Below are 576,683 nucleotides of genomic sequence, written 5' to 3'. Positions count from 1 at the left end.
ATGACTGTCCTTCAAAAAAAACCTACTCTGTGATCTGAGATCTATCCCTGCCCTCCTCCTTCCCTGCTAAGTAGTGGTGAGACACTACAGAGTCAAGATGTAACATTCTGGGTTTTTTTCCCCCACACATTTCCTGCTTCTGCCAAGACTACAAGAATGTTTGTGCTTGAATGGTCTGATAGATTCTGATAACCTGCCTCAGAGTCTTGTTTCCAGCTTTGCACTATAATTGGGCATATTAGACATTGTAATTAGATACTATGGAGCATAAAACACGCACTGAAATTAAAAGGAAAGAAGTTCACTTTATTGTGAAAACATTTTACGGGCTATTAATATTTATAAATGGTAAGTATCTTCTCTGAAATACACAACTGTAGTGAATTAAAGAATATATATTTATTCGCTAGAAATTAGGAACTGCCATGGCAGAATGGCATTCATTCAACATTCAATGGATGCCCATCACACCCCAGACAATATACCAGATACCAGGGGAATTTACAGATTAGAAGGTCAGTCTCTCTTTCAAGATGCTCATGATCTAGTGGGAGAGATGGACACATAAGTAATTATAATGTAAAGTGCTGAGAGCTATAGCAAGTGTATATGCAGGGTACTGTGGCAGCACTGAGTTCAAGGTGACATTGAACTGCACGCTCACTACTAGTTTTGGGGTTGTTTGTAATCAACTCCCATGGCATTAATTGCTTAATCCAGAACACCCTCATAATTTTTTTTGGCAGATAGTTGTATATTGAACTCAAGTTCTGATTGTCTGAGGGTCCTAACTTTGAAGGTTAACTCCATCATTTACTAATCTTTAACTTTGACATTTCTTATTTGTGTAATGATAATTACCTCATGGGCTTATCATGAATACACACTCACACACACACACTCTGTAATGGCCACTATACTAAATGTTTTAAACACATTGTGTGTAGGTATGTGCATGTGTTTAAAACATTTAGCATAGGGGCTCCTAGGTGGCTCAGTCAGTTAAACATCCCACTCTTGGTTTTGGCTCAGGTCTTAATCTTGGGGTTTCCGGGTTCAGGCCCCGCATCAGATTCTGCGCCAACAGTGCGGAGCCTGCTTGGGATTCTCTCCTCTCTCTCTCTCTCTGCTCCTTCCCCAGCTTGCTTTCTCTCTCAAAAATAAATAAATAAACTTAAAAATAAAATAAAACATTTAGCATAATGGCCGGTGTAAAATGAGCGCTCGAATCAGTGGTTGGTTGTCCTGGACACTTGACTAGACTAACCTCTGTCACAGTAGTGCGCTTTCAGTTTTTGAGAGTTGTTTGAAAAAACATGTTTCATTCATTCATTCACCAACCATTTACTGAGTCTTCATTCATCCAGTGGTGCCCTAGATGGTCACAGTTGTCCTGTCTTCTCCCTGCATAGCCCAACTCCTCACCAAATCCCCAAATCCTGCTTAGATCGAAGGGACGCACCGTGAAAAACAATTTTTTTTTTTAGTTTAAAAATGAGAGAAACAAAACAAGGTGACAAAAGTATTTCAAATACAATTCAGTCATCTGTTTTGTTGAAAGTATAATCCATTCATTTTCACTTTTGCTTCTAAGTAATTCAGCTGGTTTGTAAATATAAAATCACATTAGAAAATGCTTATTTATAACTGGTTTAATCCAAAACTTTGCAATAGAAAAATTTCAAATTTATATAACAAAGTTTAAGAATTATATGAATTCTATCAGTGAAAATTCCCAAAATATGCATTAAGGAGATTTTATCCTCCTTATTTCTGAAAGGATAAGATTTTTAGCCAGCGTTTAAAAAATACTTTCATGCAAAAATGTCAGTGAAATTTGTAGATGTCAGCAAAACCATTTTTCTAATGAATTTCAGTTATAAATACCTCAGAAATCCATGCAATTAAAATACTCAGATTGTCATTTTTCTACAAATTCTGCAAAATGTTTCAAACTCCCTAACACTTGGGTGTTTGAGTTGTTAAGGTGGGGCCAGGGGAAGGATGGCGTGGATGCTCTTATTTTTCAAAATATAGAAACTAAAAGGCATACAATAATTATGGAAATTTTTTACTTTTGGGTAAATAAGATATAATTTAAGAGTGAATTCATATAGTCCACAGGATTACTGATATTATGCTTAGTTTATGTAATAAAACCAGCAGAGTTTTTTCAACAGAGCAATACGTAATCCAAGTTGACTGAAAAATAAGAACTACATGTAAAATTATGTTATTCAAATAAAACAATTATAATTGTGTAAATCTACTCCAAGAAGTCTAACACCAACATTAACTATCTCAGGTATTACAAAGCATTTTCATTTATTAAATAATAAAACCTGAAGTCCTCACTGAACTTTATACCACTACACATATTTTATTGCTCTGTTGGTTTCTATCTACAATTAGTTTTTACTCATTTAGTAACCTATTTTGTGCAGTAAGTGATTATTCCTTATTACAGAGGCAGAATTAGCTTGACTTCAGTATTCACACTTTTAAAAGGTAATTTCTACTAAGCCATGGGTTCTTAGTCCTAATACTAAGATCAATTTTCCATTTAGGTCAGAAATAAGTAAAAGATGATGTAACCATGAATAACTTGCTATTGAGATTTTAGATAGATAATTTTGCTATTGAAGGATCTGTTATTCTTTTACTTACCATGGTACTGCATTAAAATGTCAAATATCTAATGTTTGAAAGGAAGAATTTTTTAAATTTATGCTAATTTTAATTTAGTTACCCTTATGAAATTTTGGCTGAAGTCCATGAGTATAACTTTTAGCAGAAAATCAGAAGTTTTGAGTATAAGTACATGAAGTAAATTGCAGGTAATGTTAAATTTCGTTAATGATGATGTGTGGTGTTCTATACCTTGTTGAGTGCATTTTGTTTACAAATCAAAGGGACTGGCAGTTAGAGACCAGGTGTCTAGAAAAGCCCAAGGCTATGATAGTCATGAAAATCATCAGTTCTGCTTCTGATCTTGATTCTGCCCTTTGGATATAACAAGAAGTTCAACTTTTGAGTAAGTAGACAGTTCTAGAGTACTTAAAAATGCCAGTGTATGGGGCACCTGAGTGGGTCAGTCAGGTAAGCATCTGACTCTTGATTTCACCTCAGGTCATGATCTCAAGGTTCATGAAATCATGCCCTGCACTGGGCTCTGTGCTGACATCATGGAACCTGCTTGAAATTCTCTCTCTCCCTCTGTCTCTGCCCCTCCCCAACTTGTGCACGTGCTCTCTCTCTCAAAATAAATAAACATTTTTTTAAATGCCAGTGTGAAAAAAATTAGTTAAGTTTGGCCAATAGAAAAAAAGCAAATGTATATACCAAAGTTTTAAAAACATATAAATATATAATGTTAATAGTCTCTTTTGCATGTGTGTGCATGTATATAGTTAGCATTTAAATTATACTAAACAATGAACTCAAACCAAATATTCCTTCTCTATTTTTTTAAGAAGGGTAGTATTATGGGGGCGCCTAGGTGGCTCAGCCGGTTAAGCATCTGGCTTTGGCTCAGGTCATGGTCTCACAGTTGGTGAGTTTGAGCCCCCTGTGTTGGGCTCTGTGCTGTTAGCTCAGAGCCTGGGGCCTGCTATGGATTCTGTGTCTCTCTCTGCCCCTTCCCCTCTCACACTCTGTCTCTCAAAAATAAATAAACATTAAAAAAACTTTTTTAAAAAAGGAGGGCAGTATTATAGACTTAAAGTCTATTTCAAGAAACAAAAATTTCTTTGAAACCGAATAGAGTTCAAAAGAACTAGCAAGTTTTAACAACTAGTTTAAAACATTTCTTGCTAAAATATTGTGAAAGTAAGGTGAAATTGTCATAAAATCAAGCCATTCCTCTGAATATCTTCTTCTTTCTGGAACTTTCATCTTCTTATTTACTCTGGAAGAAAAATATTTTGAGATTTAGAAGTTTAAGTTACATTTAGATCCTAGTTATGAATTACATTTTCTCTTATGATTTCAGCTGACACATGACAGTTTCCCATTGAGGGGGTCTCAAAAAGATGAAAGCAAGAAACATTTACTCAGGTACCTCTGATCAATATAGATCCAAGAGAATGGATAAGTCGATTTTACCATTTGTGAAAACACAATTAACTTTGAGTACGTCAGCCTCTAGTTCTAGATTTCATACTACATACAGTACAAGCTGCTTTCCTCCCTGACCTGGTCTCCCCTACCTACTCACCTCCAAGCTTTTGGTTTCCTCTCCTGGATTTTCCACTGTTCAGTGTTTTTTGAGCTGCCTTACCATTTCCAGGTGCATGGTGCATAGAGTGTGCTAACGTATCTACTGATGCTTTTGTTTTTTAACAGACTATGGAAACACAATTGGAAGTTCAAGGATCCCAAATTACAGAAGGCTAAATTGAGAAAATGTCCAGCTGTGTTAAAATCTCTTTTGTCTACTCTAGATGAATGCCTTTTAGGATGTAAGGCCCATCAAAAACAATGAATATACAGATGGTACCTCCTTAGGGGTGTGGGGAGGAAGGCTGTGGCTGGATGAGCACTGCACCCCCTCAGGGCACTGCCGGGCCCTTTGGCTTTGGAACCCCATGAACTGGTTTGTTCACATAGTGATCTCTAAACTGTCAAGTCATGCATACCCCTGCTTAACCCCCACTTGATTAGTCAAAATTCTTAAACAACTGGTGTGTACAAAGAGAGACCTTATCTTCTCCAGTGGAAGCCTGCCTCTTACATTCACTATTGGTGCTCCTAAAAGGATCTGCCCCAGGATGTATTTCATCTCTGATTCTCTTGATGCTCACTTATTTAATAATGTTCCTATCTCTGATATTAACAGAAGATGCTGGAACTGCATCCAGCTGTCTGGTAGGGCCAAAGAAAGACCCAGGACTGCTACATGGTGGGCATTCAAAAATTTATCTCAACCTGGGATTGCAGCAGGTTCATCTTCCATGTAGCAATAAACAAAAAAGTGTGGGTAGCAAAGCAAGGATGACCTGGAAAGGAGGCCGTGGTTTCAGATAGAAAACTACCTCAGTTGGGGCGCCTGGGTGGCGCAGTCGGTTGAGCGTCCGACTTCAGCCAGGTCACGATCTCGCGGTCCGTGAGTTCGAGCCCCGCGTCGGGCTCTGGGCTGATGGCTCGGAGCCTGGAGCCTGTTTCCGATTCTGTGTCTCCCTCTCTCTCTGCCCCTCCCCCGTTCATGCTCTGTCTCTCTCTGTCCCAAAAATAAATAAACTTTAAAAAAAAAAAAAAAAAAAAAAAAAAGAAAACTACCTCAGACTGCCTCTTCTGCTTTTCACAATGTATTTTTTATGCAGTTGGTCTATTTCACTGATATTCCAGAGAGGTTTATCTGAATTGGATGGATGGTTTCTCCAACCATGCAATTTGTATTTTGGAATAGTAATCCATCTTCTTAAAAGTTTTATCTATCTATCTGTCTACTATGTATCCATCCATCCCACCAGAGAGAAGGTAGGAAGGAGCAAAATCAAGCAAAGACCTTCAAAGGTCAAATATAGAACCCAGAGAGGTCTATGGAATTTGAAACATGCAAGACTTTGGCAATATCCAGGTATCTATAGGTATGTGGGCCCTATTATGTCACAGATGTTCTAGCAATGCAGCTTTCAACAGAAAAAGATATGATCCCTGAGAATATAGCTTTACCACTGGGGGAGTAGGTAGAGTCACCTCATGAGTTTACACACATGAAGATGGAAAGGTACAAAACATCTCTGCTGGCTACTGTTTATTTTCTCAAATAAGAGGGAAATGAGAGCAATTTAATAATTTTTAGCCTTCAGTTTTAAAAGTAAATAGATTAGGGGCACCAGGGTGGCTCAGTCAGTTAAGCGTCTGACTCTTAGTTTCGGCTCGGGTCATGATCTCACGGTTCATGAGTTCAAGCCCCTCATTGGGCTCTGCACTGACAGTGCAGAGCCTACTTGAGTTTCTGTTTCTCTCTCTCTCTCTCTCTCTCTCTCTCTCTCTCTCTCCTTCTCTCTCCCTCTCTCTCGAATAAACATTAAATTAATTAATTAATGTAAATAGATTAAATTTAGCATTGATTACATGGAATTTCAATTTTATGGCCAAGTGTGTCCTATTGATCTACCAGTTTCAGATATCAGCTCTAGTATTTCTTCAAAAGAATTAAGAGCTAAAAAAAAAGCCCCCTTATTTCTATATCAGAACTTTCTCAGTTTCCCAAACACCTCTTCTCCATAGGCATCTATATTTCCATCTCCTATTCCTCACATCACTGGTTAAGAAACTACCCTTTATGGGTAAATAAAAGGCTATTTATGGTAAATGTTTACAAATTCTTTACATGACAGATTCTTTGAAAATTAAAAAGAAAATAAGCAGATGGGGGAACTAGTACAATTTTAAAAGAGGTTTTAGATTATGATTTAATGCCATCTATATTGCTTTAACTTTTTATTCTATTAAATGAATAGTAGCTTTCTAGTTTCCTTCTACATCATCACTTTATACTATATAGGCTTTAAAGTTTCAGTCTTGGGGCACCTGGGTGGCTCATTTGTTAAGCATCCAACTCTTGGTTTCCGCTCTGGTCGTGATCTCATGGTTTTGTGGGTTTGAGCCTCTCAGAGCCGTCTTGGGATTCTCTGTCACCCTCTCTTTGCCCCTCCCACACTTGTCTTTGTCTCTGTCAAAAATAAATAAATAAACTTAAAAAGTAAAGTTTTAGTCTTAAGAGTGCCATCCTAAAATCCTTTAAGCAAGTACAGAGAAAGATCATCATGCTTTTTTTTAACCTCCAGAGGACATAAACTCTATTCACTCAGTTAAACTGAATGATTTATTACTCTATTGTTGTGGATGGCAGGGATGCCTTGTTTTTTTCTCTTTACTTTTCAGTTTTTCTTATATTCTTTGCTTTTGGATCCCAGCTGTAAAGTAAAAATTGTAAGCTGTGGGCTGTTTGTTAGTTTTTGGCTGTAAGAATGAACATTATTCAAGGCTACCTATTTCCTGACCTTCACCGATGTTTCAGTCTGAAGGCCTTACCAGTCAGTCCAAATGCTCTTGTAAGTTCAAGGTAGGAGAACATCTTGTTGTCAGCATCGAACAGCTCCAGTTGCTCTCGTTCTGGTGTTTCTTCTCCTAGAAGACTCTCTATTTCATTATAAGTTAAATATCCATTTGCATTGTTATCAGCACCATAGAAAAAGACTTGAAGATCTATGAAAATGAAAGGCTTCGCTTATTTCAACTCAGATTTTGAATATCAACCCAAACACTTACTATCCTTCTGAACACCACTGTGTTCTCGTTGCAGTTTTTGTTTTGTTTTGTTTTCCTGGTTCTCACACACACCTAGGTCATCATTACCTTCCACTTCACCTTTGCTGTATATCTCTTCAATAAACCAATTTTTCCTTTCCTTTCTTTTAACAGTGTATCCTCTCCATTCTACTCTGAATTATCCAATTATTCATGTTAGTAATTATCCTTCTGTTATCTGTGTCCTCATGGTGTTTTTGTAGTTAACCTTAAATCAGTGTTTTAATTGTTTGATATTTGCTTCATTTATTAATTTAAGCATTTTAATGGAACATTCTAGGTCATGTATACTACAGTCTTTGATACATCTATTGGATCTTATTTCTCCCCTAAAATGTTACCAGAAACATCCATCTGACTAATTGTAATGGTCTTTCCATTCTAAGTACTTGACTTACCTTGCTTACATTCACTTCTTACCTCCTCTTTGTCTAACATTTCTTAATTTTACATAAAAAAATGCCTACTCTTTTTGTTATCAATTCTGAACATACTGACATTTCTTATGCCAAGTTGGATGTCATCTGTAAAATTTATTTTACTTTACATATAGTCAAATGTTGTTTCTTCACTTATAACACCACTAAATAACATTCCTTTGTCAGAATTCTTATTATCTTCTCCGTCTCACTGCTATAAATACTGCCTTTATGAAAACACAGTCAAACATTGTTTTCTGTGTTTCTAAAGTGCCAGGCACTGTATGCGATGCTGAGTATACCAGGATGAAGAAGCCATAGTCCCTGATTTCAAGGAGGCAAAACCAACAAGTAAGCAGTTTCAATAAGCAGTGAAACCTATATTGTAATGTAGGTATGGACAATGTGCCATTGAAGCATAGAGAAAGGTGAGGGAATATTCCACCTGGGGGTTGTTTTAATTGAATTATAAGAAATAAGAGAAGTTCACCAAGCAGAGAAGTGGGTGGAAGTAATTTTTGGAAGGTATGACCTGTGGTCAAAGGCGTTGAGTTATAGAAAAGTGTAGCATGTTTGGAAACTGCAGGTGGTTTGGTTTGACAGGAGTGTATGTGGTGAAGAACACATGACCACCATACTGAGGAAAAATATTCCTGACATGAGTCTTCCCCTTGGATCTTCATTTTATCTTTGTCAGACACAAGGTGCATTGCCGTAGCTATTCAATAACTTCTCCCAGGTTACTGGTATTTGTAGCTGAGTGCTGAACACCCGGTCATTCAACACAGCTTTCGAAACTGTTGATGTCAGTCTTCTTGCATTGCAGATTATGTGACATAGTGTAAAGGCCCTTCTATCAAGCTAAATTGTAGAGAAAGACCAATGCATAACCCTTTTAAATTTACTTGTGCTTCGCTTAGGAAATCTGCAAAATGCCTGTAATATGTCCATCTTCTTCTACTTAGCTGGTTTGAAGTAAAAGAAATGAGTTTTTTTTTTTTTCATTTTAAAATGTGAAGGAGTATGTTCTGATAATGAAAGGATTCAGCAGAAGCAACAATTTATACACTTTTTTTTTTTTTAACTTAACATGGTAAAGAAAATTAAATGCCTAGGAACACTGACTGACAGAGTGCTCAAGAATAACAGTGACAAAGTAAAGATTGCGATTATCTTGGGGGTCATGGGTTAAATGGGAGTACAGATTTTACAATGTAATGTTGTCTATAGCAGGACAAGAGAAATTACTATAGTAACAAGAGTAATATAACAGCAATATAATAATTGAATGCCATATAACTTTTAGAGATTTTAAATCTAGCCATGTATACTATCCAGTTGACACTCTTTCTACAGTTTTTGGCTTTGTTTTGCATTAGCAGTTATTTATTTATTTATTTATTTATTTATTTATAAATCCTCATTTCACAAAAGCATTATTTCAAACACCAACCCAGGGTCCCAAAATCAGATCACCTGGCTTCTAAGCTTCCCAAAAGTATGAAAGGAAAGGATAGGCCAACCGAACTTCAGGATGGCTTAAGGTACCAAGCGTGGTAAATAAAAGCAATCATGTCATCCAACTAGTAATTCAACCCAGATTCAATGATTTCTCCCTGCCCATGAGTGAAGGGCAGTTAGTCCTAACAGAGCAAGAGGAGAAGCTCCAGGTTTGTGTGTGGAGCCTCTGCATCTTATCTTTTAACCTCTTTCACTCAGGTTTAGATTGTTGTAGCTCTATGGGTCCATTGGAGCTGCCAATAAGCAACACCCTTCTTCCTTGGGGATGATGGGAAGTGAAATGCTTTTCCTTGATCTTGATTTGTTTTTAGAGAGAAAGAAGGGAAAAGAGGCTGGGAAAGTCGGTAGCCTTGAATTTCCTCCCACTAGAGGCCGATAACGGTGTAATCTTCTAACAGATTTAAAACTCATAAGCCTAGATACTGATATTTGCACTTATGTTTGGTTCCATATTAAGTCCAGGGCTACATTCATATGAGGGTTAAAAAACTAAGATTCAGCTGTTTGATAAACTGCCAAACCTGGGAGTTTAAGATAACAGAGCTGGCAGCAGTAGCTGGGCCAGGAAAATTGAGATTGGTTTCCTGCGTCTTCAATGAAAAGCAATTTAAATGTCAACTCTAAGAGAACTTTAGTTACAACCCCGATTACTCCTCCCTCTAGGAGTTTCGCTCAAGTGATTTGACTGAGAGAGAATCTTAAATTCCTTCTTTCCAAATCCTGTCAACCATTTTCTGAAAAGGAAGAAAAAAAAAGATAAAGAAAGAAAAAAAAAGTAAAAAAATTCAAACAACACAAAAAAGTCATTAAACGAAAAACAGAAAGTATCACTGACTCATTTTACACTCATTAAATTCCTAGAGGAGGTTCTATAAAATCGAATAGATTTTATCCTTAGGATGACAGCTACCTGGCCAAATTTATTGAAGGTTACACCTTAAGTCTGTTTAAGGAAGTTGGATTAGTGGCCTTTAAAGTCCTTCCAAATACTGGGTGGACCATCTGGCAAATTAGTAGATTTCCTTGCTGTTGTCAAAGCCATTGACCTCTTCTATTCCTCTTTGGTCATCATATCCAAGCAAATTTTGTTGTTGTTGTTGTTGTTGTTGTTGTTGTTTTGTTCTGTTTCGTTTTTTATCATCCAGACTCCACTTCTGAATTATTCTACTCTGGTATCCCTGCCAACCCCCTCCCTCCCCCCCCCTCCCCCCCCCCCCCCCCCCCCCGCCGCGGCTAGTCTCCTGTCATTCCAGTACCTTTTCCACTACATTTTATTTGTATTTAGTTCCATAACTGTTTCGTTTTTTCATCTCAACCCAAAAGGTTCCTTCTGAAACATTATTTTTGGTGATAAGCTTGGGCCTCTGAACTCTAACTTAAAAATCTATGGTGTATATTCACAAAACTCTTGCTTCTGCTTTCCTGCGTCACCCATGTAGCAAAAGTCCAATCCTGGAACAACGCGACCACCTGTGTTCTTTATCTGCACCTGGATCGTAAGTTATACTGGCAAAAATCAAACAGCCACATGGATTGATGCCACTAAAAAGTCAAGAGCTTCATCTTAGGGACTGTCAGTGATGCCTACTCAGCATTTTATTTATATCACTTCAGCTTTCGTGCTCTCCATAGCTATTTCAAACCTTCACCGTTTTCCCCTCTGGTCTTTTAACTTGCCAATTTACCCCTACTGGTTTCAGCAAATGATCTTGCTTTCATTGAAAATTACCATATCTATAAGCAAGTGTTCATCATTTTGCCACTTCTGCAACTTATCTGTATCCACACCACACCTACCTTTTCTTCTTTTCTGCAGTTTCCGTGAAAAAAATAAAATGAACAATAATAACATTCACATACTTTTCCTCTTAGACGTAATTTCATTATCTAGGTTCCACTTTGGAATTCTTAATTTTTGTGATGCCATAAAAATATACAAATAAAAATATCTAGGAGGGATTCAAATATACAGATCTGGAACTCAGGAAAGAACACCTGGCTGGAGATATCTATTTGGGTTTCAGCCGCAGATAAAGATTAAATTGTGGCAAAAGAAAAGTTTCTGGCACATAGAACACACTCAAAAATATTGGTTGTTTCTTGTTCCCATTTCCCTAAGCTCTTTCTCCTTCTCATGTCCTCTCCTAATTAATGACACTAGCATTAATACAATCACATAAGCCATCAACTCTGGGATCATCTTAGGTTTCTTCCTGACTCACCACTCCCTAGTGTCCCTTGGGTCTCTAGTCCTTTGCCATTGCCTTAGTTTATATGGCTCTTTTACCTAACCTATGGACACACTTCTCTAATTGTTCTTCCTGCTTCCAGATTTCCTTCTCCACAAACTAGTTCCCTTTGACTTAAAGAATGATCTGTCAAAACATGAAAATTTGTTCATATTCTTATCACTCAAAGACTTTAAGTAGCTTCCTATTTACAGTAAGATAAAGCTTAGGCTGATATATAAGGCCTTCCAATATTTGGTGCTTGGCAACATCCCCAAACTCATTTGTTGCCATTTACTACACTGTGTCACCAGTCAAATCAAACAACTTGCAGTTTCTCATATGTGTTATGCTCTTTAATAAATATATGCTCTTCCTTCCTTTCTTTCCTTTTCTTTCTTTCCTTCTTTCCTGCCCCCCCCCCACCATTCCCACTAACTTTCTTTTTCCTCATTTTCCCCCAGTCTGTCCTTACCCTTTTCTTGACTAACACTTTCCTTTTCAAATTTCATGTCCAAAGTTACCTGTTTCTTTTTAAGTTTATTTATTTAATTTGAAGAGAGCAGGGGAGGGGCAGAGAAAGAGGGAGAGAGAGAGAAAATCTCAAGCAGGCCCTGCTCTGTCAGTGCAGAGCCTGATGTGGGGCTCTCACAAACCATAAGATCATGACCTGAGCCAATATCAAGAACCAGCGGCTTAACTGACTGAGTCACCCAGGTGCCCCTCACCTCTGATTGTTACCTTTTAAATGAAGTCTTATCAGTCTGAGTTATGACCCCCTGCACCCAATTTCTGTGTGTGTGTGTGTGTGTGTTTGTATTTGTGGCCATGTTATTTTCTCAACTAATGACACTGTAATAACTGCATTTTACATCTGTATTCTTAGCACAGACCTGAGACATAGAAAGCACACACAAAATATATGTTGAATGAATGAAATGTTCTAGTTTTTGGCCTTTCTGCTTCCATATCAGCATATTTGGATCTGTAATGAGAATTTGGAAATAGGAATAAGGCTAAACTTAGGAAAACCAGACAAATATATTTAATATATTTAATTGTTACATATTGACCATTCTGTCTCAAGCAAGATGCCCTCTCTAGCTTTCTCCTAGCACTAAGTACATATTTATTGTTCTTTCTTTGCTGCTAGGCTTTTAGTTCCTCTAGCACAGGAATCACATCTGTTGTGTTCACTGATGTATAGTCAGTGTCTGGCCCAGGGTGAGTTCTCAGTAAAGGCTGTGGAATTAACTGATTAATTTCTATCTGGGGGCAAGTGTAGGGGAAAGTGGGAGGGGCAATGTTTCTTTGTTAAGTTCACATTGTTCTTGATCCTCTGAAGATCACCTTAGTGCTAACTCTTTATGTTTCTGTGTAGTTCCCTTTCTTCCTTGTTGCCATGATTAAGTTACAGATGTTACAAATTAAGGCATGAACACACTGGTTTTCCATGTTTACTGGCAAACCTAAGTGCAATATACCATGTTTACCATGATATTATACATTGTCTATATAATTATGCCTCATAATACATGGTACCAAATTATATCTCAGTGAAGGTATTATTTAAAAAAATACAAGCACATGCAAATATATTATTTTAGTCCAAGTGAAGAGCTGAAAGTAATAACTTATAGCCATTTCAAAGGCAGGCAACTCATGGTCATTTTCTTAAGTTCTTTAATCACCATTTTCCCAACTTTTGAAGGCTTTATCTTTTCACAAGTTATGAATTACTATTAACATGTTATTCATGAATATCCAGCTAATAGAGGATTCATCAACAATTTTTATAATTGGAAAAAAACGTTTTTATAATTGGACAAGTTTCACTCACAGCATTAGCGTGGCTTGGTTTGATGCCTCTAAAACTTGAATGTGAATCATTTAAGTTTATATGACTTAAATCATATAAGTTTATAGGATAAACTATATATAGTAGAACTGTGGGATAAAAAGTAGAAATTGTACTTTTCAGTCATCCCTAGCCCCAGAGTTATTTTAGATAAATATATTTAGTTAAATATATAAAAATATATTGAATGGTTTAGCAAAATAAAAAGTATATGTACATATAATTTAAATCTGACATTTAAAATTTATAGGATATATATGCTAGAAATAAGGCCGGTGGTATGGAGACAGACAACTTATTTTATATTTTCCAGAGGATATGCGTGGGTACTTAGCTTTATATCAAATTGTGAAACTTACCTGTAAGATTCTTTATGAAAGAAGTAATTATCTTGGGTTTCTTTTCCAACATTTCAGAATCTACTACATCCTTGGGGACTTGTGTTGCTGGTTCTGGAACAGTTTTTTTCAAAGAGAACAAAGCAGTCAGTGACTTTGGTCTAAGAGATATGTCACATACTTGGTGTAGTACATCTAGGCAAACAAAATGTCGTTCTGTAACTCATCTGGATTATGGTTACCTGGAACAGAATGTTAAATCCATGCTCTTCTCAGTTGTAAACACAATGAAAGTCCTACCTATTCTCACAGGTTGATGTTTCATTTCCTTCTCCCCTCCTGACTCAGTGTTTGTTTATGTGACTTAGACTCCTCAGCAGAATCATTCACTTCTTTGTTCATTCAAAGACACATTTATTGAGTGCCCACTTTGTGCTAGGCGCAGGACTATGTGATGTGGATACCAGGTTGAATAAGACATTGTCTTTGGCACAAAGACTACTGTCTAATGATACATTTGGCAGCAAGAGGTTTTTGGAGGTACGATGTTGTAGAAAGTGTCCAGGGTGAGATTTCTGGTATAATATCCTGAAATGTAGTTTCAATGGGCTCTCTGTGAAAACAGCCATGGTGATAATGATAAATATAAAAGAATGACTCCAAATAGCCCCAGAACCCAAGCAAGAGCTAACCACTTGAGAACTCTAAGAGAAATTTTGGCTAAATATAAAGTATCAGATGCATGAATTAAAAGAGCCCATTTGACTGAAAAAATGAAAGATCCCCAGGAATTTTGGAAATCCTAAAGAGTAGGAAAAGGCAACTTGCTGTCATTCACTTCACTGAACCCATATAAATCTTATGAGTTAAAAGTGAGATCCCAAACTTTTAATTTTTTTAATGTTTTTCTTATTTGAGAGAGAGAGAGAGAGAGAGAGAGTAGGGGAGGGGCAGAGAGAGGGAGACAGAATGTGAAGCAGGCTCCAGGCTCTGAGCTGTCAGCACAGAGCCCAACACGGGGCTTGAACCCACAAACTGTGAGATCATGACATGAGCCAAAGTCAGACGCTCAACTGGCTGAGCTACCCAGAATCCCTGAGATCCTAAACTTTTTAAATGCAAGACCACTCTAGCACTGGACTTTGTGAAAGTCACGGCTCTGTAAACATCACACTTAAGTGGAAATCTTCTCAGAGGCAGGTAGTGAAGACAGACAAGAGTCTCACGTTAGTCCAGCAAAGACACACTTCTGAATATTATGCATTGGACTAACCACTGTACCAACTTCCAGGGGTGGAGCCTCATCAAACTCCGCCAAGAAAACCCAACCTTATCTGCTTACTCACCTGGGATAATCCAACTTTCCAGCCACTCTACACCCGCAGCAGGACAAAAGAAAATTGCTGGCGAACACCTCAGTGCTGATCAGTCTTGCATTATACACACAGCCCCAATCTTAAATGGGCTCACGACACTGCTCACCGTTCCCTCTACCCTGTATTAGATTTAATGTCTTTGCATTTTCTTTTATTAATCCTTCCACAGTCCCTCTTCTCCCTCAGGTTCAGATGAATTTGTATCCTACTCGTTTCATTAAGTAGAAATAGATTTGACTTCGTTATGTACGCACCAGCCAACCTATCAGCCTTCCCTGCTTCTGTAGCCACATCCTGTTTGCGTTGATAATTGTAAAAATGCCCAATATCTCAGCTCCCATCAGATGTAAGTTCTTCTCTACTTGCAGTTTGGATCCCATCCTGATTTTTCAAAGTTTCACTACAGCAATTACTTACCGTCTTTCCCACATATTAATTTCTCTCCATATGTATCTCCAGCAGAATTAAAATACTTTTTGGTCTCTCCCCTCTAAAAAAATTTCTTAATACAGTGTCTACCTCTATTTACTGTTTTCTCTTTTTCTTTAATTGCAAAGCTTCTCACCAGGTTTCCCCATTCTTTATATAACCCACTTCTGTTGGGTTCCCACCCTTCGTATTCTCTTGAAACTTTTTTCCAAGATCACCGGTGACCTTCAGCTTATCAAATTCAAGGATCACTTTTGTCCTTATCTTCTTCAACCTCAGCCTCTCAACACATTTGACATAATTCCCTCTTTTTTGAGATACTTTATGTTCTTAATTTTTCTCATTCTCCTTTCTATAAGGAGAAAATTTTAAAGTACTTATGCATACCTAGGTCATGTGGTTGTTGTGAAGATGAAATGAACTGGTACCTGAACAGAGTTTAGACTGGTGCCTGGCAAAGAATACATCTCAGTAATTGAAAGCTAACATTGTCCTCTAAGATGTACTGTCTTGTCCCCCCTCCTATTTCAATGACCCTTCAGTTTTCTTTTTTGGCTATACCTCTGCTATCAGACCTCTAAAGGTTGGAGCTTCCCAAAACTGAAGTCCTAGGCCCTATACTCTTTCCTATCATAGCTCTCTCCCTCTGTGATCCTCTGTGTGCCTTTGGTTATTACATACATGTTGATGTCCCAAATTTATACCCTCGGCCCTTACCTGCTTGTAGAGTTCCCAACTTAACTGCTTATGTGCTGTCTTTGCTTTGAAGCCTAAGAGCACTTCAAATTTAAAATGTGACCGAATTTTTAGATTCCCCCATGATGTTCCCATGTTGTATGTAACAATCGTACATGCCCAGTTACTAAAACACCTTGACTGCAGTATTTTTCTTATTCTCCAAACAGTTAAGCCCTATTGGCTCTACCCCCAGGAGTTCTCCTGAAACCTTTCATTTTTCTCCATCTCAGCCATTAAGACCTCTTACCTAGCCTAATGCATGAAGCTTTCCCTGAAAGACCTCTCACCTATTCTTGGCTTTCTAATATCTAGTTTCTACTCAAGATCCAGAGGCCTCTTCAAAAACACATATCCTCGTCATTCACTCCCCTGTCAAAACCCTCTGGCATCCCACAAGTCTCACTGTGGCCCACCTGGTCCTACATGTTCTCATCATTATCTGAGCTTTCACACAGCCGTACCACACTTTCCACTTCACTCACTGAGCTTCAGCCTTCAGGGCTTCAGGGCTTTTTATGTTCCTCAAACATGCTAAGCTCATTTGTCCCCTAAGTTCTTTGCACTGCTATTCCCTCTGTTGGAATTCCCCTGCTTCAGATTTACACGTGGATGCCCTTTTTTCTCAGCCTTCTGTCCAAGTGCCTTCTGCTCAGAGAGATTTTCCTGATCACTCAATTTAAGCCACTCTTCTCCAATGGTTTACTATCTAAGCAGTCTTTCTTAATTTCTTCATGAGACTTAATATTATCTAAAATTATACCTTAGTTATGCAGGTATTTCTTCCTTATTTATGTTAATTTCTCACAATAAGAATGCATCTTCATGAGAGCTGATATCTTCAGTGCTGAGTCCCCTCGTACATACTTGTTAAATAAATATTGTTGAATAGGTAAAAGATTAAGAGGTGATATTTCCAATAAAGGGTGAGAACAACCAAAGGCAATCCAAATGTCCTCTCTGTTGGTAATGTTGTATCTTATAAATATCTTTTCCTTAAATATAAGTAAACAATGCATTCCTTAAAGCATAAACAATTCCCTCTAAACCCTACCCCTACATGAACTGGAACATCAGAACTGTTGGGTTGCAAGGAATATGGAATATCTATACTAAAGTTTCAAAGAAAGGTTTGTGAAATTTAGTGACTCAATTATCAATTAACTTATCTCAGGCTGCTCATTTTCTACATTCATGAATTGTTGATAATAATCTCTGCTTACAAAGGTAACTTGTGGAAATAAAATATTGTCCATGTTAAAATGCTTTGCCAATATGTTACTGTCATTAATATTACCTGTGGCATTTAGATTATTTACAGAAGCAGGGATTGATATGGAAAAATCCATTGTCTCTCTTCTCAGGATTACTCTCAGGATTATACATTTATTCATTCTTTCAACAAATACATACAGAGTACCTAATATGTGCCAGGAAATGTGCTGGAAGATAGGCAATGAATTAAATACATATCAAACCCACCCTTTTCTGAATATCATACTACAGCAAAATTATATATCAGTATAACCAATGGTCAACGTACCAGAAATATCATAATTTTGACTAGATACTACATATGGCAGTCTTGGAGTATAAAACTTCTTTTCCTCTTGGAAGGACTGAGTTGGTGATGAATATGAACTTAAACCTTCCATCCTGGTTATATTCAATGTATTCTCCAAAATGTAGAGATTATCTTTAAGCTGGGAAAGCTGCAAAAAAACATCATCTAGGTCCTAGAAAGCAAATTATAATTACTGAGTGGTTAAAGAAAGATAAAAAAATGTTCAACCAAAATATCAATTATCTCACATTATATCTTGAGAAAAAGATGCTCCAAAGCACAGCCAGGGAAAATATTTAATATCCAAAGTGATTTCTGATAACACATTATAAAGAAAAAAGCCTGTATTTAAGATAACTTATTTATTATTTAAATTGTTTATCAATTTTTCCTTCTTGATGTCTTTAGGTTTAAAATCTGCCAATCAGGTAAACCTCACCCTATGAGCCTAAAACAAAGAAAAGAGATGATTGGATTGGATTTTCAAAATAAAATTATACATGTGGCATTGAAGTTTGCTCTTTAAAGGAATTCTACCATAAAACCTTTTGAAGCAAGTAATTTCATTATTATTTCTTGTAGGAATAAATTCAATGAATGAAAAGTATATGTTCAAATTATTTAAGGCAATAACACATTATAAGATTGTCAATTTTCTCCTTGGTCATCATAATGTTCATAGTGATATGAAGAGTTTGAATTGTGAAATAAAGTTGTAATTTCTCACATCAGTTTGGTATCTCATTGGTGAAAGAGGACAACTTACGCTCATTTTCTAATGAAAACTGGAGGGAAATAATATTCATATATATTATTACATTATATATATTCCACATATACATTATTATTACATATACATATGTAATACAATATTATATACATCATATATTTATCTATAGTGTGTGAGAAATAAAACAAGTCATTTTTCTGACAGGAGCCATAGAGGTCTGATCACTAAATGTGGCGTCACTGATATGATGAACAAATCTTTGGTGACATCTAGTGGTAAAATACAGATTTATTTATTCACTTTTTTTCAAAGCTTTAAGATGCCAGTATTGTATATAATCTTGAGATATGCTGAGATAAATTGGAGACTAAAACAAAACGGACAAATTTAGTAAACTTCTTTTCTTCAGGAAAAAAACACCTTAAAATTGGTTAAGAATAAAGGGGAAGGCAGAAAGAGAATCTGCTTTTACTAAAAATTTTCATATTTGTGAGAAATTTGTGTAGAGAATAAAATTAAAAACAATTTTTTCACCAGCTTACATGATAAATATGTTTCTTTCTGCAATTATATTTAGCTTATGTGTATATGCTCCAATTCTGAGAAGTACCACATTTACTTCTTTTGATGAGGTGAATCCCAGGAATGTGAACTTGTAACAGAATTTAGATGGGAGATAACAGAGGACCTGTGTATATATTTTCTATGTTCTGTAATCTACCATTATGCATTGTATTTTATTACCATTGTATTTGGGGGATTATGGAGTAAAGACGTACTTATGATTAGTGGCTGCAGATTATGTTGACCCAGTTTCCATTTTATATGTTATTTAAGCAAGCTAACTTTCCAAGCTATGAAGTCTTATATTTTTACTAAGCTGTGAGGGACGACATTATCTATATATTTAAAAATTTGTTAAGTAATTATTTTTGAGAGAAAGAGGCAAAGAACAAGTGGGGGAGGGGCAGAGAGAGAGAGGAAGACACAGAATTGGAAGCAGGCTCAAGGCTCTGGGCTGTCAGCTAAGAGCCCAATGTGGGGCTCAAACTCACCGACCGTGAGATCATGACCTGAGCTGAAGTTGGACGCTTAATTGACTGAGCCACCCAGGTGCCCCTACATTATCTATATTTTAACAAATGAACTCAGAGCTGGAGTCTGCATGTTTCAATAGCAGAAACGCTGTGCTGGAGAAAAAGCCTATATTCAGGTGCATATCTACTAACAAAAATTGGGTTAAATTATTTAATATCTTTAAGCTTCAACCTTATTTTTAGAATGGAAATATTGATAAACTAATGAAATACATTAGATGAACTCCAAGCTTCTCCAATCTCAACTTCTTTGATTTTTGTGACTATCTATATACATTATTTACTCTTTGGAATAAAATTCAACCAATGAGTAGGGAAAAAAAAGTCCCAATTACACTTTAAAGGCTGTGTCCACATATTGCAAGTGGGATTGGAATTTTGTTAATTATCCCGTTAATTTAATTACTTTAGGCACTTAAATCCAAACTCAATTTTTCATAGTCTCATTTACCTACATTAATGTGCCTGTATTGATTAAATTAAATGTTTAGTCTGCCCTAAACCATGTAGATTTAACCCTGTGAACTGACAGGCAAGTGATAAGAGAGTATATAATAATGTAAACTACCATAGTTTCTCAGGGAAAATATACATTTTCTTTATATGAGGTCAGCTTTGTTGCATTAATCATAAACAATGAAATATTTGAAATACATGATCAAAATTTTTAAACACATTATTTTTATTAATTCATTAAAAAATCTGTACTGAGTGCCTACTAAGTGCCAAGTACACTTCATCGAGGAAGAGAATGGAGAACAGCAGATTCAAACCTTTATGGAGCATACAGTCAGCCTAGCTGGGAAAATTGGCATTGACAGAATTAGAACTGAATGGAGTCATGTAAGATCCTGTGGGAATTTACAATGACAAGAAACCCTAATGTCAAAAAATTTAGAATGCATATTAAAAAGATATATTTTATCCACTATTTCTAGATGCCTTTCAAAGATTTTCAAGCTATTTTAGTCTGTGTTCTTGCAGGAACTAAAAGTGTCTTTTACTCAAAGACAGAATTAAAAGACATCGAAGGTATGATCAGTTGTAACGTGCGTCACAAGTAATAACTTACTTTCTAAAAAATGGAGCAAACTCAAAGTCATTCTCTAATAATGCTATTCTCACATTTGTCTTGATGTTATGGTGAATGGGAAGAAGTGTCTTAGTGGGGGCATCAGGAATTTTATAGGCTTGCATGAAGGCATTCTTAATGCCATCTGTCATGAACATCAAGGTCGAAGAAAGCAAAGCCTTTACCTCTGCTTTTGAGTGTCTTCTGTAGTATTTAATTTTTCTCTGATTTGGTGTCATATATAATTCTTGGTCTTTGCTGTTTTCCAAGAGTGGGCAAGTTTTTGTCTTTTTGCCCCAAAAATACAGATGTTAAAGCTGCAACTTGGCATCTTCACTCATGGGATTCAGATTCGACAGCTCTAGCTGAGGCCCTAATAGGCAGCCAGCCCTGCCTTGGTTATGCTATTCTACAACACAATTTTACAAGTAAATAAATGGAAACTGAGAAAGGCTGAGAACTAACACAGTAGGAAAAATAAAGACAGAACAAAACAAAGTAAAATAATACATAATTCTACAAATGCAAATATCCTTGTTTAAGGAAGTTTTTGTCTTTGTTACAGTACTAATGCTTTTATTAGTATAGTCATGGTTGTGTATGTATATTATTTTTCTATTTCTTTTCACTTGGCTTGTGGAGTATACATTTTTCCCACGCTGCTAAGGATTTCATTTATCAGTTGTAGTCTTATGAGATAGTCTATCAGTATGTATGTCATAGCTTGCTTAATTTAATCATTGTTATATATATATATATATATATATATATATATTTATGTAAATATATAAATTCATTTTGTTGTATATTTCCCATTGAAAATACTTTAGGATTATCTTTGTGTTTGCTACTTCTGAATATTTTTATTATTTTACTAGGATAGAGCCCTTGAACTGAAATTCAACTGATCAATGGATACGAATATTTTATAGCTTTTGATAGGCATTGTTAAGCCGCTTTCCAAAAACCTTCAATTGTTTACAATATCACGGATTCTTTTTTTAGGATCCTATGGACCATTATTAGGGATTAAGCTTATTTTTTCTTCTTTTGCTAGTTAGCTAAGTAAAAAGTGAATTTAATTTTCATTTCTTAACTAAAAAAGATATTTTTATGTATTTTCTTATTTATTGTTAGTGTCTTAATTTTTTCTTCAAGATTTCCATAAATCTTGCATAGTTTTGGCAAATATATTTCGTACTGTATTATTTGTCTTTAATGTTTGTGGATAATACTTAAATTTTTTCTTAATCTGTCCCTTTATGAGTTCTCCCCTTGTTTTTAGCCTTAAAAAGTCAATTCTTTCCCCTGCAGAGTGTTGATAAATCTTTAGCTCGAATTTCTTTTCATTGTGTATTGTTTTACTATTGGTATTTTAAGTTTCAGCCAATATAAATTAACTTGAGTGTTTGAAATGAGATGATTGCCTGCACTAGTTTTCTTGTCAGTTAATACTTATTCTGGTTTTCTTCACTATATGTTTTTTTTGCTCTGATTGGTTGTGCTTTCTTCATGAGGTGAAGTTTTTAAGTTTATCAGGACCAGTATTTGTGTTTTGTAAAGGGCTTCTTCCTCTTCTTGCTCAGTACTCTGAAATCACTGACCTTGATGAATGTTTGTTGAATATTTGGCTATAATTTTTAATATGTTTTTGTCTTCTAATGAGGTAATATGCTTAGATCTTCTGACTCAAGATGAGGTGTTTTTTCACATTTTGTTCCTTTGTTCATTTCAATGCAATTTTGTGTAAACGTCTCCTACATATGTCTGATCTCAGATGCATCATATGGTAACTTCTGAAAACCTAGCTTCATTCTTTCTATGTAGCACTTTTTCCAAAAAAGGCTACATAGCTTCCTGTTTGTGAGTCCCTTCACATTTGATCAATTAGCAACAAGATACTGACTGAGAAACAAGAAAGAGTTTCAACAAAACGGCAGGAACAGATGACAAATCTGGAAAAGAAAGCCTTCTTTTTTTTTTTTTTTTTTTTTTAATGTAGCCCACTGACCCTTTTTTTCTGGAATGAAATAGGGATGCTTTCAAAGATGCACTGATGCTATTGCAGGGAATTATTCCGTACTGTTTGTGGATGGATACAAGCTAGCCATTCAGTGGAGCAATTCTGCTGTTGTCTTAAACACAAAGGAACAATTCAAGGATAACTGACCTTGATACCCTAGTATCATGTCCTGAACATAAATTTGGTATTTGCAGGCCTAGTCTGAAGCATGCATTTGAAAAGTAAAGCAGAAAAGCCATGTAAATATAAACTCAGTTATTAATACTCCTCGTATCATTAAACATAGTCTATTTGAAAACATTCCCAGGATATAAGTAGTGATTTATTTGTTTGGGGTGTAGGTATGGAAAGTCCTCCTCCTTCTCACTAAACAACCTCATTTGAGTTCTTCATGTTCAGTAAATTCTAAGCACTGGGGAATACATTTTCCTTCCTATAACTCAATGTGGTTTGCATTAGCCCTTAATAAATATATTATGATATGCTATATACCTCCGTTTGCAGTTTCAGAAATCATTGTGTAGCTTCCTGCCAACCACCTCCAAAATGAACAAATAGGCTATTGCACTCAAGGTGAGTAACTGTGTATCTTTTAAAATTGAATTATTATCCTTTTAAAAAATTAATCATCCTCACTTGTGCCCAACCTAGACAGAGTACTGACCTCCTCTAAGCTGTTGTGAAGGTTATTCAAAGCGATGGTGATATTTTCAAGTCGTTTTTTGAATGCATTCATTTTTGAACCAACAGGATTCTGTAGCTGCTGAAAAAGAAGCATCACACAGGCATTACACCAGGCAAAAACAATGAGATCATTAGTTGGATTGCAGGTAGATTTACTCAGTTTGATTTTTGAGTCTCTTGGTAAAGTATCAAGTTCTTTTTTTTTTTTTTTTTTTTTTTTTTTTTTTTTTTTTTTTAGCAAGTGATATTTTAGCAGTACAATACTGACATCCAATGGAGAGACAAATAAATTTTACTGTATTTTTTTGGAGAGGTCAAAAAGAGTCATTTTTGCTATTTCTAAGGAATTGATTGTCCACGTTGAAGAATTCATTTGATTTTAACTCATGTAATTTCATATCTCTGTATCATCCTTCTAAAAACAGTGTTACAATTAACAACATAGTTGTATGCACATGTTGAAAATTTCCTGGTGTAATCTCTTTTTGTTGTGGCTGATTACTGGAAGCTTACTACAGGCAAATACTACAGGCAAATACTGATGTTTCTTAGTTCATCAGGCTATCATTACTAAGTAAATATATATCACTTGTCATGCATAATTATATTTATGACATTAAAAGGAAACTATATAAGATATGTTGTTCATCCTAAAGAGAACTTGTTATTTCCCCCATAATTTGGTAAGGCTGGGCTGAATCAATGTTTGGTTGCTTTTCTAATATTACATGATCAGATGTGTTTTAGCAATTTAAAAAATATAAAAGAGCCATTAGTGCTGGTGTGTTAAATCATGCCCTGTGTAAGTGAATGTTTCTAGAAAGCCACTGATGTCAACGGAAACTGTAGTTTTCCTGTCAGCAGATAGCAGTGTGGATGTTGCCCAACAGGAATGGGTGGATTCTGATTCAAATTCACATAAGGTTGACAGTTTAGGCTGAGAGCTCAGGAATGACATCGGAAAAAAAAAAATTGAAGAGAGCCATGATGAGCATCTTTATGTGTGTGCGTGTGTTTTCTTTTTCAGCATACCTCCTCACTCTTTTGTTAATGGACCTTCCCTTTATTGTGGCGTTCCATTATAGTTTGGTGGGAAAATCCTTCCCCCAAGTGACAGAGATGTATGTGCATGTGAGCCAGGCTTGGCAGTCTGAGTAAACCATCTCCTGCCAGCAGTGATTAGCTCAGGGATGAGCACAAGAAGGAGCTCTTTTTCCAGACTTCCAGGATTGCCAACCCTGTAGGATAGGAGATTTAAAGACCTTGACTCTGTATCACTGGGTCTTGTTGTACCTGAAACCAGTTACTGTTTTTTTTTTCTTTTAGTTACATGAGTTAATCCATCCATTTGCATACCTAAGTTAGTTTAATATAGGCTTATTTATCTTTGCTTCTAACAAAAGAATGCAGTGAACCATATATATTGATGAGAATTTTGAAATAAATCTAAATTACTTCTTTATAATTATGGATTAACTCTACCAGAACATATCTCTATCATCTCACGAAGACTTCCCTTTGAAGAAAACATGAAATTTGCTCTCTATTATCCATGCAGAAGAAAAATGGTATTAATAAAAAGTCAAAAAGTGCTGAATTGTGAGGACATTTGGGTGGAATTTACTAATTTTCTTACTAATCAATTCAGTCATCTTAAGCAAATCACTTCTTATATTTTTGTTTTACTTATATGCTTTATGAAGGAGCTGACTGCCATAACATACATCTAACTCATACTGGATACCTATCTTGGCTGATATTCAGACAATATCCATTGATGTCTGATACTAGAATTGGCTTCTACACAAAGCCAATGGAGAAAAACACAAGAAGAAAACAAAGAAAAAAGAAAACACAAAATCAAACACAATATATGTGTATGAGATTGTAATGCCCGGGATAATCTGTTTGAGTATTCTTTTTTTATAAAAATCTCTACCAAAGAGTTTATTTCTTTTTTCTTATTTTTACCTTTTGCCTTTCATACAATATTGTGGGTGCTGTGGAGTTTAGTGATGTGAATTTTCCCCTTTTTCCTTATAAATTCTATTGCGGAAAGTTTAATGAAAAATAGAGCAAGACAGTGGAGGGGCACCTGGGTGGGTCTGGCCAGCTGAGCCATCCAGGCCAGGCTGGATGCAAAAGCATCCAGCTTTTGATTTTGGCTCAGGTCATGATCTCATGGTTCCTGAGATGGAGCCCTGTGATGGGCTAAGATCACGTGCTAAGAGCACGGAGCCTGCTTGGGATTCTTTTTCCCTCTGTCTGCTTCTCCCCTGCTCTCTCTCTCTCTCAAAATAAATAAATTAATTAAAAAACAAACAAAACAAAAACAAGACAGTGGAAAGGTGTAAGGGGAGCATGTATTTTTTTTTTAACGTTTATTTATTTTTGAGAGAGAGACAGATGGAGTGCGAGCTGGGGAGGGGCAGAGAGACAGGGAGACACAGAATCCAAAGCAGGCTCCAGGCTCTGAGCTGTCAGCACAGAGCCCGATGTGGGGCTCAAACCACAAACCGTGAGACCATGACGTGAGCCCAAATCAAGAGCTTGGACGCCTAACCTACTGAGCCACCCAGGCGCCCCAGGGAGCATGTATTCATTAGTGTGGAAAGTCAGATTAATGGTATTTTCCCATTTGTGTATTCAACTAAATTCAACACAGGCTTCTTGAATCCCTATTGTGCTAGACATTTTGCAAAAGTATTTTTCCACTGTTTTGAAAGAAAAAAAAAGATACTGATGCTGGGTTATTTGAGACAGGAACTGATGAAAGGCATTGAGTGGTTTTAAGCATAATGTTAGTAAGCACATCCTCCTGTCCCCATGTTGGGTCTCTGTACACACATTTGAGTTGAGCAAGACATGGCTAGAACAGAGAAAATGCTAAGAGGAACAAGATGCTTTCAAGTTGCCTTTGAGGTTTATGCTACTTGAAAACCCCTGAAAACTCTCAGCATTTGAGGGAGAGCTTCTCCTTTCTCCACCACACTTACTTTATCTCTTCAACATCTCAGGAAACTAGACATTTCTGGCTAGTATCTGCCCTCGACAAAGATTTAGGCAGTGGAAAAACTTGTAACCAGATTAGTGAGTTAATGAGAAAAAAATGAAAATTGGAAGTGTTCACTCAGAATCTGATTAAATGTAAAAATGTGTATGTTTACTTTCCCAATTAGTCACACATAATTCTATGTGAGAGCCTTACATGGTGGATATATCCAGGAAGGAGATAGAGAGATAAGGAGCCATGCTATCCATACTTGAACTTGGTAAGTAACGTGTTGAAGCTCAGATACAAATCCACACAAGAGTGACTTAATTTTCTCAGCATTAACATACCAATACCAGTCACCAGATACTTAGCTAGTCTCTGACTGGGCCCTACATGGTAATTGAGCTGAAATAATAAAATAGGGCTAAGTAGTGTATTGGAGGGTGGGAAAGGCAATTCTTTTATGGCTGTTGACATGTTTTTCATATTGTTTTGCTTTTGTCACTATGTGATAAAACTCTGAACATTAGTCCATCCTATTTTTTAAATTATTTTTTTAATGTTTATTCCTGAGAGAAAGAGCGAGAGCAAGTGGAGTAGGGGCAGAGATAGAGGATCTGAAGTGGGCTCTGCACTGATAGCGGGCAGCCTGACATGGGGCTTGAACCCGTGAACTGTGAGATCGTGACTTGGGCTGAAGTCAGACAACTGAGCCACCCAGGCACCCCATCCTAGTTTTCAAAAGGGAGCTCTTTACTTCACTCAAATGAAACCATTAAGATTTGGCTCTGCAGTGTGTGCTATTTTCTTTCTTAATACGAACACAAATATCTCAGGCCAATATTCTGTAGGAACTGCAAGCTGTATTCGTGCACTGCTATTCTAGGACTAACCGTTATTACACTTGGTACTTCCTTGTCACCAAACATTTCCATAGTAACCTAGGACTATGCCTTTAAGTAATGTTTTCTCACTCTTAAATTTGTAGACAGAGATTATTAAAGATTACGCTGCACTGATTAACATCAAATGGTTAACAACGTAGAAAGATTTACGTTGCAATACTGCTAAGAGAATCAAGAGATGCTTAATTCTAAGAGTCAGTAGGAATGGGTTATTGACGCACCAGATAATGCCTTCTAGAGGAAGGAAATAGAGACATGTTCTGGTCGCTCTTTCTTCCCCCACTTTAATATACCCCATAAATATTTTATGTCTCTAAATGAATATTCCTCTGCCACAGACATTTGAGCGATAAGCTTCCTTAACAATGATAAGTATATCTTAGATATGAAAATTAATTAATGTTATTACCAGGATATAATAGTAGTTTTAATAGAAACTATCTTGAACAACTATCTATTTCCTGGCAGAAAAAAAAAGAGCTGCAAATAAATATTCTAAAATGGATTAAAATAAGTAAAACATTTGGCTTATTTACTACATATAGAAACTCGTCTTATGCTCTGTGTGGTTTATTGGAATTTTTATATGGTTTAAGGGACAGTGGGTAGTACCAGATAAACATATTCCAAACTAAAAACTTTCAGTCATGCCCTATGAATTGTGAATGCTTGCTCGTCCAGTCGTTGCTGTATAAGGGTACATCCGAATTGCTGTCTGATGATACTCTTAGTCTTACCCAGGGTATTACCCGGCTCACCTTGGAGAAAAGGAGAACAGTCCCTCTAGTGAAGCACACGCCCTTTTCAGGATTCTTAATTTTTACAAGAGGATGTCTGCTTCCTCCCAACACAATTGCCTACTGAAGCATACAGCACTGCACTTAACTCCCACGGTAAAGCAAATGTACTCAAGGTCTTTTCCAAGAGTATAATTGACCTGACTGTCTTTCAATAGGATTCAAAAGCTTGGCTGAGATAAATAATAGTCATAAAGGACTGCATAAAGATTATATTATCCATCCACTCATCTAGATATGTATTTTTCAAACACTTTTTTTTAGTAGCAGACTACTTTTACGAAATGGGATTTTACATGCAGCCTGACAAATAAAATGGATTAAAAGAAGAGTCTACCCCATGGGAGTCTCCTTTGACCAAGGTGAAACTGTGATATCTTCCAAGGAACTCATAGCTCTGCAATGGAAAAATTTGAAAGCCATTGCTGTAATCAGGCTTGCAAGCTGGAATGTCCTTAGAGATCCTCTTAGGTAAATGTAAATGACTCTGTGTCTAAGATAGTTAGCAAGTAGTGACGAATATGTTCTTAATGTGTGTGTGTGTGTGTGTGTGTGTGTGTGTATAACTGACAAGACTATAATCTAGGACTGTTATTCAATCTCTCTGGGGTAATGCTCCCATTTTAAAAACAGGAATATTATTACCTAACAAATAAGTTTGTTAGATAATTAAATGAGATCATGCATATGAAATACTTATCAGAGTGCCTGGCACATAATGAGCACTCAATAGCTGTTACATAGTAGTACTTATTTTATAGCTAGAAGAATATATGCCAAGAGGAGAGCTAATGAAAATCATCAATTATGTGTTGGGAATTGATAGCTTTATTTTTCACTTTATAACTCCATTCTTTATTTGCTGAGCTATTGTGAAATAAATTACATACATCATTACATTTCATCTCTAAGTATTTCTAATGTACATCCCTACAAAAATAACACACCCACATACCCAGGATAACATTACCATATCTGAAAATAAAAATTTCCCAATGCCATACGATACTCAGTCCACTGTCAAATTTTGCTATTTGTCCCCTAATAGTCTTTTACAGTATGTTTGTTCAATAAACAATTTTAAATGGGAAACAATTTACCAGGTTGCTTACTATACAATCTAAACATTGCTTGGCTATTTTTAAGCAATTAATTTTACACAAGTTGGCTGGTGGAACAGGACAAATGTTAGGCAAATGGGAAGGGCAAGGACAAGACCTGGCTTGAACAGTCTGTTACATCTGAGCGGACAGCCAGTGCATGCTGTTTATGGCAATTGGTATTTTTGCAGTTGGAATCCAATGTCACAGGATAGAGTCACGCTATTCACGCTATTCATTTCAGCAAGCAATATGGCGATGACCAATAATACAAACCTGAGAATTGGTAGTATAGAACAGAGAATTCACTACTGTTTCCATAGAAAGAAACTGGTCTGATAAATTATGCAAATAATTGTGCAGTTGGATGATTTTTCCTTTTATTTCATGAAGTTCCAGTGTAGTGGATACGTTCAGTTTGTGAACACATTCAAACAAACAGGATACTTCCTATGAGGTTAAAAACAGAGGAGCACAGAAGGCAAAGAAATTACTTTAAAACAAAATTCCTTTTTAAAAAGTTAGTTTACTAATATTTTCTGTGTAAGTGATTGAATTACAATTAAACTGAAAAAATTAAGTATCAGGAAGATACATCGATGCAAAGGAATGAAACTTGAATCAAGTCAACAGAGTTCAAAATTTAGATGCTCTGTGGGAAAACTGGTACAGCAAAGGGTTAGTTTTTGCTTTTCATATGTGAGTGCCAGTTACATTGATTTTTTAGCTGTTGATATATATTTCCACAATTATGTACTTTGTGACATAATTGTGTGACATAATTCTTTGTCAGTCAAGAATGAAACTGAGCATTTGTTTTTATTCCAGCCTGAAGTTTTCCAAACATACATGCTAAGTCAATCATTTGGAATGAATTCCTGCCAAATTTCTGATCTTTGAAGTCAAGGGTAAATGTATTAGTTACCTCTTTCCCTCTCCTATCTCCCGGTCTCACACACACACACACACACACACACACACACACACACACACATGCACACAGGCACATACATGCAGTCATACTCACACGGTCCTTGCATAATATTTTTTAGAAGTAACTTGGCAACTTCAAGAATCATCAGTATGATTTACGTTATCACATGAAGCAATCAATTATAAAGAGTTTGGGAAGCTGGAATTAAGTCAGATATTTTAACCATTGCTTTCTAGTGTCCTTCTTTGTCTTCACTGCTCCATGTTTTCTCATTCTAAACATTCTTTCTGAGTAATTGTATTCATTATGTCTCAACTAGGTTAGGTTTTTCTTACTCAAAGCATATTAGATCAAGAAATATAATGGAGTGCTTACTATATATTGGGTGCTTTTCTAGGCACTAGGGATACAATAGTAAAAAAGACACACAAATATTTCTTTTTTTCAGTTTATTTATTTTGAAAGAGAGAGAAAGCATGAGCAGAGGAGGGGAAGAGAGAGAGGGAGAGAGAGAATCCCAAGCAGGTTCCATGCTGACAGCAAGGACCCTGACACAGGCTCGATCATATGAACTGTGAGATCATGATCTGAGCCAAAATCAAGAGTTGGACATGTAAGCAACTGAGTCACCCAGGCGCCCCAACACGCAAACATTTCTATCCTTTTGGAGCTTGTATTACAGAGGGAGAAGAGAGAAAGTAATCAAAATAAACAAGGGAAATATATAATATGCAATGGAGAAAAATAAAGTCAAGAAGGAAGAAAGGGAGAGTGGAGAGAAGTCACAATTATAAATAGGGTAGATGGTAAGAGGCTCTTATCATGCCAGGTGTCCTGTTATGGGGCTATATTTACTAGAAGAAGGGAGAGGTTTTTAGTTTTTCAAGATTTTATATTTTTAGAACAGTTTTAGGTTTACACAAAATTAAGAGGAAGGTATAGAAATTTCCCATGTACCACCTACTGCACACAGCTTCTAGAGACTGCTCTAATCTCTTGGCTCATGGCCCTCTTTTACCTTTAAAGCCAGCAATGTCCGTGTCTTTTTCAAGACACTATCTCTCTGGTTCTGACTTTTCTATCTCCCTCTTTACCTTGTAAGTACCCTTGCGATTACATCGGGCCCATCTAGATAATCCAGAATAATTTCCATATGTAACCTTGGTTCTTTAGTAGGCTTAGTTCCAACTGGAACCTTAATTCCCCCTTGCATGTAGCATAGCAGAGATTAAGGCACTGATTTCTTTGGGGACCATTATTCTGCCTATCGCAGTGTATTAAAAGTAGTGAGCAGGAATGATAGAGGGAGATGAGAGGAAACATATATAAAGAAAGAGGTCGTTGGTTGGGGCGCCTGGGTGGCGCAGTCGGTTAAGCGTCCGACTTCAGCCAGGTCACGATCTCGCGGTCCGTGAGTTCGAGCCCCGCGTCAAGCTCTGGGCTGATGGCTCAGAGCCTGGAGCCTGTTTCCGATTCTGTGTCTCCCTCTCTCTCTGCCCCTCCCCCGTTCATGCTCTGTCTCTCTCTGTCCCAAAAATAAATAAACGTTGAAAAAAAAAAAAAAAAAGAAAGAAAGAGGTCGTTGGAAAGTGGGCAGCTTGAAATTGTTATTTGGTAATTAGAAGTTCTAGAGGGTGACCATGGGAATGAGCGACCGTTAGAGGAAAAGAGTAGTTTAAAGATCTGAGAGACTACAATATTGAAATGATCACTTCTCAAAGGTTATTCAAATGCCCCTGACATTATGACATAACCAACTTGAGAGAGAGCTTTAGGGATGAATGAGATTAACTAGTTAATCAGTGAGGAGGAGTGACCCACTATGGTAGATTTTATTATTGTTTAGCAAATATTAGGCTTGGCTTGGCTTTGGCCAACGGAATGTGGAGATAAGAGAAAGTGGGCTAGTTCTGAGCAAAGACTTTAAGAGGCATTACAAGTCTGAGGAAAATCAAACTCAGTTTAGACCTTTCACGGGAATCAAGATTTATAGAGAAGACCAGTATTTTTATTAGAGCAAGGAGGTGAAAGGAAAATTTAGAGAAGAAGGTGAAGATATAGGGGAATTTGCTAATGATTGTCCATAGCACAGGTCCACAGCATGGTGGTAAGATTTCTTCTTTGTCTTATTTCTTATTTTCAGGTCTTTATTTCCCACTGTCTAGTGTGCACCTCAGAATGATGAGCCTAGGCATCTCAAGCTCAAATTAGCTGAGACCGAATTAGTTATTTCCCTCATAAATCTGCTTCTCTTCCTAGAACGTCTTTCGTTTCTCCCAACCTGGAGACCTGAGACATCTTTGATTCCCCTCTCTTTTGCTTCTCACAGTCAGTGGATGCCCAGGTTCTGTCCATTATACTTTCAAGGTATTTCCCAAATGTGTTCCCCTTTTCTGTCCTCATAACTGCTGACCTAGTACATACCCTCTTTTTATTACTTACATGAGATATTAAAAGAATTTTTGAAAATGTCTTTATGTCTTCAGTCTCATCTCCAATTAGCTAACTTATCTAGTGAGAGAATATGAATTCTGGACTCAAATATTTCTCAGTTTGCATACTGACTTTGAGACTTATGGTGGGACAAGAGGAAAGATAATTAAAGTTTTATGATTTTAAACTTTCCTCATGTGTCAAAATGGGACACAATAAAATTACCTACTTTACAAGGTTGTTCCTAGAGTTAGATGAAATAACACCTAGGTAATTGATAGTGCTAAATGAAGCCCAATTAATGTAAGTTTCCTTCTTCATCTTATATTTCTAGAATAATCTTTCTATAATGCAAATGTGATTGTATTATTCTACTGTGAAAAAAAAAATCTCAAATAGATTCTTCCTGAGTACAGAATGGAAAAGAAATTTCTAGCATGGCATAAAAGGGGTTCAATTATCTGGTCCTCTGACATATTTTTCTTTTTAATCCTTGGCCACAGCTGGTGGCCCTAGATTATAAAAATTCCACTGGCATTAAACCAACATGGTTCAATTTCTAAGTAGTGGAGCATCCTGGAAATGGGTTAAGGCGGGAACTGCTAGTTGCTCACCAAAAATCCATTTTCTTTCTCATTGTAGCAGAAACTTACAGCTGTAATCACTATCTGTGTTATCTCGCTCCTTATATTCTTTATGTTTCAATGTTTTGCACTGTGATGAGGTCAGCTGTGAGTGCTGGGTAGCATAATTTATATAGAAATGATATATACCATTTCCATGCCTGGCCCGTAAGGTCTTACATAATCCTCCAGGCTCACAGTCTCTCCCTTCCCCTGTAGACCAGATGTAGAGAGTACAGTGGGAGACTTCGAGGCTCTAAAGTATGGCAGAGACTTGAGATGGCTGAAGTTTGGATCCAGGAATGATTATATGAAGCAGTGTTCCCCCTCAGCCTACACTGGATGTAGTATAAACAAAAAAAGAAGCTTTTGGGGATGTGATAATCCATTGATGTTTTATTGTTGATTCTAATAACTGTTAGTCTACCAGACCAACACAAATTTTCAATGGGTGGGGGAGGGCATGCTGCTATAATAAAACCTAAAGTACAGGTCAGTCGTTCAGCAGTTGGGAAATGAGCCACAGAGGAGCAGATGTAACAGGATGACAGTTGACATTCATCCTTTATTATGGCAAAACTTTTGGTAAGAATGTGACTTATGATAACTAGAAAGGCAGACTTCAAATCTACCAATACTATCTCTATGAAAAGAGGTTGATAAACAAAGCATTACATATGAGTATTGGTTGCTGTTGGAGGAGGTTGGTTAGGCATTTCAAGAAAAAGAACTCAGAAAATTGTAGGCCTGTTTGTTAGCAAAAAAGCAAGAGGAGGAATTTGGAGGCCTAAGGTGGAAAGGCCAATTGATTCTGAACTCCAAATGGTAATAGACATAAAAGATGAGATTGAAAAAAGGCTTTGAGTGCTGAAAACCCAGTGAGACTTTTCAGTTGAAGTGAGTACTCAGTCCTATAGACAAATAAATTAAAGGTATCTTCCCACTCAGGCCTATTTTTCCACCTGGTATCAAGTTACCTCCTTAAGTTGAGAGGTAGGATTTAAGAGTGAGCAAATACAGAAATAAAACGAGGTGTAGAAAAGTACTCTGAGTGTGGTTATTGGCATAGGAAAGTAACTAGATGCAAATCAATCAGAAGTCTACCATTAAGTTCTTGAAGGACTGGCATTGTTAATAAAAAAAAAAAACCTTTGAATGTTCAAACTATTAAACAAATTTCAGGCCACCAAGCCAACTACAACAGGAAATGAACTGTGAAAGCTGGGCACCCCCAAATGATGGCCTTTTTTTCCAGTGGAAAATGATAGAAAATGAAGAACCTTTTAATAGTGTGAGTCAGACCACATGAAGAACAATGGAAAATGAAGGGTTCCTTCAAGAAGGTAGAAATAGGGCTGGATTTAGGAACCTCTACCAAATACCAGGCAAAGAACCTTTATTCACCATGTTGGTCCAACAGGGTTTCAGGATTTCTGCAGGCAAATGACTGTTCTTATTCTTCCTCTCTTCAAATGGGCATAATTATTGTAATTATTCTGTCCCTGATCTATACTGTATATATAGAAATATGTATATTAAATGACATCCAAACAAATGTATCTTCTTAGTACGTGCAGCATCACCAGCATCAACATTTGCACTTGTAGACTGCACATCTCTTGGAAATTCTAGACTCTGAGCTTGAGACAGTGACTGGATGTAGTTTTGGCTGTGTCCTTTTGGGGGAGGTGACGAGGGCATTATATGTATGGAGATCAAAAGATATATTTAGAACACAAGAGTGTCAAAGACTGGATGCTTGTTCACAAATACGTATTTTATTTGGCAGACAGCTGGACATTATTTCCCAGGCTTTTCACAGGCGGGGCTGTATGATTAATTTCTGCTCACAGGATTGTGGGTGGAAGGGGTGTCCACCATTTGCAGGTCTGGTCCCTCACATGATTCTCTCTCCCTTTGTCTTCTGGTCACTGCTGATGATCAGGCAGAAACCTTAAGGTCTGCCTGTATGTGGTCTGAGTATGATGCAGAAGAAAGCTGATCCTTGAATGATCCTTGAATGAAGGCATGCAGCAAAGCATCCTTGACAATCCTCATTGTATGGTGACGTTATCAAGAAGCAGACATTTACTGTGAAAGCCATTGAGGTTTTTTGTTTTGTTTTATTTTTCCCCCATAAAAGTTAGCCTCCGCTACCTAGCAGACTTCAATTCCAGAAGATAGAACCAGAGTGTAGTTCCCAGCTTCCCACAGAGTTAATTGTGGTCATATGGCTGAATGAGTTCTAGCAAATGGAATATGAATAGCTGTGTGGTGTGCCGTTTCTGGACAGACAGAGATGACCCTCTGAGATCTGTCATCTTATCTTTGCGGGGAGGCAGAGCAATCACACCTTGGGAAAGCAACAGAGACCTTGGAGGATGGAGCCTGGGTTTCTGAATCACCACATGGAGAAAAGCCACACGTCAGCCAGGAACATCTGTTTTGTGTGAATGAGAGGCAACTTTTGTGTTTACTTATATACATCTGGTATCTTCTTATAATAGCATTTAGGATTTAAATGCTAAGTAATAAATGGGCCATATTTCTTTATATCTTCATTGCTTGTACTTTAGTCAGTTTGGGATGACTTTCCCTGACTTCACTTGAAAACTTCTATCCAGCCTTCAAAACTCATTTCAAATCTCAACTCTTCTCTAAACTTTTCTTAATTTTCTGGGCAGTTATTCATTCTCTTCGATAAGAAAATCAAGAATTTTATATAAATATCTGTTATTGTACTTATAGTATTCGATTATGATTATTGATTTGCACATCAATCTTCCCTTCCTGAAAATTAAGTCATAAAGGGGAAGAGCTCATATTTTTCTGTTTCTACCATGCCTCACATAGAGTATAGGCTGCATGGTTTCCAAATGAACAAATTATCATTTCTATTTGAGATATTTTGTCATCTTGGTAGTGAAAGTTACTGACATGCTTTATGAATACTGAATACATATTGAAATAGTATCAAACTAAGAAATACAGTTTATTTAAAAAATTTTTTTTTAATGTTTATTCATTTTGTGATAGAGACAAAGTGCAAGCGGGGGAAGGGCAGAGAAAGAGGGAGACACAGAATCTGAAGCAGGCTCCAGGCTCTGAGCTCAGCACAGAGCCCAATGCATGGCTTGAACCCACAAACTGCGAGATCATGACCTGAGCCAAAGGTGGACACTTAACCAACTGAGCCACCCAGGTGCCCCCAAGGAATACAATTTAAAAGTAAATCTCACTGAAACAGAGTAGGCTTTGGAACAAATAGAGCAAATTATCTATGTCAGTTTCAGTATATTAAAACCCTAATAATGCCATGACCCTGATGGAAGAGAATAGAGAATGCTTTAAGAGATTTGTCTTCCCCTTCACCTCAGGTTAAGAAGGGATTTTAATTATTCCTACACTATTTATTAATTATTCACAAAGCTGATGGTCTGAGTGTTCTTTCTGCACTCAGGGAGAGTAAAGTTTTGGAAAGTCCTGAGGCATAGGCCGTGCATGGGTTGTTCAAGTTCTGTCAATCTAAACTTTTGCAGTTTATCATCTCTTTCTTCAATGTGTTTTATGACTGAATAGAAATCTTTTTTTCAGCAAATAAATTCCAAATGTGAGGGAAAGCCATTTTGGAAAAAGGTAATCATATTTCATTTCAGATTCGATATGAACAAAGGAAAACAACTTATATGCAAAGCTCAATTTCCATTTGATTGGTTCATGTATGACCACTTTTATGATTTCTAAGAGTTTCCTCCTTGGAAATTTACCTTAATAGTTAAAAAAAATTGACTCTCAAGGATATGAATCAGATGTACTTGCAGTGACAGAATTCTTAAAATGTTTTGTTTTCATTATAGCACATTGTATAAATGTAGTGACAGGGTCATAGATTTAAAAGAAATAGCACATTTGCTCCAAATAGAAAATAACCTCAGAGAAAATGTCATCAGATCAATTCTGTTTATATATAAGAATTTATTTCTGGATATGATAAAGATTGATCACCAAAAAGCAATCAAGATGGACTAAAATTCCACAAGCCTAATAATTAGTGCTCTTATTTTACTGTGCTTATCTTTTTCTGTATATACATACTTCCTTAAAACAGGGAATAAAGCTCTTAATTAAGTATTCTCTTCTAGGCTACCTTTACGTGACAGCCCGAGATTTTTTATGCATTTGTGAAAATGAAGAAGATATCTAACACTATTTACATTAAGTTGCCTCTATTCTTTGTACCTGTGATTAACTTCTTATGAGATATAACTATTGAGTTTCACATGGTATTTTGAAATGTCACCATTTTCAGCAAAAATAAGCTTAAAGAGAGATTAGCTGAGTCATATACTTATTAGAAGAAAACAATAAGACAAACGTTTAGAATTACAATTTCCCAGCATATACTACTTCCAACTGTAAGTGATTGAATATGTAGAGAATTTAAGAACTGAAGTGAAAAAGAACATAATACTTGGCATTAAAGCCATCTGATGTTCATGAGTGAGAAGGCTTTTCTGTGTATTTTCCCTTTTTCCTTTAAAAAATTACCAAACAGTTAGAAAGAACTGACCACCCTTGATTGTTTCATGTTTGTTCCCACACAAAATCTTATTGCTGTGGGCAATCTATACCATGATGCACAAATGTAGAGGACAAAAGAGAGCAATGGAATGGAAGAGCCATAAGGTTGTTGTTGTTATTATTATTATTAGTTGCAATGGTAAGTGGCTTTAAAACCTAATAGGACAGAAATCACAGTAATGCTTTCATTGAACATAAGAGCACACTATTTCTGGCGTAAAGGGGTCAATATACTATCTAGGTTTTGAGTAATATCCTCTATACTTATACCAGATAAAATAGAAGAGAGTTGGTTTGTTTTTCTACTTACAAGAGGAAAGGCAAAGAATCTTTATGAGTTTTCTGACACAAGAGAGGAATTTGGATAGGTAAAATTTGGCATGAAATTTCTTAGTGTATAATTCACATTTTTTTACCTTAATAATTGTTGTACTCAAGTTTTCAAAATATTTTTACTCATGATCTTTTCTATCACAATAATTCTAGGCTTCCCCTTCTCCACTCTGTCTGTTGTCATTATGAAATGGACATTAGGAACTAGAAACTTAACAATTCTTAAACTCAACTCTATTTCCACCTACCCCCCTGCAAAGACGTCCACCTGCAACTTTCCCATGTTCCCTGTATACCATCACCTTTTGCTCAGGAACTGGAGCTATAGCTGAGTCCTCTCTCTGTTCTTATTTATCCTTCCTTAGCTCAGCCAATCACTCGTAAAACCTTCTCTATCTCCTAAATATCTCTCACACAGACTCCCTCCATCCTATTCTCACTGTCAAAAATCATGTCACGATCTTGTTATCTCTCTTCTAGAAGTAGCTTCCAAACGCGGCTTCCCATGCTTAGTCTCTCTCCTTTCTAATTTTTACCTCTTTTTTTCCCTCAAATGTGTGTTTTTGAAACAAATTTAATTTTGTCTCTATTCTGACCGAAAAACTCTATTCATCCTTATTATATGTGTGATAACTAAACATTTCTTAACTTGGGTTATGAGATCCTTTATAAGGTAGCCCCACATTACCTTTCTTATGTCACTCCCTACTATCACGTTATGATCCAGCCTGGAACAGGATCACCACTGTCCCCAGGACATACCATCCTCATCCATTATGAGCACCACCTTGGTGCTGTCCTTCCTAGAATGAGAGATTAGAGAGGCTGTGTAGTTCAGTGTTGAGAGCCATGGATTTTGGAATCAGTTTAAACAGGTCTTGAGTCTCTGCTCTGCAACTTACTATCCACGAGGCCTAGCAAGTTACCTAAAATTACTAAGCCAAGCCCCAGTTTCTCAGCTGTAAAATAGGAATAATAATAATACCTACTTCTCATGGTTGACATGAAGATTATATCCACTTACTTATATAAAGTGCTTAGCACAATGACTAGAAAATAGCAAATGCCCAATAAATAGTAGTTATTTTACCATTGCTGCATCTATTGCTATTACTACTATTCCTACCAGGGCAGGGTTGTGGGTTTTGTTTTGTTTTGTTTTTTTTCCTTTAGTTGCTAACACACCTTTTGAAATTCTCAGTGACACTTTTTTTTTCTCTGAAAATGTGCTTGATTATTAGAAATAACTGAAAGATTTTTTAATTTGATTCTTATAAAATGAGTGATCAAGTTTTTAATACTATTCTGGTCAAAAGATGTGATTTGATTATAAAGTTAGTTTCTATTATTCCAGTTTGGGTGACTGACCTTGAAAATGATTTCAACAGATGAATTAAAAAGTGCTTGGAGAAATACCAACATCATAAAGCAGTTGTATGGTTAGGATGACCATGTAATTAATTATCTAATTACTTTTCAGAATGAAAGAGGCATTATTGATAATCATGCTGAGACTAGAGGAATAAACAAGGATAGTCTCCTCCCAAAGTGACCTCCCCACAAAGTTAATTCAATGGATCTTTCCCTGAAGGAAAAGCAGTTTTGGATTGTAGAAAATGTAACACCAAGCATCAAATATATAAATGCCATATAAGCATCAAATCATCGATTACTTAACATAAAAACCCCACCAAAATCAGCCATTGTCCTTTGGATAAAGCTATATTTTCCTTTGCTAGGTTTTGTGATATATGTGACATATGTAAACAAAATCTATTAAAATGGCAATTGGCAGTTTATTAATTCCTTGAGAATTTAATTTTGATGAGGGAGAAGAGTAGCTTGGATAATTTCTTAAATGTGTTAATGACAAAGTAGCCCATATGTAAGTTACAATAGGCTCAGCTGCCAATAAGCTTCTTTGGGCAATTGAAACAATAGAGAAATGTGGGGATTTTCTTTAATATGTGCATGATGACAGGAAGACACCTGTTAAGTTAAAGGTGTTACTGAGTGTTCTTTGAAAGAAGTGAAATGACGGGCATGAAAATACTAAATAAGCATAGTGTTGAAAGGTTGTCATCACCACGGGGGATATCCTAAAGAAGAATCCTCTTTTCTCTTTGACATCTAGTTCCTTATGCCTTTCTCAGCTTTTTCCAATAAACACGACAGGAAGATGGTTTCCCCAGTTTGCTTAGCTGGTAATCAGTAATCTGCACTTCAACAGGGATACAAATGCAAGGAAAGGGCTTTATCTGCTAAAGGAACACATTTCTGAGAGTATTTACCTGCCTAGAATATCACATGCATTTTAATAAGTTGGGACTGTGTTCTACATTTAAAAAAAAATTATTGGGGGCGCCGGCGTGGCTCAGTTGGTTAAGCATCCCAGTTCAGCTCAGGTCATGATCTCACAGTTGATGGGTTCAAGCCCTGCAACGGGCTCTGTGCTGACAGCTCAGAGCCTGGAGCCTGCTTTGGATTCTGTGTCTCCCCCTCTCTCTACCCCTCCCCCACTCATGCTCTGTCTCTGTCTCTAAAAAATCAATAAACCTTAAAAAATTAAAAAAATATTATTATTGGCTTTATTGCGTGCCCATGAGGTGCTTCTATGTACAGAATACTTTACTAAGCACTAACATTATAAAAGTTTGTAAAGCAGAATTTCTGCTTGTAAGATATTTGGTGGTGGCTTTGATGCTGCATAATAGGACATTGCCCAGGCATTAGGAACAGCTTCACAGGAGAAAGACCCAGTCTGTGTTGCCAGAGTTAACTAGACTAATTCAGTGGTTGTATTTGTAGTCTTGTTTTCTTATAATTTTTTCTTGTTTTTACTAAGTCCCGATCTTTGGCTTCTATTTCTCAACTGTAAGCTAGGACCTTTGGCACATGTCACTTTGTAACTTTGTCCTCACATCTTTAACTAGAGTAGTTTCATGAATTACATACCATCTGAAGACCACTGGTTTGGGTCTTCATATGCCCCCATATGTGCCTCTGGCATCTACTTAGAATCCAGTTGAGGAGGAGGCTGATATTTCTAGAAAAGCAATATTACGTAAAACCATAGAATATCACAAAAATAAACTTGTCACAAATATTTACAAACATACATAAAATCTGGATAAATATGACAAATTCATTTAAAAACATGTATTGAGGGGCGCCTGGGTGGCGCAGTCGGTTAAGCGTCCGACATCAGCCAGGTCACAATCTCGCGGTCTGTGAGTTCGAGCCCCGCGTCAGGCTCTGGGCTGATGGCTCAGAGCCTGGAGCCTGCTTCCGATTCTGTGTCTCCCTCTCTCTCTGCCCCTCCCCCGTTCATGCTCTGTCTCTCTCTGTCTCAAAAAAAAAAAAAAAATAAAATAAAATAAATAAATAAAAACATGTATTGAACATGTACAATGCATCCAGCATTATTGAAGATGTTGTGGCTAGAAAACTCAAAAGAGCAATAAAGTACTTGTTCTCATACTGCTTATATTCTGATGTACGTATGGAGAATGGACAGTGTATTGTATGTATCATATAATATGCCAAGTTGTGAAAAGTATTTTGTAGAAAAATAATGCAGAACCAGGAGGCTAGAGTATGACTGGGGGTACTATTTTTTTTTTATAGGGTAGACACAAAAATCATTCTGACAAGGTGTTATCTGTGCAGACTCATGAGGGAAATGGAGGAGTTGAGGATAGATGGGAGAAGAGAATCTGAGTAAAGAAAATTCCAACTGCCAAGGCCCTAAGTCAAGAGTGTTTTTGATGTTATCAAAGAATAGCAAGTGGGGTTAGAGTGCAATGAATAATAAGGAGAATATAAAGGTTAGAGAGGTTGGTAGAGGCTAATCATGGAAGACCTTGCGGGCCATGATGAGGACTCTGCACTTTGTTATATGAGTCATTGAGAGTTTTCAGTACATGAGGGACATGGTGTGATTTCCATTTTAAAGAATATACCGGCTCCTACGCCGGTACCGGCCATAAGAAGAACAAAGCTGAAGTCCAGGATATTAGTCCTGAAGCTACTGGAATATAAAATGTGAGAGACGATAGGGCTTGGATTGGGTGGAAATGATAAATACGGTGAGCGGCTTTGAATCCTGGACGTATTTTAAAGGTAGAGTTGACAGGATTTTGCAGATGTAGGGGTTGTGAGTAATAAGAATGAAAATTAAGATTGGTTTTAAGTATTTGGGCCTGAACAATTGATAAAAATGAAGTTATCACTTGTTAGGATAGAAAGGACTACAGAAAAAGCAGATGTGTGTGTGTGTGTGTGTGTGTGCATGATAATCATTTCACAATATGTGTAAATGAAACCATCATGCTGTATACCTTAAACTTATATAGTGATGTGTATCAATTATTTCTTAATAAAAATGGGAAAAAAAGTATATGCTTTCAGATATATTGGGTTTGGGATTCTAAACAGGCAAGTCAAGGTTTGAATAGGAACAAGGTATGTTAGGTTCCAGTTCACACAAAAGTTCAGTGCAAGAGTATAAATTTGGGAGTCGTCAGCAACTGGATGAAATTTAGAGCCCTGAATGTAAATGATATAACCCTGGAATGAGTATAGATGGAGAGATTTAAGCCCTATGCTTGGGAGCATTCTAAGATCAAGAGGATGAGAAGATAGGGATATAGCAGAAATGAGGTTCACAAGAAGTGGCCAGTGAACTGGGCATAAGAAGCAAGAGAAAGTGGTATCCTGTGGCAAAATGAAGAACATTTTTCAAGAAGGAAGAAGGGATCACCTGTATCAAAGTGCTATTAGATGTGGCAGTGACCATTAGATGTGGCAACATGGAGGTGTGTGACAAGGGCAGTTGCAGTGGTGTGGCAAGGAGAAAGCTTAACTGAGTGGATTCAGCAGGGTCCTAGGGTAGACTGAGGGTTGATTTCAAGCATGGACCATGTAAAGATGGTGTCAGATGTATTGAGTGCTTAATGTATCTAAGTATTTCTCTAAGGACTTTAGATCCATTAACTTTCTATGAGAAAATAAAGAAGATTAGCCACAGTTTACAGACAGGAAAACTTGGGTTAACAGAAAAGCTAAGTAACTTGAATAATAACACACAGTAAATAGTGGAGCCAGGATTTGTAACCCAAGAAGTGTGGATCCAGAAATATGGCTCTTAATCCTTATGTGATATCAGAACAATCAGTTCCATAATTTCCTAATGCTAAGACCACAACAATTAAACGTGCCTTTTCATAAGAAATTTTGAAAATGATACATTCTAGTTTATTTAAAAAAATTTTTTTAACGTTTATTTATTTTTGAGACAGAGAAAGACAGAGCATAAACAGGGGAGGGACAGAGAGGGAGACACAGAATCTGAAACAGGCTACAGGCTCCAGGCTCCGAGCCGCCAGCACAGAGCCCGACGCGGGGCTTGAATTCACGGACCGTGAGATCATGACCTGAGCTGAAGTCGGACTCTTTAACTGACCAAGCCACCCAGGCGCCCCTGATACATTCTAGTTTAGATGAAGGCACTAACGAACATTTAACATCTCACAGCATCATGCCTTCTCCTTTTGAAAGTAAAATAGTAAAACATTCCCAATTTAGATTAATTAGGGAAGAGTACCAGAAAATACACAGAAAATATTTATTGAATGATTACTATATGGCATGAACAGTAGATACTAAACAACATGGCAAAGTCTTTGTTCTCCCAAAGATTATAGTCTACTACAAACAGAGCCAATTAACAGTTACCAAACACTGTGATGTTTTGATGAATGTGGTAGAAGGTCAGGCACAGACACACTGGAAACACCAAGCAAGGGGTCTGATCGGATACAGAACCCACGGAAGCGAGCGTCGCTTAAGTTGAGAAATGCAGAATGTATGGACTATTGGACATATACTCAGTAAAACTCTCAAGGAGTAGCCACGTAAAGGTGTGTATAGACTGGGCTCAGCAAACTGGCTAGGGGCCAAATCTGTGTCCCTACCCCTTTTTGGTAAAGAAAGTTTTATTGGAACGTAACCATCGAACATCTGGTTATGGCTGCTTTCTCACGACAGTGGCAGAGCTTAGTGGCCATATTACCTGCAAAACGGAAAATGTTTACTATTTAGCTTTTTATGGCAATATTTACCAACACTTGGTATGGATGACCATAACTCTACTTGTCATTAGAACGAATGTTTTTAAGGTACATTTGTAAAGACTTGTCATTTGCTTGATATAATATTTAAAATAACTTTGAATTAGTTTTTCAAACTTAAAATATATGAAAAAATATTAAAGAATCCAGAAACACTAGCCCCATTTTTATGAGGCAATTATTGACTAGTGCTTATTTGCTGTGGTCACTTAAGATGGGGCACAAGCTTTCTAGATCATTACAGTCCCTATCACTGTAGGACAGAGACCAAGATTGAAGCTTCTTGCCCAAGAACAAAGGAAACTCACTAGTATCCTAGGAAGGAAAGAGAGAAAAAAGTTTTATAGGACCCCAAAATTATGGAAAGAGGAAAACATTGTGCTAGTGAAAGATCAATATAGAAAGTTAGCAAGAACATGTCTAGACCTAGGTTCACTTGAATGAAGTTTGTAGTTCTCATAGCCAGGACTATCTTTGTAATTTTACCATTGTCTATTACATTGTTCCTGTTTTCTTGCAGTTATCTCAGAACAAGGAGGGTAAGGAAGGGACAAGGAAATAGCATTCCTTTCCATAATGGACCTAGAGGAAGTGTCCAGCTGGGAGACGAATGGTGGCAGAGAAGGAAGCAGGAAAACGTGGGCTAAAGAAAGGGGGAGGGAAGGGTCAACATGAGGTTTTTAATCATGGTAGGAGGCTCTGCAGGGCATTATACATGGTCAACAATGAGAATGATATTTTGCTGACTCCAGGCCTTAGCAGAGCTCTTTATACTCCCTTCTGTGTAGGTAGAGAGGTCCCAGAGTGTGGGCTGAGAGTTAAATGATCCCAGCTGTGGAGATTATAGAGCAGCAGGATGTTGTTCTTATATTTTGCAAAGCCAAATGTTTGGCATTTCAATTGTATCATTTGAAGGTTAGCAGAAAATCCAACTCTTCCCTCGCATGCAGTGCAAGTAAATGGATATCCTCTGCTATCTCTAAATTGTAATTTCAAGTAATGGATTAAGACACAAGTTGCCAGAATTTGTTCAGAGCCTGGAATCAGGAATTCATTTTCTTTTAGAAAATGTAAATAACGGCTAATTGGGGAGGAAAGGGAAAATATATAAGTCAAGTTCTATTTTGTTAAACTCAAAATAGGCCCCTGTGTAAATTTTTCAAAATTGCTCTATTCCTTGTGACCTAGCTAAAGTGTTAGTACAGATTTACTTGAGAGCTCTCGAGAAGACATAGTTACTCTTCCTTTGTTAAAGAAGTTTTAGGGCGCTCCATGAGTCTTTCTGCTTTCTTGCCTTTCTGTTCCCTTTTCCTTTTGTTCTGTCTTCTCGTCTTTTTTTTATTCTTTTTATCTCTGTGCTTAAGAAAGTAGACTCTGGAAAAGCGAGTAATTTGGCAAATTAGGTGATAGAACAAGAGGTTCACGAGAAAAGAAAACTTTTCTGGTTCTTTTCTCCTCATCGTTTCTTTTGTATTAGGTTGAACCTTGAAAAAGTGCCAAAACGGAATGCTTTTGACTTACAAAATAGTCAAACTCATAGGGTTCAGCCCAGTCCAAACTTCATCATATGACTCCTCTCTACCAAGACACTTTCAACCACTTCTTGTTGCTGACAATGTGACGTTCTAGCCCCGTAAGTTGGACGTTCAAGTGGTTTCACACTCTGGGCACCATATTTTCTACCACAGGTTCCCTCCTCCAAATCAAGTCGGCCAATTCAAGACTCACGTTCTTTTTTTTTTTTTTTTTTCAACGTTTATTTATTTTTGGGACAGAGAGAGACAGAGCATGAACGGGGGAGGGGCAGAGAGAGAGGGAGACACAGAATCGGAAACAGGCTCCAGGCTCTGAGCCATCAGCCCAGAGCCTGACGCGGGGATCGAACTCACGGAATGCGAGATCGTGACCTGGCTGAAGTCGGACGCTTAACCGACTGCGCCACCCAGGCGCCCCAAGACTCACGTTCTTTAGAAGACTTCACAGCTCAATGTAGCGACCAAGTGTCTGCCCTTCCCCTACCACCTAGCACTGTTATGTACATAGGCTGTAGTGTATAATGTATAATTAAACGTGGGTTGAGTTTTTGATGTTGTAGTGATCCGTAAAGTGTTATTCCAACCCAAAGCAAATTGAAATCTGCTTATCAACAAGACACATGTCTTAAGAACTTTTTTACCTTTTCCATCTATTCTAGGATCTTAGAGCTCTGTTGGTTTTTGATTACTACTTAAAAAAAAATTTTTTTTTGTAGATTTTTTTCTTGGTAGCACTTGTATGTTAAAGACTGAGAGAATTCTGGGGATTGGAAAAGTGTGAAAGGTATGAATTCTGATGTTTTTCTTGCTAACTTATGCCTTTTGTATACTTTAGGAGACGATTCTTTAAAGTTCCTCTACTTTGTTGGAATCTGGATTCCAAACTTCACGTTTAGTTGTTTTCATTCAGTGATCTTATTAAGTTCAAGGAAATTGTGGTCAAAGGTGTCAGAAGCCAAATTGTGTTTGTGAGAGCATCTCAGCCAGTGTACGGGCAAATGAATCCCTTTGCAAAAAATATGCAAACTAGAAGAAAATTCAACCACACGTCACACGAACACTAAGCTCAGGGGAAAGACTCTGTGGGAAAGTTAATTTTAGGCATCTACTGAATGATTTTTCTGCACGTGACAGCCGGGCTGATCCAAGGGGTGTAGGGCTGCCGTGTGGCAGGTGGGGACTGCTGTGGAGCTGGCAGAGGTCCCAGCGTGTGACTGGCAGGGGCTGTCTTGCGGCAGCTGGGAGCACCAGGAGGCAGCTGCGGTGAGCGTGTGGCTGGCAGGAAGACGGTCATGCATCTGGCAGGGGAGGCTGTGCAGCGGTACCCTGGCTGGAGCCACGGTCAGCAATTCAAACCAGGCATCCACCCTGCTTAGCGTTCTCTGAGAGATCAAGGCTCCGTCCCATCCAATTCTAAAAATAGTCAGCCAGCCACATGAACTGGCAAAACAGAACTTGCCCTGTCTGTGTAGAATGACCTTCTCCATGAATACCCATTACTGGTTATTTTGTTGCTACTTTGTTTTCTTCAGTGGAAACTACAAGCAGTAGCAGCATAAGAACATTTGAACCAATATAGGCTCAAATCCATCCTTGTAGATGCCTAATTACATGTTAAATCTTGACCAGCAATAAGCTGGGGAAGCCTCGGGTTCTTTTCACCAAAGTTAGAGACAGCAATGCTCAAAGGTACCTTTCATTTTTACAGAAACAAGGTTGTAATCTAATATTAAAGAAGGGTCACCTTTGCTGGCAATCTACATTTGTGCTTTGCAATTGTTTTAATCCAAAGTGCATCCAAATGAAAGAACATTAGGACACCCAAGGTTAGCACTGGGCGGCCCTGGAAGATACACACACACACACACACACACACACAGACTCACTCACTCTTGAATGGACCCAATTGATTTACAAAATGATGTTATATGAGGTTGGAAGATTCAAATCAGCAGTACTGTTTAAAAACTGAACAAAAGCACACGTTGAAAATTCTTTGCCTTTATTGTGCTTGCTACTAACATCCACATAAAATTAATTTTTAGCATTTAGTTATAGCAATATGTATGGGTTAGTAATCCTCATGCTGAGGGTTATGACTCCTTAAAGAACTGGAAGACAGTCCAAGGGTTTTAAGGAAATGAAAATTGTTTGCCTGAAGAAGGCAGCAGCCCTGTTTTCAAAAGAATAATCTTGTCTCTCCTCACATCTCCCTTCTTTTACCATTTTCCTGGATTTTTTTTTCATGTATTTGCTATCACCATAATACTTTCATCAAAATTTTGAGCTATCTCTTTCTTTGAAACTTTTAACTCCGTTTTTAACAGCAAGCATCTCCTGGTGTAGTTTAACGGCGAGAAACGAAGTTTTTGGTGTGTGCATATGATGAGTAGAGGTTAAGAGGACATTTTGCAGAAAAGAACCTCTTTCACGAAACTACCTGGCTGTGCTGGCAATGGAGTCATTTTGAAAAAGTCACCTGCTTGTGTTTCAATTTACTTCCCAAAAGAAGGGTGGTTAATCTAATGTAATATCCCTCTATTATAGTCTTAAGAACTGATAATATCCAAAATTGCAATTTGCAGATTGTTGTAAGTTTCCTAAAACTAGAAATTTTATATGATTGAATAGCACACTTTTTCTAATACTTTTCACACCACCCAGTAAATGATATGTAGCTAGAGGCTTTCCACTGCTTAAACTTAATCTAGCATTATTATTAGTGTCACTTATATCACTGAGTGTATGAATTTACTTATTTTAGTTTATATGTACCAGTTTTTACTGTAGATGACAGAAGGATATTGCAAACAAAATGAAAATATTTCCCAGATGTTTACTGCTAATAGTCATTTTTGTTAATGTCATTTTATTTTCTTCTGTGTCTGTGGAAGTCCTAAGTAATGCTCACTGGTGAATGTTACTTTGTAACATTACAGGGTATTTTTTTTTTTCCCCCTTGTAACTATAAAGATAGCAGCTTCCCAACAAGATTATTTTGGAGAAAGAAATTGCTCTCTGAAACTAAGTTGCAATTAGGAAACAATTCTTTAAGGTATCTTTGTAGACAAATAAATTACAAAAATAAAACATCCATTGTTTGGATTTTGCTTATGTAGACTCTCACCAGTCTACTTTCTGTGAAAAATAGAGGGAAACTTTTTATTTGAACTCAGTTGGAATCTGGATCACAAAGGACTCCATGAGAGCAAGTGACTGTCAGGAGCTCATGACTTGGGGCAGAGTATCCTGGTTTGGAAGTCCTGCTCGCCTTCTTATCAGGGTATGCTTTTGAGAATTTTTATTGTTTTTAATAAAAGTTTTAACATCTATTTATTTTTGAGACAGAGGGAAACACTGTGAGTGGGGGAAGGGTAGAGAGAGAAGGAGACACAGAATCCGAAGCAGGCTCCACGCTCTGAGCTCTCAGCACAGAACCCAACACGGGGCTTGAACTTGGGAACAGAGAGACCATGACCTGAGCAAAAGTCAGACACTTAACCCACGGAGCCACCCAGGTGTCCCTGCTTCTGAGAACTTAACTTCATCTTTCTAAGACACGCTCTTACATTGACAAAATGGAGGCAATAATAGAAGGCCCACCACAGGGTTGTCATGAAGGTTCAATGGTAATTTATGGAAGGACTTGGCCTAGAAACCCACCCCCCTGCCCCAGCCGCCAGTGGCACAAGAAAGGACTGGCCAGCAGCCCCCGAAGCTGCATCCTTTTGCTCTCAGCCTATTCCTAGTACCCACGTGACAGTCCCTGGCTGTCAGCCTTAGGGACGCCAGCTTCATTCTTCTCAACTGACGTGGACTGCTCTTTGGTGTTCCTGGAAGTAAGAGTTTCTATGGAGGCAGTTCTCTGAAGAACAGAATGAAAGTAAGCAAACCAACAAAAGTCACAACAGGTACAAAAATTTATGGAAAAGTAAAAGCTGTTACAACTGGTCTGTTTTGTTTTCTAGGATATTTGCACCCAAATTTCCTAAAGAGATGATTTAGGCTATCTGTACTCAAAAATATAAACAGGCCTTCCCTGAGGCAAATTATACATTTCTTATTGATTGTTTTACAATAAAAAAAAAAAATCTGTGGAGTATCTACTGTGTCTCAGGCCCTGTGCTGTGTGTTGGGCATTCAGCAGGAAAAAAAGTATGATCTAGGATGCGAAGGCCCACCTCTCACTGTCCTGCAGCTTACAGTGTACTGGTGGAGTCAGATGTGAATCATGCAATTGGAATGTGCCAAGTGTAGAGAAGAGGAAAGGCTAGGTAATATGGGAACAGAATAAAGGAATATACTGTGATCCAGCTTGGTCATAAATTCTCTAGAGTAGACAATATAGGATTTCAATCTTAATAAAGAGATCAATGACATCAGAGATAGGTAGTTTCCTTTACTAGTAACATATTTTTGCTGGGTCTTTACATCTAGGTTATTTTTTTTTCCAATGTATCAATACTTTATAGATATAAAGTATTGAGTTCTTTTTTTTTTCCTTTGCTAAACATAATAATAACTGTGATTTAGTGAATACATGTTATTGGCCATTATTGTTGTAGGGGCTTTAAAGGATCTTAATATGACTTTATGAAGCATTAGTCCCATTTGGTAGATACAGAAACTTCGAGAGGCACAGAATTGAAGTAACATTTCTGATGTCACGCAGGCAGAAAGTGAGGGAGCTGAGATGTGCGCACAGGTCTGATGTTTCTAACACGGACAAGCTTTGAAATTCTCAGGACGATATATCCCCTAGTCAGGGCAAGTGTGTTTGTCACTAGCAACTTACAGCATCACTACCTTACCTTGGTAAATAATTTTTATTTAAATGGAACTATTTCATGTGACTTAATCCCAAATCATGGACTTAACCAATGCTTTTTTAAAAAACATTTTAATTATATGAGGTTTGATAGAGTAAGACTATGATTTAAATTCTGGTTGTACAATAGCATTTATTATTCTTTAAAATGTAGATCTATTATTAATTTTTGAGGAACCTCCATACTGTTTTCCAGAGTGGCTGTACCAGTTTGCATTCCCATCAACAGTGCAAGAGGGTTCCCATTTCTCCACATCCTCTCCAGCATCTAGTCTCCTGATTTGTTCATTTTAGCCACTCTGACTGGCATGAGGTGGTATCTCAGTGTGGCTTTGATTTATATTTCCCTGATGAGGAGTAACGTTGAATACCTTTTCATGTGCCTGTTGGCCATCTGGATGTCTTCTTTAGAGAAGTGTCTATTCATGTCTTCTGCCCACTTCTTCACTGGATTATTTGTTTATTGGGTGTGGAGTTTGGTGAGTTCTTTATAGATTTTGGATACTAGCTCTTTGTCTAATATGTCATTTGCAAATATCTTTTCCCATTCTGTTGGTTGCCTTTTAGTTTTGTTGATTGTTTTCTTTGCAGTGCAGAATCTTTTTATCTTGATGAGGTCCCAATAGTTCATTTTTGCTTTTAATTCCCTTGCCTTTGGAGATGTGTCAAGTAAGAAATTGCTGCGGCTGAAGTCAGAGAGGTCTTTTCCTGCTTTCTTCTCTAGGGTTTTGATGGTTTCCTGTCTCACATTCAGGTCCTTTGCAATAGCACTGCTAGGAATTTACCCAAGGGATGCAGGAGTGCTGATGAATACGGGCACTTGTACCCCAATGTTTAGCAGCACTTTCAACAATAGCTAAATTACGGAGAGCTTAAATGTCCATCAACTGATGAATGGATAAGGAAATTGTGGTTTATATACACAATGGAATACTACTTGGCAATGAGAAAGATGAAATATGGAATGAAATATGGCCTTTTGTAGCAACGTGGATGGAACTGGAGAGTGTAATGCTGAGTGAAATAAGTCACATAGAGAAAGACAGATACCATGCTTTCACTCTATGTGGATCCTGAGAAACTTAACAGAAGACTATTAGGGAGGGGAAGGGAGAACAAAAAAGTTAGAGAGGGAGGGAGACAAACCATAAGAGACTCTTAAAAACTGAGAATAAACTGAGGGTTTATGGGGGGGGGAGGGAGGGGAAAGTGGGTGATGGGCACTGAAGAGGGCACCTGTTGGGATGAGCACTGGGTGTTGTATGGAAATCAATTTGACAATAAATTTCATTAAAAAATAAACATAAATAAATAAATGAATAAATAAATAAATAAATAAATAAATAAATAAAATGTATCTACACACATTTTATAATGCATCTAATCAAGATTTGAATGGAATAGAGGTTTTGAGACACTCGGATGAAATCAATGGTTGAGTTGGTCACTGCATTGAAGATGAGAATGTGAGCCAGACAAAAGATCTTTATCTGGTTTATACATTGATAAACCCAAGTGCCTACAACAGTGCCTGGTACTAACATTATGTTTATATTTGTTGAATTAAACGATGACAAATGAGAAAAATTAGCCCCAAACAAAAGAATCACATTTATTAATGGGGAGGAGAATAGATGCTGTGTTTATTTCTAATTAAAGTTCACTTCTCTCAAATTCTTTTGAACAAAGGTATATTATCAGAACACTTTCATTGGTGAAATTGCCAATTTAGAAATTATTTATTTATTATTTTAAAAAGTTTTGAATGTTTATTTTGAGAGAGAGAGGGAGAGAGCAGGAGAGGGACAGAGAGAGCCAGAGACACAGAATCTGAAGCCGGTTCCAGGCTCTGCCCTGTCAGCACAGAGCCTGATGCGGGGCTCAAACTCATGGACCACAAGATCATGACCTGAGCTGAAGTTGGATGCTCAACCAACTGAGCCACCCAGGCACCCCACCAATTTAGAAATTATTTAAAGCCCTGATAAAGAATTCTCATTTGCCAATATTCTGATTAAGGATTCCTTAATGGGAGGACGGATGAGTTGTTTGGTATATAGTGGAGTGGGTTTATTTTATAAGGTAAATAAATTTGGAGATGAAGTGGAAGGTTGTGTCTACATAGATGAAATGACAATAATTTTAGGGATAAAGGGATAGTTTTATGAGAATACTCTCTTAATACTGAAATAGATTATTTTTTATACCTCTTTCTCAGCATAAAATATTGGAAGGTGTGCAGAGGCTGCCAGGAGTGTTGAAGCGCTTCAAACAGTATATTTACTATAAGTAAAACTAGTTAGAAATGTAACAATATTCCTATAAAAACAAGATATTACCATATTTATTTTTAAAAAAAATTTTTTTTTTCAACGTTTATTTATTTTTGGGACAGAGAGAGACAGAGCATGAACGGGGGAGGGTCAGAGAGAGAGAGGGAGACACAGAATGGGAAACAGGCTCCAGGCTCTGAGCCATCATGAGCCATCAGCCCAGAACCTGACGCGGGGCTCGAACTCACGGACCGTGAGATCGTGACCTGGCTGAAGTCGGACGCTTAACCGACTGCGCCACCCAGGCGCCCCGATATTACCATATTTAAAAGAAATGATCAATTACCATTAGAAAGCATGATGACACAAGATTGCTGTTTGTTTTTATTCACTCACTTATTCATTCAACAAATATTTATTTGTTTGTTTGTTTGTTTATTGCATGTGCCACACAGATTCAGGTCCTTGAAACAGATCACTAAACAAAATAAGACAATGGACTCTGCCCTTAGGGAGCACACATTCTAAAAGAGGGAGACAATACATAATAAAAATAATAAATAATCAAATTACATAGAATTGAGAATTTGACAAGTGTTTGTAGAACAAAGAAAAAGGAGAGAAGGGTAAGGATTATTGAGAAGGGGGCAGTACATTTCAGATGGGGTGATGGGAGAGAGCGCAGGATAGGTCTCTTGAGAAGTGACATTGTAAGAAAAACAAAGACAGTTGGAAGTTAGACATGCAGATATCTGTGAAGAACATTCTAGCAGTGGGTACAAGTACCAAGATCTTGAGGCAGGAGCATGCCTGTTGTGATATGTAACAGGAGGCAGAGGGCACTGGTAGGTGGGCGTGGGGGCAGATCCAGACCACGAAGGGCCCCACGAAGCTATAAGGCCTTGGCTTTTATTGAGAGTGGAATCAGGAGATATTTGAAGGTCTTGCACAGTGATGCACGAACTGACCTATGGTTTTAAAGGATTGCTCTGTAGGGGTGCACTAGTGGAAAAAGGAGACCTGTTAGGACATGGAGATTTCCAGGTAGGAAAGGATGGTGGCTTGGACAAAGGTGGTCGCAGAGGACGTGGTGAGAAGTGACCAGATTCTGGGCATATTTTGATTTACTGATAAATTGGTTTGGGGAATTAACAAAAAGAAAAATCCCTTCAAGAACTGACTTGAAACTCCAGTCATAAGGTTGAATTTTGGTAAGCATGAAATATTAAACCAGCATGACTACTCACCTTGGTTAAGAATTTTTATTTAAATGGAACTATTTCATGTGACTTAATCCCAAATCATGGACTTAACCAAAGCTTTTTTTTTTTTTTTTTTTTTTTAATTTTTTTTTTTTCAACGTTTATTTATTTTTGGGACAGAGAGAGACAAAGCATGAACGGGGGAGGGGCAGAGAGAGAGGGAGACACAGAATCGGAAACAGGCTCCAGGCTCTGAGCCATCAGCCCAGAGCCTGACGCGGGGCTCGAACTCCTGGACCGCGAGATCGTGACCTGGCTGAAGTCGGACGCTTAACCGACTGCGCCACCCAGGCGCCCCAACCAAAGCTTTAAAAAAAAACATTTCAAAATGTTTTATACATTTAACATATGAAGTTAGGTAGAGTAAGCATATGATTTAAATTCTGGTTGTACATTAGTGTCACTTGGAAAACTTTAGAAAAGTATCGGATACCAGGTGCTGCTCCAGAACAATTGACTGAGACTCTCTGAACGTGGTATTTGGATACTGATATTTTTAGTTTAAAAGTTGTCTGGGTGATTCTAATATGCAGCAGGGTTAGGAACTCTGAAACACTGCCTGCTTGTATTAAGTCAGGGGGAATAGTGCCCCCCAAAAGGAGGAACTTCATAATTTGACTCGATATTCATATTTGATCTTGATATTGATTTAATTCTTTCTGAATAATTTAAAGACAAAGACCCAAGCACCCCTAAAAATTTCACCGAATAAGGGATGCCACATATCATAGCTTTTTAGCCAGAACTCACGGAAATTAGCACTTGATCTTGGGAGATATACACATTATTTCTGAAAGTGTTATTGATGCCAAACCTAGCATGAGGAAGGAAGCCATGTTAATCACACGGGTTTCAGGTCCATTAGAAACACCAGAGAGGGAGAAAAATTCCTTTTTGCCAAATGGAAAATGTCAAAAAATCAGCAGGGTAAAAATGAATTGGATTTTTGTGCTTCTAAGAAGGGGGAAAAGAGAAGCAAAATGGAGACTAAAACATGCCAACTGATTCTCCTAAATAAGTCAATTTCGTATACGTCCATTAGCAATTCAAAAATATTACTTTGTTTAATTGACCATTTCTTTAAAATAAAAATATGTACTTCTCCTGAATCATGTCTCTTTTCCACCTGCTGTTCCAGACTACAGAGCTAGGATTGGTAAACCATGAATCTGTCCTTACCTGCTGGTTTAAGTCTTTGAATTCAGATTCCGTCTGTTCTTTTCTGCTGTTAATTGTTTCTACATCCGTCTGCTCACTGGCAATGTTCAAAGATGCTGTTAAAAGAAAAATACAGTGAGATCGCATTTGAAATGCTTTTCAGAACATGATTTTTCCTCGCTAGAGTATATGGAATATATACTTTAAATAACATACCTATCGTATAAGTCGGTTAAATCTTTAATGCAAACAATGTAATGAGGCTTGATAATTCAGACTTATACTGAGAATTTTGAGCTTATATTTATGAATACAAGCATACCTAATCAAATAAGATCAATGTTTTATAGCAAAGTTGATTATGAGAAAATTATTGTAAAAAAACATTAATTATTACTATCTTTGAGGAAAAAACAATCAGGATGAATTTGTATATATCCCGTGTAAAGTAATACGAATGTGCACCATGTGAATACACAATGATGCACACAGTAACACACTGATCTTTCTGAAAACTCTAGTCATGCAAGGGCATTTAGTCCCAGTACAGACGGCATATTGGAGAATACAACCAATAATACATGTGGTGAAAGATAGAACCCTCTCCACCACTGAGACCTTCCGGCTGCTCTAGGCCACCCCTTCTGCTGTACTGCTTGTATTCCAGAGCCCCTAATAAATCACTTTCAGTTTTTCAAATTCTGCTTCCTTTGTCCCTTTTTGTATGTAATAATCTGAAAACAAAATTGCAGTGTTTAACATCATAGCAGGGTATCTAATAATACTCCATATACCATATTTAGCATAAGGTTTTATTTAAGCAGAAAAGTCTTCATGTTTTAAATATGAGGCTTTATTATATATGTAGACCTGGAGACAATAACTGATTTAACTTAAATTGTGATTTCTTGTTCCAGATGCTGAGCTTTGAATTCTGGGGTGGCCACTTACTTAGCCTCAATGTGCCTTAGGTTCGTTACCTGTAAGATTGGGATAATAATAGTGCCTATTTATGATATTATTGTGAGAATCAATTGAGTTTATATATGGAAAACACTTAGAATAGTGCCTGAGATAGACTCGGTGTGTATAGCTAGGTACTATGACCAACACATTTTCTATTATCAATGTTATTAGTATGGTACTACGTAATGGGATTCCCAAAGAGATAAGTTCTTTTGGTATTTAACAGCAAAAGGAAACAAGAGTTAATTTAGCTTTTAAAAGGCTGTACTGTAGATAATGTTGAATATCACCTCTTCAAGATCTAAAGAAATTAAGCATGGCACTGTAAAAAGAGAGCATGCAATAAATAAACACATAAAAAAATGTCCTATGGGTTGAACTTGAACTTACAAGTTTGACCCACACTATATATTTTGAAAATACCTATTAAAATTATTCAGGGTCTGGTCCTTGGAATGTGGTGTATGTAGTTCATTGACAAATAGTAGGTGGTGTTGCCCACTAAGGAAGTACAAAGATAATTTGATATGCATTGCCAAAAGTGTTCAAAGAATGAAATTCATAAATAAAAATGAGAAGTATTGTCAAAGACTTTCATTTACTGCATATAGGAGATTTAGCTTTGATGATATACCTGATAGTCAAAATAGAAAGCCCTAGTTCATATTGAAATTCAAAAATCTTTTTGTAATTTTAATTAAAATTCAAAGGAGCCTAGTGAATTATACCATTAACCCTTCACCACTAGAATTCAAGGATCACATGTTGGGTCAACATGAGAAATGAGTTTGCCAGTCTCATTTAAATGTCCATTTGTACACCTCTCTGAGCCAGGAGCGAAGTTATTAAATCCTCATACATTTGGCAGTCTTTTACGAAAGAAAAGGGGGAAACGGGGGTTTCAGGTCAGGACTATCTTTGACTGACAATGCTGCATGAGAAATTTAGGGAAGCCTTTTCTTGATTTAATTCATTGCTATCAGTACCTAATTTATTCAAAAAAAATCTAGAAATAGCTAAAGGTCTGGCAAAGAGGGGAGAGAAGCAGATGAAAATAAAAAGTTTGAGAAAAAAGAAATTTGTTCCAAAAAAGGTTAGCAATATTGTCTGTGATATGGCTGACTTCATGTTTGTTTGCATTTTGTGATTGAAAAATAGCTAGGGGACAGGTGCTAATCACTGGGAAAATTATTATCAACTTATGAATTTTCCAGCAAAAGAGAAGGTGAAAGATTAGAAAGAAGGTATGAGTTTTCGAGGAAGACTTCTTCATTGGGGCTGAAATATTCCCAGACAGCACGTAAGAAATAATCTGAATAAAAACAAGGCGGGGAAACAACACTGTGAGAAGTTGAAGGCAAGCAAAACTGGTGAAATTTTGCTGGCGACCAGAAAAACTGATGAGAAAAGAGAGAAGTTGTGAACCAACAGTGCCATGTGACACAGGGGCAGAATGGAGATACTTAAGAGAAAACTCAGCCTTTGTTTCCCTGAAAAGTAAAGAAGACTTTCGGTCATTAGCAGGGTTGGGGAAATCTGTTAGCAGCTGCCAAGAAGAAAGCCCAAGGCAGTTAATGGCTGCTGACTGTAGTGTACAATGAGGGTTTTGTGGACAGGCTATTGTGAGGGGGAGGATTTTATTAATTATTAGTTTTCCCATATTAAATATCATTTATGTGGCAGAGAATCTGACAGAATTTTTGAAGTGACCTTCTTCCTGTTGGTCTGTATTGGGACAAATGCCATTGCCAGAGTTAACTGGCAAGGTATCTCTACGGTGCTGTGGATTTTCAGGTAAAAAATTAAAAGGCTTGAAGTTCTGAGTTTTATCTCTTCTTGCCATGGAAGATTATCACCTTAGAGAATAAAGGAAATTGGGAGTGAAGTAATGGTTGCTGTGTAGAGAAACATGACTTCTTTTCCTTGACATGATTTCATCTATGAGAATGTGTTACTGATCTTTATTGAATTATTTGACACTTGCCAATAGAATCAGTAGGATTTTAATCTAAAAGTGGAGAGAGGGAATAAAGAGAAAAATCCTTTGATTAGATTTAAAGACGGAAAAGCTAGAGTATATATAGATTATGAAAACTAAGATTCTCCCATGTGTTAGCTTGTTTAATCATCTCCACTAATTTATTAGACAGAGTTTTTCCTTTTTATTTATTTATTTTAAAATCGTCAGATGAAGAAAATGGGGCCTGAAGAAATTAAGAGACTTGGTCAAGTTCATATTGTCACCAAAGATTTGACATCAGCAGTCCAGCTCTTGTGCCCAGGTACTTGAATACTCTTCTCTCTGTCTCCTTGACATAAATGTGTCACAATAAGAGGGTCAATAACAGACAAAGTGCCAAGAAAGTCTATAAAATTTTAAAAAATGAGTGTCAGGAAACTCCGTATTTATCCTCCATCTAAGGTGACCATATAATAAACAAAATGAAAGTCAAATTTACATAGAAGTAAGTCTTTGCAGCCAGATGGAGAAAATGGATGGTGGGCTCTAGGAAAACAAACAAACAAACAAAAACCAAAAACCAAAACAAAACCCCCCCAAAAAAACTGACAAGGGAAATATACAAATTCCTATAATGATGGGATTTTCTGATCATGTGGACCCATGTGAAAGACAAATTCTTCTAGAAGCATTCTATTTGATGTGTTGATAACTGGTTGCATTAGCTTGCTACAGTGGAATAACAAAGTAGTCCAAACTGGATGGCTTAAACCACAGAAATTTATTTTCTTACAGTTCTGGGGGTAGAAGTCCAAGGTGTTTGTGGGATTGGTTCTAACAGCGGTGAGGGGAAATCTGTTCCTTGCCTCTTTCCTAGTTTCTTGTGGATTGCTGGCAATCTCTGACATTCTTTGGTTTGTAGATGAATCACCCTGATCCCCACCTTCATGTTCACATGGGGCTCTCCCAGTGTGCTCAAATTTTCCTTTTTTATAAGGACTCCAATTGTATTGGATAAGAGACCAACTCTACTCTGTATGACTTAATTTTAACTAATTACATCTGCAATGACACTATTTTTCAATAAGGTCGTATTGTGTGGGTTAGAAGTTCAATATATAAGTTTTTGCAGGGATACAATTCAACCCATAGGAGAATTCTTGAAAGGTAGTTTCATTTTTCAGAACACAGAACAAACAATAATTGGGACCAGTTCTCTGGACTTAATGGCAACCATCAAATAATGGTGATTGGATACCTTGAGATGTTGGATGCAGATAGGTGTTACTAAGGAAGGGAACACCATGCATATAATGTCATATGTGCAGTTGAAAATTCAGGGAAGTATCTTGTAATAGGTAAGAATAAATGTATTTATAGAATTTCATACAGGGACTTTAAAAGGAAAAGTATTGAGGCAGGGTTTGATTGTTCTAAAACAAAAAATTCCCAATAATGAAGGATCCCAACATGGGGAAATAAAAGTTTGTGGGGGTGGGGTGATTTATAGAATCATTGCTCTTTCTAGAAAGAACATTTCGAAGAACTCGAGTTTATAATATAGAGCATCAACTAACACTTAGGTTCTGTTGATTTAGAGTGGAATTTGTCATGTACAAAACAGAAATTAGATAATATGACCAAGAACTAATATTAAAAGTGCTATAAGCATATAAATTATATCAGAAAATGTAACCCTGAATAAAATGTGGTTTCAGAAAAATGTCAACAGTACCAAAGGGCTTTTTCAGACATGATGAAAGCAAGGAAAAGACAAAAGTAAGTGTAAGCCTGCTGCTTGGGCAGATGGTATAATGTTAACAGATGACAGGGGAAAAACAGAACTCCTTCCCTTCACAAAGTTTTAGCTACTTTGTCAGAGGAAATGATCCTTCAACCAAAGAGGATAGAGCATATATTGTCAGGTGGGAATTGATCTGCAAGAGAAGTGAGATAATTTATAGAGTGGACCTGGTGTGCCAAATGATCCAGACAAATTGCATCCTAGGTTCCGAGGGAAGCAGCCAAAGCGATGTCTACGTGTCTGTTGCTAATACATTTAGAGGACTTGGGGAAATGGAAGGAACGTTACAGAACTGGAGGCAGAAAACAACGTTCTGGTTTCTAATAAATGGAAGACAAAGTAGTCTATCTGTACTGCAGATTGTTGAGCTCAAAGTGATTCTAGAAAAAAGATCTACAGAACTGCAGGTTTTTAAATTTTGGTTTTCCATACCTTACGGTTTTCCATGCCCTAGGGTTCTTAACAGAAATCCTAAGAGCAGCAGTGCAAGAAAAAGGGGCTGCGGTGAGGAGAAGTACAGGGAGAGGCTGAGTATGGTGGACTGAGATCCCGACCAAACATCTATGCTTTCCTTTTCTCAGATAAGATTTTGTTAGGGGAAAGAGTTCTAGGATTTTTTTTTCTTTTTTTTAAGTTTATTTATTTATTTTGAGAGAGTGTGAGCAGGGGAAGGGCAGAGGCAGAGGGAGAGAGAGAGAATCCCAAGCCGGCTCAATGCTGTCAGCACAGAGCCTCACTGGGGGGCTCGAAGTTGCAAACTGGGAGATCATGACCTGAGCTGAAACCAAGAGCCGGACACTTAACCGACTGAGCCACCCAGGTGCCCCACGAGTTCTATGATTTAAAAGAAAATCACTAAAAACCTCACAGTTGCCCAATGGACTAATAAACGCTCGATCTGTGAATACTTCCAGAAGTCTGCAGTGAGCGCCATCACCCACAGTGAGTTGAGTGAGGCTCGATAGTAAGAGTTTTCCTTTCTTCTTAAAAAAATGCTTATTCTATTCCTTCCTCCACATCTTTCTCCTTTCTCTCTTCTTCCCTTCCTCCTTCCTTCGTTTCTTTCTTCCTTATCTTCTTTCCTCATTCCTCCCTTCCATGCTTATTAAGATTACCAGACAATCTTCTAGACATGTAGAACCTGACTTTCTGCAAGACATTGACAGTAACTTTTAATAACATCTTTGTGGATGAGAATGAGTGATGATGGTAGCACAATTAGGTAAAATTGTAAGTAGTTGATTAATTGGATGCAAAATTTGAAAATTTAATGAGCTGTTAACATAGAAGGATACCTCAAATGAAGTCTCAGAGCCCTATTTTCTTCACAGTAATACGCAACATTTTCAGTTAATAACTTTATTTCAATTAGTACAGCCTGTTGGTCAGATTGGCACATTACACGAAGCTGTGAGAAATAACACATTTATTTTTAGATTATTTTAAAGTGTTTCAGCAGGCTGGAATGGGGATATAACCATATATGTCAGCCCAGCATGCCCAATGACCACCCCAGCAGAGAACACGGGGCAGGTCACCTACTGGGGAAGGAAAAGGGAAGTTTCAGCCAAGCTTCTAGAGAATTACCCATCAGTAAGCTGCAAGAGGGCCCATATGGGCACATGAAGGTCATTCTCATGGCCACACAACAGAAGCCAACCTCAGAAGCCATCCATGCCAAGAGAGACTGTAAGGTACCTGCACCAGCTGGAGGAGCAGATGAGAGTGAAGAAATGACGCACTACCGACAGTTATGCCGATGTGCACTCAACCATGAGCGGAGCAGTCCTTCCGTTCTGTCCTTGCTGCTCCCAGCTCCTGGCACAAGTGCGATGGGGGAAATTTGAAAATGGGAACAGGTGGACTGAGAGGGAAAGGCCTTTGAGAATTAGAGGAAGATCAGAGAGGGAGTTGTAAGCATTCGCTGAGATGTCCTTAATTACATTAAGTATTCACCTGAATGTGAATATATTCCGATTTGTATCTACTATCGGAAGTAGTCAGTGCCAAACAGGGCGAGAACCTCATAGGGAAACTTAGTCTTGCTAAATGTACAGGAATTCTTTTTTCTTTCTCTCTCTCTGTCACTCTCACTGTTGCTCTTTTTTAACTTAGATGACTTGATACTCTTTCATTCCAACCATCCATGTTTCATAAGCACAGCACTTTGGAGCATAATTGGCACTTTGTAAATGTTCAATAGATGAGAGTTTTTACAACTAGAAGTCCTATGTTTTTGCTTCGTGTCTAGGCCACACACGGAAAGTTATAGTCAGTTTAAAATTGATAAACTAGGGTGTACCCAAAAGAAACTGTCTAAAATAATGAGTATAATTCTTGCACCAGGTATAGGGGTATTAACACCCTCCCCCCAAAGGACTAAAATGTACCATTGATGTATATAAGGTGAGTGAGGGGAAGGGGACAATGGCATGGCCTCTAGGAGAGGATGGCAGTCCAAGTTTTATAGTGAAGAAGGAGCGATTTAAGCCAGATGATTAGGTATCCGAGCTTGTTACAGAAGAGCCTAAAGGATTAGGTTTCCCATTGTAGGTGGTTATGGATGGAGATTATTTGGGAATATTGCCTAAATGTGTAAGGGAAAAGAAGTTAGGAAGAGCTAACTCCATGTAAAATTAGGAGCTGACTAGGATATAGTGTCATGGGACAAGATGTGGCACTATGCAGGTGTGGTTTAAAAACTGAACGATTGTCATACATACAATAGTCCCCCTTATTCATGGTTTTGTATTCTGCAGTTTCAGTTATCTATGGTCAAGTGAAGTCCAGACACAGATGATTCTCTTTCTGACGTAGCGTCAGAAGGTCAACAGTAGCCTAATGCTACATTACAGTGCTTACGTCATCTCATCATGTAGGAATTTATCATCTCACATCATCACAAGAAAAAGAAGGTGAGTACATATAGTAAGACATTTTGAGAGAGAGAGAGAGAGACTACATTACATAACTTTTATTATAGTGGTTGTAATTGTTCTATTTTATTATTAGCTATTGCTGTTAATCTCTTACTGTGCCTAATTTATAAATTAACCTTTATCATAACCTTTATCATAGGAGAAACGTAGTATATATAGGGTTCAGTATTATCTCTGATTTCAGGCATCTGCTGGGAGGTCTTGGAACATATCCCCTATGGATAAGAGAGGAATACTACTATATTAAATTTTGTGTTGACTTTATATTATTATGCAATGGATTGGATTGGGAGATTCAGACTTACAGAGGTAAAATCTTGCCTTAAGTAATTTATAGTTTAGTGAATGTAGGGGTATCAAAAATTACACAAATAAATTACTATTCTATGAAACATGTGCCCATGTACAGTATAAGCACAAAGGGGTGGGGTGCATCACAGAAGATTTCCCCAAAAAGGAGATACTTAAACGCAGTCTGGAAAGATGAATATATTTCTTCGAAAATGACTACGGAGGGAACTTTCAGGAGGATCTCATGATGTTCCACACTACCTAGAAAGCATATTGCTATATTGGGGCACCTGGGTGGCTAAGTCGGTTGAGTGTCCGATTTTGACTCAGATCATGATCTCATGGTTCATGAGTTCAAGCCCCACATCAGGTTCTGTGCTGACAGCTTGGAGCTTGGAGCCTTCTTTGAATTCTGTGTCTTCCTCTCTCTCTGCCCTTTGCTTGTTCCCTCTCTCTCTCTCTCTCAAAAAATGAATAAATGTTAAAAAAATTATAAAAAAGAAAGCATATTGTTATAACATAGTCTGACAAGTTCAAAATGGCAATAATTCATAACTGTTAGGCTATAAGAGAGATTATTGTGAGAAACCAAAGTTATAAAAATGTATACGTCCTAGGGGCGCCTGGGTGGCGCAGTCGGTTAAGTGTCTGACTTCAGCTCAGGTCACCATCCCGTGGTCCATGAGTTTGAGGCGTGCGTCGGGCTCTGGGCTGATGGCTCAGAGCCTGGAGCCTGCTTCCCATTCTGTGTCTCCTTCTCTCTCTGCCCCTCCCCCCTTCATGCTCTGTCTCTCTCTGTCTCAAAAATAAATTAAAAAAAAAACGTTAAAAAAAATTGTATACGTCCTAGATTATAGAGAACCTTAACAGGATGCTAGTATTTTCTGCCATTGTCTTGTAGAGTAGGGAACCAGTGAAGCATTTTAAGCTACAAAGTGAAACATCACACAGGCCAAAGTTGGAAGATGGAGTAGAAGAAAGAAAGAGCAAATGCAGAGAAACTTTTTGAGGCTGGTTCAATGATAAGGGCTTATGAGATCCTGAAGGAAAGCAGAAGTGGAGGCAGTGATGGAAGGGGAAGAAGAGTTAATAGAAGTTTTTCACCTGGTTTCCAGGTGGGATGGGGAGGGGGAAATCTTGGCTTCCCACCAAGAACTTTTACCAAGAACAGTAACACAGGGTAGAAGATTCATTTTAGTAAATAAAGATGAGTTCAGTTTCATATGTGTTGACTTTACGGTACCTGCAGTCATTCAAGTGGCAATGTCCCATTGGCAGTTGGCTGTGTAGGTCTGGAGCTCAGAGAAGAATGGATTAGTGATACATATTCAAGCATATCGATAGCAGCAGAGTCACTGAGTTAAGGGTATAATGAGAAGTGTTTGTGTGTAATGAGAATGAAGAATGCATAAAACATGTAAGGTATAAACAGGTTCCTGGAAGACCAAGAGTCAGCTGAAGTTAGAAGGAATGAGTGGAGAGATCAAAGGAAGATACATGTGGGGTGGATAGTAGATGCCAAGGAATAAGAGTTTCCAGAAGAAAGGAGTCTGAAATATTGTGGCAGAAGAGTCAAAACAAGTTGAAGACTGAAACACTGTAGATTGAACTGATTTGCTAGGGTAGATCTTATTTTACAGTGAGTAGAACAAGAACACCAGGTGAGAGAATGGACGCCCTCAGCAAAACTATAGCTTTAAGGAATATAACTGAGATTAATTTTAAAGAAGAGATATCCCTGCTTTAGAGTGATGAGATGAGGTCAGATATAGCTAAATGTGTGTGTAGGAACAGGAAATACCTGATGACATCTGATTTTTCTCAGAAAAGTAAGAGACAGGGATGTGGGCTGGGCAATAGCACCGGGGACTGGGGCAGGGGAGTTGCACCTGGCGTCACCACTTGAATATATTCAAAGTATCACACATTCAACCTATGGACACCCTAACTTCTGATCTCGCTGCCAGCCTTAACCTGTATTTTGAGTTATAAATCCATAGATTGAAATAAGTACTTCATGTGGGTATCTTAAAGACAGCCTGAAATGTAGACATCTTTTTTGTCAAATCTTCTCTCTCATCCTTCATGATCCAGTGCCTCCCTTATCCTGTCTGTTTTGCCACGTACATCTCTCCATAGTCAGTTAACTGTGATCTGTCTCGTTGTTGCCGTTCCAGCCAAAGCTTCTGTCTTCTCCTACCTATAGGCATTGCACTGCATTGTCTACAAAGCAGTAGCCACTAGCACGTAAGCTGCATAACAGACTGAGATGGTCTATTTTGTCAACCATGCTATTCCCATAGTCTGGAAGCAGGGCTGGGCTGGGAGTTAGCAAATACTAAATATATACTGATTGAATGAACCAAAGAATAGCTTCCTAACTGATTTCCTTGCCTCCCATCTTACTCTATCCATGCTTTTTCTTTTTTCTTTTTAAGTTCACTCATTTATTTTGAGAGAAACAGACACAGCACGAGTAGGGGAGTGACAGAGAGGGACAAGAGAATCTCAAGCAGCCTCCATACTGCCAGTGCAGAGCTGGATAAACCCTTGCTACTCAAAGTGTAGTAATATCTGCTTCACCTGGGAAGCATTCTTCTAACAAGAAATGCAGGCATGAGGGCCCCACCCCCAGAAATACTGGATCAGAATCTGCATTTAACGATATCCCCAGGTGATTTGTAGGCATGTTAGAGTTTGCAAAGGAGTGTTCTGATAGCATCCAGAGAGATCTTTCAAAATACAAATATGATCATATCACCTACCCTTCTCTTAAACATTCTGGTGGCTTCCATTGCTCTTGGAATAAAGACTAAACTCATAAATATATCTGAGAGGGCACCGGTTTAGTGTCATTTGTCCCCACTTCTCCAACCTCTTTTCCCACCTGGGTCCCTTTCAGCCACTCTAGCATTGTCTCAAGTATGTGAATACACCTTGCTTCTTCCCACCACAGGGCTTTGGCTCCTGCTGTTTCTTCTATCTTGCTTGCTTCTGTTCTTACCCCGACAAGGCCTTTCACTTGTTTAGCCCTTACCCATCTTTCAAATTTCATATCACCTTTAATTATTATTCAATAAAGACTCTTTTGACCCCCTAGATTCCTCCTTTCTATAGTCACAAAGACTATGTTTCTTTCCTATGTGGTATTTAACATAGTTGTAATTTATTATTTTTTTTTTCTATACTAGTATTACTTGATTAACACCTCCACAGTTGGGTGTAAGGTTTATGAAGGCAGAAAAAGTGTATCTTTCATTCACTGTAATATTTAAGTTGCCTAGCACAGTGTTTAAAATCTAATAGATATTTATTTAAAGACAGAAAGAAAACAATCAAGAAAGAATGAATTTATTTTTTACATTGAAGTCACCAAGGGAAATATGATAAGACTTGGGGAACAAAAGAGAAAACTGAGAGAATAGTTCTATAGCTCTGAATTAATAAGTGGTAGTAATCAGGAAGATGTATATAATAACTTTAAGAAGGGGCTGTTAGAAGATTTATTAATGATCCAACCAGGGATAAAACAAAGATAGAAGTGCTGTTAAGACACTGAGAGAAATTAAAAAGAACTCATTGAAATAAAAAAAAACCCATAATTTTAATACTGTTAAAATAGTAATCCTCTTTTTACTTTGAGTTTAATGGACCAGACAATAGACACTTTCTGTTCAGTATTTTGAATTTCTTAATCATTTTACAAGGTGGTATTAGTTTCTTTATCAGGACATAAGGAAAATGGATCTGAAAGGAAGATACATCTTCAGGTCATATAGCAGATGTGAGCTTAAGTTTGACTGAATCCAAAGCAGTAATTTTTACTACTTTATGCTCTGACCCTGCAATATACAAATATTGTTTATACAGTCCTGATTCACTGTTAACAGATTTTAATCTCTGGAAATGAGAAGAAAAATACTTTGCTTAAGAAATAATAAAAGGCTATAAAAGCTTCTTTTTATTAAATAAATTTTTAAATGTGTTGTATGCTCTTTTAGAAAATTAAATTTTATATATTGTTAGTAAAACATGTATCAACAGAGGAGAGGTTAAATAGCAAAAAAAAAAAAAACCTCCACCTATTACTTCATGAGCATTGTCTGATCTTATATACAAAGGCTACAAGGTGAGACGATATTTTACTTGGAAAAAAGTGTGCAAACTTAATACCAGAAGTTCATATGTATTTGGAATTATACTATTTGCAGTAGGAAAAACAAAGTATGTGTGCACAAACAGGAAACACATTTGCAAGCCAATGTCTAATCTCTAAGTATATTAACGAGGGGTAGAAATAATCAGATAACAATATCTAAAATACCAGAAGTGTCTCCTTATTCTCATTTTAATAGTCACATGTGCTTGAATTCATTTGAATCTAATCTGCCTACACCTTTCAGTACACATTCCTTGTTGACGTCAACTTAAGTTCTGTATTGAGGAAAGAACAGAATAATAGAACAGATTCTCAGGGCAGTGTTAAGGTTAATAAAAAGTCATAAATATACAATACAGGGGGAAAATAAGACTGGTAGGACCTAGCATGGTAATAAAGCCTATTTCTGGTTAAAAAGGAAATGTCCTAAATTGTTTAAGATTAAAATTCTCAATGTAAATTCATTTTATCATTAACAAATAAGGTCTGGTAATTTTATCTTATAGATTCCACTGGAAGATTGTATGAGGTCTCACAGAGAGAAACTCCTGCAGTGATCGCCACTACCTTTTAAGCAAGACCCTGGTGCCACTAAACATGATTTCCCTTTCCCTTCTCAGTTATGGGTGTTTTCCCAGCTGATAGAATTAATGGGGCAAATTGTTGAAGGATGTGACACTAATAATCCAGGGAACAGCAACGACAAAAAGAGTCAGTATTCTTTGCTGCTCCGGGCCATTTATGCTTACCACTTCTTAAATTACATCCATTGTATGATTTACAGGCATCTCTCCTTTATCTAGAGAGTCATCTGGCTCAAAACAGTAATATAGCTTTGTTGACAAATGCCACAAAGCCGACTTTATTCTCAGGGTCCGTCTTGAATTTCTGCTTAGTCACAGGCAGACCACAAATGAACGTGACAATCTCAGAATGATCTTTAATACCGGCTGCCCATCTTGGCAATGTTGGTTTTCCAAGGGTATTATCAGTGCATCCCTTGTGCACCAGGATCATGTAACTCAGTAACACTCCCATGGGGAACACATTGCAGGGAGAAATCAATATTACAATTCACATGTCTTGCTAGGAGATCAAAAGAGTTTTCTGGATATTGAGTGTTTGGCAAATACCAAAAATTAGAGAGAAAAACAGATGGTTTCAAGGCAGTTGAACACAATAAAATTTTATTCCTCCTCAACTTTATATAATCAAATGCTGTGTGTGTGTGTGTGTGTGTGTGTGTGTGTGTGTGTGTGTGTGTAATCCAGAAAGCTGCTTGAATTTTAGGTTTTTTGATAGGCTAGGAGCATATAACAGCTTTCCCTTCAGCTAAGATCAGAAAAGAAAGGAAATTTTGAAGGAGTTATTTTTCCTAAGTGACATTGTTTCCAATTAATAGAGCAGGGACATGAAAAGGGTCATGTGGTTTACGAAGTCCATGGTACGGAGATTTGCTGAAATAATTGCCGAGGTTGGAAGCTCCATCAGCCTGTCAGCTCTTTCCCCTGCACAAGCACTTTTATAGTACACTTTAAGAGACCACTGTGTAACCTTCACAGGCCAAACATCTACCCAGCAGCACATGATTAAACTCTCAAACATATATAAAAAGAGTCCTGCTGGATATTCTCTTTTCAACTGGCCGGTATTTCAGGCTTCACAATGTAATGTTTTTTTATAACAGCTTACATTATGAGGAAAGGCTATATAACTGGAGGACTAACCAGCAGTGGTTGAACAAAGTGAATGTTGTGAACTCCATGTCTTCCTGAAGCTATTAAAGGCACCTCGGCGACTCAAAATTCAGTCATGTTTATTACAAAGTCATGTACATTCCAAATTACCCAACTTGATCAATTACCGTGATCAAAACTGTATGTTGAATTCTAGCCCTGAAGATAATTTCAGAAGATGAAAGCTGATACATAACTTATTATCATTATTGGTAAATCTTGGTAGTGTGCCCCGTAATGACATGGCATTGAATCAGAATGTAGGCTCTCCTAGAGCGGCTCATCACACAGGTACTGTTGTCTGACTCTCAGTGTTCACATCCCAGCTTTTTAATGTTTACTAGCTGCATGTCCTTAGGTGAGATATTTCACCTCTTGGCCTCAAGTTCTTCGTCTGTAACACGACAGTGATAGTATTCTAAGTGAGCACACGAGGTTGTGGGGATCCAACTTTGTAAAGCATTTCAGACAACACCTGGAAAATTGTCAGTGCTAGACAATCCCTTTGTCATTTTTGACAAATTCATTATTACCTCCATTGATTTTTAGATGTAAATATGATAAATAAATACATTTTATACACACATATACATATATAAAACAAGTTCTCTGAATGGGTTTACTCTTCATTAGTGGGGGGACAATCCAAAACTTTGAAAAGCTCAAATCTGTAGTAAAAAGGTTGGTCGAGTATGGGATGGTATTCATGGCAGATGGACTAAAAGGAAGTGAATGGTCACTTACACAGATCAAGTCTGTCAACTAGCAGTTTGAACTTAGTGACTAGCAGCAGGCAACTATCCGTGTATGTTTTAGACTTGAAAGGTTTGCAAGTTTCTTCTAAAATGCATTCCCTGTCCTCGGAAGATTTTATATTAAAAGACTACATGCATTCAAATAGGTTAGATGTCACCTCTCTGTATTAATCTTTTGGATTAGTTAAGAAAGCTTTTTTGTGCTTATAATTGCCCTTTAGGCCAGTCCTTCCTGATTGTTCCATATACTCCTGAAGAATGCAGAATCTGACCAATACTTATTTTGATAGGTAGTAGGTAATGTCTTAGGACACAATCATGAGAAAGATAGTGTTCTGGGGTGCCTGGTGGCTCAGTCGGTTGAGTATCCAATTCTTGATTTCAGCTCAGGTCATGATCTCATGGTTCCTGAGATTGAGACCCATGTCAGGCACTGACAGCGCTGAGGAGTCTGCTTGTGATGCACTCACTCCCTCTCTCTCTCTCTGCCCTTCCCCAACTTGTTCTCTTTCTCTCTGTCTCTCTCCCCAAAAGAAAATGAACTTAAAAAATATATAGTGTTCTGATCTTCTAAAAGCTTATTGTCTGATGAAGAAGATATACAGATAAACACGTACAACTAAAGATTAGGAATACTTTTCCTAGGGTTTCATGGGGCAGAGTGTTGGGCAGGAAGGGGTGAATGGTTAAGGAAGGGTTCTTAGAAGCTTTATTGGAGCTATTTCAAATGAGTAGTGGTGGTAAAAAAGGAGAAAAATCAGAAAGGAGTATCATGTGTAAAATCCATGATCTGCTTGGGTGAACTACAGCTTTTACTTTCAGTATTAGTGGAGAACACATGAATAGAATGGTGAGTGAGTTAAGCTCAAGTAAGCAGAACTACATCATAAGGGTCTTTGCAAGAAAATTTGGTTTATACTCTGAAGCCAATTGGAGCCATTGCTAGCTTTGAGCAGGGAAGTTTTATGATGCCTGGGTATGGGAGGGAAGGGTGTTGGATTTTGGAGTGGTGGCAGGGAGATTAGTTAGACATAACCTTATGGTAGAAGTTATGAGCCAGCTTCTGTGGATTCCTTGGATTCTAAAGTTGTCAAGGGTTGTATCCTCAACACATAAATCAATTGTATCCAAGAAGAGAAATTGGAAATTGACTTTCAGGTAAAACTTTGTAGTCATGATTGCTTACTATCCTAAGTATGCATTTTTACAGCAATTTCTGTGGCCCCAAATTTTTTGTTTTTAGTTTTGTTGTTATAATATTTATAATCACATTATAAATCAGCGTAAATATAAAAGGGACTCTCTTGCTGGAGTTTTGTTTGCCCACAAATTTTTCATCAGTTCACAAATGACAAATCGGCTATTGCTTTTGCCAAATCATCTAAAACTGAAATAGTGATGATGGCTTATAATGCTCTGCACATGTATATATTTTTGGTGTGATAACACTCACTCAAAGTAATTAATAAGTATTTTCTTTTTTATATACTATTTTTTATTTTTGTTTAAAGTTTATTTATTTTGAGAGAGAGGGAGGGGCAGAGAGAGGGAAAGAGTGTATCTATCTATCAATCTATCTATCTATCCAGATATTTTAAAGTTTATTGGTTTATTTTGAGGGAGAAAGCATATGCATGCACAGGGGAGGGGCAGAGAGAGGGGGAGAGAGAGAACCCCAAGTAGGTTCTGTGCTGTCAGTGCAGAGCCGGACATCGGGCTCTATCTCATGAACCATGAGATCATGACTTGAGCCAAGATCAAGAGTCAGACACTTGACTGAGCCACCCAGGTGCCTCAATAAATATTTTCATTTTAAAGAGCAAATACAGCTTCAAGAGGCTGAAAATTTTTTCCAGAAAAATACCTTAATAATATTGAAAGCAAGTGGGCCTGGTTACCAGCAGAAGAAGCAGCCAGGCCTGAGGCAGTTTTGTGATAAGAAAAACATATATTTTTTTGTTTCTTTTTTTAAAAATATAATTTATTGTCAGTTGGCTAACATACAGTGTATATAGTGTGCTCTTGATTTGCGGAGTAGATTCCCATGATTCATCAATTACATACACCACCCAGTGCTCATCCCATCAAGTGCCTTCCACAGTGCCCATATTTTTATTTTTTTTACAGGCATTTTCCCAAAATAGCTACATAAAGATGGCTAGCTTCTTTTTATTTATTTATTTATTTATTTATTTTTTTCATTATATGAAATTTATTGTCAAATTGGTTTCCATACAACACCCCATGCTCATCCCAAAAGGTGCCCTCCTCAGTACCCATCACCCACCTTTCCCTCCCTCCCACCCCCCATCAACCCTCAGTTTGTTCTGTTTTTAAGAGTCTCTTATGCTTTGGCTCTCTTCCACTCTAACCTCTTTTATTTTTTCCCTTCCCCTCCCCCATGGGTTTCTGTTACGTTTCTCAGGATCCACATAAGAGTGAAACCATATGGTATCTGTCTTTCTCTGTATGGCTTAATTCACTTAGCATAACACTCTCCAGTTCCATCCACGTTGCTACAAAGGGCCATATTTCATTCTTTCTCATTGCCACGTAGTACTCCATTGTGTATATAAACCACAATTTCTTTATCCATTCATCAGTTGATGGACATTTTGGCTCGTTCCATAATTTGGCTATTGTTGAGAGTGCTGGCTAGCTTCTTTTTATTATTATTATTTAACTCTGGTACATGTGCACCATTTAAAAGATTGTAAGGAGATCCGTAAAATTTGTTCTAGTTTCTGGGAAGGGGTGGCTTTCACAGTTCACAGAAAATTTGAAGATAGTCATGAATACATTCAAAAAGGTTGCATTTTATGTATGCTATATACATATGTATGGCAGAAAGCTCTACATTTCAACAGATTTCAGATTAAATTTATTCAGATAGACTTTGTGTGAGGGGACAAGAATGACAGAGTTTTCCAAGCCACTTTTGAAAATTGTGGGAAGTTTTTCTGTTTTCCCGTTAGAGAAAAGAACTACAAAAACTTATAACCTCTAAAAAATAGAAACTGAATCAATTGAGTCACATAAGTGTAGATTTTTACTTGAGGCTTATCTAACTTAAAACCAAAATGTGGTTATAACACAAACAAGAAATTTGTTGTTCATTTACCTTTCATTGGTGTCGATGCCCCCTTTTTTTTAAGTGTGCTCAAATCTTGATGAATTTTTAGGACAAAGGCACTTAAAAACATCTGGGATGTTAGTATCAGCAGCATAAAAAAAGCATGACAGAGACTTTGAGGTTGATCGCAGGATGAAAACCTCTTAGTTTTCTGTCTTCTTGAGAGGAGCTTCCTGCCAAAATATAGACAATAAGTTGTTTTAATTAAAGTATATTGTATTCTTATAGTTAGCAACAGGAGAGCTATATTTCTCCTTAGTAATCAGATAAATTACAAAAAATATATGAAATGTAACAGGAAAACTTGCACAATAGCCTGGATATCTTCACTAAATCAGAGCTGCAACTTGAAATTATATCCTTGAGACAGTGAAATTATTTTGTTTTTACGCATTTGATTAATAATGGAAATTAAAAAAATATTTAGCATTTTAAGTTAATATATCTGAAAGGAGATCTTGCAATGGTCATCAGTCAGCTTCACTCCTTTTGTATATGAGGAGCAAAGCAGGGCTGTTGGCAGTCTTATTACATTAAATGTAAGCTTGACCTTGATCTATAAAATCCAAGAGGTCTTTTCTTCCTCTCTCCCTCCCTTCCTCCTCCCTCCCTTCCTTCCTTCCTTTTTTTTTCCTTCCACGTGCTCATATTTTAGACTATTGCTTATTTAGAAAAAACATCTCAGTACGTATTTTTTTCTGCCTTCAATTTTCCATTTTGAACACTTTACTAGGCAATTTTAACGTTATCCTACAGCTAATGGTATCAGTGGAGGTTACAGAGCAAAGGTGTGTTGTGGCCATAAACTGTAGGATATACTGGTTGGATTATGGTCTGGGGGACAGGAGGCTATTATAATAGGTCACACATGAGACATGAGAGATTGGAGCTTGGCTTAGGTTGGCAGCAATGGAAAGGGAAGAAGAGATAGTTTGGAAAAGGAGGAATCAGAGGGACTTGCAGTTAGCTATTTGAAGAGTGAGAAACACAGCTGTAGCTGAAGATTCAGGTGTCCCTATGATGAAGACTAAATGACAGGAATATATATAATAGAAAAGAAAGTAAGATATTGTACAGAGAAAGTGTTGTTAGTGGATGTAATTTGGGAGAAAAATAATACGTTAGAAAAAGACATGCCATCTAGACAGTACAATCTACTGTGCACATTGAAGAGCCAGTCTTATTATGTCTCTTGGCTGTTCTCATAACAAGCAGTCTTAATGACAGGGAAACCGAATTGTCAAGATTAGGGAAGCACACTGTCCCAGCCATTGTGGTTAGTTTTAGTAAAAACTCTTAAAATATGATACGGGTGCTTGGGTGGCTCAGTCGGTTAAGCGTGGGACTTTGGCTCAGGTCATGATCTCGGATTCACGAGTTCGAGCCCCGCATCAGGCTCTGTGCTGACGGCTCAGAGCATGGAGCCCACTTCAGATTCTGTGTCTCCCTCTTTCTCTGCCCCTTCCCCGCTCACACTCTGTGTCTCTCTCTCTCTTTCAAAAATAAATAAACATTAAAACTTTTTTTCAAAAGTCGTAAGATATGGTAAAAGATGGTGAAGGTGAAGGTAAAAACTTGATATGAGGAGGTACCTTGTGCCAGCCAATTTTGGTTAATGTCTTTTTCAGGATGAAAAAAAAGATTCTCTTCTCCTTTTGCATGTATATATGTGTATGCATGTGACTCTTGATTATGCTTTGAGAACAGTTATTACAATCGCAACTAAACTACTGAACGTTTATTCAGTGACAGCAACTTTGTGCAGCACTAATAAGCATTACCACATTTGCTCTTCACATCACCCTTTAAAGGTGATAGCACTATTATTTTCATTTTACAGATGAGGACGCTGAGACTCAGGAAAATAAAAACAACTTGTTCAACTTCCCAAAGCTGGTAAATGGCAGAGGAAGGATTTGAATTCAAGCAGTCTGATTCCAGAATCTCAGCTCTTAACAAATGTACTTTAATCGCAAACCTTATGTTGGTTTTCAAAACAGTACGTAAATTCTTGTAAAAATTCAAAACCATGGATTTACTTTCATCTCCTACTTTTTTCCACATCATGTGGAGAGTGGAACACTTATAGAAACATATTTAAAATAGGAGCATATCATGATTTCTTTCATCAGTGTAGAGAGGATAGTCTGGATTTCTGAGAAGTATTCAAGAGCATATAATGTGGATGCCTCAAAGTTGCCAAGGATGCATTTAATGAAACAGTATTTATCTTGAGATAATTCATTCCTAGATGTAATAATGTTTCTTGGGAGGTGATTTAGCACAAATAGCTAAAGAGGTCCTTCCCTCCCCCCCCCCCCACCATTTCCCCTCCTCACTTGATCTTTTCAGACCAGGATTGCTTTATTCCTTCTCTACATTGCAAATTTCTATTCATTCCACAAGACTGAGGTCAAAATGGATTCCTTAATAATTCCAGGGAGTTAGTAGCTCCCTTTCCGGGATTATCTAGCAATTTGTACATAACACATCACTTTACACAGTCATATCATGAGGGCAAGGATCATACATTCTTATATTTCCTATTATCTGATACATAGTTGGATATATTAGAGATTGTTGAGCTGATGAATAAATGAAAAATAGGCGTATATCAGAATACCATTGTAAGCATTTCCAGCCTGAGTTTCACAGCCCTTTGTTCTAAGGAGCACAAATGACTTTCGGAAGTTCTGAGGTGCTGTAGAGGTTTGGTGAACAAAAGATTTCATTTAAGGGCCAAATGAAAACTGTTAAAGTAATTTTACTTGAAAGCCTTAATGCATACTGCCTGACTACATTTTTAAAAATATGACTGTTGATGGTTCTTTCTTCAATTTTTTCTTTCCAATTCTGAATCTATTCTTGATTGCCCTGAGTATCATCTTGCTGTTCAGAGTGAATGTCCAATTATATTTAATTGCATCACTTTTCACAGTTAAAATTTCCACCATGACCAATTTCTCTGTGTTCCTGGATAGCTTTATGAGTAATCTATTATTTTTTTAATTTCCAATTTGAAATAATGACACGCTCAATTTGCTTCTTATGTTTGTCTAAATATATATATCTGCAGATATCAATTGCCTTTATCCATTCTAGCAAAATTGTTTAATTCACTTTAATTATAAACTTGCTATGTTTTTGCTTAGACCAGGCCCAGTATAAGATTCAACAGTTTTCTCTGCTATAACAATTATATTTCTCAGATGGCAAGTTATTGTGCCAGAACAACCAAATGACCCGAGATAGTTAGCCAAGGGGATAATGGATGCAAATGGAGGGTTTATTTGGCACACATAACTGAGGTGATTGTCTTTTTTTTTTTTTTTTTTGCAATTTGAAGAGAATAAATTTTATACACTACCAGGCAGAAATGATGAAAGGAACCATTTTTCTTTACTCTCCCTTTTTAAATAACATATTCAGCCTTATTCCTGCAACTTTAGTGAAATCAGTTTCTCTGAATGAAGTTATGTTCTCATATTCATAGAAATAGAGAGGAAACCCACTTTGTACCTCCTAACAATGGAGAGAAAGGGCCTTACTAGGCAATGGAATTTGAGTCAAGCATTAGCATAGGAGATAGCCACACAATTTCCTCCAAGTTGAATTCACTGCCTCTCACATCTCCACCCAGAGAGGCAAATAGCTGACCATGAGACGGCATGTCTACAGTTGATCATTTATACAGCCCTTGTTGGAAGTTTATCATTTGCAAAGAATTCTCTCTTTCCCCCAAGTACACTGGAATCATATTTATGTATTTATAGATATGATTTATAACCAATTATTTCAACAAGCATTTCCTGGACGTCAGCTACATGCCCAGTACTCTAGCAGTCTGTGGAAGCTAGGCAGTGAATAATGTAACAAGAGGGGAGCAGGGGCATCAAACAAATTAATACCAGTGGGATGACTGCTATTAAGGAAACATTGAGAGAATAAATGAAGGCCCCTTGGAGGGACCTACCCAAGGTCATAGCCAAGAGGGGCCATATCAGGTGGAGACCATTTGCCCAGACCTCATTAAAACAGGTGTAAGTCTTTACCCTCCTAATCTGCCTCCTCAGTAAAACACACAAAGGTTTCGGTACCTACAGAGTTAGGAAAAGACAGAGAGTCAGTTTCTTAGTTTTAATACTTAGAAACCGAGTAAACAGCATTTCCTGAGCCTTAATTTTCTGATCTGCAAACTAAGAAAATCTACCTTGTATGGTTGTGAAAACCCAACTGGTACGTTCAATATAGTGCTTTGTGCACAGTGCTCAATAAATGGTAGCTACTGGTTTTAGGAAGACCCTGAATATGAACTTTCCAATAATAGAAGATTAAAGGAAAAATGTAAAAATTTTAAACGGACTGTAGTTTAAGTTTTTTCCAACTTAAATTCAGTTTGGAAATGCTTCTAACCTGCTTGGAAAAATCTGTAATAGTCATGCATAGAAAGCTTGGGAACAGTCTGGAGGCAGGGTGGTCTCTCCTGGCATCCCCGCCCTGCTTCCCACCCTCCTATCTTTCCTCTTCCCCATTCTCCTTCTCTCCCTACTTCCCTTCTCTTTCTTTCCCCTCTTTCAGCTCTTGGGGTACATTTTATTTGTCTCTGTTGAGGGAATTATTATCTCTGGCCTTTCTTGGGGGGAGTGGAAATAGGAAGGAAGGACAGAGGGAGGAAAAGGAATTTTCAGGTTCAATTAAAAAAAAAACCTACTTTGTGCTTATCTATTCTGGAATCTGAGGAAATTTAACTGTAAGTATGCCAAATACTAACTTTACTAGTAGTCAGGGCATTTAGGGAGTCAATGAATGAGCAGAGATACGATCAAACAAAACAAAACAAAACAAAACAAATGGATAAACTAAAGCTAGAGAAAACCAGACAAAACCCTGGTGCAGATTTTTTTGTGTGCTCTTATTAAGTTACACCAAGCCATAGTCACAGCTGAATAAGCAAGGCTTTTAACCTCAAATATGTATATTTAAATTATTTCCACATAAATGATTATCCTTCTGATTCAGTTTTCAGTTAACATGTTTGTTTAAGGAATGAATATGTTAACTTTTAGCAAAAGGGGCTTAAAATGTCAGTAATATGAGCAATTCCTTTTCAAAAATTTCTGTACTTTCAATTAAATAAGACCATTTTTTTTTCTTAGGAGGAAGAATATCTGATTTCACTTGTTTCCTGTTCTTCCCACTTTTCTTCTCTTTTATGGTATCATTAGACAAATAAACAGTGTAGTACTTCATGGGTCTTAAAATAAATCTTTCACCTGTAAATCCTTTCTCAATTTTCTGTGCCCAATAAGAAGGGATTTGGGGTATGTCGCCAGGAGAAGGGAGATTACTAAATGACATTTTCAGTTGTTAGAGTTCTGTGTGATTTAGAGACATCGAATTTAGTGGGTTCAATTTTAATCTATTTTACAAGAAAGTGTCATTTTATATCATGTGAAAAATATACTTCTTCAACTGGGACACAAAACAGGAAAATACTTCTTTTAACCTTTCCACATATCTCATAGGGTGAAAAAACAAACAAACCCTGTCTTTATTTTTCACAGCATAAGACTATTTTTTTCCACAGTTTTCAGCCTAGGTTAATTGTGATGTCTGCAAAAATCACTGACAGTCCTAACATTTCATATGCTTGTTGCTTTGATGCTTACATGTCATAACAACAAAGAATTTGATTTCTGCATGCCAAGCTTATCTTTACTGAGGATATGTAAAGCATGTTATCGTTTCCAAATAAAATATAGTTTTCCTAACATTTCATATGCTTGTTGCTTTGATGCTTACATGTCATAACAACAAAGAATTTGATTTCTGCATGCCAAGCTTATCTTTACTGAGGATATGTAAAGCATGTTATCGTTTCCAAATAAAATATAGTTTTTTAGTCAACAACAAGATTCATTCAGAGTGGATTACCCAAGCACATCTGAAAAATCTTTAGGATTATATCATGCTTACCTCCAGCCGCTTTTGATGCTGGAAACTTCATGTACATAGACATTGCAAGGTAACATCATGACATGATAGAGTTAAACACTCTACCAAAAGTGCTGTAACTATTTTCCATAAACACAGACATGCAAAGCATTTGCAGCCTTCACAGTACATAAAATTACTAAAAGCAAAGCAAAAAATTTGGTGAAGGTGTTATATTCTATGCCAATCAGTATCTCATTTTCATAAGTTGTCTGCAAGTTTTTAATCTAAATATCTTTGCCCTATGTAAGATCAGCCTTTGGGGGAGTTAAGCTGAAGATTTTGAACCTGTCTGTTGTTATTATTTGCAATTTGGAGCTGTTTCCCCCAGAGGATTGTAATCAGTTTGCTTTTAAAGGATAAGTGATGTTTGGAAGAGAGTGACAGGCAGAAAATTAACAGTAAATGATTGTAAAATAGAAATATATAAAGTAGCTTGAAAAATTGTCTTATCACATTTGGCCAATTAGTCTGAAACCAGCTCTAAACCCATGCTTTTATAAATGCCAAATCTATATGTGTATCAAAAGTGGTTCAATTTTAATCCATCCACATGCCTATGATTTAGAAAAAATAAATAGAAGACACCTGGAGACAAACATTCCAAAATGACCTTATTTATAGTTAATCAATATTGGACAAAAACCACATGGATTTTTTTTTCTGTTATGCCTGGCTCTAAATGTACAGATACAGAGTGGCCATAAAGTGAATACGAGTTGGCAGTTCAGTAAGAGATGCACCTTTGTTACACGGATACCTTTTTGTTAAGAGGTAATTTGGTAAATATCTGTGCATTAAAATGCGCTCTTCAAAATTATTAAAATCAATTAGCAACTACATGCAATAATAAAATACCCATTGTCTCGTATTCCAATGTTTAGATAAAATATTTTACCATCATGTATCTAATACCTTGTGTGTCTATAGATAGAATTTCTGAGTGTTCATTTTTACTATGTCCACATATACACACATTGCTGTAAATTGGGCAGTCTCCTTTGAATAAAATTAGTCTATCCACATATCATAAAACTTACCCTTTTTGAGTTTGATGTATTAAAGAAACTTTACTTTTGTCAAACTCTTCCAAGTCCGAGTCATCATTTAAGAGAATGTATTTTTCCTGTTTGTCCACTTCCATCCTTTTCATTTCTGAAAGTCTTGGTTCAGTAATCTCTGAAAGTCTGCTTAAATCTGAAGATCGTTTTTAAAGATATGATTATAAATTCTATTCGCATCCTATGGTGACATTTGGGGAAAAACTTCAGGTCAGACGGCTTAGTAGTCTGAGTTCCCCCACTTAGTGTTAAGTCCAAAACCCAAGTGGCCTACCTGGCTTTTTTGTGGAAGGCCCCTCCCACTCACTCAGGTAGGATTTCAGGCTCACCTGCACAGGACCAGATGTGGGGAGGGGAAGAAGAGAACAGTCTAGCAAGATAAAGGGCTCACATGTAGGGAGGGGACTTGACAACCAGGATCTATAATTATCCAACAACCTGTTTGGTGAATTTTCATCAAATATTTTCTTTCATCTGAAACCGTGATTAAAAAAAAAAAAAAGAAGTCACAAATAAGAATTTTTTTAAAAGGAGGAAAAGCCACAGAGGCATTTTGAGAGTACATTCCTTACAAGACATAGATTTAATTCTTATGCAAATACTTGAAAGCATTCTTGAGCCAGATTTTTTTTCTCTCTAGCTCAGGTGGTTGTAATCTCTAGGTCCTGTGATGACTTTTATTCAATCAGAATACAAATTCTTTCAGATGGCATCTTAAAAATCTTCATTCTGATATGTAACCTTGTCAACAGAGGATTGGTACCTATGTGTTAGATATAAAGAAAGCTCACTAGTCAGATGATTATTAACAAAGGTCAAAAAATTAGTAGATTTCTCCTATGTGGACAGTTTTCTTCACAATCTATTGGTTCTTCTGATTTCATAAACATGGTTACTAATACACACAGTTGTCTTTTCTCCTGGAGAGATGGTTCTTAGGTCTGAATGCACATTACACTCACCTGAGGGGTGTTTTAAAAAGACTTATGTCAGGATCCCAGTCCAGATAAATCAGAATCTTTGAAGGCAGAGCCCATTTGTATTAAAACAACAACAACAACAACAACAACAACAACAACAAAACAAACTTTCTAAGTAATTCCAAGAACCAACTTGTTTTAGAAAGTACTTTCCTAAAAGTCTATTTTCAGTTGTTGCTTGTTATGTAATATTTTTGGTTGCAAGCATCATAAATCTATTCTTACTAGCTTAGACAAAGAATTTGGGGTGTGAAAGTGGCTTGGCACCAAACTCTTGACCTTTTCTAGGAATATGAGCTGGATGTCGTGACTGCATGATTTTTTAATGTTATCCCTTGACCACGGGGTCAGTATATTCTCTGTGTGGGAAAAAGAGTCAAAAACATCCGGTGACCAGAAGGGTTACAGAGACTGACTAGCTGTTCGTCAAACTGTTCCTCTCTCTCCTGGGCACACAGCTAGATGATGTACAGATGTATAGTGTGTGGCCATAGGCCTGAGTCCCAGTCAATAAATGGTATAGAATTGATTTCTGGCACTCTCAGGTCTGAACCACAAAAATAACGTCTTTATTCACTTGCTCAACCTGAGTACGGTGTGAGCAGAAGATTAATTTTTACCATGGTAAGCCAACTGAAATTTGGGGGATTCTTATTTACAGGAGTTAGCCTATAGAGGAGAGTATTAGAAGACAAGTTCAATAACCAGGTCTCAGGAAGAGAAAGATTCAGATCAGATGTGAAAATTCTAGTAAGCACTTTACTAATTTTATATTTAGAGAATTACATGTAATTTGAGCTACAATAACTACCAGCTTCCACATTACCTCATTCTGAACTTCTGATAACTGGAAATAAGATTCTGAATGATCCAAAGTTGATCAGCTGCCCCACACTGGATCAGTTCATCACCTGTGGCCAGTGAATGAGAGTCCAGCATGGAGAAGACATGAAGACTCTCTTCAGTGCACCTCCCAGGCCTGCAGCTAGGATTCTCTCCTCCCTACCCCATTTAATTTTTTCCATTATATTGCAACTATTGCTGTTCTTATTTCTACGGTGCTTTTGTGTAAAAACCCTCAAAACCTATGTGGGGCAAATATAAATAAATGTATAAATAATAAATAGATGAAATATTCTATTTCTTTCCCCTTTTTAAATTAGCAGTGGTATTTATTTCTCCATAGGCCTCTGGCATCACTTATACTCTTCAAACTCTTCAAAGGTTTCTAACAGTAGTTCACTGATCTCATTTACACATTTCTCCATATCCTGAGATATAATTATCCTCCCACCATGAGAATTTAATTCATTTACAACAGTCAGGGTATTATTTTACAATCTCCTCATTCATATTAGGTTTTACTTCCTTCTTACTGTGTTGAAGATCATTCTCCTTCACAGGGTAGGTAGAAACACGATGACAGACAAAATATGCCTCATGGTGTCCATCAATAACATATCATAGGCTGCTGAAAGCAAGCTTTTTATTTTATCATCTTTTTTGATTTGAACTTAACGACAAGAGTGGACATTGTTGTTCACTGCTGTAAATTGGGCAGTCTCCTTTGCACCGGCAAATTTTTTTAAAGCCTAAACTCATTAGTGGCTTTAGATGCAAGGGCATTAAACTTGTTGATATGTGTCATCTTCTTATTGATCTTAATATGCGTTTTCCCCACCATTTGTATTTGAATTTTAAAGTGTGAGCTTATCAGAACACACTGTATAGACTTTTTCTGGCATCATTTTGGTACCTTCTACATTTCTCAACTGGATCACTTATGATTGAGAAAATAAAGATAATATTTCTAAGAACCCCTAAGCACCTTCCATGACAGAATCTCATATCATGAGATCAATACTATGTCTTTCCTAGATATTTGGGTTTCTGCCTTCAAGCACACATGTCTTCATCTTCTCAGTTATTATAAACTCAAAAGTCACATAGTTTCTTTGTCCTTGTCTCATCTTTGCAATGAGAAGGAATAGCACCACCTGAGGAAGGCTGGTCATCATTTAAAAGAAGTGATTGATGATCACATTTCAGGAGTTTGTTCTCAGATTTGCTACTTTGGAAATATAATTGTTAATGTATGCAGAGTCACTACCCTAGCTGTAGAACTGGTCAAGAGCACAGCGAAATAAAATTTAAAAAACAGGATGACAATTTGTGAATTTATACTACAGACCTATATCAACTGGGATATGTGGACATTTGCATTAACTCATGAGCTTATTCTTTTTCTGTAGTCAAGTGTACACAAAATGTCAAATTGTAATTGAAAATCATAAAATAAGAGAAAATTAAAATAAGTTGGATGATTTTAATCATTAGGACATCATTCTGTGAAAGACTATCCATCCACCTTAGTAAGAGGAAAATATCTATATATAAAGTGTTCTTCCCACTGTTGTTCAGAAACTCCTAAAGTCTTTCAATGTGTTTTGGAGATTTATTATTTCTATGATTATATTTTACTTCTGATTTTTATTTTAAGAATTATAAAAATGAGTTATAAGAACCAAGTTGCATTTTTATCGAAATTATTCATAGTTGAAAAGAATTTTTAATTCTTAAGTAGATGTTCTAAAATGGTTGTGAGTAGATTCTTGGAGGTTTGAGTGCAAGATTTTCAATGGTCTCTGAGTATTTTTTCCCTTAAAATGAGCTCCATTGCCCACTCAATTTTGAGAAACTGCTATAGTTGATTAAGATCTTTAACCTTGGAAAATAGCAAAGACACTACTAACTTTGAAAGTATGATTACTCCCAATTCTTTCCTTCCATTGCTAATCAGATACACTACAGTTTTCATTAGATATCCTAGCTCATTGATTCAGGTTACAGACTTGTCCATAAGCCATTTATCTCCCTATTAAAAACTAAAAACCTTTTTTCTTTCACTAGACAATCCGTCATAAATTACCTGCAATGGCTTGTTTTTAATTCAAGTTCTAAGTTTCAGTAAGCTTTTCTCAGAGAGCCCTAGTGTGAAGAAACATAAAATCATTTCCTTGCAGGCCCACGCTCCCCAAGGCGAATTTGTTTATTTCTATCTTAAGTTTTTATGTGTTAGTAGTTTAGCTCCCTAAAAATAATCTTGTTTTTCTGTTTTCAAATTCTCTGTAGCTGATGGAAGATGCTTATTGATTCCTGCTAATTTTACTTCAACACAAATTCATCCTTATTGTCTTGGAATAATGAATTTCTTTCCAAAATGAATTTTTCACTAAGACAAGAACTTGTTAGGAACTACGTTTATTAGCTAAACAAACTCTTAGGATTTCCCAGTGTCTGGAAGTTGCCAATGGCTTCTTACTTTTGTGCCAAGAATGGATCAGATGATCTAAAACACTTCCACAATAATATTGTCTCTGCTTCTCTTTCCATTTCTCTTGTGTTTACAAGTCAACATGTATCAGCCCCAAAAATTCACAGATTCTCATGAAGGTAACTATCTTCTTGAGATACTGCTTTCTTCTCTAAACAGTTTTTTTTTTAACACTGGGGACATGTACTTTTATTGCTCTGCATTTAGTTTCATTCCAACAAGTCTCAATAAAGCTTAAGAGATTTTATTAACCATTCTAAATGCATAGTTGTGACTTCAGTTGGTCTTCTAACATCACCTAACAAAACTGTCATGTTTTCCTTGTCACCTCGCTTCCCCATTTTCCATGATGACTTTCGCAAACATGCTCCACTTTTCCTCAAAACTCTCTTGTCTGGCTTCACTTTGAAGGAATTCAAAGACTTAGTAGATGAATGATCTTAACTTGGGAGTTGGTGGGGGAAAGGAACTACTGTGTCTTCAACCACCTTTACCTGTTTCTCTTCTTTTATAATGTTTAGCAATTCTTTGCTATGCATCAAGTATCTAGATGCTGGGTTGAGAAAGGGAGAAATAAAAGTATGTCAGTAAGTCCCACAGGGCTTGGTAAGTGCTATTACAGAGGTGTGGTTGGGTTTAGGGTACTAACAGAATAGAACTCTAATCACACAGGTGAGTCCGGAATTCCACTATATGTATTTCATAAGCCAAGACTTGAAGAAAGAGTAAGGGGTAGAGTGGACAGTGCAGTGAGAAGTCCTCCATGCTTCTCACATTCCTTTTGAAGGACCTCTTAATTTCCTTGCTTCACCAACTGCCTCCACACTAACTTTGTCTTTAAGCTTACCTTCTCACACAGAATGTCTATTTCCTTTTAGGTATTAGATTCAAATATTCAAATATTATTAACTCAATCCTTACTAATCAATGTGTATCTTCTTAACCAAAATTAGAATCTTTATTAGCTTCATCATTATCCCCCCGCTAAACTAATCTTCTTTGGCTCATCACACTTCTTTAGACTAGTGCGTATCCATTTTCACTGTCTGAGTCAAGGAAGACACTGAAGCCCATGCCTGACTCTAGCTGCCGTCAACTCTTCTCATCTCTCCAGTCCATCCTGAACTGGCAGTAAGACTAATTTTCCTTGAATGACACATTCATCTTGTTTCTGCTCTATGAAGCAGATGGAATAGTGGGATCTCTGCCTAAGTCAGACCACCTCGACAAGCTGTAGATACCACTTAACTAGTCCCTGAGTTATAACAAGACTGTTTCCTCATCTACTGAATGAAGCTGATGACAATGTGTGGCTTGCCCACTGCAGGTAATCACTCTGAAAATGCTTGCAAGATCTGTCAAGATTCTAAGTTATTATTATCACATAATAAGTCTATACTCCTTCTTTCCTTTTGAAACACTATACACAATTTTTCTACATTTTCTATTCTACATTTCTTCACTGCTTCTCAAAATGAACCTTTTAGGGAAGGTTTTCACAGACCTAAAAATATAATAAAAGTCTTCCTATCTCTATATTTTTGTTTGGTGTTTTTCTTTGTGTGGCTAATCATTCTCTTATATATACATCTCTCAAGATACAGTATTAGGTCTGGTTTGATCTTTATTTCCTCTATAAAATTTTTCCTCCAGCCTTAGTCTTCATATATCTCTTTCTTCTTTAAACTTTATCACTTATAGCCTGTTACAATTCTCCCTGTAATAGTTAATTACACTTTTGTTGTTGTTGTTGCTATTCTGCTTTCACTTTAGCAATGACCACAGTGTGGTGACTATGGTAGGAACTCAATAATAGTTTTGATTGACTGATATAAGTAGCAAGCATTGTGTTATACAATAAATTCAAATGCTTCTTTAAAATAGTTTGTTCCTAAGATTGTTTGCAAAAGAACTGATGAACCAGTTGCATTATATTAAGAAAGCAAAAGTTATTGCTTTATAGATTAGAAATTACTAGATATAGATAAACTTACCGATCCTTATATTCAAGTGAAACACAAGGAAATACAGACTAAATAATAAATTAAAGGTCTGCAATGTGATTGTGTCACTTGACACTGAGTTCCATCAACATAAATTGATATCATGGGTAGATTTCTTATTAATCATGCTTCACTTGGGTATTGTGTTAAATGTTTAAATAAAAGTGTAAGAGTTTTGCTGGCAACTTAATTCTTTATTTCCAGTCTTTGGAAGACAGTCTCTCCTCTCCTTCCCTGGAGGAGGGGAAGTCCATCAGAATGTCATTATTTTTGCATGTGTAACAATGTCATTTCTCTTGGTTTCTGTGCAGGTGAAATTGCAGTCAATGCTTGGTGATGAAGTGCTGCTGATTGATCCTCATAGATTCACTCCTTTCCCTTCTCTTCAACAAAGATCCTGTTTTTAATCACCTTGCTGTGTACTTCCTTTCCCTTATCCATTATGCAGGGAGGTCAGCTAGTTACACTCAATATGACTAATTAAAAAGAGAACTCCAAGGTAAAGCACACAGAGGCACTCTGGTAATTGCAGTGATATCTGTGAATAATAATGACAATTAATGAGATCTGTAATAGCTTTGTAAATAGTCATTTGCCCACTCACGGGAAGTGACTTACAACTTATACTGAGTGAGGAGAGTCAACTCTTGTGATTCACTTACGCATTGTTCTTTTCTGCCTTCTCAAGCCAACCCTGTTTTTGGCATTTTAGAAATACCCGAAAAGGGCAGACTTGGAACTATGCCTTGAATGACAGCACAGTGTCTCCTTTGAATGGAATAGATCTCCTTTGCATGGACTACTTTATGGGAAAAGATTCAGTTAGGCTTAACTGAAGTACCTTCGTGAATGGGAAGAAGGGTGGCTAGATTCAAATGCAGCGGGTATGTAGAAAGTTGCTGGAAATAGAATTTTCTAATTTTATAGCTAGAAGGATCACTAAAAACTAATGAAAAAACTGAGATCATGTAATGTAAAGAGGTTTGTTCAAGCTCTTATAACTTGCTTGTGTCAGAGTTGGGACAAGAAGACAGAAATCCTGGCTTTCTGCCAGTGATCTTCACAGGGCAGACCTCTGAGGGCTTTAGAAGTCCTGTGAAGGTATATGGGTTGGATTGGGCTGGGAAGGCTTCGCTATAATGTCCTAATACTGTCTAGTAGTTAAACTGACTGTAAATGGCAGGTTACTAAAGGAGAAGCATATAATTGTGCAGATGAGACAAATAGCCAGAAGTATATCAGGGGTGATAGCAAAGGTGATAATGAAAACAAAAGAATGGAGCATCACTCTCCAAGTTTAGGCAGAAACATCTAAGCATATTTCACTGACTTAAAAGTAAACAGGGGTGCCTGGGTAGCTCAATTGGTTAAGGGTCTGAGTCTCGATTTAGGCTCAGGTCATGATCCCAAGGTCATTGGTCCAGCCCTATGTTGGGCTCCACACTGAGCATGGAGCCTGCTTAGGATTCAATATCTCTGTCTCTCTGTCTCTCTCTCCCTCTGCGCCTCTCACCCACTTGTGCGCTCTCTCTCTCCATCTTGTGGATGATGCTTTGTTGTCTGGAAAATCAGTATCCCCTTCTCAGTGCATTCTAAATCTTCAATACCATTCTACCTTCAGATCTTAAAAAAAGGGATACTTCCTTGAGAACATTTTCCCTGATTTCTGACCATGTTCAATCCATCCTTCTGTTAAAGACTTTCACAATATCGTGATGCTCAGCTAAAATTGTTTATTTGGTTAATGTAGATCTTCATCACTAAGTTTAAAGTCCTGTGTGACCTGAGCAGTAACTGTTTTTACATACATTTGTATTATATTCTTCCCCAGCTCATGCCTGACCCATAGTAGGCACTTAGTTTTAATGAATTACTGAATAAATAAACATAGGAAAAGAAATGAAATAGAGAATCATTTCAGAGGGGAAGAACACACTGCACATTGCTGTGTGAGGAATGCTGGTTAGACCCCCTCAAAAGCGAGCCATGAGGGGCGCCTGGGTGGCTCAGTCAGTTAAGCGTATGACTTCTGCTTAGGTTATGATCTCACAGTTTGTGAGTTCAAGCCCCGCATAGGGCTCTGTGCTGACAGCTCAGAGCCTGGAGCCTGTTTCTGATTCTGTGTCTCCCTCTATCTCTGCCCCTCCCCCACTCATTCTCTCTCTCTCTCTCTCTCTCTCTTTCTAAAGAAATAAATAAACGTTGAAAAAAAAAAAAAAAAAACAAGCCTTGAAGTGAGGGAGGCACTGCTGAATCTTCCATACTTGGCTGTTATTGGATACTCAGGCTTGTGAGATCTGTTTGTGGTTAAAAGGACACATGTTTCTTATGTTAGAAGGTAAATGTGGTTCTCAGCTACTATATTTAAAGTTCTAAAAATGTTAACAATTTTACTGGGGCAGTGAAAAATTGATTGGTTTATGGGAGACCAACATACGAAAGGATTCAATTTGCCCAAGACTTCATGGTGGTGGGAACAGATGAGCACCAGTTTTTCAGATATACAAGGTCTAGGCCAGTCCCCACATTATCTGCAAGTTCTAGTTTACATCTGAAGGGGCAGTTTGTGAAAGAGGCTCAGGCAGTTCTGTTTGGATTTCATTTGCACAATCTCGTTTATTGAAACTTAAAGAAGACTTGGGGCGCCTGGGTGGCTCAGTCGGTTAGGCATCTGACTTCGGCTCAGGTCATGATCTCGCGGTCCATGAGTTCAAGCCCCGCGTCGGGCTCTGTGCTGACAGCTCAGAGCCTGGAGCCTGTTTCAGATTCTATGTCTCCCTCTCTCTGACCCTCCCCCGTTCATGCTCTGTCTCTCTCTGTCTCAAAAATAAATAAACGTTAAAAAAAAATTAAAAAAAAGAAACTTAAAGAACACTTGAACAAAGGGACTGGGATAGCTGGATATCTACATGCAAAAAATGAAGTTGGATCACATACCGTATATCATATATAAAATTAACTCAAAATGGATCATAGACCTGTGTGTAAGAGCTAAAACTGTAAGACTCTTAAAAGAAAACAGAGGAATAAATCTTCATAGTTTCTTTGCACAATAAAAACACAAGTGATAAACAAAAATAGGTAAACTGGACCTCGTAAAAATTTAAAAATTTGTGCTTCCTAAGACACCATAAGACAGTTAAAAGATAACGCATACAATAGGAGAAAATGTTTGCAAATCTTATATCTGGTAATGGACTTGTATTCAGAATATACTAACTACTCTCACAGTCCAACAATAAAAAGGCAAATTATCCAATTAAAAATGGGTAATGGATTTGAATAGAGATTTCTCCAGAGGACATATACAATGGCCCAATAAGCAAATGAAAAGATGCTCAATGTCCTTAAGTCATTTGAGAAATGCAAATTAGAAATACAATGAAATATTACTTCAAACTCAAAGATGCCTAAAATAATAAAGACAGACAGTAACTCGTATTAGTGAGGATGTGGAGAAATTAGACCCTCCTAAGTAGCTATTAGGATTGTAAAACATTGTAGTCACTTAGGAACACAGTTTGGAATGTCCTCCAAATGTGACACATAGAGTTACCATATGATCCAGAAATTCCACTCCTAGGTATATATATACTGAAGAAAATTGAAAACATATGTCCACATAAACATTTGTACACTAATATTCATACAAAAATTATAACAATAAAAAGGTGGAAACCACCCAAATGCTCATTAGCTGCTGAATGGGTAAACAAAACATGTGTACCCATATAGCTGAATATTATTCTGCCATTAAAAGGAATGAAGTACTGATACTTGGTATGAAATGGATGACTCTTGAAAACGTTATACTAAGTGAAGGATTCCAGACATAAAGTTCATGTATTGAATAATTACTTTTATATGCTATGTCTAGAAGAGGCAAATCCATAGAGAGAAAGTGGATCAGTGGTTGCTAAGGGCTGGGAGGGAAGGGCAATGGGGATTAAATGCTATTGGGTACAGAATTTATTTTGGGGGTGAAGGAAATATTCTAAAATTAGATAATGGTGATAGTTGCACATCTTTGAATATAATAAACATTGAGTTGTACACGTTTAAAAGGTGAATTTTGTGGAATGGGATGATCTCAATGAAGCTCTTATTAAAAAATGTGCAGAAAAAATTCAAGTGGAAACAGTAAGACCTTATACTTGGGTGCATTATTGATATGATATTTTAAGATTAGCTATCACTGATAGTGAGAGATGTTATGCTTTTATATAGGCCATTTAAAAAATTTTAAAATTTATACAGAAAAAAATTATATTAATTTTACTCAATATATTTACATTTATTCCTGACAGAATAAGCCATTTAGGGTAGTGATCACTAGATATGACTATGAATTACAATTACTAATATTTAAACATTTTTATCAGGAGTATTTTATATATACATTTATAAGAGTATATATATATATATATATATATATATACTCTTATAAATGTATATATAAATTTATTTATAATTTATATGTAAGTGTATAAATATACATGTATATCTTATAAATGTATAAATATACATGTATATCTTATAAATGTATATATAAATTTATTTATATATATCTATAAAAATATATATATAAATTTATATATAAATGTATATATAAATCTCTCTATATATGATAGATTTGTTATCAGGTTAAGAATGTACCAGTGATAAATTCTAGTCTAGTATAAGTTCTGTCATGAGTAGATGTTGACTTTCATCAAGTGCTTTTGTTTCTGCCTCTATTAATATAATCATAAGTCTATTTCCTTTCGGTCTGTTAACATGGTGAATTCCATTAATTGATTTTCTGGAGGTAAACCATTTCACATTAAAATTTAAGGTTAACACACAAAGGCAAAATGTGGTATCTTTCCTTGCCTTTTTTCATTCACTGCTGGTGGATAACTGAGTGTATTCGTGTGTAACCTTCATGAAGTCAGTGTTACCTCCATAGCCAGTACCCACCAGAGTCTGGACCCAGGCCTTCCTTCAGAGAAAGTTTGAACTTCATATAGACACATGAGGCCATCATAGCTAAGACCACTTGAGATTACATTTTTTCTTGGGATTTTTGGGCCACAGATATAGAGTGAATTCTAGCACCAAACCCATATGGGTTTGTGGTTAAAAATTATAAAGGTGAAGGTGTGCCTGGCTGGCTCAGTCAATGGAGTGTTCAACTCTTGGTCTCAGGGTTGTGGGTTCAAGCCCCCTTAGGAGCAGAGATTACATAAAAATTTTTCTTAAAAATCTTAAAAAGATTTATAAAGGTGAAGACTGATGAGTATCTTCACATTTCCCTCTCTGGGTAGATTTTTTCAGGCTCACTCACAGAGAGTATTCAACCTGCTTCCTCCTCTGGTCTACTTCAAACATTTAAATTCTATGGCTTCTTAACCTAGGCAAAGGTTTCAGGGCAAAAGCCAGCTCCATCACTAAACCACCCTCTAGCATCTCAATTATTCATTGTTTTAAGCTTTAGAATTTTTTTTTTTTACTTTCACTGAAGTTCACCTATTCACTGGGGTTTTCTTACTAGTTGTACTTTTTAACTTCCCACCCCCCTTGATATAGATATTCTGATTAAGTATGTCTAAGAAAACCCACTAATACTACCTTGTTATTAATGGACATTTATATTTTTACTTCTCTTACATTCTGAAAGATGTAAGGTAGAATCTGAGAACAGAGGGATGTCAAGACCCATGTTTCCTAAATTTGCTGCCTATAAAACTACTTCTATAAGATGTTCTGGTAACACAGGGTTTCATGATCAATTAAAGGTGAAAAATGTTGCACGCCATGCCCCATTTTGAAGATATACAGTAAGCATTTGCACAGGAAAAGTCCTGAAAAGTCACTCCATAAATAACACTGCTTTATGTTGCTTATCATTTTTATTAAAGGTTATTAACATCTAAAGAAAATACCATTATATAAACCACAACTTCTTTATCCATTCGTCAGTTGATGGACATTTAGTCTCTTTCCATAGTTTGGCTATTGTTGAGAGTGCTGCTATAAACATTGGGGTACAAGTGCCCCTATGCATCAGCGCTCCTGTATCTCTTGGGTAAATTCCTAGCAGTGCTATTGCTGGGTCATAGGGTATATCTTTTTTTAATTTTTTGAGGGACCTCCACACTGTTTTCCAGAGTGACTGCACCAGTTTGCACTCCCACCAACAGTGCAAGAGGGTTCTGTTTCTCCAAATCCTCTCCAGCATCTATAGTCTCCTGATTTGTTCATTTTAGCCACTCTGGCGTGAGGTGGTATCTCAGTGTGGTTTTGATTTGAAAACCAATTTGACAATAAATTTCATATTAAAAAAAAGAAAATACCATTACAAAGAGTAAACATTCTCATCGTACACGTGAGGAAACACAATCTCAAAGAGGTTTATTAATGATGATATAGTTAGTGATGGTGTCAGGAGTAGAAATAGGTCATGTTCTTAGTTCATTTCTCTTGCTCCTCACCACACACATCTCAGAGAGTGAGCAGGAGTACTAAAAAATGGGCTATAGATGACATAGATATTCATATATTTGTAATTAGTAAGAGGACCTGAGAAGTTATGACATATGGAAGTCTTTCCAGAGGGGACTATTGGGATGCCTAGATTGTCAAGGAGGAAGGATGAAAGCATTAAATTTCATAACAGTGGAATAATATCAGGCATTCACCGAAAGACATGGAGAAGACTCAGGGGCTCAGCTCTCCTACTTTTTATTATGACCAATTGACTTATTATTAATTACTTGTTAGGCAGGTTTTTGAAAGAACTGAAAGAATCTCTATCTTAATGGATTCTTCAATGTGGGATTAATTTATGTACATTTAAATTCTGTACAACACAAAACTACATTCTTCCTTTCATTCTTGTAAAACCTCTGCTTATAGGCATTAACAAATTGATTATCTTAATCTCACAAAGACAGAAAACTTAATGTAAAAGAAAAAAGTAACCTCTTCTATAGTATTATAGAAATGTTTAAAACGCCAGTCTGCCATAACAAATACCTTGACTACTTTACCTTTGTATTATGCCATTTCATAAAAATGCATTTTATTTATTTTTATGTATATTATATAAATATTCTCATTTCATAAAAACTAATCTATTATTCACTCCTTTTCTGTGTCACAGGACTCTTTTAACAAATGACTTCTTAGATGGAAGTCAATGAAAGCTGTGATGAAGATTATTGCATTTGCAGCTAGCTAATCATTCTCAGCCATGATCCCATGATTCATGGAGGCACCTTGTTACTACTCTACACACTTTGAAATACTGTAGAAATAGATGAGAAATCTGCAGTTCTATCTATACCCTCCCTTTCCCCTTAAGCTTCTGCTCTTGGGGGTTCTCGGTAGGACAGGTAAGGAGCTCTCTCCCATCCACTACTGTTAGTCTCTGTTAGAATCTGTTCTCTGATCTCATCTGACTCCTGTCTACTATTTTCAGCCAATCACTGAATATCTTTTTTCCCTCTAGAACCAGAGAACCCCAGGACTAAACTCTCTCCCAACCCAGGTCAGTTCTAAACACCTAGATAGATCTCAGCCTCAACACTTCAATCCTTCCCATATTCCATGGAACTCATGGCAATTATGCATATCTGACTTGGAAGACTTGAGAATAATCAGAATGAGTATATTACAGGAAAAATAATTAAGTTACATGTTAAATTTATCTGTTTCTATACCAGGGAAGAGAAATATAATGTGTATCCTTTGTAAGATTTCCTTAATGAGTACATTCTTATTCCTAGTATTGCTGACCTGAGTTATATCCAGTTTCTCAGAATAAGCCACTTATTTATTTCTTCAGTGTGCGTATAGGATTTTTTTCACCCTATAATTAGTTCTGTCTCCACCCTCCACTCTTCCATCCTCTTATCAAAAAAAAATCATTGATTAAAATAACCTGTAGTCTATTTTCTGGCTAGAACAAAGCTGTGGGGCAGAGGGACTTCAGCAGAACAGTGAGGAATGACCCTAGTCATTTCAGATCTGGGCCTCTTTAAATTCTCCACATTTTCCCCCAAGCTTTTGTCTCATTGTTAAATCTTAGAAAGTAATACAGTCTCAGAGATATAAACATCAACAATGCATGTGGCCTTCTCAGAGACGGAGCCTACATTCATATTGAAGAGAAGAAATATTTTCCAGATGGCACCATAATATGTCAAGACTTTTCCCAGCTCACAGTGCATATAACATTTAAGATAATTATGCAAGGAATTTTAATTCCCCAATTCTGATATATTTCAAACCTGCTGAAAGTCATAATCATCAAGATTAAAAATATTATAATTTGCTATAGTGATTTAAATGTTTTAACAAAATTAAATATTGCAAATACATCTGAAGGCCAAGGTAACAGGTAGTATGTATATTTCTCATGCATGTGTTTATATTTTACTGCATATGGGTGCAAAAAAATGTTCTCCCTTTTCTAATATCCCTGCTCTAGTCTGAGAATTATTGAGCCTCTCCAAATAACATTTACTTCTGATTTTTCCAGTTATTTACACTGAAAAGTAGGGATAAGAGGAGGGAGTACCTGAATTTTTTGGAAACCAACCCTATTCAGATGCTTTACCTATCTTTTCATACTCGATTATTACATCCATTAGATAAATGGGAAAATTGAGACCCTAAGAAGTAAGTAACTAAGCTATGCCCAGGCCATGTGCTAACAAAGGGCCAATATTTGAAATGCACCTGACATGGCTCCTGTGCTGGAGGGGGGAAGTTTAGAGTCTCTATGTTCTCAAGAGGTTTGCTATTTAAACTATGAAGTGGTTAATGTTAATACTGTTAAATACAGGATAACTCTATGATACAACATGAATATCACTTTAACAAGCACCTTGCCATTACACTTTAAAAGTTTATAATTGAATTTTCCATTTATAAATGTACAGTAAAGTCAGGGAGCTATCTCCAAAATGAATTTAGTAATGATGATGAAGTTTTGACACTTTCGGTAAATGTAGATTCTTAAGATCTTTGCCAGAAAAAATAAGAAAAATTCCTTACAAGTAAATAGCTATAAGTTATAAATGAACCAAATGAAATATGCATAATCATTCTTTTAGTAGACTTCTTATAATGTTTGATGTGTATATAATGTCAAAATGTAACTATGAAATACTATTATTCTGATGTCTTCTAAGATTTTGAGGCCTCTGACTGGAGCTTGGTCTGTTATCATATACTTATTTTTGCTTGGGAAAGTAGTTTGTAACTTGTTTCTGCTGATATTACCCTTAATGAAATATAATCGTAATGTTTTTGAAGATCTTTTTTTTGAAGATCTTAACTATAAGATTTTAATATCCAAAACATAGAAGGTATTGTAATATTGCCCCTAAAACTTAATGAAGAGCAGCATTACTTGCTTTCTCCATTTTTCCACAGGCAGCTGGAACTTCTTCACAGTTGTGTGACTAATAAAACATGGCATCTACTTTCTAATATAGAAACAAGGAAGTAATCGTACTAAGCATTATTGTGAACTGGGTCACTGCCACACAGCATATTATCTAAAAAAGCTGAGTAGTACTGCAATTAATGAAGAACCTGGAACTATAACTGGACTGAGGTTATGTTAATTTTTTTTGTCTAACCTATTTTTCATAAGACTAAGTGCAAAGCTTTGCAGAAAAAAAAAATTCTAATGGCATCATTATCAGCATACACACAGAATGTAAATCAAGTAATGGATAGTGGAGGAAAAGGATGGGTAAGATAATATTTATGGAGTGCTTACATTTTTATTGACATGTGCTGTACCTTTCATATAGGTTGCCTATTTAACCCCCACTGAAAAAGCTGTGAGTTGATATTATTATTCCCATTTTACTGATGAAAAAACTGAGAATCAGTGTGTTTTAAGTAGTTTTGGTAGATAGTGAGTTATGTGAGTGGGATACAGATGTCATTCTGTTTGACTCTGTGCAATACTTCTTCCCATTAAACTGCAGCGCCTGTGAATGAGCAAGAAAGGCTTGAAGGATGAATGTGTCCTTGGGTTCCCTGAAAAGGAGATTCCAAGATGGAACTTGGCGTGGAAAATGCTTATTAGTGTTTTTAAGATCAACACCTGTGGAAGTGAGATGATGAAGCAGGCGTGGGCACAGAGGTCAAGCTGTGGCACAAGCCCAAGAACAAGCTTGGCCAATCCCACAAAGAGTGATGGAGCTGGGATGGCTCCATAGTGTCATTCCAAGTTGAGCTGAGAAGGCCCCGCTTCAGACTCCCACATCAGCCACTGACTGTGCACCACAGAAGAAAGAGGCATGACGTTGAGTGAGGTGGTTCTTAGTGGCAGGGCTGTCCCAGAGGGGGCTGACAGCTGATGGTGCTCAAAGATGCCAAGGCAGAAAGTCTTTACTTCGTAACAGTGAACTGAAAGGGTATCTGGGGTACATGTAACAGTGTCCACCTCATTTATAAGTTGCTCTTTCCTAAATGCCAAGTGGGATAACAGTTTCCTAACAAAATTGGTTAAGGTTGTAAGTAAGGAATGGCAATTTTTTTTTGGATTTATGAAATATTCCAACTAAGTGGCCAGTTGACTTATTCTAAGATGAAATTGTGAAACAGTGGACACCCTGAAAGACCAAGAAACAAGGAAAGGTATTTGCTTTCTGTCACAAATATATTCATTAGGTTAAGACACAGTTAGTAATGTATTTTCTGAGGTAAACCAGAAAGCTATCTTTCCAAGAAAAAGGACAGAGGAGCAAGACCATAGGTACATATCAACGCATAAGGAGTGTAACTAAAGGGGATCCTGCATGGTAACTCAAAGCAACTCCCAGGGAAGGAGTAGATACACAGGTCTGAACAAAGTGCAAATGTGTACTGGCTTGCAGTTGAGATTTTGGCCCTTGAATGTAAGATTATTTTCAAAAAGGCAAGTATGATACAGCTATTACATTTAGCAGGCAAAATGCATTCTACACTGTTTATTTTTTTTAATCTAGGCTTTTCTGTGAATCCCATCAAGTCCATAAAGAATTTTACTGATAACATAAACATATTCATTTAATTTTCTGTGTTAGTTGACTGCTGTCTGCATATGCATTCATTATTTTGCAAGCTACTTTCAGGGAAATTAGATTATTGCTGCCTAGATGGCTGTGTTTCTTCACATCTCAATATCCTTTCATTCTGTCCTATTTTCCTTGACCTTAGATCCCCTTCATTCTGAGAGAGGAGAGGCATGGACATAAAAAAAAGTAGTAAAGGTTGATAATAATATACAAATTTTGCCTGGACAAAAATAGGTGACCGTTTGGAAAGAACACTGAGAAACAGGATAGGAATCATTTTGTCTTATACTTGTTAAGTGCCTATGAAAATCACTTTACCTGGAGATTGGTCATCCAGGATGGGCTCCACACCTTTCATGCAGCAGATTCTCAGGAAATACTAGGTCCACACAACAGGAGAGCACAAATTAATACAGTTTCTGGCATCATAGGAATGTATTCAATGTCCTTGATGGCAATAACACAAAATTATTAAAACTGGGGGGACTAACAGGGTTTTGTCTGTCTGTGGCATTCTCAGTATGATGCTCAAGTTAGGAGATTTACCACCTGTCATAATCTCCAGGATATTACATAGGTAATACCTGTCTTCTTTGCTATTATTTGTTGAGCTCTCTTTCTTGCTATGATGACTAAAGAAATATATATACCTAAAATCTTATAATTGCATCCAATCATAAACTTTAGAACAGCTTAGACACCATATCTTGAGAATAAACTAGAACCCCAAATTTCTAGCTGTTTTGAGTTAGAAACCAGGGGCAGAATGAAAGCTGGTTGGAAGCAGAGTACCTCTATTATTGGAAGCAAAGCTTAGTATTTTAGACTCTCTCTTGCTTCTCATTGGCATTCTTTTTCTTGATGTTGGTGACTTGGAAATCTCGAAGTCTCAGTTAAAGTTGAAAAACCACAGACAATACACAGGAAGAAATGAAGAAGATAAAAAAATGGGAAGAAAACATTCTATACTCTTGAGACAAATATTGACCCTAGAAGGAAACAGAAACTGGCCATTGATTTGGGAATTGGGAGGAAAAAAGTGGTAAAGCTACTACTATAGTTAGGAAGAGAATTCCTTTTGTAATAGAAGAAGGGTGAGAAGATGGAATAGAAGGAAACCACAGAAGTGAAGAATACCTTGGAATGTATGTGCTATCATCACAACAACAGATAGCCTTATAGTTGGAATGTTAATGGAAAATTCATTACACTGAATACTGTTTGCTATGCTCTTCCTGAATGAATGCATTCATTTGCTCATTAAACAACTCTACGAGAACTGAGAACTCGCATAGGGCAGTAACTCTGCTCTGTTCTGGGAATGCATTTGTGAATGAAGGCCTTTCTTGCTTTCTTACTGCCTGGAACCCAGTGCCTGGGTGAAGGTTGTCATTCCTATGAAAATAATTGGGCCAGTTAATCACGTTTCCCCTAGTATTGTGCCTGCATTTCAATCTCAACTCTGTAACTTACTACCTATGTGACCTTGACAATTAATATACTTACTCCCTCTGAGTGCTGGCTTTCCCATCCAATAAAAGGGTGTAAATAACAGGACCTATACCATGGATTTGAGTATTAGGCAGGATAATCCATAAATTTGAGCATCTTTTTATGGATTTATTAGCCATTAACATTTTATTTTTTGTGGTATGCCTATTCTTTCTCTTGTCAAATTTTTATTTGCGCAATCAATCCAGTCTGAGTTCCAAGTTGCAGTATTTTGTTATGCTGCTTGCATGTTTACCTTTCTCCTTTTCTAGATGTGGTCTGACTGAGGGGAGGAGAGAATGAGGGTAACAGACACACTGTAATAATATATTATGTGGATTCCATCTTCTCTGGTGAGGTATATATTTACTTCTATACTTATATCTGTATCTATACATCCATATCTACATACATCTTTATCTAGATCTATTTCTATCTATACATACATATATATACATTTATGCATACATATAATTATTATTGTTATTTTTAATGAGAAGAAAGGAAAATAATTGTGGGTTTCATAGTAGGATGATTAAAAGACTTCTTCAGCTAGTCAGAAAAAGAGGAAAAGCCTGGAAGTAGGATCAACTAACAAACCCAAACACAACATTTGAAGTCATATGTCTTGTTACCCTATTATATACAATATCATTTATACAGATATTTATTTAAGTGAATGTGAAATGTAACGAGTGATTTTGAAGTCTTGTCAATTTCCTGAAAGTAGGAAATTAATGCAATGTAAAATGCATGTGCGCTCTACAGTTTTGTTTTCAATTGTTCAATGGAAGCAATTACAGAATGCACTTTATTTTAATTTAAGGACTTTCTTACATACAGTGTAAGAAGAAAACATTATAAAGTAATATTACATTTTGTCATTCATTGTCCTTGCTGTTTACATTTTGTCATCCTGCCCGGCTTGAATACTGATGTGAAAGAGTTTGTTTCTCCTCCTTGGTCTAATGCATTGATACTAAGAGATTTAGGATATTATGTACTTAAAATAACAATCTAACATTTGTTACTTTGCATATACACCACATGAGACCAAGTTTTGTTAATTCTCTGTTAACTTATTTCAAAGTAAGTACACAAAAATAATATGTAATATTTATAAAAATATGTAATTTTTGGTGGCAACTCCACCTTAGTTGGAGAATTAAAGCTTAAGTCCTTGCCAAATATCATATATATTTATGATATTTATTTAAATCTAGTCTTCTACCACAGAAAAAGACCTTTGTTATATTTAGGACAAGTTTTAAAGGCTCAGTAACATTTTGATTTTCAGAACACAAAAACTAGTAATCTAAACCACAATTTTATTATTTCATCAAATCAGGTAAATAAAGAACATATTGCTATGACTAATTTACCCAACTCAGTGTTTAGACTTGGTAATTGAGTTCTTCTCAATAAATGTAGGAGTGCCTATAATATATTTATAGTGATTGAAACATTTAGAATGATGCATGCTTAGTTTATGAATATTCTACAATACGTAATAAACTTTTATTTATTTTTTTTAGCACTTCTCATCTGGAGGCCAAAAGTTTTAGTCATTTCAGTATATTCCTTTAAAATATACACCTGGAACTCAGTAAATATGAGCACAATTTAATCTCCCCTTTGGAGAAGCGTTTCATTCTTCTGATGCAACAAAGAAGTCTTAAAAATATAATGTCATCCCTCAGCATATAAGCATCTGGAAGGTGACTGAGTTTGTAAAAACTGCAGTAGATTTTTATTGTCTAGACTTATTACAAATTTATCAATCTAACATGCACTTATTGTTACTTAAATGAATCAATTGTGAAACTAAATTTTAAAAGTACCCTTAATTTTAGAGAGAAACCACACTCAATGAGCTGTAGATGACAATTAAAAAGGGCATTTTTCCAAATGCTGTTTTGACAAGGTGCTCATATTCCTTGACATCTCTTCAAGGTAACTTGTTTGCCTAAAGTTACTTTTAAAAAATAGATTTTTTTTTCAAGTAATAAGCAGATATAGGGCATTCAGTGAATATACAAATACCCCCTTTAAGATTTCACATCACTTGTATGCTACCAGGGTCTTAATTTTTGTATTTATCTATGTCCGTACTGAATTATAATAACCATTTCACTTTATTCCTGGGGTGCCTTATTTAGTGTGCATTTTATTAAAAGTATCATTGCTGTTGCTGTATCAATTGCAAAAATTAAAGCTGACAGACATCTTGGCTAAAGGGCTTTCTACATATAAATTGTAAAATTGCATTTTGAGAAAACTTAGAATGAAGTATCCATTCTAATAATTTGATATTTCTTAAAATCACAAATTGAGGTAACGTATTTTTTATCTTGTGACTAACTTCCAGGTGGCTCTTTTTATATGCCATTATATTATTACATGAATCCTATTTCTGGTTAAATTTGATTGCTTAAAATATTAAGTGTTGTGGTATCAGAGTTTAAAACATTTGATACTTACATAGGTAAGAATTACATAGAACACTCAATTTCCTCAATTAAATTGTGCAAAACCAGTTCGTTTAATGTGACAACTGTACCTGGTAAGTTGGATCATATTTCTGTGTGTTAGATATCGGAACGGTGGGCGGGGGGCGGGTGGAGGATGTAGACCAGAACTTACAAATGGTACCAGTTACTGCAGATGCAATAAAGCTTTTTAAAAGGTATTGCAGGGGCGCCTGGGTGGCGCAGTCGGTTAAGTGTCCGACTTCAGCCAGGTCATGATCTCGCGGTCCGTGAGTTCGAGCCCCGCGTTGGGCTCTGGGCTGATGGCTCAGAGCCTGGAGCCTGTTTCCGATTCTGTGTCTCCCTCTCTCTCTGCCCCTCCCCCGTTCATGCTCTGTCTCTCTCTGTCCCAAAAAAAATAAATAAACGTTGAAAAAAAAATTAAAAAAAAAAAAGGTACTGCAATGCTAAAACATGTTTTCTGTGTCATCTTAGCCTAGAAAAATTTGTTTTTACACTGACCACCTGCTATATCATGTTAGAGAAATTTTTGGACTCAAAATGATATTGATAGGTCATCAAATTCCTCCCTATCTTATGTGTATAAACACACATGTTCCTGTTGGAAAGAAATCCACTGAACATATATAATAACCATCTATTTCATGCCATTGAATTTCTTCTGTGAATTTTCTTCAGTCCTGCCCTAATTCCTGTTTTCGCCCCTCGCGTGCATACCCATTTCACTCAATTCAACAATTCAAAATTTGATTCAGAGGTATCTCTGCTGTAGGAATGTTCCCAAACCTTTGGACTGAATCAGGTCCCTTGTCACTTCTCCCATAGAAACCTGTGTCATTTTATCAGAATATTAATATTCTGTATTGAAACTGACTAGTAGTTTGTCTCTTCTCCCACTTGACCCTAAACATCTTGAAGGCAGAAACTCTGTCTTTCTCATTAACACCTAATCCTGAACTATTTTAAGGGATCTGTAAATAGCTATTGAGTGAAGGAATGTTACTGGTGTATGTGAAGTTAGACTGAGGTTCAATCCATCTGAACCAATTTCAAGCACTTCTGACTTTGACTCTGGGAAGGTCTGATGTATAAAAAACACTTCAATTGATTCAAAAAAAGGGGATATTTTAGAATATTTGGCATTATAATACATACTTAAATTAATCATTTGGGAACAATCAGATCATATATATATAGTCTTGGACATTGGTACATTAACATAAAGAATTTTAATTTCTGTGATTTTGGCCCAAGTCCATAGGGATTTTTTTGAAAGAAGTTCATAAGTACAGTTTTATCACTTACATTTATTTTTTTCTGATTAGGCAAGCTTAATGATATATTTTAAGAGCTGCCCAATTAATTTTAGTTTGTTCATTTTTATATTCTGGATGACAAATCAATATAAAAATAGGCTTACAGAATAAATTATTAAGTTAATATGGTAATGGTCATAAAGCAATTGGATATAGTTCTAATAAAGCACCATAGCCATATACATTTTTATTGCCTGTTATCTCATTATTTAAAATCATGGTTTATGAAGTGAAATACTTTTTTTAACTATTCTTTAATTAGATTATATTTAATCTTATGCATAACAATGTCTCCTGTTAAAGAAAAAGATACTATAGAAAGCAAATCTGAAAATGCCACTTATGTGGTCCTCAAATTCAATTCAAGTTTGTTTTAAAATAATTTAGTTTAGCAACTTTTCATTGAGAACTTAATATTGTTCTGGCTCTCAGTCCAGGCTGACCACACATAAACAATTTCTAAACTTTCTTCCTATCACTGGGAGATGTCTACAATATCTTGACAATAATTTTATTTCTATAGTTAAAAGAAAATATATTTACTTACAGATATACCACTTAGTATTTGTAATGAGACAATATGGAATGGCTGTAAGCTTTGTAGAATGTGAGATTATCTCACAGGTTGCTGCAGATTGGTGTTGGAAATTGATCAAATGAATGAGTTCTTCCAGAAATGGGTCTTTCACTCATACTCTATAAATCTTCCAGATATGTTCCTTTTTTATTCACACTTCATACTGCAGTTTCAATACCCTAAGTTTTTTTCCTCAGTCACTAAACCTTGATGAAAGTTTGCTACGTATAATGTAATGAGATATTTAACAAATTTGAACTACCTTAAATTTAAAAAATCTAAGATTAAATGAGCCTACCCCTGGAAGTGTATGAGAAGCTCATTATGTCCTCCAGGAGGATGTAAAGAAATGAATCCATATGAACCTAAATTACCTAAATTGTGTGAATTTTTATTAATTTAAAAGTCTGTGTTCAACCTTTCTTTGAAGTTGTTAACATTGTAATAAAAATGATATATGGATCTATGAGGAGAAGAAATAAAATCATCATGATTTTTCTATTAAAAAAATTTTTATATAAGAAACTCAAAAAAATCAACCACAAATCAATTAAAATTTTTGGAAAACCATCCTATTGTACCAACACAAAATAATTAAAGGATCCCCATAGCTGTTCTATGGAAACAATAGTTTTCCCATAATGAAAACTAACACTTTAGAAATGATAATGGGGAAAATGTTGCCCTATGCACAATACAAGCTAGATTATCAAATCTGGAGATAGCTGAGGATTGATAATAAGACATCTCCAAAATTTTACTTTATACATATAACTGAGCCATCCAGGAACCCCTAAAGATGTATTTCTAATTATGTATTATGTATTTAAGTTTTATTTTTTGTATACACAATATTTTTTATGGAAAAACTAAGTAATTTAATGATATTTTAAATTATATTTATGTCTAATTCAATTCCATTCAAAGATTAACATGTTTATATGCTTGACATAATAAGATTAATATATGTAAGATTATATATATAATATTATATTATATATATAAGATTAATATATAAAATATAACATAATAAGATTAACATGTTTATATGCTTGACAAGATTGTATTAAAATTGTGTTGGACAGTAAACAAGCAAAAAGAGACATAGCACTTTTGAAAATCAAGAATAATTCCAATAATATAAACAGGGATCAAAAAAATTTCGATAGTAGCACAGTAATATTTCTACAGAAGTGAATAGCACTACAGGGGGAGCGAAGGAGAGACATTTAGACAATTAGTATCACTTGACATGTGGGCGGTGGTTTATTATGGGATAATGAGGCACCATCATTCCTCTAGCAGAAAAAATTAGTGTAAGTCATGTTAATATTTGGTATAGCCTCTTTGTGAAATAAAATAACTCTAATACATATAGTATAATGTGCTTGCAACTATTTTTAAACTATTAATAGAAACTAATTGGTTTAATGAAATTGGTATTTTCTGTAACCATACAGCTGCAAAATAGGGTCCATATACATAAATGTATCCAAAATTAAAGACGTGTTTCTTTTTGTTGTTATTTATTTATTTATTTTGGGGGGGGTGCGGGGAGAGAGAGAGAGAGAGAGAGAGAGAACTCCAAGCTGGCTCCGAGTTGTCAGCACCTAGCCCAACATAGGGCTTGATCTCAAGAACCCCGAGATTATGACCTGGAAATCAAGAGTCAGACGTTTAACCTACTGAGCCACCCAGGAGTCCTTAAAGATGTATTTCTAATTGTATATGGCTCCTCCAGTAATACATAACACATGGACAAAAAAAAAAAAAAAAAAAAGAAAGACCACCACTTTTTGTTATATGTTTGAGTGTCATAGACAACATTTTTTGTTATATATTTCAGGTTTATAGGTTTTCATAAAAGTGGTACTTTGCGGGGGCATGTGGGTGGCTCAGTCAGTTAAACGTCTGACTTGGGCTCGGGTTATGATCTCACTGCTCCTGAGTTTGAGCCCCATTGGGCTCTGCCCTCTCTGCCTCTGTCTCTCTCTCTCTCTCTCTCTCTCTCTCTCTCTCAAAAATAAATAAACATTAAAAAACAATAAAAGTGCTTTGCATACTGTTACCAATAGAATGTGTTAAAGTTTGCCTTCTTTTTACTAGACCCAAGTTTCTTGTTCCTTTATGGAGCTCTACAATGATCATTTTGATCAAAAATACTATACCAATTGCCCAAACTAACTTTAGCTTCACTTACTTGTTTTTTTTTAAAAAAACTTTAAACATATTAAGAAGGGAAACAGGAAATTTTTAGCAGCTTTCCATTTGTATGTTTAACTTGTTTCATTTACATTCAAAATCCTTTTAAATTAAATGATCAATTGTTAAATGATGAGTCGATATTTATGTCTAGGTAATAACTATCACACATATCAACTAAAATGAATGTCATCTGCTTAATCAGGCAAAGGCTATGTTTAGTTTTTTCTATTTTTAAAGTTGTTTTACCAATGAATTCAATGATTTGAATTCTTTTCCTTTCCTTCTATAAATCGGATACCAAGACATACATAGCAGAACTACAGCCTTTGGGAAAATTAATTAGTATCAGTGTACCTGATGGTAAGCAAAGGGTCACATTTCCAACTTTCTTTGGTTTCCTCCTAGCATGGTAAATAAATAGCAGCAACAACAAAAACAATTCTTTACTAGAATTTAACAATTGAAAAAAAGTAAAGCATTTATTTTGTAGCCTTCTTCTGGGTTTCTTGCCTTGGACTCTTTGAAATACAAATTCACCCTTTGAGTTCCTGGGTGCTCTTCTCCTCCAGGCTTCCTGATCCATAAGAAGTAAGAAGCCTCTGCCACAGCCTCGCGGGTCTTACCACTGGGACTATTGCTTTGATGTTATTCTGAAGAATTAGGTTCATTTGTGTGGCTTTCCTTATTTTCCTTGGGTTAGTCATGATACAGGCTTTCTAAGATCGGTACCTTAATGTAGTCTTTTTTAGTGTGCCCCACAAAACCACCATTTCTTGTGGTGCTCATGCTAGTGAATTCAATCCAGCTTTTCTTGTTTGATGTCTCTGTGAATCCCTGGATTTCTGTGATTCTGATGGCATAGATCTTAGTTGTAAAGGAGGCTGGAAAATAGTGCATTCAACACCCTCTCTGAAGCAGTGGAGAGGTCTGCAATAAATCCACAGAACTTATTGCTCCAGCTTTGAGCTTTAAAAAGACCAATTTACTTTCCTTTCTGTAGGGTCTAATTCATTAGACTCCTGCTATAAAACTTTTTATTGGAGAAGTTGAATCATAAAGTCAACCAGAAAGAAAAGATTTGGCGATAAGTGGTGTAAGTGTCATAATGTGAAGAATAAAATGCTACAGACAAAATAAAAGTATTTATTTACTGCTTTTAGAAGTGAAACAGCTTGAAAAAGATAATACTGCATTCCTAGTGATGATAAATTTAAGTTTTGCAAACTTCACAATGGTATGGCACAGTCAAATGATTACTGTATTGAAGACATGATTACTCTATGTGTATTACTGTAATGCATGCAAACAGACACATACAACATACACACACAAACACACACATAATATATATGTATGCATTTGTATATGGTTGTGTGTATATATGTGTATATATTTTCTACACATATATACATACTATATAAATATTATATAAAATTTGTATGCTGTTCATTGGCAAACATGCCATAATGTATTTATTTATGTGTGTTCTCTTGGCTAGGGTAGATGACTTGATTTGGAAATGAGAACAATTGTTCCCCTTTTACAGAAATTGGGAATAGATAGAAGTCTCCTGCTCACATGCTTCTTTATTAATCTATAGATAAGATTAAGACCTGTTTAGCTGCATTATTCAAACCATAAAAGACTCTTAAAAACTAAGAATAAACTGAGGGTTTATGGGGGGGAGGATGGGGAAAGTGGGTGATGGGCATTGAGGAGGGCACCTGTTGGGATGAGCACTGGGTGTTGTATGGAAACCGACTTGACAATAAGTTTCATATTAAAAAAGCAAAACAAAACAATAAAATAATAAAATAAATAAAATAACAAATTAAATAAGTAAATAAATACAAAACTTCCTACACAGATAGGCAACCAATTAACCAAATGTTAACTGTCATTCCTCATCAAATGTTATATCCTCCCTCTCTTTTCTTTTACTATTAAATATTATCCTCTTCAGAATTAGAAAGGAACATAAGGCTAGAATTTCAGATTTAATTTATGACTTCCCTTTAAAATTCTAATTCAGTCTATTCTTGAACTTTTAAAAATATGTGCAAGTTACATATTACATCTTCCAGGCAGCTCATTCCACATGCCCTATTTATTAGAAACATACTTTTTCTATTAAAAATAAATTTACCTTTTTATAACTTTTTTTTTGTAATAAGTTCGTGAAACCTATTTGTACTCTAGCTAACTCCTCATTTTCCTTGTTCACACCCAAACTTCCATCAAAACATTCTATTTCTCCATGTGCTCTTGATGTTATGGGCTTATGTTTCTTTATCATCTTTTTTTTTTCTTTTCATTTTTTTACTAATATTTACTGAGGGCTTAATACAAAGTCTCAGGAACTCCAGGTATAGGGAATACCACAGGGAACAAAAGAGAACGCTTTTCTCATGGAGCTTATAACATTGTCTATAATTTCCCTACAATATAGGGAAAGCAGACAAATGAACAGACAAATCATTCAGGTATCAGTTGCTGATAAATGGCAGGGAAGAATCAAGAAAGGAAAATGATGGTGTGGGGGGGTCTGGAAAGACTTACCTGATAAGGTGACACTTAAGCAAAGAGTTGAAGGAAAGGGAGTGTGAAGAATGCAGATGTTCAGGGAACAGAGAGTGTGAAGGCTCTTCTGTAGTCTGGCATATTCACAGGACAGTTAGGAAGCTTATGTGGCCTGAAGAGGGAGAAGTGATAGTAAAGTTGGTCAAAGAATTGCTCTGACTGGTATGGAAAATAGCTGTAGGAGCTCAAATCCATAGTAGGAAATGCTATTAGTCCCTCTGTAAAAGATAATGGGGGCTCAAATTAGGGCGCTAGGGTTGGATGTGATAAAATGTTCTCAGAACTGGAATAGTTTTGAAGATAAAACTGACAAGAGGTATTGATACATGAAGGTTGTGAGAACAAAGAAGGGAGTCATAGTTGACTACGGTTTTTAGACTGAACAAATGAAAATCCCTTTCTGTAAATGGGTAGTCTATTTTTCTTAGAATGGGAAAACAGTCCACTTGGCTATCATATCTTCACACATCACCCTCTCATAGTACGAATTTCACTTGAGAATTTCCATGTCTCGGGTATGATCTGTTTAGCACAAAATAAATCAAAACCGTCAACTTTCATAATCTAGATTTACTATTTTTTCACGTACATGTTCTAAATACAACATTTTTAAAAGTTTTACTTATTTATTTTGAGAGAGAGCACGCACGAGTGGGGGAGGGGCAGAAAAAATGAAAGAATCCCAAGCAGGCTCTGTGTTGTCAGCGCAGAGCCTGATGTAGGGTTCAATCTCATGAACCCCAAAATTATGACCTGAGCTGAAACCAACAGTCAGATGCTTAACCAAGTGAGTCACTCGGGCACCCCTAAATATACTATTTTTAATGGGCACAAATATTACACCACCATTTGTAGATGTTCACTATGTTTCATATTGAGTTTACCATTAAATTAAGTCCTGGTGTCCCTTTCATCCCCAATCTGTGTGGCGGGTGCTAGATCATTGTTTACCAAATATGTCTCCAATATTTCTTTGCAAACCAGTCAACTACAGTTCCCAGCCTATCTGGTAGTGAAGACTGGTCATATGACTGAGTTCTGGCCAATGGAATATAGACAGATATTATGAATATACCTTCTAAGCTTGGCTTTCAAAAAATCTCTCACTTAGAAAGTGTCCACTCTTGGGTGCCTGGGTGACTCAGTTGGTTAAGCATTTGGTTTTGGCTCAATCATGATCTCGTAGTTCTTGGGTTCAAGCCCCTCACTGACAATGCGGAGCCTGCTTGGTATTTTCTCTTCCTTTGTCTCTGGTCCTCCCCCACTCATTCTCTAAATAAATAAATAAATAAATAAACAAACAAACAAACTAACTAACTTTTAAAAAAAGTCCCCACTTTGTCTTACCCTTGCTGCGTTCTGAAAATTGACAAAAATCAATTTTTGGTTTTACAGTCAAGATGACAGATTTTCTGTGTGAAAGACAACACTCCCCCCCCACCCCCTGCCACTATTTAAAGTGTTTATGAGCAAAAAATGAATTTTTATTTTATGATACTACTAAGAATTGGGTGTTAACCTATTACAGTAGCTAGTAGCACCTTAATTAACTTTAATATTGGTAATTCAAGAAGTGAAGTTATTATAAAGATAAACAAAAATTTGTGACGTTGTCCAGCAGTGTGGGTAGATGTTAAGGAGAAAACAGTTATAAGATATTGGATAAGAATGGCAAAATATTTGGTAGAACTGTCATGCATGATAACTTGAAAGACAGATCAGGTGCTTCCAAGACTATATTGTTACCTGGAGAAATTTTGAAATAGAATGCTTTTCATTTGTAATAGAAACTATTAGAAAGAAGAGATGAACTCAGTCAAGAATTAGTTGGTTTGTAGGCAAACATAAAATGAAATGGACTGCGGATATTTGAATCCTCAAAAGTTTGAAAAATCCAAATTCTCCTAAACCTGAGACTATGAGGAAGATTGAAAGATTTGTAACTGAAGATTTCCAGTTACAAAGACCCATTGCAGTCAGCCCCTTGATAAAAGTGAGACTGAATATTACCTTTCCACTTAAGCCTAATGGCTCTATGAGAGCTGCCATAATTGAGGGAGGAAGGGAGGGATGGAGGAAGGGTGAGAGAGAGAGAGAGAGAGAGAGAGAGAGACTAAGATAGGAGTAGAGAGAATGAGAGATAATTGGGGCCAGAAAATGAGGGAATAAAGCAGATTTGAGTACTAGTTCTAGGAAAGAATTTTGGTGACAATCACTGGCAACATGGAACTGAATCGAAAGAAAATAACTAGGTTAGATACCTACTAAGTTTTGAGGGAAGTATATTGGCAAAGAAATCATGAGTCCAAATTTTTTTGAGAAAAAAAAAAAAGGATGGGAGACATCAGGGTGGAAAAAAATGATTTAGACTGATCCTTTGAGTGGGAAACATTAGGCTTTAATCAAGAAAAAAAATTCCCACTTCCAGGCATCCCTGTCTTCCAAGCAGAAATGCAAAATGATTGCCATATATTGACAGCCATATGTCTCCTATTCTTCTCATTTTCAAATGGGATTGTTTATTGTGGTTTGTATGCCCAGGGCCCATCATTGTATTTCTGTCTGTGATGAAAGAAGATGACTTATACACACAGATTGTCAGACCACGAGAGCCATGTCTGGACCTGTTGAAGAGGCTGACAGAAAGCTCAGAGATTCTCCACATTGAGCTGAATGAAGTGACCAGATAAGACTTTGTGTTTACCCTCACTTGAGGATGGGTGAATGTCTTCCAATGTGTAAGAGTAAGAATGTGATGGATATTTGGTGACTGGAAGGGTGGACTACAACAGAGAATGTCTATTCTATTTAAAGAACCTATTTCCCTCTCCTCTTGGCATATACCTCAACATTTCCCAACACATCTCCTCAACATTTCCCAAACTCCCTTCAGTAAAATTTGGGATTGTAACTAAATTGTGGCCACTTTGATATGTACTAGAATGTTATATATTATTCTGAATCTCTAATTCTAAATGATTTTGAATTTCACTTCCTCTGTTTTGCAGCCTAGATGTCCAAAGTCTATAGTGACAAGGGAAGTCATATTTGTGTTTAAAGGTGTCAAACTTAGAACAGACTAGATTTCTGAAAGACAACATGGAACAAAATTTCCTCCCCTACCCATTCTACCCATTCTCCCTCCCCACTGATTGGGTTTTATGTAAGTGCAAAATAAAGTTATATTGTATTGGTTTATTAAGCTTCCACAATTTCACTATTATAGCACATTAGTTTGAGAAATCTTAACTAAAACCACATGTCTTGACGAGTTGGGTTCTTGGTTCCTAAGACTAGGATTCATGCTGAATCAAGATCACAACACTGCTTGCTGAGATTTATATCTCTTCCATTTTATCCCATATCTGGTTATCTTAACGATAAACTTCAGAATCTAGATGGCTGGGAATAGGAAAATAGTTGGCTGTGCATCCTAGGGAACTTAAAAGTATGTGCCCCATCTAAAACAAAACAAAACAAAACAAATAAAATAAAATAAAACCTATTTGCTGGTATCTTCAAAGACTGTGAAATTGGGATCTTTGATTTATAACTTCATCCGAATATTTTTATGCAAATTTTCTTGGACAAAACTGAGGAGTGAGCCACTAAAATTTTCTTTTTAGGTAGACATTTATTCATTAAAAATATTCTTTGACTATGCTTCTCCAACTATTTGCTGATTTATTAAACTTCATTAGTTTAAAGTTCATACTGCTCTTGGTTGTTCACCTAAATAGAAAAAGAAACATTGTACCTTAACTGCTGAGATCTAGACAGTTTACTTAAATCCATGTATTTGGGGCTTCAAAAGTTGAAATATCTGAGTTCTTCTAAACTTCAAAAAATGTTATCTGAAGACCATTTGTATTTGGATCACATGAGGAATTTGGATATACTATCTCCTTTTAATTTATGTACTGACAATGAGTTTTCTGTAGAATACTTTTGCCAAATTTAGTTGCAAACACTGAATTCAGAATCTTGCCCATTGGTAAATTGTTAAGTTGAATGGTTTATGTTTCACAGAATACACTTTTTTTAACCCCATTAAAGATATAGGTTGAAAAATATTGGTTGATATTTTCCACTCTCCAGTCTTCTGGCACATATCTTTTTTTCATTATTATTGTTCCTCAATAAGAACGCCTAAATATTATTTTTTTATACATATGATGATCTACTTTGCACATTCTCTCAGTGTTCTGACTAAATCTATCCCTCCCTGGAGACTTGAGTTTAATGAGAAAATTTCAGGTTTCTATTATAATTTCTTTATTCATCAATCTTAGATGCTAGTTTCACTTGTCAGCACTCTATCTTTAGGTTCCTATCCTCAATTCTTAATACAGGAAGAAATGAGCCTCATAAGAATTCTATAATTTGGTCAAGCACATGAAATTGACAGAACTAGATTGGTAAAACGTGGAGATATTGCAATTGATATTATTGCCTTGTTACTATCTACCTCTTGTGTTTGTAGACTCTTGTTTCTAAATATGCTTACTTTTACATGCCATTAATTTTATATGAAGCCAGATTTTTGGGAACATATTTTTTTTTAAGGAAAAGGGTGGAATTTAATCATTATTTACAGGACACTGCAAGATATGAGATTCCACATAAAAATAAGAAACCCACTGAGAGGAGAAGCTTCATACAGTTTGTACAGTTTGGAACTGTTCAAGTATAGTTTCCCTTGTAGAAAGTGCTACAATAACAAAACACATTTAAAAAGAGTTCTTCATAGAGAAACAGTAAGACAAACTTATACCAAACATAGTACACAACAAACAACTTTATTCCTCAGCTATACAATCTAAAAGTTAAAGGTCCCGGGAGTACCATCCCAAACTTGGAATGTAATAGCCTTTAGAGGTTGTTTCTGGCACATTTTGATCTTCTTCTTCCTCTACAGAGGAATACTTCTCAATTAAGTTTAATGAAGCTTTGCACACAGACACATTCATGGTTTTGTAGGGCTTCAATTTTGTCAAACCTCCACTTTCTTCAATCATTATACTGAATTTTTCAGTTTCACCTAGTTTCTCAGCAGCCTGAAAGATCTTTGAAATGACATCCAGAATAACCAGAATAGTATTGGTATTTTTTGCAGTTAAGACGTTCATCAATGGTTCTATTATGCCATAATGAACAAGGTACACAATCTGTTCAACTGTTCCACCACATGTATACTTGTTCACAGCCCATATAGCTTCCTTTTGTGTCTTGAATTCTGCCTTAGAGAGAACACCAATGAGGAATGGAACTAATCTATGATTCACAACTTGCTGTATCTGATCCTGGTGACCAGCTGTGATGTTTGACGTTGTCCATGTAGCTTCCTTCTGAATGTTAGTTTTGGGGTTTGTTAGCGGGCTGGGAAAGACCTCAAGTGCTCCTGCATCTACTACAACCTGAGTCTGTCCACCTGGGAGAACGTATTTTTTTTTTAATGTATTGTGCATTTAGAAAAAGATACGTACAAAGTAACTAATAACAGTAAACACTCTTATAGTGGTTGATATGCTCCAACTACTGTTCTAGTGCTTTTATGTATTTTAACTCATATAATCCTCATAATAACCTCAAAGGGTAGGCATTATTATTATTTGCATTGTGAAGATGAGGAAATTATAGCACAGTGAGTGTAAGTAATGTGCCCAAGGAACCTCACACAATGAGTAAGCGGTATTGTCACATTTTGAGCCGTGACTCTGGTCCAGACATCCCTGCATCACAGTATGTATGGTACTTCTTCAGGTTGAAATAGTTTAAAATAGTTTGATAGATATTGTTATGGAAATCACAATGGGTTCATATGATTCATTCATTTCAGAGAATAGCACACAAACTGTTCAATGCTTGCTTTATCATTTACATTGGTTGAAGGTGGCTGGGGGAGGAGGTGGTTGGCATCTATGTGTATTGTATGTGTGTTACCTGTGATAAAGGCATAACTTCTTGTTAACTTAAGTCTATTCTCATATTTATTTTCAGCTTTGCCATTTTCCTAAAATGGGATCTAAGTATCTTCAGGATCTTGTCTGTGGATAACATTATTTATCTCTTTAGTACATAACTAACTATAGGTTTACATATGCTTGATTTTATCAAGTGGTTAAAAGCTTTTGGATGACTGTAATTTGCAGGCAACATCCTGGGAACATGCAAGAGAGAATTACAGTTGACCTGGGCCTTGATTTAAACCTGGGATACTTGCGTGGCTCAGATGGTTAAGCATCCAACTTCGGCTCAGGTCATGATCTCTCATTTCATGAATTCTAGCCCCACGTTCTGCTGTCAGTGTAGAGCCCGCTTCGGATTCTCTGTCCCTCTCTTTCTCTGCTCCTCCCCAGCTCACGCTTTCTTTCTTAAAAATAAATAAACATTAAAAAAAAACTAAAACAAAACAAAACAAGACAAAACCGAAAACAATTGACTTGCACATGTGAGAGTTTAGTATACAGACTCTGGTACCTGAAGGTACAGAGAGAAAAACATGTCTACGTTTTCACCCTGTAGAGTGTAGGCAGTTTATTTTATTTTATTTATTTATTTTTAATTTTTTAATGTTTATTTATTTTTGAGAGAGAGAGCGTGAACAAGGACGGGGCAAAGAGAGAGGGAGACACAGAATCCGAAGCAGGCTCCAGGCTCTGATCTGTCAGCACAGAGCCTGATGTGGGGATCAAACTCACCAACCGCAAGATCACGACCTGAGCTGAAGGCGGATGCTCAACTGACTGAGCCACCCAGGTGCCCCGAAAGTTTATCTTAGATATGGTAGACAAACCAAAGTCTGTTGGTTTTGAACCTCAAAGGGTAAATGGCTTACAATAAACCCACCACTCCCAAAACTTTCTACCATGTACTACTCTATCTTTGACTTTTGACACATCTTCATCAGGAAACAAAATAAAGGAAAAAATATTTGATGTACAATTTCCTCTCCTGACATACTCTCACTTGTATGTCAGTGTGGGTTGTTCCCTGCACCACGTTGCCACCTGTTACTCCAGGTCACAAGCAGTTAAAACTTTTTCCCACTTTTTTGAAAACACTGTTGACAGATATACAACCCATAGCAATTTTTCTCTTTTACACCAACTCATGTGATCTAGAAATAGTCGTTGGTGGTCACAAGAATGCAGTCATGATTCTCTTGCATCCTCACAAATTGGTTCCTAGTTTCTCTTTTCTGCTGTATATTCTTACCTTGTTTTATTTCTGGCCTACCATTTAGATTTCTGAAAAGACTTATAAGATTTACAGTAATCAAAACGGAGTCTTAAATAATTAAGAATATCCTGGAAATAAGTGTGCTTATTAAATGGAGATGTTTTCATACTAATTGAATTAAGAAAGAAAGTGCCCATGTTTTGGACATGACAATTACACCCACCATTTCTTGGACATTGTTTCCACAAACATTTTACGTGTCTCATCAAACAATGAGCATTGTTCTTTTTGTCAGGATGAGAAAAAAACCTTTACAACTCAAGGGTTTCACTAATCAATATCAAGTCAATACTCTCCTATCCTCTTCAATATGGTGAATTCTTTTCAGTTCTAAGCCTTGCACTTCACCTCCTAAAGTGCATTGTAGACAGGCAGCTCTTAGCTTTGTCCTGATTATAAACAAACATTTTTAGGGGGCAATACTGTGAGATATTTAGACCAATATGAAAGAACAACAGTCAATGTGGCTTAATTCCTACTATGTCTAGGGATGCTTAATTTGGTCTGTTTGGTGCTCTTATTTATAAGATTAGATGACTTAGATGTACAACCATACAGACTCTTAGAGAACAGTCAATACTTTTAAGCCCAAACAGTCTTGAAAATGTGTATCTTGGTGCTATGATTGAGAGCATAACTTTATATTTACATTTTATGCTTACAAATTGAAGTCCAGTTTCCTGCCCTTGTAAAGATATAAGGTAATACATATATTCATCTAACAATTACTTATTTTGTGCCAGATACTGTATTATGCATGAGAGTTACAAAAATGAAAAGATATTTCCCATTTTGGCAATTTACAGTTTAGCATGTAAATGAGATATATGAAAAATTACCATGCAATATAGGTGCAATAATAATGGTGTAATATGATTAGTAAGCTAGTTGCTGCCATTATAACTCTAAATATGTTATCATCATATCCCAGATATTCATGGCCTAATGCCAAGGGAACTGGAAGATTTCTGGTACAACTTAAAGCCAGAGACCCAAAGTTGAGAGGATTGATATTTACGTGAGTTAGATACAAAGAACTTAGGAAGCAAAAGGGAGTGGATTTTCATGGCCAGTTTGATTGAGATTCAAAGTGTTACTGTGTGAGTAAATCAGCAATGCCAATTCATACAGGAGACCAGTTGAGGAAGGGACAAAGTGCTCTTGGCAGCAGCATGTACAAGGGCCTAGAAATGTAAAAATCACAAGGTAATTGGAGAACAGCAAATATAGCATTGTCCCCTTACCTGCCAGAGATAGTTTCCAAGCCCCTCAGCAGATGTCTGAAACTGTGGACTCTATACATACTATGTTTTTTCCTACACATACATACATATAATAAAGTTTAATCTATAGAGTTATAATTTAATTATAATTTATAATTTATAAATTAAGCAGGGTAAGAGATTACCAACAACAATAATAAAATAGAACAGTTATAACACTATACTATAATAAAAGTTACGTGAATGTGGTTTCTCTCTCGCAAAATATCTTAATGTATTATACTCACCTCCTTGTGATGATGTGACATGATGAAATGCCTATGTGATGAGATCAAGCGAGGTGAAAGACAGGCATGGTAATATAGCATTAAGCTACTATTATGTATTTAAGTTCAAGTTAGTAAACATGAAGTGTAGTATTGGTTTCAAGAGTAGAAGCCAGTGATTGATCATTTACACATAACACCCAGTGCTCATCCCAAGTGTCCTCCTTAATGCCCATCGCCCATTTAGCCCATCCCCCACCCATCCACCCCCCTCCAGCAACCCTTAGTTTATTCTCTGTATTTAAGACTCTCTAGGCTACTATTGATTGACTTTTTGATGATACGTCAGAAGGATCATTTGCCTCCGGCTGGTGCTGGACTGTGGATAACTGAAACCACCAAAAGAGAAACTGTGGATAAGGGGGACTGCTGTCATTGATTGTTACTAGAATTGGGAATGCAATTTTAAAGAGATAATAAAAAAATAATAGCCAGATAGACAAAACCTCAGACCAAAAAAGAACTTTGTAGAATATGTTATAGAGTTTGCATATATCCTTTAGGGTTGGGGAATCTTTGAAGATTTTTAACGTAAGTAATAGCATGGTCCTATTTACAAATTAGAAAGACTGTAGTGTGGTCTTTCTTTCAGTAGTGTGGTGCATGATTTAGAGAGAAATGAAAGGTCCATTTCAGAGGTTGTGACAAAATTCTACAGGAGAGAGGAAGAGAGGCTGTAGTAAAACAGTGGTGACAGGTGTGGGGTGAAGGGTAAAGTTAAGACTTTATTATGTGCTGCCTGGACATCTGCTAAAACTAGAGTATCTTTAATGGTTTAACCACAAGTTCCCTTCCCACTCTGCTCCTTGGGGACGGTACCCTACCCACAAATTGTCCCATCAAGTGGCCCAAGTGCCGTTTCTGCTTATCCTGAGTAGCAGATCTCAGTTTCCTGCCAGCCTGCAGAATTATCCAAACAAGTAAATCACATGTTCCTGTGGAAACAAGGGGCCCCCTCCTCCTCTTGGTGCTACCAAGAAGTGCTACCAAGACCTGTCTCTCACTCCCTTGTTGTTTACTCCTTCTCAAGGGCAGTGTATGGTGTGCAATGTCCTCCTCCCCGGACCAGGGGTGTAGGTAACAGATAGACTCCTGTTGATCTCAACTGTCCCATGCTGTGTGTTGTGGTTTGGCAGCCGCTTAGAATCTTAGGGCAGGAATCCTTCTCTCACCAATGGGGTGACTAGGAAGTGATCAAGAATAGTAGATGGAGAAAGTAGAGGCTAGAACTGTGCCATCCACCGTAGAAGCCTGCAACTATATGCGTCTGTTAAGCACTTAAAATGCAAGTCCAAATTATTACGTGTTCTAAGGGTAAAATATAGATTCTGAAGACTCAGTATGAACACAAGAATATGAACATCTCATTAATAATTTTTTATTGATCGCATGTTGAGACAATATTTTGGATATATTGAATGAAGAATTCAAATTAATTTTTTCATAGTTTTCTAAAGTGGTTACTAAAAAACCTAAAATTACACATGTGGTTTACACTTGTGACTCACATTGTATTTTTTTACTGAGCAAATACGGTTTAGTGAAAGACATTCAGGAAAACAATCAGTGTAACTTGGGCTTGTGGAAGAACAGGATTACCAGAAGGACTAAAAACTTATTCTGATTAGGTGTAGTTTTTAAAAAGAAAAGGGGATTGAGGGGAAGCAGAAAATTTCCATGAAGAGCAAGAGTTCAATCAGTAATTAAGAGAGATGTGCTCAATTTAGGTGTCAGGCAGATATCTAGATGGGAATGAACAGATTAAGGTGGGTAATAGGTCTGGAATTCATGAGTAAATTGGAGAATGGAGATACAGATCTTGGAGTCATTACTCTATGGAGTCATTAATTTATCAAAAGCCATGAATAAATTCTACACCTGAAATGTAAACTTACAGAATGTTTAATGATACATACTAAGGTTGGGCAAATAATTAAGGTATTGGTAGTCCTCAACACATTTCAACATATTTCAATGAATTTTTATTGAGTATCTACTGTGCATTGGGTTTTGGTAGTATGTAAGACTTCAGACATGAGAAACAATAAAATATCTTTTGAATGTAAATTATTTATGTAAATGTCTTATTTCGGGCCTGAGATACTGTGCATTTGCAATAAAAGTTTCAAAAAGTATTTGTATTTGATATTACAAGTACAAAAAGTATTTGATATTAACAAATAAAATATAACACAATATACTAAATAAAGCATAATAAAATGCTTCATTTGTAGAAAGGAGATATTATGGAGATAAAGACTTCCGGAGCAGAGAAATTTTCTCATAATTTTTAATGCTCTAGATTCTTTAAAGTATTGATTCACTGCTATATTTATATCTCCATTAAATTTTGTGACTGTAACTTGATTTGAGGAAGTTGCACTTCTGGATCTGATATCCCTGATAGAATATCTGTTGGGTTGCAGAGGAACTGGGGACACCTGGGTGGCTCAGTCAGTTGAGTATCCAATTTCAGCTCAGGCTATGATCTCGCGGTTTGTGAGTTCGAGCCCTGCATCTGGCTTTTTGCTATCAGCGTGGAGCCTGCTTTGGATCTTCTGTCCCCCTCCCTCTGCCCATTCCCTGCTTGTACTCTCTCTCTGAAAAATAAATAAATCTTAAAAAAAAAAAAAAAGAGTATCCGTTGGGTAGCAAAGGAATTGAAGAGAGAAATATAAAGAAAGGGTACAAGGAAGACACTCTTCTGAATAAACTGAGGAAGAGGTCAGCAGGAAGAAAGGGATTTCAACAGGATGGACTGAGATGGAACTACCTTGCTCCAAATGGTGATTAGAACAATAGCAGGTAGCAGCACAAAATCATTTTTGGACAGTGATGCAGAAGACAGTTTCCCATTTTGACCAAATACAATTAATTATATGTTTAAGATATATATATATATGTTTTATTATTAAAGGGAGTAGAAAACATATTCTTGTTTGATGAAAGAAGAGATAGTGACTTGAATCTTATACATTATTCTTATAACAAATATGTTCCAGCATAACTACATCAGGCCTTGTGCTGTTACTTAAATATATTTTCATATAATGCTTACAGTAACCAAATGAGTAACACTTTATTGTCTCTCTTTTACAGAAAAGGAAACTGTGACTTAGGGAAATTCCACAAATTGTCCAAGGCCCCACAGCTAATGAGAGGCAGAACTGGCATGAGAACCCAGATATCCAAAGTTTACTCTCTTAACTTCCTGGTTATACTTTTTATGTTTGGAATTTAGGGAATATGTATATAGATAAGAGATAGGGAGATAGAAGAGGCTAGGATGATAAAGGAAAGGAAAAAGAACCATCTATTGATTAAAACCTTAGGGGAGCCTGAGTGGCTCATTCCGTTAAGCGTCTGACTTCTGCTCAGGTCATGATCTCGTGGTCCGGGAGTTCAAGCCCCGCATCAGGCTCTGAGCTGTCAGCACAGCTCAGAGCCTGGAGCCTGCTTCAGATTCTGTGTCTTCCTCTTTCTCTGCCCATCCTCTCTTCACACACACACACTCTCTCTCTCAAAAAATAAATAAATATAAAAAAATAAATAAAACCTTAGATTTTAGAGGAGAAACAACATTACTCTAGTTGCCATACCAGTAGTAGTATTTATTCTGAAGAAGAACCAAAGATACTATATCTGTTATTTCACAATTTCAATAAATGCAGAGCTCTCTTTCTGCTTTTCCCATCCACCTCACTGGCTCACACACACACACACACACACACACAAATGTTCATTTGCATATATATACACATACTAGGTGCATATATGTACCCATGGCTACATTGTGTTCCTGTAGTTGAGATAAAATCCTAAATGGGAGAGTACTGGATTTCTTTCTTTTCAAAAGTTGGCCAACATTATTTTGAGTTACCTCCATCAAGCAAATGGCTAATATATATTCTAGCCACTAAAAACAGACTTTTAAGATATTATTCCACTATAAATTGTTTCTGTAACTGAAAATAAATCAATTATTCATGGCAAAGGGGACACTTTATGTCATATTAAAACAGTGAGATAGAAGAACAAAAACTACATAAGGTAAAAATAAATGAATTTGTTGAAATCGAGGCAAATAAAATCTCTAAACGGAATAAGAGTATTTTTTTTTAGAAAAAATACAGTAATAAAAGGACTGTAGATTTTTCTCACTGGCATTCTTCCTTGTTGCTTATTCAGTTCTTTGGCAGCCATTGTTAAATACATGCAAAATTTGGTTTTGGATGAGATTTGTAATATAATTTTTAGAGACTGGTATTTGACAAGCTTGTTATTACCTCTTGATGTAGGCTTATAATCAAATATTATTCCTGCTTTTATTAATGTGAAGTAATCAATGATCATACTTGTGAGTTAGGCAACTGGAAGAAGGAAAGAGGAGAAGACATTGTCTTGCTTAAAGTTTTTAGGAAGTTCTTTAAAATTTAAAAAAGTATGTAATTCAAGACCATGAGATAGAATTTACTTAAAAATTTAAAGCATTACATATATTAAATTTGACTCAATAATTCTGACGAAGTCTGAAGTGGGTAACAATTGGGACAATCAAGATATTCTTAAAGCTGAGATTTTTCCTGATTTATTATAATATTCCCAACGCCCAGAGTCCCTCCAAGTAGTTTACTATAAGATGAGGATGAATCATATAATTAAAATTTATTTTTTCTTCATAATCAGTCTTAATAAGAAAAAGGTACACGCTGGTTGAAATGAAAGAGACTGGGTGGATTTGGGGGAATTCTGCTCTCTGATGTCTGTAGATAGGTGAATGATACATTACTTAGGGGAAAAAATGAGAAAATGCCAAAAATGAGTTACATTTTTGCAGATATGGTGATGAGTTGTATTTTGACTTGTGTGAAATTTTACTTTATATGAAAAATATCTCCCCATTTTTGTATAAATATCTCTGTTACTCCACTTAGAAAAAAGTTAGTCTCTAGTCAAAAAGAAAATATTAGAATACAAACTGGAGGAAACCAGTGAACCAACAAATGAAATGTGAGAGGTCTAAATACCCAATTATTGTGATTATCGCGTGCTTAATGCAATGTTTTCAAGCACATGATCATATAAGTAATAGTAAGTTTGAGAATTTGAGTCTCAAAGTTAACACAGGAACAACCAAAGCAATAATTTGTGATTTCTATTCACTCATGCCCAAGAAAAACGTTCACATTTTCTCAAAAAGATCAAAAGCCTCTAGACACAGTGGGGAAACAAGGGGAAAACAACAAGGAAACAAAACTTTTCAAGAAGTATAAATCCAAAGTTGAATTTTGTAATAAAATATGTGAAAATTCTTGATTCTTTTTCAGATTAGATTAGATTTGCTTGCTTAAAACAACAACAATAACAACAACAACAATAATAACAGCAACAACAAAAACCAAACAAACAAAACAAGGATCTTCAGTTTCCTTTAAAGACAATGAATTATGTTATGCATAATTTCTCAATTTGCAGGAAAAAGTAATATTATTTATAACCTATAGAAAAATTACTCTAGACGAAGGATGGATCTATAGGTAATGTCCCCAAAGCAGCTGATTTACTGTTCTGTTGAAATTTTACCTCCATGGATCATGCTGAATAGATTAACAAAGCCTTACTATGTCTTCATTGAAAAATGGGATAAAAAATTCAAACAGCATGACAATCCTCTCCACGTAGGAGAGGAACCCAGGACAGGAAGAGCCATCACTCCTCTTCTAGAAATTAATTGTTGGGTGGCATGGCTGGGAAACAGTTCAGGTTAGAGAATTAGTAATGTTTAAAGAGGTAAGTTTTCGATAATATATATTATATATATGTATATATATAATAGCCATTAGAAACATAATCTTCTGCAATAGTATATGTATTGGCATATAGAAAAGTCCATGCTTTAAAACGATTGATATAATACTACATAGAAGGCACAAGTGCCCCACACTACCTGTAAACTCATGTTGGTGTTTTCATTCCATATCTTATCAATCAAGTTTTTTTCTTCCATAGATAGTGAAAAAATATATAAATACTACATCACTGTCAAGGTGGCTATACCTACATTACTAGTGTGGTAAGATTTTGGACCCATGGAAAGATGGCCTTCTACATACTAGTTGATACTACACAGAGTATGCATCCTTACTCCTTTTTCCCCAAATGTCTGATAGGTTTTGTTGGACCCATAATGCAAAATCCACTGAGAATAGATTGCCTTGCCAGATAAAATAGTACTATTGGTGGATGTGAAACCTTTTCTCTTACCAAAGAAAAACAGACAAAAACACATGGGGAGGCGAAGACTACAACTTCACAACTTCTCTAGCAAGGCAAGGAAATTCATAAAAAGGAGGAAAAAATATGTGGACTACCATAAATAATAAATGCTCAAAATAAGAGTATGGGATCATAGCATTTCTTCTCACCACAAAAGCAAATTTGTTTTTAAATTAGCAAAGAGAAAATGCAAGCCCTTACTCAGATACTGGGTTACTGCTAACTTCATTTACAGATATCTCTGTTCTTATCTTTTCCTCAAGATTCTCATTTGTCACTTGCATATAATCAGGGTTCCCAGTCTTATGTAGAGTTTCTGGAACCTTATGGTTAACAGAGGAACTGGGCTGTGTCATGATGTCATGATACCCACACTGGAAACTGGATAATGCCACAAAACCCCACATTACTTCCCAGAAGCTCACATAGGGACGGATGCTAGTAATTGCCAATGCGTGCATATATAACCAATTTCATTTTATGAAAAAGATAGAAGGAAATTTATTCACACAGTCTTCTGTTGACAGTCACAAGTGCATTAAGGGGACAAAAGTTGTGGGGTTTGTTTTTCTATTTAATAGTAAAAGGAAGCATCCTTCCAGCCTTGGTTCTTGTCTCCAGTGCTATCTCACTTTCTGCAGCTCCTGTCTCAGCCAGGATGGCAGAGGCTGCCCCAGTCTATGTAGCAGTTTGGACAGTTCCACGTTATGATCTCGGTAGTAATTAGAGAGGAAAGTTCTAGACTGAAAAGCAAAAAGCAAAAACAAAACAAAAACACAAACAACTTGAAGGAAGTTATTCATTAAAATGATGCAATCTACATTTCTTAAGAAAGTCTCTTACCATATAGGTGTCTACAAAGATGCATTTCTTTGTATTTTTGTTCAGATGCTACTTATTATTACCTTTTGAAAAGATTTGGCAGAACTGTAGCTATAAAATAAAAGTCGGTCCAGGTATATCTTTTCTGGATTATATACCATTAAGGCAATTCTTAATTGTATTGCTATGCAAGGAGAAAAGTTGATGAGAGGTAATGACACTAAAGAAGAATGAAGTAGGGGCGCCTGGGTGGCGCAGTCGGTTAAGCGTCCGACTTCAGCCAGGTCACGATCTCACGGTCTGTGAGTTCGAGCCCCGCGTCGAGCCCCGCGTCGGGCTCTGGGCTGATGGCTCAGAGCCTGGAGCCTGTTTCCGATTCTGTGTCTCCCTCTCTCTCTGCCCCTCCCCCATTCATGCTCTGTCTCTCTCTGTCCCAAAAATAAATAAACGTTGAAAAAAAAAAAAAAAAAGAATGAAGTAGGGAGCTGTTGTGGTACCAAATCCACAAAAGTGAACCAGAAACACATATGTTTCCTTTAAAATTGATCATTTGCTGTAAAACTGGCCATAGCATAAAATGTGAACATAATCATACATGCTGAAATTCATGATTAAAGAAATGACTTGTAACTTTTGTTTAAAAAAAATTTTTTTTTAATGTTTATTTATTTTTGAGACAGACAGAGCATGAACGGGGGAGGGGCAGAGAGAGAGGAAGACACAGAATCGGAATCAGGCTCCAGGCTCTGAGCCATCAGCCCAGAGCCCGCCCGACGCGGGGCTCGAACTCACGGACCGCGAGATCGTGACCTGAGCTGAAGTCGGACGCTTAACCGACTGCGCCACCCAGGCGCCCTGTGACTTGCAACTTTTAAAAATATTTTCTATGTTTATTCAGGACAAAAACTGATACTTTCAAAACAACAGGAATTTTTACTTCAAAAATATTATGATATCTCATTATAAAAATCTTTATAATGAACTTTATTGTGATTCTTAAATTCTTAATCAAGCTGGAATGATTGGCCCTTTTAAGATGAATGGTTAAAAAAAAGAATTCTCAAATATATCCGTATTCTTAGTTTATGTTTTCTTTTATTTCTGAGAAACAGAAAATTTATAATTGGGCTTTCTCTCATTATGTCACTTACTTCATATTATAACCCAAAGAACATTGTTTTGTGTCTCTGATAAAATAGTAGATATGAACACTTCTGTGTCACTATAGGCAAGCAATGATCCAAACATTATTTTCCATCTGGTCAAAGGTACGCCATCTCTCTTAAGCCCTTTCCAATATTTTAACACAAATGAGTCTTTTCCCTCATAAAACTCCCTTGGCAACTTTTGTGTATACCGTGGAAATGGACTTAAGACAACTACATTTTGTCTTGTACCATCCATCAGGCATTTCATTACATTTCTTCCCTTAAACCAGATTGTAAGCACTTCAAATTCTGGATAAGATGTTTATAGAAGTAGTGAGAACCTTACGCTGATTTCTTGGCATTAAAGTGATTTCTGAAACCCTTTTGAAATTACGGATTTCACAGGTATAGTTTAAGAAGGACATTCTGGTACTTCTATTTCCATAGTAATACCTGAATCACTTCCAGCCTCCCTTTGCCTACCTTGTCTTGAGACAGATACTCATTACATCTGGCTCAGCTATTGATAACTGGCTTCCCAACCCTAGTCTACCTCTTCATACCATCACTTCTATCTATTAAGAAAAATTTTTTCCTGCTTTTGTAGTTTGTCGTTGTTTTATGTATCTTATTATATATCAATGAAAACAATTAATTTACCCTCCTATAATAAATCTGGGTTCGTAACTATTTTATCCTGTATCTTCTCTTTGATATTGTGATTTATATTATAAAATATATCTTTGTTCCTTACCCCTTCTGCTGGCACAAAGCTCCTAAAATCCTTGGAATTTCCTAAATGAAAGAACGATAAAGGTATCTTTTGTTATGTTAACTAAGTAGCTTCTAGACCCTCACCTGGATGAGGGCTGGTTGCCAGGAGAATCAACCATGTGATTAGAAGGTTGGACTTTAAGTCCCACCCTGCTGACCTCCTAGGAAAGAGGGCTTGGAGGTGAATCAACAATTACCATTTGCTAGTGATTTAAACAATTGTGTCTATGTAATGAAACCTCCAATAAAAACCCAAAAAGGACTGGGTTTGGAGAACATATGGAGATTTGGGGAGAGTGGCTCATTCATAGAGGAGGGCTTTCCCCATACCTTGATCTATGCATCCCTTCCATCTGGCTATTCCTGAGTTATATTCCTTTATAAATAACATGTGACCTGGTCAGTAATGTTTCTATGAGTTCTGTGAGTCCCTGTAGCAAATTTTGCTACATTAAATGTAGCAAAAAGCATTTGCTTTGTTGTCACAAAGCAAATTTGTGAACAAGTCCCTCGCAAATTCTGTGAGTCATCCTAGCAAGGAGGAAGCCAATGAAATTTTCAATCTATAGCTGGTTGGTCAGAAGCACAGGTGACAACCTGGGCTTGCAACTGGGATCTGAAGTTGGGAGGGTGAAGAAACAGTCTTATAGAAATGAGCCCTTAACCTGTGGGATCTTATGCTATATCTGGGTAGATAGTGTTAGAAATGAGTTGAATTGTAAAATACCCAGCTAGTGTCTGAGTGTTGACTGGTGTGGAGAAACCTCCCCACTCACATGTTATATTTGGTAATCAGAACCCTTTACTTTCCATTCCTTAACTCATGCATGGTATAGGCATTATATACATATATTTAATATCTAATAATAATGTTTATGTATTTTATCTGAAATCACTTGTTTAGTAAACAATTCATTTAAGTACTTTACACATTTGGAAAAGTGTTACTGTTCACTAAGTATTTAACTTTCAGTTGTACCCTAATGGTAAACAATTTCTACAGATATCTATCAATTATTAATCTTTGTCAGTCTATCTATAGTCTAAATATATAAAACATTGATAGCAAAGAAAGAGAAGAAAAAGGAAGCCGATTTATTGTCACTCATTTTGAAACAGTTTTATGCACAAGTTTTACCAGAGTATTTCAGAAATTAGGAAAGTATTACCTCTGGATCCATGGGTGGATATTTTCGGCCTTTGCTCTTTCCAAGACATTTGGTTTTTCCTCCTTCCAGGAGCTGACACCAAAAGCCCTTTTGGGGATCAAACCTAAAAAAGCGCAAATATATAAGTAATTGTAAAAATATAATCATTATAACTTATGTACATAATTTTGAGTGAGAGAGCCTCACCAATTGTATAAAGAAAATGCACTTTGGGGGGCACTTGGGTGGCTCAGTCTGTTAAGCATCCAACTCTTGATTTTGGCTCAGGTCATGATCTCATAGTTTGTGAGATATAGCCCTGCATAGGCTCTGTGCTGACAGTGCTTGGAATTCTCTCTCTCCCTCTCTCTCTGCCCCCACTTGCATACTCTCTCTCTCTCTCTCTCTCCATCCCAAAATAAATAAATAAACATTAAAAAAAGAAAGAAAGATAACTTACCTTGGTATGCCCATTGTTTCAACTTAATTTAAGTCAGTACTACACATATTCACTGAATTGGTTTGAAAGTCTAATTGAGATTATATAAACTATATGTTATTATATATTTTTTAATATTTCTACTGTAATGAAAAAAGACCCATAAATATTTAATCCAATCTTAGGTTGAAATTATTAACTTAAGTTCCATATTTTACCTATTCATTCATAAAAGATCAAGGACCAATCATCAAAACTATAACCCATATACGCAGGACCTTTAAAATATTTATTTACTTATTAATATGATTTCTTTATCAAAATATATTAACAAATTTCTTTGAAATCATTCAGTGGTATATATTAAAATGACTAAATGTAATGTAAATATACTTTTGTGAATATAAACATGAATTAAAACTTCTAATTTGGAAAAGTGCTGTAGATTTTAAAGTTCAAAATATTTACACTTTTTAGGGAGGAAACTGAAATTGTAAAAATATAATTTATCATATATTTTTTTCAGACAACATGAGGCACAGGCTATGCAAGTGGCAAGTGAAAGATTAGACAACTTTTCATTTCTTTTGCTAAAGGCAAATGATCCTATGGGATAATTCAGGTCCCTATACTCTTAAAAAAATTCTAATGTTTTGTTCCCACGGCTGCACAAAGTTACAAAAGAAAGGATGCGTGGCCTAATTGTTTAAACTCAGATATATAAGAACTTTTGTTTAGGACTAATAAGATAGGAAAAATGGAAGAATAAACAAATAAGAAGAGAAATTTTAAATTTATTGCTATGGGACTTGCTGCATGCATAAAACATCGAAAAGGTTTGCATTTTTGTTGCTCAGCAGATGTTTTAGAAGGATGAAGCATAATTGACTGGGATGTAAAGTTAATTAGTTGCAGAATATTTTGTTGCCCTGGGCCCATTCCTATAATACCGGTGCACCTGCAATTTGCCTCTGCACATATGTGAACTCATTTAGGGGGAGAGGGAAATTTTCTTCACAGTTCCCTGCCCAACCTATTATTAGAGACCTGATCCTTGCAGTCCAGGTTGTCCTAGTACATGTTATCAATTAAAATTAAATACATCACTGGTTAAATGAATAAAAGGAAGACAGTCATTTCCAACCTGGACTTTTCAATCTGCTCCTTGCCTATCACAGTCCTTTCTCTAGTTTTCATTAATTTCCCAAGAGGAAAAACAATTCAGCATGCTCTGCAAAATGAGATGGGGAAGTCGGCATAACTGTTCCCCTAAACAGCATTTCTGCCTCAGGATGAGAATATTTAACTGCATTAAGGTAAAATACAGTTCTTGCAACAAAGCCAAGATATTTATACACACGCTGAGAGCATCTCCTTTGCTCTCAGGTGTGTGGAGGTCCCAGGATGGGGCACAGTCTCTTCCTGTTCTCCACAGCAGCTGTTGTGAGGCAGAACTGAATACAACTTGAGCAAGAAGAGCCATATTGAAAGTCATTCTTTTAGATAGGGTTGTCATAACCTTGACTCCATATTATTTTGCTGTCCTGGTTTCGTTGATTGCATTGATGGTATATACTATAACAAAGGACATTTATTTTTTCTAAGTTATATGAATTCATTATTTTACAGTTTTATTTCAGTAGGCATTAAATTGTGAAATGAAGATGCAAAGCCTTTTTCAAATAACTGTTAGACAACTCTGAGGACATGAATTGGTTGCCATATGACTTCTTTTATTACAGTGAACATCACTATAGTCATTAATTTTTGTGATGTGAGACATATTAAAAGCCATACATTCTGTACTTGTTTGCAATCTCTTCTTAAAAAGTATGATTTTACAGGTTTATTGAACCACAAGCAACTATTTGTAGTAAACAAGATAGAACCATTCCCTAAACTACTGCAGGGAGGTATGGGAAGACAGCTAATGTCAATAACTATTAATGTAAAACGTAATATAGGAAGCTTTGTCTACTTAATCAACAGGGGCATGCCTTGTATTGTTATTGTTTCCAAGTGTAGGTAAAAACTTCATTAGACTTGTTTGAGTGGATAAGGAACAACCCAATCTTATTACTGCTTTTCCTGTCCTTCCATTACCCTCTCTAATTGTCTAATTGCTGATTCTAATCTGCTGTGAACTGGGAAATTATATAATCAGGCTTGTTAGAATTTTGTCTAAAATTTAATAGGCTTTGTATCAGGCCTTGTGAGGTAGTCAAGTACATGCCCTTTTAAAATATTGTTTGGCTTCTTGGAGGTTTTGTTTGTTATTTTGCTTCTTTACCTCCCCCCCCCCCCATTTTTAATTATCCAAGTATATGGTTTTATTTTTCTAAGATGACAGCAACAATATCTCCCCTCCCATATTCTTTTCTGTAGAATGCCCTTGCCCCTCTGCATTGGGGGGAGAGGCCTATTTCCCTTTCTTTGGATTTGTACTGGCTTTAGTGTCTTGGTTGTGATCAATAAAATGAAGTATAAATGATGCTCTGCGACTTGCGAGGCTAGGTCAGAGAAGGCCATGGCTGTGTTGGATCACACTCCCTTGACAAATCACTCCCTCTCAGAACACAGCCACTACACTGCAGCAATGCCACACAAAGAGGTCTCATCCCATTGAGCTCAGCCTTTGAGCCTTCCCAGTCCAAGAGCCAGAGATAGGACTAAAAAAGTGAAGCCTCCAAAGATTCGAGTCCCTAGCCATTTGATTCATACCCAAACAGTCACATTCCCAACTGTGTCCCCAGGTATTATGAGCAGAGATAAGCTGTTCTGGCTGTGTCCTGTCTGAATTCCCAGCCAATAGAATCTATGAGCATAATAAAATGGCTGTGGTAATATGCTGGTGGGTTTTGGGATGGTCTGTCATGAAACAGTAGATAACAGGAAGAATAGATGTGATTATATTTGGTTATACACAATTTAATAAATGCAAAGTAAAACATGAATTTATCCTTTTCCCAATTCTGCCCGAAATACTGCTCATTTTCACAGAGTTAACAATGGCCATCAGCATTTCATTTCTAACCTGTGAATTACTTGGGGGAAGAGACTATATTTTTTTTCACTTTTTTAACCTCAGTTTCTGGGACAAGTTCTGCACAGAGTAGGCATCTAAAAATGTACTTAACCAAACATACATTGGGAAAAAGCTCACAAAGAGGGGAATTACAAAATGCCTAAAGGTTAGCACTTTGTAAAATACAATATTTGTGGTATTCAAAAGGAAGACACTACGTGAATAATGAGTATACTCCTTTGATTGCTTTTGAGTAGCATAATGATGTATAAATTCATAGCTAGTATTAATGATGCTATATACACACCTACCAGTATAATTTATGATGGCAAATAATGGAAATGAAATCAAGCATGAGAATAGACTCACGTTAGTGCTTCAGAATAATTATAATGAGGTGTAACTCCCAGAAACTTCTGGACTTCATCCATCACAGTAGCTGGGTCAGATCTCAGCTGCTGTCCATCAATAATTAGCAACTATAAAGTAAAAAATAGTCACTTTGTGAAGAACAAAACTAAATTAAATAGACTGAGCTGCCCCACTTGACCTGGTATGACATTAATCAATTAGGTCAGTGTGAATAGGAAGAAAATATGCATCACTTAGAACACATTTTAATATTTACTATTCTTGTATCCTTCTAAATAAACAACAACTAAAGTTTGCCATAGGCATCATTTATAACCCTTAACTAACTTGATTGTTAATCAGAAATAAACATAGACTCTCTTGATTTAGTAGCTCAGTAGAAACTCGATTTTCCATCTGTCATGTAATCAGATAATTATCCAGCCTACAGAATCCCATGAGCTAACTTTGGAGTGAAAGCCTTAGAAATGGCATACAGATGAAAATTACTCATCTATTCTCCTTATAAACAATGACAGAGAACTGAGGTTTCAGTTGTGACCTGATCTGGAGTAAAGAATATAAGCAATATGCTTTCTTCAAATCCTTACCTCATGTTCTATCCCACATTCCTGGAGCTGTTACAGTATTTTCCATTACGACTTTCTTTCCTTATAAAAGTCCTACAGGACAGATGTCAGAGTCTCTGCACATGGTATTCCATAAATGTATTGTCTAACAGGCTGTTCTATTAGTAGTTGAGTTATTGCCTATGAAACACGTGATGTCTTCCGTATGATGACTTAGCACTTTGAGACCAGCTACTATCCAAAAGAAGATCCCAAGAATATGTTTCACAGCCACTTAATATTTTAAAACTATTATTGACATTAAACAATGCAAAAATTGGGTCACTTGGGTGGCTCAGTCGGTTAAGTATCCAGCTCTTGATTTTGACTCAGTTCATGATCTCACAGTTTGTGAGATTGAGCCCTGTGTCAGCCCTGTGTGCACTGACAACACAGAGCCTGCTTGGGATTCTCTCTCTCCCTCTCTCTACCCTTCCTCTGCTTACTCTTTCTCTCTCTCACACAAAATAAATAAATAAACATTTTTAAAAATGTAAACATCCACATATCTTCTGTAGGTATGATTGTCTCATTATAAATTGCTATCTGTGGCAATGTTATTTCTTACTTTGTCTGTCAAGTGCAATACAACCAAGATATAATAAACAGAAGAAATTAATTTTAGGACTTTACCTGAGAAGTAGCAAAGTAAGTTAGCCATCTTTCGATGTGGACTGCATACCATCCAGGTACGAGGCATCTCCTTTGCAAAGCTTTCAGGTCTGGTGAGGCCCAGTGTCCGGTGGTAATAACTTCATAGAAATTAAACCTCAGGGCAGCTGGATCTTCATGAGATCGTTGGTGCTTTAACAAGAAAGTCAATTGTAAAATTGATTTTTTTAATGCCTGCACGGGTATGTGTGCATGTGTGTGTTTGATGTATGTATATGTGTGTCTTTTATTTCCAAAAAGTAATGAAAAATGATAAATTAATTTTAGAATGAAAAAATAGGGGGAAGAATGCATATATTAAAACTCAGGCTTTGGCGTATATACATACGTCTGTGGTTGTCTTCATGTCTAAACTGTTTAGGTTCAAGACAAGAGACAGAATACAGGATTTTCTTGATGGGTCTGATTAAAGTGAATAGATGTCAGGGACTAGACAAATCAAGCCCAATGAAAGAGATTTAGATTGGCAGGAGTAGACTCACACTTTACTTTGCTCATTGTTTTAATACAGCTACTCCTGCAGGTTCTGACACTTTCCCCAAGACCGCTGTGTAGCAGATGCTGTGAGTACAGAGAAAGCAGATGTCTATTCCTAATGCTTGTTTAAGTGTCACAAGGAAGTTGACATTGCCCCAAATCCTTTCCTTTTGCTGTCCTGATGGTTTCCGTCCAACCCTGCTAATTTGCAAGTACTCCTCCGCTACTACTTTTCAGTACCAAATCCTCCTCGTCTTTCCTATCGAGCTATCATTAGTCAAGCTCAAGAGCCCAATATAAAGAGAGAGGAACTTAGCAGTCAATACAATTTCATAAGCACCCACAAGCTCCTTACCAGAACAAAGAACTGCAATCGATTCTGGAGATAAAAGGATATAAGCAAAATGTCCTATCTTCAAAGAAATAAAAATTTTATATGGGAGACAATAGATTAACAGAGTGTAATAAAGTCATGTATTTGACTAGAGGTACAAATTATTTGCTGCGGTAACCAGACCTATAAGCGATTAGTTCTGGATGAAAGATGAAGGGTTTGTTTTTTAATGGTTGAAAATTTTAAGCTAAAATGTAATAAGAGAGATTTTTATAAGTAGAAAAAATAAACATAGAAAGTAAGAGAACTTTTTTCCTTGAGTGAAAACGGATGAATTGATTTTGCAAGACAACTAAAAGTTTAACATAAAGAAAATTAACTGCAGGATGAGGATGGGAATGTGTTAGGACTTGATACATTTGTGTACCAGCAAGTAATCTATGTGAGTTAGAAAGAAAAATCATTAAAAAAGTAAAGATGATTAAGAAGTGGTTAAACAGTGAGTGGTAGATTGGTGGAACAAATAAAACTTTTGAAGTCCTCTCATTTTTGTATATTTATTGACATTCTTATATGTATATGCATTATGCTGAGTACATTGAGACTACATAATACATAGAATTGATATAATATATAGAAACCACATACTATAAATAAAGAAACATAAAAATATGTTAATGCTAAAATTTCTGTTTTAAACCGTGATGATATGGAACTGTACTTAATCTGCCTATATTGATTTATAAAAGTTTAACACCAACTTTTCTTTATATTCCTGCAACTAAGAAGATTAGCATAGAAATATGACCAGAAGTCACAAAGGAGCATATTTTCTGGAAAAAAATCAACTATAGCTTCTCTGTGAGGCCCATTATAAAGATGTGGGGTAGAAATTACAGTGGCAGGTGACATTTGTAGGAGTTTCTGAATTACACCTGCTGAGCTTTGGATTTACGGTATTTACTGAATAGACGGGGCTAGCTCAGTAACAGGCTGTATTCTTTTGAAATGTGGGGCAGTCTGGGGGCCCTAGTCTTAGCAATATGGCAATAAAATATCATAAAATATAATTCCTTTCAAGTGTGTATGTTCAAAACATTTACTTGAAGAAGCAGGCACAGATTCTCTTTTATTTAAATAGTTTAATCCATGTAAAAAAAGATTCATATAAAAATGCTCCATGGATTCTGCTAGGAGAATGTGCAACATTTTGCCCCCAGGACTTGCATTCAAGATTTTTAATTAAGGCTTCATATTTTAATGTTTTTGTCACAACGTTTTTAAAAAGTAAGTGTATCTTGTGTTGCAATGTGAATTTTCATAAAGTGAGAAAGGAACATTTTTATATCTTAAAGGAAACAGTGACTCATGGGATCTAATCATAATAACTGGATGTTGCTCCCAATCCCGGTGTTCAGCTTGGATCCCCAACCACCAGCAATCCCAATGTACAGGGTCACGATTTCTTGTCCATTATTATTTGTACTTGGCCATATATGTCTATTGAAGAAAGTCAAGAAAAAAGAATGAATAAAAAATGTAGAATGGATAAAAAGTAAATGAATAAAGAATTAACAAAAAAATTACTTGTGCGCTCTTTAAACATTCTCTTTTAGTCTTGTTTATTTGGGCATTAATTTATATATGCATTGAACATACACTCACAACGAACTATGAGATCATGGCCTGAGCCGAAACCAAGAGTCAGACGCTTAACAAACTGAGCCACCCAGGAACCCCAGAAATGGAAGGATTCTTAACCAGAGGCCCACTGATATAATTCAGAGAGTTTCTGAACCTGGGTCTGGGAAAAAAAAAAGCCTCTTTATTTTCAGTAACTTCTAAATGAAATTTTGCACTTAATTTACCTATGATTTTACTACCAATAAAAATAAGTTATTTTTAGATCACATTACGGGTGTTTCAGATACATCAAAATGTTGCTTATGCTCATCCTACTTCAACATTACAGAAGCATTAGTCTCACCATTAGATCCTGCCATTTAATTTTTTAAGAAATATTTGTTACGGAATTAAAAATTACTTTGACAATTATATTTCAAGAAAGTTGTTTCTCTGTAATTCTACATAGTTATATGCTTTTAAAGCATATTTCTGAGGGGTGACTCAGTTAAACATCCAACTCTTGATTTCGGCTCAGGTCATGATCTCACCTTTTGTGACTTCGAGCCCCGCGTTGGACTATGTGCTGACAGCACGGAGCCTGCTTGGGATTCTCTCTCTCTGTTTTTCTCTCTCTCTGCCCCTCCTCCCGCTTGTGTTTTTTTTTTTCCTCTCTCTCTCTCTCTCTCTCTCTCTCTCATATAAACAAACAAACAAACAAACAAACTGAAAAAAATGTGTGAAAAGGGACCCATAGACTCCAGCAGCTGCCAGAAGGGTCTCATGGAGTCCTTCCCTCACATCTAAGCTAGTTCCTATAGTCATCCCTTCCTGGCCCCTCAGGATCCTGACAGGACTGATTCCCGGTTTCTCCCCCAGGCCTTACACATCTCTCCTTTTTTGGAACCACGTAATCCACATCATTACCACCATAGAGGATGGTTCCCTTGAACCCACTTTAACTTCTCTACAACAAGCGTGTGTCTTGTTTTTTTTTTTCCCTTTGAAATCACATTTCTGTTTCTACCTCCTACTTAGACTTTCCTTCACCAAATCCATCTGGGTTTGCTCTTTTCATTCGGTTGTTAAAGGCTCCACTTCTCTCCATGTCTTTCAACTCAGTGAAAATAATTCAGGCCTTGTTTTGCCTAATTGTCTAATTTCTTAGTAGCTGTTTGACACTGTTGTCACCTGCTCACCTCCTCTATTTGGTAGTCCTTGCTCCCTTGTATCAGTGTCACCACATTCCTGGATTTCTTTCTTCTGTTCCTCTGGCTGTATTCTCTTATCTCTCGGGCTGCCTGATCGTTCTCTATACTTTTCTTCTCTAAACCGTTTCCTTAGAATTTCACCACTTTGGTGGCTTTTTTTGGCCTCTGATTCACAAATTTCTGTCTCCAGCTCAGACCTCTCCCCAGAGTGCCTGCTAACTAGCTTTACTGTTCCTTTCAGTACAACAGTGATTCCATACCTCATGATCACCATTTGTACCACATTATTAGCACTTCCCCCTCCAACCAGTCCTGTATCCTTCTTCAGTGCTTCTATTGTTTGGGGAATATATACTCAGCATCCAGTTGCCCACATCAGAAATTTGATTCACGCTGACATTGTTTTCTCACCAGGGTAAACTGATTTTAATCCCTACCATCTCTTGATACTTTATACTTCACTCAGTTTCTACTTACTCTCTGTCAGTGCTACCTCATTTCTCAGCAGGACTATTGCAACAGCCTCTACCCCATTTCCCTGAATAGTCTTCTGTTCCACTCCACTCCATTCTTCAAATAGCAGACAGCCTGCTTTCTAAAAGGAAATCTGGTGGTCACACACCAGCTTAGCTTCTCAAAGGCTTTCAGTTACTTGGAGAATAGCAGTCACATGGTCTCCCCACCTGATTTCCAGCCCCTGTGTACGTCTCAGACTCCTCTTCCACAGGTCTCCACCACAGGTTTTCCTCTCTAGCCACACAGAAGTTTCCTTAGTTCTTTAGATGTGTTCCCCCTCTATCCCTACTCAGTTTATACTGAATCATTCTTCAGTTTTAAATCTAAAGCTTATCCCTTGAACCAATACTCTCCTAGCACCATACAAATTTCCACACAGAGCATTCAAAACTTCTAATTATACATCTTTGTGATTATTTGATTAATATCTAGCCACATTTTAAAGTGGACACAATGTTTTAATTCATATTCGATTGTTTAGAACCATCATTAAATGTAGTTGCAGAATATTGCATTTCAGTGTGACACAAATCTATATTGTTGCGTATTTTTGTTTCCTTTTTTTGCTGTTGTTATTGTTTGAGTAGTACTGTGAAATATAAAGGGATAAGTGTCTGTACATCCCTTTGAACTTTCTTTATGATTCATTCTAGAAGAGGATCCATAACACAAAAGGACCTTTATAAAGCTATTTTGATAATTATTGCCAAATTCGTTTTTAGAAAAGACCTCCATCTATACCCTTCTATCTCAATGTTTGAATATCTTTACCATCACACCCTTGCCAGGAGAGCGAACAAACGTTAAATTTTTGTTGAGATGATATTCAAAGAGTATTATTTTAATTTATATTTTGTTGATCCCTAATTGAGTTGATCATTTTCATATAAATAGTTGAGCAGTTGCTTTTGAGTGTATTTGTGTATGTGAAATGTCTATGCATCCTGTTTATTTGCTCACTTTTCTACTGAGATATTATGCTTTTTTATTTTTACCAATTTACAGAAACTTTTTTTTTTTTTTTTTTTTTTTTTTTTTACAAATTAAGGGCACTAAACCATTTACCATGTATTATTAAAGTTGCTCTACTTAGATATGTACTTTTAATTTTGTTAGTTGTGATAGACTAATATTTTACATGTTTATGTTATTTAAATCTATTAATTTTCTGATGTATGTTTTCTATTATTTTATGCCTGAAATTCCTTGCTTGACTTGACATGAATTAAATATTCAGATTTTATTTCTTATAATTTCTTTTCTTTTTCTTTTTTTTCTTTTTCATTATTTCTGTTTTTTTGTTTGTTTGTTTGCTTGTTTAGTTCTATAACATTTGACCATTTCATATATCTGGGCATCTAGACTTCATTTTGGTATTCATCATTGCTTACATGTAAGCTATGGCCAAATATTTACAACAGTATTTTTTACTGCTTCATACCTGGTACCAAGAGTATGCCCTGTCTGAGGGGTCGATGAGAATGGTGATGATCTTGGCTTTGGGGACCAGAGATGCAGCTCTCTTGGGAGCTTCTTCTGAATGGAAGTAATTAGCACTCTTTTCAAATAGAAAGTCACTTGTAATGTTGGATGGAGTAGGGAAAAAGTCCATATACCTGAAGGCAGAGAAAGATAATTAATTAATCTGAGTTCTAAGTTTTTCTCTAACATGCTATGGATATTAAATAATTGAACATTTTTACATTCATTCATATTGATTTCTAATTATTAGTGTTACAATAGTTGAAATTGTGCTATTGTATACACTTTGAATGTGAAAACAACTCAAAATGTTATTGTCCTAATGAGCTATTAGGGGAAGGAATGAGATGAAATAGGTGGACTTTTTTAGTTTATTGATTTATTTTGAGAGAGGCAGACAAAGAGGGAGAGAGAGAATCCCAAGCAGCTTCCACGCTCAGCACAGGGCCCCATGTCACTACTGGGAGATCATGACCTGAGCCCTAAGCCAGATATTAAGAATCCCACACTTAACTGACTGAGCCACCCATGCACCCGGAAATAGGTAGGTTGTTAAGAACAGAGGGAAATCCTTTATTTATTTATTTATTTATTTATTTATTTATTTATTTATTTTTACTATATGAAATTTATTGTCAAATTGGTTTCCGTACAACACCCAGTGCTCATCCCAAAAGGTGCCCTCCTCAATACCCATCACCCACCCTCCCCTCCTTCCCACCCCCCATCAACCCTCAGTTTGTTCTCAGTTTTTAACAGTCTCTTATGCTTTGGCTCTCTCCCACTCTAACCTCTTTTTTTTTTTTTTTCTTCCTCTCCCCCATGGGTTTCTGTTACGTTTCTCAGGATCCACATAAGAGTGAAACCATATGGTATCTGTCTTTCTCTGTATGGCTTATTTCACTTAGCATCACACTCTCCAGTTCCATCCACATTGCTACAAAAGGCCATATTTCATTTTTTCTCATTGCCACGTAGTATTCCATTGTGTATATAAACCACAATTTCTTTATCCATTCATCAGTTGATGGACATTTAGGCTCTTTCCATAATTTGGCTACTGTTGAGAGTGCTGCTATAAACATTGGGGTACAAGTGCCCCTATGCATCAGTACTCCTGTATCCCTTGGATAAATTCCTAGCAGTGCTATTGCTGGGTCATAGGGTAGGTCTATTTTTAATTTTCTGAGGACCCTCCACACTGCTTTCCAGAGTGGCTGCACCAATTTGCATTCCCACCAACAGTGCAAGAGGGTTCCCGTTTCTCCACATCCTCTCCAGCATCTATAGTCTCCTGATTTGTTCATTTTGGCCACTCTGACTGGCGTGAGGTGATATCTGAGTGTGGTTTTGATTTGTATTTCCCTGATAAGGAGCGACGTTGAGCATCTTTTCATGTGCCTGTTGGCCATCCGGATGTCTTCTTTAGAGAAGTGTCTATTCATGTTTTCTGCCCATTTCTTCACTGGGTTATTTGTTTTTCGGGTGTGGAGTTTGGTGAGCTCTTTATAGATTTTGGATACTAGCCCTTTGTCTGATATGTCATTTGCAAATATCTTTTCCCATTCCGTTGGTTGCCTTTTAGTTTTGTTGGTTGTTTCCTTTGCTGTGCAGAAGCTTTTTATCTTCATAAGGTCCCAGTAATTCACTTTTGCTTTTAATTCCCTTGCCTTTGGGGCTGTGTCGAGTAAGAGATTGCTACGACTGAGGTCAGAGAGGTCTTTTCCTGCTTTCTCCTCTAAGGTTTTGATGGTTTCCTGTTTCACATTCAGGTCCTTTATCCATTTTGAGTTTATTTTTGTGAATGGTGTGAGAAAGTGGTCTAGTTTCAACCTTCTGCATGTTGCTGTCCAGTTTTCCCAGCACCATTTGTTAAAGAGACTGTCTTTTTTCCATTGGATGTTCTTTCCTGCTTTGTCAAAGATTAGTTGGCCATACGTTTGTGGGTCTAGTTCTGGGGTTTCTATTCTATTCCATTGGTCTATGTGTCTGTTTTTGTGCCAGGAAATCCTTTAGATTTGGGTTGATACTCTGTGTTATTATAAGCCAAATTCAGAAAAATTAAGTTTACCCTTGGCACACAGAAAATTACACAATATTGCCTAGTAAATATTTTAAAATATTAAAGGCATGTTTGCAAACTTGAATACAAAATTTTTAATTTGAGATGAAAGTACACAAGAAAGGAAGATGTGTAAGTCAGAATAGCTATAAAATCCTAAACAGATTAAGGCATAGCTGCTCTCCTCGTTTTTAACTTTTGCATAATTTGTAGTATGTGTAGCAGTGAGAACACATTATAGTCTATCTAGAGTAATTAAGAGGATATTTCTTGCCAGTTGATCCTGTGGTGCCTCAGTAGGTTCACTCTTCCATATGCTGTTGGAACATTCCTCTGTGTGTAGGTTATAGAATCAATATGTTCAGAGGTTAACTCAGTGCAAGGCTTTAATTATGTGTGTAATCCTCCTTACAGCTCATCACTTCTCTAACCCTCAAATGTTTTAGAAATAAATAATGAGAGCAATTAAGAATTCATATAAGACACTTATTTTCCTCTTTGACATTTGTTATTATGTTTCCCAAATGTGAAGTGGTGAAAAGTCTCATCTATATTCCTGCTTAACAATTTGTGTTACATTTGAGCTCACAGATAAGTGAAAATTGCTGTTATGCTTTTAGTAACTTGCATGCACTTCCAAAATTCATTTAGTCTTTTAAAAGTAAGGTAGAACAGTGATATCCTAGGTGCAACTCGGCTCCCTGCCTTTGCCCTTCCCCCACTCTAACCCTAGCTGGGTCTAAACAGAAGAAGCCTCTTGTTGAGGACAGGTTTATGTGCAGTGTTAACATAAAGTTACACAATGCAGAGGTATGCATATAGGGGAATTTTCCTTGGGGGAGATTTGTCTCATATAACTGGAAATTGGAATCAGAGACATGTTTTCTTAGAAATTGCAAAAAAGCTAGGATAAAGCTCCAAAGTAAAGATAAGTTGTAATATCAGGTTTATTCTATTTCAGTTTAGGGAAAATATTGTGATTTTAAATTTTTTCATAACTTATTAAATGCAAAGTAATATTCCTTTTATGCATGTGTGTGACTAGCATTAATATGGTTTTGGAAATGCGCTGTTATTATTTGCATGACAAATATCAGCTTATATTATTATACAACATTCTACAGTCTATGTGGTTAAAAAGATACATGTCACAGAGTAGAAAATAAAACAACTTATTTATTTGTTTCCTTAAGCATCATTTGTGAAGACAGATTATGTATTTAGTTAAAAAAATTCTAGGCACAGTAAAATAATAATATGCTTAAGCAGAATTTTAAATATCCTTATGAATAATTCTGACAAAATATCCCATAACATTCTTTATGCAATCATATTAATTTACCAGAAAAATATTATCATTATTGCACTGTCCAAATCAAATTATAGGCAACACTGATTAAACATATCGTTGTTATAAATTAATTTCTAATCCACTATGGTAGAATTGAGCATAACAAATTTATGCTGTAATTATGTAGATGCCATGCATACATCTATAATTGCTCTGCTGTGATTGAGCATTTGTTAATAATGGACTTTATTTTTTGTTATTTTCCTTACCAATCAATTCCCTTGTGGTAGTTGTTGCCATTAAAGAATTGAACTTCTTCAAATGTTTTGGGGCTGGGAAGATTGCTGATGATGGAAGGGTGCATAAGAAGGAATAAGTAAAGTGCAGTTGTTCCTATTACAAAAAAGGAGGCAAAAGGTTATATATGACAACAAAGGAGAAACAATTACTATTTTAGCAAAATTTTTGTTCAAAAAGTAATATTCACAAGGCCAATTTTTTTCTGGTGTCAAAACGATTTCCTTAAAATCAATTAGGTGTATTTCATGTGGCAACGATATAAGTATACTTTTATTAGTCTTCATGGTTCCATTTACCTAAACATCTGATTTAATATTTGTACATAGGCAAAGGTGAGCAGACTGATGATATAGCTATCTTTGTCCTCAATGTATTTTTTATATTTTTTTCTGTTTGAATTGCAGTAACTGTTCTGTATAGGATGATACAAAGTTTCTGCTTTAAATTATTTCATTTAAGGTAAAAATTCAGTTTACTTGAAGAAGAAATATGAAAGATACCACAGGAGAAGCATAACATACAAAAAATGCAAAAAACACACAGGTGGTTGTACGAAGATATGACAAAACTAGGCATCTGAAGGGAATAATACTGTACTTCAAGATGGGAGAGAACTTCAGAAACCAATGGCTCAATTTCCCTCCTGGAGTCAGGTGAGAGGCTAAAGCATCAAGGGCATCCAGCACAATACCTGAACATGGTGGGTGTCATTTAATATTATATTCAAATCAATTCAATTCAATAAAACTATTCAACAGATGCTAACTGGTGCTACTCTGTGCAATCCCTGGTAATAAATCTTTTTTTTTTTTTTTTTTTCCTGGTGATAACTCTTGATAATAAAAACTCATTTGCTGGCCTTGATAAACCTAAAGTGTATGTGTGGACTTGGGCCAAGTAAACAGGTATTTGCACCCAGTGAGACAGTTTCCATACTGAGAGAAGACAAGAGTTCCTTTCCAATACATGAGAAAATGGGCGACTTACACTTGGGAAGCCAGTGAAAGCTTCCAAGAGGAAGTGTTTTCTCAGGTTTTGCCTTAAAAACATAAGTGTTCCCAGTAAGGTTGAAAGAGGAGGGCAGGAATCTGGAAAGATGGCCACTTGAATGTCCTACCCTGGCAAAACAGGCAATCAAATTGGATAACCGAGGCACTCGGCTGAACAGACTAGCTGATAGAACCCACTGAGTGTATGTATCACAGAATGCTGAGGTGCAATCTCTGACCCTTGTTTCAACTTGAGTTGGGCCAGAGATTGAACGGCTACAGCAGAAGGCATCAAGAAGTGACTGGGTTTTCATAGTTCTCATAAATCAAATTTTCCATTCTGGGAAAAATTATCCCCTTTTTAACACAGTGGATCCAGGAAGGTTGTTGGATTTCCTGGCCCTAGAAGACCTGGAGATGAGCTACGCATGTGGGCTGGCAGAACAGTAATGATTGCAGTCAGGAATCTGGAAGCTAAGCAGATCATCAGAGAATTGTTATTTTTTTCTAACATATCTTAAGCTCATAGGAGCAAAGTGTACTGTGCTTTAAGTATTAATGAGATGTCCACCTGTTTAGATCCTCAGAACTTTTACATGACCACCAAGAGTGAATAGGGGCTTAAGTAGTTAAAGGAAAGTGACAACAGATCTGAGGGGACCAACCACCTTGGAAGGAAGACAGGTTAAGGAATCTAGAATAGGTGGCTCCTAGTGAGATGGGAGGGCAAAAATTAATAAATCCCCTAAAATTAATTACTAATTACAACACATGGAATTATGAGGGATTATGGAGTCCTGAAGAACTGATATAAGTTGCTCCTGAAAACAACAGAAGCTCAAAATGGAGAAACTTTTAGAGGAGGAAGGAACAAAATGTTCCAGTGAGAAAAAATAAATTAGAGTATTACAGGGTATCTGGGAGGGAACAGGGAATTCAGAAAGGTTCTTTCTAAATAACTTTTAGGATGGGACCTGCATAAAAATGTTTTAACTAATGATGAGAATGAAATGTGTATGTGTGTGTGTGTGCGCCCACATGCATGTGCATGCACAAGTGAGAGAGAGAAAGAGAGAGAGAGAGAGATTTGAGACACACAAGAGAGCTGAGAATATTAATAGTTTCACAGCCCTGAGATGTTGAGAATAGATGGATCCAGGGGACAGATAAAGAAGCATTTTTGAATTATTGCTGAATATCGCAAAACAAATACATTATAATTTCATTAACATGTACAAATGTTTAATTACCCTAATGGTCACAGAATTGTACCAAATTTCCCCTGGGCTACATAAAGGCAAAGCCTTTATGTTCTGAGCCACAATACCTTCATGCCTCCAGGAGCAGGAAGGACATCAGGAGGCATCTGACAGGAAGGAAGGAGAAAGCACTTTCAACTGAGGACAGTAGGTATGTGGCTTGATACTCATATAATCGGTCATAGACTCTGGGCCCACCACCTCAAAATATATATTTATTTTATGATCACCTGTGTTTTCATCTATTATTGACATTCGTTTTTATCCAACGTCTTTGGTATAAATATTTTGTGGAGGAAGTAGAAAAGACCTCATCCCTGGTAATACTCTGAGAGAAACTACATTGTATTTTATATATAATTGATTTCTCTTCAGTTCTAACAGAGTTAGCCAGTCAAATCATGACAAATTAATATTGACAGTGGGGACACTGCTTTTCTGGGAGAAGTAATGCCAATGAATTATGGCTTCAGAATCATAGTGCTAAATTTAACCTTTTTGGAAACCCCCTCCTCTCCTGGTAATATCAAAATTTGACCCAGAATCATAAAGGATGCTTATTTGTCTGAAGGATTCTAGCAGTACTGGGATTTAATCTTTGAGTGCCATAGCCTAGGCCTACCCTGCTCTCTCCCTGTCCTTGTTCATTGCCCACTGTCAGCTAATAGGAATTCCTTGTAGGATTCAGCAACGGAGAAGTGGGACATCAGTTCCTTCCATTCTCACCTCACAACAGTGGAGAAAACAGGGGTTTGCAGACTACTTTTGTATTTCATGTTTATTGCAAAGGATGTGTAGGCCATGTTTAAATTGTTTAAAGACAACTTTGCATTGAAGACCATATTCTTAGCATTTGCTGTGTCCGGGAAATTTACAGTTCTGACAGCAGTTGGGAGTTCTGCCAACTAAAGCAATAAGGAGAACAAAAGAAGACTTTAACTTCTATGATTGAATGGATTTTAAGAATTATCACAACCATTTTCACATTAGAATAGCATTTTCTAACAGCATATAAAATATTATTACCATCCAATTCCTTTATTTTAACTTTGTTTGTTTGTTTGCCTTGGGGATGCCAAAGGCAGTTAAAAGCTTTATTTCCATACTGGCAGGTCAAATATAAATACAAACAACAAGGAGGAAAACTAGATTTATACTTACTAACCTGTAGTTTTCTCACAGAACTAAGAAGTAATAATATTCAAAGACAAATGATAAAAGATACGTCTTTAAATTAAAATTTTAACATAATTTTACGACACGAGAATGTTTTATTTCTTTGGTAGTCTTTCCGGAGTTAGCACTGCTATAAGGGAGTTGGTAGAAAATTAATGCACATTTTAAACAACAACAGCACAAGTGATATATCTGAAAACATGTGCTGCTTTTGTTCCCTCCCTGCACACGTGTAACTTATTGTTGTAATACAATTTATATTCCTGGAGGAAGAAAAGATTTCAACAACCAACATCTAATAGTCTGGAAATTTTGCCCACAACCTTTAAAATGATCTACTTGCTTGTATTACAAATATCTTCATCTGGGCCAGGCTTATTTATTGTGACTGTTTGTTTTGTGTTATGGTTTGTGCACTCACTGATGAAAATGCTTCTAGTCAAAGTAGTGAATTCAAAATACAGCAACTCAATAAAAACTTTAATTAATCAGGACATGAGCAAAGTGTATAAAACTGTCACATGCTGGAGAAAGTATAAAATATTCTAATTGAAAGTGTCATCTCATTGGTGAAATACTTTCAGTCTCTTTTACTGCAGTCCTATACACTTGTCCTTCAGCATATGAGAAAATACTAAGGGAAAAATGCCTGATGAACCTCAGGTGTATCAGATAATAAGTCCGAACCATATTTATACTTAATAATTATTTTTTTTAATTTTTTTTCAACGTTTTATTTTTATTTTTGGGACAGAGAGAGACAGAGCATGAACGGGGGAGGGGCAGAGAGAGAGGGAGACACAGAATCGGAAACAGGCTCCAGGCTCTGAGCCATCAGCCCAGAGCCTGACGCGGGGCTCGAACTCACGGACTGCGAGATCGTGACCTGGCTGAAGTCGGACGCTTAACCGACTGCGCCACCCAGGCGCCCCAATAATTATTTTTAAAATACAAATCACACATGTAGAATATTTTAAAGTAATAATGGAAATGGCTCTGGAAAAAAGTCAATTCAAGGCTGATCTACAGTGTAAAATAGTTTGAATCAAGGCAAGCACTTGCTTTATAACCTAATTTAGGAGACACTTGGCCAAAACTACCAAAAAGTAGAGATTAAAATCAGATACTGCAACTGTCGTACATTAACACAAAGTTGTCAAAAATTTGACATCTGTTGAACAGATTTAAAATCTACAGTTAAAAAGTTAATCCCCAAGTCTAATTAATAGGAAGCATTAGGTCCCTTTGAGGATCATAGCATGAAGATGATCTATAGGGATGAAGTACCATTCAAATAATGAATTTGGACGGGTGTCTAGATATTTCACATGGAAAAACCTAATCCAATTATACTGTATGGCAATATGTTCCATGACAAAAAAAAAAAAAAAAAAAAAAAAAAAAAAGAAAAAGAAAAAGAAAAAAAAGAAACAGACAGAAAGCAAGCGGCAAGGTTAGCTATTCTTACCTGTTTTTTGTGGCCCGATGACAAGGAATTTTGGCAAGTGGTCACAAGTTTTCTCTCTGGACCAAATGTCTTTGTGCCGTTTATCATCACAGGGATTCTGCAGGAAGGAAGAATAATGAATCTTAGTGTGTAATGAATTCCTCGATCTGTTCTGTAATAGTTGTTCAAAGGACAGGATCAAATTCTTGTCTGATACCTTAGAACTAGGAGTTAGAACTTGTTTTGGTTCTGGTTCTTTGATTTCCAAATTGTTTCCTTCTGAAATGGCAGCTTCCTTTCCTTCAAGGCTAGAGCTTAGCATCAAGTTGATCTTGCTGTCATCCTCTTCTGAAGCTTGGCGAGGCTCTAACTGCTGAGATTCCACTCTATATCTAGAAACATGTCCTCTGTTTTGTCTGTATACCTGAGCCTTCACTTGTCTTAACCTTCTTCTAACCATAGCTTCTTGGATATCTGTGCTCTGCCCTAATCTTTCCTATTTCTCTTTCCCTGGGGGCTAGATGGCCATCCCTGAACTCCATACTTAGCCAACTTTTCCTTTCCTTTTTGCACTATGTCCTATTCTGTGCTGATCCAGCAAATCCTAATGTTTGGTCATACCCTACAAGTTGATAGCATATAGATCAACATTTGTAGCCTGTACCTCCCTCCTGAGCTCCTAACCTATATTTTAAATGGCATCTGTATAATTGTTATATAGATGTGGTGAGTAAATGCCAGGCCCAAAATACCCATAGATCCAATTTTATCTCCATCTCAACCTTCTCCTGTTTCATTCTCCTCCCATTTCATTTGAGTGGCCCACATTTATTATCTAAATCATGACACTTATGAGAATTCAAAGGGCTATTAAATGAAAATAATACAATTTTTAAAATATGTATTAACTGACAAATTGATTTTATTATATTGTTAATTTAAATAATATATTCAAAAATCATTTTCACAAATAAAATTCTGTCTAAATACAAACATTAGGTATTAAACAATTACAATTTTATATTATTATCCAAATATTAAAAATGACATAAAATGACTAAACATTTATGATTCATATTTGTGTATTTTAATCAGTTCTTTAGCCACATCTTTTTTTCTTTTGTTTGTTTATTTATTTATTTGTTTGTTTGTTTATGTATTCAGAGAGAGACAGAGTATGAGTGAGGGAGGGACAGAGAGAAGAGAGAAACACAGAATCCAAACACAGAGTCAAAGCTCCAGGCTTTGAGCTGTCAGCATAGAGCCTGACATGGGGCTTGAACTCACGAACCAGGAGATCATGACCTGAGCCGAAGTTGGATGCTTAACTGACTGAGCTGTCCAGGGTGCTCCTAGCGACATCTTTTTCTAATACCATGCCAGGACAGTTCCTCTCAAGAATGATTGTTTTCAGCATGATCTTATTATGTTTTACTGTTCCATAAAATTGCCTGCAGTCTTTTTCAAAGTTACACTTATGATTAATTAATTTGAAAATGTTGATACTTTCAATTGACTCTTCTCTATTGAACACTATATTTTTAACTGGGGAAATATTTTCTTTATAGAGGTGAAGTAAGCTCAGAGTAAATTCTGCTAAAGGATATTTGTTCTGTTATTTCCAATTATATTTTTTCCATATTGAAATATCTATTAGAGGCCGAATATTTCACAGTTATTTTCCATTTAGAGTCTCTTTCTTTGAATATTTTCCTTTGAATATTTTTCAAGAATAAACTTGTTAAATAAGTCATCTGTAATTGAAACTTTTGACCATTTTGCCAAATATAAGTGCTGCAAAATCATAGACTTCTCAACGTTACATTCCAGCACAGAATATAAATTTATCTAATTAAAAAAAGAGACCCATCAAGAAATGCTTATCACAGTTGAACTTCCAAAGTTCAATTAAAGAATGCCAAATTAAACCCTCTAGTTCATTTGAATTCTCATTACTTAATTTGTTTAGTCTCCTCCCTTCTTGCTTTGGAGCTTTTTTTTAAGATGACAAAAAGCACTAAAGGAAGAGAAAAATATTACTTAAATATATTTTTTCTCAAAGTAATATTTTAATATTTTTATCAAAAATAGTATCAAAGCTGTTTGTCCTCAGTGTCATCATATAGACTGAAAGGGTTAGATCGTCTTGACATTCCACAGAACTTAACCACTAGTCTTCTATATTGACTTCATGTTAATTATATCTGATAGGTACCAAGTGTCAAGTACTCTGTTGTCTTTGTAAGACACATGCACTCCAGAGGGTAGAAGTTTCAGGGAACCACCACCGTGTGTGGTTTTTCAAGGTCCACTGGTCTGGATCATACTGAGACATCTCTTCTGAGTAAGGGTCTTTTTGTTCTTTGTGACTCCGATGACTAAGAAAGAACACAGGGCTTGATAGGCCTCTTTGGGTTTTGGAAGCAACATTTTATTGCACTGGGGAATATTGATCTGAGGCATTGACAGGATGATGCAGAAAATCACTAGTTTTCGAACCCAGAACAAGGAAGAGTCCTGCAAGAGGTTAAGACTGAGGTACAAGCAGCTCTCCCACTTGGATCATACCTCTGGGCAGACCTAGGGTACTATGGCATCCCTGCCAAGTAGAGTTTTGGTTAAGCCCCAGAGGAGAATTGCAGTGTGCACTCCTAAGGTTCTGCAGCAGGGTGTGCCACTGGCAGCAGTCATTCAAACTGGTATCTACTCCTGGTATGCTACTGGGCCCTAGAGGAGATAGTGTTTCTCATGGATTTTCAAAGTGACTGGGTGGCCATAACTGAACATCATAATTTGAGCATTGGCAGCCCCACCAAATCCTAAATTCAGTTGTGCCCACTAGCAATTCATTGTTAGATTGGGAGTGGTATGTCTGGGATCGATCTCAAGCTGATCCAAAGGCTACAGATGACCTTTACAAATGAGTGACCTAGACCCTCATGTCACCTATCACTGTTCCACCAATGCCTCTATATCAGCTTATTCCTATATTTTCATGGAAGGCCCCCTATATCTGCTGATGAAGAGGGGAAAACTCAAGCTTTTTTGTGGATAGATTGACCCACATGTTAGCAGAGGCTGAAAGTGGACTGCTGTTGCACTACAAGCCCCTAAAAACTAGTGGCTAAGGGAAAACTTCCAATTAACAGAGTTATGGGCAATGTTCTTAGTCATCTACTTTTTTTGTGGATAGACTAGTAGGGCAATATAAGGATAGAACAGATGAATAGGCAGTGGTGAATAGGTTACCCAAGAGACTGAAAGGAGTGACATGAGAGTATTAGGGCTAATAAGTTCTAGGGTAAAGACATGTTGATGGACTCATGGTAGTGACCAAAAAGTTTGATGATCTTTGTACTGTGCATTAATGTACACCAAAGATATTCAAGGTAGAAGTGTAAACAACCAAGTGGACAGAATGATTCAGCCAGTTCCCAACATTCCCACATGTCACCTAAGCTCTGTCCTTAGCCAGCCCTTTGCTGGAGCAATGGGTTTGTGAATGGAGTACCTACGGTATCAAGATGGAAGCCATTCATAAGCTTCCTTCTCCCAAGTCTGCTCTAGTTACAGCCACTGTTGAGTATCTGACCTGCCAGTAACAGAGAACAGTTCTCTGTTAATAGTTCTCTGTAAACAGTTCTCTGTAAATCCCAGAAATTGACTACCCTACCACTTAATAGAAAATTGATTATTTTGGACACTTTTACTTTGAAAAGGGCAGTGATTCATCCTGACCCATACTGACACATATTCAGAGTATGGATTTGCCTTCTCTAGTCACATAGGCTGTATCCTCTTCTCTTTCCTGTTTTACTTTTTCCCTTATAGGTTTTTCTCTTTTTTTAATATGAAATTTATTGTCAAATTGGTTTCCATACAACACCCAGTGCTCATCCCAACAGGTGCCCTCCTCAATACCCATCACCCATCCTCCCCTCCCTCCCACCCCCCATCAACCCTCAGATTGTTCTCAGTTTTTAACAGTCTCTTATGGTTTGCCTCCCTCCCTGTCTAAGTTTTTTTCCCCTTCCCCTCCTCCATGGTCTTCTGTTAAGTTTCTCAGGATCCACATAAGAGTGAAAACATATGGTATCTGTCTTTCTCTGTATGACTTATTTCACTTAGCATAACACTCTCCAGGTCCATCCATATTGCTACAAAAGGCCATATTTCATTCTTTCTCATTGCCAAGTAGTATTCCATTGTGTATATAAACCACAATTTCTTTATCCATTCATCAGTTGATGGACATTTAGGCTCTTTCCATAATTTGGATATTTTTGAAAGTGCTGCTATCAACATTGGGGTAAAAGTACCCCTATGCATCAGCACTCCTGTATCCCTTGGGTAAATTCCTAGCAGTGCTATTGCTGGGTCATAAGGTAGATCTATTTCTAATTTTTTGAGGAACCTCCACACTGTTTTCCAGAGTGGCTGCACCAGTTTGCATTCCCACCAACAGTGCAAGAGGGTTCCCGTTTCTCCACGTCTTCTCCAGCATCTATAGTCTCCTGATTTGTTCATTTTAGCCACTCTGACTGTCATGAGGTGATATATCTCAGTGTGGTTTTGATTTGTATTTCTCTGATGAGTGATGTTGAGCATCTTTTCATGTGCCTGTTGGCCATCTGGATGTCTTCTTTAGAGAAGTGTCTATTCATGTTTTCTGCCCATTTCTTCACTGGATTATTTGTTTTCTGGGTGTGGAGTTTGGTGAGTTCTTTATAGATTTTGGATACTAGCCCTTTGTCTGATATGTCATTTGCAAATATCTTTTCCCATTCGGTAAATTGCCTTTTAGTTTTGTTGATTGTTTCCTTTGCAGTGCAGAAGCTTTTTATCTTGATGAGGTCCCAATAGTTCATTTTTGCTTTTAATTCCCTTGCCTTTGGGGATGTGTCAAGTAAGAAATTGATGCGACTGAGGTCAGAGAAATTTTTTCCTGCTTTCTCCTCTAGGGTTTTGATGGTTTCCTGTCTCACATTCAGGTCCTTTATCCATTTTGAGTTTGTTTTTGTGAATGGTGTAAGAAAGTGGTCTAGTTTCATTCTTCTGCATGTTGCTGTCCAGTTTTCCCAGCACCATTTGTTAAAGAGAATTTTTTCTGAGAGTATCTCTTCAATAAATCATTTGAAGCCAAATTTCGTATCTCAGATTTTATTCCAATTAACTTTCCATCCCCAGCTTCTATTGTAACATGAATGCAGTGCAAAGTAAAAAGACAAATAATATATAAAGACAACTGTACTTTGTGAGAATTCGCCTTGGAAAAAGTTAGGGTACACTTTGTGGGTTTTTGTATGAATTCATCTGTAGAAACGGTGATGAAATGAGTTAATTACAAGCCAATAAACTTCACATTTTTTTACTCATTTTGCACAATAACTTAAATTTTATTTTGTTTTTACCAGTGTCTTTAATTTATGTCATCTTTTTATTCAACTAGTATTCAATCTCAAATCCTTAATAGTCTAGCTTCAGTTTAATTCCATAACCATAATTTTCACTATGGCAGAGAAGAGTAGACTATTTGGTTTCCTTTTATTCTTTCAGTTATGGAACATTCCTTTATTTTGCATAGTCTATAGGTTTCAGCCAGAGACTATATTTCACAATCTCTTTTGAATCAAGCTTTCTTCATCTGAATCATTTCAGTCCAAAGGAAAGTATGCCAAAATGATGTAAAGTATCTTCTTAAGGGTAAAACCACTCTCCTTGGATTTTCCCTTTCCTAATGACTGTCAGCTGTAAAATGGTTACAATTGCAACATGTGCCTTGGACTCAGAGACATTGAACAGTTGCCAACCTGGGGCCCCGGATGACCCTCTATGTGGAATAGAGCTATCTAACGCTCCTAAATGTCCTGTCCATTTTTAGACAGTTGTATGAGTGAGATATATATATCTGTTTTATTTAGTCAATTTATTGTTTGGAATGTAATCATTATAGCAACATTGCCTATACTGTAACTCAATGTGTTTCAAAGCACTTGTCTATGAGAAGATAAGGAACTTGAGTCAGAATGTGAATTATTGAACTGCTTACTGCAATAAGAACATCCTGCTACAAGCAAAAACAAAATTCCAGCTGAAGCAGCCAGCGTGTTCAGTGATATAGTTGGTTTATAAGTTTCACAACGTTCTTGTCTCATAGCAAATCAGCAAAAAGCAATTCAAGCCCTTTCATGGACCACACTTTGAGTAGCACTGCTCTGAATTAACAATCGCCAACACCATACACAAAAATAAACTCAAAATGAATAAAGAACCTAAGTGTGAGTCCTGAAACCATAAAATTCCTAGAATAAAACAAGCAAACAGGCAGTAATATCTTTTAAATAGGCCTTAGTAACATTTTTCTAGATATATCTCCTCAGGCAAGGGAAACAAAAGCAAAAATAAATTATTGGGACAACACCAAAATAAAATCCTTTCTATAGCAAAAGAAACCACCAACAAAATAAAAAGGGGAGAAGATATATGCAAATGATATATCAGACAATGGATTAATATCCAAAATATATAAAAACTTTTACAACTCAATACTGAAATAAATCCAATTAAAAAGTGGGCAAAGGGCCTGAACAGACAGTTTTCTAAAAAAGACATGCAGGTGGCCAACAGACACATGAAAAGATGCTCAACATCACTAATCATCAATGAAATGCAAATCAAACCACAATGAGGTATCACCTTACACCTGCCAGAATGGCTGGAATCAAAGACAAGAAATAACAAGTATTGGTGAGGATGTGGAGAAAAAGGAACCCTCTTGCACTGTTGGCAGGGATGTAAACTGGTACAGCCACCATGGAAAACAATACGGAGATACCTCAAAAAAGTAAGAATAGAAGTACCATATGATCCAAGAACTCTACTGGGTATTTACCCAAAGAAAATAAAAATACTAATTCAAAAAGATATATGCACCTCTATATGTTTATTGCAGCATTATTGACAGTAGTCAAGATATGGAAGTAACCTAAATGTCCATCTATAATTGAATAAATAGAGAATATGTGGCATATACATACAACAGAGCATTACCAAAACATAAAAGAGAACGAGATCTTGACATTTGTGACTACATGGATGGACCTAGAGGGTATTTTGCTAAGTGAAGTAAGTCAGACAGAGGAAGACAAATGCCATACGATTTTGCTTATATGTGGAATCTAAAAAATAAAATGAACAAACAAAAATGCAGAAACAGACCCATAAATAGAGAATGAACCGAAGGTTACCAGAGGGCAGAGGGCTGGGGCAATGGGAAAAATGTGTGAAAGGTGGTGAGAAGTACAGACTTCTAGTACAGAGTCACGGGAATAAAAGGTACATCATAGAGAATATAGTCAAAGGTATTGTCACGGTGTTGTGTGAGGACAGTGGCTACACTTGTGGTGACCTTAGCACAATGTAGAGACTTCTGGAATCAGTATGTTGTAGACCTTGTGTAACATTGTGTCAACTACAGTTCAGTTTAAAAACTGCCAAAACCGACCTAATGTTTCAGTTATACTGTATTCACTATTATAGATATACTCATGTCTGTACCTGATTCTTCCAAGCTTATGTGAACAATTTATTTTTCTGTGCAATGCTCTTTTTTTTTAAACCAATCCATAGTAAAAATTTCACCAATTATTCTAGTGTCAGCTAATATGTCCCATAAAACTTCCTTATTTTAGAGGGGTGGCATAGCCCACCTTGTTAAAGGTGGCATAGCCCAGTTGTTAAAAGAGTGTGAGCTCAGGAGGAAGACTGCCTGTGTCTTATGGAATTTTCCCAAATTCTCTGAGTCTCAGTTTCCTTATCCAAAAAATAATGATTGATGGTATCTACTTCACATGGTTAGTGAGAGTGTTAAAGGAGCTAATATATTTAAATGAGCAAATTGTTCTCTATAAGAGAGAGTGATTATTATGTGATCCAATGTTAGCTTCCCCCGCTACCTTTGTTTAGATGAGTCAGTCAGTTGAAGCAGCAGAAAGAAATTACTATTGCTGATAGACTGGTTTAGTATAGATATCCTTCCTTAAAGCAGACTTCCTGGTCTACTGTCTGAACCCTAGCACCTAAGGTGGTTGTCTCTTCTCAGCACAAATTCATGGTTCGATGACTAGGTTTCTGAGATGTACGACTTACTTGATAGGGAAATAGCTTGGGAGTTTCTTCAGGAAAACTTGAGAATATAGATTGCTCTGTGAGACCCAAAGACCCCTATATAATCCCAACACAATTTATTTTTGAATATGCTTTCTGTCTGGCTCCTACAACTCATCCAATTTATTGTTTTAGCACTTGCCATCACTCAGGTCACAACTAAAATATGACCCCATGTAGGAGGCCTTCCCTGATGACCATAGCCAAAGCACCTCCTCCCAATCCTGTCTCTCTATGGTAGCTTCTGGTCACATTTCTTTCACTGTCCCTGAAATTATTCCATTCAAGTATTTGTTTATAGTAATTTTAAATTACATATATATAATGCATTTATATTTGTAATTCTATCTCAACTAGAAAGTGAGTTCTCTGAAGCAAAAACCCATGTTTGTCTTCTTGACTGCTACAATCTAATACATAAAAAGTGTTTGATAAAAATGGACTGAATGAGTAACCGACTTAAGACAGGCACAGTAAATCTATAGTAATAGGCATAGACAGATTTTGCTACGTTTTAAAACTAATGTAATATGAACCGTGTAGACATTTTACTTCCAAAACAATGACCAAAAAGCATCTGCAATCTCCAGTGATGTCTTTCATAGTGCTCCAGAAGCTAGTGTTTGCTATTTCCTTAAGCCAAAGCTTTATACCTTGAACGTTTTCCTCATATTAACTGCTTTGTTTGTAAAGAATTTATTTCTCAACTCTATTTTATACGTTAAACAATAGGAAAGCGGTTCTCATGACCTACACTTATCAAGTTTCCCCACACACATCTCAACGAAGAACAAATCTCAGATTGGGTGTTTAATTCATCTGCTCAAATGGTTTCCATATTCTTAGCAAAAGTAGACAAGCAAACTGATCAATCATTCAGTGCCACTGCTGGAAGTGTCTTTTGTGGGATCTTCTGGTTCCCTATGTTCAACTAGGCCACTTATTTTCTTTATTGCAGTACGCCTTGTCTCTGCCATTCAAATTTTTGCATGCAAAACCTGTGAAGTGGGCAAATTCGATATAACACTTGAAAAGAGTTTTCTTTGTCACACGGAACATGAATAAACATGCTTGTTTTAGTAGACAAAGACACTAATTATTTCTAGTTGTACTTTCCCAAGAAATTATACCAACAAAAATAAACTATCAAATAAAATTCCTGGATGCTGTTACAGTGCTTTCTGCTCCAAGTGCTTTTATGACTAACAATTCAATTGACGCTACTCCTGTCTTTCCTATACGTATTTTACAGTTGGTGGCATCTGTACATCTCAATCTAGGCAGATTGCCTGTTTTTATAACTGCATCCCTTGTATGTTATGCTATTTTCAGACTTTCCAGATGTCCATTATTTCTTCTTTCACCTCTTTTCCTGCATGTTTCCCCTTGTGTCTGTTAATCACAAGTCTGTAAACAGGATGTTTGCATTTCCTATTTTATATTCTGAAAATGTTTGTTTAGATTTTTCCTACTCTGATTTTTCTTCTATTGCCTGAATATTTGAATAACAGCTAACATAATATCTAACCTTTATTGATCACCTTCTATATTCCAGGCACTTGCTTGACATAGATTATTTCTAATCCTCAAAGCAACCTGGCAAGACAGATATCATTATCCCTTCTTTACACCTGAGGAGCCTGAGATGCAAGGTGTTTTATTTAGGTCTTGCTGAAGGTTACACAGCAAGTTAGTTTCAAGTCTGGAATCCAAAGCTGGTGTTGTCTCTGAAGTTAAATAGTGTGTGTGTGTGTGCGTGTGTGTGTGTGTATGTGCGTGTGTAAGAGAGAGACATAAAGAAAGAGGGAGACAGAGAGAGTTTGTAGGAGTGATTATGAAGGTGAAAGGGTCTTCCCAAGAAAAAGCAAAGCCTTTCCTTGTACTTTCATACTTTGTTCCATTGCTATTATTTTGATTTCAAAAGTCAGAAAATTACAAAGCAATTATATCCCTTTTCCTTCTCTAACCTGATTGTTCTCTGCGTATCTGAAACTGCCATAAACAGTAATTTACTCTTTTAAGTATCTAGAACTATAGATATATTGAAACTTAAAAAAAATATTCAGTTAAAATTGCTTTAGGCAGCTCATGGTTACAGTGCCAGTCTAGTAAAAATGCATGTAACTCAGCTCTCACACAGGTAAAGAGGATGCAGGTGGTTTTGCACACGGAATACATGATGAGGTGAGGCAGATTTACTTTTAAGAAGATATAAGAGAGGTAGAGAGAAGATTCCCTGAGGTGATGGGCCAGACTTAGAAAGGGGAGTAAATTCTGATGAAATTGTGTTACTGAGAACGGTATTAGCACCCAGCTTTTTCCTCTCCAATTGAGTAAGAATTTCAAATTCATAATCAAGCTAAAAACATGTATTTTTAAAAAATCACACTGCTTACCTTATCCTGAAGTTCATAGTTTTATAGAATACATGAAAATAACTTCTGTTCTCATTAGAGGTAGTTGGAATAACGTTGCCTTTACTAAAAATCTGCTTTGCTCTTTGCTTCTCCACATCCTTCACTGACAAGGACACTGTGGAATTATCAGTGAGATTGATTATCCACTCTCAAGTCATGTGCCTATTCCAGATAACTGGGACATATCGAGACTTTAATAGCTAAAGCCTTAAAAACGCCCAGTGCTCATGGCAAGATTATTTTGTTAATTACAAACGTTTCAGAGATTATTGGCTTTCTCTTCATTTCCTTTCTGCTTGCCTTCTGCTGTTCTGACCTCACTGTTTAAAGGAGAATGCTATGCAAGGTGTATGTGTGGTTTTTTTTTTAATTCTTCTTCTTCCTCCCTACTTGGTTGTGTTGCTTTAAAAGTTCTTCTGTTTATTGAGTTTCTCCATGTACACGTCTTTAAACAAAATCCTTTTCCAATCTGTTTTATACAGGCTGGTGACTTCCAATTTTTTTGTCTCCTGATGTCATTTAAGCCTAATGCAACCCACATACACTGATGAGTAATTTTAATAGGCTATGGATGTTTATTCTCAGTGCTTCAATCAGCAAATCCTTATGGAGAAACTCTAAGACACACACCATCTTCACAAAGCTTGATTCTACCTGCACACTATGTAAAATGCAGCTAGTCCATCAATTCCTTGGAAAACCCTTTCTTTTCTGAGTGCACTGATTTATAATGAATGCTCTCTCCACAGAACTCCCGTAGCACCTAATGGTCTGACTCTTACTCCAGCTTTCCTCCCAAAGTAGTCTGAATATAGAGGAGAATAAACTCCCACTTCTGAGAGTGGGAGTGGATGGAAAAGGGCTTTTGGTTCTGTGTGGGTCTGGGGTAACAGCGCCATCAGAGCTGTTTTAAGCATAAAGAACCTCTGATTTACCCTACACTTCTATGCACTCATCACCATATTATATCCATGTTTATTTAAATAAATTGATACTGTTGGCATTTACCACGAAATATTTTCATAGTAAAATTGACCCCAGGAGATGATAGGTTTACTCTGAAGCTCTGAGTATATTTAAACAGATGCACATTCCTACATACAGTATCTTATATTATTGTTTATGGTTTTATGAATATCTTGTTAGAGAATCTAGATAGCCAACTCAATAAAAAACTATTTTTAAACTCCTCTTAATAGGTTGGTATAATATAGCATATTCATTCACAGTATGCCTTTTAAATTATCAGGCATATCTTTAGGGCACACACACAAAAATTCAGGGCTTCGTTGTTGTTATGCTTGGATTATGTGCTGAAAATCTATGTTTTATGATGATTTTGATTCAGAAAGGATGAAAGTGTTATAACTTTTTATTTTATTTATTTTATGGCACTATCTTCAAGTAGTTTTTCTATTACCAAACCTCAGTAAGTTATTTGTGTGGGGAATTTGACACTTGACAAGATCATGTTTGCAACTAATTGACAGGAAAAGGAAAGTCCATGACTTATGTTACCATTTCTGGATGTCAGAATGTCTGACAGCCTTGTATAACCAAATAGGGAAGTGCTTCATTGTAAGTTAAAAATTAAACTCATGAGGAATTTCCAACATATTTGGAAAACACTCCTGAGAGGTTTAAATACTAGTCTGAGTTAGGAAAATAAGTGTAACAAATACATAAATTTAAAGTGTGATTAGGAAAAAATACAGAAAAATAAGATGATGTCTGTGCCTCTATTATGCGTGCCATCTATGAAGTGATGAAAAATTATTCTGGCTATTTCACGGGAAAGGCTAAAAGATGAATAATTACAAATGAAAAACATGAAATTATAGAGTTCTTATTTCCCCAGATGTTGCAGATCAGTTTTCCTTTAACCTCAGTGTCTCACCCACAAAAATTTCTACCATTTCATGAGAGGTCTCACTCTTTTCACCACCAAGAAGTTTCCCTTTTTCATGGCTACATTATTGTCTCAACTTCAGTTCCTCCCTGTTCTTACCTGTCCTGGAAAAAAACTTCTGGTATAATCTTTATTGTCCATTTTTTTTTTAATTACTTTACTTTCATCTTCAGAACCTGCAGAGAATTGCTCCTTGTTGCCTATGAGACTCAGATTACTCTGATAGCCTTCAAAGGTTTCCCAACTGACTTGTGTGTGCTTCCCAAGGTTATTTCTTATTGGATTCCTACTGTTCTCTAAGAAACAAATGTTTATTTTATTGTTCTTTGTGCACATGCACACACCTCTGCCTTTGCTTATTCATTCGTGAGATTTTAATGACAGTGGTTATGGTACCATGCTGGGTTCTAGGTTACAAACATGAATAAACAGTCTCAACTCCTTCAGGTTTCCATGAGCTGGCATATGACAGACGTAAGTGTCTGCAATACCATATGGTAAGTGCAGTAATAGAGTCATAAACAAGGTATAAAGTGGAAAAGAGAGGAATTAATATGAAAACAAATTTTAATGTCATTTTGTTCACATAACCAGGAGCTATTATGGTTTGTAAGTTCTATGAAAGCAAAGATCTTTCTATTATGTAGGTACTTCAAAGGTATAGGTCAAGGGGCACCTGGGTGGCTCAGTTGGTTAAGTGTCTGACTTCGGCTCAGGTCATGGTCTCACGGTTCGTAAATTCAAGACCCGTGTCGGACTCTGTGCTGACAGCTCAGAACCTGGAGTCTGCTTCAGATTCTGTGTCTCCCTCTCTCTCTCTCTGCCTCTCCCCAGCTCATGCTCTGTCTCTCTCTCTCAAAAATGAATAAACATTAAAAAAAGTTTTTAAAAAAGTATAGGTCAAATAAATTCACACCGAATACACCACCAGATTCTTCTAAAGTAACAAGGCATACCTGAAATTCCATCCCACAGAGGGAGTCGATGACAGAAGTAGATTTATTTTTTTAAATGTAAAACTACCATTTTGCTGTGATTGGAACTACACTGCAGTGGGAATAAGAAAACCTGAGCTTTACTCCTGACTTGTCCCTAATAATCCGAGTGACTCAGAACAAGATATTTCATCTCACTAGGTGTCACCCATTTCTTCTCTAAAATGAATAGGTTGGGCTGGACATCCCTAACTTCTTACTCTGCGCTTACAATCTATAATTCTTTGTGTCAGAATTCATTTATTCCTTCAACAGACACATAATAATAGAATCTGCAGTGTGTATGTCGCTAGACCTTGTGATTTGTTTATGTCACAGTTGTTCAAATCTCATCATTTCTAAGCTGGAGTTGGAGGATTTCACAGCTAGAATCAACAAAGGTGCTAACTCTTAAGGTTAGCACCTTGTGATTTACTTTCTACTTTTTTAATCCTGGAGCTACTGGCATGGAGAGAGAGAAAGCTCTTTGAGCATTCCCTTGGCCACACGGGCAAGCAGGAATCCACATCACACTTGGCATGTTTGTTGATAGTGAGAGTCTGGAGTGACTGCGTGAAGATTGAGGCTGAGCTATCCTGACAGCTTGAGAGCTTAAAAGCATCGATTAGTGAATGTGCAAGAATCTGACCTTCTAAATGCCTCCATGTTGTGGTTTGGTTTTTATAATGAGAGTTAAAAGGGAAAAAAAAAAAAGGAAATCCTATTCTTCCTTGCTTCAGAGTGATTATTCTACCAAAACAAAAAGGGACATGAATAAATAGGAACCAGTGAGAATCCTTTTAAGAATCTTACACACTAGAGACTAACGTGAGGAAGATAAACTCTAGGGACAGAGTTCTATATGTGTCCTCAGCATATATTCTCACATTTAACAGCTTTGAAAGAATCAGTTTCCAGTGAAGGAAGCAAAGACACATTCTGTGTTGTACTTACTATGCTGTCCATTGATAGATATTCATATTGCACTTTTTAATTAGGTGACAAAACGTTGCACATATATGGCAGTTGGTGCTAATGAAAATTTACATAAAGAACCAAAAGAAATTAAATAGATGTGAAGATTATCATTATTCATGTTTTATTTTTATTTGTAGTAACAAAAAAGTGTGAACTAAAAACCTTGGGAAAAATAACAGTTGATTTACTTTTTAAAAATGAAATACACTAAATAAGACATGCTTAGAAACACAAAAGGGTACCTGAATTTTGAGAATGTATAACAATGACAGACACATTATACTAATCTATCTTAACTCTGTAGGGTTGTGAAGAATGGGCCACAAAACATTTAATTAGTGCTGGTTATGCTTATATGTATTTTGTAAAACTAAATTCATATTGTATAAAGAACATGATGATAATGTTCACAGCTGCTCTGTTTGTCATCATAAATATGAATATGGAGAGAAGAGATAACCACTAGGGAAAGGGACTCAGAAAGTATTATGCACTTTATCTCTACATAACCATTTGTAGTCTCATAGACATGGTTTATGACAGGCAAACTGATCAGATTTCTTTAATAAGTCAGCTGTTCTCAAAATCTCACATACATGAACAATTCCTTTTTGAACTTAACTGCTCATCTGCTTTCTACTCCTTGTTTTCCTTCTTAAACATATTTGAGAAAATATGGCACTTTAGTTAATGAGAAATGCATGCAACTTTATTTTTCAGTCAAAAGAAACCACATATAATATAATTTGCTTGATAAAATGGAAGTATTTTAGTAAATATGTACTCTTCAATGTTATTTAAATACTTTTATGACGGGTGCCTGGGTGGCTCAGTTGGCATGAGCTGAGCATCTGATTCTTGACAACTCTTTATTTTGGCTCAGGTCATGATCTTACAGTTCATGGGATCGAGCCCTGCATCAGGGCTCTGTGCTGATGGTGTGGAACCTTCTTGGGATTCTCTCTCTCCTCTCTCTCTCTGCCTCTCTGTTTCTCTCAAAATAAACTTTAAAAAAATTTTAAAAGTAAGTATTTTTATGATAAGCTATTTTGATAACATATTAAAATTGCTAAACATGTAAATTACAACAGTAATTACAAAAAATTTGTGAACTCTCTGAAGCCTTTTCTGATTAATTCTATCATTTGTTAAGAACTATCTAAGAATTTACCTCTATGATGTTATTCAAAATTGTCAGCCCATTCAAATGTTTTGTGTATACTTAGGGTCTCATGTCTTCAAAATGACATAGGTCTCTAAGAAATGGTTCTATTTTCTGTGTCTAATTTTCATTTATACCACCAATCAACTAAGGTAGTATTTCATATTTAACAGATATTTCATCAATATTTAGAATCATCGAGTAGACCAAATCATATTGGAGCTGGTGTATCTTTGATTATATTTACTCCTTAACAAAATGAACAGCATCACTGATATTGAAATGATATTAATAAATACAATTCTTGATTAAAAAAAACTCACACAATATTAAGAGATACAAATCCTTCATCTAAAGAAAACTTTCCTTCCTCTAAAGGAAAAGAAAGTTTGGCTCTTGGGGCTGTTGACTCATGTCATAGACTCTGGGTCTGGAGTTCTCTCTTGTTCAGCAAGAGAGTGGGATGCAGGATTGAGAATGCAAGAGTCCGGGAGAAGGCAAGAGCCCTGAGTAAGGGTCCTTGCTCCATTTTTATTAGGATCAGAAGGCTTACAAGTGTGATGGTTGTGCACAAAGAGACAATGAAACTGTGAACATTAATTCATGGGTGTGGGGAAAAGGGGGTTTTGAAGATAGGTGGTGTTAGGGGTTTGGGTCAATACAAAATAAAATTCATGTGCTGGGTGGGAGGTTGTTTATAGCAAACATGAGGTGTCACCTTTGTTTATCTGAACTGGTCTAGGGGACAAGAAAGACAGAGCATACTACCTTAGGGTCAACAAGGCACCTTTATTTTGCTAATTAGCTCCACTCTGGGCAACTTCACCCTGCTGTGGTCTATAGCCCTGTTTACCTGTTTACCTATTTTGGTCCTTCCTTCCTGTGAGAGCAGCTTTCTGCTATTGTACTAACCTCAGGGGCATTTCCACCCTGAATATCTAATCTTGTTTACTTCATCTTGGATGTTTTCATTCTGAGATTTCCTATTCCTATACTTTTGTCCTATACTGGGGGCCTTTGCTCCCTTTACCTAACCTTATTTACCTAATCTTGTTTACCCAAACTTGGGTGTGTACATCCTATGGCTTTCTAATTCTTTATGCCTTGTTAACCCATGGGTGCAAGCTCAAGGAATTCCTAAGCATATTCCCCACAGACTCATTTATTTATTGTATGTTAGCTGTTTGCAACTTTTGTTAAGTTGGCTACTTTGTATTGTTACTGTACCATGAATTATAGATATCTCATAAATAAACATGTGTGAGAAAAGAATTGATTTACTATCAATGATTTACCAATTTTATAAGTACGTGAGCACTTTTGAAGAATGCCATTTATGGGACGCTATGCTTGGCCTTTATGATATTCCGCAGCTACTTGGTATGATGCTATACACTACGATAATTATGTCTTTATCTATTTATCTGTCTATCTAACTTATACACCAAACATAAAGATGGTCAAGCAACTTATCAGAGGGGCAAAAGAATTAGAATGTGTAGTTCAACAAAAACACAAAAGGTGAAGAGTTCCTGAATAAATCATCAGACTAAAGTATGAATTACTCTAGCAGTCAGTTGTAAAGCACGTTTTCAAATATATGCTAGTGAATAAGAATAGCAAGGAAACCCTGCTGACTTTGGGAGAACATACTGTGTTTCATTCTTTGCATTTGCTAGAGCAACTAGCCTTGCCTTATGCACAGTAGATACCCGATAAACATGTGTTGGACAACTTCCTGACTGAATAGATACAGAGAGGCATGTAACATGAATTATGGAATAAGAAGAAACATAGAATCTTGGGGAGAAAAAGGGGATGGTAATAAGTCTGGTTCACAGTGATTTCTCATTAACTATGATGCTATTTCTCTACCAACTGCTTAGCAGGGGTCTATGTGATCTGCTCTCTGCAGCCAGCTTATTGATTGTGCGGGTCAATATAATGTAATGCATAAAGAACCAAGAAAATGGGAGGTAGCATTTTCCCAGATAACTGCTAAGAAGCAGATACTTTACACTTTCATACAATGAGGGTGAGTGACTCCCATGTGAAGCTGAATTATTTGTAAAAGCGATCCTAAAACTGATGATTTTTTTTTACCAATAGGTCTGATCCTAGTGAAAGATTAATTAGATTTAAGAGAAATGTGAAAACCTATTAAAGACAGCATTTGTAGAAGCATGAGGTAAAAAGTGTTTTTTCTTTTTCATTTTTACTATGTGTGTTTACACATACATATCGGGGGGTTAGTTAAAGGGTCTTAGATTATGATGGCTCCTGGCTTCTGTCTCCCTAGATACTCAGTGCCTAACCATTTTATTGCCAGTTAGTGCTCACACTAAATGAGAGTGAAAATGACTAGCAGCGGGGCGCCTGGGTGGTGCAGTCGATTAAGCTTCAGACTTCAGCCAGGTCACTATCTCGCGGTCCGTGAGTTCGAGCCCCGCGTCAGGCTCTGGGCTGATGGCTCAGAGCCTGGAGCCTGTTTCCAATTCTGTGTCTCCCTCTCTCTCTGCCCCTCCCCCGTTCATGCTCTGTCTCTCTCTGTCCCAAAAATAAATAAACGTTGAAAAAAAAAAATTAAAAAAAAAAAAAAAAAGAAAATGACTAGCAGCGAGGAGACACCAACGATAAAACAACATCCTCAAAGCAAAAGTTCCGAACCAACCAAACCAACAAGCCAAATAACAGAGAAACAAAAAATACACTTAATGCATAAAACAAAAAAAGTTACTGAAGAGAACAAAACTAATCAATAAAAAAGAAGTTTGTGTTAAATGTCAGTTTTCATATCTCCAACAGAGTTCCAAGTCAAATTAGGCTCTGGTTTCTTTCCTTTCACCGCAGGAGAGAATGTTTCACCTTACCTGCCAGAGAGGGTCTTTTTGCTCAGGGAAGAGCTCAAAGTACTTGTGTGCGAGTTGCACTGGGGGCAGAGTTTGCAGTTTCAGGGTGGTCCAGCTCTGCACGAAGTTGGCCAAGTTCACAAAGGTATATAACCCCAAGCGGTCATTCCCATAATTCGACAAATGGGTCATGAAAATGCTGATCTGAAAGACAAATACAAATGACGGTAAAATAAACATACTTACGTTCACAAATGGCATAGAATCTTCAAGCGGTACCTCACCTAACCTTGGAATTTCATGAGATATACAATGATCATTTTAGGTGGTGTTATGAACTGAATTGTGTTCCTCCCAAATTTATATGTTGAAACCATAATCTCCAAGGGACGGTTCAAAGATTAGGCCTTTAGGAAGGTAATCACAGTTAAACAAGGTCATAAGGGCAGGGCCCTAGTCCGATAGGTCTTGTGCCCTTATAAGAGGAAGAAATAACTGCACTCTCTCTCTACCTCTGTCCTCCCGCCCTCTCTCCTCCTTTTCCCCCTCACTCCACTTCCTTCTCTCCCCCTTTCTCTCTCTTTTCCTCCCTCTGTCTTTCCCTCCATCCTCTTCCTTCTCCCCATCTCTCTAACTCCCTCTGTATACATCCGGAAGGCTGTGTCTATAAACCAGGAAGAGAGTTCTTACCAGAAACTAAATTTGCTGCTACCTCAATCATAGACTTCTAACCTCCAAAGCTGTGAGAAAATAAATGTCTATTATTTAAACCATCCAGTCTGTGGCATCTTGTTATGGCAGCTTGCACAGACTAATACAAGTAGAAAGCCACATATTTGATTTCTATTTTATTTTTTTATTTTTATTAAAAAAATTTTTTTTAATGTTTATTTATTTTTGAGACAGAGGAAGACAGAACATGAGTTGGGGACGGGCATAGAGAGGAGACACAGAATCTGAAACAGGCTCCAGGCTCTGAGCTGTCAGCACAGAGACTGATGCAGGGCTCGAACTCCCGGACCGTGAGATCATGACCTGAGCCGAAGCCGGATGCTTAACCGACTGAGCCACCCAGGTGCCCCTGATTTCTGTTTTAAAATCACTCTTAAACTCATTTTTAAAATAGAAATTGAAATTGGGTTTTTTTCCCCCCACACTGTTTATTAAAAGTATACTACTAATTTCCATGTCATTTTTTCTGTATTATAGAATCAACATCATTAAACCCAATAATAGTAACTTCTAGGCCACTAAAGACCCAGAATTAGACTAGTTCTAAAATCAAACAATTGTTCCTGATCTTTACTGGTTTAGATATGTATGTAGATAGAAATGGAAGTAGACTCAAAACTCTAATGAAGACTTTCTACTGCAATAAAGTAATTGTTGGGGCATCTGGGTGGCTCTGTTGGTTGAGCATCCCACTCTTGAATTTGGCTCAGGTTATAATCCCCAGGTCGTGGGATGGAGCCCCACATCAGGCTCTATGCGGAGTGTGGAGCCTGCTTAAGATTCTCTCTTTCTGTCCTCCTCAGCACCTGTACCCCACTCATGTTCTCTCTCTCTCTCTCTCTCTCTCTCTCTCTCTCTCAAATAAATAAATAAATAAATAAATAAATAAATTAAAAAGGAAACTTAGTGTTTGCATGGAAACTGATTGCTTTTAGCCAAAAAACTCTTCTATACTTATCTTTTTGTAATATTTCTTATCTCTGTATTAACTCTAAAAACACCATAGCATTTTGGTATTGTATTTTTGTAGATCAAAGATGAGGACAAAGTAAAATCTAGATTGATTGCTCTTGGACACAGCAACAAAAATTTTGAATATGATTACAGATATGATGTACAATCCATCAGGGATTGCAGTTGGAATTTAAAAATATTTAATTTTTTAATTTTTTTAAATGTTTATTTATTTTTGACAGAGGGAGAGAGACAGAGCATTAGCGGGGGAAGGGCAGAGAGAGAGGGAGACACAGAATCCGAAGCAGCCTCCAGGCTGCTGTTCCAGCGGGGCTCGAACTCACAGACTGAAAGATCATGACCTGAGCTGACATCGGATGCTCAACCAACTGAGCCACCCAGGAGCCCCAAAAATATTTATTTTTTTACTGTTTACTTATATTTGAGAGAGAGAGACAGAACACGAGTGGTGGAGGGCAGAGAGAGAGGGAGACAGAGAATCGAAAGTAGGTTCCATGCTCAGAGCCGTCAGCACAGAGCACAGTGGGGCTCAAACACACGAACTGGGAGATCATTACCTGAGCTGAAGTCGGACACCCAACCGACTGAGCCACCCAGGCACCCCTGGAATTTAAAAATATTAAACGAAGGAGAGGGGCACCTGGGTGGCTCAGTCAGTTAAGCCTCCGACTTTGGCTCAGGTCATGGTCTTGTGGTTTGTGGGTTTGAGCCTGTATTGGGCTCTATGCTGACAGCTCAGAGCCTAAAGCCTGCTTCAGATTCTGTGTCTCCCTCTCTCTGTCCCTCCCCCCACTTGCACTCAGTCTCTCCCTCTCTCTTAAAAAATAAATAAATATTTAAAAAAATTAAAAAGAAATAAATGCAAGAGAATTTGTATATTCTTGATCTAAATTGTGGAGATTACTAATGTAAGTCATGAAAAGGGAATTAATAATTTTCTACCATAAATAATATTTGTATTTGCTCCTCAATCTAATATTTGCATATAAGTATTTTAAGAATTCATTTTTATTACTTATTTTTTAGATCTTTAATATTTCAGAGAAATTAACATATAATAATTAAGTACTTTATTAACTTAATTAACTTTATTAACTTAATTAACAGTAATTTAATGTTAGAAATAGTAACATTAAAGCAAATATAACATGTTAAGTGAATCAGAAAAATAATATCCACAGGCAGTATGTAGAAAGCAAGTCAAGTGTTGCATGGCTAATTTTTTATGGATGCTAACTGATTCTTTTTTTAAGGGTTAATGTTTCTTGGTGTGCTTACTTGGGTTGTTTAAACTATTTTGAAAATAAAAGTGGATTTGCAGTAACCATTCTAATATCACATCTTTGCAACCTGGTTAGAATGTTAGCCATGCAATAGAGTTTATATACAGCAGAATCATCATGCCTAAGACTTAATTTGTCATTGGATAGCTATAAATGTCTGAAGAGGATACCTTTTGTGTTAAAAATAATAGGACATTAACTTGTTCCAGAATTAAAAAAACAAACAAGCAAACAATACTCTGGCAAAGTACTGCCAGAGTAAGTTACAAGTTAAAGATATCAGGTTCACTGAATGCCCCTTTTACTTTGGGAAAAAAAAAACAAAACACAACATTCCCTTTCTATGTGTTATATTAGAATACTGAAATTAATTCTGTGAGAAAAATCTTATTAAAATTATTAGAGATACTCCTCACCATGGTTGAAGGTGGGGAGGAGAGTGGGAGAGCTTGGTTCATTTTCTTCATATCCCTAAGTTATATAAAATAATACCTAAAAAGTATATGGTGCTTTCTATGTGCAAGGCACATATCTAAGCCTTTTACATATCTGAAAAGATTAAATCCTTTAACAGATAATTCTTATGGGGTAGGTACAGTTATTGTCTCTTTTCACAGATGAAGAGACTGGGATATATAGTTAAGTAACTTGTCCAAGTCCCACATCTAGTCAATGGCAGAACAGAATTTGAAACCCAGGCCATTTGATTCCCAAATCTGATACCTGATATACCTGACAGCTTCATTCAAATATTTTAATATATAGTTTCAAATCCATCATTTTTATTTCCTTCTGCTTTTTTATTTTTATTTTTTAATTTTTTTTCAACGTTTATTTATTTTTTTTGGGACAGAGAGAGACAGAGCATGAACGGGGGAGGCGCAGAGAGAGAGGGAGACACAGAATCCGAAGCAGGCTCCAGGCTCTGAGCGGTCAGCACAGAGCCCGACGCGGGGCTCGAACTCACGGACCGCGAGATCGTGACCTGGCTGAAGTCAGACGCTTAACCGACTGCGCCACCCAGGCGCCCCTCCTTCTGATTTTTTAAAAACAAAAGACAAAAACGTCTGTCTGTACAAAAAGTGGAAAATATATGTAAGCAGTATCTTGCTAACTTAAAGTTTTTTTTTTTCTTTTTTTCTTTTAAATTGGAATGCCAGAAGATAAATTATTTTTGGAATCTTATAAGAAAACTTTCAAAACGATGAATTATACTATTTGAAAGAATATTACTGACTGCCTGCAGATTTATCTTTGAAGGCAGTATCACTCCTATCATATTTCCAGTCCATTTTTTCCCTGTGGAGTGTATTCAAAGGTTTTTACTCTAAAGGTCAGAAAAGAGAAAGGCTATTTTAAACAAGATTCTTCACATAGCTAATTTAGATACAAATTTATATTAAATCCCCCAAATGTTAGTTGGTACAACATTCTCACTTGAGATTCATGTGGAATCATTAGAACAGGCTTGGGGTATCTATGTCTGTGAGTGATTTTTACACTGGCCAACTTCTCTCTCTCTTAAAGTTTCCCCTCCCAAATAAGAAGTGTCCTCTTGGCAGAACTTAATTACAGCGTTTCTAGAATATAACGTAGTATCAGTCGTTGATGACCATATAATTGCAATGGTTGTCATGTAGAACTTCTTTATAATCACCACAAAATAATATACATTTGGTCCCAATAAGTATGCATTTATCTCATGTCACTACTGTAATTAAGAAATAAAACAGTGTAAGTAGTGTGCTTCAGGATAATTATAGTTTCTCAGGACTGAAATTGTTATGAAAAACCAGGATGCTGGCTGAATGCCTAAAAAAATATAATAATGTCCTAGAAATATACCACCTGCCCTCTAGCATTATTATTTTAAGATGGAACTTTAAAGCACCTGTAAGTGTCTAAAATCTGACAAAATTTTAAATAAAAATACTACTTGGAGAGTACTGTAAAGATTATGTTTATATTATGGACAAATGTATATTATCATTTCATTAGGGTAGTAACTCAATGCCTTTAAAAGATTTTTGTCACAGTGTAATTCTAAGTCATTTATTTAGAATTTCCTTAGGAGAACAAGCCTTGTTTTCCAAATGGAAGTATCAAACTTAATGCGGAGCAAATGCAAAATCTGCCTTTAGTGGGAAGCGACATCTGGAGATGTGTGGTTCTAAGCTGAGGCATGCTTCTGCATTAAAAATTTTTTTTTGATTTATTTTATTTTTGAGAGAGAGAGAGACACAGAATCTGAAGCAGGGTCCAGGCTCCGAGCTGTCAGCACAGAGCCCAATGCGGGGCTTGAACTAATGAACTGTGAGATCATGACCTGAGACAAAGTTGGATGCTTAACCCACTGAGCCACCTAGGTGCCCCAATGTTTCTCTGTTTAAATGTTCCTTTGCTGGGAATAGAAGGGGCATCCTGGCCAGGATGGTTGCAATCACTGTTGTATGGGGCATCATGTTTACCTGCCTTACAGGTTAGAAACAAATTAATGCTGGTATATGGTCAATTGACTGCACTTTAAGAAAAATTCTGCAAGCACAGCTTAACTGCATATCTGACTTGCTAAACCACCTATTGTGCAGACAGAACACTTTAGATTTAGTATTTCTGGACAAGTGTCTTGTTCAAAAAACAAAACCTATTCAGAGGGTGTAGTGAGAATAAGATAAATTAAGAATAGATGTGGTTTGAAGCATAAATAAGTCAAAGAATATGCAGTATGAAATAGCAAATAATTAATTTTTCACAGACTTGCAATATATTGCTACTATTTTTTACATGACCGTATCTGTTCCTCTGCTTATCCTGTCCTTTTATTTATTTATTTTGATTGTTATTTCCTTACTTATATAGTAAGAATGCTCTTGCTCAGTACTCCCTAAGGCATCATCTAGAAAAGGTATGACTGTGCTATACGTTTGTTATGCTGCAGATGTTTATAGATACAACTCACTGTACCTCACAATATTGCCGCTCAGAGATATACATCGATTCAGGCAAGCAGAGTTTCATCCTTCATGTCACAAAGACAAGCAAGGGCATCATGTTCAATGAGTGAGTTTAAGAATAAGATATCAAGTGCTAATGTCTGAGGCCAACTGCAGCGGGCTGTCCAGGGCGCCCCTGAGGTCTGGGTGCCCTGGCTTCTGTCATCAAGCCTGCCTCTCTGTTGCCTTCGACACTTCTACATACGTCCCTCCTTCAACTCTCAACATGCTTAACTCCCTTAAAGCCAACATGAAACAAGTCTAATTTCTTCCTTTTATCTGGTGTAAAACAGAACTAAAAAAAAAAAAAAAACCAAAAACCAAAAAACAAAAAACAAAAACACTGGAAGGCACTCTCAAAGTCTAACTATTCATTAGAAACATAAAACGGTTTTTCTGAATACTAGATGCAATATTCAGGCACCAAAATTTGAGAAGATCATTACCTGTGAAATAAATCCATTTAATGATACAACTCTAGTCCAACAAAAAGGGAGGCTTTAAATATAGTAATATATAAATCTTGATAATAAGGAATTGGAGAAAAATAATTGAACTCTACGCATAATCCTTACATATGGTCAAAGCACTGTCACGGTGACCAATGGAAAAGTATTCTATAAATGTGGGCAAGTGGTTATCCTCCTGTTTAGTTGCAAATTATATAATTTATTGTCTGGTATGGCATTTTACTTTGCATCTTATGAAGTAACTAACATCCAAAATAACAGAGAAGAACAAAATAAAAACACAAAGGCCTAATTTTATTCATAAAATGAAGCAACACCCTCTTCTAAATTGAGTTAAAATATTTTCACACTTCCAATACCAGAGTAGCTTCCATTGCTTTTCCTATTTGTATGACAAACAGAATGTCATGTAATGGTATGGATGGATGCTAATATCCATAGCCAGAATATCAAATATAGTGTCTTCAATTAGAATTTCAAATCCCTTCTTAGAGCATGAATTTTTACATAAAGTGGACACTAAGTATCTATATATTAGTTCTGTATCTTATAGTACCTTTAAAAGGCAAATCATTTACAGAGTAGTCAGATACAAGGTTCATCAGAAAATATACATCATTATAACAAATACAGAAAGAAACAATAGCTTTGCAGAGCAAGATATATATAAGTCAGCTTGTCCTGTGCTCACGCTACAGCACAGTACTTTTCAAGATAAGCACTCAATATTAGCAGTTAGTTTCTACCTTTGCTTCTGTGGCCCTGCCAGTGTGCCCCTTTTCAGGAAGATTCCATTGTGTTTAAAAATATGCCCATTAGCTTGTTAAATTATTGATTAGGCTTTTAGTTCTCATAAAATGTGAAGATAGATAGAATATAGGGTAAGACATCCCTGATGGCCCATCTGGTGGGTTTTGGCCTTGTACTCATATTTTCCTATAAAAAGCAATTTGTGTCTTTATTTTATTTTGAATATAGGCTGGAAGCACAAAGGAGATAATTCATGTCAGACTATGAGTGTCAGACATTACCAATCTTAATGTCAATATACTTCTAGATTTAAATACACATGATATAACTGTTGTACAATAATTATAGGCTTCCCAAGTAATACCTTTTTAAGTCCTGGGCAACTAATAACTTAAAAATGTTTACATCTATATTCTCAGATACCAAAAGTAAGGAATATTTGCTCAAACCTAATATATTATTCTGCCACTCAATCTAAAAGACCATCACAAGCTTGGAATTCACTATTGAGATATACCAATTCATTTTTTTTTTTTTGAAAAACATAACATATACTGAATAATTGGTTACTGGTTGATCTTTTTTTAACACACTATTAACTTTGCTAAATGTTTTTATGTTCTCTTTTGTTGTATTTCTTGATTAGGTACTAAAAAACATCCTACTTTGGAAAGAAGGAAATGAGGACCAAAAAGTTCAAGCGATCTTTGTGAGGTTATATGGGGAATCCCAGCAAAGCCAGTGCTCGAAGTTAGGGCTTGTGAATTCAGAATCAGTGCTCTTTCCCACATAAGGTTCTGCCACAGACTTTGACAACAAGCTCATCTAATTTCCTTCTGTTTCCTGCTCTCTCTCTTTTTATCATTTTAATTACCTGGTAGATTTTATTTGTAACAATTTTAGGATAAAACTAACATTTCATTGTATACTTTTCCTAGAATTGGCCCAACATAAAATTTCACTTACATATTTTAATATTATTTTTAGAAATGGATGAAATAAAAGTCGATATTTCAATACCTACATCTCTACGCAGATATACATTTCAACTGTTTATTGACTCTGAACATTTTAAGATAATATATACTGAAGAGAGAAATTATTATTTCATTTGGGAAGATTAAGAGGTTTCTTAATGGAAATGTGTCATAGAACTAGAAAGTAAATCCAATCTTCAAATTTTTTTAATATTTATTTTTGAGATAGAGAAAGAGAGAGAGAGAGCATAAGTGGGGGAGGGCAGAGAGAGAGGGAGACCCAGAATCCGAAGCAGGCTCCAGGCTCTGAGCTGTCAGCACTGAGCCCTATGCGGGGCTCGAACTCACAAACAGTGAGATCATTACCTGAACTGAAGTCAGATACTTAACATACTAAGCCACTCAGGCACCCCATCCAATCTTCAAATCTTAAAGGAATGTGTTTGATTTTAGCAAACCTTTCAAGATGTACTCCTCTAGGAATTATTATTAGAAGGAGAAAGAAAAAGAGTAGAAGGAGAAGTAAAAATGGAAGGAAGGAAGAAAGGCAGGCAGGAAGGAAGGCAGGAAGGCAGAAAGGCAGGATGGAAGAGAGGGAGAGTGGAAAGAAGAAAGAGAAGCTCCAAAATCCAACATGTCTTGCCATCTGTAGTTCAGACAGACGGAAAAAAGTAGGCCACTAAGAATGATTTAGTTCGTGTCTTTAAATATCAGATTAAACTGTAACTATTGATCCTCCTACTCAGGCTACTTCCCTAAGTAAAGGATGCTCTTTCCATGTGACTTTCAGTGTGGTTTCATGTAAAATGTGCATCCCCACAAACATTTATAATTAATTACTATTCTTTCAGTCGATGTTTTAACATTCCATACCCTTTTCTATTAAAAGGAAGACTTTCTTGGGTGTGTGAAAAAAATTATAACTTTGTTTTTAATTTGGAGAAGGTTTAATGAAGGAAATAATACCAATCGAACAATTTAAAAATTAAAAGAGATAGTAATTAAAATATTATCCTGGGGACTTACTGCTGAAGTCAGAAAATATAGAAAATGGTTTTGGGTTGCTGGTCTAATTCACATCGGTTTGGTCTGCACACAGTGGGGTAGTACAAACGTGAATCTAGATCCAGAATGCCTGGATCTAGACCCACTGTCTCTGCCTCATTGTACCAATTAACATCTCTGAATCTCAGACTTTTCTATTGTTGAGGAAAACAATAACTTAGTTTATAAGTCTATTTGATGCTGGATGAGTTGGGGTATGCTAAAATATTTTTTAAAATTAAAAGCATTATATGAAAGTTATCATCATTATGCATATTCAATTAAAGTAACTTATAGAATAGTTGACATATCAAATATAATTTTAAATAATTTGATTCATATCTGAGATAATGATATATTTTATAAATAAAATTATTGTTCTTTGTTCTACTGAAATCAACTGTGTATATACCATGTTTATGATAATTAACGTGATTTCCAGTTAAACCAGAAAATGTTGGATACATGTATACCAGAATAAAAAGCACTAAGTTTGATACCTAATACATGAAGCTCTTTTGTAGTCTTCATGTTATTTTTTTAATAAATGCAAGTTTTATCCTCCAGAATTACCTCTGACAGCTGCAGTTAAAAATCAATATAGGAGGAGATTGTTAAATGGGATCCTTTGTTTCATTTCAAAAAGTGCAATGAATAGATTTTAGAAATAGACACTACTCAAGGGTAATAGTGTGATGAGCTGATGTTTCTTTGCTTTATTCCTATGCACCCCAAGTCAGGGAGCATTTCCAGCCCTCTCCCCATCTCCTTGCCTTCCAGGGCACTCAATGCCTGACATATTATGTATTTGTTTGGCGCGCTTTCCTCACTTCCATGTTAGAATGCAAGCTCCTTGAGCCCAGCCCCTGTACTGCTGCTACATCCTCAGTGTTTCATAGGATGCCTGGCACATCCTGGGTGCACAACAAATATTTATTAAATAAAAAAATGAGTCCATGGTAACATAAACTTCTTTTGCTAATAGAAAATGTGGAATAACTTAATTGGCTTCTAATTATTCCCCATATTCTAAAGACGTGAGGGGAAAAACAAAACACTATCCTAAAACCCTGAAAACAGCTGGCATTTAACTGGACACGATGAATTGTTAAATTACATTTTTTATTTGTGTTTTCCATTTCCATTATCAGACTAAATGCAACAGAAGTTCCATTCTGCATCTGATTATTTGCCAGTGTCCCAGTTTTTCAGTCATAATATTTGCTTAGTGAATTATTAACAAATCAGAACTGTTTTGATTCAAGACCGACTAGAGTGTAAACACTGATCTTTCTGAATAAAGAAGTTGGGCAGTGACTTCACCAAAGCAGCAGTAAATAGGGCAGCTGTTCTAACAGAGAACAGAAGGCTCCTGCTATATTTCAGTGAGCAGGGGCTTTATTCTCCATTTTTCTTGTACATTAATACAGGCCTAAGTCATTAAAAGGCAACACATGCTCACATCCGTATCGTTATTGCATATATTTGTTTTGTTTTCCTTTTAGTAGTCAAGTCAGACTGAGGTTTTAGATGTCGCAGTAATTGCCCTTTAGAATACCCTGATTTTGAGACAAGATTCGCCATTGTTACACAGAGAGAAAAACAACCAAAACGGCTTCCCATCCAAGTGACTTAGCATTACTCTCTTTTCAAGAGATCAAATCTCCTTTCCAAACATGTTGCAGTGATGCCACATAAAAGTCACTGAAGTGCAAAATCATAACCCCAGGAATAATCATGGGCATGCCAATGGGTAGGTAAAACATGTCCATTTGTCATCAGTATAAGCTGCACTAATAGCCTCAGAGTTCGACAGTTTTCAGTGAAAAAAGAAAAAAAAAGTCATCTCCATTTATTCAAACAATCAACCAAATGACAAATATTTATTAAATGCCTACTAAGTGCCTGTCAGTCTATTAGGAGGTAGAGATATAATCATGAATAAATTATGCATAATTTTACCTAAAGGTATTTAGGGTAAAATGGGGGATATAGAAAAGAAAATAGCAGATTATGATATAATGTGATCTGGAAATTCTGTGATCTATATATCACACGGATGCAGGGGGTTGGGAACTGATCTAAGACTTGTGGAAGCCTTCCTGAAAAAAGGGACCTTGGAGCTGAGATCTGAAGGATGACAAGTTATAGACACTTCAGGTGAGAAAATAGGTTGGAGTAGTGGTGGGTGACATGGAGCTGAGGTCATGGGGCTCAGATGGAAGGAACTGTGTATGTGAAAGGTGTTTGATAAGAATGTGCATTGAGGCATAGTCAGATATGCATTTTAGGAACTATCCTGACTGTCTTATGAAAAAGGATTTAAATTAGGGATTATGAGGCTTTTATAGGTATATGATTACATAATGATGGCTATGGGAAAGGAGATAAAATAGATTCAAACAATGTTAAGATAATGAAACCCAAGGAATGATATCAGCCACATGGCTGAATAAGAGGTCCCTCATTCTTGTCCTCTGCCCCAACAACAATTTGGCATATACCCATGGACAAAGTCATGTTGAAGGAGCTGTAGGATCCAGCATCATATGTCAAGGAACATGGAAGGAGGCTCTCCCAGTTATGCATTGGATAATAGAAATACAGACCTTCGTCCTAGCTGTGGGCCCTGTAGTGCCCTGTAAACTGGCTTCATCCCTTCATCCCTTCCTGGATGAGGTCCAGGATCCCTTGGAGCACACTGTTGTAGACAATCACCTATAGACAAGAGAGCCTTGGGGAAATACCAGGCTCCTGGTGGAGAGGTTCTAGCACCTCACGATTAGAGCAAAAAAAAAAAACAAAAAAACAAAAAACAAACAAACAAACAAAACAAACAAACAAACAAACAAAAAAACAAGTTTGGATGAGTTGGAGAGGCTAAGGGAAATAGTTTTATTTTACCCACATCATCTGTCCCCCCAAATGGCACAGTTCAGAGCCAAAAGAGATTTTCTCTGCCCAGGATTTCTCCTGAGGGGGAATGTGAGATGGTGTGAGCCAGCACCAGGCTTCCACAGCGGTACAGAATGCTGCCAAAGAGGCCCATTTCCCTCACACCTTATCCAGAGTACTGAGTTGTGAGCTGCATGACTGTAAGGTGGGAAAAGGTTTGAAGAGTGGCAAATAAGACTCTTGGAGCGCATTAAAGGGACATGGATCCTACTAAACGCTTCTCAGACTCCATCAAGGAGCCTATCCAGAAGCCTTCGAGCACACCTGACCACAGATCCTCTCAGATAGCTACCCCAGTGCTCTGCACCCTTCGCTCATACACTCTTCCACTCTGTGGCTGGCTCTCAGTGTATGCTCCCAAGGGTAGCAAGAGCAAGCATTAAAAGATAGCTAGTAGGCACGTGCAGAAAACTGGCCAGAATCTGTAAGCCACAGAGAAACCACAAATGTGAGCTTTAGCTCCACCCTTGGGAAAACAAAAGGAAGGCTGTCACCCAGCCTGGTGTGTTGCAGGATCAAGAGAAGGCATACAAGTTTAAGAATTCAGCCAAAGGGAGAGCAAGAAGCCTGGAGTAAGTGTGTTCATAGAAACACTGGGGGGTGGGAGTGGGGGTGGGGGTGGAAGCCTCAGAATCCTTACCAGTACTGAAAGAAGGCATTCTCTCCCAAAGTCAATTAGTAAAGACTGCAAGATGTGGTTACCATTTCAAATGCATCCACAGAGATGCAAGACTTCAAGGAACATAAAATCAGTCAATCAATCAATCAATCAAGGAAACATGGCACCACCAAAGGATTATAATAATCCTCCGGTAGCTGCCCTTAAAACATGAATATTGTGAAATATTATTTATCCACAAGAAAGAAGGAAATCCTGCCATTTGCAACAATATGGATGGACTTTGTGGGCATTCTGCTAAGTGAAATAAGTCAGACAAATACTGTATGTTATTATATATATGGGTAATATAAATGTTTTTAATGTTTTATTTTATTTTTGAGAGGGAGAGAGAGACAGAATACGAGCAAGGGAGGGGCAAAGAGAGAGGGAGACACAAAATGTTCCGAGCTGTCAGCACAGAACCTGATGTGGGGCTCGAACCCACGAAGTGCGAGATCATGACCTGAGCCGACTGAGCCACCCAGGTGCCCCCATATATGTATAATCTAAAAAAGTCAAAATCATAATAACAGAGAGTAGAATGGTGGGTACCAAGGGCTGGAAGGTGGGGGAAATGGGGAGGTGTTGGTCAAAGGATACAAATTTCCACTTATAAGAGAAGTAAGTTCTGGGATCTAATGTATAGCATGGTGATATAGATAACAATCTCGTATTATATATTTGCAAGTTGCTAAGAGAGAAAATCCTAATTGTTCTCCCCATAAAAGAAGAAATGGTAATTATGTGAGATGATGGAGTTATTAGCTAACCCTACTGTGGTAATCATCTTGTGAAGTATGTGTATCAAATCATCACGTTGTACATCTTAAACTCAAACAATATTATATGTTAATTAGAGCTCAGTAAAGATGGGGAAAAGGTAATAAATCTCTAATGACCTATGTCTCATTGCATGTGAGGGGTGAAAAAAAGAATGGATCAAATATTTTATTCTGTTTTCTGACTTAGATAACTGGATGGATACTGAAGTAATTTTAACAAAATAGAAACAATGAAGGAATGATAAAGCAATATATTAAGAGAAATAAAAACTTGAAAAGGGTGGCTATAGAGAACCGGACAGAAAGTTAAAAAGGGAAGCATAGACGCTTGCTGTGGCTGCTCTGAGAGTCTTAGTAAGCCCATAGAAATTTACAGAGACTTCAATCTGTATGATTTTCTTCAGCATTGCACCAGTTAGAGGCCAGCTGTAGATTTGCAGGCAGAAAACAGTTGAATTCTTGTAGAAATTGGGGATTTGCTAAATTAATGAAATGGAAGAAAAGTAGGACAAGGGATTTCTTAGTAATGCTTGGAAGATAGAGACAGAAATTAGCCCCCATGTGCTTTCTGAAATTAGTAACATTTTCAATCTTTTAATGTATATTTTTATATTTTAAATAACTCATTTTATGGCTACAAGTTAGCCACATTAAAAAATACTTTTACAGGGTAGGATCCCTGAAATGGCAGGAAAATGAGCTCCTAGGCTAGAATTCAAGTTACAACTGTGTAGAAGGATTTTAAGCTTTCTTCTAGGTCTAGCTAGGCTTTCCATAGCAGGACTCAAATTTCTTGTGAGTCAAGATGACACCAGAGAAAACATCTTGGCTTTAGTTATTTTGCACTTAATTACAAAGAGGAATTTCCTTAAGGTAAGGGATTCCAAAGAGCAGGAGCCTTTAGGATGTGTGGCTTCAGTGCAAGTTGAAAGAGTTGGTGAAAGAGGTTGAGTAGAGCTTGGATCTCCCACACCCATCTTCTGTGCTATTGGATGTAGGTGCCAACCATCACTACTGTGACTCCAAATGAACATACAAGGGATCCTGAGAGGGGTAGCATTTGAATGCCTGCCATGTTGAGACCATCCTTGATGAACGGGTATTATTTAAAAATGGTCTTAGATATGTTTTCACTCTTACGTGGATCCTGAGAAACTTAACAGAAGACCATGGGGGAGGGGAAGGAAAAAAAACAACAAAAAGGTTGGAGAGGGAGGGAGCCAAAACATAAGAGACCCTTAAAAACTGAGAACAAACTGAGGGTTGATGGGGGTTGGGAGGGAGTGGAGGGTGGGTGATGGGTATCCAGGAGGGCACCTGTGGGAATGAGCACTGGGTGTTGTATGGAAACCAATTTGACAATAAATTTCATATTTTAAAAAATGGTCTTAGATTGGTTAAAAATGTATATTGTAAACTCCAGAGCCATCACTAAAATTTTCTTAGGAAGTATAATTGATATGCTAAAAGGTGAAATGAAGTGGAGTCATCTAAAGTGCTCAGTTAAGGGGCACCTGGGTGGCTCAGTCGGTTAAGTGTCCCATTCTTGATTTCAGCTCAGGTTGTGATCTCACAGTTTGAGTTTCAGCTTTGCATCAGGCTCTATGCTGATGGCGTGGAGCCTGCTTGGGATTCTGTCTCCCTCTCTCTCTGCCCCTCCCCTGCTTGCTCTCTATCTCTCTTTCAAACTAAATAAAAATAAGTTTAGAAAAAGTGCTCAGTTAAAATTAGTAACGACATAAACAGAAAAGGGAGCAAAGAGAAAATGCAACATATATAAAAGTTAAAACATAGTAGATATTAATCCAACTATATCAAAATCCCATTAATTTTAAATGGTCTAAGTACATCAGTTAAAATATAGAGATTGTCAGAATTGATTTAAAAAAAAAGATGCAACTGTATGTTGCCTACAAAAAACTCACTTTACGTATAAGGACTCAATTAGGTTAAAGGAAAAATATGGAGAAAGATATACCACGCTAACACGAAGCAAATGAAATCAGAATACCTAAATTAACTTCAGAAAGGCAGGCTTCAGAATAAGAAAGATTATCATGGGTAAATAGTATATACACCGCCAAAAGCAGACACCAGGCTTTGCACACTCACACATATACTCATGTACACACACATACACGCATGTACACTCATACACTCACACACATTCACTTGCACATCCATTCATAACACATATGTGCACATACACACCAACTCCAAGATACTGGGCAGAGAAGCCAACATAGCACTGGAGGAAGAAAAGAATTTTGATTTGGGTTTAAAATCACAACTTTTAACTTAAAATATCTATAATATTCTTATAACTGAACGTGGCTACAGAGCTATGGATTCTGGCCAAGATATTCATATGGAACCCTCTACCTTGCAGGAAGCAGAGTTCACTGTAGCACAGGTGAGTGTTCTCATAAATTTATATATTCAAATGTTTCCCAAGAATAGTTCTCTAATGGATCTAATGGTACATCTTAAAAATATTTTATCTAAATACTTTAACAGAGGAAATGTTTGTTACACTTGTTTTAACATGGGTTAAATCAACATCACTTGTATTATTGACTTGAATTAGCTTATAGAGATATTTTTTCCTCATATGAAAGTATGTGTGGGTTTGTTGTGTTGTGCTTTTTTTGTTTTTGTTTTTTTGCCTTCATTTCCTTTTAGTAAAGAAGTCATATAAAGGATATGAATGGTTCTCCAGCTTATGCTAACCAAAGAATATTAAAATAAATCCTCCATTGAAACATCACAATTGACAAATAATATAAAAGTACATATTTTAAAATAGAGGTGCTGAAATTTTGATTAAAGTGAGCCAAGTGGCTAAAATGGGTTTGGTTGGGGGGCCAACACTAATGTGTGATAGTAACTTTACAGTAGTTTTGCAATGTATGTATACAATCTAAGAAACTAAAATTGTATCTCTCCACTTCACCTTTCCCCCCCTTCTCTCTTTTTTCCTCTTTTGTATTCCCAGTTGTATAGAGATGTAACTATGGGTTTTGCTGGCCTCAGTACTTTTGTTATACTAGCAAAATGTTCTACAGTTTCCAAATTGTCAAAATCTGATCTGAATGTCAGCAGGCTATATTTTAAAACACATGAATAGCATTGTGAACAAAAATATTCCTGTCAGGTGTCCATTTCCCAGTACCAAAACAGCTCCATCCTTGGTTATCTGTCACAGCAGTTCTTTGAGATTTGAGTGTTTAACACATGTCATATCCTGACAATCTACCATTATAGATTATAGTCTGCTATTATAGACAAAAATGTATAGTCCATTCAATACTGTTGGATCTCCTAGAACATTTGGATCTGGTAACTCAACAAACAGCTGCAGTAACACAAAAGGATTACTGGAAAAGATTTGGGGTTGACAGAGCACTAATTTTAATAATGACAAATTGTCTCAGATTTCAACATTTTTCATATTCATGACCCTTCTGCTCCTGAAACAAAGCAATTTATGTCCCTGAAAATTGTCCCTGTGCTTTAATTTGATACCCTTATAGACATCATGTGTTTTTATTTCAGTACATCTGACATGAGTTGAATGACGAGAAACATATATTAGAAAGGTCAAATTTACATTTAAGAGAACAGGGAGTGATGGTGTTAGTACTGACTCTGTGAGTTCACACTCTGTTCTCTACTCTCCAATAGATGGTCATGGTATTTTTCAAAAGATTTCATATAAATCCTTGTTAATACATTTACATTTAAAAAAGGGGGGGGGGTGCCTGGGTGGCTCAGTCGGTTAGGCATCTGACTTCAGCTTGGGTCATGATCTCGCGGTCCATGAGTTGGAGCTCTATGTCTGGCTCTGTGCTGACAGCTCAAAGCTTGGAGCCTGCTTCAGATTTTGTGTCTCCCTCTCTCTGCCCCTCCCCTGCTCCCATCTCTGTCTCCCTGTCTCTCTCTCTCTCTCTCAAAAGTAAATATTAAAAAAATGGTGAACAATATACTTCCCAAACAAAACATGTCTGCTAGTTGAATTGAAGTCATTCACTGACATTTTTTTCAGGGTTTGAAGAAGGGAAAGTACTTAATAAGTGGCTATATACATGGCTCAGATCACAATGTCAAAAAATATACATTTCCATAGCCCACTCATTTTGAAGCATGGTTTCATTAACTAGTTGTTTGTATTTTTAAATTTATCATTCATCAAATCACATACATTTACATTAATTAATGAGACTAATAGCAAATCTACTGAGAGTGAGATTAAAGTTCTACAAATACTTTGAAAAGATAAAATGCAGTACAATTTTTCGTTTTTGGCTATACAAATTTATAAATGAAGAGCATAAAGGTACAATTTTGAACTATATTAGTGCTTGAAGAATTTGAAGAGTTGCTTTCTTTTAAATATTTTAGCCTCCATTTATTGATTAAAACAGACTTTGCACACTCACATATACATCTCTAAATTTCAGTAATGGGATCCATGTGACTCTCTAGCAAATGTATAAAATTATTACAAATAAAATAAAATCATTATTGAGACTTCTAAAAATATTTTTAAACATACATATTAAAATTTAGAAATTCATAAAGGTAGAAGTGAAAGATTGCTTGATCAATATATGGTAGCTTATAATATTTAAATTAAAGGAAAAGCAACTTTTCAAATTCTGCATTTACTTATGCAATTTGAAAACTGTGCTCATAATAAAATTATTATTATATATAATATTTATGTGTCCATGAGATTGTTGTTTAATAGGGAAATATCAGATGTAAAAAGAGAATATTGGGAAGTTATGGCATTTTTCCTAGTTTTATTGAATTATATTTACTTGAGATCATTGACTATTATCATGTGGAAACAAAATATAATCCAATACAAATGTCAACAGAGAAAGTAAGATAAAACTTATGAAAGCAAGCAATGCTAGCATATTTATTGTAGGGTTATTGGATGAACACAATAGATAGCATTTGCTTTGAGGACAGAGAGAAGTCTTCTGTGTGATGGCATGGGTGTGGTCTAGGAAGAGTTCATGAAATAAGAGCAACTCCAATTAGACTTTGAATATAAATAAATTTTAACTAGCTCAAGAAGAAAGTGCTTGGTATTGTTCTACTCTAGGTAGAAAGGAAAGAAAGCATGGAAATGAGACACATAAGGTACTTTGGGGAAGAACAAATTTTCTGATTGTGTCCCCTTAAAATTCATATGTCGAAACCCTAATCCTCAATACCTCAGAATGTGACTGTATTTGGAGATAGAACTTTTAAAGAAGTGACTAAGTTAAAATGAGGCCCTCAGGGTGAGCCCTAGTCCATTTTTAACTGGTGTCATTAAAGAAAAGTAAAGTGATATCAAGGATGTGTGAGCACAGAGGAAAGCCCACGTGAGGAGACAGTGAGACTGCAGCCATCTGCAAGCCTTAGAAGTTTCAGAAGAAACCAAACCTTTCGACACCTTCTAGAACTGTGAGAAAATAAATTTCTGTTGTTTAAGCCACCTAGTCTGTGGTATTTCATTGTGTCAGCCCTAGCGAACTAATGCATTGAGCATGCTGTTTTAGCAAGAGTAGAGGGCTTATGTAAAGAAGCAACGGGACTCATCTTAGGAAAGCTTGAGGACAAATGGAGGAAATCACTGGATCAATCAGTGTTGAGAAAGATATTTATGGGGTGAGAGGTGAAGCAATGGGTGCCATCTGAGGCTGGGGTTTGTTTCACTGCTTTATTGCAGTAAGGAATTCTTTAGATGAATGCAGAAAACACTTTCTGGGAGATGTTTGCCTTATTCCTGAAATTATTGTCCACTTTGTGTGAAGATTTTACATTGCCAATTCCTGGTGAAGAGGAGTAAATAGTTGTGACAAAAGCAATCAGGTTTTGAACTTGAAATAATGGAATAGGTTGCACTCCATCAAGTATTATCTAATTTGTGAAGTACTAAACTATAAACCTCTTAATTTTTTGTGCTTACAGTTTATGGTTTTGCTCATTACCATATAGATTTTGGTAGAACTAATCACTTTTGATTGGAAAATTAATTTCTCTTAGATACCATCTGCTTCCTCATTCATTAAGAAAATGAGAAACACATGATGAAGAAATGAGTGATGGAGAGATCCAGCAGCTACGTGGGGTTGGGTTTTCTTCATTTCCTTATCTCCTAGCCTGCTTGTTGGCAAATAACAAACTGAAGTTTTGAGTATTTATAGGTGAGTATCAAGGGCTTACATTTATGACCCCCTTGCAAACAAAAGAACTCACTAGAGAACTGAAAAAAAAAACCCACAAAAGATAAGAAACAGTTATGCTTTTTTGTGGGTATGTGAAATTATCTATCAGATAGGCCTATGTAGATTCTTTTTAGGAAAGGGTGCAGAATAGCAATGAATCCATTGAATTACATTTGGAAAACAATGCCCAGCAACAAAAGAGATGATTTTAAAACTAGGTATTTCTGGATGTGCTGAAGCTTTGTTCTCAAAGAATCTGAATTCAGAATCGTTTCCTATATGAGAAGATAGGTTATTTATGAGGAAAGGCTTTTTTAAAATATCTGGGTTTAGCTTGGGATATTCCTAAGGAGCAACAGCAAAATCTTTTTGTTTGTTTACCATAAAAATTGTTTTACTTCTTCAACGTTAAATGAGATTTTCAATATACAGAAAGAAACTAGATAAATAGAAATTAGCAACTATTGTGACAATTTAATCCGGATTGTTGTAAGAATCATGCAGGAGAAGACTACCAACCTGAACAAGAGTTCAATGCCTAAGTGAGTACTATTTAAAGAGACATCTGCCGGGATATACGTCCACAAGACAGTGCTGAGTTATAGGTTAACAAGGATAAGTTGACATTCAGCTGCAGGTACACAGAAGAGGGTTTGTGATTAAAACCTATAAGCATTGCCTGTCTGTTGGCACAAAAGCAAACAGGCATGGATCTGCTTAATAATTATTCTATGAAATCCCAAACTCTCTAGCTTAAAGTAATTTGGTATTTAAGATCCTTCAAATATTAGATAATACATCTGCTCACTGGGAGTGCATTTAATCCATTTATTAAAATAATGAGTTTGTTTTCCCCATGCAACTTGACTTTTTCACCTTCTGGACTATACAAGTGGACAATGGACACTGATAATCTACCCAGGGATTTCCCACTTGCTGTCATTAGGCAATCTCAAGTCTTCTCTACTACCTCCCTCATGGTAAAAGGGACGTAGATCTTCTCATGTAATTGGTTGTCTGGGTCCTGGTAAGCCTTTTTGTTCTGTATATTGATACCCCTGTTCTCTCCTTGTTCCTTGCATCTTAGAAAGTAACTACACTTTACCACAAGTGAGGGAAATTCCAGGGAGAAATAACATACCTGAGAAGTATACTCATTTCAGTCTCAAGCTGTTCATTCAGTAGGGATCAAGCTAACAAGCATTTATTGGCCTAGTCACTGATTCAGAGGATAGCTGAAGTTTATTGAAGATGTCTAATCTCTAGCACTCGCAAAGCACCTACACTCTAGTCTTCACAACTGGATTATAGCACTTTAACAGAAAAAGAAGCTAAATAAAACTCAAAGAGATTACATATGCTCACACTACTACAGACTGGGCTTAAAACAGACTAGTGTGTGATTCCTAAATCCAGGCTCTTAAACACTATTTAAAAAAAAAAAATTTTTTAATGTTTATTTATTTTTGAGACAGAGAGAGACAGAGCATGAACAGGGGAGGGGCAGAGAGAGAGGGAGATACAGAATCAGAAACAGGCTCCAGGCTCTGAGCTGTCAGCACAGAGCCCGACGCAGGGCTCGAACTCATGGACCGTGAGATCATGACCTGAGCCGAAGTCAGACACTTAACCGACTGAGCCACCCAGACGCCCCTCTTAAACACTATTCTATGTAAAATGTAGTACTTTTTCCCCCTCATATTTGATACAAATCCCCTCCTTTAACATCTTTAATTTTGTTGGACTTCTAACTGCTTTCCTGATCCGCTCAGTGAGTGGCCCTTGAATGTGGCTTTAATAAATATAATCTATCACTGTTTTATTTCCTTTGCAGAGATCATGACAGTCTAGCTACTGGATCTTATATCCCATATGCATGCTGATTTAAAAAATTTTTTCTCATCATGAATTTTTGATACTTTGAAGATTAGAACCATTAATTTATTTCTATTTCAATTTTGTTTTCCTTTATTTATTTTATTTTCTTTTTTAAATGTCATTTCCACCTCCAGGTTCTCATCCACATATCTCTGCTGAGCTGTCAATCCCTTACACCTACATTTAGGCATACTGGATATTACCATACGTTCTTAAATAAATTTCTTCATGGTATAAAACATGCACATCTACATTTTAAAATCAAGTTTCATGGATTTTATATCTCAAAAAAACACATGAGTTTGAGTAAAAGAACAGCTACCCACTTTGCCACCAAATTGAATACTGCAATTTGTAATTCTTTCTTTGGAAAACAGGGGTATTCTTTCAGATTGCGTTCCCAAGATATTGAAAATTGCTCATTTTAGTCCACCTTATCCTAAATGGATTTTGGTCTCAGTCACTCTAGTCAGGTGATGAATATACAAATTATATAACTGGTTATTGCTTATCAAATATTAAAGGAGAAGTCAAACAAAGAAGTGAGTAGACTGAAGATGACCTTAAAAATATATTAAGTCAAATAATAAGCACATGATCGCAAAGTCTATGCTGAATGGGAACACTCTGGCAGAGGTAATGAAACTTGTGTTCACATTAGGCAATAAAGTGTTTGAAGTTAAGCCTCACGTGGAACAAAGCACAAAACTCAAGAGAGGTGCAGCAGAATTGATAATCCTCATTGAGGTTTACAGAGACCTTTAGAAATGTCAAAGCAAACATCAATCATAAACTTCTTTCAAAGTGGTGTGTGGTGTCCCCAAATGGAACAGCTGCACCTTCCAGGAAAGTAGTCTTAGATGGGGAAAAAGCACAGAACTGGATCATTGTTTTGTAGCTAATGGCCTTGGAGAATTTATTTCCCCGGCAGAGCCCTAGTGAGTCCATCTGCAAATTGGGAATAATGATGCCCACATTACAAGGTTGTTGTGAGAAGGAAAGTACTTGGCTCATAGTAAACACAAAACCTGTGGTTTTGAATGTACAATGAAAGTACAACAATGACAGGGGTAGGCCTTTCTTTGGAAAGCCAGTGCTTTATGCCCCTCAAAATCTTTTGCTATTTTATCCATTAATAGTCCTGTTAGTCATTGTAAATCAAGTACACAAATTTTAAATAGTTACAAATATAAAATTCTTTCTAAAGTCTCTTGACATCTATTTTTGTAGATTGTACATTTGTACCATTTTCCAAGTTATAGTTTGATGGTAAGAATAGTTACAAATCTAATATAGTTTACTGAGAAAGCCATAAGTCAGATAAGAATATAAATAAAATATTAGAGCAACTTTAAGTAACAGTAGGACTTCAGGGGTGTTTTGATAAAACTTCATTAACATACAAAACCTTGCATATAGAATCACCTTGCAAGTAACAAAATAAGACTCATTTATGGGAAATGATCTGGGAGAAGCCCCAGAACACTTTTTCCTCAAGTCATCACCACCAAATATTTTCGCTAAAGATAGGAAGGTTGACCACAATGCAGAAACTTTCCCCCAAGAGGAGTAACAGTTGTTATCCAATCTTAGTACAAGAAACAGTGCTAAGAAATACTGAAGGGTTCCTGCAACTTTTTTTCCAATATCTTTAACTTCAACTTTATCTTATCTTTTTCACTCCTCCTGCTTCCTTGGAATAGACTAGACAAGACTGGCCCACCCAAAGTTGATCCCTGTGCTCTCATTTGTCCTCAGGGAATTTTTCCTATTAATTACCCATTCCCTTCTCCTATCCTAAAATGCACTCTTGCAAATTTATTCTCCCTACCCTCTACTATCACGTTGCCTACAATCTTCTAGTTTCTTTATTCTAAAATAGCCTTCAATTTACCTATGCCCTGGAGCTGCTATGCAGACTTTCTACTACCTCCCCCTGACTGAATTTTTCAAATTCCTTCTTTTTTTCCCCTAGCACTGACTCATTTATACCCTTATATTTGGCTTTGGTTTTGACCTCTATACAAAAACTCTCTCTTTTGAAAGTCACTAATTACTTTCTACTTGCCAAATTTAGAGGTGTTCATCCCCAACCTTGACATTTCAACCCTATTTGATAACGTTGACCTTTGTTCTGTCTTTGAGGCGCTCATCTTACACAGTGATAACACGCTCTCAGTTCACATTTCCCTTTTCTCCTGTATTCGTTCTTTTTCCCTTTACTTGAAAAGTTCTTCTGAGTTCTTCATATAATCTTTCCCTTTTCTCTTTCTATGCAATATCTTCTCCTAATATTATAAAAGCTCAATTATCATCTTTAAATAAAGGAATCAGAAATACCTTAAAAAGGTGAAACATTTTAATGTCACATTTACAATTTGATATGTCAGGCTTCTCCGTAGGAATGTCTTTAGATCATTTCACATTCTTCTCAACTACTCATTTTTCTCTCCAAACTACCTTCTCCACCATTTCCATCAATTTGGAATCTTTATGTCATTTGACTTTGATTCTACCCTGGCACTTCTCCTCCTGTAATCATTTCCTTTCCATTTCTATCATTCTAATGTAAAGTCTTTTTTTATGTCTTCTTAGCTTATTGCAAGAACCTTGCTCTCAACTTCTGTTTTTGCCCCCATAATTCATTCAGCAACAACCATTGCATATTCCCTGTAAAGCATATATCCAGTTTTCTCCCTCAGAAATGCTCACTGCTTTCAGTATCTATTGATTAGAATTGAAGCTGATTTGGGTCACCTGGGTGGCTCAGTGGGTTAAGCATCTGACTTCAGCTCAGGGCATGGTCTCGCGGTTTGTGGATTCAAGCCCCGTGTCCAGCTCTGTGCTGACAGCTCAGAGCCTGGAGCCTGCTTCAGATTCTGTGTCTCCCCTCTCTCTCTGCCCCTTTTATGAACTGAGGTTGATTAAACACTATTTGAGACCCTTCATGATCTAATCCTACAAGCTCAGGTCTCAATTCTGATTTAACTGCACGCCACTACCATTCTTCAAGTACAGCATTTCTTTCTCCACACCATTGTATATGCTTTTGTCTGTGTTCATCTTTCCAGTTTTACTTTTGGAACTTTTATGCCTTCAAGTCACCTCCTAAATGCTTGTAGCACTTCACCTTTCTCTTACTGTGTGTACCGCATGAAATTTTTGTTTTATTAGGAGAACCATATGAAGTTGCCATTTTACAGGCCAAAAATAATTGACTACAGGTAATTTTACCTGATATCAACTAACATTTTTCCCTATTAGAAACTTCTTAAAGGTAGAATTGGGTTTTATTTGTTTTTGTAAATTCCCCAGCATCTTTATTTTTATAATCATTCAATTAATATTAATTTTTTGAATTTAAGAATTGATTATAAATGCCATATACATTATTTATAGTTGGATATATTGTGAATAACTAATTTTGTATTATTAGCCTACTTAAATTTTTCTACCCTAATTCCTTTTTTTTAACACTCTGTGCTTTGAAATATAACATGCATACAGAAAGGTGCATAGAATTTACTTATAATAAACTTTGGTATCTAGTTGTATGACTTGTCCTACTTTTTCTTTTTTCAAGTTATAAAATGCTATTCTTTTGTGTAAGAATTATACTTGAACAACCAGTACGTTTCACTACCATTAAATCCTTATTTCATATCCATACTAAAGTTTTTAAGATAATGCAAGTAAATGCATTCATGTACATTATGTCTCTCACAACGAATTCATTGATTATTAAAGAATGTATGGGGGCGCCTGGGTGGCGCAGTCTGTTAAGCGTCCGACTTCAGCCAGGTCACGATCTCGCGGTCCGTGAGTTCGAGCCCCGCGTCGGGCTCTGGGCTGATGGCTCAGAGCCTGGAGCCTGTTTCCGATTCTGTGTCTCCCTCTCTCTCTGCCCCTCCCTCGTTCATGCTCTGTCTCTCTCTATCCCAAAAATGAATAAACGTTGAAAAAAAAAATTAAAAAAAAAAAAAGAATGTATGTATCGAGATAGAAATGGGTATGTTACAGAGATAAGAGAAGGCCTAAAACAGGACTGTGGAATTCTGTATTCCACAGAATACATGTCATGATCATGTCTATATCTACTTGTCCATTTTCAAAAGGGTTAAATCTACCTAACAAATTTGCATTAAGAATCCAGAATCTTGGGGCGCCTGGGTGGCGCAGTCGGTTAAGCGTCCGACTTCAGCCAGGTCACGATCTCGCGGTCCGTGAGTTCGAGCCCCGCGTCGGGCTCTGGGCTGATGGCTCAGAGCCTGGAGCCTATTTCCGATTCTGTGTCTCCCTCTCTCTCTGCCCCTCCCCCGTTCATGCTCTGTCTCTCTCTGTCCCAAAAATAAATAAACGTTGAAAGAAAAAAAAAAAAAAAAAAAAAAAAAAAGAATCCAGAATCTCATATTTAATCTAACAAAGCAATAAATAAATGTGATTCTGATATAAAAAAATAACTGAACAATATAAAACACTCCACATACATTCATAAAATTATGATATGAAATTATCAGGGACATAGAAGCTTTAATACCATTTAACCAATGACAACTATGCATATCTATCTCTGTGGTATGGGACTGACTCAGTCTTTGAGATCATTTGCCTGTATTTCTTTTAGTTAAAACTGAAAAGAAAGACAGTAGTAATTAGCGTGATCTTCAATCATGATGACCTCTTAGGTGAGGGTGAGGATATCACTGCCTGTTTCTAAATTATTTGCTTTTGACAACAAAAAACCACAAAAAAAACAAAAAAAAAAAACCCTATGTATTGGAAAAATAAATATTATTCTGGGTATTTACTTGGGCTATATGTTTATTATTCAGATTGGATGCAAATTATTTGTAAGAAAACACAAGCAAACAGCTATTTTACATGCATTTTAGGATATTTTTGTTTGCAGGTTTTTAAGAAAATTATGGTTTGTCACCAAAATTGCCAGAGTCAACTATATCTAATTTAAGAATTGATGGATTGATTTAAATAGATGTTATGTTTGTAGAGCAGTTTTAGGTTCACAGCATAATCGAGTGGAATACAGCGATTTCCCATTAATGCATTGCTCTCACACATACATAATCTCCCCCATTATCAACATCTCCCACCAGGGTTTTTAAATTTAAGAGTTTTGAATTTGTTGCAACTGATAAACCTATAGTTACATCATTATCACTCAAAGTCCATAGTTTCCCTGCCACAGAAATCCTCTGTGCTCCAACTGCTTGCCTCTCTCCCCTCCCTAACCCCTAATCTTTACATTGTCTTCATAGATTTTCCATTTCTAGAAAGTCATATAGGTGAAATCATATAGCATATAGCATTTTCAAATTGATTTCTTCCATGTAGTAATATGCATTTAGGATTTCTTCATGTCTTTAAATGCCTTGATAGTTCATTCTTTTTAGTTCTGAGTAATATTCCATTTTCTGGATGTACTATAGTTTATTTATCCATTCACCTACTGAAGGACATCTTGGCTGCTTCCATGTTTTGACAATTACAAGTAAAGCTGCTATAACATCCATATGCAGGTTTTGTATGGATATATGTTTTCAACTCTTTTTAGGAAATTTGAAGGGGTGCATTGCTGGGTCACATGGTAAGAGTACATTTAGTTTTATAAAAAACTGTCAAATTGTCTTCCATTGTGGCTGTTCCATTTTGCATTCCCACCAACAAAGAATGAGAGTCCTTATTGTTCCACATTTTCACCAGCAATTGGTATTGTCAGTGGTCTGGTTTTTGGACATTCTAATAAGTTCCTAGTTGTTTCTCACTAATTTTTCTTTTCTTTTCTGTTTTTTCCTTTTTTTTTCTTTTTTTCTTTTCTTTTCTTTTCTTTACTCTTTTTTTATAATTTATTGTTAAGTTGGCTAACATACAGTATGTAAAGTGTGCTCTTGGTTTTTGGGGTAGATTCCTGTGGTTCATTGCTTACATACAACACCCAGTGCTCATCCCAAGTGCACTCCTCATTGCTTGTTTAGTTTGCATTTCCTTGATGAAATATGGCATGAAACATCTTCTCAAATTCTTATTTGGCATCTGTATATCTCTTTTGGTGAGTTATCTGTTAAGGTCTTTGAATCATTTTTCAATTGGGTGGCTTATTTTCTTTTTTTTTTTTTTCTTTTTAAGTTTATTTATTTATTTTGAGAGAGAAAGTGAGCACAAGCAGGGTAGGGGCAGAGACAGAAGGAGAGAGAGAGAGTTACAAGCAGGCTCCATGTTGTCAGCACAGAGCCCAATGCAGGGTCGAATCTATGAACGGTGAGATCATGACCTGAGCTGAAATCAAGAGTGGGACGCTTAACCGAGTCACCCAAGCACTCCTAGGTAGTTTGTTTTCTTATTGTTGAATTTTAAGAGTTCTTTGTATAGGGGCACCTGGTTGGCTCAATTAGTCAAATACCTGACTTTGCCTTAGGTCATGATCTCACAGTTGGTGAGTTTGAGTCCCATGTGGGGCTCTATGCGGACAGCTCAGAGTCTGGAGCCTGCTTCAGATCTGTATCTCCCTCCCTCTCACCCCCTCCCCCAGTCATGGTCTATCTCTGTCTCTGTCTCTCAAAAATAAACATTAAAAATTAAAACAAACAAACAAACAAACAGTTCTTTGTATACTTTGGATAACAGTCCTTTATCAGATGTCTCTTTTGCAGATGTTTTCTCCCAATCTGGTTTATCTTCTCCAACTATCTACTTCTTGTGTGAATTTTGGCAAATTGTATCTTTCAAGGATTGATACATTTCATCCAGGTTATCAAATTTGTTGGTATAGAGTTACTCATAGTATTCCTTGATTATACTTTTGAGGTCCATGGGATCTGTGGCTATGTCTGTTCTTTTATTTCTGATATTAGGAATTTGTGTCTTCTCTTTTTGTAAGCCTGACTAGGATTTTATTAATTTTATTGATCTGTTCAAAGAAACATCTTTTCATTTCATTGATTTTTTTTTAACTGATTTAATTTTCAATTTTATTGATTTCTGGTGTAATTTTTATCATTTCTTGTCTTCTGGTTACATTGGGTTTAATTTGGTCTTCTTTTATCTGGTTTCCTAAAGAGGAAGCTTAGAGGATTGATTTTAGACCTTTCTTCTTTTTTGATATTTTCATTCAATGCTATAAATTTACCTCTAAGCACTTTATTTGCTGCATCCCAAAAAGTTTGATAAATTGTTTTTATTTCATTTATTTCAAAATATTTTCTAATTTTTATTGGTATTTCTTCTCTGATCCATGTGTTGTTTAGAAGTGTGCTCTTTAATCATCACATATTTTCAGGTTTTCCAGTATGTCTGTTATTGTTTGCTAGTTTAATTCTATTGTGGACTGAAAGAAGACATTGTATGACTTACATTCTTTTATATTTGTTAAGGTGTGTTTTATGGCCCAGAAAGTAATCTATCTTGATTAATGTTCCATGTGAATTTGAGAAGAATATGTATTCTGCTGATTTTAGAGGAAGTAGTCTATTAGACATCTGTAATATCCAGTTTATTGATGTTGTTGACTACAACATGCCCTAGCTGTTTTTCTGCCCACTGGATCTATCCATTTCTGAGAAAGTAATGTTAAAGTATCCAAGTGTGATATTGGATTCATCTATTTTTTTCTTGAAGTTCTATCAGTTTTTGCCTCCCATTGTTTGATACATGGTTGTTAGGTGTATACAATTTGAGAACTGTTATGTCGTCTTGAAGAACTGAACGCTTTATCATTCTGTAATGCTCCTTTTTACCCCTGATAACTTTCTTTACCTTAAAGTCGTCTCTGTTTGAACTTTCTTTTTACTAGTGCTAAGCATGGTAATCTGCCTCCATCCATTTATATTAATATATACACTTTTTTATACTTAAAGTGGATTTCTTGTAGACGGCATATAGTTGGGTCTAGTTTGTTGATCTCCTCTGACGATCTCTGTCTTTTAATTAGTAAATTTAAGTTGTTGACATTAATATTAATTTCTGACACAATTGTATTAATATCTACCATATTTATTGTTTTCTCTTTGTGCCTTTATTCTTGTTCTTTTTTTTCTGATTTTTGTGGTTTTACTTGAGCAATTTTTTATGGTTCAGTTTTCTATCCTTTCTTTTCATATCAAGTATACTTTTTTTTTTTTTACATTTTTTTAGTGGATGCAGTAGAGTTTGCAATATACACTTACAACTAATCTAAGTCTACTTTCAAATAAACTATATAGTTTCACAGGTAAGGTAGTACCTTATAATAACAAAATAATCCTAGTTCTGTCCTCTCATTCCTTGTATTTTTGCTGTCATTCATTTCATTTGTACAGAAGTACACACACACACACACACACACACACACATACACACACAAGCATACATAAGGGAGCACATTGTTGCTATTATTATCCTGAACTGTTATCTGTTAGATCAATTAAGAACAAGTCGGTTAAGCGTCCGACTTCAGCCAGGTCACGATCTCACGGTCCGTGAGTTCGAGCCCTGCATCAGGCTCTGGGCTGGTGGCTCAAAGCCTGGAGCCTGTTTCCGATTCTGTGTCTCCCTCTCTCTCTGCGCCTCCCCATTCATGCTCTGTCTCTCTCTGTCCCAAAAAAAATAAATAAACGTTGAAAAAAAAAAATTAAAAAAAAAAAAAGAACAAGAAAAAAAAGTTTTTATTTTATTTCACCTTCACTGATTTCTTCTCTGATGGTCTTCCTTTCTGTGTGTATATCTGTGTTTTTGTCCTATATAATTTTCTTTCTCTCTGAAGAACTTCCATTAACATTTGTCACAAGGCAGGTCTGCTGGCAACAAATAGCCTCAATTTTTGTCTGAGAAAATCTTTATTTCTCTTTCACTCTGAAGGATATTTTCTCAGGATACTGAATTTTAGGTTAGTGGGTTTCTTCGTCCCTCTCACACTTTAAATATTTCACTCTACTCTCTTCTTGTTTGCATGATTTCTGAGAAGTTGGATAGAGTTCTTGTCTTTGCATCTCTACAGGTAAGATATTTTTTCCCTCTGGCTTCTTTCAGAAATTTTTCTTTGATTTTTATAGTTTTAATATGATGTACCTCAGGGTATTTTTGTTTGTTTTGTTTAGGCATTTATCCTGCATAGTGTTTTTTCAGCTTCCTGGATCTATAGTTTGGTGTCTGCAAAATTAATTTAGGGAAATTATCATTCATTGTTTCCTCAAATATTTCTTCTCTTCCTTTCTTTTTTTATCCTTCTGATATTCCTATTATGTGTATATTATACCGTTTTTTAGTTGTTCTACAGTTCTTAGATATTCTATTATTTTTCCCCCCAGGTTTTTTCCTCATTGCTTTTCAGTTTTGGAGATTTTTATTGAGATATCAACCTCAGAAATTCTTTCTTCAGCCATGTCCAGTCTACTAATAAGCCCATCAAAGGCATTTTTTAATTTTGTTTACAGTGTTTTTGACTTCTAGTATTTCTTTTCTTCGTTCTTTCTTAGAATTCCTGTCTCTGCTTACATCTGTTCTTGCATGCTTTACACCTTATCTGTTAGAGCCCTTATGTTATTAATCATAGTTGGGTTAAATTCGTAGTCTGTTAATTATAACATATCTGAATTTGGTTCTGATGCTGCCCTGTCTCTTCAAACTGTCTTTTTTTTTTTTTTTTTTTTGCCTTTTAGTATTCCTTGTAATTTCTTTTCTTGATAGCCAGACATGATGTACTGGGTAAAAGGAATTGCTGTAAATAGGCCTTTACTGATATGGTGGTAAAGTGTGTGTGTGCGCATGTGTGCCTTGTGTATGTGTGTGGAGGGGTGGTGGTGGTGGGAGGGTGTTAACCGATCTATAATCCTATGATTAGGTTTCAGTCTTGTAGTGAGCCTGTGTCTAGGACGGTGAATTTCTCAAGTGTCTCTTATCCCCCTCTCCATTCTTGGTAGGACAGGATGAATAGATTAGACCAGAGTTATGCATTTTTCTTACCCCAGGTCAATTAATCTCTGATAAAACCCTGTAGGTTAGGCTCTGGTTAAATATTTCTCCTTAGAGATGGCCTTGTTAAGGAGAACAGAATGCTCTGGGGTATTTCTAAATGGTCTTTTTTCCCTTCCTAGCTGGAGGCACAACATGATTTTTTTTCTCAGATTTTCACTCTTAAAACTTGGTTGAGCATCTGGATGCAAAACTCACAAAAGTGTAGGGGGTCCCTTATTTTTGGGTCCCCCTGTTGTATTTGACTCTCAGACTTGTCCCCACTGAGCTTCCAGCAACTTATTAATCACACTTCAGGTTTTCGTATCTGGGCACTGGTTCTCATGGAAGTTTCTGCTCCCGGAAGTTGTGATTCTACCGACTTGTCTGTGTCTTCAGTTCTGTGGGTAGTGGTTTGCCCTGTGACCTTAATTCTCTGACCCATTTAAGAAGAGTTGTTAATTTCGAGCTTGTTTAGCTTTTTATTTGTTACTGGGATGGAACAATGATTTCCAAGCTGTCTACATGTAAGGCCAGAAAGTTGTAGTCTGGATTGATTTATAATAAAGAAAGCAAAGGAGAAATAAAAAATAACACATGCACTATCTTTAAACTTGAAGCACATCTGATGTGGACTTTGTTTTCCCATATTAACTCTCCAGTATTTGGAAATCTCCAAATTATCAACATCCAAAGGAATTTTTACTTAGGTTATAGATATCAAAGGCAAAACTGATGGAATGAAATAGCATTCTGCAGGGTTTAGGCTGGGATTGGCATTATAATTCTCATTATACTAGTGTTTTTATTTTTTTATTTAAAAAAATTTTTTTTAACGTTTTATTTATTTTTGAGACAGGGAGAGACAGAGCATGAACGGGAGAGGGTCAGAGAGAGAGGGAGACACAGAATCTGAAACAGGCTCCAGGTTCTGAGCTGTCAGCACAGAGCCCGACACGGGGCTCGAACTCACGGACAGTGAGATCATGACCTGAGCCAAGGTCGGACACTTAACCGAGTGAGCCACCCAGGTGCCCCTATACTAGTGTTTTTAAAAATGTTAGTTTGAAGTCACATATCTTTCACAATGTTAGTGATTTAAATATGAAAATCTTTACCTTTGATTAATGCATGGTTTAAAAAAAAGAGAAAGAGGTATGAAAGAAAGCTTCTCATTCACAAATGCTATACTTTATCATATGCGTTATTATCTGTGTAATAGTACTTCTGACTCTGAAGTAATTCCTGTTTCCCACCCAAGTGAGATAATTTTTACTGTAATACATATCACACATTTCTCATCTATCTGTCCTCTCACAACTGACACATTAATAATTATTTAAGTATGAACGAATCTGAAACACTAGGATGATAAAGTGTAGGAACAAAATTCCACAGAACTTTCTTATTTATTTGCTCAAGAATTGCACAAGTTATTATTTTTAATGATTATTGCTATTACTTTCTTTAATAATCTTGTCTAGCAAGTAAATTTTAATAACAATGATATGCATTCACTTTGTGTACATATAATACCAGTTTGCTTAAAGATCATAGAAATATAAACAAAATAGAAATGTGTGCGTACCTAAGACTTAGTTTTGACAATATTTATGCACCTGTTTTGTTGCATACATTCTAGAAACAGCTGAATGTGAAAAGAATTTTTTTTTACAATAACAATGTCTATAATTCTGAGATATTTGACAAAAAAGATGTATACCATTTTGGTAATTTGCAGAGATTGCTTTTTGTAAGAAATAAGATATAAGATATTAAATATATACAATTCCAAATATACTGATAGTACTGTATCTAACATTCCCTTTAATAATTACTATAGGCCACACAGGTATTATAGAAATGTTCAGATAGTCAAATAATTTTGAGATTTTGTTATTTTTTCTCAAACATATAATTAACAGTTAATGAAAGACTGGAAAAGATACAAAAAGGAACACTTTCCCTCTTTGGTAATAGATTGTAGAGTTAAAAATTCTTAAAGCTACTTTACATATGCCGTCAAACCAAGCTGAAGATGTAAAACAAGTAAAAAGACAATGAAAACCAGGCTATAATAATTTGTTTGAAGTCAGTTTCCTTTTTTATCTGCATTGCTCAAAATATAGTTGCATGATGGATATTTTTTCTTTCTCCTCCACCCTTACAAATAGTCTGTGGTACACGTATAACCTCAATCGGATTAATACACCACCATATAAAATTCCTACATTATGCATCCTTGGACCACTTCACTGCTAATTTGTGAGAATAAAGCTAATAAAGTAGACTATTCATCCTGAATAGAATTATATAGGTAATATTTAGCTCCTTCTTAAAGGCATTGTGTAACACACACAAATTGAATCTCTCTATAATGTGTTAATAGGGATTCTTATCAATTTATCAGTTACTCACAGGGAAGACCTAATCTGACTTTTTAATCAGAATGTCCTTAGAAGCATAGATAACATGGTTTTATTTGACTTTGCCTTAGATTAAGGATACTCTTTTAACATTTGAGTTATAAAAAATGGCAAAGAACTAGTGATATTGAGATATAAAAAGATGTTGTTTCCATAACTTTCTCTTTGTTTTCCTTTATCTAGCTAATTTCATGCATTTTTTAAAAGATAACTTTTATGATTCAAAGTGCTTGGAAATTATACTTAACCCTCATTTTGGAGTTCTGCTATGTATAAACAAACCTTGGAATTAATTTTATTCACTATTTGGTCAGTTCATTACATAGTATCATATTTTCAAGTCAACCATTTTCCAATTAATTTTGAATGGTGAACAGCACTCTGCAATTTTGTTCATTTCCATTTATTCACATTAAAGATTCATTTTGGGTAATCAGAGAATTTTGTATCAGCTATTTTTTACCTTAAAGGTTTGCTTCTGACACTTTAATAAATTATCCTGTGGTCTGTGCTGGAAGGTAACTGAATTTTTTTGCTCAACAGCCCTCTCATTGACACATGTTCATTTATTACTATTTCTTCCATCAGCTGATTCACTTGAGGCTAATTCTGATGAAGTGCTTTCAAATAAGGACCACTATCGGTTTACATTAACGAGGAGATGGTGAAAAGGCAGCTTTTGAGCAGAAGAAATTAGAAAAAGAAAAATTATGAACTTTGGGATCAATTTTTTTATGAGTCATAACATAATTAACTATAAAATATGAAACTGAAAAGTATTATTCTCAGTAGACCCTGATATTTTGGCTTCATTTAGGAACTATATTAAGAAGGAAAATGAAGGAGAAGGGTTGAAAAGAAAGAGTCACACAGTCATATTTAGGAAGAAAAATTGTTCAGAGAAGCTCTAGTTAGGAAGAAACAGATTTAGTCATATATCTGGAGTTGGATGATAAAAGTTCCTTTGACTTTTACATTTGTACTATAATTTTTCTATCATGTTATCACCTCTAGAAGCAATTCTTGTTATGAAAGGAGATATTTGGGGGAGATTATTCTACAGATAAGCATTCTTTAGTAACATAGTTTTCACTATAAATGTAATTTTTGAACTTATATATTATAAACAAATAGATGTGGTTAACTCATTCTGCCCTGTAGTTAAAATTTCCCATGCCAATAAAGACACAGATATATAAAATACTTAATTGCTTTTGTTTTGTTTTGTTTTGTTTTGTTTTGTTTTGTTTAGAGAGAGGGTGCAAGCAGCGGAGGGGCAGAGGGACAAGAAGAGAGAGAATCTCAAGCAGGCTCCTTGCCTAGCACAGAGCCCAATGCAGGGCTCAATCCCAGGAACATGAGATCGTGACGTGAGCCAAAATCAAGTCTGTCACTTAACTGACTGAGCCACCCAGGCGCCCCTGTAAAATACTTAATTGTTACATTTCCCCCACATTTATTGATGCACAATAAAATTAATTACTTTATTTTATTTTAGACTTTGACCTTAGGTGTGGAGGGGATATCTCTCTATCTCTCTATCTCTCTATCTTATCTGGCTTTTGTCTGAACTAGAGATAAACTTCCAATCAACTTGCATTTGAATGTATCTAGGACTCCAGCTCTTCTGAAGGTACAGTGGTGCATTTATTTTTCACAATTAAGCTTGTTTATCAAGGCTGAAGTCTTTGCATATTTTATAAAATTTTGGCTTTCAATAAATAAAAGTAATAGCTCTTTATGTGTTTTTAGGAATTCATGATTCCATTTTCTTTGCAACTCTGTCTGAATTTTATAGAAAAGAAGTACAAAGTCTGCTTAATCTAGTCTGAAACCACATTAGAATGAGGAAAAGGAGAACTAATTGTTCTCTGATAAGACTCTAACTAAGATATACTGGGAAATTATTTACCCTTGCTTACTCTGTATTTTTATTTTTTTTAAACTCTGGGAAATAAAGTCAAGTCATTGAGTGTGTGTCTTTGCTGTTCTATTTTATTTTATTTTTTTATTTCAAGTTTTCATTTAAATTCTAGTTAGTTAAGAGGTGCCTGGGTGACTCAGTCATTTGAGTGTTCAGCTCTTTGATTTCGGCTCAGGTCATGATCTTGCGGTTTGTGAAATTGAGCCCCGTGTCAGGCTTTGTGCTGACAGTGTAGAGCCTACTTGGGATTCTCTCTCTCACTCTCTCTCTCTGCCCCTCCCCTGCTTGTGCTTTCTTTCTCTCAAAATAATTTAATAAACATGAAAAATATTATAAATAAATAAATAAATATGTAAGTAAATTCTAGTTAACGTATTTAGTGTAATATTGGTTTCAGGTGTAGAATTTAGTGATTCATCACTTATATGTAACACCCAGTGTACATCACAAGTGCCCTCCTTAACACCCATCTCCCATTTAGCCCATCCACCACCCACCTCCTCTCCAGAAACCCTGAGTTTTTTCTCTATAGTTCTTTAGAGCTCTCTATAGTCTTACACAGTTTGCGTCCTTTCTCTTTTTTCTTACTTCCCTTATGTTCATCTGTTTTGTTTCTTAAATTTCGCATATGAGTGAAATCATATAGTATTTGTCTTTCTCTGACTGACTTATTTTTCTTAGTGTAATATACCTTAGATCCATCCAGGCCATTGCAAATGGCAAGGTTTCATTATTTTTGATGGCTGAGTAATATTCCATTACATATGTATAGTAAAACCTTGGTTTGCAAGAATATTTGGTCCAGAAACATGCTTGTAATCCAAATTACTTGTATATCAAAGCAAATTTCCCCATGAGAAATAATGGAAGTTCAGATGATTTATTACAGAACCCAAAATATTCATATAAAAATGATTATAATATTTTAATATAATACAAAATAATAAAGAAAATACAAAATATAAAGTAAAATAAATTAACCTGCACTTACCTTTGAAAACCTTCATGACTGGTGTGAGGGAGGCAAGAGAGAGGAGGGTTATTGTGTAGGACTACTTTCACTATCACTAATGGAATCACTGCTGTCTATTGGCTAATGGAATCTTTTTCTGCATGGGGGACATTGAATGCACTTGCATGGATGTTGACTCCAGTACGGTATTAATAAACTCTTGTCATATACTGTATTTAATGTAAAAGGCAATAGGTAGCAGAGGAAAGGGTCTATGTCTGCAGGCAGCCTGACCTAGAATGAAGCAAAGGATTCCTAAGCTTACTGTTGTATTGAAAAGTAAAGGACTGTCCATAGATGCTTTGAAGTGACAAAAAATACATTAGTGCCAGGTGTGAGCATCATCCAATGTTCTGAAAAATTACTGATTTCTGCCAAACACCATGGTCTAGGACTGAGCATTGGAACATGGGAGTGATCATCCACAGTCACATAGCGAGAGAGAGAGAGAGAGAGAGAGAAGAACCACTGGGTCAGTTTTGATCATGTGATCACAGTATATAGGAATATATTCCAAATATTTTATTCCCCAGATCTTCTTTATCCATTCATCAGTCGATGGACATTTGGGCTCTATTTATCATTTGGCTACTGTTGATAATGCTGCTATAAACACTGGGGTGCACATGCCCCTTTGAATCAGCGTTTTTCTATCTTTTGGGTAAATACTTTGGAGCGCAGTTGCTGTATTGTGGGGTAGTTCTATTTTTAACTTTTTGAGGAACCTCCATACTTTATTCCAGAGTGGCTGCACAAGTTTGCATTCCACCAACAGTATAAGAAAGTTCTCCTTTCTCTACATCCTCACCAACACCTGTTGTTTCCTGTGGTTTTTTTAAATCATCCCAACAGATGTGAGGTGGTATCTCATTGTAGTTTTGATTTGTATTTCCCTGATGATGAGCTAGGTTGAGCATCTTTTCATGTGTCTATTGGCCACCTGGATGTCTCTTTTGGAAAAATGTTTATTCGTGTCTTCTGCCCACTTCTTTACTGGATTATTTGTTTTTGGGTGTTTAGTTTGATAAGTGATTTGTAGATTTGGGGTATTAACCCTTTATCAGATATATCATTTACAAATATCTTTTCCCATTCCATAGGTTACCTTTTAGTTTGTTGATTGTTATACCATAAACAAAAATAAATTCAAAATGGATGAAAAGCCTAAATGTGAGACAGGAAACTACCAAAACCCTAGAGGAGAACACAGGCAGCAACCTCCTTGACATCAGTTGCAGCAACTTCTTACTAGACATGTCTCCAGAGTCAAGGGAAACAGAAGCAAAAATGAACTATTGGGACTTCATCAGGATAAAAAGCCATTGCACAGTGTCTTTCTGTTTTAATTGGTTGCTTTGCTCAAAAGTCAAATCTTACGCTTGTCCTAGGATTCATTGTAGGTCTTAGAAGGCACGTCTGGCTCAGAGTAAGAGTATAAGGTCTTTTTTATGAGGGCGGCTCTCGTAACCTGGGTCTGATATTTACTAAATGTCTAACTTTAAGTACATTACTTAACCTCGCTATGCCTCAATTTCTTCATCTTTTTGAAAAAAAAAAGTAAACAATAGCACTTCTCTCAAAGGGTTGTTTTGAAGGTGAAATTAAGTTAATACACACAAAGGACCAGCTAACCAATGTCCAGTACATAGGAAAGTTCTTAAAAATATAATTTTAATTTATTTTAATTAACAGATTTATTTACAAGCACTAAGTTGCATTGGTAAAACAAGAAAGAATTTCATATGTAAACAGTCCAGAAGCTGCTCACCATCTAAACAGACAAAATGGGGGGGGGGGGGGCGGTGACAGGTGCTAAATTACAGGTTTATACAAACTAGTATGGGAGCTTAGAGGAGAAGCAACTAACTGGAACTGATTTGGGGGTAATCAGGGGGTCTTCAAAGAGCATGTTGTATCTAAACCGAGTAAGGAGCAGAAGGAAACAGGTAAAGAAAGTAAACAAGAGAATGATAGGCCCTATCTTACAGGCATGAGTTAAAAGGTCTCTTGGGAAGCAGCCAGCATCCACACTGCCAGATATTGCAATTCTCGTGATGGCGTGAGACCAATTCTGACCAGATTCACAAGGAGAAGAGATGTGCATCTATGCTAAGAGGTTTGGACTTGAAGGGGAATCATTAAGTGATTTTGAAAGGAATGGTATGAAAAGGTTTTTCTTTAACATAAGATATATCTCTGGCAGATCTATACAAGGTAAATTAATGGAGAAATACTGGTAAGAAATATACAGCAACAGGAGAATGATCAAGTGAATAATGCCAAAGTCATATTTTAGTGTAGAGTACAACATTCACAGTGTAACTTTAAATAATGTTAATGTCAGGAAAAAATCCTCATGCTACAATACTAAGGTAAAAAGACAAGATATAAACTGTATATTCTATGGTCATACATATTTAAAAAGCACTTTCTGGTACTTTAAAATGTTAATTGTGGAAAGAGGTAGGTGAATTTTGTCTTGTTTTATTTTTCTTTATTTTTCACATTGTCCTAAGTAAGCATGCATTTATTACATTTGTTATTAGAAAAAAAAAACATATTTTTAAACATTTTATATCAACTCAGTTCAATTAAATTCTTGTGAGCTTTTCTCCTTTTCTGGGACAGTTAAAAAAATTATGGTAACCTACTTTTTAATTATGTAGACTTTGTTAAATATAAAACGTTTGAGCTTTCCAATTTGCACAATATGATCTACAAAGTCATTTTGCTGGATAACAGCTGCAGGACACTGGTACAATTTCAATTATGAATTATATTTGGATTTAGACAATAAGTTTTTGTTATTCAAGGTTAAAGTTTTCTCCCTACTATAACTAGACTCAGAAAAATGCAGCAAAATCCAGAACACTTTAACACACACATACACACACACACATGAATACACAAAGAGTAACTTTACAAATATTTTTTCTTAGAAAAACAAATTAATGCTTATAAGTCTGTAATTTTACTATTCTGAAGCAATTTTGATTTAACATTATTTTCTATTTTCACAACTACAGTAGAGAAAGTAGGCTTAAATAGTATATTTTAAAAAGTTGTTTAATTAACTAACATGAAAAATTATTATCAGGTTTAAATATATATAAAGGAAAATTTTATGAAAAATACGTTACAAAATATAAAGCTTAGAACGGACCAATACTTCTATCACCTCAATATCATGCCATCCACCAATATCCTTTTTTTTCTCCATCTACCAATATCCTAATGAAAAGAGAATGCTGATTTGATCCAAAATTAAAGAATATTTATATATTTATTATTATTTCAAAATTCACTTAATCAGAAAATTACCCCCTCTTATTTAGTGATATCCTTCAATGAAAAGGAAACAAAATATAAATATAAATATAACATAATATAATATTTAAAAATAATATTTATACTAATATAATATAATATATATTATATATGATGATAATATAAATAATATAATAATATAAAATAATGTTTACTTTTAATCAGTGTGATGATTATGAAAAAGGTATATTGAGGATGGAGAAGTTGTGATAAATCATTACATCAGGGCTGACATGGCATCAGTGTTAAAGGCTTAAAAATTTTCAACCACTAAGACTTAATAGAAATCTAAATTTCTAATTTAGATTTATTCAATGGCCATTCAAGAATTTATAATTTAAGATATCACCAATTTCCTTGAGCAAATCCTTAATTGTTAGTAAAGACAATTTTATGCATTAGTATGAAATTAAAAGGTTATTGAGATGAGTAGCAAGATGTATCATCAAAGTGCCAGAAGAGTTGCTAATATCTCATTTGAAATGTAGATTTTATTTTTAATTTTGACTTAAACAGTTTGGCTTTATGGAGAGCTCTTCTTGGTTGGCATAAGGAATTATTCCAGACAGATAATTCTTTGACTATTGTAAGAGGATGATATTTAGAGCTGTATTTATTAGCTTATCTTGTCTGTTAAACATTTATGAGCTGGTTCTTTATCGTCCAAAATGGCAAGGGAGCAAGAAAGATGAGCTGGAAAAAGATACCATGAGACCTTGTGGACACTGAAGAGATATGATCATGGGTACAGATTCTGTCTCAGGATGCCTTAAATATGTCAAGGCACGTTCTCTTCAGACCCACTCAAAGGCTTGGTAAAGGAATAGGGGGAAAATTAAAGGTATCCAATGAGGCATAAACTGTAGTATGTGAGCAAAAATGGAAAGCTCGTTTCAATCATCCATGTCCTTAATTTCTCAGAATTGCCATTTCAGGAAATGAATATATGTATTAGAGGAAAAATAGGCCCTAAAACATTATCATATTTCAATATTATGACAGTAATTCAAGGGAGGGGGGTCATGTGTGTGTGTGTGTAGTGGCTTGTTCTTTGTCCTAGAGAAAATGAGAAGATTTTCCTTGCAATTACTAATAAGAAATAGCAGTGTCTAGGATAATATTCCTAAATATGAGACAGAAATTTTGCATGTCATTTAACCTACTATTTTGCTTATTTAGTCCTATAACTTTAGATGACATCTTGATGCTAATATATCTTACTATTATTGACCTTCTGAACTGCAGACTCAAGTAGCCAAATATTTTGGATGCCTAAAGTATATCTCAAAATCAACTTATCAATAAATGTACTCTGCATAGCCTATTCCTCAAATTGGCTCCTCTCCCAGTATTCCCCATATTAGTAAATATGCTTTCATCCATCTGGTTCTTTAAGCAAAACATTTTGGGTCATCGCTAACTCTTCTTTCTTCCACATCACATCAAATCCGCCATCAATTTAAAATGTATCTCATAGTCAGCTATGTCTCACTATCTCCACTAGTACTGCCTAGTCCAAACATTAATTTCTGCCTTAAAATATCCTCTTAATTGGTATCTTTGCTCTACACTGGCTGGCTTCAGACTCTTCTCCATTCTGCAGCCAGATTATTTCTATCAAAACATTATCTAATTATATCAGATCCCTATTCAAAATCTTCCAATGGCTCACATCACACCTATATAAATAAAATCCTTACAAAAATATAAAAACACACATAAAAATATAAAGAGTAAAATGTCTTTCCATGGCCTACAAGGCATTGCAGTATTTGGTCCTGATACTAAAGAGAGTTTAGGGGAACACACAAAATCTAAAAAATAACATGTAAAATTTCTTTGTCATACTTATAATACATTTCTGTCTTTAATTAGCTTTTGAATTTACTGCTACAGTGGTCCCCAGAATGCAAGAAGCCCAGCAGGGTTCAGAAACTCATCTCCATAAGAAAACATTACAATTTTATTTGTATTTATTTTGTATTTCAATGTAATGTATGTGGTTAGAAATGCATCACATAGTATGAATGAAGTTAATCTATACATAAATATGAATATTTTGTGGATACTTGCTCAAAATCATTTTTATTGATATGGTGTATGTCTAAAAATGTTAGATACCACTGCATTTGAGGGAATTTTCTTTCAGCACCCAAAGGAGAGAAATAATGAACATACTTTAATAGTCTTTAAATACTTTAAATACAAGTTAGTGACTGTGTGTAAACTATGGGGAACACTTTTACTTTTAATACGGTAACAATAATCCTTTCAGAATTAGTACCTTTTTTTCTAAATTTCCTTGAAACTTCAACAGTCATGGCACTAATCTAAATTCAAGTTTTGCAATTTGCTTCTGTTAAAGCTGAGGCAGCAGGATATTGAGATCGGGAGTACTTGAATTTCCAGTCCATGCTTTTAATCACTATCTTTTGAAAAGCAAGAGCAACTGCTTGTTTCCCTTTAATGTTTCATTAGCTTCTTTTTCACTCCTGGCATTGCCAGGCATAGAACGGAGAATAGGTTACTTGGACACAAGATAGTGGCAGGTGGAGATAGGGACATTTTTTATGTCTGCTCCTATAATTCCTCTTTTACCACAGATGTTGATCTAATTTTTATTTTCTCTTAAAATATTAAACTGGCACTATCCTAATGAATTTTTAAAAATGAAGAAAAAATGGATAACATATTGCTTAGCAAAGGTTCTAGATATGAATACTGAAAGCAAAGTCCTCCAGACAACTGGTAAGAGGAGCCCTAAAGGCAAATTTTCTCACTAACCTCACCCTATTCTTAGGGGTTCTTTAGCAATCACAAATAGGCTTGTCCTCTGTAGCCTTTCTGCCCAGCCTGCTGAAAACAAAATCACAAAGCTGTCAGATCTCCAGGAGGGAACCTCAAAAGACTGACCAATGCCATAATGGAGTCAGTCAACCAATTGTACTTGAATTTGGTTTTATTTCTTCATGGCTCACTATTTTCTTCCCACTGACACCAGGTAGGATGCAATGAGGCTAATAAAGTGAATTAGAAGTTAAGATAAATATACTATATATTAAATCCATTCTTCTTTTATAATCATCTTCTTGTTAACAGTCAAAACATGCAAAGAATTATAATCCTCCTTTTCATGACTGACTTATAAGATGAAAAGTTGGTCTTGGATAAGAACAAAGTCTTAAAAACTGACTACTTTTTTTTTTTTTAAATAGAACACTTCACTAGAGACAGTAAGTGTAGTAATATAAAGCCTGTGGGTTTTTTCTAAATATGTTTGTTTTAAAATCTACTTTATTAGTGGTTAACTGAAGTCTATTATTTTTATCATTCTGGTGACATTAAAAGTCAGTAGATAGTATAATATTACTACATGCTTTTTGTGGTCTAGTAATATAATGATTCTAGAAATAATGAGATGAGTTGCTCATTAAAGAGAACAAGAGAAGGAGGAAGAGGGGGTGAGGGGAGGGGAGGGGAACGAGGAGGAAAAGGGGGCAAGTAGGAGGAAGAAGGGGGAGGAAGGGAAGGAAAAGGAGGGAGAAAGGAAGGAAAGAAAGAAAAAGAGGAAAGGAAAAAAAGAGAAAAAGGAAAAAGGGAAAAAAGAAAAGGAAAAACATAGGAAAAACCCACAAAGACTATGGATTCAAAATTGCAGTGTTTCCATTGTTACACAATGGAAGTGTGATTTTAATAATCACTTTAAAAAGTCTAATCTTCAGAGGTCATGAGATTGTTCATTTTGCAAAGAGAACCTGGAAGAAAGGATAGCACATACTGTTGGCCTCTTCTACCAGTACCCTATTTGTGAGATCTATTTATTATTGAGATATTATTGAGATATTATTGAGATCTATTTATTATTGAGTTTTTGAAGGTTCTAGAAAGGGACCAAACCACTCACGGTATGATGAAAGAAAAAGTATCCTTTCTCAAGAAAGATCACTATTTTGATGGAAAGCTTGAATATTATGAAAGAATACTCTCTTTCTAAACCTGAATATGGGGCACCTGGGTGGCTCAGTCGGTTAAATGCCCAATTCTTGAACTTGGCTCAGGTCATGATCTCATGGTTTGTGGGATCGAGCCCCGCATTGGGCTCTGAGCTGAGAGCACAGGACCTGTTTGGGATTCTCTCTCTCTGACTCTCTCTCTGCTCCTCCCATTCCCTCTCTAAAACAAATAAATAAACTTAAAAAATAATAAAAAATGAACCCGAGTATCACATCACTTACCCACTAGAATGTCCCTACACACGATCCATAAAAATCTGTACAGTGTAGCCCCAAGGTCATTTCTTCCAGCTTCCTTTTCTCCTGTCACTCTTACCCTGCTCTCTTTTGTTCTTTCCATATATGCTTTAAGCTCATTAGCGCATTAGCTTCCTGGCAACATGGAACACCTTTTCCTTCATTGATAATCAAAATTCTACATACTTTGTACAGCTCAAAAGTCACATTGTCCTTGTGGACTTTTCTGATTCTTTCAGGTCCTGGAAACCTCCTTTTTGTATATTTCCATTCCTTTTCAAAATAGTATTCATCAAACTTTATCCAAATTTTCTGTATTTTATGTTTATTTCTTTCACCAGCCTGTGTAGACTACACCTTTGTCTTCTTATTTCTCTCACACACTAACAATATTTAATAGGTGCTTATTTCTGCTCATTTTTAATAACTGTTTAATGTTTATTTATTTTTGAGAGAAGAGACAGAGGGGAGGGATGGAGAGAGAGGGAGACACAGAATCCAAAGGAAGCTCCAGGCTCTGAGCTGTCAGCACAGAGCCTGACGTGGGGCTCCAACTCACGAACTGTAAGACCACGACCAAAGTCTGATGCTCAACTGACTGAGCCATTCAGGCGCCCCTAATAGGTGCTTATTGAATGAATCAAGGAGACTGAAGCTTTGATGTGAGCATGGGACTCTGTAAGGTACATATATCTCTGTAATTACATAAACGTATTCAACCCTGGAAGTTGATGGAATACAGTTATTGCTGCTAAGATCACTTTTCCTGCAAGAAATAGATTTTTCCCAAGTTATATTACTATTTTGACAGTCCTCTAAGAGAGACAGCAAAATGTACTGCAAAAAGAGTGAGGGTTTTGGAACCCGACCTCCTGAATTAAACCTGCAGTTCTGCAACTCTCAAGCTGCATGAGACTAGATTAGTTAAGTTTTTAGAGATGGTTTCCTTATTTAGAAAATCGAGATGATAACAGCATCCACTTCATATGGTTGTTGGGAAGATTAAATTAGTACATGTAAATCAGGGACACCTGAGTGGCTCAGTCAGTGAAGCTTCCAACTCTTCTGATTTCTACTCAGGTTATGATTTTATGGTTCGTGAGTTCCAGCCCTGCATCTGGCTCTGTGCTGATAGCATGGAGCCTGCTTGGGATCCTCTGTCTCTCCTCTCTCTCTCTCTCTCTCTCTCTCTCTCTCAAAATAAATAAACTTTAAAAGAAAATACATGTAGGGGCGCCTGGGTGGCGCAGTCGGTTAAGCGTCCGACTTCAGCCAGGTCACGATCTCGCGGTCCGTGAGTTCGAGCCCCGCGTCGGGCTCTGGGCTGATGGCTCGGAGCCTGGAGCCTGTTTCCGATTCTGTGTCTCCCTCTCTCTCTGCCCCTCCCCCGTTCATGCTCTGTCTCTCTCTGTCCCAAAAAAACAAATAAACGTTGAAAAAAAAAAAAAAGAAAATACATGTAAATTATTTAGAATATTAAATATAGTAAACATTGAAGAAGTGGTAGCTATTTATTATGAAGAGAAGAAAGAGCTTTGTCGTATTAAAAATAATGGGTTTCAATTCCTGAGTGGGTATTGAAGATGGCTTGGATATCACAGGAATTCTACAGATTTTACCCTCACATCTCAGATTTAGATTTGTATTTCTTAGGAAATTATTGCTAGGTATGTTTTTCTAATTTCAGGCAGACATTAATGTAACTAGTTTGGCAAGCTAAGATAAAATATTACTTTAAGTCAAATTTGCATAAACATTATAAAACACTTTAGGTATATGTTGTTCCCCATAAAAATTACAAAGTTATCTGTGTGTGCTTAAACAAACAAGCAGTGATCAAATATACAGAACTGTTCTCAATTGCACATTAACATTTGAAATCTTTGGCTAAAATCACTTCTAAAGCTCACAAAAACATCTATCCAGGAATATACAGTGGTTAATAATCAAATGGTTTAGTGCTTTCTATGCCGCTCATACCATCCCTGTACCCTCCACCCCAACATAAATGTTGCTGGACACATGGAGCTAATGTGGAGGGGATCCTGGGTGGCATAAGGACAGGACATAGAGTCGGGGGAAGGAGACACATGGTGAACACATAAATCAACAGGATAGCTGCAGAGAGTAGTAGATGCCATGAAAAAATAAGACGGGTAAGTGATTGATGGTTACTGGGTAAAAGGCAGGCAACCATCTTCTGAGGAAGTGACTTTTGATGTGAGACATGAAAGGCAGAAGAAATTAGGCTTACAAATTTGTGGAAGCAGCATATTCAAAGCAAAGTGCCAGAAACATAAAAGTTCTGAGGGACAAACAGTCTTGGCATATTTAGACTTTCCAGAAATAAGGCTGGTGTGGTTGGAATGTAGTAGGTGAAGGTCAGAATGGAATGTGATCAGTGCAGAGGAGATGACCAGGTCATGACCCAGAGTTTGAATTTTATTCTAAGATTAAATGAGATGCCATTGGAGGGCTTTAAGAATGGCTGTGACATGGTTTGCATTTAACAATATTCTGACTGCTCTAGGAATAATGGATTCTGTGTGGCCAGATGGTAGCAGAAGGAGAATGGATCCCATGTCTTGTAATCTCACTATGGAAATGGAAAGGAAAAAATGACTGGTTGGGATATACTTTGGAAGCAGAGTTGACAGTACTTACTGATGGATTTATTCATTCAACAGGAACAGGACCTACTATGGGCACATCTTGTAAGAGGAATGTGTTCTGATGTTACTGGGAGTTTGCCTGCTCACTAGAAAGTCATTTCCAAAACCATAATAATTCAGCCAATGACTCCTTGCCTTGTAAGTCACTACGGCTGCGCTTGTTCACAGATGGGCTGCTTCTTCAAAATCTAAATCACTAAAGATTCAAGAGTCATTATATGCTATAGCACATACCTTTTAAAGATGCATTTGGCAAAAGATAGGATAAAAGCTGCTTCCAGTTTGGGGCAATGTGATGTGTTTAAGTTTCTTTTTTATTTCTCTAAATAGCTCATAATTCCTAAACTCTGTGTTTATGAGCGTAACATCTCAGCCCATGTAGAAAGCTCTGCTATATAGATTTGATTGCTTGAGCAAGTTGTTTAAGTGAACTACAGAATGGACTTCTGAAAAGAAATTTCGGGAGGATGGCAATTTTCAAGTCACATCTTTTATTCACATTTGATTTGAATGTGTACCTGTGTGTGAAAGAGAATTTAAGTGGATATAATAACAGCTTCAAGAAGGAGAAAAATTCCACTACTTACTCTTTATACTTTGAATGTCATTATTGGATACCTTAAATTGTGTTAAAAGTGACAATTATAAATCAAGAAAACACTTCATCTTGGAATCTTTTACATTGTTTAAGCTGGTAATTTTCATATAGTTCTAAAGGATGTTGGCAGTTGTGAACTTGCCGTTTACAAGAACATGACCTTTTCTTTACTTCTAAATTTCTTGGCTCCTTCTCTGGTTTTAGTTAATGTTTCCACAGAGGTAATTGAATGCTGACTGTTCTGTTAGGTGTGAAGTTCAATGGAGACAGATCTATAGGATCAATGATTGTAGACATGAAGAGCATCCTTTCCCTTTGTGATAAGTAATGAAATCCAGCCTAGAGTTTTCTATTTAGTTTGTGGGATTGGGTTTTCTTATTTCTACTGAGTTCAACACATTCATCTAAATTAGCTATAATTATGTAAAAATTGGGAAGGTCTTCCATTTTTCATATAATTAATTTTTATGTGCTAAACACAGAGATTGCTATAAATCTATTTATTACTCAATTGAGCAAAACTTCCACAATGGTCAGTGTTCACTATAAAGTATTAACAAAGTCTGGACCTAGTGTTCCCAGCAAACCTCTCTATTGTTAATAATAATAATAAAAGACCTTAAGATCAGCAACACTGACCACAAAAACAAAACCTTTTGACAAAAACATCTGAGGTACTTCTGTAGACACCAAAACCAAATTTACAAAGCAGTCTTGACTGGCCAAACAAGTCTTGACTGGCTGCATTTGATGACTCAATTTGTTTCACTGGAATAAAGAATAATGATAGAAATTTTATCATTTAAAAATAGCTCAGAAAGCACAATAAAATAACACAACCAAGGACATTTTCAGAAGCAAAACACATAATGAACTGAAAGCCTTTGTAAAAGAGAGTGTCTTTATCCCATGATTTATGTGTTCCAGCAGGGAGAAACAATCAAGCAAAATTCAAACTGTAAATAAACTCAGAGTTTATGGGCTGCTAACACATCTCAAGTATCATTTGATAATAAAAATGATATATGCTTCTACTTTTTCAAATAAGAATTCTATCCAAATTATTTACTTTTTCTCTGAAAAATCAAAGCACTTACTTTTTACCACATTTCATACTATCTGTGTAAAACAAATAGTAAGGGGACTAACATTATTCCCCCCGTTTTACAAATGGAGAAATTCTGAAGCATTAAGGAATATTATATGGCTTTTTTCTTATAATTAATAAAAATAAATAAAATAAAACAAGATCGTTTGAGTTTCGGTCACTTTGATACGTTCCATTCCTGTGGCCCATCTGATTTGATGAAAGAGAAAGGGATGGCTTTCCATTTATTTCTTCTTTCCACCCTTGACTCCTTCCCTCATTTTCCCTTCCCTTCCCTTTCTTCCTTTTCTTTCCATATTCCACTCTCCTTTTCTCTTCACCTCTGCCCTCTCTCTGCTTTCCTTACTCCTTCATTCTCCCTTTCTTTTCCTTTTCTTCTGACACAGCTCTAACAACTTGTGTGAAATAGCATGTGAGTAGACACAGACAGTTGGGATGCTATCAATTCCATTTATGCATTTATTCAACAAATACTTATTGAGCCAACACTTCATGCCTGAGGGTGCATATAGCATGGGTGAGGAAGATAATATTCACTAAGTGTAAAGATATCACTGTAAGCAGTATTGTGCATGTGGCTCCATGTTTATATATAGCAGTGCATCCTTTCCTAAACCCATGAGGGGCCCAGGTGAGGAAGAGAAAGTAGAGGTGAAATCTGAGGGATAAAAAGTGAGGTGCAGGTGGGAATACTAGGGATAGAAAAGCACTGCCGGCATAAGAAGGGGTATATACTATTGTCCTCTATATAGGACAGATCCTGTAATGTCAGCTAGAATTACAGATAAAAATTTATATTTGATTCTGCCACCCCCTTGCTTAAATCCCTTCCCTTCTTACAACAGAATAATAATATTCAAACTGTCCACATGTCATACAAAACTTTTGTGATCTCACAAGAGTAAGATCTTATGTTACCTTCATCTTGTGCTCCTGCAAACCCCAGACATTTACAGATCCCAAACTTGCAATGATGGCTTTACCTCGCTAACTTTAGCTCTTCTCTCTGACTGGAAAACTGCCACTGCAAACTGTCACTCCACAACCCCATCATGTTACCTCATTTGTGTGATGAATCCCTACCATTGCTCAGCTCACTCAAATATCAACTCCTCTGAACAGCATTCCTATGCCTTCCTTGACTGAGTTATGCACATGCATGAATGTTCATTCACATGTTAGAACTATTTTATACCGAACTCGTCAGGATGATCTCCTTAAAAAAATTTAATCATTGAGGAGGGCACCTGTTGGGATGAGCACTGGGTATTGTATGGAAACCAATTTGACAATAAATTTCATATAAAATAAAATAAAATAAAATAAAATAAAATAAAATAAAATAATCAGATCAATAAAGAAATAAAAAGATTGAGACACAAATAGCAGGGGGGGGTTTGCCCTCCCAGCAATAGATGACACTGTAACAATTCGTTATAAATGAAGCCCGAGATTTCCAATTATTTTTAACAATAATTTTTACATTTAAGATTAGGTAAACCTCAAATAAAAATTTAACAAATAAATGTCAACTCAACCTAACTTCAGTGATAGAAACTTTTTGGCCTGCTGATAAGACTGTAGGGATAGAAATTGTAAGACTTTTTCCTTTTGGGACACCTGGGTGGTTCAGTAGGTTAGGCACCTGACTTCGGCTCAGGTCATGATCTCAGGGTTCATGAACTCGAGCCCTGAGTGGGCTCTGTGCTGACAGCTTGGAGTCTGGAGCCTGCTTCGGATTCTGTGTCTCCCTCTCTCTCTCTCTGTCCTTTCCCTGCTCATGCTCTCTCTCTCTCTCTCTCAAGAATAAACATTAATTTTTTTTAAATATGACTTTTTCCTTTCAATTCCTCAATGGATACCAGCAAGTTAAGTATTTACCTAAATACTCCTTATTAGATCAGCATATAGCCATTAATTAAGGAAAAATAAGACTAAATAATTTGGGTCTCCAGAAATAAAAAAAAACATGAAAATATCAACATGTTTTAGAAAAGAGCTCCTATTTTTATTTTCACATTATCTGACTCCTCAGAGTAGCCAGGGGAATGAAGTAGGAATAAACAAAGTGAAATAAAGTGATACAAATGGTCTTTCTGCTTCACTGTACTTCAAAATTAGAAAAAACTATGAAGAAAAAGAAATAAGATATATGAAATACTTAGGTGTTACATAATTTGTGGAAAAGATGATAAAATCAAGATGATAAAATTTTCAATTTTAATTTTGTAGAGTCTCACAAAACCCACTTACTTTCCTACTATCCCACCAACCCACTAAGCCATATAAACAGTGATGCAGAGAGGTTTTATTTTTTTCTTATTACCACGAATTCACTGATTTTGCTCCCACACTATCCCTGAATCTCAAGAGCATTATGCTCCTAACGCTTATATATTACAAGCTTCAACATAGAGGGAAAAAAGTGTTTATCTATTGACTAACATCCACATAAACAGGAGGTTGTATTTTTTGCGTTGAAAATTTATTTATGTTAAAGAGCTATTCTACCTCCTTTCAGAAAATGCTTTGGGGAAACTAAATTATCCAGTTATGCTAGATGAAATAGACTTCCCCAATAAAATATTGTTGTTTCCATTTATTTTTCTAGGGGAACAAAATTGAAAAAAACAATGCAATTTTATGGATTTGTTCATGGTCTAGAAATATATAGGAATGTAAATTATGTTCCATCAGGATCTGTAGCAACCATTGCATTAGAAAGAAACATGTCTACACAATAATAGCAATCTTCCTCTTATTTGGTGAAACTAAGAGAGTTCAGGTTTAGGTGACAAAAATATTCTGGCATGCTTTACATTCTGAACAACTAATTCCCATGTAAATCCTACTGTGGAAAATTAAACAAAAGCTGCACTACCTCCCAAAGTAGGAAAGAGCAATATTTCTTCACATTCTCTAGATCCCTGTGCTAACTCTGATCCTGAATTTCAGTGTGAACAGAAAGAATAATATCATACATAGTGAGGCCACAGATCTTAGCTGACTCCAGATTTTACAAAGTCCCTGCTGTGAGTGTGAATCACTTCAGAAGTGCTGATTTATGTCCTTTTGTAAAGGTTAGTCCTGCAAATCTTTAAGGAAAAAAAAAAACAGATAAAGGAAAAAAAGAGGTGACTGTAGATCTTTCTGTGAGTGGAAATAGAATTTTCCACAATCTATATTCTCTACAGGGGTCCATTCTTCTCACAGTTGGTGGCTCTTCTTCCAGGCTCTATGCCCCACAGTTCCCAGTAACACTAATTGCTTCAAAATCCTGCCCAGATAAATGGCAGATTTCACTATAGTAGAGCAGTTATAAGTCAATTTATTTATTTATTTTTAAAATACACAGTGCTGAAACACATGTAAAAAATCTCCTGTGACCCCGAGACAGAAATATTAACATATTATTTTGGAGAGAAATATATTTTGATGGAAAATATAATTGCTTGTTTTACATGAAATATTATCTGGTTGTTACAATTCTCTCTAAAGCACGGCATTTATAGGAAATCAAAATCAAGATCGTAAAAGAATACTCGGATGCCTTGATAACAGTAATCGGTAATTCTTTATAATCTGCTCTAAAATAGACTTGGGATGTTTCCTGCATTTTATATTGTGCTGCACATAAAATATGCTTCTGTTTGTTATCTTACATATCTGATTCTATATTATTTCAGCACTAAGGAACTTAAAGTTTGGTTCAGGCTATTCATGTTGATGTTGTTCTATGCCTTACATCTGTCTTTTCTCTACTTTGTCTTAAGAGCCAGCACTAATCCAAAATGCACTGCACCTGCTATTAGATTCCAGGAACTTGGAGATTGATATACACGAAGAAGGAAAGCTCATTAAGCAGCCCAGGTGTATGAAAGTTCAGCAGACAGCACATGGAGAAGTATATCATTGCAGTTCCATTATACTCTACTGTCAATTTCAAGTACACCGCTCTTTCAGGCACATATTTTTTGTTCACCTGAATTTGCAATTGACCAAAATACAGGCAAGGGTTAGCAAGTCTAGACTCTGCTTTGAACTTTGGAAAACATAGATTTTCTGGCTCCAGTACTGCCATTTTAAGACATTCTAGAATTTAAACATCTTTAAGCATATCTGTTAAGAAACTTAGAAAATTCTATTTTCATATTGTTCTTTGCGTAACATAAAATTAAAATGAGTTAAAAAATTAAATCCAGTAGAACACACTCATTTCAAGCTTTTATAGTTACTGGTGACACCATCTGATAAGACTCCAGACTTCCTTTATTATTGTCAGCTGCTGCATATTTTATAGGTTAGTGTCTCAGCTTGAATGATGGTGGGTTACCTGGTATAAGCTGTTTCACCTCATACATGATTAAATTATATTTCTTCCTGTCTGAACAAAGATTATATTGAAAATACAGGAAGGATTCGGCACCAGGGAAATACATGTTAGTATTTGACAAGTGTGGAGCAGTGCAGGAAAATATCAATATGTGATGAGGTCATGATAGAATCTAAGAAAAATAAGAGGAAGTTATCTGAATGTTAAGTGAACAGATACCTAGCTATTCTTTTGAAATGCCATTGAAATGGCCCTCGTATCATTTAATTTTCAATTGTTAGATTCATTTGAGCAAAACAAATTGGTATTCAAGGGTATGAAGAAACCCTGTTCTTTGCTGTTTCCTGAATCAAAAGTTTCACACAACAGTACTGTTACACAATAGTAACAGGAGTTCCTATGTGAGTCAAGATGTAAAAATATATTCCAATTTGTATTTTCTGTTTTATGGTAGATTAGAAAATAGTGACGTATTTTATTTTGTTTTATTTATTTTTATTTTTACAATATTTATTTTTCTTATTTTGAGAGAGAGAGAGCGAGAGCGAGAGTGAGAGAGAGAGAGAGAGAGAGAGCAAGAGCAGGAGCAGGTGAGGGGCAGAGAGAATCCCAAGCAGACTCCATGCCCAGCATGGAGCCAGATGCAGGGCTCGATCTCATGATGCAGGGCTTGATCTCATGAACTGTGAGATCGTGACTTGAGCCGAAATCAAGAATCAGATGCTTAATCTACTGAGACACCCAGTTGCCCCTATTTTTATTTTTTTAAGTTTATTTTCTTTTTAGTAATCTCTACATACAACATGGGGCTCAAACTCATGACCATAAGATCAAGAGTTGCATGCTTCTTCCAACTGAGTCAGCCAGGTGCCCCAGAAAATAATCACATTATTTTAAAACATGTATAGAAACAGGATGCCAGCTAGAGTCACAATTTATAAAACTGTTGAAAATGCATAAAGAAAAAAAAAACATCAGAGACTTTTGAGTACAGAAATGATACAGATCTATTCTAGAGGGGACAATACAAAATAATGTAAATTTCTAAGTTGGACAAAGAACAAAACTGCCTTGATCTTGATGTAGTTTGTGCTGCCTCATCCCTTTGTAATATACCAGTTTTTTTTTGAATTAAATATATTTAACAAACAATGTTACATTAGTTTCAGGTGTGTACATAGTGATTGTATAAGTCTATATGCATTTTTATTTTATTTTATTTTATTTTATTTTACCTTATTTTATTTTATTTTATTTTACCTTATTTTATTTTTATTTGAGAGAGAGAGCATGAGCAGGGGAAAGGGGCAAAGGGAGGGAGAGAGAGAGAATCTTAAGCATGCTCCATCCTTAGTGCAGAGCCTGACACAGGGCTCGATCCCACAACCCTGGGATCATGATACGAGTCAATATCAAGAGTCAGACTGTCAACCAACTGAGCCACCCAGTTGCCCCAACAAGTCTCTAGGCTATACTGTGCTCACCACAAGTGTAGCTACAATCTGTCACCATACTATGCAATTACCATACCATTGACTATATCCCCTATGCTGTGCCTTTCATCTCCATGACTTATTAACTCCATAACTGGAAGTCTGCCCTCCCCTTCCCTCACACTGCCTTCCCACTCCCCTTCCCACTCCCCTTAGCCCCCTTTGTCCACCCCCTATCCTCCCTACCCCCTGGCAACACCAATTTGTCCTCTGTATTTATGGGTCTGTTTCTGCAGAAAGGTTTGTTCCTTTTTGACTGCAGAGCAGAGTTGTAGAAGTTATAAACCAGAAAAAAAAATACACGGAACTTTTCAAGGTTATTTAATCCAGTCCCCTTCCTTTAGGCAGATGAACTCCCAAGGCAATAAGAAAGAACTATATAGTTGTTGATTCTATTTTAAAGTACTCTAGAGAGGGAGATTCCAGGACATTCCCTCATACTTTTTCCAGCTTTTATTAGCCTCATAGTATGTTTACATACAAATGAATCCAGAAACTACCAATCTATTCAGAATAATTCTGCTAAATCTGTCAGTAATATTTCTTTCAGTATACTGATGATGGAAAAATTTTTTCTTGTCAATACATTTCCATTAGTACATCTACTACTGAATTTCTTCCCATTTTATCTCATTCTTTTATGTGTATGCATGTTGATAAGTTACTCTTTCTTCTCTTCCTCTGACCTTACAATCATAGAGTATAACCAAGTTTATAATGCTGGTTTGTAATATTTAAAATTAAACCCACTTTATATTTTTTAATGTTTTACAATGAAAGAGATATACCTAGTGTCTAGCTGAGTAAGAATAGAACCACAGATTTTTAGCATCAAATGAGATATTAAAAGTAATAGATTCCATATTCCTACAACATTTCTGTTAGGGCAATTTCAATGACAAGGAACTTAATATGTCATGATGCAGGCTATACGATTTTCTGGCAGATTTAATCTAGTCTTATATAATATTTATTCTTATACAATGCTGTAATTATGTCACTATTTTCTTTGAAAATAATTTTTGGGGTTTTCATTATTTCCTGTTAAATTTTGTCTTGCTAGATTTGGTCTACCATTCCAATGTGCTAAGAAAAACTGGATGTTGATATTATTATCTGGAGTATTTACTCTCACTCCTATCTTTGTGGCATTCTGTCTATATCCCTATCCATCCATTCAAAAACATACAAAAAACCCAATAGGACAAACAAAAATTCATAGATCATTTACAAATTCATTGAGAGAATTACCATACAAGAGAGATATAATATTTGCTAAGTATAGCATTCTTATTATGTGAAAGTATAGATCATCAATTAAAAAATAAATTAAAGCTAGATTGGCCTTTAATCTTTAGAGTTTATACTAATACTAGTGATCACTTATCCTACTTATAAGTTCTTGCAAAATCACTTTTCCATATTACGAGTCAATTGGAACAGTAAGTAGAGGAAGCGATGATTTCTGGGTGATTTCATGGGTTTTGAATGCCTCCTACTAAAAACATATTTTCACAAGGGACTTTGATACCTAAAATAATGCATCTCTTGGGAACTGGTTCTGTTAGAATATAAATATTCTTAGAGTTAGCATATTAAATTCATATCAACTGCATATCTTCACATCAATGAACTTACAGATTTTTTTCTTCAGCATGGTTTTGGTGAAAGAGTAAAGAGATAATGTTACTCTGACAAAGAATTAAGTGATGGCTGGAGAAAAATAATAGATCAAAGGGGAAGGCTGGGTGTCAGTATGATATTTTCTCTTTTTGTTTTCTTTTTCCCTCACTCTATTCCTGTAAGCCCATTCCTTGCCAGACCTGCTGAACCATCTAACCTGGAATTGTAATTAAACAGTCTGAATATTTCTTTTCTCCATATCAGTGTGAATACTGATCATAGCCCATCACCTGAGATGCTTCTCTATTTGTAATAGGACACATGCAAAAGAAACTTCTAAGCTTACATTCCAAGCTTCTTCATTCATCACTTCCTCCTCTCTTTCTGTGTTGCTCATTTTATTTCATTCACTTTCAGACTGCTTCCCACATTAAGTCTTTCATTTGGTGTGATTAATTTATGTGTCAGCTTGACTGGGCCATAGAGTACACAGACAATTGCTCAAATATTATTTTGAGTGTGTCTGTGAGGATGTTTTGAATGAAATTAACAACTGAATTGGTCAACTGAGTAAAGCAGATGGTTCTCTTTAATGTGGATGGACCTCATCCAATCAGTTGAAGACCTGAATAGAACAAAAAGGCTCATCATCCTGTGAGTAAAAGAGAACTCCTTACGGATGGTTTTGAGCTAGAACATTGCTTATTTGTTTGTTTGTTTTTTTGCCTTCAGATTTGGATTGAAACATTGGTTCTTCCTGGATCTTGATATTGCCAACCTTTGGACTGGAACTACACCATCAGCTCGCCTGATTCTCAGGCCTAAGGTTAATTCTTAGGACTTGTACTAGAACGACATCATTGGTTCTTCTAGGTCTCCAGCTTGCCAATTGCAGATATTGAGACTTATCAAACTACATAATCACGTGAGCAAATTCTTTATAATAAATCTCTGTCACCCTACCGTCACTCACTCTACCGGTTCTGTTTCTCTGGAGAACACCAACTAATATGTCTTGTAACTTCTGCCTACACAGGTCTGGAACTAAGGCCCATTTTGACGGGTTCCATCAGATGCTGCCTGCCACCTGGCTCCTTAGATTGCTGAGTAGCATCAACTTAGATTGTTTATGGGTGTACACTATCCATGTTGTGACCAACATTGTTCTTTAATCTCACATCTTTGTGGGCTGCCATTTGCCAGATACAGGCTTCATATTACCATACTTTATGATGTCCTATATTATTCACACTTTGACCATTGCTCTCTCCTTTACTCATGTGTCCTGTTTTGAGTTCACCATTAATTCACAATGATCAAGTAAGCACAGCTGTGAATGGATGCAAAAAGCCTCCTGAAACTTCCCTCCTCTACTGTTCCATTCCACCTGCAATTAAAATCAATCTGTGTGACAGTGACAATCTTGTAAAAGAAGGTTTGCTATAGTTAGTGTTGTTTTGTGAGTTCACAAGTGCTAAAGGTAGAAATACTAGATGCCAAATAGTCCTCTATTTTATTTAAAAGGCCAACTATAACTCTCTGAATGATGCTTTATGAAGGGTACAATACTGAATTCAAAATAAAAAAAAAGTTTTATATCCATCTTTTTAATGGAAAGTAGACAGGCATTCAGGTAATTTACAGTAGTAGCCATCAGACCTGTGGGCAAGAGTTTTAGGGGAGGCAATCATCAGTGCTCTGATACTTATCCGCTTCCCCTTAAGAAATGGTTAGTGCAAGTCAAGAGTGTAGCCCTGATATGAAAAAGGTAGGAAAAAGTGACCCTTGCCTTTGTGGAGATCAGATTCTCAATTAGTGAAGAAAGGAGTAAACAGAAAGGTTTCCCACATCTGCTTTCATTAACATCCATGTGCATACTTCAATTCCAAAAATAATACTTATAGAATATCTTGATATTTTTTAAGGGTCAATGAGTTTGAATTACACACAAAACGTTGAGGTATCTCAGACTTAATCCATTAGCAATACCTCTGAGGCACATTGAAGATTGTCCAGTTCAACTAACTTGTTTTACAGAAGAACAAGCAAGTTCTGAGAAATCGTTTCTTGTGAAAGATCATAGAGCATCCAAGCTGTTCACCCGTTTAATATCACCCAAACACAACAGACGTTTTTAAAATTTTGTTTTGTTTTCAATAACTATGCCATTTGATGGAAAAAGTTTTCTTTTTATCATTTTTGATTGATTATTTTGTATAAGGCATTTTAACCCCCACTTCCCTACTCCTTCAATCCAATTTACAGGTTTTCATTTTTACACAATGTAGGTTTATTTAATTTCTTCCGGAATTTAAAATACCTTATAAAATTATTTAAATAATTCATTTTAAACATACCTTCACCACAGACAACTGAACTGTAGTTTTGTTTAATGCATGAATCTTTTTCTCTGAGTATGAAAATTTCTTACATTAAGCATAGCATATGACATACTGCTTCATACTTTTTGTGTGTACTGAGATATAAAAGAGGAGATGCTTTTGTAAGACCTCAGAAATGAAATATTTATGGGAGAAAAATAAAAAAGCTGAAATAATTTCAGCATTATCTAGTTATAATATATTCCCACCTTGATATACTTTTGCACACAACCAGGAAATAAAACTGTAAAACTTTGAAAGATGAAAGGACACAATTAAAGAAAAAAGGGCCAAACGTTCTACCTTTGATTCCAAATAAACTTAGTGGAGATTTTAAAAATAGGCCTCAGATGACCCTGGTATGCAAAGATAATACATAGCTACATATTTATTGTTAATTTTTAATTTTTTAATTTTTATTTATTTATTTTCTCATTTTAGAGAAAGAGAGAGAGAGAGAGAGAGGGCACAAGCAGGGAAGGGCAGAGGAGGAGAAAGGATCTCAAGCAAGCTCCAAGCTCAGTGTGGAGCCCAACTAAGGGCTCGATTCCACAACCCTGGGATCATGATCCAAGCCAAAACCAAGAGTCAGACACTCAACCTACTGTGCCACCCAGGTGCTCCTAGCTACATATTTTCAATGCAATTTTACATTGTGATCATTTTTAGAGACTGAATTGTGCATCTGCTGATATTTAGAGCAATAAGCAAACTCAATTTATGGACAAAATATACATTCACTGATGATATTGTGAATATTAATTTTGGGCGAGAAAACTGCATTTTATTACGTCTTCACTACAATTCAAGAATAGAAGTCAACATTGAGATGCTATATTACATTGAGTTCTTAAATTCAACACATGCTTCTTAATAATTCTGTGTTATTCCTGATTGAAGATCATAAAAATTAAAAATCAAGTTCAAATAATTTGGAGATGTAGTCTAATTTCTTTCTAGTAGGGCTAGTATTTACCACCTTTTCTTGTGAAAGGGTTGGCAACAGAAACAAAAAGAAACACATATTTGATATTTTTTTTTCTTTTTTTTTTTTTTTTTAATTTTTTTTTCAACGTTTATTTATTTTTGGGACAGAGAGAGACAGAGCACGAACGGGAGAGGGGCAGAGAGAGAGGGAGACACAGAATCGGAAACAGGCTCCAGTCTCTGAGCCATCAGCCCAGAGCCTGATGCGGGGCTCGAACTCACGGACCGCGAGATCGTGACCTGGCTGAAGTCGGATGCTTAACCGACTGCGCCACCCAGGCGCCCCTAGAAACACATATTTGAAAATCACATGTTATTATAAAAAACATAAATAGAATACATACCGGGTTTAGAAGGATTGTGAGGAAAAGTTCACCTCCTCTGATACTTTTATCCAATTCTTGGGGTCCTCCTGGATATTCTTTGTAGAAAATAGTGTGGGTGAACAACCCACAGGTCTGTCGAGGGAGGACCTGAGGAAAAGGGGAGAAAGAAGAGCACACTGACATGACTTAAGAGCTCCATCACTGTCTCATGACTTCAGAGTCTGCAAACTATCATTTTCTATCAGAGTTCCTTGGTTGCTAAAGTGAAAATCTTACTGTAATCAAGAGCTGGTATTGGTGTAATTATCTAAATATTAAGGGAGCTGCCATATCAATGCTATGGGACAGATAGGCTAAAACATTTTCGGGAAGTTCTAGAAATCTCACCTACCAGCTGAGTTATGTGAAAAGACTGACAAAAAATAAAAGCCTTCTTAGGATTAATTAATTTAAATATAGAGATTTTCCACATTTACATTTTTCATGGTATTAGGTCACTACTCTCCTTGCTTCTGAAATACAATCTTACATGGTACTCAGGTTCTAAGATTCAATTTTAGTATATGTGCTGCCAAAGCGAGCACTGGTTCTAAGATTCAAAAACAATCCATTTCCATCACTTCTTCTACTTTCATATGTTTTGTTTTTACTACACTGATTTTAAATTTTAATCACAGTAGTAGTCAAATCATTTAATGACTGCTTCTGGCATATTCTGTGGTTAATTCTGTTATAAATTTGAATGTTCAACACAGAAAGCAAATAAGTAATTTTATTCCAAAAGTTTGTTTTGAATAATAAACTGCTTATAATCTAAAGGAAATGCATCCAATTGAACAGAGTAACTATAATTTCATATATTCTTTGCTTATAATAGTTTGTATTAAATTCAAACTAAATGAACGCATGTAATATTGGTTAAAATGAATGTTTTTATTTTATGATATGTCAACATGAAACTTAATAAAGGGAAAACGATACTTTCAGTCTGATTCAAAATTACATAAGAGCAATTCTTTCTATACTTCCTGGATTTTTATGAATGTCAATACCACTGTTTTCATTATTAGTAGCTCCATTTTTAAATCTGAGACTTTTTAAATCTAGGATCTAGGTCTTCTAGTACTAGTTGTGGTTAGGCATGTGTTCTAGTGCTTTTTTTTTGGTTTGTATGTTTTTAGATAGTGATTAAATAAATAATAGATAGATGGATGGATAGATAGATAGATAGTTCTAACAGCAATCTGAATAATGGATTGAGAAAATGTAAATATTTAAAGTAGGGAGAACAGTTTGCTGTTGCTATGATCTAGGCAACTGAAAATGAGAATATAACCTGAAGCCCCAGAAGTGGGGATGGGCATATTAAATGGACTATTTTATTTCAAAGTGAGGAATACCACCATATCTTTTCCATTCCAACGAATACTTATAAATTCTCATCTAAAATTCATTTGATTCTATTCTCATTTATAGCAACTGATACAGCATTCTTATATGATATTATTATTTTTTGAATCAACATATCTGGAAAAAATATATATACACCTCCACTTTAGTAGCATGCAAGGAAAAGAAAAAAGAAGAATAAAATAATATCCTAAGATACTCTTAAGTGTCTGAAAGCCAAAGCAAACTGGGTGGATAACTTTCAGATGTTATTTGCTTGATTCTGTTAATAGTGTAGTGACTTGAGAGGCATTTGCTTGATCCATGGACCAACATTTTGCTTGGAAAACTCTCAATATGACCATCTAAACAAACAGACAAGGGGAAACTCCCAGAAGTAGAGGGTCCCCAGACAAAACTTCAATTGAGAAACTGCAAGGATGATTCATTTGAAACTCATTTTCAGTATCTTGAGCTTGTTTAGACTTTGCTAAAACCACCCACAGCAAGCCAATAACATGCAAACAACGTGTTAATGGGTGACCTGTCACCACCATGGTATGTTAGGAACTTATGCTATCATGTCACAGAGGTCTGCAGTTATATGTTGTATTTATTCCACATACAGATATTAAGAGCCTTCAATACACATAGCAGTATGTGCTCACCATGATGTTATTGTGAATGAAGCCCTTTCGGTACCGTGCAGGTTTCAAATGTGGATATTCTTCAGTGCTGGTGACCTGAATATCCCAGACCTTCTTCCAAGCTTCATATAACTGAATATGAACCGGGTAGACCCCTGAGTGATGTGGTGCCACCGCGTAGCCCATGTTGATAGGGATTCCATGTTCCTAAAAGAAGGCAAGAACAACATTACATGGAGTGTGGTCAATTGAATTCCATTAAAATTGTTTCCATAAACATTATTTAACATACATTGAATTCTATGCTAAATACAGGAAATATAAAAACTAACATGGAGCTTTTGCCTTTCAGGAACTCATAATCTTATAGAACTCTGATTCTATCATAGACATAGTAAATACTTTGGCATGTGGTGTGTAGGTGATATTCATTCTGAATTTTGAATACTGAAAGTCTGGGGAGAAGATAGGAAGAGAACATGGTCTTTCCTTAGATAGTTATAGAAAAACAGTGTCACTTGAGCAAGTGCCCAAAGATGAAAGAGTGTGTGTGTTTATCTCTCTCTCTCTCTCTCTGTGTGTGTGTGTGTGTGTGTGTGTGTGTGTGTAATGTTAAAGACAACCAGAAAGGTAAGTCTGAACTATAAAGTAATGAGCCTTTACTATGAACTAAGGGATTTGGAAAAAATTCGATTTAAATAGTGTAGATAAGGAAGCTCTTTGAGAATGGAGGGGCATGATCTGTTCTATGTTTCTGGAAGAAGGATCTAGTGAGAACACATTCAGATGAAGTAAAAGTGGGGAGGAAATGAATTGCAATGGTGCATTTTAAAGGGAACATAGATGTCCAAGCTAGGTTGAATTTTGGTGGTCCAATTTCATTTCATTTCATTTCATTTCGTTTCATTTCATTTCATTTCATTTCATTTCATTTCATTTCATTTCATTTCATTAGTGTTTATTTATTATTGAGAGAGAAAGACAGAGCATGAGCATGGGAGGGGTAGAGAGAGGAGGAGACACAGAATCCGAAGGAGGCTCCAGGCTCTGAGCTGTCAGCACAGAGCCCGATGCGGGGCTCTAACTCATAACCCATGAGATCATGACCTGAGCCAAAGTCGGACGCTTAACCGACTGAGCCACCCAGGTGCCCCATGGTGTCCAATTTTAAAAGCCAGGGGGCAAATGTCATATAAGACCCAGTGATGATTTGAAGGGTAAAGGAAAAGCCAAATTAAGGTTTTTTCCTTGGTTTTGGTTCACAGCAGCTCAATTCACTTTTTGTGAAACATACACTTTACTATGAAATGCTTGGGTAAACAATTGAGTCTAAAGGAAAACAGGTATATATTTAAAATAAGAAAATGAAAAAGTTGTTGAAGAATGACATTAGATTGCAAGGTATATGATATAGATCTGCAGTTTTCTAATTTCTCCTTCTTTATATTTCTCCCTTTAAATGCTTTTCTGCTTTATAAGACACCTTATAGGATTGAATCTCATCAATGAGGTTATAAATGAGAGTGTATAGTATTATATGAAAGTTGATTGAATCAATAAGCTGAACACAAAAGTGTTGACAATTGCCATTAATATTTTCCATTATGTGGCACACAGCATAAGAAAAGAATTCAGTTTGGCATAATAAGCAAGCACTGAATGGATCAAATATCTATAGTGCCTAAGTCACATGTCACACTCAGCTCAGAAGATGGGCCCTAAATATTTTGCTTCATTTTCCATCATTTTCCTTTCATAGACTGACTCTCATTGTATAGCCAAATCTACCTCTCTTTCATCAAGACTGTGTTTTCTAACATCTATTACAATAAATGACTCTGTAGAAAGACTGAATTATGAAATCAATGCTATAAAATGAGCTAGAGTCTTTTGCTAGGCACTGGGGAAAACTAATTTCTTGCTGTGTGCAGAAGAAAAATACTTTCCCAGGAGCTTATACTTTCAATATAAGGCAAAGTTGGAAATGTCCAGTAACAAAACTACTTGGAAGCTACTGTTATTTTGATAGATCACTGGGGGTCATGTACTGGGAAAAGCCTTAGTTCTCTTGGCTTAGTTCCATGTTTCCCAGTGAATCCTTACAAAGTGTCCAGGTATCATCAGGTAGCCAAGTGTGGATACATTGGGTATAAGATACAGATGAACTTCCTCATCAGAGAAATATAGGGTCAAGTGTGTTCAAACCTTTCTATCTGGTAAGTAGAACTCGTATGACTGATATTTAGAGAAGCACTCCTGATTTATAAGAAAGGAGAACCAATCTGTTATACTCTCATTACTCTTCCATGATTCATATGGAGGTTTTGTAATAGTCTAATCCCATGATTTGCAAATAACAAAATCAACAATATATGAATCCTCATATCTGTACTAATCATGGTGCTAGTCCTCATACTATCCCCATATAATATTTTATTCCAAACTTGGGGCCTACAACACTAGATAAGTATGTAAATGTCCTAGAAAGAAAGAGATGAAAAGTGAAATCATGAAGAAAATTGAAATATCAAACAACTATATCTCCTCAGGAAAAAAAAAAAACAACATTTCAATTTTGACAGGTAGTAAAATGAATTGTAGAACTTTCATGAAAAACCAGAAGGTAAAAAGCAATTGATTTAGTGAGTAGGAAGGAAGGGGCAGTAAAAGGATTTTATTATATTTATTGATTTCTAGGGGTTCAATGTTATACTGCTCATAAGGTCATCTTATCACACTGACAACCAGAGCTCAATCAAAATAGTAAATCACACTAGATAATTATGAGTTTATACTTTTTCAATCTAAATGATAACACAAAATGAAAAGTAATTCCCTAGAAACTCTTTTTCTGTTATCAAGAAGCTTGCTGAACTGGAAACCTTCATACTTTACTGCCTAGAGCTTAAAACCCACTTCACAGAGATTTGGTCAACTAAAAAGTGAACTAAACATACCTATAAACGATCACAAAAATTAACAAAATTTAAAAGATTTGCTAATATGAATAAAGGAAGCATTTGAAACTATAAAAAGAGAAATAAAATGGCAGAATAAACTAATTCAAATATGGTTTTTATTATTTATTAAAACAATGTCTTTATAGGATCTAAGATTTCTATGACATTGCAAAATGGTATCACAGATATTTATAATTAAACTTGATTAAATTTTCCCAGTTACATTAAATTCCTAGTTGATTGGGAAATGAGATAATGTGGTAATATACAGACTATATAAAAATAGGGTCACCAGTTTTCAATAACTGGAATAAAATAAAATGTATTTAGCATTAAACTTTCAATAGTAGATGAAATGATCTCATTTAATTTTTCTTTGTTCCTACTGATCATATCTGCTTACAGTTGCTAAGTACATAATATTTATGAAGTGTTTTCACATTTTTCTAATGAGATCCTCATAAGCACCCTGTGAGGTGGCTTAGATGTTATTATCAAATGTGGAAACTGAGGCTCAGGGAAGGCAAATGACTTGTTCATGTTCCTTAATGTCAGAGCTAAAATTATAATCAAGTCTTCTAAATTCACAGATTTTACATTTGCTTTTCTACTAAGTTGTTACTATTGTGAGCTCCCACTCCAACCCCAGTTAATGATTGGAAGTACTTTATAGACAGAGAATTGATTCTAATACATATTTCTGAACTGAAACTCCTATCTACTCCGTTTTCATTTGGAGAGGTTATAAAGCAAAATTCTACCTTTCCCAAACTTCTCCGCAGCTCTCATTTGTTATGCACTCAGCCAATTATTGCACTCAGCCAATTAGAAGTACTCAGGACATATTTTAGAAGGCAGTAGATGGGCAAATGCTGAAGTGTGGTAGCTCCTGGCTCCTGTTATTGACACCAAGGTCTTGAAAATAGGAGACTTTTCTGAGGCAGTATTTGGTGCCCATTTGCAGGGCAGCAGTAGAAGCTTATGCTTCTGCCAGAGTTCCAGTGGCAGCTTTGGAAGTGGTCATTTCTCTAGGGAAACAGTTCTGTCTGGCTTTGTGAGTCCTTTGAGAGGAACAGCCTAGACTCTGCTTCATCAGCCTTTCTAAAGTTTTTGGAAGCACTTAAATTGCTAAGTAAAAACTCCCCCTGTTTAAAATAACTTCAAGTGGCTTCTGCTTCTAGCATGGAAACCTTACTGATACGGGTAGTTCTCGCTCCTTTATAATAAGTATGAAAAGTTTAAGGAGTTCAGATGAGATGTCAGTGGTTTGAATTCTAGGAAAACAGACGAGGAAGAGATTGCTAATGCAGTGCCCAATATTTCTTTTTTTTTTTTTTTTTTTTATTTTTTTTCAACATTTATTTATTTTTTTTTGGGACAGAGAGAGACAGAGCATGAACGGGGGAGGGGCAGAGAGAGAGGGAGACACAGAATCGGAAACAGGCTCCAGGCTCTGAGCCATCAGCCCAGAGCCCGACGCGGGGCTCGAACTCACGGACCGCGAGATCGTGACCTGGCTGAAGTCGGACGCTTAACCGACTGCGCCACCCAGGCGCCCCGAGTGCCCAATATTTCTTCAAGAAAACTCATTGATATACGGCAAACACCTATTTGTCTAGTTGGATACTATCATGTAATATATATGACTACTTAATTTTATGTACTCGTCAGCCAGTGGTAATGATAGAGAAAATAAATATGAGACTAGTTTACTTAAATAATAAATACCCCAAGTATTTAACACAGAACAACATGTGGTGAAACCACGTAAAGTAGGGAACATAAAGAAGGAGAACAAATTCTCTTGAAAGACCATTGCTCCAATATATTAATCTTGATGAACACAAACACCTCTGGGTCAGCATGCATTGCAACATCCCTTTGTAGGATAACTACATACTAATGAATGGGCAAAGAGATCTGTAGGCATTACATGCAAAGATAGAAAGAACCATGGGTAAGCTTGAGCATTACCCTGGTGCTACCATTTATGATCAGTCAGTGCAGATACTTTTTTAGAAGACCTGATATACCATAGGGAGCCAGAGGAAAAAAGGAGAAAAAAAGGGCTCTTGGAGGTCAGGAGAGATCCCTGGATCCTTCACAGATATTTGGACAGAAACCTGAAGAATGGATGAAGGTCTTGATACAAGGATGATGAAGAGCCAGAAAAATGGTATTTTTCCTATTATTATCTCCTTATATTTGCATTTCAGGAGATATTGCCTGTGAAACCAGCCCACAATACATTTAGGATGGTTTTAAGCACTTTTTTTTAAGTGTTTATTTATTTTTGAGAGAGAGAGACAGAGTGCAAGTGGGGGAGAGGCAGAGAGAGAGAGAGAGAGATACGGAATCTGAAGCAGTCTCCAGGCTCTGAGCTGTCAGCACAGTGCCAGATGCGGGGCTCGAACTCAAGGACCTTCAGATCATGACCTGAGCGTAAGTCGGAAGTTTCACTGACTGAGCCATCCAGGCGCCCCTATTTAGGATAGTTTTATGTTTCCAGCGCTTAGCAGCATGCCTGGTACATCGATGGTGTTTAACAAATATTTTTTAAAGGAAATGATAAATTTAAAATGTTATTAAATAAATTTAATCATTTTATATTTAATAAATGAACATAAAAGGAAAATAAGTAAAATAATGATTGCATAAATGAATAAATTCACTTACTTGAGTAACGATATAATGCATTAAACAGTATCCTGTTGAACATAAAGTACTGATTTGTACTCGGATATACACGACTTCTAGGGAGCGACACTAGTGCTAAAGAAAATAGATCTCATTATCTATTTTTCCTTTTAATAAGGACTTGGAATCATATTGTCAACTTTGAGAATGACCCTAGGATTATTGATTTTCCACTGTGTTTTGGGAACTGAAATTGTCTTCTGTTTTCATAAGTGATAAAAGCAATGACTGTGTGACCCTAGAAATTGGCTGGGTCAGTCCTGACACTTTTTGGACTGAAGCCTAGTAAATGGTGACAAATGTCTGGGGAGCTCTGTGTTACAAATGGATTTTTCTTTTGAAAAAGAAATAGCATAGCAATGGTGTTGCTTCTACAGTGTGAACTTTCCGATCCTAAGTAGAGTTATTTTGGGCAATTGAGACTTATCCCCCTTTAATATTCTTGATCCTGCTGAAGGTCTACTTTGCTGCCTAAAGGAAACTAACAGAAAAACTAAGTAAGTCTTCATTAACACTGTACAAAATGTAGTTGATTAGGCATTTGCATTGTTAATTTTTTGTGGTTAGAACTCTTCATTTATTGACAATCAACATGTTCAATACATTTTGGTTCGTTAATTTTCTTTTATTCAATACATATTTATTATGTACATGATGTATTAGAAATCATTTGAGGTGCTGAAAATATATCAGTCAACAAAACAGACAGAAATCCTTGCCATCAAGAAGTGTAAATTTTAATAAGATGAGATCAAGATTACACAAAATAAGCAGGCAAATGGTATAATATATCAGAAGATGCTAAGGGCTATAGAGAAAAATAAAGCAGAGAAGGGGGGGGGTTGAATGAATATGGGTTGCAATATTAAACAGATTATTTAGGAGGGCTTCCCAGAGAAGGTAGTATTTTGAATCAAGATCTGAAGTTGTGAGGGATTAAGCCATACAGATAACTTGAGGAAGATCATTCCAGGCAGAGGTGACAGTACATTCATTGCTCTGAGTTAAAAGCACTTCAGGTGTTTTTTTAGGAAGAATAAGAATTCTTTTTTTGTTTGTTTTTTTTGTTTAGAGCAAAATTAGCAAAGGGGGAGAGTCGTCGTAAGAGACACTATCAAGAGGCAGGGTTGCTGCAAATAGTCTTACAAGTTGACTGAACAACTCCAGGGGACACTATTCACATTGATTATGTTTTCATGGAAGCTATATAAGGCAGCATTGCTGAAAAGAAGGAATGAGTGTGGATCATTTGGGTGCCTATATGCTACTATCAGGATGTTGGTATTACCCCAAGTGAGATAAGGAGCTACTGGAAAGTTTTTGCATACATAGATGATGTAATATAGCCTACCATTACAAAAATTCTTCTGAATGCTGGTAGCTGACTAAAAAGAAGTAAGGCAGAAACTAGTATCCTGTTAATAGGTTATTGAAACAATCCAATAACAGCTTGGATCAGGATGGGGACAATGTAGTTAGTGAGGAATGATTTTAGATCTGTATATATTGTGGAGCCACAGGATTCAATGACTGATTGAATAGAAAACATGAGATAAATGCTCAATTAGAAGGATAGAATCTGCATCAAGTGATACTGGGAAGTTAAAAAAATTAAACAGGTTTTGGGGAAAGAGAGGACATATATTTGACATTAGACATCGAATTCGATATGTCAGTTAGGAAGTCAAATAAACCAGTTTAACATTCAGAGGAGAGTTCAGCTAGAGATCTAAATTTGAAGAGTTATCAATATATAAATTTCATTTAGAGACATAAGACTCATTAATATCATTAACAGAATTAATGCATAAATAGAGAAGTCTAAGGATAGATCTTACAGGGGGAAAGGGGTGGTTAACATTACAAAGAGAAGAAAAGAAATCCAGAAAATATACTGAGAAAGAGTATTTCAAGTGAGATGGGAGGAATGCCAGGAATCTACAACAAAATAGGAGCCAATTGAAGAAAGTGTTTGATAAAAGAGTCTGAACAACATGTATAGAGCTGATAATAGATGAAGTTAAATGAGAAAATAAGAATTGCCCGTTGGTTTAAAATATTAAATATTGGATGTGCATTGGTGAACTGGACAAGAGTTCTTACGGAGAAGCGGAGGGAAAGCATATCAGAATGGATTTAAGAGAGAATGGGAAGAGCTGCAACAGGGACAAGTGAGTATTAAAACTATTTCAAGAATTTTAGCTAAAATGGAGAGTCTAGAAATGGTGCTGTAGCTGTAGGATGCAGCAAACATAAGCACAGATTTATCTAAAGATGGGAGTAAGAGCAGTATGTTTGTACACAGAGGGAAATGATTTAGGAAAGAGGAGAGAATTTCTGGAATAATGCTCTTGAACCATTGGAAAGGGATGAGATTGAGTGCAAAAGGAAGGAATTTGGTCTTTGCATTTCTAGTTCTTTTATTCATTGTTTCAAGACAGAAGGCAAGATTGTGTGCTTCTGTCACAGAATATCAGCCCACAATTTATATTTATGTCATTATCAACACAGTTTACGTTAACTGGCACCGATATATCCAAAAGCTTTTACTAAATAATTATGGCCACATGAGTAACTGTTTATAAAGATTATTATAATTATTAGATTTTTCTTTAGGCACATTAAAATTATACCTATTATTATGTTTTCATTTAATTATCATCATGTTGAAGTAGCAGTTGTAGGGAGCATGTGGAAGTTCACTTCTAATTTATTGATTTTTCTATCCAGTGAAATAAGATCATCAGCTGAGAATGGGGATGGGGGAAGATGTGGGGTAGTTTGCAGAAAGAGAGGATGAAACAGTGGCCTAGAGGAGTAGGATGATGAGTAAACTGAGGAGTTTCAGTGTACCTTCTGGCCAGCATTGAGGGTCTATTGAGGTCTGCAGTCATGGCTTTAAAATGAGAACAGTTAAGTGTTGGTCCCACCACATTCAGTTTCAGGGGTAGAGGCATAGACTAGGTAGAGATTTAGATCCAAACAACGTTGAGGCTTTGCAGGGGAGTATTATGGACCCAGAAGTGCCAAGGATTTCAGAGGGTATTCAAGGGAATGTTTATGATGATGGGCTCTTGAAATAAACTGAATAAGGAGAATAAGGATAAAAACAAGCACCCGAGAACAGTGAAGGGTGACAGAAATGTGGCATGAGGATATCTCATGAAATGCCAGACTGCATTTCAATAGCTTTCCCTTCATTGTTGCCTCTGCTACATGGCAAAATTTAGTGCTAGATTTAATTTAGTAACAAGAGAAACAGTACCGGATATTAAGTATTTAGAGCTTCTGACAATGCCCTTCACCTGGAAGAAATGATAACATTAAAGAATCTTAGATGTGTTAAGAGTCAGATAGAAACAAGAATAGTATTATCTCTCCATTATTACATCTTTTCTATAGTTACAATAAGCAGAAACATGCAAAAAGAAGATGCTCAAAATAATTTTGGTTAATAATATCGACACCATTTCACAATATGTTTCACCTGTAATTTTATCTCCAGTAAATAATATACCTGATTTATCTTGTCATATCTTCTCTCCATTCTAAGAACCTCATGAATTTATACACACTACACATTAGTTATTTTTTTAATTTATTATTATTATTGTTGTTATTATTATTAAATCTGATTGCCTATGTTCACGGAATAAAGCATTGTGTTAGCTGGGATGGGTAGGGGGTGCGTGTGCGTGGATGTGTCTGCATATGTGTGTACACGAAGTGGACATGTTGAAGAGGGCAACTTGCCTTTTTTAATGAGGCTAGAATGCCCTTGCTTTTCTAATGTTGAACACATTTCCAAACCTTTTAGGTGCTTCCACAACTGTATAGTTGATGGGCTAGAATCGGTAATTGAAACACATTACTTTGCAGAAACAGATTTGCATAAACTATTACTTTCCCTGAGCAATAGGATATATTTCTAATATTATTTTTGAGTAAAGCTGAGATTTCTCTTAGGAGTCATTTTTCCCCTTAATGTCAACTTAATGCAGTTATAGAAAAATGCTTTAAACATTTTGTGTGGCATGTGCCATCTCTCAGGTTGTCAATTCCCCCACCCTCCAAATACAGGGTCTTATTTCATTTTTAAAATCCTTCTGTGACATCCTGTGCCTTCTCTAAGAGTTAAAATATTCATATCTGCAATTTTTTCTAATGTTGGGGAATGTTTACCACCATGTAAAAAAGGTTAAAGTTCATCAGACAGAAAGTAAATTTATGTTAATAAATGGTACATAGATAGTCAAACACACCTAAATTATGATTGCTTAAATAAATGCCCATAAAAATAGTAAGGTATTATATTATTCTGTAGGTATGTAGATGTTTCAAGTTAAAATCATACCAAAATATTATTATTTCCATTTTGCTATCATCATGTTACAGTGGCATTATATTTGGAAATCAAAGCATTGATACAGTTCTCGTCTCAAAACAATCTGACTTCAAGTATTCTAATTCATCTGTATTATCAATCAGTTTTAACTCTCTCCACTGTCAACATGTTTGGAAACAATTCTCATATTCTCCTATTGCTCAAGTTACTGCAGATAGGACTGCAGGGAACTGAGGTGTCAACTATAAAGAGGTAATCACGGTATGATGAAAATGTTCAGCCACTATAGGTAAAGCATGAAAGAAACTATCAAGCTGAAAGAATTTTTCAAATTGAAGAAGGCAAAAAAGAAAAAAAAGAAAAGAAAAATATATGGTAGCAAGCACTCTTGAAAATTATCCAATTTGAATAAGGTAGACTCAATACAATAGGGAGTTAAGTAAAAAACAATTCTTGAAAATCTTGGCTCTTGAAGATTTAAGAGTCATTTAATCATTAAAAACAAGCATGGTCATTGAAGCAATTTTAATTAAAATCTGTCAGTGAAAGTTCATTGTTCTTTTTTTTTTTATTTTTTATTTTTTATTTAAAAAAAATTTTTTTTTCAACGTTTATTTATTTTTGGGACAGAGAGAGACAGAGCATGAACGGGGGAGGGGCAGAGAGAGAGGGAGACACAGAATCGGAAACAGGCTCCAGGCTCTGAGCCATCAGCCCAGAGCCCGACGCGGGGCTCGAACTCACGGACTGCGAGATCGTGACCTGGCTGAAGTCGGACGCTTAACCGACTGCTCCACCCAGGCGCCCCGAAAGTTCATTGTTCTTATTGACCATTCTAAAAATCTACTCACAAAATTGCTATCTAAAAATTGATTCATAAATAAGCATAAAACCTACTACCAACACTTCTTAAAAAGTTTTGGGCTTCTAGGTTCAGGGTATTCTATGTAAATATTCCTTTGGAGGGTCTACAAATTTTAAACAATGGGTCAATTTGAATGTAAGCAAATGTCAAGACATCCAAAGAGGCAAAATTTAATGTAAAGCACTGGGTAGGGAATGGGTTCAAACTTTGTACCAGAAAGACAACAAAAGTGAAAACAAAAAAACAGTGGCTTAAAAAAGAAGAACTTATTATTCTTGAGAAATGGTAAATCTGGAGATAAGCAGTTGGTTCAGAGTTTCAAGAATGCCAGAAGTGTGGTCTCTGATTCTCTTGGCCTTTCCTTCATAGTTTTATGATGATGCCTCAATTCCAGTTAATAGGACCAAATAGGCAAAATAAAGGAGCAGAGGCAAAGGGCAGAATGGCAAGCATCAGCTGGATCCAACCTGGTTTCCTGGAGCCTCATATCACTACTTATGGTTATTTCTAAATGCTAGGAATGTGTTAAATGTCTCCTACCTGAAATAAAAGCTGAAAAATCAATCCTTTAACTAGACATTTTGCTCCACAAGCAAACTTTGGGTTTATTCAATAAGGAAGAACATAAAAAAAATGTGCACTAAGTGTGCATTTAGAAGTGACAACCAAGGACTAAAGACATCTGTACCCTGATGTTAGAATGTAGAAGTGAGAATTTCCATGCACCATTGCTAAGTAGCTCACTTTCTAATCTTGTCTACAAAAGACATGCAAGAATAATGATCCAGAAGGTTCTAGAAGAGAAATGAATAAGAATATATTAATTCAGAACATTGAGACATGATAGGAAAATCTGGAAAATTGGTATTTCAAATGGTAGATAGAGTTCTATGCAAAGGTGATCAGTTACTTGGATTTAGGACCCTGGGGCCCTAAGGCCTAGGGTATAAAGTTCCCGTAAATTCCGGTCCCACATGAGCTACTCAGTCTCATCTTCTCCTAATTCCCAACTCAAAGTGTCTTCTGACACCAAATCAATTTCTTCTTCCTTTCTTCAACATTTTATGCTCCTTTTGGAGATTCATAAATGTAAGAATTATCAGAAATGTATTTTATGTTCTACAAATTTCATATTTCTAAAGACATGGGAGGTTGCCAATAATCACTGATGGATAGGTGTGTGTCAATTACGGACTCATGCTATATTATTCATCATTATGATTCCAATTTGAGGGGTACTTCGGTGGCTCAATTGGCTGAGAGTCTGACTCTTGATTTCGTCTCAGGTCATAAGCTTGATTTCAGCTCATGGTTCGGTTTGTGGGCTGGCATTCTGTGTCGTACTCTGATTCTCAGAGCAGATCCTGCTTGGGATTCTCTGCCTGCCTCTCTCCCTGCCCCTCTTCTACTCATGCCCTAACTTTCTCTTAAAAATAAATAAACACTTTGAAAATTAAAGGAAAATGATTTCATTTTGATATACTTCTCTCTGGATCATTATATATGTGAGCCACGGTTTGACAAACTTTTACTCTGAAGAGCTGTGTAGTTAATATTTTAGACCTTGCCAGCAACATAATGCTTCTGTCATACATTTTTCTTTGTCTGTTTGTTTGATTTTTACAATGCTTTAAAAATGTAAAGCCAATCCTGAGCACACCAACCATACAAAAATCACTGCAGACCAAATCCCACAGGCAGTAGTTACCAGACACACTGATAGGTTGTTGCTGAAGCAATATATATTTTACTAGAAGAGTGGAATATGTTATTTGGGGCATTATCTTGTGGTCTTTTGCATACTGCTCCCTCTGGCTGGGTGCTCCTCTCCTGCCTTCTGTCAGGCAGAATATCTGGTATCTGTCCCCAGCTTGCATATTACATAGCCTTGAAAAAGTCTTGTGGTGGTTTTATTGTTATCACCAACCTCTGACTTCAAAAGGAATGATCGTACGTTTCTTGAAGAAATATGGTGAAAATGATGGTAGCCATGATGATGATGGTAACAAATATTTTTTGTAATACTTACGTGCCAGACACTTTGCTAAGCATTATACATATATAAACATGTACATACATCATTTAATTCTCATAAAAAAACTTGAGGTAGGAACAATTATCATCCCCATTTTACACATTTGAAAATAAAAGCACAAGATTTTTAAATTGTTTCCGAAGGTCACCCATTTAGTAATTGCAAAAGGCGGAATTTGAATCAAGATAGGTCTGAAGCCCAATGCATGGACTTAACTAATCCACTGAACAATTAGGCCCACACAGGGCAAACTCACGTCACAAAAGATTTTTATATGTTTAATCAACTGAGACACCCAGGCGCCCCTGATTTTTATGTGTAAAAATAGCTAAGGTTTTGTTTTCTTCAGAGGAATATAACTTTTTTTTTTGGATTTTGTGCATAGTTTACTGTTCTGTATAATAAAAACAAAACTTAATATTTAGAGGGAATATTTATTTGCCTTAAAGCAAGTAAGTTAAATATTAACATCTACTTTAAGCAGTTATCAGCTTATCTCCTAGGGGGGAATCCTGTTTCAATTGTTTCATGTATCAGCACCAGAAAAGAATTAGAGCTCCTCTAGTTAATCTTCAAAGATTATTTAAATGCATAAAAACTATAAAGCAAAAGGAATGACTTTCAGTGCTTTACATTTACCAAAAATAATGACAAAAGGTATTCAGAACAGATAGATGTGAGCCTTGATAGATTTACATTTAAAGCATTTTGAATGATATAAATAGTTCATTTCTTTCGATTATTGCTGCCCAATATTAAAGTTAATTTTGTAGGTGGCATTTATTCCTTTGAGGTTAAACACGTTCAGAAATAAAATAGCTACTTGACAGAAAAAAAAAATATGCTGCAACTAAAATAGGGATTTGGGGGATGAGTGGGTCCAATGTTGCCCTCTGCTAAGAAAATCAAACAGATAAATACGTATTGTAGAGATTTTCTGTCTAAGGGAAATTCTGTCATCTACCTGCCAATACCAGACCAGCAAGTCAAAGACTTACCATGATACAACACATGACAACGAAAGCCATTTTTTCTCTCTAAACCCATTGCTAAGCTGTATGAATATTAATAGATAATGAAATACGAATTCTAATTTTCAGGCAAAAAGTTCATGCTATTCTTCATGTTGTAGGTTTGGTGAAAAAAAGGAATTGATGAAAACCTTATAGATGGTTTGAATAAGCTAGCTAAGAACTTTATTAAACAATATCATTCTACTTATAAAAAGGGTAAAAATCCTATCTTCTGGCCATGGGTAGGTAAAAGAAAACTTAAGATATTTTCACTTATTATGCAATATGCTGATCAATATCCTATTTACACACTTCGATTTTCCATATTCATCCTTAAAGTTTTTATACAATAATGTCTACTCTCAATACAGAAAGAAAGTTCTGTGTTCTTCAACAATTTTTCAACTTTGCAGAGGTTACTTTTACCTGGACTGTGGTTTTTAAAAAGCCACTAGGAAAACAGGGTGCACAAGTTGGTTCATTTTACCTTGGGCCATACTGTCTGGTTCTCCCAGAAGTCATCTGCTTTTGCGTGGGGTGGGACATGGTGCATCTGACAGAGCCCTGGATTAGGAACCACAAGGCAGAGTATGGGTTCTCAGTGCTACCACTGACACATGAGCTCAGTTTTCTCATTTGTGAAATTGAGAGCTTCACTGTCATTTTAGAAACAAGCTGAAGAAGCTTGCTGTATCTCCAAGCTCAAAGCAACTCACATTTATAGAATTTTAGAGATATCAGGGGCCTCAGGGGTCATCTAGTTTGAACACTTCACTTTACTAAAATGGGAATCTGGCTACTATACCCAGATAACATGACAATGGCTAGAAGAGAAAGCTATCAATCTTACAAACCACAAATTAGAAAACTTGAAAAAGTAGATGCAAAAATTAAAAAAAATTGTTAAGGACACAGTTTAGGAGCAAATAGTCCACCTACTCTCAGCAAATTCTGAGAGCACAGTAACAGTGGGGGCAATAAAATCATTTGTATTAACAGTGAAAACCTTTGGTCCTTGTGAAAAATGAGACATGATTCTTAGTATGCATTTATTAATTTAAAAGCAATAAGTTATGTATTTTAGAAAGTTACTCATTGAAATGGTTAAAATAATACATCACCCAGATGCCAAAGCTTTGCAGTGACAAATGGATAACTCACACATCATAATACAAATATTCCATGCTGATATAGCATATATTAAAAGTTGAATCTATAAGTGTACAATTTTGAGTATCTTGAATAAAACACACAAGTAGTAATAGGAAGGTATAAAGAATTATGGTGGACAAAATATTGTCATGGTAAAGGAACATGGAGGTGGATAAGTTGTCTGTAAAGCATGTTTCCGAACAATATATGAAAAATTTATGTATACTTAACATAAAAAGAAAAAATAATACTTATCATGATTAAGAGATATTTCCACTGACTATATATATATATAAAGAGAGGGAGAGAGAGAGAGACAGAAATACTTTTAAACTATTATAAAATGCCATCTGTAAATAAATGTTGTGTATTCAGCAACAAAATCATTTAAGTGCTCATATTAAGTGAGTCTCAAGTTTGCTGGATGATATTCTATAATCTTCCCACTGTGATTTTATTATTTTCTTCCTTCCTAAGATCATTTTACTTATCATAGGTTTCCAATACATGTAATTAAATACATTTAAGATCATACGAATATTGCATTTACTAAACATTTAGCAAATTTTTACTGCTCTGTCTTCCAAGGAAATGCCATTAATATTTGATTCTATTACTTAATGAATTTTCAAACTTAAAAATACTTTTTTTGCTTATCCTACTTTAGGATTCAAAGTACAGATACAAACAAAAACAAAAACAAACAAACAAACAAACAGACACAGCAGATTTAAACAAATTATTTCAAAACTGCGATGGATTTTAATTTGAAAACCCAGTCTATAAATTCTAGCACATCAGGGGAAATTACTGGAGACTTTCTAGTATCATCCATTAAAACATTAGATGTGAGGGGCGCCTGGGTGGCGCAGTCGGTTGAGCGTCCGACTTCAGCCAGGTCACGATCTCGCGGTCCGTGAGTTCGAGCCCCGCGTCGGGCTCTGGGCTGATGGCTCAGAGCCTGGAGCCTGTTTCCGATTCTGTGTCTCCCTCTCTCTCTGTCCCTCCCCCGTTCATGCTCTGTCTCTCTCTGTCCCAAAAATAAATAAACGTTGAAAAAAAAATTAAAAAAAAAATAAATAAAAAAAAAAAACATTAGATATGAAAAAATGTTCACAGTGAAACAAGGGGTCAGATGCAAAAGCCTTGAGAGATATTTTAAGGTAGTTTGGAGGACTTTGAGACAAAATGTAACAAGACCCGAATTACATGCTAACAGGATCACAATACCTGTTTTGATGAGAATAGATTCAAGAGGACCAAGAATGGAAATGGACCCCTGTGGGGGGGGGGGGTATTGCTATAAATTAGTCAAGATATAATGTTAGGATTCTGACTTCTGGAATGGTGCTGTGAGGAGCTCTGTGGACTCTCTCCCAGCAAAATAACGATAACTGATAGAAATTATTACAAAAAAAAAAAACATTTAAAATCTCTGGAAAATGAACTGAGGATGTATAGCAAATGAAGAAACATTATTCAAGAAAAATCTACCAAGATTGGTACGAACAGTGAAAGTATGTGCCATTTGAGCCATGACCCACACCTTTCCCCACTTGCTTCAGTTTAGAGTGACAAAATTCTCACGTCAGGAAGGTAGAGACAAGAACATAGGGGTTTCTCTCCCCTTGGATTTCAGTCTAAAGCTGTGATTGTCCCTGGGAGGAGCAAGCCATGAGAATTTCTCATGTCCCCTTCTCTGTGCTTAGAAGCTCTACTCTAGGCAAGAACTGCTGAGAGATATGGAGATCTCTTCCTCAAGGGGGCCTCACTTGGAGCAGAAACTATACCTCAGGTGCCAGAGACCAATAATACCAAAACCATGATTTGTCCTTGCTCCAACTCAGTTGTAGGCTAGTGGTTCTAAGCTAGGAGAACCAACTGAGAAAACCAGAGGCTACCATCCCAACCCAGCACCCTGCTCATAAATCTGGGTGTCACGTTGAGAGAGGAAGCCATTGTTCCCACTCTAGCTCTGGAACAGTGGTTGCAAAGACTTTGCCCACAGGGAGATGTAGGTCATAGAAAGAAAGAACTCTTAAATTCTCTCCAAGGGAAGTGACTTTATTTGGGACAGAGTGTGGAAAAGTTCAAGTCAAAGATCACCCTTGAAAACAATGGAGACTTTGATGGCAAGCAATTCAGAGAAGGCTGTTGTTATTTTAATTAAGATTAATAGCAAGCTAATAATAAACCAAATAAGAAGTTTACTAGAGAAAACCAAAGAAAGAGACAGCTAAGAATACTCCTGTGATTGGAAAAAGTCTCATAGACCTATCTATAGACCCTATCTATAGAACTGTGTTCTTTCAAAACACAGAAAAGGAGAGAACATTTTCCAACTAATTCTATGAGGCTAGTATTAGCCTACCACCAAAACCAGACAAAGGTATAATAAAAGAAAAACTACAAACCAATATCTCTATGAATATAGATACAAAATATTCAACAAAATACTAGCAATTAAATTCAGCAACATATAAAAAGCATTATACACCAAGACCAATGAGATTTATCACAGGGTTTTCCCATCTGATATTTTAATAGTTGGTACTAGAAAGTCTTGGTTTTAGATGTTAAACTAACCTTACAACAGTTACTGTAATACATCTTACCAATAAAACAAAGGGAAAAGCATAATCAACTGAATAGATCCCCCCAAAATATATGAAAATGCCAATATATTCTCATAATCAAAATACTCAACTGAACAGGAATTGACAGGAACTTGAACTTGATAATAGGTTTCTATGAAAAGGCTGTAACTAACACCATGGTTAATGGTGAAAGACTGGATGTTTCCTTCCTAAGATCAGGAACAAGACAAGGATTTTTGTGCTTGCGACTTCTATCCAGCAATATACAGAGATTCACATCAGGTAAATTGGACAAGAAAATGATATAAAATGTTTCCAGATTGGAAAAGAAGAAGTAAAACTATTTCCATTTACATATGATAAGATCTTATATATAAACTATCCTGAAGAATCCACTAAAATAATTCCATAACTTGTAAATAAATTCAGCAAATTTGAAGGTTACAAACTCTATATACAAAAATCAATTGTACTTTTATAAATAAAAATAAAGAATGCGCAAGTGAAATTAAGTAACAATTCCACTTATGATAGCATCAAAAAGAATACAATACTTAGTAACATATTTAACAAAAGAAATGAGGAACATAGGCAGTGAAAATTATAAAATATTATTGAAAAAAACTAAGGAAGACCTGAATAAATGGAAAAATAGCCCATATACATAGACCAAAAACTTATGTTAAGATAGGAGTATTTCCTCAATTTATTTGTGGATCCAATGCTATCTTATCAAAATCTCAGCTAGTCATTGTGCAGAAATTGATAAGCTGCTTCTAAAACTCATATGAAAACTCAAAGGACCCAGAATAGACCAAGCAATTTTTAAAGAGAAAAACAAAGTTGGACGACTCACAATTTTCAATAACAAAACTTACTGGGAAGATATAGGAATCAAGATGGTGAGATCTAGCACAAGGGCAGGCATAGAGATAAATATAATAGAATTGAGAGTATAAATATACTTCCTTAAATTTAAAGGAATTTATTTTTGACAGAAGTACCCAATTTGGTGGGAGAAAGAATGGTCTTTTCAACAAAAAATGTGGGTACAACTGGATACCACATGTGACAGAATGAAGCTGTACTTCTTCCTTGTGCCGTACAAAAGAATGAACTCTAAATGCACCGCAGAACTAAATGTAAGTGTTCATATCATCTTATTCATAGAAGCAAATCTAGGAGTACATTTTTATGACCTTGGGTTAGGCAAAACCTTTCTAGGTTTGACACAAAAAGCACAAGAGACCAAAAAAAAAAAGATAAATTGGATTTTATAAAAATTTAAAACTTGTATGTTTCAAAAGACACTGTTTAGTAAGTTTAAAGAGAATCCACATATGGAGAATATATCTGAAAATCATAGAACTGATAAAGTATTTGTATAAAGAATATACAAGATTTCTTGCAAGTAAATAACAAAAGGCCACTAACTCAATTAAAAAGTGGAAAAGGATCTGGATAGACATGAAGATATATGACAGCTGATAGACATATGAAAAGATGCTCAACATCATTAGCCGTTAGGGAAATGGAAATCACAACATAATTTGATACTGCCTCATATCCATACCATATATAATAAAAATGACAGATAATAACATGGGTTGACAAGGATGTGGAGTAATTAGAATCCTCATGCATTGTTGGTGGAAATGTAAAGTGGTGCAGACAATTTATTTTATTTTATTTAAAAATTTTTTAATGTTTATTTTTGAAAGAGAGAGAGAGAGAGAGAGAGGGAGGGAGGGAGGGAGGGAGGGAGAGAGAGAGAGAGAGAAGGAGAGTCAGAGACAGAGACACAGAATCCGAAGCAGGCTCCTGGCTCCAAGCTGTCAGCACAGAGCCTGAGGCAGGGCCTGAACTAACAAACCAATGAGATCATGACCTGAGCCAAAGTCAAATGCTTAACCTCCTGAGTCAACCAGGTGCCCCAAGTGGTACAGACAATTTAAAAACAGTCTGGTGGTTTCTCAATATGCTAAACATAGAGATACCATATGTAACCCAACAATTCTACTCCAGGGTAAATATACAGATAAATGAAAACACATGTCCACACAAAAACTTGTACATGAATATTTGTAGAGACATTAGAAATAATATCCAGAAAGTATAAACATGTCTATCAACTGATGAATGTATAAATAAAATATAATATAAACATAGCAATGGAACATTACTTGGCTATAAAACAGAACAAAGTACTGATACATGCTACAACATATATGAACTGCAAAAGATTAAGTTAAATGAACAAAAAACTAATTATAAAAGACCACACACATATTATATGATTCTATTTATATAAAATGTTCATAATAAAAAATCTACAGAAATGGGAAGAAATTAATAATTTCCTAGGTTCAGGGGAGTTGAGAGAAAGAGGAAATGACTGTTGAGGGGTACAGACTTTTTGAAGTTATAAAGATGTTTTTTAAAAATTAATCGTGGTGAAGTTTGCATAAATCTGTAAACACACTAAAAATCACTGAGGTTTATATGATATGTTAATGTCAATATCAATAAAGCTGGTAAAAAAGATACAACTGTAACTTAAACTAAGTAGTTAGTAGTAGAGGTGACGAGAATTCAACAGCTCTCTATATATTTTCAAGTAGAGGCAATGGATTGGATGAAAAGAAAAGAGTTAGATGAGTAAATATTTTGGTCTTAGGGAGGTGTAACTGGTATTAAGCTTCAAGATAAAGATTCTGAGTTTATGTGTATGGTGTAAGAAAGTGGTCCAGTTTCATTGTTCTGGATGTTGCTGTCTAGTTCTCCTAGCACCATTTGCTAAAGAGACTGTCTTTTTTTCCATTGGATATGCATTTCTGCTTTGTCAAAGATTAGTTGGCCATACATTTGTGGGTCCAATTCTGGGTTCTGTATTCTATTCCATTGGTCTATGTGTCTGAAATGAAACAGGAAAACATCAAAATCCTAGAGGAGAAAACAGGTAACAACCCCTTTGACCTCGGCCGCAGCAATTTCTTACTTGACATGTCTCTGAAAACAAGGGAAATAAAAGCAAAAACGAACTATTGGGACCTCACCAAGATAAAAACCTTCTGCACAGAAAAGGAAACAATCAACAAAACTAAAAGGAAACCAACAGAATGGGAAAAGATATTTGCAAATGACATATCAGATAAAGGGTTAGTATTCAAAATCTATGAAGAACTTACCAAACTCAACATCCGAAAAACAAATAATCCTGTGAAAATGGGTAGAACACATGAATAGACACTTTTCCAAGAAGACATCCAGATGGCTAACAGGCACATGACAAAATGCTCAACACTGCTCATCATCAGGGAAATATAAATCAAAACCACATTGAGATACTACCTCACACAGTTCAGACTGGCTAAAATTAACAACTCAGGAAATAACAGATGTTGGCAAGGATGTGGAGAAAGAGGAACCCACTTGCACTGTTGGTGGGAATGGGGAATGCAAACTGGTGCAGCCACCCTGGAAGACATTGTGGAGGTTCCTCAAGAATTAAAAATAGGATTACTCTGTGACCCAGGAATAGTAGTACTAGGTATTTATACAAAGGCTACAGGAGTGTAGATGTGTAGGAGCCCACGTACCCCAAAGTTTATAGCAGCACTATCAACAATAGCCAAATTATGGAAAGAGCCTAAATGCCCATCAACTGATGAAAGGATAAAGAAGATGTGGTTTATATATACAATGGAATACTACTCAGGAATGGAAAAGAATGCAAATCTTGCCATTTGCAACGATGTGGATGGAACTGGACAATATTATGCTAAATGAAGTAAGTCAGTCAGAGAAAGATACATGTTTTCACTCATATGTAGAATTTTAGAAACTTAATAGAAGACCATTGGGAAAGGAAAGGAAAAATAACTTACAGACAGGGAGGCAAACCATAAGAGATGCTTAAATACAGAGAACAAACTGAGGGTTGATGGGGGTGGGGAGTTGGGGGGCTGGAAAAAATGAGTGATGGGCAGTGAGGAGGGCACTTGTTGGGATGAGTACTGGGTGTTGTATGTAAGTGATAAATCATGGAAATCTACTCCTGAAGCCAAGACTATATTATATGTGAGATCACCTGACAGTAAATTATTAAAAAAAAAAGAAGATTCTGATTTTAATGTTTTAGTTCATATTCAAATATTTTTTAAGTTAATGAACAAATAAGTATGACTTCTATCATACAGGATTCTTTATATTTCCTATTTCTTTTTTAAAAAAAATTTAATGTTTATTTATTTTTGAGAGATAGAGTAAGACAGAGTGTGATAGAGGAGGGGCAGAGAGAGAGAGACAGGTCCAGTCTCTGACCTGTCAGCACAAAGCCTGATACGGGGCTCAAATCTGTGAGCAGTGAGATCATAACCTGAGGCGAAGTCAGACGCTTAACCGACTGAGCCACCCAGGCGCCCCTATATTTCCTGTTTCTAGTTAGACATGAAGGCGAGCTTCCATAATGACTTCCAATGATTTCTGCCTATTGGTATTCCCTCCCTTGTTGAATCCCCCTCCTTTTGAGTATGTGCTGGCCCTAATGACTATCTTCTAATGAATAGTATATGGTTAAACTGGTGGGATCTCGTTTCTGAGATAAGTTATAAAAGTTCAGGATCCCTCAAAAGCTCATGCAATTGCCAAAAAGTTTCAAATTTGTCTATGCTTGGATGTTTTGCTTCTTTATATTTTATTTAAATTCTTCATGCTTACGTAAGTATCTATTCTGCTGAGTGCACAGACTGCCTTATTCATTACTGAACCTTCAAAATACATTATTTGCTCTCTAGTGAACTTTCATTAAGTCAGTATTTGGTCACAATTTTATTTTTGATTCAATAGTCTTACCTGCTCTAAATTTTCTATCTCTAAAACACCCTATAAGCTCTAATTACCAGAGGTTTTTTTTTTTTAATAACTTGTATTTGTTGTACAACTTAAGGCTGTATACTGCATAATTTAGTAAAGATACAGGCATACAAGCTATTGAAAGGCACTTCTCTCTCAGTTTTATATCATCGTGCCATGAATTCCAATATTACACTCCTTTTATTTTTTAATTAAAACCTCTACATAAGTGATTTAGTATGCATGCCATCATGATACTTAAAGATTTTCCATAGTTACTCTTTGATGAGTTTGAGCTTTTATGAGAACATTTTAAGTGTCAGCATTTTCCTTATCAGAAATATTGTGTCTTGTTATGAAAAAAGATATACACAGTTCATAAATAAGTGTAGCACTTTAAAAGTAGGATTTAAAAACTTAGACCTTTATTTCAGGAATTCTTAACTTATTTACTCATAAATACAACACATAACTATTTAACAAAATGACAAGAAAAAGACATAATTATTGAAAAGTTATCATTGAAGACAAGTGGGGTTTTTTTGTTTGTTTTTGTTTGTTTGTTTGTTTGTTTCCTTAAGGACATTTTATAGTCTACAATTATCAGTGAACTGAAAGATCTCACTCATTTGAAAATGTTAATAAGTCTGTCCACAAAACTTAAAACAACAAAACACTATTTCTTAATTTCCCTTTTCCCCACAAATCTATTTTGGAATAAAAATACATAATCTCAGTTTATGCTATAGGCATTCTTTCCCTCTAGGTTTGAAAAAAAAGGTGTGGGTCAAGTTAAGAATACTTTTTGGTAGGCTTTTCATCAAATACTTTAATGTTAGCCAATGTTTTCCATCTCTTGATGGAATCTCTTGAGATTTTGTCTGTTGTCATATTTGAAGTGTTGCTTCTATTTAGTGACATGCTCAAGTAACATAATGAAAGCAAAAATGTATGGTTTATTAGAAGAATCAAAAAATATTTTTCCCAAATCAATGCCATACAAGTATATAGTATCTTATATTTAATGTATCTTAGTTTACTACACTTATCATTCAACCAATGCCCTGTACACACATACACACATTCACAGGGCATATATGTTCATGTAATAAGCATGTTATATATATACACATACATATGTATATATATATATATATATATATATATATGCACACAATAAACATTCATACATTGCATATACAAATGCTAATGGATTAAGTATATACATACTCATAGCCCCTTATACATATGCATGTACATTCACACCACACACACAACTTAATGGATTTATAAATAATAATGTTCGAAAATTATCAAAACTGAGAAATGAATTTAGTAAACTCACAGACTATGAATTAAAATTATAAGATTAATATGCAGAAAAATATTGAGTTAATTTACAATAATAAAGAAGTAGCAGAAAGAGAAATTAAGAAAATAATCCCATTTACACTTGCACTAAAAATAATATAATACCTACTAATAAACCTAACCAAGGAAGTGTAATGTAACACTTGTACTACAAAAACTATAAAACACTGATAAAATAAATTGAAGATGACACATACAAATGGAAAGATAATCTATGCTCATGGATTGGAAGAACCCATATTATTAACATATCCATACTACCCAAAGCAATCAATAGATTTAATGCACTCCTTATCAAAATACCTACAACATTTTTCATAGAACTGGAACAAACAATCCTAAATTCATATGGAACCATTAAAGATCACAACTAGCCAAAGCATTCCTGAGAAAGAAGAACAAAGCTGGAGGTATCACAATCCTACAGATCTAAGATATACTACAAAGCTATGGCTATCACAATCCCACAGATTTAAGATATATTATAACGCAATGGCAATCAAAACAGTATGAAACTGGCACAAAAATAGACACATAGATCAACAGAACAGAATAGAGAGCCCAGAAATAAACCCGCAGTTATATGGTCAATTAATCTACAGAAAAGGAGGCAAGAATATGCAATGGGAAAAGACTGTCTCTTCAACAAATGGTATTGGGAAAACTGGACAGTTACCTGCAAAAAAAAATTGAGACTGTACTATTTTCATACACCATACACAAAAATAAATTCAAAATGGATTAAGGACTTAAATGTAAGACCTGACACCATAAGACTCCTAGAAGAAAACATAGGCAGTAATTTCTTTGACATCAGCCATGGAAACATTTCTCTGGATATATCTCCTCAGGCAAAGGAGACAAAAACAAAATTAAAGCTTTGAGACCACACCAAAATAAAAACAAAACAAAACAAAACTTCTGCACAGCAACGGAAATCATCAACAAAATGGCAAGGCAACCTACTGAATGGGAGAAGATATTTGCAAATGACATATCCAATACAGGATTAATATCCAAAATATGTAAAGAATTTATACAACTCAAAACCAAAAAAAACAATCTGATTAAACAATAAGCAGAGTACCTGAATAGGCAGTTTTCCAAAGGATACATAAATGGCCAACAGACACATGAAAATATGTTCAACATCACTAATCATCAGAGAAATATAAATCAAAACCACGACAAGATATCACTTCACAACTGTAGGAATGGCTAGAATCAGAAAGACAAGTAGTAACAAGCATTGGTGAGGATGTGGAGGAAAAAAAAAAAACAACCTTGTGCACCATTAATGGGAAAATAAATTAGTGCAGCCACTGTGGAAAACAGTATGGAGTTTTCTCAAAAAAGTAAAAAGAAATATCAAATAATTCAGCAATTCCACTCCTGGATATTTACCCAAGGAACATGAGGACACTAATTCAAAAAAATATATATATAAGTACCCTTATATTTATTGCAGTTTTATTTACAATAGCCAAGATATGGAAGCAACCCAAGTGTCCATCCATAGATTAATGGATTATATACACATTGGAATATTACTCAGCCATATAAAAGAATGAGATCTTGCCATCTGCAACAAAAGGGATGGACTAGAGGGTAAAATGCTAAGTGAAATAAGTCAGACAGAGAAGACAAATATCATATTATTTCACTCATGTAGAATTTAAGAAACAAAACAAATGAACAAACTAAAAAACAAAAAGACAAAAAAAGAGAGTCTTAAATACAGAGAACAAACTGGTGGTTGCCAGAGGGGAGGTGAGTGATGGGATGGATGAAATAGATATAGGGAATTAAGAGTACACTTATTGTGATGAGCACTGAATAATGTATAGAGTTGTTGAATCATTATATTGTGCACCTGAGACTAACATAACACTATTTGTTAATTATACTTCAATTAAGAAATGTTATTGACCAAAAAAAAAAAAAAATCAAGTTTACAGTAATAAAAGCTCTTCTAAAATGATGAAACAGTAAAGAAACAGTGGTGGCGATGTATTTTTCTCTTGAGTTTTAGACATATTACATCAGGAGATAAACCCTATCCATAGAGAATTTGAACAAACACTACAAATAAAACCATTCAGATTGTTTAACTACTTTTGAAACATCACCATAAAACTATTAATATGTCTTTGAATCATTTTTTTAAATGTTGTGAGAACAACTGTGTTTTTGACTGATAACTCCTCTGCCAGCCAAGGTCGTACCGAGCAATGTCAGGTTGGGATAAAAAAGAGAGATTTACACACTTCTGGTTTTTTTCAGTTTAAATTTGTAATTCAGTTTGAAAATCTCTTTCCATAATTGCTTCAATTGCAGCTAGGTAAGTGTTTCAAGATTTTCATTCCAAATTGTGGACCGACATTGTCAATGATCACAGAATTTTAGAAATGGGATTGATCAGTGGATTATCTGGTTCAGTGCTTTTGGCTGGCAGATGAGCTGATGTAAATTAATTATCTAAAAACTTTGTGGTTTAGAGAACGAAAAAGGGAATCATTATTATTCCAGGGGAGGAAACTGAGGCATGAAGACATTAAATGAGATGCCAACTGTATTAGAACTTGTTACTTGTAGTCAGGACTAAAATATAGCCTGCGAGTATCTCATGTAGAGCTTTCCTATCCCATCTTAATACTGTTGATGATTTTGAAGTGTCATCTAGATGTGGAAAGATAATAATTTAATAGGAAAGAGATACATTCCCTGGCTCTCTGGAAAACAAACATATTGCCATCTGATGTTTACAGGTAAAGGTGGATTTTGAATGTCACTGCTTGAAGAGTCCTGAGAAGTTTTATTGAGGTGAACTCCAGAAGGAAAAGAATGATGTCATTGCAGGATGTGTGTTTAACAGACTTTATTTTAGTTGTAATATTTTGCCTATGCAACATATAATAAGATTATTTTTTACAAAATATGTTTATAGGCTTCAGTCTAGCATCTAGCCACACTGACTAAACAAATGTAATTGCTCTGAATGAACTCTAAATAGCTTTCAACATTTCATTACAAAGCAATTACATCGAGTCTTTCCCAGTGCTTTTGGCACGGCTTTTTAAAAAAAGAAATTACACAAACAGGTGAAATCGACCATTATGAAATATAACCCACATGCCTAAAAAAGCAAGCCTTCACAGTGACAGAGCGGTAGGGGGGGATTTAAGTCAAATGATAAACAAACAGTTTAATGTTAAGGTAACTGCACAGAGAGAATTCAGCATGCTTACTCAAGGTAAGTTTATTTTTTGAAAAGGGAATATTTACTTAAATTTACAATGCTATGAAGTACTACAAAATTTATTAGACATTCCTTAAAAGTTAAGTGACAATCAACCTCTTGTAAATCCATATTAAAAAAAATATTTGGCTTTTGTAAAGCAAAATATAACTGCATATTTGTCTGGATTTGGGAAGATCATAATTGTTTAATTAACACCTATTGAGTGTTACTGTGTTGCAGGAACTGCTCTAAGCATTATATATACATATATGCATATATATATGCGTGCATATATGCATATCCTCAAATATGTATCAAAATAATCCTATGAGGTAGTTGTTACAATTATCCTTGTTTTTACAGATGGGGAGACTGAGAGATGGGAAACAGAGAGTTTGAATAATTTTTGTTCAAGATCAAGCAGCCACTGATGGAAGGTCAAGGTTAAAACATAGGCACTCTGGTGCCTGAGTCCATGATCTTAATTGTTTTTTGTGCTACCCACTCTTAGTAAGGATACTATGTGTAGATTTGACAGAGGTCTGGGGATTTTGTGATGAACAGAACGGTGAGCTGTTAACATAATAACATAACTAGGCATAACTTCGAAAAATATCATAGTACACATTTGGCCTTAGGTCTATGCCTCTTAAAATTTTTTTTAATGTTTATATATTTTTGAGAGAAAGAGAAAGAGAGAGACAGAGCATGAGTGGGGGAGGAGCAGAGAGAGAGGGAGACACAGAATCTGAAACAGGCTCCTGACTCTGAGCTGTCAGCAAAGAGCCGGATGTGAGGCTTGAATCCATAAACCATGAGATCATGACCTGAGCTGAAGTTGGACACTTAACCGACTGATTAGGTCTATGCCTGTTAATATGGCTTTTAAAAAATGAAACATCAACGATCACATAGTACATATGAACTATTTATTTTATTTATTTTTTTAAGTTTATTTTTTATTTATATTGAGAGAGAGAGAGCAAGAGCGGGAGGGGCAGAGAGGGGAAGAAACAGAATCACAAGCAGGCTCTGTGCTGTCAGTGCAGAGCCTGATGCAGGGCTTGAACTCAGGAACTGTGAGTTCATGTCCTGAGCCAAAGTCAAGAGTTGGACACTTAACTGACTGAGCTGCCCAGGGGCCCTGAACTCTTTATTTTAATTGAAAACTGTTCATTTATTTATTTATTTTTTCAACGTTTATTTATTTATTTTTGGGACAGAGAGAGACAGAGCATGAACGGGGGAGGGGCAGAAAGAGAGGGAGACACAGAATCAGAAACAGGCTCCAGGCTCTGAGCCATCAGCCCAGAGCCTGACGCGGGGCTCGAACTCACGGACCGCGAGATCATGACCTGGCTGAAGTCGGACGCTTAATCGACTGCGCTACCCAGGCACCCCGAAAACTGTTCATTTAAAGATAGGTTTTATCTGGGGCCCAGAATCTTGGGTGATTCACATACCCCTTGTGATGATCTATTCCTTCTGTGTGAAGATGTGAGAACGTGCACCTGAGTATTTTTCTGGGAAAAGTATTTCTTTCATTAGATTGTTAAAGGGATGCATAGTTTACTTAATATTTAGAACAGGGTGGGCAAACTTTTTCAGTAAAGGCAAATATTTTAGGCTTTGTGGGCCATATATTGTCTCTTCTGCAACTGCACAACTCTGCTGCTATAGAGAAAAAGCAGCCGCAGACAATACATAAAAGTAGGAGTATGCAGTGTGCCAGTAACATTTTTATATGTACTTTGAAATCTGAATTTTATCCAATTTCTATGTCACAAAATATTATTGTGCCTTTTATTGTCAATCATTTAAAAACGTAGAAGACAATCAATGAAAAACCCACAGAACAAAAATAGCTTAGGGACAATAAAAAGTAAGCAGCAGGCCAGGTTTGGCTTATGGGCCATCAGATAATTTGTTAGAAATGCAAATTCTCAGGTGTCTTTGAAAATATACTGAATCAGAAACTTCAGGATTGGGCCCAGCACATGCTGCAGTTTGAACCACTGGTTCTCAATCATTGTTGTAATGTTTCACGTCACCCATCCATCCATCCATCCATCCCTTATAATTAATGCTTTGAGAACGTAATTATAATGCACCAGGAATACAATGGAGAAAGTACTATATCTCTTTCTCATAGATGCAAGAATAATTCTTCCATAAAACAAAAGATAGTAATTTTCTGACAATAACATACTTTTTGAAATACATTTTATATCATATCATGGTCCTATACACACACACACACACACACACACACACACACACACACACATTCCTGAAACAAAATAACACAAATCAATTTATACCCTTAATACGTGTGATGCACTCTTTGATATCTTCTGTTCTATTTCTGTTGTATTCAACCCAGTAAATTGATTTTATAATCCACTGATAGATCATAACTCAGTTTGAAAAATATTCCAATAAAATGTGCTCACCAGGGCAAATTCCTTGTTGAGAATCATCTGTTCAACTAAAGATGACTCATTATGGAAGAGATGAGGCTGCATATGGCTCCACATGTGAGGAAACCACCAGAACTCATCTACAGACCGAAGCAAAAGGTCATCGCCTTCATCTTCCTCTTCAGTCCCTGTAAAACATAAAGTTAAAAAGGGTTTAAACGCAAATTTCATACTAGCTTGAAGATTATGTTTGTCTTCTTCTTAGGTTTTTATTCTTCTTCTTATTACTGATATGTAAATCCAATTTTGCACTGTTCTCAATAATAATAAAAAGAAATGACCATAGTCTAAATTATATCAGGGGCAATGTGGCTGGGGGTTGGGATGAGTTGGGGTAAGTGTGGTAGCCCCAAGTTCAGATAGGTGTTTAATTTAGAATTTAGGGGTATTTTATCACTGACACTGTTTAGAATTGCTAGTATATGATGATAATAATAAGCAGACTTCATTTGAGACTATTTATTTATTTATTTATTATTTGAGAGAAAGAGCACAAGTGGGGGAGGGGGTAGAGGGACAGAGAGAGAGAGAGAGAGAGAGGAAAAGAGGGAGAGAGAATCTCAAGAAGGCTCCAAGCTAAGCACAGAGCCCAATGTGGGGCTGGATCCCATGATCCAAGGCTCGTGACCTGAGCTGAAACCAAGAGTCGGGCCCTCAACAGGACTGAGACACCCAGGCACCCTGAGACAACTTATTTTTGTTTTAAAATGATCAGCTGAGGAGGCTGGGTGGCTCAGATGGTGAAGCATGGGACTAGATTTCAGTTCAGGTCATGAACTCACAGTTCTGAGCCCCGCATGGGCTCTGCACTGAGAACACAGAGCCTGCTAGAGATTCTCCTTCTTTCACTGCCCCTCCCCTGCTCTCACTCTCTGTCTCTCTCAAAATAAATAAATAAGCCATTAAAAAATTATCAGCTGATAATTCTCTTCCTTTCTGTATACACAGGGGAAACCTAATCAGAGATCTTTTTTTTATTCTTAAAAATATTCTTGTATATGCATCTAAAATTGAGATTAAAATTTAACTGATGAAGTTTGTTAATTTTTTTCTGATTGCAAAAGCAACATAAGCTTATTGAATAAGTGAAAAGCACAGACTAGTGATATATGATGCCCCAAAACAAAATAAAAACAAAGATCATCACCTAAAACTGGTAGAAACATTTGGTGCTTTTGTTTTAAATCTTTTTCTACTTACTTTGAAAAAAAATCAGCTAACATTGTATAATTACTTTTGTATCTTTACATCTTAACAAAAATATTATGAACATACATATTTCCTATTTTGATATCAATATTTCATAAAACATGAACAATGAAGTTATTAACACAATAGAAACTTGACTTGAGAACTTAAAACTGATATAAAGTTCTCATCTTTGGGGCACCTTGGTGGCTCTGTCAGTGTCCAACTTTGGCTCAGGTCATGATCTTGTGGGTCATGAGTTCAAGCCCTGAGTCAGGCTCTGTGCTGACAGTTCAGAGCCTGGAACCTGCTTCAGATTCTGTGTCTCCCCCTCTCTCTCTGCTCCTCCCCTGCTCATACTCTGTCTCCCTCTCAAAAATAAATAAACATAAAAAAATTAAAAAAAATCTTCTCATCCTCTATTAGGAAAATCTGTTAACTGTGCTCAAGGCATAGTAAAAACCATTTGTCATGCCACAAGTGGGAAAAAAAAAAAGAAATAACAACTTACTTCTACAGGAATTCACTTTGTCACAGCTACCCACAAATATTTTCACTGTATGAAATCATATAGTTTTTGTACAGTTTTACAGTATGCAGTCTAATTTTAAAATGTTCTGAATCAATAATGTAAGAATTGATTCTTGTTTGGTCTCTAGATATTTAACTAAGTGAATTAAAATAACAGATATGGCTTATTGTGTGAGGTGTATTTAATTGGTTTATTTTTCTACAACATAGTATGCTTTACAGACAGCAGCTAAATTTAATATGAAGCAAATAAATATTAAAAAACAAAGGCATTTCTTTTTTTTTATTAAACGTTTTTATTTACTTTTGAGACAGAGAGAGACAGAGCATGAGCAGGGGAGGGTCAGAGAGAGAGGGAGACACAGAATCCGAAACAGGCTCCAGGCTCCGAGCTGTCAGCACAGAGCCCGACGCGGGCACAAACCCACGGACGGTGAGATCATGACCTGAGCCGAAATCAGATGCTTAACCGACTGAGCCACCCAGGTGCCCACAAAGGCATTTCTTAAAGGAATCTTCTCCAGACATTGCATTTCTGTGCCCCATAATAAGGATTTCACTGATCATGCAGTAAGTAGCGCCGTGAAATGGTGAAAATATATATTTGGTGTAAGTACAGAAGTAGGGTCCCTGACTCTGCCATTTACTTGACTATGCCCTCTTGTACAAGTTAACTCCTCTGAGTCTCAGTTTCCTGGTTCAGAATGGGGACTTAATATCTATCTCATTGGGTCTTTGTGAAAAGTCAATGAGATCAATTTATTAGAGCACTAATATCGTGACTTGCAGATAGCAAGCACATTGTAAATATCAGGATATCTCTCTTCTTAAAAGTAATATCTACTGGGGCGCCTGGGTGGCACAGTCGGTTAAGCGTCCGACTTCAGCCAGGTCACGATCTCGCGGTCCGTGAGTTCGAGCCCCGCGTCGGGCTCTGGGCTGATGGCTCAGAGCCTGGAGCCTGTTTCCGATTCTGTGTCTCCCTCTCTCTCTGCCCCTTCCCCGTTCATGCTCTGTCTCTCTCTGTCCCAAAAATAAATAAACGTTGAAAAAAAAATTAAAAAAAAAAGTAATATCTACTAGTTTATACTTGCAGTGTTCTAAATTCATATATTTTTACAAATCCTGAAACCATTGCCTGCCTAGAGTATAAATTTCCAAAAGTCAGAGATTGGATTTCTTTAACTTGCACTATATCATACCACTTCCCAAAGCAGTAAATAGGTGAATAATTTAATTCAGTCCATAATAATATAACGTCAGAGGACGTCAGAGTTTTCGTATGTATGCTGAAGTAGATGTCATTTTTAAATTATTTTTTATTTTTTATTTTTAATTTTTGTTACATTTATTTATTTTTGAGAAACAGAGTGAGACAAGGAGTGAGCGGGGGAGGGGCAGAGAAAGAAGGAGACACAGAATCCGAAGCAGGCTCCAGGCTCTGAGCAAGCGGTCAGCACAGAGCCTGATGTAGGGCCAGAACCCACAAATCCTGAGATCATGACCTCAGCCCAAATCAGACGCTCAACTGACTGAGTCACCCAGGTGCCCCAGTAGATGCCAATTTTCGTGTGTATTTATGTATATGCATTATTTCTGGGATACAGTTCATAATGCATATTTCTTAAAAGTTGTAAGGACCACCAGGATTAGAGTTTGGGCACCGCAGTACTAGAGCAGTTGCTACTAAACAAAGGGTAAAAAATGGAAGTTTTGAATGTGATAAAAGTCTTATGAACAAGGTGAGCAGACAGTATCCTTGATTTTTGTTAACTTTAGCTAAAATTGTTAGTATGAAGGACTTGCCATTCATGGACTCTTGTTAATATAGATAATATCAAACACTGAAATCCAGATGAAGAGAAGTTTATCAATTCCTTATATGGATTTTAAGCAGGAAGTGTTTAGACCAAGTGTTTATTATAGCCATAATTCACCCACTGAGGCACAGATTAGAAAGTTACTTTATGTCACATGCGATGAATGAATCAATAGTTCTCCCACTCTTCTGTTGTGCTTTGAATATAGAATGTTTGAGAATTACTTCCATTCACTTTAACCTTCACTGATTGTTACTGAAAGTAGCAGGAAGCACAAAATACATACTTGACCAGGAAGGAGGTCAATCCCTCCATTTAAGGAAAATTTGCAGACTATTGATGTAAACAAATACATTGACTGATCATAAAATCTTACTAATTTTTATACTAGCGATTGTGTCAATTTATAAACATGCTTCACAAAGTTGAGAGTAGTATCTAAAACCTTATTTTTTCACTTCATAGATTAATTTTCCCATTAGCCTTTCTCTTACTTTATACAGTTTTATAATTCAAAGCCTTGTGAGGCAAGCTTACAACACTAGAAATAACTTAATGAAAAATATGATACCAAATCATGCTGAGGCCCCACAGCAGAATTTCACGTTTTAAAATCCAACTAAATGAAAATATTAAATTTTTGAATCACCATAAACAAGTATTTATTTATACCTAATTTATGCCTAAATTATATGTGAGGATATAATTTGTAGTTTATACATGACTAGATTTAACACAAGTTACAATTCTTTGTAACACAAGAATTTGTGTTAATATTAAGCCTTTCACTTCTAATCTAATCTAGATTCAAATCAACATCATTATTAATTAAAAATATAGTATTTTTTGTTCTCATTTAACAGTTATTCCCTTTTGCTCCTTCCAATTCTCAAAAAATAGGAAGTTTTAAATTCAGAAGTAAAATATTGAAGAATTCACTTTTTGTTATCACTTGTGGAAGATCTTGTAATGAGATAACAGCATGCCTCTAAAAGTCCTTTAAGTCTGCCCATATAATAATAATTTTAGCAAGATCTGGGCTATAGGTTAATTCCCAGAAGGCAACATTAAAATGCAATTTATAAAATTCCAGTGTCTGCATTATTGCTTTTGTACAAATGTCTGCCTTATATTTGTTCATTATGTATGAAATATTGTAATTCCTAAATGGTAAGAAGATGCTGTAATTTTCTTTGTATATTGACTCTGGCATAGTTTCATATAGGTGGGTATAGATAAACTAATTTTAACTATTGCACTAAGTAAAAATTACCATGTGGTGATAAAAATCAATTAAAAGTTACCTAATAGGAGCACCTGGGGAACTTAGTCAGTTAAGCATCCCACTTTGGCTTAGGTCACGTTCTCAGGGTTTGTGAGTTTGAGACTGGCATCAGGTTCTGTGCAGAGCCTGCCTCAGATCTTCTGTCTCCCTCTCTCTCTTTCCCTCCCCCACTCATTCTCTCTCTCTCTCTCTCTCTCTCTCTCAAAAATAAACATTAAAAAAATTACCTATCTATAGTTACCTATTAGCTCTAGAAGTAATCAATTCAACAAAGCTGCGGAATAAAAAATCAGTATACAGAAATCTGTTGTAGTTTCATACATGAATACACTACACACTAACAAAAGAACAGATAGAGAAATTAAGAAAACAATGCAATCACACTTGCACCAAAAATCAGAAAATACCTAGGAATAAACCTAACTAAGGAGGTGTAACATCAGTACTCTAAAGACTGTAAGACATTGATGAAAGAAATAGAAGATGAAGAAATTGCAAACAAATGGATACAATGCTGATGGACTGGAAGAATTAATATTGTTAAAATGTCCATACCACCCAAAGCAATCTACAGATTCAATGCAATCTGTATCAAAATGTCAGTGGCATTTTTCACAGAACAAGAACAAATAAAATTTGTATGAAATCACAAAGATCTCAAATAGTCAAAAGAATCAAGAAAGAAGAACAAAACTGGGAATATCACAATCCCAGATTTCAAACTATACTACAAACCTATTATAATCAAAACAGTATGGTACTAGCACAAAAATATACACAGAGCAATAGAACAGAATAGAGAGCTCAGAAAGAAACCCATACTTACATGGTCAATTAATCTATGACAAAGGAAGCAAAAATATACAGTGAAGAAAAGACAGTCTCTTCAATAAATGGTATTGCAAAAACCGGACAGCTATATACAAAAGAATGAAACTGGGTCACTTTCTTACAGTATACACAAAACAAACTCAAAAGGGATTGAAGATCTAAATATAATACCTGAAACAATAAAACTCCTAAAATAAAACATAGGCAGTAATCTCTTGGGCATCATCTTCAGCAATAATTTTCTGTATATATCTCTCCAGTCAAGAAAAACTAAAGCAAAAATAAATTTATTTTTGGGACTACATCACACTACAGAGATTTTGCAGATCAAAGGAAACCAACAATAAAACAAAAAGGCAACCTACTGAATGGGAGAAGATATTTGCAAATGATGTATCTGATAAAGAACTCCTGAAAATACCAAAAATTCCACAAATAATCCAATTAAAATGGGCAGAGGTACTGAATAAACATTTTCCCAAAGACCTCAGGTGGCCAAAAGACATGTGAAAGGATACATCTCTAATCATCAGGGAAATGCAAATCAAAACCATGATGAGCTATCACTTCACACCAGTCAGAATGGCCAGTATCAAAATATAAGAAATAGGAAGTGATGGCAAGGATGCGGAGAAAAGAGAATCCTTGTGCACTGTTGGCAGGAATCTGGTGCAGCCACTATGCAACACAGTACAGAGGTTCCTCAAAAAATGAAAACTAGAGCTACAAATCCAGTAATTCCACTTCTGGGTACTTACACAAGGAAAAAGAAACCCACTAATTTAAAAAGATATATGAACACCTATGTTTACTGCAGTAGTATTTATAATAGCCAAGATACAGAAGAAATCGAAGTGTCTATCCATAGATGAATGGATAAAGAAGATGTGGTATATATACACAATGGAATGTTACTCAGTTGTAAAGAAATAATGAAATCTTAGCCATTTGGGACAACATGGATGGATAGCATGCTAAATGAAATAAGTCAGAGAAAGATAAATATCATATAATTTCACTTATAGGTAAAATCTAAAAAACAAAACAAACAACAATATCAACAACGACAAAAAGGAGAAACAAATTCATATATAGAGAGAATAAAATAGCCGTTGCCGGAAGGGACAGGAGTGACAGGTGGGTGAAATAGGGTGAAGGGGATTAAGAGGTATAATCTCTCTGTTATAAAATAGATAAAAAGTATAGCATGGGGAATATAGTCAGTAATATTGTATTAACTTTGGTGACTGTGGAAACCACACTTATCATGGTGAACAAATTGTAATGTATGTAATTTTCAAATCACTATGTTGTACACCTGAATCTAATATATCGTATGTCAGTGATACTTCAATTAAAAATTAAGAAAATTGGGGCGCCTGGGTGGCGCAGTCGGTTAAGCGTCCGACTTCAGCCAGGTCACGATCTCGCGGTCCATGAGTTCGAGCCCCGCGTCGGGCTCTGGGCTGATGGCTCAGAGCCTGGAGCCTGTTTCCGATCCTGTGTCTCCCTCTTTCTCTGCCCCTCCCCCGTTCATGCTCTGTCTCTCTCTGTCCCAAAAATAAATAAACGTTGAAAAAAAAAAATTAAAAAAAAAAAATTAAGAAAATTAATTTCAGGAAATATGTCAGTACATTGCATTGCCTATAAAACCTTCAAAAAGACACATGTAGAAAATATATCTCTAAGAATGCTACTTGTATCTATAAATAAGGAGAGTTTACTATTTTCATTGTATATATATGTTTACAATGCATTGCTTCACTGAATGTAAGTCACATACATAAAAGTTGTTTCTAAGAATGCTACTTCTACATGTGAATAAGAACAGTGTTATTTCAGTTAATGATTGTGTTTGCCACACTGTAGTACTTTAAAACTCTCTTTAAAGGTAAACAAAAATACAAATAAATAAGTAAATAAAATGAATGAATAAATGAGTGCATGGATGCATGTTACCTATGATTTTATAATTAGAAAATAGAGCTATGTGAATTATTCAGTTTAATTCTTTGATAAAATTTGATCTTATATAAAAATACTTTTTAAAGTGATAGTAATAAAAAATAGCACTTAGAACATATTCTATATGAGGGAGATATTATTATTATTCTCATTTGGAGATGCAGAAACTGAGGCAAAGAAAGTTTAAATAACCTGTTTATGTTCACAAAGCTAGTAAATGTCAAAGTCTGGATTTGAACAAAAGCAATCTGTTGCTAATACCTACTCTTTGAACCAATACTTTATACAAAAAATCAAAAACTAAAAGCAAACAAAAGTGAATGATTGTAATGCTTTTTTTTTTACTTTCATGTTTGAAAGGGAATAGTTTTATATAAAGGATCTATATTTTTGTAAAATGAATTCTCACTACAAATATTAACACAATTCACAAATATCCATGGAGTAATTGATTGAATCATATTAATTTATTATTAATTATAAAGAGTGACAATTGTCACTAGAAATTATGCCCTACGAAAAATCATACTTATAGCCCTTTATCCCTAGAAGGCATCTTAATGTTGTAATGTCTTTATTCTTTAATCAAGCTTTCATTGTGCAATTCCAATCAAGATTTACATATTTCCAGACTAAAACTCTTTATTTCAAACTCCACACTTTTTTTCTCCTTTTAATCAACAGTATGTCCTTCCTCTTTCAATTTGGCACCTGTGAGTGGCTGACTGTTAGGGAATGCTTAGCGATATGTCCTTTTTGGGTGAGATTGTTTTTAGCACGTGAAGGACAGAGAAACTGAACAGGAAAGAATACATGGAAAATACAAATAAGTGAAGCAGTCTAAGAAATGAAGAATCTATCATTATTACACTGGGCATATGTGATTAAATGTCTTCAAAACAATGAGGCTCATCAATCAGCATCCTCATGCATTGGGAAATCAGAACATCCTGGGAGAGAACAGAGACAATCATTGTGACAAGGCCATCTTCTAATAGTTACACATCACAGCAGAGTGCAAGTATAAAGAAAGCACTTCCCTGATTTGCAAACTTTTTCCCATACAGTTAAGCCTCCATATAAGAACGTGACTAGATAAGATAAAGGTATGCCCTCCCTGTAGTGGGCATCACCATGTTATTCCATGCTAGAGGAAACCTTGGTATCTTTGGGTAAATTAATAACTACTTAACGTAGTAAGATGCACTTTTGAAATACAATATGGGTGCTCTCCAATGATTCAATGAATGCAAATCAATGAAAGTTTCATATTCACGTGAAGGAAAGTAAACTTCTGGGATTTAGGAATGCATGTGTGTATATATACATGCATTCATAAATGTAACCTAAATGTATGGTCTCTGAAGTGTACTACTACATAACACAACATAACAGAATAGAATTTCTTCCATTATTTTTGTTAGGTTAGTACCAACATAAGGAGTCAATAAGGTCTTTTTAAAAGATATAATTAAAATGATTTTTTGTACCTTCCTCCAACAACTATCCCTGTGATATTAACTAGTGTCTTGTTCATTTCCTAGTGGATGTGTACTGTGTACATGTTCAGGATCATAAAGAAGAAATGGGAAGTGTTATAACCTGCTATCAACATTAACTCTGTGAATGTCTGCCAGGTTTAATAGGTCTGAATATGAAAAGTAAATAAAAGACCTGAGGCAGTTATCCAGATATATTTCAACCAAAAGAATGGCTTTACTTGTACTATCTAGCTATTTAAGACAAAACAGCATTGTTTGTGTGTGAACTTCAAATAATCCCATAATTTTCCCCCTGTGTGAGTAGATATAGCCTTTAGAGTTATCTGCTTTATAACTTCAGAGTCAGAGCTTCTTAGGCCTGAACTCATTTCTTGAGGGGGCTTTTGAAGAAGATTTACAAAACTATGTCTATTTTCAAAATTGTAAGCTGGAATTGCTTTGCCTGTGCAGATATGATGACCCAAATATCTTTCTGCAAAATGTCCTTTTAAAATATGCAATCATTTGATTTATCAACTGGTCTAAATACTAATTTTCCTTCTATTACTTTAAACAGATTTACATGTTTCAGAGCGGGAGGGAAAAAGCATTAAAGAAAAGCCAATAAGACATTGCTGCTTCAATATTCTAATAAACCATGCTGAGCCTCTTTGGGTAAACATTAAAAAGCTTCTTTGGGTAAATGAGCTGCATTTATGATCATTAAAGACTACCTTTGCACAGGGTATTTTTAATGTCAATAACATGCATGCATAGAGAATACTATGAAATGTTTTCACTAAGATACTATGAAGTAACGACAGTGCAAAATCACAAATGCAGAAATAGGAGCAGATAGTATGTATTTGCCCTAATACAGACTCTAACACACCATTTTGTGCTATTTTTGTCATTGTTACAAGATAGTCACTTCTATGCTCTATGAACATAGCTTTGTCCATACTAGTGCCAGACATTAGAATGCTGATATTCAGAAAATAAAAGTCAAATTCTGGAGATGACGGTGGGTAGAGAGGTGAGGAATATCAGAACATAGAGTAGTGCATGAACACCAATCACATTTTAAGAATTTGTTAAAAGCTGACACTGAACAGAAGTGCAACTGTGGCTGGATAGAGATGGAAACAAATATAAGCCTTATTATGATGGTTTTAATGCATGTTGGGTCAAATTATTGTAATATTTTTAGGGAAAAATCCTGCAAGGGAAGGTAAATTAAGCAAGGTGACTCTTAGACTCTATTGATTTTCTTTGAGGCTACAAAATTCCTCTCTTATCATCAGGTGTTTCCCAAAGGAAAATAATATGTACAAAAATGTCTGTCACCTTGACTATCTGACTTTTTAAAAACACTTTCCATTATTATTATTATTAGAGTGTTATTGCCATCATCATCATCATCATCATCATCATCATCATCATCATCACTATGCTTTCTACTTGGACCACGCTGAGAGACAAGATGCATAGTCACAACTTAAACAATGATCTTGGTTTCTTTTACTGAGTTGAAAAAGTCAGTTCTATTTCTCTTTTGCTCTTGATTCTAACAGTATTTGCCAAAGTAAACAAGCTCATTGATTTTGGATTTGGCTACTCATATAATGTATCCAAGTTTTTCCCATAATCAGTCCAGATATTCTATTTCTCCTACTTATGAAACATTTAAAATCCTCTCTCCTATTTATATGTAGCTTCCTGAGAACACAAAGCTCCTTCTTACCTGTGTGGTAAAACTTCCCTGAAAATCCAAGGTTGAAGGTAAAATTTGCAACCTGAGTGCGCAGTAAATTTTGAGTCTCTAGTAATGCCTGAAATAAATAAGAAATTAACATGATTTTAGAAAAATAAATATGAAGTTTTGGGATGCCTCTTTTTCAAATGTGTATGCATGAGTGAAACAAAATAGTATGGGCTTTGTTGCTTTTTGGGTTTTTGATGGCTACTGTTATATGCAATTCATATCTCAGGTATTATAATCACTATTATTATTTTTATTGAAGTTCACCAAATTATGAAGCAGTTAAGCCCTAAGCACATTATAAGTTGCTGAGAGGCAATTCTCTAAACACACAGCACTGAAATCATTTTTCATTTCCGTGTGAGTCATTTCTTGATTTCAGATTATTACACTTTTTTTTCCTTGGGAGAAAATTTTCAGAATTTTTGGATATAGACAAGTCTTTAATTTGTTAGTAAGGAATGGAAAGGTAATATTTGTTTGAGTTGCAATTCAGTATTTATTTAACTGTGCTACCTCCCCTATCATTTTATAAGGGATAATCATTACGTTAAAAGCTTGGGCTCTCAACCATATAAACTAAAGAGAAATGTATAATTTATATTGATTGCAAATCTTGAAATATGAACCAGGCAAAGACAGATAGAAAATAAATAGCCAATTCCATAAAGAAAACTTTTCCAACTGTGGAAAAATGTGCCTATCTTCTGTATCTGGAATTATTCTATGTTAATTTCTTATTTGTAGACAGGATAGGAACACACTGATAGTAATCTTAGAGTCAGACTTAGTCCTGTAAATTTTCTGCCAATCCTTAAACTGCTATTATTCCTATGCCAACATATGTAGCATAATTCAGAACTCTCATATCCTTGGGCTTTTTAGTTTGCTTATTGATTCAGAATGCTTTTCCTGTTTTTAAATGGATTTTTAAAGGGGACTTACTGTGTTCTGATGAAAACGAAAAATTCATTTCAAACTAGACATATTAGTAAGACTAATTTTTGGTTACTGCTATCAATATGTTAAGGTGAACAGAAATTTAGACAATTCTCTTGAGTATTAGTCACAGTGGATAAGTATCTGCTTAAAAAATTTGTGGAACTATTTACTCCTCCAGAATTAAGAGGACTCTCCTGCAAATTAGCTTAATTAGATAAAAGAATAACTAAAAGGTTGATAACTACATAATCAGTGGTTATCCTAGGTTACAGTTACATTGCATGTAATCCTGGCCAATATTATTTAAATATTATGAATTAAGTAGAAAAAGGAAAAAAATAGGCTTATTTAGTTTGACTCAGTTATATGTAATATATTTTTTAAAAGTTCTCAGAAAGAAAAAAAACCTAAATACTAAAAAGAGGTTGGAGTTAAAAATAAAGTCTTTTGAAATAGTCAAGCATATTGGTAAATCCTGTGGAATACAGTGTTAAATTGAAAATATCATGCATCTCTTTATCTTAGTAAGTTTCTTTTTCTGGGTTTCTTACTTTATTCAATGCACAATCCCTGGGCTTCCATAACTTCAATTAGTTTTTTTAAAACACTCCCCTTTCCCCTGTATTCCTTACCACTCCAATCCCCTTCCAATTCTTACCTCTGGGTTCTCGAAGTCATTATTTTGCATTTAGTTCTCCAGTGTCTTAAAATCACTACATATTTATTGTAGGTGGATACATATATTTAGTGTATATATTGGGTGTAACAAGCATAGTCCCTTTAACCTAGGACTTTAATGCTTAGAGAGGGAGAGAGAATTTAAATAGACAGTCAGAAAAATGTATAATTACAACTCATGATAAGTTCTACAAAGAAATCTAGAGCATGTTATGATAGACCAGTAAGGGATTTTAATTTATACTGATGGAGTGGGCCCACATTTTCAATGCTTTATTAGGGGAAAATAAATCAAATAAATCGAAATCAAATCAATAAACATCAAACAATGTATTTTTCCCTCAATGAACTTGCCACCACTTTAGGAACACCTCCATTGTCTTTTTCTTGGGCTTTTAAAACACTATAGTCTGCTAACCTTCCTACCCTTCAGTTTTATCTTCCTCTAATCTGCCTTACATTCTGCAATCATGCTAACATCCCAGAGGCAGTAAATGCACTTCACCCTTGGGGTCAAGGAGGCCATTCAATTAATGGCTCAGCCTTGTTGGTCATTTCAGTTCTCTAATGCTTTCTTTCCCTTATCTGTAAATGGGATAATGTTTAATACCTGTTTCACACTATTATTGGGGATTATGTGGTAGAAAGTATACAGCTAAATGCCTGGCACACGGTAGAAACTCAATAAATGCTGTCAATGAGCACTCAATGTGTCATTCTCTCCCCACCTATTAGGTATTGTTGGTGCCTCCACTTTTCCAATTAAGCTACATGCATTGTTTTTCCCCCAAATCACCTTGTCCTCTGGATCTATTCCCATTCCTATATTTCTCCGTGCCTTTCCTTACTCTGTTCCTTTTGCTTAGTCTCCAGCTGCTCCAGATCCCATTCCCCAAACCCATCCATTCTTTAAAGTTCTGCCCAAATGCCATTTCTGTATGAAGCCTGCCCTGATGCCTCAAAGCTTTTACTTTTTTTATCTCCCAAAGTTCTTAAATTATTTTTCTTAAGACTTACATTATTTTCTTCTTTACTACATCATTTTATATCCCACTTCTTCTAGTCTATAAGCATCTTCAAGTCAATCAAACCTTACTTATTTTTACATATTCCCTATTGCTAGATATATTTTTGTAAATGTGGAAGGCATTCAATTGAATTTGTTTCCTTTATTTTTATTAGTAACATATTTCTGATGGTAAAATGATAAACATGGTTCATGGACCATACCATTAAATGATATCAGAACAATATGGATAAGATGCTACATTTCACCAGGACATTTATATCATGGATGCTTTATAATCTTATATTATAGATTACCTAGTAAGACAAGCTCACAGAAGCGAGGACAGATGGATTTTCTTCCAGTGGTACTAATAACTCTATGAAGAATTTGGCAGACCCTTCTATTGTTGAAAGCAATAGAATTGTCTAGTCATACTCTCCCAACATGTAATTTTGATTAATGTGGGGTAAAAATTACAATTTCTATAAGTAAAACAAAACAAATAGATTAAAAAGGCAGACGCTGAAAGATTCCATGACTGACTATTTCAGTATAAAAAAGTTCTTTAACTTCCAAAATTCAGGGAAAGAAAATTTCCATGGTCTTTCGCTGGTAAAGGAAGAGAGATACAAATAATAATGAGTAATAAAATAGTCCAATTTTAAAAATAAAAATCATAAATAAGCTTAAAAGAAAAAAATGTTAAACCACAAAAATTAAAGAAGAAACATATAAAAAGTAAAGAATAGAAATAGAGGAAGTGTAAAGTGTCAGAAGAAATGTTAGGTAAGAAAAGACAAATATAAAATTGTGAATAAATGAAATATAATGAAACTAAAAAAAACTTACTTTGGAAAAACTTGTCTTTGTCTCTCTCTCAAAATACATAAACATTAAAAAAATTTAAATCTCCCTGTGATCCCTTAATTAACCCTATTTTTGAGGCATATAAGGCACAGAGAGGCTAAAAAAGCTACATAATGTTAAGGAGTTAGAAAATGTCTGACAAACAAAACTGATAAGCTTGTTGTTCTCGTAGAATTTGGGTTCTGTTTAGGCAAACATGATACACATGGCAGATCAACCAAATAATTATTTAATTGCAAACTGTAATTAGTGGTACAAAAATAATTATAGTATATGCTCTTATTGAAACTAACACAGAGTGCCTGAATTTCGACAGGATAAGCAATATGATCTATGAAGCCTCTCTGAAAAAGTGGCAATTTAGTTGAGGCATGAAAAATGAGGGGCCAACCATGCCCAAATCAGGGCTTTGGAGGAGTGTGTGCTGCAGGCAAACGGGACAGTGAGAACAAGTCTCAGTGTCAGGAAAAACCTCGGCATCTTAATACACCACACTTTACTTCATCTCACATAAGATATGATTTTACATTTTAAATGGAATCTTCTGGCTCATTGCTGAGAAGGAATTGTAGGACAACTGTAGCAAAACACAGGAAAATCAGTTAGGAGACTTTTGTAGTAGTTCCAGGAAGGATAAATAAATAAATAGATAAATAAATAAATAAATAAATAAAGGCGTGGCTTTTCCTGGAGGTACTGGGAATAGAAGAAAGTAGTGTAATGTTGATGGACTGGTGTGGGAAGTGAAGTGGAGTGTAATTTCATTAATGCTTCAGATTTCTGACATTCAGATGTGGGAGAATTGGGAAAGGTTTTGAGGGAAAAATCAATACTTGCACTGCTATACTAAACATTCTTTCTCACAACAGGATGACTATGTTGTTGAAACCTCTACATCAACCCTAACAGGAAAGAGACCTTAAAGTCATACAGCACCATTGCTTTTCAGTCTTTGTTATCCAAAACTGGAGGGTAAACTTCAGGAACTAACTGCACAAGGAATGTATATATGTGCAAGGGGAGTAGTCTTATATAGCATAAGGAGTGCTTTTTGCATGCTGGAAGGTGAAACACTGATGCCGATTAAAGGTACTGGCAAAGAGAAGAGAAAATTTGAAAATTGGTTTGACCTTGCAAAATAATATTAACTCGTGTCACGTATGTGAAGAGTTTGCATTTTCTGCTTGATTATCAAAGAACACAATGAAGGTTATATAAATCATTAAATTTGAAGTGCATTTATAGTGTTGTAAATTGCATTTGATTACATCAGCAAATCACTCCATGTGACTTTGAATTCCTTCCCAGTGGGTATGGATGGATTTTTCTTGTCCCCTAAACTTTGTTACTGTAAAGTGGTCTGGGCAGCTTTGTGTTGACAGAATTCGAAGTCATTTTGACTTCAGTTAATTCTGAAAGTATGTGAGATGAACTTCTGCTTCTGCTTTCTGCTTAGCAGTCTTGCATTTGCCCTGGGATCAGAAAATTTCCATAAGGTGAAACACTGCCCAATTCTTATCAGCCCCAAATTCTCTCCAAATGTATTCTCACTTTCAGTCTGTATAGATCATCTCAAACTATGAGTGTGTTCTGTTCTGTTTCCATGTTTTTCATGTTCTACCTAATTGATTGGAATTTTGAATCAAATAAATTTGAATCAAATATGAACCATAAGATCCTTCAGGTAATATTATTTGCACCACTGGTATTCTCCTTTAAAAGTTTCTATGGAGGCACCTGGGCAGCTCAGTCAGTTAAGCATCCAACTTTGGCTCAGGTCATGACCTCACGGTTCGTGGGTTCAAGTCCTGCATAGGGCTCTGTGCTGACAACTCAAGAGCCTGGAGCCTGCTATGGATTCTGTGCCCCCTTCTCTCTCTGCTCCTCCCCTACTCATGCTCTCTCTCTGTCTCTGTCTCTCTCTCTGTCTCTCAAAAATAAATATTAAAAAAAAGTTATTTCCTCTAAACTTGGCCTTCAATTATATTATTTAATTTACTTTTCCTATAAATTTTGCTCCAAGTCTCTATCATGCCCTACAAAATTTTTTGTTATAAAAAGATAAAAATATATTATAACTTCAGAGTTCATGGTTTGTGTAACATAACTATTTCCTTTAAAGCCTTTTATGACATAATGACAAAAATGACTGTCTTATTTTCCTGAAGCCAAAGTATTCAAGTACATGATAGAGTAATAGTGAGATAGAACTACCTTATGTTAGGACTTCTTTGGGGATGTGGAATGAAACTGGTCATTGTAAACTCAGGGACTAAAAGATGGCTTCAAGGATTATCAGGAATTGGATAGCTGAGAGAAGCATACACATGAACACACAACACAAGCAAACTGACAAAATCAAACCTTTATTGGGTAAGGGTGGGTGGAAAGTAGTTTATGATGCAAAATATTTCCAACAATTCTCAGTAAGGATATGTACTGAATTGGTGCAAATTCTCATTGTGTCAGGCTGGGACTTCATTTCTTTATTTATGTATTTTAGGAACTTTAAAATGTAACCTGAATCACTTTCATAATCCTGATTCCCATGTTGGGGACCCAACTTGATAGAAATGCTTTGTACTGCTATGGAAGCTCTAAAACAGACACAGAATCATTCCTCTCAGAGCTGGCTTTGGAGTCTGTGGAGTGTGGAAGTTTGGCCTGCCTTCAATACCAAGTCATCATGGATGATTTTACTGTAGAAGAGGAAATAACGAGTGAAACAGAGTTGTTGATTACAGAGGATTTTTTTTCCAAACCATGATCTGTGGGGTCACTAGGTCCGTGAAATTTAACAATTCTATGAAAAAATAATTCCATGTTCAAAATGTTTAGAAACACTCTATATTATACTCCTTTTGAGAGGTTCTTTTTTTAAAGTTTATTTGTTTATTTTGAGAGAGAGAGAGCACAAGAGTGCAAGCAAGCGGGGGAGAGGCAGAGAGAGGGACAGAGGGAATCCCAAGTAGGCTCTGCACTATCAGCACAGAACCCAATGAGGGGGCCAATCTGACCTCATGAACAATGAGACCATGACTTGAGTCAAAATCAAGAGTCGGACACTTAACTGACTGAGCCACCCAGGTGCCTCTTGAGAGGTTTTTAATTCACATTAACATACCACACTCTCTAGTAGGAATAATTTTGTATATGGCTTACCTTAGTTTTTCCTCTGAACTATTAGCTAGCAACACATACTCCCACTTGCTTAAATGTGCTACATACGGTTTTAGGAAAAAGCAGTAAGTGGATAGCTAATTCCTAGGAAGTAGAAGTGTCTCCTGCAGTCATGCTATAGTTTCCTATTTAGTATCCAATGCAAGTTGCAGAATATAATAGTTGTGATTTTATATAAAATGTGATTCTGTGTGCATTCAATCATGTAATAACTTAGCTCTTTGTAAGCCACCTAAAGAAAGGAGAATTCTTCCATTACTGCAGGATATCCCTAAAGAAGTTCTGATCAATAGCAATTCCTTAATATTACAGAAATGTGCAAAGTATTTAGAAATAGAATTTACACTTTTGATAAACATGATATTACTTCTTGGAGCATCTTATTCTTGTTGAGAAATTATTAAATGCAACTATTAAGTTGTTTCATTAACAAAAATACTTTTTACTTAAAGATTTAAAAAATCTCTCAGCATAATTATCATTTTATTTTTTAGGCCTGAAAACATGAAAGCCTCCAAAGCAACTATCTCTTTAATCAAGGTCAAGTATTAGCACTGTTTCTTAGGACACCTGCTTCTGCCTTTGCTGGTGGCTATAATCTACATTTCTCATTCCCTATCCTCTCTCCTACTCAGTATGCATCCAGGGTGGGCTTACAGCAATATTCGTACAACACAACTACTCAATAATTGTTGGCTGGCGTTGTAATTGACTTTTCTAACTTAATCTCTAGAAATACTCCCTGCTCACATACTGGTTAGGAATCTCTTCATTGTTAAGATATTCACTTATTAGCTATATTATATCATTATTTGATTAAATATTGTGTTGGAATAATTCTACAATGTTTCTTGAGCACACAAAAGTATACTTTATATTCCCAGTTTTATAGAATTCCCCTTACTTTTACCAGTGCACTTTGCATACACCTGAGCTCTGTGTCAGATTTTTAGGGTCTTGGAGACAGACTTAAGAGATTCTTGCCATAGCCGTGGCAGCCATGTTGGTCCTATAATAATTCTCCTAAAAAAGGCCTGAAAGCAGAGAAAGGGAATTCTGCAGATAAAATTCAGGATTTTAATTTCAAATTTTATCTCTACAGCCATTCAACATTAAAAAGAAAGAAAATGTCAATTTCCATCATTCCTGTCTCGTAGGAGTAGGGGATATATTACTGACAGTATCTGGGGATGTATGCAGGTTTTTACCTAAAAAGGTAAAAGAAGGTATAGTTTCTTTCCTTCTTCTATGTAGTTTCATTCATAATTTCTCTTTACCCTAAATGTAAATGAATATCAGGTTAAAGTCTGTATGACCTTTCCAATGGACAAACTTCTCCTTTCATGACAGATATCTCATTTATACTATGCTTGAAGTTATAAACCATCCATTTTAACTTTACTACTGACTTTCTGTTAATAAATTTAAAAGAATGAAAGCTTTGCTTTACTTTTATTTGGTATATTCATAGATTGAATTCTGTCAAAATGCAGTTATCATCAGGACAGAGCAAGCAATAGTAAATAAGAAAAGCTGATAATGGTGAAAACAGTTGTGTGCAGTAATGATTCAATTGACTGATTGAATCTGTAAGTGATTTGAACAAAGATGAATCATTGATCTTGTTGGGTATTGATGTATTGGAGAACACATATAGGATAGGTGACATGCTGATAAATACATGTTTCATGTCCCACAGTGAATATATTTCTTCTTTCTGAATAAAAAAGATATCTGGTTTTTAAATGCATATTTGGGGTAATAGGTGAATAAACAGGCTACATGTAATAGCAAAATCATCATTATCAGTGTCTGTTAATATGGTACATAATAACTTAACTGCCTAGGCTCTTCAAAAAAATTTTTTAATGTTATTTATTTTTGAGAGAGAGAGAGAGAGACAGAGCGTGAGTGGATGAGGAGGAGAGAGGAAGACCCAGAATCTGAGGCAAGGTCCTGGCTCTGAGCTGTTAGCACACAGCCTGATGTGAGGTTGGAACTCACAAACCGTGACATCATGACCTGAGCCAAAGTTGGACGCTTAACCAACTGAGCCACCCAGATGCCTCTACTTAGACTCATTAAGTATCTTTCCATTAGAATATTGATATGTTTGGATTTAAGGATAGGAGTGTCAAATTAAAAAATCAAGAATATCCCCTAGATGACTTAGAAAACAAGTAAAAAGTTTATTACTGATAATAGCATTGAAAATATACTGATAATTCATCTTTCATTTAGCCATTGTAACTACAAAAATTCAGTATTTAACCAATATGAGTTTATTTAACAGGTAAAATGAGAAAACTGTAGTTGCAACCACCTGTAGTGATCATATTCACTCTAAGTAAATACCAAAAACTTTGTCTCCATAAAGAACTAAACTTCAGCAAGCCTTTATTGAACCACTTCTATCTTCCAAGCAGTCTCCTAAGCCCAAGCCCTTGCTAATATATTTTGCACATTTAAAAGTTATATATATATAAATATAAATAAGTATATTTATATAAATAAAATTATATAAATATGTTAGAGATTTATAGTCTGCATGTGAATATGTTTCTGTGTTTTATTTTCATGTTATTTTACCACATCCGAATAAATCTGCATTATTTAAAATTTTTCAAGATCAATTTTATAAATTTTTGGAAATTTTTCATATGATACATATTTGAACATTTTGCAAAAACACATTCAGATACATATATATTTAAATGCATATCATAAAAATCATTTCCAAAGTCTAAATATCAACTCATGCAAAAATATATATACAGTTGTAGCATTAAAGTATTTATTGTTTAAGCTCACATGTAATAGAATCTTCTTATACTGCTAGGAAGGTAAAGATATGTTTATTTTTAGGTTTTATTATAAATATGAAAACATATGTCATTATCTGCATAGAACCATGATTTGGTTATGGAAACCATAACCAAAATATACCACAATTTATGGTAGATATAATATTTTAAGGTGGGATTTTCCTGTATTTGGTAGACAAATCATTTTCTAGCAAATCTCTCCCTCTGACAAAGACTACGGGTTTCAAAAATAAAAAGCTCCTGTGAGATTTTGTTGTCACCTCCTCAAGCTCAATCCTATTTAAAGCCTAATTATAATTCACATTCATAACAAAACAGGCTTGACATCATCTGATAGTCTACCAACTCTGCTTTCCTGTAGTTGAAGGCAAACTAGTGAGATACTCATGAAAGAGAACAACAAAATAAAAACGTATTAATGGTAACATTTTCCAGCACAGTTCTCATTTCCCGATGAAAGAAGGCGATAGTCAAAATATTTCCTATGTAAATGGTATCCTTTAGAGTGACTGCCCTTTTCCACATTTCACATATTTTTTATAAGGGAACTTTACTGTAATTTTAAGAAAGATTCTCAAATAAATGTAATATATTACTTTATTTACTTATTCAAGAAATGTTTGAATAGCTAATGTATTTCAGCTGTTTCTAGGTACTAGAGATTTAGCTTTGAACAAAACAAAGTACTTTCTTTAGGAGCATATCTTCTCATCAATGAGATGGGCAATAAACAAATAAATTAATATCATGGTACAATAAGATGAGTGTACTGGGAAGCCACCAGGGAGGTCTGAGCAGAGATATAATGTTCATCACACTTTGAATCGTTGGCCAGTGCATGAAGAGTTGACCAGGTAAAGGGAAGACAAGGATGGAAGAGGAAGCGTTTAGAAGAGAAACAAGTACCCCAAATGAGAAAGGAGTATCTTCTAGTGGGAGGTGAAATAGGAGGAAAGTGGTCAGATTTGGGATATAGTGTGACGATAAAGGTTCTGGGACTGTAAATGTCAAATGATGAATTGGATGCAAGTTGTGAAAGAATTGGATGTGGGGTATGATTCTTGGATCTGTTCAGATTTGGGCTAGTAGATGAACACTGGAAATTAGCAGCTACGTTTACTCTCCAGGAGTGAAATTTCTCCTCAAAATCCGCAGAGTATCATTTATCCAGTATCTTTCAGCCCCCAGAGTGAGTCGGCTTCATCTATGTAACGTGAGTGTCCCTGATCAACTAAAATTTTTGGCCCAAAAAGTGTTTTTTGTTGCTCTGTTTTCATAAGAGCTCAAGAAGTGTGTAATGAAAGGAAGCTTTTTCAAATGTTTTAGAGACAAAAAATGATGGGACAAATTATCAGGTGAAAATACCCCTCTCACAATTTTTAATTTAAGAAGTAGTTTACATATGTGTTAAATGCAGAGGAAATGTAATATTGACACAAATATATAGCCCTATTTTAAAAATCTGAAATGTGAAGAATAAAGAGCATATCATTACCAATCTTTCTACTTTTATGTAAATATTGATGTATGGGTATTAGATGTTATAAAGAATTTATACTTTCAGCTCGTTCACGGAACTGTTGAAATAAAACTCTTAATTATTATTTTACTAACTATGGATCATTTAGCATTATAAAACAACTTACAAAGCATTACAATTTGTTGAAACAAAGTCTTCCTGCTTCTGTAGATGAAATACGGTAGCTCTTTAAAATAAGTTCTTAAGGAATGTCTTTCCCAGAAGATATTTAATCAGCTACAGGGAAGTTTCATTTTATTAACTGACTCTTTCGTTTGACATTGCAAATATCTCTCACCTTGGGTCACATATGAAATAAAGTCTCTTAAAAAAATCTTATTCTCACATTCTGCATTATTTTACATTAATCTCTAGAATTACCTTTAGAGATTTTGAGTCATCTTTATTCTTCTTAATTGCTGCATCTATTAAGCAAGGCAGATATTTTTCTACATATCCTTGTTAATTACTAACATATCCCACATTTACATAATACATTTTTGGGGGCATTTTCTGTGGTAACATTTCATGGCTAATAGGAAGCAATTTGCTTTCCTTTATTAAGTGCATTAAAACTTCATGCCCTAGACATCATTGACGGTAAACATTTGATTCTGCTCAAATTTAATGCACAGAGGCATTTGGCTGTGCCATATTAGGTTTATTTATGTGCTGTGTTCTGCATTGTTAGCTGCTAATGAGACTTCAACTCTTATTGCTCTAAGGCCTGAACACTAACCTCATTTTAATGAGTTCATTATTTGCTGTCTTCTGAAAGGAAGACAACAAATTTTCCTTTTAATTAAAGGTCAAAACACCTCTGGTGAAGGAAAAGGAAGAGGTTATCAAGCCCTGGGAAAAGATGAGAGATAGCTCTTTCAGATTTCTAAGCTAAACAGAGTTAGTGTAGGCTGGGGTAGGCGGTGGCTTCCCAAAAATACAGACAGTCAATCAATCTCAGGAGACCAAGGTGCATCTAAATTTAAGACAAATGAGAACACTACAGTATGATAGCTAATGTGCCTAAGACTTTGTAAAAAATGAAAGTCAGCCAAAGTAATTAAAGAGGCTTTACTCCTAACCAAAAGGGCCACGTGGATCAATACGGCTGCAGGAGCAAGATTCGTCTTTTGCATGACCAATGAGTTATGGAGTTCAGAGAACACATGTCCTATTAATTGAGCCAAGAAAAACTGATCTCAACTATTTTATTACAGAAAGTGAAGCAAAGACAACTCAGTATCTTAGGGAATAAGTGCACCTAGCATGAGATAAAAGAAAATGTATATTCAGAGGAAACTAGCTGCTAAACTGAAATTCCTGGGGATGTCAGTTGTTGCTTGCATTTGCAGGCAATTGCATATCTCTAACCACAGGAGAGAGGTGAACCTAAATGATATATAGTTTTGTCACAGCAGATATTATGAAAAACTTGCTAATTATGTAAATTTTAATATAAATGAAACCAAGACATTGAGCATAACAATTAAATGGGAACATTTGCATTTAACAAATAGTGTGCTTACATTAAAATCCAAAATATTTTCATTTTGCTCTGATGACATACACATTCCACAGATGGATTGTTTAGTCTTCTACACTGCTCTTTAAAATGTAAAAATTTAATAATATATAAATATACTTTTATTTAAACATATACTTTCAATAAATTTATGTTTAAGTTCTACTATGTACCTTTCTGTATTTCCAGCATTGCTCCTGACTTACAGCATATGATAAATAAATATTTTTGTTCACTAACCTTTTTTTAATTTAGAATATTTTTAGATTTGCAGAAAATTGTAGATAGTGCAGAGAGTTTCCACATACCAATACTATTGTATCTTACATTACCGCAGTACATTTGTCACAATCAATGAACCAATATTGATACATTGTTATTAACCAAAGTCCATACTTTATTTGCATTTTCTCAGTTTTCCTTAATTTTCTTTCCTTTCTAATCTTTCTTTCTTTCTTTCTTTCTTTCTTTCTTTCTTTCTTTCTGAGAGTGAGAGAAAGAGCTTGTGCATGCACACAGGCACAAGCATGCACACATGCGCAAGTGTGAGCTGGGGAGAGGCTGAGGGAGAGGGAGAAAGAGAATCTTAAGTAGCCTCCATGCCCAGCACAGAGCCCAACAGGGCTCCATCTCACAACGGGGAGATTTGACCTGAGCTGAAATCAAGAGTCCAAGGCTTAACCGACTGAGCCACCCAGGCGTCCTCCTAACTTCTTTTTTTCTATTTCAGTATCCCATCAGGTTCCCACATTGCACTTAATTGTCTCCTTAGGGTCCTCTTGGCTTAAGATTCACATTCTTTTTTTAGAGCAGTTTCAGGTTTACAGAAGCACTTAGCAAGTACAGAGTTCTCATCTATCCCCTCTTCCACATAGCCCTGCACAGATCCTCCATTTATTACAACTGATGAGTGAATATTGACACATTATTGCTAACTAAAATCCGTAGTTTACATGAACATTTGCTCCTTGTGTGCTAAATTCAATGGGTTTTGACAAATATAGAACGTCATGTTACCACCATTATGGTTTCATGTAGAAAAGTTTCATATCAGATAAAGGGTTAGTATCCAAAATCTATAAAGAACTTACCAAACTCAACATCTGAAAAACAAATAATCCAGTGAAGAAATGGGCAGAAGACATGAATAGATACTTTTCCAAAGAAGACATCCAGATGGCCAACAAACACATGAAAAGATGCTCAATGTCACTCATCATCAGGGAAATACGAGTCAAAAACACACTGAGATACCACCTCACACCAGTCACAGTGGCTAAAATGAACAACTCAGGAAACAACAGATGCTGGTGAGAATGTGGTAAAATGGGAACCCTCTTGCACTCTTGGTGGGAATGCAAACTGGTGCAGCCACTCTGGAAAACAGTGTGGAGGTTCCTCAAAAAATTAAATATAGAATTACCCTACAACTTAGCAATAGCACTACTAGGAATTTATCCAAAGGATACAGAGTGCTAATTCATAGGGGCACTTGTACCCCAATGTTTATAGCAATGCCTTCAACAATAGCCAAATTATGGAATGGGCCTAAATGTCCATCAACTGATGAATGGATAAAGAAGGTGTGGTTTATATATACAATGGAATACTATTTGGCAATGAGAAAGAATGAATTCTGCCATTTGCAGCAACGTGGATGGAACTGGAGGGTATTATGCTAAGTGAAATAATTCAGGCAGAGAAAGACAGATATCATATGTTTTCACTCATATGTGGAACTTGAGAAACTTGACAGAGGACCATGGGAGAAGGGAAGGGGAAAAAGTAGTTACAAACAGAGAGGGAGTGAGCCAAACCATAAGAGACTCTTAAATACAGAGAACAAACTGAAGGCTGACAGGGGTGGGGGGTTTGGGCAGGGGAGATTGGAAAATGGGTGATGGGCATTGAGGAGGGCACTTGTTGAGATGAGCACTGGGTGTTATACGTAAGCGATGAATCATGGGAATTTACCCCTAAAACAAGAGTGCACTATATATACTCCATGTTAGCCAATTTGACAAGAAATTATATTTATAAATAAATAAATAAATAAATAAATAAATAAATAAATAAGGTAATAATAAAAAAAGAATAGTTTCTTTCACTGCCCTAAAAATTCCCCGCACTCCACTTATTCATTCTTTCCCCCTCCTTCTGGCAACCACTACTATTCTTTTTACTGTCACTGTAGTTTTGCCCTTTCTAGGATATCATTTAGTTGGAATTATGCAGTATTTAGCAATTGGTTTGACTTCTCTCTCTCAACAATATACATTAAAGATTCCTCTATAGTTATTTTTGTGGCTTAATAGCTCATTGTTTTTACTGCTAAATAATATTTATTAAAAAGGAGACCGCAGGGCCCAAACGAAATCTTGTGTTAAACCCTATGTTAGCAAACCAAGACTTAACACCTAACCAAACTGCAGCTTCAGCCTCTCCCAGGAACGTAATCTTTAACCAGTCAACCTGGAATTACCTGGTCAGCACTCATGAGGCAATCCTCCTCATTATGCATCCTTTGCTAATAATTTCCTTATACTATCCCCTTTTCATCCTTAAAAACCTTTCCTTTCTCACAGCTTGATGGAGCTCTTTCTATTGCTACATGGGATGCTGCCCACTTCACAAATTGTTGAGCAAAGCAAATTTCATCTTTAAATGTACTCTGTTGTATTTTTGTTGTTTAACATATTCCATCATCTGGATGTACATGGTTTATTCATTGACCTTAAAAAGCATCTTGGTTACTTCCAAATTTTGGCAATTTTGAATAAAGCCACTATAAAATTCATGTTCAGGTTTTTATGTAGACATTAGTGTTCAACTCATTTGAGAAAATATCGAGAAGTACAGTGATTGGATGGTATGGTACATATGTTTAGTACTGTAATGAGTCACTAAACTGTCATCCAGAGAGACTGTATCATTTTGCATTCCCACCAGCAATGAATTAGAGTTCTCGTTGTTCCACATATTTCCCAGCATTTGGTGTTGTCATTATTTTGGCTTTTGTCATTTTATTTTATTTTACTTTATTTTATTTTATTTTATTATTATTTTTTTTAACGTTTATTTATTTTTGAGAGAGAGACAGAGCATGAATGGGGGAGGGTCAGAAAGAGGGAGACACAGAATCTGAAACAGGCTCCAGGCTCTGAGCTGTGAGCACAGGGCCCCACGCAGGGCTCGAACTCACGGACCACGAGATCATAACCTGAAACGAAGTCGGCCGCTTACCCGACTGAGACACCCAGCCGCCCCTTATAAATTTTTTTCTTTTTTAACGTTGGCTTTTGTCATTTTAATAAATGTGTAGTGGTATCTCATTGTTTTAACTTGCAATTCCCTAATGACATATAATGTTGAGCATCTTTTCACATTATATTGCCATCTGTTTATCTTTTTAGTGAGGTATTTGTTCAGATCTTTTGCTGACTTTTTAATCTAGGTGTCTGTTTCTTATTACTGAGTTTTTAGAATTTTTTATATATTTGGATGCAAATCCTTTATCAGATATATGTTTTACAAATATTTTCTCTCAGTCAGGCTTGTTTTTCATTCTCTTAATAGTGCTTTATGTAGAGCAGAAATTTTAAATTTTAATTAAATCATACTTCCTAAATTTTTCTTTCATGGATCATGCTTGGAATAAAATTTATTTGGTAAATGGATTCAAAAAGTCAGATCAGTTTTTATTGAGCATCTTTTATGTACAATGCAATATGAACCAGAGTAAAATGAGGTGTGAAGGAGACAATATAGGAAACATTCCTTTTCTTTAAGGAGCTTAAAATCCTGTATTATTTTTGATCATAAAAAAAATACTTTACATATTTCTTTAGACACTATTTTATGTTTTTTCTAAATGTATTTAAATAAAATAAAATAAGATCAATTGTACACTAGGAAGTTATCCAATAAATATCAATATAGATTAGCATCATAACCAAAAATACCCAGTTAAGACAGACATCAAAATTGGCTGTAAGATTTCCCTTTGAAAATCTCTTCACTTTGGCTTTTGCCTAATATGCAGAGGGGAAAATTAAGATTTAAAAAAGAAGAGCATATGGGGTGCCGGGGTGGCTGATTAGATTAAGCCTCCGACTTTGGCTCAGATCATGATCTCATAGTTTGTGGATTGGAGCCCCATGTCGGGCTCTATGCTGACAGCTCAGAGCCTGGAGCCTGCTTTGGATTCTGTGTCTCCCTCTCTCTCTGCCCCTCCCCTGCTCACACTCCATCTCTCTCTCTCTCTCTCTCTCTTTCTCTCTCTCTCTCTCTCTGTCAAAAATAAACATTAAAAAAAATTTAAAAATAGAGAATAAAAAATGAAAACTTATTTCAAAAGATGTTTTTTAAGTTGAGAAAACAGATTATAATATATAATTATGCCATTAATAACATTTAAGAATTTCATAATTTTCTAAAGGCTGTCCTATAGTATTTTACTTCCAAATAATTCTAGGTATTGCTATCTTTATTTCATAGATGAAATAAAGTGAAAAAGAAAGTGGTGTGGCTAGATCAGGCTCTAAAATTAAATCTTATGATTACAAATCTGTTTTTCCTCTTAGTTCATCCAAAAATTCTTCAGCTATTGTGGTATGGGTGGCATCAACTATTTACTGATAGTTAGCTGAACTGTGAATATTTTAGCTGAGGTATGTATATTTCACTTAAGAGAAAATGCCCTCTTCAGTTCCAGAATTTAATGTTTCAAAGAAAGGAGTTAAAACTCAAACAAATGAAATAGTATTTAAATAATGTTATATATTTACAATTTAGCTTTATACTGTGCTTTATAGACAGTAAGTGTTTGGAATTTCAAATAAAGAAATGAGACTCACATTGCAAAGTATCCATATTTTGTTTTGTAATTTTAGCTAAGTTACTTTTGTAACCTTTTTTGTCATTACACTTATATATATGCTAGGACTCTAGAGGTATTTTGAATATAGGAATATGAGTGTGCACTACTAAACTGGACCAAATTTTAAGTTTAGGACACATTTACTTTGATAAGAATCTGAATTAGGAATGCATTTCTTCATGACATTTTTTATTACCTCATAGGAATAAGGTAGGAAATAAACTTATCTGGGTGTTCCTTTGCCTACCAACCTTAACATTATTGTTTCTGTTTTAAATAAGACTAGTTTTAGATGTGGCTGTGGGTAAGTGGAGGAATAGGACATAGAAAGTAGCTGTTTCATAATTAATTCCAACTTGGTATGATATGTTCCAATGGACAACATATTCTGTTGTTATTTATACTGTTTTGGTTGAAAAAAAACAACTATGTATTCTTCCTATCTCTTTTTGACAGAAAAATTATGTTAATTAAAAAAATTATATTTGTTTCTGCTTTCAAAACCAAGTGGTGAAGGCAAATGTGTGTATATATTTATATTAATCTTGAAACCTGTGCACTCATAAACTCTATCTTTTGCTAAGTAGCTCTGTAGTTACTTCAAGTTACATTTTGTCTTTAAAATGAACCCCTTAAAGATATTGCCCCCCTAATTTTCATTGCACCACCTCAATTCAGGATGTTAAAGATTAGTAACTCTGTTTTTATTGATGTTTCATAAGTGGTCAATTATATTCCATATCTTCTTTTGCCACTGTCTGTTGGCAAATCTTAAGGAAATTGTTAAAATTATTATCCTACATCTATCCCATTTTTGAAAGCCATATTTGACCCTGCTATTGGGTCCAGTAATTGATGCCAATTTGTTAAGATACTTTGGTATAATCTCAAAAATTCTTGATATAGTGTTCTGCCTGTTAAAAATCAAATTCTTATCCCTGGTCAATAAAACCTGTATTGGTGCAGTACTTAGTATATACTTGAAACTGCTCCAGGGAATTAGTAGGAACCAAAATAAATAAAAATAATTGTTCCTATAATTATTAGGTAATTATAATTTTGAACAAGTAATTTTCTTTTGAACAAACAAAATAAAACTGTATAAAAAGCAGTGTAGAATGATATGGTAGGAGCATGTCAGTGCAAATGCTTAGTGAATCCAAATTAAGGCAAAGAGTGGCAGGGTAATGCTGATCAGAGAAGGTTTCAGTAAGTAAATGATTAAACAGATTTGGAAGAAACGATGATATTTGACGTACTTTAAAAAAAAACAATTCTGGGAAATGTGAGAGAGAAAGTATGCAAAAAGGTGAACTATTTACTAGAGCATTTTTTATAAATTGTATTTATCTTCTCCTTTTTTCTAACTTTCGAAAGAACCGGGTTATGTTAATGATATCCCACAACCTAAATATCTGGCTGTAAAAATATACTTCATTTTCGCATTTCTCATAACACAACAAACTGTCAAATTTCCTGCACCTATTTGGGGATGTCTCTAAGTAGCTTCCCCATATATAATAATTTTCTATTAGCTGATGTTTTCTCAAATATATTGATCAATGACAAGTAAAGAATATCAGGGCCTCTAAGGGACTGAAACATGTTAAAACCCATTGTAAATAACCGGGAAAATATTGCTTTATTTTAGAGTACTTTCCTCATCAAATATTAATCTTGACTATGAGCAGGCAGTTATGCTAGAAGTTGCTAAAGATTTTTAAAGAATGTGTAAACCATGGTCTCTATCCTCAAGGGTAATCAATATGATGGAAAATATGTATCTTAGTAATTATAATAATAAGCAGAAAAATGTAAATATTTATCAAAAAAGTGCAATGAAAGTTCAAAAGGGTCTTGGCATTATTGTCTTGTACAGGAAAACAGGCAGAATGAGCAGACCAAAGGGTGCAATATAAAGTAGGGAAGGCAGAGGGATGCCTGGGTGGTGAGTCGGTTAATCATCTGACTCTTGATCTCAGCTCAGTTCACCATCTCATCGTTCCTGAGATTGAGCCCCATGTTGGGCTCTACGCTGACAGCACGGAGTCTGTTTGGGATTCTCTCTCTGTCCCTCCCTCATATGTGCACACACTCTTTCTTTTTTTTTCTCCCTCTCCAAATAAATAAATAAACTTAAAAATCGGTGGGGCAGATGATCCTATGAATCAAGTGGGAGAATTTACTTCACAATGATTTTTTTGCAGAGGGTTGGAAATACATCTTCTTCAAAAACTTTAATCTTTAAAATTAAAATAATCTGGCAATTGTGAACAGATAAATCATGGTTGTTATGTAGGGTTTGGGCATAACAGGGGAGATCAACACAAAAGAAGTTATTAAAATAGTATCTACCTGGACTTTAAGAGCTTAGATGGTGGTAGCAAAGAATGGAAAGGACTCTCAGACAAGTGGTAGCATCTTTTAAAGGAAGAAAACATAGGATTTGTTGATTTAGTTATATGGCAAGAAATAGGAAATAGAGAAAGCTCACTGACAGAAAGATAATGAAGTTAAAGGAAAGAACTAGTGCGAATGGCACATCAATGAAGAGTTAATATTAAATATTTTAATTGAGTTAAAATCACCTGAAAATGAATGAAGCACATGACGTTCTTGCATAAATGCATACATATATTTCAAATATAATATTTTATAAAAGAACAGAAAAAAAATCATTATAACTAATGAAGCTTGAAACAGTGAGATTCATTCAGACACTTAAGGCCATAATTTAAAAGCTATAAGTATGGATGTTTAATTCCTATTAATTAGTATGTCAATTACAGAAGTAAGTTAATGTTAATTTTAAAACAAAAATACATTTCCATTTGTGATGCTAATTGTTTTGATAATCTAGACCTGTTTCCTCACAATGACCAGCAAATATTCTGAGAATGCATTCTTAATATATGGATATTTATTTTTATACATTATATACTTGCATTCCTATAATTTATGTGCTTTATAAAATATGCAAAATGGAAATAAGCAAATGAAATGAACACTATTTTAAGTATTTTATTCCATTTATGAAAAGCATAACACCTCTGTTGGTGCTAACAAAAATTATAATGTCTTAATGTTAAGGAATGTGACTAAATAGGTCAGATCTGATTAAAGATCTTTGTTTGAAATCTCTAGTGTGACTTGACTGACAATGGGTGCACTAAAGAAGGGGGAGAAATGTTCCTGTGCCATTTTCCTGCTGCTCATTTCTGTTTGAGTTATTAGCATTATGTATAATCGGCAGTCTCTACCAAATATCATCTCTACCAAATATCTTAGGTTAATATCTTTCTTACTTTTAGATGAATATTAATCAGAGTCCTAATACTTTTTTCCCCCTGCATCTTAATGCATTTCCTTGCATTTAATTCACCTTGGAGCCATGCTTACCCAAACTTCTGATAGGAGACATTGTTACATTATAGTTAAAAGCTCAGGCTCTGAAGTCAATATGCATGGGTTCAAAAATGAGCTCTACCACTTAGCCTATGATGCCTTCTGTTTCTTAACTTCCTCATCTGTAAAATTGGGGTGTTAAATACTTCTTAGACTTGTTGGAAGGAATAATTGAAGTAACATACAATGCTCCCATATGTGAAAAAATGCTCCCACATGTGAACAAATGCTCCCACATGTGAACAATGTGTGGTATATAATAAGCTTTTAATAACTGTAAATTGTTGTTGCTGTTGTTATATGGCAACAAAGAATCATCTGAGCTAATTCAGGTTCTAGAATGTATAATTATATTAGTTCCACAAAAGCAAATGTACATACATGCCTGAGTTATTTGGCTTTACCTCAAACTTCCTTGCTTTTTGTCAGTCTTTAATATGATATCTTCAAAGGTGTGGGGGCCCTTGTGTTGGCTCCTTTTGTGATACATTAACAGATTCTTTCCTCTGTTCTAAAACATTAATTTGTAATATGTGCTAGAATACATTAAATATATATAAATATTAAAAATAAATAAATAAATAAAAATATATACAATATTTAAAAATAGAATACATTAAAAATAATCTGATGAAGTTATTATTTAGAAACAAAACAACTGTGACCTAATCTCTTCCTTGGAAAGAAACTCTTGGTAAGAGAGTCAATGTAATTCGCATTTCAAATGTAATGTGAATTGTGTTGCCTCATTTCATGTAATTATTTTTTCTTTGAATTGTTTTTACTTGGCTAGCAATAATTTTCTTGTTTTTCACATGGAAAAATACGATCCTTGGTTTATTGAAGCAATACTGATAGTTAATTCAGGCGCTTTCTTCGAGACATCCATCAAAACTTCCCTACTCCAGAAGCCAATCCTAAGCACACTATTTAATAATGGAGCCTCCTCCAACTTTCACTAAGGACCCCTTAACTTGCTCTACACTTTCTTTATTTTCCATAGGATTTAACACCTTCAAAATACCATATAATTTATTTATTTATTATATATGTTAAACTGTCTTCGCCCTCCTGCCCAAATGCACGGCTCAAATGAGGATAGGGAATCTTTCTTTCTTTGTACTCTAATGTATCCCATGAGGCTAAACCAGTACCTGGAACATAGAGTGTTCAATAAATATGCACAGAATGAATGATGGTAGTGTTTGGAACTGATGGAAATCAATTACAGGGAGCTAGGTGCTCAAATTTCATAGCCCCAAGGTGAAGACATTTCTAGTGCAGCTGCAATTACCATTACTTGACAGAGATGAATAGAGAATCATGTTCAAATATACTCCATGTTTCCCTTAGTTACTGAGCCATTTTATGTAGCTGGATATTTGAGCCAGTTAGGTTAGATAATCAGATGATACAACAAGAATAAAATTGAAACTTGAAGAATATTTTAATTTTGTAAAAAATAAACTCCCGGAGTTAAAAAAAAAAAAGTTAATGGCTTTCATTTTTCCTGTTAATTAATCAGCAAACTAGAACTAACTAGGTATTCACGATTAACTAAACAGAAATTGCCAAGCTAAATGGAGAAAACCATAAAAATCTCCAAAGATTTCTTGAGTAGCAGCAGCAAATCTCTGAAGAAATTATTTGTTTTTCTTGGAATAGGTCACTTCACGAAGTGTCTGAAATTCTGTCTGATTTGTAACTATTACAGATCATTGAAGTGGTACCAGAAGTATAAATTTAGAGACTAAAATGTGTGCTGAACTGTTTCTCTAATTCACACAGTTCCTCTTCTAGAATCTCAAAGAAACATTTAAGTTATTGGTTCTATTTTTTTTCCTAATATCTTCTAAACTAGGCAGGGAGTTAAGCAATTATAAATTGTCTGTTTAATGATATGATCAGATGAAGTCAAAGCTATCTTATTAGTGTTAAGGGAACTGTGAACATGGAATCAGTAGATCAAATATTTACAATGATATGTTGACATACATTTTAATTTAAATTAGGAAGAGACTAGATTCACAATAATCTGTACTGAGTCACTTCCAATAAACTGATACCTCTGCTATTTTCATTCAGCAGTAATGAAAGGTGAAAATATTTTGACAACTCTTTTATATAATGCTGAAATTCTGACATTTCAATACAATGTTAATTTTAATAAGCATCTGCATTAGACACAAGTACAGTCATTTTGTGTATCCCAATGTATTTCTTCTAGGTCGACAAATACTATCAGAGACTAAATGATGTTAAGTGATGAGTGAGTTTTCTGTGTGAGTTTTATTTGAATTCTCCAAATGTGTCTTCCCAATCATTCATTTTAATTGGAACGCCTTTGTTTTTATTTCTTGTATTGTGTTTGATTTTTACAAATATCTTTTAACATTTCTTTACAATAATAATAATTTTTAAATGTTTATTTTGAGAGAGAGAGAATAAGAGAGAGAGAGAGAGAGAGAGAGAGAGAGAGAGAGAGAGAGAATGAGCAGGGGAGGGGCAGAGGGAGAGAGGATCCCAAGCAGGTTTTGCCCTGTCATCATGGAGCTCAACTCAAGGCTCAAACTCAAGTACCCATGAGATCATGACCTGAGTTGAAATCAAGAGTTGGACACTGAACTGACTGAGCTACCCAGGTGTCCCTATAATAATAATATTTTATAATCTCTTTTGTTAGTCTGAAAAAAACTTCTACTGGTGTCTTGGTGCATTAAAATGATAATGCAATAAAGATTTGAGGTAGAAACCTGGGTTGTTTACTGACAGACAGAATGAGTTTTATCAACCTTGGTTTTCCTGTCTTTAAAATGGGAATTAAAAAGCCTGCCTTGAAGAATTAAAGTGAGATATAAGTGAGATAAATCATAAAAATATGCCTTGTACCTATAATTTTTTTATGTAGGAAGGAGTAGAAAAGTAGAGTGATCACAAGATTGCTTAAATTCTCATAGGAACTCCGTCTTAAGTGGGGACTGGGATTCAAGGTTTGGATTCCTCATTTTCCTATGATGCTATGCTGCGATCACTCACATCTAATTCCAAATTGTGGTTCAGAAAACACCTTTTTACAATAAGGACATATTTACATAACAGTAACAGTAAGAAGCATGCTGAGGACTGAATCTTCATCTCTCCTGTTTCCAAGTCCTGTGTCCATGCTCTGGAGGCACTTGTTTCTGCAGCAAGTCAGCCCACCTCCCTCCCCCCCAAGCCCTCCTACCTGTCAGAAAGGTGATCAGCCTAGAATTGAATAAACATCCCTTGTTTCTATTAGGACAAACTCCTTGGGTTATTTAAATAAGGGCAATATTAAAAATCCAATTTTCATTCAGTATGCATCCCTTAGTACTTAAACTGAGAACTCAAATTACTTGCCAACGTGCATCTCTTCATTTTGTCTAAATTAGAAAATGACCCGAGAGAATTGCTTTCATGTGTTCATAGGTGGACTCACAGACCAAAATGGGAAAAAAAAGTCATGTTTAGAAGAAATAACTACTTGTTTTTACTTCAGTGCATTCCTAAAAATCAATGATGCTGCAAGGTGTTCTATTGAACAGACACTTCTGGTATCCACGAGGCAGCTCCCTGATCTGGCCATGCTTTACTTAGTTAAATGAAGGGACCCTGGAGGCAGTCTTGTATACCTTTTTCATTTCCTCACTTTTCCCCTATTATCCAAGCTAATGCTATGACTTGGTTAGCAAATATGCTTAATTTTCTAATTTCTGGGCTTTTCTTTTTGTGGGGTACTTTTCACTTCTACCATGGCTCTATCTATTACAAAAATTGTTCTTTCTCCAAGTGTGCTTATAAATCCAAGCCTTCCATGGTGCTTTTCCTGATTCCTCATTAGGAGATAATTTCTTTTTCCATACTATTTTCTTTCTCTCTTTTTTTCTTTCCCCAGAAAGTATATTTAGCCATCAATGTAGATGAAGGACATAGAACAGGAAAAAAAAAAATGGAGATATGCTCTCCCAGTTTCCAAAGGGAAAACTATATCTGTCAAATAGGTAATAACATTATAAAAATCATAAAATCAGCTTTTAAAAGTATGAAACATGTTACTGTTCTATTTGTTCAGTGACAAATTTTTTTAGTAAGGTAGAAAATACTGCCTGCCTCCATGTGCAAGTAATCTGAATGTGTAAGCATAACATTATATCTGAGGAAAGCTGTGTCAGTGAACTTAATCTTGTACATTTTTTGTGGGTCTGTTCTTAAGTTCCAGTATTATATCAAGGGCTCTGAGAGGAGAAACTGAATTTTACTTACCTTCATATTTCTTATATAAACAAACACAGTGCCTTATCCATAGTCCAGACCCAGCAGGTATTGGATTGAATTAATTGATTCAAATACTCCATTAGCTTTCTTAATAGTCCCAGAGAGAAATATGACTCATGATGAAAGAATTATGTAAGCGATGTTCTATTTCCCCCACTCCAACCATCAAAATTTTTATTTTAAATAGAGTAATATCTCCCTGGTTCTAGGGGTTTTAAACTTGCATCTTTTGAAGAGGATTAAAGGATTTGTTGGAAATGGCACTCCATATTGGAAATTATATGTGGTCTATGATACATAGGCATCTACAATACATTATAATAGTTATCTCTGGTTTTCCTCCGCTGATGATAACTTAAGTAGTGTGGCTAATGGAATCGTTCTGCTTTGGACTGGATTTCTGTACTTAGAGGACCTGGGGATTAATCATTTCCACCAGCGGCTTTTATCCCTTGCCTGCTTTCCTATCATGTCCTCTAGTCTTAGAATTCTTCCAACTGTCCACAAAACTTAGTGTTTGCTTTGCTAAATGTGAGAATGGCTGCTTCACACTGAAACTTTGTATTTCTAACGTGACCAAACATCCTGTGTCTACAGCCTCTTCTAGGGATCAGCTTTTTCTTGCATGCTGTGGGTATGAGAGAGGCTTTTTAAAAACCGTTTTAATGGAAAGAATCACTTCCAGCTTAGAATCTAAATTGAAAATGGATTCCCCAAAGTGCAGAGACCTGGAGGTCATGGCTCATATTGTGTGACTCCATTAACTATTCCCTGGACAGCAGATACTCTGGAGTAGCACATATCTCACCCTCTTGATGAAGGCTTTAGGGAAACATTGTTTCTAAAAGAAAGCAGGTTCTGGGCAAGAATTAAAAGCATTCTCATAACATAAGCGCTAGAATTCAGGCTTTTAAGCCTCATTGCTCTCAGATATATCATCAAAGTGACATTGCTAATAGAGGAAATTTTGTGGTCTGACTATAGTTTTGCAATCAGAGCATTTTTTTTTAACTTACCCCCAGGCTTCATCAACAGAGTATTTTGTGGTCTTTCCTCTGTTTGCCTAGGAAACTGACTCATGCCATATATTTTCTCCTTTGGCTAAGGGATTCTTGCTGGCAAAGAAATAGCTTGGATTTAAATTTGGCTTGCCCCTTTTAGATGAGTCACCTCAACCACCATGCCTCATAACAAGGCATGATTTGCTAGCCCTTGCATAATGGGATAAAATTGGATCAAGATGAGAATGCATCTTGCTTATCTCCTATTATAATCACAAAAGTTTGAGAGAATAAGTTTTTTGAAGGCAGAACAATGTCTATTTTGTTAACTGCTATATTACCTACGCCAAGCACAGTTCTTGGTTTGTACCACGTACTTAATGCATTGTGTGCAAATTAATGGATAGTATCAGCATCTTTGATTTATGTGGTTCATCAAGATATTTAATCACCTTCTCATTTTGTAAGTATACATATAGGTATAACACTTGTATCTACCCAATAGTTTCTTATGAGGAATAATTGAGATATTACATAGATGGTGCTTAGAATTACTTTCTGGTGTAAAGAAAGTGCTTAATAAAAACAAGTTATTAATATTATCATGACAGATTTAAAAACTTATTATAATTATTATCTGGATATTCATTCATTTAAAGAAACCTACTGGACACCTGATTTTACCAAATGGAGAAGATTTAAAGCATCATAAATTCATACAAGAGGAGAGAGTTATCAAAGGCTATAGCACGTTCACAAAATAGTAAAACATTCTGAGAGTTCTTTCTTTTCTTTTAATTTCTTGCTAAGAAGTTGGAAGTTATTTTTTAGATGATCTGCAATCACAGAGAAGTTTTCCACAGAAAGTTATTCTGAAATATGGGCTGCAGTAGGGAAAGAATCATTATAGTAAGGACTGTTAAGAAGTATATAATGTTGAGAAGGTACTTGGTGGAGGTGATTAATTAAAAAGACCTATACTTATCAATCCTCATATCACCAATCTTACTTTACTCTCTTTCTAGAAAATATTAAAGATTGGTAATTAAGTACATACTTCTGATTTTTCAAATCAACAGTCATGATCACCTGTTATTATATGTTGTAATGCAAGAGCATAAAATGCTTGTAATAATACTTGTAAAATATTAAACTTTGTAATTGCTTAAAAGCTATATTTTATAAATCCAATTCACTTCTGAAATATTATAGCAGTTAGATCATCTGACATTAAATGGGAGTTGATTGGACTATTATGACAAGTCAAAAGAATGCTAAAATGAGGGTAAAGTTAATTGACATAAATTACAATGTGGGAACATCAAGTATCTTCATCTTAACATTTTACCTGATTTCCCAGGAATTTAATCTTTCATTTCTCTTCTATATTGCCTCATGAGATATCTGCCTCTTACAAGTCTGTTAGGAAATCAAATATCTTCAGTAATCAATTCACGATAATAAACCACAGAGAAATAAAAGATTTTAAGATGTTTTAAACTCCTTTCCATGTATGTAGTGAGACTTTTGTTGAAACATAGTTCAAAGTAGAATGACTTGATAATCATTTTAAAATAAAGAAAGTAAAACAAAACAATCCCCAAACTCCTTGAGGAAGAAACTTAAAAGCTTTGTCTTCCTTGTTCATTGTCTTGGTATGACACTAATTTTTATACAAAAATTCCTCTCCTTCTGCAAGAGTTTTCTGCATCCAAATGTTCAAATTCTACCTGTCTTTCAAGAGCTACATCTTTCCTGAAGCCTTCATTGCGATCCTCCACCCATTATAATTTTTTGTTTTTCTTCATAGAATGGTCATTTTAATTTCTCTGCCAAATCATTCACTTTCCTTGTACTAATACAGTACCTTGATTTTCCTCCATTGAATAAGGTCTTATTGGGACTCTCTCTCTTTTTTTTTTTTTTTTTAGAGAGAGACAGAGAGCATGAACAGGGGAGAGGGGCACAGGGGAGAGAGAGAGAGAGAGAGAGAGAGAGAGAGAGAGAGAGAGAGAGAAAATGAATCTTAAGCACACCACTCACTCAGCGTGGAGCCTGATGTGGGACTCAACTGGATCCCATGTCCCTGAGGTCATGGTCATGACCTGAGCTGAAATCAAGAGTCAACGTTTAACCTACTGAGCCACCCAGGTTCCCCCTTACTGGGACTATTAATGTCTACCCTGCTTTATCCAAGGGAGAAGCATGCATGCAACCTAGGCCTACCAGATGCTCTCTTCCAGGAATTTAATTATTCAATAGAGTGAACCAAAGATAGAGTAGTTAAAGGAGACTGACCCATCATAATGATACTGTGGAGAGCATGGTCTATACTATCAGAGGTGTCCTGCTTCCTGTTTTCAAACTATTTTTTTTTTAACTTCCCCTCCAGCTTTTCAATACAAATATGTGAACTGTGATATACCTTCCAATGAATTGATTTGGCTTAAGATAACCAGAGTCTGATCTTCTTTGATTGTCAAAGAACAATGATTGTATATATTAAGCAACTTTTACTGAAGTCCTATATTCAGAATTTAGTTACATATTTATAACTGCCTTCACAATTTTTTTCCTTGATGTATTAATCTGGTGTGTATAGTAAATTACAAATTCCTTCAGGGTTGGAACAAGTTGTGTACTTTATTTTCAAGGCATCCCTCAACACAGCACTGGGCAGTGCTTAATAAATAATTGCTTCATAGGTAATTGTTACAATGATTCCCAGTTTCAGTAACAATTTACAGTTTTCAATTTAATTCATAAAATGAACTTACTTTCATATCCACTGTGTGCACTTTCCAGGGCAGGTATTATCACCATGCCTGAAGGCAGCATTACAAATCAGAAAGAGCATGGGCAGCATGAGGCTTGAACCATGCTCCACCACTCAGGAGCTCTGTCCAAGCTGGGGCATGTTGTGCAATGTTTGTATAGTATGTTTCCTCTTCTGCTAAAGAAGAAATTATAAAATTGGTACTAAGATTTAATAAGTGTCAATTATTTTTATAATCATTTTATAAAGACAAAGGGACACGAAATATTTAAATAGATTTGCCCCCTCACATGGTCAGAAGTGGCTGGATGGGGAGAAGACTTTTGTCTGTGTATCCATAGCTACTGGGCAGCCCATTAAGGCAAGGCTTTACTCTGTCCTTACTCATTGACATGTGGCTATCTTTACTTCTAGAGATTAAATATAATCTTGCCCTTTGCCTATCTCTATGGATTTAATCTCCTAAGTGTTTATTTATTTTAATTAAGTAGCTAAAATAAAATAATAACTTAAATAAAACATATAGATACTTGAAAAATCAATGATTTATACTAATACAATGCCATAGCCCATTAAGACAAAGAAAAAATGGTTTTTTTAAAAATCATGATCACTCTTCAATACTAAAACAAAATTCAGCTTCAAAATTTGTATTTGTTACTAATTATAAAATAGTAAATATTTGAGAATCTTCAGTGGATCTCTAGAAAAGGTATAGTCTTCCAAACAGTACAATTCAGTTTTCATCCCTTTGCAACGTAAAGAAATTTTGCAGACTGCTTTTGCAGCTGGATGTTGGTAATACTTTATTCTTCAACCCCTAAGCTTTGGGTACACTATATGCAGTGAACTCAATAGGCTTTCTGGGCAGTGGCAGACAGAACACATATCTATTTACCATTTTGTAGGTAAAGCTGGTCTTGAGCATGGAATTGGTATAAATCTATCATCATCTTGCTTGCTGTTTGTTACACTAACCACCCGTTCTTGGTCAATCCCAAATTACAGTACTATTTGAACTTCTAATGGAAAGTTCTTCTACTATAATAGATGTATTGGTTTGTTGAGTTGTACGTGACCTATATGATTTTTCCTCAGTACTTAATATTTTATCCTTTTCAGGAATAATTGGGAAAAAGGTTCACAGGATTCTCTCTAAATTGGTGATAAGAGAAAAAGTGGGAAATAGTTTAATCTTTTTCACAGGAAAATTAATCTATTAATCAATTTAATATTCAGGTGATCTGACTGGTAGAGTTGAATTTATGAGGTTGCCTATTTTTCAATCTTACCATAATGGAACTTTTCCTCTAATTTTAATAAGGACTTTATTTTCAAAATGCTAATATTTACTTTAATTTTAAAATCAAATAGTTCACAGTTTTTAATTTAACATTAACTCTATCAAGGGTCATTGAATACCTACTATGTATTTGATGCTAGATTGCCTAAAGAATAATTCATTTATCACCCCTCAATTCATTATTTGTGTTGATTTGTGTACTTTGTGTGTGTACTTCATTCTAGGTACCAGGGATATAATAGAGAACAATACAAATAGGTTCTACAAATGTAATAGGGAACAACACAAACAAATGGCTTTCTTTCATGTTTACATTGTGATGGAGGAGACCATCTATAAGCCAAATGAATAAATTACGTACTATCATAGAGGTGAATAAGGTAAAGTGTTTGGGCCTTCTGGGAGAGGTTTTCACTTCAAACTGGGTGGTCATGGCAGTTGTCACTAAGCTAATGAGATTTGAGAAAATCTTTGAAGGAGGTAAGATAGTGATTCATGGGTGTATTTGGCAGAAAGGACAATGAACGCTAATATCCTTGTGGAATAAAATGTCTAAGGTAGTTAGGAAACAGGAGGTCAGTATAGCTGGGGTAGAGGGAGTAAGAGGAAGAGTAGTGGGAGATAAGCTCTTTCCCTATTAAGTCCAGTGGAAAAAAGACAAGAGTACTGATATTTAGAGTATAGTACAGGATTTTCTGTATTCAGAGTAATCTTAAGTGTGAATGGGCCTTCTTGTGAGAGGCTGGGATCTTCCTAGAGAAGGTGACCAAGAAATTAGTGAGATCTGAAGATTGAGTACAGGTTAGCTAGATGAGAGGATGGGGAAACCTGGAAAGAAGAGGAGGGAGAGAATACGGAAGGCATGGAGAGAGAGGACACAAAAATATTTTCAGGAAACTGTAAGAAGTTCTATATGACTAACGAATTTCTAACGATTAGAAAACGATGACGTCTTATTTACAAACTAAAGGATTTATATTTTATCCTAAAAGCCAGAGAGTGCTACTGAATTTCTTAATCAGGGAGTAATGAACATTTAGATAACATTTGTTGCAGATATACTGAAGCTAAGCCAGTCCATTCAGAGGCAGTTAGAAGCCTACAGCTATAATCTAGGGAAAACTTGACCTTGGAATGAAGAAATAAATACGAAAGCCATCAAGTTAGTATAATATACAAGTATTAGATACAGACTGGATATATGGCGGCGGGGGGGGGTGGGGAGTCAGAAGGAGATTGCAAATTTTACTCCCAAGTTATTGGTTTGAACAATGTGAAGGAGCAGGAATGACATTCACAGGCAGAGGAAGAACAAGTTTGTGGGAAAGATGATGGCATTATTTTGAGACATGAGGAATTTAAAATCCTTGAGGGACATTCAGGTTGAGATACCCAAAAATGGTATATATAAGAGGTACATAAGCAGAAAGTCTGAAGTACTCACAGGTCTGGTGAAGTTGAAACCATAAGTTTAAATAAGGTTTGCGGAGAGAATATATGGAATTAGTAAAGCAAAGTTCCAACCAGAGCACCTTGGGAAAACTTACAGTTAATGGCATGAATGGAGGAAAAGAGACAGCAAAGAGGATGGTAAGAAATAGAAAAACAGATGATGATGATGATGATGATGATGATGATGATGATGATGATAGGGGTTTAACTAGCCTTACAATTTTGAGAGTTTTAAAATACTTAGGGTTTGTTGAATATTTACTAATGTACTTTACACTGGTTAAGGTATTTAGTTTCACAGACCCACTGCATAAAATGAACTATTATAATCTCCCGTTCTACATTTCAGAAAATAGAAGTATTAATAGTTAAATTTGTTTAGCTGGACACTGTTGTTATTACTTTAAACAAACTAAATAATCTAACTCTCAAAATCACACTTCAAAAAGTTCTATTATCAACCCATTTTACTTATGTGGTAATTGAGGCATAGCAAGTTTAAGTAAACTTGCTCAAGTTTACAGAACTAGCAAATGTATGGACTGTCTGTCTCCACACTCCAAATGTTTAGCCCCTTTATTGCTGTTTTGTTAAATGGTGATAGAAACATGTGCTTTTACTCTCACAATATCCATATGACTGATGAATAACAAAAACAAATTCAATGGAGTGACAGGAGCATGGGTACAGACTACATGGAATTAAAGAGCTAAGTGAGAAGCAAATGAAGGCAGCAATTTTGTGAAGTGTGGCAGTGAAAAGAGGAAAATTGATGAATCAGGAACTAGAGATATATGTGGATTTAAATAATGATTTTGTTTGTTTGTTTCTTGTTTAAGAGGAAAGTAAGGTGAGTTGAAAATTCCAGTGGAAAAAGGAAATGATGATACAAGAAAGACATGGAAGGATTGATAGAGCAAGGAACCAGAGAAGGTCAGGAGACACGTATATAAAGCACAGGTAATAATTTGCCACACACAAAACAAACAGAAAACCTCATTGTCTGACATCTCCTCAGACTATAAAGACAACAGGAACACTGTCCAGGATACGTCCAGTACATCCAAGCATTTCCTTTTATTTCTCCGGAGGTAAATGTGATAGTGGCAAAGACTTCTGGCCTGGCTCCTATGTGGCCTCTGTTTTGTATCAATCCTATAAGGAATTAGGCCTGAGTAAAAGCTGGCTCTGTTCTTGGTTTAGCAAGGGGTTCAGAGGATGCCAGAATAAAATTTCTCTCCAGGATGTAATATAAAATTAGGATGCATATCAATTTCCTTTATTTTCTTTTCAACTAAATTAGAAACCTAGGGAATGACCTAGAGCTTAGTGGGTTTTTCTTAGGTTTCTGACTCAGAATTTCTGAGCTAGCCTCAAAAATAGCCTCAGAGATATGATAAACTCTGATAGATCTTTCTGGACAGATGAGATAAGTTGGGGAGGAATAAGATTCTGTCTTCTCAGGCATTTTATTTATTTACTTACTTGCTTACTTATGATAGAGCGAGCGACAGAGAGAGCACACAAGCAGGGGAGGGGCAGAGAGAGAGAGTGAGAGGATCCCAACTTGGCTCCACGTTGTCAGTGCAGAGCCCAAGGTGGGGCTTGATCTCACAAACGGTGAGATCATGACCTGAGCCGAAATCAAGAGTCCTGACGCTTGATTGACTGAGCCTCTCAGGTCCCCCTCAGGCAGTTTTTACAATTTTAATCATACACACTTCAAATGTAATCTATTTCAAGGGGTATAACAAAAAGTATTATATCATAAATATAACATTAACCTTTCCCATAATTTTATATTCATATTTCTTCACATTTAATATTTTAGATTTTCCTTTTACCTAGACTCATAATTTATTCAAGAATACTTCTAGATTTCAACCAAAATTTTAGATGGTAATCTTGACTAGAAGTTGTTGCATTTGCCTTTACTTAATTTACCTTCTATATTTATTTGGCAAAGTAAATGACAATTACATTGTGTGATTGTCTGGAAGACAGGGGCCACCGCTTCACAGGGTTTACCAACAGCTTACTTTACAATATTGGATTACCAAAAATATCACATGCATCTAGTTAACACAGTGGATTGCCATTACCTTTGCCTCAAGCAATTACATACAGTGGTATTCCCACATATGGATGTCAGCTGGTATGCTGTGTTTTCTGAGGCTGATGTAATTTGCCTATTAGCCCTCCTATAAACTTCAGAGCTTCAAATGTTTTGAGATGAGGTCACGGCAATTTCCTTGATCTTTCAGTGCATTACTAAATAGTTTACTAGAGTAACCTTGTGGTAAGGATTCCTAGGGGAAAAACTCCTCATAAAACTCACCGAATTAACCACTCACTTGCTCCGAAACTATCTATTCTGGACAAATGAGTCATTGATATATATGACAGTGTTGTTAATATGCTATGCTTTCTTCAAAATTTTGAGAACTATTTCACAAAAACAGATAATTAAACAAAAGAGAGAACTGAATTAGGAGAAGACTTGTAGCTGGACTGTCATCTTCAAAATCACTTAGTAAAATATTTGTATGGAGATCAGACTAGTATTAACTCTTCATGATCTAGTTCTATTGTATCCTTTTCTTGTCTTTTTCCTATCATCTTGCAAGACGACAACTTATTCTTTTATGCTATGCTATCCTATTATATTTTTTATATAAATTAATATTATTTGGTTCTTTTTAAAATTTAATAAATAGGCTTATTGAGGGCACAGGGGATTTTTTTCACTTTTAAAGTGAATGTAAGATATGAAGTCCTAGCTTCCTAATTCTTACAGACATCAGCATGCAATATTTACTTATTAACAAGCTGTCGAGAAATGGACATATATACAAGAGCTATCATATATATTTAAAATTCAATGCACTTTAAGATACATTGATGACCTGGAACTTTTCATTTCATGATCAGGCTCTGAGAACCAGAGTTCTGACTGTGAGAATCAATACAAAAACCAAAATAAAAATAAAAATAAGAGATCTCCTGAAATAGTTTTGTTCAGATTAGGCTTCCATTGAGAAATATTTTTAATGAAATGAGATGAATGGATATTAAATGCTCAGTCTGATGAGCTTTGTCAGTTGAAGACACCTGTGTAAGCACTTATCTGAAACAATATAAAAAAGCATTTATCTCACCTCAGTGTGTTCCCTTGTTCCCCTTTGCAGTCAATTCTTGCCTTTTCAGAAACTTCTTTCTTATTTCTGTCACCCTATAGTTATATTCATCCTTTAAAACTCAACTTTTTTAGTTGGTGCAACTCACATAAGGCAACTATTTTAGTTGTACTGTTCATTGGCTTAACTCATTTTCATCTTTTTACCTTGTTCCCTCATGCATCAACCTCCCACTCTAACCCAGGTAACCACTGATCTGCTTTTTATTACTATAGGTTAGTTTTATCTGTTCTAGAATTTTATATCAATGGAAAATATAATTCATTACTTTTATTATTTACTAGTATTCCCATGTATGGATACACCATAATCGTCCTGAAGATGAACATTGGGTTAGTTTTAATTGTGATTATATTAAATAAAATTGTAAGAATAGGTATCATTACAATGTTTATTCTCCAAAAACAACATATATCCCTACATTTTTTTAGGTCTTTAATTTTTCTAAGCAGTATTTGAAGGTTTTCCCTATTAAAAGCTTTTAATATATTTTATTTTTTGATATTATAACTTTTAAATTTAACTTTATAATTGTTTGTTGCCGGTACATAGAAATGCAATTAATTTTGGTATACTGACAACATACCCTGTGACCTTGTATCCTGTGACTTTGCTTAATTCACTAAATTGTGTAAACTCCAATAGGTTTTCAATGTACATAATCATATTATCTGCAAATACACTCTACTTCTCTTCTGAACTTTATGACTTTATTTCTATTTTGCTGCCTGACATCCACTTACTGACATCCAGTAAATGTTGAAAAGAAGTAGAGAAAACATCATTACTTTCTTCCTGATCACGGAAGAAAAGTGTTCAATGTTTTACATGAAATATAATGTAGATATAACTGTAGATATTTTGTAAATTCTCTTTACCAGATTAGTGAAATTTTCTTTTATTTCTAAGTTGCTGAGGTTTATTTTTTTTAATCATGAATGAGTGTTGAATTTTGCATCTACTGATGCAACTACTTCTGCACATATTGAGATGATGTTATATATTTTTTTCTTTAGTTCTCTTTATGTGGTGAATTACATTGATTTTCTTTTATAAAATAAATATTGCAAGTTTGGAATAAATCTCATTTGGTCATGATTTATTATCATTTTTACATTACTGAGTTCAATTTGCTAATATTTAGTTAAGAAGAATTGCACCTATATTCATGAGAGTCTGATATTCAATTTTTTTTTGTAACATCCTTGTCAAATTCACATCAAGTTTTTGCATTCTTACATAAAATAAGCTGGAAATCGATCTCTTCTCTGTTTTCTAAAATTTTGTATAATATTGGTAGTATTTTTTTCTTAAATACTTCACTGAAATTATCATAGACATGATATGGACCTGGCGTTGTCACTGTGGGAATCTTTTAGATCACAAATATTTTTAATTTAATATACATTAGAGTATTTATATTTTCTATGTATTTATTTTGTCACTTATGGCAAGTTGTCTTTCCAGGGGATTTTTTTTCTTGTTTCATTCCAATGTTAAAATTTATTGTTATAAAGTTTTTTATGATATTCCCTTATTATCCTTTTTAAAAAAGTTTATTTATTTTTGAGAGAGAGAGAACAAGTTGGGGAGGGATGGAGAGTGAGGGAGACACAGAATCTGAAGCAGGTTCCAGGCTCTGAGCTGTCAGCACAGAGCCTGACTTGGGGCTCAAACTCACAAGCTGTGAGATCGTGGCCTGAGCCGAAGTTGGAAGCTTAACCAACTAAGCCATCCAGGTGCCCCACCCTTATTATCCTTTTAATGTTTTTATGATTAATAATGATAACCCTTACTTCATTCCTGATATTGATACTTTTTTTCTATTTTTTTCCTTGATCAGTCTTGAAAAAGATTTATCAGTTGCATTAATCTTTTCAGAGAACTAGCATTACTTGGTTGATTTTCTCTTATTTTCCATTTGTATTTAATTAATGCTACTCTTATTTTTATTTTTTCTTCTATTTACTTTGGGCTTAATTTGCTCTTCCACTTTTTTTTTTTCCTAGGATCTTACACTGGTCATTTAGATTATTTATTTGCACTTTTCTTAGTTTTTATAGGCTTCAAAGCTACAGATTCCCCTTTAAACACTGCTTTACCTTTACCTTACATATTTTGATGTAAAGTATTTTTGTTACCATTTGGTTGAAAAAAATTATTTCCTATGTGACTTATTCTTTGATTCATAAATTAGCTTTTTAACTTTAAAATATTTGAAGATATTTCCTATGCCTTACTGTTGTTGATTTTTAATTTAATTCCTTTGTGTTCAGAAAATAGTCATTTTTATGTTTTGATCCTCAGACATTATAGAAATACTTTTTTTGTGGTTCAGTCTATAGTGTACTTTGGTGAATGGCATATGTCCATTTAAGCAGAATGGACATTATACAATTAGTACAGTGTTCCATATATATCAATTAGGTCAGATTGTTTGTTAGTACCGTTCACATTGTCTGTATTTTTTCTAAAATTTTATTTAATTTTTCTATTGGGTACTGAAAGAGAAATGTTAAAATCTCTGTCTATGAGTATGGATTTGTGCATTTTACCATTACTTTTAATTATATGGACATCATATATTTTGCCACTCTATTATCAGTTGCATACATGTTTAGGATTAGTATGTCCTTTTCTTGATGAATTGGCCCTTATATCATAATGAAAATCACTGTTTATATCTGGCAACAATATTCATCCTGAAATTTATTGTCTGCTATTAATCTAGACACACCTGCTTTCTTTGCTTAATGCTTCCATAATTCTATATTTACACCCTTTCATTTTAACCCTTTATATTTAAAATGAGTTTTGTATAAACAGCATAGTGTTGATCTCTCATTTGTCCAATACTATAATCTGCCTTTTAATTGAAGTCTGAGTCACTTACATTTAAATAATTGCTGATAAGGCTGTGTTGTTAAACATTTCAGGATTTGTTTTCAGTATGTCTCGTATGGTTTCCTTGTCCTTCATTACTCCAGTCATATATTCTTTTGGGTAAACTGAACACTTTGTGTTCCATTTATTCTCCCCTACTGACTTTTTTGCTATAGCTATTTTGAAATGATTATTCTAAATATTACAAAATGTATCTTTAAGTCATTACAGTATATTTTCAAATAATATACATACTAGTTCACTGGCAATGCAAGAACCTTATAACACCATAATTCTTTCCTTTCTGCTCCTATTGGCATACATTTTACCATACATATGCTACAAACTCATATATTATTTTTGTTGCTTTAAACAGCTAATAGGCTTTTAAAAATTTGCACTATATATGTATGGAAAAACAGATAAAGCAATGAATTATATCAACCCAGATATTTACTTCTTTTTGGTGTTCTTGTTTCCTGCAGATCCTGGATTTTATAGGGTATCATTTCATTTCAGACTCAAAAATATCTTTCTAGTATTCCTCAGAGTTATATGTACTGGAAACAAACTCTTTAAGTTTTTATTCTGTTTCTTAACTTTTGAAGAACATATCTGAAGAATATTTTGAAGAAATCTAAGTCTCAGGTTTTTATGGATTGAACATTTGTATCCCCTCCACAAATACATATGTTGAAGCCCTAAGTCCAAATGTGAATGTATTTGGACATGCAGCTTTTAAGAAGTAATTAGAATTGCAGTAAGTCATGATGGAGGGACCCTCATGATGGGACTAGTGGAGGGAGATCTCTCTCTCTCTCTCTCTCTCTCTGTATTTATACATCGAGGAGAGGCCATGTGGGGACACAGCAAGAAGTGAGAGGGTAAGCCAGGAAGAGAGTTCTCACCTTTATCTTGATCTTGGGCTTCCTAGCTTCCACAACTGTCAGAAATAAATCTCTGTTGCTTAGGGCATCCAATCTATGGCATTTTGTTATGGCACCCTAAGTAGAGTAATACACAAATTTTATTTGTTTGTTTATTTGTTTTTTATTTCTTTTAAGCATTTTAAAGATGTCTCAGTTGTCTTCTAGCCTCTTGTTTCTGATAAGAAGGCAGCCATGATTTGTACAGCTGTATCTATATAAGTAGGCTTCTTTTGGATTTTCTCTTTTGCTTAGGTTTTCAGTAGCTCAGACACAATGTGCCTAAGTAAAGTTTTTTGCTTATTTTGGTCTTGGTTTTTGGTAATTATTTCTCATTTCTCATTCTTTTTTTTTTTTGCTTGATTTCTTTTTTTTACATTGTTTTAAATGTTCATTTATTTTTGAGAGAGAGAAAGAGAGAGAGGCAGAGAGAGAGAGATAGAGACAGAGCATGAGAGGGGCAGAGAGAGAGGGAGACACAGAATCCAAAGCAGGCTCCAGGCTCTAAGCTGTCAGCACAGATCCTGACTTGGGGCTAAACTCATGAGCTGTGAGATCATGACCTGAGCCGAAGTTGGACGCTTAACTGACTGAGCTACCCAGGCACCCCTTGCTTGATTTCTTAAATATGAAGTTAATATCTTTCAGCAATTTTGGAATATTCTCAGCAATTATTTGTTAAAATATTTTGTCTTCCCATTCATACTCTTCTTGTGTCACTCCAATTAACATGAGATAAATTACTTGCTATTTCTAAATTCATTTTGTCAGATGGCTCCTTGTGACTGATATCTTAAATGTTTGAATAAATATGGGCTTAGAATTTCAGATTATATAAGAGATGGCTACTATATACACTCTTCATTCTTTTTTAAAATGTTTTTTTAATGTTTATTTTTTTTTGAGAGAGGGCGAGAAAGAGAGAGAGAGAGAGCGAGCACATGTGATCTTGCAAGTGGGGGAGGGGCAGAAAGAGGAAGAGAGAGAATCCCAGGCCAGCTCCATGCTGTCAGTGCAGAGCCCTATGGGGGGCTCAAACTCACCATCTGTGAGATCATGACCTGAGCTGAAATCAAGAGCCCCATGCTTAACTGACTAAGCCACCCAGGTACCCCCTAAACTCTTCATTCTTTCAAACAATATCCAAATTTCCTCAATACTGTTTCTAAAAGCGAAGATGTTCCCTCACTTGGCTTACTTACAAATAAGAAACAAATCCTTGCTTAAGAAAATTTGCAACTATTCTGCAACCATATGATTAAATATTAAGTTGAAATTTATCACTAATTCAGAATTGAACAGTACACAGTGAAGCCTATATTGCAGGGTTTTTTTTTCACATTGATCATAGTTTAATTTTTTTATGCAATCTAATGCATAGATTTTCCTTTCCCATCATCACAATAGTGGGTGACTGGCAACTGAAAATTGGAAAGAAAAAAAAAGGCAAAATGATAGGATCATCCATACTATTTCCATTCAGTTTGCCTTCAGAAGTTTAGTAGTCAGATATAATGTGCTTATCTTATCCGACACTATGATTTGTCTGTTGAATAGTTTCTATTCATCTCTATGTTACATGTCTAGTGGCACCATAAACAATTACCTTAACCTCACTTCATAGCTGTCATGCCATTCTGGTACTTATCTATATTTCTACAGTCTGAGAAAAGTCTTATCATTTATCTCTTCAGATACTCCATTCAAGTATATTTCTTAACCTTTCATTATACTTCATGCGACATCAAACCTCCTACTTCTACAACAGTTTCAGACAAACATTAAGAGGTCACTTTTTTTTTTTTCTTGCTGCAATCCTCATGTACACTTGCTTTTCTAAAATGACTGATAGTTTTATAAACGGACATTTCTTGTAAGGACTATTGCTGTCAACTTAGATACTATCTTTTTTAAGTGAATAATTTAATGTGTTAGAGAAAATTCCAAGTAATAATAAACAACAAAAAGCTATTTCTTCAAATTCTATTCATCTTAGAATTATAAGCCATATAATGTCCATTAAATTATTTAAAAATATTTTATCTCTATGAAAAACTGTACAACTTATTTATTTCATATTCCAATATATCTTCCTACAGTAAAATAACTTTATTTCACATGGAACCCACCACTAAGAACAGTAATAAGAAATAACATTATTTAACTTATGATAGTTAGATGGTTCTACAGGTATAGTCTTGCAGATACACAGACCAGTGTTAATTTCTCATATTTACAATAAACACATATAGTTTGTTAATTTTAGTAAAGGAATTGTAATAATTCATAAAATAATTTAAAAATAGGATAAATAAATAGAAAAACGAAAAAGAGAAAAAAAGTCTTTGTGTGGGGGTGGGGGTGGGGAGGGATAAGAGTGAAATTGATAAAATGAAAGGGAATTTAATGACCACCTAGAATGAGTACTAGAGTCTTAGAGCTAATCTGTTACTTCAGAAAACAAAAGAAAACAAAAAATACAAACTAATAAATAAACAACAATTGATTCTAACCATCAATGACATCATCATAAAACAAATGATAATTTATCAATTTACAATCTAGATATTATGCCTATCAAAGCCTGGTATTCCTGAGACCTTTTTTTACAACCATCAAGACTTTTTGTTTTTACATTTGACACTGATATATGGGAACTTTCACTTATAAATGGCTGGGTTATCTGATGGGAAATTGAACTAGCATCTTAAATTTTCACTACTTGATGTTATGGCTCACTGTCACTCTAAATCAAAGGTGTTATTGGTTGATGGTTACAAAATAAAACTATCATCCTAACGCCAGAGTTTAAGTGACCTCATTTCCTCTCTTTTCTAACTGGATTTTTTTCATCCAAATTAATAAAAGAAACATTTTATATTGGTATGTGCTTGCCCTATGATTCTTAATATAAATGTTGATTCCAACATATATTAACATGCCATAATTAATTTTGCTAACCATAATAACTTTGCTAAGTTGTTGAGCACTTCATGAATTATTGTATCTTTGTCAAGTAACTGAATTTCCTACCTCAAATTGTGCATTATTTCTATCTTTTTAAAAGTTATACCTAAATGTATAAATAATACAAATATTTTTTTCTTGGTAACTGACAACAAAACCTTGTTGAGCTCTCAGAGCATTTTCTTGGAATATTATTCTGTCCTTTAACTGTCAAACTTTTTTTTAATAGGCTACATTACTGCTTTCCTTCCAATAATTTAGCTAGAATTAGCACTATCAGAAATTCAACAGCATTGGTATTAATGAAACCTAGTTGTAGAATATATCTTTTTCCCATTTTTCATTTTCTTTGATCACATTTTAAAAATTCTATCATCAATTTTACATGGTATTAAATAGAGTAGGTCTCCTTCTATTACTCATATTTTTTTTCTATTGACGGGGCTCTTCTTATCTTTCAATGTAGAATTCCCAAGATCCAAACTCATTTCTTTACTCTTATAAAATTCACTTACTTTAGAACAAAATTATTTTAACTATCACCACATTGTATTTGTCCATTAAATTTATATTCAGCCTGGAACTCTTTCCTGAGTCACAGTCCACTTGTCGGTTGCCTAATGAACCTCTAAGTCAAATGCTTTCCTTCACCTCAAGTTTAACATATCTAAACTTTAATTCATCTCCATCTCAAAATCAGCACTCCATCCAGTTTTCTCTTTTCCTCTCATGCTACAGTCATTTCTAATGCTTTACTCAGGCTAAAAAGTTCAAGGGTATGTTCCACTCTCTCAATGTCTACTTATTATGTCTTCAAGAATTTTATCCATGTTTCATTTCTTTTTATTTTCATTGTCTCTCACTATAGCACTTCAGACTCTTATCAGCCCAATACCAGCTCATTGTCAATGCTAACCCATTCAAAAATATTCAATGGCTACATATTATCTATCAAATTTATTCAAGTGCTTTTTATCTGGAATACAAAATCTTCTAAAATTTATCTTCCACATTATTTTCCCGGACTACCTCTCAGGGTTTTCCTTTATGCAACCCAAGTCCAAATTACATTAAATGAAGTTAAATGAGGAAATTTTTTATAGACATCATATATGTCACATCCTCCCTGGGGAATGATATTCTTCTTATGCTTCATATTCACATATTCAAGTTGAATATATAATTCGAGGCCTAGAGGAATATTGTTTTTATTCTGTAAGTGGAAGTGATGTCACTCCTAACTCCCTAACCTGCCAGCTTGAAATAATGGTATTGTCTGTCATGTGGACTGCAGTTTAAACACAATCTGCCTTGAGTACATTATTTATACCTCTTGATAACATTCTGCCATGAGTATATTATTGATGCATTATATTTCCAATCATACTTAAGACTAGTCTATGATATTTGTATCTGCCACCATACTTAGTGTGGGGCCTCAAATATTTATTGAACGAGTAGCTCAATTAACTGAAATTGTGTTACTTTTATTTGTCAAGTTGATTGGGCCATGGGTACCCACACTTTTGTTCAGACATTATTCTGGTAATGTCTCTGAGGTTGTTTCTGGATGAGATTAATAACTGAATTGGTAGCCTTAGTAGATTGCCTCCCTTAATATGGGTGGGCCTCATCCAGTCAACTGAAGATTTGAATAGAGAAAAGGCTGAGTAAGAGGGAACTCCTCCTGCCTGACTATTTGAGCAGGGACATCAGCCTTTTCCTGCCTACAAACCCAGAATGAAAAATCAATACTCTCTGGGTCTTGAGCATGCCAGATTTCAGACTGGGACTTACACGATCAGCCCTCCTAGGTGTCCAGATAAGGGGACTTCACAGACTCCATAGTCATATGACCCAATTGCTTATTTCCACTCTCTATGTATATATGTCAATATATATTCTCTCAATGTAGAAGAATTCCAAGTTTCATATTTATTCCTTTTGTTCTTATACTACCTCTATATCTATCTATCTATCTATCTATCTATCTATCTATCTATCTATCTATCTAATTGGTTCTGTTTCTCTGGAGAATCCTGAATAACATAATTGACATATAACATTTATATATATCCACCAAACACATCACCCAAATAAAGAGCCCTATAATATTCTTTCTTCATGAAACATTCATATGTACAATACCTTTTTTTTCAGAGCATGCCTTCTTTAGCCATTCCTTGTTTCCCTAAACACACGTAGGTTCTCAGTATCATCTTTCTCCATTTAGGTTGTGGATACTTAGACACCACAGGTGTGGATTTAATCTTCCCTTGCCACCTAATTCACTCCCTTGGAAGAAAGTCATTTTATTTTCTAAAGGAATGCATGATAAAACATTCAGATGACAAGTGGTGAATCCAGTATAAAAATAAGCTAGCTATATACCATGGCATGTCCTAATTATTTAGGAATCATAAAGCAATCATTTATAAAACTATTATCAAGAAAAGTGCTTCTCAAATTTTTTGAACTAAAGATCATCCATAAGCAAAGCAAAGCCTCCTCATGCCCAACTTCGTAGCCCATTCCTAATGTAGGGGGCACACAGGGGAATGTAGAGTAGGACATAGTTGTTTGGTTGTAACAATTAAAAGTCTTTTCCACAAAAAAATTGGAAAAGAAAATTTTAATTCATATATACTATATTATTATTAAGGTATGGCATTATGGGTTAGTAATATGGATATGGACATACGTGTTTGAACTGCAATATGCATTGTCAAGATCTAGTTTTTGGGTTAGTTTTTTTTTAATTAAAATGCTGTTGAAGCATTCTTATGCCACTGAACACTACTGTAGTCAAAATATCTTAGTAATTATAAATGAAATTAAACTAATAATTTACTTTCAAAAACAAAAAATATATAGCCATTGAAAGCAATGACCAGCACCATTCCTCTGTACTGATTTTCAAGTGTCTAAACCAAGTTGCAATATTTGTATATGTGTACATACAGCAGAAGTTTTGCTACGTTAACTAGAATGATGTTTAGCAGACAGATTTCTTTGTAGAAGATAGAGAGTTAAAATCCTTGGGAAAATATAGAAATATGTTAATTTAAATTTTGTTTATAAAATTCCTTTTTCTACATAAACAATATGGGGGCTGATATATAGAGAGAGAGTTTTTAACTATATATTTTTAAATTGATAGGCCTTCTTTGTAAGCAATCTCAGCTTCATTATTTTGACTTTAAATTATTTTTTTACAAATTAGTAAAAATTAAGAAACACAATCAAAATTATTACAGTGTGTTTTTATAATTATTCTATTCAAATAAGTGATAGGTCAGTTATTTCAAGATGGACTATAAATCTTCCATTATCAATTAGTACCCTGCACAGAATTTTACATAAATACCAGGAAGAAAAATTAAGTGGTATATGTGGTAGATGTGTGTTATTTTATTTTTTTAAGAGTGCAAAATTCAGAATCTTTATAAAATAAATTGTGGTGGTAATAAAGTGCTTATAATATTATTAGTAGGTTTAGTGCCTATGCTTAGTAAAAATGTATCAATCAGTACAATAGAAAATAAAAAGTATGAGAATATGAAAACTTAGATCTTCTAAAATTCATATATTATTTCAGAAAGATGTGTTAATTCTTAGAAATAATTCTCTGTGAGAAAACTGCTAGTTTTTTAAGGTGACAATTATCTTTGAATTAATTCTATTCTCTCTGTGTTGCTCTTTTCAAAACCACTTTCTCTCTCTTTTTTATTTTTATATTTTGGTCTAAATATTCATCTAACCAATACATAGGAGTGGCGTTGTCATTGCTTGTTTACCATTTCTCTTGGATTCTTCTTTATCAACGATGTGATTGTCAAATAGCTTGAGCTAAAGGAAGATTCATCACCTATATACTACCTAACTTTCAGTTACCTATGTTTAAAAACACGTTTTCAGAAATTTTATGTCAAATATATAATTGTAGGTAAATTACTACCCTCGTCCAATAGGCTTTCTAAGTTTCCCCTCAAAACAAATATAGCACTAAGAAAAACACTTAAAAAGGTGAAAAATATAAACTCCTTTACACACAAATTACACACTTCTGTGAAGATTTTGTAGACTATATTAACTTGAAAAAGAAGAGTTGGAGCAGCTGATTTATGACATATTTTCTGCCTTTATTGAGGGCTTCCCCAGACAAAAGAATTCAGGAGATGCAGTCTAATCTTGTCATCTGAATCTTTAAGCAAATAAATTGATTAGATTGCTAGAAGGAAGAGACCTGGTTTCTGAAATGCCCTGAGAATGATGCCCTGGCTGAAGATTATTACCTTTACTAACAGAACTCAGCATCTTTAATTCTCCAGGAGAATGCCACATAAGTCATAAAACCTTAAGGTTATGAAATGAACAAGGTTCATAATTTAAGTCCCCCCACTGCATTAGGTACCCCAAAAATGTCCTTTAGGGACTTCACCTTATTGGGCCAGAGTGGCAAGTCCAACATGGGAAAATGACCTGAAGCACAGCCTTGATATCCTAGAACATACTCTGCTTCATATGAGCTCCTTGATTGCCTATATCCTTAAAGTTGTTTAGTAAAGTGTGATACTGAGTGAGAAATCTAATTCATGCCAATCTGATTTGACATCTGATCCTATTTGTTAGCTCAGTACTCTTACCTGGAGAATGGATGACTGTGATGAGGCAAAGATTGGCTATTTACTGACCATATTTATTTCATAAACATGAAGAAACAAAATGTCTACAAAAACACAAATTTAAAATTGGAGAATATTATTGAGAGTTTCTGACAGTGTACCTTTTAGAGAGAATTTAAACTCATTAATAACTTGTCATCTCTGTTTTTGTTCTACATAATGGCAACAATAAAGGAGAATTATTCCATAAAAATTCTCTTAACCTGCTATCACATGAACAACATATATTACATTTTTAGAGTTCACATATTCTGTAGTATTTATCACTGCAGATGCATTGGAGTTTAGTATACAGGGACATAAATGAAAGTGATGCTTGAATTTAGGTTTATTTACTTTCAAGCTTACTAGTCCTGGATATAGTTCTAAAAAAAAGTTATATACTTACACAATGTGACTTTATGAAGAAAATTGTGTAAATTCTCAAAATCTCTTATACACTGAACCATTTTCTTAAATAATATCTATCAGGCTTGTTCGTATCTATAAAAGTGTCACTTATGTTAATAAACTAATACATTGCCACTGAAATGGTTTGTAATTTTAAAAATTACTATTTATAATTTTCCATTCATATGATTAAATGTAATATAGAGTGCTTTACCTTCTAACATTCTTTGCTCTAATTCTAGAATAATGAAACTCTATCTTTCAACTTTTTTGGGTAGCCAATTTTCCATGTGATTGCATAGAAGTTAATTTGTTACAGTGTAGCAAACACAGTGTATCATTGACTTTATTGAAGTTGATTTTTATTGAAGCACATTGGTTTGGGTCAGTAGAGAGCTTTCAAAGAGAGATGTATTATAAGAGGGAATCATGATTGTTACTGTCTATATTAGACAATGTAATAGAGATTAACTTTTCAGTAAAATTGATTTGAGCCCTAGTTTCTACATGCTTATGACAACACCCACACCCATACACACTCATACAAACATATTCACACTCATATGCATATACCCACACTCAGATACATGTTTTCTCACAGCTCATTTCTTGAAGGAAAATAACATATTACACACGCACGCACACACACACACACACACGCACAGAATTTGGTTTTCATATAAATCCCAGTTTAAAGAAAGAAGCCATGATATTGACCCTCACCATTTCTCTGGTTTACTGTCCTGCTTCTCTAGGCCAGCCAAATTAAAGTCAGATATGAGAAGCCTGCTGTTCCTCATCCACCATGTTTTTGTTTGTTTGTTGCTTTGACTCAGATTTTTCTCTCAAATATCTTCTGTACCACAAGAGAGATGGGCAGGCGGAACATTGTGGTGGGTACAGTAAAGCACAGAAGTGTGCAGAAAAAGGGGCTCTAAAGGTTTTTTTTGTAAGACCATATAGGACTTGATTGCTTCATGTTTTAGATGGATTCTTCTAGTGATTTTGTGGAAAATGAACTTTAAAGGAACCAAAGTAGAATCAATCAAGAGTAAGGAGGTGTTACAGTTTTACAAAAGTGAGGATAGGAACTTTAAGTAACCATCATGATCATCATCATCATCAATAATAATATAAATAATAATAGGAGCTAATGTATCTGATGGTTGAGTACCCAGTTTATGACATAATCAAAACCTGACTTTATTATGTGTTCCACCACCATTTTAAAATGAACACAGTAAATGTAGTGTTTCCTGTACTGCAAGAAAACTTGAGCGGTTTTCTGACTTTTTTGGCTGCATTTTATTTATTAATTTTTAAAAATTAGCTTTACTTCTTTATTTTTGGAGAGAGAGAGGACAAGTAGGGGAGGGGCATAGAGAGAGGGAAAGAGAGAGAATCCCAGGCAGGCTGCACACCATCAGCACAGACCCCATTGCAGGGCTTGAACTCAGGAACCATGAGATCATGACCTGAGCCGAAGTCAGATACTTAACTGACTGGGTCACCCAAGGGTCCCCTTTTCTACTCCATTTTAGATAATATGCAGTCATGTTTTTTCACAGGTTCATTTGCTTGGTAGTTAAAAGTATTCAGACAAAAGTATTAATCACATTAATCATAAGTGAATTTTTACGGTAAAACATCTCTTCTCTCCCTGCCTCAGTCTACAACTTGTGTTGAAAAGGAGGTATTTTCGGCTTTTCCCTTCTCTGCTAACCCCCACACTTCCTCAAAGTCTAGTTGCTGTTTAACTCTCCGCCTGATTCAAAGGAAGGATGGCAGGGAAAAGAGGTAACCTGGCTGACCCCTTCTCTGTCGGAGTGTTTTCACAGGCTCTTTGAATGTTCCCTGACGCTATGAATGCCATGATATTTTCAGACTGCATTTCCGCATGCTATGTAGCTGAGGTATTTTATTTCCCTGTTGGCACTCCTTTACAGTGAAGTTAACAGGTGGGCAGCTCCATACATATGCTGCCAGATGCTCCTCTTGGACAGGACTGAAAACCTACTGATTCCTTTTTCTGAAACATAGATACATCCTTTGCCATTAGCATGGGAAATGAAACCCTGCCCACACCTAACTTCTCCTCCAAAGTAGTCTGTCACCCCCTATAGTCGTTTCTAGATTTATGAGTGAGAATAATATATCTCAAAACTATAGGTAAAACATAAACTCTCTGAGCTGTCTCCCTGAAGCGCAATCTCTGTGCGTTTGAAATGAAAAGGAGAGCAACCTACATTCTACCTTTTTTTGGGGAGAAGGATGGGTTTCACAAAATCTTTTTGAAAAATTTTTCTCAGGGCGCCTGGATGGCTCAGTCAGTTGGGCCTCTGACTTTGGCTCAGGTCAGGATCATGGGTTCTAGCCCTGCGTAGGGCTCTGTGCTGACAGCTCAGAGCCTCTAGCCAGCTTCAGATTCTGTGTCTCCCTCTCTTTCTCTGCCCCTCTCCTGCACGTTCTCTGTCTCTGTTCCTCTTTCTCTTAAAAATAAATAAACCTTAAAAAAAAAGAAAAAAAATTTCTCAAATTGCTCTTTTGATCTTTTTTATAGTCTCATTGTAAGAGAGAAGTTTCAAGTATCATAGATACTTTCCTTTGTAACTCCTCAGTGTATGTCTGCTTTTTTACTTACCTCTTAGGGGCTTTTAGTCCATAATCTGTTTCTTCTTCTGTCACATCTATACAACAAAACCCTGAGCTGAATCAATACTAAAACCTGTGTTCTCTACCACCATGCATGAGTAAATAAATTCTGAGAAAATCACAACACAAACTTCCTTCGTAAATCCTTCATATCCTGATCTGATTTTATAATTTGATATCTATTTTACCTTAGTATCTTGCTGGAAACTTAAATTTTAAGATCATACTAAAGCATCATTTTTGGGCACTTAACTTTTTTGACAGACACTGTTATAGAAGCCTCACATGTATCAACCCACAGACTCATCACAATAACCCTGAGTGGAAGAAACTATTGTCTCAATTGTTCATATAAAAGCACTTATAGTAGAGAAGGATAGGAGAGAATAAATTCCAAGAGAAATTTAGGGCACATAATCAGTAGTAAGTCTTGATTAGAAGTTTGAGGTTATGGAGGATCAGATATGACACTCAGGATTCTTTTTATTTTTTTTTTAACTTTTTAATGTTTATTTATTTTGAGAGAGAGAGATAGAGAATGAGTTGGGGGTGGGGGGAGTCAGAGAGAGAGAGGGAGACACAGAATCAGAAGCAGGCATCAGGCTCTGAGCCATTAGCACAGAGCCCCACACAGGGCTCCAACCCACGAGTGAGATCATGACCTGAGCCGAAGTCGGATCCTCAACCGATTGAGCCACCCAGGTGCCTTGACACTCAGGATTCTTAACACGAGTGTCTGGTTGGATGAAATGGCTATCAAAGAATAATAATTTTTTAAAATGCAGGGTGAAAACCCTTCCTAGAATTGATGGCTGTACTTTGGACAAAGACTGCCAGGGGGTGATGCCTAACTAGTGGCTTAGTATTAAAATCTGAATCTCAGGGAAGAGATGTGAGTACAAATAAAGATTTGGAAATATATCAGTCTGAATATGGTTGCTGAAATTCTGTCTATTGATCACCCTCACAAATCTGAAGGTGAAGAATACACATAACAGTAGGCTGAGCTGGAACCACTGGGAGGAACAATGTTTTAAGAGAATATATTAAAAAAATGAGTCAAAGAAGAGACAGGAAACTAAAAGGAAAACAATAAAATTATTGTATATCTGGACATATTAGATTATCACCTTATGAAGTGATAATGTCAATAAAATAAGAATTGAAAAAGACTAACTAGGACTAGGTATTAGGTGGTACTGAAAAAGAATAACTTTATTACAGAGATGTGGTAGAAGCCAGATGATATTAGATGAGAATTGAACATAGTATTTATTAGTTAAGATCCTTGCAGAAAGGATCCTTAAACTTAAGATAACTGGAGGAGAATTTTGTGAAGGCGTGAATTATAAAAATAACAATGGGGAATAGAAAAATCACAAAGGATAATACAATAACTTAGGACCTAAAAGCAAAGCTCCATTATCACTTCCAAACCTATAGCTCATGAGGTGGGAGGGGTTTCCAGAACTAAGAGAAAAAGAATTCTGTGTAGAAAGACTACCTGAGAGAGGTGAGAGTTCCAGTCAAGATATTCACCCAGAGTGCAACAATGCCACAGATAAATGGATATTTTTTATTTCACTTTGCTTCTGCCAAGATTCTACATGTGTCTCATACTGGCAAAATCCAATTGGTCATTGTCGAACAAGGTAGTTCCTTGATACAATGCACACAGGTCAACTTGGATCTGGAGAGGCATGCATAAGATATCCAGCATGAATGTCATAAAAAAAAAGTGTTAAAATCAAGAGTAGCCTACTGCTTAAAGAACTCTCAATAAGAAGAAGAAAATAAAAATCAGCTGCAACCAGAAAGGTATGAGAGGTCAGAGATGGGTTTTTAGAATGAGAAAGCATTGAACATGTTAACAGGCTATGAAGAAGGATGCCTTAGAGGAAGACAGGTTGAAAATACAGACACTAGAGATGTTCATTAATAGAATAAGATTTCAGAGGAGACAGAGGTAAGATCAAAGCACAGATTGAGACTGGTCATAAACAGGAAGAGGGACACTTCTTATATTTTAGGGGGGGAAAAGAAGAATCTATGCATATGTAGATACGTTTTATGTATGGGAAATATTGGCTTAAAGAGATCATCTGGGTGGCTTTCATTTTCTTCATAATGTACAGGATAAAACTACTAAGACTTCAGGCTGTTGAGTAAAGGACAACATAAAGTATTTTTGCTATTTATCTTTGAGAAGAATGGGTGAGTGAAAAGTAAAATGACAGGTGAATATATTACAGAGGCCTAAATGGGGTCAGATACCTACCACCCACTTCCACAGAGTTGTGATTTTCTCAGAATTTATTTACTTATGCATGGTGGTAGAGAACACAGGTTTTAGTATTGATTCAGCTCAGAGTTTTGTTGTATAGATGTGACAGAAGAAGAAACAGAGAGATTATGGACTGAAAGCCCCTATGAGATAAGTAAAAAGCAGACACACGCTGAGTGAGCGTGTGGGAAAGATAGATGGAAAAGAGGTTTTGGTCAGATTGGGACAGTGGAATCTATCTCTGAGGTTGATATTTTTCAGATGATGGCTCTAGGAGTCAGTGGCAGGAGAGTAGAGACGAAGGTATTGAAATTGGTGTGGGCACAGAATTGAGAGTTTAAGTTCTTGAACATTTAACTGTAAAAGTAATCAAAAGAGTTAAAAGGGCAAATATTTAAAACCCATGTATAAACATATGTCTCAATAAGTCCATGCTGTGTCTGGTAATCTCTTTCTTATCTCTCTAGGCAACTGATTGGGCTGGTCCTAGTACCATCTCTTGCAGAAACAGGATTAGGAGTGGGCTGTACTTGGAAGTTACCTTCTAAGTTGAAAACTAGGTTGAAGGTAGGGCTTGGGATGGAGAGTAAGTCTGAGAGAGAGCTTGAAGTTTTCAGTCTATGATTAGGAGGTTATTGTTATTAGATGACAATGGAATAGGTTGAGGCCCATGTGGCCAATTGGCCTAATGCCCCAGTTAGGAAATGGAAACAACCTAAATGCTCATGAAGGTAAAGGAACACTATTTGGAGCAGCAATAATGAATCAGGGGATTGCCAAACTTCCCTGCTGGACCAGTATCTTTTTGGGTACAGAGAGGGCTTATACAGAAAGGTGTGTCCCTACGAGTTCCAGTTTTAAAATAACTATGATGTAAGAAAGAACCAAAACGGGGCGCCTGGGTGGCGCAGTCGGTTGAGCGTCCGACTTCAGCCAGGTCACGATCTCGTGGTCCGGTCCGTGAGTTCGAGCCCCGCGTCAGGCTCTGGGCTGATGGCTCAGAGCCTGGAGCCTGCTTCTGATTCTGTGTCTCCCTCTCTCTCCGCCCCTCCCCCGTTCATGCTCTGTCTCTCTCTGTACCAAAAATAAATAAAAACGTTGAAAAAAAAATTTAAAAAAAGAAAGAACCAAAACGTCCACCCATCATCCAACACCTCTCTTTAGAATATATCGGCACTTAATGTCCACGGACCTCATGAAAATAAGAAAAGCCCCGTAGAACATTTTTTAACTCTTGTTATACAGAAAAAGACAATGTTTATTTAGATACTTGAGGGTATCTAAAGACAAGGAACATCAGAGACTTGTTTCTCTAACTCCTGAAGCAGAATCAAGACCACATTTCTGGAAATTTTCAAGTATATTTTGGAACTATTTAGTAACTTTACAGAATCAAATCTTGTCTAAGCAAATGTGTTCTGGAGGATCACAAAGCTCTTCCTGTGCTAAGGTATATAATCTGCCTCAGTCTTCAGTAAGAATTTGAATTCTTTAACTAAAAATTTAAAATGATACCCACTGAAAACTCTGAAAAAGCTCAGTCAACAATAGTACTTACGGACTGCATTTATAGTTTTCTTATTTTACTTTAAATTTACTGTTTTTCAGTGGCATCATTGTTAATTTTTCATATAGGAACTAATTTCCATTCATAAATGCTTATTAGAATACTCTCTTTGATAGGATATAGTTATATAACATTATATTAAAAACTTGTTTTCTATCACTGGAATTATTTGAAAAGTTTCAGGGTAAAAGTTGCACGCACTCAAATCATATAAAAACAGAAAATAATTTTGGTCCCAAATTTAACAAAATTTTTGGTGTTTTTTCTGTACTGTCTCAAAAATTTGAGTGAAAATTACATTAGACTCTATAATTAAATGGTATAGTGATGCATGGGTTTTGATTAGAATGTTCATAAAATTGTCTCAGACACATTACATATTTTCATAGATTTATTCTTAAGTCTTCCAATTGAACCTTACTTCATTGCAAGGGCATATGATAGATAAGGATTTTTGTTGTTGTTCTAGAAGTTTGATCTTTGGCCCCAAATAATCAAATTCATTAGGTGGAAGATGAATCATGTTCTTTGAGTTTCCCAAAAGATAGGTTTTCTTCCATAATATTTATTATTCTTGATATAATGCTGCTATAAATGGTAATTTTGAACTTTTTAAAAAGTTTATTTGGTTTTGAGAGAGAAAGAGAGAGTGTGTATGCACACGTGCATATGCACTTACATGAGTGTGGGAGGGGCAGAGAGAGGAGACAGAATCCGAAGCAGCATCCTTGCTGTCGGTGCCAAGCCCCATATGGGGCTCCAACTCAGGAACTACAAAATCATGACCTGAGCTAAAGTCAAGAGTCAGACACTTAACTGAGTCACCCAGGCACCCCAAATGCTGCTAATTTTATAGGCAAACCTGTTGAGTTTATATTTCTTTGATTACTAGTAAACTATTATCTATCTTTTTCAAATGTCTGTTACTGTTTGTGTTTTATCTTTATTTTGTCTTAATATTATCTTATCAATATATCTACCAGGATCCCAAGGGGCCTAATCTTGCTGACCTGTTATTTTTAATGTGAAGTTGTTATCAATTTTTAAGTAGTTAAATGTATCTTCAATTTTTAAAAAATGTACTTCTTCATCGTATTGATTGAGATGTTTTCTTCTACATTCTTTTAAAAACATGCAATTTTTAAATCTGTTATTTTGATACATTGTATGAAATGGGAGCTATCACTTGATTTTTCTCAGAAATCAGTTCTATTTATTTAATAATACAGAACTTACCCATCAGTTAGATTAACACTTTTATCACTAAATAAGTGAAAATACTCATTAGTGATGATGTATAGAAAAACTGCATGTCATAAATCTAGTGGCAGGTTGTTTGTTCGGTCTTTCGGGTAGAATTTGAACAATGTTCATCAAGCATTTAAAATTTTATTCCTTGTTTAATAGGAAAAAAAAAACTCTAAAAAGCTATTTTGAGGATTAGCCTAAGTTACACAAAGGAATTAGTCTCAATATACTAGTTGAAGAATTATTTAAAATCTTAGACCAGGGGTGCCTGGGTGGCTCAGTTGGTTGAGCCTCCGACTTTGGCTCAGGTCAGGATCTTGAGGTTTGTGAGCTCAAGCCCCGCATTGGGCTGTCAGCACAGAGCCTGCTTCAGATCCTCTGTCTCCCTCTCTCTCTGCCTCTCTATCAAAAAAAATAAATAAATAAAAATAAACATTTAAAAATAAATAAAATAAAATTTTAGACTAGCTATAAACAACTGAAAAACTTAATATTAAAAGAAGTTAACTGTATTTTGGAACAAATATTTTAATTATATTGACCCTAATAATTATGATGTGAGGCACATTAAGGTTCCATATCATGTGCTGCCTTGACCTCTGGTGAAATAAGGAGGGCCTCAAATGGCCTTAACCACAAGTTCCCCTCCACACTTTGCTCCTGTAGATAAGTTCCCCTAGCCAAAATTCCTTCCTCTCAAGGGGATTAGGCACATTTCTTCCTTATTCTCGAGAAACAAGTTTCAGTTCCTTTTCAGTCTTCATTTATTCAAACAAGTCAATTATATCCTTCTGTGGGGACCAGAGACACGCTGTCCTCTTGATACTACAAAGTTTTCCTCCCACACCCTTGGTTTTTCACTTTGTTCCCAAGTGCAATCCTCACGTAGCCCTGCATGGCCTGTGATGGCCTCTTTCTTTAGACTGTGGGTATATATGACTGATAGGCTCCTGTAGACCTCATATGCCCAATGTCAAGTTTTATGTGTTCAGCCATCTCCACAACCCCAGAGAGGGATCCCTATCTCACCAACAGGGTGAAGAGGAAGTGACTAAAACAATAATAAAATATTCTGCGATTAGTCAATATTTACAATAATTTAAATCACATTTGAGATACATTATAATAGTAAATGGAAATATGCAGGATTGAAAAATTTTGTTACTGCCTTCTAAATATAAATGCCTTAAAATGATTGAGAAAAATACACTGAAATATCAACTGATAATAGTGACACCTATAAAAATGTGCTGTTTTAATCTCTTAGGGGACCATCCCTGATTGATGATCCCATTTGTATCCCCTCTGGATGCACCACTGCCTTTCATACATTTTATGCCTTCACACCAGCCTGTTCCCACCTGATTACTGAACATAGCAGGGGTGCTTATTGAGGACTATTCCTGAGAGACACATGACTCCTCCAGTGGGTGTCTCTGAATCAAGGATTTCTCATCAGTCTAGTCTAAATTTTCTTAGAGCTGCTTTGCAGTCTGAAATCTTTCCTATCTAACCTTCTGTCTATATATCTTTCATAGAAGACGTCAGCTCATGTGAAACTCAGCTTTCACATCTGAAAGGTCTTTCATTTTCCTCATCTTCCTTCCCTGTAATAAATCTCTTGCATGTTCAATCACAACTTGGCATCTGCTCCCCAAAGGACTCAAAGTAACACAATCATATTTGGTTGATTGGATTATTGGCGGTTTTAATTTTTCTCTTATATTTTTTTCTCCAAAGCTCTTCTATTCAGTTGCAGAAAACAGTAAAATGATAACCCATTATTTTGTTATTTTATTTGCTTGCAACTTTAATTTGTTCAACATACATTTACTATCACTCCATTAAGTGATAGGGGCCATACCATTAAAGGACTTGCAAAGTTGTGGTAGGAACAAGATTGTGTCTAACTTAAACAATAACACCATACAAAATGGAATAAAAGAAATTTCCCTAGGGAGTATTTAACTAGGTGGTACAGAGGAATAGAAAACAAGGGCTATGAATTGTGAAGAGATACAGGTCATGGTTGAAATAGTGAGTAAAGTCTACATGGTCATAGGGGTGCCTGTGTGGCTCAGTGGGTTAGGCATCTAACTCTTAATTTCAGCTCAGGTCATGATCTTCCATTTCCTGAGATCTAGCCCTGTGTCAGGCTCTGTGCTAACAGTGCAGAGCCTGCTTGAGATTCTCTCTCTCTCTCTCTCTCTCTCTCTCTTTTCCTCTCTCTCTCTCTCTCTCTCTCTCCCTCCCTACTCCTGATCTCTCTCTCTAAATAAATAAACATTAAAAACAGGTCTATATGTTCATAGGATTGGAGCTGGTTCTTCAAGTTAAGGTAATGTAGGGAAACAGAATGGAAGAAATTATATGGAGAAAGGGACATCAAAGCTATAGAATAGTAAGCAAAACTAATGTGTTATAGTTTTGAAAAGTAATGAATAACTAAATTGCAGAAATATAGTTTGTAGTGAACATTAAATTTTGAGATTAAAATACATACCATGTTATTTGAAATATAATGACATACTTTTAGTCTTAAGATAACCTAATGAAATGTTTCATCAGTTGACTTTTATCCTGTAGGTATACCCAAATGAACTATTAGTTAAGGAGTAAGAATATCCCACATACGGTATGTGCATTGTGAATGTTTAGACACAACGAATATATCATTCACATGTGAATATAGAGGTACCATGTTGATTTCTGGCTCCCTGCTCTGTGGCTCATTGTCAGCTGCATACCAAAGATGTAGCAAAACAATCTAATTCATTCTATGAAAATCAACTATAAAATTCTGCTTACAATGGAGAATGTCATTATCAGTAAGGATATAGGAAAATAATGAGAGAATAACTTGGATTTATCTTATGCCACTCTATGCAGGCCAAAACAATTGGACTCTAAGCTTTCATAGTTATCTTTGGAAACAAAATTCACATAAATGAGTAGACTGTTTTCTTTGATTGCTTAAGACATAGCAGTTTTAACAGATAATGGGGGAACACAGAATTAACAAAAAAGTAAATGCTAATTGTGCTTTTTATTTCAAAAATCTTACTTCTCAAACGAGAATATTTTCATCTGGTTAGAAAGTTTTCTCTAATTTTACTTATATATAACATTTCTTAATAGAGCTTTTACTTTAGCAGATATTTGAAACACGAGTTCAAAGAAAACTACATTTTTTTCTGTTTATTGTCTTATTTAATATAAAACATCCCTACTTGCAATAGTTTACATCTGTAAACTATTAGTTTTTTAATGTAGACTTAATCTAAACAATACATTTCTATAATTTCAAATATAGTAATTATGTGTGTGTATGGAGGTATCATTATCTAAATTTCCTAACAAGGAAAACGAGTAATAGTAAATATATAGTTTATAAAGTTATCTAGAATAAATTATTTCATCTAGTCCTTTAAACAGATGGATGAAAATATTCTTATGTGTTCTCCTTTTATATATGTATATTCTGAAACAAAAGATTAATTAAAGTATCAATAAATTAATAAAATAGTGGTTATATAACAGATTTCAACCCAAATTCTTTCCAGGACTTTGGCTGCAAGGTTTTGTATCTTTTCTAATATAAAGTATCAATGTAAAGATATAGTTTAATGATACATGACTAATCTACTTCCTAAATGTGATGTCTAAGGATGTTCTTAACCATACAGATATTAAAACAAAATCATTATTGAACAGTAACAAAAGTTCTCAAACATATTGGTATTAAACAGGAAGATAGTTATATAATGTCCTTCATATTTATTTATTTTCAAACTAATATTTTTATCAGCAATAGAATAAGTGAAATATGAAGCAAAAGTTAGTTAAAATATAAGAATGAGACCTTTAAAATACAAGACAGGAAATAACTTTTATATGTTATTTCACTTGGTAAATTCATACTATATTTCAGGAGAGAGAAAGATGGAGGGGGTAGGGGGTGGACAGAGAGAGCATGTCTAGGCTATAAGGGATTTCATGAAAAGAGGAATCAGATGATTTAATTAAGATCAATAAGGCTGTGGTCCAAAAGCTGTTTCTCCTTTGTAAGAATAGTGGCCATTAATGATCCTTTCAGAAAGAAAAACAGATGGAGAGGAGATAGTAATCTGTAGCACAAATGAACATTGCTAAAGACTAGTGACCCAAGGAAATAGAGTCAAAGCAAGAGAAGTCAAGGTAAATGAACAAAATGTACCAAGGGAAGAGAAGATAATAGGTACCTTTTGAATTTTCAATTGGACATATGATTGCTAATTTTTGTATCAAAATTTGAGTCTATTTCTTTCTTTTCTATTTATTTATTTATGTATTTTGAGAGAGAGAAAGAGAGAGAAACAGGGACAGAGAGTGAGTGGAAGAGGGGTAGAGAGAGAGGGAGACAAAAAATCCCAAGCAGGCTCCGCACTGTCAGCACAGAGCCCTATGCGGAGCTTGAACTCACAAACTGTGAGATCATGACATAAGCTGAAACTAAGAGTCGGGCACTTAACTGACAGTCACCCAGGCACCCCAAAAGTTGAGTCTATAAATCCATAGCAAACTGAGATATATATAATTTTATCTTTTGAAATATCATGAAAATTCCCAGAAGCAACACATTTTGTTTGTTCTTACTATATTGTTATGCATATGTATATATATACACATATATAGATATGTATGTGTATGTATGATATATATGCTTTTCTCTCCAGAATTTTCTTTGTGAACAGGGACTATTTTTTTTAAATATATCTTCATGGTATAGATTTAGTATCTGGAACATTGTATCTGTTTGACAAATATTCTTTTTAGGTTTGTTTATTTATTTTGACAGAGAGAGATAGAGAGTGAGTGGGAGAGGAGTATGGAAAGAGGGAGACAGAGAATCCCAAGCAGGCTCCATGCTGTCAGCACAGAGCCTGATGCCGGGCTGGAACTCACAAACCGTGAGATCATGACCTGAGCCAAAATCAAGTGTCAGATGCTTAACCAACTGAGCCACCTAGGTACTCCTCAACAAATATTTTTGTAATTAATGAAGAAGTAATTGGTTTGAATAACTACTAATAAATATCCAATGCTGAAGGCCAAAGTTAGAATCCTAGTAATTCTAGTCACTGTTAGTTCTGAGTCATCATTATTGATGCAGGTATTCTAACAGCATAAGCCATCAATATTATGCCAGTTTCAGTACCCTAAATTTAAATTATAAGAAATAAATTTATGAAAAAAATATCCCAAGAGAGCAGCTAGAGGACAGGAGAATGACCCAGTGAAACAAATAGGCCATCAAAGATGGAAATTTGAGGTAAGTTCATAGGTGACTTCTATGATAAACACATGTGTTGTTTCTGTTTTTGTAAGTAGGTTCTTGCCCAGCCTGGAGCCCAATGCAAGGCTTGAACTCACAACTCCAAGATCATGACTGGAACTGAGATCAAGCATCAGATGCTTAACCGACTGAGCCACCCAGGCCCCTGATAATACATGTTTTGGCTGCATCTGAAGGCAAAATCAGAAAGTTGGGGGAAAAACCAGAAGTTGAAACCTCATCTGTCTAGAATAGGCTGTATATTTTGTGAACTAGAATCAAGCACCATTGCCTTACACATAACGTGTTCAATTAATATCTGTTTAGTGAATAAATGGACCCAACTTGGGTTTTCTTTACCATTTTATAAAAGTAAGAAACTATAAACAGGGACTACTGCAATACATTTTAGAAAGTCCAATAACCTTTGTAACTTTCCCTTGTTTTGCTATCTTCAGTCTTTTTTATGTAGTTATTGGCTAGAACAATCATTACAATTAGATTTGTTCTTAACTTCAGAGGCAATGGGAACAGGAAAGCTGAGGAAAAAGATGACAACAGAAACAGGTACATCCCTAGGCAAAAGAAGGGATGATGAAAACCTCCAAAAAGCCTATATTTCTCTGATTTTATGCAACAGAAGAAAGCTAGGGAAGACAATGTAGGTTTAAGAAAGGGTGAGGTGGCTTAACATCCATTCGTTAAATTTAACATTCTACAAGTTAAAAAAAAGAAACTAGGCACCCATTCCTCATTGTATATTCATTAAGAAAATTAAATATATTATTATGGTTTAAAATAGTTCAGGGATGTGACAACATGGATGGACCTAGTGGGTATTATGCTAAGTGAAATAAGACAAATATCATATTATTTCACTCACATGTGGAATCTAAAACACAAACAAATTAATAAAAACATAAGCAAAAAGCAGAATCTGACGTGTAAATACAGAGAACAACTTCGTGGTTGCCAGAGGGAAGACGGTGGAAGCACTGGCAGAAGGGGTGAAGGAGAGTTGTTTAAGTACTGACTTTCAGCTATGGAATAAATAAGTCATAGAAATAAAAGGCACAGCATCAGGATTATAGTCAATGGTATTGTAATAGGGTTGGGTGGTACAGTAGCTACATTTGTGGTGAGAGTAGCAGAGCACATAGGGATGGTGAATCACTATGTAACACCATGCATCACCTATATACAAGTTAAAAAACACTTTAATTTTAAAAAGACTTTTCATTTATTTTCACAAAGAACCTGTTTAACAAACTTTTTTTTTGAGAGAGAGAGAGTGAGTTTGGGAGAAGGGCAGAGAAAGAAGAGAAAAAGACTCTTAAGCAGGCTCCAAGCCCAGCATGTAGCTCAACGTGGGGTTCGGTCTCATGAGCCTGAGAGGTGGACATTTAACTGAGTGAGCCACCCCCAAGCACCCCATAATGAACTTTTTAACATGTGATTTTTCCCCTTTAAAATTAAATTATAAGCAATATTCTGGGAATATGGGAGCAGCAGCACATCTCTCTGAATTTCCCATAAACATAAAAGTACAGAGAAACTAAAAATCATGGACTACATCTGAAACAAAAGTAGATGAATATATATGCCAATGAAACCCACAAAACATGCGGGTAGGGTCAAACTACCTAGAGGTAAAAGACCCATATAATTTAGCACCTGTAGAGGAGGAAGCAAAGGAAATCAATCAGGTACGTGAAACAACTGAGAAAAGAATACTGAAATCATTGACAGTGTGTCCAAGAAAGTCCTGTGTGCTGATTTCAGAATAGCTGCTGAGTTGGAAAGGTTTTTACGTGTTCCTTTCATAGAGGAGTCAAAGGGAAACACTGTAAAGTTTACAGTAGCTAGAGATATCTAGGCATATGGACCTTAGAACTCACCTACAGAAACTTCCAGTGTGAACAAATTCTATACTGAGGAAAAAAAAAAAAAACAAAAACCTGTTACTGGTAGAATCCAAATTGAGAGAAATGAAAACAGAGAAAATGCATGGATATAAAATGTGTGTATGCACACATATGTGTATGATATAACGTAACCAAAGCTATGCATACTGATTATGTCAATAAATATAAATGGTTTAATCTATTTGAAGAAAATGAATCCACATTACCTAACAAAGCTAAATCCAACACTATGCTGTATCTCTCTGTACTACTATGGATTGATCTCTAGGTTCTTTTGTTTAAAAAAAATTAATGTACAGAGAAGTGCAGAGTGTGTAATAGCTTTTATTTAAGAAAAGAGGGGGTATGAGTAATATATATGTATCTACTTACATGTAAAAAATAGAATGGTAAATCAAAACAAGCTTTTGAAAAGGTAACCTACACAGGGATTCATAGAAGAGGGGACAGAGATAAAGCCAGACTTCTTTGAATATACATTGTTTTAGCGAAGTTTTCTTTGGAAACATCTAACAATTTTACATAAATTTTATTTTAAACATTTTTTAAGGTTTATTTATTTTTGAGAAAGAGAAAGACAGAGTATGAGCAGGGGAGGGGAAGAGAGAGAGGTAGACACAGAATCTGGAGCAGGCTCCATGCTCTGAGCTGCCTGCACAGAGCCTGACACGGGGCTCAACCACAAACTGCATCAGGTCAGATTATGACCTGAGCCAAAGTCGGACACCCAATGGACTGAGCCACCCAGGTGCCCCCATTTTAACATAAATTTTAAAAATTAATTTTCAAAAAGCCATCCATAAATAATATAAATAAAATTAAAGAAATGAAGATAAATGTGTATTTAGTTAGAGGTATACCCCACAGTAAGGTACTATCTAATGGGCCTTGAAAGAAAAGTAATTGTTTTGTACTCTCCTACTGGAATAAACCTTAAGAACAAGAAGAACTACAGAAGAATTTGGTTAATTATCAAATTGATATTATTGTTCTAACAATGTTGAGTTGGTATCATGACATATGGCAAATAAATCATTTGTGCTCTTCAATTATCCTCAGTGTCATTGAACACCTCTCAGCATTGAAGAAAGGAGATACACATGTGACACAAATAAAACCTTGTGGTTCAATTTGAGTTGAATATATGACACTTAGATAATGTATTTTATATTAAAACAACGAACATTCTCAGAGCAGGTATATGCATGTATTTAAATGAACTTATATATACATACATATGTATACATTTAAATTCATTTGCTCATCAGGATACTGAAAACAAAAAGCAAATAACTGTCCATAGTTGGAGAATACCAATTAACCAACACTCTCTTTTGAAAACTAGTAGGTAAAAAAAAAAAAAAAAAAAGCTTTTATTTCACCTTTCATTTGTGAACTGTGCCACTAGCAATTAAATAGTAGAGACATTTTTCTTTATAGAGATACTCTAGCTAATGAATAAATAAGGAATTACAATATCACCATTTGATAACTCCTAATGAATTAATGGAGCTACGCATTGATCATTAACGGCTGCTAAAACCACACAGAGAAACAGCCAGACATTATGTGTCTCCTGATAAAAGACTACAACCTCCTTTTGAAGGAGTCTTACTTATTTATTGAAACCGAATCTCATCTTGTCTCTAGATCCAATTCTCAATTTATAGAACATACATGGTATTAGACAAATTATTTAGCAAATGATTGTTTTATCTTGGATTTCATTATTATCTTTAATTAAGTATAACTCTATTAAAACACGTGATTATTAATCAGGTGCCTCAGCCTTCCAAAAAGAACTTTGCCATTTCACTGAAGGGAAATTCAAACAGATTTAAAAGATCCTCAATATTAAATAAGGCTATGGATGCAAATCAATTCAAGGTGATTTCTGGTTAGCCATGTGCTGACAGGCTAGCTAATGACATTTTCTGAGAAGGATTACCTCTGAATGAAAGTGTATCACTGAAATATGAATGTAAAGAAAAAAGATTAAATGTCTTGTTTTGAAGTTAATTTAATCACTGAACTTTGATATCTATCTCCTTTTCATTTCAAGAATGTTACTGATCATTATAACCAGAATTTGGTGTTTTCCATTTATTTTTTCCTGACACATCATATTATGTACTCATGAGATGCCTGAGTCTCTGCCTATAGGCCTGAGGTTTTTTTCAATATACATTCAGTAAAGACTTTATCCCTCAGATATTTGTGAGTGTAATTTGAGAAATTAAAAAAAAAAAAACAGGTTGTAATTTTTTCCTTATGAAGTAATGGCTTCTTGTGAGGTGGCTTAGTTACTCAGTCATGCATTCATTGTAATCAAATATTTATCAAGTGCCCATTATATACCAACTTATAAGGGGGTGCTAGAGATATGATGATTTACTTACTAAATTTACTCAACAGTTTATAGTAATTATATTCTGGGCATCTTTACAATGGGCAGATCTGTGATTTAGATCAGAGGTTGGCTCCAGATTCGGTGTCAGAGGTTCCCCAACTTTTTCAATTCACTGTAGTGTCTCAGTAATTTACTTCATGGTGTTCCTAGATCAAAAGATATATCTTAGAGTTCCATTATTATGTAATTAGTTTCCAAAACTTAATAATAGTAGTATATGTGGTGCCTGAGAGATGTCCCTGTGCCTCTCTCAAACATTTAAAAGATCTTGTGGCACTCCTGAGAGTTTACTGCATGCGCCAGGGTGCCTAGGTAGAAAGTTGGGAAATTCAGATTTACTTGTCTAACCACTACAAATACTGCTTACATATAAAAAGATGTTCCACTCTTTGTGTCTTTGAACACAAAGAAACCAGAAATAGCCTATCAATTTTAAAAGTTATTTTTAAGAATCAAGGCAATATATAAACAAAATTATAACTAAAAAATCAAAATAAAATTCCAGTAAATATATATTTGAAAGTATTGATTTTTAGACATAGTCTTTTGATAAACTAGAATGTGTCTAACAATTGGCAGATGTATTATAAGAATACTTTAATATTAGCTAAAATACCCAAGACTTGAGAATGATATACACTTAAAAACAAATGTGATTCAAAATTATCACTAAAATGTACTTTCATTTTTACATATTTTATTGAATGGAGGAAATAAACTATTACACACATATCTAGCTCATCAGGAATTGCTCACTACTATCTTTATATAAGATATATTCATGAGTATTGTTAATATACATGTGTTCATCATGGGGCATATCTTTGGCAGAAAAATGAAGTCAGAAGCAAACTTTTAGCTACATAAAGGCATCATGATAAAGAACATAGGTTGTCACATATCAGAGACCTGGAATACAATCCTGGATCAACCCATGAATGACTGCAAGACCATGGACAACTTACTTAATATCTCTTTGCACATGAGTTTCCTCATCTATAAAATGGACAAATAATATTCAATTTGCATCTTTGAATTTGAATAAGATACCAAGAATACTTATACATGTAACTATTGGAATAAATATTGAATAAATAAAATAAAGAAGGGATATTAAAAAGTTGAGTTCATAAAGTATTATATAAATAAAATAATCAGAATGTTGTGGTATTTCAGAATGGGAAGAAATTACATCTTAAGGGGTCAAAAAAGATGTTATAGGAGTGGCTTTTGAGAGTAGCTTAGAGAAGTGACTTTCAAAGTTTTTACCATGACTACACACAAATAGATGCATTTTCATTTGACTCATTTAAACTTTGTATCATTTCAATATATTAAAAATAGTAATTTGCTTTTTATATTTGATGCATCTTGCTTACAACCTTCTAAATTATTTTTATACCTCATAGTTTGAAAGAAACTGACTTAAAGCATGAGCAGAGATGGAGTTAGAACTTTTATTTCAGAATTAAACAGTACATGGTTGGGACTGATCCTTCTAACAGTATTGTGGGCTCAGTTATACTGCAGATCCTGCCAATAAAATTATAACAATACTTGGAATAAACTGCAATGGTATATATGTTTTATATTGTTGTGCTCACTAAAATTAAGGGAAGAAACTTTAAAGATTCAGGAGTAAAACACACACACACACACACACACACACACATACACACACACACAACTGTAAATTGAAACATGATCAGGGAGCAATAAGGAAGAAGCAAGCAAGTAGGGGAGGGTATGTACAGTAAAGAGTGCTTTTTCCATTAAGGCACTTACCCACATTTGTGTTCTGTAGGGAAAAAAACTAAGTCCTGAAGCCATGGCAAGATGGAAAAGGTAAACTAGAGATTCTCCAATTAAATCAAGGCCCTTGAGAAAAGCTAAAATATTCTGTGTTAATTGTAACTACTCATTCAGTAATAGAGGAAAAGACAAATTCACTCTGCTGAGAAGCAGTTTAAGCTCTACACATTTTCATAGATTAAAGTTTAAGCTCTATACATTTTCATAGATTAAACTCAAATTCAAATGTTCCAAACATGTAAGGAAATATGCCACCATGAGTAAAAGTCGGCAGGAAGGAAGGTTAAAAAAAAACAACAAAACAGATTTACACTACCAAGAATACCAGATATTGGAGTTATTAGACAAACTATGTTATATAATTATGTATGAATGTGTAAAGAAAAACATAAAATAAGTAAACAAAACAAAAATGACCATTTCATAAAACTGGACAATAAACATGTGACAAGATTCTCTAGCTCATTAGTAATCATGAAAATTCAAATTAGATTACAATGGATGCTATTTCACACTCACTGGAAGAAGGATTAAATTCTGGAAATTTTAAATGTTGGCAAGAATGCAAAGCAATGGGAACTTTTATACTCTCCTATGGGAATGCAAATTGGTAGAATCATTTTATAAAACAATTTGGCACTAATTATAAAGATGAACGTGTGCATTCTCTACAACTTGGCAATTCTATTCAGAAAAATTCTAATGAGGTCTAATGAGAAAAACACATATAAATGAGACCTAAATTTTTATATCCAAAGTAGAAGGGTAAGGGGAAAATAAACCTACGTATAGAAAAGAAATAAGGAAATTTGCCTAGGTAGTAGGGAAAATTTGCCTGGGTCGTGGAAGAATTTAGAGCTATAAGCCAGCTCTCATAGATGTTTGAAGTCCAAAATCATACTCCTATGATGTGCAAAACAAACAAATGCCTAAACAAACAATCAAAAACCTCACTAGGTAATTTAATTTAATTATCTTTTGTTGGTAGTGTCCCCTAGGAGATTGATATAAGTGAATGTAGATATTGATATAAGAGAATGTAGATCTCTTCAATGAATTTCCATAGGAATAATCTATGAAAGGAATGGGCATGCTTTTAGCTATGGAGGCTATTCAATAGGGACTTCCTCTCACAAGGGTGTTCTAGGTCTTGGTATTGCTGACTGCCTAACCTCTCAGCCATACAGACAGACATTGAACAATTGATTTACCATCCCCTGAGACCTCTTTTCTCTGGAGGGGAAAGTGAGTATCTTTACAGAAGTGACATCTGCTCCTAATCTGGATTTACCTACCCTGTTTACAATACTTTTGTGTTTTATTTTGTTTGGCTTAAGGTGGAAATACAATAGCAAGAATGGAGGTATGGTGAGTCTTATTTAGTAGAAGGAAAATTGATGTGGGAGAGTGGAGGGAAAATTGTTATTGCAAAGTCCACGAGCAACCAATTACATGCAGGCTACCCTGTCTTGAAATGGCAAAGGATTGGGGGTTATGGATAGTTGAAGTGGATCTCTTGGTGCTTTGCCCAAATCACCTTTACTAGAAGGTACACCCATCTCCCAACTGCTAAAAGTATTGTCTTCTAATAGCCCAGGGCTGTTCTTTTCTTTTGAGAAGCACCTACAACCTAGGAAACACAGGAGTGCTAATGCCCAGGCAGTTACGCAAAACTACCTCCAAGCTCCACTCCTGTCCCAGACAAATGACTCCAAAGCAGCTTTTTGCAAGATATCCCCAATAGAGAAAGATTGAAACTAGTTTCTAGCTGAGATCCCTTTCTTCCCCGCCTGTCCCTGCCCTGTTCTGCCTCCCTACTGACCTGTTCCTAAGCACTTACTCAAGAAATCTCCTGAACAAGAAATCCTTTCTCAGATTCTGCTTTTAGAGAACCCTAACTAAGATAACTTTAAGGAAATCACTGTCCAGATCTTTATCTTCCATATGTTCTTTTCACTATAAGTCTCTCTAATATTTGCCTGCATTCATAGTAGTCCTTCTGCCACACAGTAAAAGAAAGCCATAGCCCTTACCTCAATTGTGTCCAACTGTTGTGTATTTTCCCAAGGTGAAAAACCCCTTTGGTGTATGTGGGAGTGGAGAAAGGGATAAATCACAATATTGATTTCACGATAGCCTCTTTTAATTATTAATGTCCGTACCATAAACACATCAGGTTTATTTCATATTCTGTTTGATATGTGTGTGTATCAGATTAGATAAAGAGATATATTTGGCATTAAGAGTAATCTGTTAAGCCTGTATTTTAGCCTTTAGTTCTTTATTCAGAAATTTGAAACAGGGGGTGGTAGGATAAATGACAGCTGTTGATTAATACATCTTTTATCTCTGAATTGTTGTCAAAGAATTCATTGCACTTGAGGGAAGGTCCACTGGAAGCAAATCAAAGAGAAAATTGGCATGAAATACTAATTCCTAAAAGGGACTTCCTTTTCACATTTTTTAAATAAATATATCTCATATAGTCTCAAAATTCATCCCAAGTATGTACTTTTAGCAAGAGTAAAAAACATATTCTATCAGCTTAAATACTTAATGGTGTTCATTCTTTTAAATGCAACTAGAATATTTTTCAAGACTTCTAAATTTTAAAAAATAAAATAGATAAAACTCATTGGAAAAAATTCATAAGATTTTGTTTCATGTATAGTACTAAGATAATTAAAAACTATTTTATCAGGTATATCAAAACTTTATCCAATTAGAGTCAGTTATTCTGTTTTAATTTTATAAAACATATAATATTCTAAAAACCTATTGAAATTATATGCTAGGTGTCAGATACATTATATTTAAACAGTGTATATATTTGTTTTTTAAATAACTTATAGAAGTTAATGGCAATATTTCTGGGTTTTTACATCACTGTTATTGATTATTTCCCTTAGCCAAACACCAGGTGGATAGGCATACATTTGGAAAAAAAAAAACTTGGCTTTTAGCATATTCCTTGCCTAGCTCCATAAATAATATTTTGGTTATACATTATTAATGTTATTATAAATGTAAGTAATGAAAATAGCACATATATTTATGATCTCATATTTTAAAAAGGAATAATTAAATTAGATCCATTTGATTTTAATTTTGATTGCATTGCTTATAATCTGTTTTATAAGATGCATCTTTAATTTATTTCAGAGTAGTTTAGATATTATTACTAAAATATGTATTTTTTTAATTTATTGAGGTCAGGTTTTTTTTTAATTTTTTAATGTTTATTTATTTTGAGACAGAGAGAGACAGAGCATGAGTGAGGGAGGGGTAGAGAAAGACAGGGAGACACAGAATCTGAAGCGGGGTCCAGGCTCTAAGCTGTTAGCAAAGAGCCTGACATGGGGCTCGAACTCACAAGCCGTGCCTTATCCTGTAGATCAGGTGTAGGAAAGTTGAGGATGTTGTCACTGATTATCTTAAAGCACTCCTGCTAGAAATGTCTCTGTGTACTCCTGAGGTTACACACAGCCAGCCATTTCGTAGAATCCTATACTGCAGTAATTGTATACACGACTAGGTAGCACTAAGTACCTTTTTGAGAGATAACTGATCAAAAATAGGTGTAACTGTGTTTATTTCCAATGAACTTCAGCAGTTAGAGTTATATATAGAGTGACTGGACAGTTAGATTTAAACAAGGCTGGAGCTCTACCCTGTAAGATATGGGCAAAAATTGAAAATATATACAAGGGATTAAAACCACAGTGAATTAGGTATATCTGGCTGGCTCAGTTGGTACCGCATGTGACTCTTGATCTCAGGGTCATGAGTTCAAGCCCCACATTGGGTATGGAGCCTACTTAAAATAAAAACAAAACATTGTAGTGAACTGGGAAATGAGAACATGTGAGTGATAAGGGACACAGAGGTAAACAATTTTTGGAGTTGGGATAATAGAGAAAAAGAAAAGGTGATGGAATGAAAAGGGAAGTTTAAAATTGAGGTTGTATAAAATATATGCCTGATGCTATTATTGTTACATCAATACAAAATAATCAGTTTGTAAACTTGGAGGTTTCATAGCTTATCACAGAACCTTTAGTCCATTGCCCTTATTTAACCAGTGAAAGCACTGAGACCCAGTGACTTTAGAGTTTTGCCTAAAATTCTGTCGAAGCTAGGACCAAAATCTGACTTTTCAGATTATCAAGGTCATTGATTTTCTTCCATCCATTCTGAAGTGACTTATTTTCAGTATCTTGCTTTCATGTTATATATCCCTACCAACTCCCTTAAAGTTCAGATTTTTCTTCCAATGAGAATGCAAGTGAAGTTTTTTCTTAAAGTTTTACTCTTCCATGTGCTGGAAAGACCCTCACGATAATACCTTGGGTCTGTTTTATGTTAATGCCCTGGGCAATCATAATCCTCAAACTTATAAATATACTTCACCACCATTGAAACTTCTCTGAAAGCATTAGTTGCAAGTATTGCAAAGTGACCTTCCACAAGTATGTAAACAGTAAGAGTCTACTTAATCTATCATAAGTTATACTGCTCATGTGGCATATGTTTCTTTGAAAGTGAAGCAACACACACACACACTCATGCATGCACACACACACCACTATTAAGAACATAAGTCTGTTGGTTTTAAATGGAATAAAATAATTCAGAGCCTGCCCAGAGATATTTATGATACTTATACCTGTGGTCATGGCCACACTTTAGAATACCTGTAATTTTCAAAGAAATAATGATGTCATTTTATGGGAAACTTTTTCATTTTCAATTATAAATCGAGTAGAATTATAGTTTGTGATATCTTAATCATGCTTGGTATTATATCCATGAATCTTAGAAGTACTACTGAGAGGAGACATGCAGTTTGTAAGAATTATAAAGGATTCATAATCTGTTTGCATGTTTCCTCCCAAAGGACTGTGACTAGTCACAGTTCTGAAATGTGAGATGTGAGATGCTACACTACATTAAATTCTTATGACTATAGAAATAAGTAGGTTGTACGTGCATTGATGATATAAAATCTTCTAACACAAAAATATTAGGGATTTGTAATGCAGAGAATTCTATTCCAGAAACAAATCCTTTCATTAATCAGTGGAAAATGGTTTCTCAGAGTGATATACTGAATTTGACTGAGACTGTAAGCATTTCAGTAAAATTGCTCTAAGTACCTCTAACCTTACTTAAAGACGAATATGCTTTTATAATTTCAAATTTTCTATAGGTAAAATTCTTTTTTAAATTATAGGATTTTACTGAACTAAAAGTTGTTCACTGATTTCCTTTATTTACTTTGTTCCCAACAACAGTAGGCTATTATTATATTCTCTAGTTTATTAAATTCTTACTTGCCTTATGATTTTGTTTAATTTTAAATATATTCCCAACAGTATTTCCAATTTTAGAGCCTCTACATACTGTTTACCTAAGTTCATATAAAGCATATAGTTTTGCAAATTATATGTGGAAACTGGTCTCTAGATCCCAAACATCAAAGGACTGACTTGAAATTTTACATGAATCTGAACCTAAACACTTTTCCACCTCTAGGCTTTCTTCTAAAATCATCAGTTGTCTGTGGTTGTTCCACAAGCCAGCACTGTCAATAGGCAATCAGATTCAAATACCATTTTACCCCCTATAAAATTTTTACCCAACTCTTTTCAGGAGACACATAACGTAAAAAGTATTAATTTTCATCCATTTATTCTTTCAAACAAATATTCAGTGAGTGTTATAAACATTGTACAGCATTAGCAATTTCATTTAACCTAATTATCATGAGTATTAAATACCTGCCTAGAGAAAAGTATTTAAGAAAAAATGATAGACACTTTGAAAACTTTGTTGTGATTTCTGCAAGGAAAAGTTACACAACAAATGCTGGTATTAATTGTGGATGTAAACTAATTTAAAAGGAAAACCAAAAATATTTTTTTCAAAATGTCACTGTATGACTTAAACAAAAAACAAACGTATATAAAGAAATAAGGTCTTTTTTTCCATACTAGAGCCCAGTGGAAAAATCAGAGTGGCCAGCATATTACCATCAATAAATGGAGGCTCCATCATACATTATGGGAAATTAATGTACTGAATCAAGGTAAAACTGAATGAGAAACACATTTCTTTCAGTGCCAGTGACTCAGCAGATGTAGCTGAAATAGGCAATTTAAACAAAATTTTGTTATCTGATTTACAAAGAAATTTGGATAGTAACCATTGAAGAACATGCTAATCACTAGTAAAAAATTAGCAGTGGAATTTCAGTAAAACATAATATACTCAATGTACTGAAAGAGAATGGACTTATTCTTCAAAAATGATGAGAGTTGTGTAACCATTTTTCAATGATTTTGATACACTTATAGTGTATCAAATCAACATACTTTACATTAAACTCACACAGTATTATATGTTAATTATATCTCAATAAGGATGAAAAACTGATGAGATAATGAGTCTCAGAACTCTACATTTCATTATTGTCTGAGACCTAATTCTGTCTCCTTTTCTCTTCCATGCTTTTCCCTGGGCAATTTTCATTGACTATTAAATTCTATCCTCAGTACTCCCAGACTACTTTACTATATGCTTGGATACTTGTGACACCTAAATGATGAACACAATCACATACAAAATGATGTTCAAGGATATAAAAATTTCCCTGGAAATGTGAAAACTCAGTATCAAAACTATTTTTATAATAACTACTGTCCTAGCATGTACTTACACTGTTAGGAAAGTAAAGTAGTCTGATGAAGAGAGTGAGGAAATATCAGTGAGATAATGTCTGTGAACTTCTGATTTCCTTTATTAACATCATATTGGTTCTTTAGCCTCCCATAACTACAGTTTTGACAAAGATACTGCCCCTTGTTACATGGAGGGGATATCTATTCGATATCTAAAGTTTCCTTGTTTCATTATCTCAGATATAGAAATATAATGGATCTTACTCATACTGGTTCTTAGTAAAAAATCTTATGTCTACTAAGTCTCTATATATGTTACCCACTGAATTTCCCTGAATGCGAATAAGTCACTATGAGTTTCTTAACAGGGAAAGATGACAAAAAATAGTAAGTTTAAAAAATTTAAAGCACCTAAAAATAAATGGATGTTTACAATATTGAAAGCAAGATGTATTTAAAAAGATATTAAATAGTATAAAAAGATAAAGACATGGCAAGTTCACTTCCAATATAAGAATCGTAGAACTAGACAAAGAACAGAACCTCTTACCTCTATTGTGAGGCAAGAAATCATGAAGCCACACATTCACATATGAGTTGTACTAAATAAAAAAAGGGATATCAGCCAGTAAATAGTTGAATTAAATCATTTTCTTTATGATTTGGTATATTTATCTAGGGCAGTATTTTTCAAACTGGAGTCCTTGGATTTGTGCTAGTGATCATATAAATTCTTTGTTACACTCATAATACACAATCTTGTATTTTATTTTAATGATCATCTCTAAAATGTATCATGCATGTTTCAGATAAAGTGGAAATATGATCACCAACCTATTCAATTTTATATAGACTCAAACAGATATTCTACAAAATATAATTATTAGAAAGGTAAGATAACACTTAAGGAGTTGACACTCTAATGTTTTCTCTTGGCGTATCAATGGGGTGCATGCAGATTCCTTTGTAGAAGAAACACCAAAGGCAATCAATGGCCTGGTCTGCAATGAGGTTTATGGTACAGATATGACAATTACAGATCAAGAATCTCCTCATATGCTACTATTGCCTGAAAATTTTAGGTTCTTAATTCTTGATATAGCCCTTATCCATTGCTTGATTGCTTTATAAAATTCAGAAAACCCAAAAAACTCAAATCACCTTTGACTTGGAGGTTTCCTTATTCCACTACAGTTATGTCGCCTATTGGGAACATTTGCACACACCCATTCATAACTAGGAAGCTGTATCTCTACACTCATGTTATTGACTTATGTAAATTCTTCTGTTTTTCTTTTCCTTTTGGAGGTAAAACAAGATAAAAACAAGCTTAAACTGAATTCAAGTTGCCATTCATGTCAGTTCATAAATTTTATGGTCTTGTTTAATCTTCTACCTTATAGCTTACTACAGGTGATATTAATGCCTAATTTCATCCTCTATTTCAACATAATTTGTACAAAGGTGTACTTATTTGATTCTGTCGTTAATGAGAAATAACGTAGGGATAATTAATAGGTGGTGGGATGACATCAAGTGAAGGCCAACAGGGTATAAAGATGAGAGAGTCATGGGTGCCAAGAGAATGTGTGAGCAAGATGAACTCAAATGAATCTCTGCATGCAGATAGTTCCATATTCACACTATCCATATTACTCACATTGTATGTAACATTTAATTTAAGCAACAACATCATTTATCACTTTAATGTTTATTTTACTACTAATAATTGGGTAACTTTGTTTATATTTCAATTATAGATTTACACAAGTTTACATATAGTTTTATACATATAGCTTTATATTATTATTTATATGATTATATATAATACATATTAATTGTTATAATATAAAATGATCTAAATTATCACTGTGATTCATAATTGTTTTTCTTTAAAAGGGACTCAGAAAACATTCAAATTTGAAAAACACTGATAGGGATATGACTAAAAGTATAATGAATAGTAAATTCCATTAAAATTATAATATTAGCTTATATTTTTTAAAAGAGTGAAGCAATCTTCTATTTAGGCTTCTAAATTAGTAGTAATAATGTAAGGGTGATAGTTATGTTGATAGAGTTAACATAGTTTCAAAAGACTCTTGATTTGTCTTGGAGGTTCTTTCCAATTTAATTTAAGTTTCTCAGCCAGGGAGCAGCTCAAATGATTTGTAGTTTCATAAAGCATTCTGAAAGGCCATTTCATTGGCCATAGGAAATAAACTTAGAATCCGATTCCTTCTACCCAGTTTATGATAGAATGCTACTTTCACAATGTGCCATACAACTTTTATTAGAAATTGTTGTATAACCATAAAACCAAACTCTTCACTATATTTCTGGTCATGCTCAGTGAATAAATATTTATACTATGATTTAAGCATAGTTTATAGACTTTGAAGACCATGTATCTCAATATTAATATGATTTCTTTATTTCCAAAAACTAATTGTTCTTCTTTTAAGAAATTTAAAGACTAGAAAAAGAAATCCTTCATGCCTCTGGATGTTTATGGTCAGAAATTTCAATTATTTGAAACTGTGCTGTAGTAAATTCTAATGACAATAAATAACAAATTTGAAGGAAAAAGCACCATATTGGATGCTTTTTAAAATATTTTTTATGCTTTCTTTTTGTCTGTCTCATTTATGCATACACACACATTTATGGTAAAATTACCTTTGGAAATTAAAATTTTAATTTAAGTGGAATTGGTACTCCTTACAGATTACATATTTCATGGAGCACTTAGTTCCCTAAAGACTTTAATATAAATAAAAATAGACTTGTCTTCAATTTTCTTATTAGTGTATGTGCAGTTACAAATGCTTTAAATGGTTTTAACTTAATACTCTAGGCTTACTCTTTATATTCACTTTTTCTCTCCACCTACACACACACACACACACACACACACACACACACACACACACACATTTATAAAGAAGTATATTTAAAAAAAACCCTAAGAACAAAATATATTATAAATATGATCACATCACTTAACATTTAAATTCATATATAGTAGGCTGTCATTCTTGGGGTTGCTATTATTATTAATGATCAGACCAAATTACATTATTACATCTTTGGTTTAGTGAACAATACATCATAGCCTGTTGGTCATCTAAGGTTGAAAAAAAATTCAGTCAAAAGGATCAAACAGTCTGCCTCATAACTGATGATATACTGCCTAATAGGAAAGGCATCAACATAGTCAGTGTGTACGAATATGCATTGCTAAATGAGGAGGTTCCAATATAAGAGTTGATATTTTGTATTAACGTATTTCTGAATGGGAACGGTATTAGTATATTGCATTGTAGTTACTTATACCAAGGTGACTTACATATGTAAGTAAATCAGAAGTGCATAATCCTACAGGTCGATACTTCTTCTGCTTATAAAAAAGAGAGATTTTTTTTTCGACTAAATACGTGGTCCTTGGTTAGCAAACATCTTAATGGAGGTACATTTGTGCAGCAGCCTCAGCCTATGAGAGGGAGTAGATTGGAAGGGAAAAGGAAACAGCTAAACAAAAAGTTGCTTAAGTTGTTTTTTGTAACACATTAGCTCAATTCAGTAGTCTCCAGTGAACTTAAGCAACTGAAAGGAAGAAGGAGAAAGAAGCAGAAGGAGAGGAGGAGAAAAAGATGGAGGAGATGGAGGGGGATGAGAAGGCAAGGGGAACTGAGAAGGGAAAGGGGCATGGCGAGAGTGGAGGAAGAAAAAGCCTCAGCAATAATCTATGAGGGACTTGAAGAAAACTGTCAGCTAGAAATTGATTTCAGACATGGGTGTGGCTAAAGGATTTTGTAAAGTTGGATATATAGTATTGAATTTTACTTGTTTTCATTGTTATATAATATTGTAGTATAGTCTCCTTTGAAACTGCAAACCTCCATCAAAATCTGTTATAAATAAGTACTCTATGTGGTATCTTGGGAAAATCAAGAGAAATATGGCAATGTGCAAGGAAACAATAGGGATGTGGAGACAAAATGCTCAGTTCTGTTTCTGTGTCACCCTCTTGTATGGCTTTACATAAATCACTCAATATTTATAGTGTCTAACTTTTCTTACTTTTAACATAAGTATTATTATAAACTCTTCAAAATATTTGAGAAGGTTAGAGGGAACGTAAAATACTGATTACAATGTATATACTCAAAATATATATTCAAAGTATAATTTTCAAGTTATTAATAAATAATAGGAAGAAAATTGAGATGCTTTTCTAAACCTTTCTCATTCATTTTTCCTCTTTTGTTAATTTATAAATATGTATTTCCAAAGTTAGACAAATATTTTCTTTAGAATGCTCTGTTTTGCACAAAGTCTACTTACTTAAAATCAAAATATTCTCAAATTAGATTCTTCCTTAATAGACTTGTTTGTGTTAATGGAATCGCCCTCTGCCTCAGTTCCTATTTTCATAATGTGAACTTTACGTTATACTTGTGATTCCCCTCTCTTTGTTCCATCAATTCAATTCAGTAAGTTCAGAGATGTGCCCATCAAGTATCTCAGGTTTATCTCTTCCTCCCAGTTCTTAATGTGGCCACTCTGATGTAAGACCTATTACATCAGTGAAGAAGCATTTCTTGTTTCCCAGCCTCCTTGATACAACCCATCTTAGGATATAATTTCATGTAGGATATAATTCCTGCTTTAGTGTATCACAACTTTCCTGGAAAATCTCTCCTGGCAAATCTACACAACTCCCTTCCTTAGTCTGTAAGAGCAAAACCAAATATAAAGACACTGCTGGCGTTAGCTAATTTCATTTGTGACTTTTAATGCTTTCCCATAAGGACTTCAAAATCATTCATCGCTACCCTCCTCCCCTCTTGAAGTTTCTGATAAACGTTTCTGTATTATTACTAACATTTGTAATTGAACATTAATATATAGTACTCTATATCTGTACATTTATGGGAATTAGGTAAAAAGTTAAAAGTAAGCATAAAGAGGTACAACTTACTGATTAATGATTTTTTAAAAAGGCTATCAGAAGCATACTTTATGGAGCTAAACTTTGCTTATGTATCCTGTTTATAGTCTCAAAGATGTTAAATAGTTTCCAGCTGCTATAAGACTGAGCACACACATACCTCTTACTCATTCATGATTAGTTAAAATAGTTTTAAATTTATTTTCTAAAATAAGAATTCAAATTTCCACATAAAAATTACAAATTCACATAAAGGAAGAAAGTGGTTTTGGTTGAGAAGCTAAAAATTATACCATTTCCATTTAAAAATTTGGATTTTGAGGGGCACCTGGGTGGCTCAGTCAGTTAAACAGCTGACTTCAGTTCAGGGCATGATTTCCCTCTCTCTCTTCCCCTCCCCCACTCATATTCTGTCTCTCTCTCTCTCTTTCTGAAAAATAAAGAAGCATTAAAAAAATTAAAAAAAAAAAAACAAACTTTGGACTTCGTATGTTTTCCCACAAGTAAAAGAACAAAACTAGACTTGAGGGGGAAAAATACATTTCTGAAAAGTTTTCCTTCCTTGTAACTTTACATGATAGACCAGCTACATCAACGCAAATATTCAGACCTTAGAAAAAAATCATTTTTATGAATTATTAAAATATACAAACACATAAGCATATACACTATGTATATTTGTGTGGTCTATCAAAAGTCTAATACTCATCATAGATAAATTTAATGGATATCCAAGTTTTCTTAAAGTTTATTTATTTATTTTGAAAGAGGGGGAGAGAGCACGAGTGGGGTGAAGGAGACAGAGAGGGAGAGCAAGAGAATCCGAGGAAGGCTCCCCACCATCAGGGCAAAGCCCGATGCTGGTCTCAATCTCAGGAGCCATGAGATCATGACTTGAGCAGAAATCTTAACAGTAGGATGCTGAACTGACTGAGCCACCCAGGTGACCCAACACCTGATTTTTAATTTAAACTTCACTACCGTATGTTAAAAATAAAAAGGTATTAGAGGAATTTGGCAAAGGAACAAATTATGAATTGATTCCTATCTTACATTTCCATTTGCTAGAGTCATGTCTTCCAATGAGGGCAGTTAAATTAGAAAAAATTTGTTCAAGTAAAAACACATAGAGGAAAAAATCTACAAATATAATGATCTGTGGAAAAATTCAAGACCAAAAGTCAACATTGAGAGGTTGTGTAGTGTAGTTGGTAGGTGTTAAGACTCTGAAGCCAGACTTCCAGAATTCAAAGATTAACTTTGCTACCTCTGGTGATGTGACCTTGGACAAGTTGTTAAAACAAGGTGAATGTCTATTGTTTCTTTTGTAAAATGGAGTACTAGAACCACCCATGGATTATATTGCTTTGAAGATTTGACTTAAAAATCTGTAGAACACTAAGAGTAATTCATTGTGCAGAGTAGGTAATAGAAAAATATATTACTATGGTTGCTTTTTTTTTATCTATTACTTTGCAGTTAATTTTTTTTAACACTTCATTTCATTCAATACTATGACATCCTTAATTCATTTCCCTTTCAAATTATCCAACCACAGTAAATACCTTAAAACTATGTTAAACTTATGAACCATCTGGCAAAAATTACAAAAAATAGAAATCTAATTATTTTTGTTTCCAAAAACAGTTGCTTATAGGTATGTAGTTTACATTTAGTATTAACTGTTTAAATATTTCAATTTAGTCCTCCAAGGTTATTATTTTAGCTGACTTAATGAGCATATAAATTCAGCCACAATGCTTGAATGAATAATTTGGGTACACAGATACAGTTTTATTATCTGGGTCTAGAAATTTTCCACATAGCTACATATATACATACACACATGCCCACATAGACACAGCGCACACACATAGAATGGGAAGTGTTCAGATATGAGATTCTTATTTATCTAGCTGCTTGATGTCTTTTATAGAGATGCCATTGCTATGATTTCATCACTGTTGCAAAGCTCATAAAAGACTGTACAATGTTAGTAATTAATGAAGTTAGTAGGCACATACATATGTGTGTATTTACCTATGGCTGTAAATACACACACACACACACACACACACATATATGTGTGTGTGTGTGTGTACATACATATGTACTTGCCTGTTGTTTAACTGATAGTAACCAAGAAAAACAAATTCTACAAAAACACACAAGAAGAAGACACAAGAAATCTTAAACTTTTATAATTGTGTTCTTGGAACTCACCCAATCTGCTAAATTAGCTTTCTCTAAAGCTTTACTATAGGAACTACTTGGAATGTTTTACCTTGAGAGTCATTCCCACTAACCCTCTAAAATCCTTTCATTTCAAGTGTTGTCTCTTGTGTTTCCTCAAATATTTCCCCTTCTCCACCCACCATAATTCCCATATAAAAAATTCTATATTGTTTATATCCTGTGTAATGGGTGACAAATAGAATATGGTAACAAGTAGTGCCTATCTGTACACAAATAATTCAAATGAAATTTATACTCCAGAGTAATGTTACATGATCAATGCTTTCCCATTTCATTCTGCAAAGCTTGTTAGGTCTTTATTTGTGCCATTTGGGGAAAAAGTCCTACAGGGTTTATTGGTCTTAGGATGAATAATTCTCATCAGTGACATTCTTACATCTCAGTTTGGAAAAGCTTTTTGAAAGAACAGTTTACTGTATTTACTGTAAAATACTACTACTTTTCCACTGTGAAAATACAAAAAATATTTTTTATTTTGAGAGGTCAAGGTAGTCTTTAAGTTTCATAAAGCTTTACTTGCAATCAAAAGAACTATTAATGACATTCTGAGAAATTAAAAAAAGTTTAAAGTTAAAATAGTTACTAATGTAGAAACTAAAATTTCATTTAAAATATTCAAATAGGATAGTAGTTTAATATGTTTTTTTTTCTTAATTTTTTAATGTGTATTTATTTTTGAGAGAGAGCGCACAAGCGCAGGTGGGGGAGGGGCAGAGAGGAAGGGAGACACACAATATGAAGCAGGCTTTAGGATTATGGCTGTGAGCACACAGCCTGACTCAGGGCTCAAACCCATGAACTGTGAGATCATGACCTGAACTAAAGTCGGACACTTAACTAAGTCGCAAGGTGCCCCAGGAGTTTAATTGTTGAAACACAGCTTATAGTTTAGAATTTGTGTTGAATGTAAGGAATAACAGGCAGCAAATTGTGGGGGTTCATCTTAGGTATGTATTAAATATTGTTTTGGGGGATGGTATATATTTGGGAGTTTATTTATATCATATATTATATGATAAGGGATGGTAGATTTTTTTTCCTCTGGCAGTGATGAACACTTTCCACACACCCAAAATGTTATTTTTCTTTCATTGTAGGTCCAACACAGAATTTTTAAAAGTGAGAATTTTTTAAAATAATAAAATGATTTAGAAAAACTATAATACATAAAGTAGATAAATTTCATCCTCTAAATTAGTATTTCAGAGTGATTTCTGAGTAAAATGAAATAATATTTTGGAATATTGCTCTTTTATTAAAATATGTGAAATAGTCTAAAAGTTATGAGCATTCCATTTGTATGTGAAATGAAGCTAATGTTGGGGAAATAATAATGAGTGTAAAAAGTTTATGCAACTTTAATACATTTCATCTTATATATGAAGTGTTTATTGGATATAATGGATATTCTGGAATATTAAATTGAACAAAAAATGATAAACTTAAAATAAAAATGACATTATAAAACAATTTATTCACTGAGTTTAGTTATCTTTGTAAAATTAATTGAGGAGTAATTAAACATTACATATTAGCACTGTATGTAGATGGATAGTTAAATATATATTTTTTTATTTAAAAAAATTTGTTTAGATATTTATTTATTAGTGAGAGACAGAGAGACACGGAGCATGAGCAGGGAAGGAGCAGATAGGGGGGTGGGACACAGAATCCAAAGCAGGCTCCAGGCTCTGAGCCGTCAGCACAGAGTCCCACACGGGGCTCGAACTCACGAGCTGTGAGATCATGACCTGAGCCGAAGTCAGACTCCCAACCGATGGAGCCACCCAGACACCCCAAATATATATGTATATTTTAAAGAAAAGTTATTCAGATAGAAGGTATTTGCCATATATAAGCTTTACATATACAGACATTCTTAAGAAAGCAGTTTACATTTATTTGGTGCTTTGTTTATTGCAACCTTCTCTTAGGTTAACTGCATCTTATAAAGAAAAATACATGCAGCAGATATGTGGTATGAATCTCAGAAAGCATTGGATATGAAATATCTTTTACCAAATATCATTTGTAAGAGTTATTTGCAAGCAAATAAAAAACACTTAAATTATATTTCATATGTAATGCATTCAAGTTTCAAATCAAAAGAAGGGATGCTTGACATATTGTGCCTGGCACTTTCAATTATGTATCTTTAGAAATTCCAAGAAAGCTTGGCTTTAGAGCTTAAAACATTTATTATTATGTAAATGCAATACTTTTGCACATATGTTCTATAAATTCTATTTATTTCATTGTCTTAGATTAGAATTGCTTTATAATTATTACCATAATATTTAGCTATTTTAATATATATTATAAATTCAACAAAGGATTATTACAAGTGTTTAAATTATAGCCATTATGGAAAACAGTATGGAGGTTCCTAAAAAAAAATTAAAAATAGAACTATTAACAGGGATGCCTGGGTGGCCCAGTTGGTTAAGTGCCCAACTTCGGCTCAGGTCATGATCTCATGGTTCAGTGAGTTTGAGCCCCACTTCGGGCTCAGTGTTTACAGCATGGAGCTTGGAGCCTGCTTCAGATTCTGTGTCTCCCTCTCTCTCTGTCCCTCCCCTGATCACACTCTGTCTCTCAACTCACTCTCTCTTTCTCTCTCTCTCAAAAATAAACATTAAAAAATTAAAAAAATATATATAACTATCATATGATCTAGCAATTCTACTTCTAGGTATTTATCCAATACTAGGAATTGAAATCAGGATTTTGAAGAGATACCTGCATTCCCCTGTTTATCACAGCATTATTTACAATAGCCAAGATATATAAACAACCTAAATACCCATCAACGGATGAATGGATAAAGAAAATGTGGTAACACATATAATGGAATATTATTCAGCCTTTAAAAAGGACATTCTGACATTTGTAACAACATCAATGAATCTGGAGGAAATTATGCTAAGTAAAACAGAGGAGACATAGAAACACAAATACTATATGATTTGTCTTATATGTGGAATCTAAAGTAGTCAAACTCAGGAGTGCCTGGGTGGCTCAGTCAGTTAAGCATCAGACTTTGGCTCAGGTCATAATCTCATGGTTCGTGGGTTCGAGTCCCATATGGGGCTCTGGGCTGACAGCTCAGAGCCTGGAGCCTGCTTTGGATTCTGTGTCTCCCTTTCTCTAACCCTCTCCCTCTTGTGCTCTATTCTCTCATTTTCAAAAATAAGTAATAAAAAAATTTAAAAACAAAACAAATGAACAAACAAACAGATTATTAAATACAGAGAACGAACTGGTGGTTGCCAGAGATGGGGTAAGATGGAAGGAGACAGATGAAATGGAGGAAGGGGATTAAGAAGTACAAACATCCGGCTACAAAATAAATGAAATGGGAATGAAAAATACAACATAGGGAATATAGTCAATAATATTTTAATAACATTTGTTTGGTGACTGATGATGACTTATCATGATGAGCATTGAGTAGTGTATAGAATTGTCAAATCAATATGTTGTCACCTGAAACCAATATGACATTTTATATTAACAACGTTTAAATAATATTTTTTTTAAAATAAAATAAAATTAGTTTTAAATATTATACTTCATAAAATATAACAGGTTTTAAATTAAAATATATACCTAATATCTGAGATGATAAAGTATGAAATTAAATGTGAGTCTTAGAATCAATAAAATAGAGTAATCAAAATACTGAAAAAAATCACAGGAATCATTTTCTTGAACTCCATTATCAAGAAAATTATTTGATTTTTACAAAATGTCAGGTACTTTCCTAGAGTTATTCAGTTAAATTATTTAATGTTCACAGCCACCTGTTGAATATGTGCTATTATTAGATCTCACTCTATGAATGAGAAAAAAGTGTGTCACATAAGATTAAGTAACTTGCACAAAATTATAATGACCAGTTAGGCCAGATTCAATCTTTTTTTTTTTACTTGAGCAATTTTTTATTTTTTATTTTTTTATTATTATTTTTTAATATATGAAATTTATTGTCAAATTGGTTTCCATACAGATTCAATCTTTATCTCAAATGAATGTTTTAAGTATTATTTTCACCTACAAAGATAGTCTTTTCCCACCCAAATCAAGCGTCCTTCAGTGAAACATATCCTCATGTTCAGAACACAGGCAACTTATATTTAGATCAGATTTGTTTGAAGCAGAATTTAAGATTGGGAAGGAGCATCTTCCCATCATTCAGCTTCTATGCTAAACAAAACAAAACAAAACAAAACAAAACAAAACCAGAAACAACATAACTAAACAAAAAAAAAAAAAACAACAAAAACCCCACCCCAAACTAAAGACCAAAAACCACCTCTCTGTTCCTCTGTTTTGCACAAAGAAGACTCTCATCCCCCCAAAAGATGATTTTAAATCTGGGTTCCATTGCTGCTTTTCAAAAAGCAACTGCCAGTCAACTTTTTTTTTTTTTTTCCAGGAAGAGAACTTAATCTTGTGTTATTTTGTATCATTATAATGTATCTAGGTGGGGATTTATTTTTGGTTTATTCTGCAGATTTTTTTGTGAGGAAGCTCTCTGTATTGGAAATATGTTGTCATTCATTGAATTTGGAAAAAGTCAGAGCTATTATTCTTTGAAAATTTCATCTCTCTTATTTTCTGGAGATTTGATTAGATTCATTAGATTTAAAAAAGATGGTCAGACCATATTAAAAAACAACATCAATAATATGAATTTATATTTTGTTACCAGAGACACAACTAAGTCCATAGGGCTTAGAAAGATTGAGAATAAAAACATGCATAATGATTTAGCAGGCAAAACTGCTAAAGTGGAACCATATATCAAAAAAAAAAAAAAAAAGAAAATCTTAGTAAAAAAGTATTTCAGATATGATGGAAGCCATTTCATAATGTAATTAATAAAGGCTTTAATTCACCAGAAAGATATAGTAATAGTAAACGTCTAAGAAGTAAAAACAAACAAAAAAACAGAAAACAAAACCAGAGCTATATGATATATAAATCAAAAACTGAAAGCATTAGCAATACTGGAAATTTTACCATAGTCAATGTAGATGTAGACATAGTCATCACAGGTCAAACAGATAAGAAATACCCATATCAGCAGACAAAAACTCAGAAATATACAAAGGATTTTAGTAACACAATTAACAATATTGTGCAAAGATGACAGTTAACTAAATCTCTGAACCCCTGAACTGGAGAAGATACATCTTTTTCAAGCACACACATAGGAGAAAGCTGAAAGACAATGAACGCATACTGCTCCACAATGCAAGTCTCAATAAATTAGCAAACGCTCAGTATGCAGATACTTAAAGAAAGATACTTTAAAAACATACTTAAAGCATTTTATATATTAGGAAAATCTGAAAACACTCTCATGATTGGTTCTAAGGTCAAAAAAAGAAATCGTGACAAAAATCAGACAATACTCATAACTGGATGACAAGCACTACCACTTTTTAAAAGCACACATAGTTATTTAAATCATAATATTGAAATATATGACCCTGAATGCTATATTAGATGAGAGAAAAAGGGTGACACTTAATGAGTTAGTTATGTATTTTAAGAAGACAAAAAAAACCCACATCAGAATAAAACACAACTTTCAGAAGTTAAGAATGTATAAAGATAGAAACAAACATTGACAGAAAATAAAAAGGAGCAAAAGAGAGGATTAAAAAAAGAGAAAATAAAATTAGCCAATCTCTGTAATGGATCAATCAAAAAATGGAAGAGGAATAATAAAAATGAACAACATTAGAACCCAAACTATGACATAACCAACCACTAGAGAGATTTAAAATATAATAAACAATTGGGCACCTCAGTGGCTCAGTCATTTGAGCACCAGGCTCTTAATTTTAGTTAAGGTCATGATATCACAGTTTGTGGGATCTAGCCCCGTGTCTGGCTCTGCATTAACAATGCAGATCCTGCTTGGGATCCTCTCTGTCCCTCTCTCTGCCCCTCCCCTGCTTCTGTTCTCGCTCTCAAAACAAATAAAGAAACATGAAAATATAATTATAATAAATGTTTATTGTGAACAAATTTAAATTAGACATTTTGAAGTAATGCAATGGAAAAATTTTTTGAAAATATTAGTTATAATTAACTCGAAAGATATTTTAGAAAAGAAAAAATATAATAATAATTTTTAAAAAGTTATTAATTTTAATGTATCCCCTAATGAAATTTTAGGTTCAGATTATTTTAAAGAACATTTAAATAACAAATAAGGCCAGTATTATGCAAACTTCTTGAGACAGAGATGACAAAACATGCATACAAAAAAATGTCCACAAATAATGTATTTAAAACATTGATATATTTTACTACAATAGAAATTAAATATTTTTCATCAATGAAATGGCACCATTAAAAGAAGTGAAAAGACATGTAGTATGCCAGGAGAAGATATTTGCAAACATATCCACAAGGGATTAATCCAGACTATACAAAGAACTAAAATTCAATATAAAAACAAGTAATTGAAAGTTTAAATGAGAAAATGACACAGGCTGTGCAAAATATATGAAAAAGTAGGAGAGCAGGGATGAATAGGTGGAACACAGAGAATTTTTTAGGGCAGTGAAAATGTTCTGTATGATACCATTATGATGAATACATGTCATTGTACAATTGTCCAAACAATTATATGGACTTTGGATGATTATGATGTCACTTTAGGTTCAACAGTTGCAACATGTGCAACTCTGGTGGGGGATATTGATAATGGGGGCTATGCAACTGTGAAGGCAGGGATATATGGGAAATTCCTGCACCTTCCTCTCAATTTTGCTATAAACCTAAAAGTGCTCTGAAAAATAAAGTCATAACAACCAAAAAAAAATGTCAATAGGTAACAGTAAAAAAGTGCAAGAACTATACTAGATTAAAATAAATTAAAGAGACTATGTTGATAGTATAATCTTAATTTGATCCTGAAAAAACAAAATAAGATATAAAGGATTTGGTGGGCCGGGGCACCTGCCTACTGGCTCAGTCAGTTAAGTGTCCAACTCTTGATTGCAACTCAGGTCATGATCTCACAGTTCATGGGTACGAGCCCCACATCTGGCTCATCCCTGACAGTGTGGAGCCTGTTTGGGATTCTCTCTCCCTCTGTCTGTCCCTCCCCTCCTCTCTTTCTCTCAAAATAAATAAATAAATAAATAAATAAATAAATAAACAAACAAACAAACAAACAAACAAACTTAAAAAAAAAAGAATTTGACCAATTGGATAAATTGTTAATATACACTATAATAAAATATTGTACTTTTAATTTTCTCAAATGTGATACTGTTATTTTTTTTTCCAACGTTTATTTATTTTTTTGGGGACAGAGAGAGACAGAGCATGAACGGGGGAGGGGCAGAGAGAGAGGGAGACACAGAATCAGAAACAGGCTCCAGGCTCTGAGCCATCAGCCCAGAGCCCGACGCAGGGCTCGAACTCATGGACCGCGAGATCGTGACCTGGCTGAAGTCGGACGCTTAACCGACTGCGCCACCCAGGCGCCCCGTGATACTGTTATTTTTATTGAAGGAGGATAGCCTTTTCTTAGGAAATCAATGTTGAGGTAGTTAGAGATGAAATGTAATATTTTGCAACTTACTTTTAATGCAGTTAAAAATAGGAAAACTTGGAAAAAACATGGTCATTAAGTACAAAAAAGCTATCCAACCTCATAAATAATCAAGAAATGCAAATAACAACTCATATATAATTTTATATCCACCAAATAGCCAAGAAATTTAAAAGTCTGATAAAATCCACATTGGAGAAAATAAATATTACAAAGAAATTAAGTTTCACGAACCAGAGTTATAAACATCAATGCAGATGAATCTCAGGAATAAAAGTAAGGGGAAAATTGCAGGAAATTTGTATTGTATGTATGGTAGCAGTCTCAATGCATGTAGCTCTCAAAATTCAGGATATTAATTACTTCTCTAGGAGAAAAAGTGGTGTGTGATCGGAGAGGTGGTGATAATATTCTATGTCCTAAGCTAAGTGGTACAAAGGCGTTCTTCTTATCAATCTTTTAATAATATTCATTATATATATATATATATATATATATATACTTTTTAGAATGTATGAAATGTGTATAGAGTATAATAATAAAGGAACACATCAGAGGAATATTTGATTTATTTGAAAAAAGGAAGTAGCAAGTGGAAATTATCAATCCCAGCAAAGAGCTAGAGAGTTTGGCTCAGATTAGGCTTGAAAAATTATGAGTTGAATGAAAATAAAATTCAATTTCTATAACTACTTTAATAGTTTAATCTACTATCCGAATACTACTACTACTACTACTACTACTACTACTACTACTACTACTACTATTCTAGCTGCCTCAGGATTATATAATCAAGATGCTTCATTACATGATAATTTACCTAGGAACACACAATGGGTATTTCTACAGGGAGTATAAAAGGAGCAAGTTTTTGTTTTGTTTTGTTTTTCTTTTCAGACATTCTTTAGAAATTAAACCATTTTTGTGGTATCTTTTGATGACTATCATAACAAAACATGGCTTTAGCTGAAGAGGATCATTATAATCTGAGCATTAATCACTATTTATATCGTCATAGAGAATGAGAAAATATACAAAACTAATCAGAAAATATCCCCATGAATACCCCCAGGGCTTTTAGGCATTAACAATGAGATTTAAGAACTCTAAACTCTAATTGTTTCTCTACCTTGCTGAGACTTGGCTAGCTTGGTTGTTTTTACCAAAATATTTTCTAACATTTTCTCTTTCCCATGGAGACAATTGCTACATCTTAAATGGCAAAATAGAGCTCATGGGCTTTAATTGTGTTCTTCCCCTGCTGTATCAAAAGATTGTTCTCTGCTCAGTAATTATGTTATACTGTAAACTAACCAAAGTGAGCACTCATGTTAGTGTTCGATCCATTACTATTTAACCTGTTTTGGGTGCAAATTAATTCAGGGAATGTCCAGTCTCAAATTAAAATCTAATATGTATATAAAAAAAAAAAAACTTTAAAAAATATTCTGAGTAGAGAATCCTCATTTGGTTAACAGGTCTTGTTTTAAAATGCACCTTTTAAATAAGTAATAATTTTTAAATGTTTTTGATGTTTATTTATTTTTGAGAAAGAGAGAGAGAGAAAGAGTACAAGCTGGGGAAGGGGCAGAGAGAGAGGGAGACACAGAATCAGAAGCAGGCTCCAGGCTCTAAGCTGTCAGCACAAAGCCTGACATGGCCAGAACCCAGGAACCGTGAGATCATGACCTGAGCTGTAGTCAGATGCTCAACTGACTGAGCCACCCAGGCATCCCTAAATGTACTTTTTGTACATTGTAGTCAGAGGCTCAACCAACTGAACCACCCACGCGCCCCTAAAGAAGTAATAACTGATACCCAGAAAACAGGTTTAAATGAAAGTATGCCTCCAAAATCCTTGTTTACAACAACAACAACAACAACAACAACAACAAAACTAGACAAGTTCAGAATGAACACTGTCATCAAGAAAATAAAAACATAAAAACTAAATAAAAATATTTCATTAGAATATAATTAGAAGACCATTTTGAAAATTTAGAAAATATTTCCCATTAGAATGAGGATTTAGCTTTCTTGTTCTCTTTATACTTAATCCCTATATATCACTCCACATTTCAGTAATATTTATAACGAAGAGTTATTTGGTACACCTCACAGTCACATTACTGAGGGGGGACATATTGCAATTCTTGTTCATCAAGAGGTCATAAATAAGAAGGAAACATAATTCAAAATGCCAAATACCAGATAAATGATTGTGCCTTCTTTGTTGCATGAACACCATGCTATTCTCAATTGGACATTCCTTTAATTTTATTTCTCTGAAGACAGGCAGCACTTACTGATATTTCAGGCTTTTTTCATATTATTAATGAAGAGGCTGTTCGGATGGCTACTCTCTTTGTACATGAAACAGTTTTCTATGTAGGAAACTAAGTTGTCATAATCTTGAGTTTATTACAGGACATCCAAAAGATACATTCAACCTGTATTTTTTTCTTCTTTGATTCATTTCCCTTTAGTGATCACCACTAAGATTGCAAGTATTAAGCTTGATGATTTCTAAATCTAAACTGCCACCTCTGACAGTGTCTGAAAATTTAGATTTGCTTTTTTAAATGCCTACATTTGGATATCCCATGTTAAATCATCAGAACTTAAACCAAACTCATTTTCCTTACACCTTTTCTTCTGCCTGATTCTGCATGTATTAATGGATATCCCCAGGAAAAACCATGATGCCACAATTCCACCTTTTTCCCTGCTCCCTCCATTGAGTAGGTGCCCAAGCCTCATCAATTCTGCATGGGCTCTCCCAATCTCCCTGTTCCATCCTGACTACCACTGAGCTAAACTGAGTAAATCTTACAGGTCAGACTCTATCCTAGCAACTTTCCACTCCTTATCTTTCTAAACGTTCACTACAATGCTAAGGACTGGGTCGCTTTACACTGCTGTTATGGATCTATAATCTGAGAATTGGAGAGGTTAATAAAGATGTTCAAAGTTAACTGGTTACTGTTGGCACTGAGACTCAAATCCAAATTCCCAGCACTGATTTCTAAAAGAAAGCTTAGACATTCATGACAGTTTGGGTGTGTTTGCTCTGCCTCTTATTAGCTAGGTGGGTATCCTAATATTGTCAAGCCTCATTTTAATCATTCAGCAAATGTACAAAATATTTCCTCTTTAGTGTTGCTGTATTAAATAATATACTGCCTGTTAATCATTAGCACAGTGCTGAGTGTATATTAATATGCTAAATAAATCCTATTTTTAAAAATAAATAAGAATTATTATTTCTATATTGTTGTAATACATTTTTTGACAGGTCTCCACAAAAACATATCCCTCGTTCAAACAATATACTTTTCTTGATCCCAGCCCTGATCAGGTTACTTTCTGGCTTAAATTCTTCAGTGACTCAAATAGTATCCTTCTGTCAACAAAGCTCTATATTATGGCCACAACCAACATATTCAGCATTTAGTAACACTGCTACCTCTTACTTTATCATCCAAGCAACACAGACAACTTACCATTCCCAAAAATATTCTGATATTTTTGGCCAGATATTAGCTTGGATTGATCCATTGACCATGAATATACTTCCTCTTCTTGATTTGCTAGTGTTCTGTCATACCATCACAGAGGACTCAGATGCCACCCCTCCATGAAATTTCCCTGATTCTTAGAATTAGGCCCTCTTTTTTTCCCATTGTCAACATTTTGTCATGGTATATATTGCATTCTACCTTGTAATGCAGAAAACTGGGAACATGTCCTGCCTATTCTAATGAAAACAAGAACTGAATATTTTATGTTTGTGTAAACTTTATAATAAAAAATGTGGAGCCCATAGGTGAGAAATAATGATTTGGACATTGAATTAAATTATTTTAAGTTAATAAACGAAATGTTAATGTTTTTAGTTAAATGCCCAATTTGGAGGGATATAACCAGTATATATTTTCTCTCTCTCTCTCTTTTTCATTCCATCATTTAAAAGTTCACTTTTATATAACTTTGGTAATTTTTTAAAGTAGAGACCTTATTTACTTCCATAAAGAAATATCTTTTGGAAGAGACAGTGTTCTCTTCCACTGACAAAGTCATATGTATGGTGCCACACGAAAAAGTTCAGAAGAAAAGAAAATTTGAGACATTTACATTATGATTGTAAATAAAAGAAGGAAGGAGTTTTCTTTTTGAGAGAGAGAATGAGAGAAAGAGAGCATGTGCAAGTTGGGGAGGGGTAGAAAGAGAGGGAGAGAGAGAATCTTAAGCATGCATAGCATGGAGCCCTGAAAAGAGTCCGGCGCGAAGCCCCATGTGGAGCTCGATGCAGGACTCGATCTCATGACTGTGATATCATGACGTGAGCTAAAATCAAGAGTAGGGCACTTAACCCACTGAACCACCCAGGCGTCCAGGAAATTTTTTTTTTAATGTTTATTTATTTTTGAGACAGAGAGAGACAGTGCATGAATGGGGGAGGGTCAGAGAGAGAGAGGGAGACACAGAATCTGAAACAGGCTCCAGGCTCTGAGCGGTCAGCACAGAGCCTGACGCGGGGCTCGAATTCACGGACCGTGAGATCATGACCTGAGCCGAAGTCGGACGCTCAATCGACTGAGCCACCCAGGCGCCCCCAGGCGTATTTTATTAAATACATCTATATAGTGGCTGTCCTCTTCCAAGCTTGAAAACAAAACTCAAATTTTGTCTGAGTTTTTCTGAAGTCACTACTGACTTTCACAAAATACATTATATAGAGCATATCTTTTCAGCCAAGACAAACTCAAATTACAAAAATATTTTAATTGACACAGTGATTCTAACTAAGTTTATACAGAAAATGAATCATTCCTATGATAAGCCTCCGACAGTGTCTGTTTTTCTTTTGAACCAATTGAGCAACTTGAAATAGTATAATTATTGCAGCTGGGCATCTAAGGATTCCATGAGAAACTAAATGTAGCTCTTCCCTTACAGTCCTAAGAATTCTAGATCATTGTCAGGGCTGCAATTTCAGCAGGTCTAACTGAAGGCTCCTCTCTTCTGCATACGGTTATTGTTATGCTTGAGCTCCTGCCTTCCAAGTTCCTTGTCATGTTCCCTATGTTGATCTCCATGTTGTCATATATTGTCAAATCTTACCCTTCCATAATTGGGCCACTGCCTTCTGTGCCATTTTTTCTCAGATAGAAGACTATTTTTGCCTACAGACTAATCCCAGGACTGAGTATCTTCAGTTTGTTGTGAAATATCTTGATAAAATCTGATCCTACTTGCCTGGGCCACTACCCAGCTGTTATGCTACACTTAACTGATTACATGTCTTGCTCACCTACTTAGAAACTGTCAAACAACTTTCAGATGCTGCTTGCTTGATTGTCTGACTGGGCCATCCATCCAACTCCTACTGTCTGGACTGTTCTGCATTGCTGGATCTACACTGGTTAATACGTTAAATCTGGATTCCATTTACCATATATAATTTTTACTTTTCAGCTCCCTTTTTTGACAGTGACTCCATTCAGTCTAGGATATCAAGCATTCTAAAAAAATTTTTTTTTCTATTAATTTGTCAGATGTAGAAATATGTTTCAGTCATAATGTTAAAATGTTATAAAACTGATCTTTCAATTACCAATATAGCTTCTCATCTTCTGTGCTGATATTCATAGCATCAATAATTTCTTATTTTATTAGATCACAACTTTAGAAATCATAATTTTTTTTTCTTTTCTCTTCCAACCTTATTCAAATGATTAATCAAGACTTTGAAATTTTCTTTTATGATAGATTTCTTCTTTCCTATTCATAGCAACCTTGTCCCTCTTAAATGTCATAATTCCTACAAAAGTTTGAACTGATATTTTATTTAAATATTTACATTAATAATATAAAAATTGCCAAAATATTTTCATTGTATCATTTTCTTGTGTAAAAAAGACTTTCACATAGCTATTGGACCTAACCCTAAATCATTTACCTGTAGTGTAAGATCTTTTATTAATTGTCTCCTTTATATCTATTAACTTAACATCTTTCATGTATCAGTCATTCAATTTGCACAATTTCTTTTGCACTTTAAATTTTTGAACATATGATTTTCAATTCAGGAAATATGTAGTCAAATAAGTGCATGACAACATCCATATTAACATATCACTAAATTGTTTTATCTGGATCAATTCTTAACCCTAGTCTAGGTACAGATTCATTAAAAACAATATGGGGGGCAGGGAGGAGAGAAGAAAAGAAAAAAAACAACTAGCTTGCTAACCGTTTGTTTTTAGACTCTAGGTTTACAACATAGATTTTTTTCTAGTTCTGACTCTACTTAAAATGTACAAACAACTCATTTTGAGACAGACCACAAAACTACTCAAATTACTTTTCTTAATGTAGTAACTCAAGTCTATGACTAATTTAGTCCTGCATCCACCAAACAGTTAAAGACAGTGCAATAATTGTCAATGAAGTATTTTCAAATCATGTCTAAGTTTTCTTGCTATATACTTTCTCAAAAGTACATGTATAAGAAAACTTGTCTCACTGTCTCATGTTGAAGTTGGCTCATGTACATGAGGGTGCTAAGTGAGAGTTAAGGTCAGTGATTATTCAGGGACTCAATTTAAAGAGAAATCACCACCTACCAGGGTCATTAGGACATGTGTCACCTTCTCATAAGAAGTAGGACTTAAGGTATCTTTTGAAATATGGGTCAATTCAGGAAACATATTTAGTCAAAGCACAGAAACTGAGAGGTCAAGTAGACATGAACAAGCTATGCTGAGGGATAGACAGGGGCTAGCCTACTACAAGCAGTGTGTTTTGAGAAGTATTACAAATAAATGTTGAAAAGGTAAATTGAACTGGATCATATAGAACTTTAAATAAGAACGTTAGATTTATTACACAGATACTGTTTTAGATATAGTCTTATATACAGTAGATGTTCAATAAATAAATAAATGAATTTTCTCAAGAAGTGTAAAGACATATAAAAATGCTAGTAGTGATGCTTACTGCCAACAGAAAAAATACAAGAGGTCACAAAATTGATTAAAGCACCAAAATTATTGGTAGAATCAAAAATAATTCTGATTTCATTGTCCATATGGAAGCTTACATTTACCATGTTCATGTTTTCAAAGCCCTCATTGGGAAAAAAAAAACATTTATTCTGTCTTAGGAAACTATGAAAAAAGAATATATTATCTTAATTCTACCAAACATCTATGACTATACCAAATGTTTCAACCAAGGGTAAACCATTTCCCATAGAAATCTAATTAGTTGACTGCAAGAAGTTTTTTAAAATTAAAACTTTAATAATCAGGATGGCCTTTATTATTTTTGCTTACATACATGTAATTAAGGCCATTATGAAAAAAAAAATTGTTTTCAAAACTAGGAAAGAATAAATCCAAGTCTTTAAGACACCACTCTAAATAACCTGAGGTCATACTGCTAATAGAACCTTAGATGTACAGGAATATTTTCTGATTGCCTTGAAGATTACACAGAAATATTCCCAGGTCAAAACATGACCATATTTTCTGACTTTATTGATAGCTAATATTTTACAAACTTTTGAAATATAATTCTAGTAGATTATATACATGAATAATTTCTTCTATCTTGAGGGTTTGTTTTGAAGTTTATTTATTTTGAGAGAGAGAGAGAAAGAGAGAGAGCATGAGCCGGGGAGGGACAGAGAGAGAAGGAGAGACAATCCCAAGCAGGCTGTGTGCTGTCAGCTCAGTTTGTGATCATGACCTAAGCCAAAATCAAGAGGGACGCTTAAGCGACTGAGCCACCCAGGCGCCCCTCTTAAGTTTTTACACATGCAATAAAATTTTGGCAACAATTAGATGATAGTTACTGCACCTGCGTGAGCTTAATTTTGCTTGCCTTGGAAATGAACACACTAATTTCTGTCTCAGTGGCTTTGGTTGGAGGAAGGCATGATGAAATCAAATAAAATATGCAAGTTTCTAAAAGAAGCTAGATCTACGGTAGCTTGGGTCAGGCAGAACCATGTAGTGGAAAGAATGTGGGTTTTCAAGTTCGATTAAAAGAAAACATGTGCTCTTTTTATTGCATCAAATGCTGTACCTTAAAAATGCTAATTCTTTAGCAGTATGATCGTGAATCTCTATCTCAAAATGAGAAAATGTGCTCAAGCTAAAATACACTAATATATTTTTTGTCAATAGAATGAGGTGGTATTGCACACAAAGGTGTGTTTGAGTTTGTTGTTAAATGCTCCCAGCTATATACTCCAGGTCTAATTGTGTGAATGGCCCAACAAGAGTCCAGTCATGTATATAACCAATAATTTTCAAACACAACTCTCCAGCTTTCCTAAATGTGTTCTGTTGAGGAACAGAGTACCTCTACTCTCATTTCAGTATAATAGAGAAAAATGTCAGCAGCCATGCAATACCTCTGGTTTAGAAAATTTGGACAGAGTTTGAAGGAGGACAGATTTCTCCTCATCTTTACCAAAGTATAAGATTAAATGCTACAATACCAGAAAAGGACATGACAATGAAGAACATGAGAGCATTAAGAACTTTTCTACACATAATTTAAAATTTTTCCCACAAAATCATATTAATCCAAAAAATAAGGTCAAAATAAAAATCAAATGCCAAGGACTAGAACTAGAATTTTTATATTTGGAAAGTTGTATTTCCTCTTGACCTTTAATTAACTAAGAGGGTAATGACCCTCAGTTCCAATCAAGTTTCTGATACTCTTTGATTAATAGTTCTGAGGAAGAACCAGCAACAACACCAAAAGGGGCATGAAAAAGTATTTTCTTCAAAGTGACAGTCAGGGTGTGTGAGTGTGTGTGTGTGGGTGGGTGCGTGTTGAGTGTATAATTAAGATACATGTGCACATACTCTCTCTCTCTCTCTCTCTCTCTCTCTCTCTCTATATATATATATATACACATATGTATATATATATGTATATATAGACACACACACACACATACACATACAATCTTTCTGATCCTTTCTCTGCCTGTGACATTGTTCCAGTTTTGTTAAATTTCAGTATTCCATTATTGTTTGGGGTTATGTTACTTAAAAAGTCATCAGTGAATACTGTATAGTGGTGAATAGTTATTTGTAAGTTTTTATTGAGAGTAAGTGAAATAGCTGAATTTAGGCTGGAAAAGTTTGTTAGAGTCATAAAGTTTTTCAATTCATATACTTTGTTAAATTGAAATTAGGAAACCCTCTCCTTTTAGGGTTTCAGGATACGAATCACTTGAGAAACTGTTGAAACATATAACACTTGTTTATGATACTGAAATAAATATAAAACTACAGTTTATATTAATTAAAGGAATAGTAAATACAAAACAAGTAGGAAAAAAACAGAAAAATCTAGACAGAACTCAAGAGGCATCATTTAATCCCTTTACAACAATGTCCAAAATGAAGTATTTGGGTACCAGTCAAGTGATGCTTCATTTGGTGGCTCATTAAAAATAGAGGCCACCGGTTCACATGTACTTCGAACATTTTAAAAAGTGAACTTACTTCACTGGTTTTAATCATGTCTTACTACTTGGTCATAAGGCCTCAGGATAGGAAAATGCTGTCATTTTGAAGTAGTATTGAGGTTTCATCTTTGGAGGATAAAAAGCCTAACAGCAGGAATAAAAAATGATATGATCTTTATAATCTTTAGTTCTTTTATAACTTTAAGTTGTGTCGTATTATATCTGTTTGTAGTTTGCTACAATTATTTGTCCAGGAATGAATTTAGTTACATACAGGACAAGATAGGCACAAATGAGAATACTGAATCAAGATTAAAAAAAAAAAGAAGGAATTATTCTTAGAATTACCTACCTAACCTAGTATACCATATTTGGCTTTTTGTTTATCTAATAACAATCGCAAGGTTAGTTTGTTTTAAAGTTAAACACTGTTGTGTTACCCAAAACAATATGATAAATTTATAAAAGAGATAATAAGGGAAGAGTTCTGAGTTCAAGTCCAATATGCATTCTCTATAATAAACTACATTTTTGCTCATATCTACATTTACAAGTATATTAACATTTCATGTAAACAAACACTATGCTTACTTGAAGTTACAAGAGGTACTTCTCCATCTTGTATTTCAACCACCACTGTCAAACCCAAGTAGGGAAGGGGATCAGTCGAAGAATCGAGTTTTATGACTATATGGGTCTCACTGCTACAAACTGCAACATGTGCTAGAAGGAGAAAGCCAGTTCTACAGAGTTCTTGAGCAAGGTCTAAGAAGAGCAAGGAAATTAATTGTAAATATTCTTTGGGATATTGTAGTTCTATCCCCTACAAAGCATCTGGGGTATGTGTGTGAGGAATAGTTAAGGCTTAGTTCAATATTTTTAATGCCTATTTTATTTCAAACATACTGCATCTGAAAACTTTGCATAACTAGGAATCTAAAATATTCAAAATTACATTTTATTAATACCACAGTTAGTGAAACAAAAATTACGATGTTATGTATAAATGTTCTTACCTTTACATCTTTGACATTCATCCTTGTTCCCTCTTTCCCAACAAAGATATCATCAATGTCCACAAGGATGTACCTGTCCAAGGACAGTGTCAGCCTCTTCCCTGACAAGAAGGAGATGGCATCTATGAAGATGAGCTTGTGTAGCCAAAAGTTTAAGTTGTTGCCAAAAAGAACGCGCTGAATTCCATCATGAAGCCCCAGATCCTGAATCACTGTCGCATAGAGTGGTTTGCTGGATGAGGATGAAAGGAATTTTTCTGTCTGTAATTCAGTTAAAAGCACAGGCTGGTAGGTTGAATGATTATATTGGAAAATACTCCAGTCTTCCCCAGGAAGAGGGCCTTTCTCAACCTTGGGGGCTTTGGTAATATGCAGCAAAGGAGACTGAGGGTTGACAAAACAGTCCTTTAGAGCTAGATTATTGAAAAGGTTTAATGGAAAGCCTTTTAATTGTGTACTTGGTAAGCTGTTCTCATTGGCTTTATGAAAACCAATTATACTAACACTGTATTCCACACAGTATTTTTCTAAAAGCTCTCGATTCCATGAGTCCATGCTGACATACTTCAGAATATTTTCATAAATAACTAAAATATATTTCCCTTTGCCATTATCTGTAAGAGGAGGTATATCCCCCTTGCCGGGGGCAATGACCATTTGGTACTGAAATCGGCTAGACTCCAAGATAGCTATGATATCTTGACCAAGTTGAGAATATTGGCTCTCCACAAATAGGAGGACAGTAGGATCAGTTTTGGATGTATCAATAGGTTTAACTGTTTTCAGCTCCATTGACCGATATGGTAGAATTTTGATGTCAGCACATTCTGCTTCTGCAGTGGTTTCAATAACAGTCATTTCCTGTTTATAGCCAGAGTAGAGGAAATAGGCAGAAATGACAATGCTCACCAAACAAAAGGTAGCTAAAAGAACAATCAATGTTCGAAAACTTCTCCGAAGCTTCACAATAAGATTCATTTTTTAAAATACTGCTTCGTAAGTTTTTTCCAATTTCTTTTTCTAAAGTGCCATAGTGAATAAAGTATGAGATGGTGCAAATATCACTTCCCAAAAGTTCATGTAACCATTGCAAACCATGTAAAATGTTTGAAGGGATCACAAGTAAGTTAAAGCTGGAAGACAATGGACCAGGAGAGCAAAAGTTGAAGAAGGGATTTTGAGTATGTCCAATACCAAAGACTGATGCAGAATCCTTTAAACATTATCTGAAAAAAAGGAGAAATGTAATGACTAAGACAGAAATATAAATACAAATGTTTATGTGATATGGATGCTTATATATAAGAAAAATACATATCAAAGATAATTTTAGTGTGTTAATATGCTAAAATATTAATAGCTTAAAGTTTACAGTCTAGGTTTTTACTATTAGAGTAGATTTTTTTCATGTCTTCAAGAATACAGATTCCTATTTCATTTTGCCAAAGAAAGAGATCATTTTTCAAACTAGTCATCTCAAAAAAAAAAAGAGACTTAAGAGAGGCATCTGGGTGGCTCGGTTGGTTAAGCGCACCACTCTTGATTTCTTTTAGCTTAGGTTATGATCTTATGGATTGGTGAGTTCAAGACCCACATCAGGCTTTGTGCTGACAGCTCGGAGGGAGCCTGCTTGGGATTCTCTGTCTCCCTTTCTCTCTCTGCCCCACTTCCCCCTCTCTCAAAATAAATAAATAAACTTAAAAAGGAGAGAGCTAAGAAAGAAAGTTTTAGTGTAAAATGTTAATAACCATAAAGATTGCTTCTATAGGACTGGTAAACATTATTTACATAAAGAATTAGAAAATCAAATATTTGTGTATGAGTTGGAACAGTGAAACATGTTCTAAGTGTCTGCTAAGTATCTGGAGTGCCAAGCTGAGGGAATGATTTTGTCTTAAGTATATACAGTTGTTACAGGTTTTTCCCTTTAATAACATATCCTTTTCTGAAGTTGCAGGGAGACACTTGGTCTTCTTCACCATACCAGCCAAAATACACAGGATTTCTCTTTCTCTATTCTTAGAAGCAAAGTGATGGAGTAGCTATAGGAGAAAGAACAAAATGGGAACAACCATCCTCAGACCCCTCTAATGAGAGGCCAGGAAGCCTAGATGAGAAGAAAAGCTTTGACTTGTTTGTCTTAAAGCACATTCTAAATTTGGCTTGCCCCTATAATCGAAATTAAATTTGAATTTTTATTCATTATTAATAAATCTATTATTTTAATGTAATTATAATATTGATTATATTATATTAATTATTAACATTATTAATTATAATTATTAATTATTAATACATTATGCTTTAAAATAAATTATAATTTAATAGTTAAATTATAATTTATTCATTATTAAATTTTATCTAATAATCATATGTTCTATTTCCATATCACTTTCTTTAGTTCAAAAGAAAAAGAATGTAGAGAGAATTAGAAAATTTTTTCCCCAAATGGCTTTACCACAAATGGATATAATCTTCCATTATTCTATTTTATTTGTTTTGATGGATGACTCTGATTTTTAGTGAATTGCTTTCTATAAAAAATTTTTTTAATTCTCGAAACTGGTTTAGACTATGGAATTTTCAAATTCCCAGTTTACCAAACTCTTGTCAAACTAGTAGAAAACAATAAAAAAAGTTCATGTTTTCAATTTGTGACACATATACTTTAATACACAATAATACTATTGACATACATCACAGAAAATCAAATTAACATGTATTGTAATATGAGTTGTAGATTATACATATTGTATCATTTTGTAAATATTTTATAGGTTTTTGGTTTTATTTAAATTTGAAGAACCTGTGTAATTAATAGCTATTAATTATTAAAAGATTATTAAACTATGGAGCATCTGGGTGACTCTTTGGTTGAGCATCCAGTCTCAGCTCAGGTCATGACCCTGATATCGCATTAGTGAGTTTGAGCCCCACCTGCCCTGCGACTGCTCTGTGATGACAGTGCACTTTGGATCCTCTGTTCCCATCTCTCTGCCTCTCCTCTTTCTCAAAAACAAATAAATGAACATCAAAAAAAGATTATTAGACTAAATGATTAAACTATAATATGATACTACTCCCATTTTATATTTTTATGTTCTGATGTTCTGAAATACATTTTTCCTGGTAACTTAAATAAAATTCAACAGTTGAATAACGTTTGTCTATGCCTTAGATTTTGGGAAAAAACAAAAACAACCTCAAATATCCACAATTAAAAATTTTTAAATTTCTACCAAACATTTCAATTCTTCAGATTCTATTTATATATAGACTTGAATTTTTACCAATTTGAAAAATCCCCCTAGTGGTTTCATATTCACTTTAAAGAAAAATTAACTTCCATGTTAGGCACTTACTAATACTGCTATCAAAAATAATTATTTAAGATAATTATTTGATCTCCAAAAACTTTTCAAGTATCACAATACTCTATTCTCTATAAACAAACTGAATTGTATTTTAATTTTAAAAGAAATGAAATACAGCAATGAAAAGGTTTTGGTTTGATTAAAATGTACAAATCAATTATGCTGTATCCTCTAGTTTTGTGTATATATGAACATGGCCATAAAGTTCATTTTAAAACTAAAAATTAAATTAAACAATATGTATAATAAATATTGAAAAATTTGAAATTCGCCAAAGGAAATTATGCAGTCTTATATCTATTGTTAGATTTCTCCAAGCTCATGTATTTGGTTTTAAAATCCGTTAAGTGTACAGGGAATTAGCTCCATTCCCACCCCACCCCATCCCCTGGATCACCCACAAGAACAGACTAATTCACATACTTTGTGGGTTTGCTTAGTATTTTAAGAGGCAATTTAGTCAGGAATTTAAAAAATGGATGACACTACTTTGTTAAATCCTTATCTATTCTGACATTAAAGATGTGATTTTTATTTTTGAATACACAAAGGATGAGATGTCAGTTTTGCATATTAGAATGGCTCATCTTAATATGTAATAGCGAAAAAAAATTAAAAAGCATATGGAACCAGAATCTGCCAACCAAAAGAATAAATAAAATTTAAATATGACATTTATTTAACATTAATATGTTCAGAGTTAGAAGGATGAGAGATACATATTATCACCATTGTGGATATGTGAGTTTGAATGTGAACGTGTGTGTGTGTGTGTGTGTGTGTGTGTGTGTGTGTGTGTGTATTTTAACCTAAGGACTTATCCTTCTTCCCATTCAGTCCTCCCACTTATCCTTCCCTAACAAAAATTAGGCAGTGCAAGTGAGAAGTCTGGAAAATAAAAAATGGTAAACCAGAGATGTTTACTTATGTCCTATGCCTGAGACAGAAGAGGTTTGGCATTGTTTGGGATGCCAAAGCAATGCAGTCTGTGATTTGCCTGAATCTCTTGTTGTGAAGTAATAGAAAAAAATATGTATATACACACACATACATGTATATCTGTCCTCCTGTTGCTGGCATAAAGCTCCTAAAAGACTTATTTCCTATAATAAGAGCATTAAGAGCATCTTTAGATATAATATTTGGTTTCTGACACTGGTTCCTGACACAGAGCTCCTAAAGTTCTTGGAATTTCCTGGGTGAGAGCAGTATCTTTTGTTCTAATGAGGCAATGCTTGGTGGGTTCCTGGTGGTCACTAAAAAGACCACGCCCTGTTTAGATACTTAGAACTTTTAGCCTCACCCTCATCCTACAGGAAGGGGAGAGGGACTGGAAATTAGGTCAATAATGGATCATGCCTACATGATGAAGCCTCCATAAAATTCCCAAGGTTTTGGGATCTGGAGAGCTTCCAGGTTGGTGAACATATCCACAAATGTGGATGCACCCCAATTCCATAGGGACAGAAACTCTTGCGCTTAGGACCCTACCATACTTTATCTTATGTATCTCTTTATCTGGCTGTTCATCTGTATCTTTTATCATACAGTAAATTGGTAAATGAAATAAGTGGTTCCCTAAGTTTTGTGACTTTCCTAGCAAACCATCAAATCCGAATCCAAAGTGAGGTCATAAGAACCTCTGATTTGTCTCAAAGTCAGAGTGGTTGTGGAAAACCTGGGGACCTACAACTTGCAATTGGTATCTTCAGTAGGTGAGGGGCAGTGTCCTAGGACTGAGCCCTAAACATGTGGGGTCTGAAATAACTCTGGTTAGTGCCAGATTGAACTGAATTGTAGGACAACCAATCGGTGTCACAAAGCATTGCCCCATATATCTGGAGTCAGAAGTGTAATGAGGGTGGCAGTAGTGTGAGTATAAAGAAGAAACACATGGAGGAAAAGTAGGTTTATTATATAGTGCTGTGTCCCTTACAAAGGAAAAACAAACAAATAAACAAACAAATAAACAAACAAAAACAAGGCAGAGTGTAGGGTAGAAAAACCAACTTAAGAACCTTGGAAAAGTCAATAAAATTGAGATCATTTTTTAAAAAGACAGATGTTAAATTAGACATAAAAAATAGGCATATTCATTTAAGGGTAATAGTGAAGACATCAAATGCTACTTCAAAATCCTAAAAATATGTGTCATGTATTCTTAAGGAGTCTTTAGTGATATGCTAGTTTCGACTTTACCTTAATCCAGTGCATTGTGCAGGATGAACCTGAGACCAGCTGGAAACAAAAGGCACAAGCAGGAGCTCTTTGCCCTGTTTTCCCCTTACATCATGATGTTTTTCTTATAGAATGAGTGGGCAAATGCATGGATGAACAAGTAAAGAGCATTTGTTAAGTTACATTTCCTTAACCACCATACCAAGCAAGTTAAATAGGCTTTGATCCCAAGTCTGCTAAAACTGCCTTTCACCTGTCCTAATAAATCTACTTTAAAAATTTGGAGACACCTATTCATTATTTTTTGTGACAACATATCCCCAAAAAAGTGCGGCTGCATGACCCCTGTGCAGGCTTTGGTGAGAAAAAAAAAGGAAGCTTTTAGGTGCTGGCTTCCTTGCTGTCTTCTTTTCTTTTCTCTTCTCTTTTTCTTCTTTTCTCTTTTCTTTTCTTTTTTTTTCTTTTCTTTTTTCTTTCTTTCGTCTTCTCTTCTCATCTCTCTTCTTTTCTTTTCTTTTCTTTTCACCTTCCAAATGTGACTCATCACCTCAGTAGTAGTGGAATAAATATCTCTCAGAATCTTTCACTCTCTTTGAAGATTAGGTAATGTGAAGAAATTATTGTTTTGTATATCTGTTTTTAAAATGTTCTTTGACTTATTTCCAAAATTTATAGATTTAAAAAAAAAATACAGTTTGTGAAATCCATTTACCAAGAGTTCTCAAACATTGTAAATTTCTAGTAATTTCTGGTAGCAGTAGAGGAATGACTAAACAAGGCAACTGAAGAAAGTATTATAGTTATTGCTATTTTTTGGAAAGAAGAAAATTCAGAAGTAAGCTAGGGGCTAGGAATCACAATGAATTTATGAGTGAATTTTTCTTTTTTGAAGGTGGTATCGTGAGCTATACAGATGATCACAGAGGCTCATTAAAGTTAGCTGAAATTGAAAAAAAAAATACAATAATATTTACTAGCATTTAATAAGTGGTTACTTCTTGACAGTCATTATAGTACATTTTTTTTTTTGCATTCATCACCCTGTTAGTCATTATTAGTCTATTTTTAAAATGAGGAATTCGGGATTTAGAGGGTTTAGAAAAGGGACTGAGATCATGCTGCTGGTGATTTTTGATGCCAGTGTTCTATATGCCACCATTGCACTGGTGAGAAAAACCAAGTTAGATGAAACCAAGAATTTAACTGTTAGTATAACAATAATTTAACACAGATATCAGCAAGTTTTATTTAATTTTTAATATTTCATCTGAATTTATTTCATATATTCAAAGCCAGAAATATCTACCCAAAATGCAGAAAACAATCTAGAAGAGAACTGGATTAGCACAAAAGAAACTGTGTTGTAAACGGAGATGACTGAAGAATTTGGAATAATTCAACTTTGACTTTTCATGATACATGGGGTGGGAGGGCATATTTTACCAAGTATCTCATTTTCATATGCTTCTTGAGTTCTTTCTTTTATCTTAGGAATATTATAAAGAATTAGCTTATATTTCATATTAATAAAGCAATGGTTTTAATTAAAATTGTGATATGTAAACATTTAACCATTTATTCCCATATATCGATGGCCCTCACACTCTCTTAGGGAGAATTCCAAAATTTATAATCATCTTTCAAGACAGATGCATTTTTCCCAAAATTATTATTCACCAACACATAAATGGCAATGAAATAGACCAAAATAAAAATATTGATGTACTTCATGTAGTGAGGGTAAGTAGTGCTTTAGGAAACATGAGTTTGTTAGCTTTGTGTGTATATATTTTATGTGTTTTTGAATCCCAATGAGGGTGATTTCTTTTCTGGGTCAGAGTAAAAGATTCTTGAAAAACACTACTCCAGAAGGCACAGCTAATTCAAATTATTTAACCTGGTTTTAAGAGAATAATAAATATCATAGAGGCTTTAGCCAAAGATGGATTTAGTCTCTTAAGATTCTGAGTGCTTTCTAAAATATCCATTATGATTCAACAGAATTTGAGACTAAGAATTGGTGGATATCACATGGTTTGATCCCGTGGAGCTCCTTTTAGCGTCCAGGCTTCAACAACCATACCTATGTATATAACTTTTTCAAAATGAAGGTACAACATGATGAGTAATTGTTATATTTAATCAAAATAAAAATAGTATGCTTAGTTTATGATTTTCTGAAATAATGATTTTTTCTACTCTTATAACCAGTGACTGTTACTGAACTTTTATACACTTCATATTTTCTTGATTTCAGTGACATAATATAAATTTATTTTAGTCCCCAAAGTGTGCGTTTTTATCAGTACACACTCTTAAAAGTGTCATTTCCAACATAATGATAACATTACTACCACCATATTATATTGTAAAATAATATTATACTAGGTACATAGCTCTGAGCTATCAGCTATATTCACACTTCAAAAGATTATGAAAGCAACTCAGTAAATAGAAGAGTAAATGTCAGGCGATTTCTTTTACCACCATTTCCTGGAGATATATATATATATAGTGCCTATTTACCATTTTCATAGGTCTTGTTTTCTAGAGCAGAAAAACATGATATTTCAAAAGGAAGAGTTCACTTTTATTAAAATAAAAATGCAAATATCTATATATTTATCTTGTTTATTAGAAAAACAAGAACTTTGAGAAGAAGGAAAACACTAATTGGATATTTTTTCTCTTTGGCATTTAAAACTTACAAATAAGTAGCAGAAATGCTATTTGTGACCAAGTGGAGAGATCTAGTAAATGAATCATTGCATAGAACTCTGTATTTGTTCTTATAGTCAAGATTTCATCATCAAATTTTGCCTTTAACACCAATGAAATAATAATATCTCCAGAAGGTATAATCCAGAATTAAATAGCATTAAACACCTTTGAATGCCTGTATTTGTTCAAAGGAACTCTAAAATTCAAACAATTCCTTAGGACCTTGAGATGATTTTGAGATAGATCTTTGACATCTCTCATTTTTGTGTAGATTTGGGGATAATGTTTACTGTGATATTCAGAATTAAAGTAGGATGAACTGGGGTGTCTAAAATTCAGTTCCATTTTGGATATGCTGCTATTTTCTCACATAGGGGAGGCATTCATCCAGCATCCATTCAACATATAAATGTATTAACCTTTATTAATAGTCTAATATTTTCCAGGTATATCTGCAAATTCAACGGTAGCTCATATCATCATAAAAAATACCTAAGGTCTTTTATTTTCATCTATTCTTAATTTCTCCTGTTTATTTATTATCTTCCTTTCATCTCCAGAAAATTTTTCTCTTTTTTTCCTGTCTTGACACTGGATGGTTTTAAAGTTACCTTTAACTTTTTAACTTTTACCCTTAACAGTTTAACTTTTTTGCAAATTAGATTTAATGTGATGAGTATGAGCATTAAACAGCGATCTATGTAGCAATGTTTCCATTTTCTATTTCCATTTTCTTTTCATTCCAAATAAGCAATTTATAAGGGAACTAAAAAGATGACTGAAGAAATGAAATATATGGTATGCTTCCTTGTTTAGATATAGTCTTATGAACAATTTTCTCTCAACTCTTTTTCTGGAAATTGTCTCATCTACAAAGGAGATGTTAAAAATGTTTTTAAAAACTGACACTAAGTGTTTTCTTTACAAAGTTATGTATATTTCTACTACAAAAGCATGAAAATTTGCAAACATTTATTAACAAAAACTTCATGTATTTCTAGTTGTTTCTCTATACGTAATTTGTTTTTATGTAGTTTTTATGTAGTTGTGTTTGTTTATATATGTTTTTATGTGGTTGTGATTATACAAAAAATAATTTTACCCTATGGTATTACTTAAAATTATAACATAACTAGTTACAATAAAAGGGAAATGATGAAACTCTTCTTGTATCCATTATTGTTTTTTCATTTCCATTCCTAGACATATTTTGAGAATTTCAATAATTTCTAAGCCTGATAGCCCCACTATCTAACTCTATTTTCCTTACATGAAAATAGAAAATGAGGGTTGAACTAGCTGAACATCACCTTGGGAACCGAGTTGACTGCTATCAATATTTCCCACCTAAGTAATTTTCACCTTACTTATTTGCTTCCTGATGCATGGAAAATAGGTATTTCTTGTAAAGACAACCTTTTTCTCCCCTGCCTCTTTTCTAGAACTTCTACCTCTCTTTTATGAGGACTTAGTTAAAACCTGGGGGCAATCATTTCTTAGTAATGACCGTAAAAATATCTACATATGTTTTGTTTGGTACTTAACAATATTTTGATATCTGAATGACTTTAGTCTCCACCATTTGCTTGCTACTCTTAGTCTACTTGTTTGGCCCCATATTTATTTTAGTTTGAGACTCCAGGTATAATTTTCTTAAAAAGTTTAACTCACATCTTCATAAAATGTTTTACCACAGCTATATCACCCAACCCAAGCAACTGCCTTAATATATTTCTTTACCTTTATAGTCAAGCTTTTTGAAAGAGTTTCTCTTACAAAATCCATTTATCTTGTCATTCCCACACTTTACATGTTGAACAATTTGTAGTTCTGGATTGACCAATGTTGTCTCTGCCATATCTAAATCTAGTCAGCTCTTACTCATTTTAACAAATTCAAGTTAGATAAAACTATTCCAAGAAAAATCACTCCTGACCTTGAAAAAGCTAGTTTAGATGAGTATGTCTCCAATGTGCTATCATAGGATAGCCTCTATCACAGGATATTTCAATCTAATTATCCATGAACTTCATGAAGCCAGGGACTGTGATTTATTCAGCATGGAATCTACAGCACTTTGTAGCCCACTTTGTATAGCGCATTTAAAGAACAAAATATTCAATACTTGTGAAGAGGTAAGATCAACTTTATTCAGGACTATTATGACAGGTATAAGAAAGACAGCAGTTTTATAGTGGGGTAAAGAGATTGGGCTCAACTCAATACAGCATGGGTGAGTGGGGATTTATAGCCAAGGGATAGGGTAGAGGTCAGTGAGTAGAAAATTAAGTGAGTAAGGAGGGGTTCTGGCTAAATCCACCTAAAAGGATTCTTGCTTAAGATATGCCACGGTGCTCAGACATCATTTGGGGGATGATGGAAGATGAGGTATTATATATCAAAGGTGATCAGATATTGAAGGTGGGAGGTTCTGGCACAATTGAATTAGCAGGGTTCTTGGTAAAACTATATTTTACAAGAAAGTGCACAGATAGGCCTACAAGAAGGTTCAGGAGACCGACTAAATTTGTCAAGCAAAGAATATTTGTCACATGCAGCAAATAATCATGCCAATTCAATAACTTATTCACATCTGACATATATTCACCCTCATTCTATACCCCAAGGTATACCTTGGGAGAAAATGCTATTTTCTCCAGGAAAGTAGAGGTAGAAGAATAAGTCTGCGCTTCAGTTTCTTCATTAGAAAAATAAAGAAACCTAACATAATTGTTTATCTTTTGATTTTCATGTATCCATTCATCAAGGAAGATTTAAAAGAATGCTCATCAAAAGGTTGATCATCTCTGTATTTCTTATACGTTTCTGTATCATTTGAATTTTCTATAAGAACAATGTACTACTTTTATATAAAGAATGTCCTATATAAAAATATTACCAAATATGTAAATAGAAAATTTTAAAAGGGGGTGAGTTTGCTAACATTAAGTTGCTTTAAACTCTAAAATTCATTAATCTGGTGAATAATAAGTCTTCCTTTTTTACGCTGGTCGCTGGCAATATTTTTCCCAATAATATTTAAATATCAGAAGAGCAAGTTCTCCCTACTTTTTTTGTGATACCTTTACATTTTTATTGATCTATGTTTCTTCCCAAGATGATTGTGGGTAAATTTTCAGTAGCCTAGTCTGTATATTATCTTTTCACACTAAACTCCTCCCTCTACCCTCAAGCATAACCCAATACTAAATTAGATGCATAGAATTTTAATAATCATAATTCAGTTAAATTGATATTCCATGTTATAATATTTATAATAGTTCTATTAGAACAGGAATCTGAGACTTCACATCTAAGGTTTTGAAAATTAGAAAATCAATTACAACCAAATTATCTTTAAATTTACTTATAACTAGAATATAATGATGCATCAGTTGTGTCTGATAAGTCCAAATTTGAATATTAAAACACAAAATTCATATTTATCTGCTCCTAAAAGGCAAATAAAATACTCGTAGTAAAAAGAGTGGCAGGATCCTCAAAAGTCAAAGTTTCATCTACCCCTGAGATAGGTCCTGGCATCTGTGATCAACTTGAATATTCAGGGAGTGGCAAGCACACTTCTAACCATTTGCCTAAGTTGATTTGCAGAATTTGGTCAAGACCCTAGTGCACACAGAGCACCGGAGGGATTGGAAGCTATGGCTATGTACGCACAATAGTGTTTCCATGGTGGGTGCCTGCTGCAGTGGCCTTGCTGAGACACATTCAGTAATTTCTGGGTAGGAAGACTGGTGACAGGCCAGAAATCCAAGATGAACCTACCAAATGGCAATCACGATGAGACCCTGAAGGGCACTGAAATGACTGTGTGACAAGAGAGAAGAGCTAATAGTATGTAGGCTTTTAGTATCTTTGACTACATTTGTACCCACAGGCAGTGGTGGGCTGAAGATATTTGGATTATAGATATTAATGTTGGTATATTGTTCCCAAGATTTACTTGGTCTCAGTCTATCATTTTGGGGATACAATGATAAATAAGTTTCTCTTTGAATTTCAATCATTAACTTTCTATTTATGTTATTTTCTAGAAGACTTTTTCTTATGAACTTTTCAGTCAATCTTTCATCTTGCATTTTCAGGCAATGGAAAAGATTTTTCACTAGGCACTGAATCTGGCTACAAAAGGACCTATAAAATCACCTTTTCCAGTTGAGTGATCCGTGCTTCAGAGTTGTGTTCTTTACTTTTTTAACAATTAAAAGAAATTTACAGCTAATTTTTATAATATAAGCCAAAGTAATTACAAATACTAGGAGATAAAGTATTATAACTAATTTATCTTTCCTAAACTTTTAAAATGCTCACCCAAAACTATAGTTAAAACAATGTAATTAAAATTACCAAAAAAAGTAAAATACTAAAGATAACATTTTCTGTCTAGTCAACATTTTTTTTGTAACCAAGTCTAAAAAATAGGTTAAAAATAATATTTGGCATTTATTTTCCAGGATTCAAAATGTTAACTATATATTTGTATAGCACATTTATTTAAAGAGAAAATAAGACATTTGTTTTTTAAATGCATTATTTCTGTGTTTCCAATCTTTGGATCTCCTAGCTTTTTCAACACCAGAGGGCGGTATGCTCTTGCTTTTATTGCAAAACTAGACAGCACTTGCTCTCTCCTTTGACAGTTTACCAAAAAAAAGAAAGTGCTAACTAGGTTAGTACAGTGCTCATAGGCAACTTTCCGTCAGGAAAAAACATCCTGATGTTGATATAAGAGAAATAACAGCGATTCTTAATATTAAAACATCAATTATGCTATAATTCTACATCAAATACATTTAGTCAATTTTCTTGCTCAGATTTGTAATAAACAACCAATATATTGCTTGTAAGATTCTCTTTCTAAATTCTTATTTCTGTTTTTTTTTTTATTGAATAACTCTCCTTCTCCTCCTCTTCCTCCTCCTCCTCCTTTTTCTTCTTTTTTCTGCTTTGCCAAGAAAGCGATAAATGAAATACCACCTCTACTTAATATCTTGCTAGTTTTGGTGAACTTTTAACATCTAAATCTTTTTTAAGGAAGTAGGATAATAATATCTGTAATTAAAAGGTGTATAAAAGCAGCTTTTCCATATTGTTTCCAAATTACTATTTTCTCTAGAATTTATTTTATTTCTTTTTTTTTTTTTTTTTTCAACGTTTATTTATTTTTGGGACAGAGAGAGACAGAGCATGAACGGGGGAGGGGCAGAGAGAGAGGGAGACACAGAATCGGAAACAGGCTCCAGGCTCTGAGCCATCAGCCCAGAGCCCGACGCGGGGCTCGAACTCACAGACTGCGAGATCGTGACCTGGCTGAAGTCGGACGCTTAACCGACTGCGCCACCCAGGCGCCCCGAGAATTTATTTTATTTCTTAAGGGAATAAGGAAATATGCTTTTGGGGGGAGGGTAAAATAGAGTTTCACATTTCTCTATTATGCGAACATATTTGCACAATAATTTCATTTTCCCAAAAAACACATGATTTCTAAAATTTTGAATATGCTTAAATGACCTCTTTAATATCTTAAAAGTGAAGAAATAACATAAAATGAATAATAAAAAACTTATATAAAAAAGAGAAGTGTGTACACCATGATTTAGGTCCTCTCCCAATTTAACTTCTCAGTTCTGACGTGGAAATATAAAATGTAAGAGCTATATTCAAAATAATTTAAAATTGTGCTTATAATCTCTGTTTAGAATGGAATTATGACTTATTTGCAAAGAAGATTTCTAGACACTAACTTCTGTTCATAGTTACATCTTAGAATTATAGCATTATGTGCTTCCATTATAATTTATCATTTACCTGAGAATATGTAAGAATATCTTCTTATAAGGATCTGATTTGCAGATGATTTGAAAGATGATGGATTATTTGAAGGTTGTATGTGCAATGAAATATCCTCACATTAATCATCCTGAGTAATATATACAAATGTATAATACAATTTATTTCTAGTCATACTGAGATTTTTCTCCAATTTGATTTAAAAGTTTGTTAAAGAAAAGCACTTTTAGGAACTAAGAAATCATGTTCAGTATCACAGAATATATCATAAATGGGTACTGAACAAAATGGTAACATGTTACAAACTATAACTGGAATGCAAACATCAGGGTGATTGAAAATGCACTCCAAAAAAATAGTTCTTAATTAGATTTAGTCAGATCATTCTGCTTATTTTGTGGAAAAGGCCACAATCTCACATATATACACACACCTCCCAATCATTTTGGCTCATTTTGAAACAGTGGCCATAACCAAATATTGTGCAATCTTCACAGGTAATATTGAAGTGTGGGCAGTTCTTCAAGAGACAACCCTATTAACGCCTCTGGAACATGGTTGTGGATGAAAATACCTTCGATAAAGGGAATCATTTCTGGATCTGTTTCTTCGCCTCACCAGTTTCTGATTCAAAGTCTGCTAGGGCATTTCTATTAATTGGCTATGTGAAAGGCTGGGAAATAGTGAACTGATACCTAAAGTTAAAAGGTAGAAACTCAGGGCGCCTGGGTAGCTCAGTCGGTTAAGCGTCCGACTTCAGCTCAGGTCACGATCTCGCGGTCCATGGGTTTGAGACCCGTGTCGGGCTCTGGGCTGATGGCTCAGAGCCTGGAGCCTGCTTCCGATTCTGTGTCTCCCTCTCTCTCTGCCCCTCCCCCGTTCATGCTCTGTCTCTCTCGGTCTCAAAAATAAATAAATGTTAAAATTAAAAAAAAAAAAAAGGTAGAAACTCATAAGATCATGAATTTCTCAAACACATAATGAGTATTCAAACTGCTGAACAGAGTGAACATAGAATTTATAAAATTGTGAGTTAGTTTAAATGACCTTAAGTATGTAAAATGGTAATAATAAATCATGATAGAACTAAAAGAAATAAGTAAGACCAATGCCAATGAAGTGAAAAGGTAATAAATGGAATAAAAATGTTCTAAGTGCCATGTACTAAGGTCATGATATTAACTGACTTAGACTTTGGTAAGTTAATATTCATTCATATTCTGATTTCTAGTGAAACTAATAAATAATATATGTCTTCAAAGCTAGTAGAGGAGAAAAAAGGAAATGTATGAAAATATTCAATTAAAGAAAAAGAATAAAGGAGAGGAGAGAAAAGGAAAGCTAGAGTAGGTAGGACTAACAGAAAACACAAAATAAATACATAATTCTATACATTAAGTATAAATAAATTATCTTTTAAAAATAGAGATTGCCAGATTGACTTAAAAGAAAACAATAAATTTAAGTGTATGTTGTTTACAAGTGACACATAAAAGAGTGTGTGAAAATAAACATCTGGAAAAATGTATCAGAAATATTTTAATTAAAAGAAAGTGGATAAAGCTAGGTGAGTATCAGAAAAATAAATTTAAGGCAAAAAGAATTACTAGGGTACAGAAATCACTTAATATTGATAAAAGTTTCAGTTTGCTAGGAAATCCTTAAAATTTAAATTTTCATGCATCTAATATAGCCTTAAATGTATAAAGCAGAAATAGGCAGGGCTATAATGTGATATTTACAAATTCCTAATCATAGTGAAAAATGTATAACATTTCTTAAGAATTGTTTGAAAAGTTGGATAGATGACCTAAGAAGACCTAAACAACATGATTCACAAACTTGGCTTAAAAGACATATTTAAAGCATGATATTCAACAGTTGTAGAATACATATTGAATTTGGAAATATTTATAAATATTAATCATACTGAGCCCCAAAGCAAGTCTCAACAAATTTCTAAGAACTAAAAATCATATAGAGATATACTATCACCACAGTGTAATTACTAGGAACTTAATAAAATAATTAGTAAATTCTCATACATTTGAAATTAAAAAAAACATAACCTTAAATAACTTATGGCAAAGAAAAATCAAATATCCCATATAACATATATCAAAATTTGTAGATTTAGTTATTGTCATGTTTAGAGAAATTTAAAGCCTAAGTAGCATATACTTGAAAAGAGAAAAGTATGAAAATTAATAAGTTAATAAGGTAAACATTCCTCTCAAGAAGCTAGAAAATGACAACTAAAATAGTAACAAACATAGAAGAAAGACAGACAACAAAAATGAGCAGAAAGTAATCAGATAAGAAATGCAGTAAAGAGAAAAATAAAGCCAAAACCTAATTCTTTTTAAAAGGCTAATAAACTGGACAAACATCTGCTGACATTAAGATAACAAAAAGTAAATTACACAAACCTGATAGGAATGCAAAAAAGAAGACACTACATGTGCTTAGTCATTAAAAATATAAAAGAAAATCATTGATGAATTTATAACAAAAAGTTTTAATTTTAAATAAATTTAAATAAAGTTTCCAAAAAATATATAGCTTTCTAAAATTGATTTAAAAGACATCTCCACGATGGAATATTACTCAGCCATAAAAAAGAATGAAATCTTGCTCTTTGCAATGATGTGCATGGAGCTAGAGAGTATTATGCTAAGTAAAATAAGACAGAGAGACAGATACCATATGATTTCACTCATATGTGAAATTTAAGAAACAAAACAAATGAACATGGTAGGAGGGAAAAGAGAGAAAAACCAAGAAACAGACTCATTTTTGGGGGTGAGGGACGAGGGAGAGGAGAGAGAGAATCTTAAGCAGGCTCCATGCCCAGCGTGAAACCCATGGTGTGGCTGGTTCTTACAACTGTGAGATCATGACCTGAGCTGATATCAAGAGTGAGACGCTTAACTAACTAAGCCACCCAGATGCTCCTAGACCTTAAACTACAGAGAAAAAACTGATTATTTTCAGAGGAAATGGTGGGTTGGAGGAAGGCTGAAATAGGTAATGGGGAGTAAGAGTGCACTTGTGATGTGCACTGAGTGTTTTATATAAATGATGAATCACTAAATTTTACACCTGAAACTAATATTACACTGAATGGTTAAGTGGAATTTACATAAAACACTTGGAAAAAATTTTTCAAAAAGCCTCAAAATGAATAATGCAAAATGCAAGATTTTTAATTAACAGTTAAAAAATTTCCATAAAGAAAACTCCACTCAGATTCCTTTACCAGAAGGTCCTATCAAAGTTTCAAGGAATAAATAATTCCAATCATACACAATCATTTTTTAAAAGAAATGAAAAACAGGGCAATACCTGTCAATTTTATGAAGCTACTATAACCTTGATAGTACTAACTAATAAAGGGATAATACAAAAATGGAAAGTATGGGCAATGTAATGCACAAATATGAGATGTAAAATTTCTAAACAAAATATTTATTCACCATAGTTACAAAAAAAGAAATAGCATGACAAAGTAGAGAGTAGATCCTATAGGTTGACTCGTGTCCCCCTAAAATTTGCATGTTGAAATTTTAGATCCTTGTACCTCACAATGTAACCTTATTTGAAAATAAAGTTATTACAGATATAATTAGTTAAGATAAGGTAATACTGGAGTATAGTAGATCTCTAAACCAATATGACGGTGTCCCTACAAAATGGGGAAATTCAATAGAGACATGGGCACAGGGAGAATGGCATCTGAAGTTTGCAATGATGCTGCCACAAGCCAAGGAACTGCCAAGAGTCAGGAGAGAGGCCTGGAACAGATCCTTCCCTAGTGCCTTCAAAGAGACCATGGTCCAGCTGACCAGGATAGACATCCTGAATCTATCACCCGATTGCAACAATATTTCAAACTCTTAGCATCTTTCAGCCGTGATCCTTTCACTTTTTACTCTCTCTCTCTCTCTCTCTCTCTCTCTCTCATGGCCTTACACTCCTTCTCACCCAGTTTAAATTCTCTAACCAATTATTATATTCATTTTATTTCATATACTCAAACTTTTTATCCTTTCTTGTTTTATGATGCACATTTGTCTAAACAACACTGGCTAAATCCCACAATCTACCAAATGTGTGCCTGCAACTCTGAAGATGAATGGAACATCACCAAGCTGATTATTCTCCTTTCAAATTCATAATCAATGGTTTCCAGAGGGTCTTTAATGATGCTGGCAATCTTGCTATATTTTCTTCATTAACTATTCCTTCTCCTAGATGACTATCATGTACCCTTTTCCTCTCTCTTCAAACTTCGAACATTTCTTTTCTTTCCCTCACTCTCAGCTGATGATCTTGATTTCTGTTTCACAGAGAACACAGTAGCAAGCACAGAATTTCTGTAATTTCCTGCTACCGCACCTACTCATGTGAGTAGATGTTCTCTACTGGATGAATTATCCACTCTGGATAAGGACTATCATTGACTTGTGCACTAGTTCCAGGCTTTATCACCCACTCCTTGAAGACACCACTACAGTAATATTTTTCTGTTTCATGTGGTCACTACACACACACACACACACACACACACACACACACACACACATTTTTTTTCCTTGTCTGTGGAATATTTATGCTTCCCCTCACCCCCTTGGAGTCTGCTCCAACCAGGTTCACCCTCACCATTTCATCAAAACCGCACAGTAAATTCCATGTTGAGAGACCCAATTTTCAATTCTCACTCTTCATCTTACTTTACCTATCAGAAGTATTTTGCATCATTAATTATTCCCTCATTGACACAGAAACTATCTTTACCCAACTTCCAGGAAATCATGGATTTTTGTTTTTCCATGACTTCTTAGTCACATTTTCAAGTTCCTTCCCATCTTCCTATCCTCCAAATGTGGAGTTCTGCAGGGCTTAGTCTTGGACTTCTTTTCATTTCTATTTACATTCACTTCTTTGGTGACCTCACACTGCGTCATGGTTTTAAACACTATCTATAAGCTGACTCCAAAATTTACATCTCCAGGTAAACCTTTTACTTGCTCCTATTTGTATATTCAACCACCTATTTTGTATTTCCACTTGGAAATTTAATGGACATTTCAAATTTAAATGAGACCAAATGTGATTGCCTGATATTTTCCATAACCCTATCCTGATTCCTCTCACAATTTCCCCAAGTCATCAATGTTAGTTCCATTATTTATCTGCTTGGGGATACACACACACACACAAACAAAAACACACACACACACACTCCTTAGAGTTAGTCATTGATTCCTCTCTTTCCCACCAGACCCCCTAGACATTCAATCCATTGGCTGTACCTATTTACCTATATATAGAATCTGAACACATGCTATCTCAGCTATCACCATAGTTCAAAATAGCGTTATATCTCCACTGGCTTACTGAATTATCTTCCTAATTGATATCTGCCTCTGCCATTTCTCCACATCATTTTTTCCAATACATTGGCCAGAGGAATAATTTTACAGTATAAATATTAGGTTGGGTCTGTCCTATGATCAACTCCCCACCCCCACAGTGGCTCTCTCATTTCACTAAAAGAGCCAAATTTACAGAATGTTCTACATAATTCCACCTAATCTACCCCTTATCTTTCACTTAATTCTCTCCAATATCATTGGCCTTGTTAATGTTTGAACATGCTGTGCTCTTCAGATAGCTACTTTGGGGCTTTTGCACTTGCTGTTTCCTCTGTTTTAAATACTTGTCCAGATAATAAACTTAGCATATAATGTCATTTCTTTATGTTCTCCTTAAATGTAATATTTCAGTATATCCTCTTCTGACCTCCCAGTGCAAAATTGCAAGCTCTCTGCCAGCACTTCCTAACTCCTTGTATGTGTGTGTGTGTGTGTGTGTGTGTGTGTGTGATTTTAACAATCCATTATACTATGTAAATCATAGTTTTTTCTTATCTATCAGTTTCACTGGAAGTTAGCATTTGAATCAGAGATTTTATTCTATTGTTTTCATTTCTATTCTCAATGTCTATGTCACATTTTTATTTTTATTTTTATTTTTATTTTTTTTCAACGTTTATTTATTTTTGGGACAGAGAGAGACAGAGCATGAACGGGGGAGGGGCAGAGAGAGAGGGAGACACAGAATGGGAAACAGGCTCCAGGCTCTGAGCCATCAGCCCAGAGCCCGACGCGGGGCTCGAACTCACGGACCGCGAGATCGTGACCTGGCTGAAGTCGGACGCTTAACTGACTGCGCCACCCAGGCGCCCCTATGTCACACTTTTAAAAGAGAGTGGCAGGAGGTACATCTGGGTGGTTCAGTTGGTTACGTGGCGACTCTTGATTTCATCTCAGGTCATGATCTCATGGTTGTTGAGTTCGAGCCCCATGTCAGGCTCTGATCTGACAGTGCAAAGCCTGCTTGGGATTCTCTGTCTCCTTCTCTCTCTGCCCCTCCCCTACTATTTCTCTTTATTTCTCTCAAAAATACATAAATAAACATTAAAAAAAAGAGAGCAGCAGGTAACTGAATTGAAAAGAAAGGTATCAGAAAATAAAAAGGTCTTATAAAAATGATAAGGATTTTAAATTGACTTAAATATTGGAATCTATTGAAATACTTTAATTTCAAGACTCGCATGGTAAATGATGTCTTTTAGAAAGTTTGTTTGTTTGTTTTGAGAGTATAAGACACAGATTGGAGACATGAGACAGAAGACCAGTATTACAGTAGTTCAGATGAAGACTTAAGAAAGTAGAAATAGGTTAAGCAAATTTTATATGGAGAGCAAAATTCAAAATAGCCAACATAATACTGAAGGAGAACAAAGGAAGACTAACATTAAAAAACTTTACATTTTACTATTAAGCTACAAAAGCCAAGACAGTGTGGTACTGGCAAAAGAATATACAAATAGATCAATGGAACAGAATAGAGAACACAGAAATAAACCTCAAAGGACAGTCAACTGATCTTTGACAAAGTGGCAAAGTCAATTTAATAAAGATAGTTCATATAAAAAAAAATCTATACACAGACCTTACACTCCTAAAAATAAAAATGAATCACAAATGTAAAACAAACAAACAAACAAACAAACAAAAAACTATAAAACTCCTGGAAGATAACAGGAGAAGATCTAGATGATTTTGGCTTTGGTGATGACTTTTTAGATACAAGAAAGGTACAATCCATGAAAGAAAAATAAATTGGACTTCATTAAAATTAAAATTAAAATAAAATAAAACAAAATCTCCAGGAAAGACACATTAAAAGAATAAAGAGACAAGCTACAAAAGAAGTTACTTGCAACAGACATATCTGATAAAGGACAATTATTGAAATATATAAAGAATTCTTGAAACTCAGCAATAAGGAAATGAATAACCTAATTAAAAAGTGAGCCCAAGACTTGAACAGATACCTCATGAAAGAATATATACAGATGACAAATAAGCAGTAAAAAGATACTCCTCATCATATGTCATTAGGGAATTTCAAATTAAAATAACAATAGGCTACCATTACACATGTATTAGAATAGCGAAAATCCAGAGCAGTGAAAATAAGAAATGCTGGGAAAGACGTGGAGCAAAACGAACTCTTACTCATTGCTGGTGGCAATGCAAAATGGTATAGCTACTTTGAAATATACTTTGACAGTTTCTTACAAAGCTGAACATACAATCCAGCAATTAAGATCCTTGTTATTTGCCCGAAAGAGTTTAAACTTTACGGACACACAAATACCTACGCACTGCTGTTTATGGCATCTTTATTCATAGTTGCCAAAACTTGGAAACAACCAAGATGTCCTTCAGTAAGTAAATGGATAAATTTTGGTACATGTGTAAAATAGAATATTATTTACTGCTAAAAGAGCTATCAAGCCACAAATATATATGAAGAAATAAAAAATGCATATAACCAAATGAAAGAAGCCAATCTGAAATGACTGTATACTGTATAATTCCAAGTACATAACATCTGGAAAAGCAAAACTATAGACTCAGTAAAAAGGCCAGTAGTTGTCAGGGGTTTGGGAGATGGTGGGGAGGGATGAATAGGTGGAGCACAGAGAATCTTTAGGGGAGTAAAACTATCCCATATGATACTGTAACAATGGATATCTTTGTCAAACTCCAGAAAATGTACAACACCAAGAGTAAACCCTAATGTAAACTATGGACTTTGGGTAATAACGACATGCCAATGTAGGTTCACCAATTGTAAGGAATGTTGGTGGTGGAGGAGGCTAACATGTGTTTATGCATGTGTGGGCATACCTAAAACTACTCTAAAGTGTAAGGTCGAAATTTTTAAAGTAAAACAAGTTTCAAAATGTTTATGTATAACTTTCTAGCTCCTTAATTGTGTAGCCCCCCATGGGTATCACTGTTGGAATCATTTAAGAAGCACAATATAAGAGCCACAATAATTAATTTGAAAGGAATTTTACTTACTCACATTTTCTAAACAATGTTAAAGAGTTACAATTCATAAAACAAAATGGCATTTCTAAAATGTCAGTTTCTCTACTCTCCATTTCCCCCATAACCCAAAGCTACTGTGGAAATCCTCATATAACAAAATTTTATTTCTGCCACCTGCTTCAGTCCTTTTTCTTCTCTCCCCTCCTTAATCCCTTCACACTCAAAAAGTAAGGTATCCTTTTCTTTAAGGGGGAAATGGAAACTATGAGTGTTTTATACTGTTTGTTAGAAGGACAAAGTTGTGAATGCTCTCCTATGAATTATGTTTATCCTGTCACATAAGAAACAGAAGTGTTACAATTTGGTGATTGAATGGATCTAGAGGGGTAAAAACTACTCAAACACATCAGGCTTTCAGTAATTCATTCAATGTTTTTTGAATGCTTATCTAGTACCAGATGGACTATCCACCTGACAAACACTACTTCTGCTCTTCAAAAACAGTGAACATCTATTCTGTGACACATTTGAGTAAAAAGCATAGTAAGTACAAAAACAGGGAAAGTACAAATGTATATGGTAGAGGAGATGTGGGAAGACAAAACGAGTAGAATGTAATATATTATTTTTGAAATTTCTGTGAGATATTCAAAAGGAATGTCCCCTAGGCTGCCAAATGTATTGGAGTGGAATTTAAGGTCTGTGCTGGAATTGTAAGTTACGGAGTAGGAAAACCTAGGATATCAAGTGAGAAAGATAAACAGTGTGTACCATAAAATGATAGAAGTACATCATTAAAACCCTTAAACTGCATAAAGCGTGGTTAGTGGGAGAGAGCCATGGAAGCTACAAGCAAAGGGAAACAAATTTTTTCTGAGCAAGAACTGAATGCTATTTTTAATTCAAGAAATACAATTGAAAATTGACCTTGGTTTTGGTGACCGTAGCAAACGCCCAGTGGTATAATGAACTCAAGTAAAAGTGAGTTGAGAATGAAGTAGGTGATGAAAGAATTGAGAATACCTGCAAGTAAAAAACAAACAAACAAACAAACAAACAAAAAGAAAACAGTTGAAGAGTTCATATGCTTATTAGCAAGAAAGAACTCTAAGGATATGCTGTGAGATTTTAGAAAAAGGAATGAGTCCTGTGGACTGAAGTCATTAGGAAAGTACCTAGAGAAGGTTTAGGGTTAGGGTTATTTTAATCACTGATAAATGAGGTATTTGGATTTTGAGGAGGAAAGAGAGATTTGAAAAAGAGGAGAAAACCAAGATCCAGGACCAGGCAGGGAAGTGATGACTAATTTTGTCCTTAGAATCCTAATGGAATGTTCATTTTCTGTGCTTTTCTCTATACATTTTAGTGAAATCAAATTATAGCCAGCAGCAATAAAATGACTGCTATCAACTGATAATTCCTTTGGTTTAGTTCAATAATCATTTTTTTAAAATTTTTTTTTTCAACGTTTATTTATTTTTGGGACAGAGAGAGACAGAGCATGAACGGGGGAGGGACAGAGAGAGAGGGAGACACAGAATCGGAAACAGGCTCCAGGCTCTGAGCCATCAGCCCAGAGCCTGACTCGGGGCTCGAACTCCCGGACCGCGAGATCGTGACCTGGCTGAAGTCGGACGCTTAACCGACTGCGCCACCCAGGCGCCCCAATAATCATTTTTTAAAACACATGATTATATTTAGTATTGATTGGCATCCTTATTAAATGCATCAGCAGAAAATCATGGAAGCAGTTATCCATGAAACATAAAATGCTCACTTAGCCCTCATATTCTTACAGTCCTCATATCTTATATCTATATAATATATAGAGATGAATGAATGAAACCACAATGTAGAAATGTACTTCTTGAGCTACTACTAGTAACAGAGAAAGAAAAATAATTTTGCCTAATATTTAACATTGAAGTTTAACTTCAAGAAACCAGAAAGGAATCTATTAAAGTATAAATTATAAAAATTATATTAATTGTCTCCAAATATAATGAGTTACTAATAGTACTACACTTATATTCATAAGTTATATTAATGTCTAGCATTTCTTAGAAGATATACTTTTAATATTTTAATTATTCTCTTATTTAATTTAGGCAAGCTATCACTTGATCACTATCAATAGAATTTGCCTGCATTAGAAGTAACAAAAGATTACTATGTCTCAAAATTCATTTATCTCATCAATCATTTCTCATCATTTATCTCATCAATCATTTCTATACACCGACTTTCTTATCTAGAGACTCCCAATGTAGTCAAGTCAATACATAAATGCCTGAAGAAAATTAGATTGGTTTGGGGCAGTATAACTGCTGTCTATTATGTAGTTTATAGGAAGTTTTAGTGAGGATTGTTTTTCCATTATTTTATCTATCAGGATATTACCTGTGTAAACTTATATACTACTGACTTTGAGCTTCTTGTTATAAAAAATAAACTCTTTTCATATGGACTCTATTCAATGAATGAACTAATGGAGAATTTAATGCATATAAGTCAAACTTGTCCAGTATCACACAGCTAATGTGAACCCACATTTTTTTAAGGGGAGGAGAAGCAGAGGGAGAGGGCAAGAGAGAATCTCAAGCAGACTCCATGACCAGCATGGAGCCCCATACAGGGCTAGATCTCACAACCATGAGATCATGATCTGAGCTGAAATCAAGAGTTAGATGCTTACCAAACTGAGCCATCCTGGCACCCCAGTGAACCCACATTTTCTGATTGATTCTAATCTCCCCTATTGCCACTGTTCTGCATTGGTACCCTAAATATTAAGAAGTAGAATTTCATTGCCATGCACAAGACTTCTAAAGAACTCTACTGAAATGGAAATCCTGATCATTTTTCTTTTGATTATTTACTTCCTAACTGTAGATTTTATAAATCTTTTAGCTACTATTTCCATCTTTTACACATTTCTCTTATTTCAGAGCATTTACGGTTTTACGTGCACAAAACAGTCAGATAATTCTTTACCAAAGGGATACATGCTCCATTCAATTTCACTGATAATCTGTGCCTATTTTTCTTATCCAATTGCTTCATATTTTATGTTATTTTAACTTTTAGATACTGCAGAATAAAACATCAGTTTGGCCATAAATCAGAAATAACATGGGTGGTCACATGTAAATATATCCCATATAGAATTTCCTCCTCCCACTCAAAAATAATCCAGGATACACAGTTCTGAAAGTTTGGGGGAAAAAAAAAACATAATAAAAACTTATAGGAAGAGACTTGGAGTGATTTCAAGCATTCTGCTACTTGTCAGAGGCAATGTTTCTTGAGATGCTCCTATTTTAATACTTGATGACTGGAATGCAGACTTATTACAAACGTTACTTACAAATGCTTTAAAATGATGCTAGGCACTGTACCAAAATAATTCACTTTGTAGCAAGCCTATGTGGCAGAAAATACTGGGAGAATGTGAAATGTAAAATATTTTGTTGATATTTAAAATACCTTTGGGAAAAAAGAATAGGAGGAGTTGTCCAGTTTTACATATGGAAACTTGAATGTCAATTTAAGAGACACCAACACATTTATGGCAAAACTTAAAATATAATTTGTATCTTTTTACTCCCAGTCTGAGTTAACATTAGTAATTTAGAGGAGTTAAATCTATTGTCCAGAGGCTTCTGTGGAAACAATTCTTGCTGTGAATGGGAGTGAGATGGTAGTTACCAAGCTATCCTGTGTTCTCATTGTGTGACTACAAGAGGTGTGGAGAAACCTCCAGAATGAACATTCTGCCCATCTAAATCCTATACAAGCATTAGGTTAGAAAACTGATCAATACACTTGAAGTAAATAATTGGGTAAAATTTTGTAGCAATATACTTTCTACATGTTTGCATGGTTTCCACATGTAAAACAAAACCATTTTTTTTTCATTTTCCTCATTCTTTTTTCCCCCAAAGATATTTAGAAGATCCACAAAATGTTTTACATTTTATAACCCCCAGTATTTTATACCAAAGACGCTTCTTAAGTGAACTATTTTGGTTCATTGCCTAAAAGAATGTTTCTTTTAAAAGATTCGTAAGTAACCTTTGTGATAATTCTAGAAAAATGTGTCAATATAGACATCACATGAAATACTTTTTTAGTGTTTTACTAGATAAAATTGGAAACAAACATTTGTATTCGTTTTAGTTGTCTCTAGTTTCAGTTTCTGAACGTTTCTTTGCCTTCTTGTCTTCTAATCCCCCATTTTTCCTTACACCAGCATGCCAGAAAATGAAGATAAACTACTTAGCACTTTTTTCTGACAATATTTTCCTCTGGTTTATAGTCTGTTTTCCTTAAGATACCTGAATGTCATTTAATTTTTGAACTATGATGAATCAGACTGAAATGTCAGTCAATGATGTTTGATCCTTTAGTTACATTTAATACTATTAATATTCAAATGTATAATAAAAATACAGTAGAGATAGTGCAAAAAGGTGATTTAGATCATTACTTTTAAGTGAAGGGGATTGGAAATAGTCAATACTCATCACTCAGGGGTTGCTTTAAATCGGTGCAAAATGTTACCTTGCAGGCCAAAGTCAGAGTACTGATGCATGTAATTAATACTTAATTCCATTAAATTAACACCTCTCATGTTTCCAACTTTGTAATAGGAACTTTATATTTATTATCACATTTAGCTTTTCCAGCAATTCTATGAAGTAGGTATTATTACCTCCATTCACAGATCATGAATCAGAGGCACAGAAGAGTTAATAAGATTTCTCAAGGTTATATTACACATGAGGGCAAAGCTAGAATTAGAATCCAGCTTTGGTGGAATTCAACATTACCTCCTGCCTTCTATTATGTCGTAATGCTATGGCATCTTTAAATCAACTCACATTTGTTTACGTGATTGCAACTCTTCTCTTGCAAGGCTTACATTTCACAACTCAGCCAAACCATCTCTATATTCTTTATTTAGAAGTTTATAGAAGCTAGAAGTATCTTTCTTATTCATGCATCTAATCTTCAGAAATATTCTTTCTTGGATTGTCTCAAAGGAGTAGCAAAACCAATAGGTTTAAAGTTTTAAAAATCAATCTGACACTTATTTATTATTTTATTATCTTCAACAGATTATACACCTTGTAAAATTACCCTTTTGTGGAAACTTGCTTTTACATTCTAGAGAATGCCCTCTGTAATACATTCCTGCTACGTAATATTACTCAATCATTATTTACTTGAAATTTGTTAACCAGTTTTCTAACCAACTGCTAGAGCTTGTTTTTGGTGGGCAGCATGACTACTGTAAAATCTTCACCTACACTCCTATTTATAATTGCACAATGAGAAACATAAGAAACCTTGGTGACCATTTCCTACTCAAGGTAGAAATACCTTCCACAGATGTCTTCTGGATAAGTAGCACTCTAACCTGTGGTGATTGCTTTGACTGGAATCTCACTGATTTTTTTAATGTTATTGTTCTTCCTCATTTTGCATAGAAACCTCCCAATATCTTTCCTATGTTAGGCCACTGGTATCATATAAAACAAATTACCTTTTCATTAAAAAATTCTGCAACATATATAGGTAATTATACTGTTATTAAACAGTCTTTTGTTTTTTAATATTGTTTCTTCAACTGTTGCTCATACAACATGTCTCACATTTTACATTTATCAAATGCTTGCTATTTGCCTATAGGTCAAGAACTCCCTAAGCATTCCTGCCATCAAAATATTTTGTTAACTCGGGGCACTGATACATATACAGTACTTACACCTTTAGGTAATAGGTACTGTAATAAGACGAAGGGAAAAGAAGGTCAGAGAAGACTGCTCCTAATATGAGATGGCAGGAACCTGAGGTTGGCAAATAGGCCACATGATGTTAGACCTCTGCTAAGTAAGATTACTGATCATTGTTTCCTTGACGTGGGTACTATGATTTCATTAATCCATTTTAAGTTTGCATTAGCATTGTATTAGCCCTATCAAATTTTTGGTTCTTGTTGAGTTTGAAGGACTTTTGTAGTTGGTGAATTTTTTAAATTAAATAATTACACTTATCCCTCTATATTTCATTATAAGTTCATTCTTCCAGCCAACAGAGTGATCTTTCGGAATATTGGTTCTTACACCCAGCGATCTATGAGAATGAGGCAGGGGATTAGCTCTTCTGCTGTGGAAGTTTCAATAATAACATAAACTTTCAAGCTGTAGGGAGAAATACAATAATTTGAGACAATTTACTCACATATTACATTTTAAATACCTTAGGACTATAAAGAGTAGAAGGAAAGTTGAGAATTACATGTTCTAAAACTAATGGTCTATTTTCCAGAGAAAGTAAAACTAAACAGTGTGCCATATCCTAAACTCTACCGAACAATTTCCCGGAATTGAAGATAATAGTCAATTGGTAGAATAAAAATTCAGCTTGTCAGCTAGCATATTACAGAAAGTTGCTGTTCCTCGTCACATTTTTCTATAAGACTGAAGCAATGGTATCAATTTGTATGAAACTTTTAAATAGGTTTTCCGAGTGTCAGTTTGTCAGAAAAGTATTTACTGACCAGCTCTCTGGCTTTCACTAACACCCTTTAACTCACTACTTTGATTAATTCATCTTCATAGTACTTATAGCTCTATCACAGCATCTTTATTTGTTTATTGCTTGTTCCCTTCCCCCAACCCCCTCCCCTGAAAATAGGCCTCCTGAGAGTTTGAATGGTGTCTGATACATACTAAAAATAATGGCTAATAATATTATCATTATCATAACAAAACATTATTGAACAAAGATGAAAAGGTATTTTCTCTGTTTAAGGTGAAAGATACGTCCAGATGGAAACATAGAGTAACTTAAGTACAAAATTGAGTTCAACCTCTATTGACCAACTGAGAATGATTTTTTGGTTATTAAGGAAATGCCTTACTCCAAAGAAAGCAGCTTCACAGGCTGAGATATCAGGAACCACAATACCTGAATTACTAAGTACAATTTTTAAATGATTGCCTGTGTTTTATTTTACTTATTATAGTATGTGAAATCTCAGTTGGATTTACATAACTATTAGAGAAAGACTAGGAAAAAAATTTAAATTTTAATTCTCATTATTTGCACTGTAATAAATAGAATTAGAACTTTTATACATGTTCACAAGAGCATATGCATCTCTGCATCTGTTTCCTTTCCTTGTATTAATTCTTAGTGTAGCTATATTTATTTCTGAGGTTTAAATGATTTTTACGTAGGTGTTAAAGACTATTCAGTACCTCGAGAAGAACTCTTTTGAGATGTCTGATGAAATATGACAAATTATGTGGATCAGCAGTCTACAATTGAATTTCTGATTCAGGAATGGAGTCAAGCCAAAGCATGTTAATGTGCAAAATAGCTTTCCCTTCTCTGTCTTTCTTCCATTAGAAGAGCAGTCAGCCTTTGGGCTGCATATGAATGCTATGTTTAAACTACTAAATATAAAAAATGATTTATGGGGATTTAAAATATCAGTATAAGGATTATTTACATTTATTATTGTTTTACTTTTGCCACTAAGCTGCATTTGCTGCATGAAAAAGATTCCACTGCCAATGACAGGGAAGTATATGGAAAGGGAGCAAAAGGACTATACTTAAAGAATTTAGTAAATTAAATGGAAATTCTTAGGTGGGAGAACAGCCAATATTTTCAGATTGACATCACTACTTCTTTGACATGAATTTCCCATCCCATCTTACCTTTTTTTATTGTTCAGTATATTTTCCCTACTTTTCATATGCATTTTTCCCACACACTCCCATGTTCAAACCGGGCCATTAGATAAATAAGTACTGCCATGTTAAACGTGAGTGGTTTGCTCCTGGACGTTGCAAAACAGCATTTAGGCTATGTGACAAAAATGAAGAGAGAAAAGAAACGAAGAGATAAGGTAAGGAAAACATAAAGGGAGGAAGGAAGGGAGGGAGGAAGGATGGAAGGAAGGATAGACAGAAGGTAGGATGAAGGGAAATAAGTAAGGAAAAAGGGAGGGAGGAGAGAATGAAGAGAAAGAAGAAAGGAAGAAAAGGAAAAGAGAGAGGACAGAAAGGGAAAAAGAAGAAAAAGGAGAAAAAGAAAGAAAAGAAGAAAGGATCAAGTGAATAGCAATTAAGGAAGTAGATCTACGTTTATTTTTTGCTTGAACATACTGAATTTGGCCAGTTAACTTTCCACTTCCACAAGGTTATGATTGAAGATAAATTTCATTAAAGACTTTTAATGAGGAAGTTTAATATTTTAAATAAAGCACAACACAAGTTCATCTGATACAGAAAGTCTGAAAAGGGGGCTGTCTTTTAACTTGGAAGGAAAAAGAAGTGTTTATGCACGTGTGTGTGTGTGTGTATGCGTGTGCGTGTGTTGGCTTACTAAAAGTTGACTCTTTATTGAACTTTTCAAGTATTTCAAATTATTTTTTTTCAATAATTTCTTAGAAGTGTAAAATTGAGTTTGGTACAGAAGTCTTAATTTGGCAATTTAAATGGAGTTATCACTTTTGTTTTCTAAAATACCCTCATTCCATCATCAAATCAAGTTCTCAAGCATTCAAACATAGTCTTTTTAACCTTCATTTTCTTCTCACATATTTCCTTAATACTACTTAATTAATCATGATTGCCATTCAGTATTAATGAAGTATCCTTAAGTATATCTCTTTTTTTAATGTTTATTTATTTTTGAGAGAGAGAGAGAGAGAGAGAGAGAGAGAGTGGGGGAGGGGCAGACAGAAAGGGAGACACAGAATCTGAAACAGGCTTCAGGCTTTGAGCTGTCAGCAGAGAGGCCAACACTGGGCTTGAACCCATGAATCATTAGATCATGACCTGAGCCAAAGTCGAATGCTTGAACGAATGAGCCACCCAGGGGCCCCACTTTAAGTATATCTCTTGAAAAAATACTTGTAAAGTAGTCTATATATGCAAATTTCCTTAATGAGTCACTTGAAAGGTAATATTTAGTTTGTCATATTCAGGTTGCTTTGTTATAATTTTTTTCATGGCCTGAATTATATGGGTAATCATAAATATAAACAAATTATAAGAAGGTAAAGGAAATAAATACATCAAGTTAGACAGGAAAACATTTTCAACTGTAGAAAAGGAGAGTAAGTTACTATTCACATTTTTTTATGATTTTATTTTTAAGTAATCTCTACACCCAACGTGGGGCTCAAATTTACAACCCCAAGATCAAGAGTCGCATGTCTACCAAATGGGCCAGCTGGACGCCCCAGTATTCACATTTTTAAAATTATCTATTTGTTTTGAAATGTACAAAGCCATTGATGTGTTTGGGTTTCATTTTCAGACTATTTTGGCCTTTGGGACAATCTGTCAACAATTCAATATTATTCTAAAAGAAACTTTAGGTTTATCAACGCCAGGTTGTGATAGCATTCCTTAGAAAATTGAGATAAAGGAAACTTGGAAATAAGACTGTATTTATAAAAGTTCTCCATTGTAATTGACACCTCTACCTTCTGAGGCTTACTGAAAATAACTTAAAAAAGAGTGCATTTAACACTCTCTGTAACAGCATAGCTGAAAGTTTCCTGAAGTGTTAAAGAAAACATTGGCTAAATGTTATCCAATGATGGCTAAAGGCAGTAGCATTATGTCTGACACCTGACCCATTTCTCTCACTTCACAAACTTAAAATAAATCTACAGACAACATGGTTTCCCCCTTCCCTAGTTATTTGGAGTACATGATGGCTGAGAGTTAACTTTCTTTTTTGTTGTCTAGCTTCACAAGGTATATACTACAACAGTTTTAGTACGTCACCTTCTATTGTGAATTTTACTAAGTCGGTTACTTTCATAAATACTCCGACTTCTTCCTTTGGACATATATCCATATGTGGCATCTCTGATCACTCTGCCATTACTAAGATATGCATCTCATTTTTATTTCCTTTTCTGCTCTTAGGTATAAACTGTATTTTATAGGAGCTTCTGCTAGGTTTATTTACATTTTTCATTAGAGCAAACTTTATAAAGAAGTAAACTTTGTTACTTTAAAATTTTAGTCTAGTCAAAAAGCATATTTGTTCTTTAATATCCTATAGTTTGTACAAGAGAAAAAAGTTACACTTCAGGTTAGACTTTAAACAGAATGAATTATCAATGAATTTCAGCCCAGAAAGAATTAGCCTTCTGGGTGCACAGCTTCTCTGTCTTGGCTTCCAGCCAGGGCTGATACTCGAGCTTTATTTTATAAGTTTCCCCAGCTGCTTTCCTAATCTGGGGAGGCAGGCACCAGCTAGAATCTTCTAGTTTGAACAAAGCATGCTAAATGCTTCTCTGTTCTTCTCCCTGAGTAGTTGTTACTCAAGGAAGCACAGAAAGCTTGATCTTTTGATTTTATTCTCAATGGCACTTTTCCCACTCAAACAGAATGTGCAAGGGTATATACAAACAACTAGACCTATTGAGGGCAAATATTATACTGGTTCAGAAATATTTTTTAGCATCTTTTAGAAGTAAGGTTAGCCTTGAGACTTGAACTAAGAAACTAACTTTATTTTAAATCTGATTATAGAATGATTTTTTGGGAAGGAGAATAAGTATAACAGTGTTAATACTCAGATAAAACACAAAAGATGGTCCTTTTTTGGAGTGAATACATATGTAGACATGTAATTCTATTTTGGTTATCAAACATACAAATTCCAAATTATGATTTAAAATAATTATGTATAAAGTAGTCTCCACTTACTTCATTTTGGTATTTAAGGAAATCATTTAAATAGGCAAATTTCTTAGATAATAACCTCAGGCGGCAGAAAACAAAATGCAATTTATGTAAGTTTGCAAGTTTATTGAAAAGAAAACATATTAAAATCCTTATGAAGTTTTTGGCTTTTTTTAATGTTTTTATTTAAATTCCAGTTAGTTGCCTTTTTCTAGTTTAAGAATGATGCGTGGGCTTGTAAACTACATCTATATTTTCTCTCTAAAGGTGATTTTCATGTTATAATTATTAAGTCATACACATTATAATTTTTTTCAAAAAAATTATCTAAGCATCACTCTTAGTTATGACCGATTGTCATTATGATGCAGTAAAAAAAAAAAACATTCTGTTTAATGTTCAATTTCTAAAAATCTCTTAGCTTATCATGAGACTTCTATCAATGTACATACTATGTGATATTAATCATCATAAGATAAATATTCACAGGATTTGTTATTATAAAAATGTCAAAACAGATGTTAAATGGTATTAAATACTCATTTTTCTATTGAGATAAATGTTGAGTAGAAACTATATATTTCCTTATTAATCACTTATTTTTTTTCGGTGAATTCCAGTTGAAAGTATAAACTGTTTAGACTTTATATTCTCTACATACATTTGCTTCATGAAAAAAAAAACGTGACCAACATAGCACCAACTTGGCATCTGGAAATAGCTAACTAACATTTTTCATAGAAGAAATTAAAACTATTATTTTGATATAAACAAAAATATTTTGAATCTATGGGGGGAGAAATAATTGTCTTCTAGTTTTGGAGAAATTCAATGAATTAACTTTTGTCTTCATTCATATCCTTTTGTGGCAAGAAGCTCACAGTATTTGAACCATCAAGTTGAGGAGAAATGAATTACTAAAATTATTAAGACAATAATCAATAACTTTGTATGCAATTTACTTTAAACATTTATGATCTTGAGTTGATGAAATATATTCTGATAGAAGACATCATGAAATCAAGAAAAGGTGAGTTTGAAAAAGACATAATAAAGTATAAACTATTGCAACTTTTTCAGAGCTTTGTTAGAACTCACAGTAAGCATAACCTATCATAATAAACTGTATCATTACTTGAAAATATCATGATGATATATCTGAAAAATACAGTATCTTATTAATCAGGACAAATTATAAAGAAAATACAGGTTTAAGGTTTCTTTTTTATTTGACTTTCTCTAACAGAAATATTGGAAGGGATAAGTAAAACCATATTTAAATATTATTTCTTATTTTCCAACTTATTCTGTGCATGAGGAATTTGGAGGTATTTACAGGTATAGCATAAAGCTGTTTTTGTTCTCCAGGGAATCTATGCTTATGGCATATGACATATAGTGTTCAAAGAATTTATTTTTCTTTCCTAATAGGACCTAGTAGGAAACCATCTATTTCTTTAAAAGCAATTTATGACTGTATCCTACAATTTCAAATGTCTGTGACAGTTGTTTTTCTAAAGCAGACCATTAGAACAGAGCATGCCTATAAACCTCAGGTCCCAAAGAGAGGAGTTCCCATCTTGAGCAATTTGATTGCCATGTTATCAGTAACACTTTTCAGGGAAACATTTATAACCACACACTTTGTATTTGAGTTTGTAAAATGGGCATTTTCAGTATGAAAGCCTAAAATTGTTATCAAGTGAGTTGTTTCTTCTGCAAATGTTCTGACAACAGTTTAAAATATTTCAGGTTCTATCTCCTTTTTTAGGCAGGACTGTATTTTCCATTTATAGTGCAAATATAACTTCTACAACAGTAATGACAGATAAGCACACACATGCTGAAAAGAGTGAATTTGGTCTAAAACTAATGTCTCTTTCTACATAAATCTTTCATAAATAAAACTTTATTGTGGTCCACTTGTTTACATTGCTAAGCAACATATATTCATTTATTGAACACACCTCAGTTTCAGCAAATTAAGCAGTAACTTACCTAGAGAAGCATTTCAATTTTTTTCTTATCCTAACTTGAATTTATCCCGAGTTAGAAAGTGAGATATCCAGCATTCAGATTCACTTGGCTCCAGGTTAATTAGGAGCTTTCAGTTCATATAATCTGCCTCAACAATATTCCGAGAGCGCTTTTTTAGTTGCAATCCTAGTATCTGAACTCTTCCAGCAGAGTGTCTTTTTATTTATACACACACTGTCCTTTTCAAAACAAGCAGCCAGCTGGAATGATTCAAACCTCTGTTCAGCACACCGTTAAAATGCAGCTTCCTCCTTGGACACGAGAATTACACCAGGGAGCGGACCGAGTACAGCAAAAAGGCTATGAGAACTATTTAATCACCGGAATACCAGCTGCTCCTGCTCCGCTGTTGCTACTGCTGCTGTGCTTCTTGCTTAGCTGTAGTCGGTCTTTCCCTCCCTCCCTCTTTCTCTCGCATCTCCAGAACTATAAAGGCAGCCCTGCCGGATTATGATTGGCAGAAACCGCCAATTCCTTCAGCTAATCATCCTCAAGACTTTCAAGGACCTGGAGCTGTTGTGCTGTCACGCGGTCAGTGGGATGTTACACATGAATACGTTCCAACAGAAGCTAATTCAGCGATCAGCTGCATTCCTCTCACACCGAGGTGATTGATTAGATGCTCCTTGAGGATTTGCATAATCTTTCATTGTACAGTTGGACAATTTCCTATGAAACTCGAGAGTAGAATTCCACTTTGCAGCCATGACACTGGACCAAAAGAATCTATTGGGTAAAAATGAAAAGTTCAAGGCAGGGTCTTCTGTGGTAAATGTATGCCAGTCAAGCACATGAATTATCAATTCAATAAAAGCTAATGATGAGCAGTAGGACACTTAGAAAAATAGTAGTGAGCTATATACTCTTAAAATTTAATAATAATGTTTTAGACCATAACAAATGGTAAAAGAAGGAGTAGTCGTGTGTGTGTGTGTGTGTGTGTGTGTGTGTGTGTGTGTGTGTCTGCGTCTGCGTGTCTGTGTGTGTTGTATAGATTGTTTCATTAGTTTAGGTAAATTACTGGATTGTCATGTAAAGGTTCTTTTCTATTCCCAGCATGAACAAAAAATCGTCTCCATGTCTCATTTTTCTACGTGGCCAATATAAGATGAAGATTACCTGCCCTTTGTTCTAACTCATATTAACTCAGAAACATCAATTACATTTATTTGCTTTATGTAAAGTTTTTGAACTTCATTCAAATACATACATGATAAAAGTGAAGCACTTTCAAGTGCATTTCTTTATTTTAAGCTGAATGATTCCTGAGGCTCTTCTTGCTTTGGTACCTTCTTTTAATCTCCACCATTTAAATTAGTGGAATAAAATGTGCTAATTCAATTCAGCCCAAATCCCTCATCGGTTAGAGAACAGAGCTGCAAACTTTTCTCAAACCCAAAGAACACTTTTGGTTCATATGTGTGTGTGTTTTATTATAAAGAGTTCTACTTGCATTACTGAAGCAGTATCATTGACCCTTTAGGTATGCTCAGTATGTTGCAGGTTGGTGGGAGAGAAGGTGTCCCTCAAAAACACAGCATTTATTGATGATGTGGTCTTCTGGATGAATAATATTAATGCACCCAGTGCTTCTAGTGTTATTATACTGCACAAGGTTTTGAGGGTCAGGTGGTTGTACACATATGCTAGACAGAAGATTGGAAAAAAATTCAAGCAAATTTAAAAGAATATCTACCAGTTTTTTAATAATGTACAAAGACCATCACTAGTAGATCATGTGACAGTAATTTTTTTCAGACGTACAGGCTGGAAGTATAATAAGGGAAAATTTTATATTTTAAAATTCCTCAAAGAAGAGTTCAGGAACTACTTCTCCCTTTTAAGAATCTTTGGAATGAGAAGGTGCATTGGAAAATCAAATCAGAATTTCCATAGTGATATATACCAAAATTCAAATGGATATATTGCAGTTAAATATTCCAGTGATGTCTTAATAAAATAATTATTAGTAGAACACTAATAAACTATGCCAAACACCAACGGCTGAGAAACAAAATAAAATAAATTAAAAAGCTGATTGAAGATTTTCCATTTTATGTAGCTTCTTATACTAATAACGCCTTTTTGTTTATTTAAGTTTCGTCATCATTCTTGTTTTAGCTATACAACAATGAAAGGAAAACTTTTTTAAATACTCAAGAGTTCTTTATCCTATTAACATATATCTACTTCATAACTCAATAAAGAATCCTACTTTATTACAGTAATTTCAGTTATTGCATCTAAATGATAACACAGTTATTCTGATCACGAAACCATGGCATTAAAGCATGGAATAGATTTATATCCTTAGCACTGGTGATAACCATATTTGGTTTTTGATTACAAGTGAAACTAGTTGATCAGTTTTTTCTCCAGTATTATCCCATAAACAATGTTTGTTAGTTAAAGAAATACATTATTATTTGAAGTGAATAGAATAATAAAGTGAAAGCATTTTGACAACGTAAAAGCATTATATATAATATTAATGGAAGATATTCTTAACATAAAACTCTAGCATAAAATACTTTAAATATCTGTTAAAAACAAAAATATCTGAGATTCTGATTTCAAAAAATGGTAGGAAAAGAAAAAGTATACTGTCCTTTTCTCATAATTTATTCATAAATAAACTAAGTCTTGGGGCCAGAGGGACCCACCAGATATACATATGTAAAAATAATGGAAACCAACCACATACTGCTTTCTTTCCTACTCCTAAGCAAAGTTGGAAACATTCACACTACTCATATTAAACAATAAAAATAAAATAATCCCCAAAGTACATTGAATAGTTTTCTCATAATTTTCTTTGTATATTATATTTTCTAGTGATTAAAAACCACTTAATTTATGAAATTATTAACTTTTCAATTTCCTAATCTATTATGTGGAGGAAGTGAAGAAAACAACAAATGAGTGATTCTAGGAGGAAATCTTTTATGCAAGAGAATATAGGGAAAAATTATTTTCTCAAAGTGAGTTTTAAGCACTTTACCTGTGTTCACAATTTATGGGCCTTGCACATAAGTCAAATGTAGCATGTATCCGATTAGCTTGTAACAATACACATTATGCAAAGCGTTTGCCCAACTGCTCATAGTTGAATTCTATTATTTTTCTTTTGACACCTCACGAGGTGTCTATTAAGACATAGGCCCAGAGATATGCCAATCATCAATTATCCTTATTAAAATGAATTGAATTTAACTAACACACTTTTGAAGTTCCTCACATTTTTAATTCAATTGCTATCAAAGTCTCTTTTTTTTTCAACTGAGTTTCCTTCAAAGTTCAAAAAACGTATCATATGCATGGTTTTGAAATTTTAAAACTGAAAAACTTCAAAATTATTCAATAATACCCACTTAAAATGCACATAACATGTGTAAAGTATGTATCAGTGCCCATTTATTCACCAGAAGAAACAGAAAACAAAATCAAGCGTGTTTATTGAAAATGTAAACTCATTTATAGTCAATTCATTTTCACAATGTCAGAGGATAATTATATCTACTAACAAAAATATTATAAGAGTTCAGAGAAATTCAGCATATTTAAGACTTTCTAAAATTCTTATTCATTATTTTCTTTACCATTAACTTTTGTTGTTGCTACTAAAGGCATGCATCTAAAATAAATATAAATTTACCAAGAAAATAATAAAGAAATATTCCCAAGTACCTTACAATTCCTATTAAAAAAAACCTTCACAGGCATGTACACATTATAAATAGAAGATATTATAGTTTTAAATATACATTTTCATTTTTCCAAGTTTCATTTCACTTCCTTAATTCTGTATAAATGACAACTTTGAATAAATACAAGTAATTTAATTTACAATTTAAGCTACTAAAGTTTATGCATGCAGGATTCTGTTACCATGGTACCACTTTCTGTCCTCTTTCCTATCCTTCCTTCCTTCCTTCCTTCCTTCCTTCCTTCCTTCCTTCCTTCCTCTCCCTCCCTTTCTTTCTTTTCTTTTCTTTTTTCTTTTCTTTTCTTTCCTTCTTTCCTTCCTTCCTTCCTTCTTTCCTTCTCTGTCATAAGCAACTTTCTAGTTGTCCCACCTAACACAAAAAGGTTCTTACTAACACTTTTTTAAAGGAAAAATCATGAATAGAAGAAACTGCTATGTTCAAAGTTTATGCCTGCAGAGAAAAAAGCCTCTAATTGAGCTATGAGTGACTAATAAAAAAAGTTTTTTTTTTAAAGGGGGGGTGGGGAAGAAACCCTTCTGCAAGTAATTACTCAGATGAGAATTCCTGTGAGAAAGAAGGAGCATAAAATCAGCTTTGCTTCATAGAAATTATATACATGGTGAAAAGAAAGTAGTGTCATATAGCATTACTTATGTAACAAACACTCCAGACAGACTTAAATGTTATCTTATTACACATCTGGATCTCTTGTTAGCAAATTACTGAGTGAGAAAAAATGGTAACCGCAGGTTGGAAGAAAGAATTTTCTTGCCAGTATCACTATAGTGCATTGTTTTAGCAAGAGAGAAATAAGCATGCTAATGCTTCAAATAAATCCTTTGAAGATGCAAAGCTAGATGGGCCAAGTGAGGGAAAAACAATCTAAATAGTCCAATTCCAGTTTGGCAGACAACTGCCTAAAGGAACATGATTTTTAATAAATAGCAGATGTTGGCCAAAACATCATTGAATCACAAAATTCTTTGTTGTGTAATGAAAGGGTAGCACACAAGTGACACCTTGAGTGAGGTGAGAAAAGACAGTAGAAACTAAATTTATAAATACCATGGTCTGATCACTGCTATGAAATTTTCAGTGAATTTCTCTTTTTGAGGTTACACAAAGGTGGTTAGAGTTTATAAAGTATATTAATTAGGCCACAACTCCAATGGAGTCTCTTATCAGAGAAGAATCTTTAAATACCACAAAGTGCTTCAGTATGAATGGGGTATCTAACAATAGGCAGTTTCACTTTATTTCTTTTCTTTGTAATGTGTTTGCCAAATTTTTTATTGTGCTTTAATGATAATTTCCTTTTGAGTTAGGTCTAACAAATCCAGTCATTTTATATCCTCTGATTTAAAGTCCCAAATGTTCAAAGTAAAAAAATGTACTTGTGGACCAGAAACCTAGCATCATGATGATAAATTTGTAAAAACCCTTTCAGTCATAGAGAGTATTTTGTTTCATCTGTTAGCAAAGTCCTTCTATCTTAGGTATCCCAATATCATTTGTTTTCTGTCTGCTACAGTCCTTTGGGGAAAGGCATCTCATTTATGAGCTACTTCTACTAATGCTCTGATCAGCATGGGAAATCTTAATGTTTCACCAAGCCTTCGTAAATCAGTTTCTGTCCTGTTAGCTCCAATGCCTCACTCTAAATTATCATCACTCTAGGATAATTCACTGGATGATCCCAGTCTTTCTTCCATTTGGTTTCAGTATAACCATGTATTTTAGGAGGGTGGTGTTGAGAAATACCTTCTGTAACCCACTAGAAGTACCAGAAGTACCTTCTGTAACCCACTAGTGGTTAGGTATACAACCACTATTGGTGGCTATCTTCGAGACTATTATCTTAGAGACACACACTATTTTTTTAATTGAAATAGAGTTGACACAAAATGTTACATTAGTATCAGGTGTACAGCATAGTGACTTGACAACTCTGTATGCTATGCTATGCTCACCATAAGACATACACTAATTTTGGGTCTCAATTATAATCTCTGCAATAAAGTCTTTGCTTTTGGGGGACAGAGATCATACTTTGTTTTCTTTTGAGATTTATATCCTCAATACTTGGAGCAGTGCCATGGCACAGAATAGATATTTACACTTAAAAAAAAAAAAACTTATGGAGGCACCTGGGTGGCTCAGTCAGTTCAGCGTCAGACTTCAGCTCAGGTCATGATTTCGCTCGGTTTGTGAGTTCGAGCCCCGCGTCGGGCTCTGTGCTAACAGCTTAGAGCCTGGAGCCTCCTTCAGATCCTGTGTCTCCTCCTCTCTCTGCCCCTCCCATGCTCATGCTCTCTCTCTCTCTCAATAATAAATAAATGTTAAAAAAAAAACAAACAACTTATGAATGAATGAATGAATGAATGAACAAATGGTGGCAATTCAGGGTTAGGAAATGGGGAAAGAGTGCACTAAGATTTTGCATACAAATGTATTTCTAATGCAACCATTGCACTAGCTCTATATTCCATGAATTGAAGCAACAGCTAATTTCAAAACAAAGATGCAGAGATGCATTAAAAGCAATTTTCCCTAGATTAAAAAAAGCCCAGATTAGTTTTTCATTTTGGAACTCATGTCATTAAAATCTCCCTAATATTACTCATGAATAAAAATATTTTAGTAAGAATAAAATCTTCTTTTCTTCTTTAAATGTTAATATTATATATACATATATATAATTTACTTTGTATTTACAGATTCAAAAGAATGACATTGTCAATTCTAAATTCTCCATCATGTAATATGATTTGTCTATCTTCTATATTATAATAAGCATCATATTATTTTAGGGCTATAATTCAAGTTTTTTTCTTTCTGAATAGGAGTTATCATACATAAAATAATTATAAACTAACTGGAAATAGATGAGGTACTCTGAAGATAGAGATATTTTACTAAAAGAACAAAACAAATACTTGAATGTAATATAAAATAAAATAAATGAAGCAAAACAAGTTATGTAACAAATTAAGTAAAATAATACTGTAAACACATTTCATAATAAAGAAATGATAAATTTGTTTGCCAGCTCGGCTGTTTATATCTTTTTGAGAGTAAGGAAGAGCACAGCAATTAAACTAAGATGGGAAAAAGAAGCATGTGATGACCACAGAAGTATGTCAAAAAATATACTTATCATCCTGCTAAAATCTACAATATTTTAGGTTCCCATAGAGGGCAATATTGTATAAAAGATGGTGAATCAAAAATCTGCCAATTCATCTCTGTTGATATGCTTTAAAGAAAACTGCTGTTACCATAAATTTGACGCTGTACTTCCCCTCAAACTCTGACTAATATATAAAATGATGCACACAAAAACACAGGGCAGACACTCATCAAAAGCAAAGAAAATTCATTTGGTATCCTACTTACTGGTAGATTACCTGAGTGAATTACCTCCAGTTTCACCTACATTGGACTCAATCTCTGAATCTAGATAGTAGATTGCAATCTATAATATAATTATTTAGTCTAGTGGAAATATTAATGAAATAGTGCTTTCCTCAGTGCCTGGAAAAGAAAGATAAACTACAAATAAGATGAAAGCCATGTCTATATGTGAAACCAAGCATCACTCAATCACAAAAATCTCTGTTGTGTACTGAAAGGGTAGTACATAAGTGACACCCAAGATGAGGTAGGAGAGGACAGTGGACACTAACCAGAGATATAACTATAGTGTAGGGATGGGGTATGGAGAATGCAAAATTACACTTAGCTATGGTTGCTTTGCCAGAAGTCCCTTCTGCTCAGAGATGCTAAATATCATTACAACTTTGAAACATTTAGTCTCAAATGACTTTTATAGTAAATGCTAGTTTGAATTGAGTTTATACTGAAAGCAGTGAAGGAGGCATGATATTAATTTAAGTATCCAGTCATCTATAAATTTTAATACACGTGGTGATATGGAGTACAAGGAATTATGGGGCATGCTCTGGTAGTCTATCAGCTATGACTCAGGTGCAATTCTAAAAGAGAGATGGCTTTCTAAGTTCCCCTATGTTATGGAAGGTCCTTTCCAAGATTATTGTGATGATATTGTATAGGAAGTATTTTAAAACTGGGGCACCTGGGAAGCTCTGAGCTCTTGCTCTTTGCCCCCCCCCCCCCAGTTATACACTCTCTCTCCAAAATAAAATAAACATTTTTTTAATTATAAAAACAAAGGAAGTATTTTAAGGCTAACATAAATTAATTAAAATGAATAAACTCTATCATATTTTTAGTTCCTTAGTCGTAAGAAACAGAAAACTAGACTTTTTTTTAAAGTTTATTTATTTATTTTGAGAGAAAGAAAGAGCAGAAGCGGGGGTGAGGGGGCAGAGAGAGGGAGAGAGGGTGAACCCAAAGCAGGGTCCACACTGTCAGTGCAGAACCCACAGCAAGGCTCGAACTAACAAATAGTGAGATCATGACCTGAGCTGAAATCACCTTAAACAACTGAGTCACCCAGGCTCCCGAAAACTAGATATTTTATTTAGGATATTGCTTCATACATAAGGGTCAAATCAAAGTAAAATGAATTGTTTAGTTCAAATTGCCATGCTAATCTTTAAAATAAAGTTTATTACTTATCAAGCACTGCTTCTGAAGTGTAAATAATTTAATATTCTCCCATTGGCCAAACTACCAAACTAAGGGGTATGGGTATGTATTTACAATTAAGCAAAAACTTGTCCCAGATTTCTTAATCTGGTTTATGTCCCTATCTCATATCCCATATTACCTTGGAAGGAATTATTCCTCTAGCGTTAATCATTATCTGGCCTGGCCCTCAAATCTCCACTGTTAAGGTGATACATTAAAGGAGGCTATTTGTTAAACTTGATATTCTCAGTCACTGCAGTCAGCCAAAGCCTGTTTCAATATGCTTACTATTATTATACATTCAATACCAAAATTATGTTATCTTCAACTCATTTATAAGTACTTCAGAATTTACAAAAGATGTTCTCATAGATTGTTTTGAGTCTCACGACGATCCTATGATTAGTGCAGTATTGCCTACATTGTACGTTGAGACACAAGGAGCAAATCTGGAATCTGCAAATGGACTCATCAATTCCTAGCCTTATTATCTTTTCATTACACCAAAGAGTTTCTCTGAATGAATGATCTAGAGAATGATCTTTTATATAACTCTGTAAGCTGGATGGCCTTTCAGGTGGCCATCTAAAACCCTGTACTCTGTCATACACTAGGTGAAATGTAGATAGAAGAGGAATCAAGCTTTCAATATTTCAATATGGCAACTTGACAAGAAGTTGGCAGGATTTAAATTTCAGTATCTATTCCACAAATATCTTGTACACAAATACGTACCTAGTATTAGAACTGGCCTAAAGGCCTATCTATATAGCAAGAAGGATTTAAGGCTAGGCTTTAGAACAACTAAGCATATGGGGAATTGCAGTTATTGAAATATGCTAATGGAAATAACATGAAGGAAATCTGTAAGATTTCATTTTCTGCATACTTTCATTTAAACCATACAATTTATTTTTCTGGTGTGAAAGAGAGAGACGAACCAGAGAATTTTTCATATGCACCCATGATGTTACTGGTTATTAAATTTATGTGGCACACACACACACACACGCACACACACACGCACACACACACAAACTGAGACAAGTTTCTTAAGTTCTTACTATGACTATGTGCAGTGAATGTGATGCTTTCTATTTGTTCTATCCCTTTCTTTTCCTTTCCATTCCATTCCATTGCATTCCATAAAAATTTTGAAATGGTGACATTAATCTACTAATGTAAATGCACATAATGAGCCATGGCTTACTTTTAAAAGATACAACACTGGATTCATTATATAACTATACGATACTGAATATAAAAAAGATAAAGTCATTTCAATGTTTTTATAATTGGAATTTTTCTTAATTTTCCATTTAGCTGACTATTTTTATAACCTTAAGAGAATACCTTTTTTTATTTCATAAAGCAACTATCAATAGATGATGCTATTCTTTGGAGAATACAGAGCCAAAGAGGTAGACCAGGTTAACATATGAACATACAAACAAATGGGACTTTCAATTATACACTAATAACACTGGCCTCTTAATGTAGAGAACAACAGAGTAATTAATATATTAATACCCTTTGGGACTTTAATTGTTTGCAATTATAAATTTATAGACTAACACTTAGAAATCCCAAACTTCCAATTAAAGGGAGAAATGAGTTGCCAAAAAGTCATGGAAGGAAGCACTCTGTATTTTTTCATTATTTGTGGGAAAACAAAAAAAGTTTATACTTCATTGCATCATAGAAATCTTACAGCTACCTTATAAGGCTAGAATGATGTTAGAGTGCCACTAATAAACTCATTTTAATTGTGTACTGTCTTTAGTGACAGTATTTCCAACCTAATTCTAAAGTAAACAAATAAACAAACAAACAATGCTTTTCTTTTGTGAAATGTGCAGCTATAATTTAAGGGGAAAAATAAGTGCTTCAAAATTAAGAGAGGAATGTAGTGGGATGCATTGTTGACCCTACTTCTTTATTCCTGCCAGTATTAAAGTCTTTTGTCATGTGACTTTGTAGTTCTTCCCAATAAAAAGGCTACCTTATTTTCTCACCCTTTCATTTTTAGTTCTGTTACATGAGGGATTTTGGCTAACAGAATGAAGAGAAAGTAATATTATGCTAATTCCAAGCTGAATGCCTGAGAGGCATTATATGTTTAAACTTCCTTTCTTGTAACTCCATTACTGTAAGAAGGATATGCCTGCCTGGCATGTGGATCAACATTGCCCAGCTAAGATGTCCTAGCCAAGTACAGCTTAAAGCAAAGCCCCTAGTTGACCTGTAGATGAATAAACAAACCTAATCCATACTAGCAAAACCTAGCTATATCAGCTGATTCATGATCAACACAGAGCAGAAACAAACTGTATTAATTCAATGGATGTGAAACTAAATGCAGCTTTGAGTTACATATTAGTATTGCCCTCATTACATAAATAATAGTAAAATAGATAATATAGTAATTAATTCACTTTTAGTGCTACATTTTTTGCAGTTATGGAGTTTTAGATAAGCACTTTGGAGACAAAATATTCACAATTTTAAGGGATAAAATAAATGTATTTAAGCTGCTGAATTTTGGGTAGTTTGTTTTACAGAATATTTAACTGACACCTTAAATTGCTTTCTTCTGTGTCTAAAGCCATTTTGAAAAGATCTTATGCTACTACTCAATATATAGATGATGTGAACTGAAACAAGAAAAAATGATCATACATTTTCTTAGCATTAGAATTACAGATTTTGAAAATAGCAAGATTTCTTTAAAATATACACCTTTTAAAATGTGAGTACTTTTTCAAAGTTTTATTTAAATTCTAGTTAGTTGGGGCGCCTGGGTGGCGCAGTCGGTTAAGTGTCCGGCTTCAGCCAGGTCACGATCTCGCGGTCCGCGAGTTCGAGCCCCGCGTCAGGCTCTGGGCTGATGGCTCAGAGCCTGGAGCCTGTTTCTGATTCTGTGTCTCCCTCTCTCTCTGCCCCTCCCCCGTTCATGCTCTGTCTCTCTCTGTCCCAAAAATGAATAAACGTTGAAAAAAAAATTAAAAAAAAATAAATAAAAAAAAATAAATTCTAGTTAGTTAACATACATTATAATATTGGTTTAAAGAGTAGAATTTAGTGATCCATCCCTTATAACATCCAGTGTTCTATATAATAACTGCCTCCTTAATACCCATCACCCATTTAGCCCATCCCCCCCACCTACTTCTCTTCCATCAATTCTCAATATGTTCTCTATAATTAAGAATCTCTTATGGTTTGTTTCCCTCTCTTTTTCCCTGTCTTCCCCTATGGTCATCTGTTTTGTCTCTTAAATTCCACATATGAGTGAAATTATATGGTATTTGTCTTTCTCTGACTTGTTTTGCTTAGCATAGTATAGTCTAGCTCTATCCACATCGTTGCAAATGGCAAGATTTCATTGTTTGTGATAGCAGAAAAATATTCTATCATATATCTATATATATGTATGTGTGTGTGTATATGTATGTGTGTGTGTGTGTGTGTGTGTGTGTGTGTGTGTGTGTGTATCCCCCACATCTTCTTTATCCATTCATCAGGTGATGGACATTTGGGCTCTTTCCATCATTTGGTTATTGTTGATAATGTGGCTATAAATGCTGAGGTACCTGTGTTCCTTCACATCAGTATGTTAGTACCCTTTGGGTAAATACCTAGTAGTGCAATTGCTGAGTTGTAGGGTAGGGCTGTTTTTAACACTTTGAGGAATCTCCATACTGTTTTTCAGGGTGGGCTGCACAAGTTTGCATTCCCACCATCAGTGTAATAGTGTTCTCCTTTCTCTGCATCCTTGCCAACATCTGCTGTTTCCTGTGTTGCTAATGTTAGCCATTCTGACAGGCATGAGGTGGTATCCCATTGTGGTTTTGATTTGTATTTCCTTGATGATGAGTGATGTTGAGCATCTTTTCATGTGTCTGTTGGACATCTGGATGTCTCCTTTGGGAAAATTTCTATTCATGTCTTCTGCCCATTTCTTAGCTGGATTATTTGTTTTCTGGGTGTTGAGTCTGATAAGTTCTTTATAGATTTTTGATACTAACCCTTCATCTGATATGTCATTTGCAAACATCTTTTCCAATTCCATAGTCTGCCTTTTAGTTTTGTTGATTATTCCCATCACTGTGCTCAAGGTTTTTATCTTGATGAAGTCCTGATACTTCATTCTTGCTTTTGTTTCCCTTGCTTCCAGAGATGTGTCTAGTGAAAAGTTGCTAAGGCCAAGGTCAAAGAGATCGATTTTGATGGTTTCTTTTCCCACACTGAGGTCTTTCATCCATTTTGAATTTATTTTTGTGTATGGTGTAAGAAAGTGGTCCAGTTTTATTCTTCTGCATGTTACTGTCCAGTTTTCCTGACACCTTTGTTGCATAAACTGTCTTTTTTCCCCCATTGGATATTCTCTCCTGCTTTGTCAAGGATTAGTTGACTGTAAAATTATGGGTCTATTTCTGGGTTTTCTATTCCATTGACTTCCATGTCTGTTTTTGTGCCAGTGCCATACTGTCTTGATGACTATGCTTTGTAATATAGTTTTAATTCTGGAATTGTGATTCCTCCAGCTTCACTTTCCGTTTTCAAGATTGCTTTGCCTATTTGGGGTATTTTGTGGTTTCATACAAATTTTAGGATTGTTTGTTCTAGCTCTGAGAAAAGAGCTTGTGGTATTTTGACAGAGATTGCATTAAACGTGTGGATTGCTTTTGTAGTATACACATTTTAACAATATTTGTTCTTCCAATTCATGAGCATGGAATGTTTTTACATTTCTTTGTATCATCTTCAATTTCTTCCATAAATGTTCTATCATTTTCAGAGTACAGATCTTTCACCTCATTTGTTAGGTTTACTCCTATGTATCTTACGTTTTTTTGTACAATTGTAAATGGAATCAATTCCTTGATTTTTTTCTGCTGTTTCATTATTGGTATATAGAAATGCAACAGATTTCTGTTCATTAACATTATATCCTGTGACTTTGCTAAATTTTTGTAGTAGTTCTACCATTTTTTGGCAGAGTCTTTCAGGTTTTCTTTTTTTTTTTTTAACGTTTATTTATTTTTGAGACAGAGAGAGACAGAGCATGAATGGGGGAGGGTCAGAGAGAGGGAGACACAGAATCTGAAACAGGCTCCAGGCTCTGAGCTGTCAGCACAGAGCCCGACACAGGGCTCGAACTCACGGACCGTGAGATCATGACCTGAGCAGAAGTCGGCCGCTCAACCGACTGAGCCACCCAGGCGCCCCTTTCAGGTTTTCTACATAGAGTATCATGTTGTCTGCAAATAGTGAAAGTTTGACTTCTTCCTTGCTAATTTGGAGGCCTTTTATTCCTTTTCGTTGTCTGATTGCTGAGGTGAGGGCTTCCAGTACTATGTTAAATAACAATAGTGAGCATGGACATCCCTGTCTTGTTCCTGACTGTAGAGGAGTTCTCAATTTTTCCCCATTGAGGATGATATTACCTGTGAGTAAATTTTAAGATTTTTCTTTCTTTTGGTTAGGTCTGTCGATCTCCATGGAGCAAACACATTCTATATTTCCTAACAAATTTGCTTTTTATTGCAAAGGTAAAGATGGATTAAAAAAAGAAATGTCACTCATCAACTCAATAAAATTTGTTTCCCCCTGTAAAGATATGGAATAAAGTCCACATAAAAAAATTTAAAGGGGCACATGGGTGGCTCAGTAGGTTAAGCATCCAACTTTGGCTCATGTCATGATGTCATGGTTTCTGAGTTTGAGCCCCATGTTGGGATCTGTGCTGACAGCTCAGATCCTGGAGCCTGCTTTGGTTTCTGTATCTCCTCTCTCTCTCTGCCACTCCATGGCTCATGCTCTGTCTTCTCTCAAAAATAAATAAACATTTTAAAAAATTTTAAAAAAATACAAAGAAACCAAACCTTTTTTGCTTTGGTACCAAGTGATCCTAAATTTATAAAGAAAAATTTCCTTTTTGACTGATGAAAGGCTAGATAATCATCAATTTTACTGTAAGGGAACAATTGTGAAGAAAGTAGATTTAATTATAATAAAATGCATTAATAACTGAAGACACTCAACATAAGTTTTCATGTTGGAGTGATTTAGTCTGTTTAAAGTGAGACAAATTAGTATTTCACAAATTCGTACTTACAGGATCATTTTTCTTTGCTCAGTGAAAAAATACTAAACAAAGAAACAAACAAACAATAGCCTCAGAATTTGATTCCTAACTTCAACAAGGTAGCTGTTGGTTTGCCATCTCCCCTTTCTGTTAAATTAACTGAACATATGTTCATACTTTCATATAAGAAATACATTGACAAATGGTTAGTACACATCAAATCTCTCACCTTTTGATTCTAAGAAATAGGAATAATAATATCTCAAATGGTAATATCAAGTAGGAATAATGATAATGACAGTAACAGTGCTACCACTCATCTCACCAAGCAGCCTCAGTGACAATAACAAGCAGCCACTATTTCTTGAACCCTCACAAGGGTCAGGCAATGTGCTAAATTATTTGAGCTTCCGTTGTTCAAATTTTTAAACAAAACCAAGGTCAAGATGGAATAGGATCTGGAATAGGACATAGATAATGCAAATATCAGCATTTATACTCCACAATGAGTTGAGGAATGAGAATAAGAAGAAGAAAAAAGGGAGAGGAGGAGCAAGTAAGAACAGAATAGATATGATGCTGTAGCCTCGTGATAATAATTATAGCACATTGAATGAGCTTGGTATCTTTTAAGCAATTTAGTTTTATTAACTCACTTAATCCCTGTGGAAAAACCTGCCTGATAAGAATACAAACAACGATATTGGAGCACTGATGGGTTAAGTATCTAGTTTGCCCAAGCTGGTAGGTTTGGCATCTGAACTTAATTGTCCAGCTCCTGAGCCCATAGTTTTAACCTCCTGCTACTCACATAGAGAAGCAGCATCCAGTTTTCTAAAATGGCAAGACTTTTACTCTTTCACTCCATACTCTTCAAAGCACTATTAAATCTTCCAATGACTTACATTTCAAAATGTCTGAGTTATGAAACACAGAATAATGCCTCAGTGGAAAACAAAGCAAAACATTAAATCATTACTAAGATAACTTTAGAGGCAATGCACTAAAGGAAGGAAAAGCCATGCCAGACAACAATCAATAAATTGAAAACATCAATAGCAAATTATAAAGAATGCCAGAATAAAATTTAAGAATGTAGCTAGTCATATGAGGGGCCTATAAGCAAACCTATAAAATCTGATTTAACATGGAATGTCCTAGTTGATTCCTGCTTTGGGCTTCCTATCTGCCTGGTTTAGCATTTTCCTGGATTTTTCATCTTTAAACAAAATATAAGCATTGATATCTTAATAAGCCAGCATGAGATTGATGGAGTCCCACTTGCTATGCCAGCTTCTGCCATATTGTTCTCTTGTATCATGTCAGACATATATGCAAAGCAGAGTTCTTACTTCAACATGTGGTTAAATACGAGAGACTATTAATAGTAATAGTAATTAATAGTAATAATACCCTTCTTTTTGGTCTTTTCATGGGCTATTCCAGTCTCAATTTAACTCCCACCTCTCTTTTGAGCACAGCATTCCGAATATTTGCTGATGAAATGAAGGTGCTTGGGTGCTAGTAGTCAAGAACCTGATTTATGCTGCTGGGATGCTTTGGAGAGTGTTGAAGCCCACCAGATGTAGGAAGCCACCAGAATGCCAGTCAGTTGGATTGGTGGGAAGTAGAATTTATTATCTTCATAAATGTGAAATATATTTTGGGTAATAAAGAATAAAGAGCCCTACCATAGGGTTTGAAGAGATTATAGATAGTAGTTAAAATATTCTTGCTACAGTGTTTTTGCAATATATTTTATGCAATAATGTGCAACTATTTATATTACTACTTGAAAATGACTTTTTATTTTGCAGTAATGTTTTTCTGTAGCAATGAGATAAAAAGTTCATGTACAGTGAAAAAATTATTTAATTTGTTTAAAAAACTCAATAAAATGTCAACATTTATCATCTACTAAGACTACTGTGTTATCATTTCCTATTAAGACAATCACAGCAAATCTGCTATATTAGCCCTAGGATCTATTTAAGACATTATAGTTAATTTAATTAGAATGTGCCCTAAGATGAGAATTTATCACACAGAACCCCGAAGAGAAAAATTTACATATCATTTTATGAAGTGTGAGTTTTCATTCAGATCATATGAATTCTCCTAAATTAACTTTTACCATTTTCAATAAAAGGTTTCTTCTGTATGAAATAAGATGTTAGTATTGGCCCTTTAGAAAAAAAATAATGACACAAAAAGTTAAAATGATGTCATTTGATGATAGCACATTCAGGGACTTAAAATATAAATCAGAAAAGTTATACCTATTAATAGTTCAATTTTTTTTCTCCAGTTCTAGAAGTCAAAGTAAAGCTATTAAAAATTAATGTGACACTTGAGTAGGGAGGTGGGGAGCAGGATGGGTTGATTGGTAATGGGGATTAAGGAGGGCACTTGTGAGGAGCCTTGCATGATCTATGGAAGTGTTGAATCACTATATTGTGTATCTGAAAGTAATATTACAATGAATGTTAACTAACTGAAATTTAAATAAAAACTTAAAGTCAATGTGACATTAGATATTACTGTAAATGTTATTATTAACTCAATTAAAACTCAATATTGAAAATAATGATAATTTATTTTACAATTAAAAGAGCAAATTTTGGTAAAGCAAAGCATCATGGTAGAACAATGATTTTACTAAAATTAGTAAAAAAAAGAAATTTAAATGTAATTGAAATCAGTTGTGGTGCATACATAATTCACAATTAATTCTAAACAGCATAAAATATTTTCCAAATGTAAAGAAAACATGTACTTATCATAACTTCTAAATACTTGTGTATGCATATATAAGCTGGAGTAAATGAACTATAGTATTTTTGTAAGGGAGCAGATAGCTGATATGTATTACATAGTGTATTATGTTACATATATGTATGTGCATGTATTACATGTATATGTAAATTTATCATAGCGATATGTGCTTTATGGGATGGGATAAAATGGTAATCTACAATACCAAAGCATCTAAAATAATCACAACAAGAGACAGCTTATCTTGAAAAAAAAAGTTGTTGAAGAAAAGTACCCTGAAAATGATCAAAAGACTGTACTTTTAAAAATATTATCCACTCTATTTAAAGAAAGAATAGAGAAGAGCCTACATTTAGGAGCTTTTTCAACATCTCCAGGTAGAATACTTTCGCAATTAAAGAAATCCATGGGGGAGGGGGGAAAAAAAAAAAGAGGTTAGAGTGGGAGACAGCCAAAGCATAAGAGACTCTTAAAAACTGAGAACAAACTGAGGGTTGATGGGGGATGGGAGGGAGGGGAGGATAGGTGATGGGTATTGAAGAGGGCATCTTTTGGGATGAGCACTGGGTGTTGTATGGAAACCAATACAATAAATTTCATATATTAAAAAATAAAATAAAATAAAATAAAATAAATACAATGAAAAACAAAAATAAAAATAACTTGCTTTTCAGAGAAAAGTTAATTAAAAGTATAATCAATTAGAATTTATTAGTTATAAAATGCAACTCTAAAATGATTGCAGGTGATGTTATAAAAATTTAAAATGTCATTGTAAAAGCGTATTTGCAGAAAATTATTTATTTATTTATTTATTTATTTATTTATTTATTTATTTATTTTGAGAGAGAGAGTGTGTGCATGCATGGGAGAGGGACAGAGACAGCAGGAGAGAGAGAATCCCAAACAGGCTCTGCACCATCAGCATGGAACCCAATGTGGGGTTAAACCCCTCAATTATGAGATCATGACCTAGCCAAAATCTAGAGTCAGATGTTGGGGCACCTGAGTGGTGTAGTTGGTTAAGCATCTGACTTCAGCACAGGTCATGATCTCATGATACATGGTTCATGGGTTTGAGCCCATTGGAGCCGCCCATTGGAGCCCTTTTGAACCGCCCCATTCAAGCCCCATTTAAGCCCCACATCAGGCTCTCTGCTGTCAGCATGGAGCCCTCTGGGGGCTCCTCTGCCGCCCTTCACTCTTCCCCTCCCCTGCTTGTGCTCATTCATGCTCTCTCTCTCTCTCAAAAATAGGGTTAAGAAACTGATTGAAGTATGTGAATACGTATCAAGAATTATTATTTGGTTGTTCATTATAAAGAGGTTTTCAAAAATTTGGCTTTAATGAACATACTATATGTATGTTAATTTAACATTTTTTGAAAAAAATTATTTTTGAAAATCCTTTCTTAATAGGATGTTTTTATAGGTCTACTAATTCATAAAACTAATTTGTTGGTTAACAAATATATATATTTCATGATGTATAGTTTTGTTATTTTTTTTTTTTCAACTTTTTTTTTTTTTTTTTTTTTTTTATTTTTGGGACAGAGAGAGACAGAGCATGAACGGGGGAGGGGCAGAGAGAGAGGGAGACACAGAATCGGAAACAGGCTCCAGGCTCTGAGCCATCAGCCCAGAGCCCGACGCGGGGCTCGAACTCACGGACCGCGAGATCGTGACCTGGCTGAAGTCGGACGCTTAACCGACTGCGCCACCCAGGCGCCCCCTATAGTTTTGTTATTTTTAAAAAATTTTTTTTTTTCCAACGTTTTTATTTTATTTTTGGGACAGAGAGAGACAGAGCATGAACGGGGGAGGGGCAGAGAGAGAGGGAGACACAGAATCGGAAACAGGCTCCAGGCTCTGAGCCATCAGCCCAGAGCCCGACGCGGGGCTCGAACTCACGGACCGTGAGATCGTGACCTGGCTGAAGTCGGACGCTTAACCGACTGCGCCACCCAGGCGCCCCATAGTTTTGTTATTTTAGTGCATCCTTGCATTCTTTAAAGTATTGTGGTCCCACCCAGGGACACCTGGGCGGCTCAGTTGGTTAAGCCTCCGACTTCAGCTCAGGTCATGATGTCATGGTTCATGAATTTGAGCCCTGTATAGTATTCTGTGCTAATAGCTTGGAGGCTGGAGCCTGCTTCAGATTCTGTGTCTCCTCTCACTCTCTGCTCATCCCCTGCTCATGCTCTCTCTCTCTCTCTCTTTCTCAAAAATAACATTAAAAATTAAAAAAAAATAAAGAATTGTTGTATAGACATTAAATAACATCTTTGTGCATAGGTAATGCATAAGCTGAGTCCTAGTGGACATTCTTAGTGAAAACTCAAAGTGTCTTTCACATTTTGCTGCAGGAGCATATTTACTATGTTTTCCTGAATAAAGGTGTCTTTACTTAATGCCTATGAACTCTGATCACCTCTGCAGTCTCTCTCACAAAAGAAATGTTCCAATTATAATTAATCTATCTCTATATTTACATATCATTCTCAGTCAATTAAATTTGAGATAACACATCATCCAATCCTTGTCAGCATGAAAAATGAAATTAGGAATGTATTGTGGTAGAGTAAAATGCCAGTCTAATGATTCAGAAGACCTGGATTCCTTGGTTTAACTCTGTAAACAAACTAGATCTTGGATTTTAGCATGTTTGGACATGCTTCCTGAAGGCATGTGACCTTCTACATCTAGACACTTTACTGTCTACAATACAGCAGTATTACTCTACTACACTAAGAAACTTCTGCCCAGTAAGATAGAAGTTGCAAATGACTTTACTATTTCTTTTAGGAGTTCCCAAAAGATCCACTTAAATGAACATCAAAGTGCTTAACTTTTTAATAGACAACATCAAATAACTGTTTCCAGGATTCTTTCAACTTTTTGTCTCAAAATTATCACTATGATGTTTCCAAAAATCTTTACAATATCATCACCTCTCCCAGTGTGAATCAAGCCCTCTCCAATTACCATACTCCTCCACCGTGAAATCTCATGAATGTCCTAAATTCATCCTCTCCTCTGAGACAACACTCCAACTGTCAAAGTAGTGCTCTCCTTGATTATCATTGGTTAACACTTCTAATGAGGCATACAAGTCTCCCTGTCACTGTTGGGAACTTCTTGTTAAATATATTCTTAATATTGTTTAAATACACCCTGAAGAAGATATATAGCATTATACAATTACCTTCCAATTAATTTCTTAAAAAGAGAAAGTGTTTTTTGGATCATAAAATAGCATTTTGAAGGAGTTCTGAAGGACCAAAGGAGCACTGGTGGCTGAAACTAGATGCTCTGAATTTAATTTTAAAAGGTTCAAATTGCTTAAGAAAAGATTCTTCCTTTGTGAAAAATAGGATGGACCTCAGCATTTTGACAGGAGAAAGCCAGATTCATTATCACTGAAATGACATCTACTTGAGGATGTGAAAAAACAGCTGATATTTTGGAGAAACTATGAAATGAGGTAAAAATGATAAAAAATTTTGATTTGAGAAGTTTTCCTTTTTTATTCTTTTTATTTTATAATATTTTCAAAAGATCATTATGAGACTTATTTTAAAAGAAACTAAGGAGAGACAATTTTGTCTACATTTGAGCTTGATCTTTTAAAAGGGCTAACTTCAGGGGCTGGATAAAGAAAGAGATGTTCAGTATGAATGAACACCAAAAAGGAAGTTTGCCAAACCTACTGGTTCACTGCTCCCTGCTAAATCTTCCTACTAAAATTTTGTTGGATTTGTATTTCATAGAAAAGTGAAAAACAAAACAAAACATCCAATAAATTTCCCAGTTCCTAGTCAATGTTGAGGTGACAATAATAAATGCCCCAAACTCAGTCCTGCTACTATTTCATAAAAGAACTGTCAGACCTAAACTGAAGGTTTTAACAAGAAGCTTTTTATTAGATATTGTTGTCTAAGGGATATAAGACCTGAGAGAAAGAGATTTCTAGTAAATAACTTGTGTGCTCATAAATATTCAGAAAATCAATGTTAAAATTAATATTACAAAGAAGATGTGTTATCTGGATTAACAGAGAATGGAATCAATCAGTGAAAACTTCATGTTAGTTATTTCCATAATGAAGTACAAAGAAATCTTGAGGAAATGACAAAAATAGTGTCTTGTGTTAAATAGGATGGTATAAAGGAATGGTGATTATTAAAGATCTGACTATATCTACTCTATTCAAAATATCGCCCATTTTGTATGTTTGTTTATTATATAAACCAGATTGGAATTTCTTGAGGAAGAACAGATATTACAAAAAAATTATATTTGAAATTACAACAAACCTGCTTTAGAAAGAGAAGAGGAATCTGATAGTAAAGAGTTGTATTCATGTAAAATAGATAAAATATAATCAACATAATCAACCTGATGAACCTTGACATTAGCACAACATAATGTACATGTTACTTATAATATGTATATTTCTAATGACACATCTAAAGCATACAGTTTCCAGAAAGCTTAAGCTGTTCTTGAACCTTAATGCAAACTTGAAATCATGGCCATGACATGTTTACTTAAATGTGACATGTCATACCAATAAATATTTTTACGAACATGACTGTCTCAATGCCTTTTTTCCTGTATCATATAACAGAGTTTGTACCATACACAACTGGGGACTGATAAAAATTTGTTGGGGCGCCTGGGTGGCTCAGTCAGTTAATCGTCCGACTTCAGCTCAGGTCATCTCATGGTTTGTGAGTTCGAGCCCCACACTAGGGTCTGTCTGGGCAGCTCAGAGCCTGAAGCCTGCTTCAAATTCTGTGTCTCCGTCTCTCTCTACCTCTCCCCAACTCACATTCTGTCTCTCTCTCTCAAAAATAAATAAACATTCAAAAAAATTTAAAAAAGTGTTGAATTGAGTGGTAAATCTTCAGTACTTTCTAATTTCATTACTTTAAAAAGACTGAAACTTAACCTCACCTCACCACCAAAAGTTCCTGAAGTTTCATGGAGTTAACAAGTTACTGAATGCAATATATCAGTACAATATCTCTTGCTTTTTCAAATTAATAATAAAAAGTATATATTTACATAATTAAAATGGTATATATAACAGTGGATTTGTTTCCTCTTATACAAATTGTCTAGTCTTATTTCCTAATTTCAATAACTTTTTACATTTACCCAAGCATCCTTTCCTTTAATAAACACATGCCATACAAAATGATAGTCACTGGGGATAAAGGTGAATAAGACATGACAGTCCCTCAGAATAGTGAGGGATATTCACTGGAATGACAAAATATCTGTGTAATATATCAGGTCTAACAACAGAGGTATAGGCAGGGTTCTCTGGGTAACCAAGGACAGGTACCCAGTAAAAGCAACTAACATCTATATAACACTAGTGCTATTCCATGCCCTGTTCTAAATTCTTTATGTTCATATTCTCATTTATAGCACACAGTGATGGCATCAAGAGTGGACATGTGTGCAATGAGTTAAAAACACAGGACTCTGTCTTTTAACGCCAGAGGAGAATGTTATCTCTCTCTCTCTCTCTAGAAGTTTTGCTGTACAGCGAAATGGCTAATGCCATTATGCCACCATAAGAGACAGAGCCTGAGACAAAAGACTACAGAAGGAAGGCACACCTAAGGCTAACAGTGAATCCTGAACTATTTCTTGGTTTTGAATTACATGGACCAATAAAATTCCTTTTTGTTTTAGTGAGATTGAGTGGGGTTCTGACACTTGTAACCTGCAGCTGAAAGAGACAATTGATTTAAATAACCATGATCTTCCTATACTTTTTTCAAAGCCTTCCCAGCCTTTATACATTTCTCCTCTCCCTAATCAATTCAAACCCATCCACTAAGGTTGAACTCAACTGTAATAACCTATATTAAGCCTTTCATGATCTTCCAGCCAGAAGTAATTAATTAGCCCCTTTGGCTTCCACTACACTTAGTGGCATTGATTTAACTATGTCTTATATTTTAGTTAGCTGTTTTTCATGAGAATTTCCTTATTGGCTTTGTGATTAGAAAAATGAGGTTCAGATGTCAACTCCTCAAATTACTATTTGGAAGTCCATTAATTTCTTTAACTTAGAGCTCTTTTATATCTATAAAATATTAATAAACAAAGCTAAATAATGAAATCAGAGAACACATATGTTTAAGGTTAATTGTGTCTCCCCTGAGGAAGATATGTTGGAAGTCCTAGCCCTAGAACCTCAGAATGTGACGTTTTTGGAAATGGGATTGTTGCAGATGTATTTAGTTAAGATGAAATCATGCTGGAGTAGGGTGGGCCCCTAATTCAATATGACTGATGTTCTTATAAGAAGATGATCATATGAAGAAAAAGAAACAGGGAGAATATCATGTGACAAAAAAGAGCAGAAATTAGAGTTGTGCAGCTGCAAGACAAAGAACAGCCAAAGGCTGCTGGCTAAAAAACAGAAGTTAGAAGTCAAGGAAGGAATTCCTCTATAGGTTTCAGAGGTATCATGGCCCTGCCAGCACTTTGATTTTGGATTTCTGGTCTTCAGAACTGTGAAACAAAAAATTTCTGTTGTTTTAAGCCACCCAGTTTGTGGTACTTTGTGAAGAAAGCCCTAGGAAATTCATATAATATGCAACAGACTGCTTGTAATGTCTGAGATCTACTAGGTATGCAATAAGTGTCAGATAAATGTTAAAGTATTGTATTCATCTTGTATAGTCTATAGTACTGAACACTATTATTTATACATTAAATATTAATTACATATAACTAATATATAACATCTTTTTATTGTGTGTATGACAGATCTTCAATTTGTGATATCAATTTTCTTGTCTCAGGTAAAGGCTACATGACCTCTCATCTTACCTATTCTCTTCTACGACACACTGACACATCTGAGTCTAACTATATCCCATAATAATAGCTTCATGGCAGTAGTGATATCTGTTTCTCTAGGACTCTATACCCATTTCTCTTGCACATCACGTGTTAAGAAAAGCTGGCTTCACTGATCATTAGCAGGATTTCCTTTTAAAAGGGCCAGAAGCTATTAAATTAAATAAAATAACCTAAAATTAATGCAGTCATACCACAGCACTCAATGTTGCCATGGTCCACTAGATTGCAATTGTTTTATTTTTGGAAGTTCATTATTGAAGTTAATTTTGGAAGAATATTTTAAAATGTAAGAAATCATGCTTAAATTGCTTTGTACATCTAGTCTTTGTGTTATATAACATTTGAATGGGTATTATGAAATAGAACCTTTTAAAAAAGACTAATAAGAGTACTACATGTATACTATTTATAAAATTCCTTTCCTGCCTCCATTTCCTCAAGTAGAAAATTTTGGTCTGGAGTTACTCAGGCATATGAAGTTGCATCTACCAGTGAATGGAGGTACATATTATGGGAACGAGGATATGTGAGCAGGATATTCTGAATACCCTATAAGTTTTGGCATCTAAAACTATACAAATGATATACACTTGAGTCCCAAGCTGTGTTCATTATGTACGATGATGTCTGAAGCATCAAACCCTGTGTTTATGGGTATCTCAGGCTATACACAATGACAAATCAAACCACATATTTCATAATGACAACTGAAACCTTGAACACTGTATGCACATTTTAAGAGCTAAATTGTGCCCTGGATTCTGAGGTCACACACACTCAGATGTGGAATCTGAACTCCTGCTCTATGGTTCTCATGGGCACTGGAAGTATTCATTTGCTTTAGTTTCTTTATAGACAGGGCTTGAAATATTTATTAAAGTTTTTTTTTTCCTTTTACCCAGAGTCATAGATTTAGGGACTTGTATTTAGGCATACCTATGTGTATAGGCCAACAGGTTAGGATTTAGCTAGTTAACTAGGAGACAGAGATTAATGATTCTCAAGTTACCTAAAATTTACTGAGACAAACCATTATAAAAGAAATCATAATATAGTTAGACTAGCAAAAGTGGCACTGAGAAGTTATTTAAAAAAACTGAACACTGAGATGAAAGCTATAAATGTTAAATGAGACAATCAGCAAAGTATCTCAGGAACAAGCACTCTTTGAAAGGTCTTTAAGGATGACCTAGAATTGGATAGAAGATATGGTAGTCAAAATTCTTAGTCACAAGCCACAGAAATTGCCTCTAGTTTAGGGTTTCCAATTTAGTAAATCTGCATGAGATGTATTCTTTCTTTGTTTCCTTCTTTCCTTATTATATTTCACTAACACAGCACACCTGGGAGGTTAGATGTAGGACTGGGAAAAAAATGACAGATACTCATTGACACTCAATGTTACCACAGGCATTGAACAACTTTAAAAATGAGACTATCAACAATGCTTTCTTAAAAATTCAAATTTCAATGGAATTTCATATGTAACTTTTAAAATAATCATAAAACAAAAACATATTTACATGACCATAGAATTTTCTGTTTGTGTTTATATTCAAATGTATCACACAGGATTCTCTAAGAGACTGGTTTTGACCTCTAGTCTTCAAAATGAAAACTAACAAAATACTAAATGTAGTAGCATATTGCAGGAACTATATGTTCATTAAATAGAACCTTGGGTAAAGTTCTATAAACACTTAGTATTCTACAAAAACTGATGACAAACTTAAGGAAGCTATTTTTATAGTTTCACAAACCGTGAAAGAGTGGTCCTTAGGGAAATACTAGGTCTTTGTTGAATAAGAGTAATAACTTGAATTTCAATCAGATATCAATTTCCTGTCAAAGAATTTGTTATCTAATATAGTTATTCCATGGCAAAACCTATTAGATTTAAAGGGTCAAAAATTTGGATGCCTCTTTTTATTTAATAAGTGTTAAGTGGGATTTTGTGCATTGAAACTTATTTTAAAAGGTACATAAACAATGTGTTGCTACAGCTATTATAGTTATTTTTATAAATGGAGGCTTATTTGCTCATAGAAGACATTTGAACTTCTGGATAATTGCATTGTTATACTGACCAGCCAACCTATGCAGCACCTCTCTGGAAATGTTCCCAAGTAGGGGCTGGTAAACATTTATTAAAAAACATCTTTACTAGAGAAATTATGTGTTTAGGAAATCATTATTCTTAGTATTGTAAAATTCACTTCTCAAATCATTACCATATACCATTATTATCCTAAAACCAAGAGTACCATGGCCTTTATTATATCCCAAGATTTAGGACTGAAATATAAACTAACAGAGATTAAGTCACAGAAATAGAATCACTGTAGATAAAAGAAAACAGGTATGTGAAATCAAAGATTTGTATTTGCTCTGTAGAATATGAAAGACTCTCTCCCAGGTAGAGATAATATGTTTGATTTTATTATATTTTACTATATATTATTTTAAGTTTATTTTTAAATTATTTTAACATATGTTATATTTTATTTTATGGTGAATACATTTGATTTCATGTCTCCAAACAGATCAGTTGGTAGTATTTGCTATGAGGATATGGATAGAAGGCACTAAAGCTATATAACAGAGAAAGAGTATCATAATCTATTATAGATGTCTTTTATAGTTGTAGTAAGGATAATAATAAAGTATGTGCTAGAATTTGATATTCCTGAATACAATATTGGATATGTATGTAATCATAGTTGTTCCATCAAGTTGTAGTGCAATATTGTTCCTAGCTAGTACACAGGAAGTTGTCATTGTCTTTCTTGTACATTTAGTTCTTTTTTTTTTTTTAATTTTTTTTCAACGTTTATTTATTTTTGGGACAGAGAGAGACAGAGCATGAACGGGGGAGGGGCAGAGAGAGAGGGAGACACAGAATTGGAAACAGGCTCCAGGCTCTGAGCCATCAGCCCAGAGCCTGACGCGGGGCTCGAACTCCCGGACCGAGAGATCGTGACCTGGCTGAAGTCAGACGCTCAACCGACTGCGCCACCCAGGCGCCCCCTCTTGTACATTTAGTTCTTAAATAAACAGTATATGATACAAAAATAATATTTATTAATTTTAATCTCAATCATTTTCTCCACATCTCTTATGTTCATAACATAATTGTGCAGTCTATGTTCAGAACTACATTATTAGTTACTGTATGGGACTCCTAATCACCCAGTGATGCTGTCACTACTTAGCTTTACTCTAATAAGGTCATTTTAATCCATGTTAGCCAATGACAAGATAGAAATAACAAATACAGCAGGATTTGCTTACTGATAAAAAGACCCATGTGATTCAGAGATGTAAGTGAGAGTGCAAAAGACATATGTCCCCAGTTAACAGTTTATCTAATCTTTCTTCCTACTGTTGGCTGGTCCCTGGATACCAACAGGTGCAAACAATTAAGAACGACCAGGGAAGCACAGAGGGTTAAGAGGCAAAATCATCATAATCTGGTAAAGAATTTAAAGATTTTTTTCAGAGAGAAAAAAAAGTAAATTTGTAAGCCTAGAGGATGAGAATATGGTGGTGAGGTTTATGTCAATGTAGACAGAATAAGGCAATAGTTGTTTTGCAGATACAAATAATAAGTTTATACTCACCATATATTTCCAAGTACCTGGGACCAGCATCTACTTATTTTATATGCTTCTTAAATATACATATTGCTATTGATTAATTGGTTAATTTTAATTTTCATGTATGTTTTCTACTAACAACTTGCAAACAAACAGTCTGCATGGTGGAAAATGTATGGGATTACAAACCAGTGAAGAACCCTGGATTTAGTTCCATCTCCCATACTCAAGATCTGAGACCTTAGCCAGAGCACTTTCTTTTCCCAGCTTCACAATGCCTTTCAATGAAATTGGGAAATCAGACTAGGGTATCTCTAAATTCTTCTGAGCTCTAAAATCTCAAGTTAAATGATAAATATTAAGAGCGAAATATAATCTGCTATATTTGGCATAACATTTAGTGGTCATTTAACATATGCAAATGAGTAATAGGGCATTTGAATCTGATAAGAGTATAAAAAAGCTTTCCTGTTGAGTTTATGTTTGTGCTATCTTTCTATTAAAAATCTCTCTTCTCCAGTATCCCTCCAGTTTTCTCTCATGTTAGCTTCTCAGTGAGAATTCCCATGGGTATTCTGCCTAAAATTCAGGTCCTACACCTACCTATCTTCATCCTCTCTTACTTGATTTTTCTCTATACCTTTAATACACCATATAATTTATTAATATACTTAAAGTTTATATTTGTATAAGAATATAATATTAATGATGTACTTAAGTTGTATGAAAGGGGTGAATCCACTATGTAGCCGGTCATGGTTTGAAGACTAGCCAGAATGACAACTTTGACTCAGATAAGGCTACTCTACAGAGTATATTGTAAAGACAGCAACACAAGGGATATCCATGAACTCAAGGATATCTGTGCATTGACATAAGTATTACTGACTTCTTATTTCCTTCCAGGGACATCAATAGAATTCAGCTCATCTCAGCACCAAAAAGAGTAAAGAATCTAAAAGTCAGAAGAATCCAAAAATGGGGCTTCTCTATACACAGAGATGATCCTGAAGTTCTTTTCACAGAAGACACATTTGAGAAAAAAAATAGTGTAAGATATTGTGGCAAAGAGATAATGTCGGGCTCGCATACAACTTCCTGGAGTTTAACTAAAATAAACATGGAATATTAAAACGATAGAGTTGCAACAACTGTAAAAGTAAGGGCATGGGTGAAATATTTGTCAATCTTAGAGAAACTTCTACTAATCACAAGAGTGATGGGGCTATAGTAAGAAGCACATTCAAGGCTAATACAAACAGAGTAACGTGTGCCGCAGAGTGGGCAGTAACAGCAAATCTGGGAAGCTTACTCTCACTTTCACTGTGCAAAAATAACTTTCTGGAATAAATTGTTTTCTTCTTTCTCCTGAATTCCCTTGTGATTTTTCTTTCTGTATATACTCAAAAACTCTAACTTCTACTCACCACGTAAAACAAATATAAAGGGGAATGGGTCTTAATGCTTTTGATCTTGGATATGTAGGACTTTAGAAATTGTTCACTCTGTGTGTGTGTGTGTGTGTGTGTGTGTGTGTGTGTGTGTGTGGCACTTGTATGGTAGGAGAAGGGAGGGTTGGAAGTAGAGGCAGTAAATAAAGTCATAGAACCTGTGAATATAACAGAAGGAAATGCAATTTTTAAATATGCCAGACATAGTTAAAGAGATAAAAAGTGCTTTAGATAGTTCAGGGAAACTTTTTGTTGTTCCTGTTGTTGGTTTGTTTTGCAAAGAATAAGATTCCTTGGCAGGCAAGACACACAGTGTCACTCCAAATCATTGATTCTCAAACTGTTAGCCCCCTTTTGAATACAATTAACATAGAATTATCTATAAATTAATTATTAAATAATCAGAAATTTCAAGATAACTTAAAATTTAATAAAATTCAAATAAAATGTATTAAAATTTCAGAAAAAAACCTAAGAAAATCTATATAGTAAGATTACATCAGGCACTTTGGAAAGCTATTTAACTTTGAAGTTACTATAATTTGAGAAATATAAGTACAAGTACATAGCTGATTAATTAAAAGATGACTTCTACTGTAATTTAAAATAAAACAATCTTTGAATATTGGCATTTTCAGTAGGTCATGAGGAATCTGAAATTATATATGTAAATACATATACCTTCCTCATTATAAAGCAGGATTTTCAACCTTAGCACTACTGACATTTGAGGCTGGACAACTGTTTGTGGTGATAGCTTGCCCTGTGCATTACAGTTTGTCTAACAGCATCCCTAATCTCTGCCTCTAGAAGATAGTAGCAAAATGCACCCCTTTAACCTATCTGAGATGTGCTAACCAAAAGGCCACCTGGGTGTATACAGGGCCACCTGGGTGGCTCAGTCAGTTAAGCATCCAACTTTGGCTTAGGTCATGATCTCACAGCTCATGGGTTTGAGCTCTATGTCAGGCTCTGTGCTGACAGCTCATAGCCTGGAAAACCTCCCTCGGATTCTGTGTGTCCCTCTCTCTTTGCCCCTCCCTCACTTGCGCTCTGTCTCTCTCTCTCAAAAATAAGTAGAAATTATTTTTTTTTAATTCAAAAGTGTACCCAAACATTGTCAAATGCTCCCTAGGAGGCAAAATTACTCCTTGCCTTGCAAGTATAAAAACAATGGGTAGATTTCTTATAACAAGTGCAAGCAAGCAAAGTAAAAACCTATGAAGCATAAGCAAAGAGAACCTACAACATAGGAATGGAAATACATATCTGAAATTTTAGTAAGTATTACAATGTAATTTTTTCTATTCAAGTTAAATTTAAAATTTACCTTTAATACTCAAGAAAGTTTAAAAAAATACGTTGTTGAAAAAATTCAAAGAGAAATAATCTCTATTATTATGAAAATATCAGAAAAACATAATTCAAAGAAATATTATTCATTGGGACCAACAGGCTAATTTTATTATGAAAGAAGTTAAATCCACAATTCCTATGTACAAAAGAATATGGTATAAAGCAAAAATATTAAAAATGTAAGAAGACATTGATAATAATAGAGACAGAGGGAAAATTAATACATGACATTCTATATCTGATAGAACAGTAATACAACTTGATGTTAAAAACCACAGAACAGGGGCGCCTGGGTGGCGCAGTCGGTTAAGCGTCCGACTTCAGCCAGGTCACGATCTCGCGGTCCGTGAGTTCGAGCCCCGCGTCGGGCTCTGGGCTGATGGCTCAGAGCCTGGAGCCTGTTTCCGATTCTGTGTCTCCCTCTCTCTCTGCCCCTCCCCCGTTCAGGCTCTGTCTCTCTCTGTCCCAAAAATAAATAAACGTTGAAAAAAAAAAATTAAAAAAAAAAAATAAATAAATAAAAACCACAGAACAAAAATAAAGTTAAAATTTTAAAACATTTCATATAAATAGGGCTCTTTTCTTTCTAAAATAGGGTTTACAGGATTTTTTTCAATGCTCTGAATAACAGTTAATAAAATTGACCAAAAACTAAAAAGCAAAGAAACGGAAAATATATATGTGTTTCTGGGCATATGGACATATGTGTGTATATTATAATCATAAAGGCCATAATCTCTCAATACAACAAATAAACCTAAAAAGTAATAACAGCAAAGATAAAAAATAACAATGACACCAGGAAACAAAACAGAGAGGACACAAGAACAGACGAACTGTTTGGAAATTTTAGCAAAACAATTAAAACACCAAAATGAAAAAGCTCCAAATAAATATTGAATAATTTTAATATGGGCTTGCTAAATAAGCTTACAAGTACATTAAATTTATTTAATCTTCAAAATAACCTAGTGAAACTCGTACTCCCAACATTCCCACGTTAGAGACTGCTGCCTTTTATGAAAACGAGTAAATAAGGAAAAACACATCTGGTCTGTGTGTGGATGGGGGAGTGGATGGGTTCAGAGAAAGAGAATCAAGCATTTCCTCTTAATTAATTAATTAATTACTTTTTGTTTATTTTAGAGAGAGAGAGAGAGAGCAGAGCAGAGAGGCAGAGGCAAAGAGAGAGAGAATCTCAAGCAGGCTGGATCCCTTTGCAGAGCCCAAAGCAGGGGTCAATCCCACAACCCTGGGATCATGACCTGGGGCCAAAACCAAGAGTCATATGCTCAACAGACCTAGACACCCAGGTGTCACAAGCATTTCCTACATTTAAAATGTTTTTGCCATAGGCTTCTCCTTTATCCTGGAAAGGTCTGCTCTGGGATTTGCAGTGTCTATATCTGATCCATCTTTCATGACTAGATCCTACAGTTGTGTGTTAGTAGTAAATAGTCAATTAATTATTAATTAACTAGTTAATGAATTAAAAAATGAGGAGAGAAAAATGAGTTAATATTCCAGAAGAATCCTGGCAGAATCAGAAAATCAGACTGTGGATTTTAGGGCTATCTGTGATTCATAGGATCCCTGACAAGGGACTTGTCTTCTACTGAGGTGAGTGTCTTCTACTGAGGTGAGTGTCTCAGGGACATATGTTTGGTGTTTGGTTGTATATGGATGATTGATTAGGGCCAAGTGCAGGCAAAGGAAGAAATCTGAATTCTAGCCAGTGTTATCAATCAAACAGTTTGCCAATTCTACAAAAATAAGATTTTTCAAGTCATATATTTTGGACAAGAAATTTTCTTCTCAATGTTGTACTAACCGAATAGACTGTTATTTAAAGTAGAAGAGTAGAATTCCTTATAATCTGCTGCTTACAAAAAGTTGCAATGTTCAACACTAAAAACAAATTTTGTCACTTCGCAAAATAAAGGTGATATGTATTTAAGAAAAAAATCTTTTTTATGTTATTTTAAATTATATTCTTTTCAAGGCAAAGATTCACTGTTTTTCAGTCATATGGCTTAATTCCTAGAGTAGAAGAATTCCTTTAACTTTGAAGCTCACTGACTTTCTTGTTATGCCTCCCGTTAATATATAATACACTGCGCTCCACTTTTAACGTTCTAAGTTTGTTCTTTTCTGAAGAGGAGCTCTACTTTAATTCCCTTTACTCTTTTACTCAAACCAGCTCATGCCTTAATGAAGCCTAGAGGAATATTTAGCCCATAGTCGCTATACAGATCAGTGATTTGGCAAACTTTTAATCAGACAAATGTTGCTACTTAATCCTGAAGAGTAGAAACTTGATCTTTTGCACACACACACACACACACACACACACACACCAAACACACACACACACACACACACATGATAGTGACACAATTACCTTAATAGGAATTTCGTCTATTAGTTTTAATTTTGGAATACTGTTCATCCTTGTTACACAGAATGGCTGATCTATGTTTTTCTCTTGGAGAACTTTCCTTCATTTGTTCTCTGTGTTTGAGTGCTTTGAGTTACTTTTCTTCAGCATTTATTTATAGTTGCTTCCAGATTTTATCTTTTCTTTCCTTTTTCAATATTTTGTTTTGGGAAATTTATACTCAGGGGATAATAAATAATTATCTATTATTTTACTGACATTTAATATATCGTTTCATTAATAGTGCTGAACAATTATGATCAGAAACAATGTCACAAAAATGGCTAAAGCAGGGATTTGAATCCTTCATTTAAAACATATATTCCAAGGTGCCTGGGTGGCTCAGTTGATTGAGCATCCGACTTTGGTTCAGGTCATGATCTCACAGTTAGTGGGTTCAAGCCCGGTATCAGGCTGTCTGCTGACCGCTCAGAGCCTGGAGCCTGCTTCAGATTCTGTCTCCCTCTCTCTCTCTCTGCCCCTCCCCATCTCACACTCTGTTTCTCTCTGTCTCTCAAAAATAAATTAAAATGTTGAAAAGAAATTTAACTATATAATATGTATAATTATATGTATGTGAAAAATACATATATACACTCCAGTATATATACACTACAGTTGGTATTCATTATAAATATTTGTACTGAAATAATTTGTGGAATTATTTCAATGTCTACATTTTACATCATGAAAGAAAAATGAAGACCAAAGAAGAAATGGTATATTTTTCTCAGACTCAGACATGGGTTTGAACATATCATTTTACTTTTGCTATAGGAGTCTCTCATCTCACCCATTGCATCTATATTTATATCACCAGGACAAAACAAATCATCCATCACCATCCCCAATTCACACATGTGCATACACATATTTACTAAGAATGTATTACTTCTGCTTTTCTAGCTGTAACTTTCAGTTAAAACTTGATAGTGAGAGACACTTTAGTACTTGGTTCTCCTTCATTTGGACCCTCAATAGGATTATCTTATTTCTATATGAGATGAATGGTGTTAATTTGTTTAACTCCTTTTACAATGGACTCAGAATCTGCTAACCAAAATAATCTGTAAGGAAAATAAAATGAAAAATAAAAAGAAAACATTCATTACAACTGGAGGTGATGACAGAGAGCTGGAAATGCCATATGCATAATAAATGCAATTTATATATAATTCCCCTATTCCTTTATATGTTCAATTTTGAATCAGAAGCAAGAACTATAATAAGATGCTTCAATATTCTCCTACAACCTTGTAACGTTATTCTCCAAAGTAATTCCCTGGAGTTTATAAACTTATACACGAAGGCCTTCTTTGCTCAAACATTTCCCAGGCATTGTGGAGGTAGTTTGGTCCTTCGATTCATAGTGAATTTGATACTCATAATGAGACACTGACATAATAGTTAACCTTGCTAAGCTCCAATTTTTTAATCTGTAATCGAAGACAAATTATGAGAAATACCAGGTATAGCTTAGGAGTTTGGTACTTCAAAACAAAGAGTTCTTATTTCAATGGACATTCTCATAATGTAGAACAGTGATACACAATGTGCTATTCAGCTACTTTCAGTAGATTGTACGTAGAAATAATTTTGTCAGTAGATGCCATCAGAAATATGTAAAATATTTCTATAAGAGAGCAAATGCCCAGTTCAGCTACTATCTCACAAGACAGCATTTACCTTGTTACTATTATTTTGTCAGGGTAGGACAAGAACCTGATTTGATAATTACCCAGGCGATTAATTTATCTGTCAAAGTGATCATAGATTGCTGAACTCATAAGAAATGATGTACAGTTTTATGAATTCACAATTTCCTAGTCAGCAAGGGAAGCCAGTTTATCATTGAGATGCTACTTAGCAAATTTTAAATCAACATGAGGGGAATTCATTTTGAATTAAACTCTGATGGCATCAGAATATGAGTGCTTCCACCACCTAACTTCCAAAGTATCAGGATGACCTCCACACTTCACAAGGCATAACCCAAAATGAAGTCTTGTCTCCTGATCTGAACACACGGATCGAATCTCAATTTGCTCACTTCAATTATAATCAGCCAGAAAAGCATATTTTTTTCTGTTGTGTTATTCATTACATAAAATGAGTAACAAGCTAAAATTGACAGCACTTTTTAAAGGAGAGCTAAAAAATAGGGGGGTTTAAGAATCTTAAAGCACAGGGGCGCCTGGGTGGCGCAGTCGGTTAAGCGTCCGACTTCAGCCAGGTCACGATCTCGCGTCCGTGAGTTCGAGCCCCGTGTCAGGCTCTGAGCTGATGGCTCAGAGCCTGGAGCCTGTTTCCGATTCTGTGTTTCCCTCTCTCTCTGCCCCTCCCCCATTCATGCTCTGTCTCTCTCTGTCCCAAAAATAAATAAACGTTGAAAAAAAAATTAAAAAAAAAAAGAATCTTAAAGCACATAAGCAAATAATACTTTCTAAAAGAACAAAATATTTTTATGCAATGGGCATGTAACCACAAATAGGAGATTTGTAAAAGTGCAATGTTTTGAGAAGTAGCAATGATAAAATAAAAAGTATTTTAAGTCAGTAAGTGGAAAAAGACTGATATTACAAAATGGAAATTTCAGGTTACATATTCATTTAAACTTTCCTAATGATTCAGGTAATGAGGAAATGTAATAATTTACTCAAAGAGGAGTTAAAAGCAAAATTATTAGTGAAATTTAAAGAAAAATCTTGACAGAAAATTAATATAATTCACTGACATCAAATGTTCTGTTCCAAATAATAAAGTGAGCATTTATATTAGAGGCAACTTTTAACAATGAATTTATGTAACTTCAGAGTTTGAAGTTATTATTCTACTACATTAGGTAGCATATGAGAAAATAAATTAGATTTCTTAGCAAAGAGAACATACTAGTACGCTTTCTCATACAGAGTGGAAATTCAATGAGTATTTAGGGAAGAGAAGGAAAGTTTGAAAAAAGTAAAAAGGAAACCATGTCTCTTCATGAATAGCATCACAAACCAATCATAATTTCATAATATAATTTCTGTTGCCTTCACTTTCCTTATGTATATAATGAAGGTTTCAGATAATAGAATAAAAAGTAAGAGTTTGCCACACACAATTCTATGCATTTCATATTAATGGACTCATTCACTTTTCACAACACATCTACGAAAATAGATATTATTACTCTGTTCATTTTACAGGTGGCACAATCAGTGGTAAAGCATTTTATTTAAGGGGCCAGAGCTAGGAAGTGGAGGAGGCAGGACTTGTAGCCAGGCAGTCTGCCTCCAGCTAGACTCTGTGCTGAACACTGTGCAATATAGTTGATTTCTGAGATTACCTTTCACAGGGCCTATACATCCATGATTTTGGGGGAAAATTTATTATATAAATTTAACACTAGGTATTTTTGGACTTGGGAATAACAAAAAATAATAAAATACTAACTCAATGTTATATTGTGATTTACTTTTACAAATGTTCCTTATAGGATCACAATATGCATATGTATCCTAGACTCTGATGACCTCTGAGATTCTAGCATATACACAAGGCTATTTTTACAAACTAAGCTATACTTGATGGCCTAAACATACCAAAATAGTATATTAATTTGTACTAGCTTGAGGAATTTGTTCCTGCTTTAAATTTATAGAAATATATAGGAAATTAATGAAGGCAACTCTGAAAATCATAAAAGTAGTTAAATTCATAAGAAATTGACAACCATATAGCTGTTTAGGGCACTGATGTATTTCATGATAAAATGTTTTTCAATTTAGAAGTTTATTTTTCTTGTCCATAAAATGTCATGACAGAGCCAACTCTTTTCTGTTTTTATCAATCTACCAATTAAAAACAAACAGAAAATGCATTTCATGATCAAGATGGTAGAATAGCATGGAGACCCTCAGCTTGTCTCATCCCTGAAACACAGCTAGGTCACCACCAAATCATTTTGTACACCTAGGAAATCAATCTGAGGATTATCACAACAATCTGTATAACTTGAGCCACAGAACTCAGAAGAAAGAGAAAAATTCATTTTTATTTTTAATGAATTAATTTATTTATTTTTTCTTTTTTAAATTTTTATTGTTTCCTTTTCTTTATTTCATTTTATTCTATTTTATTGTAGATATTTTAATTTTTAAATTTTTTACCATTTAAAAAATTTCTTTTTCCTTTTTTTCCTCTATTCTATGAAGCTTCTTTCAATAAGCAGACAGAAACACACCTAGGATCTAGCTTCCTTTTTTGATTTTTGCTTTGTCTTTAATTTTTTTATTTTAATTTTTAATTTTATTAATTTTTTTCCTCCATAATGAGAAAATGAAGGAATTCACCCCAAAAGATAGAACAGGAAGAAATGACAGTGAGGAGCTTAATCAACACAGATAGAAGCAAGATGTCTGAACTAGAATTTAGAACCATGATATAAGAATACTACCTGGGGTTGAAAAAAGCATAGAATGCCTTTCTGTGGAGATAAAAGAAATAAATCTAGTCAGGATGAAATTAGAAATGCTATAACCAAGATGCAATTTTTAATGGATGCCGCCACAGTAAAACAGCGATAGAGAAGACAAAATTATGGAGAACAAAAAAGCAGAAAAAATAAGGGAAACAGGGCAAAAGAGCACAATACAAGACTTAGAGAACTCAGTGACTTATTAAAAAGGAATAACATCTGAATTATAGGAGTACTAGAAAATGAAGAGAGAGGAAAAGGAGTAGAAAGTTTATATGAGCAAATTATAGCAAAAAATTTTTTCTAATCTGGGGAAGGACACAAACATCAAAATCCAAGAAGCACAGAAAACTCCCATTAGATTCAACAAAAACCTACCATCACCAAGGCATATCATAGTCAAATTCACAAAATACACAGACAAGGAAAGAATTATGAAAGCAGAAAGGGGAAAAAACGTCCTTAACCCATAAGGGAAGATAGATCAGGTTCACAGCAGACTTATCCATAGAAACCTGGCATACCAGAAAGGAGTGGCAGGATATATTCAACATGCTGAATCAGAAAAAATATGTAGTCAACAATTCGTTATCCAGCAAGGCTGTCATTCAAAATAGAAGGAGAGATAAAGAGTTTCCTAGACAAACAAAATCTAAAGGAGTTTGTGACCACTAAAAAAGCCCTGCAAGAAATTTGAAGGGGAACTCTGAGTGGAGAAAAGATGAAACAAGACAATAAAGACCAAAAGCAACAAGGACTAGAAAGTAACAGAGAACAACATCAACTCTATAGGCAACACAATGGCACTAAATTTATATCTTTCAGTACTCACTCTAAATGTCAATGGACTAAATGCTCCAATCAAAAGACATATGGTATCATAATGGATAAGAAAAGAAGACCCATCTATATGCTGCTTACAAGAGACACATTTAGGATCTAAAGACATCTGCAGATTGAAAGTAAGGGGATGGTGAACTATGTATCATGCTAATGGTCATCAAAATGAAAGCTGGAGAAGCCATACTTATATCAGACAAACTAGATTTTAAAGTAACAAGAGATGAAGAAAGGCATTATATCATAATTAAGAGATCTATCCACCAAGAAGATCTAACAATTGTAAATATTTATGTCCCCAATGTGGAACACCCAAATATATAAATCAATTAATCACAACATAAACTCATTAATAACAACACCATAATAGTAGGGGACTCAATACCCCACTTACAACAATGGACAGATCATTTAAACAGAAAATCAACAAAGAAACAATGACTTTGAATGATGCCCTGGGACAGATGGACTTAACAGATATATAAATATTCAGAATATTCCATCCTAAAGCAGCAGAATAAACATTCTTCTCAAATACATATGGGACATTCTCCGGAATAGATCCCCTACTGGGACACATATCAGCCCTCAATAAATACAAAAAGATCAAAATCATCCCTTGCCTATTTTCAGACCAAATGCTATGAATATTGAAGTCAACCACAAGAAAAAATTTGGAAAGACCATGAATACTTGGAGATTAAAGAACATACTACTTAAAGAATGAATGGAATTACCAAAAAATTAAAAAGGAAATTAAGGGGCACCTGGGTGGCTCAGTCAGATATTCTTCTGGTTCTTGGTTTCATCTCAGGTCATGGTCTCATGGTTTTGTGGGTTTGAGCCCCGCATCAGGCTCTCAACTGGCAGCACGGAGCCTGGTTGGGATTCTCTGTCTTTCTCTCTCTCTCTACCCCTCCCCTACATGCACTGTCTCTGCCTCTCTCAAGATAAATTAATAAATTAGAGAAAAATAAAGATGTATTTAAAAAGTACATGGAAGTCAATGGAAATGAAAACACAAGAGCCCAAAACCTTCGAGATGTAGCAAAGGCATTCATAGAGGGAAGTACATATATAGCAATTAAGCAATTAAGATTAGAGCAGAAATCAATGATATAAAAATCAGAAAAACAGTAGAACACATCAATGAAACCAGGATCTGGTTCTTTGAAAGAATTAACAAAATTGATAGACCTCTAGCCAGATTGATCAAAAAGAAAAAGGAAAAGACCCAAATAAATAAAATCACAAATGAAAGAGGAGAGATCACAGCCAACACTGTAGAAATACAAATAATAATCAGAGAATATTATGAGCAATTATATGCCAACAAGTTGCACAATCTGGAAGAAATGGATGAATTGCTAGAAAACATATAAACTATCAAAACTGAAACAGGAAGAAATAGAAAATTTGAACAGCTTCATAACCAGTAAAGAAACTGAACCAGTACTCAAAAATCTCCCAACAAACAAAAGTCCAGGACTGGATGGCTTCCCAAGAGAATTCTACCAAACATTTAAAGAATTATCACTTATTCTTCTAAAGCTGTTCCAAAAAGCAGAAATGTACAGAAAACTTCCAAACTCATTCTACAAAGCTAGAATTACCCTGATTCCAAAACTGGACAAAGACCCCCACTGAAAAGGAGAACTACAGATCACTTTCCTTGATGAATATGGATGAAAAAATTCTTAATTAGATACTAACAAACTGGATCCAACAATACATTAAAAGAATATTTACCATAATCAAGTGGGATTTATCCTGAGATGTAGGACTGTTTCAATATCTGCAAATCAATCAATAGGATACATCACATTAATAAAAGAAAGGATAAGAACCATATGGTCCTCACAGTAGATGCAGAGAACACATTTGACAAAATATAGTATCCTTTCTTGATAAAAATCCTCAAGAAAGTAGGGATAGGAGAATCATACCTCAAGATCATAAAAGCCATATACGAAAGACCCACCACTAACATCATCCTCAATGGGGGAAAAACCAAGAGCTTTGCTCCTAAGGTCAGGAACACGACAGGGATGTCCACACTCACCACTGTGTTGCCCATCTCACCACTACGTATCCAACATAGTGTTGGAAGTTCTAGCCTCTGCAAGCAGACAACATAAAGGAATAAAAGGCATCCATATCAGCAAGGAGGAAGTCAAAATTTCACTCTTCATAGACGACATGATAATCTATGTGGAAAGCCCAAAAATTCCACCAAAAGACTACTAAAACTGATCCATGAATTCAGCAAAGTCACAGGATATAAAATCAATGTACAGAAATTGGTTGCATTTCTATACACCAATAATGAAGCATCAGAATGATAAATCAAGGAATCCATTCTATTTACAATTGCACCAAAACCATAAACCTAACCAAAGAGGTGAAACATCTATACACTGAAAACTATAGAAAGCTTATGAAAGAAATTGAAGACACACACACATACACAAATGGAAAAGCATTCCATGCTCATGGATTGGAGAAAAAATATTGTTAAAATGCCAATACTACCCAAATCAATCTACATATTCAATGCAATCCCTATTAAAATAACATAACATTCCTCACAGAACTAGAACAAACAATCCTAAAATTTGTACGGAACCAGAAAAGATCCAAATAGCCAAAGCAATCCTGAAAAAGAAAACTAAATCTGGAGGCATCACATTTATGGACTTCATGCTGTATTACAAACTGTAGTAATCAAGACAGTATGGTACTGGCACAAAAACAGACATATAGATCAATGGAACAGAATAGAGAACCCAGAAATGGAACCACAAACATATGACCAACTAATCATCTTTGACAAAGCAGGAAAAAATATCCAATGGAGTAAAAGACAGTCTCTTCAGCAAGTGGTGTTGGGAAAACTGGACAGCGACATGCAGAAGAATGAACCTGGACCACTTTCTTACACCATACACAAAAATAAACTCAAAATGGATGAAAGACCTAAATGTAAGAGAGGAAACCATCAAAATCTCAGAAGAGAAAACAGGGAAGAACTTCTTTGACCTTGGCCACAGCAACTTCTTACTTGACATGTCTCTAGAAGCAAGGGAAACAAAAGCAAAAATGAATTATTGGGACCTCATTAAGATACAAAGCTTCTGCACAGTGAAGGAAACAATTAACAAAATTAAAAGGCAACTGAGTGGGAGAAGATATTTGCAAATGACATGTCAGATGAAGGGTTAGTATCCAAAATTTATAAAGAACTTATCAAAGTCAACACTCAAAAAACAAATAACCCAATGAATAAATGGGCAAAAGACATGAATAGATACTTTTCCAAAGAAGACATCCAGATGGCTAATAGATACATGAAAAAATGCTCAACGTCACTCATCATCAGGGAAATACAAATCAAAGCCACAATGGGATCCCACCTCACATCTGTCAGAATGGCTAAAATTAACAACTCAAGCAACACCAGATGTTGGTGAGGATGTGGAGAAACAGGAACCCTTTTATACTGCTGGTGGAAGAGCAAACTGGTTCAGCCACTCTGGAAAACAGTATGGAGGTTCCTCAAAACATTAACAATAGAACTACCCTATGACCCAGCAATTGCATTACTAGGCATTTATCCAAAGGATATAGAAGTGCTGTTTTGAAGGGGCACATACACCCCAATGTTTACAGCAGCACTATCAACAATAACCAAATGATGGAAAGAGCCCAAATGTCCATCGACAGATGAATGGATAAAGAAGATGTGGTATATAATACAATGGAATATTACTCAGTGATCAACATAGAATGAAATCTTGCCATTTGCAATAATGTAGATGGAACTAGAGTATATTATGCTAAACAAAATAAGTCAGACAAAAACCAATATATGATTCCACTCATGTGGAATTTAAGATACAAAACAGATGAACATAAGGGAAGGGAAGCAAAAATTTTATAAAAACAGAGAAGAAGACAAATCATAAATGACAAATACAGAGAACAAACCAAGGGGTGCTGGAGGGGTGTTGGTGGCAGGATGGGCTAAATGGGCAAGGGGCATTAAAGAAGACACTTGTTGGGATGAACCTTGTAAGTGATGAATTACTAAATTCTATTCCTGAAATCATTTAAAAAATCAAAAACTTAAAAAGAAAATGCGTTTCACTGCACTTTCGAGTACATATTGTATGCTACTGGTATAAAAGAACATACAAAAAAACCTATATTCAGTATATCCTAATGTCTGTCAGTGGTTTATGGTTTAAAACAAAATAAAATCTGAAAAAAAAAAACCTACATTTTTTACTCATGTCAGTATAGTTGCTTGACACCAGTCCAAAAGAATGCACTGAAAACATTCAGGGTGTTTCCATGCCTTGCTCTTACTTTGTTAGTTGCGTTGTATGATGCCCTATACCCAAGTATCTATTTGAGGTGTTTACTACCCACAAAGCCTTTTGTTTTAACCAAAGCTTTTTGATAGCCTTATGTATGTAAATGTGTATTTGTGAAGCACTAGGAGGAAACTGAAGGAACAAAGTATATAGAGTGGGTGGGGCGCCACCTCTATCAGACACTTTGACTAGGCTGGAACCTCTACATGAAAGAGAAAGGATATGATAAAAAGGCTGACTTTAAGGTAGTTTATCATCTGGGGACAAAAACATTTCTTTCAGTGCCAAATGACAAAGAATGGCATGAGATGAGAAGATACTCAGCAGAATACAATGCTTTTCCAAGCTAATGACATCGATGAGGTAAGTTCAAGGTTTTCACAGGAAGGGAACACACAGTATAAGGGCTAAGGATTAAGAGGTAAAGAACATGGCAGATACTCCTTGGTTCAAATAATGAATTGATTTTTGATCTCATATAAAGCACCCTTTAGGGATTTTTAGGAATAGAAATGAAGGGACATATTTAGAGGAGAAGAGGAATTGAGTGGCCTACATGTAGAAATGAGGAATAGTAATGGTAAAATACATGTTAGGTAACTGACACTAATGCAACTTCATTTCATTTCACTGAGTGATAAAGCCTGGGGACGCTGAAGTTTCACTTATTTTGAATAAGTTGGTAGATACCTCAAGAGTCATATATGGCACAAAAACAGACATTCAGATCAATGGAACAGTATAGAGAACCCAGAAATGGACCCACAAATGTATGGCCAACTAATCTTGCCATTTGCAACTACGTGGATGGAACTGGAGGGTATTATGCTAAGTGAAATTAGTCAGAGAAAGACAAATGTCATATGACTTCACTCATATGAGGACTTTAAGACACAAAACAGAGGAACATAAGGAGAGGGAAGCAAACATAATATAAAAACATGGAGGGGGACAAAACAAGAGACTCTTAAATATGGAGAACAAACAGAGGGTTACTGGAGGGGTTGTGGGAGGGGAGATGGGTTAAATGGGTAAGGGGCATTAAGGATTCTACTCCTGAAATCATTGTTGCCCTATATGCTAACTAATTTGGAGGTAAATTAAAAAAATAAAATTTAAAAAAAAGGTTGTTGGTAAAGACCACCAGGTTCACCCAGTCAATGTTCATTTTCTTAACTTGGTGCAGCAAGGGAAAGCGTACACCAAATGAACCACGGTGGCTATAGGAAGAGATTTTTCTTGTGGGGTTTTGGGTTTGTGCTAAGTGATTCTAAGGTGGGAAGGGTAGAAGACACAGGAATCAGGCCAGGAATGCTGGTGGTCATGAACTGGGGTGGTTTAATAATGGAGGAATGGAGCAAGTCTGCAGAAGATGTCAATAAGAAAGAAATAGTCACTCAACGTTAGTTCCTTTGCAGTTGTGGTGTGGCCTTGGGAAAATCATTGCTTTCTGTTGGCTTTGGGCTGGCCTCATTTATGACTGTTGGGAACATCACAGTCTGCTTATCAGAGCTGACTTTAGTTTTCTCTGGTCCCACAAAAAGTTAGTGGGTGTTCCGTGAAGAAAGAGATCTGTGTAAGCCTGGAAAGTCCTTGTTAAAAATGTTAAATAAACAATAAACTAGGCTTTGTGAAGTTAAAAAACAAAAACAAGAGTCATATATAAATTTTGGAGCATGTTACCAAAGTAATTTGGGCCCTTGTTATCAGTTTAAATTGATAAATCCATATCTGAAAACAACCAATTATCTTTTTTATGATTGAAATATTTATTAAAATTTTTCTTATATGTTGGCATCTTTAGGTAATAGCCATAATATTCTAATCTCTTCTAATCTTTTTGAAAATATCTTGGGCATGGTGAGATATTATGTTAGTACCTGGCAACATTTTATAAATGTATAGTGTATTATAAAACTGAACACACACACACACACACACATTTTCACCATTCATTTTCAGGGAAAACAAACAGAGATATAGCAATAGCCAGTCTGTCATTTGTGCATGTATATTGTGAATGTGTAAGAGCCATAGAGATTAGTCATGTATCTAATTTTGCATTCTACACATATCTTATTACTATATTATTGCATATAATACCAAGTAAATCTCTGGCACAAAACGTGATTATATGCAAATGAGTTACATTAGTATTATTTGGTAGTTGCTAAAATTCTTGAATAGGTCCTAGTTATTATTATTAATTTATAAAATTTTATGAGCTTAAATAATTTTAACTTTGGATTCCAGGTACTGTTGTAAAATGTAATCATGTGATTTAACCTAAATTATATAACTGTGGTCTTTAAAATACTTGTAACTTGGGGCGCCTGGGTGGCGCAGTCGGTTAGGCATCCGACTTCAGCCAGGTCACGATCTCGCGGTCCGTGAGTTCGAGCCCCGCGTCAGGCTCTGGGCTGATGGCTCAGAGCCTGGAGCCTGTTTCCGATTCTGTGTCTCCCTCTCTCTCTGCCCCTCCCCCGTTCATGCTCTGTCTCTCTCTGTCCCAAAAATAAATAAACGTTGAAAAAAAAAATTTAAAAAAAATAAATAAAATAAAATACTTGTAACTAATACAACCCAACACCCCAAAATCAAATCATCCAATTGAAAAATGGGCAGAAGACGTGAACAGACAATTCTCCAAAGAAGACATATGGATGACCAACAGGCACATGAAACAATGTTCATCAGCACTCATCATCAGGGATATGCAAATCAAAACTAGAATGAGATATCACCTCATACCTGTCAGAATGGTTAAAATCAAAAACACAAGAAAGAAGCGTTGGCCAGGATGTGGATAAAAAGGAATGCTTATATACTGCTGGTAGGAATGTAAACTGGTATGGTCAATGTGGAAAACAGTATGGAAGTTCCTAAAAAAGTTAAAAATAGAGCTACTCTATCATCCAGTAATCACAATACTGGTTATTTACCCAAAAAGTACACAAACACTAATTCAAAGAAATACATGCACCGTGATGTTTACTGCAGCATTATTTACAATAGCCATATTCTGGAAGCAGTCTAAGTATCCATCAATAGATGAATGGATAAAGAGGTAGTACACATATATAGTGGAATATTATTCAGCCATAAAAAATTAAATCTTGTCATTTGCAAAAACATGAATGGAGCTAGAAAGTATAATCCTAAACAAAATAAATCAGAGAAACACAAATACCACAAAATTTCACTTATATGTGAAATTTCAGAAACAAAACAAATGAGCAAAGAAACAAAAACAAAAACAGAAAGAGAGCCAAATGAAGAAAGAGACTCTTAATTATAGAGAACAAACTGATGGTTAGCAGAGGAAAAGTAGGTGGGGGATGGGTAAAATAGGTGATGGGTATTTAAGAGTACACTTTTCATGATGAGTCCTAATAATGTATAGTATTGTTGAATCACTATATTGCACACTTAAAACTAATATAACACTGTATGTTAACTATACTGGAATTAAAATTAAAAAAATAATAGAACATGTTTTTCAAAAAAGTATTTGTAACAAGAAAAATTCCTGAAAGAGATTTACCCAAAGTACACTATATATGTGAGTTCCTATATAATTGTTGACAGTTTCCCAAAGAAACAAATTTCATAAAATCTTTATTTACATCATTTAATGTTAACCAACTATTAAAATACTCTTACAACATTTAATATGCTTCTTACAACAATGAAATCTACTCCCCTAAATAACTGTCTTTGATACAATTTGTTCATATATTCAACAACTACACATAGTGAACACCTCTTAGAGACTCCTGAGACACAATGCCAAGGAAAAATGGAAATAGGCCATGCCCTCATAGAACTAACAGGTGAGTAGGAATAGGCATACATTAGATATAATGTTATATCTGTGACAGATGTTGAAGGAAAGAAATATAGGCCTATGAAAATATGTTAAAGGATTGGACATAGTGATAATTGAAGTGAAATATGTCTGAGGAAAAATTAGGTAAGACAAGTTAATATTAAAACTCATTATCAATATTAAGAGTGACAGATATAAAGGGGTGAGAAGAAACAAATTATCTTTGATGAACTGCAAATGATCCTATGTGACTTCAGCATAAAGAGCAAGGAGAAACAAAGGACAAGGTCTTGGAGCAAGACCAAGTATACTAGAGGGCTACAGATAGGTTGGGCCTTGATAGACTTTCTATGCTGCTTTAGGAATTTAGGACTTTGAGAGCAATAAGACTTCATTAAGGATTCTTTTTCAGAACATTTATATTACCAGATATATGTTATTAAAAATAATACTCTGGCTGCAGGGTGGAGAATGAATAGGATGAGGGCAAGTGTAGATCCAGGAAGAGATTTTATATGGTTTCTGTCTGTAGTGGCACGTTGGAAAAAAGTCCAAGGAATTAAAGGATATTTAAATGATAAGGTTAGTTGGGATGGATAAAGATCAAGGGAAATAGTGATTTTCTAATGTATACAACTGAACGTATATTGTTGACATTCACTGAAACAGGTAATACTGGAAAATAACAAATTTGATAGGGAACAGGACTGGAGAGTTTGGTAACATTTGATTTTGGATAATTTGAATTTGAAGAGTGTTGATATATCAAATAAGTGGTTTTCCATATCAAATAAAGTAAAAATAAGTGAGAGAGATGGCATAGTGCAGTTAACTATACTAGTTTGAAACTCCAAAGAAATGTCTTGGCTAGAGATATAAATTTATAAATAATTTTCATAAAAATGAAAACCTAAGCTGTGCTCCAAGTTGAAACTAAAAATTATATATATACATATATATACATATAAACATATACATATATACATGTATATATACATATATGTATGCATATATGCATATACATATGTAAATATGTATATATGTATATACATATACATATGTAAATATGTATGCATATATACATATACATATGTAAATATACATATACATGTATATATGTATATATGTATATACATGTATACATATATATGTATATAGGGGTGCCTGGGTGGTTCAGTTGGTTAAGCGTCTGACTTCAGCTAAGGTCATGATCTCATGGATCGTGGGTTCAAGCCCCATGTCGGGCTCTGTGCTGACAGCTCAGAGCCTGGAGCTTGCTTCGGATTCTGTGTCTCTCTCTCTTTCTGCCCCTTCCCCACACATACTCTGTCTCTCAAAAATAAATAAACATTAAAAAATTAAATATGTATATACAAAAAGGAAAAAAAGCCTAGGAATTCCTGGCTTTTATTGAGGAATTCCTCACATTTATTGTTAAAACAGAGACTAAACATGAAGTTTCAGGGAGGATGGTATAATAGCAGATCAAAGGAAAGAGGGTTTTAGAAGGAATGGTCAATGCTGTCAGATACTATTGAGAGGGCAAAGAAGATCAGGATTGAAAACTATCAATCTAATGTTTGGTATGGAAGTCATTTGTGTCCTTGGTGAGAACTCCTTCACTGAAATTAAGGCAAAAGTGAAGTCATGGTTGGTTTTGTAGTTAGTGAGAAGAAAAGATATGGAGTAAACAAACTTCCTTTATTCTACTAGTAGAGGAAGAGTTGATACACAGTTTTGTGTGTTTGGCTGCCTAGGAATTTGGAAATCAGTTGGTTAATTTTTGTAAATAATATCCTATTACCCACAGTATAATAATACCAGTGGAAAGAATACATGGTACATCTCCCATCCAATGTGAATTTTTTTTTTACCTAGATTTGTTTAAAATTGATCAAACTGTACTGGGTCCATACAATGTGCTTTGTCTAGCATTTAAAGAGAGCGGGGGGATTGAATAAAACAGAAGATAACAATATATTCAAGTAGTAAAAGTAAGTATTGTTTCAGCTTTAAGTAATATATACCCAAATTATGTGCCGAGGGGAAGAGTCACAATCTAAAATTAATTTCTTGTTGTGGGTCTTGGGTAAAAAAGTATGTTTTACTGCAAAAAATTAATATATTACATTAAACATTTGATTTCTGTAGATGGAAGTGCCAAAGACATCAAATCATTTTCTAATTTTTCAAATTTCCTAGGCAAATAGTCTATATAATCTTAGTGGATAAACAAATTATATAAATCAAATCAAATGTTATCAGCAACATCAGCATTTAAGCCAAGAATCCTAAACGATTGTTCTGTTAAAATCTGTTGAAGTAAGAGCTGGTAACAAATCTCTTACTTTATTTTTGAAAGCTCTTTGTCATCTACCATAATGTGATTTTAATATATTTATCTGTGGTTTACTAAGATGTTAAAATAAAATGAGAATACATCTCCTTATTGTTGGTCTATAAAGGAAGTTTCTCCTGTGCACTTTAACCCATAAGCTTGTTACTCATTCTAAGACTTTCGACCAAAAGGAGAGTGTGGTTTAGTGATGCAATTATGGTCATGGAGATATGGGGTCTATTTTCAGTTCTCCACCTAGCTTGTGTTTAGTGACTTAGGAAGTCATTAAACTTCACTGGGGTAGATTTTTTGTGTATTTTCTTCCATTTACAGAGTAGTCCAATGAAAGGAGGCTATGTACCAGCTCTGCAATTCCTGAAGAGTATCCCAATGGATCAAAAAAACTCCTGAAAATGGTGAACAATGCTGTTTGGTTTCAAATGTTACCTACTGGCAACACATGAGTTAGTAGGGTTTGTCAATAAACTATCACTCCAACATGGTATTTGCTCTTTTTTTTTTAAATCTTTTGCACTTTTATCTTTCTAGATTAATTGATCCACATTATGGATAGGATTGCCACAAACTTCATTTGATTTGCGGGATGATAAAACTGTTGCTGTTATAATTCTGTAAAATGTTGACTATGTGCATAAAATCTTGATGATTATTATGTTCCAATATGTTAAGTGACCACTGTAGAAATCAAAATAGGATACTTGAAATGCTACTGCTAAAATATATAGATCAAGGGTTTTTCAATTTAACAGCAAACTTTTTTTTTTTATTTTTTTTAAATTTTTTTTTTCAATGTTTATTTATTTTTGGGACAGAGAGAGACAGAGCATGAACGGGGGAGGGACAGAGAAAGAGGGAGACACGGAATCGGAAACAGGCTCCAGGCTCTGAGCCATCAGCCCAGAGCCTGACGCGGGGCTCGAACTCACGGGCCGCGAGATCGTGACCTGGCTGAAGTCGGACGCTTAACCGACTGCGCCACCCAGGCGCCCCATAACAGCAAACTTTAAGAAGTAGAAGCTCCCAAATTTATTTGATTGTGTTTGTTTTCTTTGAAGAGTGTTTGTGACCACTGTTCAACTGACTACCTTGAAAAAATGCTAAATGCTAGACAAAATGTCCTTTAGAGCACTGTGACTGCATACCATATCCTAAGAATGTAAATTTTATAAAATATTTCACAATAATCACCAGAGAATAAAAATTACTATTTAATGCTACATTGTGGTACATTTATTATTGTTTAATATCATTCACTTTCCCTTCCAGCAAAAAGATTATACACTCCTACCCACATGCCATGACTTTCAGTGCCTCTTGTGGGAGGAGCATACTACCTTGTCCTCTTGACACTGAATTTGACCATGGGCCTATTCTGACCAAAGAAATATGAGCACATGTGTCACAGTTTTGTATGAAGAATCTTTAAGATTGATGCATGTTTTTGTCTTCATCTTTCACAAAAACAGCATATCCTAGACAGTGGCTGCCACTTTCAGCCTGGATTTTTGGAATAAGAATTCCACTGAGCAATGCTAGAATCAATCCGTAAATGCTGACATGTGACATGAATGAGTAGTAAATGGTTGTTGTTCTATGCCACTGAGATTCTGAGTTGGTTGTAATAGTTGAATACAAGAAAAATACATATAACATTCATTATTAGGGGAAGGTATAATAAATTTCACATATTTCTAAAACTTTTATTTGAAAAAAAAATTCACACATGTTTTTTGAACTTCATGTTAAAGATCAAGTTTTTCTGCCATAATCTGGAAGTTGAAAATGAAAGAAGATTAATTTTTTCATCATAAACATGGTAAAAATTTGGAAATTGATCCCATATTGGGAATATATATATTTTTTCTTTCTTCCTGAAGTAGTTTTACTGGATATAGAATTTGCAGCTCACAGTTTTGTTTTTCTTTTCTTTCTTTTTTTTTAACCAGTATTTGAAAAATTTTGTGTCAATTCTTTATGGCCTCTTTGGCTTCATATGAGAAATCCACTGTCATTTGCATTTTTTTTCCTATAGTCAACGTGACATTTCTCTTTTACAGCTTTTAAGATATTTTTCTTTGTCTGTAGTTTTCATAAGTTTCATATTAATGTGTCTTGGCCAGAATAATTTGTTTGTTTACTTTGGAGTTTGCTGAGCTTCTTGGATCTATAAGTTCATATCTTTTTGCCAAATTTGGGAAGTTTTCAGCCATCATAAGTCTTTGAATGCTCTTTGAGTCCCATACTCCCTCTCACCTTCTGGGACTCCAAATATAACCATGTTGGATCTTCTGTTATTGTCTCACAGGGGCCTTGAGGAGCTATTTATTTTCCCAGTCTATTTTCTATTTGTTCAGGTTACTAAAGTCTGTTATCTATTATCTATCAACTCCTGATTCTGTTATCTATCATCTCTCCTCTATTTACTATTGAGCTCCACTATCAAGATTTTTGTTTGTGTACTGTCATGTATAGTATTGTTTCTACAATTGCCATGTTTTTATATTAATAATTTCTACTTTTGTTAGGATTTTTCTTCATTTTATTTGTTTTAAGAGAATTTGTAATTGCTTGTTGAGGTATTTTAATGATGTCTAATTAACATACTTGCCAGATAGTTCAAACATCTTATTCAGCTCATTACTGGCATCAGTTATCTTTTCTCATTATATTTGCGATTCTCCTGTTTCTTGCTATGATAGTATTTTCAATTGTATCCTGGCTCTGTCTATTATGTTAAGAGACTCTGGGTTCTATTTGAATCTTTTATTTATCAGGCAGTCATCTGTTTAGTTTAGCAAATAAGTTCTGGACTACTTTTGTAGTCTGTAGTAATAATGACAATTTAATTTCCAGAGTTTTTGTGTAGCTATTTTGGTCACTTTTGCTGATTTACTGCTGCAGGATCTCTCCATGATTCCTGCTGCCACTGCCTTGGGGATGGGGGTTGGAAGGAATTTCTCTAGGCTGGGCTACCAGGTGTCTTGAAGTGGCAGGGGGTGGGGGAGGAGTCCTTGGCATGTGGGAATGAAGAAGCTGTTTGAACTAGGCCATTTGTTGTGGGGGAGCCCCCCTTCCTGGTGCTTCCCAGCCACCCATGGCCTTTTGATGAGAAGAGGAATCTGTAGTTGGTGAAAAGTGGACACTTTCCAGGTCAGGAGCTCATCATGACAGCATTTCCTTTGCATGTGGTGTATAGTAGCCCATTTTCACCCTCTAATTGTGTCTTCCTTATTCATGCTGCTGGGCTTGTTTGTGTTATCAGCAGGACTTCCATTCAATCTGGGAAAAGAATGAACCTTTCTGAGTTGACTTCTTTTGCTTGTTTAAGGTTGGGAAATGCTGGCCCTGAATTGTCTTCTTCTATTGTGTGTTGGGCTCATAAGATGCCATGTCATTATGTTGTTCTTCCAATCCTATAGTCTCTAGCCAGCTCATCTTCCTCTTTCCATCATCTGAAGTTCTTCTTTGGTTGCTTCTTGCATTATTTCCCAAGTCAATAGTTGTCCTTAATAGAGAAGAGCAGGGAGAAATGAGTCTGTGCTATCATTCCTTGTTGGAATGGACATTTTGTAAATGTAATTTTAAAAACTAATTTTTAATTGGGGGAACTGTTTTTTTTAGCTGAAGCAAGTCATTTTATTTAATTTTGTTTCTAAATTGGATTGTGTGGCAAAGCAATGAATTTAAAACATCAATTGGGAAAAAAAATGAAGTTTAGAATTACCATTACCAACCTAACATAAAAGAAAATTTAAAAACTACTATATTAAAAACTCCTGTTTGGGGCACCTGGGTGGCTCAGTCAGTTAAGCATCTAACTATTGGTTTCAGCTCAGGTCATGGTCTCGCATTTCATGACTTCGAGTCACGCATTGGGCTCCACTCTGACAGTGAAGAGCCTGCTTGGGATTCCCTCTCTCCCTCTCTCTTTTTCTCTCTCTCTCTCAATTTCTGCTCCTCCCCCACTCACTTTCTCTAACTTAAAAAAATAATAAAAGAAAACGAACACAAACTCCTGTTTAGTAAGAATATGTATATATGAATTCATTTTCTTGTTAGTTTGTTAATAACTCATGTCATTCTAAAACGAATTTCCCAGGAAAGAGAAAGTTCTTTTCTGCAGGCAGGGTTGGCTTCTTCTGAGGTCTGTGAGGTAAAGCTCTATTTCAAGATTCTCTTCTTGGTTTGTAAGTGGCCATTTTCTCCATGTGTCTTCACATTATCTTCCCTCTGTTCATGTCTCTATGTCCAACTTTTCCATTTTATACAGACGATAGTTATATTGGGTTATAGGCACTCTAATGACCCCATTTTAACTTGACTACATTTGAAAGAAACTTTTCTCCAAATAAAGTCACATTCTGAAATTCTGGGGGGCTGTAAGGTTTCAGTATATGAATTTTATAGGACACAATTCAACCCATGACATCATCTCATTTAACGTTAATTCTTTTCTTTCAAATTGCTCAAAAGTCTTGGTGTTTCCCTTGATTCCTTCCTACTTCACATTCCACATCTGATATATCACTGAAATTGTTTATGTTTATAATAAAATTATATGAGAATTTGACTTCCCATTACTTCAAACAGCTACACCATGCTTCAAGCCATTATAATCTCTATCCTGGATTACTGTCATTCATAGCTCTTTGTCTTTTTTTTCTGATGTTAACTCCTATGGTCTATTACCAACATAGTAGCCAATATGACATTGTTAAAATGTATATGATATCACATTATAAAATCCCCCAATGGCTTCCATTACAATGGCCAACTAGCCTTATATGACTCCTTATTCACTATTTGTATTTCATCTCCTGCCCTCTTCTTCTTATATCTGCTGTAATCGTCCTGGCACCTAAATACTCTTCACATCTGGTATTTCGGCATGGTCTTGCCTCAAGGCCTTTTCAATTGCTGTTCCCTTGGCCTAGAGTGTTCTTTACTTGATGTCTAATAGCCTATTTTGCTTATTTCCTTTAAGTCTTTACTCATGTCACCTTTTCAGTGAGCAATTTCTAAGATAAACTGTTAAATTTTTTCCATTCATTCAAGGCATTTCATGACTCCATTTTCTTCTTTAGTTTTTACCTCAGTAGTTAACATCACTTAACGTAATATATATTTTACTTTTTAATCTGTCAATTTTATTTTTTCTTCCACTAGAATGTAAATGGTATAAGGTCATAGATTTTGTGTTGTTTGGTATATTGTTATATCCCCAGTGCCTCAGAGTATCTGTCAAACAATGCTCATTTGATTAATATTTATTGAATATATCAATATATGTGAAAAAAAATGTGAGGTACCAGTGTTCAGTTTTCTAAAATTGGTAGCACATGGAAATAGGCAAGGTACAGTTAGGAGTTATAAATTTTTTTTTCACAGTTCAAAACAAGTATATAGCTACACTTTATAAACAAATATTTAATAAAGTAGAATAAACAATACTCATCTATATTAGATTCCATATTAAAAATTATAGAAAATATTCTCCATAACTCTGCCTTTATTTTCATACAAGTACCTTGTATTGTACTTAGTAACTCTTTTAAATATATTTATTAACTCATAGCCTTTCTCAGATTCAATTTGCTTTAAATAAATTAATAATAATGAAATAGCAAGTTATATTTTTTCTAAATGCTTAAATTGTACAAATTTGGAAGAAGAAGCCTGTTGAAATTGACTTCTTATCCTTTCACTTATTTCTATAAAGTTTTTGCCAGTCTTTCCTCATTTTATTATAGTCCCAAGGAATGGAATTAGGCATGTTCAAAGGAGTCTTGGTTTCCTTCATGGAGAATATTGGCAGAGGGTCAGAGGCTCACAGCTGAGTTGGTGGTGGGTATTTGTCTCTGATGTTGCTACTGAGGAAACTTTATGAGTGATGGATCTTTAAAAATATTTCCTTTCTTATTACAAGTTCACATTGATTTTACAAATTTAACATATCATATTGCTTACCATAGTTTTTAATAGTGTGTGGTTTCATTGATTACCAAGGTTTTCTCTATATCGACATTTGGCACACCAGATGTCAGGCTGAGTTAGCAACAAAGATAACCCAGGGCACAGGAGGTAAAGAGAAGCCAGGGACCATGACTGGACTACTGGGATATAAATATGATTTAATAAGTTTTTCCCTTAAAAATTTCATCCCTGTTCCTGACATCCACTGTTATTTTCTTTTTGCTTCACTTTTTTTTTTTCTGTAGCAGAGGGGGAAAAAAAAGTCTGTTGGTTGTCTATTTCCTCCACTATAACCTAAGTTGTAGGAGGAGATTTTATTCAATTTTGCTTAATGTTATGTTCCCATTGCCTAAATAAGTTCTTGGTATGTAGTAGTTCCCTAATAAATAATTGTTAAATAAGTGAATTATTTTTTTTCTTATAGAACCCATAAATTGGATGAAGTCACCAAGTGAAAATGTCTAAAGGGAAAAAAGCTAAGGGTGAAGAATGCAATTAAGTCATATTGTGTTTCAGGACAGAGAAAAATAATCAAAATCATGACAGGAAAGGAGTCACTGGAGATAGAAGAAAAAAACCCAGGCAAAACAAACAACAACAATCAACAGGAGTGTCACAAGCCAGAGAAGAAAGGGATTCTAAATTGGAAATTTATGGTCAATATCAGCAAATGTTCAAAGAAAAGTAAAAACAAAAAATTTCCCATTACCCTTTGCACTATGCACTGTTTTGAACTCAGCGAAGCAGTTTCAGTTCAGTAGTGAGTGACATAATGATTTGGTTTCTGGAGGAATCAATGGAAAATCAGGCCATAAAGAGAATACACATCTAGTATTTTCTCACAAAGTATGTTATAAAGGAGAGGAGGCCTATGCTACAGCAGTAGGTGAATAGAAATGTTGGGTCTCTGAAAATGTTTTTTGTGATTTTTCCTAATAAAACCAGAGTGATTTTAACATGCCTTATATTCTAAGAGTAAAGATTCAGTAAGCATTTGAATGTAAGAAGAGAAGGAAACAACAGATAGCTCAAGATCCCTGAAGGAACAAACTTCAAAGAGCAAGAAAAAGGTAACCAGAAACAAGAGTAAGTGCCCATTCTCCACTACGAGAAGAAAGTATAATGTATCTGGTTTGAAAGTAAGATTATTGGGGAGAATTTCCAAGTGGCAGAGTTAACTCATTCATTCCAGGGAAGTTGGAGGCAACATCTTCTGCCAAGAGTGCAAGGGTAAATGATAGAGGGATATATATAGATATAGATATAGATATAGATATAGATATAGATATAGATATAGATATAGATATATAGATATCTATAGATATATAGATATATATAGATATATATATATATATGAAGAGAGGTCAGAGATGAGGAAACATGGATAAGGATTTTGGAGACTAGGCAGTGGATTGACATACAGATTTTTCAAACTCAGTCTTGAAGTAGGACTGGTATGAACCTCTGTGACATTGTTGGGATGGCATTTGCATTGCCCACATATTTACAAAGGTGGCTCATTTTCTTTGTACTCTTTTGGATGCCAGAGTAAGAGCTTAGGAGTTAGATCTTTGTAACCTGTATATTGGAGTGAATTTACTATTAAGACTGGATATTTTATAAAGGACTGGAATTAAGATGGAATTGAGGGTCTTCATGAAATCAAAGAAAACTAGAAGAATTTTAAGAGCCAAAATGATTGGGCATTGCATCCAGAGGAAAATACTGAGATTCAAAATATTCTTTTAAAGTGTATTTATTTATTTTGAGAGTGAGAGAGAGTGAGTAGGGGAAGAGCACAGAGAGGCGGGGGGGGGGGGGGGGCGGATCCTAAACAGGCTCTGTGCTCTCAGCGCAGAGCCTGATATGACTCAATTTCACAAACCGTGAGAAGAACCCTTTCTTCTTATTCATGACCTGAGTGGAGATCAAGAGTTGGATGCTTACCTGACTAAGTCACCCAGGTGCCCTCAAAATATTTTTTAAAGGTAAATAGTTAATGAAAACATTCAGAGCCTAGTGGTAGGAATGGTTTACAGATAAGGTATAGAGATAAATTATTGGACATTGGGAGATCAAGAAATGTGAAATCAGGATGTTAAGTAGGTCACAGACAACACATAATTTTTCAAATTCCAAAGACAAACATACGCCAAGATGTTGGTATATTTAGTTGTAGAGAGAACTATATCATCTCTGTGTGCCAAAGTCCTTGATGAATATAAAAAGTAATGATGAAAGAAGAGCAGAAACATTATCTACAATAGCCAAACTATGGAAAGAGCCCAAGTGTCCATCAACTGATGATGGATAAAGAAGATGTGGTATATATACACAATGGAATATTACTCACCCATTGAAAATAATGAAATCTTCCATTCGCAATGACATGGATGGAGCCAGAGTATATTATGCTAAATGAAAGAAGTCAGTCAGAGAAAGACAAATATCATATGATTTCACTCATATGAGTAATTTAAGAAACAAAATAGATGAACATAGGGGAAAGGAAAAAAAGGGAGAGGGAAACAAACCATAAAAGACTATTAATGATAGAGACAAACTAAGGGTTGTTGGAGGGAGGTTGGTGGGGGGTGGGCTACATGGGTGATGGATATTAAGGAGAGCACCTGTTATAATGAGCACTGGGTGTTATATGTAAGTGATGAATCACTAAATTCTACTCCTGAAACTAATATTGCAATGTATGTTAATTAACTAGGATTTAAACAAAAATTATAAAAATAAATAGGAAAGAAAGAAAGAAAGAAATACAGGAAGAAAACTGTATAGCTATTTGGCAGGTGTCTAAAAGTGCATGCTTTATATGAAAATGGAAAATTAGGGGCACCTGGGTGGCTCAGTCGGTTGAGCTTCCGACTTCGGCTCAGGTCATGATCTCACAGTCTGTGAGTTCGAGCCCCGCATTGGGCTCTATGCTGACAGCTCAGAGCCTGGAGCCTGCTTCAGATTCTGTGTCTCCCTCTCTCTCTGACCTTCCCCTGTTCATGCTCTGTCTTTCTCTGTCTCAAAAATAAATAAACATTTTAAAAAAAGAAAGAAAATGGAAAATTAGTGGTTTGGGAGCAATATGAGTGAGGAGGAAGAATGCTGTGCTTCCTTTATGACTAGAAATAATGACAATAAGAATGAATTGCTCTCTTTACATGGATGCAGACAAGGAGCTACTACACAAGAAAAGTGAAGTTCCCACTGAAGCATGCAAAAAAGATAGTCCTGTGGGGTCTAGTGGGTTTTTTAAACAATGGAGTTGACAGTTGAGAGTATGCAATTGAAAGGAGTTAGGAGGAAAGGCAGTAGTGATAAAATGAGATGGCAGAAACACAAAGTGGTATAGCTAGTAATGTTGGAAGGGATGATAAGCCAATTGTTAAAGAGATGTCTCTTCAGTCTAGAATAAAATTAAAACAATGATGACCATAGGGAAACAGCAACATTCATGCAAAATTATTCAACACATATTTCTACTTAGGGTTTTGACTTCTACCCTGAAAAATAAATTTTCTCGGGATGTCTTTGGTTCTTAGTAAATAGCACAATATTCCTCTGAGGCAGAAGGTTATTATAAGTATTTATAATTAAGGAAATTGAGACATTGTTAATCAAAGACACTCAATCAAGCACAGTTGATCATGTTTAACTAGACCCATGAACAGAGAGAAATAAATATTAATGTCAGCCTCTAAGTTCCTAAAGGAGAACATAAATGCCAAAGAAAGTGACATTCATTATTTAGTTCCCAAAACAATAATGATACCTCTTACTTATAATTTACTTTGTTCTTATAATATTCAAAAGTATTATATTCCATACCTGTATGAACATGTAAGTGTATAAAATAATACAATAATGGATAGGTCTCATTTTGTCTTTATTTATATCCAGTTTGCTGAAATGCTTGGGTCATCAAAGGTAGAGGAAGAGATTTTGGGTGATTTTCACATACACCTTCTACCTTTATATTCAGTAGCTCTTATCCTAATCTCAATAATAATATTTGTTTTTCTGCTTTTGCATTTTATTTAAATAATATATTATTTTGTGATTCAATCAACAAAGCACTAAAAATTACTTAAGTCTTTGTACCTGATTGCTTTGCTTCTGTGATTTCCTATGCCTTCCTTACTATTTCTAAGCAACTATATTATATTTAGCACCATTCATCACATCATCTATGCAAAAGTGGGTACAACTTCCAAAATTAGAGTCTGTGACATACAATCCAAAATAAAGCTACTTAATCTTTCACAAGTAAGTAGAAATATGAAATGTCAGTGACACACTGGATAGAAGAAACAGTGAGACAAGCAGGGCATTTAACCTACATTATCCCCACAGTGCTTTAAGAAATAATTACACAATTATGTGCTTTTTGCTTCTACTATGTCATAATTGTCTTACATCTCAAATCATTAATTAAAACAGTTTATGAGCAGGCTACTGGCTGATTTAGAATAAGTAATTTAAATTTGGAAAGGGCTTCTTCTAAGATATATCAAGGAGAACTTAGAAGCTACTTTCACTTATACTAAGGATTGAGTATATAGTAGAAAAGATAGTGTTATGAAGGTTCTAATAACAAGGATGATTATATAATTTTATGAAAAAAGTACAATATGTAACGAAAGTACTTGTCAGAGAAAATAATTTTTATTTCTAAAATATTTTTCTGTATTTTCTAAAAAGAAATCATGAAACATGTTAGGTTCAAATTTAAAATAGAATATATTGATTTTCCACATTGACATCATTTTTTAAACATTTTTTGAACGTTTATTTATTTTTGACAGACAGAGACAGAGTGTGAGCAGGGGAGGGACAGACACAGAGGGAGACACAGAATCCGAAGCAGGCTCCAGGCTCTGAGCTGTCAGCACAGAGCCTGATGCAGGGCTCAAACTCACGAACCATGAGATCATGACCTGAGCCAAAGTTGGACGCTCAACTGACTGAGCCACCGAGGCTCCCCACATCATTTTTTGAATTTCAAGAATTATGAAAGCATACAGTAAGAAAAATTAACCAGTATCAAGTAATTACATGAAGTCTGCTTTGTTATTTACTGAAATCAAGTATCACAATACCAAAAATGGAGGGCTGTGAATTGTTTAAAATCACAATTTTACAGAAATAAACATCATTTTATAAGCTAAGATTTTAGGGGGGTAAGACAGAAATAAAATATATAAGTACAATAAATAATGCATTAGATAGTGATAAGTGCTATGAAGGAAAATTAAACAAGGAATGGAACACATTACCATTTTAAATAGGGAAGCAAAGAAAGGCTTCACTAAATCAAATGGCATTTGAATACAGACTTTGGATTGTCAAAGTCTTGGGAAGTGTCAAGTCATGTAGATATGCAGGGGAGTGGGGGAGAATTCCAGGTAGAGGAAGAGTGGGTCCTAAGTATACTAGGTGTAAGCCTAGTGTAGAACAGCAGGGAAGTGAGTTTGGCTGAAATGTCTATTAGCAAGTAATTAAATCAGGAAGGCATTGGTGGTAGTGCTAGTGGGAGTGACAATCTCCTGTTCACCTATACGCCTCTCTAAAATTTTTGACATTTAGCTCTGAGTGAAACAAAGTCCACCTAAGGATCCCGTGTTGTGTAACTTATCTTTTAATAGAATTATTTTACTGCTGTGGGGAAGAATAGATTGAAATGTGACCAGGAAAGAGACAGGGAGAATAGTTTCAAGAAAATGAAACATGTTGGTTTAGGGCAAAGAAGCAGCAGTGGAAACAACAGAAAGTGGTAGGATTCTAGGTATATTTTAAAGAAAATACTAATGGGTTTTCTGGAAACTGAAAATGAGGTGGAATGGAAAAGAGATGTCAAGGGGCCACCCAAACTTCTGGCTTGAACAACTGAAAGGATGAGTTTGTCACTAATGAAATGGCAAGATTATGGGAAGAGACAGTTTGGGTGGTGGCAATGGGAAGGGGTGGTTAATGATTGAGAGTTCAGTTTTGAGAATTTTGAGCTTAAAATTCTTATAAGAATAAAATCAGAAACACTGATAGATGGATGGACATGGATCCAGAGTTGAGAAAATTTAAGAGTGGAGATATAAAAACATGGGCATCATTATTATAAAATGTTATTTAAAATGATAATATTGGATATTACCAAGAGATTTAATGCAGTTAAAAAAAAAGAAGAAATTAAAGGTCTAATTGCTGGCACACTACAACACCAGACATGAAGCAGAACCATCAAAAGAGAAGGAGAAGGAGCTGTCGGGTAAGGAAAGAAAAAAAACAGACAGGAAAATACGAATTTGGAAGACAAGCAGAGATAATGTTTCAAAGATAAAGGAGCATCATCAAATGTTGCTAATAAATCAAAGATGAGGGGATGAGAAATGGCAGTTGGATTTTGCAGCGTGGAAGTAATTAATTACTTTCAGGGAGGGTGGAACAAGAATCACATCAAGTCAGTTCAAGAAGATCTGTTGGAAGTAGCAAACTGAGGAGATTGGCTAAAAAAGGAAGAGGAGGTACGGGACAGAAAATACAGGGAAAAGTGAGTTTGAAGCAAAAATGATTCAACTTACTGTAAATTTCAGCATTTCATCCAAGTGAATCCATTCTTAAACCTTAATTACACCATTTGTATATCTGAATTTAATTAGCCTTTGCAAACCACTATTTGATTGGTTTGCATTTTTCTTTATTAACAAGTACCTCAACTAATACTATCCAAGACATTAAGTATACACAATTTTTTCAATATAGAATAAATTTGAATATAGAATTTCCAACTAGATGAGAAACTCAAGCCAAACTTACTATGAAACATCAGCACAGATCAGGTAGCACCAATTCAATTTCTCTCAGGTATTTTACACAAGAAACTATATCAAAACATATACATACCCATAACAATATTCCCCTAAATGGCCTAAAGAAATGTTGTGCATTCCTTTGCAATCTCTCTTATAAGCAAGCCATCTTCAAAGTTTTATACTTGATACAAATACAGTGAAGTAAAATCTACATAAAGAGTAGAGGTTGGGGCGCCTGGGTGGTGCAGTTGGTTAAGCGTCCGACTTCAGCCAGGTCACGATCTCGCGGTCCGTGGGTTCGAGCCCCGCGTCGGGCTCTGGGCTGATGGCTCAGAGCCTGGAGCCTATTTCCGATTCTGTGTCTCCCTCTCTCTCTGCCCCTCCCCCGTTCATGCTCTGTCTCTCTCTGTCCCAAAAATAAATAAACGTTGAAAAAAAAAATTAAAAAAAAAAAAAGAGTAGAGATCATGAGATAGGTTTCTTTAAATCAAGGGACTGGTTTTGGCTAACGAAGTTTCATATGTATCAAGTGTTACGCTTTCACAGAGCTTTGTTCAAGCATGTTAAGAACAGATGATAGACAAACCAAAACTATATTCATTTTCACTTCATAAGCATCCCTTGGTTTTGCCTCCAGCGGGTTATGGTGAATCAAAATAAAATATAAACTGCATATCTTCATGGATTTACATTTTATCATACAAAAGAGGAAGTGAGAACAAGTCATCTCATCTAGAGCCATTCTAGAGAAGCCAAATGGAAAAATGAAAGGTTTCAGAGAAAGCATGCTTTTGTTAACAGAGAAAGTCACATTCAGTTATATATTTAGTTGTGCTTCAAGTTTCAATACTGGCTTTAATGAAATTCAGATAAAATGTTATTATTTAAAGTTGTTTACACACTCACCCCACCACACACTATATTTTTAACACTTTTAAGTAGTGTGAAAAATTGTTTCCTGCTGCTTTGCTTTGACAGCTTAAATAACTTCCAAGCAATACATGATCTTTAGGAAAACATCATAATGGTGAATTTAACTAATGTACTTGCATTTGAACACATGTCTAAATGTGATGCTATATTTTCCCCCAAATATTTGGAGTAGTCAACATACTGTTAACAATATCACTGATTATGAATGAATCTAGGTCTAAGAATCATGTGAATCTATGATTTAAGATATACACAATTATTAAATTCAATGAATTTGATTATTACTTTACATTGCAATTCAATTTAACTCAATTTTACCTTGCAAAAATTCTATTAATCACTTTAATATACAAACATGTAGTTTTGATGGAAAGACAAGAAATATAAGGTAATGCTTTCAATATTCCCAACACCTATGGGGTGACACCTTATTAACAACAAAGATATGTGCTAAAATCAGAGTATGAACATTTTATTCAGTCAGAAGAGTTAAGAAAGGTTTCATAAAAGAGATGAAAGGTTTCAGAAAGAGATGATGTTTGAGCTGCATCTTAACACTTTAACGTTTATTTATTTTTGAGACAGAGAGAGACAGAGCATGAACGGGGGAGGGGCAGAGAGAGAGGGAGACACAGAATCGGAAACAGGCTCCAGGCTCCGAGCCATCAGCACAGAGCCCGACGCGGGGCTCGAACTCACGGACAGCGAGATCGTGACCTGGCCGAAGTGGGACGCTCAACCGACTGCGCCACCCAGGCGCCCCATGCATCTTAACACTTTAAAATGAAAGAATTGGTTTCATATGTATGATCTCACTTGATACCCATATTTCCTCCTCAACTCATGCTAATTGGGGTTTCTTCTCAACCCTTTCAAGTCCTCTTGGTTAAGGTCACAGGAATGAATTGCTAAGAATTTTAATCACGACTCATGAGTTTTTAATAGTATGCAAAACAAGTTAACCTCTTCTTTCTTCTTGAAAATCTCTCCTTTCTTCACTAATATTTTATTTTTTGTTTTTGATTCTCTGTTCCTGAAGATGATTGGGTATTAATATCTTTCCATACACTCTTCCTCTGACTTAGATATTAAATTTACATCAGGCTTATACTATGTGTTAGGGAATGTTCTCTTTTTTCCCCCATTCCTGTTTATTTTGAGAAGTTTATAAGATATTAGAATTCATAGGTAACATTTGTTTAAATACTTCTAAAACTAGCCTGTCAAATACATTTCTTACATGAAAAATGCTTTAAAATACAGAACAAATTTCTTCAAAGTCTATAGGGGCATTTATGCTTTATATTTCTTCTTGAGACAGGTAATACATATTTTGTAGGAATTTGTCCATATGTCTAATCTCAAATTTGTTAACATAACTATATTTTTTATTCAACTTTCAGGGCCCTTCTACTCACTTTTCCATCTGTCATGATTCTCACTTCTCTAGATCTTATGATTTAGGTTGCAACTCAAAAGTAATGTCAAAGAAATTTTCCTTTATCCATTATATAATTTTCTTACAGATGTCAAGTTTCTCTCCGTATCATTAACTTAATCATTTCCTGAAATTCCCTTTTATTTTTTATTTTTATTAGGATTTAAGCTTTATGACAGTAGGGACCTAGTCTGACTTATTTATCAATATATCCTGAATTTCCAGAATAGTGTCTAGGGTATAATACAGCATAATATTTTTTTGAATAAATGAATGGTACTTGTTATTTCTCATAGTTTGCTCACATTTTTGCATACCCTGCAGTGAGACACTGTCTGCCATTTTTGTTCTGGAATATTGTTCTGGATTTATGTGGTGAACAGTCTTTGAAGATAGGTATAGTGTTGCCCTCTACAGCAGAGGGAGACATGCTTATTGTTTAATGTAATAAAGATAATTTTTGTCTCCAGTCTATAGGGAGGGCAAGCTTATGCTCAGAATGCCTTTCCTGAAATACAATCCAGTGAGTGGGCCCATGTGGGCCCATTGGCTTGTTCCTTGTGGGACTGGTGAGCAAAAGAAATTGACACACATATGCTAAAGTTAATCCCATTTTTAGTGCTATATGCAATATAGTTTTTTCTCTGACTCAGGTTTCTCCAATGTTCTCCAAGTACTCATGAAACCATCATAAACTAACTTGTTAGCTTCCTATAGAGTAAGATCTCAAATCTTCACATTTCTCAACAATTACATACTAATTTGCTGTGCAGGTATGAGCAGAGGTAAGGTATGATTCAATATACTATGTTGAGAATTTGAGCATCTTTTCTAAAATTACACAGTGAATAACTTGAGGTTTTGGGTCTGGGTCCCATGTATTCTATCTAATACAATTTAATATTAGAATGAAAACCGCTCAATGACTATAAAAATATTTATTTTTAAAATAATATTTTTAATCTTTATTTATTTCTGAGAGAGAGACAGAGTGTGAGTGGGGGAGAAACAGAGAGAGAGAGAGAGAGAGAATCTGAAGCAGCCTCAAGCTCCGAGCTGTCAGAGCAGAGCCCAGCATGGGGCTCGAACTCAGAACTGTAAGCCCAAGTCAGATGCTTAAACGACTGAGCCCCCAGATGCTCCTAAAAATACTTATTTTTAATCTTCCCTTCGTATATACTCCTTTAATATCTTTTGATATTTCATATCATATATTCTATTTATATGATAATTGTTAATGACCAAGATGCATGCTATCTTCTCAGCTAAAGCCTTTTAGTATTTTATTATTCTGGAAAAAAAATCTTTCCAATTTCCTACAATAAAATATTGCTAAAACAGAATCATTTTAAGTACTTGCCAATAGCTCATTTCTATTTTAGCTGTATTAAAATATCTACTTATATATTGTTTTACAAGTTCCTTATATGTGAAGTCTTGCTAATAAGCCTGAATAAAATACTTCTTTCCAACATTATTTTTGAAATGTTTTATGGAGTTGCTACTTCAACTCCAGTTTTACATTTTTTAAGTCACGAAAATAATTCAACTAAAGTCTATTACAGCACAGTTATCTTATTTGTTACACTAGCTTTGCAGCTACCAAAATTTCCTTGACTTATAGCCTCAGAATTTAACCAAGGTCCCCCACCCTTACTATCCATGGCTGAAATCATCCTTAATAATTTTCTCTGACTTGATACATAAACAGCAATATATTGACTTTATATTCCATCTGGATATGGCTAATAAATTTGGGTTACTCAGCTTTAAAATTGTTTTGGGAACATAAAACTCATTTAACTCATCAATTATGTGGTTGCAGTCACTGTCATTTGGCTTTTTGGAGTATAAATAACTTGCTACAGTTAAGCTACTGAGCTGTTGTTTTATAAATTTTATCAGCTGAAGGATTATTGCAGATACATGCGATTGTAAAATAAGTCAATCAGTATTCATATATTTCACAATATATTCAATCAGTAATTTAAGTATCTTTGTAAATTATTCTGTAAAATATACAAATAATTACTGTGGCATAAATCACTACATATGATATATTGTAATGACTTTCCTTCCAAACCCAATTATCAATTTTAGAGGGCAAAGAAATTGCATCATATAATGTTATTTTTAAAGAAATATGTGTGCTTAATAAAAAAAATCAATATGTAACTCATTTTGTCATATATATATATATATATATATATATGTATACATAGAGATAATTGAATTCTATTTAAACTTATCACTGAAATCTTATTAGCTTCCAACAAATAGTTCTTTAAAAAGGCAATATTTAGGTAGTTAATTTTCAACCAAAAGGCAATACTTGTTTGGCTTCCCTTTAGTGTTTTTACATTGTAATATGAAAAACCCTTTTCATCATGCACATATTCTAATGTTGAAATTTTAATGGTATTCTCCATATCATTTTACCCAAAAATCGGTATAAAGCAAGCAAAAATGTTTTCTTTACCTTATTTATTTCAACAAAAGCAAAATGCTTTGCAAAATTGGTTTTATTTTGTTTAATACTATTTAAAAATACACATATTTCATTATCTGATCTTAAAACTCCTGAAATATGTTTTTCCATTATTTGAAATAACACCCTTTGAGGGAAAAAAAATGGCAGGGTATTCATACTTCTGTAATGGGTACATATCTTGTTGTTCAGAGGTTAAATCACATTTGCTGGGTTGATGCCTCTAAAAAGAAGCACCCCTCCCAATTTGCATGATTTTTCAGTTATTATTTGCTCATATATTGGAAAAATGGGAAAAGCATCTAGGATATTTATTCTTCACCCACTCTATTCTCACTAGACATCTACAGAAACACATAGATACGCATAGGCATGCATACACACACAAGCATAGGGACACTTTTGCTATTAGAAATGAGCACTCACTGAGAACATGCCATGTGGTAGATACTCTTCATTTATGAACTGCTTTCATTTTCAACACAATATTTCATGATAGAAAAACAAGCAGAGAAGTTAGGTGAACTTCCCTAGTCATCCCGTGACAAGGGATGTTGCAGGGATTTGAATCCAGAGAATCTGGCTTCCCAGGCTAGCCTCATATCCGTGATACTCTGACAAATTATTTTGAAAGTTCCATCCGACTACTTTTAATTAAAACATACTATTCTTCCTTCAAGTTATTATTTAAAATCAGTGTATCTCTTACATTTAAAGCTGGTAAACATGAGCCATCTATTTAAATCAATGAAATGACTATATTATGCATTAAAAGGATTGGTAAGAGTTGCTATTCAGTATAACAATTAAAGGACACATTATTTCTTAAATTCTTGCATGCTCTCCTTCTCCTCATTAATAAACTCCCTGAACTCAAAAATAAGGGAAAAAAAGAAAGAAAATAAATCTTTATAATTTTGTCATAAAGGAAGCAACTCGTAGTTTGTATAGTCAGTTCAATGATGAGTTAGTAATACACTCTTTCATTTCTTACATGCAGATTTCAATATATTCTTCACATTACCTATGTCCTTTCTAGGTAGAATTCTTTTTTTTTTTTTTTTTTTGCAAATAAATCACTCATTTCACTTGCATATGTTTTTATTGTATAAGATATGGGCTATACAACAACATGCTCTGGTAGAAATAAGTGAAAATCTACTAAAACAGCATAAACATTTGGAAAGCATAACATGATATATTGGGCTAAATTTCAGGTAAATTATTATATTAAATTATATTAAATCACTGTTGCTTGTTCCTTTACATTTGAGATGTGTGTTACTACCATTTTCTTCTTCTAAGTTTTAATACTCATTACCTTTTATTCTTTTATTTTTAATGAAGAACAGGCATAGTATATGCTATATTTGAGCTTAAAATCATTCAGAAAGATTACCTAAGCAACACACATTCTGAGCTGTGTATTCAAGACAGATATCAAACAAATATTTTAGATTTCAAAAAATGAAATCTTAACATAAATTAAAAGTTCATAGCTATGCTTGAACTAATTGTGAACTTATGTAAATAGTGCTTCCTTTCCTCTTTTTACATTGCATGTGGTCATTATCACTATTATACCATATGGGGAAAATGAATAATTTATAGATTTGTATATGCCTAAGTAAAACTATCTTTTGAATATTCACTGCTGCAATATTATCACCATTTTAATATAACAAAAATAACATACATAAATATGATAACAACTAAAAAACCATAACCTAACTTTTAAAATGCATTATCTATTTTTGGTATTAATTTGACATGAGAAAAGCTTATCTAAAATAAAGACAGAAATACAGCCAAGAGATAGGTGTCTGACTGTGCTTTGCTGACTCTTTTAACTAAATATATACCAAAAAGCTCAGCACATCTCTACTGCAAAGGCCAAATTAAATATTAACAATGTAAATCTTAAACTAATACAGGTGGTACCTGAATTTCAAACTGGAAGCTGTTTTTGGATATATATTTAGATGTGCAGGGTTCTATTAATGATACATTGATGCTGTTTTAAAATCAGAAACATTTTTAGTTGAAGTTTTTTTTTTTTTAATTTTTTTTTTCAACGTTTATTTATTTTTGGGACAGAGAGAGACAGAGCATGAACGGGGGAGGGGCAGAGAGAGAGGGAGACACAGAATGGGAAACAGGCTCCAGGCTCTGAGCCATCAGCCCAGAGCCTGACGCGGGGCTCGAACTCACGGACCGCGAGATCGTGACCTGGCTGAAGTCGGACGCTTAACCGACTGCGCCACCCAGGCGCCCCTAGTTGAAGTTTTAATAGAACCTTAATATCACCATTAATATCAGGGGCTTACACAGTTTGCCAACATATTCACAAAATAATTTTTATTTCATTTAGGAACATTATATCATGGAAACAGAGAGTATATATAGGCAAAATAAAGATTCATGGTTGCTTCTATTGTTCTTAGCTTCCAAAGATACACATCTCAAATTGTTTAAGAAATAATACAGTTCCTGCATTTTCAGCTGTTTTTTATCATCCCAAGTATATGCTGATTTCCAGGAAACTAAAAGTCCCTTTTCTTCTTTACTTAAAGCTTCCATGTTAATATGCTTTGTGATAAAAGTTAAAAGATTTACATTAAATAAATCTGCCAGTGGTCATCTGAAAAATTCACATAGACTTAATAAAGATAAGTTAGATTGTATGGAATTATTTTAAGTTCCCTTTTCAATATCTGTAAAATCCATCTGGTCCAGTATGTCATTCAAAGCTATTATTTCCATTGATTTTCTGTTTAGATGATCTTTCCATTGATGTGAAGTGGGATGTTAAAGTCCCTTACTATTACTGTGTTATTATCAATTAGTTCCTTTATGTTTGTTGTTAGTTGATTTATATATTTGGATGCTATTGAGTTGGGGACATAAATATTTACAATTATTACATCTTCTTGTTGGATTGTCCCCTTTATGATTACATAATGTCCTTGTCTTTTTACAATCTTTGTTTTAAAGTCTAGGTTGTCTGTTATAAATATTGCTACTCCAGCTTTCTTTTGACATCCATTTAATGATAAATGTTTTCCATCCCCTCAATTTCAACCTGCAGGTGTCTTTAGGTCTAAAATGAGTCTTTTGTAGGCAGCATATAGATATGTCTTGTTTTTTTTTTTAAATCCATTTTGACACCCCATCTCTTTTGATTGGAACATTTAGTCCATTTACATTCAAAGTAATTAGTGATAGCTATGTAGTTACTGCCATTTTATCACTTGTTTTGCCATTGTTTTTGGAGATTTTCTCTGATGTTTCTTGTCTCTGTAACTTTTGATCTCTTCTTTGTACTTAGAGTCCTCTTTAATATTTCTGTCAGGGCTAGTTTAGTGGTCATGAACTCCTTTAGTTTTTGTTTGTCTGGGAAACTCTAGCCTTATGGGTTTTGCCTTGTAAGTTAAGGGCTTCTTTTGTCTTGTTGCTTTTAAGATTTTTCCTTATCCCTATATTTTGCAAATTTAATTACAATATGTCTTGGTGTTGGCCTGCTTTTGCTGATTTTGATGCTTTCTGGATCTGGATGCCTGTTTTCTTCCCAAGATTAGGGAAGGCTTCTGCTGCTATTTCTTGAGATAAATTTTATGCTTCCTTTTCCCTCTCTCTTCTGGGATTCCTATAATTAACAAATGCTATTATATTTGATGGAGTTATTCAGTTCCCTAAGTCCATTCTCATGTCATGTAATTCTTCTTTCTCTCTTTTGTTCAGCTTCATTATCTTTCCATTATTTTGTCTTCTAGGTTACTAATTCATTCCTCTGTTTCTTATAGCCTATTGTTCAATGTATCAAGCATATTTTCAGTCTCATTTCACTAATATGTGGAATTCAAGAAACAAAACAAACAAGCAAAGAGAAAAACAGAGAGGCAAATCAAGAAACAGACTCTTAACTACCGACAACAAAGTGATGGTTATCAGAGGAGAATAAGTGAAACAGGTGATGGGGATTAAAGAGTGCACTTGTGATGAGCACCGGATGTTGTATGCAAGTGTTGAACTATATTATACACCTGAAACTAATATTACACTGAATGTCAACTAATTGAACTTTAAATAAAAACTGAAAAAAATGACCATTCATCAACATAATTCTTATTTTTATCTTCAAAGATCAGATCAAACAATAAACCTTTATCATAATCTTTCTACCTTATAAAATGGGGATATGGGATTTATTTATTGAATAAATAAATCATACAGAGCATACTGGATCACAAAACAACTATCCAACTAGAACTATATAGTTGGTATAATTGGTTGAGGCTAAAATTGTGAAAAGTTAAAATAATAAAAAAAAAAGTGATGGCACTTTCATGATTACCAGCATTATGAACATTTGAATCAATCCATGATATGACAACCAAAACAGTCAATTCTTCACATTCATTAAAAGAAACATGGTATTTAGAATGAAATAGGTAATGATCAGGTTTCCCTTATACACTCTTCGGATTATATGGGTATTATCATTTTCAATTTTAAAATGAGAAAGATAGAGTGTGAACTAGGAAGACTTAGTATTTTAGTGAAGGAACTTAAAAGAAACTTAGAACCAACATATGAACATTTGAATGAACTGGGTATGTATTGTACTGAATAAGAGAACACATTGGTTTCTTTTAAACGGTTGTTGAACTGTTCTATGAATGAAGAAGGAGAGTAAATTTGTAGGACTTCCAATGATATAATTTAGGCCAACAGGAGAAAAATTAGTATATATGATAGATTAATGCATATAAAATTTTTCAATAAAGCAGTCAAAATTTGAATATATTCCCAATATAGGTTCAAATATATATAATGAAGATGTCATATGAAGACCTTAGTCATTAAATAGATAGTTGAACTATGCAAAATTTAAATGCCCCTCCAATTTTTTAATTCTTGATTTATGATTATTCCATTTATTATTTCATTCACTAGATATTTGATTTTTCATTAAATATTTAATTTTTTCTTGTTAGGTTAAGAGATGGAATAATCTTTTACCAAATATAATACACTTTGCCTTTTTTTCTATTTGAAAATTTATTCTAGTTTTCTGACATTTGGCCACACCCTCTTTCTCTACTACATTAATATAATTGTTACTTTGTATATCCTCATTTTACCCTAGATTGAAGTACATAGTGACATGAATGTCAGGATTTATCATAAGAAAAAAAAAAAAACATGCAGGCTCCATTCTAAACCACTGAATCACTTTTATTTCTTGAATCACTTTTAAGATTAGTTATTTACTGAGTTGAGAAGAGTGTCATGTTGTCATCTAAATAAACTACATATTTTATAAAAGTAATACTAGAAAATATAAAATTAATGTGAAGACAAAGAATACAACCTCATTACAAATGTCATTTGGTTTCAATCTCATAAATCAGTCTTATAAAAAAAATCCCAAGTTTTAGCTAAACACACTAAAAAGGTTAGAAATATTAATCTCACATAGATGTTGCCTCTGTTATAGGTATAAATTGTTATATACTACAATGTTATATAACAATTATATCTCAATAGAAAAAAAAGGGTTTGACTAATACCAAGTTACCAAATAGTTTAAGAAGAAAAACTATTTTGTTGTTGATTTACTGGAGGCATTTAAAAGAATTTTAAATTGTAACTCACTGTCTGTATCTGTCTTTTGTCATTGAGTAACATTGAAATTTGAAATATTTAAGTACTACGTGCTGAATTTAACTATAAAATTATATATGGTTTTCTTTTAGATGGTCATAAATAAAGTTGTACACTTAACCCAAAACAAATTACTAAAGTACAGGATTATGTAAATAAACTCAACAACAGTAATTATAAGTTATATTAAAATATAGAATCTAGAAAAAGGAAAAAGTTAGAATTATTCTTAGTAGTCAGATGTCGCCCTCACCCCAACCCAGGGATTCTGTTCTATTTGGAATCAAATAAAAATAAATGAGAGACTACTTTTTAAGTCATTTTTTTAAGAGGGAGAGAGAACAAGCACAAAAGCAGGGAAGGGGCAGATGGAGAGAGGGAATCTTAAACAGATACCATGTCCAGTGCAGAGCCCAAGATGGGGCTCCATCTCACAACCATGAGATCATGAGATCATGATCTGAGTTGAAATCAAGAGTCAGTCGCTTAACTGACTGAGCCACCTAGCCATCCCTAGAGTCAGTTTTATAACTATTACTTTGACTTCAACTTTTTAGTAAGAAATATATACAACCTAGACTGCGTAATGAAGGGTGTTATCAGAATGGTAAAAAAATGTAGTAATATGCAAGAAAAAAGAAAAGGAAACAGATAAAGATGTTTTTTCTATAAAAGTAGGACTTTAGGAATGTCGAGAGCTATTCTTTATGCTTTTTCTTCTTTCTTTTCATTCCCTTTTCTAAAAGATTCATTTCCTAGAACATGAGGTAGTGAGGAATGGGGATGAATAGGCAGAAATCTGAATGGTGGGAGCTGCAACCAGCCAGAGACCAACCAGTCTGTAGTAAATTTAATGTAAGTATTTGTTAAATGCAACAAACAAATAAATAAAAATATATATTAGTTGGTAGGTCATCGAATATTACTTATAATTCAGTAGGTCATCAAATATTACTTATAATTCAGGTTTAGTTTCAAGACGTGAGACACATCCAAGTAAAAATATTGATATAGGTAATTGGACTGAGTCCCAATAATTCTGGAGAAAATTCTGAAGTGGAATTATCTATTTTCAATCATCACCAAATAGTTGAGTGAATGCACAATTACAAAGAAAAAAGTAGAGTGCAAGTTTCTGAGGGTCAGAACTGAGCCTTGAGAAGCAATAATAATGAAAATATTGGAAGATAAATTATTTTCTGTAAAAATACCCAAGAGGAGTGTTAGTTAATGTCCATCTTAATGTTCATTTCTACTGTAGATTATCATAGGAAGTTACTCACAGGAAAACACAGAAGTGTGGCAAATGCTAAAGAAGTTTGTAGATTAGAGAAGAAATTTGGCCTTTGAAGATTAGAAACAACCCTCTCTGGGATGATGATAAAATGAAGCTGGAGATATCTGGTACAACTGGAAAGAGATAAATGTATGATTACCTCATTTAAAAAAATTAAGTTTTACTTTTGTAGAATTACTGAAAGATTTATAGTAGCTAGACAGTGTATTATAGCAACACAGATCTGCATACAGCTAAGGGAGGGAGCATGGTGAATCCTAGCAGTGTAGAAAGGACACTTACAGAGACTGCAGTGAATGAGTCATCTCAGAAAGGCACAATGTCTATGAATTCTAAATAGAAAAACTACCCATCTCCATTTATTGTAAGCCTGCAGGCAAACACCTATAAAAATCAAGAATTTGTTTGCAGAGGGAGAATGGAAAGATTTGCCAGACTCATATAATAGCAACTGAATTAAAGTCTTTTGCTGTTAATTATAACTATTATTTAACTCTGTTGCAAAAGTCCCAATTCCTTATTTTAGTCATTCCCAAGAGTGCAAGGGAAAAGAGCCATGTTAATGAAACTAATTACCTGGTAAAAATTATTTTTAAAAATTGTACTGAAAATGGTGCTTCATTAATATGAATCAATAATGCAATTTGACTGATAAAAAGGCTAATGTAATCTCAGGCTGCATTAATTGAACCAGAGCATCAAATCACAGAAAGTAATAGTTCTACTGTACTTAAGTTTATTAACAATTAGTTTAAAATATATGTATCTCTAAGACTTAACTTTGGGTGAAAAAACTTCTAGACTGTATCAGAAAAGATGAGATTAGAAATCAAGCAAAGCTGTTTTCTCCTAGTGATTATGTGTCTGAAGATCTTTGCCTGACTTTGCTAGGAATGCTTTTTCCCCAGATCTCATGACGACCTTTTCTTATTATTCAGGTCTCAACTCAAATATCACCTCCTAAAGATGAATGCTTTGATCATTCACTGTATCTAATGTTTTTCCCTCCCAGGGCAACACCTTTTTATCATCTTGTTTATTTATGGTCACAACAATGCACAATATTTTATATATTTATATATTTTCCATCCAGAGAATATGATATATGGGAGGAGAAATTTTCTCTGCCCAGCATATTGCTCTTTCTCCTGCCAAGCACTGCACTTGGCACATAGTGAGCCACAGATATATATGAATCAAAATGTTTTAATGGGATATGCTACTGTATTCTACTAATTTTTAATAAACTCAAATATGGCAGAATATCCTACTAAAATGTTTTAATAAAGGATATTTGGACTAAAGTTTAAAGGGAAATATAATAGCTTGATTGAAATAGTCTGTATTGTTTCAGAATACAGAGTGAGAAATTATAGTTTGAATTTGAAAGGGGACATATTTCATATCAATGCAAGAAATAGCATTCATATAACTAAAATATCTTCAATGGAAATAGCTACCTAATGCAGAAGAAAGTACGTGAAAATTTCAAGTACTACCACATGCTTATTAATTAAACTATAAAAGTTGGAGAATGGCCTAGATAGCCCTTAAAAATCCTCCAAATCCTTAGATCTTATTGTGACATAATCCATAACTTGCTATAAATTTTATATCAGGAAGAAATTATTAAAATTTTATCCAGTAGTATAATATATCCACTTCGATGCTTTCTATTAAGTCCACATATACTTTTTTATGAACAGACTATTAATATCTCACCTCTTTATATTAAGAAAAAATTGCAAAGAAAATTATTAATTTTCATGTAACAGAGGAATAAATAATACAATCACACCAACAGTTAATTCAGAAAAACAATGCATTAACAAAAATTCTATGGCAGTTATAACTGTTCTCCATGATATTATACCAAATTTTAACTTTGAAAATGCAGAACTATATATAATTATGTTAATCTAATTTCTAAATCTACTTATCCAATTAAAATTACAAAATACTTTCTCTAGCTATTTGTTGGAAGAGGTCACCAAGAAGACGTGACCACTAGTTGACTCTCAAGCTGGACCCAGGCAATTGGAGGCTCCCTATGCCATCCCCTGTCCTTAGAATGCATGTTGCCCTAGCCTTTCTCCCTCCCAAAAGCTGCTCCAAGGATACAGCCTTGAGACAGAAATGTGGTATTGAAGCTATCTTGACTGGGTAGGTAACTGAATCTAGTTAAGGCCTCTAAATGAACTTTTAAGATTCTGCCACGTGAGTGCAGAGGTCTACTTGTCTTGTGGCCAGGCAAGATAAGCATTATCTGTGCCTTTGCTTATGAAAATTGCTACCTACCAATTTGAAGTAGTCAGTTTCTTTCCTTAGTCTCTTTTTGTGTATGGATGCTGGTTTCAGATTTCACTGAGGAGATTCCCAAGGATGTTGTGAATGTGAAATTGGCAAGCCAGACAGCAGATTGAAGAAATGGGCTTTGAGAAAGGAGTTGTCTGTAGGGGAAACATTGCCTTGACCAGCAATCTCAACATGGGGAGGCACAGTCTATATGTTAGATGGTAGTAGACCATCTCACTGGATATGAGGACACCTTGAAAATGCCATCTGGTTTAATGCACTTGTTTGAACACTGCACGTAGTGCACCTTAAGCTAAGAAGTAAAATGAATAGTTGCTGCAGGGCACTGACTTCCACTGCAGGCAGTTTGGCTGGATAACGATGCCCAACTAGAGGTTGAAATTTAAGTTAGAAAGTTGGAAGACGAGCTTAGAGACAGACATTTGGTTGTCCACACTCTACTAGCTTAGGGGCTGGGAGACAAGGTGGAAGAAGAGGATAATATATTGGAGAACTTAGTGCCATTTACAAAACTAGGAGGGCACATAATACTGAGGATTAAAATACAGACACCTGAGGATTAAGATCAGACACTCGTGGGTGTGCCTGGGTGGCTCAGTCTGTTGTCCAACTTCAGTTTAGGTCACTCATAGATCACAAATTTAAGCTCTGCATCAGCTTGTTGCTGTCACTGTAGAGACTGCTTGGATTCTCTGTCTCCCTCTCTCTCTGCCCCTTCCCTGCTCCCGCTCTTTGTCTCAAAAGTAAACATATATTTTTTTTAAAGATCCAGACACTTGTGAAAAAGCAGGTACAATGAGATGTCCCACCAAGATAGGTGAGTTTCTTCACACCCCTGGGTAAGGGGAAACTATTCAATCTCCACTGGGATTCCTTTGTTCTGCTGCAAACTGGACCTGTTGAAGCACATGATACCTGCAATGGAATATACACCATTGAAAGGGGAGAAAAGTGGGAGTCCTGGTCTGGGATATCTCACTCCTAGCCCCCTCCTTATCCCCAACAGTGCTGCCTTCCTTGGCCAACATGTATGGTACACACAACCTGGTCAAATTCCTAAAGCTGCAGCCACGTTAACATTCAAGGATCAAGCCACAAGTGTAATTCTTAGAGAATGACTTCCTCATATAATTTCCTACAAAATATCCATATTTTTGACCTTAGACTTCTACTGCTCCTATGGTGTCCAGGCATAGTATGGGCATCTGATGGAAATGCCCTTCTAGAGTGGGCCCATTTGTTTGCCCAACAAAGGAATCAATCCAACTGTTAGGTATGTGGGCAGCTGCTCCTCTCTAGCTTGTCAGGATTGCCATGGTGGGTATCACTACTCCAAGGAGGGGATTGGAAGGCCCTAAAGCAATACGTTAAAGAACAAGTTAGGACTAGTATTCTTAATTCGTTTGATATTACTAGTATAGTTCCAGAGACCCGGCCTGTGGCACACACTCTCTGTTACAGTGGGCATGGGTATTCTTTATCTGCCAAAAATGCTGCAAGGCAGCACATCAAACTGCTGACTGGAAGGGTCCTAAAAATAACCACTATAGAGCCATGGCTGGCTATGTTCAGATTTGGGATAGGTTTATGTGGTTTACCTTGGGTTATGGACAACCTGTGTTTTATCTTTTCTGTTGAGAACAGAAAATTCACTCTAAACAGAACCACCCCAATTATGCCAGAAGTATGGAATGGATTTCACTGGATCTGTGTAGTCATTCTATTGTACTAAAGATAGTGACTGGTTTGACACTGACTGGTCTCCCTACCCAGGTATTTATTGGTTGGCCCCAAATGGTACCCTATGGTTATGTGGCACAAATGGTCTTTGGCCATGGCTTTGCCCTGTATGGCTGGAGCACGGTACCCTGGGTTACACACAGTAACAACTGCCAACCCCTCTCTTCTCCACACTAGGTGGGCCCATTCTGTTTTCCACTGGTACAATCATTTGGCCTCTGTCTTTATCTCCTCCATTGGCCCAGAGGACATTATACCACACATAGAAGCCCTTACTGAGTTCATGCAGCAAACCTTAAATGATAGACAACGAAGCCTGTCCTTGATAAACACTATAATGTCTCTAATGAGAAAAGCAGTCCTCCAGAATAGGATAGCCTTGGACATTATTACTGCCTTATAAGGAGGCACCTGTGCCATTATCCAAACAGAATGTTCTGTGTTCATACTTGATCAGTCTCCTAAGGTGTCATCTTTATAAAATCACGAGGGCATAGTAAATGCCCTGAATGATCTAACCCCCAGCCTAAGAGACTTAATAAATCAATGGTTTAAATCATGAAGCACTTGGTGGAAAAAGTTGTCACTGATTTGGGGAATTATTGTCTTAGTTTGAGTTTCCTATATTATTGCTGTGGAGTCTGCCTCCAATGCAGCCAGATAGACGCCAATGAGCCACCTCCACGCTAGTGAAACCCTCTGATGACTGCTCGGGGATACATTGCAGAAGAGGCAGGAGGGAGGTGCATGTGAGATTGCAAGAGACAGTCACAAGGGCTGGAGTGGTAGGGGAGGTCTTGAAGATGTGACTGCTAGCTGACCCATAAACTGGACCCAGGCAATTGGAGGCTCTTCACCCCCACCCGTGTTCTTGGAATGCATACTCTGCTTGCCTTCTCTGCTACCAGAAGCTGCTCAAAGGATGCAGTCTTGAGATATAAATGTGGTGTTGAGGCCATCTGGACTTGGGTATGTGACTTAACTCAGTTAAGGCTTCTATTTAAACTGGTAAGATTTTGGTGGGTAGGTACAGAGATTTATTCGTCTTGTGCTCAAGACAAGTGTCATCAGTAAGTACCTTTGTTTATTAAAACTGCCACCTTTCAGTCTGGGTGGTCTGCTTCTTTCATTGATCTGCCTTTGCCCTCACATATAGAAGTTGGTTTCAGATTGCACTCAGGGAGGTTTCGAACCAACACTATTTTCAGATATTCTCACTTGGACTTCAAAGTGTGCATTTATTCTTTTTGTTCAAAGTAACAGAAAATTACCTATAACTATTTTACATAGAAAAATAATTTATTGGCCCATATACCTAAAAATCCCTGAGATAGACCTGGCTCTTATCAGCTGAATTCACTAGCACACTCTTTCTCTCCCCATCCCAATTGGATATTCTTTTTTGATGGCTTCAATCTTATGTAGGCTATCTTCCCAAAAATTACTAAAATATATTCTATTAATTTAAATATTTCAGTGAAAGTGAATTTACTTTTCACAATGGTCCTAGCAATTTCTCATCATTGACTTTCATTGGTCCAGATTGAGTTGGATGAGTTTTTCTGGGAAGACTCGAGCCTGAGCCAATCCCTCATCTTTCCCAAACTAATAGCATGAACTGATAAGTGAGTGTTAGGGACATTTCTCTCAAAAGAAAAAAAGAAAAGGTGCTTGCTCTGTTACCAGAAAGCGACATGGTTGGCTGGACAGTAAAACAATAGTCATTCACTACAGGACCTCTTACTGCATTTGGGAAATTGGTGAATAATTCTGAGGTTAACTTACTCATGGTTTCACAACCATAATTTTCAAATTCTGTTCTCCTTCTCTCTCATTTTAATTCTTCATTTTAAATTAGTTCTTCATTTTACTATTTCCTGATGTAATCTTCCTTCCATTATATATTGGTTCATTTTCATTGCCATTTGTGGTTCCATCATATCCTTCTTGATGCATAGTGATCATAACCACATAGCTTTTTATATAAAACTAAAGGATAATTTTCTGTTGAGTTTCTAATGCCTTTCTGAGAAACCATTTCATTGGACTTTAAGATTGATGCTGAGTTTTAGGCCCATTTTCTTATAATACAATTTAAAATGCTTTTCAGATATTTTCTTATATTGTTATCTAGAGCTCAGTATTCAATTTATTTTATAAGTATGTTCATTCATTTTATAAATATATTAGAGTCACTCTCACATAAAATATTTTGGTATATGCCCTAAACAATCTCTCTCTCTCTCTCCCTCTCTCTCTCTCTCTCTCTCTCTCTAAAGAGAGAGATAGGTAGGTAGATAAATGGATAGATAGATAAATAGGTAGACAGATATCTAGATTTAATGTAGATATAACTGGTCACCATAATGGATAATCTCTGAGATGTCATATTAAAAAATTATTGAGTTACAAGGACAACTCTTAAAGACTTGAGGAATTCAGTAGATCTTTATTGTAACTTTCTTTAAAGTAGTATACAACGGGCGCCTGGGTGGCTCAGTCGGTTGAGCATCCGACTTCACTCAGGTCACGATCTCACAGTCCGTGAGTTCGAGCCCCACATCAGGCTCTGTGCTGACAGCTCAGAGCCTGGAGCCTGCTTCAGATTCTGTGTCTCCCTCTCTCTCTGGCCCTCCCCCCGTTCATGCTCTGTCTCTCTCTGTCTCAAAAATAAATAAATGTTAAAAAAAAATTAAAAAAAAATAAATAAAGTAGTATACAACATATTCCACAGAAAATTTATCTTTAAGCATCACTTTCTCTCACCAAAGTTTTCCAGCAAAACTTAGGAGCAGAGACCAATAAACAACAACAAAAACACCACACACACACCCACCCCCCCCACACACACACAGAAATTCTCTCTTAGTCCCTTTCTATTCCAGTTTTTTTGCTACACAGCTTGCTTTCCTCTCTATTTGCCCATCCTTTGTCCTGCATCTTCATGCACCTGTCATAACCTAGTAGAATCTAGACTGTGCTTCTATCGGATACTTGTTGAGAATCAGCTCCTTGGTTATAATGATTAAAAAAATATTTGCCTTGTTCTCATTTTATCACTAGATTTCAGAAGACTTTAGGTTACTTTCAAAACTTGAGGATTTCATAGTTATGTCCTACTTTAGAAACTGTGTAGGAAGAAGTCAAGGGAGATGATTAGTTGCTGAACTTACCGAACACTAAGGGATCTCTTTAACAAAATTTCCAGCTTATCTTTATGAGGTGTTTCCTGTTTCCAAACAGACAGTATAAAATATAAAATAAGGGGCACCTGGGTGGCTCAGTCAGTTAAGCATCTGACATCGGCTCAGGTCATGATCTCACACTCTGCAAGTTCGAGCCCCATGTCCGGCTCTGTGCTGACAGCTCGGAGCCTGGAGCCTGCTTCAGATTCTGTGTCTCCCTCTCTCTGACCCTCCCCCATTCACACTCTGTCTTTCTCTGTCTCAAAAACAAATGAACATTAAAAAAATGTTTTTAATAAAAAAAATTAAAATAAAATATAAAATAGTTAAGACGCTGGAGCCAGACTTTAGGAACACAGAAATGTTACTCACTTAAACACTTCAACTGCCTTATCTGTAACATGAGGATGATATTCATTTGTGTATCTCACAGAACTGTCAAAAGAAAATGGTGTAATACATGACACATGTTAAACAATAGTACTAGTTTTTCGTCTTATCTGAAGTCAACACCCCACTGAATGATTACTCAGCTATCTTATGAATATCCATGGCAATGTTTTTGAAAGGATGAGTAGATAGTATTAAATATTTCTTCTTTATTTCCTCCTGAAATAACTCAAATTTTTGACATTAAAAATGCTATTTTTCTATAGGGTTGATTCACTCAGCAATTCTTGATGATAGGTTTTGTGCCCTATTTCATTAAGGCTCCATGTTCTATAATTTTCTTGATTTCATGTAGATCCCTTCTTCTGTATAGAGATCACAGTTCTAATCTTGAAGACTTCTGCCATATTAGCTATTCATTAATAAAAGAAAAACAGTTTTGGCAACAGTTACACAATGTCATTCTCAAATTCCTACAAAATATTTCATGGATGCTAACACATTCCAGTGGGGTCATGATGATTTCATTAATTTGACCCTCTACTATGCTCCCAAAGCACATGTTACTTACTTCTGTTTCATTGTTTTCATATATATTTTAATTATTTATGTGGCTGATTACTCCTCAACTTGAAGATTTTATTTCCATTCCCTTATCCTTTCAACATTCCTAACGTTCATCCCTCAAAGCACATGCATATACACACACACCAAGTCTAGAACGTATTAAAGAGTTGGTAATTACTTAGTGAATGAGTACATACAATATTGAGAATAATTTGATAAAGGGTCTTGAGCTTGAGGGAGGAAAAATCCCCCTAACACATTGCTTGCAAAGGACTAAAACATTCTGTTCTCATTTTAGCCATTTCCTCCTCAATCTCACCTTTAATCTCAGAATCACCAAGGTTTGTTGAGCCTTCTTCCTCATTTTGATTAAAGACAACAACAACAACAACAACAAACAAGCATTTATTGAATATCTACGAAAGAGTCTGGAGTTAGATACTAAAGTGGGGAGAAATGAAAGTGGATAAGGTCGGTCACTGGGACCACCTTTGAATAAAGTATCAAATACAATAAGACAGTGAGTGAAGGTGGTCAGAGAGATTACTACAAGTATATGGATTATGGAAGATGCTTGCAACAAAATCTCAATCACATTGTTTTATTTCATTGTTAAGATTCCATTTAGGGGCGCTTGGGTGGCTCAGTCGGTTAAGCGGCCGACTTCGGCTCACGTCATGATCTCGCGGTCTGTGAGTTTGAGCCCCGCGTCGGGCTCGTTGCTGACAGCTCAGAGCCTGAAGCCTGTTTCAGATTCTGTGTCTCCCTCTCTCTGACCCTCCCCCATTCATGCTCTGTCTCTCTCTGTCTCAAAAATAAATAAACGTTAAAAAAAATTTAAAAAATAAAAAAAAAAGATTCCATTCAGATAGGAGGGGATGTCAAAGTGTAGACCTATGTGTCTTGGAGATGGGAGAGCTGTCCCAGATAGAGGAATCAAGAAAGAAATAAGGTAAATGAAACATTTTCTTTAAAAACCTTGCAAATTCCTTCTAATATGCTCCTGGAACACATTTGTACTTTATATATTTTAGTTTGTACATAAATTATCATAATCTATAGGATTTCTGGATAGCTTTTATTATTTACATTTGTTACGTGTTCTTATTTTCAATTAGTTCAACACTGGGCAGCCAATTCCTATAGGGTCCTGTTGAGCCAAAATCTGAACGATTTAAAAAACATTTTTTTTAGTTTAGCTTTATTAACTAATTTAGGTTGCATTTATGCAATGCAAATCTATTAATACCCTATGAATAGTTATTTGTGAAGGTGTTTCTAGGTTTTAGGATTTTGTAATTGTCAGCATGAAAATATGGAAATGGTAAGGTAGAACTCAAAGGCCAATCAATATGGAGATACTATTTGTAAGAACTCCTGTTTTCAGAAATGAAGCTTGAATAAAAATAAATAAAATGTTACTTTTTAATAAGCATGCTAGTATTTTTAACATGTAAAAAAATTATGAATGCCTCCATATGCACCACTACACAAGGAATGTTAGCTAGAAAGGTAACAAAGCTATTGAAATTAAATAGCTATTTCATATTCAGATGAGAATCTTTCCCTCTTTCTCCCTAGTAAGTGCCCACTGCTACTATATCCCAAAATCAGGTGGTGGAATATCCAAGAAGGACTTATGAAAGAGGTGATACATCCTCTAGGTTCAAAAAAAAAAATTGGAGCAACTGAAACATGTTTGAGATTGACATAATTTCTTCTAATGCAAAACAGAGGAGCTTTAAGAAGACATCAACCTGGGGTGCCTGGTTGGCTCTTCTGGCTTCAGCTCAGGTCATGATCTCGAGGTTTGTGAGTTTGAGCCCTGTGTCAGGCTCCATGCTGACAGCTCAGAGTCTGGAGCCTACTTCAGATCTGTCTCCCTCTCTCTCTGCTCCTCCCCCATTCACATTCTGTCTCTCTCTCTCAAAAATAAACATTAAAAAAAATTAAAAATAAAGAAGACATCGACCCAGAATAATGTGGCACTTCTTCCAGAATTATCAACTTCCAAAAATTTAGTAAATTTCAAAACAAGCATATAGATTCAAAATTTCCATAAATATACTTCAAAATTTAGAAATTGAGCCACGGGAGCACCTGGGTAGGACTCTGGCTCGGGTCATGATCTCATAGTTCGTGGGTCTGAGCCCCGCGATGGGCTCTGTGCAGACAGCTCAGAGTCTGGAGCATGCTTCAGATTCTGTATCTCCCTCTCTCTGCACCTCCCTGCTCATGCTCTGTCTCTCTTTCTCTCTCAAAATTAAATAAACATTAAAAAAAATTAAAAAAAAAGAAATTGAGTCACAGGCCTGCATTTACCCTCCAAATACGAGTACTTTGTTAGACAAGTACCAGATGCATTGCCCTAAGAAGTCCTGTTAACTATCCCTTTTCAGGATGGGGAACCAGGTTTCTTACCAAGGCAGGCACAGGAAGTTTTCTGGTGTTCCCATAACTTCTGCCTGGCTTCTGAAGAACAGTGACTTTTAAAAGTTGCAGAGAAGACAAGGAGGAAGCTAGGGAATGAACCAAGCCATTAGATTTGAGGGGAAAGGAGAATAGGTTCAATAACTTTACGCAAGAGGCTGACTTGAGAACTGTGAGCTATTAGCACCTGTCTAGAGACCTTTTATTTCTCAGTCTAGGGGACACAGCTGTTCCTGCTTCTAACCCTTTTCCACTGTTTGCTACTGCTCTTAGCATCCCTATGTCAAACTTGTCAAAGTCTGTAGGATTCCACCCACAGACCACTGTAGCAATAGCAAAAAACAGCTTTCCCACAACAGCAATGAGGGCAGTTTAATCTATTGTCAGCAGTGATTTTCCCCCACTTTTGAAAGCCAAGACCATTTTTCAGCAATTCTAACATGTGCCACTGTTCACATTCACTGTTCACATCTTTAGAATCAGGGCATGTATTTCAACTGATGTTGTCTCTTAATGGCAGAATATAAATTAACTGCACATCTTAAATCAGTGCAGTCTTAAATTTGATGAAACATGATATGTGAAAACAATGTCTCTGTTAATGGTAGAACTTCAGACTGCACTAAGATTAAAAAAAAAAAAAAAAGCATTGACTTGTTACAACCCCCTAGAGGGATGAGGCATAGAAATTGGTGTCAGATCCACACCCAGAAAGAGTATAGCTTGTTAGTTGTTCTAATTACAAAATTAAAAGGAATAAACTGAATTCCAGAATTTACCAGAACAAAGGATTCACAAGCATTTAGCTTACAGTAGGTGAGAGTCACTAAACCTAACTTAAAGAAATTTTGCCCAAAAATGAAAGGAGGAAGGTTAAGAAGGGGATTCCAATGGAGAAAGACTGAGTGAACCAAACATCACAAAATCAAGAACTTTTGAGGATATTACAAATGACTAGACAGGTGAAAATGCATTGTGAATGTGCTTCAAGAAAGAGTTAGCTTTAAAGACCTTAAAATCACAGAGAAATTCAATGCCTAATAACATTAATATCTGTCAAGTAGCAAAATTCCTGCCCTTTACCTCTTTTCTCACTAATCTCCCACTCCCTTTAATTGTAGAGTAGCCTACTACAGCCTAGTGAGGATGGGAGCAGAGCAGTAACCTATGCAGGAAATAGAAAGGAAGCCATGCATTTAGCCCTTTCCTTCTGCAAGTTTCCCTACTGGAAGTCTCCCTCTGTTGAAAGGAATAAGATTAAGAACTGAATTCAACACTAAGTTTTTAATTATTATGCTGAACTGGCCTTCTTAATTATTCAGGTGAGATCCTTCTCATTTGAATGAAAACAGTACAACCAAAGAGTTAAAGAAGCTGTCAAATATTTCATCTAAGGCAGGAAAGTCTATTCTCACAGAATAGGTTTAAAATATTTTTTTCAACGTTTTTATTTATTTTTGGGACAGAGAGAGACAGAGCATGAACGGGGGAGGGGCAGAGAGAGAGGGAGACACAGAATCGGAAACAGGCTCCAGGCTCTGAGCCATCAGCCCAGAGCCCAACGCGGGGCCCGAACTCACGGACCGCGAGATTGCCACCTGGCTGAAGTCGGTCACAGAATAGGTTTAAATGAATAGGAAGAGAAGAAAATAACTTTATTTTGTGACTATACCATAAGAGCCTCACTAGTTCAGTGAAATATTTCCATAAATAACTTTGAATTACAAAGTGTTATCTTTCAGTTGCTATGGATGGAAGATTTAAAAGATCAAACATCTAACACAAAATTTCTTAACTGTTTTACTGGAAAAAAATGTTGAGCCAAAGAATCAAGTTTCTTTCAAGGAAGGATTTTAGAAATATTCATAATTTGTTAAAATTTCAACTAGCTTTTAAGATTACACTATTAAAATATACATTGAATTATCAATAACTGGTTTTTATGTCAATGTATATCATTTCTATAGACTATTTTTGTATTCACACTTAAGGATCAATGCTTGTGGAAAAATCACTAATGATTGAATTAACTAAGAAATGAGTGAATAAATGAATGAATACATGAGAGGAAATATACCTAAAATTGGAAAAGGCACCTGAATAACCTTGCAGGGCAGAGGGTACTTTATTCTCATTAATGTAAAAAAAGAAGTGATCTGAGCTTTCTATCTGAACTAAAAGAAGCACTATGGATTAAAAAAATATTTGATAAATTCAAATATACTCTTGAACATTATATTTGAGTCTGATCAGAGCATTTAATGTGGCTAATTCGACACTGATCTTTTGGGCTTCTTTCCTGAGAAGAATCTGAATCTGCTACTATGAAAACATGCTGGCTGAGCAGAGAAATAGGAGCTACGAGAGGGAACTGAAACACAGAATTCAGAGTAGGTTCTCTCAAGAGAGAATATCTTGTTCTTGTAGAGAAGGATAGGTCACTGGTTCTATTCATCACTGACACCATGGCTTTCTTCTAGATATATAGCAGGAAATGTACACAAGGGAATGAATATACAAAATTTAATTTCAAAAGCTTACTAAAAGGAAATAATTATGTATAACATGGAGGCTAAATTGCCTCTTCTATATTTAGCCTTTTCTTCAACTCAATATTAAAAAAAAAGTGAAATGATTAGGCTTGATATCAAGTGCCATTTCCATGTTTAAAAATGACGAATACCAAGGCACTGGGGTGGCTCAGTCAGTTGAGCATTCGACTCATGATTTCAGCTTAGCTAATGATCTCACAGTTTTTGGTATTAAGCCCTGTTCTGTGCTGTCAGCATACAGACTGCTTGGGATTCTCTCCTCTTCTCTTTTCCCCTTCCCACTACAACCCCACCCCTACACATGCTTGCATGCTCTTTCTCTCTCTCAGGGTAAATACATACATACATACATACAACCGTACACACGTACATACAAACTTAAAAAATGGAGAAACACCATTTTCTAATTTGGAAACCTAATGAGCATCTTGAAAATTAGGAATATTGTTTCTAATTTGGAATTAAATAAAGGTATCTGTGCCAAATACAAAGCATTGATAGCATCCTGTATTATTATCTGTATTATTATGTCTATTATCTATCATTAATAGAAAATTTTAAAGCATTGACTAAATCTTAGTAACACTTCATTTTTCATGCTTCTTGAAATTGTCCCAAGACAGGGTGGCTAATTTAAAATATAAGTTTTTTTTCCAAAATACAAAAAATAAGATGCTCTGAAGTACCATTTAAAATTAGTTAACTATTGATTTTACCCTCACTGCCTTTCTATTATTATCTGACTATTCTTTGTTTTACGTAAGTTTTATGTATAAGAATCTTGAAAGTTGAATGGTGTTTTTAAATTTGATTTTTCCAATTTGAAGTAAATATACAAGAAAGAATAGCAAACATTACCTAACCAAATACTGGGTTTAATGAACTGTCAGATGGCAGAGAGTGGGCATAACAGAAAACAAATGTATGCATCAATGCAGGCTCCAGGAGACACATCAGTATTTTCACACAATGGATAGTGTATTAAATATACACTAGGAGTCCTAGTACTCACTCACGCTTGCCTATTATTAGGTGAGGATGGCAGGTATGTGACAAATTCTGCCTGATCACAAGGACTAAATTTAAATATAAAGGCATATTTCAATTCTTCTGAGAGATGCGATGTGGCAGCTGGAGAGCAGAGCCTGAGCAACACGGGTGAGGGAGATGCTGAGAATAAAGTGACTCCTGGCAATTAATCACACATGTCAAGGAACAGTCAAGAGGATCTGTTGAATTTGACAAAATAAGGGACTCCACATGCCCCTGAAGAACAGGGCTTCTAATTCCTCTGGTACTGTTGACTGTTTGTTCTAATCAGAGTGGCACTGGGAAGGGATACTAAATGGGAAAATAGAAATTCAATAAATATAAATTAATTAATGGCATTCTACAATATTACAGATTTTACTATGTGTTTTCAAAGAACAATATAAAAAGTAGACAGTCTTGAGTTTTATATATGATTGTGAAAAACATACTTTCATTCCCTTTGGTGTTTTGGATTACTTTGTTCAGGTTCTTTCAACTCTGTGATGGTTGGAGGCATGTCATGCCTTCTGATTTGTCCATATCTGTGGCTCCTATTCTGGTTAAACTCATTGCTATTCTCTACTTGGCTCCCACATTGTTAAAAACCCTGTTGTTTCCTCCTCAGTCTCCCCCATCCCTAGCATCTAGACTGTCACTAACTTTATCAGATTTGCCTGTGAAATACCTTTCTAATCTTACCTCATTTCCAGTTTCTCAGTTTCTACTTATGTAATACCTCCTTCACAAAACTGCAAGTTATTTTCTAATGTAGACCTGTTTATAATACTCCTCTAGTTAAAGGAAAAGTCTTGAATATGAACAAATATATGACAATCATATATTGTTAATTAAAAATGTGGTAAAAGTTTATGTGTTGACGTGAACATATTATATAAATGTAATTCAAAAGAATCTACATTGTCGGTATTTTATTTTAAATAAAAACAATACATATTATATATTTTGTAAATGTAAGCTTAAAAGATGTTCTTCAGCATAGTTACTGTTTGTCTCTAGGTAACAACCATACATTCATGTTTTTAATACGGAGACACAGATCTTATGCTTAAAGACATAAAAGTATTTTGATGGAGAAAACATACAGATGGTAATCAGACATATGAAAAGATACTCAACATCACTATTCATGAAAGAAATGCAAATCAAAACCTATACCAAATCAATGATATGTCTTATACTTATCAGAATGGCTAGAATTAAAAAGACAAGAAAGCACAAGTGCTGGAGAATATGGGAAGGAAAAAGAACCCTCATGCATTGTTGGTGAGAATATAAGTTGGTGCAGCCACTACAGAAAATAGTATAGGGGTTCCTCAAAAAATTAATAGAAATAGCATATGATCCAGTAATTCCACTATTAGGCACTTACCCTAAAAAAAAAAAAAAAAAAAACTAAAACACTAATTCAAAAAGATATACACACCACAATGTTTATTACAGCATTATTTAGAATAGTCAAGATATAGAAACAACCTAAGTGCCCACCAAAAGGTGAAAGGATAAAGAAGATAACACGCACGTGCACACACACGCACGCACACACATACACCCACACCCACACACACACACACACACACACACACACACACACTGGAATGAATATTACTCAGACATAAAAAAAGGTTAGATTTTGCCACTTACAAAAACATGGATGACTCTAGAGGGTATTTATGCTTCGTGAAATAAGTCAGACAGAGAAAGACCAATAGGATATGATTTCTTTCATATGCGGAATCTACCAAACAAAGAAGTAAATAAACAAACAAAAAGCAGAAACAGACTCATAAATACAGAGAACTGAAGGTCACCAGAGAGAAGAGTGGGTTGATGGGCAAAATGGGTAGAGGGGAGTGGGAGATACAGGTTTCCAGTTGTGGAATTAGTCACAGGGAAAGAAGGTACAATATAGGGGATATAGTCAATGGTATTGTAATAGCATTGTATGGTTACAGATAGTAGTTACACTTGTGGTGAGTGTAGCATAATAACATACAGACTTGTGGAATCACTGTTATACATCTAAAATGTAACACTGTGTGTCAACTGTACTCGAATAAAAACATTTTAGACAAGAGAAAGAAAGAATTTGAGTGAGAGATGAGAGGTTTAACTTAAAATAATCAGGAAATTATTGCATTTAAATTTCATATCTCCTAAAATCCTAACTGAATTTTCAACATATTTTTCTTGTCATTTTTACTATGATTCTTCCTTCATTTCTTACTTCTTCCAGACATCCCCACCCAAGATGAGTGACAAACACACATCCCTGAATTACTGAAAATGTCTTCTTTCAATAGAGTCTGTAACTATTTGTATACAAAGGGAATACCCTAGGAGTAAAAAAACTATATAATGCAAATTGGGACCTTGCCTACTCAATCTTCTCAAGCACTCTCTAAATACTTATATCCTCTGAACTAGTGTTTTGTTAATGGAAGAGTAATCTGAAAAAAAAAAAAAAAAAAAAAGAGGATTACGTCTAGCATTAGAGATGAATAAAAGTTTTAAACATAAATTATTTTCAAGGAGCATTAATATTATCTCATAGTCTTCTTAAACTACTCTTCTCAATAATTATTTTTCTTGACACAGAAAAATATTAGATGATGGAATTAGGAAGGAAGAGAACAGGCAGACATGAGGGTAGTGAATATATTTTCAATTTGCTCAGTAATTCTCATTTTGTTTAGTACAGTTCATGGCAGACAATAAAGACTAAATAAATGTTTGTTATCTGAAATAATGAATTTAATAAATATTAGTTGGATATTCATTGTTATCAAGCCCTTTCTAGGCTTGGGGAATTCCTAATTAAGTGAAGAAATGCTGAATGTTGATTCATTTATTTGGAAAAATACTTAACACATATGCTGGGGTGCCTGGGTGGCTCAGCTGGCTGAGCATCTGACTTCTATTCAGGTCATTATCTTGCAGTCCTTGAGTTCAAGCCCCGTATTGGGCTCTGTCCTGACAGCTCAGAGCCTGAAACCTGCTTCAGATTCTATGTCTCCCTCTCTCTCTGCCCCTCCCCTGCTTACACTCTGTCTCTCTGTCTTTCTCTCTCTCAAAACTAAATAACTGTTTTTAAAAAATATGCCATGACAGATACTAAATAGCACTTTGGATGCAGGGGAGAACAAGTTAGTTGTGACTCCTGAATTCATAGATCTTCCAGGCTAGTGTCATAATAGAATATATTTAAATGCTATGAACATAAATTGAGAAAGCATTTATTTAATTCTACCTAAGGGAGAATGAAATAACATCCTGAAGTTTGTTGAGCATCTATTGATGGATATGCCAAGCATTGTACATAGATGTGTCATTTATGTCACTCTGCTGGTTTATTATAGTGCTACTTGTTTCTGAAATGCTTATGATAATTTCACATATACTAAAATAGAACAATTTATTATAGTACAATATGTGATTTTATTTGACTGTTATTCTGTTTTTATCTCTCAGTCAATATTTGTTCTAAGTTGCTATCCTTAATTATGATTATTATAAAATATGGTTTACACCACTATAATCTGTTAATCTGCCATTTATTTTTTTGCCTGTTTGTTTGCTTTTGTTTTTTTAGTTTATTTTTTGAGAGAGCATGAGTGAGAGTGAGCAGGAGAGGGGCAGAGACAGAGGGAGAGACAGAATCCCAAGCAGGCTCCATAGTCAGTGCAGAGCCCAAAGTGGGGCTCAAAGTCAGAACCGTGAGATCGTGACCCCAGCTGAGATCAAGAGTCGGATGCTTAACCAACTGAGTCACCCAGGTACCCCTGCCATTTCTTTTTTGTTTTGATTAAGTTTTGACTCATATGCCTGACAAGAGGAAAGTGAGTGATGCATTTAACCTGTTGAAAAGAAATAAAAGGTGTATCACACAGGATATTAAAGTGGAAGTCATATAGATGTTGAAAGACCTATCAGAAAGTGATTGAGAAAATAAATAGCACTGATTATCATACAAATTAGGGTTAGTAGATGGACTTTCATAATATGAAAGATATCAGGAAATTTAGAGCAACTTGGCACTATGGCCAAAGAACTGAATAAAAGGTAGTTGAAAGAAAATATGATGAAAGCAGTTGTAAGTTTGTTGTTCCCCAAATACCCGTACTATGCTGTAAACTTTTTCCTCTGAGGATCATGCTATGAGGGCCCCTTAAAGAACTGATCTAGTTAAAAAGATCATGTCCGGGGCACCTGGGTGGCTCAGTTGGCTGAGCATCCGACTTCGGCTCAGGTCGTGATCTCATGGTTTGTGGATTCGAGCCCCGTGTCGGGCTACATGCTGACAGTTCAGAGTCTGGAGCCTGCTTGGAATTCTGTGCCTCCCTCTCTCTCTGCCCTCCCCCACCCACACTCTGCCTCTCTCTCTCTCTCTCTCAAAAACAAATAAACGTTAAAAGTTAAAAAAAAAAAAAAAAAGATCATGTCCAAAAATGCAACCCCTCCCAAATTCAATGAGTGTATATGAGCCTGATGCCTTTTATATTGCTTATATAAGGACAGTAAAGGTCCTAAAAAGAAGTAAAATTTGAGCTTGACCTAGAACAGGACACTGTGTTTCAACAGTTGGTCAATGAAAAGAAGAGAAAATTAGAATAAATTACCTACATATCTATGCCATATCCTGGGACATTGAGAATGTTACAAAGTGAGGCTATGATCAAGACAGGACTTAGAGAAGGCAGAAAATATTTAGAAATTTAAAGAAAAACAAGTATAAGAAGTAGTATTGAATTTTGATGTTATCAGAATATATGTAGTTATTTTAAATAGTTTTGACATGAAGTTGAAAATATATTAATATAGTCAAATGAAAACAAAAAAGAGAATTATAAAGTATTTATGTAGAATTAGATTATTGTATATATATTATTATATATTATATATGTATTATTATATTATCTCTATTCTATATATCTCTATCTAACTAATTTTACAAGTTGACTTAATATGGGTCTTTTTAAAAAAGTTTTTATTTCATTTTATTTTAGAGGGAGAGAGCATACAAGCAGGGAAGAGGGGCAGAGGGCAAGTGAAAGAGAATCTTAAGCAGGCTCCACACTCAGCATGGAGCCCAACAAGAGGCTTGGTCCCATGACCCTGCAATCCTAATCTGAGTCCAAATCAAGAAGGGGATACTCAGGGGCGCCTGGGTGGCGCAGTCGGTTAAGCGTCCGACTTCAGCCAGGTCGCGATCTCGCGGTCCGTGAGTTCGAGCCCCGCGTCGGGCTCTGGGCTGATGGCTCAGAGCCTGGAGCCTGTTTCCGATTCTGTGTCTCCCTCTCTCTCTGCCCCTCCCCCGTTCATGCTCTGTCTCTCTCTGTCCCAAAAATAAATAAACATTGAAAAAAAAAAAAAAAAAAAAAAAAAAGAATGGGATACTCAACTGACTGAGCTACCCAGGCACCCCAATGTGTGTCTTATTTATATATCAAGCTCAATTATCTAGAACATGGCCAAGAAATAAGTAGGGTAAAAATAACTATAAGTAGCCATATTTTTTCCCCCTGCAATTCAATTCATTTTATTGACAACAGAGTAGCTAACATCCTCACTTCCATTTAAAAATTTAAATTTTCTACCTCCATGCCACTGATCAGTCCACAAAAAATCAAAAGTAACAATCTTAAAAGGGCTTAAATGAAATTTTTGCTTCTGGATATGAAGGAGCAGCTTGCAACAAAATAAGGCCAGCTAAAATGCAAAAGAAAAATCTGTTCCTAGAATTGCTAGCAACGATTTGAGGAAAGCAAGGAAAGACAGACTGATATTCTATAAGCTGCTGTAAGCACAGTGCTTTTGCCAATTCTTAGAGAAGGCAAAAAGGCTATGAAGTGAGAGACAGAGCTGTTACTAGGAAAATGGAAACTAGCAGAGTTTTCAGCAATTTTATTAAGTCTGGGGATAAAAAGTAGAGGTTAGAAATACAATGGCAGCCAAAACTTGAGAGCCCAAGATCTCAGAAAAATTGAGGCATAGGGAAATGAGGAAAAATCCAGTGATTTTTCTTTAGGGAATTTATTGAATTCTTAAACTACAGAGAGAAAGAAGCAAAGAAGCTAAAGGGAATAATTGTTGACACCCTTAAAATGTTGAAGAGATTAAAAATAAAATGGGAGGACATAGCAAGGAAAGGGGCTTTAGTAAAAACACACCATGAGTAGATCAGCTCTTGATTGGATTAAGGTATTCATCCCCATGCAAGCTATTCAATAGAAGGAAGATGAATCCTCTTCAGAGTAAAATACAAATTACTCAGTCTTTAGAATTATTAAAGCAAAATGTCCCACAATCATTAAAAAAAATACTCAGCATACCAAGAAAAATAAATGACAAGAAAATGTGACCCAGGAAGACTTAGACATTTTATTTACTAAGGATGCACTTTAAAGTAACTATGATTTAAGTTTAAGAAAATAAATAATATAAGGAAGAATTAGAGAAGTGGAATCTCTAAACATAAAAGAATCAACATAATTTTTACTAATTACACACTCAATTACAATTTAAGAAATAAGTAGATGAGTCTAATAACAAATTGGATGCAGCAAAAGAAAGGTATAGTGACTTTAAGTGAAGGCCAATAGGAAATATCCCAATTAAACTGTGTGAATAGTGAAAGGATAGAAAATAGGAAAAAGAGATGGGAGACATATGAGGAGAAAGAAAAAAAAAAAAAAGACCTAATATACTTCTAATTTGAGTACCAGTAGGACAGGAGGAAGAGAACAAAGCAGAACAATATTTAATGATGGCCAAGAAAACTCCAAGATTGACAAAAGACATCAACCTACAGACTTAAGAAATGCTGCAAAACCCGAACATCATAAATTATAGAGAAAAGAGCCCCATGGCCTTGTCCCTCACTCATACCGTCCGGGTTTTATATCTGGGTAAAAGAAGCAAATGTTGATATCACAAAAAATATATAGAGATGCCAGAATGGGAAAATGATGTGTGGTAAATAAGGTGAGCTTGGTTTTAGCAATGATCAGAAAGCAGTCAAAGAAAGAGGAGAGATAGATATTCTCATGAGAGGTCTGCCAGAATGGAAGAGGAGTCCTCTATCACCAAAAAAGATGCCTCTGCCCAAGGAGAGAGACGTGGCTTCATCAAGAAAGAGAGGAGGAACTCAAAAGTTGCAGATTTAACCTCCTTAATTTTTGTTTGGCTTATATAAAATGAAAAGGTTAGTGGAGACAATTTTATATATATATATACATATATATATAAAATATACATATACACATACATATATATATATATATATATATATATATGTAGCAATTTACAGTTGTCAATGTTTTTATATATTTTGTCTCTCCTATCTGTGATTAAGGCAGGACAGACATTTTAAAAATCTTCATTGCAACCACAGTGGAACCGATCTTGAGAAAAGTTGCATGTATTTGCTGTGACTCTCTAGAACATGACCTCTAAGGGAAGAAAGTATGTTTTTAATTCAAAATCAAGTTTTTGCAATTAGATATTATTAAGGAATCATAGTTAACACATTTAGGATTGCAAATGGTATTATGGTTTAGTTTTTAAGAACGCTTTTCTTTTATAGATACATAGTAAAATACTTTTGACTATGAAACCTGGAATCTGCATCAAAATAATGCAAGGAGCATAACTGCAATGTTCTATATCTTGTTTTGGGTGATTCTGAAATGGATATGTACAGTTGTTAAAACTCATCAAACTGAAAATAAGATTTTAACATTTAAGCACATGCAAATTGTATCTAAATTAAAAAAAAAAAACATCAAAAAGTAACTAGGAAAGACAATCTAGAAGATGATAACAAAGCTTGTGGACTTATGCTATCAAAATCAAGACATGCATACCTACAGTAATGAAAACAGTGTGTTTTGGTATAGGTATAGAAAAATGGACCAATGGAAAAGAATAGAACAAATAGAAACAAACTCAAAAATATATAGTGACCTGATACAATGTTCATCCTGTAGTAAAATTAGGAAAGAATGATTTTTTCAGTAATGGCCATGGATCAACTGGATACACATCTAAGAAAAAAAAATCAGTCTTACCTTCTATACTTTACATTATATTAAACAATTCCAGATGGAAAATAAATGTAAATGTCAAAGGAAAAAAAAAGAAATTTTCCAGAAGAAATCATAGGAGAGTATCTTTATGATCTTGGAGTAGGCAGACATTTTAACTTGGTAACAAACTCTAGAGAAAAAAAATGATAAACAGAGCTACATTAAGATCTTCTGTTTATCATCAAGAAAATGAATAGATAGCACAGAGTAGGAGAATATATTTGCAATGTGTACATTTGTTAGAGGCTTACATAGACTATATATAAGAAATCATATAAATGGACAAAATAGAAAACTGTATACAATACTTGGAAAATAATTTGAATGGACATTACAAAAGAGGATATCCAAATGGCCAAACAATGTATGAAAGGTTCTCTACCTCATTAGCCATAGAGAAATGCAAATTAAAATCTACTGCAATCATTACCCAGCCTCTAAATATTAAATCCAAAAGAGATAATACCCAGCTTCAGTGACGACTTGAAGTTATTGGACTTTGCATATACTGCTTGCTGGTGGGGGTATAAATAGTAAAACCAACTAGGAAGGTTGTTTGGTGATGTCTACTGATGCAGAATATATGCCTATTTTGTGACACGGCAATATCTTTCCTTGATGTATATCTAGCAAATAAGTATACACATACAGTAAAACCTTGGTTTGTCACCATAATTCGTTCCGGAAACGTACTTGTAATCCAAAGCACTTGTATATCAAAGTGAATTTCCCCATAAGAAATAATGGAAACTCAGATGATTAATTCTACAACCCAAAATATGTATATAAAAATGATTACAATGTTGTGATATAATACAAAATAATAAAAAAATACAAAATACAAAGAAAAATAAATAAATCAACCTGCATTTACCTTTGAAAACCTTCATGGCTTGTGTGAGGGAGGGTTATTGTGTAGGATGAATTTCACTATCACTAATGAAATCACTGGTGTCTATTGGCTCAATGGAATCCTTTTCTTTTCTTGCAGCTTTAACAAGGAACCTATCCAATGACACTTGTTTTTGCCTCCTTTTGAGGATTTTGCAGAAATGTGACATTGCATTGTTTTTCAACAGATTCATTGCTTGCACTGATACAAACCTTATTCGTGTGGTGCTTTTCTACAAAATTTTGCACTGTTTCCCACATTTTACACATCTCCATAATCTCATTTGAAGTGAGGGATTCTCCTGCCTTTTTCCCCTCCTCCTCTGCAGACAAGATGCAGATGTAGATGTCTTATAAAATCTTGCAATTTCAGCCATTCCCATACCATGTTTGTACTTTTTGATGTATTTCCTTCTTAACTTCCACCATAATCATCTCCTTCTTACAGCCTTTCTTTTCAACCTTTTTCTGCATGGGAGCCATTGTATACGCTTGTACGGATGTTGACTATAGTACAGAATTAATAAACTCTTGTCATATACTGTATTTAATGTAACTGGCAATAAGACAGCAGAGGAAAGGGTCTGTATCTGCAGGCAACCTGACCCAGAATAAAGCAAAGCATTCCTAAACTTATTCTTGTATGGAAAAGCAAAGGACCGTTCAAAGGTGCCTTGAAGTGACAAAAGATACACTGTGCCAGGTGTGAACACCTTCCAAAGTTCTGAAAAATCACTGATTTCTGCCAAACACTGCAGCCTGAGACCAAGCATCTGAGCCTGGGAGACAATCACCCACAATCCAACAGTGAGAGAGGGAAAGAAGAGCCATTGGCTCAGTTGTGATCATGAAATATTTGGCATCATGTACTACTCATATTGAAATACATCACTCATTTATCAAGTTAAAATTTATTAGAAATGTTGGCTTGTCTTGTGGAACACTCGCAGAACAAGTTACTCGCAATCCAAGGTTTTACTGTATTCAACAGAACACGTATACGAGTTTTCATAAAAGCAGTATGCATAAAAGCTAGTAACTAGAAACAGCCCAAAGACTATTGACAGAAGAATGAATAAACATATTTTGTCCTATCTGTAAAAGCAAATATATCTTAGTAATGAGAATACACAAATTGCTGCCATACAGAACACCGAGGCTGAATATCAAATTTTTGATATCGAATGAAAGAACCAGACATAAAATGGAATATATTATATGAATCAAGTTATAGATAGCTCAAATCTGCAGATGACTTACCCAAGGCTCTTAGATAAGAAGAGGAGGAACAGTAAATTCAAAGGGATCATTGGGCATCTTGCCTGTGCATGTCCTTGGTCCAAGGGTGTTTGCAGTCAGCTTTGGATCCCATTTCTTGTCACCAAAAACTGTTAAAAAAATATTAAAGAAAACAATTTAGGTGATACAAACAAACTTTATTTACACTTTATGAAATAGTCTCTCTTTGGAGAACTGCAAAATGGGTCAGAGGGCAGGAAGCTTTTATTAGATGAAGAACAAAGAAAAAGGAAGACACAAGTAGAAAATATCTGATTGGCTGGGTCCACATAGTCAGCCTTGTTTGGCGTACAAATGCCTAAAAGTGGCTTAGAGTTTGGGGACTGGCTGGATATATTGTGTTTGTGTTCAAGCTGAGCATTTACAAGGGCATGAAGTTTGTCTGAGTTTTGGTTTGCTGGCATTTCACCTGTGCAGGAGTGGCTCCATCTTGGGACTAAAAATTTATTTCAAGAGCACCAAAGCTAGTTTTCAGTAGAGTTCCTGCAAACTCTGGTACCTTGAGCTTCTACTTTCAGGAATGCATAAGACATGGAGGGCATGCCTCTAGTCTGCCTTTGGTGCAGACCTGGATTGGAGACTCCACATAAAACAGAATCTTAACAGCTTAATGAAAATTAAACCCCCCATCACACAGAAAAAGACAGATTGAAAAACTTAAATCTTGACCTTGATAGTGGGTAGAGAAAAAAATAGCCTCTGCATTCACAATCAGAAGCTGGTCTTTACTTGGCATGCAGTCCAATGAAAATAATACAATTCAAAATTCTTCGAGTGATTAATTATTTTAACATATTACAAATGAAAAGGTAAGGATCTTATTACATTGATAAATAAAGGAAAATAGGCAATCAAATTCAACATTCATTCTGTATTAAATTTTTAGCAAAAGAAACAGAAAGTCTTTTCTTTAACTTAGTAAGTACATGTACAAAAATAATTAACAAATATCACACTTGATTGAAGAAAAACTGAAAGCATTCTTTCTAACATCAGGAACAATGCAAAGATGCCTGCCATCATTATACCTAATAAAACATAATAATGAGGTCCTTGTCGGTGCAGACAGGGGAAAAACAAAGTAGACATAGGAATAAAAAGGAGTTTTTATTATTTACATAAGATGTAATTCTCCACAGAGAAAACCTCCCCAAAATCTACTGCTAAACCAATAGAGTTAATGACAGAGTTTAGGATACAAAAATACAAAATAAAAAATAAAAAAAATGGCGCACCTGGCTGGCTCAGTCGTAAGAGCATGTGACTCTTGATCTTGAGGTTGTCAGTTTGAGCCCCACATTGGGTGTAGAGATTACTTAAAAATAAAATAAAATAAAATAAAATAAAATAAAATAAAATAAAATAAAATAAAATACAAAAATCAGTTCATTTCTAAAATCCAGCAGCAAATAACACATTTCTTAGTAAAATAAAATAAAAAGTGATCATTTACAAGGGCAACAAAAAATAGAAATACATCTTTTTTTAAGGAATAAATTAAAAAAAATTTTCTAATGTTTATATTTGAGAGAGAGAGAGAGAGAGAGTGGGGGATGGGCAGAGAGCGAGAGGGAGACACAGAATTCAAAGCAGGCTCCAGGGTCTGAGCTGTCAGCACAGAGCCCCTACACAGGGCTCAACTCACCAGCTATGAGATCATGATCTGAGCTGAAGTCAGATGCTTAACTGACTGAGCCACCCAGGTGTCCCAGGAATAAATTTTTTTTTAAGTTTGTTTTGAGAGAGAGAGACAGAGAGAGAAAGAGAGAGAAAGTATGAGGGGCAGAGAGAGAATCCCAAGCAGGCTCTGCACTTAGAGGGATGCGGGGTTCAGACTTTTGAACTGTGAGATCATGACCTGAGCCCAAGTCAGACTCTCAAATGACTGAGCCACCCAGTCAGGGGCCCCGGAATAAATCTTTTTCAATGTATAAAATTTATAGAAAGCAAATTATGAAATTTTACTGTAAACCATTAAGGCAAATCTGAAAAAAATGGTAGAAATACAACTATTTCAAGGATTGAGAGATTCAACACTGTTATGATATAAACTTAAACTGATAGACTGTAATTGTAATAAAATTCTCAATGTGGTTTGTTTCACTCAATTTTACATTTTATTTAGCAATATGATTCAAATGTTTGTATGAAAGAGTCAATTACCAAGAATATTAAAAGGCGTTCTAGAAAAGGAACAATGTTGGGGCGCCTGGGTGGCGCAGTCGGTTAAGCGTCCGACTTCAGCCAGGTCACGATCTCGCGGTCCGTGAGTTCGAGCCCCGCGTCGGGCTCTGGGCTGATGGCTCAGAGCCTGGAGCCTGTTTCCGATTCTGTGTCTCCCTCTCTCTCTGCCCCTCCCCCGTTCATGCTCTGTCTCTCTCTGTCCCCAAGATAAATAAACGTTGAAAAAAAAAATTAAAAAAAAAAAAAAGAAAAGGAACAATGTTTAAAGACTGGGCCTTCTAGATATTAAAAGGTAGCTAAAAGATGCAGTAACTAACACAAGGAGGATTTAGTGTGACAAAAACATATACAAAGGCTACTGAGGAAAGAGCTTAGATCTAGACCCAGGGCACTGAAATAGACCCATGCAAATATTGCAACCTGATTTGAGATAGAACAGGGACAGCACAGTGGTTTTTGGAAACAATAGATTCTTAAATCAAAATGTGATAGTAGTACCAATAACAACAAAATAATAATAGCTTGTTTGGGATAAGGGGAATATAAAAAGCTGCTACTTTCTTCCATTTTCTTTATTTATAAAAATAGAAAACAATAGCAAAGATCATTAAAAATGAGTGAATGAAAGGTAAGGAAGTGGTGACTATAAACAACTTTTGAAGTTTGGCTATGAAGAGGGAATTTAGACACCAGTCTTAGAGAAACAACCAGAGGACATTATAATGCTGGTATATAGAGCATATTTTTGGCTGATATGAATGATCTATTTAAGAATGAAATTTTGGGGTGCCTGGGTGGCTCAGTCGGTTGAGCATCCGACTTCGGGTCAGGTCATGATCTCACAGCTTGTCAGTTCAAGCCCTGTGTCAGGCTCTGTGCTGACAGTTCGGAGCCTGGAGCCTGCTTCAGATTCTGTGCCTCCCTCTCTCTCTACCCCAACCCGCTTGCATTCTGTCTCTGTCTCTCTCAAAAATAAACATTAAAAAAACAAAACAGGGGCGCTTGGGTGGCGCAGTCGGTTAAACGTCCGACTTCAGCCAGGTCACGATCTCGCGGTCCGTGAGTTCGAGCCCCGCGTCGGGCTCTGGGCTGATGGCTCAGAGCCTGGAGCCTGTTTCCGATTCTGTGTCTCCCTCTCTCTCTGCCCCTCCCCCGTTCATGCTCTGTCTCTCTCTGTCCCAAAAATAAATAAACGTTGAAAAAAAAATTAAAAAAAACAAAAAACAAAAAAAAAACAAAAAAAAGAATGAAACCTTCATGATGCAAGAGGGTAAGTCAGTCAATTATTTAAAAGTTTGTCAGTATAGGGGACTCCTAATCCTCTCAAATTTGATAAAATTAAAGCATAGTTAAAATGAAGACATTATGACTACAAGCTGGAATAGCACTAGGTTTTTTTCCAAGTCTCTAAAACATTTCAGAAAAAAAAAAAAGGAAATTAGCTGAAAGAAAAAAAATGCAGGAATATTTCTGGTATAATTCTTTTCACAAGGAAAAATATAATGTAGTCGTCAGTGTAAAATACATGGATATCATGAGACCAAAGGAGATAATTTGATACAGTTTTATTTTCTTTAGTTTCTGTGAGGAAACTAAAACTTTTTTTCTTTTTTAAAGTTTATTTATTTTTGAAAGAGAGAGAGAGAGAGAAAGAGAGAATGAGCAAGCTGAGGAGGGGCAGAGACATAAGGAGAGAGAAGTCCAAGCAGGCTCCGTGCTGTGAGCATGGAGCCTGATGAGTGGCTCGAACATATAAATTGTGAGATTATGACCAGAGCTGAAATCAAGAGTTGGACACTTAACCAACTGAGTCAACCAGGCACCCCTTAAAAATATTTTTCCTTGATGGAAGTTAAAAAGTTATTCTTTCAAGTTTCTTATTTATAGAAAGGGGTATGGGTCTACTAAACTACTTTAGAACTTATAAATACATGAGGGCAGAAGTATGGATAAAGTTATAGTTACTATAGTTCTTCCTTGATGCAAAACTCTACATATCTATTTTGTTGTACTTTTAAGACAACCTCAAAATTATAATTCTATTAATTTGCAAATTATTTAATAGCAGTTAAAAAAAGAATCTTGATAGATGTTACCATTATTCAACAAAATATGGTCCTTCTGTATTTCTGGGCATTGGAGAAAATTGCACTTCCCTATCCCCTTGAATTAAATACTGATCATGTGACTTGTCCTGGCCAATCTAATGTGAAGAGAGTGAGGCATCTTATGTTGGAAGTCAGTAATAGATTTTTCAGTTCAACTCCTCCTTGCTTCATTGTTTGTGAAAACATATGCTGATGTGAAGGTGCCATAATTTCAAGAGCAGCCTGGAATTCTGAGTAATTATAAGGGCAGATGCTCTGAGATGTTTTCTTACATCCTCAGTGATGTGTGAGCAAAAATAAATATTGAGTTAAGCCAATGAAAATTTAGGATTGCTATTACCACAGCATACCTTAGACCTTGTTGAAAGACTTAAGAAGCTAAAGTAGAAACTAGAGCAGGAGAATTAAACCCCAGGAAAATTAAAAGAAGCTGGGTAGAAAAGCCAAATCTTCTGGGTGCCTGGGTGGCTCATTTGGTTAAGCAACTGACTTCAGCTCAGGTCAGGATCTCATGGTTGGTGAGTTCAAGCCCTGTGGTGGGTTCTGTGCTTACAGCTCGGAGTCTGGAGTCTGCTTCAGATTCTGTGTCTCCCTCTCTCTCTCCCCTTCCTCCACTCATGCTCTCTCTCTCTCTCTAAAAAAATGTAAACAACAGCAACAACAACAACAACAAAAAAAAAGAAAAAAGAAAAGCCAAATCTTCAAACTAGTCTTAGGAAGGAAGTCTTAGGAAGTAAGGAGTTCTATGTGTAAGAAGCAATAGAAAATATTATGGCATGGTATATAGTTCAAACTATTTATTTCTCCTAGAACTGTGTTTGAATGTTATTTAGTTATCTTTATTAATATATTTTTTGTTTATTAGTACCTTATTGAAATTTCATTTCATTTTTTTTTTCTACTTTAAAAGGCTTTATAGATCTGAGACCAGAAGAGCTAAGTCTAGGATTTTGAGCTGTAATTTCAGAAAACAGAATAAGACTGAAATAAAGTTTCACTATGCATATTTTTGAAAAAAAGAAAAATTCTAGCATTTTATTACTGCTCTATGGTGAGATTATCTTGTAAAGTTTACAGCGAGTAAACATAGGTAATTAAACATTAAATAGTTGACTCTGATATTCATATTTTAAGAAAATGTAACACATCATTGATCTTGTACTTATGTCTTTGTTATTTTATTTTAGGCACTTGGGTCTATTTTACGAAAATACTCCTAAAAAAGTCTTAAGACTCACAATGGAAAAAATTCCCACCAAATAATTTCAGAAACCTATTCCTTATGGTTGGGAAGGCACTCCTGCATATATTAATGAGAAAAGATTATTTGTCAGTGAATTCCAGGAATATTGTTTTAAAATTTTCATACTCTGCCTTTCCTGTTTCCCTTCTTACTGACTTTTAATATTAGAACAAACAACAATATTGGTTTTATTTCAAAGGCCAAATTACAGAAAACAATAAACTGGCTAAAAGTAAGACAGAACTATTATATAAAATCAAACAAGAAACTAAAACTCAAAAATTCAAATTACCACTTTGTCCTTACTTTGGCTTGCTTGTGGGAATTTATTGAAGAAGTCTTTTAAACTTCATCAAAAATCCCTCATGCCAGTTAATGATAGAATGGGGGAAGAAGAGGTTTTGCTATGTTTAAATTCCATTAGAGCATTGTGGGTTTTCACTTCCTAAGTGGATTATTTAACTTCCGAAGAAAATCCTTTGAGGTCTAAGCTTATTTGCTCTCAGGAAAAATATGGCTTCAGTCACTTAGGAAAAAAATAAAAAAAAAGACAACAGTAATCTTTAAAAATATATACTTAGAAAATATTTCCCTATCATGAATATGTAGCTGAAATTCATTTTTAAATTAAATTGTTAGTTATAATGCATAAATTTAAATTTTCAATTAGAAATCAGCTAAACTGAGCATCAATCAGTTGCAATTTTTTTTCTTCATTTTACTTAAAGAAGGAAGCATTAAATAAGAACAAATAGCTCATAATGGTAATAAGGTAAAATAATAAAAAATATACTATGAGTTGCTTCAAACCTTATGATACAGTTATTATCCAAATTTTGGTGCTAGATTTTTATAAAATATGAATTCAATTCTAGAGCCTCGGGCAAGATAAAATTTGCATTTGCTTGGCCTATATATAGGCCATTGATAAATACATTAGATAAATCCATGATTATATGAGATAAAATGCATAGAAGTATTTTTGATACATTTATACTAATTGTATCAATCATGTATATTCAAATATCGCAAAACCAATGCTTTTCTTAAGAACTACATCCTTATGGGGTACCTGGGAGGCTCAGTTGGACTTTGGCTCAGGTGTGGGTTCAAGCCCGGCATGGTGCTCTGTGCAGATGAGCTCAGAGCCTGGAGCCTGCTTGGGATTCTGTCTCCTGCTGTTTCTGCCCTTACCCCGCTCGTGCTGTGTCTCTGTCTCTCAAAAATAAATAAACACTAAAAAAAAAAAGAATGATATCCTTTCTAATAACTTGACACTGAAGCTTCTGTTTAGACAAAAAGGATTGACAGGTCACATTTATCTCCTCATGAAAACTCACTAATGTAGGAATTCTAAATATATAAAACCCCATGAGGTCAAAAAGAACAAGAGAGCGAATCACTGCAGTGGAGAAGCCTGGCTCCTCACTTCTCCAATTTACAACACAATGCCTCCAGGGGGCATGGCTGACATGAAAAATAACTGTTTCCACAGCTCTTGGAAACTTTAGTCATTGGAAGAAGCAGAGGTAAGATGGGGAGCTGAAAACAGGACTTGCTATAAAAGTTTGTATTTTGTATAAAAGTTTGTCACTTCCTTACAACCGATAGCGGTCCTCCGTATTGACAAAATGCAGGCGGCTCCTGATCCAGGCCCACGTCACCAATGCAAACCTGAGACGGCCGACATTTAGGGAAAAGCCTCACCCTCCGGCCAAAGAAACCTAACGCACACCAATGACAATCCTCCAGCTCAGCTGCAGTTGAGTTTACCTTGGCTTAGAAAAGCGGGCTTCTCAGCCAATCACGCCCGCTCTCTGTGCCACCTCTCCTCACGCTCTAGGAAACGCGCTTACCCAAAATCCCTAGGGAGGTGGCAAACCGGGCCTTCGTCTCGCGAGGCACCGCGAGGCTCCCAGCTCACGGGTTCTTTTCCCTTGGATGAAGGACATCAAACTCATTACAAAGTTATTTCGTTTCCACTTGAGAGTTTCGGTGTTGAGGTCGGATGCAGGCTGCTGAAGTCTCATTACTACTCCTAGACGCAGGTGAAGGGACCCACAGGCTGTTTCGGTTGCTCTCCAGGGGTCTGCGGTAAGCTTTTCTCGGTTCTAGCTCCGCTTATTTTGCGTTCTGAAAGTTTGAAGTTTGTTTACCCTAATCCTTCTGGATAAAAAATTGGAGTGTGAGAGAATCCAGATTTTCATGGTGAGACTTAGTAGGCCACAATATTTGGGTTTGTGGCCGATCTCATCAATAAGGTAAGCTCCTCAGGGAGGATCTGACGGATCTCAGAAACAAGAAGTCTGGTTTTATTAGGGAGAATTGTTTCAACAAAGGGAAATAATTGGTACTCCAGAATTTTGGAAAGGAAAATGACAGCCTTTAGGTAACTTCAAAGCCACAGAGTAAGTGCACAGTATGAACTGCTGTGGGGGGGGGGGGGGGGGGGTCTTTGGGGGGGATATAAGGTAGGAAATCCAGACTGTTTTAATCAACAGCATATCAAAATCTAAGTAGGCATAAATTAGAGTATTAAAAGCTCACTGTAAAGAAGTCATCTCTTGAAAGGCATAACAGGTCTGTTGGTAATGCAGATGTCAGAAGCCAAAGCCACAAAATTGGTGGCCAGGTGTCAAGCATTTAAAAGTTATTAGAGCACTTGCCACCTAACTGTAAACTCCTGTGCTAGGATAAGTTGGTCATGGAATGGGTTAGGTTGATACTGGATCACTAGCTAACCTCAAGAAAATTTCTGTGCTGATAGGTACACTGTAAAATACTATAAAATCCCCAACCCAGTGGCACATCCATCTTAGGTATGTGCCAAGAGACCCAAGGCTTAGCCAAAGAAATGGGATCCTCAAGTTTCAGAGAACTGAGCACATCACATTCTGGCACACCTGCTTCGTTTGCTAAGAACCATGGTCCCAGAATTACAATGGCCTTTACAGGAAGCATTCCAATTAGATAAGATTTTTCATCTGAGGAGTGCACTTAAAAGTGAGAATACCCAAATCAGACAAATGCAATGAGAAACCTATTTTGATGGGCATGCATAAGTTTCCAAAAGACTTCAGGATTACAGAATAATAATTTCATTGAAAGATTCATGGCAAAAGAGTAATGAAAAGTAAAGACCCAAGAGATACCTTAAAAAAAAAAGACTATTTAGACTGATGTGACTGTTACTACTCCCTTCTGCCCTCCTTTGCCTGAGTACTCACAGTCTACCGTACCTCTATCTGAATTGCTTTCCACTCTGAAGAGACCACAAGACCGTAAATAAGTCATTGACCTTACAGACACTTCACTCCAAGGAGGGCCTTCATGAGGGCCTCTCTCAGTGTTGACAGGACTCTTGAGGGATTCTCCAGTAAACTACTACCAGCTATTCCCTTGAGCTGCAAAAGGGAAACTAAAAATTAATTGAAAACCTTGCTAAAGTCAGGTAGATACCAGAACTACACTCTCTACTTTAAATTGGGTGTAAGCTCTGGCTCTAAAGGTTTGCCTTCTGGAGAAACACAATACTTGGGAACTACCAGCATAGAAAAGGGCATGACCAGGCCTGAGGCCATAAACAGGATTTAGTAAAAAGTAGAAACCAAGTAGCCATTTCCCACCCTCTCAGGGCATAAAAACTGCAATCTGGTATGTGTCCTGCAGCAGGAAATAGGATGCCACTGAAGACAGACTCCTTGTAGATCTTCCCACTGTAAAGGCGTCCAGTCAACCAATTCTATATGGAGAGCTTCCTGTCAACCTCAAGTGTCTCAATATTAAATGTAATAGGACAGTAAAGGACTATCAGATGTTTAAGAAAAGCCACTAACATGAAAAGCGAGTGGCCAAAACCAACAAATTAGAAAATTGTTAAAAGGAAGCCAGTGCACAAAGTAGAAGATTAAGTAAAACAAATTGCCATATAAAGAGTTGAGAAGATATTATATTATTATAGTAAGTGCTCAGCTCAGAGTAATGAGAGCAAAAGAAAAAGGACTTGGGTAAAATAAAAACATTTAATTAATGAATTGAAAGGTGAAATTGATAAAATTTTGCATCATGGGGGTGCCTGACTGACTCAGTCATGCTACTCTTGATACTGGGATTGTAAATTCAAGCCCCATGTTGAGTATAGAAATTACTTAAAACTTTTTTTTTTTTTTTTTGCATCATGTCTCCAGACTAGAAAATGAGTCCTGCAGAGGTAGGACACTCAAGGAACAGAGAAGCAAGACAGAGATTTGGTTCAATTTGGCCCTTTCTTAGGAGAACTGGCAGCTAGTATTTTGCAATCTATATAAAAATTTAACTGATAATAGTGATAATTATTAATTATTTAAGTATAATTGATACATATTAGTTTCAATTTTACAACATGTTTGTATATTTGTGAAATGATCATCACAGTAAGTCAAATTAATATTTGTCACATTACATGGCTACAAAAAATTGCTTTTTCTTGTGATGAGGACTTTTAATGTCTCTCAGCAACTTCCACATATGCAATACAGGATTATTTACTATAGTCACCATGCTGTACATAACATACCCATGACTTTTTAATTTTATAAATAGAACTTTGTACTTTTTTGCCTCCTTTACCCATTTTGTCCCCTACCCTCCCTCATCCTCCATGTCTGGCAACCACCCATCTGTTCTGTGTATCTATAAACTTGGTTTTATTGTTTTTTAATTCCACATATAAGTGAGGTCATATAGCATTTGTCTTTTCTCTGACTTATGTCACTTAGCATAACATCCTCAAGGGCCATCCATGTTGTAAACAGCAAGATTTTGTTCTTCTTTGTGGCCGAATAACATTACACTTAGTGGTGTGCGTGTGCGCATGCGTGTATGTGTATCTATGCGTATCACATCTTCTTGAGCCATTCATTCACATAAAGACACTTTGGTTGCTTCCATGTCTTTATTATTGTAAATCATGCTGCGCTGAACTTGGGTGTGCATATATATATACATATATACACATATATATGTGTATATATGTATATATATATGTTGATAAATACTCAGCAGTGGAATTGCTGGATCATATGGTGGTTCTATTTTTAATTTTTTTAAAGGTTTATTTTATTTTATTTTTTTATGTGAGAGAGAGTGTGCGTGCGTGCATAAGCGGGTGAGGAGCAGAGAGAGAGATATACACACAGAATCTGAAGCAGGCTCCAGGCTTGAGCTGTCAGCACATAGGTGTGCACAATGCTCGAACCCATGAACCAGGAGATCATGACCTGAGCTGAAGTCGGATGCTTAACTGAGTGAGCCACTCAGGTGCTCCAGTATATATTTTAAATCTAGAAAAAGTAGTGTACGTAGTGGTTTAAATTTCACTAGTGGTCATTTTATACTTACACTCATTGCTAAATGTAATGTGCTAATTCAGTTTTTTATTAGGAGTTTTAAGAGTGAGTAAGGATTTAGTGATGTCTTAAAGTTGAGATTGCATTTTACCATAAGTAATTGAAAATTAAATTATATTTACTTATAGAAATAGGAGTTTATTTTTCTTATAAAACAAATCTGGAACTATGTCATGGCTGGTGTTAGTTTAGAGAAGTCCAAGGGGGCCAATGTCACTAATATTATCTTGGTCTTTCCCTATGGTCTTAAGATGGCGTCTCAAGTTGTAGTTATAAAAGATTTGTGGTCAAGGAAGGAGTCATCTAAAGGCTTAACAGGAATGAGATCTTGTGTGGAAGTAGCTAGCATTAACCTAAGTGAAATGAGCAATTTTCCCTCTTGTTATCTTCTCACATCATCTACCTAATTTGAGATGTATACACACACACACACACACACACACACACACACACACACATACATATGTACATATCAGTTTATTAGATTTGTTTTCTCAGGAATTTTGTGGTTTTCTATCTTCACTTTCAGAAGTTGTCTTTCAGATTTAATGTTTACAATAAGTTTTATAAAATTATGTATAAAAATTACTTAGAGAAAACTTATTTAAGTGCTCATGTGATGATTTTTAGTTGTGTTTTTGAAATACCACTTGTGAATTGTATTTTGTACATTCCATGGTGTTAATATTCCCATGCTGCTGTCTTTTCAAATTTTGGGGTCTCTCCCTGATTACCTTGAAAAATAGCCTAGGAAAAATTCTCAGTATTAGAAAACAAAAATGATCTTCCACCACTAAATATTGTTGTGAAATCTTTGGCCACTCTTGATTTTTGTTTGGTTAGTTTTTCTGTCTGAATACTTCTAGATTATTTGATTAAAAAAATTCCACCTATCTATTTTAAGGGTGGTGACCTATTTTTACTTTGAGAAATATCAATGAGCTATTACCATTTATAAGTTTTAGTTCTTTTTAAAAGCACTGTTTTTTAAAAATCTGTTTTAATTTGGTTATTGTTTCTGCTCTGTTAGTTCTGGTTACTTCTAGATGTTGCATCACCATTTCAGGATTTCTAACAACTTCTCAGCTATTGTTTTTATCTTGTTTCTTTACTTCACATGCTGTGAGTGGTTCTCAACTTTTCTTTTAGTTTTCTGATTTTATTTTTTGTAGCATTCAGTTCTTTATGAATCTAAATTTGATTTTAATACAGCTTTGTGTTAATTACCTTCCAATGTCTTTTTTCTTGCATGTGATCTTTACATGCATTCTAATCACTTTGTTCATTTCAGCTTGTTAATTTATCTCATCTTTCATCATTATCTCTTCTTTGACAAATTCTCAGAATTCTAAAAATTTAGTAATTTTAGTAGACTTGTTGGGTTGTATTGAACTGTGATCCTCCTTTACTTCATGTTCTAGAATCTTATCATGTGCAAATCTATGTAACTAGACCAATAGTCCACAGTGTGGTTTGGTGTGGAGGCTGCTAACAAGTATAGATGATAGCAGGGCGCCTGGGTGGCGCAGTCGGTTAAGCGTCCGACTTCAGCCAGGTCACGATCTCGCGGTCCGTGAGTTCGAGCCCCGCGTCGGGCTCTGGGCTGATGGCTCAGAGCCTGGAGCCTGTTTCCAATTCTGTGTCTCCCTCTCTCTCTGCCCTTCCCCCATTCATGCTGTGTCTCTCTCTGTCCCAAAAAAAATAAATAAACGTTGAAAAAAAAAAAATTAAAAAAAAAAAAAAAAAGTATAGATGATAGCAGCAAAGCTAGTAATTCCCTCTGACCTCCACCACCATTCAGGAAATGAAATGTGTGTGTAAGAAATGCTTTCAGGTTTCTATTGGGGAAGAGAAGATATTAGAAGAGATATGTGAGTTTTATTTATATTAGGAAATAAGAATAAGGATTAGTAAATTGTGTTTATAATGTCCCTGGAGATTCTGTCATAAATCCAGTACCTTTATTCTGTTTTGATTTGTTTAAGGGATGATACCATTAATGATAAACAGGTATCCATTAAGTTTATTTTTATGTATTCCACATACATTTTTATAATGAGAATGTCTATCTTGTGTTAGCTGAGTCAGGTTCTAGATTATTTCTCTTTTTGTTATTATGCTTAGAGGTGTAGTCCCAACTGCAAATAAGAATATTGACAGATATTTGCTTTTACTTCTATAGTTTCAGGTTTTGCATCCTGTATCTATATTTACTTATCCATAAGGTGATAAGGTGGTCAGGCTTAACCTTTTTTCCTATTTAAACAACTCATAATTGCCATGGTCCTTTATATTAGTGTGTTATACCTCATAATTTATATGTATTTTATATTAGTATTGTTACTAATACTAAATGATTCCTTGAAAAATGTTTGAACTCAAGACAAAGTTGAGGAAAGGGCATTGTGTATTATTTTTTGCCAAATTATTCTACTTATATGATACAGTTCTAAGGTCACAGTGCTTAAAATAAACTCTGCTAGATTAAATATAACTTTTAATTGTAGTGCCGTTCATACAATATCTCTAATCAGAAGCCTTTTTCAGGTTTATACAAAGGTGCTCTGAACATGCAGTTTTAACCTCTACTGATTAAAGGACTCCGTCATCATCCCATTTTCCAGGGTGAGGTGATTTCTAATTACTGCACATCCTGGTGTTTAATTTCATGTGATAAGCTTGTAACTAATAAGTAAATATGCCTGCTTGTTTCTGAGAATTAAATAATTTGGATAGAATTAAAAAAAAAGATTTAAGAAATGAAAAAGGTGAATTTCAGAAAGCCAAGCATACTTTAAATGAGGTTTACTCTAATTTTCCTGCTTGCAAAAAAAAACAAAAACAAACTCCTCTTTTGCCCTTTCATAACTGATATAAAATAGATTTAAATGGAAAAAAATACAATCATTTGTTGTTGGTTTATAATAGTGTTTTTAAAAAATCACAGAAAATGGGCCAATTAGTTTTTCCAAAATATATTATAATGGGGCAAATATGTGCTATGTTATCTAATGTTTTTTATTTTATTTTTTGATAGTAGTGAGGCATTTAAGATTTTCAAATAAGTGTTCAGAGTCAAACTGAAGCATAGCTTTTACTATACCTCTTTCAGAAAATATTTTTTTCAAAATCATTCCTTCTGTGTGTATTTTTAAAGATACAAGATATATCCTACCTAAAGATAAGATCTGCTGATTAATGAACTTTAAATTTATGATGAATGGTGTAACTTCAGATTATCAGTACTATAACATTAACAAAATACCTCTGTGTGTTATTTGTGAAGTAGAGGTGTGCTATTACTGTTGAAGGAGTTGGGCGAATTGCAGTCTGTTTAAGAAATGCACATTATATTCAAGTATGGCTTGGTATTCCCTTGCTGTTCACTCTTTTGAGTGCAAAAAGTGGTTTTTGCTAACTCCATTTTGCTGCTCATGGAAAGCTGAAAAATCAATAGCTTCAGGTTGATGAAACCTAAATCCATTTGATTCCTTTCCACCAGTGCCATTATGCAGACAGTCAAGTGTGATGTATTTAGTTCATGCAGTACTTATTACTCTCAAGCACAGCTTCTCATCAGGGAAAAATTAGACCAGATGAGAAGTAATCAAGAAATTCTGGAGAGGTTGCAAAGATCTTCTTTTTAACTGCTTCCTTTTTTTTCCTCTCTGTCTTTGACTCTCATAGTCTGCAAAAAAGAAAAGTTAAGATCTCCACCACAAAGCTCCAGAAAGTTCTGTAGAAATGTTTTGTGTCACCTTTTTTTTTTTTTTTTTAAATCAGTATTTGTACTTAGTAACAGTCACAATAAAGAACACTAGCTGGATAAATGCCAAATTAAGAAAAATTCCCCCTTACTAGAACTATTAGAGTCATCACTTTGGCAGAGTTGAACAAATAAAAAACTCCTAGAACTGATTTCGACATTTCCATTTTTTCTTAATAAGCTATTTAATAGGTAGACAGCTAAAAGTAGTTGTATAATCTGGAGGCTCAGAGCATGGTCTTTGGCAATCCCTTTCTGTTAATTACTAGCTTGATTAATCTTGAACACATTGTCCTCTCTGATCATCAATTTTATCATTTATGTAAGGGAATTATAATAATATCAGCCTCAGAATTTTGGAAAGAGAATAAAATGGGTAATCAATATAAAGCATTTAACACCATAAACATTCAATATGAATTATTTGTTAATATTAATCCCTTACATGGCAATGATTGGATATGAATATGCAGCAACTCTTTTTCTACTTTAGCAGTGTTTTAGATATCTGACTTGAAAGTTACAGATATTTGACAAAATCTCCCATATTACATTGCTGTAATGTATATATTACAATGAATAATGAAATGATCATCTGGTCCAACCTCCTGCTTTAGTAGTTAGAATGCTAAAATGACAGTTTACGTGATTTGCCTGAGTGCAAAACATCTGTGCTTGGTGAAGATGCAAGACTAGAACTTGGATGTCCTTGCTTTCAGAAGTGCCTTTTTTTTTTTTTTTTAAATGACTGTTTATTTTGAGAGAAGGAGAGGGCAAGTAGGGGAGGGACAGAGAGAGGGAAAGAGAATCCCCAGCAGGCACTGCACTGTTAAACACAGAGCCCAACATGAACCCATGAACTGTGAGATCATGACCTGAGGCAAAATCAAGAGTAGGACAGTTAACCCACTGAGCCACCCAGGCGCTTGTCAGAAGTGTCTTTTTCTTTTATACTCACATCTGTGAATTTATCTAGACTTGCTTTTCAGACACGGGTAGACAAGTTAAGCTCCAAATTACAGAAACTACAATTTAAGGTAAAAACTTGGTCACAGAGATATACATAAAGATCACCCTTACTAGAAGTGATACTAGTGGCTGACTACTTGGAATGAATTAGCAGCTGGCAAAAATCTGTGAACAATGGAATGAGAGCCATTGTGGTGGGCAAAGACACCTGGAAAGCTTTGAAACTGTCCCAGTGCTATCAGACAAAATAGTAAAATAAAGCAGTAATCTATCTCAGGAAGAAATTAATCTACCTTCTTAGACTTAAAAGAAGTGGGAGTTGTGGTCTCTCTCATTTCTATGTTTATTTCAACTATGTTGGTTTTGCAGAAACCAAATGAATTGTAACAAATGGTAGTGGATTATCATAATTTCAACCAGTTGTTAGCCCCAATCACATTTGTAGCCCTGTAAGAGGTATTTTTACCTAAATGTATCAAGACAGCCTTGGACACTGAGTATACTGCTATTAACATGATAAATGCATTCTTTCTACTCTCCTCAGTTGAGAGGACCCAAAGCTGTTTGCATTTTGTGAAAAGAACACAGGAACATATTATTTTGACCTAAGGATAGGTTAATGTTACTTTCTTTTCTCTGCTCAAAAATAATCTGCAGTACCTTGATTATTCTGATATTTTGCAGAACATCACACTGGCTCACTGTTTTAATTATATCATGAAAATTGAACCTAGTGAGCAGGAAATGGTGTTATATTTAATATGTCATGCTAAGACCTATGGATGTCTGTTTATGGGAAATAAACTCTACAAAAATTCAGAGACATGACATATTAGTGAAAAATTTTAGGTTATTTGGCTAGAATGGTTGGTACATAATGGGGGCAAGGTGGAATGTGTCCAGCATTCAGGGGATATACTGGATTGTCTCTTGGTACTTCCATGCTTTTATAGTGACCATAGCTCTAACAAGAAGAGGGACTCTTTAAGGAGGAATCAACCCACCATGAAAGCAATCTAGAACAGCTCAATTGCTGATTCAGGCTAAGAAAAATCTAGAATGTATGGCGTAAGAGGACAACAATGAATATAAAACAGTGACAAATACAGTTTTTTCCCATAACTTTATATAAAAACTAGCCACTAATTTGAAAACTCAGTGACAAAAAAGACTTAAATGGTGCATGTGGTGGACAATATCAGAGGCCTGGGTTGCCTATCTTTTTTTGTCTCACATAATTGTAATTAAGACTTTGTGGACAGTTCTGTATGAGTTTTGATACACCTGGTGCCAATTGTAACTTGTCTGTTTCAACGCTTCTGCAGAGCTGATGACATAAATGGATTTATTCCAACATTCTGAATAGTAATCTGAAAACAAAAGCAATTAGTGCCCTTCAAAACAACCCTTAAAGACGCTGGTGATAGGAGCAGATGCAGATGCTCCCTGTGATTAACTCCTAGAAAACTGCTTGCGTCTAAGTTCTTGTTTCAGGCTCTGTTCCATGGGTTTCCCAGACTAAGATATCCTCTAAGAATAAATCTAACTGCATGATTATAAGAGGTACATATTTTTGTAAAGCAATTATATCACAAGTTCACCTGATGAATAAAAATAGTTCTTTCAATTATGAGAGCCACAATTTTCATGATTTTCTTTTTATTTAATTTTTTTTTGTGTTTATTAATTTTTTGAGAGACATAGAGCACAAGTTGGGGAGGGGAAGAGAGAGAAGGAGACACAGAATCTGAAGCAGGCTCCAGGCTCCGAGCTGTCAGCACAGAGCCTGACACGGGGCTCGAACTCACAAACCGTGAGATCATGACCTGAGTCAAAGTCAGGCACTTAACCTACTGAGACACCCAGGCGCTCCTTCATGGTTTTTTGATACAACTATTTTCTATAATCGATTATATGGAGAGATTATACATAATTATATATTATATGTACAATATATAATGTTTACTTCCTATTTATTGATCTCCACTATATATTTTATTTTTATTTGTATCTGTTTTTAAAGTTTATTTTGAGAGAGAGAAAGAGAGAGAGAAGAGGGAGAGAGAGAGAGAACAAGAGAATCCTAAGCAGGCTCCCTGTTATCAGTGCAGAGCCCAATGTAGGGCTCCATCCTTGCCTTGGCTCATAACCTGAGCCTAAACCAAGAGTCAGATGCTCAATCAACTGGGCCACCTAGGCAGTCATACCACTGCACATTTTAAATAAAGTTTTTTTCTTCCTTTGAGGTGGTTCCACCCAAATCAGTACCACTTTTGCTTTATTTTTTTTTTTTTTTCTACCTTCACTTTCAATACACCCCTATCTTTGAAATTTAAAGAACTGTGTTACATCATAAATGAATTAGGGAAAAACAGAAAGGCCCAGAACTTAGAAATGTAGTTCTGGAATCATGGGGGAATTAGATTAGGGAATCCAAATGCTTTACTGTTTGAATAATATATTTGTAATGATATTAAATTTAGTAGGATTAGACACATAAGAGAATTGTTAAATTCATGCACAGACTGACTTTAGTTACCTTTTATAGTGCATTATTACTGGAAGCACTCATATTATATTGTGAATCTCTGTGGCATGTATTCATTAGAGTCTTTTATTACATTTTCAAAAGCTAGAAATGCAATTTATATCAATTTGCTTTCCATACTTCTTAGGGAATTTGATTGAATATGAAAAATTCTACTGAGTTTCTGTATGATGTACTAGTAATTTGGATATATACCTGTACAACACACTTGTTAAAATGTCTAACACTTTCAGATAATTCACTAAAAATATGTATAAGGCTACCAATTCCTGCCAGCTTCACAGGGTCTAGAAATATTATTTCTGAATATACACACATATATAGGCACACAAACACACATAACTCTCTTGATTTTCTTCGCTACACTTTTGCATTTGGCTTAGAACAGACACAGAAAATTAGAAAAGGGTGGGAAGGCAAGTTTCTCATATGATTCTCTAACAAGTCATTTGCTTAACAGTGTTTATTATGTACCGACTATTAGTCCTCAGAGGCTTTCTGTGTGGTAGGTTTTATTTTATTTAATTTTTTTTAACAGGTGAAGATATATATTGGGGCTTAGAGAGGTTAGACAACTTGCCCTAGGTCTCACAGCTCATAAGTGGTACAGACATATTCAAATCCTTCTGGCTCTGTTTTAAATTTTAATATTTTCATGACCACTTATTCCTTTTTTTTGATGGAATATATTTGTCTTTTGCTTCTGCAAATGACTTATTTGAATTTAGATATATAATTGTGAATTGATATCTTATGTAATTTTCTGTTAATATATTTCATTCCCTCTTTACAGTCTCATCCTTATATTATGTTAACAAAAGTTTGGCTCATCTATAACTCTTTTTAGACTGTGTGTTCTTTTGAAAGCAAGAACTTCATAAGTTGGATTATAATGGTATACATGAAAAACTCATACTTGTCAATGATTAGTAGTAAAGGTGTATGATTGTATCTCTGTCTTCTATATTGTACTTTATGAATTTGTTTCTTTAATATTATGCATATTAGCAAAATATACTTATATTACGGATATTACTATTTACATGTTTGAGTTACTTAAAATAGGTAAAATATTCAAAAATAATTTGACTTTGGATACTGAAATGGTCAAGAATTTCAAGAGATGCAAGAAAAAAGGAATAAATTACATATAATGAGAGAGGACTTTGAACTAATGATTTGAAGGAAATAAAATATGAAACCTATGTGGTTTGACTCTATACCAGTCAAAATAAAAACTGTTTAAAAATGAGGCTTGGTTAAATATCACTTTATCTGGTCCAAAAATGTGACTACATATGAAAGTACACAGCCTATTGTTCTATTCCAAATGCAGAAATAACTGTAAGGCCAATAGACATGTAAATGTGACCTTTTGCCTTTGATGCGCCAAATTGAAATTGTGTGCAGGAGTGGCTGACTGGTTGTCGGTAGAGCATTCGACTCTTGGTCTCAGCGTTGTGAGTTCAAGCCCCATGTTGGGTGTAGAGCCTACTTAAAAATAAATAAATAATTACCTCTTAAAAAAAAGAAGAGTTATGTGTGCAGTTATTATCAGAGAGAGAGAGAGACTTGGAGAATTCTTTTTTTTTTTTTTCTTCAACGTTTATTTATTTTTGGGACAGAGAGAGACAGAGCATGAATGGGGGAGGGGCAGAGAAAGAGGGAGACACAGAATCGGAAACAGGCTCCAGGCTCTGAGCCATCAGCCCAGAGCCTGACGCGGGGCTCGAACTCACGGACCGCGAGATCGTGACCTGGCTGAAGTCGGACACTTAACCGACTGCGCCACCCAGGCGCCCCAAGACTTGGAGAATTCTTAAGGCTGCTTCACCCTTCACTAATTATTTCCAATTATTTGTTAGATATTTCTATATTATCAGGCAGTTTTTCCACAGTCCAGTACTGAATTTTTTCTATTGTTGTCTAAGTCTGTTTTCTCTTAACTAATATCTGGCTCTTGATAGGTATTATAGCTTATTAACAGAATATAGTATTTAATTTTGGTATCATTCCATATCTTATTCCCTGGTTTATGGTGGGAACCTCAGTATATTTTTATTATAGTTTCTGTCACTTCATTTGCTATTTGAATTATTCTTACACTGCATTAAGTCCCCTTGTTTACTAATTACATACAATTATACTCAACGATAATTAAATATTAACTTAATTCTCATTATTACTTAGACCTAAACTAATTTCATCTTTTGCATGAAAAGACTGACTTTTAAATTCTAAATACTCAATTTTTAATAATTATGGATCTTATTATTAAATATATAGTTTTAAATTTACTGAATTTTTTCACTTTATAATTTTTATTTGGTTACAAAAAACTGAGCTCTTTTACTTAATTTTACCACCCTATCATAAAGCCCAGATTAAAAAAAAATTATTTTCTTTTATTTTTGGGAGATACAGAGCGTGAGCAGGGAAAGTACAGAGAGAGAGGGAGACACAGAATCTGAAGCAAGCTCCAGGCTCTGTGTTGTCAGCACAAAGCTTGATGAGGGGCTCAAACTCACGAACCGTGAGATCATGACCTGACCCAAAGTTGGACATTTAGCCGACTGAGCCACCCAGGTGCCCCAAGAGTTTTTTTCAAGGATGGATTCTATAAGAAAAGGAATCTCTTAAATAGCTAAGGTAAAAATGAAAATTATGAATCATATGTATCACTGTGAAACATTTTGGGGAGGCTGCTTATTGTACTGTCAGATAATGCCAGTATTTTCTTATGTTTAGTAAAAAACAAATTATTTAATAGAGCTGCCAGGGCCACAGCCTAAATGTTTTTTTTTTTTTTTCTTCTGAAGAAATCTGATTACTTCTTCCACACCATCTATATAAATTTATTAATTTACCTGTTTGTAATTCTCTACTTTTTGAAATGACTAGATAGATGGTCTGTAGACCATTATATATATAAAGGACTGGAACCAAACCATAATTCACAAGGCAGTGTCTGTGTCTTACTTAGAGTTTGATACATTCTTGATGACCTAAGGACATACCTCTAACCCATTCCTCAGTGAGGAATCTTTGGTGTAGCGCCTCAATTTCAGTTTCTCCAGAACTTTCTCCAGAACTTTCAGTGAACAGCAGCTATAGCTGTGGCATCATAAGGACAGCAGTTATTTATTTATTTATTTATTTATTTGTGTATTTATTTATTTAAAAAAAAAAGTTTTTTTTTAACGTTTATTTATTTTTGAGACAGAGAGAGACAGAGCATGAATGGGGAGGGTCAGAGAGAAAGGGAGACACAGAATCTGAAACAGGATCCAGGCTCTGAGCCGTCAGCACAGAGCCCGACGCGGGGCTCGAACTCATGGACCGTGAGATCATGACCTGAGCCGAAGTCGGACGCTTAACCGACTGAGCCACCCAGGCGCCCCATATTTGTGTATTTATTTTTGAGAGAGAGGGAGAGTGAGAGCGTGCCTATAAGCCAGGAAGGGGCAGAGAGAGAGAGAGACAGACAGACAGAAACACACACACAGAATCTGAAGCAGGCTCCCGGCTCCAAGCTGTCAGCACAGACAATCAACGTGAAGCTCAAATCCACGCTTGAGATCATGACCTGAGCTGAAGTTGGACACTTAACTGACTGAACCACCCATGTACCCCTGCAATCATTCATTTATTACTCACTCAGTGCCAGGCATGGTGCCAGTTCCAGTTCACACATTACCCTGTCTAATATCCATAACAACTCTGAGGTATATGTATTGTTATCAGTATTTGACATAAAATTCATATTTAGAGAATTTTAATAATTTTATTATAGTCAAGAAGGTAAAACAGATTAGAACTAAGACTCGACACACATCACTGTGATCTGAAGCCATAAGTAAAGGAACAGCATAGTGTTCTTGCAGAAGTAGGAATTATTTCATTTTCATATATTTTTAACTTTTAATGATCTACTGGAACATTATCCTTAATTTGCAAATATCCCTAAGTAACTCCTGTATTTAAATCTACAGTCTTCTTTGTGACCCACTTTCCTTTGTACCAAACATTCTGACTCCTTAAAGAAAAGCAGCTAAATTTACTGATGCCTTCAGTTTCTCACATCATTTTTTCCATATGACTAAACTTAAGGACATATTTCCCACTTATATTATTTGCTTTCCTGGGTAACAGTATTGACCACAAACACTCACTATTGAACCCTAGGCCATGCCTGTTTCTATACTAAGTCCTTTGTAGTCTCCTTCATGGGCTGTTCTGCTTCTTTTCCCCTGTTCTAGAAGCTTTCCTGGCTTGATAATGTCATTTGGTATTACTAGGGTTTAAACATAGCTTTATTTGCCCTCTCCCAACTCCTGTAAGCCCTTCAGATTCTTATTTTTTCTACCAAATGTTCTCCTCTTAGTTACTAATACTTTTGACAAACTGCAGTAAATTGCATACGAGGAGTCTCCAACTACAGTTGATCTTTCCAATGATGACTTTTATGTGTCAACTTGACAAGGTCAAAGTATCCAGATATTTAGTCAATGACTATCGTAGATGTTTCTGTGATAGTATTTTTTGACAGGGTTAACATTTATATGAAGCTTATCCTGAAAAAGTGAAGCAAGATTAGCAGCACAGTTTTTGAGATGTATGATAAATCACATATACAAAAACGTGTTAATTATTTTCTGTTTTTAATAGTGTTTAACAATTGCTGTTCCTTCCCTTGACACTGAGATCTTGCAGATCCTGATGAATCTCATAAAACCAGTAGTGATTTGTAGACTACCCTTGGTATAGTTTTATTGTTGAAACCTGTTTATAGAAGTGATTCTTAATCCCCTTTTTTCTATTATTTTCAATAAGCAGCATATTAGTATCTTATGCTGCTTAATTATAATAACTGTAGAGATACTGAGAAAATAGATTATTTTTCTTCCACTTTTCATTCACATATATTTGTAAAAAAGAGGAAAATAAATGTAGATATACATCCTACCAATAAATGTAGATGGAGTCACTAACTAGTTTTTACTTCTCCTTTAAACTGTATTTTTATTTGTTATAATTCCAAGCTAACTGCTTTTAGAACATAATAACTTTTTATTTCTCCAACTTTGGTCAGTCCTAGAAAGTGTATTACACCTTTGAGAACTCCCTATTTTCATTTAAAAAGAGAGAAAATAAATTTGACAGTGTAATTGTAATGAAATATTAAAAATATGCTATGATCAAGTTTTTTAAATCCCACTTATACACATATATTAATCTAGATAGGTACACTTAAATCCTATTGGCATTCTTGAATCTAGAAATTACTAGACATTAGGGATAAACATGGAAATAATACTGTATAATTTCCAAGTAAAACTCCTTTTAGGAATGTATATCTGTATGCAAATACTTTCTAGAAATCAGAAGTACCATGCCAAACTAAGAGCAAGCTTAACTGGAATAACTCCAAATGGGAAGCTTCCTCTAGTGAGCAGGTTAAAACTTCTGTAACCATTGATAGAGGCTCATAGTAGAATACAACCATCTTTATGACTGCTAAGCCCCAGACATAAGGAATAATATAACTTGATTCTAAAGCTGCATTCTCAGATCTTATTGGTGTTTTATAGATAGTATATATCTTTAAAGTGAAAACTTTCACAGATCAAATATGAAAGGCCTATGCAATGTTAATTTTTGTTTAAAGAAGAATGATCTCAATATTTTACGTAATGTCTACTATATGTTCATTATTAAATTAAATACTGAATGGAGTTTTTGGCATTAGTACTTAGTTTGTATCTGTGCTGATACTTTGGGAAGGTAAGATAAGCCTTGATAATCTGCCTGGAGCAAAATTCAAAATTCCAACAAATCTTGTTAACTGTTATAAAGGAATGATCACCGAGTATTTGTGCTACCTGACTTTTGATTATGTGGGAACACAGGGACACACACATTAAGAATAAATAATATTGTAGTTCAGAGGAAAACCGTGGGTTCTGTAGCTTGACTCTCTGGATTTTCATCTTGACTTTCACTTACTGGTATTTGAACTTTGAAAAATTACTGAAGCTGTGTACATCTCAGTTTTTCTTCTCTAAACTGGTTGTAATGATTGTTCTCACTTCATAGGAACAATGCCTAGCATAGTAGATGCTCAATAAATGTTACTCATATCGTGGGAAATGAAATGTATGTATCTAATGTTCAAACACTAGTGATTTCTGATTTTTTTCTTGAAGTCACTGTTTTTGTTAGTTTGATGTTTGTATCTTAAAACCTTCCTAAAATTCTGAATACCGTTTAAGTATTATCACATTGATGTTAACTCTTCTTGGGAATGTTATAATAGTCCTTGAAATAAATGCCCTGGATTATATTACTTTAACTCAATATTAGGGTGGCATTTTTGTCTAGTATTACTTGAATAACATAGCAGACTATAGTTGGAAGCAAACTTAGAGGTCATTATTTACAGGAGGAGAGGGATCTGGACCCAGATTGATAGTATGACCTTCTGAAAATCACTCAGCAAGGGGGAGGATCTGAGAGTGGAATGCAGATCTTCTGAGACTTAAATCTGTGTTTTTCTTGTTATGCTACTCTGCTCTTCTTCTCAGCAATTAAATTGCATGCTTTTAAAAAATGCACATATTCTTTCTTTATATATGTATTCCTTAGAAATGAAGAATGCTATTATGATTGGAAAATAAATTTGTCAGGCTAATTTATATGCAGACAGCATTTTCCTAGCTTTCTGATTCTAAATAATCCTTATACTATTGAACAAATGATTAGGCATTTTTCACATCTTAGGATGTAAGACCAATATTGTTAAATCTTTAATCATGCCCAGAGGCAATACATCAAAGGAATCAACTATTGTAATGATGATGACTTCAATTAACTATTTTGTAATCCAATAATGAATTTCATTAGTATTCTAAGAACTTTCCAGGCATTATTACCATAATCTTCAGTGCTCCTATTTGGTATTTATTTTGGGTCCTGAACATAATAAATAGAAAGGCACAGTCCCTACCACCAGATAACATTCATTTCTTAGTAGAATACACTACAGAATAATGTGTGTCTACAAAAGGAAATATTTGCATGTAAATTTTACTACCTTGGATTACTTACTGGTCTGTGTTGGTTCTTTACAAGAGAGGAAAGAAGAAGAAAAAACAAATGAGAGATTGTTTTTTTGGCTGTCAAAAAGCCAGGCAACAGCTCTTGCTAAATATTAAAGCTGCTACCATCTCTAAATGAAGGTGAGATATTCACTTACTTCACAAAACACATGTGAGAAAGATAACAAATAGTATTCATGACTTTTAAGTCTGGAGAGCTGAGACATTTATTAACAATAGGATACAGGACCTTGTGATACTGTCATTTCCCAAATTAAACCAAACCAAATCTTACTCAACTCAGTATCTTCTTCTGTAAGGTAATTTCTCCTTTAATAATTCCGTGTCTTTGAGAAACTAAATATATGTGTTCTTTTAAGAATGACACTCCATTTATTTAAGGAGTATTTGCCATTCCTCATGGGAAGGGTGAAATAAGTGAGCCTGTGCACATACACCTATTGTTTTAAAACCTGGTGGTCTCCCTAACAGGTTCTTTGACATGAAAAGACTTGACAAAAAGTCAACTGTGTCTAATCTTTGTCTTAAAAAGATCTTCCTGAATAGGAAAAATGGGGAAAAAAGATGATGTTCATGCTCGTTTCCCATTTTTTTGGTAATGCGAGGGGAGAAAATAAAGCTTATCTATAAGCTATTGAAGGCAATACTGTGACCATCTCTATACTCCTCTCTACATAAATGGTGATTTTCTGTGAACTTAGAATGCATGATTCTTTTATGCTTCCATGGCTGTATCTGGAGTGTGTTTTATCTAAAATATAGCTTAACTTCTTTTTTCTCAAACGTGTAAAAGTCAATCAGAATGGCAATAGTGTATCCTATAATTTTAACTAATTATTAGTTTATTACTATGATTTTTTTTGCCCCACTTAACAGGTAGAGACAGAGTACATGGGTGCTTAAATAACATGCTCACTATAAAGCCATGCATTAGAAAATATTGTTCATTTTTTAAAATTTTAGTTGATGAATCTAATTATTTGATCGTTGTCCTATAGTAGTTTCGTTATTAATCCAAGTAAAATAGATTATCAACAATTAAAACCTTAATCTTTTGGAGTGCCTGGGTGGCTCAGTTGGTTAAGTATCTCACTTTGGCTTAGATCATGATCTCATGGTTTGTGGGTTTAAGCCCCATGTCGGGCTCTGTGCTGACAGCTCAGAGCCTGGAGCCTGCTTCGGATTCTGTCTCCCTTTCTGCGTCTCCCTCACTCATGCTCTGTCTCTCTCTCTCTCTCTCTCTCAAAAATAAATAAACATAAAAAAAAATTAACAAAACCCCCCTCAATATTTCATCTTAAACACATTCCTTATTGCTTATCTTAATTTAACATTTCTAAAAAGTGCCACTCCTATCCTTCTAAAACCTCTCTTACTCATTCTTATCTCTCAGCTAGTGATACTCTTCCAATTGCTTCCTAGATAATTTCTTTTTGTGTACTTGCATTCAAGTCAAACAAGACCATCCCTTGGGACTGCCCTTAACCTCCATCAGTTAACTTCTTTTTAAATGTTTTTTACCTTTATGTTACTGTTGTTTTCATAGCCTTTGAGGAATAGGCATTTAGGAAACACCAACAGAAAATGGGCTTTTTTTTTTTTTTTTCTTTTTTACGAATCCCAGTGTAGGTATCTGAGCAGGGAGCTAAATCATAGATTAAACAGAAGAATAAAAGGCACTGTTGTATGGAACAGAAACTTGCTCATAGGGGAGAACAAAATAAAAACCTCATTTTTGAAGCTAGGCTATGATATCACATGTAAAAAGCCTGACTTATTTCTCACCTAATCAGTTTTGTTAAATTACATATTATCAGAATACATATATTTCACCTATATTTTAAAATTACTTTTCATATAATTTTTCATAGTATTATCTATTTTGTTAGCTGGTAATAATTGTTCAAAATATTTGCTCCTATTTCCTACCAGTTTCCTCTTTATACAACCATTCCCTGGAGGAATGACATTCCACATATATTATAATGGATATAGAAATGCTAACTTACCTTACCTTCCATTATATTATATTAATTATATGATATGATATGATATGATATATATTTCCTGGCCTAGTTGACAACAGGGTTGGCCTTGTGATCTACTTTGGTCAGTTGAAGAAGAAAATATATAATGTGTGACAAACAATTTTAAGAGCTAGCAGGAGATCACAACACTTTTTAATTCCATAGCTATAAAACTAGCAAGTTCCGGAACAAAAGGGTTTAGAATGAATAAACATAGTTTACTATGAGGAATTTAACCAAAACAATAATGATTCTTTGCTGTAGCAAGCTAGTGAGATTTAATATTATTTGTTATTACAACATAACTCAATTTCAGTTGACTAATATCTGCTTTGTCTATAGTTAGGCTACTTTTTTTGTTTCTTCTAGCTTGCTCATATTTTATTAAACATCAGAAATTCAGCTGTTTAATTATTATCTTAGAAAACTGATTTGCTTTTTCAGACTTCTATTTTATCTTTGTTTATCACTGATAATAGAAAGTACCTTTACTTTATCATCACTTTCTTTGGGTTTATTCTAGCATTCTTTAAAACCACTTAAATAGATCATTAGCTTATTTAGCTTTAACATCTCTGTTCTCTAATATATAGTTTTTAAGCTATAAATTCCCCTTCTTACTACTATTTTACTTGATGTAAATGTATAGTTTCAATGTTTCAATGTATAGCTTTGTTTTGTTTTAATGTCTTTTTGAAACTAGAGGTAGTTACAAATATGTTTTTAAAATTCAAAGTGGAAAGTTGTTTTCTTTGCTTATATTGTCATTATTGACTTCTAATCTAATTGTATTGCAAGTAGAGTAAGTGTTCTGTGTGATAATGATTTTTGAACATTTATAGACTGGTTTTAGTGCCAAGTATGGAGTGAGTTTTTATAGATGGCCCATGTGTGCTACAACGTTGTTTTTTTCTCATTGTTAGGTGCAAGGTTCTTTAGGTCCAACAAATCATAATTACTCATTTCCTTACCAGGTGTTTCTTTCCTAATTTTTTTTATCTTCATTTTTCATTAATTGAAAAGATCCTGTTAAAATTTTCTATTAAATGGTGAATTTGTCCATTTCTCCCTGTTCTGCATATTATTATGTACATCATAAGACTATTTTACTAAGAAATACAAGTTTAAATAGTTCTATTTTCTTGATGAGGTGAATCTTTAATCATTATGTGCTTAAAGCTACTTTTTCTTGATGTTATGTTATATAACATTAGCAGTGTTAATATCAACTTTACTGTTGTTAGTATTTTCCTATATGTGTTCTTTCATTTTTTTTCTTCCAGTGTTTTCTTTTCCTTATTTTAGGAACATCCCATAAACATGAAACCCCTAATTTTAAAATTCCAATTTGAAAACCTTTTTCTTTTTTATGAAAATTTATCTAAGATTATTTGTCCTTTTGAAATCCACTTTGGCATTTTGCCACTGTTCAGTTTCACTATGTTTCCATTGACTTTCTAGCCTTGACAAAAAAATTTATGTTTGTTTTTTACATTTATACCTTTCATTCTATTCTTTGTATTCTATGTCTTTCTATTTCTTTGGAAACAGAACTTAATATGTCTTTCTTTATGTAGGTTATTATTTGGAAGTTACGTTTACTAAAGTGGAGAATATATATTTTAATACCTTTCTGAAAAATAATAAGGACCTTGGAGCCCTCTACCTTATTTTCATTCCTTATGAAATTTTATGCCCTTTTGGTTTTAAGATTTTTTATCTTTAACTCCCCCAAAATAATTATTATTATTTTTATACAGAGAATGTTTAGTTAGATTTACTTCTGTTTATTAACTTTTTCTCCCTACTGGCATCATTTCCTTCTTCCTGAAGTATATATTTTTAGTACTCCCTTTAATTTAGGTCTATTTTTGGTATACTATAACTTTTCTTTTCTTTTCTTTTCTTTTCTTTTCTTTTCTTCCTTTTCTATCCATTTCTTTTCTTTTTTAAATGTTATTTATTTTGAGAGATAGCACACATGCAAGTAGGGGAGGAGCAGAGAGAGGAAAGAGAGAATCCCAAGCAGGCTCTGCACTCTCAGTATGAAGCCCCACTGGAGTTCAGTTTCAGAAACCATGAGGTAATGGCCTCAGTTGACATCAAAATTAGACACTTAACTGACTAAGCCACCCAGGTGCCCCTACTATCATTTTTCTTTATTTCAAAGTATTTTATTTCATTCACATTCTTGGTAGGTGTGGGGATTCAGAATTCTAAATTTTTAATACTTTAACCTGTCAGCATTTTAAATATTCTATTTCAATGCCTTTTAACCTTCTTATTTAAAATTAATGAGTCTGCCTAATGATTAATTACTGTTCTTTTAAAGAAATTATCTTTTTCTGGCTTTAAGATACCCTTTCAGATGTTATATTAAAATTTTTTTGATTCATCTTCTTTGAATTCATGATTTGTGTATATTTCTTTTAATCATTTGATATGTATTATGTTTCTTGTACCTATGCATTTAGGTCTTTCATCGGTTCTGAATAATTTTATTCTTTATCTCTCAAATACTTTCTTTCAATCAAGTCTCAAGTCTCTACCTAGATATATGTTAGAACTTATTGTCTGTACTTTAAACCTCTTCTTTTTTTTTTTAATATCTTTGTCTAGTTCCACTTTGAGTAAATTCATCAATTTTCTTTCAATTGAATTGTCCTCTTTCAGCTATATCTACTTTGCTCTTTAATCCATATTTTGAGTGTTTTTTCAATAGTTACATATATTTACTTAAAAACCTTCTATTTGTCTCTTTTTCAAATAGGCCTATTGATTACTCATTTTTGTAATCTGATTTTTTGTACTTTAAGCATCTACTTATAGGAATATATATACATACACATTTAGAAAACTTTAATATCCAAAGTATTGAGTAGTCTAAATATGTTTTTTGTTGGCCTAATTCTCATGATGACATTTTGCTTGATTGTATGTGAGCTGATTCTTGATATTGAGCCCAACAAATCTCAAACTCTGGGAAATCTGGAGGCCTAAGTGGATGAGACTCTCTCTTCCTCAGGAGATTTGCTCTTGCTTCTTTGTGAGGTCCTATGTGATGTTTGATATATAGCTCCTCTACTTGCTGCCAGCAGCATCTTTAGAGCAGCCCTCCCTCTTATATGTACTTATTGCTCAATATTCTCCGACCACTTCTTATTGGACCCATGGAGATTTCTCTTCTTTCCTGTGAGCCTAAATATACAAGGACCATTTTGTGCATAATTTGTAGCACAAGGATCGCTTTGAGTATCTAACCCCAAATGTTGTATTTTCTACCTTCAAAATTCCCTTTTAGTCAAGGAGTTGATACATTGAAGTTTTGCAAACTGCTTAAATTCACCTGTATACTGTTAAAGTTAATTGATATTTTAGTTAGTGGATACTTATGTATATATTTTCATCAATAAAGTTATATGGCCAGTTTAGTAATTGAGCTATCATGTTAGTATGGGTAGGGGTAAAAACTTAAGAATTCCAGTTCTTTTTTCACAGCTATATTATATTATACAATTGAAATTCTGAGCCCATGAAATTAAGAACTTTCTTTTCTTTTACTTAGTAAATAAAGCTGATTTGAATTGAATATATTTGTTTTAATGAAATAAACTACTGAATTAATAGCTAATGCCTTGGAGAATATTTATACAATAGAGAAATCTGCCATCATAAATCACTTTGGTTAAATAGTGTGTAGATAAAGTTTATGGTTTCATTTCTATTTATATTTTTTATCAAAATTCATGTCTTATGGAATATAAGTATGATTTCAGTGATACCTTAAGATGTAATATTGTATACATTAACTTCTACATCCAAAAGATTAAAACTAATTTGATATTTTACAGTGTTTTACAGTCTATTTAAAATCAGATACAAAATGTACACTTGATCCCATAGAATTGAGAGCTGCCCCTGCCATTCAAGACCAAACAAAAGCTACATTTATTAATACATTAATAGTCAATTAGTTTTGACTATTAATGAGAACACTCTGCATTCTACAACTGTATATTTCAGTGAATCCTGATCCTACAATGATATCATAAAAATGACAATTATTTATTACTTTCTGTAGCTCTTAGCTCTTGTCAAAGTATTGGATTAGGACTCATAATATTTCATTCTTAATCTCTGTAATAAGATGAGAATTTCTACCAAAGGGTTCCCAGAGTAAAGCTATATAGATAAATGATGTTTCTATCCAAGAAATTAAGCCTACAATGAATCTACTTGATTTTTAAAAGTATAATCTTTATCTTAGGCTTTAATATATCTTTATAGTTTTAAGAATAAAACTATTTTTTGTCTTTGAAAATTATGTGCAACCCAAGCAGGAATAAGAAACATACCATCTCTTGAATTTAAAAGGAAAAGACTCCCCCTGCCCCCGCATCAACAACAATGTGCTGGGCAATGTACCATGTATGTTACCTACATTAGGGTATTTAATGTCATTAAACAACTGTAGGAGGTAATTAGTAGTTATTATGGCCAGTTTACAGAGGAAAGAGATATGGCAAATTGACTCTCTTAATACCTCTTTATCACTTTATTTTAGCTTGAATTACTATAAATGAAAGGCTGAAAATGTGAAGTATAAATTATAAAGATTTCCTTGCAGTTAGACTTTGTATGTAACACAGCTTATACCAAATACACATAACCATGTGAAACCTGGAAGTTAAAAGTGACCACTTAAAAGTGGCAGCTGCATGGCTCTCTTGAAACTGTTAAGCAAGATATTTAAATTTTCTTCTTTGAAAGCTCTGTTACAATGGCTCTAGTGTCTACATAGTCCCTAGATTGAATGTTGCCAAGCTAGCCACAATGGCTAGCTCCCTTACCAAGCCAGCTTCACAGTGTGTCTTCAAGGGCTTTCCTGATAGGCCAAACTAAGCTCTCCAGTTCCTGAACACTTCTTTATGTCACTTAAAACCCTATCATAAGTTGCTTTCTTCTTAAGTCTTTTTTCTTTTTCTTAAATCTTGAATGGATTATGTTTTCTGCAACTATACTCTGGTCTGTAAATCTGAGAAGGAAACCGAGACCAAAAAACGTGATGAAGTAACAACATACAATAAAGCTAGTTAATTATAGAGCCAGAATTTGAATCCAGTTGGTGTGGAGCCAGTGCCCAAAATGTTCACTTATACAGCTTTTGCCAAAAAATCAAGTATTTGACTGGCAGACACGTGACATGATATTAGAAAGGGGAAACTTAATGGGAATTTGAATTAAATTTATACTACAATGAAATGCAAAAATCGTATCAATTATTCCCAGGAATATGAAAACATATGAAATGCTTTCCAAAAGAATGAATGAGTAAACTTAATCCTATTTGAAATTAGTGGTGCCTGATATATAGTTGTTTGACTTACTCTAGTTTATCATGAATTAGCATATTGATTAAAACAATGATAAACTATTCAAATAATTGCTTAAAAATAATCCAAAAAAAAAAAAAAAAACCAAAAAACAAAAAACAGGAAAGCAAGAGTAAAGGAACAAAATGCAAAGTGGGTAATATGAAAATAAATTTTCTTAAGTAGTAAACATGAATCTAAACATATCAATAAATGTATTGTGTTAATGGAGTAAACATTCTAATGAAAAGTCAGATATTGTTGGCATATAAAAAAGTAAGACTCAGTTATAAGCTCAGCTCTGTACAAAATATGCACTTTAAGTGGAAACCTTCAGATAGTTTGAATGTACATAGATGGGAACATAATTTGCCATAAACATGGAAAGCATGAAAAGGCAGGCATGGCTCTATTAATATGATATAGATGTCAAGAGAAAAGTTATTACCAGATTAAGAGGAACACTTCATTATAATGAGAGAGTTAATTCTTTAGGGAGACAAACAATTATAACATAAGTTTTCCTACTAATAGACCTTAAAATTACAAGAAACAAAAATTAGCATAATTAAAGGGAACAATAGCCATTCAAAAATCATGTTAAAAAAATTAACATCTCAACAATTGAGAGAAAAATTAGACAATAGGATATAAATAAATATATTTTTCCATAAATTATAAATTTATTTATAAATTATAAATATAAATAAAGCAATAATAAATACATAGATAACCTGGACAACATTATCAACTACCTTGACCTAATTGATAATTATAGAACCATACAAATACAAAATGGACATTCTCTACAAATGCTTGGCCATAAAATAAATCTCAATAAATTTAAAATGATTGGAGTACCATCTGGTGTCAAAATAAATTTAAAAAGAAAACAGTAACTGTTTTCTCACCCTAGGTGCCTTCTTTTGTGAAATTTGTATTTAAGGCACGAATCCCTAAAGTCTTTACCAGTGTGTAAGGTTGACTAAGAAAAATAATGTCAGTGTTTCCTTCTTAATTCAAAGCAAATACAGAACCTTGGTTCTTAACTCACAGTTTTAAATTCTGATTGGAGAGTAGTAAGTCATATTACGTTATAGAATAGAAAAATGTTTGTGTTGGTATTTAGCCTTCAGTGAAGAAAATGTATTTCTCTTAGAAAAATTCAGAAATTTCAAAACTTTTACTTAAATAATTGAAAAAAGCTCAGTAGTTTGTGAGGGGAAAATTTCCTAGTTTTTATTTTGAAAAAGTTATAGATACCAGGAAATTGCAACAATAGTACAAAGAGATCTTATGTACATGTACCCTCACAATTTCCCTCACTGGTTACATCTGACATAACCATAGTACGTCAAAACCAGGAAATTGTCATTGGTACATATGTGTGTATAGTTCTGTGCAATTTTATCACATGTCTATATAAATATTCAGAAGAGTTATATATTAGCAGACACAGAACTATTCCATTACCACAAAGATCTTTTGTGCTAATCCTTTATAGTCACACTCATCATACCTAGCCCTTCACAATTATGAATGTGGTTTCCATCCCTAGACAGTATGTGAACTTTGCAGATTGGTCTTAAGTGAACAAACTGAGAATTGTAACTTTGAGTTCTATATAAACTGTATGTTTTAATAGTTTGATCCTTTTTATTGCTAAGTAGTATTCCAAGGTCAGAGTTCTCTCTAGTCTCTTTTATTAATTTCATGCATCAATCCTTTTGATAATACCATAGTCTTGCTTACTGTAGCTATGTAATAAGTCTTGAAATTAGATTTAATGATTACTTCTGCTTTTTTCTTTTAAAAAATTGTTTAGCTATTTTAGTTCCTTTGTGTTTCATATAAATTTAGAGTAAACTTGCTAGTATATGCAAATACGCTGAAATTTTTATTGAAATTGTGTTAAAATATGTCATTTAGGGGAGAAGTGTCTACTATATTAAGTCTTCCGTTTCATTTAAGTTGTCAAATTTATGTATATAGAATTATTTTATAGTATTACCTTATGTTTCTTTTGACATTTTCAGGATATGTATAGACTTCCTTATTTCATTATTGTATCTTAGCATGAATTTCTTTTTTTTATCTTGCTTTGGATTCCTTCAGCTTCTTTAACCTGTAGGTTTATGTCTTTTGCCAAATTTGGTAAATAGTCATTTTTACTTCAAATCCTTTCTGAGCCTCATACTCTTAATCTTTTTCCTTCTGGGGCTTTGTTGTTACAAATGTTAGAGCTTTTGTTATATATAGTCTCACAGGTCCTGAAGCCCTACTCATTTATTCTCAGATTTCTGTCTTTGTGTTGTTAATATTGTATAATTGCTACTGTTCTGCTTTCAAGTTTAATGATTCTTTCCTCTGTAATCTTCATCCTACTGTTGAGCCTATCCTGTGAATTTTTTTTTTGGGGGGGGTGGAGGCATTGTATTTTTTACTTCTAGATTTCTACTTGGCTCTTTTTTAGATCTTTTTCCTTTTGCTGAAATATTCTATTTAATTGTGGGGACTTTATTTTTTTAATATAAGTGTATTCAAAATGGCCTGGTGGATTATTTTTAAGATGACCAGTTTAATGTCCAACATTTCTGTCACCTCATTGTTATTTATTATCTTTAATCATTCAAGACAAGGTTTCCTGATTATTGTTAAGATGAGTGCTTTTCATTGTGCATGGGTGGCTTAGTTGGTTGAGCATCTTATTCTTGGTTTTGGCTCAGGTCATGATCCCAGGACCCTAGGATCTAGCTCCTGTGTTGAGCGTAGTGCTAAGTGTGGAGCCTCCTTGGGATTCCCTCTCTCTCTTCCTCTGCCCCTCTCCCTAACTGGCATGCCCTCTCTCTCAAAAACAAACAAACAAGCAAAAAAACAAAAAACAAAACAAAAACAAAAAACAAAAACAACCCAAGTGCTTTTCAATCATACACTGAATATTTGAGGTACTTTGTTGTGAGGCTCTGGATCTTATTTAAATTTTCTGTTTCAGTAAGTCTTTACTGGCACTACTCTGATAGGGTAAAGAAGATGGTGCTTCATCACTATTTTGCGGGAATAAAAGTCAAAGTTTCCCACTCAGCCTCTGTTGGCATTTCAGGAGGAAATTGGTAGGAAGTCTCAATACTGATGGGTGGGATTGAACTTCAAACTCTCCGCTATTCTCCATTCATACCATCCTGGCTTGGAGAAGAGGGACACCTTGTTCCTGCTTCCATATGGCTGCCATCAGCACTGTGTGGGATAGCCTCTTTCCTGTCTGATGGAATGAAGTCTCAGGTATCCAGCTGGGTTTTTCTGACTTTTATCATCACCTCAGTAAGGACCTTTGCTGAAAGGCTTCAGCTGACTTCATTGAAGGTGAGTGAGGTCACTCTTTTCTCTAAGATATGTGGTTGAAGTAGGATGATAATTTAAAAGATTTTTGTCTTGCTAATTTACCTTTTCCTGGTCCTTTTCTATAGAGAGAAGAATTTTCTTTAGCTCTTTAAATTTTATACTTAATTAAAAAATTTGTTGTGGCAAGACCACTTAACATGAAATCTGCCCTCTTTTTTTTTTTTTTTTTTTTTTGAGAGAAGAAGGGAGGGAGGTTGGGAGGAGGGAAGGCAGAGAGGGAGGAGAGAGAGAATCAAAGAATCGTAAGCAGGCTCCATTCTCAGTGTGGATCCCAATGTGGGGCCCAGTCTCATGACTCTGAAATTATAACCTGAGCTGAAATCTAGAGTTGGACATGTTAACTGATTGAGCTACCCAGGTGCCCCTCTTTTTTTTTTTTTTTTTAATCTGTCCTCTTAACAAAATTTTAAGTGTGCAATATAGTTACAATGCCAGTGTAGATCTCCAGAACTTACTCATCTTGTTTAACTCAAAGTTTATGCCCATTACCAATTCCCCATCCCCGCCTCTCCTGCCCCACTCCTGGCAACCACTATACCGCTGTCTGTTTTATGTGTTTGACTATTTTAGACAACTCATATAAGTGAAATGATGAAATGTTTGCCTTTCTGTGACAAGTTTATTTCACTTGGAATAGTGTATTCCAGATACATGCATGTTGTTGCATATTGCAAAATTTGTCTCTTTTGAAGGCAGAATGATATTTATATAAATATAAATATCATTTTATTTATCCATTCATCTGTCAGTGGACATTTAGGTTATTTACACATCTTGGCTCTTGTGAATAGTGCTGCAGTGGACTTGGGAATGTAAATCTCTCTTCAAAATCCTGATTTCAGTTTTTTTGGATAAATACCCAGAAGTAGGATTACTAGATAAGCTGCAATGGAAACAATATGGAGGTTCCTTTAAAAAATAAATAGAGAGCCTTTTCTTGAATTATTATTTTTTTTTTCTGGGATTTTTCAGGATATTGGCTTCTCTAGCATCAAGTCTGGGCTTATCAGGTAAAAAGAAAACTGAGAAGACTTACAACCATGTTGCTCCTCAATGCTGAGTTCCCTAGCTAGTCTTCTTTCTTCTTGCCACCTTTTAAAGCCTTCTTATGTTTGCTTTATATATAACACTTAGGGTTAGTATCTGTAGGATACTGGAGGAATAGAGAGAAATGCATCTAGTTCATCTTGTCCCAGAATCAAAATCCTTGTAGTACCCTCTAAACTGGTATCTGTGTTTTCTTTTCTTGCTTTTCCTAAGAGAAAGAAACTTAAATTCATTAAGGAATGAGAACAAGCTACAGGGAAATCAATAAAGGAAGTAGGATAGAACAATATAATTAATTGTTCTAACAAAAATATATTTATACTTTTATTTTATAAACATATCTATATTTTATACTCTCCCTTTGAAGGTTTGTTTGATCTACCTTTGCCTCTTTAGGCTTTATAGCAGTGTCTAATCATTACCTTCTTTTATTTAATTGTCTTTGTTTCTAGAGTATATTTGTAAAGATTTTTATTTATTTATTTATTTATTATTTATTTTTTGTTTTTGTTTTTCTAATCTTCAAATTGTCTCTTCTGCAGTACAGGGAACAGTTTTCTTCAGCCTTTGATTGATTTACGTAGAATTGATTTGGGGCTATTTTAGAATTTTATTTTTTTTTCTTCCCTTTCAGACCCTCACCTAAAATGTTTATTATTATATATTTCCAAATCAATGGCACATTCCTATCTTCATTGAATGCTTTTCTAGTGAGATGAACAAGTAGTATTTCTTCTTACCCATTTAACTTGAGATCTGGGAATAATTTTGGCAGAAGAAAACAAAACTCTCATATCAAATCTCTGTTTCTTAGTTTCCTAATCAGCAGTATAGAAAATTCTGGATGCATACTAAATCACTGGATTATGTAAATAATAATGAAACATTTATAAAGTTATTGTATCTAATGGAGGGAAGAAGTTATGAAAACAAACTCTCATTTTCAGTAACAAAAATAACTGTAATGGTACACTATTTTGGTAATCAATCTTTTAGGGAAGCATGGAAATTCAATAAGAAACCATTTTGTTTGTTTAGAAAGACGTTAAAACTATGATCAATACTTGTGATTGTAGAATTCTAGATTATAGCTACAGTTCATTGGCCACCTACAATATAATTTTCATTTGCTATACAATTTAATTCTTACAGAAAACTTTGCAAGTATATATAAACTGTTTTAGTTATGAGACAAATGAAGTTCAGGGAGTTTAAGTAACTTTCCTACTATTGTAGTTAGTAAACACAAGATCCAACTCTGTGTACAATGTAAATCTACATTTTGGTATTTTTATTTGCCACCTTAAAAAGAATACATTATCTATTTTAAGATTATATAATTTAGTGAATAATATTTAACTAAATAGGCAAATGCTATTTCTTCAGTTTTGCCAAATCTTTCTCCTTCCTTCCTCTTTGTCTCTTTTTTGTGATAGTGATATTTACAATTTATTTTTTAAATGTAGGATGAAGGATAAGTCATATCCTCATTAACGATGATGTTTCAGGATAGAAGAGTGGATAAGCAAATTTTTCTGAAGTCCTGCTGCTTTCTTTTTTTTTTTTTTTCCAAGTTTATTTATTTTGAGAGAGAGCGAGCGAGAGCTAGCGAGAACTCACAGTGGGGGAGGGGCAGAGAGAAAGAGAGAGAGAGAGGGAGAGAGAGAATCTGAAGCAGGCTCCAAGCTGTCAGCACAGAGCCTGAGGCAAGGCAGGGCTTGAACTCATGAACTGTGAGATCACTACCTGAGCCGAAATCAAGAGTTGGCCACTTAACCGATTGAGCCTACTAGGAACCCTCCTGCTGCTTTTTTACAGGCAGATTTATGATGATGTGCTGATAGGATTTATTAATGCCTCAATGGAAATTTATATGAAAGATAGCTGAGTCCTTTTTGGAATGGAGAATGGCAGAACCTGAAATACAGGAGTTTGTGAGCAACATACTCTGCTATTATTGTATTAGCTAAGTATATCATAACTTTAAAAAATATCAGATGTTTATTTCAGATATTTTCAAAGGATATGAGACATGATTCTGTCCTTTGAACAAAATAGAAATTTCACATACTTTTCCCCTAAGGCTCAGACATATGAAAAACTACCTTCTTGTCTACTGCTCATGCTTTTCTGTCTTCTTTCCTTTACTAACCTCTATGGTGAATGGTTTTCCTTCTGTCTAGGTCCTAGGTCTTATTATTGTGGCTTATTTTTAATCATATTGAGAATTTATGGTACACACTTCCAAATTCCAGAGAAAGAAAAAATGTTCAATTTAAATTACATATTTTAAAATTTTGATTTAATGGAAAAATAATTTATTTTTCGCTACAAACACATAATCTTTGAAAGAACTTGAAATGTTTCTTAACTGAAGAGTAGGGTCCAATGATTGAGAAATGTATCAGAGGGGAAAAGAAAGCTGTTTGGTATATAGATCATAATTTTACAACTGAAAATTCCTGTCAAGCCCTAAATGAATTTCAATATTATAAATTGGAGTTTTGTTATGATTCTGTTATTATTAATAGTGATAATAATAGCTAACATTTACCATTTTCTAACTATGTGAATTGAACTAAATGTTTTGCACTAATTCCATTTATTTCTTATATGGTATTAATTGAAAATATTTTCATTATATAGATGACAAAATTGAGGTTTAGCAAACCAAATCTCTCATCAGTTGGAGAGAGACTCAAACTTTGATCTCAGCTGCATTATCTCCAAAACTTACATTTTAGGCCACTGTAGGATACTTCCTCTAAATGATGTTGAGGCCAATAGAGACATACACACATTATAAAGACAAATATTCCTTTTTACACATTTTTCTTAACTCCATTTTTACTGATTTGCAATTTTCAGATATTATTCATGAACCTTGACTGACCTAAGAATAAAGAAATGCCACTGCTTTCAATTGACAACTGATTTAGCCTCTTGGCATTTTCTTTTTTTTTTTTTTTTTAATTTTTTTTTTTCCAACGTTTATTTATTTTTGGGACAGAGAGAGACAGAGCATGAACAGGGGAGGGGCAGAGAGAGAGGGAGACACAGAATTGGAAACAGGCTCCAGGCTCTGAGCCATCAGCCCAGAGCCTGACGCGGGGCTCGAACTCACGGACCGCGAGATCGTGACCTGGCTGAAGTCGGACGCTTAACCGACTGCGCCACCCAGGCGCCCCAGCCTCTTGGCATTTTCAATCTGAATTGGAGGAAAGTGTAATTTCTCAAGTTGCTGGTGGAAGTTTCAACATGTAGTCTTGGGAGGAAAAGAGCAAGTACTTCCATTGGTTATATAAAATTTCAAACAGTGGTATTTATTAAGATATTTTCAGAGCCCTTCTGGGTATCACTACGGTATAGCAACAACAAAGAAATGCAAGGACCTATGTTCAAATATATGGGATAAACTAATTCCTTGTTTAGAAAATATTTTAAGAGTACTTTACCTTCTGCCTCTAACTGCAGCATGGCCCTATACAATTTTAACTACAACATTTATGGCTCTATTCTGCAAAATACTTTCCCCTGGCGATTCAAATCAACAAATTCTCATAAATATTAAAGCCAATTATTATTTTTTGACAAGTTAATTGACAGAAGAAAATTCATAATTGTTGAAGTATCCTGTTTTTGGTTGTCTTCATGTGTTTTTATGGGAAGATAAAAAATATTGTATCAGGTGCCATTAACTGTATATTTTTTCAAATTGGAATACATTTTGGCATCTGTTAACTAAAACAATAGTGACTTGACCTAAGAAAATATACTAGCATGTAACATTGCACCACTAGATATTTCCTTATTTAGAGGTTTAGATTCCAGTTGCATGTTGTTTCAAAAATATTATGGGAAAATCAAAGGAACTTAGAAAAATTTCTATTCATTTTATATATTCAAAGAAATGTTCAGCCATGGGGGATTGTATTAATATTTCACTTGCAGATTTAAGGATTCAGAAAACAGATTCTGCAAGATAAAGTTCTCAAGAACATGTTCAGGGGCACCTGGGTGGCTCAGTTGGTTAGGCATCCAACTTTGTCTCAGTTCACGATCTAATGGTTTGTGAGTTTGAGCCCTGCATCAGGCGCTGTGCTAATAGCTCAGAGCCTGGAGCCTCCTTAGGATGTTGTGTCTCCCTATCTCTCTCTGCCCCTCCCCGACTCGTGCTGTCTCTATCTCTCATAAATAAATAAACTCAAAAACTAAAAAAATATATATATTTTTTAAGAACAGGTTATTCAAAAGCTATTACCATGAAGCTCACATTCTTTCCAGTGCAGATGAAAACATCTGGCAGCTGGTGGTCATGATATCCTGGTATCCATGATTTTGGTAAGGTCAAATACCTGAACTGTACATTGAATGATAAGAGAATGATTTTTCAGGGTGCTGTGGCATTTTTCACTGTTACTCATAAATTGGCTTAGCAGTTTTAGCAAATTTTCCAATGCAAATAACTAATGTGGTTTTAACACCATTTTCTCAAAGGGTTTTGCGAACATATTTTTATTTTTTATTTATTTGAAGTTTATTTATTTAATTTGAGAGGGAGGAAGGCAGGAGAAAGAGAGGGAGAGGGAGGGAGGAGGGACAGAGAGAGACAGAAAGAGAATCCAAAGCCTACTCCATAGTATCAGGGCAGAGCCCTACTCAGGGCTCCATCTCATGAACCATGAGGTCATAACCTGAGCTGAAATTGAGAGTCGGGTGCTTAACCAACTGAACCACCCAGGCACCCCTGAGGCTAATTTATTTTTAAAGGTAAAAAATTATGGCTCCTGCTCCTGGAAATGCAACTATTCATGCCTTTAGAACAATCAGACTTTAGGAGATACCAATTGATTTCCTTCTATGTTTTCTAAGTACAATGAATATCTGAGGTGTATTCAATGTGTTGTAATTTGTGTCTGTGTCTTTAAACTATAAAACTAGAATTGCTGTTTCTTTTCTTTTTTTTTTTTTTTTTTTTCTTAGAGAGAGAGAGAGGGACAGGGAGCACTTGTGTGCATGAGTGGGGTAGGGGCAGAGAGAGAATCCCAGGAAGGCTCTGCACTGTCAGCACAGACCAGATACAGGGTTGAATCTCATGAACCATGAGATCATAACTGAAACAGGGTGATATTGAAAAAAACCCACCAGACGCCGAATAGAAGCAAGGCAAGATTTTATTCACGGCCAGGCCAAACCTGATCTCCTTATCTTAAGGAGAAAAGTGCAGAGAATGGCCCTGAACAAAGGCAGCAGTGGGCTTATATGGATTTTAGCAAGTCAGAATACATCATTATTTGGTTAACCAGTTACAATCGACAGCATTTCATGGTAGCCAATTATATTGTGATATAAAGACGTTAGTTTTGGTGGGAACCTATAAATTGTGAATGTCTTTGTCCTAAGAGGGTTTAAAATGACCAATCATAGTTAGACACCTGAGATGCTGTAGGGCAGTGAGTACGTGACTTTTTACATGTTGGTCTTGTCTAGGCCAGATCTTGGTGGAGGGGGTGTGGGAGCGTTTTGCATCCTAAGTTATCTGTTTAGTAAGCAGGTGAGGTCACAGAAGTGAGATAGGGCGGTTAGTAATTACTGATAACCCTAATAGGGAACTACATAAGCCTTTTATCTCAACTATTCATGAAAGGTGAGTTTAAGGCGAACTTATATACAATAAGCTTTCTGATATCTTATAAATTGACCTATTACAATGACCTGAGCTGAAATCAAGAGTCAGATGCTTAAACCAACTGAACCACCCAGGTGCCCTTGCTTCTTTTGTTTTAAAAGGGAGAAATTAATATATTGACTTCCATTTACTTTCATTTTTTTAACACTTCTCTCTCTGTCTCTCTCTGTCTCTCTCTTGATTAATGGATAGATATAGATGTAGATAATCATATTTTTATGTATACATATATGCAAAAGAAATAAAACTAATGAGTAGAATTGCTTAAAAAAATAAACTCATGAGTGGCATTGCACCTTTCAATGGGCTCAATAAAAATGTTAGGTAAGACTATAAATGCTCTGAAAATTAAAGTTAATCAGCACTAATGGTTACTGTTTGGAGTCCTTGATACTCTTCTTATATAGTGGGTCTTTGTACATTTCAGCCCTTTCTAAATGTATCAGTCATTAAATATAATCTTTGCCCCAGGGCTTAACTTTATGGCCTAGAGATGTTGTAGAGAGAAAATAGGTAATATTCATGATTCTTATTAAACTATGGCACAAGATAACAATAGTTAGGATTTTTAAATATATTATTCCATAATAGCATTCAAATGAATATGTTACTAAAGGGACAATCTCAAAATTTCTTTAGATATTTTTCTGATGAAGTATACATTGTAAAATTCTATTATTTTGTATCTTTTGTCATCATGTTTTAAAAAATTACAGAGGCCAAGTGAACAATAATTTTTCTTTAACCATAAAAGTTGGATTAATTTGATTTTTTTTTTTTTTTTGAGAGAGAGAGAGAGAGAGAGCATGTGGGTGGTGGGGAAGGGTGGAGAGGCAGAGAGAAAGAGAGAGAGAGAGAGAGAGAGAGAGAGAGAGAGAGAATCTTAAGCGGGCTCCATGGAGCCCAATGAGGGGCTCAATCCCGTGACTATGAGATTATCACCTGAGCAAAAACCAAGAGTTGTTGCTCCTCAGTCGTGCCTGACTGAGCCACCCAGGCACCCCTAATTAATTTGTATTTTTAAACCTATTTGTGTAACACATAAGTCTTTGTGAAAAGACATCTCTTTACAAGTTAAAATTATAACAAAATTATGCTAAATAAGGAAAGGTGTTACATACTTAAGGTGTACTTTTTTTTTTAAAAGTGAATTTAAAGTTGAAAAAATAAAGTATACACATCATCAGAGTTCATTTCAACAGATTTTCTCAAAATAAACCTCATGTAACCAGCACAGAGACCAAGAAACAAAACAGTATTAACAATATAGAAGTTGTCTCTTGCACAGTTTAGGGCTTCCCCCACAAAGGTGACTACTATCCTAATTTCTATCATGTTAGAATAATTCTGCCCTTGTTGAATCGTGCAGTATATACTCTTTTCTCTCTGGCTTTTCCCACTTCATATTATGTATCTGAATATAAATATATTCCCTTTATTGTGTAGTATTTCATTGCACGTATATAGCACAATTTGTTTATCCATTTTAATGTGGCTGGACATTTGGTTGATTACAGATTTTGATTCTTATAAATTGTGCTGCTGTGAACATTCTTGTACATATTTTTGCTGAAAATATGGCTGCACATCTGTTTAGAACAAATGTACTCTTGAGTTTGTTTTGTCTCAGCATTATGCTTATGAGATCCATCTACATCAGTTTATAGTAGTAGTTCATTCATTCTACTTACCCAGTAATGTCAGAGCACTGTGTTTTGATATGTGTGTTTTCTTGCTGGTTTTCCTGTGGTTGCAAATTTTTCTGATTTAGGTTGAATTTGCCTAGAATGATGTTTGCCTCAGAGAATGTCTGTTAATAGCCTACTTATTCTTTACCTCTTTATGCCTTCCTGAAACAGGTCCCTTTGTCTGTCAAACACTTGGCAATCAATGCTTAGTGGCCGAGAACAAGGAACTATTCCTGCTTTTATCATGAGAAAACCTGAGAAAATACTATATGCAAAAAATTAAAAAAAAAATTCTCCTAGCATTTTTTTAATTAAGTAGCTATTGACTTTATGGTTATTTTATTTCCTTTTCTTTTTGGAATCCTTTATAATTAAACAAAGTCAATGCCTAATTTACTAAAACCTTTACTTTTTATTACTCTTTTATCTCATAGTGTTTCTAGAAACTTAGAAAGTTATGGGAAAAAACTTGCTTAGACTTGTTCAAAATAAAAGTTTATGTAAAAGTAGGGAAAGGATTACTCAGTTACATCTGTCCTATCTGGTGGCTCTGGGTTCCTTGCATGCTGGATGGTTCTTCAGACATTGTTAGCTTTATCTCTATTTTAGTAATTTGCTGTCATTTATATCTTTTCTTATCTTGATGTGTAGTTACTGATACTATGTAAAACTGTATCTTTTCTTCTTCACTTAAATACAATTCTATTAAGTAAAATTCTATTTCTCAAGTACTATATATATTTGGAATTTTAGTTTTTTTATTATTAATATTATAATTTCAGCATTCTCTAGAGATTTTTGCCAATAGGGATATTAAAAGTAGGTTTTAATGTACAGTATTTGCAGTATGGGATTCTTAAAAACACATAACAAGGCAAGCTATCTAAAGTTATCCTCGGGGCGCCTGGGTGGCTTGGTCGGTTAAACGTCGGACTTCGGCTCAGGTCATGATCTCACGGTCGGTGAGTTCAAGCCCCGCGTCGGGCTCTGTGCTGACAGCTCAGAGCCTGGAGCCTGTTTCAGATTCTGTGTCTCCCTCTCTCTCTGCCCCTCCCCTGTTCATGCTCTGTCTCTCTCTGTCTCAAAAATAAATAAACGTTAAAAAAAATTTTTTTTTTAAAGTTATCCTCAATAATTTTTCAGAATAGTTTGAAAACGCAAACTATAGCAGTTGCCATATGTTATCTATTTTATCATTTTCCCCCAAATTTTAGAGAGCAATTATTGGTGTGGTATATTGATATATTTTAATTTTGGGAGGGAAAGCCTCAGAAAGGGCACCTGGGAATAATGCATTAATACTGAACCGTTTTTGAGGATGTTATATGAACTGTCAAAAAAATTGCATCAGAGTTAAACAAGAGAGACTTTATATAGGGAAGAGAGAGTGAACTCAACTCCACTGAAATCAAAGGCGAAAGGATTTTTAAAGGATGGGGTGAGCTAATGCAAATGTACTGGAGTACAATAGGATGGAAGTTGGTTCATGTGATTAAGCCATCTGTGTTTGCTAATTGGCTCATCAAAGTTAGGGTCCATGGACCCTGTGTTTTTTATCATTACATTTCAAAAAGATGATTTCCAGGTTCTTGAGAAAGACATCTTTAGGTTGTAGAAGATTTACATCTCGTAAGGCACAGGAATAATTTTCAGTGACAAGTTTTCTAAAGTAAATGCTGTAAGAAGAGGGAAATCAGGGACTGTAGTCAGGAGGAAACCTATCTAAAGTTTATTCAAGTTGAGGAGGGTGTTAGTACTTCTTGGTTAATACAAAATATTTGTTTTCATACAGAGTCATATACAGAAATACTTTTGTATTTTTAATCTAGTAATTTATTTCCCCAAAACAAACTAACTGACCTTGTACTTAGTTTTGGCTTGAAAATGAGCATCGACCTTTATTCTGATTCCTTAGGTAGAGTTATTAAAACAATTAAAGAAATATTTATGATAATTGGGGATAGTTAATATCCAAAGACATTCCCATAATTTTAATACATATATATGCATTCATAGGCATAACTTTTTTTAAGAATTCAAAATTTAGTCTTAATACTAACTGCTTTCAATAGCTTATTCTTGAAATGAGTCCAATTATCTGTTAGTTTTTATAAGCTAGACCTGGTAGGTTTAATTTCTTTTGACTATAAATGAAACCCAAAAGCAATGACTCCCTCTGGACCATAGACAATTTCCAAGTTGCTATAATTTAGTATTACCATCAAATAAAAATAATAAAGTATTTCAGCTTCCTTGTTGTTATGTGCAATGAATATATTTACTCACTATTAAAACAATCAAGTTTTATCATCAGAGAAGAAAACATGGAAAAGATCTTAAAATTACCTTGCACATGTCAATTGCTCACTGTTCAGAGGTCTGTTGACACTTAGTGGTTTGTACAGGGTTATATAAATTACCACTTCCTGGTTTGCTCTTAGTCATGAGTTTCCTGCCTCCTACATATGCTGTCCTACATAAACACTTTCTCCATCTGCCTGTCAAACTGCTACTTCTAAATTTCACATTGCTATGTGCAATACATGAATGATGTAAAATACAAATTCTATTAAAATTTATTTTGCATAAAGTGGTTTTATACTTTGCATCATAAATACAGAAACATTTGTAAACGATTTCTCCAGAGCTATTCTACTTCTAATAAAATAATTTGTTTTCCTCATTGATAAAATAAGACCACAGACTACCGATTTTTTAAATCAGTTTCTGTATGTGAGAATTGCTGCAGTACCTCTCATTCTGAAAGGATTGAAACATTTGCTTTCAAAAATTTGATTAAATACGAGTATTTTGAAAAAAGATAAATACAGATGAAACTCTGACTCTCACAAGGCTTTAAGAGCTAGTCATCATTCTTAAAAACAAAACAAAAGAATAAACCTCCTTTGTGGAATTATTTTAAGAATTTTGTTTTTGGAACTATACATTACTTTCTGGTTTCAATATGTCTTTTATAAACATTATTTTATAGACACAGTGAGTCACAGAATTTTAAAAAAGGTTATCTGCCCTTTTCCTTTCATTTTTTTGTTCTTAGATTCTGATCCACTTACTAATCTAAAGCAACCATATGAGCCAGAGTTGGCATCACAATGAGAAAACCTTGAGTTGCTTTAAAAAAAATTTTTTTTAATGTTTATTTATTTTTGAGAGAGAGAGAGCAAGAGGGAGCGCACACAAGCAGAGGAAGGACAGACAGGGAGACAGAGACTCTGAAGCAGGCTTCCCACTGACAGCAGAGAACCCTATACAAGGCTCCATCTCTTGAATCATGAGATCATGACCTGAGCCAAAGTCGGTTGCTTAACTGACTGTGCCACCCAGGCGCCCCTTTGAGTTGTTTTTTAAGTGTATGGGCTCTATGACACATGAGCAATTTCAGTTTTAAGAGTCTTTCTGTATGTTCTGTGGAAGCTATGAAAGAAAGAAAGGGAAAACAAGTTGGGACATTGGAATGTTATCAAAGGGGAAATGACTTAAAACACTTTGATGCAAAAAATGTGAGGGTGAATGGCAGTAGAGAGAACGAGACTAAAATTTTTTTTTTCATGTTTATTACCATAGCTCTTTGTACTTTTCTGTTTCTGCCTTCTAGGATTCTGCTGAGATGTCTACTCAGTTGTTGGATAACAGCTGCATTCTCTTCCTCCTTGCACTGTGCTAGACATCTTTTCTCAGTTCTTCCGCTGTTACTTGGAGACATGTGTGACAGAGTTGTGGCCAATGCACTGTTGGAAGTGGTGGATAGCAGTTCCAGGGCTGACTCTTTTTTTTTGCAGGGGCTAGGTTGGGGCAGGCACTAAAATGAAGATTTATTTAGAATGAGACAAGAAATCACAACTAATTACAAGTTTCAGTACTACCACAACATTGCCAAATCCAGAAAAAGAAACCTCTATGATATTTTTTTTTTTCCCCTGCATTTTGGGAAAGAATCAGAATCAGCATTCAGAGCTGATTCTTAGACATGTAAAATTTCTCACATACTTTCCCAAATTCTCTTACCTTCCTCATTTGTTGGCAAAATACAGATATCTAGTGGATTTTTCCAAGGTTTTTGGAAGCCACATAAGGGAGGAGACTGCTTTTTTAAATAAATTCTTGTGAAGTAGAGTCCCCCAAAGTCCAACTGCCATTGAACTTCATGGTGAGTGAGAAATAATCTCTGACTGTGTGAAGTTACTGAGATGTTGGAACTGTTTTTTTTTTTCTTTTTTTAATAGTAATTAATAATGCTTACCATGACTAACACAGACATATTTTGTTTATCAGTTGTCATTTCATACCACTGAGATATGGTAGACATCACTGTAGGACATTTTCCCATTCAAAAAAAAAAAAGTGTTTTGCCTATTCTGTGTAACAGAATCTTGACTGTAATGTTCACTTGAAGTTCGCATGATTCACAGATCTCTGTTTAAGCATACTGCAAAAAAATCTTTATCTTAGGACTTAAAAATAGTAACAGGTATAACAGAAATACCTTTTTGAAATCCAGAATTCATATTATCACATGAAGTTACATACATGTGCACATATGCACATATATACTTATATAATTTAGTATATAAGTATACATATTTTATTTAATATATATTTAAGTTTGTTATATAATTATATTTAGGTATAGAGATATATGTTATATACTTATTCAGTTAACTGTAGAATAAAAATATCACAGTTAAAGATTTGATACAAATTTTAAACATTTTATTTGGGAGAGATTTGGAGATGTTCCTTTGCTAGTTTTGCAAAAGAATGATCTCTATTCAGTTCTTAAGAGAATTTTACTTGTTACATTGTTCAGTTCTGAGGAAATTCTTTTTTGTTGTTATTTATATGCTGGGATGTTGTCTTCCTACAAAAGATCTTCGTAATCTTTGGAAAATTATTGAGTCTTTGTTAAATTACACAATTTATTTTAAGCACATGTCTGGAGTCTTAAGTTTTTCAATATTAAAACAAAAAAAGTGTATATACTTCCTCTCTGACAATAACTGTGAAAGGTCTAAGAATTTACTCTGTAAACTGACAACTTAATCTGCAAAACAATAATAGTTTCTGGGGAAAAGAAAAAAAAAACAGATTACTGGGTCAGAAGCAAAGGAGTTTATTACAGCAGTGTCATCAGCCAATGTATCAGCTTTTCCTTGTATGATGCACCAAGTGCTAATTCTCACAAGGTAACACTAAGAGGACCAAATGGTACCTGTACCTGTGAGAGAGTAACCACAATCTTAGGGAACTTGAATATAATAAGCAGTGGAGATGCCTGCTCTTCACTCTAGAGGGAAACATTTAGTCTTTTCTAAACTGTTCACTATAAAAACAGTCTTCAAAGAGTTCAAAACAATGGTAGTTAGTGTGTTTGCTTATAAGATAATGCAGAAACATGAGAGACCAATGAGGAAATAAATGCCTTCTAACACTACCAAGTAGCCTCTGTTGAGGCTTATATGTTTCTATTCAACATCTTAGGTTATAGTAACCTCTTTTTGTTTTCTGTCCTTGCTACCATAATAGGAGAGAAATTTCATTCTATTCTGTTTAACTAAAACTTTAAATTACAATCTGAGCTGAAATTTGTTTCTCTTTCTGCGTTGAGTCAAATTATTTAGTGTCATCATTAACCAGCTTCTCTGCATTTTGTTTACAGCAGCTCACGGTGTTAATATTTAATTATCCATAGCCTGTGGCCTTTTATATGAGTAATGTGAGCCACAAACAAATGATTGTTGGACCTTTCCCTTGAGGGGTGTAAATTGCAGTGGCTACAATAGGACATAATACATGCATGTAAAAATAACAAAATGTAAGGGACTGAATGTGAACATAGTTAAATACCAATGTAAAAATTAGTGCTATGTAATAAGTCATTTATTTCAGATAAAAGCTATTTATGAAAATGGATGCTAGTGGACCCTCCTGCCTAAGAGTTATTTCAAGTAGAAGTTTTAATTAGTTGAACATACAGGTATATAGTCTTCAGAAGTCAACAAAATTAAATTCATCAGTTTGGTCTCACACTTACTTTAGAACAACATTGCCCAACAGATAAGTGATATGGGCCTCATAATGCAATTTTGAAAGTTCTAGTAGGAAAATTAGAAATAGAAAAAGATGAAGTTAATTTTAACATTGTATTTAAGCCCATATATCCAAAATATTTCTTTGTATAATCAATATAGAATTGATAATGAGTTTGTTTATATTATTTTCATTACCTTAAGCCTTCAAATTCCAGTTTGTGTTTTACACTTTATGGTATATCTCTGCTTAGGCAAGACACATTTTAAGTGCTCGATAGCTACAAGTGCCTAGTACCTATAATACTGGACATGTGGAAAAGAAAGTCAACTTTCATTTAATTGCTTCATCAAAATTAAAGTCAACTTTCATTTAACTGCTTTATCAAACTCATCAAATGGCTATTAAATAAAAATTACATGATGCCAAGATACCCTCTATAAATTTACCTGAACAAAAGTTTTGAAATTAATCTTTCCATTATAGCAGAGTGATATGGTAGTAAGAATATTGGATTAAGAGCCTGGAGTCACAGGCTGAAATTCCTACATACTAGCTGTAGGACTTTGAGTGAATCATGTAAACCCTTCTGTCTTATTCCTCATATGTAAATGAAAGGCTTTGGGTTTCATGATTTATAAAGTAGTTTCAGTTCTAAAATTCTGTCAATCTATGCAGACTAAATAAATGGCTTGGGGGAAGGTATAAAACATCATTAACTTGAGAAATAAGGTAATCATGACTTTGGAAAATCGATGGCTATGCTTTACTAAACGTAGCTACTAAATCTACTTTGTATAGGGTCATATAAAAATCACATAAACATATGTAGTTAATTTGGCATAAAGCTTCTGGATTGCCTAAGAATAAGCATTTAACAGATATTATGGTGGTTATCTCATATTTGGATTCAAGGCTTATAAGGTATATATAAGTAATATATTATCAAAAATAATATTGAGCCATTGCATCTAATTCAAAATGTATTTTTTTCTTTCAAAAAGAAGTAAGGTACAATAAAACAAGCAAAATGTGGTAGGGAAAAACAAAACAAAACACACACAAAAAAAACGGCACAGAAAAACAATGTATTAAACATGCTGCAGTCTTCCTAGACACATACATTAACCTGTCTGGCTGAAGGTATTTGCTAATTCATTTAGCCCAAAACATTGTCTTGAAAACTCACAGCTGGTTACAAATCCAATCTTTTACAATGCTATATACCTGCAGGCAGTTCAAAGAAATATTCAAGTTCAACTGCAGCTACAATGGGAAGTTAATCATTAAGTTAACTTCCTGGTTTTCTTGTACAATTGAGTCAATCACACTGAATTTGCCCTTTAACATTTTGGCTTTTCTTCTGCCAAAAAATTATTTGGCCCTAGAAGGAGAGTGAAAAAAGAAACAGTATTGATGCAACAATTAGAAAGTATAGGAGTATTTGCTTTGCCACCAGTGAGCCTATATCATTCCTTTGCTGATGACCCACTGTCATATTTCAGAAACAGATATTTTACGATTTTGTTAATTTTTATGGCAATATAGTTGCCTGCATACAGTCAATAAGAATCTGTCTTTGCCTGTTATTTGACCAGTATCACTTATACTACCAAGACATACTCTGTGTCATGTTTCAGAATAAATCTAACTGAATCAGAACTGAATATCCTTCTATTAAATAACAAGAGTTGTATTTTATTTGCAAAGTTAATGTGATAAAAAAAAAATCCAGGAAAACTGGCTTGCTACCTGTTTTATACCTAAAGGTACTTGGCCTCATTTCCTGGCAAGCCAAAAACCTCAGTATATTTTTAGTCCCTTGAATATACAGAAATTCTTCAAAATCAACATGTACTGCAGGTGAAACAATAGAGGTTTTCTTTGAAAAAGTCAAATACTGTATTTCTTTTTTTTTTTTTTTTTTTTTTTTTTTTTTTTAAAATTTTTTTTTTTTTTTTTTTTTTTTTTTTTTTTTCAACGTTTATTTTTGGGACAGAGAGAGACAGAGCATGAACGGGGGAGGGGCAGAGAGAGAGGGAGACACAGAATCGGAAACAGGCTCCAGGCTCTGAGCCATCAGCCCAGAGCCCGACGCGGGGCTCGAACTCACGGACCGCGAGATCGTGACCTGGCTGAAGTCGGACGCTTAACCGACTGCGCCACCCAGGCGCCCCTCAAATACTGTATTTCTTAATAGAAATTCAGGATAGAAATTAATTCTAAGGTCTTGGCAGTTGCTTAACAATTTGTGTTCAAGGAGGTTTACATAGTTAATACCTTTAGTTGTAGACATTCAGAACAAAACAAAATGTGACCAGCCTTCTTCTTGAGTACCACTTAAGATTATTTCTGATCAAAATGGAGAAACTGTGAGAAAAAAACAAAAATTATTAATGCCTATGAAAATTAAAAAAAAAATATTATGGCAGTTTTAACAACACCTAAAATGTATTCATTTCTTTAGGATAATCTACCCATTATTTGGGTATATCTTTTTGTAGAAAAGATAACTTCAAGGGCTGTAAATATTAACTAGGTTTATATTTAGCCTAGCAGCCTTTTTATAATAGTCTTTTTTTAAAAATGCCTTTAACAATGGACTGTATATTTTGGTTCTTTAAATGCTTGTGGAATCACCATCTTATCAGTTCATTAATGAGTTAAATAAAATAAATACATTCTATTCATGAGAGTCATGTTTTTAACATGTGAAAATGATACTTTAACACTTAAAACTGTTTTTGAAGACTAAATTATTCATGTAATTCAGTTATCTTAGTGCTATTGTAAGAGTCAAACCATACTTCCATTTACTCATCTGGGGAATATCTCCTTCATTAGGACAGTGGATTACTCATCTACATTGACAACTGCTTATATCTTAGTAATTCTCACTTTACCATACCTACCAATTCTAAATTATTATGTAATAATTACATCCAGATAGTTCTCTTGAGCCCTGATTGCAAAATCATGAAAACATATTCTCTCAGTCTTCCCTCTCTGATACTATTAAACCACCTGAGAGCAGTGGGCCTTGCCTTTCACTTCCTGTCATATATCCTCCTAGAGCAGCTTCACCTGGAGCAGGGCACCAGACTGGCAGAAATGGCTGAGTCAGTGTGGGGAAATAAAACTTCCCCACACTCAGTGCTTCTCAGTGCTTCTATAAAAAGTCCTGGCATTTCTGAGCCATGGCAATGTATACAATAACAGATAAAGAATATTTTCTTTTACTTCCCCAAGAACATCTTACTCTTTAAATACCATGAGAAACACATGTAGCCATTTGCCTAGTTAATTGCTCTGACTGAAGGAAGCCAAATGGTTAAGCTTGGACTAGGTTAAGACCAAGGTGTTGGAAAGATAAAAGACATCTCTTGGTTGTAAAATCCACAGATATCAGGAATTTATTTGGGCTTTGGAAAGATGTATTTATATTTCAAACTATTAGGCTAAGAACCCAAGATCCTTTCCATCCCCTCACAAAGACGCATTCCCCTCCTCCTATTCTTTTGGACTATGAGGGGACAGTTCTTTCTCCTTTAGGTAAATAGAGAACATCCGTTGTTCTCCATCTGTTATGTTTGACTATAGAGTTACTCCTGTGGGACATCTGAGTTGGTTTCCATTATGTTGGGGCAGGATAAAGCCTGGGCCAAAGGTAGCCAATTTGTTAGGTAAATAATAAGAAATCTCTGATCCAGAACACCTTGTATACAACATTCAAGATAGAACTAATAAAGATATATTCTAAAAACTCAATTGTCAGGTGCTAAGGAAACTTCTGCTATGTTCTGTTGCAGAACTTGACACTCAATAAGCTAAAGTTCCATGTTCCCTTTGAGAGAAGACTTGCAAAAAGACATTGACTTTGTGGGGGTATCCAGGGGATAACAATCTGGTGACCAATAGCCATGATAGGAGAGACAAATGCCAAAAGTACTATGAAATAACACATTCAATGATGTCAATGTACACTGTAGACCACCAATGACCGGCTGACTCATTAGGTTCTTACTGTAGGGTTAGATATAACACCCTGTAGCACGATACTGCAGCATTATTAGCCCAACATGTAAATTAGATCACACTTGGAGAGAAGGGAAGGGGAAGGCAAAAAATCTTGAGAAGAAACCTAAATTAAACATTCTTCAAAAAGTTTAAATCCCCCATAAATAACAGAGCTACTTTGGGTTGGTAGATTTGTTTTTCATGATCAGCATGAAAGGAGCCTCAAAACCTTACTTAGGTTCATTATAAGTAAAAATGTCATAATATTTTTGCTTCTGTGTAAGCATAGAAAATTATTTTTTCTTTGAAGTTTAATTCCTTTTGACTTTCTGCATTTGGGAGGGCAAGTTGATCCTGATGCAGTATTACACAGTTTACCACCTGGGTGCAGGCTGTAGTTTTATGTCTGTAAATACACTTTCTGTAAATACAGTTTTCTGAGGATCTTATGAATAAATTGAAATTCCTGAAACTTGTCTCTATTTCTTTTTTAATTGGTACATCATTTCATTTACTAATTGCATTCCTGCTTTGCTGTATTACAAAAAAAGAATAAAGTAATATTAGTATGTATTTCAAAGGCAGCATGTTTTTGTGAGGACTAAGGTCTTTTATTTCCCATTCTTTGTATTTACCATGCTACTTTATCCCTACTGATCTTCAAAAACAGGGTATATATAGTGTCTTAAGAGGTATTATAAAGGACGATAAAAAAATAAAGGGGCAAAGGGATGTAGGCTATGTAACAAAGCAGTTTTAAAAAGGGGCCATTGAGAAAGTGCTATCTGAGCAAAGATTTGAAAGAGGTGAGGAAGTATACCTTTTGCATATTTGAAACAAACGCTTCTCAGCAGAGGCAAAAACAAATGGCCAAGGCCCTATGGCAAGAGCATGCCTAGTGCATTCCTGGTACAACCACTAGGCCAACATGACTGGAGCAGAGTGAGTTAAGGGACTGGAGTAGGGAGGAGATCAGGTCAGAGAGTTGGGGAATGGGAAGGCACAGAGCACCTATTGAGGTATGCTATGTGTTTTAGCTTTTAATTCAGTAGTATATGAGTACATTATTGGGGTTTGTGATACAAAATTTGTCATGCTCTTATTTTCATTTTACAAAGAACCTACTAGTTGCTGCTTGGAGAATGCATTGATTCCTGTAATGATAGAAGTAAGAAAACCATTTTTCCTTCCCTCCATTCCTCCCCCTTCCTTTCCTCTTTTTTTTCCCTCCCTGCCTGCCTGCCTGCCTTCCTTCCTTCCTTCCTTCCTTCCTTCCTGTCAACTTTATTTTTCTACAGAAATTTTAACTTCACAGCAAAATTAAGAGGAAGTACAGATATTTCCCATATATCTCCTCTCTCACGTGAGTAGTGGGGCAACCACTAGAGTGGTCCATTTGTTAAAACTGATAAACCTATGTTGATCTATTACAATAACCTAAAGCCCACAGCTGACATTATGGTTCACCCTTGGTGTTTTACATTCTAGGAGTTTGGACAAACATATAGTGACATATATATCCATTACAGTATCATACAGAGTAGTTTCATCACCCTAAAAATTCTCTGTGTTCCATGGATTCACCTCTTTTCCCCACTAAACTCTGATAACCATTGATCTTTTTACAGTCTCCATTGTTTTGCTTTTTTCAAAATGTCATACTTTTGGAATCATACAGTATGTAGCCTTTTCATAACGATTTCTTTCCATTAGCAATGTGAATTTAAGTTCTTTCATGCCTTTTTATGGTTTGATCATTTATTTTTAGCACTGAATATATTCCATTTCCTGAATGTACCACAGTTTATACATTCACCTGCTGAAAGACATCTTGGTTGTTACCAAGTATTGGCAATTATGAATAAAGCTGTTGGAAATAGCCCTGCACAGGGTTTTGGGTGGACATAAGTTTTCAGCTCCTTTGGGTAAATACCAAGGAGCACACTTGATGCCATGGTTTTCCCTGTGCCGTCCCTTCTGTTATGGATCCAAGAATAGTTTATTTTTCAATGTGTTTATGTTTTCACTTGTTAGGATGGAGTGGTGAGTTCCAAGCTCCTTAAATCTAAAACTGGAAATAGGAAACTATCTTTTAAAATATTGCTATCATTGAACTAGAGGGTATTATGCTAAGCAAAATTAGAGAAAGACAAATATCATATGACTTCACTCATACGAGGGCTTTAAGACACAGAACAGATGAACGTAAGGGAAGGGAAGCAAAAATAATATAAAAACAGGGAGAGGACAAAACATAAGAGATTCTTAAATATGGAGAACAAACAGAGGGTTACTTGCAGGGGTTGTGGGAGGGGGCATGGGCTAAATGGGTAAGGGATATTAAGGAATCTACTCCTGAAATCATTGTTGCACTATATGCTAACTAATTTGGATGTAAATTAAAAAAATAAACTTAAAAAGCAAATAAATAGAAAAAAATACTTCAAATATATCGTTAGTGTTTTTGGATTAAGTAGTCAAATATTTATTAAGGAGGTTTTTTTTGTTTTGTTTTGTTTTTAATTTTTTTAACGTTTATTTTTGAGACAGAGAGAGACAGAACATGAATGGGGGAGGGTCAGAGAGAGAGGGAGACACAGAATCTGAAACAGGCTCCAGGCTCTGAGCTGTCAGCACAGAGCCCGACCCAGGGCTTGAACTCATGGACTGTGAGATCATGACCTGAGTCGAAATCAGATGCTTAACCGACTGAACCACCCAGGTGCCCCAAAGGAGTTTAAAAAATATATATATATTGCCATCATCTAAACAAGAAATGGTAGTGTTTTAGACCAAAGTCATGAGATGGTAGTGATAAGAAAAGCTGAATATGGTTTTAAATTAGAGTCAGCAGAATTTGATGATGGAGCAGATGCGGTGTGTGAAAGAGAAGTAGGAATTAAAGACTTTGATTTCAGACTGGTGGGGTGGAGTTAACTGGTGTGTTTGTGTGTGTGTGTGTGTGTGTGTGTGTGTGTGTGTGTGTGTGTGTGTGTTTTAAACTGAAAATCAGCTAAGTATAAACTGTTTAAGTCATTACCATGTTGATATTTCATTTAAAGGTAGAATTTATTTTATTTTTATAACATTGAAATCTGTTTTTTCCAGCAAAGAAAACAATAAAAGACTCAACAGACCTAGTTTTTGCTTCTTAGGAAGAACTGAGATTCCTTTGGAAGCATTTAGGTCTTTTTATTTTTGAGCTAATTTGGAAAATGTTTATTTTATAAAAATGTTTGCATAGGCACCTTCTAGATTTCTACTGTTTAGGTCATTTTATATGTATTATGTTCTGAAGTTATGGTTATGAGCAAATTATGTCATAGAAAATAGTTTAAAGACTTTAAGATTATTTTCCTTTTTTTTTTTTTTAATTTAGCTAGTGCTTATTCCTTTGGATTAACTGCCTTTTAGTTTGAGGTATCACCACACAGTCCTTTATTATTCTCTTACATAAATAACCAGAATAAATTAGATTTATGTTTCTAGTCTTATGGTTTTTAGAACTATCACTAATATCTGTCATAAACTTTTCATTAGGGCTAGGTATAATTAAAACTGAATAATCAATGTATATTTTCCCATTTTCTATAGACTTTTGGAATTTGATCACTACAGAGGGAAAAAATGTAGAAATAGACAAAAATTAAAGGTAGCTTACACTTGGTTGAAAGATAATTTCAAATAAAATTTGACAAGGGAGGTTTGATAAGCATTCACTGCTCTTAGAAATAGAAATGACAGTAACTTATGCCATTTGCATAAACAAGCTTTGGCCCAGTAACCTCATTCATAATGTCACAAATTTGAGAGAATTACATGTTAAATGATGTTTCTCTGAGATAATTTTCTAATAGTCAAGTTTCAATTAGTACTTAATTTTCAAGGCCAGCAATTTAATGATAAATTCATTTTTTTTGAACAGTGCACCACACCAAGTAACAAAGACTAATTTGATTTTTTCAAGTGTGTCCACTGTAAGGAATTCATAATAATATAGTGATCATTGTATATTGTATGTTATTGTTACTAGGTAGTCATCTTGAAAGACTGGAAATGATTAATATGTTGGTGCATCAACCAGAGAAAATGTTCAACACTTCATAGAGGAACATTTAGGACAATGTAAAAACTGCCCAGGAAATTGTTTTCCAAACTCTGAAAATTATAAGCAATTATAAGAATTTTACCTGGCTGTACTATAACTCTGACTTAGTGACAGCTTAACTGGTATTAAGCTTCATTTTTCAGCACTAGGATTTTGGGATAATCACTGTGTGCCTGTAATTTTTACTGCTTCATCTTCCTTCTTTGTACGTGCTGAAAATGTTTTAGCAATATATTTTTAAGAGGGTAATTAGGTTATAGTATAGGGTTGATTTTATTTTTTAAGGCTAGTGAAAAGAAATTTGCATTACTGTCACTACCTAAAAGTTTGAGAACTTACATTTTCTCAGTTTTAATTTTAACCTTTTATAAAATAATACCAAGCCAATCCCTTCCAGTATTAATGCATACATTTCAATTACATGTGTTCATTAATAGCAAAATATAAGACCACTAAGAAAGAAGGAAAAATATAGTGAAGATTACATGCCAAAATATAGGTTTTTGTATCAGGTAAACTGATATTCAAATCTTAACTTTATTGCCTACTGTATAACATCTCTTAATTTCAGTCTTAGTCCCATTTGTAAAATGGGAAATATTTCTGCTGGAAAGGACGATGAGATGATGTATATAAAGTGTTTATTAAAATGGCCAGCACATAGTATTCCATGAATAATAATACTGTTGGCCAGCAATGCTCTTTTGAAAAATAAAGGTTTTGTTTATTCACTATAATTATTACCAAAGCATAATTCATCGGTGTTTTATTCACATTAATATAAAAAATTTTTCCATATTAACATAAAATTAAGAGGATAAGTGGTTAATGAAAGATCATAAAATTATATGTGAAGGTCAAAAAGCATTAAACAGAATAGCAATCAAAAATTCTGTGAACTTTTAGACCTCACTGGAGACCACAACTCAATATCCTTTGTATATTTCCTTTCCAAATCTTCAGCCTGCCATGGCTATATTTGAAAAAGTAAACCAGTTTTTAAGAGTCTCTTATGGTTTGCCTCCCTCCCTAAGTTTTTTTTTTTTTCCTCCCCCTCCTTCATGGTCTTCTGTTAAGTTTCTCAGGATCCACATAAGAGTGAAAACATGTGGTATCTGTCTTTCTCTGTATGACATATTTCACTTAGCATAACACTCTCCAGTTCCATCCACGTTACTACAAAAGGCCATACTTCATTCTTTCTCATTGCCAAGTAGTATTCTATTGTATATATAAACCACAGTTTCTTTATCCATTCATCAGTTGATGGACATTTAGGCTCTTTCCATAATTTGGCTATTGTTGAAAGTGCTGCTGTAAACATTGGGGTACAAGTGCCCATATGCATCAGCACTCCTATATCCCTTGGGTAAATTCCCAGCAGTGTTATTGCTGGGTCATAGGGTAGATCTATTTTTAATTTTTTGAGGAACCTCCACACTGTTTTCCAGAGCAGCTGCACCTTAAAATCTGAGAATAAACTGAGGGTTGATGCCGGGGTGGGAGGGAGGGGAAAGTGGGTGATGGGCATTGAGGAGGGCACCTGTTGGGATGAGCACTGGGTATTGTATGGGAACCAATTTGACAATAAATTTCATATTAAACAAAAAGAAAACAGATGAACATATGGGACTGGGGGGAAAGAGAGGGAAACAAACCATGAGAGACTCTTAAAGATAGAGAACAAACTGAGGGTTGATGGAAAGAAGTGAGTGGGGTATGGGCTAGATGCATGATGGGTATCAAGGAGCATACTTGTGATGAGCCCTGGGCATTGTGTGTAAGTGATCAGTCATTGAATTCTGTTGAAACCAATATTGCACTGTATGTTAACTAAAATTTAAATTAAAAAAATGAAAATATTGGGAAAAAAAGTAAACCAGAGTGTGTGTGTGTGTGTGTGTGTGTGTGTGTATTTTTTTACATGAAGCTACATTTTTTCTTACAATCTGCACAGAGGGAAATTGCATCCAGGTAGCAAATAATAGCACATGTTCTTTAGTCAAAATGCTGGAATCCTGCTTACAGAGTCCTGGTGGCTACAGAAAAGGATTTTATGCCTGATAAATTTGAAAGTAAGTCCAGTGAAAGATAAAACCTAACAAGAATAGATAATATAACTGCTTAGTGTTATCTGTCAGTGTTTGATGTCTCTAAGCAGAACTCCATAGTCTTTATTTTAATACTGCAGAGACAATATGTTAAAAGCTCTAAGTAAAATTCTAAAAGTACAAAATCAAATATGTACCATATTTATGAAGCTATTTCATTAATCTCCATTTTTCTGGGAGCCTCTTCTTCATTTCCTTGCTACACCCTTAAAACTGTTACTTTTCTATTTTATTTCAGATTTGATACAACAGCAAAAAACTGTTTCAAAATTTAAAAAATATAAGCAGGAATGCCTGGCTGACTCAGTCTGTAGAGCATGTGACTTTAGATTTTGGAGTTGGGAGTTCAAGCCCCACATTGGATGTACAGATTACGTATTTTTTTTTAAATTAAATAAATAAATAAATAAATAAATAAATAAATAAATAAATAATAGTCTAGCATTACAGACTTACATGCTATTTCTAATATTAAGGCAAAACTGAATGAAAACTTTTATTTGAACAGCAGTATAGTTTTCCAACTTTTGTCAGAAAGAGAGAATTTGTATATAGAAAAGGTTTAAACAGCTGAATAATACACCGCCATCATTATCATCATTATGATAATTAACAGTATTGTTTTTAATAAGTTACAGTAAATTATACATTGTTAGAACAGAAAGCTATCACTTTTTTTTTTAATTTTTTTGGGGCGCCTGGGTGGCTCAGTCGGCTAAGCGTCCGACTTCAGCTCAGGTCACGATCTCACAGTTTGTGGGTACGAGCCCCGTGTCGGGCTCTGTGCTGACAGCTCAGAGCCTGGAGCCTGTTTCAGATTCTGTGCCTCCCTCTCTCTCTGACCCTCCCCCATTCATGTTCTATCTCTCTCTGTCTCAAAAATAAATAAACGTTAAACATTTTTTTTAAATAAAAAATTTTTTAACGTTTATTTTTTATTGGGAGACAGAGCATGAGCATGAGCATGGGAGGGGCAGAGAGAGGAGGAGACACAGAATGTGAAGCAGGTTCCAGGCTCTGAGCTGTCAGCACAGAGCTCAACGTGGGGCTCGAACTCGCAAATCACGAAATCGTGACCTTAGCTGAAGTCAGACACTTAACTGACTGAGCCACCCAGGCTACCTGAAAGCTATCACTTTTGTAGGTAGATAAATATATGGAATGTCTGCAAAATACCGAAACATATTTTGAATCTAACTCTCAAATAGGATGCAAACTGACAACTTAAAATATTTAATTATATTTAATTACTTCTCTTTCAAACATTAGATGACAATTACTTTCTACCTGGTTAAAAGAAGAACTACATGGGACAAATATAGCTGATTTTTTTTTCTAAATGCCCATGTTTTAATCTTTTCTTTGAGAAACTTGGTTAAAAGTAATCATTAAGGAAGAATCAATAATTCTTCATCTGTTCATCTGCTCATCTATATCTTCAGTGTATCATCTTCCATGATAAAGCTAAATAATAAAAAAAAAAGTATGCATATGAATCATATTAGCTTTGGAGAGGACAAAAGAGTCAGCTATAATGTAACTTTCATTGAGTTGCAGTTTATTGAAAGAAACATCACATACTTTTTTGTTTAATTTTTAAAAATGAGGCAAGTGACAAAAAGAAAATGAGAATACTGTTGTTACCAGACAGTGATAATTATACTGCTTTCATATTTTTGAAAGATAAAATGACATAGTTCTAAGCTTTTTATATATTCCTCATAGTTTTAGTTTAATATCCTTATTAGTCATATATCAGGAAAATAGCTGTATTTACTAATATTGAGTGATTATTAATGCTTCTTTTGTCATCAAATTTGTATGTTTCAAAGAATATACCTGCAATTTAATTTTACCAGTTATTTGAATAGTTAGTTGACAGAAGTTACATTTTCAATCTAATGAATTAAAATTATTTCCACTGCCAACTAGAAATGAGAGCATGGTAGTAAATCTGCTTTTCCAAGATTTTCCTTTGGGCTAGTAATAATCTAAAGGACAGTTTGTTCTTGGAGACCTGTGTATTTTGCTCATTTCAAAAATTTTTCTACATAAGTGTCAAGGTCTTCATACTGACAAATAATTCTGAAGCATTCCTGGAGTTGACAAAACAACTCATAGTCAAGGGCAGTTATGTAAATTATCTGTTTTGAGAAGATACTGTGCTGAAAGTATTACCTTACAGAAACAACACTTTATACAGGCCTTGAGTGATAGATTTTGGTGGGGAAATGATGGGAAGCAGATAGGTAGTTCCCTAGTTGAATAATATATATTGGAAAAGAGTGAATAGAAAAAGCAATTTACAAAGCTAAACCTTTTGGGAGACCTTTGAAAGAAGTACTTGCTGGCTGACCAAAGACAATTAACAATTTGTACCATGCATGTAGAAAGGAATGCTGGTTTTCATTTTGCTGCATGAGGAAATTAGACTACGTGCCGTGTGTGGACTATTAAATATCTGTGTTTATTTATAAAGATTTCTTGTGTTAGTAAAGAAATACTGTTTGTGAAATGTATTGCAGAACATAGAAAAGAGACAAATTCCACTTGATTTCTGTTGCTAGGAGCTTGATGATCACTATCTGAGCCAATATAATGACCATGAAAATGAACTGGAAGGGGTATATATGAAAAATGTTTCAGAACTGATTGTGTTCTTAGAAGTTATGCAATCTAATTTAAACTAATCTAACTTTCTACAATATTACAGACAGATGGGAACCTACCATTTACAGACAATTTCTCTCTGTGGGAAAAAAAAAACACACAAACACCAAAAAGACATGGTGTTCTCTGTGTACCTCATCTCAATCTATTTTTGTTTTCTTTTATCTTCTAATCCCAAGTAATTATTTTATTGTTTTTGTTTCTTAACGATTAATTAATTCTACTCTTTTGCCTACCAGACAATGTTATTCTAGTTTAATGGAATTTTTAGTATTTTATTACTCTCTTGTCCCAATTTTTAAAACTGTTTTATAAAGATATTTATCCCTTAATGAACAACTCTATGTATATAACCACATTACTATCTATAGGTATGTTGCCTTAATTTCTAGTTATCAGAAATCTAGTTAACATTTTATCATTGATAATCATTGCTTTCCTTCAGTTTGGCTATAGGACAATGTCTTTTTCCTTTAGAACTTTCAAGAATTCTCTATTTAAAGCCTAATTCTATTCAGTATTTTTTCCTCGACAATTATGATTTATGAAATAAATTGAATTAGATTGGCATTTTCACTGATTCTTTCCTTAGTCTACTGAAATTTTAGATTATTATTAGTTCACATGGCCTAATTTTATCAAAATGAGCCTTGTTGCATGAAGAATTGGAAAACATTTCAGGGTGCCTAGATGGCTCAGTCAAATAAACATCTGATTCTTAATTTCAGGTCAGGTCATGATCTTACGGTTGTGAGATTAAGTTGCCGAGGTAGGACTCTGTGCTTGGCATGGAACCTGCGTAAGGTTCTCTCTCTCCCCCAGCCCCTCCCCTGCTCTCACATGCATGCCCATGAGTTCTCTCTCTCTGTTTCTGTCAATAAAAAAAAAAAAAAAGTCAAAATATTTGAAGCAGGTGTGATAGGGGTGGAGCATTTCCTAGCCCCACCCAAGTACCTATATTGAAACTTTCCTATTACTATCTCTCTACCCTTGGGGATTAAAGACTCTACATCTATTTTCTGTGTGGGGAGGCTCCTTGGTCTTTAACAAAGAAAGTGACCAGAGTAAAAGTTCAGATAGATACTCATCGAAGTGTAGTGTCTCAGGATATGGTCCCTTTGCAGGAAGACCCACAGACAATGGGAAGGTAACTCTTCAACATATTGAATGAGATGTGAATAAGACTCTGCAGCTTGAACATATGGGGAAACTCTCCAGCATATGATATGAGATGATGCAATGCAGTTGTTGGCTTGGCTTCCACTTGACTCAGTCATCACTCTCTCATGGCCATTAAACAAGACAACTAACTACCTTGCTTCTTGCCCCAATGCACTCTGTCCCTACCTTGGTCCAGATGCTCCATGTAGTGTCTATAATGGGAAGGAACAGGATTTGCTCTTTTATTACCACCATTCGTTAATCTATTTATAGTATAAACTTGATTCTTTTTCCTCAGTACCTTTCATTTTGATTTTCAAAAGCCTAGTAAGGAAGCAAAACCAAAGCAAACTAAAAGTACTACTAACATTTTAAATTCCACATTTCTGTAAAATACTTTATCTTTTCCTCAAGGTCCTATAGATGTCTCTAATTGACAAGGAAAAATCATATTTATATTTAATCTGTTTTACAGTGACAACTCCAACTCTTGATAGCTTTTGCTCTGTGGCTCACTATTATACCCAGTAATATAACTCTTTTTTTTTTTAATTTTTTTTTTATATACATCCAAATAAGTTAGCATATAGGGCAACAATGATTTCAGGAGTAGATTTCTTAATACCCCTTACCCATTTAGCCCATCCCCCACCTCCCACAACCCCTCCAGTAACCCTCAGTTTGTTCTCCATATTTATGAGTCTCTTCTGTTTTGTCCCCCTCCCTGTTTTTATATGATTTTTGTTTCCCTTCCCTTATGTTCATCTGTTTTGTCTCTTAAAGTCCTCATATGAGTGAAGTCATATGATTTTTGTCTTTCTCTGACTGACTAATTTCGCTTAGTATAATACCCTCTAGTTCCAAAATGTAGTTGCAAATGGCAAGATTTCATTCTTTTTGATTGCTGAGTAATACTGCATTGTATATATATGCACATCTTCTTTATCCATTCATCCATTGATGAAAATTTGGGCTCTTTCCATACTTTAGCTATTGTAGATAGTGTGGCTATAAACATTGAGGTGCATGTGTCCCTTTGAAATAGCATACCTGTATCCCTTGGATAAATACCTAGTAGTGCAACTGCAGGGTCATAGGGTAGTTTTATTTTTAATTTTTTGAGGAACCTCCATACTGTTTTCCAGAGTGGCTGCACCAGCTTGCATTCTCACCAGCAATGCAAAAGAGGTCCTCTTTCCCTGCATCCTCACCAATATCTGTTGTTGCCTGAGTTGTTAATGTTAGCCATTCTGACAGGTGTGAGGTGGTATCTTATTGTGGTTTTGATTTGTATTTCCCTGATGATGAGTGATGTTGAGCATTTTTTCATGCGTCAGTTGCCTATCTGGGTGTTTTCTTTGGAGAAGTGTCTACTCATGTCTTTTACCCATTTCTTCACTGGATTATTTGCTTTTTGGGTGTTGAGTTTGATAAGTTCTTTATAGGATTTGGATACTAACTCTTTATCTGATATGTCGTTTGCAAATATCTTCTCTCATTGTGTCGGTTGCCTTTTAGTTTTGCTGATTGTTTCCTTCGCTGTACAGAAAGAAGCTTTTTTATTTTGGTGAGGTCCCAGTAGTTCATTTTTGCTTTTGTTTCCCTTGCCTCCAGAGACATGTTGAGTAAGAAGTTGCTGTGCCTGTTTTCTCCTTGAGGATTTTGACGGCCTCCTGTCTTACATTGAGGTCTTTCATCCATTTTGAGTTTATTTTTGTATATGGTGTAAGAAAGTGGTCCAGGTTCATTCTTCTGCATGTCGCTGTCCAGTTTTCCCAATGCCATTTGCTGAAGAGACTGTGTTCATTCCATTGAATATTCTTTCTTGCTTTGTCAAAGATTATTTGACTATACGTTTGTGGGTCCATTTCTGAGTTCTGTATTTTGTTCCATTGATCTGAGTGTCTGTTCTTGTGCCAGTACCATACTATCTTGATGATTACAGCTTTGTAATACAGCTTGAAGTCAAGGATTGTGATGCCTCCTGCTTTGGTTTTCATTTTGAAGATTGCTTTGGCTATACAGGGTCTTTTCTGGTTCCATACAAATTTTAGGATTGTTTGTTCTAGCTCTGTGAAGAATGCTGGTGTTATTTTGATAGGGATTGCATTGAATATGTAGATTGCTTTGGGTAGTATCAACATTTTAACAGTATTTGTTCTTCCTATCCAGGAGCATGGAATATTTTTCCATTTTTTTGTGTGTGTCTTCTTCAATTTCTTTCATAAACTTTCTATAGTTTTCAGTGTATAGATTTTTCACCTCTTTGGTTAGGCTTATTCCTAGGTATTTTATAGTTTTTGGTGCAATTGTAAATGGGATCAATTCCTTGATTTCTCTTTCTGTTGCTTTCTTGTTGGTGTATAGGAATGCAACCAATTTCTGTTCATTGATTTCATATCCTGCAACTTTGCTGAATTCATGAATCAGTTCTAGCAGTTTTTTGGTGGAATCTTTTGGGTTTTCCATATAGAGTATCACGTCATCTGTGAAGAATGAAAGTTTGACCTCCTCTTGGCCAGTTTGGATGCCTTTTATTTCTTTGTTTTGTCTGATTGTTCAGGCTAAGACTTCCAATACTGTGTTGAATAACATTAGTGAGAGTGGACATCCTGTCTTGTTCCTGACCTTAGGGGGAAAGCTCTCAGTTTTTCCCCATTGAGGATGATATTACCATTGGGTCGTTCATATGTGGCTTTTATGATCTCAAGGTATGCTCCTTGTATCCCTACTTTCTTGAGGGTTTTTATCAAGAATGGATGCTGTATTTTATCAAATGTTTTCTCTGTATCTATTGATAGGATCATGTGATTCTTGTCCTTTCTTTTATTGATGCGATGTATCACATGGATTGTTTTGCAGATATTGAATCAACCCTGCATCCCAGGTATAAATCCCACTTGGTTGTGGTGAATAACTTTTTTAATGTATTGTTGGATCTGCTTGGCTAATATCTTGTTGAGCATATTTGCATCCATGTTCATCTGGGAAATTCGTCTGTAGTCTTCTTTCTAGTGGAGTCTCTGTCTGGTTTTGGAATCAAGGTGATGCTGGCTTCAAGAAGGAGTTTGAAAGTTTTCCTTCCATTTCTATTTTTTGGAACAGCTTCAAGAGAATAGGTGTTAACTCTTCCTTAAATGTTTGGTACAATTCCCCTGGGAAGCCATCTGTCCCTGGACTCTTAGTTTTTGGGAGAGTTTTGATTACTAATGTGATTTCTTTACTGGTTATGGGTCTGTTCAAACTTTCTATTTCTTCCTGTTTCAGTTTTGGTAGTGTATATGTTTCTAGGAATTTGTCCATTTGTTCCAGATTGCCCATTTTATTCGCATGTAATTGCTCATAATATTCTCTTATTATTGTTTTTATTTCTGCTCTGTTGGTTCTGATCTCTCCTCTTTCCTTCTTGATTTTATTTATTGGGGTCCTTTGCTTTTTCTTTTTGATCAAATTGGCTAGTGGTTTATCAATTTTGTTAATTCTTTCAAAGAACAAGCTTCTGGTTTCATTGATCTGTTCTGTTTTTTTGGTTTCAATAGCATTGATGTCTGCTCTAATCTTTATTGCTTCCTGTGTTTTGCTGGTTTGGGGTTTTATTTGCTGTTCTTTTTCAAGCTCTGTAAGGCATAAGGTTAGGTTGTGTATCTGAGATCTTTCTTTCTTCTTTAGGAAGGCCTGGATTGCTGTATACTTTCCTCTTATGACCTCCTTTCCTGCGTCCCAGAGATTTTGGGTTTTGGTGTTATCATTTTCATTGGCTTCCGTGAAATTTTTAATTTCCTCGTTAACTTCTTGGTTAGCCCATTCATTCTTTAGTAGGATGTTCTTTAGTCTTCAACTATTTGTTACCTTTCCAAAATATTTCTTGTGGTTGATTTTCAGTTTCATAATGTTGTGGTTTAAAAATGTGCACTCTATAATATCGATCTTTTTGTACTTGTTGAGGGCTGATTTGTGTCCCAGTATGTGGTCTATTCTGGAGAACTTTCCATTTGCACTGGAGAAGAATGTATATTCTGCTGCTTTAGGATGAAATGTTCTGAATATTATCTGTTAAGTCCTACTGGTCTAGTGTGTCATTCAAAGCCATTGTTTCCTTGTTGATTTTTTGATTAGATGATCTGTCCATTGCTGTGAGTGGGGTGTTGAAGTCCCATACTATTATGGTATTATTATCAATGAGTTTCCTTATGTTTGTGATTAATTGATTTATATATTTGGGTGCTTCCACATTTGGCGCATAAATATTTATAATTGTTAGGTCTTCTTGGCGGATAGACCCTTAAGTATGATATAATGCCCTTCTTCATCTCTTGATACAGTCTTTATTAAAAAAAATTTTTTTTAACGTTTATTCATTTTTGAGAGAGAGACAGAGTGCAAGTGGGGAGGAGCAGAGGGAGAGGGAGACACAGAATCTGAAACAGGCTGCAGGCTCTGAGCTGTTAGCACAGAGCCTGACACAGGGCTCGAACCCACAGACTGCAAGATCATGACCTGAGCTGAAATCGGCCACTTAACCGACTGAGACACCCAGGCACCCTGATACAGACTTTATTTTAAATTCTAGATTGTCTGATATAAGTATGGCTACTCTGGCTTTCTTTTGTTGACCATTAGCATGATAGATGGTTTTCCATCCCCTTACTTTCAATCTGAAGGTGTCTTTAGGCCTAAAGTGGGTCTCTTATAAACAGCATATAGATGGAGCTTGTTTTCTCTCATCCATTCTATTACCCTGTCTTTTCATTGGAGCATTTAGTCCATTGACGTTTAGAGTGAGTACTAAAGGATATGAGTTTATTGCCATTAAGTTGCTTGTAGAATTGGATTTTCTGGTGGTGTTCTCTGGTCCTTTCTAGCCTTTGTTGCTTTTGGTCTTTATTTATTTGTTTTTTATTTTTATTATTATTTTTTTCATCTTATCTCCCCTCAGAGAGTCCCCCTTAAAATTTCTGGCAGCGCTGGTTTAGTGGTCACAAAATCCTTTAATTTTTGTTTCTCTGGGAAACTTTTTATCTCTCCTTCTATTTTGAATAACATTCTTGCTGGATAAAGAATTCTTGGCTGCATATTTTTCTGATTCAGTACATTGAATATATCCTGCCACTCCTTTCTGGCCTGCCAAGTTACTGTGGATAGGTCTGCTGCAAACCTGATCTGTTTTCCCATATAGGTTAAGGACTTGTTTCCCTTTACTGCTTTCATGATTCTCTCCTTGCCTGAGTATTTTGTGAATTTGACTATGATATGCCTTGTTGGTGGTTGGTTTTTGTTGAATCTAATGGGAGTCCTCTGTGCCTCCTGGATTTCGATGTCTGTGTCTTTCCCCAAGTTAGGAAAGTTTTCCGCTATGATTTGCTCACATAACCCTTCTACCCCTATTTCTCTCTTCCTCTTCTGGGAACCCTATGATTCCGATATTGTTCCTTTTTAAGGATCACTGATTTCTGTAATTCTTAAATCGTGCACTTTTGTGTTAATCTCGCTTTTTTTCTGCTTTATTATTCTCCGTAAGTTTGCCGTCTATATTGCTGATTCTCTGTCCTGCCTCATCCATCCTTGCTGCCATGGCATCCATTCAAGATTGCAGCTCAGGTATAGCATTTTTTATTTCATCCTGACTAGCTTTTACTTTGTTATCTCCACAGAAAGGGATTCTAATCTATTTTTGACTCCTGCTAGTATTCTTACTATCGTGATTCTAAATTCTGATTCAGACATCTTGCTTGTATCTGTGTTGGTTAAATCCCTGGCTGTCGTTTCTTCATTCTCTTTCTTTTGTTGTGAATTCCTTCATTTCGTATTTTTAAGGGAGAAAATGAACTAATGAAGTAGAAAAAATTAAAATTAAACACATATTAAAATTAAAAAAATATATTAAAATTAAAAAATTAACACACATACACACACACAAAATCAAATAAATGATGCTAGATCCTAGGTGTGTCTCGGTGTGGGTGTTGAACGTGGCTTGAAAGATTAGAGAAAAAAGGGGGGAAAAGAAAGGAAATCGTTTGAAAATTTGAAAAAATGAATACACTGAAGTAGAATTAAATGAAATGATGGAAGTAAAATAGAATTTGAAAAAATTTACACACAATAAAAAAAAATAGAAAATTAAAAATATTTTTAATAAAAACTGAAAATAATTTTTTTTCTCTTTCTGTATTCAAGAAAAGGGAACAAAACAAAAAAGAGAAAAAAAAAAAGAAAGAAATTGAATAGATGGACTGGCTAACAGACTGAAATATGACTGAAATTACTTCGTTTTTTCCTAGAAGTCAAACCATAAACTAAGCAGGAGGTGAGACTTGTGTTCTTGAAGAGCGAGGTTGGCCATTTAGTTAGGGCTTAGTGTAATAGTTTCATATTCCACTAGATGGCACTGCTTAGCTTACTGGGGTGGATTGTTGTGGCACTTGTAGGTGCATATGTGCATGCGCGGGAGCAGTGAAAATGGCATCACCCAGCTATTCAGTCTGTAGTATTGGAATTCTGTTCTCCCTGATCAGCAATTGCGCGCCTGTCCTTTTTGGCTTTTGTCCACTTCCCACTTTTACACTGTCTGTGACCTAGCCGTTAGATTGCCAGGGGCACCTCCCTCCTGAGTTTTGTCTCAGATGCAGCTGTTTTTGCCTGGCCCTTATTTTTGAAGGACTGTGGATTTGACCACTCTGCTGCTCTGTGGAGAGTCTCACTGAGCAATGGCTGGGTGCTGGCAACATCCAGGAACATTTGCAGGACTGTGCTGTTGGCGATGCCCAGAGGCTGTGGCCACATGCTAGCCCGCCCCAGAAAAAGTTCACGAGATAGTGTAGCAATAGCGTTTCAGGGATTATGGAAAATCACAGCACACATCTGGCACCAGGCTTCACCCTTAATGACCTTGTTCTAGCACCAGCGAATGTGGTTGTTCTCTGGGGTCTGCTGGAACCAGGTGCCCTCACAGCCTCTACCAAGTGTCCTTCCAGCAGTGGAGCTGCTTCTCCCCGTGTGGCCGGAGAACCTCCCAGACCCCACTCTGCTGCTAGGGATTTGTCCTTCCCATCAGAGCCCCACCAGGTATCAAGCTGTGGAGTTTCAGACTCTGTGCTCCCCCTGTTTATACTCTTCATGGAATTTAAACCCTCTTTTCTCCTTTCTCCTTTCTCCCTTTTCAGTTCAGTCCCTGTGGCTTTTTCCAATTTTCCACTTTCTCTCCAGCTGCTTTTGGGGGGGCATTCCCATATTCTCCATCCCCCGCCCCCCCTCCCCCTGCTCATCTCTGTCCTCTCTCTGCATGCAGAAGCGGCTCCCTGCCCTCCAGGGTTCTCTCTCCCCAAGTTCACCTCTCTGCACAATGTACCTGCTGAATTCTGTGGTTCAGTTTGTTCAGATTGTTGTGTTAATCTTATGTCAGTTTTCTAGATGTGCAGGATGGTTTAGTGTTTGTCTGGCTGTGTTTCATGGATGTGAGACACACAAAAAACTTCCATGGTGTTCAGCCATCTTGGCTCCTCCCCCTGGTAATATAACTCTTATTTTGTTGCAATTTCTACAGTCATGCAGGTGATTTTCCAACATTGTAGATAATCCTTTCCTTGAAATTCTCTTTAAAGATATTGTCCTCTACTCTCAGTATCTCACGCTCATAATCATATTTACAATGTTGTTGATACAAGTAACTGCAAAACTTCTGTGGTTTCATGCTTCTAACCTTTGACTGTTATCTTTTTTTTTTTTAACCAATTCATTTTTCCCTTGTATCCTGATCTCAAAAATCTTTCAATCACACTAAGTCCTCACATACATTATCCTACCTACTTTTGAATTTCCCTCATGCAGTTGGTTTCCCTGATGCCTTATTTATTCATATTTAATCAGTATAATCACTTCTTTGTGTACTCCCTCAATTCCATAGCTTCTTTCTTTATTTGTGTAAACTCTTAGAAAAACCATTGCCTTGTTTAAATTCATCTCTCTGCCTACTTCACATGTGCACCATTGCAGCTGATTCTGGTTACTTGAAACACAAAAGAAAACAAGCAAGACAAAAAACAAAAACACAACTACACTGATGATCTCACTTTACATTTGTGACTGTAAGCCTTAAGTGGCTGTAACTACTGCAGCCAGTCATCCTCTACATTTCTAGTCCATTTACTTGCCTTATTTTTTATGTTTATTTCCTATTTTTCTCTTCTTTGACAACTTCCTCAGCCTCATTCTTTAGCCAATGGAAATTATTCCTACTTTACTGATTAAACTAAAGTGAATAGAGAGAATGTTCAGACTCTGAATATTTCATTTATTCTTATCAATATCTGCACGGGGATAACCTGTCTTTTTTTTTTTTTTATTACCATGTATAAATTCTCTATACATAGATCAAAAGACACTTTTTGTAGTTGAGCATCAAACTCTATCTCCACTTTCTGGCTGACACCTTGATTTTAAGATGTCTGACCTTTAGAGTTGATAATATTTTTGTGTTTCTTTAAAACCACTAAATCTGTGGTAATTTGTTACAGTAATAATAAGAAGCTAATACAATTATATTCATAAGACAGGTAATACTGTTTACCAGATTGTTGAGAACTCTCTCTGTGTGCCCTCTGTATTGAATATCTAGGTAAATATGGCCCGTAACAATCTAAACATACTAATAAAGTGCATTTTCCAATCTCGTCACTTCAAGCAAGCTCAGTAGATGCATATTTATTTTTAGGCCATGCCATAAGCCAGTGTGGGTTGAAGACTGAGGTCTCTGATCCGTGCCTTCCTTCAAAGATCCAGGCTTGCCTATGTAGTAATTTTCAAATGTATTTAGCATAAGTGGAAAGAGTTGAATATTACTCATGGGATATTTTATGCAAGATGTGTGTGTGTGTGTGTGTGTGTGTGTGTGTGTGTGTGCGTGTGTGTGTGTATGAAATTTCTGTCTACACTGCTTTACCCAGAATAGGCTCACATGAGCCTACCAATCTGCTTGGTAGTTAGAAAATACAGTTTAGAATTATTACTAGATAAAAGAGGAAGAACATGAGTATTGCTGAGTATCAGCATTTTTTATCAATAGTCACTTTTATAAGTAACTTATATGTAATATCTTCTTTAAATCAAACCACAGGGGAGCTTGGGTGGCTCAGTTGGTTAAGGGTCTAACTCTTGATCTGGGCCCAGGTCATGATTTCATAATTTGTGAATTTGAGCCCATGTTAGGCTCTCCACTGACAGCATGGGGCCTGCTTGGGATTCTGTCTCTCCCACACTCTACCCCTCCCCCACTTGCTTTCTGTGTGTGTGTGTGTGTCTCTCTCTCTCTTTCAAAATAAACTTAAAAAATAAATCAAACTACAAATACTTGAAGCAATGTATTACTTGTATTCTCTTTTACAGTGGAGTATGCTCTGCGAAATATATAACATTCTCAGAAAAATAAGTAACTTTTCTAAATGTGTATAACTAATGCATTAGATTTCAATCAAGACAGTATACCATTATAGTTGCAAAGACTTAGTTAGAAAGACTTGCTTTTGTGTTTTAAAAGTTAATGGTAATTGCAAATAAAGTTTATAGATTATGTCCTATAAACTCTATTATAAGTATTCTAATGTAAATAGTATACACTATACTGCCATCCTAAATTCAACTGAGTCCTCTAATGATTCTGTACATTTGCTTTGACATTCTACATACTTGGTCTGATGGAGGTTGGAGATGCTGTATGGCCTAGGGTGCTTTTTTGCTTCAACCCCTTTTTCAGTTGATAAGACATGGATCTCAATACATTCTACCTATATTCATTCACTACCTTTTGTGAGTTACTACTGAACCCAATAAATGGTTATATTCACTAGCAGAGAACTTTTCAAGATGTCATTGAAAATTATTAGTATAGGGGCGCCTGGGTGGCTCAGTCAGTTAAGTGTACAACTTTGGCTCAGGTCATGATCTCACGGTTCATGAGTTCGAGCCCCGTGTCGGGCTCTGTGCTAACAGCTCAGAGCCTGGAGCCTGCTTTGGATTCTGTGTCTCCCTCTCTCTCTGCCCCTCTCTTGCTCACTGTCTGTCTCTCTCTGTCTCAAAAATAAATAAAAATAAAAACTTAAAAAAAAAAGAAAATTGTTGGTACAAATTTACTTATTTTTTTAATGTAAACTATTAACATATAAGGAGTACTCCCTCATTTATGTAATATGTACAGGTACATTTTCCTAAGACAACTAACAAAAATAAATAAAAAACAATAATAAAATAAATGAATATCCTTACAGTTAAACTTTCTCATAAACATATTCAATTCACTAAACCAGAATAAATTATAACTAAATTATCTAAGGGAGATTATTTTAATTTAAATGAAAGGAACTTCTATCACTTATGTATTTGGGGGACACTTAAAAGGCATAATTTAATTATAGTATTCTGTCCTGATACCCATATATGTGTATGGTATTCTTCCCATGTGACCTTACAACACCAAAGAATTCTCCTGTGAAAGCATTTATCACACTAGATTTTACTTTTTATTTTCTCTCTTTCTTCTCTGTGTATTAACCTCAAAGGATAGGATCCATGGAATTTTTGTTCATTTCAGTATCTTCATTACCCTAGTAATAGAATAATTTAAGTGTTCAATAAATATTTTGTGAATATAGGTGAATTCATGAAAGATTTACATAAAATATTCCTGGGCTCTACCTAAGATATTTACATTAAATTTGAAGAAATGGGGGTACCTGGGTGGTTCAGGTGGTTAAGCATCTGACTCTGGATTTTGGCTTAGGTCATGATCTTGTGGTTTGTGGGTTTAAGCCCCATGTTGGGCTCTGCACTAAGTGTGTGGAGCCTGCTTGGGATTCTTTCTCTCTTTCTCTCTCTCTCTCTCTCTCTCTCTCTCTCTCTCTCTCTCTCTCCCCCCCCCCCACTTATTCTCTCTCTCTCTCTCAAATAAACTTTGAAAAAACATTTTTAAAGAACTGATTTTAAAAATAATGTCTCTTTTCTAATGCAGTGTAAGCCAGCAGATGGTCACGTTTATTCAGTGTATAATATATATAAGATGTTCTGCTGGGAGGTTATTGCCAATGAAAAATAGATAACTCTATGAAGAAAATACAATTCTACTGGAAAATCAGGAAGGAACCCAAAATCAACCATACCAGGTGTTTTATAATGCTTCTTTTGATAATATAAAAAACATTCAACTCACTATGAGTAGAAATCTATTCCAAGACCATATATTATAGAATGTGTTCTATGTTCATCTTTTATTATAGAATGTGAGTTTTTACTTAATTTACCAGATGGTACTTCACTACTCTCTGCATTCACTCAAGCATCCTTCTAATTAACTCCTTCCTGAAAAAGTGGCCTAAATCTATTGACATACTCCATGACCTGTCCAAATTTCAGTTTTGACCTGTGATAACCTCCCAAATCCACTTAATTGATTTACATCTGTGGATTACAGAGTCACTTAAATACACTGATGTCCTCTCTTCACTGCAGATCTTGCTCTACACTCCAGTGACCTTTCTTTTCCCACTGGGGGAAAAAAAAATCTTAAATCCTTATAGAAAATTAAAATTAAAAAAAGAAAAAAGTTGAAACATTACTCTCTTGGAACTTATAATCCAGATAGGAAATGAGTAAAAATACTATGGAAGCATAATGTATAATCATAATTTATACATAAATTTAGTTAAATATGGTTGGGCATGGTAATTAGAGACATGAAATAAAGGAAACTGTGTGAGTTGAATCTTGTGGAAAAAAGTGATAATCCTAAGTGTAGGATAAGAAGTAGCAGTTCAAAGAATCAATGGAAATACTGAAATTATCTAGAAAATTATATTTTCCAGAATTTAGTATTAATAAATTACTACCATATGCAAGCCACACATTTAGAACTATCATAATTGATAAAAGACTTTTTCTTCTTCCCACTTCCTCAAGAAAAAAAGAGTAATTTAGATTCGGTTTAGTTTCTCCACCCATATTTGAAAGATGCCATGCATATCCAACCTACCAAATAATTTTTACTCAGTAACATAGAGTGAGTGTTATTTTTTAATTTTATTTATTTTTTTGAAAAACAGGATGGAGTTGTTGAGTCTGCCTTGCCTGTTAGAAAATCCATGGGAGAAGAAGAGTATTTGTGTGTACATTTCAATTATCTAAGGATAATTGATATTCTTGCCATGGACAGCAAAGTTAACCTCTTGCTTTCATGAGGGATTTGTTTTTGCAAATCTCTTCTGGGAAGGATTAAAATCATAATTTTTTCTATACTGTACTTAAGGTGGTAAAATATTTCCTCTTAACTCTTGAACATATATAAGCAGCTATTTAAAAATGTTTTTAAAAGTTGAAGAATAGCAAATATGAATTTTTATAATTATCCCCATTATTTCATTGTTAAAAGCAATTAAACCTGTGAGTGCAAGGTAATAGATTTGAATGAGTAATGGAAAATTTATCCCTAAATCATCTCATTTTTAATAGATTTATCAAATTTAATTCTCATAGGCCAGAATTCTCCTTCAGTAAAGATCTGGTGAGAGTTTTGTATGTTCATGACATGAACTTCATAAGTCATAAAGTTTTTCATTAAGAGGTTTTGCCTGTTATATCAAGATGTTTGAGAAATAAATGGAAATGCTTCTTCAGAACTTTATTACCTTTTCTCAAATGAAATGAGTGTTAGAGGGTAAAACTAGTTCCAGATTTGACTTTATTCCATAAAATCAATTCTTCCCAATGGATATTTTGTTACATACATTGTATCTAGCATTTGGAAGGTGCAAAAATAAAATATTTGTATGGTGCTAAAATAACATTTTAGATGACAAAATAACTTTGTCATAATTATAATCATCCTCTTCTCTATATTAAAGGTGTTGCTTTTTTAGTCTGGGAATAAACAAATGCTTCTGTAAGCTTGTCTTCCAATATATTGGCTATGGTGAAAATCAAATTAATTCTTCCACTTGTAAACCTTCTTTTTAGATTTAAAAATCTCTTGAAAGTGAATTCAGTGATTTTTTTTTTAGCAGAAGAACTATAGGTGGCCTTTGGACAATATGAGAACGAGGGCAAGCCTGTATATGGGGCTAAAGTGGTAGGGATGGAATCAAAGTTAATGCACCTGAAGTTCTCTAATCAACAGGTTAACAGACTTAGTATTTGTGTAAGGAACTTTATATGACTAATATTAATTATATTTTTTAGAAAAACTAACAAGATGTGTTCTAGCATTTTATTAATTTTGAATATTAGGGAATTGAGTCTTTGAGTATGTAATTTTTCCAGAATCACACAATGAAGTAGAGTCAGAACTAAGAATATCTGATTCCAGGAGCACCTGGGTGGCTCAGTCCATTAAGCATCATACTCTATTTCATGAGATCAAGCCCCATGTTGGGCTCTGTGCTGACAGTGCAGAGCCTGCCTGGGATTTTCTCTCATTCTCTCTCTGCTCCTCCCCCACTAGCATGCTCTTTCTCTCTTCCTATCTCTCTCTCTCTC

At 35.0% G+C, this 576,683-nt stretch overlaps 1 protein-coding gene and 1 long non-coding RNA gene across 4 annotated transcripts; both read right to left on the bottom strand.

Moving 5' to 3' along the window:
- Positions 1-15,659: 15,659 nt before the first annotated feature.
- On the bottom strand, positions 15,660-16,691 carry LOC123583126. Its single transcript, XR_006704745.1, has 2 exons — positions 16,505-16,691; positions 15,660-16,464 (listed from the first exon to the last, which is right to left on the bottom strand). It is a non-coding gene; the product is annotated as an uncharacterized LOC123583126 (long non-coding RNA).
- A 103,805-nt stretch (positions 16,692-120,496) lies between these two features.
- LOC123593421 (bifunctional heparan sulfate N-deacetylase/N-sulfotransferase 4) lies at positions 120,497-545,435 on the bottom strand. 3 transcript variants are annotated; one of them, XM_045469197.1, is made up of 16 exons: positions 545,400-545,435; positions 498,470-498,597; positions 365,352-366,577; positions 267,433-267,520; positions 256,561-256,715; positions 226,999-227,184; positions 224,960-225,088; positions 164,834-165,016; positions 146,379-146,475; positions 141,456-141,579; positions 137,793-137,967; positions 132,152-132,322; positions 130,908-131,017; positions 127,096-127,198; positions 125,907-125,947; positions 120,497-123,925 (listed from the first exon to the last, which is right to left on the bottom strand). In XM_045469197.1, the coding sequence occupies exons 3-16, from the start codon at positions 366,327-366,329 to the stop codon at positions 123,832-123,834; spliced, it is 2,634 nt and encodes an 877-aa protein (XP_045325153.1). In that variant the 5' UTR covers positions 366,330-366,577; positions 498,470-498,597; positions 545,400-545,435; the 3' UTR covers positions 120,497-123,831. The 3 variants fall into 3 exon arrangements, with proteins under 3 accessions (XP_045325153.1, XP_045325142.1, XP_045325163.1); XM_045469186.1 differs by lacking the exon at positions 545,400-545,435 and adding an exon at positions 505,817-505,894; XM_045469207.1 differs by lacking the exons at positions 125,907-125,947; positions 545,400-545,435 and adding an exon at positions 505,817-505,894.
- Between the last annotated feature and the right edge of the window lie 31,248 nt (positions 545,436-576,683).

Source organism: Leopardus geoffroyi, chromosome B1 (genome assembly GCF_018350155.1).
Source record: "Leopardus geoffroyi isolate Oge1 chromosome B1, O.geoffroyi_Oge1_pat1.0, whole genome shotgun sequence".
Lineage (NCBI taxonomy): Eukaryota > Metazoa > Chordata > Mammalia > Carnivora > Felidae > Leopardus > Leopardus geoffroyi.
The sequence above is the reverse complement of the archived record's forward strand: the minus strand, read 5'-3'. Positions and strand labels throughout refer to the sequence as shown.

Bases quoted from the DNA above. Each gene is read 5' to 3' on its own strand.
- LOC123593421 (XM_045469197.1), bottom strand. From the start codon at position 366,329: ATGAATCTTATTGTGAAGCTTCGGAGAAGTTTTCGAACATTGATTGTT. The intron at 225,089-226,998 runs GTGAGCACATAC...CCTTTTCCTCAG, and splicing joins TCATTCACAATAACATCATG to GTCCTCCCTCGACAGACCTG. The intron at 127,199-130,907 runs GTGAGTCTATTC...GCGCTTTTTTAG, and splicing joins AATTATTCTGAAGCACTAAC to GTTTGATCCCCAAAAGGGCT.